The sequence below is a fragment of the Harpia harpyja genome, chromosome 19, assembly GCF_026419915.1.
Source record: "Harpia harpyja isolate bHarHar1 chromosome 19, bHarHar1 primary haplotype, whole genome shotgun sequence".
Classification (NCBI taxonomy): Eukaryota; Metazoa; Chordata; class Aves; order Accipitriformes; family Accipitridae; genus Harpia; species Harpia harpyja.
In genome coordinates, this window is record NC_068958.1 from 16628071 (window position 1) to 17151967 (window position 523897).

General features: G+C 49.0%; 13 protein-coding genes and 1 long non-coding RNA gene across 31 annotated transcripts; 11 read left to right on the forward strand and 3 right to left on the reverse strand.

The window, feature by feature from the left end:
• Positions 1 to 13456: 13456 nt before the first annotated feature.
• Positions 13457 to 23852, forward strand: LOC128154443 (tubulin alpha-8 chain). Its single transcript, XM_052815110.1, has 5 exons — positions 13457 to 13541; positions 17745 to 17967; positions 21002 to 21150; positions 22527 to 23207; positions 23459 to 23852. The coding sequence occupies exons 1-5, from the start codon at positions 13539 to 13541 to the stop codon at positions 23750 to 23752; spliced, it is 1350 nt and encodes a 449-aa protein (XP_052671070.1). The 5' UTR covers positions 13457 to 13538; the 3' UTR covers positions 23753 to 23852.
• A 15503-nt stretch (positions 23853 to 39355) lies between these two features.
• KDM5B (lysine demethylase 5B) lies at positions 39356 to 97914 on the forward strand. Its single transcript, XM_052814717.1, has 27 exons — positions 39356 to 39609; positions 52504 to 52581; positions 53939 to 54061; positions 54986 to 55156; positions 61151 to 61285; positions 64924 to 65017; positions 66685 to 66788; positions 68274 to 68432; positions 69085 to 69204; positions 69668 to 69826; positions 70271 to 70452; positions 73349 to 73511; positions 74542 to 74661; positions 76415 to 76609; positions 77022 to 77203; positions 77846 to 77970; positions 78294 to 78444; positions 82127 to 82241; positions 84195 to 84550; positions 85714 to 85852; positions 87980 to 88159; positions 89025 to 89183; positions 91026 to 91511; positions 93838 to 93949; positions 95353 to 95507; positions 96028 to 96354; positions 97043 to 97914. The coding sequence occupies exons 1-27, from the start codon at positions 39472 to 39474 to the stop codon at positions 97178 to 97180; spliced, it is 4566 nt and encodes a 1521-aa protein (XP_052670677.1). The 5' UTR covers positions 39356 to 39471; the 3' UTR covers positions 97181 to 97914.
• An 8448-nt stretch (positions 97915 to 106362) lies between these two features.
• Positions 106363 to 146326, forward strand: IPO9 (importin 9). Of its 2 annotated transcripts, XM_052814718.1 has the most exons (24): positions 106363 to 106558; positions 116558 to 116619; positions 117282 to 117368; positions 118340 to 118541; positions 118989 to 119077; positions 119365 to 119451; positions 121196 to 121315; positions 126119 to 126228; positions 127853 to 127902; positions 128464 to 128615; positions 129731 to 129829; positions 129972 to 130078; positions 131254 to 131393; positions 133124 to 133283; positions 134303 to 134529; positions 134739 to 134887; positions 135822 to 135950; positions 137217 to 137492; positions 139251 to 139417; positions 141468 to 141601; positions 142999 to 143118; positions 143597 to 143698; positions 144523 to 144599; positions 145188 to 146326. In XM_052814718.1, the coding sequence occupies exons 1-24, from the start codon at positions 106363 to 106365 to the stop codon at positions 145296 to 145298; spliced, it is 3153 nt and encodes a 1050-aa protein (XP_052670678.1). In that variant the 3' UTR covers positions 145299 to 146326. The 2 variants fall into 2 exon arrangements, with proteins under 2 accessions (XP_052670678.1, XP_052670679.1); XM_052814719.1 differs by lacking the exons at positions 106363 to 106558; positions 116558 to 116619; positions 118340 to 118541 and having other exon boundaries at positions 117279 to 117368.
• Positions 146327 to 148967: 2641 nt separating this feature from the next.
• LZTR1 (leucine zipper like transcription regulator 1) lies at positions 148968 to 187684 on the forward strand. 5 transcript variants are annotated; one of them, XM_052814552.1, is made up of 21 exons: positions 148971 to 149201; positions 149284 to 149346; positions 149490 to 149546; positions 150257 to 150336; positions 150692 to 150800; positions 152443 to 152526; positions 154032 to 154089; positions 154680 to 154819; positions 155810 to 156011; positions 166111 to 166263; positions 172864 to 172974; positions 173780 to 173872; positions 174824 to 174919; positions 175988 to 176171; positions 178000 to 178169; positions 180053 to 180209; positions 181399 to 181525; positions 182626 to 182775; positions 182990 to 183095; positions 183942 to 184022; positions 186872 to 187684. In XM_052814552.1, exons 1-21 carry the CDS (start codon positions 149026 to 149028, stop codon positions 186986 to 186988), a joined length of 2514 nt encoding a protein of 837 aa, XP_052670512.1. In that variant the 5' UTR covers positions 148971 to 149025; the 3' UTR covers positions 186989 to 187684. The 5 variants fall into 5 exon arrangements, 4 of the variants coding, with proteins under 4 accessions (XP_052670513.1, XP_052670512.1, XP_052670515.1 ...); XM_052814553.1 differs by lacking the exon at positions 173780 to 173872 and having other exon boundaries at positions 148970 to 149201; XM_052814554.1 differs by lacking the exon at positions 166111 to 166263 and having other exon boundaries at positions 148973 to 149201.
• A 763-nt stretch (positions 187685 to 188447) lies between these two features.
• On the reverse strand, positions 188448 to 198478 carry RNPEP (arginyl aminopeptidase). 3 transcript variants are annotated; one of them, XM_052814558.1, is made up of 11 exons: positions 198070 to 198473; positions 197816 to 197956; positions 196087 to 196235; positions 195360 to 195483; positions 195008 to 195236; positions 194271 to 194384; positions 193941 to 194053; positions 193479 to 193587; positions 192584 to 192808; positions 191799 to 191941; positions 188448 to 188653 (listed from the first exon to the last, which is right to left on the reverse strand). In XM_052814558.1, exons 1-11 carry the CDS (start codon positions 198451 to 198453, stop codon positions 188609 to 188611), a joined length of 1776 nt encoding a protein of 591 aa, XP_052670518.1. In that variant the 5' UTR covers positions 198454 to 198473; the 3' UTR covers positions 188448 to 188608. The 3 variants fall into 3 exon arrangements, with proteins under 3 accessions (XP_052670518.1, XP_052670516.1, XP_052670517.1); XM_052814556.1 differs by lacking the exon at positions 188448 to 188653 and adding an exon at positions 190443 to 190709 and having other exon boundaries at positions 195008 to 195243; positions 195367 to 195483; positions 198070 to 198478; XM_052814557.1 differs by lacking the exon at positions 188448 to 188653 and adding an exon at positions 190443 to 190709 and having other exon boundaries at positions 198070 to 198471.
• Positions 198479 to 199144: 666 nt separating this feature from the next.
• Positions 199145 to 455616, forward strand: CSRP1 (cysteine and glycine rich protein 1). 2 transcript variants are annotated; one of them, XM_052814971.1, is made up of 6 exons: positions 199145 to 199163; positions 447858 to 447970; positions 452182 to 452350; positions 452753 to 452879; positions 454774 to 454867; positions 455176 to 455616. In XM_052814971.1, exons 2-6 carry the CDS (start codon positions 447859 to 447861, stop codon positions 455250 to 455252), a joined length of 579 nt encoding a protein of 192 aa, XP_052670931.1. In that variant the 5' UTR covers positions 199145 to 199163; position 447858; the 3' UTR covers positions 455253 to 455616. The 2 variants fall into 2 exon arrangements, with proteins under 2 accessions (XP_052670931.1, XP_052670930.1); XM_052814970.1 differs by lacking the exon at positions 199145 to 199163 and adding an exon at positions 440834 to 440990.
• Positions 210609 to 277665, forward strand: NAV1 (neuron navigator 1). Of its 2 annotated transcripts, XM_052814960.1 has the most exons (32): positions 210609 to 210878; positions 213750 to 214361; positions 214758 to 214852; positions 217348 to 218088; positions 245371 to 245473; positions 248621 to 248986; positions 261041 to 261179; positions 261392 to 261689; positions 262126 to 262819; positions 262934 to 263392; positions 263597 to 263638; positions 263824 to 263975; positions 264647 to 264817; positions 265402 to 265454; positions 265622 to 265645; positions 265739 to 265816; positions 266021 to 266104; positions 266289 to 266400; positions 267076 to 267197; positions 269066 to 269262; positions 269368 to 269530; positions 269671 to 269845; positions 270065 to 270162; positions 270289 to 270384; positions 270551 to 270710; positions 270810 to 271045; positions 271153 to 271307; positions 271512 to 271583; positions 271873 to 272069; positions 272602 to 272720; positions 272970 to 273167; positions 273773 to 277665. In XM_052814960.1, exons 2-32 carry the CDS (start codon positions 213775 to 213777, stop codon positions 273866 to 273868), a joined length of 6282 nt encoding a protein of 2093 aa, XP_052670920.1. In that variant the 5' UTR covers positions 210609 to 210878; positions 213750 to 213774; the 3' UTR covers positions 273869 to 277665. The 2 variants fall into 2 exon arrangements, with proteins under 2 accessions (XP_052670920.1, XP_052670921.1); XM_052814961.1 differs by lacking the exon at positions 264647 to 264817.
• Positions 280762 to 308412, forward strand: SYT2 (synaptotagmin 2). Its single transcript, XM_052814969.1, has 9 exons — positions 280762 to 280872; positions 299281 to 299463; positions 299613 to 299782; positions 301302 to 301418; positions 301646 to 301813; positions 301980 to 302147; positions 302586 to 302703; positions 303485 to 303618; positions 304300 to 308412. The coding sequence occupies exons 2-9, from the start codon at positions 299298 to 299300 to the stop codon at positions 304504 to 304506; spliced, it is 1248 nt and encodes a 415-aa protein (XP_052670929.1). The 5' UTR covers positions 280762 to 280872; positions 299281 to 299297; the 3' UTR covers positions 304507 to 308412.
• Positions 309248 to 434192, reverse strand: PPP1R12B (protein phosphatase 1 regulatory subunit 12B). Of its 6 annotated transcripts, XM_052814962.1 has the most exons (26): positions 433794 to 434192; positions 401770 to 401900; positions 399558 to 399676; positions 395960 to 396119; positions 393374 to 393518; positions 391678 to 391752; positions 389090 to 389169; positions 388371 to 388516; positions 383916 to 384025; positions 380492 to 380689; positions 379617 to 379699; positions 377784 to 377909; positions 372296 to 372481; positions 371553 to 371738; positions 358339 to 358429; positions 357726 to 357896; positions 356803 to 356986; positions 356135 to 356247; positions 354512 to 354556; positions 326859 to 326875; positions 326205 to 326352; positions 324994 to 325098; positions 324676 to 324729; positions 322268 to 322318; positions 316792 to 316972; positions 309248 to 312672 (listed from the first exon to the last, which is right to left on the reverse strand). In XM_052814962.1, the coding sequence occupies exons 1-25, from the start codon at positions 434079 to 434081 to the stop codon at positions 316838 to 316840; spliced, it is 3147 nt and encodes a 1048-aa protein (XP_052670922.1). In that variant the 5' UTR covers positions 434082 to 434192; the 3' UTR covers positions 309248 to 312672; positions 316792 to 316837. The 6 variants fall into 6 exon arrangements, with proteins under 6 accessions (XP_052670922.1, XP_052670924.1, XP_052670923.1 ...); XM_052814964.1 differs by lacking the exon at positions 372296 to 372481; XM_052814963.1 differs by lacking the exon at positions 316792 to 316972.
• LOC128154401 (uncharacterized) lies at positions 435506 to 440650 on the reverse strand. The gene is made up of 3 exons (XR_008239328.1): positions 440001 to 440650; positions 439378 to 439615; positions 435506 to 435789 (listed from the first exon to the last, which is right to left on the reverse strand). It is a non-coding gene; the product is annotated as an uncharacterized LOC128154401 (long non-coding RNA).
• Positions 455617 to 459990: 4374 nt separating the features above from the next.
• PHLDA3 (pleckstrin homology like domain family A member 3) lies at positions 459991 to 465009 on the forward strand. Its single transcript, XM_052814972.1, has 2 exons — positions 459991 to 460919; positions 461326 to 465009. The coding sequence occupies exons 1-2, from the start codon at positions 460568 to 460570 to the stop codon at positions 461445 to 461447; spliced, it is 474 nt and encodes a 157-aa protein (XP_052670932.1). The 5' UTR covers positions 459991 to 460567; the 3' UTR covers positions 461448 to 465009.
• A 5037-nt stretch (positions 465010 to 470046) lies between these two features.
• TNNI1 (troponin I1, slow skeletal type) lies at positions 470047 to 477151 on the forward strand. Of its 2 annotated transcripts, none has more exons than XM_052815830.1 (8): positions 470047 to 470126; positions 472369 to 472398; positions 473263 to 473304; positions 473952 to 474083; positions 474172 to 474261; positions 474742 to 474918; positions 476300 to 476410; positions 476770 to 477151. In XM_052815830.1, exons 4-7 carry the CDS (start codon positions 473958 to 473960, stop codon positions 476405 to 476407), a joined length of 501 nt encoding a protein of 166 aa, XP_052671790.1. In that variant the 5' UTR covers positions 470047 to 470126; positions 472369 to 472398; positions 473263 to 473304; positions 473952 to 473957; the 3' UTR covers positions 476408 to 476410; positions 476770 to 477151. The 2 variants fall into 2 exon arrangements, with proteins under 2 accessions (XP_052671790.1, XP_052671791.1); XM_052815831.1 differs by having other exon boundaries at positions 476923 to 477151.
• A 7554-nt stretch (positions 477152 to 484705) lies between these two features.
• LAD1 (ladinin 1) lies at positions 484706 to 496486 on the forward strand. The gene is made up of 10 exons (XM_052815599.1): positions 484706 to 485168; positions 488339 to 488479; positions 489887 to 490391; positions 490815 to 490958; positions 491696 to 491745; positions 492620 to 492692; positions 493080 to 493211; positions 493609 to 493698; positions 494885 to 494962; positions 495331 to 496486. The coding sequence occupies exons 1-10, from the start codon at positions 485131 to 485133 to the stop codon at positions 495334 to 495336; spliced, it is 1257 nt and encodes a 418-aa protein (XP_052671559.1). The 5' UTR covers positions 484706 to 485130; the 3' UTR covers positions 495337 to 496486.
• Positions 496487 to 496914: 428 nt separating this feature from the next.
• TNNT2 (troponin T2, cardiac type) lies at positions 496915 to 507535 on the forward strand. 3 transcript variants are annotated; one of them, XM_052815602.1, is made up of 15 exons: positions 496916 to 497081; positions 499491 to 499549; positions 500666 to 500683; positions 501332 to 501361; positions 502127 to 502183; positions 502770 to 502802; positions 503318 to 503353; positions 503649 to 503670; positions 504655 to 504715; positions 504850 to 504966; positions 505344 to 505421; positions 505565 to 505675; positions 506075 to 506184; positions 506653 to 506743; positions 507288 to 507535. In XM_052815602.1, exons 9-15 carry the CDS (start codon positions 504662 to 504664, stop codon positions 507330 to 507332), a joined length of 606 nt encoding a protein of 201 aa, XP_052671562.1. In that variant the 5' UTR covers positions 496916 to 497081; positions 499491 to 499549; positions 500666 to 500683; positions 501332 to 501361; positions 502127 to 502183; positions 502770 to 502802; positions 503318 to 503353; positions 503649 to 503670; positions 504655 to 504661; the 3' UTR covers positions 507333 to 507535. The 3 variants fall into 3 exon arrangements, with proteins under 3 accessions (XP_052671560.1, XP_052671562.1, XP_052671563.1); XM_052815603.1 differs by having other exon boundaries at positions 501335 to 501361; XM_052815600.1 differs by lacking the exon at positions 501332 to 501361 and having other exon boundaries at positions 496915 to 497081.
• The last annotated feature ends 16362 nt before the right edge of the window (positions 507536 to 523897 follow it).

Here is a 523897-nt window from a genome sequence, read left to right on the forward strand (position 1 = left end):
ACAGCCCCAAAACCATGGTCTGGGCTTAGGCTGACATTGACACCTTGTGTAACTTCACCTCTCTGCTCCCTTCCCCATGCAAACCTCTCCCTCAAGCCAGCTGCTGAACCCTTGCTGAGATTGTTCAATTTGCTACCTTAGTCTAAAGCTTCTTTTCTTGGGCTGCTGGGTTGAAATATGGGAGTTTGAGCTCTGCAGCCTGCATGAGATAATCGGGAGGCAATGGCAGGATGAAGGTCTTCCCATTTTTGGCAGCAGGACGCTGTGAGATCAGCTGAGCTGTCCTGGTGTCGTGGTTTAACCCCAGCCAGCAACTAAACACCACACAGCCGCTCACTCACTCCCCCCCACCCAGTGGGATGGGGGAGAAAATTGGGAAAAGAAGCAAAACCCGTGGGTTGAGATAAGAACGGTTTAATAGAACAGAAAAGAAGAAACTAATAATGATAATGATAACACTAATAAAATGACAACAGCAATAATGAAAGGATTGGAATGTACAAATGATGCGCAGTGCAATTGCTCACCACCCGCCGACCGACACCCAGCCAGTCCCCGAGCGGCGAATCCCTGCCCCCCCACTTCCCCGTTCCTATACTGGATGGGACGTCACATGGTATGGAATACACCGTTGGCCAGTTTGGGTCAGGTGCCCTGGCTGTGTCCTGTGCCAACTTCTTGTCCCCCTCCAGCTTTCTCACTGGCTGGGCATGAGAAGCTGAAAAATCCTTGACATTAGTCTAAACACTACTGAGCAACAACTGAAAACATCAGTGTTATCAACATTCTTCGCTCTGAACTCAAAACATAGCACTGTACCAGCTACTAGGAAGACAGTTAACTCTATCCCAGCTGAAACCAGGACACCTGGGTAACTGCTGCAAGTCATCCCTTGCCAAGAGGTCACATTCACACTCTTCCTTCCCTAAATTAAGTGCATTTCACTTAAATAAGTAAGTGGTGCTCAGAGCAGGGACTGGAATTCAAGGCTCCCTCTTTTCCCAGCACTGCAAGTCAGCAAAAAGGTCTTGGTTTCTGGGCCTGACACCATCCAAGGTCTCTCCATGATTGCTCATCTCTTAACAGAAGAAATCTTTGGCAGAGCAGTTATGACAGTATGGACTTTGAAGTAATAGCTTGGAGGAGGACTTTGCTGTTTGCCTCCCTGCTGTGTTCTAGAGCTCTGCCTTGCAGCTAGTCCTCACTTAGGCAGCCAGGAGGGCTTAAGGTACGATCATTGCAATGCCTGCAGCTCAGTGTGTCTGGGGAACCCACTGCCACCATGTATGGAGACGAGCTCAGCAGAGTTCAGAAAAGAGCTGTGGATTGTTAAAAACAAGGCCAGTTTTGCTAGGAGAGGTATTTTTGGCATTGTATCTCCTACATATCTTGCCTTGCTTATTTACCTAAACCACCAGCACTACAGAGCAGAACTATTACACTGTGTGAACAGATACTGCTGTATCAGCACAGGCAGTTTCTACAATGTGTGGGTGTTTGGGAGAAGAGGGATATCTGAAATCTATTATGAATATTCTCTGAAGGTCATTTTACGTGCCTGACATTACACTCCCTGGCAGGAACAAGAAAAGTAGGAGGAAAGGAAACAACAGAGAGGAAATAGCTTCGGGGTCCTTTAACAAATAGTGCAGGGAATGCTTCCCTGCCTCCCACAAAGCCAGGTTAATAAAGGCCAAACTCTAGAATCAAAGGAACATTAAACCACCAAGTATGCTGGGGGACACGGAAGGAAACCACAGCAGATGAGTGGAACTTGCCATAAATGAGGGCTTTGATAAAAGCCAGCTTTATGCTCCTTTTAACCAATAATTTGTTACCCATTTCAGCATAAATACTTTTGTGCTGACTTGTGAGTCAGCCAGGTTCTTAAAGTGCAGCTTTCTTACAAGTGCAGCTGGACCTTTTTGTGTTGGTGAGGGTAGAAAAGAGGGAGATGGTAGCCTAGCAATCCAGATGAGAGTTACTGAACTGTGAGGTTGCACCCCCAGATAAGTGAGAGAAGCCAAGGCTATCTTGACAGGAGTGTGCTTCGGAGGAAGTGCACTGGCATCTGAAAGTTATCTGACCATGCACAGAGTAAAAATCAAGTGCTTTGCTCCCTAAATGCAATCACTGAGGAAGAGTGAGCAGGTTCCTGGGTCACTGAGATATCACTTTCACCTCCTGAGAGGGAGAACCAGGCTCTGGAAAAATTGTTTCTTGCATCTTTCCTAAAACTTAATCCAGAGTGGCACAGTCCAACCTAGGGGTTGCTGCAATTCATCTTTTCAAGTACTGCATGTCCAAATCTGAGAGCGCTACACGGGTGGAAACTGCTTGTGACAGAGGATATATCTCTTGATTACCACATGGTCAATTCCTAGGGGCTTCAGTTTTGTCTTTGGTTGAAACATGAACTGTTCAGGTACAGCTTCTGCATGGAGAAATACACAGTTACCCTTCCCTCCCTGGCACAATTATATCAGACGTGTAGGCTGGAGTGGGTGGAGGGGAACAGCCCAAGGCAGGCTGTAATCTCATAAATGCACTTGGGCCTGAAAGTGGGGCATGTTCTGAACCAAAGCAGCTGCTGTTCAGCCGCCAGAGGAGGCCAAAGCAAAAGAGCCAGAGCTGTGTTTTTCCCAGCAGCCTGCCTTCCTGGCGGGTGTTAGTCTGGCAGGACAGGTCAGAACTGCAGGCAAGGTCTGTCCTTGAAAAGTCTTTCAGGGCAATTTGTGGCGTCGATAGGAGCCACATGTCCCTGGGGCGAGAAGCTGCACTAGGAGAGTTCCCTGCATGGATGTGTTTATCTACGCTTCTCCCTGGGGAAGCAGCAGGGAGTGCGTGTATACTCAGCTGTGCTTCTGCTCCTCCTTTCATGTTCTTTATCTTCCAGGAGTCTCTGAATTCCCCTGGAGGAAGAGAGACAGTTTCTAGCCTTAATCACTGTGCATGCAGAGGCAGAGTGCTCTTGTCTGAGTGCTGCCAGGACTTACCCTCTGCCATTGTTCAAACCCAGCTGGAAGAGATGCCCTGAGAGCAAGGGAAAATAAGCAAAGCCATGTCAGCACAGGTATCCTTCCCCTCCTCGAGCAGCTGGCTCCTCACGCCGCCTGGAACACTATTAAAAGCGTGCTCTTTCCATGGCAAACATCCAGACCGCAGCTCATTGCAGAATCCCTGGTTAATTTGGAATCTCTGGCAATGGAGCATGAGGATGTGGCTTCAGGAACTTGCTGCCTCCTGCTTTCCTGGGGAGGGACCAGTCTGTGACTCCTGTAAAATAGGCAGAAGGACTCAGTTCTCTGTGTCAAACTGTGGCAGGTCCAAGGGGTTAACACAGAAAAGGGTAGGAGACCAGAAGTGCTAGGACTCAGCAAACACAGGGCTCAACTCCTGAGGGAAAAAAGATTCTTGGGGAAAGGAGCTGCGTCAGACTCTGGTGGGAGGAAAGTTCCTTGGTAAGGAATAACCAGGAATGATGGATTGTAGCTGCAGGTGTCAGCAGCAATTTGGAGGCTCAGTGCCCTCAGCAGCTCAATCCCTGCTGCAGCCACAGGTCCCCCTGATTAGTGCCAGTGCCCCCATGATGCCAGCAACCACTCAGGGGGATCTGGTTCCATCCCTTCCCTCCAAGCCCCTGCTGGGATTTGGGGATTTCTGTTGGAAACCCAGCACACTAGCACCGAAAGGCAATGTCTATGTGTAGCTGGCCTGTACCTGAGACAGTTCCTGATTATGGGAGAGGTGAAGCCACAGTGCCCAGTGCTGCGCATACTCAGAGCAGCACAGCGTAAAGCACAGCTTCTGTCTACTGGGAGGGTCTTGCTGTAATTCTTGGCATTCCCTGCCTTCCAGGCCAGATTTATAGTGCTGCTGATCCAGCTAAACTGATGTTTAATTGCTGTTGACACAGATGGCAGTGAAGAGAGGTTGTTGCCATGTGCAGCTGCACCATAAGGCCAGTGCAGTTCTAAACTGGATGCACTGGTTGCAGTGGGGGTCCTGCAGTGCACCTGCAAAGTCATTGTGCCTTGCATACGCACCCCTCTGCAGGTTACTGTATCCCCTGGAGCTCTTTGGCCGAGCCAGTACGTACAGTGCATTTAGCTCTTCAAGGCTAATGGGGAAATGAATGCTCAGCTCTGTTCTGATGCTCCTCTGCAATCAGTGTCACCACAAGTTCACTGGGGATCTCAAACTTGAGACAGTTCACAGAGGAGTTTATGTTCTACCTGCTTTATTGGTCAACAGTCCATTGGGTTCTCTATAAAACCATCCTGTATGCACTTAAGATAGCAAGAACTGACTCAGACCTGTGACACTTCACCCAAACCGTGCTGCCTGACCACCACAGATGGATACAGCCCTGCCAGTAGCATCTCTGGACTATGGATGTGTCATGGTTTAACCCTGGCCAGCAACTAAGCACCACACAGCCACTCGGTCACCCCCCTCCCAGTGGGATGGGGGAGAATCAGAAGGGTAAAAGTGAGAAAAATTCGTGGGTTGAGATAAAGACAGTTTAATAATTAAATTTAAAATAAATTTAAAAGAAAAAAGTAAGAAAAAAAAACAACAAAGAGAGGGAAAATAAAAATCAAGAAAAACAGGTGATGCGAAAGAAAGCAATTGCTCACCACCAACCAATGCCCAGCCAGTCCCCGAGCCACAGCAGCCCCCACCATCCTGTTTTATTGCTGAGCATGACTTCATAAGGTCTGGAATATTGGTCAGTTTGAGTCAGCTGTCCTGGCTGTGCCCCCTCCCAACTTCTTATGCACCCTCAGCCCACCTGCTGGCAGGGCAGGGTGAGGAGCAGAAAGGCCTTGACACTGTGCAAATACTGCTCAGCAGTAGCTAAAACATACCTGTGTTATCATCACAAATGCAAAACACAGCCCCACACAAGCTACTGTGAAGAACTGTAACTCTATCCCAGCCAAAACCAGTACAGGATGTGAACTGTTAGCCATGTTTGCTAACTGCACCATCAGTTGACTGTTTTTTTGGTCAAAAGGACCGCACAGCAAAGAATCAGTACAGACAGGAATGTCCAAATGCTGGAAATACGAATAAGTTGGTAGACAGTGCTACTGCTTGACCAGGGGAAGAAGGTTAACTTCACAGTGAGAGAGATCCGGTCTAATAGGTGATTTTAGTTACCCACACAAAGAGGCCAATTACTGTAGCAGGACAGAACAAGGTGTATTTTCAGTATCTAGACCAAAAGTTAGTGGTGGAGAACACAATAAAATTTGTAGGCTAGGGTCAGTTTACTCCCAGCTAACGAACAGAACCTGGGCCAAGAAGTTTAACCAATACAGGCAATACAGTTACCAAAGTCTGACATAGTTTGAGGTAGAGGGGTACCAACCAGCACAGCAACACAAAACTCACAATACAGAGATGGCACTGCAAATAGGTGAGTAATTCAGAAGGCCTTTTAATTGTAAAGTAAAGAATAAATAAGTGGACTTGTTGGAGAAGCTGTTTCAGCTTTGACACGTGTCAGATGGAGGTTTGTTACTGCAGCTCAGCAGGGAAGCAGGCAGGGAAGAAGTACTGCATGAAAGTCAGGGCTGAAGTAGCATTTAAAACAAGCAGGGAATGGAAGCAGCCCCCGCAATGTGGACTTGCAGAGAACAGAAAAATAGGGCAGGTAGTCAAGTCCATGCTTGCAGGAGCAGGATTAAAACAGTTGGAAGCACAAATAATATAAGATTTAAAAACAGGGAATGTATTTAAGGCCATTAAAAACAGGATCTTATTTAAGGATTACCTACAAGAAGCCGTGCTAATAGCACATTAAGTTTACAAAGTCAAATGATCAAGGTAGAGAATGCTGATATTAAACTTGCTCGTGAAATGTTAATCTCCTGTGTACATACATTCTGCTGCAGTTCTGCTGACTATCACATAGGAAATCTCGCAAAACAAAAGGAGAGCCCAGCCCTTTGGGGTTCCAATCTGGCAACTCAAGCACATCCTTCCACTTATTTTGGCACTCCCTGCAGGGGGAGGACCAGGTATAAACAGGGTGTAATCACATAATTAGGGGTACGTCTATTGTACATGTTCAGTGTTCAGGAGAGGAATGATTCCTTTCCTTGTACAAGCTACTCTAGCTATGTCTTCTGCACTCCTCATTCCGATATTTAAGGATTTACAGCCCATCTGGAACAGGGAGTGTTTAGGTCAGAAATTAATTCAGCCCTGTCTAGTTGGATAGTTTTCAGCTCTAAATGAAAGATATTTCTTGGCACCCAGCAAACATTCCCAAAACCCTCATGGAGAATCCATGTCCTCCCATGGAGGTTTGGCCTGAGATCAGTGGATTAAGCATTTCCACCTGTTGTGCATTCTCCCCAAATTGTTCCTCCCTTTGCTGCATGCAGCACTTGAGAGAAAATGTACAGGTATGCGTGATGGGATAAACATCTTGCCCTGCAATGAAAGCCCAGCGATATGAACTGGTTTGTCACAAGATTTGCAGCATCCCACTCAGACCTGTGCATCCCAGGTAGGGAGGTGCACCTCCACTTGCACAACCAGTTCCTTTGCAGGGCCCTACCCCCACTGCCTGGACAGCAGAGCAGTGTTTGCCTCCCTTTCCCGGCAGGGCTTGTTGATATTCAACTTGCTGAGGAAATGGAAATCCGCTGTGTGCATACCTTCTGCTACAGGGTGACCCTTCTGTACCCTGGACATGGGGGCAGGGAGAGTTCTACAGAGAGCGCCGCAGTGGTTTCCGATTTTAAACTGATCTAGTGAAACAGAGCATTCCATTCTGGTTATCTTCTATTGATTTCCATGATTTATTTAGTTCACATCAATACATTCAGGCAGAAAAGGACACAGTGCTGTCTGCTCATGCAGCTGTGGACTACTGACAACGTGGTCCATAAGTGACATCCAGACCTAAATGGCCCGATGAGGTAGTTTAGGCACTACGCGACCACAGCCAGTGCTAAGCCAACTAAAAATCCCATCACACAGCACAGGAAGTACTGTTTTTCCTCATTCTTGCTAGCTAGGCTTTATACAATAGTCTTCCATACCTGCCATTCCCTTTCTAGTCTACAGAGAAAAAAAAAGAACAAAATCCCTGTTTCTCTTCCCCTTCCACCTCCCCAAAAGGCTAACAAACAAAGGAGCTGCTTTATTTGATGTCAGGAACCTTGCCCCTCTCTAGCCTCTGCAGAGCTGAGAGTGTATTTAGCAACAACCAAAGGTCGGGGCTGTGCAATGGGAGGCCCGATAAAAGTCCATAGCAAGCTGCCCTAGGCGGGGTGTCAGGCCTGCCTTCTAGAAAAGGATTAGACCAGATCAGATGATCCCAGGTGAACTGCACCCAGTGTTGCAAAGGAAGATTAAACCAAAACCAAAATACATGAAGATCCCTGTCAAGACAATTTGGAAGGAATTCCTTGTCAACACTAAAAAATACCTGTTCATGTAACAATAGAGGACCCCAAATCCAGAGGCAGACTCTGTGTTACTTTCATGGACCCTGGCAAGGCATTCAGCTACCTGTGGGGAATGAGGCAGGATAAAACAGACAAGCAAAAGTCTGTAGCCAGATGACAGTTTGGGATGAGAAAATACAGGCTAGTGGTTCAGGAGTTCTGAGACAGGAATCTCTGAAGGTGGGGAGAATATCCTGGGGTAGTGATGCTGTTACACTGGCCCTCTTCTACATGCTCTCCAAGGCCATTGCTATGGACCTCCACGAGAGAAATAATACTGAGCTCAGCAGGCATACATCTGATCCAGTGTGACTCTTCTTACATTTATGTCCTTAGCAATTTCCTCATGTGTATCATCACCCCAGGTTTAAAACATATACATCTAAAACCAACCTCTCATTCTCTGCCACACCACCAAATCAGCCAGGAGGCATTAACAATGCAAAGAGGGAACCCACACCAGCACAACAGTGCAAACATTCAGCCCAGGGCTAACTGCTCCTGTGTCAGCCTGTGACAGATGTACCCGGGATCAGCACAGACATGGGCCTGCGCTTGCAACAACCCCCTTGTTGTGCACACATTGAGGCAATCAATCCCTGCTTTGGAAGGCACCACTCCATCTCACCCTCAGCAGAGAGCCCTGCAGCCTGCTTACAAATCAATAACCTCCCAGCAGGCCCTACACTGGGAATGGAAGGGGACGTGGTTGTGTATAACTCTGAAACTCAGCCCTGTCTCTGACCCCAACCATGTGTTTTCCTGGTGCGTTTAATCTGACCGGACCAAGAGTAAACCTGGGTGCTCATTTTGGGAAAAGCAATAAGGAAAGAATGGGAGCAAAGTGGGTACCACTAGTGGCTGGGAGCTAAGAAAGAAGGAGGATTTTAGATGGCAAACACCACAGGGAGTCATGAGCAGGTGGCTATAAAGACTGCAGCTGGCTACAGCCGTGTCCCGCTGCAATGGGAGAGAGGTGAGAGGAGTGACCGGATCCGTCCCCGCTCGCCTGGGTTATGCAATTCACTGTATCAGAAGGTGAAATCCATGTTAAGGAACTGGCTGCCACAACATGCTACTTCCTGCTGTAAGCTGCTGCGAGCACGCCACGTCCCTTCACCAGCTCCCAGCCAACGCCCAGGGTCAGCTCCAGACCTTGCATCTAGAATTTAAAGTAGGTAGTAAAATCAATTATATTAGAGATTGGAAGAGCCATTCAGAGCCACAGAACAAACCCTGTCCCTGAGGAGCAAGGCCCTCACGCTGATAAGGGGCCCTCACACTGATAAGGTACTCTCCCAACCCTGACCTGAAATGGGCTGAAACATCTCATGGTGTAAGGCTGGTGGCCATGGGGTGTGACTTAAACTAGAGCAGGAAAAACTGCACTGCCCGGGGACATGCAGAGTCCCTGTCTAGTCTCACCCTTGTCTGCCCTGTTGCTATGTACGAATTTTCCAAACAGGCACCAGGGCTTGGTTTTCTGGGCTTCATAAAGGAGCCATTTGGGAGGGAGAGTCTCTCTCCCATGAAACAGTCAGAGAGGCTGGACACTTCTGGGAGGAGCCAGATGTAAAGCTAGGGTGAAGTACACAGGATTGAGGATGGGTATTTGGAATGGAATGGATTTGCACTCAGAGAGGAGGAGATGAACCTGACTACTGAAAAAATGAAGTCTTGGTAAAGCATTGTCCCCTTGGTGATGAAATCTGAACGTTTTACTCTAGCCGTACACATGCACTCATCAATCCTCACACCCAGACGAGTTTTCTGTGACCTGGGAATGAGGAGGAGTCAGTAGCTCACTGAAATCTATGCAGCATGTTGCTGTTGTCAATCTGAGTGCTGGAAAATGGTGCATGGAAATCCCAGGTCACCTCAAACCTGGCACAGACAGGTAGTTAGCAGACAGATACAGGGTTAAAGGCTATCACATTTTTTAGGAATTCACTGATAGAAGTGAATGTGCACACATTATTTGTCCAATGCTTCTGAGAAAGAACAAAGCAAGAGCTGCATATTTGTACATTCAAAGAAGTTTCATCCAAAATCCTCGAGAATCCCCAGACCCACTGTGCAGCTACAGAGACTTTATCACAAATACACAGCAAGCCCAGCGTTTTCTGAAAGTATCATATTCACTGAATACATGGTACGCAGCCAAAGTCTGTGCTTGGTGGGCCTTGATAGCAATACCAGACCCAGAGAAATCCCGGACAAATGTAAAAAATTCTCATACTGCATGCAGAAATAATCTCCAGCAGGAAAAAAGAATGTGTTCAAGACATCCTGGATACATGATAGCTTCTTGGACTTGACATTATTGTTTAGTCAGACTAAATCAAATGCATTTCAGTCCCCAAAGAAATGTTTTTCTGGGTATGCAGCAACACAAGCTTCTGTAAGACTGGGTTACTTCTCATCAGTGTGGCAACTGTGGAAAGGCACACTCAGCTTCAAGTGCCAACCGCGTGGTCCCACTGTCTTGATGCCCCCTTTTCATGCCACATGCTTTTTATGCCACATGAGAAGCACGCTGAAGCTCCGTGAATGAAGCTTTACTGCAGCTGATGCAGCATGACAGAACAGATTTCAGCTGCCCAAGTGGCTGTATGAAATTTGACAAAGTAGCATCAAAACCTGATTTTCTCACCAAAGTCTGACAAATACTTCATGGAGCTGGAACACTCCTGGTAAGTCCAGATTAGCGGGAATAACAGCGCTTTTCAGAGCTGAGGTACATATCAAAAATCCATTTCCCAATAGCTGTTAAGACAAATCAGACCAGGTAATTAGTGCAGTAGTTATGTGAAAACCTCAGTTCAAGCTGGACCAGGGCATACTATAACACCGCAGCCTGGCCTGAATCTCTGATTTGTCAGCTAAGATGAAAAGAATACTCACTGCACTCACAAAATGATACCATCTTAATTTTCTGCTTTTGCAAGGTGTCTGACCCTTCTAGTTTCATGGTCCTGTAACATTTCTAAAGGGGAATAAAACACCATACGGTTAACAGTTCAGGGTCTGACCCACTGCTAAACTGCATTGGCAGAGTTGAAAGGACAGTTAGAGCATTGTGAGTGCTATTTCAGGTCAGAGCATTTTAAAAGCATGAAACAAATCTTTCAAACTCCTAAGACTGGTTTAAAAATCATGAGATTTAAACCAGATATCATTGCGGGCACTTATTTTCTATAGGTTTTAGAGCTTAGGTCAAACTTTTCTCATAGGTTGAAGATTTCCTTAGTAATTTGGAAGAGCAGAACCAAATTATCTTTTTGAATGAACACAGGAATTCTCACAGATTCACCTGATGCCTAAAATGGGGGGCTTTAAGGAGAAGGGAAAAAAAAGATTGCAACATGTGGAAGAATGAAATCCAATTTGGCCTATTTTGTCTTTTATCCTGCAGGAAAAGGATTCCCAAAGCTGGGCTTGCAAAGGTCTGATCAGGCATGGGTACTGATATTTTTGTTTCCAACTGAGAAAAACACAACAGATTCTAAGAGGAGAAAAAAAGAGAACATTTAACTGCCTTTTTTTTTTCTCCAAAAAGAAGAAAAACTAAAATATTGTAGCTATTTTCCTCTTTCATCTTCCATTAGCAATTGCTATGATGGCTCATGATCACTTCAGGTGTTTCCTTCCCGTCTGAGTATGAACACCTACAACTGCAGATTGCAATTCCACCTGTCTCAGACAGCTAGGACTATTCCTGGTCTTCTTTACCAAACAGCTTTACTAAGGAGACCGTCTGAGCTAAAGGCACTTTGTAGCCAAGGTCATACCCCAGCAAAGTTAGGCTAAGCAATTAGTATAAAACAAAGGAGATGAAAAAACAGAAAAACAAGTTCGTTCAGGTCTCAGAGCTGACTGGAGCATATTACAAGAGGTTAGCTGGAACAGGGGCGGCGGTTATTAGAAATTTAATGTTGATTGGATTCTTCGAGTATATACAAACTTGATAGCACTAAGCAAATAGTTTGTGCTTGTTGAGGATTAGATTACATAAAAGCAGAGAACACTTATTTTAAAAAAACTAATTGCAAAGCTGCATATACTGCCCTGACGTCAACTGGCCTAGCCACCCAGCTCATGGTTCAAAACAAGGTTTCTGTTTCATACTCACGGTATGCTTATTGAACAGGAGCCAGAGGAGCTAGATCCTGCCGAAGCTTGCTTCTTGATACAGGTACTTGTATGTGTGATCACTCCCAACCATCCCTCAAGCCCTAGTCAACCTCCCGCTGGTGTGGAGACAGCCAAATTCTCTAAACACAGCTTAGTGCTCTTTTATCTCTTACATGTTTTTCAGCCACTCATTATGTTTGGCATCACTCTTTGGAAAAACAAGTATATCAATATTATTTGTGTTTTTTTCCCCTTCCTCTGACTCTGTCCTTCTTTCTCAGTCCTCTCATCCTTGCTTTCTGGAGGACTTTTGCCTTTCTTTTCTTTCAGTAATTCTGAGTGTGCACCCATGCAGGTTTCATTTCCACACCCCATGCTTAAATGATCACAATGAAATTGTTAATAGCAATAATAGCATCCTTAGCAGGCTTCAGTTACTGTGCCCTTGAGATTCGTAGGAGTGAGGGGGTTCATCACTTCCCATCACTTGTTCCAGCTGACTGTAGACCCAGCCTGGCAGGACTCCATCACACTCCCTTCAAAAGTATCACTTTTGTTTAGGCTGCTGACAGGACTGGAGATCCACACAGGAAGAGGAAAACATGTTCTATTTTGTTATTGTTTAAAATTGTTTCACATACCTATCCTGCTGAAAAAGCTTAGCTCAGCAGGGGGAAGAAGCAATTTCCTGAAACTGATGCCTGTGCTGCCCTTGGAAGGATGGTGCTCCGGTATCAGACTGCAGATGCGTACACTACAGCAGCCGCTTTCCACCCGGGAAGTAGGTTTGGCAATCTCATTAATATTTCTGTTAATATAAACCTTAGGACACACCACAGGGGTTTTACACTTCCCATCCAAACACCTGACTTAAATTGGGGGCATTTAAACACCAAAGGTACTGATTTCAGTAGGATCTACATGGCTTTCCAGATCTGGTCCTTTGGCTTTAAGTCCTTTCCATTGTGCTATTCCAGTAACAGTTGGTGCAAGCACTGCTTGGCCTGGTGACTGCGCAATGGCTCTCTCCTCCCTCCTCCCAAGAGAAGATATAAAGATTTGCCCACATCTCACTCTTCCACCCTCAAGAGCCGAGCACTCCCACAGAGCATTGCCTGCAGGCCCGGGGGTCTTTGCAACGTCCACCCTGTGATCCAAGTGTCAGCCCCTTGGCCTCACATGGCCTGGCCGTTTCACTGGCTGCTTTAAATGGACTCAGTGCGCACAGCCGGGCCCGGGAGCCCCTCGGCGCAGCCTGGTTCTTGGGGCAGCTACCACCCGGCTTCGAGCTCCCCTGGGCCGAGCTCTCAACCCTCCGCCTGCCTCAGGCCTGTCCCTGCCAGTGCGAGCGCTGACCACCGGGCCTGCCCGCAGCCAACAGCAGGCCCGCGCCGTTCGGGTGGGCAAAGCTGCTCTAGTTGCTCTCCCCTCTCCTCCGCGCCAGCCGCTGGCTCCGGGGACAGCGATCCCCCGCCCCGGGCCGGGCCAGGCCCGCGCCGCCCGCCTGAGGGACCAGCGACATCCGCAGCGGAGCCGACGAGCGGCCGAGTCTGAGGAGGGAGGCGCCGGCCTCCGTTGGCGGGAAGACTGAGCCCCGCCCCCTCCCCGCCCCTGGTTACGAATCAACCAATAGCTAGAGCGGGAAGGTTAAATTCATATCTGCGATCCAATGGCGCACAGCAGGGCGCATCCCACGCTGTCGCCGCCCGGTTCCGATTGGGAGAGCGGACGATCTCAACGCGGAGGCACCCAATAGCGCCGCGAGGAGGTTGCGCCTCCGAGAGCGGCATAGCCAATGAGCAAGGCGCGGGGAGCCAACCGCCCCGCCCCCCTCCCTATATAAAATAGGGCCGGGAAGGGCGGCCGCTTTCGAGGTGCTGCCCAGACACGTTGCGCGTCTGCTGCTCCCAGCGCTGCCCGCCGCCGGCCCAAGCCATGGTGAGCGGGGTGGCCGCGGGAGGGGGGGGGCTCTCGGCGCCGCTCGGCACGCCGAGGCGGTGCGGGGGGGGCGGGGCGGCCCCTCCCGTGCTCGGCGGGAGGCGCGGGTCCGCCCCGGCCCGCTGAGCCGGCGGCGGGGGAGGAGGGACGGGTCGCCGGCGGGCCCCGAGCCGCGCCGCCCCGGCGGGCCTTCGCGGTGCCCGTGTCCCGCCGCGCTGCCTCGTCCCAAAATGGTGGCGGCTCCTCCGAGAACATGGCGGCCCGCGGCGGGACCCTCAGCCCCCGGCCGGCTCCGAGGTGGCGGCTCTCTCGGAGGTGGCTCCGGCCCGGGCCCTCCGCAGCAGGCGCGGCCCGGCCTGGGGCGGCCTCTCCGCCCTGGGCGCAGTCAGCCCCCGGGGCCCGCGTCTCCCTGAGCCGCCGGAGTGGGACGTGGTGGGGCGCCCAGCGCGCACACCGCGGTGAGTGGGGGTGAGCTGCTGGGGTGCTCTCGCGGGTACCTGTTGAATATAAAAAGGGGGGGAGGAAACCTTCTTGGGGGGTGTGGGACCTGGAGCGGCGGAGGGGCCGTCGCACCGGGTGTTGCCGGGGGTGCAGCCGGTCCTTGCCCCCGCCGGGGCCAGGTGCTGGCTGTGGTGTGAGGTGGTTTGGAGAGGCCAGGGAATGGGGCTGATGGTGGAGACTTCCCGAAGGACTTTGTGAGACTGGCTGGGTAATAAAGCTGAGGTGGCATGACCTTGTAAGGTAGGAGTCAGCCTTGAAGGGATACCTGAAGGGTGTGATAAAGGGCTGGGACATCTTGAAGAGGACAGATCAGCTGTTGAGCTGTGCAGTACAACAAGTGGGAGCTGTCAGTTGGAGTCTCGGGGACAAGCATGAGGTCCTTCTCCGTGTGGGTGTTTGCCCTGTAGGTCTCTTTTTGAAAAGAGATTGTGGATGTCAGAAGGTTACATGGATTTTAAAAAATGTAGTAGGCTGTTTCTGTAGGGTTGTGAATGCATAGGAAATATTTGGTGAACTGAAAGTGGTTAGGAGAATATTGTAAGTATGTGTTGATGTCCTTATCTTGTTCTTAATCTTCCATGGGGGGCTGTTTATGGTCACATTATTTAAATTAAGCCAAATCATGAGTGTGAATGCAGTCCCTCACTTCAGCAAAGGATGCAGTTTCCCTTGAGTTTCATCCTAAGGAAACCACATTCCTCATTATGGTATGTTGTTGAACTTCGTCTGAGCTGGTACAGCCATTACCATGAAACTTGGCTTTTCATCAACTTCACACAGGTGAAGCTGTACCCAAAATACTGTGCTGGAGAATACAAGGGGCCTAAAGTGTGATACACCAGTACAGTTGGAGTGAGCTGGGCTTCTTCAGCCTGGCAGAGAATACAGCAAGGGGCTACCTAGTAGCAGACTACAGCTACCGAAAGGGCAGTTACAGAAGACAAGCCAGTGCTCTTAAGCTGGAGCACATCATATAGCAAAAGGAGACAGAGGTAATAGAGGCTGGAGAGGTTCAGGCTGGGCTGGGAAAATTCTCTGGGTTTTTTCACTGAAACTGGTTCTATGCTCAAAAATAGTGTAAGTGGGGGAGAGCATTTAGTATTACGTACTTAAGGATTCTGTGTCCTGACTTGTAGCTTGAATACAGCACTTAACAGTACTGTCTGTAGTATATATTTAAACCTTAACTATGAAACTTCCACCAGTGATGTGTAAAGGCCCAGAATTGTAATGAGTGTGACAGTTGTCTCTTGCCTGTCTTTACAATTTGGAGATTATACTTTCAAGGCTGATTTTGTTCTGTTCTTTAGTATTCTTGGTACTGGAAGACTTCTGCTGCTTGAAAAGGCTATGCAGAGCAAAATAGGCGGAGTCTCTTAGTGTCTAACAAAGATGTGTGTTTCGTTAAACAGCCACATACTACTTAGAAGTACTTGGTAGAGTTGCAGGAAAGCAGTTGAAGGGGATCTCTCAAAGCAGGGGTAACAGCAGCACCAGGCCAGGTTTTTGTGACTGACTTTGTCTTGCCAAGTTTTGCAAACTTCCAAGGATGGAGATCTCTTCCCACCTCTCTGGTGACCTGTTCCAGGGCTGTACCACTGCTGGGGAAGCTTTTCCTAACACCCAACCTGAATCTCCCACCATCCTCCTAACATCTGACCTGAACCCTCCTGCAGAGCAGAGAGAAGGGTTCTTGGTGTGCTGGCCATGTGTCTCCTTTTGTAGCCTGGCACATTGTTTGCCTTACTGAGGATGAGAATGCCATGTTGAACATTCAGGATGGTTTCTGTGGTAACCCCCAGGATCTTTTCAGCAGGGCTGTTTCTCAGTTACTTGCTGCTTTGTACTGATGCAGGGAGTTACTCTGTGCCAAGTGCTGAACTTTGTCGAAATAAACATGCCATGCTTTTAACATGTGCTGTGTTGCCCAAGTTGTACTTTCAAAGACTTAAATTTTCTCTTTGCAACATGAATGATTGTTGTTGTGTTGTGTAGTTTGACGTAGTGGTGCTCGTTCATTTGATGCTGGAAAACTCATAGTCTGTCTTCCATGCATCCACCTTGCTTGGGCATGCTAGTCCCTACATGCTTCCTTTCAATGCCCTTCCCCAGCTGCCTAGGCTCTTCACTAACAAAGCTTGAGTCAATGGTAGGACCTCAGTACAGGTGAGGATCCAGGCTGAAGTGGTGGTATATCTCTATTCTTTCTCCTCTCACTGTAGGAAAGAGTTGCAGGCTGCCCTGCCTTCCTGAGAGGATGATGTGGCTTAATTCATTGCTGTGGCCTGGCTTCTCTGTGACAGTGCAGCCTTGTTGGGCTGCATGCTGAAGCTGCTTTTCCTGTCACCCTTTTTACAGTGTGTAGGTTGGCTGTCCTCTACCACTGCAGTACTTTGCAAAGCCCAGTGCTTTGGCCTGGAGAGCAATGGAGTCATGGCCTTGGAGAGGGGTAGTGTGGCAGCAGCTTTGTGTAAGGCTGGTTGCAGAGGATGTGGATTGCTCTTCTGGAAGCTGTATATCTGAATACACAGCTGAGATGGATGGGGAGCTGGAAAACAGTGGTTCAGTGCTGTGGTTGAGAACAGATGATAGGGTTTTTTTGGCAAATATAGATTTTAATTTCTTGGGGTTCCCAAGGAAATTGAAAGGACTGTGCTCCTGCTTTCCTGTATTGACTATTGATGTGGACTGGGCAGTTCCAGGTCCTGCTTATGCTGGAATTTCAGGGGTCAAATTAGTTGTATCATCCAATCATAGGGTCTGAATATAGTTAAATGTGACTTATTCAAAACTGTCCTATATGCAGGCTCTTCTAGAATGTGTTTAACTCTCACTCAAAACTAGAAGTTAAATATAAAATGCCACAGATGGATCAGGAGTTTGGAGATAGTTCCGTTGTGGTTTGGCTTTTAATATTCAAAACCCTATGCTGAAATATTAAGGAAGCTGGGCTTATGCTCTGGACATCAAAGGCAACTTGGGAATCCATAAATTGGTGTGAATAGATCCTTTTGCTGACATGAACTATTTTTACATAGCTTAAATGAGGTAGTTTTGTCTAGTGTTAAGGAGTTTAGTACTTTGTGTACAGTGGTGTGATGTAAGGCAAGGCCTAATGTTCCATATTTATGATGTGATACTAAGGGTTTTGTTAAGCAAAGACTTTCTTACAGAATGGCAAAGTTGCCTAAAGTGCTCAGGAGAATATTTTTTTTCTGATTTTATGTATATTAAACAAAATGGCCCTGGATCTTGCAGAAGGTTTTGCTCCCTCTGGTGGCTGTGCTTATGTGGCTCCTGGGGCTGGAGTTCTGGGGTGATGCTTTTCTGGTCACTTAGGCCAGTGACAGGTGTAGTCATCAGTTTTTCTAAATATTCAGTGTTTGTTATGGAGAGGAGTTGGCTGAAGGATTTGGAAGAGTTGATCAAACTCTTCCTGTCTGAGGATAGGAACAACAAGAAGGAAGGAGTTTGTAAAAATGACAATGTCTAAAAGGGTCTTTCTAGGTGGAGGTGGATGATGACTGAAAGAGGCTTTTGTGTTCTGTTGTATTTTGTGCCAAATGCCCCTAACACCAAGACAATAAGGCCAATGTTTTAATAGCTTTGCAGTATGGGAGTTCAAGCTCTGTGCTCAATGTTTTCTAAACAAGGAAACTGCTGTTTCTGCTGAGTGATCCAATTTTTTTTTTCTCCACACAGCGTGAGTGCATCTCAGTCCATGTTGGTCAAGCTGGTGTGCAGATTGGCAATGCATGCTGGGAGCTCTACTGCCTGGAGCATGGCATCCAGCCCAATGGTACCATGCCAAGTGATAAAACCGTTGGTGGAGGTGATGATTCCTTTAACACGTTCTTCAGTGAGACCGGTGCAGGAAAACATGTCCCTCGTGCTGTGTTTGTGGACCTTGAACCAGCAGTAATAGGTAAATAGTGTCCTGTGCAAGGGACAGTAGAACATGCTGTAGGCTTTGATTTAACTTACACTTTTTATTGACTAAGGGATCCATTTTTCTAGTCCTGCAAAATGCTTTGGGGTTTTAAATTTTTACTATGTAAAGTTTGCCTCCATCTTCCTGGTGATGGAAAATATTTGGCTTTATGTTCATTGAGACTGGCAAATGTGCACTCTGGAGCTCTAAAGAATTTAAATATCTTCTGCCAGTCTGTGGAATTAAATGGGTCTTCTGAATGTTGCATGCTTTTGCTATGCAAGGAACTAGTTATAACCTCTTGAAACAGTATGGCATAATGTGTACAGCAGTCCATAGGAACCTTTTTAAAAGTGATATGTATCATTAAGCAGATTTCTTTTTGTACATTGGAATGATTCCTGTGCTGTCCCAGAACAATCTTCTACTCTCTGTAGCTTGAATAGTGCTTGCAGAAATGAGTCTCAATTGCTAACCTAAATTCAGGGACTTCCAAACATGCACTTTAACTTCCTGCTGCCTTATCTTTGAATAACAATCCCCTCTTATCCTGAAAATCAGCTGTATCGCAAGCTCTGGCAACACTGGCTCTTACTGTTCAGATGTGATCCCATGCATCAGCCACTGACTGATCCCACATTCTGTGGCACTAGCTACACTGCCAGCCCAATGTGACCTCCCCAGTTTCACAAGGCCCTTGTTCCTTGTGTCATGAATCTTGTTTTTGCTCTCAGCAATGTGTGTGGCTGAAGTAATTCTGGAGCCAGTTCTGTGGCTGTCTTGCCTCAAGTAGTGATTTGGGGCTTTCATAGGAGGAGAAGTCTGTGTTGCCTGTGCTTGTGCAGTTGCTGTGTTTATCTTTCTGCAATACATAGAGAGTTGGGAAGGGGAGGTGAGTGAATAGGCTTAGGCTACTCCTATATACCCAACCCGGGGGGTCTTTTGTAACTTATTTTCATTGTAACACCCCAAACCACTTTCTGTGGCTAAATACAGTAGAATGAACTTCTGCAGGAGAGCAGAAGGCTGTTGGCTAGTCAAGGGTGGGAGTGCTGGACTGATAACTTTGAAATGAGCCAAAGCACCCTTGGCTGTATGCTAGTGTTCCCAGGAGCTGTTGCAGGTCTGGCTTTGTTTTCTTGAGCCCCATGGCTGTTGCTCTTGCTTCCTCTGCTGCTGGCCAGGTGGTGGCTCTAAGCAACCAGAAAAGGCTGAGAAATGAGGTGAGGGAGAGCAGGTGGGAAAGCTCTTGCCTCTGGGGGTGAGTAGCTGATGAGTCTTGGGACAAATAGTAAAAGGTAGTGTTCCAGCACTTGTTAATGATGCAAGTGTAGTATGGGGAGAAAGGCTGTCTTATGAAATACTTGGTGATACTAAAAAAGTTAGGGCTTTTTGTTAAAGGTTACATCATGTGCCTTTCTGGGGGCTAGCCTTTCTTTATTCCTGCCCTGCTTATTTGAAAATTATTGATCCAGTTTCCTGGGCAGGACTAGCATGATTCTTCCCATTCATGCAGCATGTCCCTCTGCACTGTGTGAAAAAAAAAATCTATTGTGCATACAGCAGCTCTGTAGCTGCCATGTGTGTACACCAGGGATTTCTGGAGCTTCCAGATCAGTGCTGCTCTTGGTAAAAGCAGCAGGACTGCTGTACATGTACACCAGCTCCGTGGATGTGGTGGTAAAATACCATCAAACTTTCCACCAAGAAATAGAGCAGTAACATGTCTGGGAACTCAACACAAGTGTTTTGAAAAATCTACCCCAGATAGATTTAATATGAAGGATAGCATGTCTGGGGAAGGCTTAGTTTAGCTGTCCCCTAAACTCTGTATTCTTTATTCCAGCACACTTTCATAGTCCAACGACTGATCCTCTTAACTCTTTTCCCCAGGACCACCTTGACTTATGTTGCCCCTACCAGCTACCTTTTTCTTTAGGTTCTATATTTTTTCCCTTTTACCCATATTTGTCCTTTATAACTTGGAGTGGTGATGCAGAAAGTCTTAGAAATACATGTATTTTGAATGGTACACGTCTCAATTGTTTTGATTTTGGTGCAGCTTGGAAATATTTTATAGACTATTGGATTGCAAACTGCAGTGGTAGCTGCAGTCAGTCTAAATTGGTTCAAATAGTTAACTATTTTTAAATCTTGAATTCTGTCTCACTTCAGATTAAAAAGAATATATGCAAACAGGCAACTTCATCTGTAGTTAATAAATCTCTTTGCTTTCCACCTGATTTTAATTAAAGGATGCAATACTGCATTAGCATACAACTCAAGAATGACTTGAGCTAAACCACAGATAAAGCTATGCTGAGTGTCTTTTGTACCTTTGTGATAAGACAGAACTTTAGCCTGCCAGATGTAAGTGCCTATTTCTGATAACTAGTGGAGATCATAACTAAATCATTCTCCAAATCTGTGACTGGTGGGGGATGCTGTGTGTTGTTCATTTGCATGGTTTCTTTATAACACAGCCATTTGTGCTGTGGAGCTTACAGCTCAGTATTTGAATAACTGAATATCTCTACAAGAGCATCTCCTGTTCCTTTTGAACATTCTTCTCTACCCTTGGCAGAAAGTACAATTAAGGGAAAGAAAGGGATAAGCAAGCAGTGTAGGCTCTGACTGCCCATAGCTGCAGAAGCAATAAGGCAACATCCTGGAGGGCTTGGAAAATAAGGGGGAAAAGCAGTATTTCAGATGCTGATCTGCAAAGTGGCCCTTAAGTTGTCTTCAACTGTGGAAGAAAGATTCTGCTGCTACAGTCCAGTTTTAAATTTCTCTGGCAGGTCAAAAATTTAAACTTACATGTAAAATGGGACAGTTTCTTAAACTTCATTTTTCTTGGGTAGTCAACGTTTAGACTGTACTAAGTATTGTCACCTACTGGTAGGTAGAAATCCAGCTGCTTTTTATCTTTAAGGGTTTAGGTGCCTTACTCTGGACACTCTCAGAAGCTTGAAAAACCTGTTCTACATAGAAAACTAACTTATAAATAATACTCATCTTGTCTCCCCAGATGAAGTTAGGAATGGGACATACAAGCAACTCTTTCATCCTGAACAACTGATATCTGGTAAAGAAGATGCTGCAAATAACTATGCTCGAGGTCACTACACAGTTGGGAAAGAGATAATTGATCTAGTTCTAGAGCGTATCAGGAAACTGGTAAGACTTTTCTTCACTGAAGGCTCTTAAACATCCTTCTTTATCCTGTATTACAGGATTTGGAAATTAGGTTATCAAAAATACATAGCCCTATAGATTGTATTTTAATTTATTCCATGGTAGGAGAATCTGTGGACTTGGTTTGCATCTGTTTTTATTCTTAGCCAGCTGAGAATGGTTGGATTATTCCTGTCAGATATGACTTTGAAGTGGACTAAAATGCTGATTAGGTGCCCAAAACTTATAGTTTCATGTTCAGCTTCAGAAAGCCAGGACTGAGAATTATGATTTATATAGTTCCTGCTGGAAAAGGATTGGTCTCTGGCTGGGGTTCTTGCAAGGAAGTTTAAATAGGAGTGTTTGCTTCTGTGGTTTAGACTTTGTTTGAATTTCCTGTTGTTATAATTTCTGAATTAATTTTATGGTAATAACAGTAGAAAAGGAGTAAATCTCAGTAAGTTGGGATGTTTCAGGCTCCCCAGTACTTTGATCATGTGGCAAATTTATGAAGATGTCAGCTTAGAAGGTTAGAGTTCCCTTTTTAGGGCTGCCAAGCATGTACTTTACTGAATCTGTGTCACAAAAGTAAGGAATTCTCATTGCACAAAAAAATCCAGGGTATACCTCTGGTGCTTTAATATGGAATGCTGAATGAGTCTTACTGAAAAGTACATGTTTTGCAGATCAAAACAGGTATTCTCCACACTTGGTTGCCACTGTCTCTTAATTAAAGCTAAGATAAGTTTACAGCAGGCTGTACTTTGACCTGAAAAACATGGTTGTAATTTCTTTTTACAAGCTGTTGGAAGTCCCTGTCATTCCTGGGAATCAAGTTAAATGTCATGTGGCACTTCTTTCTGAGGACAAGGCAGTCTAGTTTCTTCATCTGAGAAGATTAAACTGGAATGGCAGTGTAATACATTTTGACAGCTTGCTTCCCCCAACTGAGTTACATGCTTGCAACTCTTACAGGATTATACTCATAGTTCTGGGACAGGGGATTGCTCAATTTTTGCGCAGGTAGAGAATGTCAAATCAGTGTAGGGGATAAACAGTCTGTAGTTCTTTGAATGTTATTGCTTTTCTTGGTCATTGTTAATGTCCTTGGCCTGAGAATTGGAGGTAGGGGAAGTTTTGAGGTAGTAATTGGAAATGGAGAGGTCACCCTCCAATATGTGGGGGCCTTAAAATAGCCAAGAATAGTGTTTTTTATGGGGCAGCTCCTTGATTATCAGTGGATGAATCAAATTCAGTATTACTTTCCTGAAAGCTTGAACAGTTGGTATGTGTCAGAATTCAGAGTTGTCTGTCTTGAGCTTGTTTTGGGATTCTTAGTGTCTACACAATTGATTTAACCCATGTATTTTCTCTTTCAGTCTGATCAATGCACTGGCTTGCAGGGTTTCCTGATTTTCCACAGTTTTGGGGGAGGCACTGGCTCAGGTTTTACTTCTCTGCTAATGGAGCGCCTGTCAGTTGACTATGGGAAAAAATCAAAATTGGAATTTGCCATCTACCCTGCACCACAGGTCTCAACAGCTGTTGTTGAGCCATACAACTCCATCCTGACTACCCACACCACTCTGGAGCATTCTGACTGTGCCTTTATGGTTGATAATGAGGCCATCTATGACATTTGCCGTAGGAATCTGGACATCGAACGCCCAACCTACACCAATCTCAATCGCCTCATTGGTCAGATAGTCTCTTCCATTACTGCTTCCCTCAGATTTGATGGTGCCTTAAATGTGGATCTTACTGAATTTCAAACTAACTTGGTGCCTTACCCTCGTATCCACTTCCCATTGGTAACATATTCCCCAATCATTTCGGCAGAGAAAGCCTATCATGAGCAACTCTCTGTGTCCGAGATAACCAATGCCTGCTTTGAGCCATCCAATCAGATGGTGAAGTGTGACCCTCGCCATGGCAAGTACATGGCCTGTTGTATGCTGTATCGTGGGGATGTTGTCCCCAAGGATGTCAACGCTGCTATTGCTGCTATCAAAACCAAGCGCACAATCCAGTTTGTGGACTGGTGCCCTACTGGTTTTAAGGCAAGTCTCAGTTATAGCATGATTTTTTTTTTCAGACTTCTTTCACTGTCATGGGCTTATGAAGTATACTTTCTTTTTGAGATGTCATGTAGGTACCTGATCTGTATTTTGAGAAATGGAGACTTAAGTTCTTATACAGAGCTGTTTTCTTGGGAGTGAAACATTTTATTCAACTACTGTCTGACTTCTTTGATTATAGTCACTGTCAGATGCTACAAAGAAGCTCATGGTCTCTTCTGCTTTTTATGTAGGTTGGCATCAATTACCAGCCACCAACAGTGGTTCCTGGTGGTGACCTAGCCAAAGTCCAGCGGGCAGTGTGCATGCTGAGCAACACTACAGCCATTGCTGAGGCATGGGCTCGTCTAGACCACAAGTTTGATCTGATGTATGCCAAACGTGCCTTTGTTCACTGGTATGTTGGAGAAGGGATGGAGGAGGGGGAGTTCTCAGAGGCTCGGGAAGATTTGGCTGCACTTGAGAAAGATTATGAAGAAGTGGGCACAGACTCAATGGATGGAGAAGATGAAGGTGAAGAATATTAAATACCACAAAAGTGAATTGCAAGTCTTTGCCATTTTACTGCCTCTTCAGTAGTGGTGTAAATCATGTCAAAATAATTGGAATAAACTTCTTTAATCAAGACATGTGGTAGTGTCCAGACACTATGTATGTTCATTAACTATATGCAAGTAGTCAGTAGTCCAGGAGATAGAATTTTTCTGAGAAAGATAGCTGAATAAAATAATCATGCTACAGTTAGATGAGTTCTTGTCCTTCAGGCATTGCTATTTGAAGAACTAATAGTGCATGTTTTCCCCCAGAATACAAGACTAGAAAGTCCTGAGCTTTGCTGGAAGATTAGTTAGCTACATTTTTTCAAGGCTCTAAAGCTGGTGTCACAAGAGGCAACAGAAACTAACATTGTATTACCCTTAAGAAAAGATGCAACACCTTTAAAATCAAAGGCTATTTGAGTTAGTTTTCTCCTATACTTGGACTTAGCATGGGCCAGTAACTTAGAAATGCAGTAACCTGGAAAGGGAAGAGGTGGCCAGAAAGGGTGTGCTGGAGCATGAGGAACCTGCCAGTTCTGTCAGAACCTGTGTGGTTGTTGCCCTGGTGTTGCTTTGTCCTCCCACAAAAGGAATGGCAGTCCCTGTCTGCCAGCTTTCTGTGGAGTCAGCCTTTTGCCTGAAGCTGTTTGGAGCAAAATCTCTGGGTTTAACTGGCCAGGGTTAAACACTAGTTTTTCCCTAGAACTCATTGTTTTGCAGAAGTAATTAGTCCATGAGTTCAGATACAGAAATTACCATCCTTCTGTGTAAACTGATGTAGCAGGACAGGATTTGTCTAATAGGGTTATCGTCAGATGTGGACAGCCTCTGTCTGAAACCTCCGTGGTCTGAGTGGGGGCTTGGGGACACAGGGCAGTGATCCACAAACCAAATAACCTGACTATTTCTAACTCTGCCTTGGAGCTGGGTGACTGAGGAATCTTTCCCACGGAAGTAGCAAAGGTGGAGTAGTCAAATATGTTAAGATGACAATTGAATACTGAATGTGATTATAGGATACCAAAGTCTGACTTGAAGACTAGATTTGAGCTGGAGAATTCCTCCCTGTCCTATTTCAACCTCATTTGTATTCTGATTTAATAGCAGAGCATGATTCAGGCCAAGCCTTGAAGCCTGTGTTAGTTGATGATGTGCATACCTGCTTAGCAGGAGTCTTAGCTGTGGTATGAAAAATGCCTTAACTTCCTTTTCTATGGAAACCTACAGTACTTGGGTAATGCTGCAGTATTTGACAATTCATAAAGTGGGAACCTTTCCCTAACCTCTGTTTTAACTGACTTAGGTGTACTTGTTCTTCTAGATGGGGGTATCACTTTTAGTTTAGATTAACAGGCTGCTGCTGTTGACTGAAGGTCTAACAGAATAGCCTGGTCTGCAAGGGCTAACCAGTAATCTGCTTAGGCTGAAAACCTGTTGTCCTGAATTACTATGTGTTCTTGCAGCCATTGGGTTGAGTCAATCTGATCTGAAATTAACTTATTGGAGATGGAAGTTGCCAATTCTGCATAGATGGGAGAACAATCTTAAGGTCTTAGATGAATGTCTCAGACTGTCTTGTCAGCTGTGGTCTTGTACAGAATACACAGATGCTGTGTAAATCATGCCTCCTGCCATTTAGCATAGCTGAGCATGTCTGAAGTTCCAGTGAGTTTGTCATTTGCTTTTGCTTGTGTGTTTGTTCCAGGGTAGACATAAGTGTAGAGAATTTCAAGTCCTGTTGACTAACTTATTTTCCTACTCACTGGATGATTAAGCAAATGTAGTAGGCATAACCCAAGAGACAGGTGCATTCATTGCAAGTCAGATTGACTCCATTTCAGTCATGCATTCAGATTTTTAATGTAATGGCAGTGCCCATGAGAGGAATATGCAAAGGACTGTTTCATGCCTTGCAGGTGTGTAGATTTTTGGTGTGAAATGTGGTACTACTAGCAGATCATGAAGAATGCTGTGTGGCCACAAGTGCCAGCACCATAATTTCCTTTAAAAGTTATGTGTATCAGGGGATTGTGTAGGTGTGGATTTCTGAACTGGCTTTCAGTGTGATCTTTTAGCAATGATTTGGCTCTTCTATCTGGAATTCTTCATTTCATTATTTGAGGCTGGCATGCTCCATTTTCTGCTGATACTGTCTGGTTTTTTACTGTACATGTGGATTACCCTTATTTAGGACACTGCTGCTTATGTGATGGGGATTTGTTTGCAGTGTGTCAAAATGTTTTATCTGGGCATGTACAATGATGAGTCTGTGCAGGGCACAGCACTCTAGCATCCTTGTAAAAGACTGGTGCGTATTGAATGCTGAGCTCTTTGAAAAACTTGGACTGACTAGGAAATCTCATTCAGTGCAGGCATTAAATTTGAGATGCATTATGCTTTTAATTTTTAAAAATAACATGTAATGCTACTTTGAGAAGTTGTTAAGCATCCAGTGGTGGAAGGTTTGACAAGAGATGCATGTCACTTGTTAGCTATTGGACTGATGCTGAAAATACATTATACATTATTGGTCTACATCATGCTCAAATTTTCTTTATATTAGTATTAAGAAACACTGTTGCATTAGCTAGTGGGCAGTTAGCTCTTGGTGTAGGCATCTACATACTGAGCTAAGATAAGATAGTGTTTTTCTCAGATATGAAGCCAAGATAATTACAGCAGGAAAATCCTGCTAAAACTGCTCTTGCTTCAGCTAGCTGCAGAAATCCTTAAACATGTTATAATTACTAGCTGTATGGTTGAATTAACAAATGGGTAGCTCATCTGTTTCCTGAAATGTAGAGGAGATCCTACACTGAATTAAAATTTGAGTGTAAGAGTGAATACCTGAAACTTGCAGAGGTTAAGATTAGCTGTCACTTAAAAGAAAATGCCTTCTTTGCACTCTGAAAGCCTTTCTTTAATTGTAAACTTCAAATGCCTGTTTTCTTTGGTAAGAAATCCCCATACTTCTGCTTTGAAAAGTCATGTGCCTGTTTGCACTGACAGAAGTGCAGGCATTATTTAGTGGTAACTAAATATATCTTTACCTGTGTGGTGACACAGCTTTCTCCAGTATTGAGATTGGCAATTAATAGCTATCACCTGATACAGAATAACTTCTATGACTCATTAAGTGGAGGAGGAGGAGGAAGTGAGCTGGAGCCCATGGTGGATTGGTATGAACTTTGTTGTAAATTGCTGGTCTTATCTGCAAGATCTGTTCGAAGATGGTTCTGGTGCTGTTCCAGGGGAATGCAGCGCAGCAGAATCTGATTTCCACCCACTCTGCCCTCTAAATAAGCAATGTGAATACCTTTTAATGTGTTAATGTCTATATAATATATATAATTATGTACATTTCTAATTTCTATAGTAAGCATGCCACAGTAATTGTATGATAAAAATCTGTCTTTTAGCTTTATAGATGGTATAGGTAACGTAATCATACAATGCCACATGCTGCCACCTTCTTCCTACAGAGCAAATTTTTCTCAAAATTCAGAAAGGGCTTTTGTGCCTCAGATATTTCAAACCTTCTCAGACAGATAACATTCACCCTAGCAGCCTGTTGCTGAAAAGCATGAACTTGTTTAGGAGAACATAGCTCTCTGGAGTTAGAATTGGTAAGTGAGATTTTAATTAAAAGTAAAGAAGTAATAGGGTTACTCCATTATTCTGGTGGAAAAAGTAGAGGTAAGATTGCAAACTACTCTGCTTTTGGCAGTTTTAGGAAAATACAAAGCATTGTCTGAAAAAATGGATAATATGACTTGGTAGTAAAGATTCTCTGGCTCTACCTTCTTCCTTTCTCCACAGTGTAATAGTGAGGAGTTGGAGAATGATGTTTCATGGGCAGCTTAGAGTGATTTCTTGTGAAAATTTTGAGGAACTAGTAAAAAAGCTAAGGGAATAGCAGTGTCAATTCATTACTTTGCCAATATGCTGCTGTAAACAGGCATATAGTTTTTGATTGCCTTGTCCCAAGCCTTCAGTCTTGTTAGGCCTTCTGTTGACATACTGCTTCCACCCTGGCAGATTCTCTAGGACAAGCAAGGAAGATGTCATTCTGTGCTTGACTGTGTGCTTTTCGGTCAAGTCTGCGTGAACATTGTAACAGTGCAGATCTTGACATCTGAAATACAATGCTGCTAATGTGCTACCCCATGCCATTCTCTTCTGATGTTTTTAAATGCCTGTATTTCTGCCAAATAAAACTTTGTTTGCCTTTGCACAAGGTCATGTTTTTCTTTATATAAGAGATGCTTCACAGAAGCAAAACTGCAGTTGTCACTATTCATAATGCAGAGCTATTTTAATGTAACAGGATGGCTTTTTCACTTTCCCTGCTGAAGTATTGTAACAACCTAAGATTTAAATTATTTTGCAGATTTTTCAGTCAATGCATTTGTACCTTTGAATTCACTTTTTTTTTTACAAGTCTTAAAAGTTTGGGAAGAAATATCAGCCATGGTACTAAATGCAGAGATACTGTATCTTGTATAGGAACTGTAAATTACCAAAGGTTGGGAAAGTACAGAGGAAGTATAACTGAGGCTCTTGTCAGGAATAAGATGCTGGATCAGGTGACTCCTGATCTTGCCAGTTCTTACATCATGTTTATAAGGAATTACTTCAAAGGAAAAGATGTTTTTCATTTGAACTCTGAAAACAGGGACTGCGCTTATAAACAAATTCAGTGGTAAGGAGCTGAGGAACAATTTTCTATCATATTGCTGAACTCCACTGGAAGTGCTGAGGGATTTTTTTTGTGCATATTGGCAAGGTGATAATGATTAATCCCTTCCCTCTATCTTGGTCTGAACTAGAGGGAGGGCTAACTATGTAACTTCCAGACTGTGCAAAGACTTTGATCTACAGATTTCTTCTAAAAGTTGAGCAAGAGGATTAAAGACTTGTAGTCTCAACTGGCTATTAATGGAGAGAAAGAACGAGAGCATGATGAAGTGGAAGAAATTACATGGTCTAAAGGCTTATAGGTGCTGGCTGACAAGAGGCTGAGAAATACCAGGAGACTGAATAAACAAAAAAAGGCTAAGAGTCACATGAGGAGTTGTGCCTTCTGTGGAGCTTTCAGTGAATTGGGCTGGTTAAAACCCAGTCTCTTAATCTTTCTGATGCCATGTGCCTGTCCATTAGCTTTCTGAAGACCCTACTTTCCATGGCCAGCTTCAAGTGACATAAAACATGTTAACTTGTTTAAAGATGCTCTTAGTTCTTGTGATGCTGTCAGGTTTCCTCAGTGATTAGTAAACCTTCCAGTCATCTTTCGGAAGCATGTTTCAGTTTCTCTGCAGCATTGTTTTGGTTTCCCTGGCCTGCATCAAGAGCTTGGAGTACTTGAGCACAAAAAGTTAAATTCTTTTCAAATGTTTACTAGAAAACAATAGCTGTAAATACTAAGTGTGAGGGTCTAGAAAACATGCCAGAAACATTTAGGAAATACTTTCTTCTAATACTTAACATAGATAATTAGAAATGCAGGAAGGCTTAGGAAGTCTTAAGTGAATTATTCTTTCTGAGAAAGAAAGGAAGTGCATCTTAGTCACTTTAAAATGAAGTACTCCAACCTGCTAGATGAGCTCAGTTCTGCTTTAAGGTCTACCCCAGGCTTCCTATGTGATACCAGTAAGTGTTTGTGCGAGTGGTCTCAATTTTGGCCTAATATGTGCAACAGTAATTGTGTTAAATCAGCTGCAAAATTGAGCAGTTTTTGAGGCTGAGGGAAGAACAAGGTTTAAGCCTTTCTTTGTGGGTTGTCTTGATCATAGGCAGGAATATTTAAATTGACTTTATAAGATTGGGACTGAAGATCAGATGGTCATGGTAAAGTTGAAAAAAAATTTGCAAGACAACTTTACAGGCTTGAGTTTCTGTCCAAATGGATACAATCAGAGCCCCAGAAAGGCTGTCCCAAATGTGTTGCATTAATACTGGTTAGGCATTTCTCTCACTTCAGCTTTGTTACCTTTTGGAGGTGATGGGTGATGTTTCACTGCTACTACACTGTGCTGAGGGCCTGTTTGCAGCTCTTCCTAAAGAGCTGCAGTTCTTTAATCTCTAAATATTTTAGGATTGAAATGGTGAGATACTATTGCTGGTCTCTATCTGTATGCTGCTACTTAAACATCAGTCAGCTTTGCTACTCAGGCAATTCATTGAACAGCCATGAGCGAAGGAGGTACTTCAGCAGTTCATAACTCTCCCAGACTGTGTGCCTTATGTTTGGTGGGTAAGACTTGCTGTTCCAAACATACCTGAAAGTGAGTTACCTATGGTCTGAGTGAGGTGCACTAGGATTCTTTTGCACTATCAAGGGGATGAGGGGAAAGAAGATAACAGGAATAGGGGACTTTTTCTGTCCATTCTAAATGGTTGTTAGAATGAAGTGAACTTCTGAAGTGCCTGTTCAAGGCCTAAGGTGTCAAGTCCAGAACTATGCATTTAACTTCTAGAGGCTTGAATTGGGACAAATTCCTCTGTCCAAAGTGGCTCAAGCTTTCTGAGAATCTGTTCTTACCCTGTGGTTTTAATCTGTCATTTCTGTGAATTTCTCTAAGGCCTCTGAGGTTTACTAGCTGTCAATGTTAAAGTTCCTTTTTCAGAGAATGCTGCTGTGAGTGGCTTGTTGCAGTGCTTCAAATTAGGAATGAATTCCAAGCAGTGTTCTTCAAGAAGGCTGCCAAGACCTTAAGCATCTTCATGTTACTTTTTCTTTTGTTAGAGCTCTGTGGCTACAACTGTCAAATACATTTCATAGTCTTACATCATTACCACTTGCAAAAGCTACTTTTCAGTCAGTTACACTGAGAGTAGAGATCTTTGTGGCTTTTCAGTTATTTCAAAATCCAGTTTGTAGAACCTGCCTTGGGTGAATGCTGCTGGTATGCATTGTTGCAAAGAGATGCTAATGTACCATTTTGAGCCTGGCATTGTTTTCTAGCAGTTCTGGAGTTGATCTTGTGCAATTCTGTGCAAGTTGTCAAAGCCGTGTCCCATGCCGAATTACTTTCAGTTTTATGTCTGTAGCTGCTGTTAAAGAAGCTTAACTGCTGGCTATCACTATCCCAGTCCTCCCTTCTCACCCATGCAATCATGTTTTTGCTCTTACATTGCCTCTGGCACTAAGGTTTGTGTTAAATTGGCAAAAAACTTATGCCTTCTTGTGGGAAGAAGGGCCTAGTTTTCCTTTGCTGTCATGAACTAAGATGGCTCAGTGTAGGATCAGCTGGGTGCTGGAGTGGGGATCAGGGAAGCATGGGGTACCATGGGTCAGCTACAGCTGCTGTCAAAACCACAGGCTTGACTGTTCTCTGCTGACTGGGACAAAATGGTTTCTGCCTTTGTTCTTCACAACTTATATGGAGTGTTTATGTGGAAGGCAAAAGCATGTGCATGTATGTATGGAAGTGTCCCAGTCACGTCTCCGAATACATTATAGAACAGTTTCTGCCATTGTCCACAAATGCTTTTGAAAATGGTGTTAATGTCTTGCAGTAAGCACATATGGCACCCAGAAATGGAGGGTTTCCTTTTCTCTGACTTGCCTCATAATTCAGGCAACAGTTACTGGCAGTTCTATGCAAAGTACTCTTCTGTTTCTTGTTTTACTTTTTGCTGTGTTTAGTGTTTATCTTCCTCTCTCTGTTTTCAAATTCTGTGTCTGTTTCTTTACTTGTTCACTGCTGTTGCAGATATCAACAGTGTGTTTAAGTTCCAGCTTTGTCTATTGCAGCATATGTGCACTGGCTTCATTATCTTCACTGCCTACAAGTATTTAATGTCTAGTAAGTGTGTTAGATTTGCCTGATGAGGCTGAGTGGGGCAGCTTGACTGCATATTGATTTACACCTTGTTTACTTTTGATTAGATGTATTAAATACTCGTATGTGTTTATTGCAGATACTTCTCTAAAGCACCTATGTGCTGATACACCCATTTTTTGCAAATTGTAGGTGCTGGCAGATCAAGAGCAATCCTTACTGTTGCACTTGTGGTCACTGGAAAGCTTTTCTTGTTCAGTCTTGTACTTCTTTGCAAAAGGTGCTCTGAATTCTGGTGGAGACTTTGAATTTTTACATCTTCATCAGATGTGTGTGGTTCCAGATATGAACACAATAAGCTAGGCTTCCTTTGCAAAAATCCCTCAACTTCGTGCATTTTTGAGGGCCTGATTTCTGTTTATTTTGATAGTTTACTGACTGTAGAGCTCCTAAGTTCTCTGTGTTGCCAAGTTGTTTAATCACATCCTTTCCCCTTTGAATGCCTTCTGGCTCCCCAGCTGGTTTTAAACCTGCATGCCATCTACCAGTTTCTGTATCAGTCTGTCTTCTATGATTCATGCGGTTTCTTACCACCTTTGCTTTGCTAACATTGTCACCTTTGTCACCAGTATTGTCTGAAATTTTCTCTGCCTTTAATTAATGTAATTTTTACATGTTCTCCAGTGTACCTGAGCTATCTGCAGCTATTTCTGCATGTTTAAATCCCTTCTAGAAGCAGTTTTTCCATGGCTCTTCATCAGTGAATGATAGTGGTTTAACAACCAAACTTTTTCTTATGCTCTGACTCCTTGTCTATTCAGCATTGGACTGTAAATTTTGAGTGCATTTTAAGTGATCCACAAGGGCTTAGATGACTTTGTGCATACTTGGTGTTTGAAACCTGGGTAGTAGCTTGCTGCGGGGGGTTGAGGGTTTGGGTAGTATCTATATATTTGAACTAGGCATGTAAATCCATCCTGAATGTAGCTGCAGGTTACCCAAGCACAAGGATCCCCTGAATACTACCCTACTGCACAAGCTAATGAAGTCTCCTTATTGCCTCTTTAATGTTACTCTTTATGTGTCTAAAAGCAAGTGAATCCTGGAGCATATGTCTGGGTAATCAAGGGGGATTTCAGCTGTAGCAGAGGCAGGAAACTTGACTAGGAGCAAGGTTTGTTAATTAAACATTTTCTGTAAAACCAGCTTCCCTCCTTGCCTGGGCCTGTGTAGTGTCACTGAGTTGTGGAGAGGAGGGCGGTGGGTTTATCTGTGGCAGTGCAATGTGTCACCATTTTGTGATAGCGGGCTTCAGAAGACTGGCAGAAGTTACAGTCTTCTCTGAGTTGGTTTTTTTGGGTTGTTTTTTTTTGTTTGTTTGTTTTAGTGCTGCTTCTACTCACCCTGTGCAGAAACCACAGCTGAGTTCAGATACTTTTGGGGGAACAGTTGTGATGGCACTTTCTGTTTCACTGCAGCTGAGGGGCTAGGGGTGGAAAAGCTGCATCTTCATTTCTGAAATAGTTTTTTCTAAGAAAAAAAAAAAAAAGCCTTGTGGCTTTATGCATCATGGCAAGTTGTATTTCCCAAGTTGCTCTGTTGTTGCCAGGGCTTTGTAGTGGGGTTCACTTTCCCAAGCACTGAGGTCTGGAGCTGAACTAGTCACTCAAGGCTTCCTGTACAGTCAATGCAGAGAAGTAAGGGGATTTTAGGGTAAGGTTACTCTGACTTTAGACACCTGCTTTAAGGTAATGAACCTTAAAGCCTCACGTTCACTGAGTGCTGCATTGATGACTGGTCCCTTGTCAGCCTCCACACTTAACCAGAAGAATCCCACCCTCTGCCTGTCCTGCCTGGAAGTGGGATTGTCCCACACTGCTGCCATTTGCTATTAGCATGTTGAAGAGCAAGAAGGTACAACCCTAATTTGTTGAGCATGAGTTAGCAGCTGCTGGAGAGTGAAGTGAGGCGTGTGAAACAGCACCTCAGCTCTGCCTTTCCAGTGCTTCCTATGGTTGTGGTTTGCTTATCCTTGTTCTTATGGCAGTCTGGCCCAGGATTTGGAGTAAGACTTTACTCAGCCTTTAATAGTAGCTAATGATAGGGTATGGGACTTTAAGAATTTTATTAATAAAAGTAATGCTGAAGGCAATTGCACAACTGTGGAGGACTTTCCATATTTGAGCAGAGGTATTTTAGTCCTCCACATGCTTGCCAGCTGTTTTTACCTGTCTATTGACATAGTCCCCACTAGGAGCTGTGTGCAGCTGTGGGACTTCCGTCCTTGGCCAGCTCAGTTCTAGCCCACAAATGAGGCTCAGATTTCCTGCCTACCCCTTCAGCGTGGCCCCTCTGCATGGTTTCCTGTAGCTGACATCTTCAGCCTGCAGTCTGAAGAGTTAAGAGCTAGTGGTGCTTGTTAGGCTTCCCCAGAGCGCAGAAGGCATCATAGAGACATGGAGCAGGCATGTCAGCCAGCACAGAGGAGGGCAGTGGCATGGAATGCAGCTTCTGGAAGAAAGGCAAAAAAAGTACCAGGGCATCTATGTATTGAAACCAATGTCTCTCTTGTAGCAGAAGTTGCCTGCAAAGTACCTAATTATCTAAGAATGCTTCTGCTGAGACTCAATTAGCCAGGACACAATGTGAGACAAACAGTCTGGGTACCTAGCATCAAAGCAAGAGTTGGTACAATGTCTATGAGCTGGAAGCTATGCTTATAAAATGTCCATAGCCTGGTATATCCAGAATACTCCATATTTCTAACCCAGATCCTGAGACTGCAGCAGCTCTACACCAATAGTCCTTTTTCTCAAGGACTGACATCCATCGACATCTCTGGGAGCAGCTGGCTTTCTGGAAAATGTAAAACCCTTTTCTGGCCTTGATGATGAAACTCAGAGTGCTTTGCAGGTTTGTACAGGCTGCTGGTTTTCCCAGGAAGACTGGTTTGGTTTGATCATCATAGATTCTGCTTACTAAATCTGTTTGTTCCCAGGAACCTATTTTCTTAAAGAGCTGAGAGGCTCAGCATGTTTGCCTCCCTGCCCTGTATTGTGATCATCTAAACACATAGTATTTTAATTAGGGCAAACTGCTGATGAAATGAGTGCTTTGACTTCAATGGAGTTTCACTTATCTATGACTTACAGACTTTACAGTCAGGTTTTTTTTATATGTGGTGCTGATTGTCTATAACTTGGACTCTCACGGGTAGGATCTTCTCCAGCTTGCTTCCAGGTAATTCTGGAGTGAAGCTTGTGTAATATTAGCATCTTTTCTTAAGTATTGCTAATTGCAGAGCCTCTGGGAGCAGTTGGGTTAGCTTTTTCACTGTCCAAAGTGCAGACATCTTCTGTTTGCTTGGAGGCCCAGGGTATGGTCTTTGCTAAAGCTCATCTTGGTGTTCCTGTCGTCCCATGCTGATGCAGCCAGCACTCAGTGGGTGCCAGAGGAGCTGGCTGCAGTAAAAGCTTTTGCTGTGATACAGAATTAAACTGAACAGACTCCAGGCTGCTGGGATGAAAGGTGCCCTCTCCTGACTGAGGCCTTGCTTCTTGCTAGCAGCTCCCCTCTGTGACTGCCCATTCTTAGCACTGGGATTAACAGCTCTGTCATGTGTGCCTGGAAACAGATGGGATGTGATTCCAAGTTACCAAGTATTCAGTCTGAATTAATGCTGACTTAACTGGAATTACTCTGTTTGAACTGGTACCCAGCCTTTGTCTGAAAAGGAAAGGTGGTCTAGGATAGCACGGGCATGTACATAAAAGGGGGAAAGACTAATTTTTTTTTTTTTTTTAGTGTCTGAGTCGGGTATATAAATGCAAGTAAGTCAGTATAGGCTTTCATATGTTCATAACAAGGTGCTACAGACAGGTGATGGCTAGTGCAGAAGAGTGAAGGGGAGGCTTGCGCTAGTAGGAAAGTTCACAGTATGGCTCCCATCCAAGAAAACACAAACTGGGATTAGCTAAATATCCCTACAGGTTGATGGGACTTTCTGCAAACAAATGGTGTGTGAAGAAAGCTGTGCTGAAGCAGTGTGTAAAGGGACACTCAGGTGTGATGGATGCTCTATTTGGAGCTCACAGCCAGGCACAGGACTAGGCACAACAGAGTGAGGATGGAGGAATTGCCAAGGAAAAATCCCTGACCTAATGAAGAGTACTCAGTTCCAGTCAGAAGCCTTGACACTACTCACCTTGGGCCAACCTGATCCCTTATTTCTTGATGTCTCTGCTAGGTCACTGCCAGGACAGCAGCTGCTGTGTCTCTTGGGTATAATACTGAACTGCAGCAAATGGGGAAATTCTGCTCACTGGGAACAAATATAACAGGCTTGAAGAAAGCCTATCTAATAAAAGGTTTTAATTAATGACAGTCAACTGAACCATGAAGAAGGAATGTCTGCATTCTCATTCCAACTGAGTGAAATCTGCTTTCCTTTCTGCAGTTGGTGTTTCTGTAATACTTGGGGGATTCATCATGGAATCCAGAGCCATTGACTTCTAAGCCAGACAGTACTGTGCCACTTTAATCCCCTGAATATAACAAACACTCTGCAGATGTCACAGCAGAAGGAGGATACGAGAAGGCAGTGTGCAAAAGTACACTTTTGTGTAGATGAAGTGTTTACATTAGTAGGTAGCAATGTGGAAAGACAAGCAAGATGCCTGATGGGTATGCAGACCCTCCAGGGCTTACTACTTACCTTGAATCTCCATCTTATCCAGACCTGAGCCACCTTGCCCTCCCTTCAAGGCATCTGCTTTTTATCCTCGGGTCATCTCTTGATCTCCCTGCTCTGCTCACCTTTAGATCTTTGTAGCAAGGGCTTTTTCTTCTCTGTTGTAACTTCCCAGGTAAAGCACCTGTGTCTTGAGTGTTTTTCCATCAGAGTCTCATAGGAGGCTGTTTGTATGTAACTATCAGCAGAAATGGTCCTGCTAAACATGGTCCTTCAGCTCTGATGGAACAAGTCCTCAGGGAGTCATTACCAAAAAGACTTTATTTGCTGTACATCAGAAACCACTGGTCTTTAAGCATCCTTGAAACTCTTGGGGAAACTCTCAGACCCAAAGCCACAAAAGTAGTGTTGCTCAAAGTGTTCTCCTCTGTGCCAGAGACCCTTGAGTCTTGGATGTGATGCAGAGCAGCTGTTCCAAGGTGATTGAGCAGTTAAGTTTTCTCTCCAGATAGTGGTATTGGATAGGTGATTTATAATGGAGGTTCCCTTGGTGTAAAATGAAAGTATAGAACAGATCCAGTGTATTTTACATACATGGTTTAAGATTTCTGTCTAAACTTGCTTCTGCTTTTGTACAAGAGGTGGGTTTGTTGACTTCTGTTAGCTGTAGATAAAATTCAGCAAAGGAAAAGGCAGGACCCTCTTCCCAGAGCTCATGGAAAGCTGACATGCTCCCAATGGCCGAGGTCTCCCCAGGGCTCTCCAAACCTGAGCCTGGCTGTCGCCCCAAGGCCTGATGAGGCTGTGACTGCTGGGACCAGCGTGTCCCTGCAAGGGTGAGACTTTCAGAAGAGCTTGGCTCTTCGTCCTGACACCCAGTGCTGTGTCTTCTTGAGACCAGTGCCCAGCTCAGACCTGGCACCTTCCCTGGCTGAACACAGCTTCCGAGCCCGCGGTGTGTCAGACAAGGGCCTGTGCTGCTGGGCTCAGAGCAGGTTACTCTTTTTCTGTGCCCTTGGCAGTGCGGGGTGGCTGTGCCTGGGCTGGGGGGCGTCCGACAGCCCTCAGTGTTTCAGTCCTTGGCTCTGTGTGGGTTTGCAGCCAGGAGGGTTCCAGTGATGATGGCTTGGAGTGGAAGAACCCTCCCTTTGCTGTTGTCTGCACAAATACACTTTGTAAAAGCTGTTTCTGTTTTTTTTCCCCTCCACTTTTAAGTGAGGAGGAAAATAAGGCTCACTGTCTTAAACTGGCAGTGAGTGCTCTGTACTTAATTTTACTTATTCTGATGGCAAGGAGAAGTTCAGATAGCTGACAACTTCCTCCGAATGTTTGATGTGGGTGGTGTTGATCTGTGGTAGGGGAATGACTGAGAGATATGGAATTGCTGTGATGGAAGTTTTTGCTGTGTTTGCACATGAGAGCAGCTTTCAGTTGATTAAACTACCTGAGGGCCTTGGACCCTCATCACCTGCTGCTTCCATGTGTGGAGGTCTTGTCTGTATTTGACTTTTTTAGCTGCTATGTTAATAACTAGTGAGCATCTCTCTAAGTTTTATTCAAAAATTTTAGGTCAGTAAGTGAAGTTTTATTAAAAATTGCAGCATGAGCATTGTGCGCTTGTCTTAAAAGTTGCGATTTCTTTTTTTTTTTTTTTTTTTTCTGGCTACATGGTAGGTTGTCACAGCACAAAGGCTTACTCTCCTCTGGAACAATCGCTAGAAATAACGACGGCAACGGTCGGTGCCCGGCTACTTCAGCGGCCCCGGGACCCGCCGGCCCCCCGGCGGGACGCTGCCTGCCGGGACCTGCCGGAGGGCGCCCGCGAACGAGCGCGACCCGGGCGGGGGGCGGGGGGGGGCCGCGGCAAATGGCGGCGGGGCGGGAGAGGGGCGGGGCTGCGAGTGGGCGCGGGCGGCGGCCGAGCTCCGGGGAGGGGGCGGGGTTGCCCGGCCACGCACGTGCGCTACGTGCGGCGCCTGCTGCTGCGGCGGGGCCGCCCCTCCCCCCCCCCCCGAGCACCGCGGGGGGATGGGGGCCGCCGCACCGCGCCCCCTCGGGGCGGGGGAGCCATCCCCACGAACAACCCGCCCGGGTTGACGGGGGGGAGGGGCAGCTCACCCTGCTCCCTTAGGAGCGGGGGGGGGGAGCCCCCTTACGCCCGCTAACGGCGGCGGGGCTCCCCGCTGCCCCCCGTTGCGGCGGCAGGACAACGGGCCCGGCGGGACGCGTAACAAAGGGCCCGGGCCGGGGCCGCGAGGGGCTCGCGGCGGCCGCTCGGGGCCGGGCCCAGACAATGCGTCCGCGCGGAGCCGCGCGGCCCCGCCCCCTTTGATGACGCCGCCGCGGCGCGGCCAACGGCGGCGAGCGGAGAGGCTCTTTAAAAAAAGAAGCGCCGGCCGGCGGTGGCTGTCAGCTGTGGCGGATCCCTCCGCGCATGTAAACAGAGCTCCGGAGGGGGCCGCCGGCCCATGTGCCGCTCGCCCAGGCAGAAGCGGCTGAACGGCCCCGGGCCGCGCAGCGCGCCGGGGCGTAACCGAGCGGCGTCCCGGAGCGGGGGCGGCCGCGCTGGGCGAGCGCTGCCGCCCCGGGTGGCGGGCACGGAGCCCCAGGAGTACGGTCCGAGGGGCCTCCCCGAACCAGCGGTGCTGGGGGGAGCGGCCGCGCGAGGGGCCGGGTGGGCCCGGGGCGAGGAGCTGCGCACAAAGGCGGCCGTGTGTGGGGCCGGGGCCTGGCCGGAGCGGCGGAGCGCCGAGCGGGCTCCCGGGCAGCCTCAGCGAGCGGCGCTCCCGCGGCCCCGCCGGCCCCTCAGCGCCCAGCCCGGGCGACGGCGGCCGGAGCGGCTCCGCGCGGGGCAGGCCGGGCTGCGGCCCTCGGTGAGGGGAACCGCCGCCGGCTCTTCCCCCCCCCCGCCCGCCCCCAGCCGCCACCGGGCTAGGCGGGGGAAGCGTCGCCCGCGGGCCGCCCCGGTGGCACCGGGCCCTCCCCGGGGTCCGGCCCCGACGCCCCCTCACAAAGGCGCGTGACGGGGCGGGGCGGCCGCCGCCCCCTCCCCCCGCCCAGGCCGGGGCGGACTCTTTTTCTCTCGCGCTCCAGCTCCTTGTGGCCCCCCCCTCTGCACCCCCCCCCCCCCCCGGCGGAGGCGCACGTCCCGTTCCAGCGGCGCTCGGCGGCCCAGCGGCTGTTGGAGGATTGTTCGGAGCGGCGGCGGTGGCGAGCGGCCCCCGGCCCGGGCCATGGCCGAGTTCCTGCCCCCTCCCGAGTGCCCCGTCTTCGAGCCCAGCTGGGAGGAGTTCGCCGACCCCTTCGCCTTCATCCACAAGATCCGGCCCATCGCTGAGCAGACCGGCATCTGCAAGGTGCGGCCGCCGCCGGTGAGTGCCCGCATGGCGCCGCCGGGGAACGGCCTTTGTGTGGCGGCCCGGCCCGGCACGCACCGGCCCCCCACCGGAGACCGCCCGCCCCTTCCACCCCCACCCCCACCTCAGGCCGGCGGCCGCTCCGCTCCCCTCGGGCGCGCAGGTGACCCCCGGGCAGGTGGGGCCGGCCGGGGAGGGCAGGCGGGGCCGGCCCCTCCGCCGCTCTGAAGTTTCAGCGGCCCCCGGGCCGGGGCCGCGGGGCTGGAGGGCGACCGCCCGCCCGCCCCCTCCCGCAAAGTCGCTCCCAAGTGCCGGAGTTGCCCGGCAGGAAAGTAGCCGGAGCGGCCGCCGGCTGCGAGCGGGGGGAGCGGGGGAGCCGGCCGCGCCGCGCTGCCCGCCTCGCCGGGCTCGGCCTCCCTCCCTGCCCCCGCCGCTCGGCCCCCAAAAGTTACAAGTCGGCCGGAGCCCCGCGCCCGGAGCGGCTGCTGGGGGCGAGCGGTTCCCCGTGCCGAGCCCCGGAGGAGGCAGCTGCCTGGGTGTTGCCCTCCATGTTGGCATTGTGGTGGTGTAGGGCTGTGGAGACCTCTCCTCGCCCCTCTCCTGGCTCGGCGGCGGCCTCCCTCCGGCCCTGCCCCCGGTCTGGCTCAGGTTGAATACAGGTAACTGTTTCCTCAAGTTGAACAGCAGCAAACTCCGCAGCTGTGAGTTTGGCTGGTGTCTTTGCGAGCTGAATCCTAGACAGACATGGCCACCATTTTAGAACGCGATACACAGTGGGAAGAGTAATAAGCCTTCATCTTCATCATCATCATCTCGACCGATGGTGTAGGAAGCTCAAAACTGAGGTGTGAATTCTGATTTCCTTTTGTTGGTGGACTCAAATTTACTGAGAAATTCTGCAAAGATCTTGGAACCATAGTTTGTGTAGTCAGAATTGTTAGTTCGGTTAAAGGGATAAACAACCGCTCTGGTGAGGAGAGGGGCTCCTTAGAGTAAAAATCTAAATAACAAATGCACGTGAACCGTCTTTATTTTGAGTGAATCGCTCTTTCTCTAAGTGGAGGGTGGTGCAAGTCTGGGGTGGTGCAGCTGGCTTGAGGTAGTTAACATGACGGCAACAACTAGAATGCTAAACAGCAACTGAGATCTCATCCAGCAAGAGGTGAAGCTGACAAAACATTTCTGCAGACTTAAGTTTTGTGAGTGAGACTATGAGTTCAAGGAAATAATGTTCAGAAACACATGCTCCTCAGTTTCATGTTTTGATCGTTGCCGGGACTCCTGTTGGTAACCATCCTTTTCCTTCCAAATTAAAATAGAAGTAACTCACTGTGTTACTGTCTGAGATGATAGAAATGTTTGTAGCAGACTGAATAATGCGAATCTCATCGGAGAGGAAGATGTTTCTGTTCTCTGGAGGAAGAGTCCTGGTTTGCAGTGGTATGAACACACACAAGAACGCTCTTGAATTTATATCTAGGTAGAATTTGCCAGTGCCCCTTTTCATGCAGTGTAGCCAAATGCTGACATACTTAAGGGGGTGCAACGGTTTTCATTATAGTCAACATTGAACTTACGTAATATTTTTGAGTAGAATAATCTTTTGGGGTTGTATGTTGTCAACAGTATTTCAGCTACTGTGAGCAGAACATAATTTTTATGAAGGTTTTTTCTTTGGTGATTTGTTTTAAAAAATATCATCTGCGTTTCTTGGCTGCTTGTATAAAAAGCCAAAACCCTATAATAAAGGCTACTTGTAAGCTATATTATCTGTTGGAGACTCATAAATGAGTAGCTCTCTTAAGGAATGAGTTACTTGTTACAACTGCATTTTCAGCATACTCTCATCTTCACTTACTAAAGAGCTAATATCTGTCTATATTTATGATCATACGTTTCACTGAAAGTATTTAAAAGTAGGATGAAAATAGTTGGAGCTGCTGAGGACTGAACACCTAATAGTTGTATGGAGCCTGGCTTTCATGAGAGCTTAGCTACCATGGCTCTTATCTACCCTAGATAATTACTTGGATGACTTGTGCAAGTGCAGTTGTTCGTTCACCGGCCTAGAGCATAGAGGGAGCTCTTCCAAATCTACCAGAAAAAGCCTTGAAGTTGACGTAGTTCCTGGCCTTCCTCCTGAAAACAGGAGACGCAATGAATATTCAGTTATTGTTCTTTTCTGTGTAATCAAGTGGTTTATAATACCGTGAGCTACAAACTATACTGACTTTTTCACAAAATCATATATGTTCCAACGGAATGCATTGTTTAGCGACGGCCGAGGTTTGAAATCTTCATGCATCCAACTGAACCTTTTGCCTGCGTTCTTAGTCCGGTTACGTGCCAGTAAGCAGATAAGCAGCACCATGAACTGTCAGGATCTGTGCCGAAAAAGGAATTAAAAATTTGATTGCTGGGTTTGCATTATTTTAGCTTAAACTCTGCTGGATAATTACCAGCAGTTCAATTTGTGCTTTTGTATCTGAACTGCAGTACGGAATGATGTTGTGCGAGACTGGTGGTGCCCAACTGTAGCTTCAAAATTTGCTCATGAAGAAGTCCTTACTCCTGAGCTAGTGTTGATGCTTCAGCACCAGACCATGAGCAGGAGAGCTCCCTGTTCTCTGAAGGACTAGGGTCATCTTTTTCTCCGGTACCTTTCTGCTAGTGTTAGCTGGGCACCAGGTAAGCTTGCAGAAAACCACATCTGTGGTGGCTTCTCTTGTGTGGCAAGTTTCAAGGACAGTGAACTGTTTTCCGAGTGGGGTATCGAGGCATCTGACGTACTGTAGACATCTGGGTGGAAGATAGTGGATTCTGGGTAATCATTGCATGTTCACAGGATGCAAGAATGTCCAGGAATATAACAGGAGGTGTAATTTCTGCATAGCAGTTTCCAGTTGAGCGCTCAAAAGAAGCTTTCTTCCTCTTCGTTCCAGTTCAGTTTGTTCCAGTCATCACTGATGACTTAGTTTTGCTCTTATTTGGGTGATTCTGGGATACTGCAATGACTGTCTTGTCATTGTAGAGGGTGCAACAATAACCATATTCACTGACGCTGTTTTGTATGGAACAGCAAAGCGAAGGTTTTTTGTCAACAGTCTTGAGCGTAAGTAGACAGTCCCATTGGCAGCAAAGTGTTCAGATGAGATACGGGGCTTTACCACCGGTGGTTGCTTCTGGTCATTAACGTGTTATGTAAATTAGAGATTCTTTGACTCTTTGCTGCTGAACTGAAGCTGGGGAGCTAGGTGCAGAAAAGTGGATGGTGTACAACTTGTTTGCAGTCCATCGTGTGCTGTTTTGTAGTTAGAATTTTCTTCTGTGAACTGAAAACATCCTTTATTAGGATTTCTTTCTTTCAACGGTAATCTGGAACAGTGGTTTATTCTGAAACTTGGCGTGTCAAGTGGTGGTCTTACATTCTGGAAGATTTTATGATACTTCTGCAAATTACTGGGGGCATTTAGAGGAGTGAAATGAAGAATTGCTTGAGAATGGTATCATTGTTGTGTGAAGTAGGTAGTTAATAGTAATTAATGAAAGCAAACAGTCTAACAAATTTGAAGTCTAGCTTTAAGAATAAAAGGTAAAATGTAGAGCATATGATACTGTTCCTGCTCCATGTTTTTATTGAGAAATGGACTCTTTCTTCCGCTTCATTGTGTAGTTGCTTTTCTGCCGTGAAGAAATAGCTAACAACAATTACTTAAGCCTAACTTACCATGTTAATCCATTTCAAAATATACAATATTGTACAATATAATAGAAACATCATAATTTTCCCATGGCCAAACATGAAAATTGAGAAAATTCAGGGTAAATTTAATTGCTTTAAATAACGTGAATAGGGGGAAGCGTACAGTTAAGGCCTCCAAGTAACCTTAAGCCTGCCTTGATAAAACTAAGCATTTTAAGGTTAGAAAGTCTCTATTAATCTAGCTGAAATCTTGAAGGGATTGACACTGGAGTTCTCCAAATTATTGACTCACATTTTTCAGTAAATTCTGGAATGCTGGGAAACTTTCAAGAGGACAGGAGGGATTAACTTTCTTATGGGTTTGAATTCTTTATGGCTGCAAGATTTGTTGACCCCATCTCGTTCCAGGGTGGAACAATGGCTGATACAGTCCTGAATAGGAACTCAAAAGGTGATAGTACGAAATATGATTGTATGAAAACTGGCGTTGTCCAATTAGTTTTGTTTTCTGTGAGACTATATATTTGGTTAAGTCAGTTGTGTCATCGTGATCTGAGACCTGTAAATTAATTGAGTGTGTTTCAATATTCTAATTATCATAATTGTTATTGTGCAAAATTGATATCATGCTGAAGGAATCACAAATTATTTCAACTATTAATGAGAATTTGTAATGAAGGATATGTTTCTAATGGTCTTTCAGAACCTCAAGCCAAGGGTATCTAATTTTCATTAAAAGTCTAGACGAACAAAAGAAATTATTCCATACAGATCGCAGGTTTACAGTGGGTAGCTCATTGTTACAGAGGGATCCCGATTGCCTAATAAACAATGGATGTTATGAAACAGTAATCACTTAAGTAGGACTCAATGTGAGGTTTTACATTTAGGAACAAAGGAGCGTATGTTAGTCTTAGAGGAGAGAGGATTGTGGAAAAATAACTGTGGATCCTTGTGGAAACCAGTGTAGTGGTAGAATGGATGCTTTGGCTAAACGTGTGAATGCAGCTCTTGAGGTTCTCAGTGAAAAATAGGGTGATTTTACCTCTGTGGTAGCATGAGAGTAGAAAATACTGCATTCAGAATACTGCACTCATTTGAGAATTTTAAAAAGATTGGACAACTAGAGAGGGTACAGAGAAGTGTCAAGAAAGTTCTGCACATGAAAGAATGAATTCTGAAAAATTTAACCTTACAAAGCTTGAGTGGTAAAACCTAAAGGCACAGGGCTTCTCAGAACTGAAGCTGCTGCTCCAGGGATGTATTTTCAGGAGCAATGTTGATTTAAACAGTGTCTCTTCTGGCTGCTCATTCAGCTGCTTGCTTGATTTATTTTCTCGTATGGAGAAAAAGAAAACACAAACAAAAACTTCTTCATTAAGCTATAGACTAAAACCAGTTCACTTCTGGAGCAACTTTGTTGTGGGTTCTGGCCATCTCCCTGTGCTGCAGTTGTAAAACAGACCACCGCTAAAACAGGAATTAATGCAGAGAATTGTTATACTTTGCCCTAAACAGGAAGTTGATCATGATGGTCCCTCTGATTTGATAATGCACAGAGGCTCAGTCAGTTGATTCTATGAAAAAGAAAACAGAGAGATAACTCGATTACAATACGTAAGTGAGCTTCATAGGGAGAAAATCATAGGTACTGCATTGTTTGTCAGTCTTGATGAGAAGCGCTTGAGCTGATGGTTCCTGTTCAGCATAAACCAGGTTAACTTGAGTTAGATAACAGGGCATGCATTTTTAACTGTGAAGGTGATCAGCTGTTAGGAAAAAAAAAACAAAGGGGGATGCTGGATTTGCCCCTTCCTGGCACTTTGGGATCAAGAGTGGGCGTTTTTGGGGGAAGAGATGTTTTAGTGCTGAAGTTCCTGTTCACATGCTGTCAAATTCTTGTGAAGAAAAATAGATCAGTCACTGAAGCTCATTAGGAAATTTTTACTTTAAATGAAGAATTTGCTGTGTTCAATACAGGGGATGTATGGTGAAATTAGGTAAATTCAGAGGAGGTTATTTACTGGTCTCCTCTGATCCTTAATTACCAGGAAAATATGAAAAAGGAGTATTATTTTACTAATGGCAGCTGCCACGTACAGCACTGCTGCAGTCACCGGTGGTATGGTTTCTGCACTTCAGAAACATTGAAAAGTTGGAGTGTGCTTAAAGGATGATGAGAGTATCCTCTCCTTGACCCAGGCTCTTCCAGTGAGGGGTTTTCAACACTCATGCTGTTAAGCTCATTGAAAATTTCAGATGAAGCAATTTAGTCTGGAACTCTCTATATGGGGCAATAGTAGCGGCAGGTTTGGGGAGTTTTTGTCGTTTTTTGTTTGTTTGTTTAACTTGAGATAAACAGTGTCAGTTAGCTAAAGACTGAAATTAGATTTTCAAACTAAATGCAGCTCCCTTCCCCAGCATTGAAACTAAAGCTGCCAGCGAATCCTATAGGATGTGCTTTCTCTCAAGCCCAAATTAGTGGGTTGTATCTGGGAACTGCTGGGGGGAGTGCTGCACGCATGTTCGGGAGACCAGGTTGAGTGTTTTTAAGAGCCAGGGAGAACTTCTGGGATCATACAACCTGCCACCCTCGTGTGTCTGAGTAAATGCTGTTCACTGAAAGTAGGTGCTTTACAAGTGAAAATGAATCTGAGCAGCTTGAGTGGAGAGTGTCGTCGACAGCCGGGGCAGCAGGCTGCAGGGATTGCTGTTGCAGCAGCAGAAGCCGCAGGGGAATCGCCCGGGCAGAGGCAGAGCCCCGGTCAGCTGAGGCTCCGTGGCTGCTGATGGATGGAGCCAGCAGCATTGTCCGTAGCTGGTCTGCTTCTGTTCTGTGATGGCTGTTAAATTCAGATCTTTTCTTAATCTGAGTTACATTGGGATTAAAATCTAGGTTTGAAAGCTGCCACTTACGGGTCTGAAGAGGGCACAGACTGCCTCCAAAGGGCTGTCATGGGAGAGCTCCAGAAACAGTTGTCCACGCTGTCCGTGCCGCTTGCCAGTTGGACACCCTCTGGGAACATACTGTGGGATCAGACCAAAGGTCCATCTAGAACGTACTGTGTCTTGAGTGAAAATGGCAGTAGCTCTTGGGGCTGGGTGTCCTTGGACGCTGACAGCTGAGTATGACCCCACTACTGATGGATGCTCTGCTTCAAGGTCTGGGTCAATGCCTCCAAAGTGAATCGGAGATGTTGGATTTGCTGCCAGTGCACTGACCCCAACGCCCCATGCATCTCCAGCTGTTTGTGCAGTGCTGCTGGTACATTGCTTATTCTCGCCTGGTGATGCTAGAGCCTCTGTGTCTGTTCGTTGCATGCAGTCGCCTCCATGGAGAGAAGACTGGTATCTCCTCTATGTAAACCCTGCTACCTATTCCGTGTTGATGTTCAAACCCTATGTATGGTTTCTGTCCTCTACCTTTGGGTCCCAAGGAGCAGCCGGCTCTGATGCTTGCAAATCATCTCCAGCTTACCTGAGCTTTTATTTCTCTCCAAGTTTGGAGCTGGCACAGATACACTGGGATCTAGAGAGGTGATTCCCACTGCAAGCTCGTCTTTGGCTGTGGCTCTCGGATGGGAAGGATTCGTGGTTGTGTTTGTTCTCCCTTGCTAGTCTGCAATACATACCGGAGCCCAATTTTGTCTCAGATGAGAAATATTCCACCAAGCTAATATTATTGAAGAGTTCTGCATGTAAGGTATGTTACTGTACCCAGGGTCCCTTCTTAGCAAGGAGGAATTCAGTGTTTTTGTTGGAAGAATCACCTTAAAATGACCAAGCAAGGACTGTGTTGCCACAAACTAGGTTAGCTGATGATTGGAGTTACCAACTAATGTTAGCCTTTTAACAGGGTCAGAGAGGGATTAGTTCCCGTTCAAAAGGAAGCTTTGTGGATGACCCACTGACACTGCTGGGGCGATAAATTGTGGCGCTCATCAGTTTTGCATAGATTCTGCCATCTGAGTTTCTTTTGAGCGTGTTTTTAATGTAGTCATAAAGCCATGAGGCTAAAAGGGACCTCCTGAGTCACCGAGTCTGCTCCCTCCCTCTCGGAGGCAGCAATCATGTAACACCTTTGCAAAGGCAAGATCTTAGATCTGGGAACAAAGAATGTAGGTCACGCTCGCAGGGTGGGCATCCTGGGAAGCAGTGAATTGCTATAGTTAACTGAATGAATGTGTGTTTCTCTGGCAAGAATTGCTAAGATATTCTTTTGGATCTTACTATGAGATGCTGTCTAGCAAAATAATGAAAGTGACATCTTTTTTTGTGTCTGACATTGGAGAGATTGCAAGTAAAATGCTACTTGCAGTTTTCAAAAGATGTTGGAAAAATAGGAGACGTTTCAGAGAAAAGCCTGAGGAAAATCCTTATTTGCGGGGCTGGAAAGCTGATCCTGTAAAGAAGAGAAAAAAGGTATTTGTTTATTGAAAAATGTCTTGAAACAGTGCTTCCAAGGAGCGTTCATTAATAGCTTCTTGGACAGTAAGCAAACAAGATGTTTGGTTAAAAATGAGACGGGGATAAGGGAAAAAGAAAAAAGTTGAAGCTAACTAACTTGTAGAACAGCTTACCAGTGACAGTGGTAATTTCTTGTTCACTTGGATTCAAGGGGGTGGTGGTGGTTAAATTTTAATTAAAGAGTGAGTTGGATGAGGTGCAGGGTTTACCAGCTGAAATTACATGAAGCCTGCCATCCCTGTAACAAAGAATCTGGAAGAAGGAATATAGAAATAGTATAGAAATAGTTCTCCTGAGCATTTGTAGTTTGCATTACTACTTGAAATATTAATGTGATTCTTAGAGTATGCCTTCTGCACAGCTAGATTTATCTATAAAGCTCATAGAAAAGTTTGAAATTTTGATGTCAGTCTCATTTTTTTGCATGGATTGGTATTCAGATTTATTGTGCTAGGTCTGGTTAACAAATGCATGCTAACGTAGGCAAATGATTTTGCGTGTCTCTTGCAGGCTTCTAACAATCCTGTATGGACAATAGAAGGGAACAAAGTCATTTCAGATTAAGAGTCCAGGCGGTGAAAAAACTCCTGATTTTTTAGGAAATTCAGGTTTTCTTGCTTTTTGCGTATCCTTAATCTTAGCATTGAGTGCGGTTGTTGAAAGAAACTGAAATTGATCTTTTTAAACTTTGGGTTTTTTTTTTTTTAAAAAAAGCCGGGGGGGAAATCCAGACCAGTTGCTTTTGAGGACCTTGCAAGTGCATGCTGGATGGAAATGGCTAGTCTCACAGATTTTGCAGATGCAAACTTGAGGGCAGTGGGCCTGTAGAGTTGGTTTGTGTCTGCTCTTCTCTTCCACAGCAAAGCTCATCACGCGGACCAGCAGCTTTGCAAATTCACCTTGCCACGAAAAAGCTCCCTCTTGTGGTGCTGCTGCATTTCCAAGGTGCATAAAGCCATTTCTTTCAAAATGCATATGTCTCTTAATACTCCTTTTAATGAACATCACGTTTATCTTAGTAATGTGCTTCAAAATGTATGCAGGCTTTTTGTTGAGTAAATAATATACTTATTAAAGAAGGGTTTAAAGCATCTTGCTTAGGAATTGAGGAACTTGCCATACCCTGAAATATAAGACGATAAATATTATTCTCATTGGTTATTTAAACTTTTGAGTAGTTCACATGCTCCAAAATGAACTGTTTGTGACTTTAGAATGAATCAATGGTAGTCAGGGTGGCCTGTTTACTACACCTGCTGTAATTTCTCCAAATGGTGAAAGGCTATGTATCTGTAACTGTCACTAGTGTCATATGAAACAGTTTGTGATAAATGGGATGTGCAGTAGTGTGTTTCTAAAGTCAGAAGTCTTTTTATAATAATCTGATATGATCTATTATATAGCATGCATTTCCCTCAGCTCTACCTGCTTAAAAATGTCAAAGGCCAGAGTAGATCGAGTGTTACCTCTCGTTAAACCAATTTACTATATCTCAACAGAAGTTCTTGCAGTGACTTTTTTCTCCTTGCTGAGAGTTAAACACTTTTAAGGCTGTTAAATTTTTGTTCATAGTTGATGGACCCATCTGCCTGACAGACTGAAAAGCTGTCTACTGAAAGTCCTGTATTGAATAGATCAAGTTACCAAAGCTTCTCTTCGTAAAACAGCTGACGTACCATCAAAGTGTTCTGGTGTGTGTAGTCTTCATTCAGTATCATTAAACTTAAAAACTGCAAGGTGTAGAAAATACCTGTTGTGGAAGCTTGTGTTGTCTGGAGTCACGTTACTTTTTTCCGATGAACTAGATAACTAGTGCTTTGCTAGAGCAAGTGTCTTTGGCCAAAAAGGAAAGAATTTCCCAAAATGTACACGAGTCAGTAATGAATAGGAGGCGTGTGGATCTAATCAGCTAATTCTGGAGTATTATGTTTTGGTACGCCACGTTGTGAATGAGGTATTTCTATAAGATAATGGACATAAACTTCTTCATTTGATTTCATAAGTGAAGGGGACAAGCTTGCTTCTGTCCTGTCTGAAGACAGGCTGCTTTCTAGCAGTGGGTCCTAAGTCTGTATCTATTCTGGGGAGCCTTGTATCTTTATTTCTTTAAGATTGAGCATGAGCTGGAACCTGCAGGAACAGGTAGGAATCCTGTTCCTCCTGTTGTGCCCCAGTGGCACGCAGGCTTTCCTCTGGGCTCCTCCCCAGAGCAGCAGACTCTGTGCCAGGGACATGTGGCCCAACAAGGAGAGTCTCCTGCACTGTCCCCCTCCATTCTTTGGCTTTACTGATGGTCTGCCAGTACTTTATCTGCAAGCGATAGCCCTGAAGCACAGCATCAGGCTCAGTAACAGTGTCAGAGGTAGTGCCATTGCCTGTGCGAGCTGAATTCTTCCTCCTGTTCTTTTTATTCCTGTTTCTTGTCCTCTGCAGATCCTTATTACAGGATCTGGTTTTAGGGTAATGCATGGCCCACCTGGTGACAGCCTTGGCTTATTACTTAGCTAAGGAGTCACTCAGCACATGCCTCTTTGCTTTAATTTAGTCTCTCAGCCTAAGCAAAGCACTTAGGATCTCACAGTTCTCCCTCCAGCAATGTCCCCAGCATGTCCCAAGTGTGTCATTACCGCTGTGTGTCTTCTCCTGGTTTGGTTGCCTGTCTTCTGTGTCTCTCTCTTCATGCACAGAGCAAACTCCAGACTTGTGACTAATGATGGTTCAGTTGGTTCAGCTTGAAAGTCAGATTTGTTGTGTTGAAGTATGACACTTCAAATCTTGCCCTAAATGTTCCCAGTCATGTTTCTCATCTTGCAGTTTGGGGGCCATGAATGACTCATCAGGTAGCATGATATTGTAAAAGAATGTCAGACGTTTTCTTCATGAGACTTGCCATTTTCATTGCATTTGGTATTTTGGCAAACAAAAATGTAGGGTTAATTTTATCTAGTTGAAGAACATCATGCCATTGGACACCAGTCTTAGTCCTGTGGTTAAAAGAACAAAAATGATTGAGAAGCATGTCCCACTGGTTGAGGATTGACCATCCTCTTGATAATTTGTCATCTTGATCCCCCTGTTGTCATCTAACTTCCAGTTCAATTTTTAATTTCAGCCTTGCCGAGTTTTGGTGTGCTGAAGCTGCCTTGTAGGATCAGAAAACTTTAGAGTTCTGGATTAGTCAACATATGTTTGATAAAATGCGTAGATTGGTGTCCCTCTTTGCTCTTCAGGTTTTCCATGCTCTCAGTGACTCGTGTCCCTTTTCTCTAGTTGTGAAAATTCCTGATTCTGACATGGACTTGCTCTAGTGACAGGATGGGGTTGTCACAATATAGACTTGACCCTGGATGTTTGTACGTAAGATAATTGCTCTGCAAATCCTTTATGGTTGTTTTTGATTTCGTATTAAGTATGTCTGCTAGAATAACGAATATTTAGCTTATGATGCTGGTCTTACTTCAGTTGCCTTAGTCTGCAAGCATTGAGTAAATGTTTTTCTTTTTCCTGGTAGAAAGCTCTTGTCTTACTCCGCTATCAGTACCTCTCGTGTGTTATCTTCATTCTGTAATTAGTGATAATAAGATAGCTTTATATGTAATGAATTACTGTCAAGTTTAAATCAAATCTAATTTGGTTTAGTGAAGCTGTGTATTGCCAAACCAACTGCATGTGATAGATGTCAGAGATCTAAAAGATAAAATTGCTTTATAGTTGTATTTATAAATAACACTACCAGTTGCAGGTATTTTGTCAGAGTAATAATAATCTTTTTTTAATTGGTTATATTCCAGCTGTTCTTGAATGTTTGCAGACAAGGAATTAGGAAAAGAAGCTTTTATTTCTGCTTTTTAGTGCAGCTGCTGTTTGTTTCGGAGACCAGTGTTTATGAGCGTTAACTGCTGCATTTGTCCTTGATGAGTATTTAAGGTCTCTGCTAGCATGTGTTAGTCTTCCCCGCCGAGGCAGGCATTACAGTTTGGATCGTGGTTTATGAAACTTCACTTTGTTCTGTGTTTTGCGTGGTAACAATACTGAATTTGTTAAGATAAGTGACATCCTACCTCAGAGCTGTAACTGAGTTTCTGTTACTCCCATTTAAAGCGCTGGGTGGGTTTGACTTGCATGCCGGCAGCACTTCCCAGGGAGTTCTCCTCTCGCTGTCCGGCAGACACGACCCTCAGCTGTTCTATGGTTCCCATTTGGGAATGGGCCTGGGCGGGTGATGGTTGTCGTGAGGCCGGGGTGAATGGTCTGTGCAGCACCTTTAGCTACTCCGCCTGGGTGGCGAGAGGAGAGGGTGGACTGGCTCGGTGTGTAGCTGGAAGCTTATCTTTTGGGACAAGTCCTTTAGTCTCCAAATGTCATTTATTTTGTGGTTTCATTATCTATTTCGAAGGCACAATGAATATTTTAAGGGGTAGGCAGTGAAGCTCACTCGGCATATCTCATTCTTCCCGCTTTCTAGGCTTGTTCAACGTGAAGTAATTTGGAAACAGAAGTAGAGCTCACCGGAGCTGAGAGTGCGGTGGGCTGTGATAGCTGACAGGTTGGGATGCAGCCCTCGCGCTGGCCTCCTGCCACACGCTAGAGGGGGACGTGCTGTGCCGCGTAGGGCTGAGGAGGGTTTGGAAGCCACGGAGACCTCTTCCATGCTTTGGGCTTACCTGGCATTTGATTATCATATGGAGATGTTTCCTTCATTTTCCTGGTCTTTTGATGAAACTCTTCTGTTTTTCCAGGACTGGCAGCCTCCATTTGCATGTGATGTCGATAAGCTTCACTTCACACCAAGGATCCAGAGGCTCAATGAACTAGAGGTAAACTGTAAAGCTGAACATTGCTTCTTCTCCAAAATGTTTAAATTTTTTTTTGAGAGGTGGTGTTTTCCAGTGGATTGACCATGAGTTGTTCGACTTGAGCTGACAGCACTCAGGACCTCTGAACATCAGTTTTTAATGAGCACAGAAATTAATCTGTTTCAGAGCGTAGTTAAAAACATACAAAGCATAAAAAGTAAAGTTAATGCTCATTAAAGGAACATAATTCAGGCCTTTTCCATACAGAGGTGCTTATAAGAGGTTAAACTCAAATTCTCAAGTGCCATAGATTTGTGTCTGTGTTTTGCACATATACAGCATCTTTTAAAAGTAGAAGAGATGAAACATTTACAGAGTGCTTTAAAAATAACAAGCCATTTGGAAGAAACAATTACAAAATCTGGATTCAGTTGGTGGAAATTTGCTGTTCGCAAGCATTTTCTTTCACTGCTTTCATGAATTCAGACTAGAAGAAGGGAGTGGCGAGGAGTCCTGGTTAGCTCGCTGCTGGTACGAATTGGAATGATGGTGGCTCTTTGCCTGCCTGATTTTTCTCATGATGCTTGTTTTCTAAAGTCCTGATGTGGTTATGTGAAGTGCCAGGGTAAGAGCTGGCTTTGGATGCTAAGACAGATTTGTGTGCACACAAGGTGGTTCAGAGCTCTCTGGAGTTTTAAGAACAAGCTAGTCTGTATAGACATGGCCATTTTTAACCTTAAGAATAGAAAATGTGATGAAAATAAACTGTCAAAATTCAAGTCTGAGCTACTACTCTTTAACACAGCAACAGTCCAGTTATCTTACTGTGTGAATTACTGTGCAAACAGACTAGTCGGCTTTCCCTGCCCTGACTGGTTTGTATCCCTACAAATGAAACAAATGCAGTTGGGAGTGAAAAGGGATAACAGAAAACCCCTTTTTTAGGTTTGGGGGTTTTTGTTTGTTTGTTTGGGGTTTTTTTGTAATTAGCCATAAATATCTTTTTTTTAATTACAAATAAACCAAATTGTAAGAAACTATTACTTTTATTACATTAATAAATGTAATAAATCCTAGCAATGCAGCTAGTTTAGGTAGTTTTTAGTATTAATAACTCATTGCTTGTCTGTTCTCAGAAAGTATTTTTCTAAATGCAGTAAAAGTCAACAAAAAGTGCCTTGAGGAAAGACTGGTGGTATCTGTATGGAATTTTTTTTTCCTGCATATGACAAGAGGGAAAAATGCAAAATTACACCTGCAGAGGGAAAAAACAGGCAGGCAACTGAGGCTGCAGCTTTATAAACACTGGGATACAAAAGCTGAATCTGCATTTAGTATGCAGTTAATTTTTTTGTCTGTTTGTTTTTGTTTTCTTCAGGCCCAAACTCGTGTAAAGCTGAATTTTCTGGACCAGATTGCAAAGTTTTGGGAGCTTCAAGGATGTACACTGAAAATTCCACACGTGGAGAGGAAGATCTTGGATTTATTTCAGCTTAATAGAGTAAGACTTTTACAAGGGAGAAACTCATCCTAAAAAGATGTTCTGTTATCTCAGTTTCTGGGATGGTATCACAGTTGTTCAAGGGAGATTTTGGGGTATATCTAAGTTGAAAAAAGTATTTCTTTGTTTAACATAGCTAATGTGACAAAATAGTAAGAAATACAGTGTCATGGGAGTTTTCATGTGAGCTAGGAGATCAAATTAAATTTTGAGCTCTCCTTTAAAGTTGAACTTGGATACAAACTGGTCAGGAATAAACTTAGGCTTAACTGGAGAAAGCTTCTGAACAATAACAGCATTTCCATTAGAAATATACGAGACTGTCGTGGTTTACCCCCAGCCAGCAACTAAGCACCATGCAGCCGCTCACTCAGCCTGATTCAGTAAAGAAGCCCAGGGAACCCTGCTGAATGAAGCTTGTAAAACTTCTGGAGGAGTTTGTGTATTCTAATAGTAAGGGATGGGATTCACTGACCCCAAGGATAAGTTTGCTCTGTTTTCTTGTATGTTTAGGGTAGTTTTTATTTGGTTGCTTTTGAGCCTATTTCATAGTACTTGTTCCAGTGAGAAGAACTGATTGTACTGTGCTAGAAAGTCGTGTTGGAATACAAAGTGGAGGCGTGACAAATTGCAGCCAGACAAATTCTTAAAAGTAGGCTGAATTACTGTTTGGTCATCTAATACAGGTGCTGACTTGTTTGTAAAGTAATTCAACAAGTTTACAATTCCTGAATAGGTTATATGTTGTACGTTCCAGTTATAGCTTTTAAACACCTTTCATGTTATGTGTTTTTTTTAAATGTATACTTTTCTGGTTTAAAACAGCAATTGTGGCGTTGTCTTGCCTTTTAAATTAGCAGTGCTTTCCTTAAACGCTGATGATTTTAGTATTAAATATATGACCATTTTGTTTTTGCTTTTTAGCTAGTAGCAGAAGAAGGAGGATTTGATGTAGTTTGCAAGGAAAGAAAATGGACCAAAATAGCCACTAGGATGGGTTTTGCTCCTGGCAAAGCCGTGGGTTCGCACATCCGTGCACATTACGAGCGCATTCTCTATCCTTACAACTTATTCCAGTCTGGAGCGAGCCTCTTGGTAAGCTATGTTGAAGCTAACTGAAGTTCTGGGGGGTTTTTTGGGGGGTTGTATTTTTTTCATTTTTTTATTCATGGAACATTTCCAAAGGCTGCATTTTATGCTTTATGGCATGCCGGTGACAAAGATTCAGTGTGTGGTGTTGATGCAAGCAATTCAGAAAGCTATAGGCAAACTTTTAATCAAAAGTAAAGTTTTTAGAATTACTTCAAGGTAACCTCTTACTGACTGCTTTGAATACTACCTTTTTGTATTTTCTCTCTACACTTTACAGAAGCTTCATGGTAATGGACTTTCAGACTTCCTATAACGATTTCTTTAATGCTGTTTTGTCAAATGCAAAATACTACTATATTCACAGATCATTATAGGTCCATCTCTCTGACAGAACAACAGTATTATGGGTCTGTATCACTTGCACGTGGAGTGACTGAGGAACTATATCAAACCATGGCAGTTTTGTGGCAGTAACTCACCTTGCTTTTCACTAAGGGTGTCCAAGTTCAAGAATGCTTCATGGATATTGCAGTATAGTAAACAGTATGGCTTGTGACTTTTTTCAAGCTTAAATCTTCATCCTTCCTGCTTAGATATGGCCATTAAAACAAAATTCAGGGTTGGTTGAGAGTGGAAGCAACGTAATCTTTAATGAAGAATAGGGCTTTTCTTCTAGAGCAGTAGTCATTTATTTGGAAAACCAAAATAGGTTGCAGTTGCCAACATCTGTTTTTATTTATTTGAAACACTCTTACCATGATGATCTTTCAAAGAGAAGAGTGTTGACCTTTTTTAACCAATAAAAGCCCTAATCCTGTTACAAGCATGTCCCCGTCTACAGAAATGAACACTAGCCTTTTACATAAAACTACCAAAATGAGGGAGGGATTTGATGTAAGTCAACAAAGGTTGAAATTGAAAGCTTTTTATTTAGCTAGTGATGATCACTTTTCAGTGAAGAACAGCTAGATTCTGCAGACCCTTCAGAAAAAATAATGTAACTTGTGTAGTTTTGAGTGTTTTTCAAATGGAGGATAAGAACAAAATATAGTTGAATATAAAAATCTTCCTGCTAGGGAAACTGCTGTATCAAAAATATTTTGCCTTATCTCAAACACATTCATGTTAAGCAATGGAAAGCAACACCATTTTCTGAAGGCATTTGTCGATTTGTCGTGGTTTAACCCCAGCCAGCAACTAAGCACCACGCAGCCACTCACTCACTTCCCCCTCACCCAGTGGGATGGGGGAGAGAATCGGAAGGAAAAAGGTAAAACTCGTGGGTTGAGATAAGAACAGTTTAATAGAACAGAAAGGAAGAAACTAATAAAGATAATAACAATGATAAAATCACAATACTAATAAAAGAATTGGAATATACAAAACAAGTGATGCACAATGCAGTTGCTCACCACTTGCCGACCAATCCCAAGCAGTGATCCACACCCTCCAGGCCAACTCCCCCCAGTTTATATACTGGGCATGACATCACATGGTATGGAATACCCCTTTGGCCAATTTGGGTCAGCTGTCCTGGCTGTGTCCCCTCCCAACTTCTTGTGCCCCTCCAGCCTTCTTGCTGGCTGGGCATGAGAAGCTGAAAAATCCTTGACTTAGTATAAACACTACTTAGCTACAACTGAAAACATCAGTGTGTTATCAACATTCTTCTCATACTAAATCCAAAACAGAATGCTATACCAGCTACTAGAAAGAAAATTAACTTTATCCCAGCTGAAACCAGGACAGCATTTCATTGAAAACTTTGCAGACCTAACAGAAGGTCTGAAAACTGTGGTTTGTTGTTTTTTGTTTGTTTGTTTGTTTGTTTTTTAAGCTGGTGTGTTTTGTGACACCTAGCTTTGCTTTCATATTTTTGAGGTGCAATTGCACAAGGAAAGATTTAATTAAACGTTGTAAAACAGTTAACATGGTATCACACTTCCTTGGAAATGTAGGTTCCCCATGCAAGTGTCTATCACCCAGTTGATGTTTACATTCATGGTTTTCTCAGTAGTGGACCCTTTTAGAAGAGAAAAGCCTTCTCAAATGAGGTCATGCTTCTTTTTAAATGTAACTTTCCAAGCTTTCTCTTGCAATGGGCACCTGACATTTGGTCCAAACTGATGTGTTTAGTGGATGCAGTTCTGGAAAAGCTATGTAGGTATGGTTCACCTCATTTTTTTTAACCCCCCCCCAAGTTGTTAAAATATTCCCTTCCTGTATGTGGCAGAGATGTATATTTTCAATGAACTGAGAGAATCCACAGAAATATGTTGGGTTTAGCTCATTTTTCACTCTTAAGATTTGACTTTTTTTTTTTTCCTCCTGACAATGTTGTCTTCCAACTGAGTTTGTTTTGCAATACATTTTTTTGAAGAAGAATATTAGATGAGATTCTTTTTGGCTTTCTTCCATGTGTTCTCAGTAAGTGGTGCTTTCCCAGATGCTTCTTGTGTAGGTGTCCATTTTATTGTATGTCTATTCAGTGCTTTACTGGGAATCTAAGCATCTGTGATTTTTGGTTTTGGAGAAGATGTAGCTATTCGATTTGACAGCTGTCAGTTTGAGATGTGTGGTTCCTTCTTGTGATATTTCAACAAGCCTTTTGAGAGAAACTCTTCATGCAGCCAGGATGATCATCCATAAAAGACTAGTGCTTGCATTCACTGATTTTTTTGAATTTTTTTTTTTAATTGGTAGTACTTGCAATATTCGTTGACTTTTTTCTGCAAAAGCGGAAAATATGTAATGATGTAGTTTCCACTAATGACTATGCTATAACTTAAATCTGGATGAGATCTGTGTATAGCATTAATTGTTTATGTGTGGCTTAAATATACGTTAAACTGGCTTCAGGAGTTATTTTGACAGATATCCCAGCTGGAGATATTTCTATATACATACTAAAATAGTGAAAATATCTGGAGCTGTTCAGAGGTGAACAGATAGCATGTTTTTATTAGAGCTCTTGTTCAGTCAAATGGCAAAAATTTCTTAAATCAGCCAGTTTCTAATACTCAAAGCAGCTCTCTGCAGGGGTGTATTTGTTTTATTCTTATCTTGAAACATTGGACTAGACAGGTCTTGAGCATTTGTCTCCAGAGTAGTTGCAGTAAACCTGTTGGTGTACTGGTTCTTACTATCTGTGCCTCCCTTATATTCTTAGCCATAGTAACTATCAGTATGACACTACAGAATCACACTATATGCCCAGAGGGATAAATGTCCCCCTACATCAATTGATAATCTTCTGTCAATGCATCTTCTGTGCTGCATTGCCCAGATGTTTGCATGATTTAAAATGCATCTACAGTTTGGGGGACTAGAGATAGTCTTGTGGTGTTCTGTTTTTCAGTGAATACAACTGGTTCAGTAACTCTGGGTCCGGTCTCTTTTCCAAACTAAGGCTTTAATGTCCTGAGTGGGATTCATATGTCCAAAGATTTATATGTGTATGCCTCTCATAAAGATGTTTCTGTAAGATAGTTCTCTAGGACCCTTTGTTGTTGCTGGAGAAAAAAAAGCACTTCTGGAGTTGGTGGTTCTTATCCTCAAGTGATTACGTAGCAGGGGTAGGCCTGTTGTATTCTGCAAGTACAGGGAGCCTGGGTGATTAGCTTATGTCTAAATTACTATTTCATAAACATCTATACCTGGAGGAGATTAATTGTATCCCTATTTTTTTTTCCCCCATCTTTTGAAATCCCAGAGGCCTTGTGAACATTCCTGCTCTGTCCTTTGCCTGCCGAAGGAGCTGCTCCTTAATGGTTTTGGCTGATGGTCTTTTAACTTACTGTCTTGGAGTTCAAGGATTATATGTGCAACCATCTTGTCAGAATATCAGGAGATCATGATCACAGGCTAGATCACAGTATGTAGGATGAGCTCATGGTAAATTACTGATAGAAGCTTGACCTCACCAGAAAGGCTCTGCCGGTTGGGAGAGGAAAGGACTGAAGAAATGGCAGCTAGTGTCTTTCGTTAAAGATGCATGCTTGCAGTTGATCAGGTCAGTCTAGGAGTAAAGTAGGTTCAGAGGAATCCCCATCCTTAAGACAGGACTTACACTTCTAGTTCTTCTTCTAGTTACAGTTGAAAATGTTAATTAACAGCCATTTCATACTACTGCTTTGCTTTCGGGTTACTGAGGCACTGGGAAATGTTTCTGCTTAAATAGTTGTTGAAACCTCAATATTTAGGAAATGGCTTTTTTCAGTGAACAGTGCTTTTTTTTTTTTTTTTTTTTTTTTTTTTTGCTTGGACACTCCACTGAAGTGAGGCAAGTTATGCTATTTGTTGTTTCTCTCTTTCAAGTTTTCATTACCCTTTTGTTTAGGAAAAGCTGTTTGCCTTCTAGATATTTGCTTTCAAGGATCGTATGTCCTCTGTTACCAGGAGTAGAAATTTTTTTTTTTAGTGAAAGATTTGGGTTTCACATGAAGAAATGATTCAAGGAACCAGATTTTATAGAAGTCATGAAATTTGGCAATGTTCTATGTAGCATTGATCTCATTTGCTTTTCTGTTATCTCATTTTTGTGTTTTTCCTACTCACTTGCCTTTTCTGCTTGTCTATTTTCTGTCCTGAGAAATTGTTATTTTTTACTTTCTCCCGCTGATGTTAATGTTGAATAATTCACATCATCTTCTTTCGGTGTGAGCTTTAAGGGAGCATGCTCCTCTGAAGAGCTAGCTGCAGTGCTCTCTGGCCTCCAAGTACACCGCATGGGAGCGTGCCCAACTTTGAGCATCACCCAGGACTTACTGCTCACATGCATAAGCTGCAAAGTTGGGTGGTTTTGTGTATTTAATGTTGAAATTAAGTCAGACATTTGCTTTCAAAGAATGAGTCTAGAGCTTGCAAAGTCTAAGATTGAAGGCAGTCCTAAATAAAACAGAAATTCTGGAGGTTTCTTTGAGCAGTGTTGTGGACTGTCTGTGGGTGATAGTTAATGATATCCTGCTACCCTTGACTGATATTTCTTTTTTGTTAAATACATACTTCTTTCAGCATGGTCTTGTCTTCTAAAATACCACTTTTCCCTCCTTTTCCATCCCCTCTTCTCACTATCATTTGTTTCTGAAAGTCTGATTTCGGTGCTGTCTACAGAACATCAGTCCTTATGCCGCTGCAGTGGTTCTCTTGTAGTTCCTGTCCTGTTTCTCTCTTGGTAAGAAAATGCTCGTTATGGCAACAGATTAACAGAACTGAGGAAATGTAGATCCAGCAATTTGTGTGAAATACTTTCTGAAAACATAAGACTTTTTCTTTCTTCAAGATTCGTTGTTTACTCATTAAAAAGTGTTATATTTTGTCTGCTGTTACTGAATGTTGTGTGGCTTGACAAACTTGGAATTGTCATTAATTATTACTTTTCTTGCCAAATGTATGCACAGTTTTCAGCAATTAAATGTGTTCATTCAGCAGCTTTGAAGAACTAAAACTGTTCTTGCATCTTCTTCCCTTCTGCCCTTAATTCATGCAGCAGAGTTGTCCTCTCCAAAACATAAAGAACGTAGCTTCTGCAATGTTTTTCGGACAAAATTGTATTTCAATTAAGACAGGGATATATGATAGGCTGTAATTTACTTTTATATTGCTCTGTATGTTAGCATTACAGTAATGCAACCTGAGGATGCTACAGCAGTTTCCAGTATGCTGTACAGTCTCCAAAAGCACCGTCTACTAGAAGAACTGGTATTGGTTTCCCATAGAGAAATGTTTGGGGCTTGTAACATTTAAAGGTTGAATTCAGCTTTATTGAAGATCCTTTATTATGGTTATTGCATTCAGTAAAAGGACAGGAAAAAGTGATTTTGTGACTTGTTCAAATAGGTAATGTTACAATTGTCATAAATACTGTTTTTATTAACTCAGCACAGCAATTATTAAAGCCCTGTCTATATTCTTTCACATTAGCCAGGAAATTGTTCTACACAAAGTTGGTATGAGAAGCAGCGGCAGAAATTAAGTAATCAAATTGTGTCTCTTTAGTGCTTGCAGAAACCAGATCTCACTAGTGACACAAAGGACAAGGAATATAAGCCCCATGATATTCCACAGAGACAGTCTGTTCAGCCATCTGAAACTTGTCCACCTGCTCGTCGAGCAAAACGCCTAAGAGCAGAGGTGAGATAATCTGTCTTTATATGGGCAAATGTTCTGTGGTGACCGAGCTTGAAATTGTAACGCATTGATAGTTTGCCTAGCCACATGGCACAACAGGTTTTAGTTAAATTACAGGACAAATGTTGTTTCGATCAGATCACTAAATGTATATGCATAGTAAACAGCTGTTTAACATTTTCTTTGTCATTGTTAAATATTTATAATTGCGTAAATTATAAATAATATGGTAAGGATTTTGTGATACTTTAAAAAGTGTGTTACTGAGGTTTGGAGTTCTGAGCGGCTCTTCTACTGAAGCTGTTCCACTGACACATTAGTTATGAGTGTGTATGCTATAATAATGTTTTTAGCATGATTATAAATAATACGGGGCTCATAGATTAAAATACAGGTGACAAATTCTAGAAATGAAGCTTCTCTTTTGCAGCTTTGATCTCTCTCATTTCCTCAGAGGATAGCTAATGAACAGTAGTTCTTTAAATGTGTTGAGAGGTTCCTGTAAATCTCTCATGAGTTGAAGCCAGATGTTAGAGCAGAGAAGGTTTTTGTTATAACACTAGCATTGTTGTATTTCATTTTTTACTGAGTTCTATCAATTTGCGATACTTTGACTATGCAATATAAGGAAACAATTGCATAACATTGTCAGTATGGTTTTGTACAACCAAACAGGATTAATCTTACATGTGCTTAAGAAATAATATTTATTTGGATAAGCATAAAATTTATTGATTAAATCTGCATAGAGTTCTCCTGTGAAGACATATTTTAGGAGACCGTGATGCGTCTTCTTCATTACTGGAAAACTGTAATACTGTGACTTCAGTCTTTCCAGACTGATGTTCCTGCCTTCAGAGAGTTTACTCTTTCTTTTGTTTGAGCAGATGAAGAGTAGGGGAGGCTTATTCCCAGGAGACAGTCTTATTAGTGGTGACATCATGAGTTAGGAAGGTCATGTTTCACTCTGTTTATAATCCAGATTTCTATTTAATTTTGTTTCAGACTCTTTAGTAACTCCCATTGTTCTAGTCTTGGTCTTTATTACTACCAAGTAGTACAGCTTAGTTGTTGCAAATTCTGCCTATAATTAGTTAATAAGTTACAATTAAGGTTTTCTAAAGCTTTTCCACTCAAATACCCTGTTACAAATAGATTTGTAATTCTGAGAAAACCTCAGTAGTTTGATCTGGAACTTTCCATTTGAAGCATCTGCCTGTGATTGAAAGATGCTAGTTCTCACATATCCTTTAAAGATTAACAGCAGGGCAAATATATACTAAAATTTTAGCTTCTCCTCTGACAGTGGTGTCAGATGACACTGACTAACAAAGAATGCACATTTTTGTCATTTCTGTGAAAACTAACTACTCAGCCAAAATGCAAGCCTATCCTCTCAGCTCTTTCCCTGAGCACCTAATTTTTTGTGGACAGAAAATACTTGATTAACAATAGAATGGAAACATAGAGCGCTAAGGCTGAATTAAGCAGCATGGACTGACTAGCTTAGCAAGCAGCTGTAGTGTTTTAAGACAGTAATTTCCAAAAGTTAAGATTTGTTAATGTGAGTGTTTTCTTTTCCATTTCAGTGCAAAGTCAGCTAAGTTGATTAAATCCATTTTATTCTACATTGAAACTACAAGCAGTTGATTTTTGCATGGACCAGGTTGCAAAGTAGTAATGTTTGGTTAATGTGTCTCAACCTTTTGCTCTAATGAGATATACAAGGATTTGTCAGTGTCTTACATTGTAAAACCTAAGTTCATTCTTACGTTTACCAGTTTGACATTTCCTGCTTTTCAAAGGCTAGCCATCTAGTATAAACATTTAAAATAAGTGAACTGCAGGAAAGTATTGTAAATTTATTCTTACTAGCAAAAAATACAGCCTGTGGGGTAAGTGTTAGTTTGCAATTGTAAGACAGTTTTACCTTGCCCTTTCCTACTTGGTGAGTAAACACTTAGGAGAAAATGTTCATAATTAGCAAGGAACAGGGGAGTGACAGCCATAGGCTGGTTTTGAAATGCAAAGGATTTAGGTGCTTGATGTAGAAAAGTAAGCGTAAAAGACCAGAACAATGCTACAGAAGTGAAAGTGAGATGCATCGATATAATGAAAGACTCAGGCCAAAAAAGAGCTGCTCTTTATATGGGCTTAAGCACAGAATAAGGGTGCAACTCATAGAAGTCAAGATGCAGAAGATGGAGCATCTGTTACTGCATTGCTTGAGGATCAGTGCAAACTGATTCTTATTCAGTATTACTAAATATAATGAACAGCATTTTTTTGCAGATCTTAAGCAATGGGACCTCTGCCTGGTCTCATGGAGACAATAGTTTGGACAAAGAGAACACAGAAAGTGAAGGGAAAATAATGTCAAAACCACCTCTGTAAAAATCCAAAACAAACAAACAAACAAGCCTACAAAAAAAAACCCCAAAAGCAACACCAAACCCCGCCCCTTCGAATACCTGACGATGCATTCAGCCTGGAAGTCGTGCTTTTAGAGCTAGGCTAACAAATCCTGTTATTTGGGGTTCAGGGAGTGGTTGGTAGTGGACTGACTTGTGTGAGTAGCAAGAAAGTGGTTGCATGACCTCATTTCCTTAAGAAATTAAGCGTAAAGAGTACAATGTTGGAGAAACCCGTCTTTACGCTGAGGGATTTGAGAATTGTTCTCCCAAAGTCTCAAAACTTCAGGGAAGAAATATAAGAATTAAATGGAAAAACATTATTCTGTGTTGAAAGCTCCACAATACACCGAGTTACCTGCTTAGAAGACTGGAGTATGTTCTGCTTCTCAAGAGTAAAAGAAAATCTATGAAAGACCAAAGTTCCTTGCTCCTTTGCTTCTTACCAAGGTCCGCTGAAATCAAGCTAAAAACGTGGTATCATTATTGGCACAGGCTTTTTGTAGAATTTCCTTTCAAATCTCTCCAGGTTGTTCCCTGTTATTTCTCCCTGAACTCGTTTTTAAATAATTGAATACAAGTATTTCAGAAATTCAGGTTGCCTTTTTAGATTTATTTGTTTATCAGTATAAAATGTTTTTCTGAGTTTAAATTAAGTCCTCAAAATCTTTATCTGACTTCCATCTGCCTGGCTTTTTCCTAGAACAAGTCAGGTTACAAGTTTTAAGACCTCAATTGTACCTCAATGAAGTGTTTGTGTCTCAGCATCTTGTTCTCTGAACCTTTGCAGTCCTCTCTTGGCATTTGTCAGAGTGGGTTAAGAATTTTATGCAGAAATATTTTTTTTTTATTGTGGAAGTCAAAATTATCTTTTTTTCCCAGTTCTTTTCTCAGCTCTTGAGAGTATTGAAAGGTGTATTTTAAAACCTTGCAGGATCTGCCACCAAAGTTACTCAGCTGTAGAGACTTGCAGAGAGTTCTTTAGATCTTAATAGGCGCTCTCTTGTTAGGACTTTGAGTGTTGGACATAGTTGCAGGTTGGATCTCTTTGGGTATGCAGCCTTTCCTGCAGCACTGTGTGCAGTGGCCAGCTGTATATTCCAAAATCATCAGTCCATACTTGGGCAAGCAGCCGTGAGTTTAGATGGCAGTGAACATTTTCCCAAATACCAAAGTGTTCCAGCTAAGGACAGTACTGATTTTTTTTTTTCTTTTTTTTTCTTTTTTAAGGCAACCAATATTAAAACTGAATCTGACCCTCCAGAAGCCAGAACTCATAATCTGAGACGTAGAATGGGATGTGCACCTCCAAAGTGTGAAATTGGTGAGTGACAAGTGGGGAGTGAAACAAGATGTGAATGCAATTTCTCTAACTTTGTACAAACTCATTGTAAGACCAGAGTTAAATTCAGCAGTTGGAACAATTCAAAGTATTTTAAAAAAATACTTCTGTTAACTTCATTTTTAAATTGGAATTTATTGTAAAAGTCCTTTTATGGCTTTGAATTCTTTTAGTTTGTTTTGTAAGTGGTTGAGTTTTCTTGGAGAAGATGTTTTCAGTTGAAAAAAAAAATTTTTACTTTTTAAAACTTCAGGCTCTTATGGAGCAATCAGAAATGATATCTGAGCCATATTTCTCTGTGTATTTTAAATAGCTAGCATCAATCAACTAGCTTTAAATAGAGGAAACTCTTTTAAGAACGTATGAGATTTCAGACACTTTTAGGAAAGAATTTGAAATCAGGAAATGAAACTCAATGAAGGCAAAAGATAGTATGTTGTGAACTTAACAATAAAGTTCCCATAATATGATTTTTAAATTGCTTCTATCAGTAGTTCTGAGTCTGTTGTTATCTCTCCTTAACAAATAATAATTTCAGACTGAGAAGAAATGTTTAATGCCATCAAACAGAAGAGTAAGCTTGTTGACAAATAATTCGGCAAAGCAAACACAGGAATCATTTACAACTACTTAATAATTGAAATTAACTAAGCAGTTTGTCAGTCTCCTTTGTTCATTCAAAATATTGCCCTCCCCGCCCCCCAAGAATTTGTGTAGGTTGTGGTCTTTTTTTAATTTGATAATTTTTTTCTTGAAGGAGTGTCTTTAGGCATTAACCTTTTTTCTTTTTTCATCCTGGAGAGCAGAAGGAGAAAGATCTAGACAGTTTTTTAATGCTTAAATTTCTGATAGATATAGATATTCTTCTCTTTAATATCTTTGTTAGCTCTCGGACTCTAAGAAATGCTTCGGGCTGTCTCATGTCCAGGTGTAAAGGTCTCTAGCTTACTTCTAACTTTAGCTAAGAACTTTATTGCCCCCTTCTCTTCAGCACCAGAGCCCTGGGATTCTCCATGCTCTGTTGTATGGATTTGGGGGTGTGGTTTTTTGTTTTTTTTTTAATAACGTCAGGAGTGAAGACTTGAGTAGAGACATGCCCAAATTAGGTAGGAGTGTAAGAATGTAGAGGAACTGCTTCTTTGTCAGGCCACTTCTGCTGCGTGCTCATCTTTGACGATACGTTTTTGTGAAAGCTACCGCTAGAAGAAACTGAAGTGTGAAGATCATCGTAGGAAGCTGTAGTGTTGTTTCATGTCTCCATGTGACATGCTGCTGTAAAATTGATGGAGTAATTCAAGCATGGTTGTTAACACTACATGGAAACAAAATCTTAGCTTATGAAGATACTCATAATTTAAATTAAATTAATTTAAATGGGATTTAAAACTCAAAACATGTGGGCTGTGATAGTCATTGCTGCCTTGTGATGGCATGCTTGTTTTTTCTGATAATACTGGCTCCTGTAGGTATTGCAGGTGTTCAAATCTTGCATTGTTAGCTGAAACAAGTGTGTGTATGGTATAACAAGTAATTCAGAAAATAACTTGGAGTGATGCAGTGTAACAAGTGATAACAAATAAATAATAAAAAGTAATGCTAAGCATTAAAAGATTTTGTAATACCCTAATTTTTTTTTTCTGTTGCACCAGAAAAGGAAATGCATAGCACAGTGAAACTTTCTGAGAAGAGAGAACATGCTGGGGAGCCAGAGAAAGACAAATCCAAAGTCCGATCTAAAAAACCTACTAATGCTGTGAGTATGCCCTGCTTTCCTGCTGCTTCATATTGATTGCAGGTGTTTCTGGGTTTCTCTTGGGTATGTAGTGAAATCTCATGTCGTTTATATCGCACTAAGGATATCTTCATGTAACCCTGTGTTTGAAACAAAGCAGTGTCTGTGCCTGCTGGAATATACATACTTGTAAAGCTTCGTGCTGTTACAAAGCTGAAAATAACAGGATAGTTAACTTTCACTATCTATAATTAAAATGACTTGTTTTCTGTCTCCAAGGCACAATCTTGAAATAAGCATTTTGAAAGAAGAGTCCAAATAGAAGTTCTTCTGTGAACTGATCTCTCTCCCCATCACTCTTTAACCTCAAGGGAGCTTAATGCAAGCTTTGGCACCTGGCTTTCCAGCAGACCTGCCACTTATTCCACAATTTCAGCACTAACTTGGAAGCTTTGCTGTTCAAATGCTTCTTAAAAAAACCAACCCTGTTCCTGCTCCAACTCTCCACATACCACCACCCCCCCCTCCAAAAAAATCCCAAACTGAAAGCAATGGTAGTTTGTCTCACTTTTGAGAAGACAATACTGAGATTCTTCCTGTCCATGCCACTACTTGGATCTTTCCTAAAATCAAAAATGTTCTTCATTTAATCTACACCTATAGCTAGATACCTGAGAAGGAAATGTGCAAATACTACAAGCTAACACCCCCACCCCCCAAACAAAAAAAACTTGCAGGAAGGAGCAGGAGATACTGCTTCTTTTTTTAACGACATAAGACAACAGGGTCTGCTTGTCCCCACAGCTCTGTTCAGTATTTGAGAAGAGCCTTCAGTCTGTTGCTGGTGAAGGTGTGGTGTAGGACAAGCCGCAGACAACCCTTCCCACGTTTGGAGTGCCTGCACCTTTTCCTGGGGGCTCAGTAGCTGTTGGGTGAAACTTCCATCAGACTTCAACAGCTGCCCCCCTGCCCAAAAGCACATAGCTCTGCTGGGAAACTGGTGCCATTCCAAATGAAAATGAAGGTCTTGACCAGTATCTCTGGGGAAAAAGAGGAACAGTCCCATCAAGAGGAACCCTTTTCTCTCTTCTGAGGCTCCAACCAGTTGGTCTCACGGGAGGATGAAACATCTGTGCACACATGCTGCGTGTGAGAGCAACAAGAAAAAGGATTTGTGAGCCACTAGCAGGTGTTATATTATACCTGCTGAATCCTCAACACTACTGATTTAAACTATCCTGGCCACTGAATCAAATCTTCTGTCATTTGGAAAAAAAAAAATACATGGAAGGGCTTGCAACTCCTGTGGTCCCTCCTAAAATTACAGAGCAGGTTTATTTAAACTCTTACATAAATATTTTGTGTTTGCTTGTCTCATTTCCATTTTGGAGATAAAGTAAAAATAAGCTTTGGCAAACGTTACAGGTAACTGAGTTACCAAACTGCTCTTTCACCATGAGTTACCTTAAGTGCTCAAATTCCCACTCTGGCAATTTTTTGTTACAGGTGGATTTGTATGTATGTCTCTTATGTGGCAGTGGTAATGATGAGGACCGTCTCCTGTTGTGTGATGGCTGTGATGACAGTTACCATACTTTTTGTTTAATTCCACCCCTTCATGATGTTCCCAAAGGGGACTGGAGGTGTCCCCAGTGTTTGGCTCAGGTAATCCAACAAACCGTAACAGTTAGGCTTAAGGTTATTTTTTATTTTGTGGGGTTTTTTAAACTTGATCCTAGGGATTGAAAATAGAATTTGTTATTACTTAAGCTTGTGCAAACAAGGTGATAAGAGGGTGTGTTGGGTCTGGCTGAGATGGAGTGCTATGAGGGCTGCTATGGGGAATATTAACTCCATCTCAGCCAGACCCAATACAGAGGGTAAACCTAAAATGAAGACTGGGCATGCTTCAAATTGGAAAGCTATCACTTAATATTTTGGAGCCAAAAGTTGATGTGCCTTTAAAAAATACACTGGATTTTATTTGGCACCTTTCTTCTGTATTTAAAATTGGAGTCTCACTAGGTGCTTCAGTGTGGAGGTCTATGCATCTTTTTTTTGCTTACCTCTACTAGATGAAGGAGAAATTAGGCATATTACTTAATGTTTATGCAGATTTATAAATAAATATTGTGATTTGGTGAATTAAGCAGAGTAGTTTCTTCTTCTGACTGCAACTTGGGGCATTCACTTCATTTCGGTCAGGTGTCCTGCTGCCTTAGCCATCAGGTGCCGTAATAGTAGCCCATTTGTGTAAAGTCTGAGCACAGATTGTCTTATTAATACATTATGGAAATAATTATCTTTTCAATTGCAGGAGTGTAATAAGCCTCAAGAAGCATTTGGTTTTGAACAGGCAGCAAGAGACTATACACTTCGCACTTTTGGAGAAATGGCAGATGCATTCAAGTCAGACTATTTTAACATGCCAGTACATGTATGTTCATGTATTTATCCTGATGCCATAATGTAGATTTCATTTTTTGTGCTTAGTTAAAATATATAACTTTTGAGGGGGAGGGGGAAATTCCGCTTTTGAATGGGATGAAATGTGAAATCAGAGGTTCTCATTTACATCAGTGAATCCTTGTTCTTGCTGGTGTCATGGTTTCCTGTTCCACCAGCTTCTTGGTTTGGTTTTTTTTCAGTTTTGAAGAAGTGTCTGTAAGGAAGAGAATACTACGTAACTGTCACCCATTCTTGAGAGAACAAAGCAGCGACGTGTCCTGAGTGGAATGGCACTTCTACTGCGTCTTTTTTTTCTCTTGTTGAAACAATTTTGAAATGGGGAAATACTTCAAGCTAGTGGAGGTTCCTCCCTGAGTTAGGTTTTATGCACATGCTTTTTATATACCAATTCCTCAGTATATACTCCTTGTTTTTCTTCTTCTCATGCCTAGATGGTCCCCACCGAGCTGGTTGAAAAAGAATTCTGGAGACTTGTTAGTACCATTGAAGAGGATGTGACAGTAGAATACGGAGCTGATATTGCTTCAAAGGAATTTGGCAGTGGCTTCCCAGTTAGGGGTGGGAAATTTAAAGTTAGACCAGAAGAGGAGGTAGGTCTTTATTAGTTCACTGTGTATGTTTGTATTGCAGTTCTTGATTAAATAAGTCTCTTTGGTTCAAAGCACAATAATGGAACTGGGTTGCAAAGTGTTTGTTTTGTGTACGTGGCACAGTATTTGAAGAGGAGAATTACATCAGAGTTTTGATTAAATAAAATTTGCTGTGACCAGACATTAAAAGCCACAGGTTTATCCTAGAAGTTATTTATTAACTTCCAAACAACAACAAAAGTCTCATTTTAACAAAGCAGGTCAGATAAGGTTTGTGAAAGGAGCAAAGGCAGTGGAGGTTTTGTTCTTTGATTCATTGACCTGTTTCTTATATTTTTCAGTTTGGAAAGATGCTTTTCTTCTGTTGCTGTTTTGGCAGTTTTACCTTCTTGGGTTTTTTACTTCATGTTGTATAAACCTGTGACTGTTCTGTTCAATTTTCAGGAATACCTGGATAGTGGCTGGAATTTAAACAACATGCCTGTGATGGAGCAGTCTGTTCTTGCTCACATCACTGCAGACATATGTGGAATGAAATTACCCTGGCTATATGTAGGAATGTGCTTTTCTTCATTTTGTTGGCATATAGAAGACCACTGGAGCTATTCAATTAACTATCTGCATTGGTGAGTTTGAGGAATAAACTCAGCCTGAGAAGCAATCTCCCTTTCATTCTCCCTTCCCCTTTTTAATTAGTGGACTAAAACCAGATTCACAGAGTTCAGGCCAGAATAACTCTTGCAATCCTGTAGCAGCAGGGTTAAATTTGACACCGTGTGATTCCTGCATTGATTTGCTTTTGGACAAGAGGTCATATTTTGGAAAGAGACATCCATTCCCAGTGTTAAATCCATGAGAGATGCAGCAGATACTCCATCAAATATTTTATTATGCTCAATGTAAAACTAAAAACCATGCAAGTTTTTTTTTTTAAATCATCTAACTTCAACTAACAATCTTAGGATCCTGCATATTTTTTTGTCTGTTAGATAGATCATTCTATCATAAATCCTCTCATCAAACAAACACTTGTCAGCTGTAATCAGGACAGATCTTTCCCATCTCTTTGATATTCTAAATAGATTGAACTTCTTAAACTTCTCATGTTACAACAGCTTTTCTAGAGTTTGAATTATTCTTGTCACTCTTACTGAAACCTGTCAAGCTCTTTCCCTTTCCTTGTTTGCATAAGTGTTCCAGCAAAATGGTAAAACCACATCCCAGCTGCTATTCAGTAGGTCATCTTTCTGGTTGGTTATTCAATTGCTGCTCCTTGAAATAGCTGCTGCTGTAGCACAGTCCAAGTAGTCAGTGACTTAATTCACTTGCTTTCTTAGTACTTGACATTATTAAAACAAATGTTTGAGTGAGGCTAAGTAAATGAGTGATCAGGATTACATTCTAAAAATTATCTTCATTGTCATTTGTTGCTTTTTTTTTTTGTCTGGGTCTTCAGTCAGGCTGAAAAGTGTGGGAAGGAGAGGAGATTTTTTGTTTGCAGTAGAAACTTAATTTCTTCAAGGAGAGCTTCCCTTGCTATTGTAAGAATAGCATTATGTCCTCCATAATTTGTCCTGCATTGCATTGGTATTTGCAGTCAAGGCCAGAAAGATGCATAATTGCATACATGTATATGTGGACAGACATGTACATACATTCAGACACATGTGAAAGTTGCCCTGCCTCCTTTTAATTTATTTCTCCTCCAGCATGAAAATCCTTGATGTCTTGTCTTTTCATTTGCAGATACTCTTCTGTATTTCCCTTCAACTTAGAGGTTTAAGTCTGGGTTCTTTAGCCTGTTGGAGAGCAATGTGTAGTTGAGGTTAATACTTTTGTTGGCCAGAGGAGTCAGTCTTAATGACCCGCTGCTGAAGAGACAATGCTCCAAACTCTGAAAAGACTTCAGAAGGCAGGACTTGTTCTTGTGAAATACTAGAGATGGCATGTCCACCTTTAGTGTTCCTGTGTGCCTTGAAAGAGCTTGTATCCTAGTATGGTACTTTGAGCAGATAGCCCCAAGTGAACCAGGCTACAGCAGCAGACCTTTCATAGGGTTGAAGGCAATAGTTCTCCTGCATGACTTTAAATCCTGTGTTAGTTTTTGAAATGGTAATAAAAGGAGAAAAACCCAAGTCTTTGCTTCTAAGGATGCTTGCAAATAAATAAATAAGATGTCAGTCCTGGTCAGAGGTAGAATTATCATCATTGATGCTAGTATTTCTAAAGGCAGGAATTTGGAGCTGCCAGGTAGCAGTGCAGAAAGAACTGTCACCTTCGTCCATTCTGCAGCTTGCTGCCTTCATAAGGCTGACACCTTAACAGCTCCATTAGAATTCTGTCTTTCTCTGCTATCTGTTCTCCTGAAGTCCAGAGCCCCCTGGTACCAGTATTCTGGTCCAAGTTTAGCATAGTTCATAACTGCTGTCATACATTCCTGGGCAATGACATGTATCAAGGAGCAGAATTCTTGACTAACCTGGTATTGGGTCAGGACACAGGACATTTTTTAGTTGCATTTGTGGCTGGTCTTCATGAATTCATAGACTTGTTCCAAGATGACGACCAGGTCCAAGGCTGCATAGTCATCTAACACTGCATAGTGATGACTCTACTTGTGCTACTCCTTGTGGTACCAAAGTAACTGCCCTTCCACAGTCCCTCCTGCTAGCTGTCCTCTTCACCATGACAGAGGTGCTATTTGAGTACAGGAATAAGCTCCTAGGTGTGAGGGATATGCTTCTGGATTCATACTTCACTCTTTTCTTCTGGAATCCTCCCAATTGCTTCATGATTTATGGAAAAAAAGAACACTGTTGGGTCAGCTTTACTCTACCAGTTTTTCCGGACTCTTGGGAGAAGGTGATTTGTCTGTTATCTCCTTTTCTAAATACCTTTTCTAACATCGTTCCTTATAAGGGATTGGAAGGCATTTTCATCTTTTTGCTACAGTCAGCCAGCTTTGTTGTAAACCTGAAGCAATATCTACTGGAACACATCTGCATAACCTTAATTTTCTGAACTGGCTTGCATTGGCTTAAGCTGTTGTTAGAAATTCTTTGTTCCTACTCTGGATATGGATTTTATTTTTTTTCTTGAGGTCTTTTGCATAATTTGGAAGTTTAATTTCTACTTACTATATGTTGCTTTTATGGCAATTATGCACAAGACAGAAAGAACTGGCTTTGGTTGTTAGATCCAACAGGGAGTTTGTGTTCATGGTAAAAGACAAACAGCTTATGTTTTGAAGTTGTGCTGAATCAGCAGAACTTCACTGAGGACTTCTTCAGTCTTTTTTTTTTCCCCAGAATATTTTAAGTATGTGCTCAGAACTGTAGGCAGTTAAAAACTTAGGTCTGGAGGAGGGACCTGTGTAAAATGCGAAGATTCAGGAAGGTACATAATCTTTGCATTCCTTCCTGGTGATATACCCTTCATTTGACATGGTGTATTTTAAAGCAGAAGACTGAAAATGTAACTTACGAGATTGCTTATATTTAACTTTTTTTAATAATCTTGCAGGGGGGAGCCTAAAACGTGGTATGGAGCCCCAGGGTATGCAGCTGAACAGCTGGAGGATGTAATGAAGAAGCTTGCTCCAGAGCTATTTGAATCTCAGCCAGATCTCTTGCACCAACTTGTCACCATAATGAACCCGAATACTTTGATGGCCCACGGAGTGCCTGTATGTTGTTGGACTCCTGTGCTACTCCCCCAAACCCAACCCTCTTTCATTTGCACTGAATTCTACTTCAAAGCTGATAATTGAAGCCACTTTTATTACAGAGATGGTGTGGTAGTTTCCATGTGTGTTGTATCTTCCTTGTCTAGTATAATGTGCCAGTATGAACAGATGGGCAATGGAATCATTGCTTTTGAAATTGCTTGGCAAACTCTTCTCTGGAGATCTACCTTAGTATATTTCGATTTCTGTATCTCAGCTGGAAGGTTTAGTCTCAACCTTTGAAACAATGACAGGAGCTCTTCATATGTCTGTCTAATCACACAATTGGGGTTTGTTGTTTGTTTTTTTTTTTTCATAGAGTTTCTGGCAAGGGGCCAAACCCCATTCTTCCTTTATTTGTCATCCACATCCTCTTACTTTTCCTGGATAAGTTCTTAGGTGTTTAAAAACATTTTTCATCAGTTTCCATCATATTCCATACTAGATTATTCATGGGAATTATGTCCCTTTACAACTTAATTAGCTTTTGACTAGCTGACCTTGGGACTTAAAGGAAAATCTGGAAAAAGTAGCAAAATTTGTGGTGTCAACTATGCTTTGAGAGACTCCAAAACTGAAAGATGCAGGAAGACCTGCCTGCTTTCATGCCGATTGTATAGCACCAAAAGTATTAGATTTACAGCAGTCTGAACTTTTGAGTAGGTTCAATTTCTCTTCCCCTTCAGCTGCACATTGAAGAGAACCTTGCCTGTGCTTTATCTGTGTAACCATGCACAGAGCTAGCAAAGTGCAAAAGGCACAGACAGTAGACTTAAAATGGCTGAAAGTGCAGGTATGGCTAAATGAAAGCCCTTTGCTTTCTAGGGTTTTGTATGACAAGTTACCAAATGTCAGTTGTAGTTCTTGGGCTTATGTTTTAGAACTATCCGAAGTCATCATAGAAGTTATTAGGAATTGGAAATCCATATTCTCTTCACAGCCTTCAGTTCTGTTTAGGTTTGATCTAATACTTGTCTGTCTTTTCTCCTAGGTTTATCGAACCAATCAGTGTGCTGGAGAGTTTGTGATCACCTTTCCAAGAGCTTATCACAGTGGCTTCAATCAGGGTTTCAATTTTGCTGAAGCTGTGAACTTCTGCACAGTTGATTGGGTATGTTCCAAAACCAGTTTTTCATTAAGTATGCGGTTCCAAAGTTGTTCCTAGCTGATGTACAGCTCTAATTTACTGCTGATGCACAAATCTAGTCCACGGATCAGAAGGAGCCTGTTACTGGAAGCATAGTGTTTTGCTGAAGGTATTTCTTTCATGTAGTAAACTGTGGGCTTTCTGTGGTTCCTAAGGTTCAGTTTGAAATTATACATTAGAGCTGATGTATCTTTTACAGCAGAAGGTAGGCAAGGTCCTATGCACGCCTAGAATATGAGAAGCACCAGTGCTGCTAGAATCTACTCCTTTTGTGTCCCCAAATTCCATTCAAATCATCAAGAGCTGGAATGAAATTTTTTGGTTCACTGCACTGGGAATTCTCTAAGAGGTGCTTTCTACAGCTGAAAACCAAAGCTGACTTGGACTTCTTTTCTACTTTAGCTTCTGTGATTAAATCAGATGATACATTTAGCACACATTAAGAACAGTTAAAGACTTTGCTAGTCTTCTTGGGGAAAAAATAGTAAGAATTGCATCTGATGTGAGTAGCATATGGATAGCAGAGGTGCTGTAGGTTTTTAGGGAAGAATACCTTAATGAGAAGGGAACAGAAAGTTTTAATGTTCAAACAGAAGGCTTACCGACCAGTACTTTGTTCCCAGTAAGCTTCACTCAGCTCATTGAAACAACAGAGATAGGCACACATTACAATTATTAGGTCATAGTAATTTATTAATTTTTTTGTCTTTTTTTAAAATAAAAACAAATGGAGTATAGTTGCTCCAAAGTTACAAGTAATCATTTCTCCTTCCCAGCAGATTTCTCAGACACAGTGTTGCCTGATCTCAGAAAGATCCTTTGAAGCTACTGATGCTTCAAATTACTCCTCTTCTGGTTTGGTTTGGTTTTTTTTTTCCCCCCAAAAAAGTCTTGGCTATTTGTAAATGTAGCCCATCTAAAAATGTTGCTAGATTTAAAAAACATTACTTAGAAGTAGGAGATGACTAAAATTGGAAGAAAGCTTTCTGCATTGTGACTATGTTCGCCTGTTGGTTGGTTTGGTTTTGTTTTTCCTCTTGTCCTTCCATGAGTTTCATACCGGACTCTAACACATAACCTCATTGTAACCTGAGCATCGTTACCCGCCTGGCCAGTGACAACCTTAAAATAAAGCTATGAGTAACCTACCCAGCTCATAATGAATTGTTTACTCTGCCTGGGGTTAGTTAGGGACTTTAATGGTTCATGGTGTCAGCAATTTCTCAGGCTGCAGCACAGTTCATGTCCTACATAAAACAGCCATATCATTTGAGAAAAAGGTCCAGCATGCCCTGCAACATGCCTTTGACGGGGCATACCTTGAGTGGTAAGAACAGGACAAGTGTATGTACTCTTCCCTTTGACACTTCCCCAGCCTCTGTGTGTTTTTAGCTTGGGTATTCCTGACCCTACTGTGGTTTAGTGATTTAGTTACCCCTAATTGTGGTGTCTTCCAGATAGTACGTTCCCCCTGTGAACCTAGCTAAACAACTTGCATCCTCAGTGTCCACTGTAAAAGAGTTATAAGCAGTACTGGTTTACAAGAACTCAGGGTCTTGATTTCTCTAGTTTTACATTCTGAATTATGAATGTTGTTGCTAGAAGGATTTTTCTTGGCCTTTCATTTGGATAGTTTTTGGTTAGTAGTACAATAAGTCAGTATCTCAATGTAATTTCCAGAATGAACTCTTAATTTATTTAATGTTTTTCAATGCAGCTACCGTTGGGTCGCCAATGTGTAGAACATTACCGTCTGCTAAACCGTTACTGTGTGTTTTCTCATGATGAGATGATCTGTAAAATGGCTTCCAAAGCAGATGTTCTTGATGTTGTGGTAGCATCTACAGTTCAGAAAGACATGGCTATTATGATTGAAGATGAGAAGAGGTTGCGTGAGAAGGTTGATAAACTGGTGAGTTGTAGGAAATGATATTATAATGAAGAAAGGAACAGTTGAAACAGTGGTGTGAAAACATGCTGGGACTTGTACTGTGTTGTCAACGGCTTAGAGCTACATAGTACCTTCCCGAGTAGCATTGTTGATTTCAGAGGACCGCTTGGGTAAAGAATCATTTATCGCACATCTTGCTTTAGCACCTGCCCTTTAATATTGCTCAGAATGTCTCTTTTAAGGTAATATTTGTTCTTTCAGTAACTTGGTCAGAACAGCTGATTTGTCATTAACCAAGATTTCTGTCTACCTGGTTTTAATATCTTATTTCTAAACTTCATTATTCCTTTGATAAATTCAGCTTCTGATGTTTTAGCTTGGAATAGTCACCTCTTCATTAGACTTTGAAGTGATGTAACGTACTCTTTTGCAGGGAGTGACTGACTTGGAGAGAGTGGCTTTTGAGCTGTTTCCTGATGATGAGCGACAGTGCTTAAAGTGTAAAACCACCTGTTTCATGTCTGCTGTTTATTGTCCATGTAAACCTGGGTTATTGGTATGCTTGTACCATGTCGAGGATCTCTGTTCCTGTCCTACCTACAAATATAAACTGGGGTAAGCTTTAGAGAGCAAATAATACTGTTCTGGAGATATTTATTGTACGTGTACATACTGTGGTTTGATAATCTAGTGCCTACTCTGTTTTGTCAGTGGCGCTAGTCTCAGTATTCTGTTTCTCTCAGTCCTTTGCAAATATAGTGCCCCCAAAACAAAGTGCCTTTTTTGTGCTCATATACAAAGACTCTCTCTTTCCAGCATTCAGCTCTTCTTGCTCTATAATGGCAAAAATTGCTGGATAAGTTAGTTTGCTTTTTTATTTATAGCAACAAGGTCATCATCCCTTACATCCAGTTCTTGCTGAGTAATATTTTTTTGCTTTTGTTAGCTTTCCTTCCTGTTGTCATCTTTCCTTTCCTGTTGTTTGTTACATCTTTGTCCTACATGAATGTAGCTTGTCCTAAGACAGTTTCACAATTGCTGCAATTGTAATGTTGAAATTGCTTTTTGAAGCAATTACAACATTGAAATTGTCTTGGGAGGAACGTGGTGTGGTTGTAGGTCTTAATTATGTAACCCTGGGTGCCTATTAGATAATTTCTGTGTTGTATGGACCAACCCATCTTGATGCCCCTCCGTTCCACCCTCCTGCTCCCCTGCAGATTTTGCTGAAGAGTTTGAATTCTGTGCTACTTGTAGGTACCGCTATACCCTGGAGGAACTCTATCCAATGATGAACGCGCTAAAGATGCGTGCAGAATCATACAACGAATGGGCTTCCAATGTTAATGAAGCTCTGGAGGCAAAAATTAACAACAAAAAAAGTAAGTATCTTACCTTCTGTCTGCAACACATAATTTTAAATGGCTAATTTTTCAGTTTTTAGTTTCTCAACCTTAGTAACTTTTGTCTAATGTGACAGTCAAAAGAAATCACATATAATTTTATGTTTTAAAGTAAATATTTTAGCTGTTACAGTCCCAGAAATTATGCTAAGCTATCTCTGTGTGAGAAGATTGTAAATCACTGACAAAAAATATAACTGAAGTTGAAATAGAAATATGTTTCATGTGTTGTTTTATTCAGCCTTACCATTTAAAATCCATCACAAAGGAGACTTTTGTTAACTTAATATCTTTCCCAAAAGGTCTCATCAGTTTTAAGGCTTTGATAGAAGAATCAGAAATGAAAAAGTTTCCAGACAATGATCTGCTGCGACACCTCAGACTGGTTACGCAGGATGCAGACAAATGTGCCTCAGTTGCACAGCAGCTTCTTAATGGCAAAAGACAAACCAGGTAAATGTTACTATATGGGTTTGCAACAAAATTGAGCCACTGAAGATAGATACCAGTGGCCAGTGATAGATGCCAGTGTTCTGTAAGACTTAAAAATGAAAGTAATCTTTTTGTCTGGATTTGTTAGGACATTGTCTTAGAGAGCCATCTTTTACAGGGAGATTCACCTTTACTACATGTAATAAGTTAAACATCGTGAGCTTTCAGTGTCTTCTTCCTCTGTGTTTGACAGTTGGGCAGTAAATTCATTCTAATGTTCCCCAAAAGGAAGAATTGTTGTGGTATTTCCAGACAAAGCAACACCGAACAAGACACAGTCCACTTGTCTCTGTGCCATGGGGACTGAAAATCTGTCAGTGGTGCATATGTCATTATATTCATTACACTTTATGCCTTGTGGAAAAATAAAGTGTCTTAACTTCCTGAGCTGATGGTGATGGCAATACTGTATGAGATCTCTGAAAAGTACTGGCTCTTTCTTTGGCAGCACTTATGTTAAATCTTTCGGACAGGTTATTTGCTCAAAGAATTTGAAGATAGGGCAGTGTTTGTGTAATACATTCTTCGTGAACTAGATGTCTGGCTGCCTAGTTCTGCTAGCACTTTCCATATCTGAAATGAGTTGAAAGGAGTCAGAAGATCCAGAAGAGCAAGGCCAGATCTCCTCATTGTATCAGTTTGATTGTGACTGTATTAATGTAGTAGCCTTTCTCTCGGGGATCACAAATTGCCATCTTCTGTTGCAGATTCTCCACCCAGACTTAAAATGGCTGCATCTAGTCTTGTGGGATGATAGGTTTCTAAGAAAATCTTGGTTTTATGTGTGTGGAGGACAATATTGCTCAAGTCCAACAATCTTAATAGTGTGAAGTATTTCAGGAAAAACTGTTTCTCTTTTGTCCCATCTGGACAGTTTTCACCTGTTTCTGCTGCTTTGAACAACGTAGTGGTTGTCAGAGCAGTTGCTCTTTGTGTTGGTGTAACTGCACGTGTGTGGTTTCTGCATGTTGCTTGCCTCAGCAGGAATCTCGTAGGTTGTCACTCCCTGTGTTCTTGCAGTACTTTAAAGGCTGACTTCGAAGGACTTTGGTAGTAGGATATTCAGCTACTGTTTAGATGTGATTCTTGTAGCTGCACTTTCCCTTCCTAGTGATCCTTGTGTAGGTCTTTGTGCAGGGAGTTGATAAAAATTCACCTTCACTGTCTTGCAAACACAAGAGGATGAAGCCCCTGTCACAAGAACGTAAAAATATTACAACAGGAAATGAAAAATTTAGCACTCCAACAGGCATGACTTCTGCCAGATAGGCAATTTCCAACTCAGAGATTCACAGCACTGTTAACAAAGGACTTGTCCACTCCTAATCTCTTCATTTAGTGTTGACCCATCTCTACCTGTTCTGGCATCCCCAGTCTATGTGTTCTCCCATCCTTGGTACTTGCTCAGACCTCCTGATGATGAACTTGGAGCAGCAGCCAGGCCCTTTCCAGCTGTTCTGTGGCAGACGAGCTCTTCCAAGAATCCTTCCTGCTCTTAACATGTACCTGACTTTGCTTGGCCTGGAAAGAGGGGGGGGGGAATTTTTTCCTTCATCTTCTGACCAGGTCTGTTCTTTTGTCACCGTGGTAGTGTTATCAGCCTTTCTCACAGCTGTACTTGCCAGCTCCTTCAGCATTACAGACTGTGATGAAAAATCCACCCAGTGTTGCACTACACAGGATCAAGGCAGTGCTTGGATTGCATTTCTCATTTGCTCTAAGTGTTTTTTGCCCTTCTCTCACCATTTCTCCTTTGATCTTTTTTGGCATATTTCTGGGAAAAGTCCAGTTGCATGTCTTCATAATTAAGAGTTTTAAAAACCGATGTTATTGGATGGATTATTTTTTTCTTAAAAGATTGAAGGGGGAGTGCTTCCAATGCAGGAAGATACAAAGAAGAGAATAATCTGCTTAAAATCTTAATACATGTTATATCGAATACAGTTTCATCTATGTGATGTTCACATCCGCTGGATGTTGGGCAGCCTTCATCATGCCGACTGCTGTGTATCGGTTATAAAGGATTTTGGATTTTGCCTAAAGTTTGGTTCATGCTTTTGACAAGCTTTCCTTTATGGGCTGAGCACTTTGTTCTGATCCTGGGTTTGGAAGAGTCATGCAGTAGACTTGACGTGACTGGAAAGGCCATCACTGTTAATCATGGTGGTCAGTGATACTCAAGGATCTCCTCCTGTATAGTATACACAACAGTTCCTGGGGAGAAAAGAGCAAGACAGATGATAAATATTCTCTTAGAGTAAATCCTCTGGCTCTTGTTCACCGTCTTCTCTGTAGTACCTGAAAAATGTAGATGGGCTGTACTTCCCTATTTCCTTTGGTTCTTACGGTGATGGGTGATGAGGCAGTCCTAACAGATGCTGTTTGGAAGATTGTTCTGCGAAGAGCTGTCTGAATTGAATCAAAGGACAGTGTAGGCCTCAGTCCTCTCTGGCGCTGGAAGGGAAGAGTATGACAGCAGGGCAAGTACAAAGGGATGTTCACTAGCCATCCCCTTCCTTCTCTAGGTCTCATGATACCTTTTCTGCTTCTTAAGAGTCTCCAAGAGTTTAGAGACCTTGTGCTTAGAGATCTTCGTGATTAATAACCCTAGATGGACGTGGGCTTTTCTTCTGTGAATGCTTTTTTTTTTAAGTCTTCCGTAATTTCTGGTTATCAAAAACATCTTGTGACATTCAGTTTTGCAGTTTAGATATGTATGGGGGTGTGTGTGTATGTGTACATAAATATTTATTTATTTAAAAAATTTGTGCCTTTTCCTGGAAGATACTGCAGAACCATAAACCAGCTTGTGTTGTACCTGAGACTTTGAATTCATTTAATTGTTCAGCTTACTATGGATTTTGGAACTCCCAATGTGATCTTGCATATCCTTTAAAAATACCTATCTTTAACATAGAGTGCTACATTAAAATTTATTTTGTAGTGTTCACATTCCAGTCATGCTGGCATATCCTGCTGGGATGTTGTTTTCCTCTTTTGTTTAAATGACATATTGTGGATTAAATTGGAGCCAGCATTGTAAGAGATTTCTTTCCTTTTCTGTTCAGGGTTCTCAGACCTAGTTAATATTGGCTTGAGTTTAGAGAGGTTTTTAATATTAACCAATTTGTTAACACTTATAAGCCACTCATTTGATACAAAGCTTTTAGATAAAAATGAAAATGATGATTTCAGCGTAAAGAGGATTTTTCAGAAGCGCCTACACGACCTGTAAATATAAAACCCATTCAAAATTGGGATTTGTTCTCTTTTGGTATGGGCATGGGGAGAGCTTACTACAATAGCTATTGCAACATAACTGAATAGTTTATCCACAATTGCTTTGTGTTCTGGAAAAAAGCCTAATTTTATTCCATAATAACCAGTGCTCTTCCAAGGTTGAGTAGTTGTTCCAGAACACTATTTAATATGAAAGAGTATTTTCAACAATAGCTTATTCTGCTATAGCTAACCAAAGTTTTCCCATGTATGTAAGCCCTAGGCTTCTTGGATGCTTTCGAATATTCTGTTATTTGTGAGTAAAGCTTGACTTACAAGAAATCATAAGCAGATGTTTGAGAAGTTTAGATTTTATTTTATTTTTTAGCGGCATCCAACAAAGTTGAATTGTGTGTAATTGCAGGTACCGCTCCGGAGGAGGAAAGTGTCAAAATCAGCTGACTGTGAATGAACTCCGGTTGTTCGTGAGGCAGCTCTATGCTCTGCCCTGTGTCCTCAGTCAGACACCATTACTGAAGGTAACTTAGAAAATTCTAAGGGAAGGAACATGAGCATTTGTCATAGTGTGATGTATTTGCACTGCATTAATCTCCTATCTTACTACTTGCTCCAAGAATTAATAGCTTTAAACTGGCAGGCCTGGGTAACTTGTGCATGAGTTGCTTAAGAATGGAGCTCTCTGACATGCTGGTGTTCATGGTCGGTGTATTTTTATACTACATGGGGGAATCAAAAATGTTAATGTTGTACGAAGTAATGCAAAAGAAGCAGCAGGATGACCTGGGTAACTACAGATTAAAAGTTTGGGGTCAGTTAACTAGTCTCCTCTTAAGAGTGAAGACAGGTTTATCTGAGAATATTTAAAACTCCGTAATGCTCTGAGTGGCAGTTCTCCCATTCATATCACTTTCCTTCTTTGTTAATCCAGAATCAGCTTTCTCATGGTCTCGTAATTAGATACCTCCTCGTGCTATCAACCCATGTTCCAGGAAACAACACAAATAACCCTAGCCAAAGCTACCAGCCTAGGCTACCAAAATACTTGTTCCGTCAGAGTACTTGCTGCTGACAGTGAGTCAGATCACTTTGTCTCCCACAACCATCAGCTAGTGCTGGTTATTTGCTCACCAGATGATCAGCCGTCAGACAAGTTGAAAGTAATTCATGATTTGGTTTCAGAATTTGCCAAAATGTTGCATATCACACTGAGGGGTAATAAAAAAAAAAGGGGGGGGGGAACATAAATTCTGGGCAGCTGCAATTCCTGTCTTAAAGGAAAAAGGCTTTGCATATTTGTGTCACTTAGAGCCAGGAGATGCAGTGTCCAGCTCCTAAACTCTCTCTTAAGTGTCCACACAATGCTGAGAGACCAGACAATACCATGTAACTTTGTATTAGTGTAGACCAGTTCAGCTCAGCATTATGACTATTGCTTTTGAAGCTTTATCAGGTCTGGAATGCACGAATCAGACTTTATGTAATCCTATTTACAGTTATTTGTTTATAGCATAGTAACTCTGAAGTTATCTTACTATTTAAATCTTACTATTTAAAAAGCAGAAGTTCAGAAATGCCAGCCATGCAAACAGTTCTTCTCCATCTGGCATTCTTGAACAGGGAAATATCAAACACATGGTCAGGATATTCTTTTATATCATTCTCAACGATCTTAAATTATATGTAGTCATGTAAATTAGGCTGTTAATATAAATGACCAACAGTTACTGGAGATCAGTTCACAATTTAATATATCTCTAAAAAGGCTTTATTTCCATTATGGCTGAGATTGTCTACTTAGGCAACAGCCTCATTGGCAAAATACCAAGATGTCATCTGTGAAGGAAGAATTTACTGCTGGAGGAGCATTTCAGCCAGTACTAGAAGCATTGGGCAGGATGGCTAGAAACAGAGTAATTCCAGCCTTTGCAGTGAGATTACTCTAACTGCCCATTATCCTGGGTGAAGTGCAGACAACCACAGAGGTAACTTTGGGGGGTAATTAGCTGTTGAACATACGGAGAGAGAGAAGGTGTTGCACTGCATGAGAGAGTAAAATTCCTGTGGCTTACTGGGACTGTGTGGTCCAGCTCAGAAACCTTAACAATACAGCAGAAATGAACCCCAGAAGCTCCGTGCCCTTCCCAGCATTCTTCAAAGCCTTCTTAATCTTAACCTTGCTGTTCTTCAGCCTCCTTAATCATTCCAGAACAAAGCCAGAAAACAGCATTAATGAAACACTTAAAATTTCCCTTTAGATCCTTTCTATTCTTCTGAGACCTCTTTTTGATACCCGTGTCTTAGTTCAAAGGAGTTTGGAGTGGAATTCCCTTGTTCTATGATCCTCAAGCTTGTGGACACATGTATGAGGAGATGCTGATCTAGACACTATGTGTTGAAGACACCCTATTTAAGTGTTCCGGATGTCATGATAATTTGCCATGCATGTTATGTGCACGTTATGTGTATTTCAGGATCTTCTTGATCGTGTGGAAGCTTTTCAACAGCAAAGCCAAAAACTCCTTTCTGAAGAAATGCCTAGTGCTGCAGAACTTCAGGAGCTGTTGGATGTCAGCTTTGACTTCGACGTTGATCTACCCCAACTGGCTGAACTGCGGATACGTCTGGAACAGGCACGCTGGCTCGAGGATGTGCAACTGGCTTCTTCGGACCAAAACTCTCTTACTCTAGATGATATGAGACGTCTTATAGACTCAGGTGTTGGACTCGCTCCCTACCCAGCAGTTGAGAAAGCAATGGCGAAGCTGCAGGAGCTCCTTACTGTATCTGAACACTGGGATGACAAAGCCAGAAATCTGATAAAGGCCAGGTATAAGCTAAATCTTAGCGTTGCATTTTGTAGTTCCATGAGCTGAGGAGCTGTTTAAGATGGAAATAGTTGGCTTTACTTCTGAAGGGGCCCTCTTTTGTTCATCCAGTTCACAACATGAAGGCAAAACTTGTGCCATCCACAAGGGAAAGGGATGGAGAAGGGGGTTGAGTTACTGAGCGATTTTAAACATTGGTGTTGGCTTGCAGTGTTTGTGGTGCTCCACTATCATTGTGCAAATTCTCCTTTTGCCACAAGGAAGGGTTTTAAGACACCTCTTCCTTCCTTTCAACCTTCTTCCCTCCCCCAGTGTCATACTGGAGGATGCATGTCCAGATAGAGCTTAGATACATACCGCCAACTGGTAAAATTTTATTATATGGACTATTTCTAACATTGAGGAGATTTTTTCTAGATTATTTGGTGCAGGGGAGAAGGAAATAAGCTAAATACATCCTTATTGAGAAAAATTGTCTTGCTCGTTGCTTTGACCTTCTGATTTATAAAGTAAAATGGGGGAGAGCACAGTCTACTTAAAGTTTAGAAAGGTGGCACAAACTTGTATGCAAGGTTTCTTCCCTCAGGATTCCTGATTTTTAATTTTTTTTATTTTATTTTTTAAATTTTTCCCCCAGCCTCATACTTATGAAAGCATTTGAGTGTTTCTTACCCATTAGTAACCATATGGTTTTAAAATGATAACTTCATAGAGCACAAAATTGGAATAAACTTGGGTTTAACCTCCAAAATGGAGATGCAGTTGTGTTTGTACCTGTCTAAAACATCAGAATCGAGTTGTGAAATACAGAAAAGCCATCTTCAGGTTTTTTTAACCTTCCAATGTACAATCTCTTAGCTGATACTGTTTTAGGGTTCAATGTGCGTTTGAGGATCCAAGGTTCTATCATCCAAAAGTTAATAAATGTTAGATCTCCCTTAAGCCCAAATGTGTGAATATTTCTAAGTAGGAGACTATAGGAAGCAAATATACATTTCTAAAAGCATACCTGCATTAGTAATGTCCTGGTTGTACAGTATCCATATCTAGTACTGGACATAACGTCATTATTTGGTATAACCCTTCGGTTTTAATAAGCCAGATGAGTAGAACCACCCCAACTGCATTGCAGTGTTTTACATTCTGATACGTTTTGTTTACATAGACCACGGCAGTTGCTGAGCAGTCTTGTACCAGCAGTGAAAGAAATAGAGGAGATCCCAGCCTATCTCCCAAATGGTGTCGCACTGAAAGACGCGGTGCAGAAGGCCAAAGACTGGCTGCAGGAAGTGGAAGCTCTGCAGGTACGTAAACTGTGCTCTTGGCTTCTTGGTGGGTGATAGTAACCTCTGTCAGGTTAACAGACCCACACTCTGCACTCTGTTGTGTGCACTTGGTGCTTCAGTATCGCAAAAATCAAATGAGCAACAAGTTGATGGCAGAGAATGAAAACCAGAGTCTGATAAAGACAAAAACCTATACAGGTTTTCACCTTGGCTTCTGGTGCTTCCCACTCAAATTTTCTTTTTTTTTTACCTATCAGACAGTTTTATTTGTGGATCAAGTTTCCTTTCTTCTTTCTTTTAGGTTCTTTGCTTCTTTTACAGTTCAATGGCAGCTTAACTCTCCCCTCTTCTCTCTTCCCAGTTTCCCCCTTGTGTTAGCACGGTTCCTTGTGCAGCCAGACACCATGTTCAAGCCCAAGTGAGTAATTGTAGCCTGGGCTGACCATTTGAAGTGGTTCATGGCTCAGCGTCGCAAGTACTCAAGCCAGGGGTCAGTGGGACTGCACAGATCAGGAAAGGGTGTGACTGGGATAGCCCTGATTTTCAGATTTTGATACGATTTGCCAAATATTTTCTTGTATTTTCATTTGTCCTCATGATTTTTTCCATAAAGTGAACTCTGATCTGACTTACTAGTATTTTCAGGCCTATCTGACCTAACTTGGTCTTTTAATAAAAACTTCTTTTGAGTTCAAGAAGATTTTATTAAAAAACATCAGTTGTCCTGGACTTCAGAATTTTGAAGGAGTAAAGTTCATGTAATACTAACTTTTGTTTGAGGGTGTCATGGTTTAACCCCAGCCAGCAACTACGCCCCACCCAGCCGCTCGCTCACTCCCCCTGGCTGGAGTGAGGGAGAGAATCAGGAGGGTAAAAGTGAGAAAACTCATGGGCTGAAATAGTTTAATAGGTAAAGCAAAAGCCGCGCACAAGCAAAGCAAAACAAGGAGTTCATTCACTACCTCTCATCGTCAGGCAGGTGTTCAGCCATCGCCAGGAAAGCAGAGTTCCACCACGCGGAACAGTGACTTGGGAAGACAAACACCTTAACTCCAAAGGTCCCCCCCTTCCTTCTTCTTTCCCCTGTCTTTATATGCTGAGCACAACATCCTATGGTCTGGAATATCCCTTTGGTCAGCTGGGGTCAGCTGTCCCGGCTATGTCCCCTCCCAACTCCTTGTGTACCCCCAGCCTCCTCACTGGTGGGGTGGGGTGAGAAGCAGAAAAGGCCTTGACACTGTGTAAGCACTGCTCAGCAATAGAAAACATCCCTGTGTTAATTAACACTGTTTCCAGCACAAATCCAAAACATAGCCACATACCAGCTACTGTGAAGAAAATTAACTCTCTCCCAGCCAAAACCAGCACAGAGGGCTATCTTGAGAGGGCTTAAGTGACTTGTTCTTGGCATTTGCTAATTTCTTGGTTTGGATTCTGAAATTCTGCCTCCTGAATATGGAAAAATGTGTCTGTATGTGCCAAGAATTTTTGCTTCAGTTCTGCAAAGATTTTAGTAAATGCCTGCAGTCATTGTGACTTGCAGGAAGCTCTTGGTATCAGTACTTGGCGATTTGCTGCTAGAGATGTTGGAGTTGTTCTGGATTAATAGTTCTTGAGTCCCACATCACTGCCTATTTTAGAAATTACTTCTCAGTGCTGCTGTACTGCTGGACTTCTTGTAACTGGGTTGCCTTAGGCGTAGGCTGCTAAGTGAATGAACAGAGCTCGCTTTCAAATTGGATACTTGAGATAGTTCCTTGCTCTTGGCATGGCAGGGACTGGGTTAGACTTGCCTTCTGGGTCTATTTCAAAATTATTTTGATTTTCTGCTGTGAATGCAGATTGTTAGATTGGGAGTCTGCTTATATTGTTGGCAGTCTTTTTGTTTTTAAACTGTCATTTGGTAAGTGTATTTCAACCCCCCACACACCCCCCCAAGTGTTTTATTAGTTTTGTCTGTGTACTTAATGGCTAGAGCATGAGAAACACAAACGTTGGAATAACAGCTGTGGAAGTGACTGAAGTGTCTAAGCAGTAAATTTGTTTTTACAAGCTCTACCTTCAGTTAATCTAAATGACTTGCTGTGATTCAGGGAAGTGGTATGTCTTATATACATCAACCATTTCTTAATTTATAACTGACAGGTTGGAGGACGTGTGCCTGTACTGGACACACTAGCGGAACTTGTCACAAGAGGTCGATCTATTCCAGTGCATCTGGACTACCTGCCGAGGCTGGAGTCCTTGGTGTCAGAAGTTCAAGCGTGGAAGGAGTGTGCAGCTAACACATTTCTGTGCGAGAACTCCCCTTATTCTCTTTTGGAGGTAGGAGATCTCAGCTTTGGAGTAGACCACCATTCATACCACAGCAAAAGCACATCACAGCTACAGTATTAACTCATGAAGTAACAGTAAATATTAAGTATGTTTGCAGAATTGTTTTAGGATTATATTATTTTAACATAACTTTATTAGATTGACTTATGCTTTTAATGATAATTTTAAACTTTTACAATGCTTAAGATTTAGCTATACTTCAGTCTTTTTAATTGGTGGCTAATGAGAGCATGCTGTGCCGCAGTTTGACATTTTCAATATGAATATGGGAATATTGACATATTTGTGGCACTGAATTTACTTCAGCGTGTCAGGCTGCAGCCACTGGAGTGCAGATTCATAGCCGCTTCATCCACCTCAGGTTTAGCTGTGACAAGGGTGAGGCTTTAGCTGCTTTAGCTGGCCCTCTGAATCTGTTGCTGCACGTGTGTGAACACCTGCAGTTCTTGAGCAATCCACACTCTCTGGCCTATGCTGAGCCCCTCCTATGCCCCCAGCCCTCCTCGCTCTGTTTGGACAAATGGGAATGCAGGGCAGCCCCTGTTTTCCTCTACTGTTTTCCAGGGCTTGCAGCTTAAATCACATGGAGGCTATTCAGTGTATCAGCTGTCTGTATATTCCAGCAATCTAAATGGAACATGGAGGTGTTTGTGGTCTGCCCGTTTTATAAAACTGAACTTTTAACCTTCCAGCTCGCCCCATTTTCCAGATAACCTCATCCTAGTCCCCCAAATCTTTGATGGAAAAAACTGCAGGAATCCCTGTTCTAACCAAACCAGTCATATGTGACTGTGTTAGGGCAGGATGAATGCATTAAAAATGTTGCAGACAATACTGCTTTTCTGTCCATCAGGTGTTATGTCCCCGGTGTGATATTGGAATGCTGAATCTGAAGAGGAAGCAGAAGAAGTTGAAGGAGCCAGTGCCAAGTGGAAAGAAGAAAAGCACTAAGCTAGAGACTCTGAGTGACTTAGAAAGAGCGCTCTCTGAGAGCAAAGATACTGCATCTGCGGTATGTGGTTTAAGATTGTTTTTGAACTGGAGTTTCTTCCAAGTTCTTTGTTTATGTTTGCCTCTCGTGCAGGAGTGTTATCTTCCACTCTTTTCTGCTTGCGCTGCTGTTCTGCAGAAGGACTTCTAGCACTGCGCTTTTCTGTGCTTACTTTAGACTTCCCAAAATTGCTTTTGGTGGAAAAAACGTGTGTTGTCTTTGTGCATGAAGTAGCTTTACAGTTTCCCTGGCAATGCCCGTAGCCTAACAAAGTATAGGAAAATAAAAAATTGAGACCTATTTTCCCCCACCATACCAAAACCTCATTAAAGATAGGATAGGGTTTTCCCAAGTCTGATCCCTTCAAAGAGCACAATAACCCAACACCATTTATAATTAAAACAAACACCATAAATAATTAAGGAAAACCTCGTGCATTATGAAGTCAATAAAGCTCTCGTTCTGGATAGAGAAGACTTAGTTGCTGGTGGTAAAGTGCTTCATCCCAAAAGACCTATTTCAGAGCCTCTACCACAGTCAGATTAAACAGTGTCCCATGATTAATGAGGAGCAGTAGACTGATTTGGTAGGGTTTGAATATAATTGTCCCTTTAGGTATGGGACATTTAAGTTTTAACCTATGGCAGCTACTTGAAACCTGTACGTTCAGTGCTTTGGTTTTTGTCTCCCTTGTCTGGAAATCCAGACTTACAGACTGCGTCCCTACAAGTGCTGTAAGGAGAAGAGACTGGGTCCTCTAAATCACACACCCTTCTCCTCTTTGACTAGATAATATCTCATTAACGGCTGGGGTATTGAAAAAGAAGGATACTCACATGAACTGCACCCTGGAAAATGCATTCATTTACTGTGGCAGGTTTTGCTTCTGACACGAGGGGAGCAAGAATCTTCTTGTAGTGGAGGTTTGGATACTTTCACAACCCAACGCTGTAGCTGCAGTGCTCAGCACCCGTGCGTACGTAATGTAGTGTGCTGTGCCCAAGTCCTGTATCTGCCTGTGCTGGATGCAGTTGTCTTAATTTTTGCATAGCTGATTTTTCTCTAGTCATCACATTTCAAAGCCATGATGTGTGAAATAACTGTTTTGTATATATTTACAAACCCTCCTGTATACATTTATATACATAACAAAATACATAGAATTTATTAGTTGCAGCTGCTATTAATAGCCTTTATGAAACTGAAATATATTGCTATCTTTAATAGCAGCTAACGCTAAAGATGCGTGAAAAAAAGGGTCATGAGCAGGTGTAGAAAGGGCAAACAACACATTCAGGAGTACACCTGAATTTCACTTGGTGTTTACAAACCCCAGAGCGAGTACATAGGTCAGGGTGCAGCCCTGTGCACTTGACAGTGTAAGGTGGGTATCAGAGATGCATTTGTATTTCTGAAAACTGCCCAGATATGTTTTATGATTATACAGAGTCAGACTACATATTTGAGAGACATGTTCATAGAGAAGTACCTGCAAGCCAAATCAGCACTTGTTTCAGAATTTAAGCTGCTTTAATGAAGGTAATGCTTTTGTAGCACAAAACATGAAGGATTTGGAACAGAGAAGAAAGGAGTTAGGAGGTCATTTTTTGCAAAGGAATACACTTTGTATCTATGGGCCTGATGAGAAAACAGAAGGAAACTGAAGTCATATCACTGCACACCCTCATAACTGCTTTGGTTCAAACATTCAAATCCTTGAAGGCGCATAGGGGTGAGGAGCTTCTTAACAATCCGAAATACTCGCTGGCATATCTGAAGAGCGTGATTGTGCAGAGGTCGCCCTGTTTCTAATGACTAATGTTCATTTCAAGATTACATCCCTTTCTTTGAACTCCCTTTTAGATGGCTACGCTTGGGGAAGCCCGATTAAAGGAGATGGAAGCGTTGCGTTCTCTGCGAGCAGCAAACGAAGTGAAGGTGCTGTCTAGTGAAGAGGACACAGAACTGAAAGTCTGTCTGTGCCAGAAGGAGCCGGCTGCTCCGATGATACAGTGTGAACTCTGCAGAGGGTTCTTCCATACTGGCTGTGTTTCGGTGCCCAACGTTTTGCAGGGACCTCGTGTGTGGCTCTGTCCACACTGTCATCGATCAGAAAAGCCACCTTTAGAAAAGATCTTACCTTTGCTGGCCTCCTTGCAGCGTATCCGTGTGAGGCTTCCTGAGGGGGATGCCTTACGGTATATGATCGAGAGAACTGTGAACTGGCAGCACAGAGCACAACAAATGTTATATTCAGGGAATCTAAAACTTATACAAGACAAAGTTGGCTCAGGATTATTGTACAACAGATGGCAAGCCACAGCAGGCCAATTGCCAGAGACAAACAAGGTGAGGCTGAGCTGCTTCTGGGTTTCCTGGCAGTGGCTGGTGTGTGGTCAGCAAGAACAGCCTGTAACACCTCACTGGGTTTTGGGTTCGTTGTATCTGCATACAAATACTGGCAAGGCAGATTGTTTATGTGTTGCTTTACAGATATAAGGAGTTTGGGTTCTGCCTTGACGGTTAGCCAGGATGTGTGTGTCCTCCAGCAGCAGCTTCATGTTCTCCTTCTGCTGGAGTCCTGGGAGCAATTAATCCTAAAGGCCCTATTTTCCCTTCTCCCAGCTCCTAAGCTCTAATGTGATGCTATTAATGACAGAGTTGTTGAAGCTATTGTTTCTAGAGTGCATAGTATTCAATTAGTCTGTATATTCTGTTCTTACAAGTGTTTCAATATAGTTTTGAGAATTAGTAACAGAGGCACAAACCATCCAGTGTGTTACCAGCTTAGCGCTCAGATGAGGTTGTTTGCAACGGGGTATCTTCAGCCATTACTGCTCCTTCTTCTCCTTACTGCTTGCACTAGAACTCCCAAGGTGAATATTCTGCTAATATTACTGAGTTAAGCTACAGCAACTGTTTCAGGTGTGGTCATGAGGGAGTTTCAAACTTCCTCCAGTAAAGATCTTTCAGCAAAAAGGGCAGGGAAAGTGGGAAATGGGTTAAGCATTTCTAGTTTTCCTGAGATTATAAATGCAGAAAAAATCTGAAATAAAATGTCTGTGCAGCATAAAAAACATAAAACACCCTAAAATGAAATGCACTGTTGCTTTTATTTTTAGATTGAAACACCTTAGTTTTGCTAGTGCAACCCTGTTGCAGTTAGTCTGTATATGTGTGTTCTCAGCTCAGTTATGTTAAACCATAAAATGTGCCACGCATGCTTGAAGAGGTATTGTAGCTGCTTCTCAAGTAACTCAGCTATTCCAAGTTGCTTGTGTTGACCAAATCTTTCAAATAGGCAAGCCTAGTTTTAGAAATTAAAACTATGTTGAGGCATCTAACAGAATTTTTCTGATAACTTAGGTTTGAAAGTATCTTTTTACTAGACCAACTAGTATAGCTGAAAAAAAACTGGGCAAGATTTTGGGCATATAAATTGATGTTTGGGCCAGAAATGGAAACAGTAAGCTTAGCTTTATTAGCTCAGTGTGATACCATGACATTCCTCCAACCTGAAAGCAGTCTAACCATTTTTGTGTGGTCTGGAGCTCAAGTCAGTAAACCTCCTAAATCAAGGTAATTCCAGCAGAGCTAGTTGAGGCCCTTGTGACCTCATTTCCCAAATCAGAGGTCCCTGGGAAGCTCAGTGGAAGAGCATCTGACCACGTGCATCAGCTTGGGTCCCTCACTGTGCCTGAGCTAAGGAGCCTTTCTGGAGACAGTGGTACTAAGGGCAGGTCAGAGGTGGCCTCCAGAGCCATCTTGGCACAGGTGCTGAGTTAAAACTTGGGTCTCAGTGGATTTGAGGTGGTTTTTCGGTGAATCCAGTGTCTCAGCGTTCCTGTCCTGTCCTGTAACAATTCTGTTTTCCCTGTTATCTGGGATAATCCAACATGCTTATTCCTCTAGAGAAGCTCATAGCAGTAACCACTGGGGATGGGCTTCTTTGGCACTGGCCAAAGTGAAGAATGTGGAGCATTTAGATGAGTTTGAAAAACAGGTATGAGAATTGATGAGAGCCAGATCTTGAAAGGGGCCCAGAGATTTGAATTAGTGAGGTAGATGATATTTTGGAAGGCACCTGTGAGATGCCTTTCTGACACTCGAGAGTCCAAAACTGAGACTTGCTGGCTTGCCTAAGTGGCCTTTGCATAAGTACACGTGTGTTTTGCCATTGGCATTTCTTTTGTGTGTGCTGAGGTAAAGAGAAGTGCTTCAGAACAGCTTGGTGTCTCATCGGGTGAAGGCAGTGAGAAATTGCTTCTTTGTTGTGAACAAAAGGAGGAAACTGTGATATTTACCCTGAGTCAATTCTAGAGCTGAAGACCTCGCCTCCACAAGTCTGGGATTGTCCCTACAGGGACTCTGCCTGTGTTGTCTCTGCTCCACAGGCTCGTTCTCCTCTGGTAGAGCATGCTGCTGTGTGCGCTAGGGCCAGTTTATGATCTCTGTGGAAAAGATAATTCACAGCTAAGAATTCTAGCAATAAAGTTGCTTTTGCCTATTTCCAGGTGTAGGATGAAGGATTTGGGTGTATTAGATTGAACAGTTTCCAGGAATACAAGATTTAAGCAATTGTAAGAGAAACAAGTATTGATTCTGTTGCAGTTATTTGACACTTCAAAACTACATGTTCAGTGAAAATATCTATGCGTTTCGTTTTGTTTTCTAGGTTTCCCAGACAATTGGAGCAATGTCATTCTCCATGCCTCATGACTGGGATAACAGAACCATATATTTACATTCTCCATTTTCTACAGGACAGCACTGCATCCCACTTCATGGTTTGTAATCTTCACTTTGATTTTTTTCTTTTTTTTTTTTTTTTTTCTTCCTTTTTTCCCCTGTGTTTGGTGGAGAAGAGAGGGTGTCCTGATCAACAGGAGATGGCTGGGGCAGGGAGGCACATGACTGTGCAGTGTGCCTGGTTGCTTCTCCATCCCCTCAGCAGCTTTGGAACTTAATGTGCAGCTTTGGCAGAGGGGTAAATTCCTCAACAGTACAAATTTCCCACGTGTAATGAGAAGATGTGGCGCAGTAGGACAAGAGGTATCGGTCAAGAGCTGGCTGCTTCCCACGTGCACAGGACACAGTGGGCTGTGGCCAGCCAAACAGGCTGCAGGAGGGGGAAATGGAGGGTAGAGACCACTGAAATTGTAGGAGGTGGATAGGAACAACATAGGGAAGTAGTGCTGGAGACCATGGGCTACTTAACCCATAGGACACAAGCCCACATAAGTTTTGCTGCAGCACAACTGTCACAGAGACTTGAGTTTTCTTAGCTGCTGTGGCTGCGGCTGTGCTCCAGGTCACTCAGTGCAGGTTCTGCATGCTTCTTAGCTCAGACTTTGTGTTTATTGGACTAACATAGACATGCTATAAATTGCATCATTTTACATCTGTAAAAGAAGTTCTTTATCATTTCTTTCATCCTGATGCATAATGCTCCAGGGACACAGGTCCAGTCTTATCTTCATATGTTCAAGTCAGTGCAGCTTAGTCCATATTAATGTTACACAAGACACTTATATCAGTTTAACGTTACAGTTAAAATCAAACATGGCAGTCCTTTGTACTACCAGGTTTATTTTTCAGGCCATATTTGAGTTGTACTGAATACTATATTAAAATGCTGTTATTTACACAATGATTTTGGCCTCCCCAGCTGTGACTATTTCAGAAGCGCAATGGAAGTTTTGAAGCTCGATAGCAGCAGTGGGTGGTGACTGTGCAGCAGGACTCAGTTGCAAGGCTCATTCTCTCAGCTTTTCTTCCTCTACTCTCTTGGCTCCACTTACGGATTTCACTCACTTTGTTCATCTTACCCACTTGTTAGGTAGTGAGGGGATCATCATGCTTCTTGTAGCTGCAGAAGCAGGAAAAATTGCCAAGCATGATGCCAAACGCTTATCCTTGAAGCAGCAAGAAATGCAAGCATGGAAGGGTACTGAGCCACAGCGCAGTCACTTCTGTGCAAGCCTTTATCTTTCTTTTTAACCCCGCTATTAAAAATGAGCAGTGAAGAGGGAATAGATAAGAGTTAATTCATACAGTTGCAGATTTTAAAAAGTCTTTCACAGTCTTTTTTAATGTGCTACCAGAGAAGAATTTTCATTATCTGTGCAGTTCTCATCAGTGCTGACACTGAAGAATTCCTTTTCTCCTCTCTCCCTGTCTTTCATAATAGTCATTAGCACAGAGCTGGATGAGCTGATGATGGAAGCCCAGCTGCTACAGGTTTCTCTGCCTGAAATACAGGAGCTGTACCAGATCCTATTCACAAAGCAAAGCCCTGTTTTGCAGACAGAGCAGAGGTCATCCGTTGGACTGACAAATGAAAAGGCAAGTGTCTGACAACAGCAATGAGCTTGGGGTCACTTTGGAGTAGAGCTCTGCCTGAACCCATAAGCTTTACAAAGAGGTTTGTGTGTGGCTGTACTTCTATGAAAATTCATTTTCCTTGTTCAAAAGGGGTCAAGAGGTTGATAAGTTAACGAATTTGTTACAAACTATTGAATATAATTTGTGGCCTCATGCATTTTTTCAATTTGAATCTGTTTTTTATGGTCACTCTCTGTATTTTAAATACGTCTATCCTAATTTGACTCTTGTCCTGTGTTGAAGAGGCTTTCCGAGAGAGCTGCCTCTGAGTCACTGGACTCAGGCAGGAAATGAGAATAATTTCTGTCACTGAGGTGTGACCCTATCCTTTGCTCCCCTTAGACATCCCAGTTCTGCTGAAAAGGCAGCACTCTCTCAAACACTGCACTTTTAAGCCTATTCCTAAAAGCAGGGTATGGAATAACAGGATAATGAATGTTAGTTGCACACTTACAATTTTGGTGAAATATCTTTCCAATAGAATGAGTGTTGCCGAGGAAAAAAAGATGGAATTAGTTACATGGAAAGAAAACTGAAGCGGCGTTTTGAGAGAGCGAGCTTCTGTGATGAGAAGAGAGCAAGAGTAAAAAAAATGAGAACACCCAAAAAGAAGAAACTGAAACTGAATCACTCAAAGGATCTCTGCACTAACAAACTGGAGAGGGAGCGGGAGCGTCTCTTTGAGATGCAGCGTTCTAGTGAAAGCCACTTGCTTCCCTCAGACGTGTCATTCTCTGAGCAGGAGGACTCTGAGGATGAAGATGCCATCTGCCCTGCTGTGAATTGTCTCCAGCCTGAGGGAGATGAGGTCAGTAGAGGCAGAGACCCGCTGTGGTGTTCGGAATGCTGGGATCTAGGACATTCAGCTGCCCTGTAATTGTTTGACTGCATAAAAACTATTTGCAAAGAGAGCATGAGGCACTTAGTAACCCAGAGACAATGTCTGCCACTGCTGGGACACCTTTAGTAATGATCCTTCCCGCCTTCTCCAAGAGCAGCCATGCAGCTGGGACTGGGGAAGGCAGGTGGACATCAAAACATCTGCATGGAATCGGAAGGAGGAGGTGGGGCTGTGCAGACACCATATTCAGCTCTGCTCTTGAAATATGGCTGTAGATAGACTTTGTGGGTTGCAACCTTTTTGTGCATGGGGGCAGTGCCTTGGAACTCTGCCCAGGCCAATCCGTACTGGAGAATGGAGAAGAGGGACATCCCCAGGTGCCTGGGAGGGCTGTGGTGAAGTTACCATCCACAATCTTGCTATAGGTGGGAAAGCAATAGGAGAGATGTAGGGAAGTGTGGCCTTCTCTCGGCTTCAGAGGAGCTGGACTGCAGGAGTCCACAGTGAGCATGAGTTGAATATCCAGCACTAGCCAGTTGTAGAATGGGACATTTCTCACTCATTTAAATAGATTAGGAGCCCAAAAATGACTAATGAATGCTGTGTGTGTTTTCTTGGTCCTTCTCTGAACACCAGTATGTCTGTTCTTCATTAGGTGGATTGGGTCCAGTGCGATGGCAGCTGCAACCAGTGGTTCCACCAGGTGTGTGTGGGCATCTCTCCAGAAATGGCAGAGAAGGAGGACTACATCTGCATCAGCTGCACTGAGAAGGACTCTCAATATCGGAAGTAAAACTCCCCATAAACCATTCAGGACTTGAGTAAAGAAGGTTATCAGAATTTTCCAATAAAGCCACAGGGGCTGGTTTAAGAACCAGATTGCAAATGGTGCTACTTCTATCCTTATGGGATCATTTTCCAGAACTCAAAACAATTTTTGACACTTTTGTATTTTCCCTTGATCTGTTTGTGGTTGTTGAGGTTTGAGATGCTGACTGTTTAGCAGGGGTTTCCACCAATTTGGAAGGCATTTGAAACATGCACCTTTTATTGTACAGCATTAAATTACCTCTCTGGGATTTACCGGCGTATTTAATTCAGCTTGGTTTAGGTGCAAAAAAACCTGCACCATGAATTTTCCAATAAATCCTCTTTTGAGGAAATCCCTGTTTACTCTGTTAACTCTTTGGGGACTTTAGTTTTTTTCCACTTTGTTTTTCGTAGATTAGGTTTATTTATCTGAGCAATAACTTCTATGTCTGGTTTCAGTGACTGGAATGACAATTCTGAACAGCGTGTTGCTTCTAGCATTGGTTGATGTACAGAAAGCAAATGTTAGATCCTAGTGTCACTGATGGCCCAGTGATGTAGAAGACAGGAGAAAAAAAAAAAAGGTCTGTAAAGTAATTGCCACAGCTGTATTTTGGCTTTCTCCTTTTTTGGGTAGCTTGTATCAAATGTTGCAGTTTATATTGTGGAATAAACCCCTGGTTATGTTATAAAATTAAATGTTGGTGTTTTTAGAGAGCTTGAAATGCAGTTTCATTTCCCTCTGGATCCATATTGATTGCATCGGTTGGTTCCCTTATTCAAGAGAAATCCATCTTTAAAAAAAGAAATGCAAAAGCCATGTTATTTTCTTACCTCACTTGTATATTCAGGTTTGGAAGGAGAAGGCAGATCAAAATGTTACTCACATCAAAAAGAAAAAAAAACTTTTTAATTTTGCAAAGCTTTTCCAAAACTGAAACTATTTGCAAGTTGGGTGAATAAAGGATTGAAACTATGATTTGTGATTTGGCAGGGGCAGGAATGGGGAACTCACACAGGAGGCAAAGGTGTGGGGCATGCGTGTGGGGCAGCTTCTTCTGCCAGCCTTGTCCAGCTGGCTTTGGAAGGAGAGACTTTCCCCACAGCGTGCATTGCAGCTTGGTTCAGCGGAGCATGTGCTGGTGGTCCACAGAGCACTCTGCCTGGCCATGCGCAGATTCTTTCCAACTGCTTCTGCTTGCATTTAGGCTAAAAACATGAGGAATAAGGACATTTCTGGACTGGTTATGATTCTATCCAAGTCTGTTTAGGGACCTTAGCCTGGTGGGTAAGAAGGGGCAGTGCAGGTGATGGCATAGTGGTGCTGACTCAGAGGGGACTAGACCTCTGAGGAGGAGAGGTTGTTTATTTAAGCCTGCAAGGCACTCCATGTGGGGCTACACCTGAAACCCTTTGGAGAGTAATTGCTAATGCAGAATATAGCTGTTGCTCCTTTGGAAATGGCTTGGTGACAGTGATGTGGCTCTGTGGCCTGCCAAAGGTGGAACTTCTGGAGCCCTGGAAGATGGGAGGTCTAGGAGATCTTTGTATCAGAGAGAGCACTCTCCTTATGACATCCTGTCATCACCAAACACGTGGCAGTATTGGTATTCCCTCTGTTCATCATCAAGAGGAATTTGCTGGTAAATTTTTCCTTGCTGGTTTGAGACCTTTTCCCGTGGGCAGAAGTGCACGGAGTCACTGGGTGTAGGGCAAAGCTTTCGAGCTGTATGTGGCTGACAGTGACGTGGTGGATCTGTGTGTGGTGTCAGAACTGTGCAGGAATTTGATTTCCCAGGGGTTTGAGGGTTGTTTTTTTTTTTTAACCTTGAGTATGTTTTTTAGTCTCATGTTGATTTTTAACTGTTAGAGAATCTTCAGCCTGGCATAGATGATTTGTCTAAAAGCGTTGGTGGTGGGGGAAGACAACCTGACCACATGTACATTAGTTAAATGTGGAAAAAAAGTGATCTGTAATAACTTCCTTTTAAAGGGAGCAGATGAACAAACTTGAAATAGAAAGAGCTTGCACAGTGTTTTGATGTAGCTGAAAATATTACAAAAGTTTCTCTCACAGTATTCCTTTTATTTTTTTTCTGTTGAAGAAATGGCTGTTTACCAAAAAGTGCTAGAGGAAATATGATGCAATTAAGTTTAGTGTGATGATTCAGTATAGGACCAAGGGAAAGTTGTCATTTTATGGACTGTAGAGGCCAGAGGAGACTTTGCTGTCGGGACCACAAATATTTCCCATCAGGATTAATGAATGCAGTAGAATTAGAGCATGATGTTTTGGAAATTACCACATCTTTGCTTGAAAATTTTCAAGAAATAGAAACCCCAGTCCCTGGGTGACCTATGCCTACAGTACAGGATGTCTGCTTAAGGATTTGCATTTTATTTCCTGCTGGAATTGTGACCTCAGGAATGGGTGGCCGGAGGTTGCTGCAGAGGTGGTGGTGCCTGCTGCGCCACGGGGCCGTGCCCGTTAGATTTCATCCCCATGTGGATAATTCAAACTGGATTAGGTTGGGTTTGACTTTGTCAGACTAAATAAGCAAGAGATTTGTTGTTTGCTTCAGGGTGGGCTCTTCTGTGACCATCCCTTGCACATTACTCATCAGAGAAAATTATGAGGGCAGAACACACTCAGCAGCAGGGTTTGTTAGGATCAGCCATCCCTTTCACCCCTCTTCTTGTCCATCCTAGATTTCCAGAGGATAAACCAAAACAAGCCAAAAAAAAAAAAAAAAAAAGTCCTTCCCACCCCATTCTGCTGCTGGGTTTTTTTAAATTTTTTTTCACTAGATTGCTCAGATCCTATTTTTTTATTTAATAAGAATAGTTTATGGCCTCTACATTAGTTCAATCATAAAATAGGACAAAAATCAAATTAATTACCCTACCTGTGGATTTGAGGCTGAAGAATCTGGTTTTATTTAAAGCCTCCCTGTACTATCTGTCAGATGCTGGGATTGTATCTGTTGCACCACCTTTAATCTGCTTGATGTGCGCTTTCTCGTGCCGCATGAGGAGCATCAGAACAGACTAATACATGCCCAACTGCATCGGCTGTGGTCACATACATCACCAATAAGATAATTGCTCTGAAGGAGAGGCAAGGCTTTGGTTTCACGTATTTCTGGTCTTAAACTGAAGCCCATGGTGCTGAGGCCATTGGTGTGCATTTCCAGGACCTAGTTGCAAAGTTCCTAAATTGTTTGAATTGGGCTTTCCAGCACTCTGACCCCCGTCTGAGAGAAGAGCTGTCTGCGGGGCAGCCCTTAGGCCCTGGCTTTCCATTTTGGAAGCAAACATAGGATGAAATGGCTTCATGACTCCAGCACGTGTTGGGGATGCCTTGAATCCAGAGTCACCAAGAGCTGCGGAACCAAACTCCGAAGGTCGGCAGCTTTGGAGGAAGATTGGAAACTATGGTGACCAGATTCGTCACTGCATGCTCTGATCCACAGCAGTGGCCAGGTATCCATGTGGATCTGCAGCCTTGGATCTCTGCAGAACGCTTCTTCTGCAGGTGGCAAAAGAGACTTCAGGCAGTCGTGTCAACACTTGCTAAACCAAGGTGTCAAAGTGGTGCTGGTTTTCTTCACGTTCTTCTTACACCACCCAATGCGCCATCCGTTTCCTCTGCTCACACCCAGATAGCGCATACACAGCATTTATTTTTCACAGGCAGAAACTGCTGCTGGAATTGCACTGTTGATGTGATCAGTGGTCAGCCCAGCTGGCCACCAGCAAAGACAAAAACGTATGGAACAAAGTGGAGAAAAGAGCATGCCAAGGATTTGGTGTAAACTTCTTGTCTCAAACCATAAAGTAATACAGTCCTTCCCTTCCCCAGCACCTTCTGGGTGATGATCTACGCTGACACCTCTTCTCTGGGGTGAGAAGATGGGAATGTATGCTATTAAGGGATTAAAATGAGTTCCAGATACAGAAAAGGATGTAATTTCTTAGGGACAACACATCAGTTCCTAATATTTTGTACACAGTTGAAATTCAGGTATACAAATGATTCAGGGAAGGGGAATGCTCCCTTTACAGCTGTGGAGTCACGTGTTTACATGTTCAACAGCACTGAGACGGGAAAAACAGAACTGAAATGTTGTCTTTGTGCATTGTGGGACTTCAGCAAGTCATTTGTTAGCCCGACCCAAGGATGCGATGGTGGGGTGGTTGTCTAATACTAACTAAATACATATATATTCAAGGAAACAATGCAATAACAAACAATTTTACAGCTTGACAGAAAAGCTGTTTTGTGTTCCAGCTGACTGATGCATGGATGACTGTTCAAGCATTAGTGCGCTTCAGGGAAAAGAGTTACAGCAAGGGACTTCGGCTGTAGGCCAGATCCCTACCAGGGCAGACAGCAGATCAACAAAGAGAAGAGCAACGATGAGTCTTTCAGCTGCTGCATCTGCAGTAGGAGATGTGTTTGTAGGACGTGACTACACATCTCACACTGGATTTAGGAAGGGAAGGTGTCCAGAATACACACATTAGCAGCTACCTGGAAGCAACATTAAGGAGCTGAGATGACTCTTGTATGAGTCTAGAAATGAATGTGTTTTTCCAAGAGAAGGGTTGAGGCACAGCCTTGAAAAACAACTTTATCCTTTCTTCAGAAGTGAGCTTGTTCACTGCGTATTGAGAGTTCTCCCCTAGGATGTAAACATGTCACACTCTGAAGGCAAGAGCCCTGCACCAAGAAGAGCATCAATAAAAATAAAAGCTGTGTCTGGAAGAGGAGATAAAGCAGTCACACTAGATTAATAGTACTGCAGGTTCAACACTCAGCTTCTATTTGAGACAGACAAAAATTATATCAATGGGTTCAAGTAAAAAGAACTTGGGTAGAAGGAACAAATATTTTATGAAAAAAATAAAAGCACATGTGATGATGTGATATGCTGCTGGGTCCAAAATTCCAAGTGCTGAGAGGAAGGGTTGCTGAAAGGTGGTTGAAAAGAAATAGTGACATAACCTAAATTAAAAGAGGTGCAGCTTCATGAAGGTACCTTATGTACCTCAGTTTTTCAAGTTCTGAAATGTTTGTTAATCCTACTACTTAAAGTTATGTTTTTAAAGGTACTTCGCTGTTTAATCATAATACTGGGCCAGATTTTATGTGTGTGTGTGCTTGCCTCCTGAAATCTGTGTGAGCTGGGCATCTAAAAATATATAAATATTTTATAAGAAGTAGTAAAACCAGTAGCTCCCTGTCTACAGAACATGCAATTCGCTCAAAGAGTATCTCCATCACCCAGGGTTTGTTGAGAACAAAACCAATGTTGGAGAGTATTTGTGGGGTGTTTGGGCAGCTTCAGTGTCTGTTGGGCTTTTGGGGTTTCACGTTCTTGTTGCTGCCTGGAGTTAAATTTTAACCAAGTGGGAGACAGGTCAGGCATGTACCATGTCATGTCCCTGGCTAATGCCTTGTAATTCAGGATGATGCTGCGCCTGTTCCTTGTGCTGGCCCCGATTTCTCTTGGAGGATTTTTGCTGGTTACAGCAGTCCCATGTCAGCTGCACATCTTTGTGGGGTCTTCCTTGGCAGGGGTCCACAGGGGAGCTCGAGGGCTTGTGTGCCTTGCCTGTGAGTTGAAGCATCACAGGAGGAAACAAGTTCATCACAAAATATCTTTTCATCCTAAGAATATAATCTTTTTGTGGTGACTGAACTTTCTTCCCTAAAGCATGTCAAAAGAAAAGACGAACGTCAGAACCTATTCGGCTTTGAGGCAAAATGTATGGTATTTGAAAGGCAAGCTCTAGGTTTGGTGGCTTTGCTGGAAGCATCTATGCAGAAAACATGTGAAGAGACCATGCAATGTACAAAACAGATGGGAATTCAAACATGAAAAAGCCTGGAAGATTCAAATAAATGTAATTTCTACAAACATGGAAGGACGAGTTGGAGCATTCAGAGCAGTTGTACGGTCACTTGAGCAAAAAGAAGGATTATGGGTTAGACAAGCATTGCTCTGGGATACCCCTCCTCTCCCTAAACTGTGTCCTCGTTTTCTGCAAAAGGTTAGTAAGCACAGAGGAGACGGTTCTGATTGTTAAGAAAGGACAAAAATTATGACAAATGCTTGCACAGATGTGTTGGTTCTGATGGTAGCCAGCCAGCACAGGGTGCCAACGGAAAGTCTGGTGTGACAGTCCTGGGCCTGCCTTGCTGATTTTGGTGCAGTAGGAATTCACTTATGTTTTCCACTAAGCCAAAATACTAGGACAGTGCAAAGACGAGCAGATGACCCTGGGCTAGCAGAAGTTACATCCTGTATAAATATGTATTTGTTCCTCCAGCAGAAGCAGCATTTTGGATTGGGAAGAACAAGAGAGAAAAATAATCTTTATTCACCTTGTGGAGAACTCTCTCTGGTACTAGCAATGACCGGGGCAGGCCGGAGGGACAGGAGGGTGTGCACACCCTGGCCGTGCTGTTCAGTGCCAAGGCCCCATCTCTGCCTTTGGGTGCAAGCGGCACGGCTGAAGTCTGCTCTTCTCCCCTCTCCCCACAAAAATACCAACCTAAATTGGTTGTGCCCGCGCTGCCGATTGGGAATGACCTCTGCTGTCCCCAGCCTGCCTGCCACTGCCAGGGAGAGCGTGGCTTGGCACAGCACGCGGGGAGTGCTGGGCATTGCCTGAGTCCATGCCCTGGCCCTGTTCAGTTTAGGGGGAAAGATGGGGTCCATCACCCCAACTTGCCTAACTTTTGCAGAAGAAAATCTAACTTCATGGTGCGCAGGACGTTTTTATAACGTAAGTGTCGTGTTGGATTGATTTCGTCTAACTGAAGCTGTCCGGACAGCATCTAGTATAAGCACAGAGGAGCTTCTGGTTCATGCCACCTCCACTGACTGCCTGTTTCGGATGTGAAGTCACCCTCTGAAGAGCTGTCGCTGCCTGGGCAGGGCTGGGGCGGTCACAGGAAGGGCCCCAGCCAGCGTAAGGGCTGTGCGGAAAGAAGGAGCTCCCGCTCTCGCAGGGGATGTGGATTAGTGCTGACCAAGCAGGGTTCCTGTCCCGTCAGCGGTTTGGCTATCCAGCCCTTGTGCTGGTGGAGGGGAAGGGCTGGAGCGAGGCAGGGACAGGGCAGCTGTGGGGCTGCAGGATGGGTGGCAGCGCTGGTGTGCAGCGGGACGCTCACTGCCGCACTGTGGCTGTAGGGAGCTGAACCCACCTTGTGTTTCTGTAGTATCTCGAGTTGCTCTTTCTACTTGTAGAGAAAATCTTGAACTCAGGTTGCGAAAGTTACATGTGTGATTTATAGGAGCATTTGCTTGTGTTGCTCTTGACAAGAACGTTTAAAAATATATTCATGGGAGAGAACGTGACTGGACATGTTATCCCAGAGGAATGGACTCCAGCTCGGAAGAGGTCAGCAAAGCTGGTTTGGAATATAACAAAATATGCAAAAAAAAGCAATGGGTGGATAGGGAAAGGATGTCTCTAGGAGGGGAATAAGACTTGTGCACTGGTGATGAGGTATGCTTAATTGTTAAATAGCACCAGGACAAGACTAAAAACCAAATACTCCTCATGGTAGCACATCTGTTACCAGGTAATCACTTGATAACCCTCAAGCAGCTTTCAAGCAGAAAGTGTTGTGGGCAAGGAAAACAGTCCCTCACAGTGACCAGAATAATGACAGGCTTTCTCTGGAAAAAGAAGTTCCCCCAGGCTGGAGGGAGGCTAAGTCATAAGAGACCTGTAGGGAAGGAGTAAGAAGTGTGTAACGCAGCCAGTGGCATCATGGGGAGTATTTAACATGACTGGTATCTCTGTCATGCTTCCCAGGCTCACCCCTGGTACTGGACTGTGTTTATACACAAATTGCTGTCCTACTGCTGGGGGTCTTGCTGCAGGGGAGTTAATGACCGAATAGCCAGGGTCAGAAAAATCCCCAGGAGCGCCATGCACATGGGACCTACTTCCTCGGACCTGCTAGCATCGTGCCAAAATGCAACTCCACCACCATCCCTCGTGTAAGAAGCCCATTTTGTACGTGTTAATACTGCTTTTTGGTACTTGTAATGATTTGTAAAATTGCTTATACTTCCTAAATAAACAGTTGTAGATAACAGAGATGGAAATGGAGCAGTACTTTGCTCCCCTGCGTATGTGTGGCTCTTGCTTTGCTCACAGCTCGAGACCATCTACAGCTGCCTTGTTCCTGATGCAGAGTGACAGTAGCCTGCTTCCTTTTGCTTCCCCTGAGCATCATGTACAGCACTATTCAAACCTGAATCAAGAACTTGAGGCTTAATTTACCTTCCACTTCTGCCCTGGAGCAGCATGCCTGTAGCCTGAGCTGCCACCTCTGCAGTAGCAGACAGGCTGCCTGCCCTGGGGACGAGAGCACAGCTGCCCGCAGGGTTGGCCCTGTCCCTCGTGCTCAAGCTGCTCCGAGCCGGAGGACCATCACCGTGCCTGGTAAAAATGCTGCCTTGAAGCGGTGCCACCACCTGTCCCCTCATGGCTTCCGCACAGAAATCACGCGCAGAAGTGGGGTGGGAAGGACTCAAACCTCTTTTGTGTGGCACCATCTCAACGTCCCCAGGCCCTGAACAGCTTCACCCAGCTCCTGAAGGCTCCTCAAGGCTCACGGTGGGACCTCGCCACCGATATAGGTGGGAAAAGGCGGTGTAAGAGTCTAAACGCTTTTTCCCGGGCTCTGACTGACCCCCGCCATGACAGGAACTCCCCCGGGGTCTCAGGAGATGCTCAGCCCTGAAGCACAAAGGGGCCTCTCGGGCTCCTGCTCCGGGGTCCGCCGGGCCCCCCTGGGGCCGAGGCAGCGCCCGGGCTCCCGCAGAGTGCCCCTCCGGGCGCTCTGCGGGAGCCCGGGCGCTGCCTCGGCCTCGGCCCCGGCCCCGGTTGCCGTTGCGGTCGCCGCCGCCATTTTGCCGCCGTCCCCCTCCCCGCAGCCACCCATCCCTCCCAGCCGCCGGGGGGCGCTGTCAGCAGCTGCGCGGAGCCCGCCCCTTTCCCCTCCGCCCTCTCTGCGAGGCGGGGCGCTCGGCCTCGCTCGCGCGCGCCTGCGTGCGTGCCGTGCGTTTGGCGCGCGCGGCGGCCCGTAGCCCGCGCGCGGTGGCGGAGCCGGGGGGGGGGTGGGGGGGGGAAACGGCGATGGCGGGCGCGGCGGCGGCGGGCGGCGGCGGAGGAGGCGGCGGTAGCGGCGGGGGTGGTAGTGGGCCGGGACCGGGGCCGGTGGCGCAGGGGCTGAAGGAAGCGCTGGTGGAGACGCTGACGGGGATCCTGTGCCCGGTGCAGGCGGTGCGCGCCGCCGCTGAGGAGCAGGTGAAGGTGCTGGAGGTGACGGAGGGTGAGTGAGGACCGGGCCGCGCTGAGGGGACCGGGGCGGGATGGCGGTGTCCGGGTGGATAAAGGCCGCCGCCGCTCCTCCCCGAGCGTTTCCCGGTACCGGCGCCTCGTGGCCGCGTGTTGGCCTCGGCCAAAACTTCCAGCTTCAGCGCTCGGGCCGGCGGCGGCTCTCCTGCCGGCTGTAGGCGTGTGCCCGGTGTCTCTAGAGCAGCCCCTGCCCCGCCTCGGGAGTTCGGCTGCGGGCTCGCCGGTGGGACGTCGCTAAGGGCTGTCTTGGGCCTGCAGCGGAGGTCACCGGGCAAAGCCGCAGCAGGGTTCCTTCAAGGCACCGCTCTGGTCGGTGGGTCGAGAGGGAAATGGCCGTGGGACGGCGTGTTTTTGTGCGAGAACTGAGCGACCGAGGAGCGCTCTGAGCTCGCTCCTGGTAGGACGTGAAGGGGGAGGTGGGGTGGCGAAGCGGCAGGCCTGTTGCTCTGGGCACCTCTTTCCACTGGAGCCGAGGTCTCCAGGGTTGCTCACACGATGGTCACGGAGAGCCTTCCCACTGCGCGTTTGTCCGCAGACCCTACCCCACTCCCACAGTGATCCTCTCCACCGCTGGACATGTGTGCCCTTGTGCATGCCCTCGTCCTGCAGGTCGTCGTCTGTACCTGGCGTAGTTTAGGTTGACTGTGGTCAGGATGTAGCTGTACCCTCGCCTTGCGTGAAACCCCTACGCCGGGGCTCCATTGTCTGTTGCAGAGAACTAAGGACATGCAAGACACTGGAGCTGGGTGGCAACCAGCCTATGGCTTTGAAAAGACAGAGGTTAAAAGAGCAAGCACCCCAAATTCAAGCAGTGTCTCTCATTATTCCTTTACTCATCTGGCCTTTTTATGGTGGCACTAAGCTAGTTCATGCACTTGCTGCTTTTCGTGGGTGGAAGCTACGCTTAAAAACCTATTGATGGTAACGTTTTATTTCACTTCAGTTTACATTTTACGACCCATTCCAAAGAACTGGAATCTGTAGAAACCACTGGAAGATTGCAGGTAGTCTGCTGTGATGGGAGCTGGGCCCTGGAGAATGCAGCACTGCAGCCCTTGGCCCTGAGTTGTACCTGTGGCCTGGCAGCTTGATGGGCTGGCTGTTCTTGGACCCTCCTGGAGATTTTGCCTTACTTTCGTCTGATTGTGCCATTCGGAAAGTGTTTTGAGAAGTGTTTTAAAGTCTTTCTGCTCCTGAACTTTAGCTCAGAAATGTTATCAAAGGAAGTTTATGGTAAAGAGAAGGAAGGTGTAAGGGCATGACTGGGTCAAGAATAGTGTTGTGATTACGTTACTCTGGGAACGAGACTGGGGTGATGAAGGCAGATTGTTTTATAAAATGTTTCTTATTGTGCAGTCCCTTAACCTGTGCTTGTAACAGTCTCAGGTTAAGTTGTCCTTGATGCATTACGGGGAAATCTGTGTGTTGTCACCGCAGCTATTGGAGGTTTTAATGAGTGATTCAACAGCATTGCAGTAGTACGAGTCTGGAAGTGCTGTGAGGTTCATTGACCCATAGAGCCTTTGCCTTGCAAAGGTACTACAGTCAGCATGCTTTTCAGTGGCAACGTTTTTTTCCTGAAACAGTCCGAATCTTACCACAAGAAACGAAATCAAGTTTGTGTAATGGTTTGGGTAACAGATTTCCAAAAAAGAATATAGAGGGCTGTAGGTGATGGATGTCCCTAAGTCCCTTTGAGAGCCTAGGAATGCAACAGAATTACATCTGGTGGATAACGCTAAGGGCAAGAGGAATGGAGTCATCTATACTTCTATTTTTTAATTGTTTCACTATTGTCCTAGTCACCCAATACTTTTCTGCAGTTGCAGTCCCAGAACTGCACAGGTCTATTGCAGGACCTGTACCCGTGACCTGGAGGAGGCTACAGAATACCCTCTCATGCAGTTTGCACGTGACACCAAACTGGAGGGGAGGCAGTTGATGTCCTTGAGGGCAGGGCTGCCGTCCAGAGAGCCCTGCAGGAATGGACTGAAAGGAACCTGCTGAAATTTAGCAAGGACCAATACCAAGTTCTGCACCTAGGATAGGAGAGCCCACCACAGGGATGCGGTGAGGCACTGGCTGGCTGGGGAGCAGCTTTGCAGCAAAGGGCCTGGAAATCCTGGTGGCTGGTGAGCTGGACAGGGCCCACAGTGTGGCCTGGAGGCCACCTGCATCCTGGGCTGTATGAACAGGATCAGAGGCAGCGATCAGCCCTCTCTAGTCAGCTCTTGTTAGACCGCATCTAGAATACTTGTCCAGCTTTGCTCCCACCCCCCCAGTACAAGAAAGACAGCAACAAATGGGAGTGAGTTCAGCAAAGGGCCGTCAAGTTGGCTGGGGAACCACAGCACTTGCTGCATGAGGAGACGCTGCGGGGAGAGGGATTTTCCAGTATGGAGCCAGGAGGGTTTTGGGGGTGGATCTGGCAGCAGCTTCTGGTAACTATGAGGAGGTTGTTGAGACACTGGGGTGTGGGAGAGGATGAAGGAAAACAGGCACAAACTGAAACAAGGGGTTCAGACTGGATATAAGGGGAATTTTTTTCACTGTGAGGAGAACCAAGCTTTGGAGCAGATTGTAGACAGTGTGCCATTTCCGTCCTCGAGTATCTCTAAGACCTGCCTAGAAAATGCTCTGAGCAACCTGACTTGATGCTACTGATGCTGCTTTGATCACAGGGGTTGGACTGGAGACCTCCTGAGGTCTCTTTCAGCTCAATTGTTCTGTGCTTCTGCGATTCCTCCTCTCTTGTCCTAGTCAAGCAGCATAAGAGGAATAACCTATATTCTCCTTTTTGTGCTGTCTCTGGGATGGAGAAACTTGCAAAAACCAAGAGGAGGAGCTAAAGGAATACAGCGTTTGCCAACACCATATTGTTGAGGTAAAGAAATTTAGATCATGTGTGTCAGAAGTACTTTAAAGAAACAAAAAATGTGGTATCATTAAGCACCACGAAGAAGATGCTGTAAGTAAAAGTGAGGGCAGTAGAAAAGAGCACAAGTGTTGTCACTTTTAATAAACAATAAATGAAGGTAGGGCAAACAAAAATTGAGGAAGAACTTTTTGAAGACATAAAAAGTTATGATGCTTTCAAATGTTGCAGAAGCCGATAGCATTTCAGAGGTGTTCATAGCCACCAGGTGACTGAAGGGTGCAAGGTACATTCAAGGAGTATAGGGCTGCAGAAAAGCTGAATTCCTTGTGCTGGTGTTGACTTAACTTGCCACATTGAAAGGGCCTCTACAGGAGACATTGGAGAATCAACATCAAGTTGAAGCATGAGTAGAAGCAGTTTCTCTTATCAATTTACTGTAAACAGCAAGTGCTACAGGATGGATCTCCAAGAGTTTTAAAGGGACTCAAACATTAAAGTACTGTGCTATGAATTGTGCTGTAAAACTTGCCACTTAAGGTCACTTAGGGACCAGATAAATATAAGTTGGTAAACACGGGACAGCTTTCAGTGAGGGCTCTAAGGTGAGGAACAGAGTGGTGAATGTTGGGGTTTTTACAGGTGAGTCAGTGTGGCTTTTGCACTGCCTGTAATAGTTAAAATTATGTCAAGGGTTGGAATGAGGAGAGCAGGACACATGAGATTGTTGTGGCAGTCAGTCTGTGTTTAATAGAAGAGCTGTTTCAAGGAGTCCTGGGACTGCCAAAAAGCTTTTAGAAAATTCCCTTACTGAAACTTTTTGAAGAAACTAAACTGCTGTGGACGGCTCTTGAATTAATAACCAATTAAAAGCTTGAAGGCAAGAGGTAGAAGTGACTGGTCATGTTTCACATGGCAGGGAGATAATCCCACGTGAAGCTGGACTGCTCAGCACATCTGTAATTGATGTGGAAAGGAGTGAAGAGTGGTGTGGCAAAGTTGCTGATAGTGCTGCTTAGTCTGGCTAGAGTGAGAATTGGTGGCAAAAATTACAGAATGATTCCACAAGAGTGAGTTGAGTGTGCAAACTGTAGGTGTAGGTCCGTGTTGGTCAGCAAAGTAATGCTGGGGGAGGAGGAGACAGCCCAGATGATACCTTAAAAAGTAATGGCTGTCCTAACTGTTGGTACTGGGAGAAGAAATCCCATTGTCAGTGCGGAGAGTTTCCTGAAAATACCCATTCACTGCTCTGCCGTGCTCCGAAAGCCAAATGGACCGTTAAGGAGGGAACAGAGAACAAAGCGCGACATAAATTCCTCGTGCTTCTGCAGTCCGAGTGCCGCATGCATTACCGACTTGCTGCTTTCAGGAGGGATAAAGCAGAGCTGTAAAAATGCAGCACAGAGACATTCACAGAGGTGTGGAAAAGCTTCTGTTCTCATAAAGAGTGAATACATTGACTTTTCTGCCTGAGAAAGAGTTAGCAGAGATGGAGGCTCTAAAATCATAAGTGACAGAGAAGGTGTGTGAGGAGTGATTATTTGTGATTTCTCGTAACACTAAGATCAGATGAAACTGAATCTGAAACAAGCAGAACGAAGTAGGTTCCTTCCCCTGGTGTGCAAACATGGAACTCATCGCTGTTGGATGTTAGAGGTAGAAATGGTTCAAAAACCGTTTGATATTCCTGGAGGAAAAAGCTCATCAAGAACCATTAAACACAGTGGTCGGATACAACACCTCCTACAGGAGATTCCTCACGCCAGGATTTCCAAGGGGGGGTGTTGGGGGAAGCATTGCTCTGCCCTCACCTCTTTTCTTAAGCTGCTTGCAGGTTGGGTTGTGTAATACAGGTAAGCCAATACAGCAGTTAGCTGTCCCTGTGTGTTGTGTGCTGCTCCGTGCTAGCACCCGCTCTCCTCCATGCGGGGTTTAGCCGGGTCAAGATGGTTCAGTTTTTTGTGAGGGTGCAGTCGAGCGCCCTGAAGCAGGTTGATAGTGGATCTTGCCAGTGCTTGTATAAGGGAATAGGTAGAAATGCATAGTTAGAGGTGAGCCTCTGGAACAGGCTAACTGTCCAAGAGGAGTCTCCTGTCTGACTTGATACAGCCATTCTGGAGGAGTACGGGACATCAGCTCTGGCGTAAGGGCATGGTGGCAGTTACTTCCTGCCATGTCACCCTTTAGCAACTTCCAAACATGTGCCCAGCGACTCAGTCTCTTCCCTGCTTCTGCATCTTCTGTCCGCTGAGAAAGTCTGGGAATAGGTACCACCGGACAGCTTGGGGAAGGGAGATGCATTATTGTTGGTCTCTGGAAAGATGAAAGTTCACCTGGTGACCTTTGTTGTCTCTAGATTTTAATGAAACATAAAAGCAATGCCTGACACTGTTCGGGGGGAAGGCAGGGGAAATGAGAGCTCCAGGTTGTGGAGCAGTGCTGCTGTGCATGCATCTAACTTGGCTTAACTCCGCCACTGACTTTTCCCAGTGAGGTAGGGATAATGTTTCCATTCCCCCTTTATCTGGTCTGTCCAGGTAACATCATACACCACATCTGATGGTATATGTGTGTGCACTATGGCTGACATCATGTGACTTAAGAATAATTCCGTAACTGTATTGGAGAACATGTATGGAGGCCAAGCCATCTCCAGGAATGTCAGAGCAGGGACAATGTCACTCTGAAGGAGGTGCATGTCCACCAGGAGGGATTGTATCTTGACCCTGTGAAGAGGAGCAGTGTCTGTAACACATTCCTCTAGATCATGCTGATAAGGAGTTTTAATGCCAACTTCTTACACAGTTGAAAAATACTGCTACCTGTTTGCCTGGTTAGATAATAAGTTTGATGTTTTATGATGCTGGTAGTAAGTCTCTGAGCTATCAGCTCTTGTGGTCTGGAAATGTGGTGGTGATAGATGAATGGCTCCAGGCTGGAGAATTGCCTTTCTTTTGCCTGTCTACATTATGTGTTTCTGTTTGTCCTTTTTGCAGGTAGACAAGGCATTTATAAGGCTGTCTTCAGCGTGGCTTATGTTGTGACATCTTGTGTATGAAAAGGCGTCTTCAGCTCAGTCCTTTGCAAAGGTCGTTTGTTGCCAGAAGCTGAGATATGCAGGTGGCTGTGAAGATGGTGCTGACCTTGGCAAATTGGCTCATGTGTCAAGCTGGGCACGCTGACCCTCTTTAAAGTTTCTTGTCCATCATGTTTGAGACTAGTCCTATGTAGGAGACAACCAATGCTTTGATTTGAATGTGATCTCAGATTTGAATACTGGCTTTGTGGGTCTTGTAAATGTTCTTTCAATATCTTCTCTTCCAGAGTAGGTGGCTCAACGCATTTAGTTTGATGCTTTAAAACTCCATTGATTCTCAGATGATATTTGCATGGTACAGTTTGCTGCCATTTGTATCAGGAGAACAGCTATAGGTGCAATGGTAGCATGAAGCTTGTAGCATCACTTGTGCTTCACCAGTTCAGCATGGTTTTGCTTATGGTTGACTCCTTCCCAACATAAATGTTTTAATGCATATGGCTTTGAGAATAATTTCTGTATTGTGTTGGGTGCCTCCTTGAATACATGATTTCATGCCATAAAAACCAAGTATTGCGTGGAAGGAGAGTTTCTGGAGAATTTACAAGCATGACCACAATATGTGGTTGTATGGTGGTCTCTTGGCTGTAACTTGAATCATAGTAGAGTGGGCGATGGGCAGAAATAGGTGGAAATCCTGTGAATGGATAAATTGAGCTGAATTTTTAACAGGAGTTAACATTTTTACATTGAACTGAATTTTTAACAGGGAAATCAAAACAAGAAATGGCCACATTGAGACACGTGAGATACCTGTCTTTCAGGAAGAAAGGTTATTCACAGCAGCAAATCCTGTTATTTGCACTGTGAAGTGCTGCAGACGTGTTGAGTGTAGTGAGAAGTTGTGAAGAAGGGATTTAAAGTGAGATAACTAAAGCCATCACAGATGCTGGAGAAGACTGGCCTTAATCTTTCTGTCCTTTGCTGAGAAATGAGGAAAATATGGTTGTAGTTTTCAGAGGTGTGCTAAAAAAAGAGTGCTTTTGGAGTAGTCACTGAACATCATGATGGATGCTGAAGAAGTTCCGCAAAGAAGCACATTTGTAGTGTGTAAAAACTATGCCTAAACATTAGGTACTTGCTTGGTATTTCTTCCTAGTCTGTCTGCAGATGCCCTCCATGCTCTGCACTGGTCTGACCTTGTGGCTGACCCTGCTTTGAGCAGGAGGTTGGACAGGATGACCTCCTGAGGTCCCTTTCAACCCAAATTACTTTATGATGATGTTATTGAAAACCAGTCCCGTGGAAAATGTTGTCTGCGCCTGTGTAGCTGAAGACTGCGATGCACAAGGGGTGCGCAGATGTTGGGTAAAGGGAACTCAATTTCTGATGCTGCTGCGGTTGTGAGATCTGGTCTCTGCAAACTGAATGTTGTTTTAATTTGGAGTGTTGGTGTCCATGGGGCAGTGGATTCACCTGGGTTGGCTGCAGCAGCTACCATGGCCTCTTCCTCCGCCGCAGCCTGTCTCCGCCCCCAGCAGAGACAACTAAAAGGGACCTGTCGCAGGTCCTGAACCAGCTCTGTATGCATGTACTGAGCTGGACTCAGTCAGTACTGGCCCACTTCCACGAGGCAGGATGTGAAGTGCAGTGATTCAGTAGAAAGGCCTGCTCGTTTATTCTTCCCTGTTTAGTACTGTTTTTTTGGTTCGGTCCAGCTTAATTTCTCCAAGAAGCTGGGGGTGAAGAGGTTGCGTAAACTGGTTATGTGGTAGATGGAGCTTGGTTGTGAAGGAGGAGAGCTGGATTTCACTAATAGTGAGGTTAGTGGAGAGGAGAAGCAGAGCTGGGAGGAAAGGTGTTTGCCAAGTGTTCCCTATGCCAGGCCCTTCATTAAAAGTTTCTTATCTTTTGGTTTTACAGACTTTATCTTGGGAAGAAAATTTGATGTTTCTGATATTTCAAATCTAGAAAATATAAGTGGAGGAAGCGCTTATCGAGAGATGCATTTGAACTGCGGTTACCCATGATAAAGATAGAAAATTCCTAGTCAGCTGGGAAAAAACCAATAATAAACCAATTCTTTGAGAAAAGAGGAGCCAATGAGCTATACAATGATCAGTGTAATTTCAGTGCCTGGAAAGATTCTTGGACCAGCTCATTAAACAGCTTGCCAGTGTCTATAACATAATAGGATAAATGGATGCTACACAGCTAATACTGTTTTATATGATCTGTTCTCGATAAATCCATCTAATTCTTGTTTGATGGTAGAGCTGGCTTATTGCTTAAGCAAGCAAGTGCTGGGTATGAATGATCTGAGTTCAGTAGGATTCCTGATACGAATTTGCCACAATGGTCATTTATCAGTTAAGAAGATACAGTTTTGTAATATTTTTATGTTGCACAGTTGGCTGAAAACCTGTGCATAGAGTAGTTATCAGTGGCTTATTGTCAAACCCAAGGGGCTTTTAAGACAGAGCTCTTGGTAGCTGCAGTAGTGAGTACACCTCTGGTTTACCAATGATGGCACTGCAGTCGGCTTGGAGGGCAGAATTAGAAAGATGTTGGAAAATTGGAGAGATGGCCTAAAATCATTGAAACAAAATATTGTAAATCAAGTGCAGAGTACTGTATGTAAAGGGAGAAAAATCAAATGCATATATGGAAACAGATTTAAAGATTGCAAAATAGCCATAGTAGTGACTTGCAACTATGTGAAGCCGTTACATTTATTCTGGCTTCTTAGTTCATTTATTCCCTTTAAAAATGTGGCTGAAATGCAATGCTATACTCAAGTCTGGAATATTGCAGACAGCTAGAAGAATAATTACTGGTGCAGTTAAGAGGAGTATTATGTTAAGTACATCTCAGAATGAGGCTCCCTGCTTTTGCAGCTAGGGTAAGCGGGTTTTTTTTTTCCTTTTTTTAAATGCATGATCTCTGAAGAAAGGTTGAAGGAGCTGGGCATGTTCAATGTAAGCACAGGAAAGTGAGAGGCAATTATCTCCCAACCCAGAAAAGCCTCTTACAAGTGAGATGGATATTGGGAGAAACTCAGAGAACCGCATTTGTGAAGCGCTGAAATATGCTGCTAAGGAGAGTTGCAGAACTCTTTTTGAGAAGAATTTTCATTACGTTTTTGTCAGGGATGCTGGTAGCACATTTAACCTGTCCAGAGGAGTCAGGCTGTGCTAGTGGGACCTCAGGGCATACCTTCGGCTCCACGGTTTCTAGAACTAAAACCTCAGAAATGCATTTCTTAAGCAGACTTGCAAAATTAAATGAAGTATTTTATACAGTTATCAGCTACCTGGAAGTTAAAGTTGTACTTTTAAGCAAATTTATTGAGGCATATGGATTTACCATACCAGAAAAGCTGCTCCTCCTGCTTTTATTTCCTGTGCTCAGTTATGAACAGAATTGATACAAGCATTTTAATTTTGCCTTTGTTACAGAGCTTGCTTGGCAACTAAAAGAAGCTCTTGCTTTTTCTGGTTAAATTTCTTGCTGAGAAGGTCCTGTGGCCCAAATGATTGTACAGGCAGTTCCCGATGTCAGTGTGCTTGGGTAGGGTTTGCTCAGGAAGGTGCTTGGTGTTCTGAGCTGTCTTATGGTGTGGTTTGGGACAGCTGAAGTGATGGTTCCAAATCACCTCTGGATGAACGGTTGTCCGAAAAGGGACTGCTGTCTGACAGTCTTCTGTCTTAATCCATCCCTCATGTTGCAACTTGACTGATGATGTTACTTTGTAGATAAGATTTCTTTTTTTTAAAAGTTGTAAATCATTTGCTTGGTATTAACCTGTGTTGCAAAATTTTTTGCTCATGAGAGAAGGTAATAAGATGCTGAGAAAATAAATGAAGTTTGTGCAGAGAGCACAGGGGAGAATTAATGCTCATGATTCATTTAAGTAGCTATGTTTTGGAATTGTCTTCTCCTTTCCACATATGAGTCATTCAGTTGGTATGATGTCTTTCTCCAAAAATCTTGATAATTTTGCTGTGTGGGAATAAAAGTTATGATACCAACACTTTTTTTTTTTTTTTTTTTCCTTGCAGAATTTGGTGTTCATTTAGCAGAACTGACTGTAGATCCCCAGGGAGCTCTGGCCATCCGTCAGGTGAGTTTACCTGGAACTGTAGAAAGAATTCTGATAGTAGTTTCCTTGGTTTTTAAAATATTCTCTCATGTTTCCAGGTGAAAAATTGGAGGTAGCTTTCTATTACTGCTTCTCCAGTTTATTTTACATTTCTCTAGAGTCGTTACTTTCTCTTCCAACATTATTCAGGTGTTATACCCTTACCTTTTTTGAAAATAGTGCTTTTTGGAATTAATAAACCTGGTGCTGAGACAGTACTGTACTGGGAATGGGCACAACTTATGGGGTGGATGGTAGGCATCAGCAAGCAGAAGTGTGGCTTATCTTTGCAGCAGCTTTTTCTGTAGGTGTTTTCCTCCTTGAAAAGGAAGTTTAGGTTCTGTATTTCTTTAGTTACCATGTGGCCCATATCTTGTTGCTTTTTTAGAGGAGAGGAAATAAAGCTACTGCCTTGCGTCAGTGCTGTACAGGCCATCATTGCTCAATGGATGGCCATCAGTTCATCTTTTTAATGCGGTAGCTATTTTTTGTCCCTTTCACAAAGATTTTTTGCATTTTTGGCAAGCCCTGTTGCTCCTCTAAAAGCAGCATGGTGGGACAGGAGGCTGAGCAAATGGGTCAGGGGTGACACTTGCCATGGTTGCAAGATTTGTTACTGATTCTTGACCTCTCTTCTAATACAGCTAGCATCTGTCATTTTGAAACAGTATGTGGAAACTCACTGGTGTTCTCAGTCAGAAAAGTTTAGACCTCCAGAGACCACAGAAAGGGTAAGATTTGGTTTCATGTTGTCTACTTTAAAACACTTTATCCATCAAGAATATTAATTTTGTAGGTGGTTTAAGAAGTGCCAGTGCCCTTGCATATTATGAGGATTAATGGCTTCAGTTAAGGTTTTCTGACATTTTCTGCTTCGAAAAATCTGTTTTCAATTGCTTAAAACAACACTAGACTTAAGAAGCTTGGACTAATTTCTGTAGGAAAAGCTCAGCCATAAAGTTGCTGTTGCTCTAAGAGCAAGACTAGAAGAAAGCTGCTTTGTAAGTTTTACAAAAACTGGTTCTGGCAGTCCTTTTTCAGAGAATTACTAAATCTTGTGTTTTTTAGCTTGGGACTTAAAGGCTGTTTTCCCATGACAAATTTCAGTTTAAAGGTCTGCTGGGTTTCATTAAAAATCTGTTCAGTAGGAGTATCTAACAGCTAAAATGGCCAGACATTCTAGCCCTTTGCCACTTTGACTGTTGACTGGACCATCTTTCACATGTAGGGTATGATTCATCCCACCAAAGATAATCGCTTGAAATAGGTCTTGTGAATTAAGCCCCAGAAGTGCTGGCTTTTTTTTCCTGTCCCTTCAGGGTTGGGTGACTAGTTCTTGTTTACTAAAATCTTCCAAAGTAAGCAAACATAGTCCCTGACACCGGAGCTGGGATTTATCTCGGCTAACTCTGGATGTCTTCCATGTAGATATCTACATCCTATCTAATTGCAGCTGTGAGCTATTTACTGGACGCTTGGCCAAGTGCTCTGTGCAAAAAGAGTGCTATGTTAAAACACCATGGAGTTTTCCATAAAAAAATTACGGGGTGTAGTGTGCAAGGTTTTTTTATCTCATGAGTGTTCATTTTGTAAAACCAATGTTGAATCAATATCAAGATACAGTCATAGGTATAAAAACTTTTTCAATTAAATTGTTTTATGACTGGGGATCTGTTTTGCTAAATAATGTTATTCTCTGCAGGCAAAAGTTGCTATTAGGGAGCTCCTACCTAACGGGCTGAGAGAATCAATCAGCAAAGTGCGTTCGAGTGTTGCTTATGCAGTTTCAGCGATAGCCCATTGGGACTGGCCTGAAGCCTGGCCCGAGCTTTTCAATCTCTTGATGGAGATGCTGGTTAGTGGAGATGTGAATGCAGTGCATGGAGCCATGAGAGTGCTTACAGGTATGTGTATGCGAGAGCTTTGGCAATGCTGATGTAGGAGGCGGTTTAGGCTTTTCATTAAGCTAGTATTCTGTCGTTTTTCACTTCAAATTGAAGAAATTGGAGTTTGCTTCTTTTCTTCTCCTGGGCGTGATGCCTGTCAGTCACTGTTGAATTGTATGCTTAGTAGATGTCATGAAAGCTGAGGAAGAAGGTTCTGTGCTACAGGTTATAGCTCAGACGGAACTTTGATTGTAACACCCTGTTTTTCAGATATCCGCAATTTTTAGCATGATATTTTTCTGCTTGCCTTCAAGGATTGCCACAGGTAGGCCAGATGACACTGGTCTAGTCAAGTACGAATCAACGTGTTTCCAATATGCTTACTGTTTCCCAAAGATTCTGTTATTGCTGTTGCCTACAAATTTGTTTTCTTATAAGAACTTCCCTTCTTTTTCCATTTTCTAGAATTTACACGGGAAGTGACAGACACACAGATGCCACTTGTTGCTCCTGTTATTCTTCCAGAGATGTACAAAATTTTCACAATGGCAGAGGTACAATCTTCACTATTAAGTTGGTACTGAATAGCATTAGTGGGAATGTTTCTTGGAGCAGAGAAACTCCCGATTTAATGGTTAAGCTGTACTGTAGTATGAGTTAGACTTAAAGAATTTTCTTGATTATGTGATAGTTGATGGCAACTTATGTTTCAACAGAGAAGCTGAAGCCAATGATAAAATAAGAGAATCAAGTTAAAGCAAAAAATAAATACAATTAAAAGAAAATTAAAGGAAATAAAAGTATCCTGTGTTCCTGATCTATTATTTAAACTTTTTTCTAGGTGTATGGTATTCGCACAAGGTCGCGTGCAGTGGAGATATTTACCACGTGTGCCCATATGATCTGTAACATGGAGGAATTGGAAAAGGCAAGAGTTTAACTTACGTACAACATACATTGAATTCAGACTGAGCGAGATTCTAAATAATTGTTACTATGAAAATGAAACATTGGAGAATTATGTACTGTCAGCTGTAATTCTGGGAAAGAGGGTGTAATTTAATACATGTAAAGTGGCTAACTCCCTCCTTTACATGCATGCCTTGATACTGTGACTCGGTTTCCATAATTAAGTTTAACTTGTGACATATCAAGAGACGTGCTTGTAACAGCTCAGAGAAAGGGGAATCAGCGTGGGGAGAAGATAGTGTATCATCCCTTTGTTTGGAAATCCCTGTCATAGCTTCCAGGCTCCAGGTGAACCATGTGTCCTGGTAAACTGCCGGGCCTTGGCCCTTTGCGTTATGATGGGCAGTTTTCTGGCCCTTGGGTGAGGCATTGGTTGCAAGCTCCTGGAACTTCATCAGTTGTTTTAGCATGCATGTTAGCCTTTTGTTCCTAAAGGGGTGGTGCAAACCAAACCAAATTTTAGAAGAATAGCTGTTAAGAAAAAAACACTATGCAGTTAAGGAGCTTTATACACATGAGTTTCCTGTCTGGCCCTAAGCACATCTGCATTTTATATGGCCTTTGACAAGTGGGTTTCCCAGCACTCCCCAGACCATAAATTGTTGTTTTTAACTTTTTGGGGGGTGAGGATAGGAAAGGGTGTCGCTCAATCTAGTGGCTAGTTGTTGCTGAGTGGCTATATGTGCTGTTTCCTCCCTGTCTGCACAGGGAGCAATTCAGTGCAGACTTTTGGGAAGTTCTGATAATTACACGGTATCTGTACTGCACTGGCAAGGTTACTTATGCAATACATCAGGCAGCTGGTTACCAGTATCCAAAAGATAGTAGTAGCTTCCCACTGTCTTATTCTGGAGGAGGGCCGAAAGTGTCCTTTACGTTGTATACAAAACTTTTTCTATTGAAATTTGACTTTAAAAAAAAAAAAAAAAAAAAGAAAAAGAGGCAATCTTTTTATAAATTGCTAAAGTGGTATTTCATAATTGATTTAAGCATACAACTTTTCTGTCTTAACTATGGAGTTATGAGGAATATTCTCAATAAAATTATTTTTGTCCAATATTACTTGCTCTGCCAAGCACTGCTTATGGAATGCTTTGACATCTGGAAAAATACTTGCTGCATTTTCCTAGGAAGAATCATCATGGTAATCTTCAGGCCAGCTGTTGATACTCAGCTCACAAAGAACTTGTTTGGTTTGGGGGAGGGTGGCTCAGGAGGGAGATAAATGCCGTCCGCAGGGTTCAGTGTAATTGCTTGTATGTGATGTAGTCACCCCAGGTTTCTTTTATAGCCTGCGGGGGGTCCGGGTGTTAGGGTACAGGGGATGATTCATCTAGTCAAATGAAAGTGCCTCTTTAGGAGGATGTGTGCGACTCCTGAGACTCTCCGGACTGGATTGTCTGGATCTCTATTTAGAGTCTGAAGTGATTAGCTTAGATGTAGTGTGTGTTTTGTAGCAGTCTGAGCTGTGCGGTTTTGAAGGGTGGGATTCAGCTGACCTTAGTTCCCAGCATGAGGAAAGAGCCAAAGTGATGTACTTGTTTCAGTATTTCATGTGACTTTGCAATGTTCTGCAGTTGCCATGAGTCCCTCTTTGGTTTTGTAGCAGAAAAGTGCAATTTCTGTTGCTTCTAGTGCTTTACTTGTCACACTTGGGAGATCTGTATCTGGTATTCACCTGTGCTTGCATTGATTATAACCAGGGTGCGGCCAAAGTCCTGATTTTTCCTGTGGTGCAGCAGTTCACAGAGGCCTTTGTTCAGGCCCTGCAAATGCCTGACGGACCTACGTCAGACAGCGGGTTTAAGATGGAAGTCTTAAAGGTAAGTTACTTAAGACTGATTAAATAAAGAAAGAATTGAATACCAATACACTGTCAGATGTGCTGGAAAACAGAGAAACTTGAGTGCATGTCACCTCTCCTAGTATTGCTCATGTAATGAATAGTGAAGTTTTTTGGCTTCCAGTGCCATACAACATTGAAATAAATTGTTCTGCCTGTACTGAAGATAACCTGTGACGAGATCCATAGGGATCTGTCCCTAAAATGATCCATAGGGACCAATCCATAGGACGATCTGTCCTTGTCATTTGCTGATCTAAGACATCTTGGATGCATCTTGTTTGGACACCATACTCAGTAGTTAAATACCTGTCTTTTCTAAAGATGCTGCAGAATTCTGCTGCAGTGAAGTTTTAAAAGCTTATTATGTGCAGGTGCTTTTCTAGAACTTGCCTGCTCTTTAATGCTAAATTATCTCTGCAAAAGAGAGATGGAAAATCTTTGTATTCTCCTGGTTTCCTGGAGAAGGAAGATTGGATTGCAGAGCTCTATGTGCATGTAGCTCAGTGCATGGGGACAAGAGTGCCAGTGTAGGTATGGAGATCTCTTCAACAGCTGGGAAAGCACTGGAGTTGTAGATGCGCTGCCTGCAACATGGGAGAGAAGAAAAGAGCTCAAAACCTAAGTTGCAGAATCAAATCCAGATCTTTCATTTACTTGTATGTGTGCTGGGGTAAGCAAGACTTGGGTCACAGTGTACAGGTTTCTGAAGATGAATGGCTGAGGCCCATTCAGCCACATTCCCTGAAGAAAACAGCAAGAGTTATTGAAGACAAGCATCAAAAGTTTTTCATAATGACCAGCTTTGCGCTGGAGCCATGAAAATAAATGCTGAGAGGTGCAGGAGGATGCTATTGTATTATACAGACTAGCAACTACTAAGTTCTGTGTTGTGGAACTTGTTTTCTTAGTCCTCTTAAAGGTGGCAGTACCCTGGTTGTGGTAACCTGTCACTTCTCAGTAAGGAGTTGCAGGTATCATATGCTGGTAACAACAGGAGCTTGTTTCTTGCTGTGCAGCACCAAATGGAAGGGAGTTTGCAGTAGGATGTTGGCAAGTTTTGTCAAGAGAGTGTCTCTTGTGGTTTTTTTCCTTTTCCATTGGCTGTGCGCTAGGATTCCTGGGACAGTAATACACAGGAATGCTAACATGAAGGGGATACTGTGGGATACTCTGCAGGGTGTAATCTCAGTTTGAACAGGCTGCAGCTCAAGAGTGTCTCAATCTGATTCCAGATACATATATTCAGATGTTTAATGAGCAGAAGTGGTTTTCAGCCTACACAAAAGCAGTTGTAATTGATAGTTTTACTCTAACCATAGACCGGTTCTTCTGTTCTTGTTATATTCATACATTCTGCAGCCTTTTTTGTTATTTACATAACAGTGCTTACCAGAATTGGAGCTATTTGTACTTGTATGTCTGCACTGATATGCAGCAGTAGTCTCTTGAAAGATGTGACAGGCTGGGAAAGTGTTTGATGTAATGTCATCGTGTTCTTACTCTGTTCCTCAATTGTGTGTGGGCATCTGCTTTTGGCCACTGCTAGGTAGGTGCAAAACAAGAGAGGATTTTGGTCTGAATACACTATTGTATGTTGGGTGGCATTGATGGCAGCAGAAAATCAGTATGGATTTAAACAGTAAATTCAGGAGATCTGCTGCTGACAAGTGGTTTGTAGGAGGCTTTTTGTGAAGAGATGAGTATTCTGGCTGTTGACTCAGGGCAATTCATGATTTTGTCACTTAGGGTTTCTAAGCTGATGATACCAATTTTCTAAGGGAAAAGGGATTGAGGTGAAAGACCCATAAATTGCCTTCCTTTCCAGAAAAGTGGATTTTATAGTCATTGTAATGCAGAAGTAAGAGACCTCAAGGGATTAGTTAAGCCAGCTCTACAGATGAGATCATTACAGGAACCCCTTGAAATGCTGATGCAATGGAGGAGGGAATTGAGACTTTTTTATAGTACATTTTCAACCAGATGCGAACTGAATCCTATCTTTTTTTCCTTAATGAAGTGCTATGCAGCAAATGACAGGAAGATTTTTTTCTTCCCTGTCTCTTGAGAGCTTTGTACTCCAAGGTTCATGGAGTTCTTGGTGGAAATCAGAGGCAGCCCTGACCTAAAATGTCTTGCTTTCCATATAAGAACGTTATGCGGGACAGTGTCGAAAGCTTTAATGAATAATACTGAAGTGTACACATCTGCCTGATCCACTTGGACAGTTATCCTGTTTAAGAAAGTAAGTACGTTGGATCACATCATGGCGAACCACTGATGGTTAATTTGTCCCCAATCTTTCCAAGTGTGGTTACAAGTTCAGAAGCAGTAATCAGCAGGAGTGTCAGTGCCTTTAACCCTTGAAGGAGGTGGAAGGTTTGGCCACAACAAAAATATTTTCAACCATGAGGACTAGAACGAAGTACCAGTGGTGTAATTTATTGTTTTGTTGTTCGATAGTTTAGCATGAATTAAATTGATATCTCTGAGGATGAATGAGCTGCAACTAAATGATGATTGAATCCCAATTCCAATGTTGTTGAACATGCCACTGTTGATTGTTTTGAGAGAAACAGAGTGATTAAACATGACAGGTAACAGTTAAGGCAAATTTCATAGCAAGGGAATACAAATATTATGTACTTAGTATGCAGTAATTATATAAAGGGCACCAATTAACCAACAATCTAAAGTATCTTACAACCTTGCTGTAGTGCTTCTTCGCTTGTGCTTAAAATCTGTTCTTTTGACACCTGTATGTTAGGTGGGTCAGAGAAGTTACGCTTATTTTTTTCCTGCTGCTGGAACAAATAATTAGTTACAAAAATAATTAATATACCCTCTTTGTTCTTGGATTGAAGACAGGGTGGCAGCCATGTCTTGGGGGCAAATTTCCTAAGCTTATGAGCAAAGTACATAACCTGCACCTGCTGCACTCTTACTGAATGTTTAGCTTTAGCGTGCTCTCCTGCTGCCATTTAGTGTGTATTTTAAGCTTTTTATCTGCAAATGTGGGGATTCCTTCTCTGTCTAAAGACACAAGTAGGAGGTGAAGCAAGAAAAGGCTTTAATACAGAGTGACTTTCAGGAGATGCCGAGTAATTCATGGAGATGTGGTTGGATATTTGCTTGCAGAATAGCTGGAAGGGGTTCAGGAGCTGTTGTGTTGCTCCCTGGTGGTGGTTTTGGTGTGTCTGTGTGGTGACTCAGGCTACAGGTGTGGATGCAGTCAGTTATTTTCTGGCTTGGCTATTAAATGTCCTGCTTGGGGAGCAGCTTGACTTTGCTATGAAGAGAGATGGGTAAGGATTTTCTTGGAGGATTTAATAGGTGATGGAGCAGTACGTGGGCATTGGCAGAGGAGGAGGGGAGGAGGAGGAGATCTGTGAAGCAGTTATTTTAGCTCAAACAAGCAGTGGGAATTGGCAGAATGAGAGGCCAGGGGTTGAAATACAACATTTGACAGGAGAGAGTGCTCTTTTTTTAATGACTTGCACTGTGTGAAAGTGGTGAACTTGCAAATGCAGCCTTCTATTGTTAGAACTGCAGAGCTATCGAATTGAAGAACTCTTACCTCTCCAGCAATGCTTCCTGCAAGATTGTCTTGGCATATAGCTTAGAAAAACTTGCATAGGGTTTGTAAGTAGTGGCATATGGAACAAGTCTCTTTAGATGCTACTGTGGCCATAGTCAGAGTGTTGAGTTTGCAGCAGTACTCCAGATCAGGTTCAGGTCCTCTGCCAGCACCTGCATAAATGTACGTTTTTTTTCAACAGGTCTTTTCTGTAATGCTTCTAGCACCTACCAGATTCATTCTCAAACTTAACGTATCTAGATTATCTCTGGCTGCCTGCTCATTGCTAATACCAATATTAGAATACTGGGTTTTTTTCTGGAAGGTGAATTATTTTTTTATTTCTATTAGTATACCCAATGCTACAAACGAACTGGACAAAGTGTTTCATATTGGGTAAGCAGAAACAAACTAATACCCATATGTCTTCTAGCAGCCACCAGTCAGGCAGTTTGTGAGGGGCTCTTCTGTAACCAATATAAAATAACTGTAGCTGTGCCCCTGTGGGAGGAAGCGGTGTCTGTTAGGTGGAGTGAGAGTTCTCTGACTCCCGGAGGATCCCAAAAGCTATTTGGCAAGCATCAGTGAAAGGGCTCCCCTAAATCAGGGTGATCAGCTTCATGAAACCCCAGGCACAATCTCCTGTAGAGCTGCTGAGCTGCTCCCAAAACAGCCCCTGTGTTGGGCTGGCGCAGCTGCCTCTGTCTGCAGCTGATGGGTGAGAGAATTGATCTGGGTGGGTGTTTTCTTCTGCAGCTATTCTCTGGATGTGCAAACGGATGTATTGCTTGCATGGGTAGAAGTGTGGGAAATAGGCTGTGGTCTGGTTTTACGTGATTTAGAGTTCATTTTCTGGGATAAGATAGCTTCCAGGTGGTAATCGTATCCAGATAGTGCTGTGCAGTGATGTACTTCTGATTGGAGTCTATACCTTACCACCAAATTACTGCACTGTCTTCACTTCAGAGTTGTACATCTTGTGTTATCCCTTTGCTCTCCTGCAAAAGAGCAAATATGAAGAGGGGTGTGTTTGTCAGAGTTTGTGCAAGTGAGAGGACTGCCTGGTCAGGAGTGAGAGGAGGAGACCTTGGTGGCAGGAAGATGTTGGATTATCTCAGTTATTGATGAAACAACAGCCTGTGATTTGAGTGTTTGTTGATGGTTTTCCCCAGTTTCACTTCTGACTGATATTATTTTTTGTTCCAGGCTGTGACAGCACTTGTGAAAAACTATCCAAAGCACATGGTTTCGTCAATGCAGCAGATCCTGCCCATTGTCTGGAATACCCTTACAGAAAGTGCTGCCTTATATCCTTTGTAGTGAATGGTTTTAACTAGAATAGAACAAGACAAACTCTGTCTCATACACAGTAACAACCTGAACACAGCTGAAGAGCATGGTACATGGAGGAGTCTGCCGTGACAGACAGAATATAGGCATTTATAGTGTAGATGTACTGGATATTTTTGTTACTTCAGTAAGCTCCATTAAGTTTCTTTTAGCTTAAAAGTCATATATGATGAATGATGCGAGTGCCTGTGTTATACTGGCTGTAGAATTGCAGCTGATCTCTGCATTGTTTCTGGTACCCTTCAGTGAAAACTGTCTTCTTAAAAAGACGTCTTGTCACAATGTAAAGACTTCAGGTAAAGGAGAATCTACAATACCCCTTGCTACAGCAGTATTAATGGCTGGTTACACTTGCTGCTGAAGTTGAAGTTGATTTGCCTTTTGAATTTTATAACTTAGTCATTACTTCACTGCCCAATTGGCCATGTTAGAGGTATTCGGTTGGTAGTTTTCCCAGTACTTGCAAACTGACACGTCAAATCTTTTATATCATTTATCTGAAAGTTGCTTTTTTAGCAGTTTATAATGAGACAGTAATTGTAGAATACTGAGCCTTCTTGTAGGTTTTTCCGATTTTTTTGGTATAAACACCAGAACTGGACACGGCATTGTGATAACAGTGTAAGGGTTGACTGAGCATTTCTTCTGTAATTTAATAAGAATGACTGTTCTCCTACAGATCATAGATCTAGACCTTTTTATATCAAAACTGCCAACACAGTCTTGTGTTTCAGAATCCTGCTGCATGTTGGGTGATAGGCTCTTGTAGAGTAAAAATGGTCAGGGAGACCATAAAAGTAGCCTTAGTTCTGGAGCAAGTAGAGGCTGTCTGGTTTCAAGGTCTGCTGGTTTTTTGGGTGTGTTTTGGGTTTGGGTTTTTTGGTTTTTTTTTTAACACCTTTTAAAATACAAGGAGCTGTTTGTTAAATTTTTGATGGTGTATTTCTCCCTCTCCTGTCCTGACTCCCACTGCAGTCCTGCAGGCAGCTGAGCTGACAAAATAGTTTTTTGTTTGCAAAAGGGGAGCGTCTTGTCCTTCCTTCCCTTGTGTTTGCTCTGGCATTTGTTGGACCTTCAATTCACCATCCTCCTTCCTCTCCACCCCCAGGTTAATTTTCTGCTACTTCTCAGGGTTGGAGGCTCATGGAGAGGCCTGACAAGGAGCAGAGCCAACACAAGGTAGCACATGGCAGCATGGGGTTGGCTCCTCACCCTTCGGCAGCAGTGAAGCGTTGAATTGATTCGCTGTCCCCTGGAGTGAGTCTGAGTGGTTCCGTTCTTGCAAAGTTTTAACATGAATGAAGTTTTGGGTTACCTTGGGGAATTCGTTTCAAGTTAACCAAATGGTCTAAAGGATGTACTGAAGTGATGTGGAAGTGGTCTTTGAAGTTGGGCAATGTACAAAGCCAGGAGCTCCTGGGGCTTGTCTTTTCTCTGAAACACAGGACTGTGCGTAAAGTCAAGGATTTTTTTTAAGAAAGAAAACTTACCTAGTTATCAGGAATTGTAAGATAGGAACAGATTAATTCCTAAATAGATGCAGTTCTTTAGAAACATATATATTTACTTAACTCTGTCCACTTATGTGAGAACAGAAGTAAATTACACAGAAGAGGTGGAGGACCCTGTGGATTCTGACGGTAAGAACTTGTTAAACTGCACTTCTGCCTCCTCTTTTGAAGAGGAGTGGACTTAGGTAAGATTATTGTTGTCAGAACAGTGACTGAAACACTGTAGGAGATTGTGCTTAAAGGTACATTTATGGTGTTAGAACAGTGTCTATCACTTCATTGCAAGTTACATGTGATTGTGATCAATGAAGCTGCCTAATTTAAGTTTTCTAATGACTCGAGTGAGTTCTGCAACAATTTTGAGGCATAAGTAATGGGACAAAAGAAAACCAAACAGGTTTTAGGTTGAGCTGGATCAGTTTTAATGAGGAGTGTGCGATGAGGTGGGACAAGAGCAGAAAGTGATGAGGTCAAACATCCTCCAGGGGCTGCTGCTGCCCTTGCTATTCCGGGAGTAAGAATAAACTACCTTGTCAGGCAAGCTAACACCTTGTAATTATATTTGACACCCATTTATACCTTTCTATATGTTAGCATATTCAGTCATGATTTTTGTTTTCCCTTCTGCCTTTCTGTATATTGGCATACTCAGTCATGTTCTTTTTTTTTTCCACTTACTTCTTTGTTCAGGTGAAGTATTGGGCTTTGAAAATCTAGTGTTCAGCATATTTGAATTTGTTCATGCCTTGTTGGAAAACAACAAATTTAAGAGCACAGTGAAGAAGGCTTTGCCAGAGCTGATCTATTACATCCTCCTTTACATGCAGATCACAGAGGAGCAGGTGAGCATGTTTGTCTTAATGTAGGAAGCAAATGAAATGAGAGATTTAAAACAGCTAATGTGCTAGGAAGAATTTCAGTGTGTGGAAGCTGCTGTAATCTAATAGGTTGTTCTGTCACTTTGCTATGCCAGGAGTTAGGGCAATAGCATCCAAATGTTATTAAATGGTGTAACGTGGACAGCAAATCACAGAGTCATAGAATGGTTTGGGTTGGAAGGGACCTTCAAAGATCAGCTAGTCCAGCCCCACTGCCATGGGCAGGGGCATCTTTCACTAGATTAGGTTGCTCAAAGCCCTGTCCAACCTGACCTTGAACACTTTCAGCAATGGGGCATCCATAACTTCTCTGGGCAGCGTATTCCAGTGTCTCAACACCATCATAGTAAAGAATTTCTTCGATATATCTAATCTAAATCTACTCTCTTTCAGTTTAAAACCATTGCCCCTTGTCCTGTCATTGCAGGCCCTGGTAAAGAGTCTACATCTTTCTTACAAGCCAAGCCCCCTTTGTATATTGAAAGGCTGCAATAAGGTCTCTCCAGAGTCATCTTTTCTCCAGGCTGAACAACCCCAACTGTCTCAAGCTTTCTTCCTTCATTCCTTCATGAAATAGTATTATGCTGTGAAAATGAGGATTATCATGCTGAAAGGGATAGCCAGGTTTCTGTGACAGTGAAAAGATTGTGCTAGTAGTGTGGAATAATTTGTACTGAAATTCTACATGGCTCCTGGCCTCCCAAGCCTGAGAGCCATCGTCTTTTTGTTTAGGTAGGCATACATAAAAACAGGCACTCTGTTAAAGAGTCATCTGTTTCTCCCACTCCTCATCTATAAATAAAACTGTGTAGCATTGATTCCAGGTCAGTCATTAGTTTTGTCAAACTCTAATCTGAAATGAAGAGCAGAAGAGCAAGATGAGCTCAGAACAGAGCGGGTCTCTTCTTTTCAAAGGTTTCTCCAATAGAATATGAGAAAAATCAGTTGAAGATGACGACTTCTTATGGCAGAGAAAAAAATCTTCAAAACAGATTGCTGGGAACGGAAAAGCTCCCTTTTACCCTTGGTGTTCTGAATTAGTCAACCACCCTATCCTTCTTGTCTCCTTTCTGTTTTAGATAAAAGTTTGGACCGCAAATCCACAGCAATTCGTGGAGGATGAAGATGATGATACTTTTTCCTATACAGTGAGGATTGCTGCACAGGATCTGTTGCTGGTATGAAATGTGCTCCACATTTAGATGCAACCAAAATAATAATAATAACAAATAAGAAATGTAGCATCTTGAAGGGCGTTTGGAGAAAAGGACAACTTTTAAAAGTCGATACAAATAAGTGTTATCATTTCCTTCTGTGCAGGCTGTGGCTGCTGATTTCCAGAATGAGAGTGCAACTGCTTTGGCTGCAGCAGCTACAAGACATTTACAAGAAGCTGAGCAGGCTAAAAACAACGGTGCTGAGCACTGGTAAGGAGATGTGGCAGCAGGGAACAACACTGCTCCTAATATCAAGCTCTTTTGCAGCATTGGGTGCAGCACAATGTAATCACATTTTTTCATGACATTGCTCCTGATGGACAAGGATGAAATTTGAGAACTCCGATTAGAAGAAAAAGGAAGTATAACTGTTCTTTAGCCAGATGATAACATCTTCATGTGGAATACTTTCAGCAATTGCTAGCACAAGCTAGATGTCCCCAGGCTCCCTCCCTCCAGACCCTGACTATTTCTTAAAACGTATAATTGGAAACGACAATTAGTTGTGCGCAATCTGAAGAGAAATTGGCAATACCTTCACTTTGTGTTCAGTTAATTGAGCTCAACATTTCAGACTTTTTTTTTTTTTTTTTTTTTTACTTGATCTAAAGGAAAGATATAGGTGCTGTATGCAGATGTATGTGTTTGATTTTAGAATTCCAGTGTTGCAATTTTTAATGTTACTTGGGGATAGAAGGAGAAACCTCAACTGTAAGAGTACCTGGTTGCTGTTTCGTAACTATTCTCTCTTGGTTTTACAGTGCATTAGTTCATTGTTTGTGTTTATTTTGAATATTAGTGTCAGAGTAGCCACTCTGTATAGTGAGCAGCAACTGAAGGTCAGAGAGATCAGACATTGAGTCCCTGTATGCCTTAATTGTGATAAGTTTTAAAGTAGGTTATTTGCTTCACAGATAAAACCAAGGAGAAGTCGTATTCGCCCATAACCCTATTTCATCATAATTGACAAAATGTAATGCAAAAATAGACATTTTAAAACATTTAATGTACTGGGTATCATAGTGCTTCTGCACATAGAATAATCAAGCAAGGCACAGCTGGAGATGTAAGCCTTCATAGAAAAGTCTCATTTCTTTTTTTATTATGGGAACAAAACTGGTACAAGAAGTAACAATTATTCAACTGATACTTTAGAAAGTGATTGAGAATGCTGCCTATCCTGGGTGAGTTTCCAAGCCCCCAACTTGCAGAGTTTTGCAAATGTTCGTTTCTTTCAGGGCCTTTTCAAATTCTCTGCTTTGGTATCAAGAAAATAGTTGTGGTATCTTAGACCAAAAAATTGTAATGGTTTCACTTCAGAATTTTATTTATTTATTGAGTTGATGGTGGTGGAAAAACCTAAAGGCATCTAAATTCTTTTGCAGGTGGAAAATACATGAAGCTTGTATGCTGGCCCTGGGCTCTGTGAAGTCTATTATTACAGACAGTGTGAAGAATGGTAGAATACATTTTGATATGCATGGCTTCCTGACAAATGTTGTTCTTGCAGACCTCAACCTTTCAGGTATACTGGACCTTGCCATTACTCAGAGTAACTGCTGAGTGCCAGACCTTGGAAATCTCTTACAAACAAAAGCGTCTGATGAATCAGGTTGCTGTATGCATGTGGTGTTGTGAAATGCAGTTGTGCACATTGTACATGTCAAAGGGCATAAATCTTATCTTGTGAGTTCACACATCCTACCAGGTCTAATATAAGTCCTTTAAATGTGGGACACTATGCTTTCAGTTGAAACTCACTGTTGGCTGATGTTTGAGCCTGTAGGGCTTGGAGATGGAAGGGCGATTGCTTGAGGAACTTGGTGGAAAATAGCTGTTCTGTAGTCTTGTATCTGCTTCTGGGAAAGAAACCAGCAGTATTTAACAGGCTTCAGAATTCCTGCAGCGCCATACTGTCCCATTTTCTTTACGCTGAGGCTGACGCTAGTTGTAGCACATGAATTCAAATAACACTCCTAGCTGAGCGGGTTCCTATTATTGGGAACTCTGCAGGCTTCTGCCTTCTATATTATCTTACATCAGTGTGCAAGAAAGTCAAAGGAGTTGTTGAAAGTTGGACCTCAAAAATCCTTGCAAATAATTAAAATTCGAGAAGTTTAAGCCAATATGAGCATTATTGGTGAGTCCACATTAAGTTGTGTCAGTGCAGAAAAAACAAGTTGCTGGATGCTTTCATCAAAGAAACTTATTTAGCCTATTGTAAAGAAGTTTTTTTTTCTTTTTTTGAGGTAATTTTGAATGAAGAAACAGTGTGCAAAGTGCATAGTGTGCAATGCATATGAAAAAACAACCTCAGCTATTTACATATATTTACACAAATTTACATATGTGGTATTGGGTTGTAAATGAGCTATTGTGCTCTAGAAAATGCTCCTGGAGTCAGTATATAGATAGTTCTAAAGGATATCTGTTTAATGCTCAGTAATGGTATTGGAGAAAGAAATACTGCATTTTATAATACTTGCTTAGAAAACAAAGCTTTTCTCTTGCTATACATCTTGCATGGAGTTTTTCATGTCCTCATCGTAAAATTAATACTTGCAGGAGTATAAATAGTAACAGTAAAGATGCTGAGAAATAGAGAGCATCATCTGTTTGAGGATAGCCTAAATAGGTGAGGATACTTTTAGCCTGAGAAGGCAGAAGGGTTAAGTGTGATAAAGATAAATCATACCTTGATAAGTGTAAACAGGTGAGTAGATAATGAGTATTCACTGTTTCTCTGGTTCTGTTGAACATCAGAACATTGTGTTCTATAATTGCAAGGTGATGGCTGGAAACTAGAAAAGTAATCTGTAAAAGATGCCTGTATGTGCTCTGTTTCTCTTAATTCCTTTCCCTACACTGCTGCTGTTTACTGCTGTTGGGGACAGAATATTGAACTAGATGAACAAGAATTACTGAAAAAGCCTTCATTCTCTTCCTTTACTTTTGTTCCGGTGATCAGTAAAGCATGTATTGCTGTATTGATGAACAAATTCAAGTGTAAGTACTTGAGGGAAGAAAGCTTTTTTTTAAACAAATGAGAAATTGTTCTTTGAGATAACTAAGAAAATAAACTGGATTCTTCCTATGAGCAAAAATTATTTGTATGCCTGCATACTTGTCTTCTGTGTCACATCTTACTGTTTTGCTACTGGGATGACAAGATTTGGGATAATGGATGGAAGCAGCTGTAATTTTAAACTCATAAAACTTATGCTAAAACCACTGGGGTTTTTTGTTTTGCTTCAGTGTCTCCTTTTCTTCTGGGTCGTGCTCTGTGGGCTGCCAGCCGTTTTACAGTGGCTATGTCTCCAGAACTAATCCAGCAGTTCCTGCAAGCTACTGTCAGTGGTCTACATGAAACCCAGCCTCCTTCTGTCCGAATCTCTGCAGTCAGAGCTATCTGGGGGTAAGTAAACCCTAAGGTATTCCAAAGCCCCAGGGATAGTTGGTATAAATTACACTTATAAAACTGGTGTGTTAAAATACTAATAACATTTCTGTATAGGCTGTGGAAGTATTTGCTTTGAATGAAATAGATGTCAACTTTAAAAAGTGTAAGCAAGCAGGTTCAAAATAGAATAACTCTAATGAGGAATATGAAATTGAGATTCAAGGTTTGCTACAATAAAATGTTATAATGGATACAGTCCCAAAGCAAAGCAGAACTAGATAGCGATGAAAAGCATAAAGGTGAAACCCAAATTACTCCTGTTCAGTCACAAAGGTGGCTGAATGGCATAACACGGGCTTGTGGAGCAAATCACAGCAATAAGGAATGTTTGGGGTTTTTTTTAATCCTGTTTTTGTAAATGAGTTGCAAGAAGGAGAAAGGAAGATCTGTATTGATTATAAAATGAAAAATTAATGTAGTGTAAAAAACAAAAAAACAACCAACCACAAAAAAAATTGCGAAAAACCTGCTCTTCCTCACTCTCCCCCCCAAAAAAACACCTTGTCTTCTATTTGCAATGAAATGTTAATGAATAAGTAAAGGCAGAGACTTACAACTTAGTTACTTCTGAAATTGTTTTATCATTCCCTAGCTGACCTGTAGAACGTGGTAATTAAACACTTTGTAAGCAATGAGTGTCTGTCTGTCTTAGACTACTTCTTTCCTCAAGGTTTATTTTCTCCATTGATGGGCAGCTCTTGAGAGAACTGTTACTAAGAGGCAGCAGAAGCTTTTAACGTCACTCAATTAAACTCTGCTTCTGTGAACCATCAGGGTGGAATGAGGAGGAAAGATAGCTAAGCTGTTGAGAGATCAAGGAATAGCAGACTGAAAGGGAAAAGCCCTGGAGGAGTGAACTTAAGGAATAAGAATGGGTGGGGTGAAATAACCCCTTATATATCATCTAGAGTTAAATGTATAAATGACTTTAATATATTATGTGTGTATTTTTGTATCACAAATTTCTTGTCTAGCTACTGTGACCAGTTGAAGATCTCTGAGAGCACCCATGTGTTGCAGCCTTTCCTTCCTAGCATTCTTGATGGACTGATCCACTTGGCAACTCAGTTCAGTTCAGAGGTCCTAAACCTTGTGATGGAGACGCTGTGCATTGTCTGTACGGTAGATCCAGCCTTTACAGCAAGCGTGGAGAACAAAATCTGCCCCTTCACAATTGCAATATTCTTGAAGTACAGTAATGGTATGCATTCAAGTTACGTTCTCAAAGTACAGTTGTTTTTGCTACTGAGTCCTGGTGCTGAAAACTTAATAAATGATAATTGAATGAACATTGATTCATATGGTAAAGCTAGAAGGGAAACTTGCTGCTTTACCTATTCAAAATAGCAGTAGCAAAAATTGAGATGTTTTTATTAGTACGTTTCAGTAAATGGTGCTTTCTCTCTCCAGATCCAGTTGTTGCTTCTCTTGCCCAAGATATCTTTAAGGAGCTAGCTCAGATAGAAGCCTGCCAGGGTCCAATGCAGATGAGGCTAATACCAACTCTTGTCAGCATCATGCAGGCCCCTGCTGACAAGATCCCAGCAGGGCTTTGTGCAGTAAGTGCTACAGTGGTACACGGTCTTAGCGGGAGATGATTCCCAGTTCTTCAACATATAAGATAACTGGTCTGCAAAGAGTAGAAAAGTTGCTTTTGAACTGCTTTGGAACAATGACTTAGGTCATTGGTAGAGGTTTCTTTGTGGAGAGAAGGCAAACTGCAGGTGGGGGGAGATGCTTCCAAAAGTTAACTTTAAACTGCTCCTCTGGCCTTCTTCCAGTCTCTGCAGTGTATTGCTAGTCATTCTGTTTTGTCATAGCCATGTTTCACCAGTAATAGTCTCCTCTTTTTGGTGGAATGGTCTCCAGCAGGCTACACCACTATTCCTTGCACTTTTTTCTAAGACTTTTTCCAATTTATATGTCACATATGTATAAATTGCTGGAGATAAATTATACAGGTTTGTCCTTTCTATAAAAAGTCCCCTTATGAAAGATTAAGCATTGACTGTGTAGAATGATTGTATGGAATTAAACCCATAAATATCTTTATTGATATGCTTATAATCTGTGTATTGATTGGTATGACTGTAACAATCGCTTATGGGTAATTAAAATAAATTTAAATCAATATAAACAAAATGGAACAAGTCAGCTAGAACAGTTCTCTGGCTGTACTGATTAGCATGCATCAGGGTACCGTGAAACTGCCATATTTAAGTGGTTACACTGCTTTTAATGTTTGAGCTGCCTTGGGATCTTCTGCAGTGCACACCATGTGTTCGTGTCAAATACAGTGATGCTTGGGTCCATGACTCCAAGGTCTTCTGATTTAAAAAATATTCTGGACTGTAAAATCAGGATGCAAATGCAGTACTGGCTCACATCCCTCCAGTTTGCGCCTTTGATGCTTGCACCAGTGGTGGCTAGTGCTGACTTACCATACTATGGCTGCTGCTGTAACAGTGCTTTTGTTTGTGTTTTTCCTTTCAGACTTCTATTGATATATTGACCACAGTTGTGAGGAATACAAAACCTCCTCTGTCCCAGCTCCTTATCTGCCAAGCATTCCCTGCAGTGGCTCAGTGCAGCTTGAACACAGATGACAATGCTACTATGCAGGTAACACTGCGGGGAGTGGTAAGGCTTGCAGGGCTATGAAAGTCCAAGAGAGGTGACCAAGTAAGACAGGTGACATAGCCTTTAAGGGAGCCCAGGCTTTGCTTGCCAGTAGCTGTATCAGCACCTCCTCAGGAGTCTCTGCCACCTCCAGTTTATCATGAAAGTACTGCTGTTCAAGGGCCTGCAATGACTTTTACTGATCATTCCTTAATTTGGAGGACCAGAGTGAGTAAAGCAGCAGCCTTGATCTTTTTTCTATTTTAGGGTTCTGGAGCACAAACCCAAACAAAAAAAACCCCAAACCTTTTTGCTTTTCTTCCCCCCTAATAACTTTCATCACACCTAGAGAGGCGGAGGCTGTCTTGAGGAACATGCTCAGGCATAGGGAGGCAAAAGACCTCCTGCATAGAAGACCTCTTAGACCTCTTCCTTCTAGCAGTTTTCTCCTGTACTCATTTAGATGGGAAGGGGAGGGCAAACTTTTTGCCTGAGCCAGGTATGGGATGGAGGGAGAGCAAGGATTCATCTCAAACAGCAGTAGTGCCTGAGCTATGCCTGTTGGCAGGCTCTGCTATTACCTGATGATGTCTTTAGAGTATTTAAGCGAGAAAGAAAGAGTGTCAGAGGTTAAAAGTGCAGGGTGTCTTTTCATTCCAGCTACTAGGTGGCATATAAGCAATAAAGCTGGTTTCATTCCTTATGTAAAGAGTTTTATAGTGCCAGCTACCCTTTGCCATGAGAATACAGACCATAGAAATTACTTTCCCTAAACAATGTACCAGTAAGAATAGGTTGGAGACCAGCAAGAAGAGGTTGGAGACCAGCATGCTGGTTGCTCTGCTGGATCTTTGTTTTAAGAGTTCAAAAACATTGCAGCTTGGCTGTGGGGTTGTGTCTTATTCATGCTACACTTTGCTGTTTTCATCTCTCACTTGTTAGAATCTCTTGGAACTTCTCTGGGTAACAAGACTGGCACAAAACTGCAGCTAGTTAAGGTTGTCTTTGTATTTACTAGATGATCTTCTTGAGAGCTGCCTGGGCAGTGAAGAGTTTTGTACTTAATTATGAACTGAAGTCTGTAGAAATTTAGGCACTCATTTTACTGCACATTAGAGAGCTTGGATCTTTTACAGATGCCACCAGTTTGCCCATTGTTTTCATCTTGGTTAAGGGTCTTTTTGGGGTGGTGAAAGGAAATGTCCTCCCATGTGTTCCCGCTCCCTTACCTAGAAAGGGAAATTCTAACACGATAATTCTCTCATTTAGAATGGTGGCGAGTGTCTGCGTGCATACGTCTCGGTGGCGCTGGAGCAAATTGCACAATGGCATGATGAGCAAGGCCACAATGGACTGTGGTATGTGATGCAGGTGGTGAGCCAGCTTCTAGATCCAAGGACCTCAGAATTCACTGCTGCCTTTGTGGGCAGGTTGGTCTCCACTTTAATTTCGAAAGCAGGAAGTGAGCTGGGAGAGAATCTGGACCAGATCCTGAGAGCTATCCTGAGCAAAATGCAGCAAGCGGAGACACTCAGTGTAATGCAGGTGAGCAGGCTGGGCACCCAGGAAAGTAGAAGTGTCAGGAAAAGAAATTGTTGCTGTTTTTTTTAATTGTGTGCCTGATTATTTATGTCTAATGCAATTGGAGGGTCTACGTATCTTCTTGAAATAGTCAGGAAAATGTCTACTGTGCTCATACAGAGTTGTCCAGATTATGGGGTAAGCCAGGTTCTTGTGGGTAAGCTTTAATGTACCTTAAATAGTCCCTCGTGACCTTGTGCTTGCAAGCAGTGAACCTTTAGAGGGGACAGGAGTTGCCTAAGTACGGATGCTATGGCAAAGGCAGCACATGTTTTCGATTGGTTTTGTACTGTGTTCGAAGGATAAAAGCTGGAAGTTGAGACAAGGTGAACTTTTGGTGGATGGGAGGTGTAGTTGGCCTGCATCACATGAGAGGCCAGACAAAGAGCATCACAATCTCTTCTAGCCTTGACCTACTTCGAGTGGCACAGTTTTATGGAATGATTTTATCCCAGTGGTCTTCATTCTCTCTCCTGTCTGTCTTGTCTGTGCCCTTAATGTAAAACATCTAGTCATGGCTGCCCTGGTTCCTCAGCAGCAGCCAGGGGAAGGCACTGTTCTGCTGGCACTGTTGAGCAAGATCCCACCTTTGCCGTCAGTGCAGCCCTTGGCTGAGGCTCACTCTGCTCTAACCCTTTTATCTTGTGTATTTTTCTGATTTTTGGACGTGCATTTTTCAAGCCAGCACATAGTGAATCAAGAAGGCCATTCAGGTGTCAGCACAGGTTTCATCTTAAAGCCTTGATTTTTTTTTTTTCTTCTTGGATACAGTGTTGATTCTGAACTGTTCAGAATGGCTCTCACTTTGCCTGGTTTTTGGATTCAAAAGATCTGGAAGCTTAAATCTGAAGCAGTCACATGAAGCCCCTGTAGCCAAGGGAAGAGAAGCGAGCCTTTCACAGTGCTGAATCTCTTCCCTGTGTTAGCCTTAAAGTTGGGCCTCTGGAGGTGGGCAGCTTTTCCCTGAGGAAGCCTACAGAGATGCCCTCAGACTTGGAGACTGACATATGCAACATATGAATTTTACCCCTGGTCTTTAGGAGTCAGACTGCAAAACTGTATCTTGTAAAAAAATGCTTTCTAAAACTTGCAATTCTTTTCCTAAAACTTGTGTTCAAAGTGCACTCAGAATTGGAAAAGTGCTGCTGAATTATGATGTGATGATGTGGGAGAAGGGTGGTGCTGTGGTGGAGGTGATGATGGGAAACTCCTGGGGTGAAACGGGAAGAGAATATGGGTTCTGGCTCTGGACCAATAACTTCTGTTTCTTAGCTTGATGATGAGACACGTTTCTGCTAGATATGTGTAGATTTAGAGCTCTGTGTAGAGAACCGTGTGTACAGCTTCTGGTCCGTTGAGCAAACTAGGGCACTTGCAGCATCTCAGTGTTGCCCTATGATATTTTTGCTAGTCAAAAGTCAACTGTAACCTCTGCTATTTTTTAAATCTTTGTTTTAGGAAGGTTTGTTAGTTTGGGGCATGGGTGTGAGTAAATTTATTCCTGCTCTGTGTTTTTGGGGTGGTTACATACTGCTGTTGACTGCAGTAGTTTATTGCCTGCTTTTGTAGCACACAGTGTCTTGCAGATGGTTATACTTTCTCTTCTTCTTGGGGTTGGTAAGCACAGTCTCCACTCCTGCAGGAAACTCAGTTACTTGAATATTTGATAAAACATTTTGAGCTATTAAATTATGTACAGCTAACATTTCCTTTGTCCTGTAGTCCTTGATTATGGTGTTTGCTCACTTGGTTCACTCACAACTGGAGCCACTGCTAGAGTTCCTGTGTAGTCTCCCTGGACCAACCGGCAAGCCTGCCTTGGAGTTTGTAATGGCTGAATGGATGAGCCGGCAGCACTTGTTCTATGGGCAATATGAAGGCAAAGTCAGGTAGGATGTTTCACAAGCAGGATCTGCGCATTAACGTTAGCTGACTGATCATCCCATTGCAATTACATACACTGGGTGTGAGGGAAAGAGGAGCTGGTTCAGACTTGTATTAGTGTGTGCCAGCGCTGGACAGAATTAATTTTTCCTGCACTGTCAGTTCAGCTCAGGAGAGCCACGGTAATTGGAGCAGTCTCCGATCTTCCTCTCTGTTCCTCTTGCTGCCTGGCGTTTCTGTGCTGGAACAGCGTGACCGACGGGGGAAGGGGGTGTCTCTTGCAAGCACAAGAGTGCTTTTGAGATGGAACTTCTGTGAATGGGATGAGAATAGCTTCCAGACATGAAATTGCCTTTGTAGACTACTGTAGAGTTTCAGGGCATTGTAGAGGGTTTCCTAAGAAAATCTGGTGATTTCTTGTTGATTTAATGATCTCTTAAAAGTCAATAAATCAACTGAAACAGTTTTCTCTCCCTTTTGCTGTAGGAGCACATTTGTGTTCTGGTGCAGGCTGAGTACTATATTCCAAAGCATGAAATGCTCTATATTAATTTAAATTTTGCCACAGGTGCTGTCTTTGATTTTTCTGGAAATGTGAAGCCTAACAGACCACTCTTAGGGGTCTCACCAGCTGTTAACTCACTTCTTAGTATGTGTTGGTGTGTTACTGTTATAAGGCGGTCAAATAGCCTGTGAAATAAATAATAAGAAAAAGCATGTTTAAGATGACTGTTCACAAACTTCCATGTAGAACAAGAGGCAGTCTGATTTGGGGATCTGGTGCTGTTTTCAGTCACATTTGGTCTGTTTCATCCCTAAGAGCAGTGGTTTATCCCCATTTGACAGAGCAGAGTTGTCTACAGGATCCCATGAGACTGCTTATGGCCACAGGGAAAAGCCAAGGTTGATGCTGGCAGGGAGAACAAGGTTAAACTTTGTTTTTCAGTGCTGTCTCCATATTGTCCAAGATTAGAGCTATCTGTGTACAGATGACTTGGCAGGGCTCCACACAATATTAAACACTTTGATTTGGGTTGTTCACAGTGATACTTATGCATTAGAAAATGTTAAGTGTTTTCTGCGTATTGAAGAAAACCAATGCCTGCTCAGAGGACCCTCTTGTTTAGAGTTAGTAAAAGGAATGTGAGGATAGCTGACACCACCTGCGTGCATCATTCCCCATCCCTGTGAGTGGCAGGTTGAAGAAGTGGCTGTTTGCTTTTGACTTGCATGATGAAAGAATGGGAGAACTTTGGACAACTCAGGGGTGGCATGTAAAATCTGGGTCCAAACCAGCAGTATGGGAACTCAGAGCCATAGTGTGGGAGAGAAAGAGGGTGTGAAGCAAAAGTACGAAAAGAGCAAGTTCCACAGAGCTCTGAAACTTCAGTTTGAGACTTGTGGAGCCAGGAGAGACGTTTAAGAGTGCCAAGCCTAAATTGGTGGCTTTAACCTGTAGTCAGAGTCATCCTCAGTATGGCATGAAAACAGCCCGGAACTGGAGAAGGTTTGAAAGTGTGGAGTAGAAATCTAAGCAGCAGAGATGGAAAGAACACGTGAAGATACCAAAGGAGCAAACTAGAAGGTCTGAGTGTAGCAGAGCTGTGAAGGACCAGAAGGAAAAAGAGCTTTGAGACTGGGGAAAAGTAGAAGAGATGTTCATGGCTGCAGATCAACCAAATTACTATTTTCTTGCCACTGTTTTCCTCTTAATTTCATCTTCATCTGCACGTTATGCTTCAGGAGTGTGTTTAACCTCGTGGCCCTTCTGAACTGGAAAAACCTTTAATGTATGTGCGCACTGTTTGGTAGTGTTTAATCCAAAGCTTTGTCGGTTTTCAGCTCGCTGTGCAGGTCAGGAGATGAGTCCAGTTTCAGATGCTGACATAAAGCAGAAGTAGGAAAATTCTGTAATGCTTGCTCTTGGGAGAAGTGTAGAAAAAAGGGCATCTGAATGTCTGCTGTGGAGATGTGTTCCCTATTAACAGTTCACTGTGGGAGCCAGACAGTTTAGGGAAATTTGGATCTGTATTTTTCCTATTCTCTGTTCCCCAGCTCTGTAGCATTGTGTAAACTCCTTCAGTATGGCATCAACACAGATGACAAGCGACTTCAGGACATTAGGGTAAAGGGAGAAGAAATATTTAATATGGATGAGGGAATACGGACACGATCAAAGTCGGCCAAAAGTAAGTAATCATTTTGCTGTTTTTAACAGTTTTTTTTTCTTCCTGTTAGTAGATGCCATGAAAGGCCTTAAAATAGATCTTGCAGATCACACAAGCTGTGGGAGATACTTCCCACAGAAGGTGCATGTTGGTTTTTAGAGCTAATCCATACATCATGTATTTAAGGTACCCATTATTTGCTTTAATTCTCCCAAAGACTGATTTGGAAGACTCCTGATGTCTCTGATTTAATATAAATGGATGAGGTGATTATGGGATAGGGGGTTATTCACTGCTATTTTGCGTCTTCCTTTTCCATCTAATGAGATAGAATTGATAATTTCATGATGCCGAGTAACTTCTCTGAGAGGAAAGTGTGTTTAGTGAATGCAGAGATTTAAAAAAAACCAAAGTGGTATTTCTTTTGATGAGACAGACTTTCACAAGTATCAGCAATGATTTCAACAAGTTAGAGATCTCTTTTAAGGAAAGCTTGGCCAGTCTCCTACGTAAGACTTGTCTTATTTTTAATTGGCTGAACCCAAAGTCTTTGAATGGAAATTACTGTATAGAGTTTCATATATTAAATGGGAGAGAGCACTGTGCAGTTTTTTCTGAGGACTGAGCCCCAGAGGGAAGACACTGGGGAGCCGCTGTCATTGTTATTCTTTGCTTAAAAAACCCAAACCAACAGACTCAGATATTGTCTAGTCAGGTAGAAGAATGGTAATTGCCAGCATTTGAGTTAAACTAATACTAATATCAATAAGAGCCAAAACTAGTGCTCCCAGTTTCTTTATTTGATAGGCTCTTTCCTTTTGTAATTAAGGACAAATACACTGTCTAGCTGTCCCTGTGGAATAATTAAGCCCTGCAGGAACACCAGTGAGGAAAAGTTGGAGCTTACAGTGTCTCAGAAAGGGTAGAGCCACGCGTGGGAGTGCTGCACCACTCATTTACTTGAAAGCACTGCTAGATGTGTAAATATACTTCAGAGAAGAATGCTTAATGAAGTCATCTGTAACTATGATTTCATTAGGTAGACTCACAAATCCATTCAGCTGTGAAGATTTTAACCATGCCTTTTCTTCATTCAAAACATGCAAGAGTTGATACTGCAGTTAAGATCTTTGAAATCTAGCTGTGAAGGTATACAGAAAGAACGTTTGGGGGTTTTATGTCAGTTCCTTTTTCCTCCCAACCTGGAAATTTTGCTTCTATGTCAGCATTTCAAATGTATGGTAAAATTAAAAAAAAAAAAACGACAAAAAAAAACCCAAAACAAAACAGAATGCCACCAACTCCTCCCCCCAAACCCAAATAACAACAACAAAAAAACCTACCACAACAAAAAAAGGCCTGTTTTTAACAACTTTTTATTAAAAGCAATGTGAATATATATTTTTCTTCTCTTATAGATCCTGAACGCTGGACAAACATTCCTTTGTTAGTAAAAATCTTAAAATTAATAATAAATGAACTCTCTAATGCGATGGAAGCAAATGCATCTAGACAGACAACTGCAGATTGGAGCCAAGGTAAAATACTGGGTTTGCTTTTTCTCTTGCATGGCTTAAATCTACTGTGTAATCTCTTCAAAAGCATTTATAGTAATAAGAAACTCGCAATAGCAAACAGTATACCTGTAATTACAAAGGCTTACATAGTAATCCAAAGGATAAGATCAGTGAGTGTTGTGTATTCTTATACCTGAAAATTATTTTGGGCCAGTTTGGAAGATGGGATCTGACCATATGCCAATAAAATTACCCTTTCCTGGTGTATCTGGTTTGCCTTTCTTCCTTCCTACTTCAAGCATTCTTGCTGCTGCTTTTTGCTTAGCTCCAGTTCTTGAGTCGCTCATTCCAAAAGGATAGTAAAGGTTGCAGGTGTTTCCCTTCATCCACCTACACAAGCAGCGATATTTGCCTAAAAACTACAGTGCCCTGTAGAGTGACCAACAGATTGGACCTCTTGGATTTTGATTATTTCTAGAATTTTTTTTTTTCTAAACAGATGATTCGAATGATATGTGGGAGGATCAGGAAGAGGATGAGGATGAAGATGAAGGCTTAGCAGGACAGTTCTTATCAGATATTCTTTCCACAAACAAGTATGGTAAGTAACAGCTTTAAAGTGCTTACTGAAAGTGAAAATAGAGTAGATGACATCCTAGTCAAGTTTTCTTTCTGTGACAGCAGCTCAACAGAGGCTGCAGGCAAGAGGAAGGAAATATACTATACTGGGATTTTGAATAAGGACCTTTTTCTGTAAGAGAGGGACATGTCTTTGAATAACACGATGATTAAATAACTGCATTTTTCACCTAAGAGTTCAAGTGCTGCATAGGCTTCACATTGCTGTGAGGTTCATGCAGGTATTTCTTCTAAAGAGAAAATTGATGCACAAAGATGTAGACGTGACCCTGGAATGACAGTGTTGTAGAAGTGGATGAGCTTGTTTGTGGAGTGACCTTGAGAAATAATTGCTGCATAAAGGAGATGGAGCAGGTATATCATCTCCTTTCCTCTGCTCTCCTGTTTGCATATAGTCTTAGAAGGGAGAACCTCACAGGCAAATACAATAAGGGAGACTACTTAAATTAGCACAGAATTAGAAATGTGTCACCCTGACACAAGATTAAGGCGTAAGATAATAGTGCACGTAACTAACAAACCTGCTTGTCTAGTATCCTGTGTATTCTCGTCTCACCTGTGTGTTCCTTGAGATTCCTACTATGACTCGTCTTGTTCAGGGGTTTAGTGTTTTCTAATCATGTGAACTGAAGGAGCGAATGTTCTGGATACAATTTTTTTTTTTTACCCAGCAGTGCTGAAACTATTTACTTTTGGATCCTTGGATTTCAAAAATAGTCTAATAGAGAACTTCCTGAGATATTTTGCTTTGTTTGATGTTAAAACATGCTGATTTGCCTCTGACAGATGAGGATTACTATGAAGATGATGAAGAGGACGATCCAGATGCATTAAAGGACCCTCTTTACCAAATAGATCTCCAGGTGATGCTCTAGAATGAGTTTTTTTAATCAGATTCCTACCATTCTTTACAAACTTTTTTTTTTATGTTGTACTTAAACAAAACTGTAAACCACTGGAAACACCAGTTATTGATCGTTGTCCTGAAGGTACTCAGTTAACTGTAATTACTTTGGAAAGTGCTGAGTATCCCAAGAATGCCTGGAGCTATTTTTCCTTATTGGATCAGTATCTATAACTTTGAAATGTGAATGAACAAAACTTTTTGAACAGAGGGAGATGAGACCTTTCTACCCATGAGCTTCACAGCTATTTGCTGAAGTCAGAAGTAGATTGGAGACTGAACATGACAGAATTTCATTCTCTAACTGGGCAATGCTCCCATCCAGTCAGTCCCTGTATGATACTTTGCTCGTGCTTTTTACCACAACCTGGCAGCCATTTATTAGCCCTTCCCGTCTGCTGCCACCCTTCCTTCTGCATTGCTTGTCTGTTCCCTGCAATCCCTTTGTCTTACTTGGTGCATGTTGAGATTTATCTTTTGATAAATGAAAGAAACAGAATTTCCAAAGTGACATGGTGCTAACTGGGTCTTTCTGTCTTCCTTTCAGGCCTATCTCACTGACTTCCTCTGTCAGTTTGCACAGCAGCCCTGCTATGCAATGTTTTCAGACCATCTCAATGAGAATGAAAAGCGAGTGTTACAGGCTATTGGTATATAAACCCACTTGAAAGACCATACTGATCATATCTGAACAATTTTTTTTTTTTTGCTTATTCCACGTTTTATGATTAAACATAAAACATTTTCCAGTGTATACCTGCTTGTTACAGGTGGATGATGGCCTCATTGCGATGTATTGAGCGTCATCTTAACATGAATCTGCTAAGGGAAGGAATACTAAGAAAGCAGCAAGGACAGAAGTCTGTAGAGCTTTGCACATTGGTCTCACCATGGGAGCACTTTCATTTTCCACAGTAACTTTCCAGGAAGTTCTTAAAGATAAAACAATGTGTCCTTAATATTTTTTAAAGCAAACTGTCTCTACCTGTGAAGAGGCACTTAACTGAGTTTCCCACAGGAGAGTTGGACAGAGAAAGGAATTTGGTCACTTACAGATTGCTTGGACGTATCTTGAGAAATTGGAAGGTTGTTCTTCTTCGCGCTCGCATAACACAGGGTAAATATCTTGATCTTACAGCGTGACTTCTTTTTATAGAACTATAGACTCTTTTATCAGAGATGCCTGAATGGTATGGAACCTGTTTACAGGAGTTTGGATGGGAAGCTGAGACAATAAAACTGAATGCATATCTTCTTTCCTGTTGTGGATGGGGCTTTGTTGCTCACATCTGCTTTCCAGCCCCATAGGAGCAGTTCTTTACTAATGCTTTTGTGTGCACATGCTCAAAGGAAGCTACCACTTAAATTTCTGTTCCTGTGGCATGTGGCTACTAAAGACTTCGGTTTTATGGAACACAAGGAGCCACAATTTTTAGGGGAAAAAAATCTGATTGTATGTAACATATTTGCTCCATGACCGCCACTCTGAACTACTTTGCTTCCTTCACACTCCTGTGTGTATTTTTATAGAGTGGTAAAATAACATTTGCAAATTGATTTACCCATAAGAACAGTGTGATGTATCTCACAACACCTCTCTGCCTTTGGTTCCCCCTTGGGGAAAATGAAAATAAAACAATTAAAATGTACATTGGTATCCTTCTTATAAAACAGATTTAAAAGGAACTTGCACTTGTTTCCTGAAGTTACTTTTTAAAGACATATTTCTCCTTAGGAAACTTTCTGCATATGCCACCTGGAGGATGATAGGGTATTTCACAGGAGTCATCTGGACAGAAAGGGAGTCCTGTAATGGATACATCTTCTTCTGCTTAAAAGAAAAGGCTGACCCATTATAGAGTTTCCTTTCTTAAGAAAGGTACTTGCTGTTCCTTTGTGGAATAATATGCTTCGAAGTTGTATCTAAAAACCTCCAAAGAGCTGGAGTAATTCTGTATCTTACTGGTCTAACAGAGTATAGCTTTTCACTTTTTTACCAGGAGGGGATAATAAATTAGCTTTTTAACAGACAAGATGGCACAATTTGTTTAGTGTGTGTGTAAAATGATAAAATAACCCTGAATTCTAAAGCAGACTTTGTTCCCTTCTCCCACCCCAACCCCTCACATTGTGCCTGAGAATGGGCAGAACTAGGGGGAAATCCGCATCATTTGCTGCAGACTAATCTGAACCGTCCTTGAGTTCTCAGTGGTTGTGTATGAATAGCTCTATGACAAGCAGAATTTGAAGCCTGATTTTTGTGTGTGTGTGTGTGTGTGTGTCTAATAAGGTATAAGCTCTTATCAAAAGTTGCCATGCAGTTGTGACGCGGTATCTTTCTTCCCTGTGGATTCTCTGGTGTATAAGAATATAATTAAACTTGGTGCCATGGCCTTCCCTTCAGTGGGAACGCTATGGTTCTGTTTTCTACCTAGACTTTTTTTTTTTTTTAAAGTCTGTTAGGAATTTTGTTTTGAGGCATTTGTGTCTCTCAGCTTTCACTGAAAAGGGCCAACAAGTTAAACTAAACAGTGCGGTCTCTTGAGGAGACCCAGCTGGAAGCAGATGGCTGCAGTGGTGTATCCTGGTAGCTGTACAGGAAGGATCAAGTGAGTGTCCTCAGAGCGACTGGTCCCAGCCCTGGGAAGAGGTAGGACTGTCTTTTTTTGCCCCATGCATTGGCAGCAAGGCTCAAGACCAGTCATCCATTCATGGAGGTAAGTGAATACCAAACATCGGGAAGCATCTAGGTGTGTTTTAGGGTGTCAGCAGTAAATGGAGCGTGTTCAGGTCTGGTTAGCCAGGGCTTGTGGAGAGGTGCTGGTGGGGTTCGTGTGCTTTCTGGTGGGAGTTGACTGCTGTGTGCCTTAGTGGTGCTTGCTTTAGTTCAGTCGGATGGTGGGTTTAAACAAGACTGTGAAAAATGAGACTGACCTAGTACTGCTGATACTGTTCCTCATCCTGAACTGAGAAATGCAAGGATTTCCTTGTGCTGCAAGGTCCAAAAAGTAGATGGGCCAGTGTCTTGTACAGTTCCTGTTGGAGCTCATCACTGTGTTGGTTAGAAACTGCTTTGATTTGCAGGCATCGGTACTTTTTCCGGGAGTGTAGCTGGTGAGAAGGGAAAGATTGGGGGATAAGTGGCTTTTGGGGACTAGTGCTCTGTGCTCTCCCTCCTGCAGCATCAGCTCACGTGCAGCCTGAGCTGGCCGGGCACAGTGCTGCTGTGCAGGAGCTGGAGTTTGGGACCAACCCTGGAGATGGTCCTGTCCCCATCTGTGCATGGTGGGCACAGGAACAGCGTAGTTGCGCAGCACGCTCTCTTGCAAGCAAACTCATGGTGTGCAGGATGTTTTTTGGCAAGAAATACCGTGACTTGAGCTTCCCCTAGAAAGAGGCCAAATAGGATCTGAGAGTGACAGTGCGCAAGGGGAGATGGTTTGAAGGACCTTTGCGTGGTCCTGCTGGTACTCGCATTGATGTAGCTCCTTTGCCCTTCTGCTTTCCTGCTGTCCTTCTTCCTAGCAAAATTCTGAACGCTCCATGACGTATCTTTAAAGAAGAATTGTGTTTGCTGGGGGGGTGTCAGCTTTGCTGAAACAAATCTGACCAGTAACAAGGTGATTGCTCGGGATGAAAAATGCTGGACTTTACAGAGATGTGTCTAAGGCCTGGTTTCGAGGTGCAGAGCACCCCTCTTGTCTACTGTTGAGAAGAAACTAAACTAATAGTCGTAAAGGTTACTAATGCTCTGTTAGGAAACACAGGCTCCCTGTTAAATGAAAACCGAAGAGTGGGGTGCAGGCTACTGCACAGCCCTGGGCATGTGCCGCTGCCGACGTCGGTGCCTGGCACGCCTGCGTCCTGCTGCCAGCTCCACCGCGGGGAGGAACCGATCGTGTTTTGCACGCTGAGTGTTATCTTGCTAGAATAGCATGAAGCTCCGATAGCTGCAGACTATAGTTTAACTAGCGAATAGCTCGGCTACGACTCTGGAACGAGACTTTATGCATATTCATGAGTATTGCTTTGGGGTTTTTGTATTAACAAATAAACTCTTTTAATGTAGAAACCTGCCTGGCTTCCGAGTTTTTACGGAGACGGCCCCGGAGCCTCCTGGGTAGCGGCGGGCTCTGCCCCTGCCCCGCCGCGGCCGGGCGCGGGCCTCGAACGCGGGACCTTCGCCGCCGGGTGGTGCCGCGGCGCTCCCCCCCCACCGAGCGGTGCATGCTGGGGGCTGTAGTCCAATGCGGGGGGAGCGGGCGCGCAGGAAGCCCTGGTCGCGGGGCACGCCGGGAGCTGTAGTCCCGGCGCTGAGCCCGCAGCCGCGCCGGGAGCCGTAGTCCGGCGGGCGGCCCCGCGGTCGCTGGGCGCCGGCGCGGGCCATGGCGGCGGCCGGGGCGCCGGCGGGCGGCGCGGGGCGCTCGAAGGTGGCGCCAAGCGTGGACTTCGACCACAGCTGCTCGGACAGCGTCGAGTACCTCACCCTCAACTTCGGGCCCTTCGAGACGGTGCACCGGTGGCGCCGCCTCCCGCCCTGCGACGAGTTCGTGGGGGCCCGGTGAGCGGGGGGCGGCGGCGGCGGCGGGGGGGGAATGCGAGTGTCCCGGCGGTTCCTGACCGCCGCTCTCTGCCGCCCGCAGGCGCAGCAAGCACACCGTGGTGGCCTACCGGGACGCCATCTACGTCTTCGGCGGGGACAACGGGTAAGGCCACGGCGGGCCTGTGGGGAGCGGGGGAGGGGAGCGAGGGCCGAGGGGAGCAGGCCCCGCCGGGCCTGAGGGGAGCGGGGCTGCCCCTCGCCGGCTCCGCCGCCCGGCTCAGCCGCCTCTGCCGCTTCTCCCCGCAGGAAGACGATGCTGAACGACCTGCTGCGCTTCGACGTGAAGGACTGCTCGTGGTGCAGGTGGGCTGCGCGGTGCTCGCCGGGCTCGCCCCCTCCCTGCCTGCCCGGCTGCTGGCAGTGCCGGGAGATGCCTCTTCTGCCCTCAGCAACTCGGGCCCAAGTGTAAAAGCTGGGGGCTCTACCGGAGCATCCAAGGGGAAGCATCACCCCGCCCTCCCCCCCCCCCCCCCCAAGTGCTGTCACAGCTGACTTCTGGAAGCCTGCAGTGTGGCTGAGCTGTCGGGGAGGTTATGGAGTGCCCCTGCACAGCTCCTGTCTGCGAGGGGATGCTGGGCAGTACAGCGGTGGACGGAGAGCCACGGGTTGCCACTGTTCGGACACCCTGTGAGAGTGCTGAAAGGATGCGTGGGCGGAGGGGCTGGGCTGCTGCAGCCCCTCAGGGCAGGAAAGATGCCAGCGGCGGCTCACAGATGTCTTTGATTCGCTCCTTTGCTCTGGACTGTGCAGCCTGTGTTGTCTTACCTGTGCCTCACTTGCTATCTCTGCCAAACAGATTTCAGCAGCGTCGTGTTTGTAGCCGTTTGTGCTTATAGTGTTAAGTCTGTCATAAAATCTTGGGCAGTATAATTAAGAAATCAAAACCAGTGAAAACACTCCAGAACAGTAGAGTAACTTTTAACAATTGTTTCTTTTTTGAATCTGCACAATAGCTTTGAGTGCCTGAAGCATGACAAGGGTGTTTGATTGCTGCTGTTCTAAATGTCGTGCAGGGCTTTCACCACGGGGACCCCGCCAGCACCGCGATACCACCACTCAGCTGTGGTCTATGGGAGCAGCATGTTTGTGTTTGGTAAGACAGTGGCAGATTACAGTTGTGCTGGTAGTATTGTTTTGAAAAAAGAATGAGATATTTTTAGGAAGTGTCGAAAGATCTTATTCAGTGGCAAATCCAGTATTTTCCACGGCTGACCGTGATTTCTACTTTAGCATGGAAATACTTTGGCTGTTTTGTCTAAAGTAAAAAAGACTTGAAACATATTACCGTAGTGTAGGGTAGGAGTAGAGGAGAAGTCTCCCACCTGTAGTAGTCCATTAGCCAAATACCTTCCCTCTGTGCAATCTAAACTTAAGTTTTCTTCTAATATAATGACTAGAAGTGTGTATGCTGTATTGCATTTGAGTCTGATGGATTTGTTGTTGCCCAGGTGGCTATACTGGAGACATTTATTCCAATTCCAACCTGAAGAATAAAAATGATCTCTTTGAATATAAGTTTGCAACTGGACAGTGGACAGAGTGGAAGACTGAAGGAAGGTAAGGAGCTGGCATCATTAGCCCACTCTTCAAAGGGATTTGACCGTAACTCAGCAAACATTTTAAATGGCACAGTTAGAATTAGTTACAATGCTAATATTAAGGCTGCAGGACGATTTCTGCTCTACTTTCTTGATTAAAGTTTTCTGTATGTTCGAAGGAGTTTTTTTGCAAGGCCTCCATTCCAGAGTGTACTATATTGGAAATTTGACCAAAACCCATTCTTCGTGTTCCATTTCTGTGACAGAAGGGATGGGAGCAAAGGAGAGTTTTTCTTTTGAATTGCTTCTTTTTCAAGGATAGCACGAAATCTGTTGATCTCTCATAGTTTCAATTTAGTTTTATTAGAGACCAATTTGAAGCTTATTTTTCATTAAATCTATACATTCTTTTCTGATTAAAGTTGGATTTTCTTGGAGCGCTCTGAAATGCACACACTTGCTTGAAGCGCCTTGGCGCTTGAATTGCCAAAGGTGATGTGTGTGCACGCAAATAAATTCAGAAGCAGATGAATGAGTTGATGATGTATGTTGGGATCTGTTGAACACAGGTTCCCAAGATTCAGCTTTCCAAGGCAAAATCAAAAGCAGTAACACATTACTTCTTAAAGTCGACTTTGTGCACGTTTCAGGATGTTGTCCGTGACACTGATTTTGACCCAACTACTTAATGTTTACCACAGCCATGCATGGGACATACTGTGTCTTTACCTGCAGTTCATTATGCATTTGAAGTTTCTGAAGTGCTGAGTTTAGTGGGGAGAGGGAAGGGAACATTTCTTATTGTGATTTGTAGAAAGGGATGAGGAATGCACAATCTATTCTTAAGCTACTGTTGCTCACCTCTGATGAGCATATGTTATGTTTTAGAACATAGACCACATTAGAAATTTCTCTTTCTGGTTATTCTAACAACTTCAGACATTTTGGAGAGTAATTCTTATTCATATTTTACGAACTCAAATGTCCTTGTCTTTCCCCACAGTTACAAGTGCATACTGCACAAATGACCTCAAAAAAGCTAACGTTACATCTCCTGGCCTTGTGGCACCACAGTTCTGTTCAATGCTTCTTGGCGGATTTAGTAAAAACAACAAAGATTGAGGAAGAGAAATCATAGGTTTGATCTTTTATTGTGGGCAGTGCATCTCAGGAACACCCCACTAAACAATCCTAAATAAGCATTGTGAGCTCTGTCCTGGCTCTTGTTTAAGTGTTCCACCTTCTCAGTGTGTGAAAACATGCACGGGATTTTTATAGCACAAGTGGATTGCTACTTTGCCATAATGATAGTGCTATTAATTGTCCAGCTATTTAGCTACTTTCCATAAAATAATTTAAGAGTATTTGAGGCCTGGCAAGGAATTAGTTGGGATTTTTTTTTTCTTTTCTTTTTCTGTATGCATTAAGGTAATTTTTCTCTAATGAAGGAAGCAGAGTGTAAAATTCTAAAATGTACCCTTCAGAGGCTTGCTTTGTGTTTTGAGGATGTATGACAGAAGCAATTTCGTGGCTTGCAGCCATTTTGTGTAGGGGACTTTATTCTTCTTACATGTGCATTTTAGCTGTCACACAGATCCTTCTTACAGCACCTCTGCCGGTGATTTAAGAATTTTTTTTTTCCTTAATTTTCTCAATTGTAGATTGCCAGTTGCCAGGTCAGCTCATGGTGCAACAGTGTATAGTGACAAGCTGTGGATCTTTGCAGGATATGATGGCAATGCACGGTATGTAGTGGGATCGCTCTTTCTCTTCGGGTGCTTCTGTAAAATCCCACTCCCTCACTTTTCACCTCTTTAGAGACGTTTTCATATACTAAGTGATTTAAACACATAACTGGAGCTTTGCAAAACCCAGCCTGTTGTTGAGCATTACATTTTTGCAATTCACCAGTTCATGTTCAAGTAAGTATGTGTTTTAAACCTAAAAATCTGGTGATTCAGAATGGCTGTGGATATATAATTTGACAGCCGCCTTGGTTGTAAAGATGCTAAACAATTTTTGAAATTTGGCAAATGAGCATTTCTCAGAAGAAAGCCGCCACAGGCCTTCTGGTGTTGCTGAAGACTTATAGAGCAAAGCCTGGATTTTCTGTGAAGTCGTATGACAGAACTAAGAGCAACATGTCAGCTTTTTCCCTGAAAATACGTGATATTATTTAGGTTGAAGGGAGATGAGATTTTGGATGGGAAAAGACTGGAAATGTGTGGTACTGAGAAGTTAGGGAGAGTCTGGTGCTTTGTCCGAGATGGCAGCTCTTTGCTTTTGCTGTTAGTCTATCAGGGAAGAATCAATTCTGCACGCATAATTTTTTTCTGTCCTGATGAACTTGTGAATTTTATGTTGATGCACAATATTTGCATTGTGAGAGCATATAGAGATTGTCACAAACTAGGAGCTGTCTCAATGTCCTGGGTTGCCTCCCCTTCTGAGGAGAATCTGCAGAAAAGTTATCAGCTCCTCAAAGTCTGCAGGAGAACTGCTGTTAATTGGAAAAACAGATGGGATTTTTTTTTTATTTCTGGAGGAGGAATTGGAGAAAGATGCATGACTCTCTGGCACTGCTCAGTTCCAGCTTAGGAGTTCCCAAGGACCTTGGGTAGCTGGAAGGAGGGATTGGGTGAGAGGAGCTGTCTAATTTATGTTAAATATGCCTAATCACGTTAAAAAATGTCTTTTTGTGGAACATGAGCCTCCAGGCAGATTTGAACAAAGGAAGCATCTGTAGTTACTGTGAGTAACTTGTACTGGGAAAAGCATAGTCAGATATGTAGTAGTCAGTGATGTGTCAGGTTACCCACTTCGTCCTCCTTTATGTATTTAAGGTAGGATTCAGCCACATAAATAATTACTGTGGCCAGTCTCAGGGGTTAGCAGGGACGGGTAGAAGAAGGCAGGGTAACAAGGGGTATTTCTGTAAAAATCCTGGAGATTAAATAGCCTCAAATCCTTAAGCTCCAAGCAGAGTTGATGTGTGTAACTGTTAACTGTAGTATACTTGTATACTTGTAACCAGAAAGATGCTAAAGCAAGCTGAGTTCGTGGTATAAAATTTAGGTATAGGACAAAAATATTCTAATAGGTTTTTTTTCTGCTAGTGGAAGTAGGAGATTCTTCCTGTGCAGGAGAAGGAATGCTGATAAAATAGCATCTCTGTCCTTTCAACTCCATGAGCTAAAAATTACCAAAAATGAACTGTTTCAAATGAAGCGTTTTTTGTGTTATAACGTAGGTTAAATGATATGTGGACAATTGGCCTACAGGATAGAGAGCTAACATGCTGGGAAGAGGTAAGAAGCTTTAATTTCAACTAACACATAGAATTTTCTTTTTTGGTTTTCATACACAATTATTTAGAATTTCCTACACTGGACTGCACTGCTTTCCCTTCAGAATGTTTTTGTCACACAGATGAAAAGAAACAGTTCAAATTTGATTTTGTTTGTGTATTTGGAAAACCAAGTGTATATTAAAGCGTGATTTTTGCTTATGAATCTGTGAGCTGGACCTAGACTGCCCATGGTGGCTTTGCTGTGCCCCCTATAAAAAGGGACTGCATTTCCCACTTTAACTACTGCCATAGACTGGGAGCTTTGCTGACTGGCTATCAAGATCAGAGTCCTGATCCTTACAGTATCAGGGGCTTTAGAAATGTGGCCTCCCATCCTTTTTATCCATGGTAAAATTAGTCTGTGCAGACGTGTAAGCACAGCATTAGTTGATTACCAGTAGCCAGATTTATAGGGACTTGATTGTCTGCACACATCGCTGCCATGTGGTCTGTCTGTCTGCTGATGTATTGCGTGGTCCTGCAGCATACTCAACATGCGTAGTGCACTACAATAATACATTTTTAATTTTGAACTTTGTTATGTTTCAGATTGAACAAAGTGGTGAAATTCCTCCTTCATGCTGTAATTTTCCCGTGGCTGTTTGCAAAGACAAGATGTTTGTTTTCTCTGGCCAGAGTGGAGCAAAAATTACCAATAATCTCTTTCAGTTTGAATTCAAGGAAAAGATGTAAGTGTAGCCAGTTAAATCGCACAAAATCCACATAATCCTTGACAACTCGAGTTGAGAAATGCACATACTTAAGGGTATTGAGGAGGAGTACTGCATCTCATGACAAGGAAGGGTAGATAAGATAAAATATGGACTGTTTTAATAAGACTTTGTTGTTTGCCATGTGCATCAGATAGGTCTTTTTCAGCAGATGAACAAAGTTTAGTAGATTGACTTTAAACAATAAGCATGAATCTTAGTGTATTCCGAGTGGGATGCCAAATACTACCTTCCTAAAAGTTGTTATGTGAATATCTGATTAAAACCAGTCAGAGGTCCTGTGAAATACCAGTTCATAGCGAAATTATTATTTACATTGGGAAATGTAAAATGCATGGTATTTTTTTAAAATCTCGAGTATTCAGTTTGGTGTGACTTGCTCAGAGTGTCAACCATTGCTCTGAAAATGTGGCCACTCTGATGGGATAAAAATGCGAAAAAGTGACAATACAGATGCACTGGTTTGTTCTGACAACCTGGTTGGTCTGGTTACTGGCTGATGTGGAACCACAACTGAAACAACACCTAACGGCCTCCAGACCTTGGCTGAAATCGTGCTACCATAGTGAATAAGCAATGCCTTATCAAAATGGGATATGGTATCAGAATGGTGCCCTTTACTTAGAAAGGTTAGCTGTTAAGATGTGTATTAGTAGATCACCAATTCCTTCCTGAGTTGTGGTCTTTGAGCTGCTGGGGTTTACATATATACATCTGGGTTACGGAACCATGTTGCCTTTATCACATTTTCAGTTAGAAGTTCAGCAACACAGAGCTGACGTAGGTCTCTGAGAAATCTGCAGGATTAATCATCATCTGAGCTCATGCAGGTTGAATAACTACTGTAACAGAGCTCCTCTTCTTTATTCTTACAACCTGAGAGTTAGGAAACTTACTTTGCAGAAAATAATTGTAAAAAACCACACTGTTTCGTGTTTAATGTCTCAGTTGGACACGAATTCCTACCGAGCACTTACTTCGAGGCTCCCCTCCTCCTCCACAGCGAAGATACGGCCACACAATGGTTGCATTCGACCGGCATCTCTACGTGTTTGGTGGTGCTGCAGATAACACGCTGCCCAATGAGCTTCACTGCTATGATGTGGACTCTCAGACCTGGGAAGTTATCCAGCCCAGCCCAGACAGTGAGGTAAAATGTTCAGCTCGTGTTTTTTCCTTTTACGTTCCGTCTTTTTTGGACCCATTTTTGCTGTCAGACTTTGTACATGTTTTTGACAAGCACATTAACTTTTAGATAAATAGTGATAGCTCCTTCCCACCAATGGTTAAGCAGCTGAAATGTTGTGGGCAACAGTCTTTAAAAATTAGTCAGTGTTGACACGTTTAAAACTTTGCTTAGTACTGTTTAAAGAAACACTGTAAAACACTTGTAATTCAAGTTATGAGTCAGTCATTATCTGACAAGGATTAGTAATTAATTCACTGTGTGGACCAGTGGTTGTGAGCTTGGCTGTGTGATGCTCTTGAGGCAGAATTCAAAACTAGACAAGGTTTTGATTGTTTCACTGTAATAATGCCTGTGTGCGTAAAATTTTAGAAATTCTGTAATTATACAGAATAGCACTTCCCTTTTAGGTCAAGTGTAAAGTGTTTGCTTATAAAGGTATGACTGTAGAATAATAATAGAGATCATAGGGAGAAATGGCTTTTTTGAACATATTTGCATTAATAAGATAAATAAATTAAAAAACGTAGGTTCTTTACATGAACATAAAAAGGCAGTAGACCACCGAGGGCCAAGTAAACACCTGAAATGAGAAAATATGAAAATAAAAAAGATGATGAACACGTTAATATGTTTCTTTTGGGGTGCTCATTACAATGCAGTGATTGTGTGATAAAATGTCGATTTTCTTCATAGCGCACTCATAGATACCATCTCTGGGATAACCTGGTATTTTGAGTTGGAGTGCTGAGGGTTTGAATGGTTTCCGTACACATTTCAGTTCACATTTCAGTGAATGTGGTTTCAGTAGCCTCTGATCATTTCATTCCCAGAATGTACAAAAAAGTAGGTTTCTTGAAGCCTGTACTAATATGTCTATTTCCTGGATTTAGAATGGATACGTTGGCTGTATTTGTTCATTGTAATAGATTTTACCTTAAGCCATGTTAAAATACTTCAGCTGATTTAATAGTAGGTTTAGAGTGTGTTAGCTGATCTGTGGGGAAGAAATACTTGATGTTTGTGTGCTGTATAGAGAACTGCAGAGATTAAGGTTATACCTTAAAGAGATGAATATTACATGAATTAGGATCAAATGCAGATTTACTAATTTTGCCAGAATTGGTATGACAGAGCTGCTCCCATCCTTGACTCTTGCACTACATTTTAGTTTGTTTGCAAAGATATATAACTCAGCATTTGGTGAATAGGAAAATACCATTTACACACTGCTTTTAAAGCAAAAATGCATGTGGGCCACATTTTGAAAAATTATTTGACCAAAATATTTCATGGTAGCCTATTTTGGGCTTTACAAAGCTGATTTATTTTCACATGACATTAATAAAACTGCATCTCCAACATTTTAAGCATGCAGTTGCCTTCAGGGATGTAGATCCCGTTCTGTTCCTACTAACACTATCATTTGACACTTAAGGCTTCCTCTGTCATTGGTTCTTCATGATACGATTGCTTATTGCTTTCAAGAGCAAAACTGCTCCTGACAGTGCTGTAAAACACCATTGTTACCTGACTTATCCCCTGCTAAATTTCTTTCATATTTCAGAGCTCTTCTCTTGGGCTGTCTGTAATCCCAGGCAGGTGTCTGTCTCTAAGTTGCACGTATTGTATTTTGAAGTTTCTTTCACAGTTACGGCATCTAGAGACTAATTTTGTAGAAGTGGGAAGTGAGATTAAAGCACTGTTGAAACGTGATAGTAAATTTTCTTAAAAGACTGGTTAACTGCAAGATCTGAGAGACAGTTGGCATTTTAAGTAAGTTTTAAATGATTTTGTGCGTTCTGGAGTGATAACTAGATTTCTCAGAATTGTTTTCTTGAAGTTTCTATGAGCTTTTGGCAAAGACTTTTAACAGTGGCCATGAATCTCTAATACTATTCTCAGGACACTCTGAACTTGAAATTTCCTTTCTTACCCATATCTGTGAACAAAACTATCCACATTAAGTTGAAACAAAGTAGAAGATGATGAGTGCAGTGCTGTCTCAGCACTTGAAGGATTCTTCTTGTGTGTGAAGTAATGGTGACCTCTGTTACCATGCAGCAGAATAATCTATCTTGGCTTTTGATAGAGTTGGGTTTTTTTATCTTTTTCTAATGGATGGATTGTATAGCATATGTTGTTCTTGTATTTTTCTGTATTATGTTATATGATCTTAGAAATGCTGCATTACAACTTCGCTTAACAGCACTATAGCTAGATTAACTTTCATACTTATCATCATGTGATGAATTTCCTTAATATTTTCTTATTTTGGACATTTAGCATTGAGTGGGTAAAGCCTCCAGAGTCCAAAATAAGAAGGCTTGGTGCTGATTTAGCTTAATTCAGTGGTGATGTTTACCGTGCTTTGCCAAAGAGATTTCTTATACTCATGCTGAAGGAGAGTGACTGCTGCCATTCCAGTCTTTCTCATTCTCTGAACTAAGACTAAGCGAGCCCTTAGAAGCTTTTGAGAGTGATCCAGATAGTGATTTGGACTTTTCAGACCTATGTGTGCCAGTAATAGAAACAGGCTGTCAGGTAGAAATGGTATTTGCCCCTGCTGCCCTGTTATGGGCAACGTGGAAGGTGACAAGTCACATGAGACTGAAGAATCTTGAGGTTTTTACCCGGAGAAGGTAGTACAATTTGAGCATTAGTAACAGTGGTGCAGGGTGAGTTCTGGGAAGGTTGTAGAAACAGTTCTGGAGGACGGGCAGTAATCAAGTATCATGCGCTGTAGGTGCACTGACACAGTCTTGCATTTTCTGCATTTTGGGTAAATAGGTAGAAACAAAAACTGGAAACGAGTCTGGCAATGGACCTGTTCTAGTTCTCTGCCCAGGTCTCTCGAAATTGTTGACAGTGCCTCGCTGTGACATGGAGGATGGGAAAATGGCTTAATAAGTAGAAGAGGGGAAACTAAAGTGGAACAGGTCGGTACTTCAAAAATAAACCAGGAACTCCTATTTTATGCTTTTAGGATGTCTCCAAAATGAATACCAAGACATGCTTTCTGAACTGCACAGTTGCAAGCCATAGCTCCTCATACCTTTGTCTTGATGCTATAATATATGTACATATATATTTTACAGAGCACACAGAGCTATTCTTCCTATCTTTACTGTTAGATGATCTTCACAGCTGGGGGTTCTACTTTTCTAAGGCAGCCAGAGGAATATCATGTCTGAGTCCTTGCCTGCCTGCATAACACTGCCAAAGCTTCCTGAGGTGCTGGATTTCCTTTACACAGGGCTATCAGAGGATTTAAAAAAGAATTTAAATAGATTTTTTTTATTGGCCTCGGATTTTCCTATTGAACTCAAAACACCCTTGGGTTTCTGAAGAAGGTTGGAACAGCATAAAAAAATCAGCAGGCAATAAGAGGGAAGATGCCCCATCTTGCACAGTTGCTTTCCAGCAGACAGACAGACAAACACATGCACGCAGCAGTCTTGGTTTGTGCTACAGCAGAGGAGTGTTTTGCAGGGAATGACAGAGGAGCTGGAGGTCTGGGAGGGGTGTGTGTCCATTTGTGGACACAGTCCCGCAGAATCAAAAGTGATGTTTAGAAACAGCCACTGCCTCATAGAGGACAAAGTGTCATAGGAAGAGGAAGAAAATTCTCCTTCCTTGCAATGCTTAAAGGTCAGTGCGTAGGATAGTTAAACTGTCTGTGGATTGTTCCCCTGTTACTGGGTGAATTACCATCATCTCCCCAGTGACTGCAGGTACTAGCAAGCAATCTGTCTTTCCTGAAGTTACAAGAGAAACCTCTAAAACTTGGCCTGTGAAACATTTCAGTCTCACAGTTAGGCCTTTGAAAGGCAAGAGCAATAAAAATTTCTGACTTTCAAAGCTCTTGATTTTTCTTTTAATAAGCAAAAAGGGAGGTTAATGTGTTGGTAACCTTCTCTGGCTTACTTTGAGGCACAGTTCTGGAGTTTTTCAGATGGATTATAGTGACGTGGTTTGTGGGCAGCTAAGAAAGATTAAAAGGACTTACTCATCCTACTGTGGATGAGTCTGCCACAGTCTCCCTGTGCAGAGATCAGTTACACCCACTGAGGTATCTTCAGGCAAAAGAAACATGTTATTATGTGAACAAAACCCTGAATTCCTGCAGTGAGGCCCCAACAAGATCTGCCTTCAGATGTGGTGAGTGTAGTTGTCAGGGTATCATGTTCTGCTAGGAGAGATAAAATTTAGCATTTCACAGTCCAAAGAGAAGACTGATACTTTTTATGTTTATAAATCATAGGTAGTGTTCAGACTTGTATCCTTTTTAGAAAATATTTTTTAAAAATTTAAGATCTTCATACCAGTGACCTTTTCATGTTTGTGCTCAGTAAGCTGGAGACATCTTGAAAATGTTAGTATTTATAAAAACCTGGTTATCAGAGTGACTGTGGTTAAGATTGTTGCACAGCTCCATTTCTGTTTGTCAAGTCTACATTCATATCCCTTCTGAGGGATGTTTATTACATGCTTTTCAGAATTCTCCCACAGAAGACAAAATGCAGGCTTATGTGGATGATAGGCAGAAGGAATGTATTTCTGTAGCTCACTCACCAGTAAGAAGTTAGAACAATACAGTATTAATACGACTCACATTAAATGGGTATAAAGTTGGATAACTGAAGGTTATGAAATATGGTTTTGAATGAGGAGTAGTTACTCTGCTTAGGTCCTTTAGGGACTGGTTCTTGTCATTGCATTGCTATAAACTTTTGTCAACAACCGTGAAAGAAAACAGAAATCACAGCTTTCCCCTAATATTTATTAATTGTCCAGATTGTTGCCAATTAATGATTAAAATAGCTGTCCACTCAGAGTGATTTGGATTTCTTCTTAAGGTGGGCACAAACAATACGTATTTCAGTATGTATGTAAAGCAATACATCTAAGAACAGGGTGTGTGGTCAATGCTTAATAGTTTCCCTTACATTATCCCTGGAAACAATGACTTAAAAACCTTAGTCATTGTGGGTAGCTGAGACAAGCTCCCTGTAATGTAAAATGGCTGGAAGTGCTGATGATGTTCTTGGCTCCAGAAGCCAACATAGGGTAGTATCATTTAGTAACATAAATACATTACCCCTGTGTTTATTAGTCAGATCTTCCAGTATAACATCTCACCATCTTGTGTTCACAAATCAAGGAGGTTATTCAGAGAGGAAATCTGAACATGATTGAAGATTGGGAAACACAGTGACCAGCTGTGAAGTGTAGTCTCTTTTAGGGAAGGTTTAGGAACTTAATTCTTCGCTGGCTTACCTGGGGAATAGAGGCATTTTAATCTATTCGTAAAAGATGAAGCAAAATCCAGTGGCTTAAAGTTGAAACTAGAAATATTCAGACTAAAAAAGAAAAGGAAATAAAAGTTTACAAATTGTAAAGAATGAGGTTAATGATTCATTGGAACATTTTATCAGAGCTTTTCGGTAGATTCTTCACTATGTCTAAACCAGAATTTGGTATTTTCTAACAAGAAAGTTTTCCTAAAAGAAAGGCTCCATTTCAGTACTACTTCAAGGAAGTCTTGTAGGTTGTTTTATGCAGGAAGTCAGATTAAGATCCCAAAAGCACTATTGTGGTAATTTGATTTTTGAATACACACCATGGTGCCAAAAAGAAGCAAATGCTTGGTCACTTGATTTTTGTCGTCTCTTGTTAGTTTTCAGTATATGATCTTTTGAGACATATTCATTGGATTTGGCAATACTGGCTTTTTAAACTGTGCCTAATCCTCTCTGATGAATTACACTTTAACACTACTTTTTAGATTTGCAACTGATACCTTAAAATGATTTTAAAGGAAAGAGTGTTTACTATTATTACAGCTGTAATTAAGTTACAGATTGTCTCATATTCTGACCTTTGCAGTTATAACGGCACGTGTTTGAATGTCATTGTTAAAGAATTAACCTCCCTGTTTCCATGCTGTATTCTCCAGTGAATGTCAAATGGAAAAATCTCATCTTCAGTGCAGAGCAGAATATCAAATGATGTCCGCTGTCCCATCCCCTATTACTTACCATAACCAGAACTGCGAAATCTCTAGAAGAGCTGGTATCACAATAAGCTTTTGTTATTTATGACTTTGCTTTTGTATCTAGTGATTTATCCTGTGTTGTAGGTTCCATCATGATGGTCTTCAACTTTCTATCCTCTGCCACAATCCATGACAATCCTTCTTCTGTATTAACTGCTTCATATGAGGAAGTGGTACTTACTGAGGTGATCCTCTGCTTTACACCATTGTTAAGCTGTAATAGATAAATTTGTGTTGGCAACGTAGTTATGATGATCTCAGTAAATACATTGCAGACAAAATATTTTTGACTTGCTAACAGTAGTGCGGTGTTGAAGATTGCATGAGGAGTTTTGAGAGGTCTCTACCACTGGCAGTCTTTAGGAACAGGCTAGATGAACCTCTCCCAGAAATGAAATAAGTATCGTTGACCCTGGTTGGGGCAGAGGAATGGAAATAGCCTTTGATGAGGTCCTTTCCAAGTATCTGTGACAGATTTTTAATTCCCTGTTTTCTTGTATGGTACAATCAGGAAAATAAGAGGGGAAAAGAAAAGGCTAAATTTCAATCTTAGATGTAAATTAAATTTCCATCGTAACAAGAGCTAATCTGGGCTTCCAGACCTGGAGTATGCTAAAGAACAGGAGGAAGTCTTAGAATCACAAAAGCAGGTAGCTTGGAAGGGACTTCCGGAGGTTTTGAGTCTAACCTCGTGCTCAAAGCAGGTCTGGTTAGGGCAGGTTGCTCAGGACCTTGTCCAGTCCATTTCTGTGTTATCTCTAAGGATAGAGATCCAACAGCCTCTCCCGGCTTCTATTCCAGTGTTTGTCCACTATCATGATAAAAGACATCTTCCTCTCATTGAGAAAGAATTTCACATGCTCTAACTTGTGTCTGTTGCCTCCTGTCTTTCCACTGGGCACCTCTCAGAAGAGTGGCTTTGTCTTGTCTGCGCTCGTACTGTAGGTAGTTGCAGACAGTAAGGTATCTCTTTCGCCTTTTCTTCTCTTGTGCATCATGTGCTTCAGCCCCTGATCATCTTGGTAACCCTCCACTGGACTTGTTTATGTAGGTCAATGCCTTTCTTGTACTGGGGAGCCCAAAACTGGGCAGAGTACTTCAGATGTGCTCTTACAAATACTGAACAGAGGAGAAAAAATCCCTTCCTTCAACCTGCTGGCTACACACTTGCTGATACAGCTGAGGATGCTGTTGGCCTTACTGCAGGAGAACACTGCTGAATCCTGTTCAGCTTGTTGTCTACCAGGACTCCCAGGGGTTTTTTTGTACAGAGCTGTTCTCTAGACTGCCAGTCACCAGCCTGTATCATTGCAAGGAATTACTCTGTCCCAGGGGCAGGAGTTGGCAGAACTTCATGAGGTGCCCATCAGCCCATTTTTCCCAGCCTAGATAAGTCCTTTTGAATAGCATCCTCCAGCATTTCAGCCACTCCAGACAATTTGGTATCAACCACAGACTTGTTGAGAATGCAGTGCCCGCCTCTAACCTGTGAAGACATTCAGCATTTTGTAGGAGATGATCAGTTCTAGTCAGGAAAAATTTACCCTTGGTAAATCATTGCTGACTGTTCCCAGTCACTTCCTTCATGTGGTGTGTCCTGGTTTCAGCTGGGATAGAGTTAATTTTCTTCCTAGTAGCTGGTACAGTGCTGTGTTTTGGATTTAGTTGGAGAATAATGTTGATAACACGCTGATGTTTTAGTTGTTGCTAAGTAACGCTTACCCTAAGTTAAGGATTTTTCAGTTTCCCATGCTTTGCCAGAAAGCAGGTGAACAAGAAGGTGGGAGGGAGCATGGCCAGGACAGCTGACCCGAACTAGCCAAAGGGATATTCCACACCATAGAAAGTCACGCTCAGTATATAAACTGGGGAGAGTTGGCTGGGAGGCACAGATCACTGCTCGGGCATCGGCCAGCAGGCAGTGAGCAATTGCATTGTGCATCACTTGGGTCTAATTTCTTTTTGTTATATTCCTTTTCATTACAATTACTATTATTGTTATTATTATATTTAATTTTATTTTAGTTATTAAACTATTCTTATCTCAACCCACGAGTTTTACTTTTTTTTTTTTATTATTCTTCTCTCCATCCCACTGGGAGGGGGGAAGAGTGAGCAAGCAGCTGTGTGGTGCTTAGTTAAACCACGACATGGTGGAAGTACCTTCCAGGAGGATTTGCTCCATAACCTTCTTGGGACGGAGGTGCGGTTGACAGGCCTGTGGTTAGCTGGATGCTCCTCCTTACAGGTGAAAGAAGCCTTTGCCCAAGCTATATTCCTAGGTTCATATCATGCCAGGTTTTTAAAAGTAATAGGTGCTTCATGGATTATAAACAGCACTTTGTTTACTCTCAGGTACCTACAGCCATAAGCTAGGGTAGATGAGTCCATTGCCATAATCTGAAAGGAATAACTGTCTAAGGAAAGGCATAATAAAGCCCTTCAGCATTTGCTGCCTTCTCTTTGTTTGTTTGCAGAGCTGTATGTCTTGAAGTTCACTCTAAAATGAGCCTCTTCCAATTTTGTCTGAAAAGCATATAGATTTTCTGCACACAGCATGTGAAAACATTTTAAATCCTTAAACCTCCTTGAACTTAACAAATATCCAAAGCTCTGTCTGCCCATCTGTTTGAGACTTTTATGCTGTTGCCTGGTAGGATAGTGTAGAAGCATCTTTTGAGTATAAACAGCTACCAGTAGCAACATCTCATTTGGAGCTGTTGTGGCTTATGGTTTTCTTCCAGTTTCAGAGGAAAAATAGGTATTTTTTTTTACCTTTTAGTTTATGTTGGTTCGCCAGGTTTGCTTGGTGGTGGCTTTAGGTCTTTTTCTTTCATTTTGGCTTAGCATTTTTAGTGGTATTGGAGGATAGAGAGGCTTATCAACGTTCCTAGATTGTGAAAGAGATCTGAGCACATCTTTGCTGGCTTTGGAGTTCAGTGCAACAGTCAGCTTCCTTAGTACCCGCTCATTCATATATGAGCGTGAGGCGAGTTAAAATTGACACAATTATAAATTTATTCCGTAAATATAAGAAGGCTTCTGAGAAGCTGAGAGAATGAGAAAGAAGAGCCTTGAAACAACTGCAGTGGATTTGATTTTAGCTATTTCCTAGTATTGCACATAGTGTTGAAATTTCAATCTGAAAAAGCACTGAAAACTTGTTAGAAATGCTTTGAGAAATGAATAAGAGATAGAAGATAAGCGCTGAAAACACCACAAGTAGTCACAACCTGCAATAATAGTATAGCTAATACATTCATCAGAGCCAAGAGATGCATCTCACAACAAGAAAGTTACATTTTTGTAACTGACCCAGATCTCTTGAGAGAGGTACAGAAGAGTTGCATCTGGACCATGAATAGGGCCAGCTCAAGCTTGCCCCTTGAGGAGTGCATGGCTCTCTGGCAGAGCAGCAGTGGCTGCATTAGCTCTGTGCGTGTTGCCTGTCGTCGCGCTGTGGTGTAACCATCAGCCGTAGAAAAGGTTTTACTTTGTCATCTTCCGAATGTGCTAGTCAGCTTTGACATAAAGTACAGGTTGTCACTTTGTGGTGATCCATCTGCCCGTTTTTTTCATCAAGCCAGCGTTGTGGGAAGTCTGTCTCAGACTGTGGGAATAGCTGACAGATATTGCCTCTTTGCCATCTTTGTTCATGATCTGCATTCTTCCTACCTGCAGTAAATAAAACCCTCAGCTTCTCATGAAGAACCATGGGGGGAAGAGGGCAGACAAAAAGCAATTAGTGCATAAGATTTTACTTGCTGTGTACCTCTGTCATTGCAAAAAACCATAAGAAAACTACACAGCTAATTTGTTAAATTGTTCAGTCACAGTGACAGGCTCCAAAAGAGACCATGGTGCTTTCTCTGGACTGCTTCTGTTCTGGATACATGGCATGACCTTTTGGAGCTTCAGCTGCACGGGGACTCCTGCTCCGTGTCCAGTCTCTCATGCCTCCCATCTATACTTCTACACACTATTGTTTTTAAATCTTGTAACCAGGTGTCCTATCCAGAAGTGGCTGAGCGAGTATCTGCCCCAGAAGAAGCTCTCTCCTTGCCCTTGGAAGAACATGGTTTAAAAAAATCTCGGGATGTATTTGGTTTAGATTTCGGCATAACAACAGTTAAACAACCACCTACAGCAGACTCAGAGGTAAATAAAGAAACACTTGGAAGTGAAAAGGACTTCAAAAATGCAAATTAAATTTATTCCAGGAGAGAGAAATAAATTCCAGCCTTGTATATGCTTTTTCTCCTCCACTCCTTTTTTTCTCTCCTTGAAATTTATCTTGAGCTATTTCAGCTTAAACTGTAATCTAAAAACCATTTAAGCCTTGACTCTGCATGTGCAAGTTCTAAATTGCATATAGAAAACTAGTATTGACCCCTGAGTGGAAACTATTCATTTGATTTAATTTTACTTTTACATTGATAAAACTTAATTTATTCAAGTGAAGCTGAATGTATTCCTAGTGAGGTCAAAATTTAAATCAATGAGTTTACATAGGGGTTTGCACAGGTTTAACTAAGTTTATTTTAAAGTATGTGGAATCAGTCCCAGAGATGATGCTCAGGGCTGTAATCTCAACTATTTGAATGATTGATTACTAGGTGCTCTAGCACAGGGAGAAGCAACACTAATGCACAGCTTTGTAAGTCAAATCAGAACCCTGATGAGCATCACAGGACAAACTCAGTTTGTGCTGTCTAGACAGGATATGGAGTGAGTTTGAGCACAAGAAATGAAAAAAAAAAAAAAAAGACTTCTGGAATACTTGAATTTTGAAAATGACGGCTCAAACCATGCCGGCAGTGTGGAAGGGTATACTGAAAGTGAAGCAAAGGTGACTGATGAGATCTGCTTTTGCAAGCAAAGATTCCAGCTTGAAAAGAGCCTCGGATTGCAAATCTCATTAACCTTAAAGAGAAAAGGTTCAACAGATGAAACAGGGCAGTGTATCTCAGAGAGGGGTGCCAGCCCGGATCATCAGAAGTGTCAGGATTGAATCTAAAATTCTTTTTGTCAGGCATTACTAATAAAGTAAGGAGATCATGCTGATTGAGAGGTAAGTATAGGATCTAGAGCTGACAAATACATTCAGGCTGACAGTGCATCTTAGTCTGTGATTTTTAGCATTCTCCTATGCACTGGGAGTGAGAAGAATGATAGCCCTTTGGATTTGCACATGACCATCTGGAGTTGCACCAGCAGAAACCCTTGCTGAAATTACAGTTATTGCAAATCAAAACTATAGTTTTGCACAGATTATCTCACCTGCCAGACTCAAGTTATGTTTGCACAGTGCTGGTTTAAGGCAGGAGTTGTTACTATATCAGGAGGACTTGACCAGTAGGTATACTGGTATGCCTTTATCGTTAAGCATACCTAACAAGCCTGGCTCTATGGTGTAATGGCTCTGTTTATCACTATAATCTTGAGTGCAGTTCTCACCCTGTTATCTGGAATATTTACACTAAGGTACATCAGGGAAGGGTTGCCATCATCTGAAGAGAAGTGAAGGTGTGGGAGGAAGTGTCTGGTGGACCACAGAACTGGGAAAGCTCTTGCTCTCCCCTCCTGAAAACAGCCCATCTCAGCTACCTCTACACAAACACATGTGGCTTAGGAGACAGGGGGAATTAGAAGGTCATGCACAGTTGCAGAGCTATGACCCTGTTGGACATGGTGAGATAGCTTACACAACCAGAAAGACAGGCTGGGAGGGTGAGGAGAAGCGGTTGTGCTCCATGTGAAGGAGTGCCTGGAGCTTTGCCTTGGGATGGGTGGTGAGCCAGTTGGGAGCTAATGGGTAAGGATCAAAGGATAGACCAACATGGATGACACTGGAAAGATTTCAGCTTCAAGTGAAACAGTAAGCAGCAGGAAGAGAGTGCTGACTTTTAGCAATTTAGGACATGGCGAAGTCTAAACAGAGTTTTGTGGGACTGTGAAAGGACAGTGGTCTTACTACCAGCAGGAGTTTGGAACTTGACAAGGTGAAACACTGGGAGAAAAGAGGGCAAGAGGAGATCTCAGGAAAACTGTCCAAAAAACCCCCCTGACATTCACAGCATGAAGTGTATATTCATTACTTGGCAGCTCTTAAGCAGAAATCTGCACTTCTCCATACCGGATTCAGAGCCCTAGCAGCTGGACTTAGAATGCAGAAAGTACCAGAATAACCTTAAAATTTTACCCAGAGCAGCAGCTGAAAGATACCCTGCAGACTGTGCACATGCTGTTAGTCTACTGCACATTCCCATGTCACAAGCAGGATGTGGGACAGTTGATGAGACAGTGCTTGTAAAAGACGGAAATTAGGATAAATGTGTTATATTGCAAAACAGAGGCTTAGTTTCATGTTCACCCTACGCTGTCTTTGTTTCTCTGAGAGCAGCAGTTCCTAACGGTAACCTCGGCTTATAGTGTTATGAGCCAGGAGTCATTCACTGTATATTTGAGTGATAGACTTGTTGTCTAAGTTCTAATAAACTGCAACTAGTAATAATCCTTTACTTGTGCAGATGGATGGAGTACAAATATGCAGACCATTGGGAGAATCCATAGGAAAGCTGTAAGAGCAATCAGCAAACATGACCCCATTGAAAAGCTGAAAGAGCTGGAGATGCCTAGTGAAGGGAGGATGAGGGGTGAAGCATACATTTTGAAACGCAGCAACAGTTACTGCGGAAAGGAGGGAAAGAAGCTCTTTTCTGTGGTTCTGGTGGGTAGGACAAGAGGTAATGTGATTAATGCTTAAATTGCACCAAGGAAGGAGTAGCTTAAACAGGAAGAAACATGGTGCATCTTTTTCTACCTACACAATTGTTTGTAGTAGAGTGATTCTGTGTTGAAAATTGGGGTTTCTGTACCCTCTCTTAGGCTCTGACAGGGGATTGTGATCCAGTGGCTGTAATCCTGTAGTGCCTTTCAAGTCTTAGACAGGTTTGCTCTATTGTAGACAGTGATTCTTGTCCCACCTTTGCACGAACTGACCTTCTTAGGGTTTTATCAAATCAGATTTGGCTGTGTACACTAGTACAAGGGATGAGACTTTGCTCAGTAATGAGTGTTGTGGTTTAACCCCAGCCAGCAACTGAGCACCACGCAGCCGCTCAGTCACTTCCCCCCACCCAGTGGGATGGGGGAGAGAATCGGGGAAAAAAAGTAAAACTTGTGGGTTGAGATAAGAACAGTTTAATAGGACAGAAAGGAAGAAAATAATAATGATAATAATAATAAAATAACAATAATAGTAATAAAAGAATTGGAATATACAAAACAAGTGATGCACAGTGCAGTTGCTCACCACTCACTGACTGATGCCCAGTTAGTTTCCAAGCAGTGATCCACACCCCCAAGGCCAACTCCCCCCAGTTTATATACTGGGCATGACGTCACATGGTATGGAATACCCCTTTGGCCAATTTAGGTCAGCTGCCCTGGCTGTGTCCCCTCCCAGCTTCTTGTGCCCCTCCAGCCTTCTTGCTGGCTGGGCATGAGAAGCTGAAAAATCCTTGACTTAGTATAAACACTACTTAGCTACAACTGAAAACATCAGTGTGTTATCAACATTCTTCTCATACTAAATCCAAAACGTAACACTATACCAGCTACTAGAAAGAAAATTAACTCCATCCCAGCCAAAATCAGGACAGTGAGGAAGACACAGATATATAAATATCTGCATAAAAGCAGCTCAGATTCATTTCTTCTGGTAGGTTATAAGCCACCAGAATTACCTCAGCCTTAGGCAGGGCAAACCACATGGTTTCGCCAGCACATGTCCTGTGAAATACAGGTCCATGGATAGTGAGCAGAGCAATGACTGTTCCCTCTGGTGTTTAAAGTAAGACCACGTAACTCCAACCCTCCCATGTTGGACTGCTGAATTTGGCATGCAGGGCATAGTTTTGTGTCTCTGTTTTTGTGAATTTCCTCATGGACTCTTCCTCCGCAGCATCCCATGCTGGGAGGATTTCTGACCATCCGGGCTAGCAAAATAGATATTATTTCATGTCTGTTCCTTATAAACTCTACCTGGGTTGAGTGTATTCAGCAGCTGGATTTGGCAGCTTGGGAGGTCTCCCAACAAAAAATTCAAGATAGGGCAGACTTTTGGCATCTGGTATTGGTGGATGAGGAACGCGGAGCCCAACACAACTCTGCAGCTGTTTATGCTCCTGAGCTCTATTAACCTTTTTGCCCTGAATATTTTCTTCTTGAGGACCCAGCTGCCCTGGTTTGCACTGGGCCAGAGTTTTTCTTTGGCCAAAGCCTTGGTCCTGGGAGGGCAGAGCGTTGTTCTCCTTGAAGGTGGCATCGGTATCTCACCGCTTGGCAGGGTTGCCATCACCATGTGAGGGTTTGTGCTGGCTTGAACTCTGCTATTCTGATTCTGCAAGACAAATACCCTGAAACCCTCAGCTGCACAATGTTTTGATGAACTGTATATGGCCTTTCTTTTTCTGGGCTATCCTTTCATATTTTACATTTCTCTTACTACTCACTTTAAAAATGTGGTATGTGTATTTAAAAAGTAGAGTTGTTGATTGCTTAAGTTATTAGTAAGTGGCAAAGTTCTGGTTCCTTGTCCACTCCGGTACCAACCATTACAAATTAAAAATCATTGTTACAACATTCCTTACAGATCGTTTGAGTTAAATATGATGCGACTAGCAAGTATGGTGTTACTTGTTTAGATATTCAGATGATTCATATTTCCTTTCTGGCATCAATTGTTAAAATGCTGTAAGTTTTTTTGATTGAAAAAAAATGTGGTTGTTAAATACAATGGCTGCTTTTAAAAGCAAATACTAGAGAATATTGAGAATTATTTCAATTAAAAACAAAGCTAAAGTATTATTTTTTTTAAAAAAAGAAGACAGACAGGGAAAATTACCTGAATGAGTATAAACCAGGTGGCCTGCATTTGGTCTCTGGCAGAACAGTTTGGGTTTTTTTGGTTTTGGTTGGAGAGTTAGTTGTAAGGAAGATATTAAAAGACAGTTAATATCAGCCCATCTAGTTGTGTGGAAGTAGGTCTTGGCAAGCAAACTTCATATTTTGGGATGAGGTTGGAGGTCCAGTTGATAAAGGTCACTGATGTATTTTTAAACTACTATAATATGTTTGATTTTTTTCAGTCAGTACATCTTAATTAATGGGATTACTACTGAGAACAAATAGAGGCCATATAAAATAGATTATATTTGACAGTAATCTCATCCTCTTTTGGAGCGTTGTCAAACACGGGCCCAGCAGGAATGTACTAATAGATAAATATTATTCTATAATCTTCCCATCACAGTATTTATTAGCACCACCTTTAAAGTTTCTTTGATAAAGTATCCCTGAAGTATGCTGGAGACAGAAGGTATCTTGTTTATCCAAGATGGCTTGTTAAACTGGCGCAGGCAAATGTGCATTTTAAGGTGACCAAATCTGTGGTTTGTACATCTGAGAAAAAAAAACCAAAAAACAGGTCCTAGTTATTGCATGGGGGATTGTATCCTTAAAAGCTGTAGTTTGAAGAAAAGAAAAAGTCATGGAAAGTCTGGTGAGTAACAAGCTAAAGGAGACCATTGTGTGATGCTGTGGTAAAAGGGATAAGTCAGTGGTAATGAAAAATGCCAGTCAGCATGGTTTCCTGGAAAATATGTCTCTCCAGATAAACATAATCTTGTTTCATGTCTGAGTTTACTTGAGTGGTGTCTATAAATATGTACAAGAAGAGAAGATTTCTTATACCAGGGGACTTTTTTTTCATAGGCAAAGATTTAATGAGATTTGCTGCCTGGAAGACAAAACAAGCCTGATCAAACTAGAAGAAAAAAAAAAAAAAGAAGCTACTATCACCACTTGAAGACTTTATGTGAGACATCTCAGTGAGATGTGCTAATTTGATCAGATACCTTTTGTGTAACCTCAGAAGAAACGGGTAAAAATGATGTGGTCTGTCCCATGCAGGAGGGTCATGGCAGCTTTGACTTGCAGTGACTCCTTCCCGCTTCAAAAATCATCCAATTTTGCAATTCCAAGGTGAACTGTGTGTTGCATGGAATGGTGCGATCCCTCAGTCCTATAAATAGCTGGGGCTTCATGCAGTGTGGGGTGGCTTTATTTTCTGTGGACCTGGCATGATGGAGAAAGGAGACTTGAGTCCGTGGTGCCAGCTCTGTAAATGTCTCCAGCTTTGGGCTTCTGTGCAGAATCTGGCATTGTTGGAGGAGCTCGTTAGCCAGACGGTTCAGCCCCAGCAAGCTGTGGGGAAGGCGTGCATTTACAAGCCTGGAGTTCAATATCCTGCCGAGACAGATGTTCGTTTACCTTTCAAGTTCCCAGTAATATTCAGCACAAGCTCTGAGTTTGCATAGTGATCACATTTGCAGAATCTGTTTATTTCTAGAAGTGCATTTTATTTTTCTATGTAAAACTTAGCGCTGAGTCTGAGTTTGGTAAATGATATATTTTGTAACTATCATGATATGTAGAGCCCTGTGTAGGTACCATTCTGATTAGAAGATGCAATGAATAGGTGTTTTTAAATGTGACTGGAAAGTATGTTCTAGATACACTAGGAAACAATCCTAAAATATAATAAATGTCAATCTTAGGATGCAAGCTTTCGTGTCACTTCAGACTACATTGATTTTCCCTTCTCAATGTTGATTTCTTGCAAGTCCTTTTTCTTGGGAGAAAAAAAAGGCTTTTATTTATTCCCTCACCTATTTTGTCCTTTTCTTTCCCTAGTTACCCAGTGGGAGACTCTTCCATGCTGCAGCTGTTATCTCAGATGCTATGTACATCTTTGGTGGTACAGTGGACAATAACATTAGAAGTGGAGAAATGTACAGGTTCCAGGTAATTCACTGATAAACGTACTCAAACATCCACACAAATTCTGCGTGAATCCTTCTGGCTCTGTCTCCAGACACAGCAGAGTTTCTGGTTTGGCTCATCGTGAGCTTGATGGCTTTCATTTTGCATCCTTCCTGCAGGCAGCCTTTGCATTTCAGATTCAGCTGCCAAAGATTAATGTGTATCTTTAAAATCTCTTGAGAAATGTTATCTGGACAGACATTTTGGTAAGGCCAAGCTCTCCAGTGCCTTCTAAAGTCCTAACGGAGATCATGACAACTTATTTCGACAAATTATTGAAAAGTGTATCAGACAGGATTTGCCAGGATGATTAACTGAAAATTGACTGTTCCTCTTCATGTACTGTCATGTTCAGGGTTCCTGGGCCAGAGCATTTTGTATTGGAGTTTTATCTTCATGCAGCACTCCCACCCCCGCAGTAACTATGGGAATTTTAAATTTTAAATTTCAAGATACACCAGGTCAAATCCCCCCTTACACTCAAGGTTATTTTTATTGCGTGGGATCCTCGGACAAGTCCTGAGGGCAGGTGGGACTCCTAGCCACCAAATCCTGAAATCTGCAAGTTGTGGTGAGACACAATTCTTCCATGTTACTGTTATCTTTCATTACCCTCACCACAGAGGAAGCGCTTGCATGTGTTTGGTTTGCTTGTTATTTTCTGCTTTATATACTACACTGAGGTTGAGCTAATAAGAAAATCCAGTGCTAGTATGTGTAACTACAGTGCTTTTGGATATAGCCATTTGAAATGAATTCTGTCTTCTGTGGGGTTTTATTTTTTTAGTTTTCTTGTTACCCTAAATGCACCCTACATGAAGATTATGGAAGGCTATGGGAAAACAGGCAGTTCAGTGACTTGGAGTTTGTTTTGGGAGAGGTGAGTAGAATTTATTGAAAAGCTGCCAACGGGGGTGTTACTGCATGCGTAGCATGTTTGCTGGGAAAAAGCAAATTGTACAATGATTGTGCCAGAAACCCTGGGAATGAAGTTTTAAGAGCAGCAACACTGGTGAAAATTATGTCTGTCTGGTTTAGTAAGTTACACTAATCCAGATAAACTTCTAAAGCTGCAAAGGAGAAGAAACTTCTAAACTGAGAAGATCTGTGCATCACTGAGACATAACCTGAATTTATCAGAGCACATTATATATAGTTGCAATATGAAAATGATACTAATGACCTCTGTACTCCGAGGTCCCAACTGCCTCCTGGAAAGAGTGGGTTAGGGGTTTGCAGATCCATGTGTCATTTCAAGACCCATTTTTAATTACTGAAATAAAATAGAATGAGAAAAAGCAGCACAGGGGAATGATTCTGTAGTAATGAAAACAATTACAAAATTTAAAAAAAAACATGTTTTCTGAAGAAAAACATGAGAAACTGGAACTTAACTGCATTCGTTTTGCAAAAAAAGTTATAAAATGCTTTGCAGAGATCAGATAACAGATCCTCAACAAGAGATGAAGTAGATTATGAAGAACAATAGCAAAAAAACACACTGTTGTTTTGAAAAGAGAAAATTAAACTGAAAATCAGATGCAACAGTAAGAAGCAACGTCTGTGACACTGAACCTATGCAACAGCTTCCACTCAGTGAATGTAACAAAGACTGTTTCCAAATGGTGTTTGCCATTAGCCTTTAGGGAAAATAGGTATTGAATTTCATCTGTATGTGCAGAGCAGATGCAAGGTTGCCTTTGAGTCTAACTTAAACTATAGGTATAGTAACCTGGAGTTCAGCCCAGGTTTCTACAACTTCTGCCATCTGCCACCATCGTGTGATTTGGGAATAAAAGTTTAATATGTATTCTTCCTTTGCCTTTGACAGAAGGAAGAACGAGTCCGAGGGCATACCGCAATTGTTACAGCTCGCTGCAAGTGGCTGAAAAAGAAAATCATACAGGCAAGGGAGAGGTTGAAACAGGTGAGTATTTTGGAAAAGTAATCTTATGGCAAGGTAGTGCTTATTCTGCCCAGTTTTGGAAATAAGGTTGTCAGGAAAAAAATAGTATCTGCTGAGACAGATGTAGGACCGGAGCAGCATCTGATGCTAAGGTGCTCTTGAGCAAGTAAACTAAAGACGATAATTAGTATTAACATAGGCTACTGTAACATGGAGGAGCCAAAGTTAATCCAGTTATCTGGATTTGGCGGTATGGTTCTTGGGAGCTCTCATAGCTGTCTAAGTTCTGATCTAAAACCCCTGAGGAGGTATGCGTACCCCTCCTTCTGGGGAGGGTAAAAGCTGCATGTCATTGGGGATAGCCTGCCAGATTAGACAGGTTAGAGGGAAGGCAGTGTTAAGGTTTTGAGGCTGGCTGTGTTCTCTTCACTTTAGTATTTCCTGACTTTTTCCAGAGTTGAAGGTCTGGTGCCTCTGGTTCATTGTCTATTAATTTTAACTGCTTACAGCTTTTCAGCAGCAAACACTTATTGCTCTTGAGGAATTGGTAGCACACAACCTGCAGTAAGACATATGGATGCCTCATTGTCCCTTAGTTAATTGCTTTGCTGTCCTACAGCCCTCCATCTTCACTGGAAAAGGCTGTGGGGAAAGGCTGTCAAAGTGAAACTTGAAAGTGACAGACTGGCTTAAAATGCTTCTGTGCAGCGCTTTGAGCTCTGACTTTGCAAGGCAGGGGTCTGTGGAACCTGATCCTACATCTTCCTTCTCCAAGGAGAGATGATGTTCCTGCTGAGGGCAGAAATGTGAGCTCAGTGGAATTCATTCCTCCCTTTTTCTGAGTTCCTGCTTTTGAGCTTTATCCAGGAGCTCACATTTGTTGTGATCCATGTTTGTCACAGAATATGGAACAGTAAGTCTAAGACATATGAATTCCTTGTTATCTTGAAGATAATCTTGAAGATAAAGAGATCTTGGGTCTTGAAGAATGTGCAGTCATGAGAAGGATCTTTCCTTTAGTTTGATAGTAATGTGTGTGAGCTGACACAGCCTTGTTGCCATGTTTGAGTGTTTTTTCTGTCTCCTTAGAAATCAAAGCAAGATATTGAAGACGAAGGACATGCGACATGTCAGAAGGATGGGATTGGTGGGAATGTCAAGTTGTGCCGCCTGCAGCCACTACTGGAAGTGCCCATCCGAGAGGCTGAGGCGCAACCCTTCGAGGTGCTCATGCAGTTTCTGTATACGGATAAAATAAAATACCCTCGCAAAGGTAGGACAGCAGGGTAAAAAAAAATACTAGCAACTGGGGAGCAAACATTTATTTTGATACAGAGCAGGATCAAGCATTTGCAGATGATCAATCCTGCTCTAAGCTCTTACTTACTTACCTGAGATTTAAAAAAAAAGCAGATTTCTATCAAAGCATACTATCAGCGCTTTGTTTTTTCCTGTTCTTTTCAAACATCAAGGAAAAGTAGGTTCTTGATCATTCCAAAAGGTGTAAAAAAACCCAAACAAACTAACAAAAATTTCATAGTATTTTGAACATTACTGCAACCTGCCTGGAAGGACCATGTATCCTGGGTTGGCTTATTTCCTTTTTCTGGTATTGTTTTGATCCGTTGCAAACTGAGCCCACACAGAAAGGCAGAGCCAGCCAGTATTTATCATCTCTTCAAAATGCCAATCCAAAGGAATGCCTCAAGAAAGGAAAAATCCATTTGATACATTCATTGAAGATCCCTGAGTTATAAATACTTGCAGACTGGGAGATAATAGCCAGAGATCTCTCAGCTCCCACGCAGCAAATCTAACTCATGGCCATGTTTGAGTGATGAGGTCTGTTGGGCTGTGGGAGTCAGACTGGATACCCAGGGGGGACTCTAGCTGGTGGGGCTGAGGAAGCTGCAGCCACGTGGCACAGTCAGGTAAAGTGAGGTACGTCTATCCTAACGCTGAAAGCTTTGCTTCAGTTTCAGTCCAGGATCTTTCCTTTCTATAAAAAGTAATTCTCAGGAAAATAATGATTTGTATGCAGCTGTCCCACGGCTTTCCCTGCGAGGTGGCCTGCCTGAGAGCAAGCCTAATTAATGGGGACAAGGGAGCCTTCTCATTGGTGTCTGCTGATATTGCCAGAGCCCGCTCTCAGACGATTCACTGATCCTCAGCATGCTCGCTTCAGGACAGGATCAGACCACGTAAAGGATTATTATACTGAGCTCTTCCCTTTGTTACAGGCTTCTCAGGCAGCCAGCTACCCTACCCCCAGCCCGTCAAATGTTCTGCCTGCAGCTTACCTTTCTGCTGGGATCCTCCAATGGCCCTGTCCTGACCATTTGTATTCCTAGTTGCTCCTCTCAGTTCAGAGAGCAGCACCTTGGGGATCCATCCAGAGGCTGAGCTAATAGAATTGGGCATGCTTATCAAATGGGATTTTCTGATTAGACACAGGGAAGGCACATGACATGCGAGAAGGCTTTTCTCTATCCAAAAAGTAGTTACAGCAGATGGCCAGAGATCTCCTGTGAGGAGAGCAAAGGCTGTGGAGGATTATTCCTTGAGTTGGTGTCCCTGTAGCCCCATTGCAGTGGCCTATGAGGGTCCCCACTGCCCCTCTCTTACTTCATCCCTCTGTTATAGACCAGCCTCAGATCTGTACCTGCACAAGCACAGAGTGCCTTCATAAGGGTCTATCAAAATCAGGGAGCTGGTTGCTAATACTGCAAAAAACCCAAGGACTTCAGCAGAGCTGTTAGCAGCACTTTGGAAAATTGGGCTGCTAGCTTCGGAGCTTGTCAGTGTTTTTAGAGACTTTGTTTTGAGAGTGTTAAAAAATTGTGATCCAGATTGTCACAAAATCTTTGTCCAAAAAATCTTTTGGGGTGGCTATTTCATGCCTCAATTTTGAAACTCCTTTTTTAGTATCAATTCAGATTTTGTCTAACCAGCAATGGAGTTTTTTTCTCCATAACAATCTTCCAGTTGCTGCACATTCTACCGTTCCAAATGCTCAGCTTGATGTAAAAAGAAATACTTTGAGAAAGGTTCCTCTTTTTATTCTGTGAGCTCTCCAGCGTTTTTCTTTCTCGTAATTGCAGGTCATGTGCAGGATGTGTTACTTATTATGGATGTATACAAACTAGCCTTAAACTTCAAGCTCTCTCGACTGGAACAGCTCTGCCTTCAATATATTGAAGCATCCGTAGATCTGCAGAATGTGCTCATTGTGTGTGAAAATGCTAACAAGCTTCAGCTGGATCAGCTAAAGGTAATCACATTTTGCATACAAGGTAACTGATAAGAAATAAAAAAAAGAATATTTATGTAATTAAAGTTTTGCAAAAGCTATCAGCTGTTGCAAATTCAGTTCTTTCCTATAATTATAGTTGCTTGAGTATATGTTAGTGTGGATTGTCCTGCAGTTGCTCATGAATATTATGTAGGTTTTTTTCACTAAATGTTTGATATTTTTTGCATATCTGCCCTGCAGGATGTAAAGGGCAGAGTGACTTTGGCTCTTCATCAATTCACTCTCACTGTAGCAAGATGGAACCAGTGCATTTTCTGGTCCCACTGTTTTATATGGAGACTGCAAAGAGGTTCTTTCACCTGGTCTGATGAAAAAACTAAATTCTGTTCTCATGCCTTTGATCTGAAAAACACTCTACTGAAAAAAAAAATGTGTCTGCAATTCTCCATCTCTGTGTAGTGGGTCAAGGGCTTCTAGGCATTTGCTGAAAGTCATGGGAGAGTCGATACCCCCAGGCTTCAGACCAGGATTTACTGTGATGGTCTGGTTCCCACCAACAGCAGCCAGAGCCAGTTCTGCTTAAAGCTGCAGAGAAGACGATCCTCCACCCCAAGTCCAAGAGTCAGTGCAAGATCATGCAATGCCTGTTTGAGCAGCCTGTGCGCATCAGTTGGCCATATAGCTGACAATTGCAAGCAGAGGGAGGCTAGAGAAACCGGTATGCACCAGCACTTCCTCAGGCACTCTTTATGCACTAGATTTGGGCAAAGGAAAGGCATCCAGGAGGACAGCAGCAGAGTCAGCAGCAAGTATGTAAATGCTGGCACAGCCTTTGGTGCATAGGACCATGATGCCATTAGCTGCCCAGAAGCTCAAGCAAATATCTCAGCATTGGTGTATCTAGTGCCAATAATTTCAGATTAGCCAGCTACCTCCACCTGCCTCAGCTACCACACAGGGGCTCTTCCACACAACTCCATTTGGTCAGGATCACCCTGAGTTGGCATCCTGTCTTCTCAAGGGCGCGTTAGTCCTCGTGGGTAGGTGCCATCTGCAGAAGGCTGCTCTTTCTGGCATCCTAGTGACTGTTCAAAACATTTTACAGATGGGTCCTCAACAGATCCCTTTGGATCCCAGGTGAAATAACTTGCAGAAAATGGACAGTAGTAATTATTCTTTGGGTGAATTTTTTACTCACCTTATGGTGAGCTGGTATAGATTATATTTTTTGCTTATTCAAGCGTCCTGAGGGAAAACCTTGGTTCACACTGGCAAACGACGTGCCATTTTTTGTCACTTTAACTGTTTAGCATTAGGTCTGGTTCATTTGTCACCTTTCCACCACATTGATTTTTCTAGCAAGTTTGTCATACAAGAACCTACAAGAGCTCTTTCAGACTGCAGCCTTTACAGAAAAGGTTAAGGCAAAATCCACACAAGGAAGTCCTGCAAAATATCTGTACCCTTAATGGATAGTGTTAAGAGTTAAGGTCTCTTCACCCTTCTAATTAACTTCTGTATCTAATTGTATAAAGAATTATTATGAGATGGCAACCAATCTTAGTTAGCTCCGTGAGGTTTTTGGCATCTCCCGAGATTCCTATTTTAGAAAGCTTCAGAGCAGCTAGATGGGAGACAATTAATCTTTTCCTTGTTATTATTTCTTAGTCATGTTTTTCTAGATGCTTAGCATTGTCCTGAATTTCCTGTTCAAGTAGGAGCCTAAGTGGTCACCTAATAAAGAGGTCATTGTTTGATAGCTTCAGCTGCAGGATCCAGGTGGAGGGTCATAAGAAAAGGATGGCTGTTTACATGTGTGACATGGTAACATTTATGTGATGCTGGAGGGTGACTTCATACAGTAAACTATAATTTTTTAATTAATATTGGGTTTTTTTAAGGAACATTGCCTGAACTTTGTGGTGAAGGAATCACATTTTAATCAGGTAATAATGATGAAGGAGTTTGAGCATCTTTCTTCATCCCTCATAGTGGAGATTGTACGGAGAAAACAGCAACCTCCTGTTCGAACACATTCCGATCAGCCACTTGACATTGGTAACTTTTATGCTTTATAATTAGTTGTGCTATTTTTGCATTGCTAATGGTTTGTTTAGTCTAGTAAACAGCCTAGGAAGTAGACCACTGCAGACCACTGATTCTCCAGTTGGTATAACTGCACTTAGGCTGTTTCCCAGACTAAGACAGGGCATGCCGGTTCTTTTTCCAGTGAGCTTCAATCAAAACAGTATCCCCATCAAAATACATGAGAGGTCATGTTAAATATAGTTGTGTTCTTCTTGCAATAAAATATCCTGATTCTTTGAGAAGATAAATAACCTGCACTAATGGTCATGCCTTTCATTTTCATTCTGTGATTGTGCTGGAAGGAGAAGATTTGATTTACAATTCTATTACGGAATTCATCAAGGACTGATCCAGGACTAGTCTTATTCAAGATTTTATCAGCCTGACACACAAGAAAAGGAATGTAACAGTGAAATTTGCTGAGGCCACAAAGTTCAGAGGCATTGCCAGTGTTGATTTGGAATACTGCACAAAAATAATTGGGGACTGGAGAGAAAGATGGGGAAGCCAGTCCTGGAAGGTCAAGTAGAAAGCCTTTGGCTGGCATTTGTCCCAGGGAGAAGAGAGGTGCACCATGCACCATCCAGGAAGTTGGCATAGCCAGCTTCTGTATCCAGAGCTGGAATGGCACGAGACCCAAACATCAAAAAATTGAAAGATGAACTTTGAAATTATGAGTGAATTTGGATCAGACTTGCTTGTGCTCTATTTTGCAGTTATTGTGTATTTTCAAAGGTTAGTTAAAATGTTGGATAAAAGAAGCCTTTATTGAGGATTTGGGAAATCTTTTTCATGAAGAGATGAAATTTTATATTCCTGGTGGTTGGAAATAATGAAAAGAAAAGGGTGGGGAAAAGTCAGATTTCTTTATCTATAGACAACACCTTTCAGTGCAGCCACTGCCAGTGTTTGCTGTCAGTGGTTTGGAAGCAGAGCTGCCAGGTTTGTTTCAGGGATGGGCAGTAGGTAATGGATTGTGATGGGGAAGGATGAAGCTCATTTTGCTCCAGGATTATGAGGAAGGGCCTACCTCAAACTCACCTCAAGGGTCCCTAAGGCAAGAGGGGCTGGAGCTATGGTTTGGCCATATATTAGTTTGATAGTACCTGGTCACCTGGAACTATCGTGTCTTTAACTATTTCATTACCTTAACTTTCAGGAACATCTTTAATTCAGGACATGAAGGCTTACCTAGAAGGAGCCGGGACTGAATTCTGTGATATCATCCTTCTCTTAGATGGCCACCCACGGCCAGCCCATAAAGCAATCCTAGCAGCCCGCTCCAGGTGAGTTGCTGTTTACTAAAACTGTAACAAATACTGTATGTGTAAAATGCAGTGCTGTGCAATCTGTGGGTCAGCTTGAATTTTTTAGAAGGCAGGGAGGAACTTTGTATCCCCATGAAGTGCAAGATGCAGCTTTGCTCAATGAGTGTAATAAGCCTTTAAGCAACGGTGATTAAATATTTTTTGTCAATTTGATACCCAGCAGGGAAAGATAGGAGGAAATTAAAACCGTAGAGATTCTCTAGAGGATGTGTAAGAAGCTGCACTGCAAGACAAAGAATCTGTAAAATCACAGGAAGGGAAAAAGGGTGTAAAACATAAGGCGGTTTCAGTGAAGTGGAAAGCAACAGATGTCCACTGAGGTCAGAAAGAGTCTTCTGACGGTGAACATCCATTTTGAATCACGTGAAACTTGAATCTCTTTCTCACTTGCTTATATTTAAGACTGGGTATGAATAAGCGTAACAAAAAATGGTGCATAACAGAGACTAGATTGTTCCCACGCTTTGTTGCAGAGGCAAGTAGTTCACCCTTCTGAAGATGGGTACTATTATCCCTCCTCAGTATGTGGGTGAAGTGGGTTTGTCCTTCGCTTGTGTGTTCTGTGTACCTGCACCTCTGTGTTCTGCCAAACCTTAAGTGTTCACATCAAATTTCTATTTCAAATACTGTCACAATTTTTTTCCAGTCCCAGTAATAGTATTCAGTATTAGGTACCGTGGTATTTTACCAGAAGCATTTCACAGCTCTTAAAACAGCCCTGCATGATTGGCAGCCTGTAGATACCAAGGAAATTCATAATGCTTTAAGCTCTCTACTGTGTCTTATGCAAATTAGATGAAAATCAAAGCGCTTGTGTCCTAATTTTCTAGAAAAAGAGACAAATTTCAGGTAGCGCTGATGAAAATTGGGGGGGTTATATTTGGAGTTCTCTCACAGGCAGACATATATGAAACAATAATGTAGCAGTGTTTTTGTCCAGGTTGTCACCTGAATTTGCTTCTTTGGAAGCTGCGGTGCTTAACAGCAGCCTTTGAACAATACTGCGTTAAACCATCTGTCTGCAGAATGTGTTAAATCAGTTTTATTTCCTTTTCCAGTTACTTTGAAGCCATGTTCCGTTCCTTTATGCCGGAAGATGGGCAAGTGAATATTTCTATAGGTGAAATGGTTCCCAGCAAGCAAGCATTTGAATCTATGCTTAGATACATTTATTATGGAGAAGTAAACATGCCTCCTGAAGACTCCCTGTATCCTTAAATCTAAAGTAATTGAAGCATCTGTCTAAAGTGCATGTACAGCAGCTCACCTTCCTTTTGCTCTAGATTGCCAGGCACAACTTGGGAGGATTATTTGTCAGGGTCGCATTAACAGGCACTCCATTTTAACTTCTATCATTGACCTGTATTTACAATCAGTGCCGTTACCTTTGCTTTACCTTTTTTTCCTTAATGAGATTAATAGCTACCTCTTTGCTGCACCTTACTATTACGGCTTCTCCAACAACAGACTACAAGCCTATTGTAAGCAGAATCTAGAAATGAATGTCACAGTGGAGAATGTACTCCAGGTAACTGTCCTCAAGCACTTTGAGTAGTCGCTGGACTGAGATACAGGAAAGCCAAAGGGTCTAGTCAAGTGGGTACCCCCAGTGCCAGGTTCACTGAGTTGCTTCCAAACTGACATCCACTGAGACTGCACAAACCCTTTTAATAGTGGTCCTGTGTGGTTAACACGTATGTAGGAGTGCAGCCTTCAGCAGCTTTGCTTCCTTATCTGCTTTTTGTGTCACTAGTGCTCCTGTGCTGAAGTGTTTAGCAGATATGGCTCAACTAGCCAACAGGATGTTCCTCTTGAACTCCTCATCCCCCATTGTAGACCAGTGTTTCTAAAGGTCTTTTTAAGATGTACCATGTGCTGCTGAGCACTCAACTCCAAACCCTTCTCCGATAGACGTTTGTACCAGCGCAAACAGTGATGTGCAGGTGACATCAGCCTTGTTTTATCAGTAATGCTGACAGGATCTGGCAACGAAGTTTAAGCTAACAAAAAAATATTCTGTGATAAGAAGGCCTACAATGCCATCTACTAGGTAGGCAGACCCAATCCTCTGCAACATGAGCAGAATCAATTCTAGTGTTAACTGCTTTTGGGTCTTGCCAGTCTCACTGGGGCACTTCAGGGAACCTGGCTCTGAAATAGATCTGCAGTTTCCTACTGGTTATCTCCTGAGGACTCCATACATTTTAAATCCAAGGCTTATTTTTGAATAGTTCAGAAAAGATTCAGCTTTGTAATAAAAAATTGAGATGTTTCCCTAGCTCACAGGAATTACCTCCTCTGAGTCAGAACAGTGTTTGTGCACTGTACATCTGAGCTATGCAGAAGGAAAATCACATTGTTGCTTTTGCTCTAGATTTTAGAGGCAGCTGACAAGACCCAAGCCCTGGATATGAAGAGGCACTGCCTGCACATCATCGTTCACCAGTTCACCAAGGTTGGTTGCATCTTTTCTGGGGCTTTTGAGAGCTGCTGTCCTCTTTCACTGTGTTGGTTAAAGACACATTAATATAGGAATCCATTTCATTCTTTCTCATGTGAGACAGCTGAGAGCTGGCTGCGTGTTACTGACACTCACTGACAAGTCCGCTAGGCATACTTTTCAGACCAAAAATAAAGGAAAGACTAGAACAGCCTAGTCTGGAAATGTGAAGACCTTCCAAAACAGAAGTTACCCAGGATTGCTTCCATTTCCACTTGTTCCAGCTGCTAATTTTGTGCCATGCCATCGCTGGGTTCTCATGTGTATATCAAGATAAGTTTGTTATGTATTGCGGGCACAAATCTCTCTTTCACTAGCAGTTACGAATGTGCTGTTCAGATTTCTCTTGAAGTATTCTCTGTCATAGATGTTATATTGTCATGTGCTCAAAAGGCAAATTACCATATCCTGGCTGGGCTTTCTGTAGTTTCCATGTTTTGATACGTGGGATGATGCATTAGTGATAGGAAAGGTCAAGAGCCTGATGTGCTGATATTTCTGTCCTCGCTCGAGAGAATAAGGGTATTGTCATTTAGTTCCTATGAAATATGATCCCTCCATGAAAGTTTCCCAGCATGTCACCAGTTCATTGCACAACTTATTAGCATTGTTGAAATTGGTAGGTAAATCATAGGAGTTGGGATTTCTGGATGCTGCACACTGATTGATAATAATTCCCTAGTTAGTATTCAAGTAGCTCGCTCTCTTTGTATATTTAAGCTTACAATTCTCCTGCTGCTGCCTATGGGTAAAGAAAGCACTGCTAAGTCCAGTTTGTATCTAGAGATGAGACAGAGGGAGGTATTTGGGCTCTTTATTAAATGCCTAAGTTGCCCAAGCGTGATGCATTTTACATTTCGGAAATAACTGAAAATGCATAAAAAGCTTTGAGAGTGGAGCCAGCATCCAGGAATCACACTCCCAATGGATAATCCCCAGCATGAGGTTACAGCCCCTGCCTTGATCTTATGTATCTTCTTCTGGCCTCATGAATCCTGCAGAGTGGCCCAGCTTCAGCAGGGGATGGAGAATGGTCCCACTGCGGGGTTACAGGATAGCCTGGTGGTTGGGACATCTCCTGGGGTTTGCGGTCAATGCATTGCAGTCCCTGAGAGCTGAAATCTCATGGTCTCAACTTCCCAGTGGAGGCCACAGGAAGACAAACAGGTTGGCACGATTCTCACCAGAACATACTGGGGGGAAATGAACATTGCAACATTTCAGAAAAAGAGATTTGAACTGGAGGGAGTTACTCAATTGTACTCCACTAACCAGAATATGTAGAAATGTTCTATATTTAAACTGTTGACTGTTAAAACAGTTTTCATCAAAATGTGGCTGGAAGACTGTCAAGCAGATGTGCACTAAGAAATCTTAATTATGCAGTGTTTTTCTTTGGCCTGAGAGGCTTCAGTGTGTGATTTTTGGCCCAGCACTGGGTGACTCTATGTGTGGCTGGGCACAAACGCTTGCCGTTCTGCTCCCTGGCAAGCCACAGGCTCTGAAGGGTGATTTGTTCTAGCTGCGCAAGCCCAGTGGGTCATCAGGACTTAGACAGGCTGGGTGTATGGCCGTTGGGATCTCCTGTTCTTCCAGCTTGATTAATGCTGTTCTTGATTCGGACTGTTAAGGAGTTTTCCCCACAGTGAGAACATTAATTGAAGAGCTGTTCCCAGAGGTTCCTTAATTTGGGCAATATGTTTTTAGGCTTTTGTGTGTCAGTATTGTGCAAAAGCCCTAATAAAACTGCTGTTCTGAAGCGTTCGTACTGACACCCTGATCTGTTCCTCCGCAGTGCGTGCCTCAGTGCAGGGGCAGGATTCCCACCAGTGTTATGGGGGTCTCTTTCCCTTCCAGTCCTTGCGGACCCTTATTTTGGGGTTATTACTTCAAGCACATGTCCTGAGCTCTTTCTGAAAGTGTACTCAGCCATTTCTTTCCTGGGTTTCAAAATATTCTTGGGACATCTTTATTCTTTATCACAGTCAAGCTTCTTAGAGTGAGGTGATAATATTTTATTAGATCAGTTAATACAGGTTGTGTAAGTGGACAGGCTTTTAGGCAGAGTCTGCCTTCAAGGCTGGGCATGTATGTTAATAACTAGAAAGAAGGATTACTGGCTCGTTACTATGAGGTTGTGGAGAAGGAAGGAATGTGTAGAGCTCCTTTTTGATAACAGTTGAGCTTCTGAACAGTCTAAGAGCATAAAGTTTGTTGTAGATTCTCATATATCTGACATGGTGATGGTTTTTGTTGGCTAGTGCTCCAGTGACCTGCTTTGACTGCAGGAGGCATGCCAGCAAAATCAGCAGGGACACTAAGCACGACTCCTCCTTAGGAGCACACAGGAGTGAAGAGATCAGGTCCTAAGTCATGTTCTCAGTAGAAACACACAGACTTCAAAGTTCAGGGCTGTGCTGGTCCTCAACTTTGCTTTCAGGAGAGTGCTTAATTGGCGTCCATTAGCAGTAGAGTTGTCAATATAAACAGTAATTACACTCCTTTCTCAGAGAGGCAGTGCTGGGGTCAGCATTTCTGCTGTTCTCCATTCCCATCCCCTCCATGCAGCAGTCTGAAATTGGGTTATAAGCGCAGGAAGTCATGACTGGAGGCCCCATGGGCCATCCTCTGCAGCCCAGCTCCACGACTGTGATTTCACGCCGTACATGCCCAGCCTTTGACTTGCCTGACCTGCCTGTTTCACGTGGGGTGGCAGGGGTAAAACAGTGATACATCAGCTATGATTTGGGGAGGGTTTTAATTTCTTTCTGTTTTTTTCTGTTGTGTTTTTCTTTTCCTTGAAGGTCTCCAAGTTGCCAAATCTCCGCTCCCTAAGTCAGCTACTCCTTCTTGACATCATAGAGTCATTAGCTAACCACATATCAGACAAGCAGTGCGCAGAGCTGGGCTCAGACATATGACATGCTTTGGTAATCGAACTTCTCATTTGTTCCTCAAAAAACCTAGAATTTTACAGCTGCTTCTCTTTTTTACCATTCCACACTGAGCTGTTCAGAATATCTACGCAATGTAACAGGCGGCCCAGAGAAGCATGGACAGCTGACTTGCTCTCCTGTGGATTTGCTCAGTTTGTACCTTTGTGGAGAAGGGTTTGGTCTCTGTTACGCAACTGTAAAATTGAAACCATTACAGGAATGAATTTATTCCACATGGTTTGGGGAGTAACTAAGTTCAGAATCAAGCCCATTATTACTTTTATATTGTAAAAGAAAGCAGTCATGAGTAAGAGAGTCATTAATACTTTGAAACACAATATTTAAAGAATACTATTTAAAGAATTTCAGCTGACACAGCCAGGGGCTGTAAGGAGAAGTCAGATAAAACAAAACTGGAAACAGAGAGCATGGTGTTCGCAGTGAGGCTGACCGTTGGACCAGAATGTAGTGACTTTTCAGAGATTCCATGGCATGGATTAAAAGATAAGCCCTCTGGCAACTGCCTGGATTGGTGGGCTGTGGGAAGTCCAGACCTGTGCTCTGCAGCAGGTCAGACTAGAAGATTACAGGGTCCTTTCTGACCATCAAATCCATTAATCCTGTCTTGCTAAGCTTTTCTAAATCAATTTATTAATAAAGAGTTAACATCTTCTCCTGGCATTTCATGATTGACTTGGCTTTCATTTTGGAAAAAATTAAGCAAGAAGAGCTCCGAGCTCGATGAAGGTCACTTTGTTAAAAATAAGCGTGCTACATCTTGTTACTAATTTTATGCTGAAGTGTCTTCGTTAGTTGTTGCCTTTGCGGGAAGGTGAATGAAGGCAGACCTCCCTTCCCAGCCAGTTCAGAAGCAGCTGCTGTTCCCTCCCGGTTGCAGCTCCCCAGCTCCCCGCTGCGCTGGATGCTTCCCACACTGCAGAGGGGAGAGGAGCTGTACCTCTCTCTGGCTGCTGAATGACGCAGCTTGGTTGGGGAGCGTCGGAGATCAGCTGGTGTTGGTGAAGCATCAGAACTGCTCCCCAGTCCTGCTGAGAGCCACCAAGGCAGCCCAGAGGAGGGAGTGACACAGAAGCTGAGAATCGAAATCTTGTCCTGCCTTAAGCTGCACCAGTTCGCAGAGGTGAAGCAGAAGGCAGCACTGACGTGGTGCTGCTCTCTACTTGGCTCTTTGGAATGGCAAGAGCTGGCTTGAGGTGGAGTGGTGGAAGATCCTTCCTGAGAAGCACAGCTGCCCAGCTCCTGTGTTTCCAGTCTTGCGGCCATAATTTTTAATTCAGGCCAGTGAAGTGTTCCTGGTGCAGTACGAGTTGTGAGCTCCTGTTCAGCATCCTGTAGCATGACATGCATGTGCGTGCTTCAGTATGCTGAGGGCATTGCAGTCTCTGTGGAACGGAGAATCTGTCATTTCATTTAATACAAGGGAGGTGCTTTAGGGACCACTCGATCTGTCTCGCAGCTGATGGCTTGCTCAGGTGGGTCAGACCAGAGGTGGCAGAGGCATCTGAGAGCCAAGGGCTCATTTTCAACCAGAGGGATTATTTCCAGATGCCTCACAGGTAATGAAGTTTCTTGTCGGAGGTCATGTTAATTGTACCAACAGTCTGCACGTTCCCTGGGAAACCAGAAGATCTGCAAATGGAGAAAGTTTATACGCTAGAACTTGTAAGAATACTACAAGTTATTTTCAGCAATGCTGAATCCACTAGAGGACACCCATTTCCCAAACACGTGCAGCCTTGTTCCCAGTAAGGAAGAACGGCCTGATTGCAACCATGCCATAACCAGCCCCTTTGACTCCATTTTCTCGAACTATTTGCTGTTTGGAGCTTACTCCTGAGCCCATCTGCGAGGGAGTGTGCAGCCTCTGCACCCTCTGAGCTGGGGCACTGTGGGCGTCCTTGCTTTGGAGATGGTTTTGGCTTAGTCCCGGCTCTAGTGACCGTAGTGCTTGGTCAGAGTTGCATTGCATCAGTGAGATTTATTGTCCGAAAAATTGCGGTCCATGGCACTGTTATGTTGTCATGATTTGCCTCTGGGCTGCTGTTGTGCAGTGTGCCGGGATTGTGCACCCCTCCAAGAGAGGAGATGGGGACCTGTCCAGTGGGGGCCTGAGCTGTCCCCCCTGCACCTGGGAGCACAGTGGGGGCTGTGGTGGGTCCCCCTGCGGTTTGGTCCCGCAGGGCTGGGCTGGGTCTCGGGAGAAGGAGGGAAGAGAAGTGCCAGGGCTGTCGGGGGGGAAATGGGCCAGGCCTGTAGGGTCAGGTGGATGCACGGTCCAAAAGGGACGGCCTTGCCAGCCCCATGGGGCACCCCTGGGTTTCCTAAGGGATCGCAGGACGGGAGGTCTGGCAGTTGCAGCTGGTGTTGGAGGAGCTACTGCCACAGACCTGGCAGCAGGGCCAGCACATGCAGTGGGGTTTATTTGAGCTTTCTGAGGCAATTGGGTGTTCTTGTTATCCCCACTTCAGAGCATCCTTTTGGGACGGTGGCCTCGGGGGCCTTTATGGCCAGCAGGTTACTGGTGTTATTGGTGTTGGTGCAGCCCTGGGGCAGTTTTGTACTGGAATTTTGGGGAGCATGCTCATATTCCTGCATTTGGTAGAGAGTAACTAACTGTGGCTGCCTAGCTTTGTCTTACTCCTACAGTCTCCACCATATGTAGGCCACGCTGGATCTTTAAAGCCCTCAAGTCATGCTTTACTTGCACCATTGTCAACACTCTGGGATTTATCCCAGCAAACTGCAAAGAGCAGGTCCCAGTAAGCACACGGCATCACCTCCGTGCCTGTTTGGCCTTGTGGCATTTGCTGTCAGCACCTGGCTGCTCACCAGAGCAGGGGGTTGATTTCCCAACTGAAGATGCCTGGCTAAAAGCCTGTCAGGCTGTGCAGGGGGCAGAAACCCCCCATCCATGACGCTGCTGTTCAGAAATCTGCTGTTGTCAGTCCCTGTGTTTTAGGTCCAGGTTTACAAGGTGGCCTTAGCCCCCCAACGGCTGCTCCCACCAGGCACGGGTTCCCCCGGGGACTGTGCAGCAGCCGGGTGCCTTCACCTCCTCCTGCCTGCACGGAGCTGGGGGCAGGCACGGGAGCCCACGCGATGCTGCCAGTTTGGTGGCAGCTCTCTGTTGGGGCTTGGCATGCTGCCTGCCCTGCTGCAGAGCACTGGCCCCCCCCAGGAGAGGGACTGCTGGTGGGAGAGCAGGAGTGCACCCCTTTCCCTGACTCCAAAGTGAGCCCCAAGTGTGATGGGGGGGGGGGCAGACACCTTGGTGTGTGAAGAGGGAGGAGCAACCTGTGCATCACAGACCAGGGCTGGCAGAGTCACCTCCTGGGGCACCAGCCTGGTTCCTGGGCAAGAGGAGCAGGGAGTCACACTAAGGCCGCCCATGGATCACTGAGAACAGGAAAAGCACAAAGAGAAAAAAATTACAAACTTTAATAAGGAAATGTGTGCAGTGAGGAAGCACTGAGGTCCTGCCAGAGGGAAAGCCGGTAGAGGCAGCGGAGCCCAGGCTGCACTAGTCCTCCACCACCTCCAAGCCCAGGATCTTCTTGACGTAGTTCTGGACATTGACGTGGAGCTGGGGGGCCGTAGCAGAGAAGGTCTCCATGGCCAGGGCCCGGGCAGACTCTGACCCAGCCCACATGGCACGATAGAGGGGCAGAGTGTACTTCTGCTTCCCCTGCAGAGACAGAGCAGGGTTACACCCCCAGCCTCCTCCCCAGCTCCAGTGGGGTGAAGCCCCAGGAGCCCCACATCTCCCCGCAGGGCACAACACCTCCAGCATCGCCCTGCTCTTGACCAGGGAGAGAGCACAGAGAGGACAGGGTAGAAAATGCCACCGTGGGCAGCCCTTGGGACTACGGCACCTGGAGAGGGGAGAAGACCTTGACCTTGGAGAATAAGTGGGCCCATGAGAAGCTCTTGAAGTTCAACAAGGCCAAGTGCAATCCCCACTCTCAGTACAGGCTGGGGCATGGACAGATTGAGAGCAGCCCTGTGGAGAAGGCTTTGGGGTACCGGTGGGTGACAAATTGGACATGAGCCAGCAATGTGCACTCGCAGCCCCAAAAGCCAACTCTATCAAAAAAAGCATGGCCAGCAGGTTGAGGGAGGTGATTCTGTGCCTCTACTCTGCTCTCCTGAGCCCCCAACCTGGAGCACTGCAGCCAGCTCTGGGGCCCCCAGCACAAGACAGACGTGGACTTGTTGGAGCAGGTCCAGAGGAGGCCATGGAAATGGGCAGAGGGCTGGAACACCTCTGCTATGGAGAGAGGCTGAGAGAGTTGACATTGTTCAGCCTGGAAAAGTGAAGGCTCTGGGGAGACCTTGCTGCAGCCTTTCCCTATATAAAGGGGCTTATAAGAAAGAAGAAGAGAGACTTTTTACCAAGGCTTGTAGTGACGGGACAAGGAGGGAGGTTTAAACTGACAGAATGTGGGTTTAGATTGGACATAGGGAAGAAATATTGTACAATGAGGGTGGTGAGGCACTGGAATAGGTTGCCCAGAGAAGTTGTGGATGCCCCAGCCCTGAAAGTGTTCAAGGTCAGGTTGGACGGCGCTTTGAGGAACCTGATCTAGCAGAAGATGTCCCTGCCCATGGCGGCGGGGGGATTGGGCTAGATGATCTTTGAAGGTCCCTTCCAACCCAAACCTTCAAGAGCAAGAGTCAACCCCTGGCCCTCTGGTACAGAAGGCCCTGTGCCCCATGCCAGTCTCTCCCCCGATGGCACGCTGCTGGGCACAGCCACCACTGTGCAGGGACCAACCTGGCTGTGGAGGAAGTCCTTGACTTTGCTGTACTCGGCCTCAAGGTTGTTCTTGAGGACAATCTGGCACCAGCGGAGTCGCAGCTCAGCGTTCTGGGCCTTGGAGATCTTTGGGTACATCTTGCTCAGCCTTTCCACATTCCCTGCGAGGGGGGGGGGGGATCGTCGCCATCTCCGCAGGGACTCTGCCTCCAGCTCCCAGCCCCCGCTCTGAGGGGACCCTTGTGAGCCCATCCTGGCTGTGCTGCAAATCCTCTGGGATGCTCCCAGCCTCGGGCCAGCCCTGGACCCTCCCCAAGCCTCCCAGCACCCCCAGCTCTGGGAGCATCCCAGGCACTCGCTGGCTCCAGGCAGGAGGGTGCTCATGTTGGGCCTCCTGGGGCCAGGCAGACCTGCAGAGCCACGTGCCCAGTGGCTTGGGATGCTAGCACGAAGGGTGGGGAGGTCCCTCAGCAAAGACCGCCAAGGAAAGGTGAGGTGACATGGGGAGGTGACAGCCCAGCTGAGCCAGCCTGGGGACAGCAGGGCTCCTCCCTGCCACTGCATGTGTCCCCGTACATCCAGGGACACACTTCCCCTGGCTCTCCACCCCCCCACCACACTGATCGAGGCTTCCCAGACATCAGGAACTGCACTGCTGGACTGCAGTGGAGATGGGCTGATGGCCATGCACCCCTGCGTCCCGCTGATGTGTCCTCACATCCCCAGCGAACTGGCTGGACTGGGGCACGTCACCCTGTGTCTCCTCTGAGTACCAGAGCCCCGGGAAGTGACCCGGCCCTCACCTTCTGGCAGGGGAGATTTCTGCAGGACCTGATCCAGGAAGTAGACCAGCTGGTACGTCCTCCAGACCGCGATGTCCACGGCTTCAATCGCCTCCATGTTCAAGCCGTCGGCTGCCCAGAGCTCTGCCAGCTCATCTGCTGGCTTCATCAGCTGCTCCCCTGGCGAGAGGTCGGGCAGGAAGGGGGGCCAGCCCGGTGTGTTCAGCCAGCGGTCGAACTCAAAGCCTGCAGGGAGGAAGAGAGGGAGAGCTGGGACTGGTTTTCTGAACCCCGCACTGGGTGCTGCTGCCCAGACATCCCACTGCCTTCTCTGAGAGCGTCCCCAGCACCAGCAAATCTGCCCAGGGATGGTGACAAGTACAGACTTAACAGGGTGAGGCCGCTGAGCCATCCCAGGCTCCGTCTGTGCTTGTGCACTAACAGCCCCGCCACCGCCAGCAAGATGAACCGGCTCCAGCAGGAAAAGCTCCTGCCAAGCCTGCACCTCTGCAGCAAGGCTAAGCTGAGCCTGAGGCACTGGCTGAGCCCCATCCCATTGCTCGCCAGTGGCTCCGCTGGCAAATGCTCACATCTTGGTGCTAGAGTCACCAGGCTGAGCTGTCCGCGGGGAAACCCCATGAAACAGCACCTGAGCACAGAGCACGGACTGGATTTGTATGAAAAAAAAATCAGGCTGAGCGGGTGCACGCCCAAGCCCAGGTTAGTGCCTGATCCCAGGCCAGCCAGCGCTGTGCCTCCTCCATCAGAGCTGAGGCCAGTAGCAGCAGTCACCAATAAAACGCACAAACTAATGTGCACAGGGTCTGCAGGGGACTCGGGACGGCTCTGATGCCCGTGGGGTGCTAGTTTGCAAAGTGGCACCCCAGTCCCCTGGCCAAGAAGGCGCCATGCTGACCTGGGATGGAGTCCACGCCTTTCTCCTTCAGCTCGGGGAAGTACTCCAGGAAGAAACCAAGGGCGTCATCCGCTGTGATGCTCTGGAACTTGAACCGGTTCACGTAGGCCTGCAGGGACGGCCAGGGCGTGATGCTGCACACGCTCACCCCTGACACATGCTCCATCTCATGGGGGTTTAGCGTTGCTGAGCCCACACCAGCCCCCGTTCTGTCCCCAGGGGCTGCCCAGCCCCCTGCATCCCCTGGGACACCCCTGAGCATTGCCACCACCTGCTGCCAGCGCAATGCCAAGCTCTGCCCTCATCTCTTTCCCCCCGTGAACACCTCTACTTCCCATCTCCTCTTCCTCTCCCCAGCGACCCTGTTCAGCCCGTCCTTTCCCGGGTCCTGCTGTGCTCCGGCCTCCTGCTGTGGGGTTTTGTATGACTTGGCAGGTCCACTTGGTACCTCCTTGTACCAACCTGGAGGAAGGCATCGAACTTGCTCTGGTCCCCCACGAGATGGGCCAAGTAGCTCACGAAGCAGTACCCCTTCTCATAAGGCGTTTCATTGTACGTGTCATCCGGATTGACACCTAGAAAAAGGGAAAACCCTCAGAAATCATCTGCCCATCTGCAAAACAAAACAGCCCTCGTGTGTGCCGAGATGTCCACTTTCTGTGCTGGGTGCAAGCCTGTCACATACCCCCGGAGCCATTGCCTCACTCAGGTCCCACCACCAGCACCGGTTTTACTGCAAGCCATGAAACAAACACCCAGCTGGTTGCAGGAAGATGGGGACACCCCACAGACCTGGCTCGATGATCACCCGCAGCTTGTTGAGCGGATGGTCCTCCCCGGTGTTGTCCATGTGCTGGCGCAGGAGAGCCCTTCCCGTTGCAGCCTCCAGGCAGGTGTATGCCGAACCTGGGCAGAGACAAGCAGGAGGCATTGGGAGACCACAACCAGACCCCTGTGTGCTTCGAGTGCAACGGGTGCTGCTACGGGAGGGAAGCAGCATTAGCTTATGAGCTGGGAGAGGAGGAAACCGATAAACAAGGCATTGGGATGGTGGAGTTGCAGGGAGGCACAGCAACCCAGCCCTCGGTTAGCAAGAGGCTTTTAGAGCCATTTAAATTTATCTGGATGCAGCAAATTGCGCCAGGAGCACCTGAGCTGCTGGATGTGACCGAGTGTCCAGGGGGGAGCTCAGGCCGGCTCGGATCAGCTCCCCAAGGGAGCTGCAGGAGCAAGAGGAAGGTGAGGCTGGGCAAGATCGCAGCGCCCACATCCCTGGCACGGGTCTGCAGGGGCTCCATCCATCTCTCAGAGCGAAGGCAGTTCTGTTGCTAACACAAAACCCCTGGGGCGTTGCAGGCTGCTGCTCTTCACCTCTTCCAAGATGCAGGGCAGGCTCCGGCCCCACACGCAGCGCTCGGAGGGATGCGCTGAGCCGCAGCACAGGGACCCTGGACCAGCACAGGTCCTGCCTGCAATGGCATGGCCACACGCGGGGACTTGGCGCCCCGTGGCTGGGCAAGGCCACGCACCGTAGACCTCGGTGGAAATGCGCCTCTGGGCGTACATGGTGAAGCCTTCATTCAGCCAAAACTCGCCCCACGTGGCGTTGGTGACCAGGTTGCCAAACCAGCTGTGGGAGATCTCGTGGATGATGACGTCCACCAGCGAGCGGTCACCGGCCAGCAGGCAGGGCGTCACGAAGGTGAGGCAGGGATTCTCCATCCCGCCGAAGGGGAAGGAGGGCGGCATGAACAGGATGTCATACCTGCCAGGGAAGAGCAGACGGCTTGGGTTGGACCCACCTCCTCCTGTGGACACGGCTGGGGACAGAGGGATGCTCCCTCCCTGGCCCCAGGGAGCAAAGCCCTTTGGGAACAGGAGGCCGTACCTGCCCCAAACATAAGGTCCAAAGAGCTTCTCTCCAACTGCCAGGAACTCCTCAATCACCCCATCGTACTCCTTCTTCGCAGCCTCGATCAAGCAGGGCTCGGCCCAGACATGGCTCCTGGCCAAGTGTGTAGAAGAGGAAGCTTTAATCATTAGCGGACTTTTACCCTATTGCTTCATCAGACAAGAACCGCAGGTGTTTATTCCACGGCAAAATAAAAGTCTACTGATAAAGGAAGCTAATGAGAGTGCAAACTGCTGTAATCTCTTTCCTTGTCTGAATGTCAAAGGGCTTTTATATGGCTAGTGTGACAGCCAGGAATCCAAACAAACCACCGGCCTTGGGAAGAGACATGGGACCCTCCGTGAACGGGGACCTGCTGCTCTCATTCACGTGCACGGGAGTGAAACAAGCAGAGCCAGGGACACCCTCGAAGGCGAGGGGACCCAGCACCGAGCTTCCGCCTCACTCTCAAGAGCAAGAAGCACCCTCACCCGGCAGAGCCCATGGTCTGATGACGCAGCACCACAGGCACAGCAGACGGGGAACTGACGAGGACATGCTTATGGTCGGCGTCTCCGTGCCTGCCTGCCCTCCAGAGCCCAGCGGTGCAGGAAGAGGCAGCAGGCAGCTGCCACAGGGACAGCACGGCACAGGAGCTTCACCATGTGGCTCCCACAGCCAGGGCTTAACGCTTGGGTCCCCTCCAGAGCCGCTTACCTTGGGCCAACCTCAGCGGACACAATGTCCCCAACAGCCAGAGCGATCAGGTAGGAGGGGATCGGCTGGGACATCTTGAAGACGAAAGTGTTATTGTCTTGCTTCTCCCAGCTCGTGGCACTCATCACAGCTGTGAAACCCTCGGGGACCTGAACACGTAGATAAAAACATCTATTATATCTGTAACGTACAGAGCAGGACATCAGCTAACCCAGCCGGGGACGCCACAATGTCTGATGGCAAACACGTCCCAGCACGCTGAAGGTGGCCCGGTCTGTGGGCACTGTAACTTTTGAGGCGCAGAGCAGGGCAGTAACACCCCGAGCTCCAGCTTGGGATCACAGCTGCATCCCTGCGACAGCATCACTCGGCACTTGGGCTCAAACACTGGCTGGGTGCAACACCGGGACAGCCGGACCTGCCGTGCAAGGTGCCAGTGAGATAAAGAAATGCTGGAGCTGCAGGTGCTGAAAGGGCAGAGGATGCAGATCCTTCAGATGCTGGCTCTCCTCCCATTTCTTGCACAACAACTTGTTTTTCGTATTCTCAAGCCAAAGTAGAAGCCATGGCCTATCTGTCAGCCTGGCCCGAGCCCTGGGAGACTGATCTGGTCTCTCTTCTTCTAAACGCGGGGCGAGCGCCCTCAGTGCCGTGGGGAATATGGTTTTCTTGGTACAGAGCATCACGCCAGGGCTCTGCGACAGCTGGGCCCCGCGCTCACCCGTTGCGGGGACACGCAGCTGAAGCTTTAAGGGCAGAAATTAGAGCAAGAGACAAAATAAATAAATTCCAGCATCACCAGCCAATGCCACCGCATGCCATCAGCCTTGGCTTGGTGTCACCCTGATAAGCAGCTTCCCTTGCCTGTGGCAGCCCGGCATGCCAGGGCAGCCCAGTGCTGGTACCACTGCACGACCGCCTGCACACAAGGAGGGAATTTGGATTATTTAGTCCCGTTTTTGTACTAAGCCTGGGGACCAGTGGCTGCTCCTTCCATCCTGGAAGCCTGGCAGCCCCAGCACCGCCACCAGGACGTGGTGCCACCTGGCGTCACCCCCTCCTCCAGCTGTGTCCCCCCAAACTCGGCTCATCCCAGTCGTCCTCCCGCTACTGCACACGCCAAGAGCGGGCATCCTGCTGCCCTCAGACTGCTGTGGGGCAAAAATAGGTTTTTTCTGTGATAACTCGAGGAATTATTTTGACAAATGCAGCAGCAGGAAGAGAGCAGAGAGGTTTAAACACCAAGCCAGTCCCAACAGTTAGCTGATATTGTGGCATCAAGCATCGATTATTTTGGCCACCTCCCCCTGGGAAAGAAGAGCTTTCAGCAGGCCGGCCGGCTCGTGCACCCGCTCACAAGCCGTCGCACGAAGCGGCGCCCAGCACGCGCGGCTGGGGAGAAGCGAGAGGACCGCTGGGGTCTGCTTGTATTCATCTAAAGACAAATATGACAGAAAAGTAGGAGCGTAAATGAATTATTTCTCAAGCGCCTTCTCCGCTGGGGGCCCGCGGTGGAGGATTTGAAGCCGGCGCGACAAGCGTCGCCTTCCAACGTGCTGGTGCTGCGCAGAGGCCCGGGCAGCGGGGCTGCTGAAGCGACGCCCCAACGTTTGAGCCGGCAGCTTCCCCGCGAGCAAACCCTGCAAACCGGCAGAGGGTTTTGCTCCCGCTGGGCGCGAGGGGGGCGGCTGGCTCTGCGCCCCCACCCGCTCCCGGGGGCACCGCTTACCTGCACCGTGGCCGAATAGGTGCATTTGACCGAGGGGGTGTCGAAGCCGGGGAAGAAGGACCTGTTGAGGACGGCCTGGCCTTGCGTGTACATGTAGGGCTTCTGCTTCCCCGCCGTCTGCTCGGGAGCGAGCCAGCACACCTGGGGGGGGGGGGGGGAAGGGGGAGACCCCCGGGTGAGGGAGCTGCTCGCCCACCCGTGCTCTCCGGGGGCTCTGCCCGCCCCGTGGCCCGTGCCCCGTGCCCCCGGCTCACCCCGGGCCCCTCGCCCGCCTCGTAGTCGATCTCGAGGGTGAGGAGCTGCCCGGCGCTCAGGGGCCGGGGCAGGGCGACGTGCAGGGCGCTGCCGTAGCTGGCGAAGGGGCGGCTCTCGACGGGCAGCGGCTCCCCGGGGGGGGTCCCGGGGGGGGTCCCGGGGGGCGGCAGGAGCGCGGCGCGGTGCACGGCCAGGCTGGGGTGCGCGTCCAGCCGCAGCGGGCCCGCGCCCGCGCGCGCGCAGCGGAGCTCGAGCCGCGCCGTCCCGCGCAGCCGCCCCGCGCCCGCCGCCGCGAAGGCCACGCGCAGCGAGAGGTGCAGGTGCCGCAGCTCCCACGCGCCCGCGCTGCTGGCCGAGGCCGCGTCCCGGCCGGCCGCCGCCATCGCCGCTACCGGGGGAGGGGGCGGGGCCACGGCGGGAGGGGCGGGGCGGGGGCCGGCAGGGGGCGGGGCGGAGCCGGGAGGCGGGGCGGGCCGAGGGGGCGGGGCCGGGGCAGCGGCGGGGGGTCCCTGGAGCGGGGCGGGGGGGGGGGGGGACCGTGGGGCGTGGGAGGGGATCCCTGGTGGGGAGGTCGTGGAGGGGGGATCCGGGGGCATCCATGGCGGGCGAGGGATCGGGGGGGGGGGGGAATCCATGGGTCAAAGGAATCCATGGGGGAGGCATCCATGGGGCAGGGGGGGTCCATGGGAGGGTCCATGCCGGGATCCGGGGGAGGATCCGGGGGGGAGTCGGGGGGAGTCGGGGAGGTATATAGGGGGATCCATGGAGGGGGATCCAGTGGGGGAATCCCTGGGCCGGAGGGGTCCGAGGGGATCCGCGGGGGGGGGGGGGGGGGTCCCTGGGGGATCCCGGGCTCAGGCTTCGCCGCCGGCTCCAGGCGCCGCGGCCCCGCGGCCGAGCGGCACCGCGGCCCGGGCGGGGCCGCTCCCGAGGGACCGAGCGGGGCAGGGGCGGCTCCGGGCCGGGGCCCGTGGGGCCGGGGGGGGGGGGGGACGGGGGCGGGCACCCCCGGGCGGCCGGAGCGGCGGGGCCGGGCACGGGCCTGCGCGACTCCTCCCCCGGCCCGGCCCGGCCCGGCCCGGCCCGTCGCGGGGTCCCTCGGCCGCTCTGCCAGTCCGGCACCGGCGGCGGCACCGGTGGGGCGCTGCCGGCGGGGCGGCGGCGGGACGGGGCGCAGCGAGCGGTGAGTGCCGCGCCGGGCGGCCGGCTCTGCCCCGCGGGGGCACCGGGGAGCGGGGCGATGGGGGACGTCCTGGTGGGACGCGGGGTGATGGGGGCACATGCCGGTGGGGACCGGAGGGAGGCGGGGGACGCCGCGCCGGGGAGCGGGGGGTGATGGGGGACGTCCTGCGGGGACCTGGAAGGCACAGGGGACCCCCCCCCCGGCGAAGACCGGCGGTGATGGGAGACATCCCGACGGGGCTCGGTAGTGACATGGGGGACATCCCGGTGGGGCCGCGGTGATGGGGGACATCCTGCCGGGACCGGCGGTGACAGAGGGGGCGTGCTGGTGGGGATCGGTGGTGATGGGGGACGCCCCGTCGGGGACCGGGGAGAGACGGGGGGCACCCTGCTGGGAAGGGCAGATGACGTGGGGCACCAAGGTGATGGGGTCATACTGCGGGGACCAGCGGTGGCAGAGGGGACATCCTGGCGGGGGCTGGGGGTGACAGGCAGCAGCTGTGCGGGTTGGCACTGCCTGACCCTCGGGGAAGGCCCCCCATGTCCCCTCCCCTGTGCCCCCCGATGTCCCCACCTCTCCGCGGGGACCCTGTTTCGGGAGTGGGAGCCGTGGCGTGGGTGGCCCGGGAGCAGCGTGGCCGGGCTGGCAAGTCCCCATGTCCCAGTGCCCCCCCAGTATTCCCCGGACACCCCCATCCCCAGCCACGGCAGCCTTGCCACCCCAAACCAGCCCCGGGGAGGACAGCAGTGCCAACAAAGGGTGACGGGGGAAACTGAGGCACGGGGGCTGCCAAAATGGGTGACGGTTCTTCAGAGAGCTGGCCTGGGGTGCGAAAATGCCTGTTGTGCTGCCCCACGTCTCCTCTCCGCAGGCAGAGCAGGTCGGTGCCAGCTGCTCATGGTGTCTGCCCTCATTTCTGGCACGGGAAGGTGCTGTGGGGCCGCAGGCACCCATGGGTAGTCCCTGAATGGGTGCCCAGGGCCGTGCAGCTCCAGATGCTCCGTGTCCCCATGCTGGCGTGGGGACAGCTGGGAAGGCAGTGGGGACATTGGCTTTTTTTAAAATGCTGTTTTCATCGGTAGCAGAGGGGCCGGGAACCTGATGGCTTCTCCCTCCTGGGTGCTCGGCCATCACGGGGATGCTCCGTCACCCCAGGGATGCTCGGCCACCCCGCCCACCCCGCCCACCGAGCATCCCTGGGGTGACGGAGCATCCCCAGGCCCTGTGGGAATGGCTCCTGTGGAGCCGGCGGTGTCACAGCCCGACTTCACTTGGTGCCGCAGCCAAACCAGGATAGCACGGCACAGGGGGAAAACTTAGAGGTGACTTCAGCACAGGCCGTGTTCCCCGTGGGACATTAACGTGCCATCACCCCGTGGGAGGGAAGCGGTGAAGACCCGCAGCGTGCGTGTGCCGGGGCTCCCGTTTTCCTGGATTTCACCTAGGAAAAAACCAACTGGGAGGAGAGCCAGAGAGCCTGGGTGTGCTGGGCTGACGGTCCTGCAGCCGTCCCTGCTGGATGCCCCTGGCCGGCCCGAAGCAGGCAAGCGCGTGCCCCCACGCAGGCAGGGTTTGCTCCCGGGGTGGGCGGGGGGGTCACAGGGATGGGGTTACCCCCTGCACACCCCAGCACGGTGTGTCAGTGTCTATGTTGTTGCAAGGTGGGGTCGGACCCCCCCCAGTTTTGCAGCCGGGAAAGCTGAGTCAGGAAATCCCGGCTGGCCCAGCCGGATCCTGGCTGAGTCATTTTGCAGGCGCTGAGTAACTGCTGTGCCATGGGAGTGCGGGGCTGCCCGCAGCCTCTATGGGTGGGCAAGAGCTGCCTGCTTTGCCTGCTGTGCCTGTATGTGCCCCTGTCAGCTGCCCACGGCCCTGGCCTCATCCAACTCGCAGCCTGCACCCACCTCGGTGCCCTCCTTGCCCTGCCAGCCCTGTGCCTCAGTTTCCCCCCAATGTTTTCCTGGGACTGGACAGGGTAAAAGGCTCCTGGGACACAGGCATGGGCTGGATCCGGCCCTGCCGCACGTCTCCGGCACAGGGAACCGGCTCCCGAGGGGCCAGGGTGGGTCTGAACGGGGGAAGATGGGGTGGGATGGGGACCATGGAGCTGGGTGGGCTCCGGTGTTTGTTGGGAGCAGAATGATGTCCCTGAGGCAGGATTTGGGCCTCCTCCTTCTGCTAAGGGGGTCTCCAGGCTGAGTCTTGGTGTGTGGGGAGGGGGACAGGATTGGGGAGAGGGATGGGGATGGGGATGGGATGGGGATGAGGATGGGAACGGGGATGGGGATGGGGATAGGGACAGGGTCAGGGTCAGGGACTGGGATGGGATAGGGACAAGGACAGGGCTGGGAATGGGATGGGGACAGGGACAGGGATGGGGATGGGGTCAGGGATGGGGCTGGCGGGGGCTGGCACAGGGCTCAAGGTGGGAGTGGAGACACTGCAAGGCGATCTGGCCGGCCTTGCTGGCAGCAGGTTATAAATAACCCGCCGAGACACGAGGTTTTTTCCTGCCACCCTCCCCGCTGCAGCCCCATGGACAGGAAAAAGATGTTTCCGGCTGCAGACGGGAGCGGGGCCCTGGGTCCGGGGCGGGACGCGGGGCCTGGGCCACGGACAGATGGGGGGGGGGCAGGTGGCCCCCCTGGGCTGGTGCTCGGGGTCCAGCCACTGAACCTGGGGCTGGCTGGACCCCTGACCCCAGCGGGGCCACTGCAGCCCCCAGGGCCCTGGCTGGGCTGGCTGCGGGAGCCCCAGGCTGAGCCACCAACCCGCTGCTGGGCCTGGCTGGAGCCGTCCTGGGGACGGGACGTGGTGCCACCAGGCTTGGGCACCCAGTCCTGTCCCCAGTGCCACTGGGCTTGGGCACCCAGTCCTGTCCCCAGTGCCACCGTGCTCGGGCACCCGACAGGCGAGTACCCTGGGGCCGTGTTCCTCCTTCCTGGCTGGTCCAGGATCTGTGTGGAGCTGGGAGAGCTGGAGCCGGTGCTGTGAGGAGGAGCATGCTGGGCTGTGCCCATGACCCTCACAGAGCCGCTTTTGCTCACTGATCCGGCGGGACGTCCCCTCACCTGCACTCGCTCCCTGGGGAGGTCTGCAAAAGTGACAGGGGGACATCAGCCTGGGGTGGAGACATTGGCCTGGGATGGGAACATTGGCCTGGGATGGGGACGTCAGCCTGGGATGGGGACACCAACATAAGATGGGGACATCAGCATGGGATGGGGACATCAGCCTGCGATGGGGACACCAGTATGGGATGGGAGTCCTCAGCATCCATTCCCACCACCATGGTGACCCCCCTCTGCCATGCTGCTGGCAAATGGGTGACAGTTCCCTGTCACCTGGCTGGGATGTCCATTGGGTAGCAGCTGGGGACAGCTGTCCTCTGTCCTCCCACAGCCCTTGGTACCCCATGCAGAGGGAAAAACAGGCAGTGACAGAGGTGGGTCCCCATGGATGGGGTAGCTGGGACCATGCTGGCTCTGTCTGCCACCCCATGTGTCCCCAGGGAAATCCCAGCTCATGTCACCAGCCTGTCCCCACTGAGCAGGGTCGGTCCCCAAGCCCTAACCAAGCCCAGAGGAGTGCCAGCCCCCAGAAACACACTCCGGGGAGCTGGGACCTGCCGGGGCAGTCGGTGGCCAGACGCAGTGACGAGGCTGATGGCAGTGCATGGGGAAACTGAGGCACGGGCTGCAGGCAGGTGGCAAATTGCCAGCACCCATGGGTCTTCCTCAAATGTTTCCAGGTAACAGATCAGTCACCAACCTGTCCCAGCGGGCTCCAACAGCTTCCCTGGTGCATTTGCTGGCACAGCTCGAGTCCTGCTCCTTAGCAAGGGACCTCTAACGAGCTTTGTGCCAGCCATGCCACAGGGCCTGGACATCAGGCACTGCTGCCAGATTATCTGCCCAAATTAGGGGATGCTCAGCGGGGCAGAGAGGCTGGAGGAGCTCCCAGCACCCACCACCACCATCACAGAAAGTGACAATAATTGGAGAAAACAGGATTTTCGTTAACTGGAGGGGGAGAGGTCCCGGCTGAGTGGCAGGAGGGGGGGGTTTGGAGCTTTGCTCTGTCTCAGCAGGTCAGTGGGGATGTGGGGGGCAGGAGCTGGGGTGAAGCTGCCGCTGGCTGCGGGACTTGGTCCCCCCTGCACTGCTCCAAGCTTGCCTGGTCAATGCCCCATCCTAGCACAGCCCCCAAACCACCTGCAGCATCATTGCTGTTCCCCGGGACTGTTTTGGGGGGCTCTGGGTCACTCCATCTCAATGGTGGGTTCCCGTGAGCACCCACAATGGCTGCATGTTTCTTCATCACAGGGTCACATCCCGCAAACCCCTTTCCCTGAAAGGTTTGGCAGCACATCCTGGTGCCACCCTGGCTCCTGCCCTGCTGCCACCTGCAGTCACCATGTGTCCTCATGTAAGCGCAGTGGCACAACCCTCCGGCACCCACTAGTGCTTTAACCTGCCATGATTTACGCTGTGGCTCCCGTGGTTGGGGCTGGACTCAGCCATGCCCCTGCTGCGGGAGCTGCCTTTCACACCGGCTGTGTGCCGGGGCAGGATTTGGCCACAGAGGGGATGAAGCCAGGAGCCTGGGTGCTGCCCTGCAGGCACCAGGGGTTGGGGTGCCCCAAGGCATCGCATGGGGAGGGGACAGTTGGGGACAAGCCACCCATTGCCAGGGCCACCTGGGGCAGTGGGACTGGTGGCCTGGCATCCTCTCACTGCCAGGATGCAGGAATTGGGCTCTGAAGGTCTCGACCATGCTGCGGGGAGTGGGTTTGGGGTGGGAGCCAGCACTTGAGTTAACGCCTCCCAGTATTTGCCTGGATTCCCCACGTTCCCGTGGAGGAGCGGAGGTGGGAGCTGGAGGAGCTGGGTTTGCACTCGTCCCCCATCCTCATCCTCCGCTCCCACCGGACACGGCTGCGGGTCCGTGCGGATGCAGCCGGGCGGCGTCACCTCCGGCAGCGGAAACTCCCCCTGCTCAGGGCCGCGTGATAAGTCACGGCTTCTCCTCCACCCCTTCCCCCTCTCCTCCTCTGCCCCTTGCCCCGCTGGGCTCTGCACCCTCCCTCGCTGCTGGCCCCTCGGGACTTGGCTCCGCACTAGGACATCCATCCCAGGGGATATGCACCGCGGGGTGGGCGAGGGAGAAGGCAGGAGTGCTGCATCCTTGCAGGGGATGCTTGCTGCGGGCAGGTGAGATGCTTGAGGGGTGCTCGAAGAATGCTGGAGGGATGCTCAGGCTCCCCTCTGGGAAAGCCAGGCATCCTCCGGGTGTGATGGACCCACAGTGGCTCCATTAGCTGCATCCCTTGGAGGCGGGAGGTTTAATTTCAGGTGTAAGAGGGTGGTGGGACCCGAGCTGCTGCCTGCTCTGGGGCTGATAGGGGATTACTGGGGTCAGGGGTGCATTGCCAGCCCCTGCCCACCTCTTCCAGCCACGTGTGTAAGTGGCAGTCCGTGGATCTTTGGGGATGTTGGCATCAGGGACACACTTAGGGTTGTTCTGATAAACCCCAGGGGACATGGCTGCCTCCAGGCCCCGTGTCACTTGAGTCTGGCAGCAGTGGTGGGCAGGCAGCCTGCCTGCTCACACTCGGAGCAGGGACCGCTGCAACCCCCCCAAGACCCAAGCAGGGAGGTATTTGCCAGCAGCCACTGCGGATTTGCAGCTCACTGGAAAATCCACTCATCCCATTAAGGGCTCCCCGCGGCTTTTGCTTTCCATTGCAAATACCCGGTTGTCCCAAGGGAAACCCCCTTGGGGTGCCACTGGGTGTGTGGGGCTCTCAGGGCGAACACTGCTGGGAAGAGTCCTGGCTGCAAGAGCAGCAGATTTATTTATTATATGAGGGATTATCGGGCTGAGGGGAGATTCATCCCACTTGCTCAGGTAAGATCAGAGAGGGAAATTTTCTTGTGGTGGGAATGGTTTGTACCGGAGGGGTTTGTGGGGGGGGGTCAGTTGGGAATCAGAGCCAGGAGTTGACTTTCCCTCACCTGGTTCATCGCCCAAAGCAGATTCAGTGTCTAAAAATGCCCCAGCTTGGAGCTCAGCTGCTGTGCAGGAAGGGATGTAGTGATAGCACATCCCCACCCCATGCTCTGTGTCTCTGCTCTCAGAGTTAAAGCTCCCACTTTGGGCCATGTTATGCCCAACCCTTGGCTGTGTCCCCAGTGTTACCCACCCCACGCTCCCTGCAGCGTTTTTTAATTCCTTAGCCTGCTCTGGGCGGGGGGGGGGGGGGGGGGGGGGGCACGGGGAATGACTTTTTTGCTATCCCAAAGACCCTGCTCTGCCTGCTGTGAGCTTGGAGAGCTGAGTGTTGGAAGGAGCAGACAGGCAGTGAAGGTCTCATCAGTGAGCGCTGGGGATGCCGGCGGTGCACCGCCCGTGCCGGGACGGGGGAAGACAAGCCCAGCTCCCCCCCCAACCATGGCACCCACACATACGCATGCGAACGCAACAGCATCTGCTGAGTTAATTCATTTTGCAGCCCCATCGCGCAGCTGCCTCCCCCCACTGCCCCATCAGCAAAGCCAAAACGCATTGGGGGCTTCCAGTTTTCAAGGGTTGAGGACCAGGGGGGCCGTTTCCACATGGTGGTGGCAGAGGCAGATGCTCTGACATCTGCTCTTGCTCAAAAATCCCAGGAGCAAAGGGCCGGGTCTGTGATGTGGCAGGAACATGGGACTAAATAAATGACGCAATTGGCTTCACAGAGTTTTGGCACAGGCAGAAGCTTATTTGAATGTCACCCGTCTGAGTGCTTGCACCTAGGCTGCGGGATAGCTCCTGGCTGAGGGCTTGATCCAGCCAGGACATGGTACTGGGGGATCCTCGGCCCCATGGCAGCACTGAGGTTTTGGGAAGGTTCGGGGGAGATTTTGGGGAGGTTTTGAAGCCCTTGGGAGGTGCAATGGGAGATGTTGCTTTTTGGCCACGGTGCTGGATACCAAAGTGACCCTGGGCTCTGCAGTGCCCAGTGGCTCTTGTGCCGGGAGGAGCCGGCCGCAGGGCTGCCGACAGCTTCACAGGTCTTCTCACCAGGTAGCACAGGGGGAGCGGGGAGGTCGAGGAGAGTGGGAGACCCCCAAGCACAACCCAAACCCTCCTCCCGGCCAGACCTTTGCCATGGGGGCATCTGGAGAAGGTTCAGCGGGGTGTCAACCCATGGCGGGGCGGCCCTACCTTGGTCCCCAAGGGTGCTGGGGACACTGGGGGCTGACAGGCAGTGCTGCCGGGGGGACAGATGGCACCAGGCTCCGGACAGATGGTACCGGCCCCAGACAGGCAGCCGCAGGACGGAGGGGCCGTGTGACCCCGGACGAGCTGGGCTGGTCCCTGGGGACTCGCTCTGCTGGCCCCGGGCGGGCGGCGGTGGCCCAAAGCGGGGGACAGGCACCACTGGCCACGGGCAGGGCTCGGGGGGGGGGGGGGGACCCCGGCCCGGGGAGGGCTGCACCGGCTGGGGGAGGCGGTACCGGGCGGGGGGGGGGGGGTGACACCGGCCGGGGGGTGACACGGGCCGAGGGGGCGGTACCTGCCGGGGGGGGGTGTGACACGGGCCCGGGGGGCGGGGCCGGGAGGGGAGGGGGCGGGGCCGCGGGCGGCGGGGCGGAGCTGTCCAGCACCGGCGCCTCCTGAACGTCCCCAGCGCCGCGGGCTGCCCCCGCTGCCCCCCCCCGCACCCCGGCCCCGGCGGCTCCCCCAGCGGGCTGGGGCCGGGGGTCCGAGCCGGCACCGGGCAGCCCCGATGTCCCCCCAAGGGGTCTCCAGGCCGGCGGAGGGGACACCTCTGCCCCGAGCCCCCCGCTCCCCCGGCGTGGTCCCCGGTTGGCCCGGCTGAGGGGATGTCGCACCCGCCGCGCTCAGGCAGTTACAGCCTCCGTGAAATACCTGCGAGGTGGGGACGGGATGGGGGGACATGGAGGGGCCACGGGAAAACCAGACGCCGTGTGGCCCGTGCCACAGGCAGCCGGGATGTCCCCAGGCGCCGTGGCCAGGAAGAGGCCTTCGGCATGGGGGCTCCTTGCACAGACCCTTGCACAGCTCCCGGGGTCTGTCCCAGTCCCAGACAATGCAGCCTCATCCTCGCAGCAGGATTTGTGCCAGGCAAAGTGCAGCCCTGGGCAGAGCTCGATTTCACTGCTGCATACGGGGCTTTTGGTGGCAGAGGCTGCTGCGGTGGGTCCAGCTGAGAGCTAAACTTTGATCAGAGCAAGGTTTTATTAAAGTGGGTTAAGTGCATAATGGGATTGCCGTGGAGTGGCTAAAGCAGAGATTAGTGCTCCGGCTAGAGGGCTGGGCATCTCTGCTCTGACAACAGGCGGTTTCTGTCCTTCCTCTCCCACCCCAGCCTGCAGCTCATCTCTCAGCAGCTCCCCTAGCCCCCAGCATCACCGTGCTGTGGGGAAACAGCCATCCCGGGCAGGCAGAGCTGGGACTGCCGAGCCTCCCCTCCCACCCACTCACCCGTCTGCTGCCTGTACCCAGGAGAACCACCTGCCTGCACCTAGCCTGGGCCATTGAACCAGCCACTTCTGGCATTGCCCCTGCAGAGGGGCAGGGAGAGGGGAGCCGTGAGACCTCCCGGTGGAAGGACCCAGCCCCGGGGCCCGGCGACGTGGGCGGTGGCAATGTCCCAGGCGGTGACACCGGCTGGCAGGCAGGCCAGGTCCCGGCCAGGGCGCGGGGGCCGGAGGAATGGGGCTGGTGGCTGAATCGACAGCTTGTTCTCTTCTGAAGGCTTCTTTCTGCCCTTGTTCCCTCTGTTTCTTTTAGGAAAGTTTTATGTCCCTTGTGTCACAAAAGAGCCTTTTCTTTGTCATCCTTCCCGAGCGTGCCGGGGAGGAGGCTGTGCTGGAGCACAGCCATCCCTGAAGGCAGCTCGGGGACGGATCCTGCACAGGGCTGCGAGGTGCATGCGGCAGCTTCGAGGGGCAGCTGTGTCATGGCACCAGGATCTGCCTCTTGGCATGGGCTCAGCTGCTCGGGCCGTTCACACCCCAGGGTTCACTGCTGGGCTGCCCCCGTCCACCCTCATCCTTAAAAATGGAGGATGCTTTGTAGCACCTCAGCATCTCCCCAGGGACATGTGGCATGGCCAGCTCCGCTGCAGCCCCCCCGTGTTGCCGGCCCCGCGGGTGTCTCAAGGATGGCTCCCAATTTACAGAGCTGCTCTGCAGCCCAGCACATCCAGGGAATGATCTGTCCTCCTTGATTCCTATTTATCAGCCTGGTTTCAGCTTGCTCACCCCTGGCAGAGACCATGTCAGGGTGGGGAAACTGAGGCACAGAGCAGCAGCAAGATGCCAGCAGAGGCTGAAGGGTTTAATACCTTTTTGCATCACTAAGTGTTCATGCTCAGACTCCTGTCACAATTATCCCAGGAGCACAGGGCAGAGTTTCATACCCAGCAGGGATCTCAGCTGTGAGAGATAAGAGAGAAGCAAATTTAATCTGGTTTATAAAAGTCACCCCAAAATGCTTCGGGAACAGAGTGAAGCACTTGCAGAGCTGTTAGCTGTCCTCTTGAGACCATGGGAGAGCTGGAGGTTGGATCTCTCCAAGGCATCGGGGAGGAGCTGGGGGCTTCAGCCGCTCGGCATAGCCCCAGCGCAGGGTCGGGAGGGCCAAGAGCCAGGGGGAGCGGCTGTTTCCAGCTCTGCTCAGGTGATGGATGGCTCCAAACCAGATTTGCTTCCATGCTGGGGATGCTCCAGTGACTGCTCATGTGTGAAATGGGGACATGAAATGAGACCTGTGCTCCAGGTCCCTGTATTCATTTCTGGCTGCTGAAATCGCACATGTGAGATGCATTTGGACACTGGGCCGAGGAAGTAGCTTGACCTCGGAGCACAACAGATGCCTCTTTGAAGGAGATGCCTTCAGGGATGTGCTGGGTTGTGTTTGTCCTGGGATGAAGGACGTGGTTCAGCCAAGGCTGTTTCATTTTCCTTCAATGTGAACACCCGTGTCTCTGCGGATGGCAACATCCGAAGGGATCAGAAACCACATCGTCTCTGGGCTTAAAGGTCTTTAATTCAGGGAAAACTTGAGTTCAGCACTGGAGCCAGTAGATACTGGCCCAGTGCTCCAGACCTGAGCTCTGGAGATAGCTGGGATGAGCATCGTCCCTCCGGCTGGGAGACGAGCATCTCCAGCTGCCCAGGGGGGCTCAGCCCCAGCACCCAGGCAGGGCTCTGCTGCACGCAGCACTGCTGTGGCTTCTCCAAAATATCCCCTTGTGCTAAAATACCTTGTGTGTATTTGCTGCTTTCCACCACCATGGGACTCACCAATCCCAAGATGTTACCTGGGGAGGGGATGGGGCCAAAAACCCACCCAGCAGTTGGAAGTCCCAAAAGTAAAGTATCTGGTGCAAATTTCTGGTGCTCATGTTACCTAGAGGGTGAGTGGCAGCCGGTTCCCAAGAGCTGCTCTGGGGACACAGAGGCCCTGCAGCCAGGTTACATTAAAGGAGAAAGTCGTTTCCCTTTCGAGCTAATTGCAAAGGAGCTGCCCATGTCTATCTAGGTCAAGCCATAACCTGCTTTAGCCAGGCAAACTGGTGGCAGGACGCCAGCGTGATGCAGCGTGACATGGCATTTGCCTGCTCCCTTGCCACCACGGCACACGACGGGGGGTACCCGGTCCCTGGGGGCAAAGTTTGGATGGGGTAGAAATCAATCTAGATGCGAATGAAGAATTTGTTTGGAAGAAGAATGGGCCGAATCTCTCCTGCGAATGGTTTTAGTTTGTGCTTATTAATAAAATGATGGGATGAGTAGGAGGGCTGCCTGGTGCGGGAGGGACTCCTCCCTCACTGATGGGGTGAAATAGGGACTTGGTGGGACTTGCTTTGGTTTATCCCTTTGGTGGCATCCCTGGGTGCGGGACACCAGCCCAAGGGTCCGGCTGGTGTTACAGCCTGGGGAAGTGGGGCTGCATCCACATCTCCCTTTGCCCAGCCCCGGGGAAGCCCCTGGCATCTCTAAAGCAGGGTGAAGCCCAAGGAGGGGTCACTCATGCTTAGCCAGCTGCAGAGAAGAGATGGGTGTCCTCAGAGACCCTCAAGGTATGTGCTGCAGGGAGGGAACGGCTCCAGAGCCCGGCTTCCAGCAGGCATTGGCATATCCTGGAAAACCTCAACTCTGCAAGCACAAGAGGAGGATTGATTTTTTTTGTGGCCAACGTGGCAGCTTTGGCTTCTGCTGCGGCCGCAGCATCGCAGCGAAGTGGCCGCTGATGGGCTCAGAGGGGAGAAATGGAAGTTGTGCCCCTGAGAGAGAAATCCAAAGTGAATAGACTGGAAAAAAAAAAAAAATCTATAAAACCTGGTTACAGCCCTGATGCCACGTGCCTGGTGAGCAGGCGGGGCTGGAGGGTTGTTGCGTGCTGATGACGCTCAGAGGGTGCTGGAGAAGATAAAGTCATAGCATAAATCTAGATGATCTTTTTTTGCCTGAGTTAGTTGAAGAGGAGCTCGGGACCAGCTTTATGGAGGCAGTGGCAGATGATCTCCCTCTGAGCTAGGAGAAAACCCACTAGCAGCAGGCCCTGGGGCTGGAGATGTTCGTGCAAGGGACCTCAAGGGTGAAATAAGTGAGTTGGGGCAGTGGTTTAACCACTTGTGTCCGTGAGGCTGGAGCTTCGCTGGCTCATGGCCCCATCCCAGGCATCCTCAGCCTTATGGGTAGGAAGGTTGACCCTGTTGGCATTTGCACAAGCTATTTTGCAGCTCAAGGCTGTGAACTGCTCTGCCCTCAGGCACAGCGCTCCTGGGGCAAGGGGCTGGGTTAAAGAGAGTGAAAAAATTCCAAAATTGGGGGTTGTAAGTGTAGGGTGTGGGGCACAACCTGGGAAAGGGCTGAAGGGCTGAGGGGAGCTGGTTGCTGCTGCTATTTGCTGCTGGGTGGGCTGCAAAGCGGGGGCTGGAAGCGTTGTGCCCCCAGGGATGTGCTGGTCTCCAGCTCCTGGCTGGTGCTGGGTGCTGAGCCCTGGCCGCCTTGCTCCCAGAAGTGACCTTTGTGGGTGCAAGGAAATCCCATGGGTGCAAGGAAAGTTCCACACGGCCCCTTCCTGGCTCCTGCCACCCACCCCGCATCACCCTCGGGTGTGGGCTGGTGCCAGCACAGGGCCCCTCACTGGGTGCTGTGGTTGTGCACCGGGGCCAGATCCAGACCTATTTGCCAGTGCGGGGGTGGCAGAGCCCCAATGCCTGTGTCTGTCTCACCCCCCACAGCAGCCTGGGGACAGATCTGTCCCAGAGACCCCCCAAGCTTCCTCCATCCACCGGTGCTGTGACTCAGGGCCATGACCACAGTGAGCGGAGGCAGAGACATCACAGACGGGATGTGGGGAGAGAGAAAACCTCCCCGGCCATTTCAAAGGCTTCAGTGAGAGCAAGCCCAGAGCTGTGTGTGTTGGTTCTCTCTTCCCCTTAGTTAAAATTGCCTTGAAAAGACCTTTGTAGCTCCTGGCTGGTGCTGGAGTCAGCGCTGTGATGCCTAGAACCTGTCCGCTGCATCAGCCCTTCTCCCCGTGACCCATGGCTCTGTTGATCAAGTGATCCAGCTCATGTGGGTCTGGCAAAAGGGAACTTGGGTGCATTCACCCGAGCACTGCCTGTGGCAGGGACATGGCCACCCCAGGGGGGGGCTCACTGTGGGGGATGCGGGGCAAGGCTTGGTCCTTGCAGACTCCCAAAAGCCTGGGGGGAGCAGGGCTTGGGGCAGCTGTAGGTTGGGGAAGAGGCAAAATGAGGCAGTTTGGGGCATTTTTGGACCTTGCTCACTTAAGACCCTCCGCTGGGAGATGCAACGGGTGCAGGGCTGAGGCTGGGTGCTGTTCCCATTGGGGTGATGGGAGCCGTCCCCCTGCACCCCACAGCTTGCCAAGAAACCTTCTCCAGCTCCAGAGAAGCTTCATCTTGGCCAGGTGGTTTGAAAGGCAGCCAGGCTGCCAGTCCCAGGCTGCAAACAGAGTGGCTTGTGTGGCCCCATACCTGGGCGGCAGCATCTCCCAGCCTGCCAGGAATGGCTTCGTTCAGCTCCAGCGCAGCCCCAAATGCGCTCACTGGAGCAGCCGCACAAAGACCCGCTTGTGCTGGCTGTACCCACCCAGCCTGAAGCCAGCTCCGAGGGAGAGGAACCCCACCGTGGGTGACAGGGACTGCGGGTGGCTGACCTGGAGCTGATGGTCCCCCCTAGGATGGTTGGGGACCCCAAAAAGTTTCCATTCCCCTCCCCAGGGGTTTTCCTTCAAGCAGGCTGAGCGAAACTTTGCTGGAGGGACCCATGAAAAGTGTGTCCTGGGAGATTTGTAGCACCCAGCACCCATTTGCCTTTAGGTTCGCTGTGGCTGTACTGGGGTGAGGGGGCAGAGGTTGGCACAGGCACCCATGGAGCCACATCTCCCTGTCTTTCTAGAGACCACTCCATCCCCTGGAAAAAAACTTTTTTGTGTGTGTTTTGAGTTTTTTTTCCCAGAGAGCTACAGGCGGGAGGTGGATGGAGATGAAGCTTTGCTCCACGGCTGATTTTCTTGCTGAGCTCTGCTCTGCCTGCCCAGGCAAAGCCTGCGGGAGGGATGAGCTTCTCCACTTGCTGTGACTGTGCCAATGGCCCTGTCACTAGTGGTGGCAAAGACAGCCCTGCCTGCCTGTGGGTGCCTTCAGTGGGATGGGGTGGTGTGCCAAACCCCTGTCCTCATCTGCATGGAGCAAAATGTCAAGGCAAGGGGATGTGAGGCACTGTCTGGGTGGTGGTGCCAGGGAGAGTCACTGTGGGACAAGATGAGGAACATGGAGAGATGGGGTGGCTGGCATCGCTTGGGGGCAATGTTGGGGATGGGGAGGGCGGAGATGGGGCTCAGACATCAGTAATGGCCTGAGGAATGGGGTGATGGAGCTGGCTGGTCCTCATGCCACTGGAAGGTGGTCTTGGCTGATCAGGAGATGGTCTGAGGTGGCTGGGAGATGGTCTCAGGTGACCAGGACTTGCTCTTGGATGATCAGGAGATGGTCTTAGGTGGCCAGGAGATCATCTTGGGTGGCCAGGAGATGGTCTCAATTGACCAGGAGGTGGTTTTGGGGACCAGGAGAAAGTTTTGGGTGGCCAAGAGAGGCCCATCCTGCCTGTGGTGCAGCCCTACCTGGTGAGGGTCTGCGCCCACGTGGCCTTGCTGCAGGGACCTGCCATAGGGACCTGGGGACATGGGGATGGGGCTGCGCAGGGTCCCTGGGGCAGGACATCACATGTGCCCTGGCCCTGTGGATCCCTGTGGGGGGACATGACGTGTGTCCTCACCCTGGGGTGTGGGATGCAGTGGCCTCCTCCTGGGATGGGGACATTGACTACCTACAGTCAGTGGGGGCCAAGACCAGGCTCCAGTGTGGCCGTCAGGATGTGGGTGCCCCCCATGCCCATCCCCTCACCATGCTGGGCCCTGCTCAACCCTCCTCTCCCCCCACAGCCTCACTGGCAGCCACCTCACCAGGATGAACGGGACAGCCAACGTCAACCCTGCTGGCCGCAGCCACTACGTCTCTGCCATCCCGGTGCCCCGCGCCATGGCCCACAGCAAGCCACATGCCGTGGCCCCCCCGAGCACGCCGGGGCCCCCTGTCCCCCATGGGGCTCCATCCCCCCGGCCAGGGAAGGTGCTGGTCCCCAGCCCCAAGGCCCTCAAGCCCAAAGGCACTGGCAGAGCCACTGGTCATGAGCCAGCAAAGGGCAGGGAGGGCAGCCCTGGCGTTCCCCCCCGCAGGGGGCAGAAAGCTCCGGCGAGACCCCTGGTGTCCCCTGGGAAGTGGCCAGAGGTGGTGGGCAGCGGGAGGAGAGGGGCAGGCAGGGTGGGGGAGCCCACCGAGCTGCCCAAAGGCCCCCCAGCACAGGGCAGGGGTGGGGGATGGCCAGGGGTGTCCCCTGGGAAGGGCAGTGGGGTGGCCACAGCGGGGACAGGGGATGACCCGCATGGTGGCTCACAGGGCAGGGGCCCCGTGTTTGGGTCGGGGACCATCACCTTCTCCTCAGGCCCCTCACACAGCCGTCCTGTCACCGCCACCGTGGCACCCTTCCAGTACCGGTGAGTCCCTGGGGAATGGGGGCATGGGGCTGGGGGGCAGGCTTGGGGATAGGGGGACATGGTGACAGGGGGGCACATGGGAAGGGAGGTGGGAATGGCAGGGGTGGCCATGGTGGAATGATGGGGTTGGGTCTGGGGGCTCTGCCCCAAAAGGAGGGTTCCCGCTGGGTTTGAGGTGCTGGGGGCTCCTGAAGCACCCATGGGAGCTGGTGTGGGGCAGGGGATGGGCTCAGAGGCGAGTAGGGTGCCCTGGGACCCCCCCTTGCCATGGGACCATTGTCCCCAAACCCTAGCAGAGCTCAAGGCACCGTGTCTCCATCTCCTGGGGGGGTCCTCAGCTGGATGCACCCTGTGATGCACCCCTACTCCTCACTTTCACCCCTCCTCTGCCCCCAGACTGCAGGAGGACCAGGAGGAGGAAAGGGCCACGTCCCCAGGTGACGAGTGTCCCGGTCCTGTGGAGGGACCTGACCCCAAAGCCAGAGGCCTGAGTGAGTCTGAGGGGGGTTTGCTGGGGATGAGGAGGTCCTGCCGGGGGGCTGCCGGGACGGTGCTGAGGGGCAGAGGCTCGTGCCAGAGCACAGACCCCCGCAGCCCCGTGCCAGAATGGAAGCCGGGGCTGGAGGTCAGTGCGGCAGCGGAGGGGAACCCCCACACAGGAGGTGCCCCAAATCCCTTGGGAACGACACGGCTGCAGCTGCCGTGTCTGGTGACCCCCGTGGCCAAAAAAACTACACCTGGTGGCATGGCCTCACCCGGGCACAGGAGCCACGTCAGCATCCCCTGCGGTGGCTCCAGCACTGGGGGACGGTCCCCTCTGATGACGCTGCCGGGACATCACCCCGCTTGGCTCCTTCCCAGTTTCCCAGCGAGCTCCAGGAATGACCCATTTCCAAGAAGCCGGCAGAGAGCCGGCGCGGAGGCGGGTGCCGCGGCACCGCTGGCTCCCCACACCCACTGCAGGGACACCCCCTTTCTTGGGGACTGAATGAGCCCAAATACAAGCTCCCTGCTGCAATGTTGGGGACACCCCAGTCCCCTCTGGTGCCTGCTTTTGGGAGTGATTTTGGGGGGGCGGCTGCTGGAGGGGATGCTGGGGCGGTGGTTGCCAGGGCAGCGGCAGTGGAGGATGGCGGGATGCTCCAGGGATGTGCAGGGAAGGGGAAAAAAAAGAGCTGGGAGCTTCACCGGGTGATTCGAAGGGACAGAAGTCGGTCAGAGCCACCACGGCTCATGGCACAGCCCAGCTTTGCAATAGGGTCCCGGCACCACCACTGCACAGCCAGAGGGTAATGGGGTTCAGCGCTGAGCCCCGATTTGGGAAGCACCGAAACCGGTGGCAAGCGGGAGGATTTTCTGGGAGAAAGCAGGAGGGGAGTGAGTGGGGCTGGCGTGCTCCCAGTGCAGCTGCCCTGCTTGCATTGGGGGAGGTTTTGGGATGAGGCCGAGCAGGTTCTATGCTGGGGAAAGGGCCGGATCCTTTCCCTTGCTCCACACCTCCCCCAGGCGCCCCGGGCCATGGCACCTTCTGGGCCTCTGTTGGGCCCAGCCAGAGGGGACAGGGGACATTGGGAGGCCCCAAGGGTCACCTCGCCAGCCCCAAAATGACATGACACCCAGGCAATGGCCTCGTAGCTCAGCAAGGGCTGTAACAGTGCCCCAAACTCCGAGTGGCTTCGGGGTGCAGCGGGGCGGCTTGTGCACCCAAACCCGCCCCAGCAGCACCTTTCGGTGCAAAACACCCTTTTTTTTGGCCACCCTTTGATGTCCCATCCAGGCCGGGTTATTCTGGGGCTCCTCAGCATCACCATGGGCTGAACCCTAAATCACCCAGGGTGGCCGTGCTGCCATACAGGGGGCCAGGCTGGGGGGCTCGTGCCGCCCCCGGCCCTCCCGGCTCCTTATCTCAGCAGCATAGTGATGGGCTCTAATGCAATATTTTCTGGCGGTTGCTATGGCAGCCTGCGTGAGGTCACCAAATAGACTTAATTCACCCCTCCCAAGGGACGGGTAATTAATGAAAAATGATGATAACCAGATCCCGCTCACCCTCTTCCCCCCCCCCCCCCCCTTAATTCCCCCGGATCACTGGAGAGGCCCTGCTGGGCTTGGGGGCCACAGTGTCCCTCGGGGGGGGGCTCCTGGGGCCACCCCGGGCCCTTCCTGCACCGTTTGGGGTGAAACGGGGAAGTTTTGGCCCCCCTGGGGATGGGTGTGCAGTGTCGGGGCTGGGTGCGGGGACCGTGGCAGGCGGGAGAGGGGGTGCTTCACACGTAGGGTGCTGGGACCTGGGCCCCCCCGCTGGCTTCACCCACCTCCCAGCCAGCACCCAGCACGTCCCTGCCTGCAAGGGGCTGCGGGAGGGAGCGGGCAGGCTCTGGTCGCCGAGGCCATCGCCGGCTCGATGGGGGGCAGCCCCCCCCGGCACCCATGGGCAAGGGCAGCACCGCGCCTTCCAGCTTCATCCCTCGCCCCGAGGGTCCTGCATCGCCCCGGGGTCCCGCACAGTCCCGCTGCCCCCGGGGTCCCACGTGGTCCTGCGGGTCCCGCACGGCCCGGGGTCTCGCACGGTCCCTCTGCCGCCGGGGTCCCGCGCGTCCCCGCCGCCCCCGCTCCGCCGTGCTCGGCGCTGCACGTCCCCGGGGGTGGCGCGCGCCCCCGCCTCGCCCCGCCCCGCGGCGCGCGCCCCCTCCTCTCCCCTCCCCTCTCTCCCTCCCCGCCGCGGGCGCGCGCGCCGCGCCCCGCCCCCTGCCCGCGCCAGCCGGGCGCGGAGGAGGGCGGGCCCTTTTTGTTTGCCCCTGACATTCCGCTGGTTCGCAGTGTCCCGCCGGCGGCGGAGCAGCGAGGTGGGGTCGCGCCGCTCCGCTCCGCTCACCCCCCTCCCCCCCCCCCATCTCCTCCCCGTCCCGCTCCGCCCCGCGCCGGTGGGGCGGGCGCTGACGGCGCTTCTCTCTCTGTCTCGCCCGGTGTGTCCTCGGTGCCGCAGCAGCAGCAGCAGCAGCAGCAGCAGCGCCAGGCGGGTTAAATGGTTGCAGCGCGGGGATGCTGGGGAGCAACCTCAAGAGCCTTCCCGACGTGGAGCTGGGCGAGGAGGAGCGCGGCTACCGGCGGGGCCCCGACGGCGGCGCGGTGATGCCGAAGCGGGGGAAGTCGTCGTCGTCGGCGGCGGCGGGGCCGCGGGGCGCGGAGCTGCGCGTCTTCAAGGCGAGCAGCGCGGAGGGGCGGCTGCCGGCCGGCTCCAACCTGCGCAAGCAGAAGTCGCTCACCAACCTGGCCTTCCTCACCGACGCCGAGAAGAAGCGGCAGCTCTACGAGCCCCGCTGGAGCGACGACATGGCCAAGGCGGCGGCAACGGGGGCGGCGGCGGGGGGGGGCGGCCGGGGCGGCGGCGGCCCCCGCGGCCGGGAGGCGCCCGCCATGTCGCGGAGCCTGTCCCGCTCCGAGCACTCGCTGCTGTCGCCGCGCCCCGCCGGCCCCGCCAAGCCGCCGCCCGCCGGCAAGCCCAGCCGCATCCCCCGCGGGCCCTACGCGGAGGTGAAGCCCCTCAGCAAGGCCCCCGAGGCGGGCGGGGGCGGCGGAGGCGGCAAGTGCGACGACGAGCTGCTGGGCGGGAAGGGGCCGGCGGTGGCGGCGGGCGCTGAGGAGAAGCCCTACCTGAAGGTGGACCCCGAGCTGGTGGTGACGGTGCTGGGCGACCTGGAGCAGCTCCTCTTCAGCCAGATGCTGGGTGAGTGCGGCCATCGCGCCCCGCCGGCCTCGCGGTCAGGGGATGGGGAAATGGTGGGAGTGCGGCTGCCTGAAGCGTCGGGGAGCTCCCGCCACCCCCAGGAGGGACCCGCCGGAGGCTGCGTCGGTGTCCCAGGCGCTGGAGAGGAGGAGGGATGCTGAGGGAGAAGCCGCCGTCGGCCTCGCTCAGGGGGAAGGTGCCATCGGCCAGCCTGAGGGCCGGCGCGTGGCCTCCTCTCGCCTTGGCTCCAGCCTCTTCATGAGGAGGAATGGCAGGTGGCGGTCATCCTGCCCACGTGTCTTTTCTGTCACCCCTTGTCTCTACACCCCGCTAAAGACAATGGAGGTTGCCCGGCCAGGTGCCACAGCCGCTCCGCGCCATCGGGGTGGCTCGCCCCGGGGGTCGACCTTGGCCGTTCTCGCTGGGAGGTGCCACGCGTAGGGTCCCGCGCTTTGAGCAGGAGGCTTCAAATCCAGAGCTCCTCCAAGGTCTCGGGCTCTGGCTGAGGAGGGTTCTCCAAGGATGCTGCCACAGCGTTCACGTGAGCTGTTTTCAGCCCATGGCTGCCTGCGTCTTGCTATCCCGGCGGGTTTGATCCCTGAGCCCGCGCGGTCACAAGCTCGTTGTGTGCACGGTGGGTTTTCATCAGAGCAATGAGCGCTGGCCCCTGGCACCGGCCGTGGCTCTGATCTCAGGACCCGCTGCCCCCTTCATGGGCCGTGGCGCTGGGTCTTGGTACAGGCGTGCCCAGCCCTCACGTTTCCCTCGTGGCTGTGTGGTGAACTCTAGGAAACCGTGGCAGCCTTGGGAGCCCTCTGCTTCCCGCTGAAGCCTGCTCTCCCCTGTGTCCCAACTGGCAGCGCCCATGGGCTCAGTGGGCTGGGCTGGGCAGGGACCATGGGGGGCTTGCAGCTGCAAAGAGCTCTGTTTGATCTGGCAAACTGGCGTGAGAAGGTGGCAAACGAGCTCTGCGTAGCCATCACGGTGCTCCCGGTGCCTGAGCAAGCCAGGTTTAAAGCTCCAGTGGCTGGTGGCAGAGAGGAGCAGTGGTACAGGAAGGGCTGGGACCCCTGGTGTGTCCAGTCCCTTCAGGTTCCTTGCCTGGGACCCCCTTTTAGGGGGCCAGGAGCTTCTCCAGCACTTGGAGAGCTGGCTTGAGATGCCTTCTTCTAGCTGCATTGTGAGCAGAGCTCTGCTGTGTGGAGAAAGGGGAGAGATTCACCCCAGCTGGGGGCTGTGGGGGAGGTTTGGAGAGGTGGAGTGAGCTGGAGTACGTGCTGAAGTCAGGCGCCCATAAAGCCGTGCTTGTTGAGTCCGGTTCCCTGCTTCACACCCTGCCGCTCCAGGAGGCTTCAGGCTGTCACAGCCCCTGCTCCAGTGCAGGGCTCTGGCACAACATGCACCGGTGCGTGTTGGCACACAGGCGTGGAGCCTCCCAGACCATCGCACGTAGCCCCCTGGCTGTGCACAGCCACAGGAGCAGCAGCGGTCCTCTCCCTGGCAGGGGTCTGCCCCAGCTGCTGGAGCATCCCGGGGCTCGCTGGGGCTGCGCAAACAGCTCGTGGAAAGCCACAGAGTGAGCTCGAGGTGTGGGCAGGCAGACCGTGAGGATGAGCAGGCTGGACATGTGAGGCTGGCCTCGCAGGAGGGGCTCAGGCTGCCACGGTGGTCCTGCAGCTGGGCTCATGGACATCCATCCTCAGCCCTAATGCTGGGATAACACCAGACGCCATGGGAGCAGGGCAGGATTATGGGAGGATTTGTCACTTATGGGACTAACAGATCTCTACTCACTGGTGTTGGCATGCCTGGGGGGATCTCAGTGTCCCCCTGTGACGCTCTGCTCTTAGATGGGGGTTTCCTCAGCACCCCCAAGAGAAATTCTTGCAGCTTCCCTGATGTTGCAGGACTGGCCCATGTGGAAGTGACTCCTGGTTTATGGCAGTTGCTGGATGTACGAGATCCTGCCTGCAGGACAGGGACTTGTGCACGCGCTAAGACCATGGGTTGCGGAAGTGCCCCCAACACCGGCTTTGGTTTCTGGGGTCGTTGCCTAGCCCCTGCCTGCGTCAGGGCTGACCTTGACCTTGAGAGGTGTTAAGCATCCCTTCGGGCTGCACTTACCATCTGAAGGCTTGGTTAGCTGGTCCGTGAGGGCCAAACTCTGCTGAATCTGTCCTCTGAACCCCCCTACTCTGTGTATTTGCTGAAATAGATAATTTTCCAAGACATACGGACTGCTGGGCTTCCCGTGGTGAGGACTGAGGGCTGGTTGTCCAGTGTCGGGTGGAGACAATGCCTGGGGTGGACAGGGCAGGAGCTTAACCCTGCTGAAACGTCGCTTTCCTTCCATGGGGCTGTACCTCTCACATTCATGGGAGCTGTGCTGTTGAGTCATACCTACTTAACCAAGCCAATCGTGACCTGGCACATCCTTGACGGCCCGTGTGGTGGGGATGCCGACAGGAGCTTGGGTATGTGCAGAGGAGGGAGCAGTGTGACAGTGGTGGTGGCTGCTCTGTCACTTCACAGGTGCCGATGGCAGAACCACACCTTGGGGGCACGCAAGCCTGGACACACGCTGAGCTTCTGGTCTTGACCCGTTTGCTTGTCGTCTGGTGCGATCCAGGCAACCTTCACCAGGGTTGACAGTACCTTCCACAACCTGGCCCCTCAAGGAGGAGGTTGTTCCTGTGGTGGGGACAGACCCAGAAGGGACAGGATCCCACTTGCTCAGGAGAGTGGGCTTCATGCCCTGCTAGGGCTGGTGGGTAGGGCCAGGAGAGGGGCTTTCTCCTGGTTGCTACAGGAGGTGCTTGGGAGGGAGGGAAGGTTTCTCCGCTGTTTTCATGGATTCCTTTGGCAAGAGAAATATCAGGCTGAGCTGTTTGGCCACGTGTGCTGGAGAACACCCTATCCAGAGTGACACCAGAAGACCTGCAAACTTGATTTGTGCTGGGAAGAAAGAGACGGGAGTTGCAGGGACTTTCAGCCTCTGCAGATCTTGTTGTCCCTGAACTGTTGACCTGTGTTAAGAAGCCTGTGCTGCCTCTGCCTAACCTGAGCTCCCTGCTCCATCAGGCACGATGGTTTGCAGAGACCTTGTACATCTTTGGTCTCAACACCACCTCATCTCCACCTCGTGCTCCTCCTGCCAGAAGCAGTCCCAAGACTTTGCTGGCCAAAAATACAGTTTATTTAGTAGTGGCCAAATGTTACCTCTCATTCGGTTGCTGCTGCTGTGTCATCTGTTTGATGGCACCAAAGCCTTTGTAGAGCTGCTGAAGATGTAACCGCGTTTAAAGCAGAGCAGCCTGCGCAAGATGGGAGAGGTCACTGGGGCGCAGCAACCACATGTGCTTTGTAGAGGCTATTTCCATCATCCAAATTATACATTTCACGTCAACCAAAGACCAAAGCTTCTCATCAAAGCTGGCTGGCAGCTGGGGTTGCTAATTACCCCAGCGCCCGGCCACAGGATGAAGGGTATGGAGGGCACGTGGCCAGCGTGGTGGAAGAGCTTGCTGTACAAAGCTCGCCGTGCCCATCTCCACATGCGGTGGGCAAGAGTGTGCAGGTGCAGAGGCACATATGGGCTGCGTGCGCATTCGTTAGCACTGGGGTGTGGTGCTCAGCGTGATTGCTGCACTTACCTAGAGGTCCCCAGAGCACCTCCAAGATCCTGCAGCTACTTTCTGCAGCCATTTCCTTCACCATCTCTTGCCGTATATGGTGCCTCTTAAGTAGCTGCTAATTCACATAAACAAATAAGTGGTGGGTGTTGCATGGGCCAGAGCCCAGGCTGACACACGTGTGATCCCAGGGGAGACGGTGTTCCGCGAAATGCTCACTGCAGGAGTCTTTACAGCCCTGCCAAACTCCACAGGTGCAGCTATAACCTGTCTCAGTCCTGCAGCCCTTGGCTGGCAGCGGGTGGGCGATGCCACCCTTCCCCGAGTGGCCCAGTGGGGTTGTCCTCGCTGGGCACCATGTGCCCACGGAGACCTGGTACCTCCATGGTGCTGACACGCAGGCAGGGCAGACCCCAGCTATGCTGGTGCTGGCGGCTGGCTGAGCAGCGGGTGCCAGCAGCCCATCGGTGGTGGGGAGGAGAGCCAAGGGGCTGGTACAAGCAGATGGGCTCCTTGAAGGACAGGAGCTTCATGTCGTGTCTGACCGTGGTCATTTTAAAAAAGAAACCACAGCTCAGGAAAGACGCTTGGCTGGTGTCTGACACGTCCCGGGCAAGCACATTCTTGGCTCCAGTGGAAATGGGCTCACCAAAGTATCCCTTCCCAAGGAGATCCCCTCCTGATGACCATCCTTGCTGGCCAGGCACATGGTGTGGGATTAAAAGGATCACCTCTGCCCCACGGCGTTCCTGGCTGTTTAATTAAGCGCTAACGGGCCCATTGCAGTGCTGTGCAGCAATAGCCAGGCTCCCTGGCAGGAGACTGTAAGGAGGTCAGAGACCAAGTAGCTCTTCATGGTGACAGGAGCGGGTTATTGCCTCGTAAAGTGGTGCGGCTGTCCCGATATCACTGTCACGTTAATGTTATTCCTCTCTTAAGGCCCCTGTGTGATGGTGCCCGTGTGATGAGGTCGTTGGGGTGGGGATTTATTTCCTTCTGGCCACAGAGCTGGACTCGGGCATTTGGGGTAGGGGTGAGGAGAAAGGGGAGAGGTATGTGGTTGTGTCATTGCTTCCAGCCTGCTCCTGAAAGCTGACAGTGAGTAGTACATGTCTCCTCTCTTTGGCTGAGATGGCTGCAGTGACTGTGGAGAAGGTCTGGAAATGTGACCCGAGGGCCTCAGAGCTTTCTGCTGAAGCTGTTTGGGATGTGCCATGTTCCCAGTGATAACGGCAGTGCAGAAAAAGTGCTAAAAAAATTAAAATAGTCCAGATCTGTCTTTCAAAATTTCCCATGGAAAACTAGCAGAGCAAACAGTTGAAGGCAAAAATATTTGGGGGTGCACTGCTGAAACAAATTCCTCCCACAAAGAGCCTGAAAATCGCTGTTCAAATGGAGCTTTCCTAGTGACTGTCTGTATCTTGCCCCCAAATCCAACATTTGTCCACTGAGAAATGTGTAAATGAATGCAAAATTGTATGCAATTCTGGAAATGCTATTTGGGATCTGCTGATGGGATGTGACTACAGTGGGGCCTGGGCAATGTCCCCTCAAGGCCCTGCCGTCCCCTGGGAGCAACTGCTCCTGGGATGTTTTGCTCTTGCAGAAGCACACCCATGGGTCCTGCCTGGTCCAGGTGCCTCATCAGCAATGTGCTTCCAGCTTGGGTGGCACTTGGGGAACCGGTGGCAGTTCTGGGTCTTTCTGGAGAGTCCCTTCCTGATGTCCCCTGTCCCCAGCTTTGTGTCTTTAGCTTCTCAGCTGTGGTACATGTCTCTGTGACCACAGCCCTTCCCTGGCACATGTCCCCTCTGTCATCGCCCTGTTATGTCCATTTAGGTTACCAGCTCATTGCCTTCCTATGAAGCTTCTTGTGGTGCCAGACAACAATTTCCCTGGTCCTCCCTGCCCACAGTTCTCCCTGCCTGCTCTCACTCGAGCATCTGAGGACAGCACTTGGCTGATGCTTGTGCCCGCTGCACGGGGGAAGGATTTGTTCCAGCTCAGCACGGAGCCAGAGCGTGCACCCTCCGAGGTGTGTAACCTGTGAGTGACGCCAACCTCTAGTGCTGGCCTGTCTGCCGTGGCCAGTGTGTGCCTCCTGGCTTGCCTGGCTGAGCCATGGTCGTGCCTGGGAGTGACCTAGCGGTTTTCTGTAGGGCTGCAGTCTCAGGGTCAGCCTATGCTGCTTGCCTGGGTCTGTGGTGTTGGGTGGACCCGCTGACACATCCTCCGAATTGGTCACTTGTCCAGTCCAGAGCATCCTTTGTGCCACTGCACATGTGGCATTTGGTGCTCTGTGTGTGCGGTGGCAGCAACGTCCCAGGGCCGTGTGTGTGTGCGGTGTTTCTGGTACTGGTGGCAGCTGCAGGTAGAGCCCAGCAGTGAAGCTGCTGAGTCTGGATCCCCTCGCTGGGTGGAGTGGGGATGGTTCTGTCCTTCGGGGGGGGGGTAGCTTAGTCCTTGTCCTCTCCAGGCTTCACACCTTGAGAGTGTTTTGTACAGAGCTGTGGGGACGCAGGGTGTGGGAGATAAGATACAGTGTGATTCTGCTGTATCCCCTACCCTGCAAAGTCACGTCCTCCTCTGGGCACATGAAGCAGCTCCCCAGGGGGAGTCAGGGGAGGGGTTGCCGGTTGTCTGGCTGGGAAGCGGTGAGCTCGGGAAGGTAGAGTACGTGCAAGACAAGGAGCCCGGCCAGGGATGCTCAGCACTGCCTTGTGGTGGGTTGGAGGGGTGTGGGGCGAAAGGGGAGCGGGGCTTTCCCACGCTGCTGCATTGCAGCTTGGAGCCGGGGAGCCGAGTGCGGAGGGGAGCTGGGAAGGCAGGGGATGCTGCATTGCAGGGCTGAGATTAGAAGCTGTGCAAATGGAGATGTGCCTGTGTCAAGGCGGGTGTGACACTGAAGAGCAGTGCCCAGCGCACCCGCTGATCTGCTTGTCTTTCCTCTAATCCATTTCTTCCACGTTTTGTTTCATTTGAGCGTTTCTTTCATTCCTTACGCTGTTATTTTTCTTGTCCAATTGAGGCAGTAATGTATTTTTTTATTAATTCAGGAGAAGGGCTGAGATTCATCTCCCGCTGGAAGGAGCTGCTGGAATCTGTGTAGGGGAGCCTAGCACAAGCGCAGCACAGCTGGGCAGGACGTTTTCCTCATTCCTGGGAGCAGCCTTGCAGCGGGGAGGTGGCTCGAGAGCCTCGTGGCCCCGGTGCAGGGGCCAGCATGGCATGTGAGCTCCTGGAGGTGCTGTGTGGGCAGACCACGATCAGGCACGTGTCCCTGTGCTGCCCAGCGAAATGCAGGCGTGTCCTGCAGCAGGGACACATGCCTCCACCTTCGTGAACACGTGAGCAAGTCAGTGCTGTAGGGAGCACAGGGTTTTCTACAACTACCTGGTGTAGGCATCGGTGATGCTTACTCATTCCACATCCCTTGTGGGTTTCATGTCACCCTTGTTATCTCTGTCCTAGAGCCCTCCTGCTCATCAAGAGGTGAGCACTTTGCAGCCCTCCCCTGGCCAACGTACCTGCGAGGATCTGGCCTGAAGCATCACCCTGAAATTACAGAAAGAATTTATGGCAAATCCAGGAATTAGTTTCTGAAGATGTAAAGGCAGGGCTGCTCTGTCTTTGCATCTCCCCCAGGCTGGATCTTGCCCAATGGCAGCGTGGGTGAGGAGGGGATAGTGAGCTGGCTAGGAGGGACCTTCTAAAGGGGACCCAAGAGGTGACTTTCAGTCTGGATTGAGGGTTTTGTGCCGCGCTCATGAAGCTGCGTTTCCTTCAGCAGGCTGCAAGCCTGACTCGCAGCCACAGGTGATGCGGTGGGAGGACTGGGTTCCATGCCAGCTCCGTTGGTTCACCAGCTGCTTGGCTGGGTTTGGCTGTGGGATGGAAACCTCTCCTGCTCGGTGACCTGGAAGAATGGCTCATGGCTGAGGTCCTCTGCAGCTTGTTGAAGCTGCTGGAGGTTGTGGTCATTCTCGTGCGACCCAGGAAAATGAGAAAAGCTGTGCTGTGAGTGCTGAACCCTGCGGTGTGCGAGCTGGAGGGGGAAATGTCATAACTGCAGCATGGCAGAGGGGCAGCACCACGCCTTTAGCACCAGGGAAAGGCTGAACCACTTTTATTTCTAGTGCCAGGCCCGCTGGGCACCAGCCTGTGTGGTTGGGATCTGGGGTTGCTGCATGTCCCACCTTTGCACATCTTGTGCAAGGTTGTGTCACCAAGTGTGACAATGAGACCCTGCAACCAGACAAGCTTCTTCAGTAGCACCCTCATGAAGTGCACAATCTTGGCTAAACCCAGTCCTTACTGGCTCTACTGGGAGCCCAGACTGAGCTTTTGTGAAACTTGCACCTCTGTGTTTTTTTGGTGGGACTGAAGTGTCCCCAATGTTGGCACTGCCCCAGTTCCTACACTGAGCAGTCTGGGTCTCCTGATTTGGTGAGCAGCCGTGAAGCACGTTCAAAGCTGCGACTCAGGTATGGCTCAGTTGCTGGCTATTTATAGCTGTGTGAGCTTTCAGCATCGCTGCGGGCTGAGAATAACTCACTGATGAGACACTTCTCAAAATCACGCGTCCGTTGCCCATGCACAGCATCGTCTCAAGCTTCCCGCATGTCGGTGTAGGGTGTGTCTTGGTCCTGTGCCAGCCTGGATCGACACAAAAAGGAGTTTACTCTACCGTTTTTTCTAGCCTGGGGGGTCAGCTGGTTTGTCGTGGCACGGCTACACAGCCTGCTCCTCAGCAGGACACTATCAGCGTTTTGCAGGGAGCGTGGTGGGGACCCCTTCACGTGTGGGCACAGTTTGGGCTCCATAAAACCTACCCCATGGAGAGCAGCCCTTCCCTTTTGTAGCCTGATGTGTGGGGAGATGTGGGTGCTGGCAGGGAGGGATGAGCTTGGGGAGCAAGGCAAAGGAACCTGCTGTTTGGGCTGGGACCTGCGATGTTGAAACTCATCTCTTAAATGAACCCCTCAGGCTGGAATCATTAGATACTGTTGGGGTGTTTTCAGTTCTCTTTATCTCTGACTTGGCATTATATTTCCAAGCTGATGCAAACAAGTGGAAGAATAGATAGCGGCTAATTCGCATCGATTGCTGTGGCGCAGGAGCTCCCAGAGGTGAACTGGGGCTGGCAGAAAACATGCTGCGGGCCATACAATGGGGCAAGCGCATCCCTCCCCAGCCAGTACCCAGCGTGGTGCCATGGGGGACATACTGTCAGCCTCACAGGTGCCCACTCCCACATCCCGAGGCTTCTCCCAGCCTTGGTGGCTCAGAAGCTGGAGGAGGCTTTGCCAGGGCGAGTACAGCGTCATGAACAAACCCGGTGGTGGGAGCACTGCTTTGCGGGAGTGGGGATAGCTGAGTCCCCCCTGTGTTAAAACCAGGAGGAAGGGCATTTGACAGGTTGTGGCTGGGACCTGGGGCTGTGGCTCTGCCAGGGTAGGACCGACGTGGGGCCATGGGCACTGCAGCCACCATGAGTGCAGGACCCGCAGCCACCCAGCTGTGGCCTTTTGCAGCCACCTTGCCTTTAACCTCCTGACTTTCACTGCACCAAGGGAGTGATGAGGAGACAGCTCCCAACTCCCAATGCGCAGAGCAAAAGCAAGGGAAATAATGACGTTCAGCTTCCTCCCTTCCTCCCCTTCCTCCCTCCTGTCCTCCCAGCAGGGAAGACAGACGGACAGATAGCATCCTGAAAGTGTCACTGCTGTGAGCCTGGAGAGGTGTGTGCTGATTCCCAAGGAGTCGGCCTCATGCCGCAGCTGGGCTTCACTGGGCCTGATGAGGCTGCAGACCAAAAGGTGGGAGTGAATCAAGTCTCACTCTGTTGGCGCTTGATGTGTTCCTTCCTGTCGTGCTGGGCTGGGGAAGATGAAGCTGCCAAAGGCAAGAAGCGTTGGGGAGTCAATGGGGGCAGCCCGTGGACTTTTCTCTGGTGCTGCTCCAGCTGCTGCCAGGCACCATGGAAGATAGCTGCCCTGCACTCCTGTGCCTACCACAGGCCCCAGGTTCATTTAAAAATGTAACAAAAACCCTTCCAGGGAATTGGAGTTACCCTGGACAGGCCATGCATTGCACCTTGGGATGCGCAATGGCAAGAGGTCCTGGGAGCAGAGGTGCCAGTGCGCAAGGAACCTGTTGGCTCCTGGTAGTGGTGGTTTCTCTCCCAAATAACATGCGCATAGACTTGGCATGGGATTAAAATCCTGCTCGGCCTGGAGAACGTGTTGTGTGATCACTGGCCAAGGGGAAGCACCGACATTTGCCTGACTCCCAGCCGCAGACCTGAATCTTTTGTGCCTCAGGCTGTACATAGCTGGGGGCTCACAGATCATCAGCACGTTGTCTTTTAGCAAATTCCATTTTGATGGCTCACCCCAGGTTGATTTGAGGCTGGATATATCACTGTCTGGACGTCCTGTCTCCTGCTGTCAAGTGGTTAGATGCACCCAAAAGCTGGCTGCATCCTGACCCTGCGGGGAACAGCAGTACCCAGAACAAACCCCAGACCTCCTGCTCCTCAGTCCTGCGCCAGCGGTGCCGCAGGCACAGCTGTGTCGGGGCAGCGAGATTTCCTGCCCTATGCGGTGTCTCAGCCTTTCTCCCCAGGACTCTGCCCTGTGTCAGAGCACAAGAGGCATGGCCCATCACGCTGCTGTCCCCAGCCAGCACAGCCACAAGGGAGCCATTACAGCCTGGCAGAGCTACAGCAGCCCTGAGGCTGTTTGGTTTTACCTTGGAGACCACAATGTCCCCCAGCAGTTTCAGGGATGCGGGAGGGACAGAGCTGGTGTCCTTCAATACTCCAGGCTGAGCTCAGCCAGCAGTTTGGGGGCTGATTTACCAGCAGACCAAGACCTTCCTTCCTTACAGGCAAGAACATCTGGAAGAGGGCAGACGCTCAGGCAGCAGCACCTTCAGCCATCTCATTTTCATTTCCCTGAACTGTTTTAGCTGTGCTTTTGCTGCGCTGTGCCAAACGGCGTCCCGGTGCTGCTGGAGCACTAATATCCATCATCCGGCCGTGGTCTGTAGAGCGCTCAGAAATTTTGTGCTATTTTCAGTTAGTTTTCCAAGTTGAGCTTACTGGCTCATGGGCATCTGTTCCCAGATGGAGAACATGTGGCCGGTTCCTGCAAGGGGAGGGGAACAGCCCCGCTCATAAAGCAGCATGGGGGATGAGTGAGGGAATCTCTTCCTGGAGCCTGTGAGATGCTTTTGGGGCTGTGCAGAGCGCGGCCTGGAGGTTGGGATTTTAAAGCTGCTCCGAAAACCCTCTGCAAGCAGAGTTTGCGTGGCAGCGTTGCTTGCGGTGGGAGGTCGCCTCCTGTCAGATAGCTTATTAGTCGTGGGGAAAGTACAGTAACTTGGGGGTAGGATTAAGTCTCAGCTCAGCTGCTGTTGGCACTGCTGTGTGCTTCCCAGCCCTGCTTACTTTTGAAAGCGAATAGCAAGTAATAAATTTTCTGGGGTGATTTCCTCGGCAAATAGTCATTGTGCTAAAACTGGTGAAACTCTTGGGGTTCCTGAAAACCTCCCTGCCTCGAACAGTTTGCACGAGCATTCGCGAAGTGTAACAGCACGCAAGGAGAAGAGAAACCCAGAGCTCCAAATCAAAAGTAAATTTGCAAAGCAGCTTTTTCAGCCTCGCATTCCCAAGTGGAGCATGTTAACGTGTACAATGCTGCTGTGCTGCTTTCCAAAACCAGCCGCTCCACGCCACAGCAGTGACCAGTGGGGCGAAGCCACGTTCCCTTTGCTCTGCTCTTGGTTTGCTCATCGTTGCATTCAGGGGGCAGAGGTGCTGATTTGCTTTGTTGCTAAGGTTCTCATTCCCTTTGTGGGAATAAAGCAAATTTTGTTTGGTTGAGATTCTCTATAGCTTCAAAGAGTAATCGAATCTGGGTTGCCAGCTTCTTTTTGTATTGCAAGAGATGCCTGTTTTCCATCCCAAACCATCCATGTTTTGCAGCTCAATAGCACATCCTAGACAATGGCTTTAGAAATCAGACGCCTGCATTTTGGACCCACAGTGCTGAGGCAACGCCAAGCAATGCACGGGGTGCCAGAATTCATGCACAGGGGGAGAGAGAAGAAGGAGGAAGAAAAACTCGCTCTGATGGGATGTTTCCAAGGAGATCATGGTAATGATCTTCCATTTCCATGTAGCTTTTCATCCCCTTGCGGAGTGTTCTTGCTCATAAGCAGACGTTACACGCGTCCTGTACGGAGAGTGCAGCAGCTGTCCTTAAAATGCACGTTGTAGTGGGGAAGCTCTGGCGCTGTGGAGCAGGATCAGCCTGGGGTGGGAGCGACCCCTGAAACTGTGGGGACGCTCAGGGACACAGGATGTCCCTGCCCCTTTGGCAGCACCCGGCATTCAGTGTCACGGCACACCGATGTAGGGAGTGGCCTTGCCGCTGAGTAACGGCATCTGGGTACGTCTCAATCCTTCCCCAAATCAGTGTTGCGTGTGGGACGTGCCTCACATCAACCGGCATCCAGCTCAGAGCTGCATCATGGCCGGACACAGTCTGGCACTTGGCTCATCGGAGCGAGAGCCCTGTTACAAGCTGTTGAGGTCTCTGCGAGCTCAGCTGGGAGCAGCATCCGGGGTTTACAGTCAGTGCTGGAGCGGGCTGCGTCCCACACTGACACGCAGGGTGGTTTTCCTGGCTCATCCGTCCCTTTTTCTTGGGTTGAGGCTGGCTGCTGTGCTGGGGGAGCCGCGTTAGCCCAGGGAGGATTGCAGAGCTCTGCAGAGGGTCAGTAAGGCTGTAACTGCTGCCAGGGGTGTGCGGGAGGTTGGTTAATATATGATATTCCCTCATCCTTCTGAGTGCCTCTTGCTTTCCAAGAGGAGGAAGGCAAGTCTGGAGCTCTGCTTCTCCCCTGCACGGAGATGGGTTTGTAAAAGCCACAGTTTCTTCCGCTTTTTTTTTTCTTCCCTCTTTTCCTGCCCCGGAATTTTTCCGTGGCTTGATGAATTTTTAAACAAAAACATGGTGAGGAGAGAACAGGAGAGGGGGGGAAGACCCAGGAGAGGACAAGGAGGAAAAAGTCTGTTTTCAAAACCAGAGTGATTTCAAGTGGAAGTGAAAGTTTAGGGTGTGTTTTTAATTTTAGAATTCCAACTAATTTCAAGTCACTTTATCGACAGGAGAAAATAAATTTTTCCTAATGCTCTTTTTAATAAATGCCAGTTTTACAAGTAGAAGCTGTTGGTTGAAAAATCCCATGGAGACATGGAAGCAAAAGGCAACTGCTGTGCCCTTTAATTCCTTCCTCGCCATGATGGGGGTTGGTGCTCACCGGAGGCGGGTGGCTGAGGCTGGGTGGGGGGACAGACCCCCCCCGCAGACTCCACTGTGCCTCCAGGTGGTTGATCTGTGGGGGACGGCAGGGTTGGTCACCTGTACGCAGTAGCTTTGCATGAGGGCAGATGTGGACAGAGGTGGTTCCTTGCCTGTGTGTGCAGGGCCGGGGAGGTGGCTGCATGGCAGCCTGGGACACAGCACTAAGCAGAGGCAGGGCTCTGGATGCAACAGGCCAGAATTCGGCCCAAATCGGAGCCCTCTGCTTCTTTGCCCTCCAGCTGGAGGACCGGCTGCTTAACGCTGGAGAAGGTGAAGGAGGCAAGAGGGAGCAGGGGATGGAGAGGGGAGGTGGAGGCAGGTGAGGGGTCTGGTTCACATAGCTGAGCATCACCAGGGAGCCCAAAATCTCATCAGCAGGAGTGTTTGTCCTGCTCCCTAAACTGGGTTTAAGCCTGGTGCTGCTGCCAGCACTTCCTGTACTTCTGACCTGCAAAAGTCATCCAGAGAGTTTGAATGAGTGATATAGCCATGAGATACCATGGACACCTTTCTGTGCTGTGCTTCGTCCCCTGCAGAAATCTTCCCCCGCCGTCTCCCACCGACGCTGAGGCAAGAGTTGAGCACCCGCATTGGAGACGGGCTGCTCTTGCTGCTCTCACTTGGGTTGGGCTGGTTTCTCATGGCTGTCAGCTTGGCGGGTAGATTGAATGTTGTTAGAAAAACAGCTTAAATCCATCACCTTTAAATTTTGCAGAGCAGAGAGAGCTCCTAGCAGATCTCATTGTATTTCATACTGGAGCAGAAAAAGAAACATTTAATGGTAATTTTTTCAATGACTTTCCAATTTTTTTTTTTCTTGCTAAACTGTCTGCAATCACTTACAGTGTTCCTGAAGGGATTAATTACTCGCTGGAGCTTATTGTGTGTATTTCATATTCAGAACTGTTGGATGCGATGCCTGGCTTGGATCGAGCGAGGGGTCACATGGCGTTTCTTTTTTCATCCTTTTTCCCCTGTTCTGTTTTATCTGTCAGGCTCCTGGTGTGAGCGCTCCCAGTCGCTGGTTTGGTGGTTGCTTGGTCGGTACGCCGCACGTGATCACAACTGACTTCCCCGCTCCGCACTCCTTTGTCAGGGGGAAGCGTAGCCAGAAGAAGACAAATCGCTTCCTTGTTTGAGTGACTTTTGGCTGATGCTTTCCCCCAAGCTGTAGTATTGGCTCAGCTTTTCCTGCAGCGGTCGTGGCGCTGGGCTGCGCATTGTCAGTGCTTGGACAGACCCCTGGAGCAAATTTGGGGAGAAGAGCTCAAAGCACATTGCAGCGCTGCTTCCCATGGTGGAGAGGGCTTGTTCAGTGCAGGCAGCCGTTGCGCGGAGGTGGGACATCTCAGGGGATAAATCCCGGCTGCGGTGCTGCCAGAGACCCCATGGCTCCATCCTTGGAGGGTTGCGTCCCTGGGAGGGTGCTGCCTGCGGGACAGCCGTGTGCTTGGCGCTTTGGCGGCACAGGGAACAGCATTGTCTCCAGCTCGGCAGGGGGGATCCCAAACCGTCCAAGCTGGGGCGTGTAACTCGGCGTGCTCTCGGCATGCTTAAACGATTCCTTGTCACTGCGCAGGGGTCCGGAGGCGAGCGGCCGCTCTCCTGTTTAATGTTGGAGTGAGCCGATGTGCCCGGGGGCTCGCGGCTGCTGTCACAGCACGTCACTCAGCCCTTGGTGTTGGCGGGTACGTGGCAAGGGTGGACACAGAAGCTGGCACATGGCGGAGAATCTGGAGGCTCCACTGAAATCCCTCCTGTTGGTGCCGATGCCTTTTTCAGAGCGTTTTCCGCCCTGCCCATCCCTGACACTGCCAAGCCCGCAGTAAAACTTGGACTCGTGGGGTGGAACAGCAGTTCTTTGCATTAAATCCTAAAGCGTGTCAGAGTTCCTCCCCTCGCCATAATGCAGGTGATAGATTTGAGGTGAAGAGCCCTCTTCCTCCATGCAGTCCTCCAGCCCCACTGGGGGTGCCTGGGCAGGGGTGCCGTGGGCTTTGGGGTCCCGGGGAGGAGAGCAGGGGCGGAGTGGCAGCTCTCATGGTGGTGACACAAAGCTTTCTGGTCCCAAGCATCCCCTTCCCTCCTGTGGCACAACCAGATTTCCTGAAGGAGGCAGGATCTTCCTTCTCTGCAAATCACCACGAGTGGGAAAACTGCAACTGCTGTTTTAAGAAAACCTTTTCCCAGTGGTGGGGACCCACGGAGGGCACTGCGGGAGGTGGAGCAGGTCCAGAAGCAGCAGGAGGATGGTGCAGGTCCTGCCACCAAGCACACTGAGCCCTTGCCCCTGTGCTCCCAATGGGGAGCTCTCAGCGCTAAGAATAGACAATTTATTCATACGCATCCCTCTCCCTGTGAAGGGTGCTCGAGGCACTGCGCAGCAATTAAAACAAGTTCATAATAATAGAGCCAGCAGATAGCAGCACGGACCCTGGAGCTGGTGGAGGATTCAGCGGTGCTGAGGATGGGTGGGGGACACCAGTGCTGCTGACCTCCCTGGCGGAGACCCAGCACCTCTGTGGTGGAGACTCAGCGCAGGGATGTGGGGCAGTGCTGTGAGGCGGCAGGATGAAACCCTGGGTGTCATTGCAGCTGCTGTGCAGGGTGTGGGGCTGCAGGAGGGGCAGCGCAGAGGGGGCCATAGGATGGGGAGAAGCACATGGGGCTGGCACTGCTTCTGCCTCCAGTGGGGGGAAGGCACCTTCCCAGGGCAGGTTCGGAGGACTGGGTACCAAGGCCGGCAGAGGTAATGGCAGCGTTCATGGGAAGAGGAGTGTGCTACTGGGTGAGGCAGGGGCCCAATGCTCCCTTACCACAGCAGGGGTGGCCCTGGGGGAGCTAGCATAGCGGGCAGGAGAGTTCACCTGCACTAATTTGGGTCACCCCAGGCTCTCTGCTGTTTGTTACTGGAATGCCTCATCCCACTTCTGGGCAGGGACCCCAGAGCTGCCGATTCCTGTTGGCTGCATGGCGACCGGGGGACGAACACAGGATATCAGTGTGTTGCCGCCAGAGCTGTGGTGCCCTCTTCAAGCAAACCTGCTGCTAGCAGGTTTGCTTCGGGGTGAATGTCACCTGGGCAGATGATGGGGCAGACTGAAGGGACCCCCTTCTGATGTGCATGTCAGTCCTCAGCCCTGCCTGGGTTGCTATTGCAGGTGCTGCCACAATTTTCAGGGGTGGATCTTGCCCTAGTGCCTGATAGGACCAGCACCCCGGCAGTGCTCGCCCACCCTACTGCTGGGGGAGCGCAGTTGGAGGGAGACCCTAAGCCTTGTGGGATCCTGGTGATCGTATGTGCAGCGGACTTGTTTCTGGCTCCCGCAGGCTGCTGCGCCTGGTGCCAGAGTGAATTTGGCACCTGGCCCTCCTGCGAGGCTGGGGCCGGGGGTGAGAAGAAAGGCTGAGCCCTCCCTGCTGCCTTCGCCGCAGGCAGGAGATTCAATTACCCCCGTGCTTGCACAATGGCCATTTATCTCTGGGAGCAAAACCCTGGTAACCATCAGGGCAGAGCGTGAAGGGCTGATTAGAGGGTGTGCGGGGAAGGGCGCTGGGGTCGCGTGCAGGCACTTCCCTTCCCATTTCCAGGGCTTTCCATGGTAATGGCTCCTATTTTCCTCCGTTGTTAGGACGTCACTCACATGCAGCTCGAACGACATCTGTCAAAACATGTCCCCCCCGTCCTTGGCGCTTCTGGGGAAGAGGGATCCGTTGGCCCCATAATGAGCCTGACATCAATTAATCATCAGCCTTAAAAATTAGCGTCGTGGCAGTACACATTGGAGGGAAACGATTCCCCAGATGGAGGCAAAAATAGCCTCGGTTATCTTCCTCCTCCCACGGGAGGTGGCAACAATAGATCCACTAACGAGCCTGGAACTCGTTTAAGCTGGGTTCGCGCCCCGAGGCTGCGGGAGCCGGAGGTGCTCTGCCTCCTGGTCTGGCTCATCTCTGGAGGTGCTCTTGGGGGACCACCTTGTGCAATGGCTGATGACCTTCCCTGGGGTCTGGTCCTGCCTGCAGCTGGACCCTCGTGGGCTGGCATCCCCTGGGCTTTGCAGAGAGGCCAGGGTGAGCTCGCAAGTGCTGAGCCCCTTCCTGAAGCTGAGGGTTTGGAGGAGAGCAGCACTGCAGGGGTCTCATTCTTGTGGACTGGAAGATGCTCATTCCTGAGTGGTGCTGCTGGGCCAGGATGGGGGTTCAGCTGGTGTGTCAAGGACATGTCCCACTCCGGGTGGGCTGTCCCTTGCTCCCCTCCAGGGTGGAAGCTCTGACCAGCGCTGGTGCCCACGGCAGCTTGGTGAGTGCCTTGCCAGCTCCAATATCCAGGAGCTTGGCGATGGGCTGGAGGTCTCCAGAGACCCCCTGTCTGGGAGGTGACTTGGGTATTTTCCATGCTCAGAGCTGCTCTGCCTTGCTGCCAGGCAAGCTGTAACCCGAGTGAGCAGCTCTGCCTCCCGTAGCCTCCTGCAACTTTGGTTTCCCACCCTGTTACTCGGCGAGGTGAAGAGCCTCCAGCACTGGCTGCGTTTTAGGTCCATCTTGGTGGCTCTGATAAGCAGCTCAGCGCAGAGCAGCTCTGCAGGCTGCAGCTGGTGGGGGAGCCAGGGAGGACATTTTGCATTCTTGCTGGAGACACACGAGGGCTCCTTGGCTGATCTGGTGATGGACAGACAGACCAAGTGTCTACGAGAGCCCAGCTGAGGCCGGGGAGAATTGTGTTTGCAACGCATTGCTCTGCACAAAGCTCGCAGTCACAAGGCGAGGGGGACAAAAGGCTCCCTGTTCACTCCGTCCCAGTGGGTGCAATTCCAACAGTTAAAAAGCAAATGTGAGTTGTTTGTCTCTGAATATAAAGCTTCCCCAAGCATGGCCGTATTCTGGCTGGGAATGGGGAGTTTGGCTCTGCTAATGACTGTTCTTCCTGCAAAACGGAGCCAACTCGAGCCAAGAGCTGCCCAGCCGGGGCCTTCCCCGCTGGCCCTGGTACGGGGCCGTGGGCTGGGGAGGGGACAGGCTCCTGGGTCTGATAAACGCCCTTTCAGCCAGGGCTGGGCACCCGGTGGAGAGCAGCGGGGAGGGATGAGCATGGGGACCTCTGCCTGTTGTACCCAGGGGTGACTGCCACCTGTGAGCATTCTGCCAGCACCCAGGATCTTCTCCTGTGCCCAAGGGGTTTGATGTCCTCAGCAAAAGGGAGCCCCAGGCAGGGCAGGCTGGCTCCCTTGAATCATCGTATCTGTTGATTTGGGGCATCTGACTGCGAGTCCAAGGGCTACTGTCGCAGATCAGGGAACTCTTGAGTCATGTCTCTCCATACCTGAGTTTGGGTGGCTGCCCTGTTCATGGGGAGGCCTGTGAATCCCCACGGCACTGGGTTTTCACCCAGGTTTTTATTCCCAGACGAACTGGAGAAGGAAGGGCACGGGTGCATGTGGCTGGAGGTACAATGGTGCAGAACAGTGTGCTCGTGATGTGCCCAGTCCTGTGCAGCCCAGTTGTGCTGGGGAGGGGGGCAGGCAGTTGTGAAGCTGCTGCAGGACCTGGGCGGGAGCGCGGGTCTGGGGGGAACAACTGTGAACCACGTGCTGCAGCCAGGCTTGGGACATGGGCACATCCACACCATCTACATGGAGGATCCTGAGCAGTAACAGGCCATTGAGACGGCACCAGTGCCCAATGTGGAGCAAACGCTGTCTGTGGCTGGCTGTGTGTGGCTCCCCTGAGGACATGTGGCACTTAACCCCCATGTTCATGGCAGCTGAGCCGTGCTGAGCACAGCCCATGGGCATCTCCACCATGGCCCAGGGATCTCCCTCCTCCCTGGTTGCTTTTGCATTCACCCCATCCTCCCTCTTGGCTCGCTTGCTCTCTGGGCCACTGGGGCTTTGGAGAAGGGTTGTGCACAGTGAGGGAGGGTAGTTACGGGAGGAAGGATGTGGCTGTGACTGGCCATCGGCCCTGTGCCCTCCATCACGCTATGGGATCCCTGCAGGGAACCCAGCTTGGTCCTTGAGATGCAGTCAGAAGTGGGTGCAGGATTGCCCCTGCGCCCATGTCCCCCTCCTCCACCAGGCAAAGCCTGGAATGGGGGCTGGCAGCGTCCCCAGATGTAGGGCACATCTGGAGGGCACCGAAGCAGTTAAGTGAAGGGCTGACTTGTGCTATAGAAACCCACAGTTCCTTCCTTTGATCCTCTGAATCAGCCCATTGCCTCCGTCATATAAAGCCCCATTTATCTCCGCTCTTCCCAGTAAGTTTGAAGGCGGTCGCGGCTCATGGCTCCTCGGCAGCAGTGAGCTCGCCCGGCTTTCTCTTCCGCTGAAGCAGAATCAGGTGAAATCTCTATGGCAACTAGCAGATGACAGTGAGTCTTGTTGCCTTGGAAATGAGGCAAGGAAAAAAAAAACCCAACCCACCCAAAAAGAGCCATCTGGAATTTTGAATTTCCACAATGTCCGACCCGCATCTGGTGACACGTGGGGAGCATGAACCCGCTGGCGCCGGCTGCTCAGGGGCCTCTGAGCCGGGGCCCGTCTGCACCTTCTGCCTTGCCATGGGTTGGTTTTTTTTTTTTTGCTTTCCCCCCCCTTTCTGGCTTTTTTTTTGGGGGGGGGCAGGGTCTGCAGCATTGCTTTGGATGTCTGCTGGTGGCTGCGTTAAAGGTATCATGTGCGGAGCATTTGGGGCTCATGAAATTCCCAGGCTGGGCGTAGCTGTGGCACGTTGCTGTCCAGGACAGTGCTGGCACACCCCAATAACGCTAACCCGCAGGGGGACAGCAAACTCCGGGGGGGGGGAACTGAGGCACAGAGCACTGCATGATGGTCCTGACCCCACTCTGCAGGTGCCCCAGATTAGGAAAGACCCCAGGTGCAGTGACACCATCTCCATGTGCCTGAGGCCACGGGGCTGTTAACGGGGAGTTAGTGTCACCATGCATTTCTGCTGCCACGTGCACCAGCCTCCGGAGGCTCAGGGCACCCCTTGGTGCATGGATCCGGCCCATCCACCTGCCATCTGCAACCCCCCTCCTTCCCAAGCTGCACAGGCATTTCCTCGGGCTTATTTTGGACACCCGTGGTGCTGGGGACAGGGGCGTTGGGACACTCCCAGCTCCTCTGATGCTTTGCAGGAGCAGTTTTGGAGGCAGCTGTGTTGCAGGGGTGTGCAGTGCTGCGTGCAGGAACAGGGTCTGCCGCGACACGGGGGATTTTTGGCGCTCCTGGCTCATCAACGTGGGAGAGTGGGGGGTGGCGCGGAGGTGGGATGCATGGGATGTTGAGCAGCTATCACTGCTGAAAAAGGAGTTGTAATTTGGATGCGCAGGTGGGGTGGTTTGGGGCCAAGTGCAGCATCCATTGAAAGAATAACCCACAAGTGGGCTGGAGGCCCGGTCTGGATCTCTCCGGCGGGTTCACTTGGAAACTTGTATATGGGAGAGACCCAATTAACTAGATTTATGGCTGCTTTAGCCTGAGAAAGTCTGAATCCCTTTTAAAAGCTTGGCTCGCTGGAGCCAGACAGGGTCCAGGCTCCAGGTCTCTCAGCCCTGCCCTCATTACAAGCCGTGATTCGCACGGCTTAGCAGCAGTGATCACCCCAGAAGTGCTGATTCGGCTGAAGTCCTGGCCTGTCACCACTGTGCCACTGCTAATTTTCTGTTCTCGCCTGCTAGCGGGGAGGTGACAGCCCCCACGCACAGTGCGGGGCTGCCCCAGCCTGTGCCGGCTGTGGTGGTGGGGATGGCTGCGGTGATGGGGATTGCAGGTGCAGGCAGGGGAAGGGGCTTCCTTCCCCGCTGCAGCCACCTTTGGATCCTCCTGCAGAGCCATGTTGTTTTGCAGAAGGATCCAGCAAGGTGTGGGACATGGCAGGGCTGTGCCAAAGTGGGGTCCTGTCACCGCTTCTCCTCTTGCTGTGTCCCTGCAGGACCTGGTGTTCCCCAGGAGGCTCGGACCGTGCATGGGGCACGGTGTCCCCACCAGCGCTGCCCACTGTAACCCCATTGCCTGCCCTGGCTTTTGCTGCTTGGCCTTTCCTCTGACTGCCAAGGGCAAGTGCTGGACACGCGGCGCTGCATCCAGTCTCCTTCCTGCAGCCTGCATCCCACTGGGGTCACAGGGCTACGTACGGGGCAGCAGCAAGCAGGGAGCCCAGCCTGCCCTGGCTGAAGTTGGGGACAGGGACCCATCCTCAGGTATCTGCGGCATCCCCTGCACATCCCCATCCCCATTGGCAGGAGGCTGTACCTCTGCATCCCCAGGGAAGAGCATGTCCAGCTCCGTCAGCCTAGGGGCTGCTGCCGTCTTCCGGGGGATAGTGGCCATGCTTCTACCCTTTCGTCTGCTTGGGGTGTTTTGGGGGTGCCAGTCGGCCATCTGGGTACCCAGGTATCACATTACCAGGGTGCTGGATGGCACAGGGCTCCCAGCCCTGTCCCTGCCTCCTGGGGAGCAGGACCCACTCCCAACACTGCTGCAGGAGACAGGATTGGCAGCCAGCCCTCAGCTCGCACCAAGAAGCCCCTGGTAATTAAAGCAATGAAACCATGGTGAGTGCTAACAAACCTGCTGCCTTCCAATGGGGTGGGGCAACAGGTTTGGAGGAAAGGGCAAGATGCCCTCCTGGGCCACTGCGGGGGGGGGGGATGTGCTCTGCCCAGCTGAGGTGTGCTGGGGCATCTTCTGAGAGAGAGAGGTGGTTCTTGGGGGTCCCAGTACATCCCTGGGGAGAGCATGCAGGGATTGCAGGGATGGGGGCCAGGCTGGAAAACAAGGCCGATGGTGGAAGCAAACACTGTGGACCTGGCAGTCACCCCACAGAGCCCTATTAGACATCTCTGCTGCTCATTTAGCCTGTTTGGTAGCTGTTGGAGGGGAGGAAGAGATTTAATTAAGCCACAGGGAGAAGGATTGCAGGTTGCAACCATCCCCCTGCCCAGCCGTCCAGGAGTGTGAATCAGAGCTGGATGTAAGAAATGCAAGATAAAGCCATTTTACTCCATATGGAAAGACTTTGCTGTCAACGCGCCAAGACACCAGTAACCAAATCGCACGCTGCGGGGTGTAAGCTGGGAACGCACAGGGCTCAGCAAGGTTTGCACCGGCCTTGGGATCTTGGGTCTCCCCTCAGGCTGGCAGACCGGCTGCGGCAGGCTCTGGGTGCCGGAGCGGAGTGTTTGCAAGGAAAATACCAGCAAAACAACGCCTGGGCTCATTCATTCATAAACGCAGCTGGGAGCACAGGCTGAGGCAGCGCGGTGGGAGAATTATGTATCTGCACAAGGGCTTGTGGAGCCGGGGAGCTCGGCTGGGCTGGAGGAGTCTCACGGCCCCGGGAGAATGGTTTTTATTGCAGAGTTTATTAGTGTATTTTTCAGTGTGCTGGAAGGAATTGAGCAACCAGTTAAAAATGTTTCATGGCCTGGGGAAGTTCGTTGCAGCTACTGTATAATAGGGACCCAACCATAATGACTCAGAAACACCGTGAGGCCTTTTACAGCAAATTCCCGCTTGCCATTAAAATATTTACTGGGTCGCCAGGAGTCCTTTCCTAGTCTGATCTTCTGAAATGAGACTAGTTGGGTTGTGGGGGGCAAAAAAACATGTGTGTGAGTGCCACACTTGTGCCAAGCTTATGAACACAGGTGCAGACAGTGCATCTGTGCAGGCCGAGTACACTCATGCCAGCATTGGCGTCGGCTGCTGCCGTCCTCGTGCCTGCTCACATACATGTGGGCATGCATGCAAGGTCGTAGGCACAGGCATACACATACACACACGCACCTTTCTGCAGGCAGAGAGGGTTTTGCTACCATGCGGCCTGCACATGAACATATGTATGATGCAAACAAGCGCTCAGGCGGCACACACACACACACGTGGGTTTCTGTGCCAAGGCACATGGGACACATGTGTCCCATGGATGCGGCTCTGCCTGGCCCCAGCAGGAGCTGTTGGCCACATGCTCCTTTGAAATGAGCTGTCACGAGCCGTTTGGAGTTGATGATTTCCTCATTCCTTGACGTACTTGGCCACGTCGGCAGCGCCCGGCTGCGGGGACGCGGCTGTGCCCCGTCGTGCAGGCAGAGGAGCTGCCACCGCTCACTGTTGGAGGTGACGGAAAGGGCTGGACGCGGGCACAACGTGGAGCTGCCTGGTCTCCTCCTGCCCTGGCCCTGCTGTGCCCAGAACAGTCAGACCCGCAGCAAGCACACAGTGCCTTGCCCTTCTCCAGCCCTTTGCAGCACAGCTCCCTCATTTCTCTTCCTCCTCTTCCTCCTCCTCAGCTGCCTCCAGCCCCACATTCTGTCTTGCTCCTTCTTTTGGCAATGGTATCTGCTGCTTCCCCAGTTGTGCAGGGCAGGACATGGGGGTGATGGGCAGCGCGTGGGTCGGGGCTGAGCACCCACGGTGCCAGGTCACTGTGCCGGCATCCACCGTCGTGTAGCAGGCAGCGCTGACCCAGTGTTTAACACAGAGGCAGGCGATGGAGACCGTGCAGGAGAGCACTTGCAGACAGTGGCGTGGTCGGGAGTGGGCTAGGACTTCCTGCCTCAGTTTCCCCACGTGCAAAGCAGAGCCGTATTGTGTTTGCTGATGTTGGAGAAAGCGCTCAGAGCACTCAGTTAAGAAAGGAGCAGCAGTAGGGGCTGGGGTGAGGGCTGGGAGAGCTGCCCAAGCATGGCTGTGGGCAAGGGCAGGTTAGACCCAGCCTGGCACAGGGGAGAGCGACTCAGGCAGTGGGACCTGGTGGCCTCCCTGCACAAGGCTCGGGGACAGTAGCCACATCTTGGGGCTGCCCTCCTCTGCGTGGCCAGGCTAGGGGAGCACAGGGCTGGAGCCAGCACCCCCTTCCCTCTGTGACAGCAGGACAGGGCCTGTGAGAGTGGCAGGGAGCTGCAAACAGGGCTGCAAGCCAGCTTGGAGCTGGGGCAGAGGGGATGGTTGGTCGCTGAGCCTGCAGCCCCAGCAGAGCAGGGAACACTGGGGGACACGTCCTGGCTGTCGCTGCCGGGAAAATGAGCCCAGCCAAGGCAGGCTGTCCAACTGACCCTGCTGCAGCATGGGCTGAGCTGTCCCTGTGGCTCCCCGCTCCAGCAGCTGGAAACATCTGGCTGCGGGAAGCTTGCTAAATTGATGCGGGGAGGAATCCAGTGCGCTCCTGCTGTTCCCACACTCCAGCCTCTCCCAGCGGCTCCAGTTTCGGCTCAGCTCTGGCATGCTGCGGCTCAGCCAGCCCCGAGACAGCCCCCAAGCCCCTCGCTGCACCTGGAAAGTGGACTGCGGGGGCCTGGTGTCACCGCCCTGGCCCAGCACAGTAGGGATAGGCAGTGGCAATTCAGCGCTGGCAGCAATGCAGCCAGCGGGATGCGTGCCGGAGGTGGGTGAGCAGCTCCCTGACTCCCAGTTTGGCCCTTTCCCAGGTGAGAGCTGCTGCTTTTCCTGGGGCAACTGCAGAGGCTAGAGTGACTTGGACTGTCATCCAAACACTGGGGGCCAGGAGAGCAAACTGTGTCAGGCATGGGTGACCAATAGTGCTGTGGGTGAAGCTGGGGATGGGGGTCACTGCCATCGCCCTGAAACACTGGGGCTGAAGCACCCTCCAGCCTTCTGCCAGGCACCTGAGCCCTTGGATGCTGCTTCTTACCTTGGGTGCCGTGGGGGTCCTCGCTGCAGGGTGTCCCCCAGCAGCACTGAGTGTGCAGGGGGAGGTGGCACCCACATGTCAGCCCCTCCGGCTTTGCGCAGGGGACACAGCAAGTGCTCACCCTGGCCCCACTGCTCCTTGGGATGGGGGTGGCTGTGGCAGCCCTGCTGGCAGTGGCACCCTGGGAGGAGGCAGCACCAGGCCCAAGTGCTGGCTTCATGCCTGGGGGAATGGCTGCGGGTGGCCACAGGGGAGGCAGCCGGAGTGTTTTTGGGAGGGAGCGGTGCCCAGGAGGAGCACGCTGCTGAGCTGGCAAGGGGGTGGGAGCTGCTGGCGGCACCAGGGGACAATGGTGGCTCTTCCATCCCATCCTGCTCTGTCCTGCCCCAGCCCACAGGGACATGGCGCTGCTGGGGTATGCGTGCCACCTTCTCTGGCTGCAGGAACTGGTCTCAGGGTGGATGGCCCCCACTGAATGTGGTCAGGGTGGAAGAGCTGAGGGTGCTGAGTTCTTCCCTGGATGGACCCACCTGGGGACACTGGTGGGTGTTTTATTGCTCTTCCCTAAGGTTCAGATGTGCCTCCCCTCCAAAATCTTCCATTGGCCTACAGAATGCACGTGTGCCGGTGATGCACTTGGCCTCAGGTTTCTGCTCTGCCATTTCAAGCCTGAAAATCCATCTTTCCAGGCAGCTCAAGGGCAGGACCTGGCAGCTTTGAGGTGACCCTGACCTGCCAGCATGGCCCTTTCCACCTGCCCCACCAGAGGGGCACAGAGTCCCTTTGTCTCCAGCCGCAGAGCAGAGTGGGTGCCATCCTCCAGCACCAAGGGCCCCTCGAGCCTCCTCTGCACTCCAGCTCCATGTGCGCAGCCCCTCTGCTCCAGCCCTCCATCCCTCTGCCCTTGCTGCCTGCACATCCCCATCCTGTGGCTCTGGGGCACCGGTTGGATGTTCTGTGCCTTTGATTAAGTCCTCCAACATGCACAGGCCACAACAAAGATTTAATCACGAGTTCATGACTTGCCTCCTGCTAAGCCTTGTTCTGGGAGCTGGACCAGGGTGATCGGACACACACAGGACTGGGTATTCTTACGCAACGGCGTGTGCCGGCTGCATTGGGTGCCCTGTGGGCTCACCAACCCTCTTACCCTCATCTACAACTGGCTTTAACCTGCTTGATTTAACCTGTCTCATCGGGGCTGTTACCGCTTGTCACCACCTTCCAGGGTCATGCGTAAATCGGTGCCGCTTCACCGGTTTGAGGTGCTCCTGCCTGGGCCAGTGGGCGAGCAGAGCCTCGGGAGGGGGCAGCATCACCCATGGGTGCTGCCTGTGGCATGTCTGGTGGCACGGTTGGTATGTGATGGGGACAATGGGACACAAGCCCTGCTCCTGTGCTGGACATGTGGCCATGCTGTTGCAGGGAGCTTGCCGGGGTGTGTGCCAGTGGTGTCCCCCCCGGTCCCTGCATCACTGCAGCTTACACAGTGCCGTTGCAAATCCCGAAGTGCTGGTTGCCACGTTACATTAGGAGGAGCCATGTCCAGCATCCCCGGCGCCCGCTGTCAATGCGGTTCAATGGCAAGCTGTGGCTGAAAGGCTTGAAATCGGGGATCAAAGCCGCGGTGGCACGGCTGTTAGCCACTGGGGATGCACACGAGCGGGTCAGGGGCGTGGGGGGCTGGAGCCGAGCTCGGCAGCGCTGCCAGGGCTGTGCCAGGACTGACCCCCCCTCCTCTGTGTGTGTGTATGCACACATATGTGCGCATTCATGTGTATGGATGTCTTGGGGGGAGGGAGGTGCACAAGCTTGCGTGTGCAGGTGTGCCTCTGTGTTTGCAGATGCATTTACATGTGTGTGTGGATATGCATGCACAACTGGTTGTAGTGCAGGTGCATGCATGTCCACACGTGCAGGCTGGGGGGTGCATACCTGCGTGTGTGCATGCACGCCAGTGCTGTGGGGGTACACGCCTGGAGAAGCCCCAGGGCAGCTGGAGCTCAGGGTTTCCAGCCCCAGGTTGCGCCTGTGGGGGGCTTGGTCTTGCTGGCTGCTCCAGCCTGCAGCAGCAGCAACCTCTCCCTGGGCACAAGGAGTGGGGCTCGACTTGCGCTGTTCCCTGACATCTCAGCTTCTGCTGGCTGCATGCTGGGTGGTGCTGCTGCAGCACCTGTGTCGCCAGGCCAAAGCAGCTCCAGAGCCTGGGGGACACAGGGGCAGGTTTGGGGATGTTCTTCCGGGGCAAGTGCTCCTGTGTGGCCCCATGGAGCAGGGTCACAGTGCTTCGGGGTTGCCTGACTGTAGGTGGTCTCCTGTCACATGCGTGGGTCCCGTGGTCCCACTTGGTCCCCCTGGCCCTGCTGGCCACTGCCCAGCTCATCCTTCCTGGAGCAGACATCCCCATCATGGCCACAGCACCCTTGGGGGCGGCATTTTGTGGTGGTGCAGCTTGAACCTGGTGCGAGCCCTGCCCTGTCCCTTCCCAGCTGGCAAAGTGAGAGCTGGGGGGCACAGCTGTGGCAGAGGGGTGTGGGAAGGAGCTGGGAGGAGCACAGCTGCGGGTAGAGGGTCTCAGGAGCCATTCATCCCTTTAAAGCTGCTGCCTTGTCTCTCCACAGACCCTGAGTCCCAGAGGAAGAGGACAGTGCAAAATGTGCTGGACCTTCGGCAGAACCTGGAGGAGACCATGTCCAGCCTGAGGGGCTCTCAGGTGTCTCACAGGTGAGACCCCAACACCGGACCCCCACCACCCCTTCCCCGCAACCAGTGTCCTTCCTGGGGCAGCAAGGGAGGTTGGGGCGGCTGGGAAGCGGCTCTGCTTCGAGCAAGGGCGATGTTGGTGGGAGGGAGCAAGCTGTGGCCTCTGGCCTGGGGACCCTATGCATGGGGGCTTGGAGAGATACCCCCAAATCTGTGGGGTGTCATGCACAGGGCTGTGGCAGAGCTCCATCCCTAGCAGTGCTCTGGGTCCAACGCTGCCTCACATGCTCTGGGGCAGTGGGGATGGGTGGTGGTAGCACCAAGGGGAGCTGGTTGCCCCCAGACTCCAGGCAGGGGGTGAGGTCTGTTCCCGATGGTTGGGTGTCCCCGTATGGACAACCAGAGGTGAAGGTATCCCCTGCACCTGCCCGGGTTTGGACCACTGGCTCCATCCCCATCCATGACTCAGTTTCTCTACTCTGTGTAGGGGTGATGATGGAGAAACCCTCAGACAGAGCTGACCAAATGTCTGGCAGTCCACGGGCAGAGGTCGGGTACCCTGCCCAGATTGGGGCTGGTAGCACCCCAGGGTTGCAGCTGGGGCTGGGGGGACGGTGGGGCTGGGGAAAGGGTGACTGCTGGGCGGTGAACCAGAGCAGAGTGTCCACCTGTGTTCAGAGGTCTCTCTGACACATGCCTGGGACTACCTGTGTGTCCCCCGCATCTCTCAGTTGAGACCATTGCAGGGTTACGGCTCTGCTCCGGATGCGCTCGGGGTCAGCGTGGCAGCTCCAGCCTCCTGCGTGGCTCCTTATCGGGGCTGAAGGGCCCGGACCCTGCCAGCAGCGGGCCGGGAGCAGCGGGTGGGGAGGGGGCATCCCCCCAGGGCACCCTCCCGGCCCCCACCCCGCTGGTGCAGCCGCGTTATGAAGCCTGGGCTTTGCAGAGAGACCGTGTCGGGTGTCTGCGAGTCGGGAAGGCTGAGGATGTGGCGAACATCCTTCTCCTGGTGTTTATTGCCACCTCGTGGTCTCCCTCGATCCTCGTTTTTGTGTTGGAAGAGGCAAAAAGCAGCAGCTTCTACCCCCGCTTCACCCACCACTCATCATTACAGACCTTCCCTGTGTCGCCCCTCTATCAGCTTCATTGACGATGAACCAGCCCGCTTGATTTAGCTGTTCCTAACCCAGAAGCTTGCCTAGACCTTGCTTGTCCTTGGCTGCATTTTGCAGATCTTTTCTGAGCCGGACGCAGCAGATTGCTGGGGCAGTGGGATTTGCATGGGGCTGCAGCAATATTCCCCGAGTTGGCCATTTCCTGGCATTATCCATTACAGCTCTGCCATCGTTTTGCTCGGCATAGGAGCTTGTTCACAGCCTGGTGCTGCTCACGCTCAGTCAGGGCTGCTTTGTGTTCACTTCGTGTTTGTCCTGTGTTCACTTTGCATTCATCTGTGTGAAACTTCACCTGCTGCCTTCTTACCCCAGCACTCAGCTCCTTTGCAAATCCTCCATCAGCCCCAGTCATAGGGAAATAGGGTGAGGATATTATAGGTGATTAAATTAGTGTTGCTAGTAGGTTTTGACTCTTTGCTATCATTTCCTTTTCTTGATGAGTTATGAGTACATCGCGTGGCGGAGGCCTCAGCCATATCCCTGCCACAGAGAAAAATGACTATTGATAGCCCAGGGGTGCCTTCCCCTGTGTTCTGTCCCGTAAGTGGTTCTTAAATATGTGAGGATCTTCCCTCTTATCCCATCGTAGCTGAGTTTATTTGGAAGCTTAATCTGCCTCTGGTGAGGGCACTCATCCACCACCTTCTGGTAGCCTGCAGCAGCCTTGGCAGTGTGCTCCCTGCATCCCTCCAGGAGCTCCACCACGCTTGTGAGCCAGATTTTCCTTTACCAAAGCTGTGTCAGCTCTTTCCCGGTATGTTGTAATTACACACATAGCCACTAATTCTGCTCTCAGGAATGCTTCCTGCAAGTGTGTCCGATAGAGATGTCATCCACAGTCCTCTGGATGTGCCCTGCATCGCCGGTATCCCTGTAGCCGCTTTGGGCTGTCTCTTTATTCCTCCCACAAACTATTCCTCAAATTTCTCTTGTTCTCACTGTATTCTTCTGTGCAGCGGCTGGGGGCTCAGCCTTTGCTGTTTCCTTGCTGGGACACAACTTCGTTCCTGAAAGATGTCATCGTACTTCTGGCAGCCTTTGCACCTGGCTGCAGGGCCGCATGAGCTTCCTCAGGGGCTTGTCCTGCTTGGAGACGTGGTTTGCATCTGCTCTGAGCCACCGGCAGAACATCCTTAAATAGCCTTTGTGCTGCTGACAAAAACTAAACCCTTTTAGTTCCGCTTTAAAAAACTTCCTAGTTTTTTATGTAGTTCCCTGTTTTAAATTCAATACTGCAGCCGGGGTTTGGCTTTTGGTGTTCCTGCAGGAACGTTTAATCCAAGCTAGGGAATAGCTTGCTGATAGTAATGTTTGGAGCCAAGTTGAGGGCTGTGGGTTCCCAAGTAGCTGCTCCAAGAAGTAATCATTTTTGGTGTCTAAATTTAGCCTCAACATCACTCCCCGACATGCTGTTTGCCCAAAATACACCCTGAGGGGTGCGGGGAGTAACTGAACTCCCTGTTCCTGATGCACTCGTGGGCTCTGGGCTGGCTGGAAAGCAGCACACTTGCAGGCAGCCCCATGGGGCTGGGCAGCCCATCTCGGCGTGTTTGCAGCCAGCCCTGGTGCCACTCCCACGGAGGTGGGTGGATGGGGCCTGTGTGGGGTGGTTGGGGCTGTAGGGAGGCACAGACCTCCCCATCACACCCCATGTCCTGCTCCACAGTCCCTGGGGAGAAATGAGCACCACCAGACACCAGTGGGTGCTGGTGGTATGGATGTCCCAGTGCATCCTGGAGTGTGGGACGCTGTGCCGGCACCAGCTAGGGAAGGAGGGGACCATCCCCTGCCAGCCGAGATGGAGGGGGTCCAGGACAGACAGTGTCCCTGCACGCACACTCCTGGAAGCCTCTGGCCTTGTATGGCTACCTCAAAATGGGCAGTTTTGTTTTCTAAGCACTTGCAGCCCCATTTCTGGGGGAGTGAGGCAGGGCGCAGACCTCTGCTGGCCACCATGCCCTGCCCTAACCCCACATGCACCCCATCCTCACAGCTCCCTGGAGATGACCTGCTACGACAGCGATGAAGCCAACCCCCGGAGTGTCTCCAGCCTGTCCAACCGCTCCTCCCCGCTGTCCTGGCGCTATGGGCAGTCAAGCCCGCGCCTGCAGGCAGGGGACGCGCCGTCAGTCGGGGGGACCTGCCGCTCTGAGGGCACCCCCAGCTGGTACATGCACGGTGAGCGGGCACACTACTCGCACACCATGCCCATGCGCAGTCCCAGCAAGCTGAGCCACATCTCCCGCCTGGAGCTGGTTGAGGCACTGGACACCGATGATGTGGAGCTGAAGTCAGGCTACATGAGCGACAGCGATCTGATGGGGAAGACGCTGACAGAAGATGACGACATCACCACAGGGTAAGTGCCTGCGCCAGGGCTCGTGCCCGGACTGGGGCTCTCCTTGAGGTTTCACCACCTCCTGTTCGGCTGATGGTGGAGGGGCACCAGGCACAGCAGAGATGGATGAAAGAGCACATAGATCACGGCCAGTCTGGCCAGGTGGATCATGTCCCTGCATCCCAGGAGTTGCTTTCCCACTGGTGAGGCAGTGTAGCCCTTGCAGTACTGGTGGTGCTGGGCCAGCTGGGGCCTCTCAGGGCCGCTGAGCCCCTGAGCTGGGGCGTGCTGCTCTCCCAGCGTGTGGGAAGTGTCCAGCTTGATCTGGGTGTTCCCAGAGCAGGGGGCTGAGAAAAGCACATGGTGTGTCGCTGCAGGAGCCCTGAGCCAAAGCCCTGCTGGGGTCAATACTGCTGCTTTCAGAAGCTTTCTCCCAGCTTACACCAGTGGGTCTGAGCTGCTGCCTCTGACTGTGGGGATGTCCTGTGTCCAGCTGGGAGTGCTGGTGGCCCGTGGTGGGACGGGCTGGGTCAGGTCTCAGCACCCCAGCAAGAACCAAGCACTGAAGTGTCATTGCCGATGGGTGGCACGATGGTGGAGCAGGGTGCGCTGCTGAGTGGGGTCCCCTCCTTCTGGGAACCCCGTCGGCCTCTGTCCTTCCACCCACAGGGCAAGGGACATCTCCTGGCAGGGGGGCACAACCCAGCATGCCCAGGGCTTGCACTTTCTTTCCAGATGTGTCCAGCTCCTGCTGTGCTGTTGAGGTGCCCCTGGCTCTGGCAAGGGTCCAGGGTTTCAGCATGTTGGAGGTTTCCTGTTTCAGCACACGAGAAAATAAATAACTCCGGCATTTGAGTTGTCCCAGAGCAGGAGGAGGTATTTGGCCTGACAGTGCTGCTGCAGCCCTCCTGGGGTGGCTGTAGTCACGTCAGCTCATTGCAGTATAGAGCACACCCCATGGCTTCACACCCATCCTGGGGGCCAATGCTCCCCAGACATGGCCTGGAGGCACATGTTACAGTTAGAGGAGACACACCGAGGGGTGCTTGTGCTGGCCTCTGCCCCTGCATGCTCCATCTTGGGGGTGAGAGTGTCCGCAGCACCACAGGCGTCAGGCCCGTCCTCCCCACGGACACGTGGGGTGACCTTGGGGGGCTGCCTTGTGCTTGTGAACAGGGGTGCCTTGTGCTGGCTTAGTATGGACCCCTTCTGTGGACCGTAACCCATCGCTTAGCAGACAGAGGTGGCACGTCACCACCTTCTGCCACCGGCCACTGAACTGTGGGGTGTGATGGGCAATGGGGTGGCATTGGGCTGCCCTGGATGGCTGGGGTCCCAGCGAGTCTGGCTGTGGGGATGAAGGGCTCCACTGCTGCCTGCCTCCCTCCTTGTCTTGCCTCAGAGCTGCTCGTGCAGGCAGATAACCTTGGGGTGCCCTTGGCTGCGGAGGCAGTGCCGGGAGGGGTGAGCCAGAGCATCAGTTCGTCTCCATCAGCCACTGAGCAGGCAGAGCGTGGGCAGGGTCAGCCCCGGCAGGACGCTCCCTGGGCTCAGCCCTGCACACTGACCCAGGCAGGGTCCGCTTTTCCTCCTGGGAAGGGCCAGGCTTTGGGGATGGAGCCCTGCACAGCTGAGCCTTCCGCGAGGCCCTGGCAACACCACAGTCCCCCAGCGCGGGTGAGGCTTTCAGCACCACAGTGAGCTGAGCTGGCACCGCCAGGGTGAGGTGCCACAATCCCTATTCCTGCACAGGGTCCCCAGCGTGATGCCCTGGATTTGCCCTGAGAGAAATCTCCAGTCCAATGGGTCCAGAGACAGACTGGGTGCTCTGTGCTGGGTACCCCTCCCCAGGGATGGGGGCAGGAGGGCAGCCGGGGCAGCGCAGGATCCTCTTATCCACAGGGACATGTCCTGGAGATCTGCCACGTTGCCAGGATGTTGCTGGCACGTGGGGCCGTGCAGTGACCTAGTCGCAGCTCCATCCCCCATGGCCCCACAGCAGCACTCAGGAGGGGCTCCCCCAGAGCAGGCAGCATGGCAGGGCCTCTGTCCCCAAGGGATGTCCCTGGCCGGGTGCTGGGGGACACCGGAGTGCCCTGCCCAGGAGCCTGGGCTCTGAGTGCAGAACCAGGGCAGGGGAGCAGGGGCATCCCCTCCTCCCATAGCCATCCGGGGCAAGGAGCTGCCTTGCCGGCCGAGAGCACTCATCCAGCACAGCCCCACATCCAGCTTCCTCCGCTGGCTCTGACCTAGAAAGCAAATACCGCCCCAGGCCCCGTCTCCCCGTGCCGCTAATGCACCGGGCAGGAGCCGAGTGCTGCAGATGGGGCCATCAGCCCCCGAGCCCGGGCCGCCGGGCCAGTGCCTCCCTGCACCGCGCCGGCGCACACCCAGGCTTGTAGGGCAGTAGGTCAGAGCTAGCTTAGAGGACGCGGTGGATGTGCAGGGCTGTCTGATGGGACCTGGTATCCCCATGGCTCGCTGGGGAAGCAGCCTGGAAGGAGAGAGGGTCGAGGTAGGTGAGGCACGGCCGGGGCATGGGAACTGTCCGTGGAGTATTGGGGTGAATTCGGCAGGGTGGTGACTGGGGTAAGCCCAGCTGAGAAGGCAGTGGGGGTCCCAGGGCCCAGCTCAGAGAGAGGGTGGGATGATCAGGTCTGATGGTGAGAGCAGGGATTAGCTGGGGACACCCCAGCCCCCAGAAGCGTTTCTGTATCAGCTGAATGTGCTGGCATCCTAGTTGCTTGCCTGGTTGTGCCTGCCTGCCTGCGTCTGTCGGGCTGGCACTTGTGGCTCCCCTCCACCAGCAACCTGCTGCTGGTTTTGGGGTGTGCAAAGCTCTGGCTTTGCCCTCCCTGTTTGGCAGCAAGGCCCTTCTTTTGTTCCTGGTGTCGCCGTATCCTCCTTGTGCTCTGTAGCATGGCAGCCCTTAGCTGGTGGGGACCCGGCACAGCCCGGGCTGGGAACAGCCCTGCTGGGATGCACCCGCACTGCTGCCGGCACCATGGTGTCTGAAGGGCCTGGCACAGGCAGTGAGCTCTGCTTAACATGGCAGCATCTGCTGGGATGGTGCTGCTCTCCTACCCTGTCCTGCCTATCCTTGGGGCCTGGGCAGGGCGCAGGCAGGGACAGCACCAACCCCTGGGCTGTTTCTCTGGCACTGAAAAACCTTTGCTCTCTTCCTTGGCTGCTGTTGACTCAGGTTTCCACCCACCACTGCTCAGTGTGCCCCTTGCTGTTCCCTGCCCCTGATGCCAGTCCTTGGATGGGTGCGTTGCTGCTGGTAACGCTTTCCCACCCTGGCCAGCCTGGGGATGTTTCCTGGACCCTGGAGGTCACCCCACTGGGAGGTCCACCAACGTGTGGCCACCCACTGCCAAGGGACCTCTGTGGCTGTACAGCCGCAGCGTGGCGCTGGGGCTGCGATGCACCAGTGTGGGTGCCTTCATGTGCAGACCTGCATGTGAATCAGGCAGCAGCAGAGGAGGCGGAGGACATCCGAGTGGGGATGTTCAAGCTGGGTTTTGCCTGGTTTCGTCTGGGCCACATCCTGCATGTCCAAGCGATGCCACCTTCTCCACGTGGAGCTGCCGTTTCCCCGGCATGTGGCTGCGTGTTGGTGCGTCTCCCCCCGTGCTGTGTGTGCTCAGGGACCTGATGTGAGCAGCTCTGGCGGGTCCTGGGTGCTGGCGCAGGAGCGGGTGAGCGTGCATCACCCCTGGGTGTTCCCTGGGGCCATCCGGGACATGGTGAGGAGCAAGCGGGGTGCTGCGGGGCTTTGCTGCGGTCGGGAGCTGGAGGGGTGTGCTGGCTCCCAGCCCTGCCTGCCTGGGACCATGGGGCTTCCCTCCTCCCATGCAGGGTAGGATTCCGGGCTGAGGGCTTGACAAGAGTGTCGGCTCGTCCCTGCTTTGCCCCGCTCCGCCACATCTCCTGGGCTTGGAGAGCAGCGTGTGTGATGTCGTCCTTTCCACCACCCTCCTTTTGTCAGACGCTTCATCACCCAGCCTGTTCCCCAGCCTCTTCCCCACAAACGGTGATGCTGCCGCGAGGGTGCTGGGGTGCTCTGGATGTCCCTGGAGGGCTCCATCAGGCCACAGCGCCCAGTGCCAAGGGCTTAGCAGGGTCTGAGCACTTCCCTGTGGTGCGCCTCATGCTGCAGGACAGCACTGGGCACCGGCTGGGGGTTGAAGGGACCTGCTGTGTGGCCTTGGCTGTACCTCAGTTTCCCTTGGTCCACCCTGCTGGCTGCAAGCGGGTCAGGGCAGGGCATGCCTGGGTTGTGGCAGGGCAGAGCCGCTCTCGGTGGGGTTTGCGGGGTGCAGAGGAGGAGGAGGCTGGCTGGCTCTGGTACACAAGGTGACCTATGGGGACACGAAACCTCAGCTCAGCTGTGCGCCCAGAGATGGTGCTTGTGGGATGGACAGCTTCCCAGGTGAGGTCCCCAGGGAAAAATTGGGAAAAGCTGGCTCCATCCTTGGAGCTGCTCAAATACTCTGTGGTAGCAGAATCCCATGGGGACGCCCAGGCTGGACTCATCCTGCCCTCTGGCAGAGCACGGGTGCTGCTGGGCCTGATCCTGCCATTTTCATGCACAGGGCCAGGAGAGCGGAGAGGGAGCGACCAGGGCTGGCTGCTGAGTCAGCACCTTCTCGCTGCGGTGGCTGTGGGAGCGCTGATGGTTTGTGTGCGCTGCAGGTCCTTGGGCGTGCAGGCATCGCTCTGGAGCCAATCCCCAAGGCTGTGCACATCCCCTGGGGCTTTCAGAACCCTGGGGAAGTCCTTGTGTGACCCCGGGACTGCTGTGATTTGGGGGTGTCCTTCTGGGCCTTGTTTTCTGTTGGGGGTGGAAAGGGAGGTAGCATTGCATCCCACCACAGTGGTGGCAGCATCTGCACCCCTGTGAGCCGGGTACCACCCTGACTGTTCATGAGCATGAAATGGAGCCATGGCAGCAGCCTTTGTGGGGCACTGCGCAACGCAGCTCAGGCATCGGCACGTGTGTCCAGCTCACAGTACACCCCGGGCACCGTCCCATGCCACCGCGAGGGTGCTGCTGGCAGCCAGGTGCTACAGAGCCCATGGCCCCCTCCAGCGGGGTTGGGGGCTGCCAGCAGCACCGCCCCGGGAGGGATGCTCTCGAGCTGGCACCCGCTGCGCTCCGGCTGGCCTGGCTCCGGCTTCCTCACAGCTACTTGAGCTCAGCACAGCCCGGAGGCGGGAGCAGATGTTTGGCTCAGCTCCCCAAGAGCGGCAGGGGAGCGGCCGCCCTCCTCTTCTGCTCCGAGCAGGATTGGCGCTGGCGCTCTGCTCCCTTCCGTCGAACACCCCTCACTCGGCTTTGGCCGGTCTGGCCTGACCCCTCACCACCATCCCGGCAAACCCGTGAAGTCATTTCTCAGCGGGGACATCCCGTGGGGCACGGCCGTGGCCCTGCACGTGGCCCGGCGTGTGTGCAGGGCCCCAGCCCGGCTGGCCGGGGGGGAGGCGGGGGAGCGGCCGGGGAAGTGGTGTTGGATAAATATTTGCTGCACTGCGCCGTGTGCCGGGGCTCGGTGGGGTTCCTCCCTCCAGCTGGGGATGGGGGATGGTCCCAGAAAGGGGCCCCAAAACCCCGCTGGGCACCGCCACCATCGAAGCGCCCTTCTTCTGTGCTGTGTTCCAGACGGCTCTTTATTTTGGGGTTTGGCTTGAGGTGCCCAGCCCTGACCCTCGGCCTCTGGGGCTGCCCGGGCCGGGCTGCTGTGGCTGTGGCCACACGGGGCGTTTTGGGAAGGGGATCCCCGGGGGTTGCAGGGCTCGAGGGATGCAGGGCACCCAGGGGTCAGTGCACACCCAGGATTTGGGAAGCTGCTGGCCTCCGCCGCTCATTGGTGGGGCTGGGCGCGGACACGGAGCAGAGCCGACCCCAGGGCTGGACCCCGCATGCCCTGTGGAGAGCTGCTCGGGGGGATCTGCCCCCCCAAACCTGACTGCCCACCCGCTTGCCACCCAGGGAGCTCAAGACCTGGCTTTGCCACGTGCCACCCTGCTGCCTGCGAAGGGACCGGGCCACTGCGGGTGGAGGTGTCCGAGGCCACCAGCTTGTCCAGACAATGGGAAAAATAGGAATTTCGCAAGCGGGCTGAGTCACACCGCTCCCCCACCCCGGCGCTGCCCTGGGACTCTCCTACTGCCTCATGTGGCCGCTGCAGCCCCCTGTGCTGCCGCGGCGGCCCTGAGTGAGGCGTCGTGTGTCACCCTTCCCAAAACAGCCGGAGATCCCCGCATGGGGACATTTCCTCTGGGGTTTCCGTCGCTCGGGGGGGGCGGGTCAGAGGGGTGGCCCTGCATTGTGCCCCCCCTGCAGCGGGGCCAGCTGAGTTCAGCAGCCCTGCTGGCATGGCGGCCAGGCGTGTAGTTGGGGTCCGTGGCTGATCTCATTGCTGTGGGCAGGCGAGCGCTGGCTGACACCCCCACGGCATCGGCCTCGCTGCCTTGGGGAAATCGGACCCTGTTATTACTGCGGTTGGCGGTGCAGAGCTGGAGCAGAGGTGCAGCCTGGCCACGGGTCCCCCCTCGCGGGGGCCACACATGCCCCAGGGACCCACGAGTGGGGGTCCTCTGCACCCCTCAGGGACCTGGGGAGCTGGGGACCAGAGGCAGTGCTGCCTGGAGAATAGGGGACAAGACCAACTGCTGGGATGTGGTGCTGATCCTCCTCTTCTGCTGGGTGAGCTTGGGCAAGTCAGACCCCCTTCCCTGCCTCAGTTTCCCCATCTGCAAGGTCTCTGCAGACCCCTGTTCCTCTGAGCGTGTCTTCGGTGAAGGGTGCCAGATCCCAGTACCCAAAATGCAAGTGGGAAGCACCTGGGGTCAGGGTAGCCTGGCCTGTGGCATGGGGCTGGTGCTATCTGGGGGTGTACCTGGGGGTTTGGAGGGGGTCCTGGAGGGTACACAGGCATTTAGGGGGGTTGGGGAGAACTTAGAGGAATCTGGGGGTCCTAAGTGAGTCTGTAGGGTTCTCAAAGAGTACGGGAGGGGGCTTGGGGCAGTTAAAGGGGCATGGGGGATGTGCAGGGGGCTGTGGGGATCCTAAGGGAGTCTAGGAGGGGGTTATGGGTGTTGTGATGCCATGAGGCGGTTCCTGAGGTGAATGTGAGGGGGAAGCAGAGCCACCCCTGCCCACTCCCATGCCTGCGGGGAGTCCCACGTGATTTATGAAGCTAATTGGTTTTTCTGCCCCATTAAGTGGCAGAGAAGGGGAGGGAGGGAGGGAAGAGCCCTGGCTGTGCCCGCACTTTCCCCACTGGTCCTGCCAGAGCAGCACGAGGCTGTGATGGGGGACGCTGGTGGCATGTCCACAGAGCCCCCTCAGTACCAGTGACCCACTGATGTGGGGTGTGGGGACCCCCCAGCGAAAGCCCCATATTTCCTTCCCTGCAGCAACTACAGTAGAGCAGGAGGAAGGGGCCAGGGCAGACCAAGAGGGGCTCGCTTCAGTCCAGGGTGGACTTCAGGCAGGCGGTGGGGATTCGGCAGCACCAGCCTGGCAGGGACACAAGTGCCGGGAGCCCTGGCTGGTGCCAGCGGGTCCGTCTGGCATGCAGGTGGGTGTCTGTGCTGGTGCGAGACAGGTGAAGCAGGGAGACTTCGAACCCTCCAGCTCCAACAGCAATGGGCTGGGGGTGCTCCTCTGCGAAGGCGTCTGTGCCAGTGCTGGTGCCAGCGCCGGTGGGGCTGCTGTGGCTGACTGATTCTCTGCCATCATCTCGCATCATAGTCCTGGCTCTGGCAGGGTCGAAGCTGCCTTTCCTGGGGGCCGCTGTGCCAGGCTGACTCCCCCTGCCACCCTGGATGCCTTGAATCCAGATTTGGGCCCAGTGAAAGCCAGAGCTGCTCCTCCGAGCGCTGCCCGAGCTGGCCATAGTGGGGCCGAGGCAGCTAGCCAGGAGAAGGGGAGGGAGGGGACTGTGTCCGGCGTCATGCCAGGCCGGAGGGACCACGGGGATGCGATGCTGGACAGGCTGTGCCGCCGCACCCATTGGCGCGCACCGACATTGAGGCCATCACCCCACAGCAGGGCTGGCTGCCTGCGGGAGGTACCACACCACGCCGAGGCGGTGTCACCACTGGCCTCCCAGCCGTGAGCTCCGGCCAAGGGCCGAGAGCCGCTGTGGGGATGGTGGGCGCAGGCAGGGTCAGACTGGGGGGGACGGGGATGGTTGGGCACCGAAGTCTTGCATCCCTGGCCCTCCCTGCCGTGCCGTGCCACAGCACCTCGCCTTGCCGGGGCAAGCACCGTGCAGCTGAGCGATGGGGCTGCGCGGCAAGGAGGGAGCCAAGAGGCGTTGCCGTTGCTTTGCCGAGGAAGGCGTGAGGAAGGAATTACTTATTTCCCAGCCCGCAGGGACTGGGTCTGTTTTGCCAAGGCTGCAGTTAACCCTCTCTGCCTGCCGCTGCCGGGCTGGCAAAGGTGTCCTTGGTGTCACTGCTCTGATGTGAGAGAGAGAGAAAAAAGGACAAATATAGGCTTTTTGGCCGATGAAGCGCAGAGCGGTGCAGGCGCGGGTGCCCTCGCAGGAGCTGAGCCTGCTGGGTGCCGCTGTCCGGCTCCCCGAGGGACCCACGGCGGGAGGTGGTGCCTTCGCGGAGGGGGACTGGGGGGGTTTGGGGGGCGCTGGGGCCAGGCTGAGGGATGGCCTGTGGGGCACTGGTGCCACGTTGTGGGCCGGACTGGGGGGCACTGGTGTTGCCTGTGGGGACGTGAGGGAGGGCTTGGGGGCAGCTGGGGGGCCCCGGGCTGAGACTGGGGGGATGCTGGGCTGAGGCTGGGGGGCAGCAGGGACAGGGGTGGGGGGTCATGGGCTGGACTGGGGGGCACTGGAGCGGGCTGTGGGGACATGGCCGCGGGGCTGTGGGCTGGGGGGGGCACCGGGACCGGCGGGGCTGGGAGCCGGGACCCCGGGCCCATCCCGGCGGGTGGGGGGGTGGGGGGGGGGGCGGTCGGGGCGGGGCTGATGGGCAGCGGCGGGGGGAAGCCGGGCCGGGGCCGCTGCCGCTTTAAGGCGCGGGCAGCGCGGGGCGGTCCCGCCGCCGCCCCTCCCGCCCGCCCCCGGCGCGGCCGCGGGCAGCACCATGCTGCGGGCAGGGAGGCCGCGCCGCGCCCCGCGCCTGGCCAGCAGGTACCGTGCGGGCACGGGCACCGCACCGGCACCGCTACCGGTACCGGCGCCGGGCGGGGCGGGGCGCGCACGCTGCGGGCGGGCGGCCGGAGCCCGGCCCCGGCAGACAAAGCCCCGCGCCCCGGGGCCGCACCGCGGGCGGTGCTTTGTCTCGGCCGCGCCGCGGGGGGGAAGGGGGGACCCGGGCAGCGCGGCCGCGCCTGCCACCGCAGCATCGGGGCGGCTCCCCCGAGCCGGGGAGCGGGACGAGCTCCCCCCCCCCCCCCCCCCCACCCGCCCTGGCCCCCGCTTCGCACCTGCAGCGCGGCCGGGCCGAGCCCCCGCGGGGTTCCAGGGGCTCCGGTACCCCCGGCCGGCGGAGCTGACCCCGCCGGGGCGGGGCGGGGCGGGCTCCGGGGCTGCCGGGCTCTATGTCCGACCGGGGGGGGGGGGCTCTGAAGTGGGGTGGGGCTGGGCTGGGCTGGGCGGGGAGCGGAGCATCTCCACGCGGCTCCCTCGCACCGCGGCCGCGGGTCAGGTCCATGCCCTGCTCCCTCCGGGGCGCAGCCACCTCCTCGGGTCGGGGTCGGGGTGTGCATCACCGGGGCCGTGTCGGGACCTTTCTGGCCGGTGGTGGGTTCCCGCACGCCCGGCCGGTGCCGGCGAGCGCGGCAGGACGGTCACGCTGCCGCAGCCCCCGCCTCGCTGCCGCCGCTGTCCTTGAGCATCCCTTCCCTGGGAGCTGTCGTGGGCAGAGGGATGCAGGGCTTGCGGGCGTCCCGGCGCATCGCTGCCTTCAGGGTGGGTTTGGTGCGGTGCCGGCTGAAGGGAGGTGGGGAGTTGCTCTGCGTAAGATGGAGGGGCTGGAGCACAAAGCAGGAATTGAGTTTTGCCCCCAGCGTGACGCTGCGGCATGGTTGCTCCCCCCGCCCCGTTTGGGGTCTGCGGAGGGCAGTCGTGTGGCCTCGGCCGGCACGGACCGGGGTGCCAGGGCTTGGCCGTGCTCTGAGAGTTTGTGTTTGCCGAGGGGCAGTCGGTGCTGCAGTGCAGCCTGAGTTGAGACTTTCCTTGCTGTGCCAGCTACAGCGTATGCATGTCAGTTTTGGGGACCCTTCAGTGTGCCAGCCATGTGCCCTATAAGAGAGCCAGAGATACCCCACAGTGGGCAGCTGGCTCCCAGGCCTCACCCCATGTCTTGAGTGCTTTTGGGATATCACCTGTGACCTTCTGTGTTGCCCTTCCTTGGCATGGGTTTGCTAAGGAGGATCTGGGGTCACCTCATGCCCCAGTTCAGCCCCTGACCCTGTGCGTGTTTCACCAGGGCTTCTGAGATGCCTGGGGCCAGGGCAGCAGGAGCTTCTCGTGCAAGGCTGAGAGAGCATTTGGGGTTTGCCCTGCCAGGCCATGAAAGCCAAGCTGAAGAGACCCAGCACCACATTTGGTCACAGCCATGTGCTCACAGGACATAGCTCACCAAAGCTCTGCCTCGCTCCCAGCGCTGCCTGCTGTGAGGGTGATGCCAGCCTGGGAGAGGAGCTTTACTTCGTACTCTGGGTTGGGGATTTCTGTCCCGGTGAGAAGTCACCCCCAGCACAGGGGCTGGCTGTGGGAGTTGCTTGGAGCTGGGCAGCCCAGCAGTACATCCCAGGCACGTGGTCATAATTAAATCCCTTCCTGGGCAGCAGTGCCTGTGGGACTCTGTCCCAAAAGCTACTGTGGGGATGAAGGGGACTGTGTCCATACTGGCTCTGGCCAATTCCCGATGTCTAGGAAGAGCAGGGTACACAGGGCCGGTTGGAGGGGAGCTGCCTGTGTTACTCTGTCCTGGGGTGTGGGCTTTGTGGAGGGGATGGTGGTGGCTGTTGCTTGTGCCCTGGCACCCCAGTTGGCAGAGGCACCCAGCAGGCACCCTCTCCTCTGCCAGGCCATGCTGTCTTGTCCCCAGCTCAGCCACGGTCACAGTGTCACTTGGGTGATGCTAAGTGGCTTCACCAGTTGCTGGGCTCCTCCTGCACCTCTGTGGCCCAGTGTTGGGGAATGGGCATCTCTGGCAGGGACTGGGGCTGGCGTCAGCCCCGAGCTCTGCTCCCCTCTCCTATGCTGCTGCTTGTCACCCCCAGCCTCCCACAGCCCCTTCAGAGCCTGCGGGGCCTTGCTGACCTACTCACCTGCTGACCTGAAAGGGGCCATGCTCATCCTGCTGGAAAATGCTCTGTACCCATCTGTGCCGGATCGCCACGGGCACAGCCCTGTGCTGCAGAGCCAGCGAAGACCATGGGGTGTGCAGGCAGCTGCCGCCCCGGCGTGGCACTGACTGACAGCCCTGCAGATGGGCTTGTGCATGGTCCGCTGAGCCCCCGGCATGGAGCAGCCGCCCTGGCATAGCAGCGGTGCCCATAGCTGCTGCCTGTGCCTGCTGTGGATGCAGGGTGCTGGAGAGGGGGGAGCAGGGTGCAGCGAGGTGGTGGGTGGGAGCCACCCAAGGAAGGGTGGATGCCGCGGGGCGGCTGGTTTGTTTACTCCAGCTGGTCCCTGCCCTTTCCGGCAATCCTCCTGACCCTCTCGGTGGGGCAGATCACAGGGGTCTTGGTGCTGACTGCGGTGCTGCCAGCTCTGCCTGCATGGGTGCTGGCCTCCCTGTGCTGCGCAGGTACCCTCCCTCCCCCAAAAAACCCCACAGGGGCCTTAACAGGGACACACAGGGTCACTGGGGCTTTGTGTGCCGGCGGGGCACCAAGCCTGTGCCAGACTGGGCTGGAGCCAGCCGTGGCCACTGAGTGCCAGCTCCCTGCTGTGACCCTGCAGCAGGTGCTACTGGGAACTGAGGTTTGTGCCCTGGCAGCCTGGAGCAGGGAAATCCCACGGGTGGCAGGATCTGCCGGGCAGAGCTGGGGCTGGGCAGGGGGGTCTGACTCTGTCTCTGCCCTTGCAGCTGGGATGAGAGCAGCTCCATCAGCAGCGGCCTCAGCGATGCCTCTGACAACCTCAGCTCGGAGGAGTTCAACGCCAGCTCCTCGCTCAACTCCCTGCCCTCCACCCCCACTGCCTCACGCAGGAACTCGACCATAGCGGTAGGTGCCTGTGGCACCCAAACCCTTCCTGGCACTGGTCCCGGCTTGGTGCCACTGCCTGTATGGGAAGGAGGGGATGGAGGGTGCTGGCGTGGGGAAACTGAGGCATGGCACAGGGTGTCTGCTTCATCCCTCTCCCAGCTGGCTGGTGCTCCTTAGGGATGGGTTTGAAGTGGGTGCCAGGAGCGCCCCTGACTCCACTCTGCCCACAGCTGCGCACGGACTCCGAGAAGCGCTCGCTGGCAGAGAGTGGGCTGAGCTGGTACTGTGAGGGTGAGGACAAGGCACCCAAGAAGCTGGACTACGACAGCAGCAGCCTCAAGATGGAGCATGGCTCCTCCAAGTGGCGGCGGGAGCCCTCAGAGGGTGGCGAGGAGGGGCCCAAGGGTGGTGAGCTGAAGAAGCCTGTCAGCCTGGGCACCCCGGGCTCCCTCAAGAAGGGCAAGACTCCTCCAGTGGCCGTGACCTCCCCCATCACCCACACGGCTCAGAGCACCCTCAAAGTGGCAGGTGAGACCCAATTCAGGCAGGGTTCAGCTCCTCTGATGGGGAGAGGATTGGGTGGCACCTTCATGGGCCTCCCCTGAGCATCTGGGCCACAGGATGCACTGTGGCTGCACTCGGACCTGGCAGCTGGACATGGGCTGGAAGGGGTGGCAGGGCTGTGCATCCCTGCAGGCAGGTTGTGGGTCTGGCCCCATGCTAGGCCCTGCTTGCCTAGGGCTGTGCCTGCCCCATGGTCTCGTGGCCACGCACCAGGCTGGAGGCTAGCTGGGTGCAGCAGGGGCCTGGCTGTGGGTCTGCCCCAACTCCTGGGATGGTGGCATGTCCCTTCTTCTCCATCACATCCCTGCTTCTGTGATGCCACTGTCCTGTCTGGGCTAGTTCACACCCAAATGTCCCCAAAGCCTCCTGGGACACTAACCCATCCTTCCCTGCCTACCAGGCAAGCCTGAGACCAAAGCCACCGACAAGAGCAAGCTATCTGTGAAGAGCACAGGCCTGCAGCGCTCCTCCTCCGATGCTGGCCGTGACCGTGTTGCTGATGCCAAGAAGCCACCGTCGGGTCTCACACGCCCCTCGGCCTCCAGCTCCTTCGGCTATAAGAAACCAGCTCCTGCCACTGGCACAGCCACTGTCATGCAGGCTGGGGGCTCGGCCACGCTCGGCAAGATCCAGAAGAGCTCCGGCATCCCTGTCAAGCCGGTCAGCGGGAGAAAAACAAGCCTGGATGTCTCCAATGCAGCTGAGCCTGGCTTCCTGGCCCCAGGGGCTCGTTCCAATATCCAGTACCGCAGCCTGCCCCGGCCGGCCAAGTCCAGCTCCATGAGTGTGACCGGTGGCCGCGGCGCAAACCGGCCAGTCAGCAGCAGCATTGATCCCAGTCTGCTGAGCACCAAGCAGGGCAGCATCTCGGTGTCGCGGCTCAAAGAGCCATCCAAGATCAGTGCTGGCCGCGGCACGCCAGCCCCCGTGAACCAGACGGACCGTGAGAAGGAGAAGGCCAAAGCCAAGGCGGTGGCGCTTGACTCTGAGTGTGGGACGCTGAAGAGCGTCAGCTCACCTGAGAGCACCCCGAAAGCCCAGGCCAACCTCCCACCAGCGGCCAAGGTGGCCGAGCTGCCCCCCACGCCTCTCAGGTATGATCCTTCCACCTCCGAGGGCAGCAGGTGCCTGGCACGGCTGTGCTCAGTGCCCAGCTATGCCAAGTACCCAGGTCTCACCTGCTTCCTTACCTGTTTTCCCCTCTCCAGAGCGGCTGCCAAGACCTATGTGAAGCCTCCCTCGCTGGCAAACTTGGACAAGGTCAACTCCAACAGCCTGGACTTGCCCTCCTCCAGTGAGCTCCATCCCCCACACACTGCCAAGCTGCAGGACTTACACCCAGCTGGTGGGCACCTTGCGCCCTGCTTCAGCCCCAGTCCTGCCCCCATACTCAACATCAACTCAGCCAGCTTCTCCCAGGGCCTGGAGCTCATGGGTGGCTTCAGTGTCCCCAAGGAGGGCAGGATGTACCCCAAGCTCTCAGGCCTGCACCGCAGCATGGAGTCCCTGCAGATGCCCATGAGCCTGCCCAGTGCCTTTTCAGGGGGCAGCACCACCACCCCCACCCCTGCTGCTGCACCCCCTGCCAGCACGGAGGAGGAGGAGGAGGAGGAAGAGGCAGGGGATCTGGGCTGGAGTGGGAGCCCCCGGCTCGCACATCTGGACAGGTATGGCTGGAGAGAGGGCATGGGGCTGCTGGGGCACCTCTGTGGGCTCAGATCCATCCCTGCCGTCCTGCCATGACCTTTGCCTGCTTCAGAGGCTCTTCCTGCTACATTTCTGGGGAAAAGCTCCCTGTTCCCGCAGCTCAACCCCCATGGCACCTTCCCTTGTCCGTGCAGGAATGTCACTGATCTTTCCTTCCCTTCCAGTGCCAACCGCGACAGGAACACGCTGCCCAAGAAAGGGTTGAGGTAAAAGAGCCCGAATGACTTTTGGATGGCACTGGTGAAGGAGGGTGGGCAGGCAGGCATGTGAAGCTTTCCGTGGGGGGCTGGCGGTGCCCTCCATGCCAGGGAGGCTGGGCTGCAGTACAGCAAGCAGGAGCTAGGATGGTGCTGGTCTACCTCACCATGCCTGTCTCTGCTCTGCTCCCCAGGTACCAGCTCCACTCCCAGGAGGAGGCCAAGGAGCGGCGCCATTCGCATGCCATCAGCAGTGGGCTCCCTGAGTCGGACGACCAGCAGGACCTGCCCTCACCCCCTGCCCTCCCCATGGCGCTGGTCGGGAAGGGTCCGCTTACCAGCATCGGTCAGTGCCCTCCACTGCCAGCCCCTTCTGCTTGTAGCAAGCCCTGTCCCTCCTGCTCCCTGTATTACTTGCTGATGCTGTCCTGGGTGGTGCTTTTCTCCTCGACACCCCCAGCAGCCCTAACACCCAGCACCTGGTGCTTTTGGCCCACCAAGGTGCTGGGTTCTGCCCAGGGGCCAGGGATGTCCATCACCTCCGCTTCAGGCTATCTCATCCACCCTTGGGACTCTGCCTGCAGCTCCCTGCTCCTCTGGGGGTGCCTGGCAGGGCAAGGGGTGATCCCTGCCCTGCTTTTGCCAGGACCTACATGTTCCTGGAGGGTTTGGGGGGTCCAGGCAGACAGGTTGGGGCTGCCAGTGGAGGGCAGCAGGTGATGAGGTGTTCCCCTCCTGCACCCGCAGGTGGCGGGCTCTGGCATGGTGGTGTCGACTTTGCCCCAGGGTGGTGGATTTGTCTCAGCCCTGTGGTTACCTTAGTGCTGGTGTCCTGGTCTTCCCAGTGTAAATCTGCGTTTTAGCTTTCCCCCAGCCCCTCCCTGCTTTGGGCCCACGAGCCATGCTTCCTCTCTGCATCCCAGCTCTCGTGAATCGCTCCCAGCCCTGCTTCCCCATCCCAATCCCAGGTCCCAGGCATGACTCTGACCCTGCCTCTTACCTGCTTCCTCCTTGCAGTGAGCCCCACTGCCACTGCAACTCCGCGGATCACCCGCTCCAACAGCATCCCCACCCACGACTCCACCTTCGAGCTGTACAGCACATCCCAGATGGGCAGCACCCTCTCCCTGGCCGACAAGCCCAAGGGCATGATCCGCTCGGGCTCCTTCCGGGACCCTGTGGACGATGGTGAGAGTGTGCTGCGCTCCTGCCCAGGTGGAGGAGGCTCTTGGGGGGTGGGGGGGCAGCGGGGCTCTCTGCACACTTGTCCCTTCCTCCTGGCACTGCTGCAGCGCTGTCAGATGGGTTGGTGCATCCCGTCCTCAGCATCACAGCAGGGTACAGCAGCTCTGAGGGGCATGGTGTACCCGTCTGTGCTGGCATCTGCCCTGAGCCACAGCCTGCCCTGACCCCTGTGGGTGCCTGGTGTCCCTGGGTTGGCCCCAGGGTGTTGTGACACTGGGGAGGCAGGGATCCAGGCAGCCAGGGAGGGTGGCAGAGCCCCCAAGCTCGGCCAGAGAGGAGAGTGCAGATGAAGGGTGCTCCCCGTGCCCTGCTGCACGCCACATGCCCAGGAAGGTCACCAGCCATACACTGAAAAATGGGCAGTGCTGAGCAGCTGCTGTCCCACCTTCTGCCTCCCCTGGCCCACCGTAAAGTCCCCCTCCACTGGGAGCTCCGTCCCCTGCACCCTGCTATGCCCTGCACCTGCAGCCCCTGGGGGTGCTACTGGCCAGGGGCACCCTGACACACTGGGTTTTATTCTGTTGCAGTTCATGGATCGGTGCTGTCCCTGGCCTCGAGCGCGTCCTCCACCTACTCCTCCGTAAGAGCTGCCTCCATGCTGCGCTGCTTTGTGCATGGCTGGGGGGGGCCCGGGTGGGAACGAGGGGGGCTCTGTGCATGCCTCTGCCTCGTGCTGAGCCTGTCTGTGCCTCTCTGCCCTCCTGACTGCCTGCCTCTGTCTGTCTCTCTCTGCTCTCACACTGCCAGGCTGAGGAGAAGATGCAGTCTGAGGTGAGCCTGCACTCTCTGCTCATCACCCGCACCTGCCACCATGGCAAGGGTGAGCGCCTGACCCCTCTCACTCCCTCCACTCTCTTCCCACAGCAAATCCGCAAGCTGCGCCGTGAGCTGGAGTCCTCGCAGGAGAAGGTGGCCACACTGACGTCCCAACTATCTGCTAATGTGAGTCCCCATGGGAGCCACTGCCCGCTGCAGGACACGCTGCTCTGTCTCTGCAGTGCGTGGGGCTGGTGTTGGCCTGCGCCCACAAGAGCCTTGATTTTCCCCTCTCCAGTCTCTTGCATCCCACTCCTGGCAGCAGGTGCTCATCCAGCCATGGGTTCTTGCCCAGGCGTGGGTGCTCACCTGTTTCTCCACTTCTCTCAGGCCAACTTGGTAGCAGCTTTTGAGCAGAGCCTGGTGAGCATGACGTCCCGTCTGCGGCATTTGGCTGAGACCGCTGAGGAGAAGGTGGGTGCTGTCGGAGTGCCGAGTGGGCACTGGGGGGCACTGGTGGTTCAGGAGGGTGTTCGTGGGGCTGAGGGATGCTGGACTTGGGTGAACCTGCTGTGGCACTGCCTGCCCCATGGGTGCTCTCGGGGTGGGCCCTGCGCTATCAGGATGCACTCTATGCCTCCTGGCTCTGCTCCCCCAGGACACGGAGCTGCTGGACCTGCGAGAGACCATCGACTTCCTGAAGAAGAAGAACTCGGAGGCCCAAGCTGTGATCCAGGGTGCCCTGAACGGCACTGATGTCACCCCCAAAGGTGAGGTATGGTGCTGCAGCCCCCGACCACAGGGATGCAGCTTTTCCTGAGCTACTCGCCCAAACCCAGCTGGGCTGCTCCTGCCCGGGGCTGGCATAGAGCCCCAGGGCACACCTCGCTCACATAAAGTGTTCACACGGGAGGCAGCGTCCCCCAGGCAGCAGCTCTTCCCCACCTGGGACTCCTGAGCATCAGAAGCCCGGGTCAGACAGCCAGAGCTGTCACTGCAGGAGGTCTCAGTGCTGGTGTGTGGGGGGAACGGGGTGGTCATCCTCCCTGGGCCACCTCCTCCCTGGGCCACCTCCTCACTGGGCCCTTTGCCGACAGCCCAGTTTTGGCTGCTGATCTTGGCTTTGTTCCCATGAGTGCTGTTTCTAGCCCCGAAACCCCAGTGTGAGTGCAAGGCGCTGGCAGGGAGGTGGCATGGGATGAGCAGAACAATGTGTGCTCTGGGCATCTCCCTGGGGTTTGAGGTCACTGTCCAGAATGGCAGTGCCTGTGTGGTGTCCAAGCCCCGTGTCATCTTACAAGGTGGCTCCGAGAGCTCAGAAGGTGTTTGGGTGGGAGAAGGGAAGGGGCGCAGGGAGGAGAGTGCGGGTTGCTCTGGCGTTGGGGCAGACACAGTTTGCTGATACCTCCTTTCCTGATCTTTTCCACTTCTTTCGCTGGCCCCAGAGCTACGCATCAAACGGCAGAACTCCTCTGACAGCATCTCCAGCCTCAACAGCATCACCAGCCACTCCAGCATTGGCAGCAGCAAGGACGCTGATGCCAAGAAGAAGAAGAAGAAGAGCTGGGTGGGTTGAATGGGGCGCTGGGAGGAGGAGTGGGGCTTGGGGAGCCACTGGCAGGGTCTGGCCGGGGTCAGCCCCATGAGCCAGCTGCTCTTGGTCTACCTTGGCATTGTGGTGTTGGTCCACTCTGTCCCCTGGGGACAGCACTGGTGAGGAGCGTGTAGCAACCATGGATTTGTGTCTTGACATGTTGGCCAGGACTTCTCCAGCCCCTCTGGGAGCTTTCTGGCCCTGGTCCTGCACGCCTGCTTCCTTGTTTTTTCCCCACATCTTCCTTCCGCCCACACAGGCTCTGGCAGTGCGGGGGGGCCGGACACCTCGGCCAGGCAGCCCCTTCCCTGCACCAAGCAGCTCTGTGCTGGACACGCAATTAAGTCTTGCTTTGTTTTGTTTCTCTCCCTCTATGCTGACCTCAATCCTTTTTTTCCAGGTGTATGAGGTAAGTCCTATGCTGTCCCCTCCACCCCATGCTGTGCCCGGCCAGGGCCCTCGCTCCATTTTGCGGGACGGTGCTCATAACACTACCCATTCCATCCATCCCACTGGCACTAACCCCCAGCACGGGCCATCCCGGGGCCCCCAGCCAGGCTGTGTGCACCTTGGCTGCTTCCTTTAATGTTAAAGCCAAAATAAGCACCCACATGGAGGGGCTGAACTGCCCCAGACGACCCTGAGGCAGCAGGAAGGGCTCGGATGGGGACCTGTGCCATGGATGGCGAAAGTCCTCTTCTTGCCTGGGGAAGACGGGCATTCTCCTGAGTGCCTGTAGCCAGATCTTCTGGGACGGGGACCTCGCTGTAGCCCTGCCTGTGGCACTGGGGTGTGGTGCTGCCCATCTCTGCATTGGCATGGCTGGCCTGATGTGACCCCAAATGGCTCTGTCCCTGTCAGGACCCATGTGGGTCCCAGTGCTCCTTTGCTGTCCTGCCATCAGCAGAGCCTGACACCCACCTGTTTTTTTATGCTGAAAGGCAATACTTGCTTTTGGGGATACACCAGATCAGCCTGCCTGGTGCCTGCGGGAGTTGTGCTGGATCCTGTCTGTTCTCCATCCTGTCTTCCTCCCACCTCCCCTCGGACCAGGCCCTGGCCCTCCAGGGGACACAGTATGAGCCCGGGGTGCCTGTCCTGCTGCTGTCTCGCAGGCTGGTGGTTCATAAACGGGACCCAGTCCCGGTTTGGCCCCTGCGTAGTGTCCATCCCTCCTCCCTGGCCTTGGCACGGTGCTCACCCGCCCACTACTCTGTGTGTGCTGTGTGCATGCTGCATGCCCAGCTGGGACCCCGGGTGACATCTCACGGAGGGCTGGCTGGCCCTCTGCATTTCCAGGGTGACCCCACAGGGCAGAGGGGGGTGTGGGGCTGAAATTGTCCCCTTGCACCAGGATGCCGGCTCTTCAGTGGCTGGAGGAGGGGATGTCCCCTTAAATGCCACTTGCTGGGATGACTGTTGTGGGCTGAATGTGAGGATGGAGTCAGCCATTCCTGATGGACCAGGGTGCTGGTACAGTGCCTGAACACCCTGATGTGGGTGCTGGCAGGGGGCAGGCCTGGGTAAAGCATGGCCAGGACAATGAGTCCCACTGTGTGGGGCTGTTTGGTGCTGTCCAGGCTGGGGCTGGAATGTTGCACAAAGGGCTGTGTGCCCTGATCTGTCAGCTGTGCCAGCAGAGCAGGGTCAGGCCGGTGCCTTCCCCGGGGCAGTGGTAGGGTACACTGCTGCCTCAGTGATGGATATGGTGTTACTGGTCCCAGCTCATATTGTCTGTGGGTCCTGGGCAGACAGGGGCTCTGGGGCAGGACCGGGCCAGGTCTCTGCTTGCAAGGCTGCACTGTTGGGCTGTCCCTAACGAGCATTTCTGCATCCTGTAGCTACGCAGCTCCTTCAACAAGGCCTTCAGCATCAAGAAGGGACCCAAATCGGCCTCATCCTACTCAGATATTGAGGAGATCGCCACACCGGACTCATCGGCCCCCTCCTCTCCCAAGCTGCAGCATGGTTCCACAGAGACTGCCTCGCCCTCCATCAAATCCTCCACGTCCTCCTCTGTGGGCATCGACACGGCTGAGTACGTGGGGCCAGGGCAGGCGGCACGGGGTGGGGAGGGCTGGTCATGAGGGCTGCAGGCTCCTGCCCTGGATGCGTGCAAGACTCTGTCTCTCCCTTGGCCCAGGCTCTTCCAGGCCCACGGTGAGGGTGAGCCGGAGAAGAAGGAGGTATCAGAGCTGCGGTCAGAGCTGTGGGAGAAGGAGATGAAGCTGACGGACATCCGCCTGGAGGCCCTCAACTCAGCCCACCAGCTGGAGCAGCTGCGGGAGACCATGCACAACATGCAGGTGAGGACCACTGCCAGAAGTCTGGCTGGCTCTGAGGACCTGGGTGGCCACAGTCCCTGTGCCCCCACAGCCGTGCTGCTGCCCCGGGATGCTGCCAGCGTCCAGCTCCTCACCCTGTGCCTTAACTGGTTCTCCCCCAGCTGGAGGTGGATCTCCTGAAGGCTGAGAATGACCGGCTCAAAGTTGCTCCGGGACCGTCGGCAGTGCCAGGCTCCGTTCCCAGCCACGTCACGAGCACGTCGGCCTCCTCTTCACCGCGGCGCTCCCTGGGTCTCACCCTTGGCCACGCTTTCAGCCCCAGCCTGGGGGATGCAGGTAGGGGTGACAGAGCTGCTGGCAGATGGGGAAGGGCTGGGACAGACACGTGTGTGTGGTGAGAATGTACTGCTGCTCACCTGGATGTAGCTGTGTATGGGGATCTGTCGTGCCACCAGTGCCACAATCAGCCGCAGCAAGATTTGGCTCAAGCTGGGCACAGTCAGGCCCGGTGGCTTGGCTCTTCCTGCCGGCACAGCCTCACTGCTCCATCCCTAGATGTGTCCCCCATGGACGCTGTCAGCGCTGGCACCCAGAAGGACGAGCTGACGCTGAGGATTGTGGTGCGCATGCCGCCCCAGCACATCATCAAGGGGGTAAGTGTGGGCTGTATGGTAAGCCTGACCTGTCCCAGTGCCATGGCCCTGGACAAGGGGCAGAGAATGCCTCTCTGGGGCTGGATGCAGTGCCCTAACTCTGCACAGCTCTGCCTTGCCTTCTAGGACCTCAAGCAGCAGGAGTTTTTCCTGGGCTGGACCAAGGTGAGCGGGAAGGTGGACTGGAAGATGCTGGATGAGGCTGTCTGCCAGGTCTTCAAGGTAGGAGTGTGAGGACCCCTCTTTTGAGAGCCATCCTTTTACACTGCTCCACCATGCCTGATGCTCCCTGGCCCAGGTCCTCACCAGGGTCTCTTGGGGCTGCTGAGCACTGCTTGCTGCCTGCCAGCTGTGGTGGGCACTGACAGTCCTGTCCTTGTCCATGTAGGATTACATCACCAAGATGGATCCTGCTTCCACGCTGGGGCTCAGCACTGAGTCTGTCTACGGCTACAGTATCAGCCACATCAAGCGGGTCCTGGACACAGAACCGCCAGAGCTGCCGCTGTGTCGCCGGGGCCTGACCAGCATCGTTGTGACACTCAAAGGTCAGTGTGGTGGAGAAGCTCCATCACTGTCCCATCTTCCCTCTGTCTCGTGGTGTCGCAGGCTGTGAGCAGGAGCCTCACCCCTCCCCTTGCCTGCAGGCTTGAAGGAGAAGTGTGTGGACAGCCTAGTGTTTGAGACGCTCATCCCCAAGCCCATGATGCAGCATTATATCAGTCTCCTGCTGAAGCACCGGCGGCTCATCCTCTCGGGACCCAGCGGCACAGGCAAGACCTACCTGACCAACCGCCTGGCTGAGTACCTCGTGGAGCGCTCGGGTCGGGATGTCACCGAGGGCATTGTCAGCACCTTCAACATGCACCAGCAGTCCTGCAAGGTGAGAGCACACAGCAGCCTGAAGTGTCCCTGTTGGTACTGGTGCTGCAGTCCCTGTTGGCAGCCATGCCATGGCCCCACATGTGACACCTGGCCCATTCATTGCAGGACCTGCAGCTGTACCTCTCCAACCTGGCCAACCAGATTGACCGGGAGACAGGCACGGCAGACGTGCCACTGGTGATCCTCCTGGACGACCTCAGCGAGGCGGGCTCCATCAGCGAGCTCGTCAACGGCGCGCTCACCTGCAAGTACCACAAATGGTGAGAGCCCAACTGCACCCTCCTCCGGCGCAGTCTCCCAGGCACACACATGCTCCCCACTGCTTTTGGCAAGATCCCTGGGCTCGTGGACATGAGGCTGCATGGCTGTGCATGTCTGCTCTGCTCAGATCTGCTCTGCTATGGGTGGGGGTGATGCAGGGTGCTTTTTTTCATGGATCCCGTCTCTCTCTGTCACTCACTCAGCCCCTACATCATTGGGACCACCAACCAGCCTGTGAAGATGACCCCAAACCATGGCCTCCATCTCAGCTTCAGGTGGGAATCATAACATCCCTGGGGAACATCCCTGTGGGGCTGGGGGGGGGAGCATAGGCCATCACTCCTGCCCCTGGGCAGTCCACAGGATGGGACACATCCTGTGATTGGGGACCCTGATGAGTACCAAGGACCGAGCCCCAGCCCTGTCGTTGCCATCCCAGAAGGACCTGATGGCCCAACCTTGGGCACATGCAGTGTGGGGGTGCTAGGAGGTCCCCTGAGGGTACTGGGGAATAGGGCAGCTTGTGTGGAGACCCAGCCCTGAACACCTGAGTCTTTCCCCCAGGATGCTGACCTTCTCAAACAATGTGGAGCCAGCCAACGGCTTTCTGGTACGCTACCTGCGGCGGAAGCTGCTGGAGTCGGACACAGACATCAATGCCAATAAGGAGGAGCTGCTGCGTGTGCTGGACTGGGTGCCCAAGCTCTGGTACCATTTGCACACCTTCCTGGAGAAACACAGCACCTCTGACTTCCTCATCGGTACGGCCTTACTGCGCACCTCCCTCCTCTACCTTGGGCTGCTGGGAGTGCCCAGGGACGGGGGCAAAACCCTCCCAAAGGAGCCTGGGGAACTGACGTGCTGCCCCGTGTCTCCCAGTCCCACACAACCAAAAGCCAGTGGGCAGTGCATACAAATGTTGCTTTTGCCTGGGTGGCATTTATTCCTATGCCTTATGGGAGCCGTCACCATGGTGTCAGCCAAGGCTGCTCGTCTTACGGGCATCCTTCGTTGGGCACAGAAGAGCCATGTTTTCCCAGGCAGGTCTTCCTTTGCCTCACCATGATTTTGGGGGGTAGACCAAACATAGCAGCCCCATTCCTTGCCTGATAGCTTGCTTTTTGCCTATGTGTGTCAGGTTGATGCTGCCTGGGCGATGCTCCCAGGAGGTGGTCGGGCCCAGGGCACCCTGTGCAGCCAGGGTTGCCTGTCTTGGTGCTCTGCTGCCACGGAGCCAGTGACCGAAGTAGGGGGACCCAGCTCCCATTTTCACTCTCTCCCTTCCCCCCACAGGTCCCTGCTTCTTCCTGTCCTGCCCCATTGGAATTGAGGATTTCCGGACTTGGTTCATTGACCTGTGGAACAACTCCATCATCCCTTACCTGCAAGAGGGGGCAAAAGATGGGCTCAAGGTACCCAGAGCTGCCTGGCACATGGGGATGCAAGCCAGTGGTGCTTGGGGACATGCTGATGCAGCAGTCTAACAGGACGGGGAGAGGGGAGGCGCTGGGATTTTGGGCACAGGTGGCATCTCTGTCAGTCCCTGCCCTGCCCTGTGGCTGCAGCAGGACATAGCACTGTCCTGGGGGGGGCTCAGGGTGTGATGTTGCCAGCTCTGGCATGTGCTGAAGAGGTGGCTGCTGCTTGCTCCCTGCCTGCAGGTCCACGGGCAGAAGGCAGCCTGGGAGGACCCCGTGGAGTGGGTGCGGGACACCCTGCCCTGGCCATCAGCGCAGCAGGACCAGTCCAAGCTGTACCACCTGCCTCCACCCACTATTGGGCCCCACAGCACCGTTTCCCCTCCCGAGGAGCGCACCGTCAAAGACACGACACCCAGCTCCCTGGACTCAGACCCTCTGGTATGGCCCTGCTGTGCACTGGGAGGTTGGCCAGGTTGGGCTGGTGGAGAGGGGAGAGCAAGGTGGAGCTTCACTCTCCCAGTTATTTTTCAGTGTAAAAAGCCTGATTTGGGGATGCAGAAACATTTTGCACTCCTGGGAGGAGCGGTGGATGCGGGATGGTGGCACTGGCAGGCTGCAACACCCAGGCACATTGTGATGTGCCAGTGAATGGGCATGGCGTGGCGCTCCACGAGGCATCACGTCCACACACGCAGGCACATGCAGACTGGGGCTTTCACGTACATGTCCTGGTGTGTCACCTGGAGAGGCTGCTAGCAGACAGCAGGCTGCCACGGATGATGCCAGCTGATGTGCCAGAGCCTGTCCCTCCACACTGCTTTGGCATGCTTAGCCTTGAGTGTCCCAGCTGTGCCTAAGGCCAGATCCTGATGACAGGGAGGGATTTTGCAGCATCTCTGGGCTTTGCGTTACTCTCTAAGGAGCTGCTTGGGGTGGCTGATTTGTATGGGAGGGCAAGGAGGGCCAAGTGGCCTTGGCCTCCCCAGGGCACCCGTGGACCTCTCATCCCCCTTGGACTTGGTGCCATGCTCCTTTCCCCGCAGATGGCCATGCTGCTGAAGCTCCAGGAAGCCGCCAATTACATCGAGTCTCCGGACCGTGAGACCATGGTGGATCCCGACCTGCAGTCGACTCTGTGAGGCCCGGACATGCCAGCCCAGGCGGAGGGGAGCTGCCGCCAGGCACCGCTCCTGCCAGGCTGCTCTCCTTTTCCTTTGGTGTCCCGGAGTGCAGGGCTGGCGAGCGAGCGGAGAGGAACCGGGGCTCCGGCACATCCCAGTGGAGCGTGGGGAAGCTCGGCCCATCTGTGGGAGAGTGTGAGGTGCCACCTCCCCTCCTGACCCTGGGGGTAGGAGAATCCTGGTTTCTCTTCTTGGTTTTTTTTTTCTGTCTCTATTGCAAACTCTTGGGCTTTGGGGCCAGGGCGACTGATGTGGCTGAGCCCCGGCTCCCGGGAGCCACAGGAAGGCCCCTGCGTGGGGCAGGGACCCCGTGGGAGCTACCTGGGCCAAAGCTGGGGGCCGCAGGAGGAGCGTGTGGCTGCAGGACGAGAGCGCGGGCGTGAGGGTCTCCAGCTCCCTCTCCACCCAGCCAGGCGTAGCCGAGGGCAGGCGACGAGGGAGCCGCTGCTGTGGGAAGCGCTGGCCGAGGAGGAGTGCGGCTCTCACCCCTGTCTTTGTATGTTCCCTGTTTCACCTGCATGGCAGCTGCTGTGACCAGGACAGCCCAATAAACCCGGCTTTGGTTATTTTATTTTGTTTCCCCCCCCTCCCATTTTCCTTTGGCCGAGTCCAGACTTCACTTTGGTCCCTTTTTTGTTCTGGTTCTTCACTCTCCTGGCCTGGAGCCCGTGGGCCGGTGCCCACTGCTTCTCTGTAAGCAGTGCCCTTTCCCTTTGGTTTCTTTTGCAGCTGTTGGTTCCACCACTCAAACCACCTCTGTCACGAAACTGGTGCTCACTGGACGATCTCCAGTCCCTGAACCCACCTTCTGGGGCCTCACAGCTTGGCTGAGAGGGGACTTGGCAGCCGGTGGCAGCGGGATGCTCCCAGAGCAGCCCCTCACCCGGTGGCTCCCCCATCCCCAGAAGCACCAAGGCAGAGTCTGGCCCTGGGGCTGGGGTCTCCCACCAGATCAGCATGCCACGGGGCATCCCCCTCTGAGGATGCTGAGGCCTGGGCATGGGGAGGGTGCTACTGCCCCATCCCTGGGCAGCTGGATGCCTGCTCTGTCCCCTCAGTGCTGGGAGGCATGACCTGCTCAATGTCCCCTCGGTGCTGCCAGGCCTGGGGGTGCAGGTTGGTGAGCCACGCCTGGGGATAGTCCCCATGCCGCTGGCTCCCCAAGGCCCTGTGCCTTCCTGCGCCCTATGGCCTGGGAGGGTCTTGCTGTGCCCCATGTCGGTGCTCTGGGGACAGCTAGGGCTGCCCTGTGTCCTCTTAGCCCTACCGTGCAATGCCACAAGCAAGGCTCCTGGCACAGAGGGGATCAGCCCCGGTGCTGCTGCGGTGCCTTAATCCTCGGCCGTGCAGGAAGGGGGCACGTGGGTCTTGGGCTAGCGCTGTCACAGCCTGCTCCAGCTGCAGTGTCCTATGCCTGTCCCCAAAACCAGCTTGGCTGGCATGGGACAGGGGTGCTGGCACTGGCCTGAGCATGGCCAAGCTGGGGCTGCTGCCTTGAGCACCCCTCGGCTGCCTGTCCCCAAGCATGGCTGCAGTGTGCTCTGCTGGGCCAGCACCTCCCTCCCTGAGCCCAGCTGGGCTCTGGCCTGCCCGCTCTTCTCTGCTGCCATCCAGCTCAGCTCCCGCACTCAGCTGGGGCCCCGGAGAGCCTTTTGGGGAGAGGTGACCCCAGGGCCATGTCTGCTGAGCCCTGCCAGGCTGGGGGCTAGGCAGCCTCAGCCCCTCCCCGTGCCACGGCTGGTGTGGCCTTCAGGGACGCCTCACAACCCTCCAAAACAGGCATCTCCTCCACCGCCTGGCCTTGCCGCCAGTGCCGCTCGGAGGCAGCCGCCACCTCTGCCCTTGGTGCTCTCTCGGCCGGTGCATCTTGCCTTGCCGCCCGGCGCATCCTGGCCGTGGCGCGTGTGCCCTGTGGTGCTCACTTCTCTGTCTGTCCGACAGCCTCCCCGCCGTCTCCCCACTGCCACCCGGGGCCGGCCAGCCCGGCCCCTTTGCACAGGGATGTCCCTCCCCACGCTGGCTTGGACGCTAGGGCTTTCTCTTTGCCTTCTCTTGTGTTGCCGCCGTCGGCTAAGGACTTGCTGTAAATAGATCTGTAGTCGAATGCCCTGCGTGAGTTGGTGGGGCTTGGCCCTGTGCCTCTTTCCTTTTTTTTTTTTTTTTTTTTTTTTTTTTTTTTTGTACTCTGTGATAACTGTGCTGTGCTGACTTCTTTTCTGATTGTACGAGACACCGGCTCAGCAGCTGCTCGAGGCCAGCGGTGGGGACCTGGCTCTCCCCTCCAGCCCCTCTCGTCCTCGGGGCTCTGTTGCCCAGGGCAGGAAAGGGCATGATGCACCTTTGGGGGCTGCTCCATGCCTGAGCAATGCTGTGCCCAGGTGCCCTGAGGAGTCCTGTGGGGGGAGAGGGCTCACACACCCCTCGCATCACACAGCCTGCAGGCAGCCTTGACTGGGCCTGACTTTCTTTTCTGACACCCCCAGGGAGCCACTAAAACATTGACCAAACTGTCCCCATCACCGGCTCGCTTGGGGCTGCGCTGCTGGGCGTCCCCCAGCCTGTTTCCTGCAGGCTTGCCCCATCGTTCCCCGGTGCAGGGTTGCCCATTGCCCTGTAACCTCAGCCGGGGCATGCTGGAGGCGAGTGGCACACTGCGGTGTAAATCAGGAGGAATCCTCATGAGGAATAGGAAGGGTGAGGGCTATGCCAGCAGGCGTGCCCTGGGCTGGTGCACGGTGGGGGGCTTTTGCTGGGCTTACCTAGCTGGAGGGGGTGGGCCCTGATGGGTTCCTCCTGGCTTACGCCAAGCACCCCATGTCCCCAAGCGTGGCAGCTGTCTGGGGGGCCTGGGGACTGGGTGTCCCCCGGTGCTGCCAGTGTCTGTGGGCTGACCCCCTCTGTCCCCAGAGGGACGGGTCCAAGGTTTGCACTAACTCGTCCCTGCGCTACCCCCAAAGGTGCCTGCTGCCCCCAATGGTGGCCATCAACCCCCAAAGGTGCCCATCACCCCCCAAGGGTGCCTGTCACCTCCAACGGTGCCTGCTGCCCCCAGGGGTTCCTGCCACCTCCAAAGGTGCAGGTTGCCCCCAAAGGTGCCCGTGGCCCCTGGGAATGCCAGGAGCCCTCCTGAGGGGCTGGAGCTGGGAGACACCAGCGCCTCACCCTCCTGCCCCCTCGAGCTGCTGCCGCCCGGCGGCCTGAACCTTACAATTTTAGCTTTTTTCTATTAAAAACAAACAACGTTTTTTTAATTAAATAAAGGATGAAATGGACAAATTCCTGTTTTAGATGATCTGTGTAATTGACTGGGTTTTGTGTTTCTTAACTGCATGGTATTCCTGCCGAGGGGTTTTATAGCACTTTTTAAATTTCTCTTTAAGATTTTGGTCCAGATTTCTACTGCTCTCGCCTGTCTGTCTTTTTGCTTTTTCCTTGCATCCTCCAAGTTTGTAAACTTGCTCCATTTTATACCTGATGTTGAGACCCAACCCCACATTGTACATAGCTGCGGGAACAATCATAGGGAACAAACACCATCTGGACTCTTTCCACGATTAGTTGTTTTTACTTAAAAGAAATCTTAAAAGAAGTATAAAAGGAAGCCAGGAAAAGGCTTGAGGATATTATGAAAGACAGAAACAAATCCAGCCCTGCACCAAGTCAGCTCCTGCTGCCCACGCTGCCCGCACCAACCGGCATGTCTCTTCTCGGTCGTCTGTCTAACACCATTGGATTCAATAAAGTTATCTCCTGTACCGCCTGGCTGCTGGTTCTGTGTCCGGGACACTGCGGGCCTCTCACTGCGCCGGAGAAGGGTAGGACAGTTGTGCTCGTACTGCTGCACATCCACCCCTATCCTCTGTGGCCGAAATCCAGGAAGGGGGGCTTTGTAGAAACGTTCCTTGTTTGAAATCTGGGCTGTTTTGCAAGACACTGAGAGCAGTTTTAGCGGTTGGGCACCCCTCTTCCAGGACTGCGCTCCTGTTAAGTCTGGAGTGTGCAGAAATGCTCTTGGTTTGAAATCCTGGCAGCTCCACAAGATGCTGACAGCAGGGGGTCCCTCTCCTGGGGCAGGAGGGGCAGATCGTACCTGGGGTGTGCGGGGCAGGGGCTCGGGGCGGGTGGGCATCCCCCTGGCCCCTTTTGCCTCGCCAGGGCTGGTCCCCATCTCCCCTTTGAAAGGGACACGGTAGTGACAGATGCTGCCTCACATCTGCAGCACGGGGGACTGGTGTGGGACCGTGTCTGTCAAGCAGCGGCGGGGTGCTCTGCCCTGCAGCGGGGGGGAGGACAAGGCTGCAGATACCAGCTGAGGGGAAGGGAGATCCCGGTCCTCCCGGGGGTGGCTCCAAAGCTATTTTCGACTCCGGAGAGCGATGCTGGAGCGGGGACAGATGCTCCAGGAGCTATCAAATAATCGCAGGATGGTGATGAGTTGTAACAGGCTGCAGTGGCGAACGCAAGGCCAGGAGAGGGCACTTCCCACCGGCTCCGTGCTCCCGTCCAGAAGGTGAGTTCAAGTAAGTTCATTACCCCGGTGGGTGCAATCCTGAACCTGGAGAGCGGGACTGGTTTTGGGGAGCCACAGCCCCTCATCCGCTGAGATGTGTCATGTGCATGCTCCCCAGCCTGTGCTCGCTCTGTGGCCCTGTGCAGGCAGGAGAGCAGGCAGCAGAGCAGGAGAGCAGGCAGCAGCGCAGCAGCAGCAGAGTCCCATGCTGGGCCCTACGCGTGGTGGCCCCACAGGGATTTCCAGCCTGACAGCCATGGGGCAGAGGCAGCGAGCCGGAGGAATTGGTCCCCAGGCACGAGGGGATGCAGAAGGATGACGCTGATGCTTCGATTTCAGCTGGACACCTGTGTTTGGGAAAACTCAGCTGCATGTTTCAAGGGTGACAGGCAGGGGAGGGTCCCGTCGGTTTGGGAAACAGCACCCATGGGCTCAGCGCTGTAGCGGGGATGTGGCCCCCATGCAGGGTCCCTTCCCCCACCTTCAGGAGCTGGTGGGAGCTCGTGGGTGTCTCTGTGGTGCGGGGTGGCTGGTGGAGGGCTGGGAGGGCTGAGAAAGGGAGCTGCAGGGCACCCTGCCCTCATGCAGGGCACAGGGACCCCAGTAGCACCTGGAGATGTTGGGTACAGCCACCATGTATGTACAGCACCCAGGATGTACAGCAGCACTGGCTGGGTACTGCACTGTGTGTACGACAGCGCCAGGTGTGCAACTTCAACCATCAGGCACAGCATCCCTCAGGCACTGCGCCTGGCATATGCAGCAGCACCCCTGGGCTACAGCACCCAGCCTAGGTGTCTGTCTTGTGCTGAGGGCCCCAGAGCTGGCTGCAGTGCTTCAGGTTGGGGGCTCAGGAGAGCAGAGCAGAGGGACAGAATCCCCTCCCTTGACCTGCTGGCCACGCTTCTTCTGATGCAGTCCAGGATATGGTTGGCTTTCTGGGCTGCAAGTGCACATTGCTGGCTCATGTCCAATTTGTCACCCACCAGTATCCCCAAGGCTGCCTCTGCAGGGCTGTTCTCCATCCATCCATCCATCCATCCATCCCTCAATCTGTTCTGATAGTGGGGATTGCCCCAACCCGGGTGCAGGACCTTGTACTCTGCTTGTTGAACTTCATGAACTTTGCATGGGCCCACTCCTCCAGCCTGTCCAGGTCCCTCTGGGTAGCATCCCTTCCCTTAAGCATATTGGCTGCACCACTCAGCTTGGTGTCATCCATAAACTTGCTGAGGGTGCACTTGATGGCACTATGTCATTGATGAAGATATTAAATAGTATTGGTCCCTGTATGGACCCTTAAGGGACACCACTCATTACTGGTTTCCATTTGGACATTGAGACATTGACTGTAACTCTTTGGACGTGGCCATCCAGTCAGTTCCTTAACCATTGAGTGGTCCACCCATCAAACCCTTATCTCCAATTTAGAGGCAATCCCATTTTTCGGGATGTGGGTGAGGTGCCATGGCCGCATTGCACCCAGGGGTGCACCCAGTGCCCAGAGGGTGCATGGGGACCTGGCATGTGCAGTGGCTTCAGGTGACGCAGCTCCCAGGTGGGCTGGGACCCCGGGGTCCCCCTCCCCGCTCCAGGCACCATCTCTCCTGGCAGCGGCGCATGTGGATCCCCCGGCCAAACCTTCCCTCCCCTCCAGCGCAACGGTGGACCCAGGTGCCACCAGAGTGGAGGTGGGGGACCCCCAGCTGGGGTGGGTTTGGGGTGAGCCTGCAGGGTCCCTGTCCCCGGCTCCTCCGCGGGGAGCAAGGGGTGCCCCAGGGACCCCTTCCCCACTTGAGACCCCACTGACAGGCATGGGGAACCCACAGCAAGGGCAAACCGGCTGCCACTGCCACCCTCTGCTCCCCACCTGGGCTCCTCACTTGAATCCCATCAGCTTTTTCTTGCTGTTTTGGCCCCAAATTCAAAGCCGTGTTCCCAGGAGCCCTCTGGATCTGGGGGTGGCACAGTGTGGGTGTCACCATCTCCCCCCCCCTTCGGCCCCAATCTCCTGTGGCCGTGGCAGGGACCCGGCTGGGGTGGTGGCTCTCCATGGTGGGTGTGGTGGTGGCAGCTATGGGTGACCGGTGTGAGGGGATCTGGGCAAGGTCATTGGTGAGAGGTGACTGGTGTGACTCGACCAGCACAGGCTGAGGTGACGGGTGTGAGGTGATGGCCGTGGGGTGAGGGATGAGGGGCGCCCGGGGTGAGGTGGCGGGTGTGAGGAGATCCCTGGGGCGGGGCCGCGCCCGCACGAGCCGCCGGCAACTCCCCAACCGCGGCGGGCGGGACGGGGCGGGGGCAGGTCTGTGGGCGGGGCCTCCCGGCGGTGGGCGGAGCTGCGCGGAGCCGCCGCACGCGAGCCCGGAGGGGCCGGGGCTGCCGCAGCGCCGCGCCGGTCCCGCCGCCCCGCGCTGCGCCGCCCGCGCCGCTGCCGCCGCCGCTCCGGCCGGTAAGTGTCCGCCCGCACTCCCGCCGAAGTTTCTCCGCGGTGCCGCAGCGGTGCGGGCTCTGCGGGACGGGGCCGCCCGCGCTTCCGCCGAGCCCGTCCCGAGGTCGCTGCCCGAGGTGCGATCGTCCCCGGGGAGGGGGGGGGGGGGGGGGGGTTGTGGGCGCGGCGGTGCGCGGGCTGGCCCGGCCGGTAATGACCTCCCCGCCGTGTCCCGCTGCCGGGAGCGGGGCGGGGGCCGGCGCTTTCCCCGGGGTCCCCTCCCCGGGGCACGGTTCTCAGCTCCCCGCCGTGCCCGGGGCTGCCCGTGGGGTGTCGCGCCCCGAAGGCAGCTGGAGACGGAGCCTGGTGGGCTGCAGGGGGGTGCAGCCGCTGGTGCAGGGGGTTGCGGAGCTGGCAGGGACCGCCCCCCCCCCCGGGAGCGTGGGACCCTCCCCGGGGGCGTGGGACCCTCCCCGAGAGTGTGGGACCCCCTCTCCCCTCCCGGGAATGCGGGGCCGCCCCGGGGGTGCAGAGCCGAGCCGCCGGGTCAAAGGTGCCCTCTGGGCTCCGAGGGATGCTCCAGCTCCGCATCCGTGCGTGCGCCCGACCGCGGGTGCCCTTGGCGTTCAGGCCCTGGGGGGTGGCCGGGGGCGCAGTGCTGTCCCCGGTGCAGTGCGGGGAACGTGCCCCGGTGCTGCAAACCAGTGGAAGTGGCGTGGCTCTGGCCGTGGGCGGCCGCAGGCCCCGCTGCACCGGCGGCTTCTCTGTAGCGGCCTGGCCAGGAGCCAGCTCCAGCCGGTCCCTTCTCCGGACTGAATTTCCCCGCCGTGGTTGCAGCAAGCTCCGGGATCCCCCTTCACTTCTCGCGCTTGCTGCGTGCCGTCGGGGTGCAGCGGCGAGGAGGGGCTCAGCCCAGAGCCGGGGGCGTCCGCATCGGGGTGCCGCAGCCTTTGCACCCACAGCTGCGTCGGAGCTGTGCCCAGCACCTCGCTGCTCCCCTGCAGCCTACTTTTCAAGAGGGGCGGGAGTGATCCCGAAAGAGCTGTGCAGGGGACAGGCAATATTGCAAGGTGACTGTGGCATGGGGAGGGGGACACACACGCATCTGTGTCACGCATTGCTTCGTGGTCCCCAACTCTGCCGGTGCCTCTGTGTGTCCCTTTGCATCCGGCGCTCCTCGGTGCAGCGCTCTCCTGTCCTCCAGGTGAGAGTGGCCAGGGCAACGGGGTGTCACACGCTGCAGGATGTCACCCACTGCGGGATGTCACCCGCTGCCTGGTGTCTGGCAGCAAAGTCCCCCTGCGCCGTGGCAGCTGCAGGGTGCTGAAGGACTCCCCGCCTGCTCCTCTGCAGCAGCAAAAACTTCAGTCCTGGAGCGAAGGCTCTCGTTTATTGTGCGCCGAGGTACTGCTGCAGCTATGTCACTCCTGTGCACGCTGCACAGAAGCGCAGCCACCGGCAGGAGTCATCTCCTGCCTGCTGCATTATTCCTCGCTAGCGCAGCGCCTTGGCTGCACACTGCTGGGGGCTGCTGGAGCCCCGGGGTACCCTCGGGGCAGCCGGTGCTCTGCGCCTTTGCTGTGCTTGGGTGTTTTTGGCCGCAGGGTCTTGGCGGGAAGAAGCGTGGCTTGTGGTGGTCTGTGTGCCAGGGGAGCGTGGGCACTGCGGAAGTGATGCACCCAAGGTCATTAAGGCCAGAAGTGGCAGCGGGATGTCACCTGTGCCGCTTGGGAAGAGCACAATCCAGCAAAACACCCCACTGCCCCCCCAAGCCCCAAAGCCATCTCGGAGCGATGCCCTGTCCCCTTCTTGCATCTGTGTGAAGTGCAAAAACGGGTCTGACCTTGCCCGATCACTCAGCACCAAGCCCGGCTCTCCCAATCCCCATGGCGAGCGCTAGTGCCCCGTTTGCCGGGAGCCGGCCCAAAGCCCTGGTGCCTCCAATTCTGCAGGGCAAGGACGCATCCCTCGCCACCCGTTAGCCCGGTGATAGCAGCAGCAGTGAGCCAGCATCGGCTGCACTGCATCACCGCTGGCAGCCCTGGCTCTGCACCCCTCTGCCGCACAGCGCCCGGCGCCGTCCGGTGTCACTGCAGGAGGGAGGACATAGGAATATATACATCTCTCTCCTTACATATATATGTATATATCCTTATATAGCTGGTTGGGGAGGGGGGGTTGCAAATCAGCTGCCTTTCTGCCGGTGAGCTGCCCGCACGAAACCGCTGGGCACGGTGGGATGGCACAATGGTAACGTTTGCTGCCGGCTGCTCCCAGGGGAGCTGCGTCCTGTTCTGTGAGCCCCAGGGACTGTCACTGGGCTGCAGCTAAAGGCCACTGAAGCGAGACGGGACTCCTGCTCACCCCCTGAGGGATGGGAGCAGGCCCTTCCTCCAGCTCTTGGTGGTTTTGGCAAAGCCCCAGCTCCAGGAACCGGATGACTGCAGCTCCTAATTATGACTTGAGTTTCTCCTTCTCCAAGCTGCGCAGGAGAGCTGCGAGCCGGCAGCTGTGATGTCCTCCAGCAGGATCGATGCCGCAAGCATATAGACGGGACCCAGTGCCTGCTGGTTTTCAAATCTTCTGGTTTTTTCTTCCCTACCCCCTGGCAGCGGAGCTCGGTGCTGTGCCTGGCTGTGCTCCTCCTCAGCCTGGCGGCCGCCAGCACTTTGCCTGTGCCAATATCCGGAGCCGCCGGTAAATGCAGTCTGGCAAAATGCTTTTGCCCTTGGCTGCAGTCGGCCTTTTCCTCCCGGGTGAAAACCCGGCTGTTCCCCAGCTGGTCCCCACGCCAGGCTGTGGCTGCCCTCGGCTCGGCTGCTGCCGGAGCCCGCGTTCCCCAAAGTGCTCTTTGATTATTAGCCCTAATAATTGTGTTATCGCATCGACTGAAGTGTTTCAGATGCCAAAGCTAATTTTGCTCTTCATGCCTTCCTTCGTCAGTAATGGGATTTTGATAACATCACGCGTCCAAAAGTATTGGATAAACTCAGCATAATTCCCCATTTATTAATTAAACCATAAATTAGGCAGTGTGCGGCTGGAATCCAAGATACCCTGTACTGGTGTAATCCTACAGCCGGGAATGGTGCTGGCCTCGTGCCGGCGCTGGCCCGTCCCTGCCAGCCCCTGGGTGCGGGATCCCAGTGTCGTCATCGTCGTCCCCTGAGCTCTGGGGCTGCCACATTCCCGTGGGGCCAACCGCTCCATTGCTCCCTGCGTGCAGGAAGTCGAGTGATGTTTAATCTGCATCGGTACCTGGAGGAGGAATCATGGTGCCCCTGGATTTTGCTGCCAGTTGGACAGCGGGCTCAAGGGCTGGCAGAGCGCTCTGTCACCCTGGGGTGGCTCTGCAGGTGCTGCAGCCCCTGTGCCGGGGCTTTGGGAGGGGGGAACCGCAGCTGGCTCTGGCAGCGTGTGCGGCAGTGCTGGGCTAGGCCAAACTGCTGCCATCTGGACCCGCACCCTGCTCTCCCAGCGTGGGCAGTTGCCTGACTGCACCAGATCCATCACCACTGACCGCCGGCAGTTGGGCATCTGCAACCCCACCTGCCTGGAAGGAGCTCCTGGTGCTGTTGGGGCATCCTTCACGTTGTGCATCCTAAGGAAAGCTGGTGTGTTTTAATTGATCTGGGGTGGTTTTTGCCCCCTGGCTCTTCCCAGCCTTGCAAGGGCGCAGCAGATGTGGGCTCTGGGCTGGCGCATCCCTGAGGGATATGGGAAAGCTGGGAGCAAAGCGGGTGCTTGTGGCACGAGGTGCAGGCGGGTGCTGGGGGCAGACGCGGTGCTGCGCTCGGGCACGTCCGACCCCTGAGCCTGTCTGAGCCTGCGCTGAGCTGGGGGTGGCCTGGGGGGATCGTCCCACTGCCGGGGCCCGGGGAGCTGCTCCGGGGCTGGACTGAAGCCATGGGGATGGGTGAACGTCTGCGGGCAGCGGGGATGCTTGAGATGTGCCGGGCTGGTTTGGGGTTGGCAGAGCGGATTTGGCAGCCGATGCTATGGCACCGCTGGCGTGGGTCAAGGCATCCCTTGCTGCCTGTGAACCTGCTGCGGTGCCACATGCCAAAACAGTTCTACCAAAACCCCCTGGAGCTGGGACCAGCCACTGACCTGCTCAGCAACGTCGTGGCGTGCTGGGGGAGACGCCTCCCGCCTTTTCGTGCAGGACATGGGATGTCCCTGGGGACGTGACTGTGACTGAGGGCTGCTGGGACCAAGGATCGCTGCGGCAGCACCACTGCTCCCATTGGCCTTGAGTGGAGGATTCAAGAGGGAAAACAACCCCAAATTTCAGTGCCGTGCATGGATTTACAAGCATGCAGACGCCTTGCGGGGCTCTGACGCTGTCTCGCTCTGCTCCCAGGGGAATTACGGGGTTTTCTCCAAGGACTGAACCCCGGGGAGAGCCGGGTTAGTGCCTGGGGTGAAGGCGCTGGTGTGTGCCCGCTGCTACCCACGCACAAGCCCTGCGTCGCTGCCAGCAGCCTGGCGCAGCCGCTGCCTTGTGCCGCAATGAATTGCGGTGTGGCCGTGCCAGGCTCAGCCGCTGGTTTGTGCTGCGTGAGAGCTTGACGGACACCCTCCTGCTCTGGTGGCCCTGGCCACAGGGCACCCTCAGAAGAGACAGTGGCTGCCAGCGCCAGTCTGGCAGCGGGCGCTGGACACCGGAGTCGTGGTGCTTTGCAGCTCCCCAGGCAGCTGGGCTCTCTGGGTTATTCCAGGAGAGGAATAGCCTTCCCTGGGATGCACTGGCGGAGCAGCTCCTCTGTGCAGCCCTGAAAGCGTGTGCCGTTGTACTTGTGCCCCCAAACACCTGGAGCAACACAGGGATGCAGCTCGGAGGGGCCGGGGAGGAGCAGAGGACCCCCCCGCGGTGTACGGGGGGCTGTGCCCATTGCCCCAGCTGGGCTCCCGGCTCTCACAGTGGCTTTTCTCCATCTGCACAAGGTTTATTCATGGGAGTCAGGTCCCAGTGTCCTGGCCTTGGTGGTGCTTCGTGCCACAATTAAATCCCCCTGGGCTGGCATGGTGCTGTGTCCCCACCGATGTCATCATCGTTGTGCCTCCGCCGTCCCCTTTCTCACCCCAAATGCTGCCAGGGTAGGTGGCTCTGGCAACACAGGGCCGTACTCTGCCTCCTGGGCTCTCTGTGCCTTGGAGCTGGGCAAGCAGCCGCCAGCATCGCTCCCAGAGGCAGCCGGTCCCCAGGGACTGAGCCCTGGCTGGCAGGGAGGAGGGAGATGCTGAAGGCTGAGCATCGCTGGGGGCTCCCTGGGGCCGGGAGCTGGTTTTCTGGATTCCCAACACCAGCCCATCACCACCTCGTGCCTGGATGGGTGCTTTGGAGATCTCACTGGGGGCTGCAGCCTGACGGGCACGTGGAGCCTCACCCCTGGAAATGGCACCTCATGACTCACGTTTGCTCGTTTAGTTCGCATTCGTTTAGCTCAGGAGCAGGGCAGGGCATGCACTCCCCTGCCTCCTGTATCAAATCGATCTGCCTTGTCTCAGCTCTCTCCTGGAGCAGCTTCTGGCTCTTCCCCAGGAGCTTGTCTGGCTTCTTTTTTCTCCCCTCATATCGATCAGGAGCCATTGCTGTTGCACAGGACCATTGCCGGGGAGTGCCGGCAGCAGGGCAGCATTGCAAGCAGAGCAGTGCTGACCCGGGCAGGCAGGAGTCGGGCGCTCTCGGCCATGTGGTGCCTTTGAAGTGCCAGAATAACTCAGCCCATCACCTTCTGTTGCCCTATTTAGCTGTGCTGGCCTCACTGGCGGAGCGAGGCACGGCCGCCACAGCATCACTGGTGCCAGAGGGTGGGCTGGGTGCCGGCAGCGCCTGCTCCCTTTTTTGTGGGAGGCTTTTTTGGCCATTCGCAGCTCTGTGTGCCAAGGGCGGGCTGCCTGTGCTGGCTTCAGTTGGGGTGAGCCTGGCAGTTCGCTGGGGCTTGGCTGCAGTGGCCGGTGCCATATGGGATGCTCGGGTGTCCTTGGGGACGGCTGCATCCCCACAGCTCAGGGGACCGTGCTGTCCAGCGTCTCCAGATGCCTTTTCCATGGGTACTGTTGGTGGCATGTGGCATGTGCCGAAATCCTCTGGATGACGTTCTGATGGCGAGCGGTGCCTGCAGCCCCTGCAGCCTCCCCGTGGGTGGGAAGGATGTGGGTGGCCCATCCCCTCCTTGGCACAGGACTGCGCTTGTGCTACCACACCGGGGGCTGGAGAGGCCACGGGCTGCTCCTGGTGTGCCCGGGGTGAGGGGGACCTTGGCCTCTGCTGGTGCGAAGCTCCATGGCTGTATAAGCAGGTACCTCAGCGCAATCTCTCGTTTGCTTCCCAGCTAATTAGCAAGGTGGCTGCCTTCTGTGGGGTTTCCGAAGCATTGCAGCAGCCCCGGATGCAAGTGGAAAGCCAAGAGTCGTAGCGAGGAGGGGGGAGAAGGCGCTCGCTGGCCCCTTCACTGCTGGCACCAAAACGCCGATGGGCTCGGTGGGGAGCGGCTGCCGCAGGACCTGCCCCGGCTCCTGCAGGAGCCCTGGCACCAGCCCCAGTTTCAGCTTCCTCGTGTCCTTCCTTCGCTGCTGGGCCAGCAGCAACTCTGGCAGCAAGCCAGAGTCGGGGCCTGACCCCTCTGGGAAAGGTGGGCTTGGGGAGAGCAGCACCCATGGGTGCCAGGCAAGGCTCTGAGCACCCGGCTGCGGCCCCCCCCCCTCCACCGAAGCAGGAGATCGCGTGCTGTCACTCACCTCTTCCCGTTTCACCTCGGTGCTGTCCTGATTTTAGAGGCGAAGGCGCAGAAAATCCCTGAGCTGCCTGGCCTGGCACCCTGATGCTGGCGGGTGCCAGCGGCGATCCCCGTGCAGGGAGGTGTCCCTGGGTAGGGACAAACCCGGCAACTCCGTGAGCAGCCCCAGGTGGGCATGATGCTTTGGGGGGGCACCCACCAGCGTCGAGGGGAACCCTGATGCCTGCTGGGGTACCTGGTGTGGTGCCTGGAGATGCTCGGGAGCCGAGCGGGGAGGGCAGGATGGGATTGCCCCCTCCCCAGCTCGTTGCACGCCCAGCCCCATGGCTGCATTGACCTTTAGCTGTCCAGCCAGCGCAGCTGGGCCGGTGGGAGCCACGGCAGTGCTTGGCACAGCCTTCTGGCAGCGGGAGCTGGAGGGTTTGACTTGGGAGCATCAGAAGCCATTAATCTGGTACCCGAATGATGAATGAAGGCTACCTTTAAGACTGCATTTAACTGTTAGACGTCTCTTGGTTTTGCCGTAAATAACGCAGCCGCTGTGACACGAGAGCAGGTCCTCTATCAAAGGCAAGTGCCAGCCTCTAAAACTGCCAGTCCTTGTATTTATTTTTGATTTTACAAGATCTCCCCTGTGAGCCTGGGGCTGGGTTCCCTTCCTCAAGGCCGGGGACTCCGTGGTGAGAAGCCCAGACCCCTGCACTTGGGGCAGTGAGGCAGGAGCTCATCATGGGGTCCCTGGCCCTGCCCATATTTGCAGTGTCCGTCCCCTGCGCCCACAGCTCGGGGTGAGGGTGGGGACCCTGGATGTGACCCTGTGGCAGAGCGAGGCTGTGGGGACGTGCAGGAGACACGCTCGCCACTGGCCGGACAGCTCATCAAATTTTTACAGGAACCACGTAATTCTCTGGCATGATGCCCCCTCCCCAAATTACTCATCTCCCAGGGAAAGGCCTGTGGTCAGGGCTGCCAAGCCCCAACATATCATTATTTTTAATTAGACAACTCGGGTACTGGCTGGTGATGAGAGACAGTGAGTGGAGTGTGCCTTGGTAGGGAGGGAGAGTGCAGGCTGGCTCCAGTCCCCATCCAGAGATGCTGCTGGAGCCCAGCCGGCATGATGGTGACCAGCACCGCAGGTCCCGGCAGGCACTGGTGGCTGTGTCACTAGCCCAGGTAGCAGCAGGGTGGCAGGGTTCTGGCACAGCTCTGAGCTGGGAGGAATGATGTGGTTCACCCCTGCTCGTGGGGTTTCTCTTTGAAGGTGCTGCTGCCTGCGCTGTGCCTCAGTTTCCCTTGGCGGGCAGGCAGCGATGCGCCGTTTGGGGCTGCAAGGGCCGGAGAGCTCAGGGGGGGTCTGGCCAATGGTGCCCGCTTGTACTCGGATGGGGGACAGGGAAACGCATCTCTGCATGGGCGATTTCTCGGCAGCTCACATCCCCTGATGCCACTTGCAGCTACCGGAGCATTCTTGCTCCATCACACCCCCTTGTCTGTGCTGCTGCCGGCTCCCCTTTCCCAGCCTGGTATAAATATCCTTCCCTGAAAAGTGTGGGGCTGAAGGAGTGGTGACTCCTCTTGCCCTCAGCAGCGTAAATCAGGAGGAAGGTGCAGATGGTGGGGGGGGTCCTGGGGGGAAAGCACTCCCTGAGCCCTGGGAGATTCTGCACCAGTCCGGGGTGCTGCTGACAGAGGATCTGATCCGGCACCACTAACGCAGCGATTGCGGATTTGTGCCAGGGCTGAGGAAGGGGAATGGGGCCAGGGTTTGCTGGGCTGGGTTGTTGCAGAGCCCCTTCGCACTGGGGTCCCACAGCGTCCCTTTCCCCAGCTCCCCCTCCTCTCCCTCCTCCCTGATCCCTTGGTCTCCCCGTGCCTCTGCACATCTCTTGCCAGAAATTCTCTGTTAATTAAATGACCATTAGAAGCCAAGTCATGTTTTTGCTTTAATTAGACTCTCCTATCTCATTGCTGCAAGCTGAAACTCTGGCCCAGCGTGTCCCTTCCACATCTGACACTGGATGCGCCGGTCCGAAAACGATGGGAGCGTTGCGGGGTCTTTACTTGTGCAAAAGGCTGGAGGGAGGCACAGGCATCGTGCCAGCGGGTCCGGCAGAAATGGGATCTCCCCCACCAGCCCTCGTGCTGCTGCCCCTGGGAGCAAAACAGCCGCTGGCATCGAGATCTGGCTGGGGCGCTGCCAGATGTCTCAGCTCTGCCCCAAATCCCTGCTTGTCACTGGGACGCATCGCAGGAAAATGCTGGCTCCATAGTGCCCAGGCTTCCTGCTGACACTGGGGTGGGAGGGGGCTCCCCTTTGGGACCAGTTTGGGATTTTCATTACTGGTCATCCAAGCCCAAGTGCTGCACGGGGCGGTGCAGGTTTTGGGGTTAGATCCCAAAGCTGACGTTCGTGGAAGGCTGGGGGGTCCCCACATCTCCATCCCAGCAGGATGACTTACAGCCCACTGGCTTAACGGGCGCCATAACCCCGGCTTTGCCATCCTGTAAAGGAGCAATAACTCATTGCTCTGGGCCTACGATGACAGCAGCCCTTCATTAGCTAACGAGCTTCCCCCTCAGACTGGGGTCTCCCCAGGACAAGCCAGCAGCCAGCACCCTGGACTGGGAGAGCCTGGGGTCGGGCCCCCCCTTGCCTGCCTGCCCACAGCCCAGCCCAGTGCTCCGCCAGCGGCTGCTGGCGCTAATTGCTGCCTCAGCCTCATTAATCTTGATTTGTCACCGCTTTCTGCCCTCCATCATCGCAGCAGGCTTCGCCTCCCCGGAGAGGAGAGGTTTCGGCTGCCAAAGCCGGCCCTGCAGAGGAGTGGGGGGAGTTTCCAGCAGCTGGATCCCCCAAAATCCCCCACCCCGCTGGGGAGCACTGAGCTTGCCTGCGTGCTGCTGCTGTGGCCAGGGACATCCTGGTCTTTCCGTACGTCCCCAGATTCTCTTCCTGGGTCTGGTCCTTTGTGCAACATCTCAGCTGATGTGGGCAGGAGTGCAGCAGGGGGGGCTGGAGGAGAGGGGTCCTGAGAACCCTGGGTGGGCAACCATGCTGGTCAAATGCTTTTTTTTCTTTTAAAATTGTGCAAACCTTGCTGTTTTCCCCATTTTAACCAGCCCGTTTGCATAATCCGGCAGGGATGATTTGCCAGTGGGCAAAGACGCCCCGTTGCTTGTCTACACACCCTGCTTCTCCCTGCGTGGTCCCCAAAAACCCCCACCCCAACGGATGACTTCTCCCCTACAAACTCCCGTCTCCATCCATCTCCGTCCTGTCCCATCGGTGGGTGCGGAGGTGGAGGAGCCTCTCCCCGGGGCAGTGGGTACCCGTGATGCTCTGCTGAACGGACCATCACTGGGGTAACCCCAAATCCCCCTTTTTTTGGCTTGCAGAATGTGCTGGGTGCTGCGGCGGCCCGGGGGGGTCTCTAGGATGGAGCCTCTTGCAGGAGGAGGAGGAGGGATACAGGGCTTGTGAAAGGGATTTTCTGGGGTCAACATTGCATTTCCCAATACAGGAAATGTCCCAGGGATGGATGGAGATGGGATCACTGGCCCCAGCCGGGGATTTCCATCCTGCCAGACCTTGGGGCGCTGCCTGCAAACGAAACCCAGCCTGGCTTTTAATTATGTGTAAAGGGGAGAGGGGGGCTTGTCCCTCTGGAGCACAGGTGAGGCCGAGCCAGCTCTCCCCCCCGTTGTAAATCAGCAGATCCCCTGCAAGGGCTATGGAGCCAGGGGGGGTTTTACACCAGCAAGGGGCCAAAGCCCCGATGGGGCTTGTTTTGGGCTCTGTACAGCTTTTGAGGGCTTTAATAGTGAGGGGGGGCAGGGTAGGATTTTGGCGGTGATGGGGGATGAGCCTGGAGGGGGGGGGTTGCTGGATACAGCCCCTGGGGTCTGTGCTGGAGATGGGACCTGGTGGCTCCTTCTAGGCCAGGTGTTTGCAGCTGGGGGGCAATGCATCACAGGGCTGGGGGGCAATGCGTTGGGGGCTACGGGGGTAACACACCGTGGGGTGCAGGGGGGATGTATTAGGGGGGCTGGGGGTGATGCATCGTGCAGGAGTATGCGCTGGGGGGTCTGGGGTGATGTGGTCTGGGAAGCTGTGGGATAGGGCACAGGATAATGTCCCGTGGGATGTGGGGGTGCTGCAGTGGTGGATTTGAGGTACTGCACTGCAGGGTGCAGGATGAGGCACCAGGGGGGTGGGAATGCATTAGGGGCTCTGGGGGGAAATGCACCATGGGGGGTGATGGGTTAGGGGGTTCAGGGTAACGCACCATGGGGCGCAGGGGTCGCGCGTTGGGAGTCCAGAGCAAGGTGGTGCAGGGTGCAGGATAATGCACAGCGGGCCTGGGGGCTGCAGCTGCGGGGCTGCAGGGACAACGCACCGCAGGGGCAGTGTAATTTGGGTGCATGGGTGGTGCGCCATGAGGGGTCCTCCCCACTGGCCGGCACGTGGGGGTCTCTGCAGCAGCTACCTGGGTGAAGCCCACACGGAGTCCCCGGCTGTTTTGGAGGGTGTGGGATGGGTCCTACCATACCCATCAGCATCCCCTGATGGGTGCTGCTCCCCAGGGAGGAGCTGGGGGGCGGTCCCCAAGGGTTAGCAGGGCAGGAGGAGGCCCCTTCCCAGCCAGCACACTCCCCTTCCCAGCCAGTATTTATTAATGATGCCTTAGCCCACACTTGTTTTGGCCAAGGACTGATAGAAATAGTTATTTATAACCCTCTTTATTTATTGATGTCCTTAAGACACTGGGGTCTTGGCGGAAGGATGGCGGGGGGCAGCAGGGGCAGCTCCACACCAGTGGAGGAATAAAGAGGAAACTTCAAGCACTGGAGGAATTGCAGCGAACGTCCTCGGCGGGGGCAGCTGAGCGGTGTTTGAGGGTGCAGTGGGGATAGCAGGAGGCTGAGCTCCCTTCCCACCTCCAGCCAGGACAGCTCCAACGGCCACCCCGGCCCTTTGCCAGCGGCTGCCGCAACTTGCAGAAAGGAGGGGAGAAAAAAAAAAAAAAAGAAAAATTGCAAAAGAAGGAAAAAAAAAAAAAAAAAGGCAAGCAGAGCCCAAGCAGGACTGCATTGCAGTGCCACCAGCCGAGGCCCACGCGCTGCACAGCCGCCCTGGCACCATCCCAGCAGCACTGGGGTGGCCTGGCCCGGCGTTGGGCAGGGTCAGGGTGCTGGGATGGGGACGGCGTGCTGGGATGGGCCCTTCTGCCCGGGAATCTGCTCTGTGGGGCTGGGAGCGGCTTCACTCCCGCAGCCAAGGGGTTGGGCTACCCTGCTTGTATCTGCACTGTGCGTGGTGGGGGACAGGGGTTGTGACCAAGGTCACCCAGTGAGGTGGTGGCAGAGTGGGGATGGGGACTGGCAGGCGAGGGGACGTGCCCAAGGACACGCTGCCCCACAGCCTACCCTCCTGCCCCACACGCTGCACCCTGGCTGCCTCCAACCAGCCCAGGCTGCCCCCCCATGGCACTGCCCCACAGCACCCCACACCCTGCCCCACACCGCCCAGTCCAGCCCCCATGCAGGAGGGGGAACAAAGCTTAGCCCCCTCACTTGGGGGGGGCAGGATCAGCCCCCCTGGCCCCATGGCAGGGGCTGCAGGGTCCTGGGGGCTCTAAGGTACCTGGGGAGGGGGAGCAGCAACAGGGTCTCTGTGAGCCTGCTCCCCCCCCCGTCTCAAGCCTCTCCTGTGCCTCAGTTTCCCCAGTCCTCAGCTCCACCAGCACCTGGTGGGCATCATGAGGTAGGAGAGCACAGGCTGCTGGAGCAGGTGACGGAGCAATTAGTGATGCTAATTAGCTTGCCCTGTTCAAAAATAGCCACCACAGGGAGGCCTGATGCTGCCTGCAGCCCCCCAGCCCCAAGCAGCACCTCAAAATCCCCCAAATAGCCCCCAAAGCAGCATGTCCCCTGGCTGAGTGCCTGTGCGGTGGCTAGTCCCCCCACGGCTCACCCCTCCCTGCTGCCCAGGGTTCCCTCGTCTGCTGGGAGGGTTTTTCCTTATTGCTTCATAAATTATTTCCAGAAATCAATCAGCAGCTGCCCACAGCGGTACTGAGAGGGGGGACCCACTGCCTCAGTGCCCCCACAACATGCAGGGGTTTGCATGGTAAATGCACATTAAATGTGCTTGTGCCCACACACAAATGTGCAGGTGCTCCACATGCTAAGCACTGGTCCCGTCCAGCAGGGTACACATGTGTGCGAGCTCATGCACACACATGCAAACATGGCCCATGAGCAGCTGTGCACACACATTCACGCTGGCACGCAGAGGATGTGTGTAAACGTATCTACATGCAAGCTCTTACACAGCTGCAGGCAGTGGCAAGCACATACATGAGTGCATGCACACCCACATGCAAGAGTGCTTGCAGAGCCATATGAGTGCTGCATGCATGCACAAGTGCTTGCATTTCAACACATCTGTGAGCAGATATGCTCATACACGTGTACGGCCACATGCACACACCTGTCAGCACTTGCACACATATGCATGCATACCCTGTGCACAAGCACTTGCGCACACATGCTTGCACACTGCACAAGCATTTACATAAGCACGTATACCCTCATCTGTGCTTGCATATCCCATGCACAAGCACTTGCACACGTGCGCACACCCCCCCCCCCCCAAAGCACATGCCATGCTGCAGGTGCTAAGCACCCTGTGCCCCTCGCTCTGCCCCATCCCTAGGGAACGCAGCTCTGCTGGGCCGGGGCGGTGCGTGCAGCAGGATGTGAGCAGCATTGCAATCGCAGCCTGTGCCTTAGTGTGCTGCAGCGGGGCTGCCGCAGCCCCAAGCCTATGCAACGGGGAGCCTCAGCACCCCGGAGGGCAGCACTGCACTGGGTGCCCAAGGATGTGGGTGCTGGGGGGGATTGGCTCCGCTGGGTGCTGCCCACTGTGTACTGCACAGTTGGGTGCAGAGCAGATGCCACAGGCTGCATTGCAGCAGGGTGCTCCCCTGGGGTCCCCCCACCCTGCGGCACTGCACACCCCCGCTGGCACCCTTGCTTTGTACCCTCCCCGTCCTTGCTGCACACCCATGGGAGTTTGTAGGGTGTCGGTGGCCTGGACCCCCCCCCCCGTGTCTGTGGGTGCAGAGGAGAGCCAGGACTCAACCTGCCCCAGATCTGGGGGGGCAGGAGAGGGGCATTGCCCCGTGCCCGGGGTCCCTGCAAAGCTGCTGCCTCGCAGCTCCTGGGTGCCATTGCTTGGGGCTCAGAGCAGGCGGCAGCATCCCTCACTGTGGGTGCTCAGCCCTGCCCGGCCTTTTTCCTCTTCCCAAACCCAGCTGCCTGCAGAGCTCACCCCGTCCCGCTTTGGCAGATTGCCATTTGCACAGAAATACGGGTCAGGTCGGGGAGCCAGTGTTGCAAAAACGCTGCCTCACCTGCAGCGAGCTGGAAAGCATCTAGACTGCCCCAGGCAGCATCTGCTCGCCTGCCTGAGGCTCCTCAGGCAGCTTTGCTTTCCTCCTAGCAAACCCCAGTTTGCATGGGGTGTGATGGGGAAAACTCTCTCGTGTTGTTTTTTTCTTGCAGCAAAAGCCCTGTTTGGAAATGCTCTGGCCATGCCGAGGGGGTTTAAAAACCCTGTCCAAGGGGTGGGTTTGTGGGATGAAAAGCAGCTGTGAGATCGTAGCAGGGCTGCAGAGAGCTGCTGGCCACGTGGCAAGCAGGGGACAGCATCTTGTCCCTGTCCCCTCCCTGTCACCCCATAAAAAGGGGCTCCAGGCCAACCTCTTCTTCCCAGCAGGCCAGCTTGCAAGGATACCTGCAGGTCCCAGTGCTGCCCAGTGCTGCCTGGCCCTTGGGATGTCAAGTCACTGGCACCAATGGTGACTGCAGCAAACAGGTGAAAAAAATGAAAGGCCAGGTGTCATCAGCCACTGGAAAGCTTTGGGGAGCCCTCCTAGTCCTCTGCATTAAATAACCCTTGGCAGGGTGGGGGCTTAAATACAGCAGCTCCAGATTCACTCTGGAGCAGGATGTAGTGGCTGTGGGGCACCTCCAGCAGCTTGCTCCAGTACCATCTGCTGCCAAGTTCTGGGGAGTTGGCCGCCCCATCGTAGCCATGTGAAGCTGATTCTGGTGTTTGCGGCAGTTGCAGCCACTCCACAGAGCACAAAGGTGGCCATGTCCGAGGTCCAAGGGCAGGAGAAGGAGCTGGTGGAGCATGGCGAGCCTCTTAGATGCTCAGCATGTCTGGGGGGGCTCCGTGCGGAGCAGGTCCAAGCAGGTTGACCGCCACAGACATCCAAAATGGATAAATCTGCAGGAGGAGCTGGTGATCGTGGTCCATGCTGGTCTCAGAGCTGCAGCCTGAGGAGGAGGGATGTTCTTGAGGTCCAGGACCAGAGGTTGCATCCTCTGAATTACCATGTTCTGCATATGAGGCCTGAGGTCAGGCAGGGATCTGGTATTGCCTTGGGTGGAGGGACCCTGGGGTGGCCTGTGGGGACCCAGCCCACACCACAGAGACAGCACCGAGCATCTGGTTTGGCTGTGCTGCACGATGGACCCGGCCAAGATGAGTCACTCCTGGATGAGCCCCTTCTGATGCCATCAAAGAAGTCCTTCATCCTCCATGGGCCCAGAGCAGGACCAGACCCCACCATCTGCCCGGAACCTTTGGGGCTGGGATGTGGGGGTGAGTGCAAGAAAAACCTGGGAGGCTTGAAAGAGCCCCTGGGAAGATACCGAGATGTTGGTGTCTTGGCTGGTCACATCCAACCATCCTCATGCCCTGGGTGACAAGGACATGTCTCCATCCCCTCCCTGCTGCGCTGCATGAGTGTGAGCACTGACCCTCTGCCTCCCTCCTGCCCCTGACGCAGGGGGATGGAGGCTGTGGGACTCACCCAGGGATGGCATTTTCTGGACTGTTATCACTTCTGTGTCCCGGCCAAGTTGCAGGTTGATAACCTCAAGCAACCAAAAGTCCTGGCCCAGGTCCCCTCAAGGGCGAGTTCAACCAAAACCATGTCTTTGGGGCTTGTTTGTTTTGTCTCCTGCCTTTTATGAAACTTTTGTGGCATCAGGAAGATAGTGAGCTCATTAAAAACACGGGGAAAAAGAGTAATTGGTGCATCCCATAGCCATTTGACTGCAGGGTCTGGCTATTCGAGCAGGTCTCGGGGATGCTCAGGGGTGGTATGGGCTCACAAGGAAGTGTCTGCAAACTGTCTGTCGATGGGCACTGGGAATGTTTCCCAGCTGAGTGTTGCCTTTGCTTTTGCAGTTTGGTCTCCAATTTACAGTTATTGGTGCATTTACAATAAATGAGTGTTTTGTGCCCATTGCAGACAAACTGCACCACCGAGAGTCACTCCTTGCACTTTTAAAGTGAGTTTCTGATATGCGTGGTTGTGGAAAACACACACAGGGTTTCAAAATCCAGGAAGGATCAAAAAAGCCCCAAACCAGATAAAAAATAGCTCCCAAGCTCCCAACCTGCAGAAGGGTTATTTACTGCAGCTCTTTCCTCTGCCCGGCCAGGATGGATCCCAGCAGCTCTGCATCCAAGAGGCTGATCCTAAAGGAGATCATGCCAGGTTTTACTCCCAGTTTGGGATGTCGCCCAGCTTGCCGCGCACAGGGATGTGCGTGCGGAGAGGACGAACCCATCCATGAGCCGGCAAAGGGGTTTCTCCAGCCATCCTGTCCCCTGCGTGGCTGCCTGGAGGGTCGTGCTGCTCCCAGCAGTGCTGGTGACAGATGCCTTTCTGTTCGCCTTGCCTTTTTGCATTCCCACTGCAAATGCTGCTGTTGGAAGGGATGAAGGATGATGATGATGATGTGCGAGGTGATGCTCCTGGCTAGCCCATGGTGCTGGGATGCTGCGGAGAGGGGTCATGCTGCAGCCCAGCTTGGCTCCCAGGGCTGGGGTGATGGGGAGGTCCGGTGGCGGGCTTGGTACCTTCCCCCAAGGAGCAAGACCTGCCACCAGCCTGGTTTTCAAGTCAACCAGATGCTGTTGGCAGCCGAGGACACCTCAGCCCTGCCGTTGGTGTCTACAGCTTTTTCTAAGCAGAGACGGGATGGCGAAGCCTGCGCTTGCGGCAGGGACCTTGTCAGGGTGGGAGTCACATAATTAGCCCGTTTCATTGTGTGAAGGGCTGCCTCTGCCTCACACGGGGTCCTCCCAAGCCCCCACTGCCGCCCCCCCCCCCCCCCCAGCACCCCCCAGGAGCAGTGGCACAGGAGGAAGGTGCCCAGGTGCGGAGCTGAGCTCTGGGCAACTCAGTGCCTGATTCACCCGAGAGGCAGCTGGAGATGGCATGGCAGCACTGTTTCAGGGCAGGAACACCCCCAGGTCTCTCTGGCCGACTTTTTGAGGTGAGAATGCTCATTTTCTGCTGCTGCAGGAAGGACGGATTAGCAGCTGGCGCTGGGGGACGATGCTCCGGGAGAGGAGGCTTCACCAAGCAGGGAAGAGGGTTTCCCCCATGCCAGAGCTCACATGCCTCCAGAAACTCCTTCCTCAGTTATCTGCAAACCCACTCAGCTGTTTGCTTCCCCCACTGGATAGCCTTTTATTCTCCTTAACTCCACCGGCACTGTTAATTCCCTTGGCTTCTTGCCTGCTCTGATCTTCTCTTTGCAAGCTTGCCTTCTGCTGAGGTTAGAGAGGCATTTTAGGTCTAGAGCTGGGTCATGGAGGCACTTTGGGGCTGGAGCTGGGTTGTGGAGGCACTTTGTACCAGATTTGTTTGCAGGAGTGAATGCCACATTTGCAAGATCGTGGGGCGGGTGTCCTCATCCTTGGGGTGTGCTTCAGACCCCGCTGGGCTGGGGCGGAGGGTGCTGAGCACAGCGGGCTGTGCTGCAGCTCTGGCAGTGAATCAAGCACCTTCCCCAGGCCCCGTCAGGGAGCGGGGCTGGCCGTGGGAGCTGGGCTCTGTGGGGCTGGGAGGTGGACAGAAGCCTCGAGCCACCCAGGACATGGTACCTGTGACATGGTGAAAGAGTTGACCCTTTGACATGCGGACTGAGCCCTCCATGGCTGTGTAGAGCCAGCTCTTCCCTGCTTTCATCCATCCTCAAAATGTGCCCTGGCACTGGAAGAAGAGTAATGTGCTACTCCTCTCCCGTTACCACCCTTGGAAGCTCTCCCAGGGCTGGGAGCAAGTCCTCAGGGTCCCACACCAGCACTGGGTCCCTGCATAAAGCGAGTTCTGGCTGCTGCCATGTGTTGGGTCTGCAGGTGCCTGATGCCTGAGAAAAGGAGGAGGCGGGGGGGCTGGCTTTGTCCAAACTAACCTCGCTCATCACTCCTGGGGATGCAAACACCCCTTCCCTCATCCCATGGGCCTCACCAGGCAAACCTACCCCCCAGGAGTGTCCCCGATGTCCCTGGGAGGCTCCGAGCTGTCACCAGCATTGATGCGATCCTGGGTGATGCTCCTGGTGGCTTTGGAGATATCAAGGGCCAGGAAACCTGGGGGTCAGCTTCCCATTGCTTGTGAGGGAGTCCAGGTGTCTGGCCTCTCATAAGCATTGTCTCTATGCCCCTCTAGCAGAAGATCAAGTAGCCCTGCTGTCAATGCAGATGTTGTCCTCAGTGCAGATGGCTGCTCAGGGACACAGCCTGGGCATGGGGAGGAGTGGGGGCAGCAAGGACCTGTGTGACCACTGAGGTGACATCGTGTTTCAGGGAGCCCCTGACTCACCATGACGTTCAAGCAAGCGTCCATGATGGCCCCAGAGGCCACAGCCACCACGATGCCCATGACCACGATGGAGAACTCCACTGAGGCCGCGGGACCGGGTGAGAGCAAGGAGGACATGTTCACCAAGCTGAGGGACAAGTTCATGAATGAGCTCAACAAGATCCCCTGTGAGTATCTGCCTCCTTTTCCAGGTATTACCCTCCTCGTGACCCCACCACTGCTCTGGTCCCAGTGCAACATGTGGGACAGGGTGGTGGGGTGGCTGGGGCTGGGAGGGAGCTGCGGGGCTGACCACGACACTGGCCTTTGCCCACAGTGCCACCCTGGGCCCTCATCGCCATCGCGGTGGTAGCTGGACTCCTCATCCTCACCTGCTGCTTCTGCATCTGCAAGAAGTGCTGCTGCAAGAAGAAGAAGAACAAGAAGGAGAAGGGCAAAGGCATGAAGAACGCCATGAACATGAAGGACATGAAGTCGGGCAACCAGGTGATGTCCTTCTGGACTGCTTGGCCTTGTCCTGCACTTGGCGTTGTAGGATGATCCCTGTGGTTGAGTTATGAACCGTATCGGGGCACTCATAGCTCAGGCAGCAGAGAGGGAGGGAGCCACCAGGATCCTGGGATGCAACAGTGCAGACATGAGCCTGGAGCAGAGACAGCAGCACTGTCCTCTTCCAGTGCCCGGTGGCCCGGATGGGACCAGGCTCAAGCTGGCCTGGCCCTGCCAATGCTTCACCTGAATGAGCAAAACAAGTTTAATCCCTTGTGTCTCCCTACCTTCCTCTGAGTTGCCCTCATCTCATTGAGCTGTGCCTTTAGCTGAGAGGGGAGGATCACCAGGCCAAAACGCCCACCAGTTTGGGGTCCCCAAAAAGCCAGTGCTCAAGAGGCAGGTGCTGGTGCACGGAGCAGAGCTGGGGCCGTCTCCCCATCCTGGGGGGCCAGCAGGGAGGAGGCTTTGGTACCAGCAGGCCTGAGGTGATCCTGGCCATTTCAATGGCCCTGACCCAGGGCCATTTGGAGGGGGTGGGAGATTTTGGGCATCTGTTCCTGCTCTTCAGAGCCATGTGGGCACCACGGGCAGGCAGGCAGGGCTGGAGAGATGAGCGTTGAATGGAGATGCTCCATCGTACCTGCCCATCTGCACACCCCCACGGTGGGAGATGTGGGGTGGGATTCCCCAGTGGAGGGCGAGGGCTGCCATCCCCTGGGGCTTGATGGGGCCATACAAACCCTGATTCCCCACCTTGCCGTGGGTCCCTTGGCAATGCTCTCTGTAACGTGGCTCTCTTCACTCCTGGTGCTCTCGCCGTCCTCCCTCCCTGCTGCCCTGTCTGCATGTTCCCTCTCCGTCCTGGGATGCCCTCCACGGTAGGTGCCACCATGAGCTTCTTTCTCCATCATTGGCTTCCAGGGTGGGATGGGGGGCCTGGGGACATGTCAGAGAGGTGATAAGGAGCCAGGGCTCCTCCCCCATGGACCATGGCTTGGAGAGGCAGGGAGAGGGGTGGCTTTGCCTTAGGAGAATTAGATTATATCTCTATTACTAAGCTAATAAAGCCTGGAAATGATCCTGCTAAGCCCTTAGCACTGGCTGTAGCGTCCCCCCAAGCATGGGTGTGGGGGGGGCGGAGTATCCCTGCATCCTTTGAAGTGGTTGCTTGCATGCAGCCACTGCCTGCAAGCACCAAACCTCCCTCCACAGGAGCTGGTCCCGTGTGCCGGTGCCCCAAGGCAGCCCCCCCATGCCATCTCGGCTGGACCAGCACTGGGGGCTCCCTGGTAGTTGCGTGGTTGTGGGCAGAGCCGGTGCCACCCCAGGGCTGCTGTATTGATGTTTTATGTCCCCAGCATGGGGGGTCTCCTTTCCCCTGTGGGGAGAACTCGGGTGTTGAGCTGCAGTAGGGTTGGGGTGCTGGAGGTCCCCAGCGGTGTGGGGACAGGGATGCTGCACTGTGACCCTGCTGCTTAGCCAGGCACCTTGGCTGCCATTGCAGGACTAACAGGACGACGATGACGCAGAGATGGGTCTGACAGAGGGGGAAGGTGAGGAGGAGGAGAAGGAGCCGGAGAACCTGGGCAAGTTGCAGTTCTCACTGGACTACGATTTCCAGGCAAACCAGGTGATGGAGGGGCTGGGGCTCAGCTGAGCAGGTAGAGGAGTGGGGTTTGCCCAGGAAGGGTCTTTGAGAGAAGTCTCCCTGTTGGACCCGGGTAGCACAGGAGGGAGGGGGAAGCTGGGTGCTCTGCCACGGGGAGTCCTGTCTCATGTTGGGCTGGAAATGAGCCCTTGGCATCTGCAGCATGTACCTGGGCTGTCTCTCTGAATACACCCCTATCCCCACTCCAGTTGACGGTGGGGATCCTCCAAGCTGCTGAACTGCCAGCTTTGGACATGGGCGGCACCTCGGACCCGTACGTTAAGGTGTTCCTGCTCCCTGACAAGAAGAAAAAGTACGAGACCAAAGTGCAGAAGAAGACACTAAACCCTGCCTTCAATGAGACCTTCACCTTCAAGGTGAGCCCCTTCCTACCCACAACATGGGACCTTGTCTCCCACTCCCATCTTGCCCTCTGACTGTGTACCAGTCCCATATGTTGACCCTCACTGCTGGGAGCGGGTGGTCCTGGCTTGGGCTCCTCTGAGCCCATTGTCAGCCCGGTTGGTGGCCCTCTTTGTGCAGGTTCCCTACCAGGAACTGGGCGGGAAGACGCTGGTGATGGCCATCTATGACTTCGATCGCTTCTCCAAGCACGACATCATTGGCGAGGTGAAGGTGCCCATGAACACGGTGGACCTGGGCCAGCCCATTGAGGAATGGCGGGACCTGCAGAGCGGCGAGAAGGAGGAGGTGAGAGCAGGACTGGCATGAGGCCCTCGGCCAGCTGAAACTCTTGGCCAGGGGGGTGAGATGTGGCGTGGCCATGGGGCAAGCTCTGCTTTCTGGGCCATCCTGCAGTGCTCAGGATGGCAATTGCTGTGGAGTCACCTGAATATCATGGGTGTCCTGGCCATGAGTGCTGGGCAGGATCTGCCCTTGTTGTTCCCCTGTGCAAAAGCCTTTTTAAAACAAAAATGAAGAGTATAAACTTCTTGAGTACTGTGCTGGGACTGGCCTGCCCCAGACCCAAGTGATCAAACCCTTGTGCTGGTGCATGGGGTGCCAGCTCATGCCTGCATTGAAGGTTGAGCCGGGTTTGGGGGGGACCTGCATGCAGGACTGTGTCCCAACACTGTGGTACAATGCACTAGCAAGGCTTTGATATCTGCTCCCTGCTCTGCTTGGCAGCCAGAGAAGCTAGGAGATATCTGCATCTCCCTCCGGTATGTGCCCACGGCTGGGAAACTCACTGTCTGCATCCTGGAGGCCAAGAACCTGAAAAAGATGGATGTTGGCGGTCTCTCAGGTGGGTGTCAGCTTGTGGCCATCCTCCTCCTGCCCTGCTGTGGGGATCTCAGAATCCTTTGTTGGGGAAGGACACGGGGGCTATTAGTCTGGCTGGGCTCAGGGAAGCCCCCTCCAGTGCCTGGGACCTCCTGCATCGGAGCAGCCCAAGGTCTGGCTGGGGGGCAAGGGGAGATGGGGATGGGATGAGCCCCCCTGACCTTAGGAAGGCCATATCGAATTTGGTCCGCCACTGTGTCCAGGGTCAGGACCCGGGTGGTAAAAATGCTCCTTTGCCATTTGCTCCTGGTCTTGCTCCTCCTTGACTTGGGGCCAAGGACCTCAGTCGACAGCATATTTTATGCTAGAAGTCTTCCCAACTCCATGCCAGGGCTGAGCTCTCTGCCCAGGGGTCCTCAGCTCTCTCCAGACCTGCCTTAACCAGGAGGAGAGCAGTACCTGCACGGCTGGAAGGGTTCAGCTTTATTGCTGGGGTGTCCTGCTCCAGAAATGGGGGTGACAGGCCAGCACCCACTGCTGTCACTCCACCGTTCCCAGCCCTCCTACAAGAGGACTGACAGGATGCAGAAGAGCTCCATTCCTTGGCCAGTTGCTCCCACAAATCTCCAGCCCAAATATTTTGGCTTTGGCCTCCATCCACAAACCTCGGAGCACCTTTACTCTTGGAGGTCTCTTTACCCCATGGTGCACCTCATCCTAGGCTGAGACTTCTCCTGGGGGCAGGCTGGTGGTGTCCCCCAGGTATCTCAGCCCTGGCTGATGCACCCTCTTGCCCCCACCAGATCCCTACGTGAAGATCCACCTGCTGCAGAATGGCAAGAGATTGAAGAAGAAGAAGACCACAGTCAAGAAGAAGACCTTGAACCCCTACTTCAACGAGTCCTTCAGCTTTGAGATCCCCTTTGAGCAGATACAGGTGTGTCTGATGACCTCCCTGGGAGGCAGGCAGGGTGGGGGCAATGGGAGAAGTCCCACAGCTGCCCGAGCCCATGTCCCAGCCTTCCCAGCAGCCTGAGCAGCTCCTGCCAAGCTCCTGGTCTGGTCACCCATGAAATACATCCAGTCCATCAGCCTGGGCTGATGCTGAGGGCAGCTGGTGCAGGGGCAGAGGTGGGAGGCTGGGCAGCACCCATGGGAGATGCAACCAATGCACATCATGGCTGGAATGGGGCTTTCCTCTGCTCCTGGTCCTATAGTGCTCACCCCAGGCATAGCAGGGACCACTCAGTGGTCCTAGGGGCATGTTGGACCATTGGTAGGTGCCTTCTGCCCCTCCATGTCCTGCCCTAGCCCTGTCAAGCCCTGTAGCCCACAGCTCTTGCCCAGCCCCACACCACCTCTTGGTGACCTGTCCCAGGTGGCCACGTCAGGATGAGCTGGGCCCCACTGTGGCTCTGCAGGCCTGGAGGAAGGAAGTGGAGGAAGTTATGGGCATGGAGGGGACCCTGCCCCAAAACGGGCCACAGCAGGGCTCAGCCTTAGGGGATCCCTGGGGTGCCCTGCTGAGCCACCCTGGGGCTGGGGACAGCACGGAGGCCATGGAGCAGTCACAGCTGCTGCACCTTTCTGCCTCTCTAAAGAAGGTTTCCTCCTTTAGAAAGTGCAAGTGGTCATCACGGTGCTGGACTATGACAAGCTGGGGAAGAATGAAGCCATAGGCAAGATCTTCACGGGCTGCAACGCCACCGGCACGGAGCTGCGGCACTGGTCCGACATGCTGGCCAACCCCCGGCGGCCCATTGCCCAGTGGCACTCACTGAAGCCAGAGGAAGAAGTAGATGCAGCTCTCGGGAAAAACAAATAGGAAGAACTGCCGGCCAGCGCGGCACGGCACCGCGGACAGTTGAAGCGACCCAGAGCTACTGATACCTCAGTTATGCAACCTTTGGTTTTGGTTTTTTTGTTCTGTTTTAAGCTGAAATACCCTTTGATGGCTGTGGAAGGATTTCCAGACAGTCCCAATAGCTTCCAGGGGAAGAGGTTAAAGATACGGATGGTTCTTTTTGTTCTTCAGCATTGCTCCCTTCTGCTGCATGTCCCATCGCTTCTGCCTGCCATCCTTTCCAGGTGCAAAGCCACCATCACGCCTGGGACCTTCCCTGGCGGCCGCGTCACCAGCCTGCAGCATCGCTGCCGCCGTCCTTCCCTTGGGTCCACGTGGGGAACCATCAAACGTTGCATGGAGTTGATACCAGAGCCTGATAGAGTGAGATGACCAGACCCACTGTGCTTGCTTGGGGCATGAACAGCTGTGTGGACATCAAAACAGTGGAGAAGACCCTCTGCAGGAGACCCAGGTGCCTCCCCCTTCTGCTTTGCCTCCCTCCGTCTGGGAAGGGTGAGAGCCAAGGTTTTGGGCCGAGGATGGCCAAGTGCCCCCACCCAGCTCCAGGTTTAGCTTCTTCTGGGTAGAGGTTTGCAGGGACTGTGGGGCCCGGCTGCGGCTGGTGTGGCAGTGGGGTGCCAAACCCTCCGTGTTGCAGCCGGAGCAGTGGGGGCCAGTCTGAGCATGGGGAGCCCCGGGGAGTCTGCTCTGAGGAGACACATGGTGGGATGTGCATGCAATGGCAGCGCAGTGCGGACCACCACCACCTCTGCTGGGCGGCCATCATGTCCCCAGAAGCCAAGCGAGGACAGTGCTGGGTGATTTGCATGTGTGTCCCACCATGCTTGGTTGAAACCCATAGATCAAGATACTTCCACAAGGCAGGTTTACACTGAGAGGTCTCCAAATGCGAGGGGGCCAGCCCCCCAGAGCGGTGCCAGGTGCCTCCCCAAAGGCCATCGCATGTCCCCAGGGATCAGCCCCAGTGTAGGCATGCCAGCACAGCCTCAGGGCAGCTGGGGGGCTATGGGGAGCTCCAGCCCCACCACTGCATCCCACTGCCGTGATGCAGGTGGGGAGTGCGAGAGTGAGCCCACGGCCAACAAGGGACCAAAGCCCCCGACCCCCACGAGCTGCTGCTCCCCGCCAGGCTGCTGTCTGCTGAATCCACCCCATCCTGCTCCCCTCGGGGATATAAGCCATATCCGTGTCCCTGACAGTGGGCAAGAGCTTCTCTGGGCCACCTCTCCCACCGTGGGACAAGCCAGGACCAAGCCCCTGAGTTGGAAAGCCAACATCATTCCTTGCAGCTGTGAGAGGGTCCAGCAGCCCTGCCCAGTTCAGCCCGGTCTGTGCCGGAGCACCGACGTGAGCTGGTGTCCCTGTCCCAGCTCCGACTCCCCAGCAGCCTTGTGCTCCCTGCTCCACTTTGCTTTCCTGGACTCAGTTTTGTGGGGTTTTGGCACAGTTATGCAGCAAAGGGCATTGCATCTTCAGCCAAGAGGGGCTTACAGTGGAGAAGCAGAGCTCTGGGGTGCAGCCGGGAATGCCCCGGGCACTGGGGATGCTGCTCTGGGGGTCCAACGCCTGGGCTGGAACCTCAGTGCAGGGTGTCCCGAGCCTGGGGACAAAGTGCCAAAACTGAGCTGGCCCCGGTGCCGCTGGATGCTTCAGCAGCTCCCTGAGGCCCCCTGCTTCGCAAAGGTCATCTCAGCCCCAGCTGAAGGTGGGGAGATGATGGAAAACTTGGTGGCAGCCACAGCTCGTGGGGTTCAGGTTGGACACAGGGATGAGCCCCTTCCCCTGCTGGGATGTGCAGCTCTGGGACAGGTCCCCAGGGAGGGATGTCTCTGGCCTTGGGGGAGGTTCGGGGCCCGGTTAGCCGAGCTGCGGTATATGGTGGTGGTGGATGTTGGACCGGAGACCTCCAAAGACCACTTCCACCACCATCTCAGCTGCGCTTGGCCCCTGCCCCGGTGCCCAGCCTGGCTGCTGGAGCTGCAGCTCGGCTGGGCTGGGTGAAGGTGGCACTGGGGCCACGCCAGGCTACAGGGGCTTCGTGGGCCACCAAGCGAGTGGTCCCGCAGGGCCATCTCCAGCTTTAATTAGTCCCTTTTCCTAACGGATGCGTCAGTGTCAGCAAACAAGGTCCTGCCCTGCTCGTGTAGCCAAAGGGAGAAGAAATCTCGGGGTGCTTTTAATTAATGGGGAACTGGGGGCAGCTGATGCCCCTTGGCTGGGGCACTGGCAGGATTCGGACTCTCAAATCAGTCTCATTTTGGAGTCTGTCTGGGCACTGGGGGTCATTTGCCTTACGTGGAAATGGGTTAAAAAAGAAGGAATTGGAAAGAACACTAAAATCCTCCTGTTGGCAGCCAGCGCATGTGCGCAGCTCTGCAGCTTTCCTTGGGAAGCAAGCGGAGGTGTGCATGCACACATCCACACGCGCACACCCTCATGTGCACACCCCCATGCGCACCCCCCCCCGCACCCCCCCAGACCCACCGCATTGTCCGGGGTCTCACTGGGAGCGGAGGTCCCGCCTGGCTGGTTTCCATTCGGACTCTTTAAGCCTCGGGGGGGAAACTGTGACTTTAATACATAATTTTTTTTTAATAAAAAAGGGAAAAATAACCAACATATTAAAGCCATCTGCACTGCCTCTGACCCCTCCTTAGTTGTGTGTAGTTAAAAATATATGGAGACATAGCTGTATATACCATGAACAGTGCATGAGATGCAGCCACGTAGCAGTAGCAGCATGGTTAAAGCCGAGCGCGGCGCTGCACGCTCTGCCCCACCGCTCGCCACCGCCGGCACCTCCGTCCTGACCACGTTTCTCCAACGAGGCAGAGACGGCGATGAACAAAACTCATTGCTTGAGTGCTCTCCACCGCCCCGATTATTCTCCCCTGAATAAAAAAAAAAATAAAATCATGTAAAAGAAGAAAATAATGCCAAGAAGCAAAGCATGCCAAGCCAGGCCCGCCAGCGGAGGGTGAGCCGTCACCAACGCAGCCGTGACTTCCATGTGTGTCTTGTTCCTGTATCTTGTCGCATTTATACCATGGCCGGGTAGCGGCAACATCGTGGCTTCGGCATCCTGTGTCGCGTTGGTGCATTTCACCGTCAGAGCAACTTTAGAAGCCATATTAGACCACGGTGTGCTGGGACCCCATGGGGACGGGCCCACAGGTGAGCCGTGACCCCCTTCTCCCCATGTGTCCACCATCCCCCCGGTTTCGTGGGGCTCAGCGGCAGAGCCAGGCTGCTAGGACAAGCCACATCAGCAACTGCCTCGGTGGCCACGGATGCCGCCGTCACACCGGGTGACGGGACGGGGCAGCGCTGGGCACCGATGCCAGGGCCAACTTGCCGGTGACATTTCTGCAGTAGAAAGGCTGGAATGCGGCAAAGATCTGGTGGCAAAAACGCTTTTGAGAGTGATTTGGGTTATTTCTGCCATGTCTGGTCAGGTGGTTTCCGTTTTGGGGACAAGAGCTGGCATTCCTCTCTCCCGGCTGCACCGTGGTGCAAACCCAGCTGTGCCACGGAGATGCTCAGCTTCGGTCTCCTGGGGTTAAAAGGAAGCAAATCCGCCAGGCTTGGCAACAAGCTGGGCTTTCTTTTCCTTTTTTCCCCCAAACCTGGGAGGGAGGAGCCAGCTCCTTTGGGAGTCCCAGCCTCAGGCTGTTCCTGGAGCGAAGGACGCCCCACGCCGGCCCCACTCTGCCCCGTCCCGGCCCCCGCAGCGTTCGGCTCCGGCGGGAAGCTGCTTTTAAAGCCCCTTCCTCTCGTGTGGACTCTGTCGTTTCCGTCTCTTATCGTTAAATGGTTATTTTGTAATGATATCTGTCTCCTTATTAAAGAAACAAGCTGAAAGGAGCCCCGGTTCCCTTCTGGTCTTGCTGCTGGGGCTCAGCGGGGTATCCGCGGCGGGGGGCAGGTCCCAGGACTGTGAGCCCAGGGACAATGGAGGGATGGAGACACAAGGGGAACCCCGCGAGGGCCCAGGTCCCCCCGAAATACGAGTGTGCTCGCACACATGGTGGGGATGTCTCTGGGCAGCCTTGAGCCCCGATGCCCCGGCTGAGCGTGGCTGGCCCAGACATGGGGTGCAGGTGGGAAGACATCAAAGGTCCCCACCAAATTCTTCATCCCCAACACATACAGTTTGGTCCATATATTCATGTTTACGTCCTGCCCTGCTTTGCAGAGGTGCTGGACACCCCTAACCCCAAGGGGAAGAGCTCAAGCTGCAGTAACCACCCCCAAAGACCGAAATACACAGAGGTTTCTAGCAACCTCACTTGGGCCAAAGGCTCCAAGACATGGCACCAGCGCCCATGTCTTTGCTACAGGTTTGTCTTGACCAAGCTCCTGAGCAGAGCAAATACAGGGCCTGGCACCATGGAGGGAGATGGGCCTGAGCCCCATTGTGGTTCAGAGGTGTCAGGTGGGACCCTCTCCCGTTCGCCTTCCTGGCTGGTGGGTGGCTGTCAGTGATGTGCATCCACAGTTCCTTCATTTGAGCTTTCCCTGAACAGTCACACAGGGGAGCGTTGCCTTTCCCGTGTTGTAACTGCAGCAGGTACGTAGCTGCAGAGCATTTCTGCTTTTATAGATGTTTGATACTGTCGTGCTATGGAAATTTTGGGAGAAACAGGGTGTTTTAGACTAAACAACTTGCAGCTCCAGAAAGATGGAAGCAAAGCAAAGCTTCTATTTTATCAACTCTTATTTTATTCATTTATAAATACTGTTGTGTTTACAAGCATCATAGATGTGAATATTATTCCCAAACTTTCAAACACATAATACTTATAATACTATATAACAACAACCAGTAAAACAAATCATTCATCTCAGGGTTTGAAAGGCCACTCAAAAGTTGCATAAAAATACATTCTCTCCCCATCTCGTAAGCTAGTCCTGCTTCTCCAAGGAGTTTATTTACAAAGAGCCATCATCAAACTCACAGCCACAATAGGCAGGTTCACCCCAAGCAATAAAAATGAATTCACCCCAAGCAATTGCTTAGAAAAAAAGCTTGTGTTCTCCAATGGAGATCACATCTGGCAAATGCTCTGGTTCAAATAGGGATCAGTTTTAAAAACTGCTTGCTTTGCACTCTGTCCCAAGCGCAGAGTGCAAGGTGTCCTATTCGTTACCTCCTCAGTGCACTGGTTATGTCAGGCATTAAGTGAGACCAAAAAAATTCATTCTCAAGAATTTGGTTTGCAATTGCATGTTCATCATGAAATACTCACAGCTTTGGCTAGTCAGCGAGACTAAACTGTTGGTGGGTCCTCTACCCTAGTCAGAGTTCAGGGGGATAATCCAGTGCTAAACAGACACTTCATTTAAAGTGGTTTGGCTTTGCAAGGTGCCACGCAGAGCAATTAAGCCTTCCGCACCCTTTGCATACTGCTCCTTAGGATAAAATGCAATGAGTGTCCTGGTAGGAAGGGGCAAAATGTCAGTGCAGGATGGATTTGTCAGATTGGGTTGAACCCTCTCCCTAAAACAGATACCAGGCTTCTTCACACTGCCAGGAACCTGCCTCGTGAGAAGAACAGGATCTTTAGTCTGAAATCTCATCGTTGTCCTGCTGGGATGCGCGACCTGAGACGCACGCATTGGCACGCCAGCGCTGCACCAACCACGAGCACCCCAGCAGGTGAGTATCTTCTCCACGCGGCACAGAAGGGACTGGACTCCTGTTTAGAGCTGAGAGAGCCCAAGTCTGAAGCAAGGAGTGGGTCACCAAGAGAAAAAACATCAAGAACCGCAGAAGTACTCACATAAAGAGTGCACCAAGTGGGAACGGCGTGCAGAAAAAGCATTGACCAGATCTCAAGACTTAAAGCTGTTAAATATAGCAGGGTTAAAATAAAGTAATATAAAAAGGATGCCTGGCTTAGGCAGTGCTCTGCAGAAACCCTGATGCCATTACCAGCTTTGGTCTCTTCCTCCCCAAAGCACAGCAGCAGAGGAAGGGCCTCAGTGTACCAGGAGAAACGGCATCTCATGCCGTGCACAAACAGCTCCGCTGGCTGAAGAGCGGTGGAAGAGGAACCTCTGTCTAGAGCTGCCTGGGGAAAAACTGGCAGCTCTAAGAAGAGCTAGAGAGGTGGGAACAGGCAGGACAGGGAGGGGAAGGGGAAAAAAATGGAGAATTAGAAAAAAGAAACAAAACCAAACTAAGAAAAAAACCCAAGGGAGAGGAAAATAAACACTTTCTTAAGCAATAACCAGCAAAAGGTTCCAAAAAGCCCAGGATTGGCTGATAAGAGATAAATTTTACCCTGTTGAGCAAGCTCAAGAATTATGCGCATGTTCAAGTGTCTCATCTATCTCTCTCATAGCAGAAAGAGTCCCACCAGCGTGGCGGGAGCTGCAAGCCCACAGTCAGCAGAGGTGCCCTGGAACGTAGGTAGAACTTCTTCATGGCAACCTCCAAGTTCAATGACTGAGACTGCAACTCAGCCAGATGGAGCAGGGAAATCAAAGGACAAAGGAAATGAAAGGACAAATATGGAAGGATGTAGATGGGGAAGTGGTTTGGATAGAGGAAGAAGTATCTGAGAGGGAAGGTATCGTTTGAGAGGAGTCTATTAAGGGGAAGCTCAACAGATCTGATGACAGGTTACTGCTGCTATCATCAAAATCACACAGCACATAGAGGAGCCACTGTCTAAATGCCCATAGAGAGAACAATTTCAAACTGTTCTGAGTATGTAAAACATCAAGGAGGGGTTTTTTTTGAGGTTTCCTTCAAGGTCAAGGCTTATTGCAAGCCTTTGACAGATTAAAAGACTTTCATCCCAGTGATACAGTTACCAGCACACCCAAGGGTAGCTCCTTCTCCCTTTGACACCAATGCAGCCACACCTTTCCAAGGCATGCGGGAGGACAAGTGATCACTGCTTCATGCTCCTCTGCCTTCAAACCCAGCTGCGTCAAGCTTCTTCACCAACAGATGGGTGGGTGGGACTGGACTCTGGCATTCCCTCTCCCTACAAACAAACCAGTGCTGCCTTTCACTTGGTCAGCCTCCTGCTGCACATCAAAGCAAGGTACCTGAAATACCAAACCAGACTCCTCTACAGGGCTCTGCCTTCATGAAGATAGCAGGAAAATGTCCCAGACGGCTGGTTTCTGGCACAGGCACAGCTCCCTACAAGGTTATTCACGCTAATATGCATGTGAAAGCAGCAGAGGATCTCTAGGGGTTCAGGCTTGCCCTTCAGAAAGCTCGGCAAGTATCTGTGATACATCCTATCCCAAAGAGCAAGAGTCCAGATGCAGTCAGCAGACGCTAATAATGGAGACAGGAGCCCTGGAAGGATACAGTGTGATACCGAATCACCCAGGCTGCAGAGGAAAGGCAGGGTGAGGGATAAGGGGTCTGATGCTGAGAGTCAGCTCTGATGTTACTGAACAGGTTCAAAATCTTACATTAAATAAAAGACTTGGTCTACTGGGGCGAAAGGAGAAGAAGGTCTCTGTGCAAAGCAGCTGTAGTCAGCCTGTTACAGAAATCAGCCCTGGTGGCTTTCACAGCATCACATTTTAACCGGAGTCCCACATCTCAAGTGGGTTGATGTGCATCCTCAGAGTCCCAGCCCATGTTCACATTTTCCACCTGTAAAGGGCTTGGATGTACTGGATTAGTTCTTTAGGTGTCACTTTTTAAAGTAGGAGCTACCTACTCCAGACTGGAGTCCAACACCAAATACTGGGCTTCTGGAAGAAGAAGTTTTGGCAGCTCAAACCCAGTCCTCATGTTTCTCTTCTCCCTTGAATAAAATGTCCGAGATACCACAACATGCTTAAATTAAAAATAATAAAATGGCAGGGGTGTGTGTTGTGGGGGAAATAAGGCCAGAAAGGGAATGTACAGCAAAGGGCAGGGCAAGGCAGGTGTGACAGATTGATCCCATGGCTGAAATGCTTGCTGTACTTGACAGGAGAAAAAGAGAGGGGTAGGGCTTGATGGTGGGGTTGGCAGCTTGCGTAGGGCACCCCTCTTCATCCTGCCTTTGTTCAGGATTCCTATTTGGAGAGCTTGCTGATGACACGAATGAGGGCTCCGTTCTCGTCCTTCAGCCTTTGGTTGTCCGACTTCAGCTCTGTCAAAATCTGTAGAGAGAGACAAAGACAAGGTGGGATTACAGCTCAGCGCTGCTGGCTGGACAAGCCCTATGGCTCAGAGGAAACAGCAGGGATGTTGCATTCCCTCCATGCAGCACACTTTTAATGTTGATAATTTCTCCATAATGTCTCCAGAATTTTTACAAACTGGCTGTGAGGAGTGGAGGGGTCAAGGGGGTACTTGAGCACAGCAAAGAGCCGTGGAGCCCCTGGAGCCGGGAAAGCCCTTGCTGAGAAGTGATGCCACAGCCCCAGGGTGGGAGGGCAGGAACCACTTTTGAGCTGTTTCATCCCAAACCTGTTCCCAGAGGCTAACTAGGGCTCAGCAGAAAACTATAAAGCTGGTTTTCCTGATTTGTTTTTTTTCCATTTTGCCAGGACCAGAGGGGAAAACAAAGGTCTAGAATTGTCACTCAGGACTGGACCTTGCAAAATCTCTTTAGAATAAACCCAAATCTCCTTGGGATCCCATAGATGTTTAATTCAAATGCGCATGCCACGGCCAGAGGACTCGTAGAACATACTGACACTGGAGATACCTCCTTGGTGCTCAATTTTGAATGCTGAAGCTCAACCAAGGGTTGCATCACAGACAAAAGCCAGAGCACTTTTAACTGGAAATAGAGGAAGAAATAGCTTCAACAAGAGCTTTGCAGCATTCCTCACTGGCAAAAACCCCTCCTGACTTCTCTTGCTTCCCACGCTGCAGGCGGGTGACCTTCAGTGGACTGTCCCCAGCCGCTCGGGGACTAGAAGGAAACCCCGTGCTCCTGTCTCGGGGTGTGACACAGAAGGTGTAACTCGCACCATGGGTGCCAGCATCCCTGACGGCGACCAGCCCCGGAGCCTGCTGGAACAAGCCAGGGTGGAGCGGGGTCACACGCAGGCAAGAACGGCACCGGTATGAGCTCAGTGATGATTTCTTGCTGCAAAGGTGGATCTTAAGAAGAATTCCCCCAAATTCAAAATCCCCACTAAACCTTCTCCTTCCTCCTAAGCTGGAGTTTCAGCTCTGACCACAACCTTCTGCCCGTTCCTCCTATCTGCAGCCCCTCCACGACCACTGCCACCGAGCGCAGGCAGCTCCTGGGGCAGACGCCAGCTCCCACCGCTCCTGCTAGGGGAATTCCCTCCTTTCACAGTCAGGCCAAGCCACGCCTGGCCCCAACGCGCCTAACCCCGTCCCCGCTGGCGCTGGTGGCAGATGCTCCAGACAGGAGGTTTTGCAAGAGAGAGAGAGGAGGGGGAAAGTGCAGCATGGCAGGATATTGGGGAAAGGGTAAAACTATGTGACGGGCTGGCCGGAGCTTCAGCTAGTGATGCTTAAAAGTGTCTCACTGGACCCAGTGGTGGTGCAACAGGCACATCTCCATGACAGGGCTGCCACCAGAATAGCAGTCATGACTCCTTATGCCATCTCTCATGGCCAAATGAGAGGCATTGCCCATCACCAAAGTGCTCAGGAGCCCAGAGAAATGGGGAGAGCATGTGCTGTCTCACTCGGCACTCCTCTGCTTACTCCTGAGCTTCATCTAACACCCACAACACAGCACGGTGCCCTCCAGTCCAGTGCACTGCAACAGTTCAACCACCTATTGGGGTCTGCAGATGGACAGTCCATGTCCTCTCTACATCACTGCTTGGGGTGGCCTTGCAGTCCTGAATGTGTCCATCATTGCAATGAGCTAGTGATATGAAGTTCTGCCACTTGCTTTGGTAGAGATAATCTGTCACAGGTTCCCAGAAGCAACATCATAGAGAGCAACCATCCCAGTTCTACAGCTTACTGGAAGCTCTGATCGTGGCTATGCCTTACACACATGCTTCAGTGCAACTTTGGTGATTTATTCAAAAAGGAAGTACATGTAAAGTAAGTGCTGCTTGAAAAGTTTCCTGCTGTAACCCTACTCCATCAGTTTCCAGTGAAGTTTTCTGAAAACTAAAAATCAATGTTACAAAATGTCATTCCTCCCAGGCCAAGGGCATTCCTCCCTTCGAAGCAAAGCAGCCTCAAGTCAGGTAAAATAAACTGCATGTGAAGCAGGCTGGTAATGCAGGGGCCTGAAAACTGAAGCTTTATAAATATCTCACTGGAAAAGGTAAGGATGGATGTAGCACAGCCTGCAGGGGACAGTGAAGCTGACCATGATGCAGCATCAGTGTAAAGTGAGGTTTGGGCTAGAGGCTGGTCCGAGCAGAGGTGCTCTGTGTTACCTGTGACAATGGAGAAGGTGGCACTTCAGAAATTATGCAGATTTTGGAAAATGAGATTCTTTGAAAAACACCACTGCTGCAAGAGCATGGTAAATCTGTCAGAGTTTAAAACAGTGACATTACTGTATCGCTGTGATGTCTACAGACACCGGTGAGACAAGGTTTACAGGTACCAGCAACACCCTGTGTTAGACCTACTAAAAGAATTGAAAAGAAATCAGCAGAGCTTGCAGACACACGTCTCTTCTCCAGCTCGGACACCAGCAGTGAATTGCAAACCTATAAGCAAGCTGGGAAAGATCAGTCCACCCGTGTCTCAGCCAGCCTGCACGAGAGACAAGGCACGTCAGAGCAGATGGGTGTTAGCAGGGGGAAAGCGATAATGTGATTATTTCCTAGGAGAAGACAGACTGGTGACTTACTGTTTGTGAAACATTATTTCTCCGAGTCTGGAAACAGTTTTGCTCAATTTTCCCTCTCAGATCTCAAAGCGCTTTGGGAAGGAGAATGACTTAAAACTCACCGTTTGTGAGAAGGAATGAGTCAGTGACAGTTCGAGAACACTTTCGCAGATTTAAACCATAAAGATGGTGAGATCATTTAATCTGACCATCTGCACAATTCAGGCCACATAACGCGAAACACCCCCTCTCTCAGCCCCTGTGATACACGCGTGGTCTTGACTGCGACTCCCGGAAGGGGAAGCCACAATTCCCCTAGTTAGTTTGTTTCTATGGTTAATCATCCTTGATATAATTTGTATGCTAAGAATAGATTTTTTTATACCTTAGTGCCACTTCCAGCCCATGAGAGCATACTGCTTCTTCCTTTTTTTAAAAAATAGCTATGTCTGAAGGGATCTGAATATCCCTACTAACCTGCAAAAGACAGGTAGGGCCCTAAGAAAGAAGCATTTACAGCTTTATTTTAGCACCAAACCAATGAAGTAGCAAGAAAGGATGTAATTTAACTGCATGATGTGTAAAGGCGAAGCTTACGGATTGTCCTTGGATTTCAAACACTAATTGCTCTGCACTGAATTTAAAACAGAAGATGAAAAAGGAAAGCGCACCTGGTCCACCTCCTATTGGTTCACCTGCCTTGTAGCCAGACTGCAGGAGGCAGAGGGGATGCTGCAGCCTGTGAACTCGGACTCAAAAATCAAAAATCTCTGTTTAAAATGAGGGAAGGAGCTTGTCCTCTTTGCTCAAGTGACGAAGAAAACCTGCTGAGGATTGCCCAGTTGTAGGTTTTCTAAAAATCACCTTCCTGTCTAAAACGTGCACTTTTCATAACATCCTTAGAAATTTATTACATTGTTCATTCTGACTTTGGATAATCTTAATTGCTGGGTGCCAGCTTCTCACTGAATTAAGTCCAATTAAAAAAGAGTTATATTATGAGCAGACACATAGCATAAACCACCTGTTTTGAGGTAAGGTAATGGGGAAGGGGCTGCTGGCTAACCCACTGGCACTGACAAGCCACCCCAAAGCCGTTTGCCAGTGTTAAGCCACAGGGAAGCAGCTGATCCATCACTCCTCAGTAGGCACCTCAGTGCCATCCACCCAGCCCTATGCCCTTGCGTCAAGGCGGGGAGCACATCCTCCTATTTCTCTCCCAGATGATGGACTCCACATGGACAAGGCAACCCCCCAATGCGGTCAGTTAGTAAAACGGCGAGGTCAGCATCATCTGCCAAGCAGAGCGAAAGTCAACAGGACTGAACAGAGCCTCCAGCGAAACCCTGCCTTCAGCTGGGCAGTAACACCATGCTTTTGGCTTTCAGAAGATCCTTTGCCACATGCTGCTTTTGAGCCACAAGCTTCATCAGATACCCTCGAGAGCAACGAGGCAAGGGGGAACAGCCCGGTCAAGGGAGCGGAGACCTGCCTGGAAGAGTGGAAGAGGGAGGCGAGATGAGCCGGAGAGAAAGCAGCTACAGCTCCTCTGATTCGGAGGGCTTGGCAGGCAGAGAAAGTCTGGCTACGACCCGGGTCAGAGCCCTGTTTTCAGCCAGCAGTTGCTCATTCATCTGCCTCAGAGTGTGAATCTGTTTGAGCTGGTGGAGATTCTGCAGAGAGTGAGAGGAGTGGACAGAAAAATACAAAAACACACCACGAAGACAAAAGGGCACAGAAACGTGAATTCAGTCCACAAGCAGTAAAAGAAAAAAACAGAATAAAAGAAAAATTAGTAGCAGTGAGTGCTGGATGGGCAGCAGCTCAGATGCATATGGGGAAAGCCTTACAACACACAGAGGATGTTTTGGGAACCATCCCTTTCTCCAGGGGCAACCAAAGCCTTTAAAAAGGTCAAATAAAGGGATTTCCCACCACAAAGCATGACAATCTCTTACAGGTTAGATCCTAGTTTACCCAGACAGTGAGCTCTAGCAGCACACAGTCCCTGGACTTAGGAACTACTGTGAGAACTATCACCATTGACTTACCACCTACGCAGGCTTTGAAAACACTGCTGGCAATGGAGAATTTCTTTAAAACTCCTTTTCTTCATGTATCTCTAAAAGCTAAAGCAGTCTTGTGTAGCAAAGAGCGATCAGAGCTTCATGGGAGACTTTAAAGGCACAGACTGAAGCATCTCAAAGTGTCACTGTCCTACAGCAGACCACTGAGACACATACCACATCTGCTCACATCCTCGTCCCTGCGGCACCTGAATGATGGCTCTTGGGTCTGCTCAGGCTTCAGTCCTGCCAAACGTCTGGGGCATGTGTGGGTTTTTCATCCCTGCCCAGATTCAGTTCTTCTCTGTCATGGGGCTCAATTTATCTCTGATCTCCAGAGGTGAAAAGTCAGAACCTTAAACCGCTCATTTTAACTAAAGGAGTTTGAATGACAGCATCTTACACAGGAGGCATGTGAAAACACGGCATTCTTGGTCACAAAAGAAAAAAGTGGGCAAAGGACGGTGTAGAAAATTGAGCCCCAAAGCTGGGGCTAGCACAGGTATAGCAGCAACGGGGAGATACAGAACATAAAAGCAACGAGGAAAGCAAAATGGGAAAATGGTAAAAGCCAGGCAGACATCACCATTTCTACAAGGATGACATTTTCCCCGGTGATGCTAAAGCGAAACCACGTGCTGGACATTTATACCAAGTGCGGGTGCCAGGACATGCTGAGTGCTGCAGAGCTGCTTTCTGAGCAGCATCCCGTTCCTCCTTCCTCCCAACAGCTTGTTGGGCAGCGGGGCCACATGAACAAGAAACCCTCCTCCGTGGTGGAGGAAGCAGACGCTGGGCAGGGGAAGGCACGAAGGGAAACATCTGCGATAAGAGTAGTTTTAAGTTCAAGTGAAAAAATCCCAGCTGAGAACCAAAGCAGCTCCACAGACCAACGTGCTCCTCCCTGTGCTCTCTTAATTGTGAGCTTGCAATGGCAGGGAGGAGACGGAGGGAAGATTCTACTGGGATGGGGATTCCTTTCTGCCATTTAATTAGCAGAAAGTGCTCAAAGGGAGGTCTCTGTCTGTCCTTAACCAGCAGCAGCATGGGCAAACCTACTGTGATACAAAGAACTTGCATGAATTTCCACCCAACTTGCATGACATGGAGCTGGCTGCAGTTGGCAAGGAACCTGCTGCATCCCAGGACATTTTGTTCAAGGGCTCACTCCTGTATAAAAGACAAGTACTTCATGTAGCCCCCATCCATTGGCTCGATTCCTAACTACTCAAAAGCACTACCTCTGCTCCCCATTAAGGAATCAAGATACCTTGTCCAAAAGCCTTGCAAAACCAACGGAAGCAAGGCAGGTGAGTGCAGGGAGCCAGCAAAAGATGGGGTTTGAGCCCCTCGAGGGCATCAAACGGACAAAGCAGCTCCTGCTACTTGGACTATGCCAACGCAGTTCTGACACTGGATAAATCAACAGGTCCTGAGACAGAGCTACGACCAACAAACTGCAGGAGAGCTTCAGGGACAACTCAGCAGCGAGATCCCCTCTCACCAAATCTCAGCCATTTATCCATCACTTAACCCGCCCAGGCTGTGCCGGCTCCCCCTATGCTCGGCGAGGACACAGATGGACATCACATGTCTGTCCTGTGATAAATCACACCCAGGAGCCGCTGGAGGATGGTTCATACTGGAAGAGTCATTTCTTTTGGTGGTACCATGGATAACAAACATCTGTTTTATCACAGGGAACACAGCTGAGCATGTGGCTGGCAGAAAACACGAAACATATGTAAAATGGGGTGCCGTGCTACGCAAGATGGAAAGGATTGTAATCGTCTGAGACCACCTTTATTTTTCCATACCAATATAGCACAAAACCTCAGCGTGGCACCATCAGACACAGCTCAGCCTCAGCATGCTGTCACAGACAATAAAAAGGATCACTTATGTAAAAATGCATGTGTGCTGCAGGTAGGACAGCCTTCTATTTATCCAAGAAACCTAGCAAAGGCTGGGAAGCTGGGACTGAAGCCAAGGGCGACGACCAGAATCTGGATGATACCGCTGTGATTGCTTATCACTCTGCTTGATACTTGGCTTACCGAAAGCAGGTTTCTCAGTTCAGCTGTACCTGCCTTCAATTAAAGGATTTTGTGCCTGCAACACTAGGGGAAATAAAAATGCCCAAAGCATGCACAATGTACAAAGCCAGGAGGTGCAGTGCTGCTACGGAATAAAGAAGCTTCTGTGACCTTCAAGAAAAATTGCTGTGTTAAGTTGGAACCTCAGGCACTTGGCATTGAATTCAGTTCAGTGCAAATGGTAATTTTCTTTCTCCTTCCTCAGCCAAGTTGCTGTATCTCCAGTCAAATTCTGCAGTCACTTGGGAAAATGCTGCACCACTCTGTCACCTTCACAAGAGCAAGTCTGCAGGAGCAGCTCGGGCATCAAGGAGTTCTTGAGATTATGGAGTTTGTCCCACTCAACAAACAATTTCTTGATTGCTTCATTAGCAGACGTTAAACTCGTGAAAGGAACAAAGCTCATTACCTCAAGAATAGCCTGAAGTACAAAGCATTTCTGCCACAGAAACCCAGGACCGTCCTGCGACCTTCCTAAGAAGTCAGCCGCAAGAAGAGGAAAGCCCTGGCCAGGACATCTGATGCACAGAACTGGACACGGACACCCCAGGATCCAAAAGCTGGATGACAGCCATGCTGGACTGGTTCAATTCAAAGACCAGTGGGAAGAATCCCAAACCCCACAGTATTACCTGAGACCTAATAACCTGGCATGTTTAGTTGTTTCCCCTTGCTGTTCTCCATGCTAAAGGAAACTGGCGGATTTGCTTAAGTCGCTTATTCTTTCTGCTTGACAGCTATTCAGCTAGTGCAAGAAGCAGGAAAGAAAGTCTAACCAGAACTAATAGATTTGTTTTCCTGGCTCAACTTCCACACTAGGGATTAACACAGATGCTCTGCGGAGGTTATCTCATTTTAGGCAAACACAACCGGGCTGACTCTCCCGCTTTAAGGCACGATGAAAGTGGACACGAAAGTCTGCTTTCCTTACGGACATGTCCAGTTCAACGTTTTTACCTTCAGAGATTTTATACTCCTTTTTATTGAGTAGTTGTTGAAAAAGACATGTCACAGCACACAGAGGTACTCACCATATGCTCGAGTTTTTGCAAAAACTAGTGGAAACATACTAGCACCCTAGAAGAGGTATTTTCAAATTTCTTGTCTATTTATTCTACTAACAAAACGCCACTTTGGTTGTTCAATGCAGCAAGAACACAGCAGAGAGCAAAGAGTAAGTACCACTCTCGAGGACCTGATAGCTCATTTTCAGTTAGACCACAGGCTCCTTTAGCTCACATCTCCAGCATGTCTCTCGGGACAACATAAGAACATGTCAAACTTCTAGTGATTCTCCTTTTGCACCATCTTGGCTTCCATCAGTCTGCAGCTCCAGACTACCTGAATCAGAGGTGCTTTGGCTGTGTCCAACAGTTCCTACAGGCACCTTCTTTCATTAATTGCTTTCTGAACCAATATAAATGTTTCAAAACTGACAGGCCACTAGAGGACACCAATTTGTCTTTTACTCTATGGACTGAGCCAGTTTGCAGAGTGATCTGCATAACTGAAAAACCAACACAAACTGCTACTGTCTGCATTTTCTCTTGAAGGCCGTATTTCTGTAATTACAGGAAGGTCTCTCTGGAGTTAAAGGCTGATACCTGTTCAGTGAACAAAGAATTTGGAATTTAGGCATATTCAGTCTTTTCTGCTTCCCCTTCTGGCCAGCACATCCACACTTATTTTCTCCTCTGCGAGAGAACAAGAGAGCCTTTACAGTAAGACTCCACCAAATCATTCTGCTACTTATTGCAGTACAAGATGCAGCACAAGCCAATGGGTCCTTTCAAAGATGTGTGCTTGGTAAATATATGAAGCTTCAAATAGAAACATAAAGTTGGAACCTCCTCCAGGGTGGCAGGAAATCGTTTCCATCAGCGCACCGTGCTGGGAGAGCTCACAGCTCTCAAATGGGGTCCTTCCTTCTTAAAGTAGCGTGGTCCCACCTGGCTCAAAGGGAATGAAAGTGCAGGGCTCAGAGCAAAGGGGGGCATTCTGTGAATACGAGCATTAAAATGTAGTGTAAAATGATGTAACGCTGCAAAATCAGTGTTAAGATTTAGGTGTACTTAGGCGGCAAAACACACTGCTTCCTGCTCTGCAATGCTCCCCGCTAGCCCCATGCTCACAGGGCATCCAAGCCACGTCAGGAGGAGAACCATCCTTTGAAGCAATGCCACGAGAGAGAGGAGAACGCGAAGGAGCAGTCGGTGGCGGATGTCTTGTGACAGTAAGCCATGCTGCATATTTCATCAGGATGCAAAACCCTCTTTGCTGAAATCTACTGCAGGCTGACTTACTGACACAGCGTTCCAGTAACATGCTTTAGGAAAGGAGTACAGAAATACAAACACTCTGTGTTTTTTCCTGGCTAGTGTGCATGATCTCAAAAGCCAGCTTTGTCTTCTTACCCATCTGGAGAGAACCACAACGGCTTAACTTGGGCTGCAGACTATTCAGAGCACAGAGGATCAGCACACTGAAACTCATCGATGCCACAAAAGGTTAGTTTTGGAAAGCATTTAAGGAGAACAGCTTTCACAGTTCTCAGACCAAACAACATAACAAATTAAACATATGGTGCAATTTGATGAATGATAATAGGACAGTTTTATTAGTATTTCATGTTTGGAGAACATGGCCATTAAAGTAAGTTCTGGCTGCATAAAGGAACACGCTGAGAGGTAACACAAGTCCCTTCCCATGTACACCTTTAATATCCTACTCCTGGGTGACAATCCCAAAAGACATTAATGTAAAGCATAAAAACCAGAATAGACAGAGTGAATAGATTATTTCCTACCTTCATCTCCTCTTCCATTTCAGACAGTTTCCGCTCCAGGGCTCGCTTCTCCTGTTTACAAGGATTCATAACAAAGATGGTCACAAGGCTTTAGAAGAAAAACTTACAGTACATTTTCTTTTAAGGAAAAATAACAGTCTTGTATTTCTGTAGGAGCATTCACTGAAAGGCATCTCAAAGCAATGCACAGGTTACAATGAGGAGCTGATCAGATGGGACAGGGCAGCTGGTAAACCAGCAGGCAATATGTGCTGGGCCCATTTCCGCAGATCCTGAGGTCTCTTCACACTCCTTCAATGAAACTAACCCGCACATTTAGTGATCCCAGTTTTCAGGACTTTCTGATGTAATGTGATTTTGAGCTCTGTAGGTGAAGCTATGGATTTAACTGCACCCCACTAAAGGAGGCAATGACAAAACTCAAATAAGAAACAGTGAACAGGGAAAGGTGCCTGGAAATTCTGCTTCTCCAAGATTTAGGGCTTCAAAGCTGTAAAGCTGACTGCTTTCAGTATATTTTGGACTTCTACAGAGGTAGGTTCTGCCATGTGAGTACTAGTGGTGTCCTCAGTGGACAGCTAGAGCCCTTGCCTTGCCCTTTAGGGAGACGTCTGGACTCCACCAATGACTTTTTCAACATGAGAGGGCTCAAACTGCCCCAGGAAAGCGCACTGAGCAGGAGAAAACAGCAAACGTGGGTCAGGAACAGGCTTTACACTCTCTGCCCCACTCCTTTGACCTCTCCAAAGAAATACGAGGCCAAGAGAGTGAGGAAAACACAGCTTTTGAGTGTGGCCATGGATGATAGATTCTGGGTCACTTTTTTTTTTGTCCACAGCACAATTTATCCAGAGATTCATGAGTGCAAAATGAGTAAGCCATCCTGGAAGCAGTTAATGCCATCTTCACTGAGAACAGTTGGGTGCTTTTTTCCTCTCTAACTCTCAGAAACCTGTATTTGTGGCTGTCGTGATCCTAATTCAACAAAAGCAATGCAGGACATTGCCCCAACTTGGAAGCATCACACGGGTGGGAGATGGGATGCGTGGTGTGAGCTCCCTCTGGTTGAGGATGTCCACTCAGGGCAAGTGCTCTGACCACCACATTCTCTTTCTTTTCCAAAAGAAAAGCTCCACTTGTGTCATGACTTCCCCCCACAGCTATGTTCAGATGACAGTGATGGTTGCATGTTTGATAACCCCACTCAGCCTGCTTTAAGCACACCTAGAAATCAGGCCCACACAGATTGCTGCTTTGAGAATCTCAGTCTCAGCGTGCAGAGATGCTCAGCTGAGCTTACAAGGCAGTGCCATGGCCTGAGCATCAGCTCAGCTTCAGCAACCTGGGTAACTTCAACAGTCAAAGCCTAGCACCTGGGCCAGTAGGTACATCACACACTTGTACTAAGGGCTGATGTGCTCTGCCTAACTGTCCAAAGTGGGGATCCTGAACGTCACCTCCTCCAGACTATATCTGGCAAATCCTGGGAAGTGTTTACACATAAATAATTAAGGTCTTTCATGGTAGGAATTAAATTTAAACACATCGTTCGACCATCCAGCAAAGCTCCTAAAAATTCAGGAGATGAAACACTTCAGGAGGAACCTCCACTTCAGGCAACCTCCAACATGTAAGTGGACGTTACTGAGAAACTGGAGCCAGGCTCCAGCTTTAGTTAAGCACTGAGGTACATGGTGGGAGAATGAGTAGCAAAGGCCAACAGCTGAAGCAGGGGAGGTTCTGACGAGATAGAAGGAAAAAAAAAATTCACTATGAGGATAGTTAGGAACTGGACGAAGGGGCTGCAGCTGTGGAAACCCAGAGGTCTTCATGAAATGATGGGACAAAGCCCTGACTAACCTGGCTGACTCTGTTGGGATGCACTACAGATCTACTCGGGTCCCTTCTAGTCTGACCAAAGCTATGGTCACTTAAGGCAGGGATTCAGCTAGACACTGCCTGTTCAGCTTAGCTTACTGCAATGAATCTGACTGTTCAGTTAAGAGGAAGGAGCATTCAAACATTCAGATTTCAAGTATAATCACAAGATAGACACCCAGCTAGTGTTTTGCCTTGTTCTCCCCACCACCCCAAAACAGTCTTTATTTATAAGGATCAAGAATATTTTAAAGCATAATGGACCAACAGTCTCTTAGCACGATACAATACAATTCGTTGGTCTGCAGCTTTCTGTAATAAAAGAAGGAAATCAGAACTAAGCTGATTTGCAAAGAGAGCAGAAAATCTCAGACGCTGAGAAGGTCAGGATACAATTATCACTGTGCACTGCTCCACAAGGCAAAAATATAACTTATCTTTTAATTAACACTTTCCTTCAAGAAATTACTATGCCCTGCAGAGCAACACGAGGCAAAGACTGCAACTTAGAAGAAAGCAGAGACACATACCCTTTTCTCCATCTCCAGCATGCTGGACCGGTCAGAAGTTTTCTCCTGTTTCTGCTATGTAAATTAAAAATAGAAAGCTATTAAAACTCAGACACATTCACAGGGTGCTGCACAAAGGCCTAGATAGCCTACAGATGCACTTGCCCAGAGAAGAAGCAGTCTTTACAGAATCACTCACACTTATTTCTGTGAAAAGTAACTCTCCCCTATAGCACCTTCCTGCCCAAGAGCTAAATCCTTTCCCATGCTGGAACATGCACTGGCTTGTCATGGGCCAGTGCTCAGTTTCTCCAGTCTAGGAGCTGGTTTTTGCCTTACCTGGGTTGCTTTTTCCAGCTTTGATTTGATGTCAGCCAGCTCAAGCTGGGCTTCTTGCAGTTTTGACTTCAGCTTTTGGTTTTCAGACAGGGCACTTTCATATAACTGAAATATGAAATAAAAGATTTCAATTAACCAGGCTGCTGTTCGGCTGCCGCACAGACCCAGTTCTGCCGCGCTACTCTGAGCAGACGCGTGTCCTCAGCACTGAGCAGAGGCAGCTGTGCGGTTTGCTTCGCTCCCCCATGTCAGGATATTAGAAGAAGGGCAAACAGAACTAGTCTGGATGCTTTACCTGCGTTTTCATAATTCACATGAAATAAGAAAACAGCTGTTTAATTTTGTAGGGTGTTTAAACACAGCCAAGGGGCAAAGAAAAGGGATGCTTTTAATTTAGGTAAACTACCAAGCATAATAAAGTACTAAGTTATGTAGGCTGGATGTATCTGAACCTGTGATTCCGTTGTGCTCCCCAACACAACACACCCTAGTTGCTCTTATGTGCTTTTAGTTTGAAGAGGAGGAGAAAGAAGGACAATTTTAGGCCACTCCAAAATGGATTTTTTCCCTTCACTTCCTTCAAACAAGCAGAATTTCCATCCCTCTAAGAGGACAAACTGGACATACTGCCTGCCTCTTCTGGCCAGACACGTTCATGAAGAAGAGTAGGGTGCTGCTTACCGTGCAAGGCTTTTCAGCATTATAGTCATTTCAGAATTAAGGCCATCTTAATCTGTTTACTTTTCATATGGTCTTTGCATTGATACTAGATATGCATGGCAGTCCATATTACTGCCTTTCAAGGATTACGCTGAAAGTTTCAGAGATTATAGAAAAAATAATTCTGGACTGTTGTATCAGCAAAAAATTCTGTGGGGATATGCATGCTTCAGCAATGCTGGGATGCTCAACAGTATCTTTTCTTGCTCCTTTCAAATTCCTCCCAGCATTCCTCCAGCCTGACTCCACAATACCCCTCCCCCCAGATAACTGACTTTGCATGGTGTCCTTTCACCCCCTGTCTTTTTTTGACCCTCTGAAGGGCTGATGCATTTGAAAAAGGCTGGTGTGATGCCCAAAAGCAATGGAAACAGGGAAAATGAAAATAACCTTTTTCTCTTTCTTCCCAAAGACTCTCAGTGCAGGTTTCTGCAGCAACAGGCAGCTCCTAAGGTACATGCAGTGACAATAATACATTTAAAAAATCCTACTTTTTTATAGTCCCTGTTACTCTCCTCTTCTGCTCTGCTGCTGAGGGCAGCTAACCGGTTCTCCCTCCGGGTGTAGGCACTGGAGCGGCTGGAGGCACGATCACTGTAGGAGGAGTCACTGGTGGTAGGGTTCGTAGCTGCTTCCAACCTAAAACACAATGAAGATCCAGCACCGTGGAGCCGCTGTTACTTTGGGACAGCCAGTATGAGCCCGACCGGTTGGGACTCGAGGCCGTGGCAGAGCACAGGTGCTGGGATGGCTGAGAGCACCCTCTACCCCGCAGGAGGGCATCGCTGCTGAAGGCCAGGCAGCCACCATCATTTTAAAAACTAGAAAAAATCCAGTGGGTATCAGCCCAGACCCCAAATGGGCAGTAATTTCCCATGGACCTCTCATCTTCATGGTGGGAATGGGCTCCATTTCTAATAGGGCACAGAGGGTTTTTCTTCTCTGCAGGGTAGCTTTTCAATAATTTGAGGAGCAAAGGATGAAAGCAAAGTGGCCCAACACTTGAGCTAGGGTAGGAACCAAATGGCCAGTACCAGCTTCAGATTATGCTGTTAATTTGAAGCACAGGGAATCCCCAAAGCCATACAAAAACATGCTGTTGATAAACGTTAAATGCAAAAAATGCCAAAGAATAAAATTCTTACCTGGAAAGTCTTTCATGCTGAAGGAAAAAAAAAGAAAGAAAAAGGGAATTAATAATGAGGAGAATTAAAGGTTCAATTCAAGAACTGTAGAGCTACCACGCAGCAGCAATTTCCTACCCCTAATACCAGCACCTAGCTCACAAGCTAAACAGCATTGCTTTCCATACCTAAACTGGGAATCACCAATCCCTGCCTGAATCTTTTCAACTCCTTCAGCTTCTCTGAAGTATTTCAGATTTCATTTCTTTTGCTAACCTAAAACCTACTGAACCTTGTTCTTCAAATCCTTGTTTCCAGAATTGAAATCCATTCCTTCGAACCAAAACTAATCTATTGTTTCCCTTTTTAAATTCAGTTATTCTTCCTGACTTTGATCACTGTCCTATGCGTGATGTGGGTGAGAGGTATTAATGGACCATGACACACAGAGCTCGCTGCGTATTTGTGTTGAACTTCAGGAAACCACAAACCGTACTGTTTCTCCACGGGCAAGTACTTCCCCCATGAAGAAAAGCTTCACCGTGGCAAGATGATACACAGTAGAAGCTGCATGAGGAAAGGAGATAAGCCTTACGCCAGCGAAAAGAGCGGATATGTTGTTTGAAGTGTGTGTTAGGTTCTTCTTTCCCATCAACATCAAAATCACCCCTGTGCTGTCCTCAACCCTGCCTTTGCTGCAGCCCACAATTGCAGAAATCAAATGGTAATGGCATAGGTGTCCTGCAGGATACACCACACTGACCTGCCACCTCCTTCTCCGCAAGGTTTCTCTTTGTCTGGCAGACATTTACTTAAATTCAAGGTGCAGTCAAACTCTTTTTCAGTCCCTTGAAGTGGAAATTGAGCCCAATATTCCCCTACTAGTTTTATTAGCAGCATCATTTCTCTGAGTAAGCACAAACCACCTGCAGGCGTTACCAGTTATTTCCCTAGATCCTTTTTAGTAAGTGCAAGAGTCAACACGAGAAGGACATTACAGAGAAGACGAGGGGTCAGGCTTTTAGTGCCCAGACATGCTTGTGCTGGAGTTTGTGCTGCCTAGATAGACCACTAAATCTTGTGCTAAACGCCTTGCTGGGTGGCAGATTTGCTGCCTGTCCAGCACCCCAGTGTTTGAAGACTTCAGACCTCCTGCTCCTGCCTGGCACCCAGACAATACCTCTGATTACTGGGCAGGTATCTGGGAGCACACACACTGCAGACAGCTGAATTAAGTCACCCCATTACATGGAGAAGGAGGGTAGACAAGTGACCCGCAATCTCTCCGCTCAAAGCCTGAGGACACAGGGGCAAGTCCCAGAGCAGCACGGACTGCGCCCAGCTTGTCTGCAATGTGCCCTTTGCCCGCCAGATGTATTACGTACACCTAGTTTTTAAGTTTTTAATTCAGCCTCCCCTAATGTAAGCTCATCTTGAACCCTGATTCAAGACAGGAGCCTCCCCAAGGAATCTGCAATCTCCGCTTGCTCTGCAACACAGCGTGCAACACAGCAACTCCGACGTGAGACGCAGTGATTTGACCAGTAAACAAGAAACAAACTGAAGAATCCTGGCACATTTGAAGACTTGTGGATGGACAACACATTCAGCCAAAGCTGCTAAATGCAAAGCTCAAAAGGACGAGTAAGCCCTGCTATTAATTAGCATGTTCTCCCTAGAGTTGCGCCTGCAGGGCAACCCTCAGCCAGGCTTCTGGGGCAGGTCTGGGTGCCAGCCCCATGCTGTAAAGATGGTCACCAACACTCCAGGAGCCCATCCCGCTGCTGGCATGGGTCCTGAGCCATGGAAGCAGGTTCAGCCCCTTATTATTTTATTTGCTTTAACGCCCTCTTCACGAATCAAAAGCTTTCTTTGCATCATGCAGGTGAGAAACCAGGGACACAAGAGATGGCTTTCCACCATAGCTAAGCCCTGCTGCACTTCCATAAGCGATGTTGGATACTGTCTGAGAAGCTTCTCATGGGGCCAAACACCCAGCAGCTGCCTGCTGTTGTCACAGGGACATCTGCCTGCTTGTCCAGACAGCCGTGGCTTGGGCCACTCTCTGTACAAAGCTCAAAGCCAGTAAGTTGGGAAGCAGTTTCCGTGTGGCTGGCCTCTGGCACAAGGCTATTGTTAGAAAGATTTCCCATTTTCAGCTGCAAACATGCTGGCTGATGTCTCCATGGTCTTTTGTTAGCTGAGCTTCTGACATTTGCCTCAGCTGCCTGACAGCTCCCTTTTAATTTTGGCCCAATGACCCAATCTCCCTTACTGAGCAGGAGAGGGGAATTAGGAAGTGATTAACAAGCCTCTTGGTGAAAGTTATTTGTGCACTTTATGCTAATCCCCTTCAGTGACGACTCTTCTTATGATGACAAACGGCTAGGCAAGTAATCCGCTTAATATCAAGCTTGCATTTATTTCAACAAACACACCTGCTAATGTATTTGAACAGCGCTGAGGAAGTCTACATGCAGCTGGGCAAGGCAACATGGAAACCAAGCCACAAAATCTGAGCAGGTCCCCAAGCCAGCCTGTGCACTTGCAGCAAGAGGAAAAAATCATTTTTGTCTTTTTTTTTTTTCCCTCCAAAGAAACTAATAATTTCCATAGACAGAGAGAGCAAGGGTGTGCTTCTGAAAAGGAAGGGTGGGATAAGAAAGGAATCACTTTAAACATAGCTGCTAGGAACAGCAAAGGGGAAAGCCCCCTACGTTTATTGTATTTAAAACCTTCCGGTGATGGATACTGAGATGAATTGTTTCAGACTGCAATTGTCTCTATGTCTCTAAAGAGAAGAAAAGAACTAGATGAGACGAGAGGACCTGCACCATTCTTGCTGCTGCTGCCAGCATTAGAGCAGAGCAATCCTGCAGTGACCTGCAGCCACCCAAAGCATGCAGCAGCTCCGGGAGTTCTCCAGCCAAAATCTGCATATTTCTTAGCACTCAGTGATTTCTCCTCCTGTGACTTTATCTCCCTTTAGGCTGATTTAAAGTACATCTCTGCCATAAAACGACTCCAGTGTCTTGCAGAAACAGCATGGAGCTACAGGAAATCTTTGTGTTCGCAGCTGTTGGGAAAGCAGGCATCTTCCCCTCACCCTTCAATTTTCAGGTGCCTCTCTCCATGTTCCTTCAGCTAAAAGTGGTATTTTTGAGACACAGATGATTACATTTGAAAGGAACTGGATAAAGGCTGAGGTCTGGAAAGCAGAGCCTGAATGAAATGTTACAGCAGCCGTTGGAAGTGTCCCTGCCACAATGAAAGTTGCAGACCAGTTTTCATCAGCACATCCTTCTTCCATGTGCTGCTACCTTCAGGGAAGGAGAGAAGATTTATTTATTTTGTTTTAAATCAGTTTCTGGCTCAATATTTTCATGGGTTTTACACAAAGGCCAGTGTTTGTGCTGATATTTCAAGGATCAGCTTATTCAGGTGGGTTTTTTTGTTTGTTTTTTTTTTTTAAATAATTATGGAGGAGGGGAAAAAATTCCTGAATAAAAAAGTTCCACTTTGCACCTTCAAAAAAAGGCTCTAACTAAAAGAGGTGACATGGAAAGCAGCAGTTCTTAGCACAAAGAGAGGCTTTGAAGCCCGAGGAAGTGAGTTAAAACAACTAAAATCTCATACTCCTGGGAGGCGGCTGTGCAGCGCAGGAGGTATCTGAGAGGGGAAGCATGAGCCCTACATGCAAACACTGGACTAGGCGCTTAACTGAGACATCCCTGCTATTTGCTCAAAGACAGACAAACATTTTCAGAGGCCATTAGGATATCACATTGGACAAATATTTTCAGTAGAAAACAGCTTCTTTCTGGCTCAGTTCTGCCCTGCGTTTGGCCATAGCACCCTTGGAAACCCTTGCCACATGCTTCCAGCTGCACCTGCACCATCAGCTCAGCAACTGCCTCTCCTTTACTTACTGCCCCTTCTTTAAAAAAAACACAAAAATACCCATCTAAACTTCTGCAGCATTAGCTAGCTCACTGAGCTGCGTATGTAAGTAAGGAAGAAGGTTCTGCTTGTAAATGCCATTCCAGAGCTGAAAACTCCAAGGTCAGAGTCAGAAGGTGAAGGACAAAACTCTCCCTCCTTCATTTCTGGAAAGAGAAGTTGGGTGCAAACAGAGGGAAACAAGAGCTGAGGCACCAAACATACACTTGACTAAGCTGGTGCAAGAAAGGGCTTTCCCTTCCTGATTTTTTCTTAGATGAATACTGTGCAATCTGTTAAGGTTATAACAGGATGCTGAGAAACTGCTGTATCAACTGTACGAATGCATTGGGGTTTTTTTCTTCCCCTGGCAAATTTGGAACAGCACTGTCAGTTTTGCCCAGACTCCTTCATTTCCCTTGGGATCAAAAGTTTGACTAGAAACATTAACAACCAGGGAAGCATCGGGTTGTGAAATTATCCTTCCTACAATCTAAACAGGGTCATATCACTGCAGGGTTTGGGGCGGGGGGAGGAGGACCCCAGGGAAAAGCAAGGCTCTGGAAGTGGCTGTCCTGATTCAGAAACCAGAACGGCAGCCAGCACTGAGCCAAGACCCCAGCACTCCTGCTCAAGAGCACCGAGACACCCAAGGGGATTACTTTTAAAGGAAAACTTAAAAGCACAGAGCACTTGCAGGTGTGCTTGCAAGTTTCTGGTAATCATCAACTCGTAGACCTCTCACCTGAGAGATCACATCACCTTTCCTCCCGTCCATCTCACAGTGGGCAGCACATTCAGGTAGTGCTGGGGGTGGTGGAGGACAGCAGGGTTCAGCTATTCTTGCCAGCCCTCCCGGACAGGGTTAGAGACAATTCAACCCAGGTGAGCTGGCAAAACACAGGACATCTGAGATGGGACCCAAGAAAAAGCACAAGAGCATCATACTGGACTGATCCTCCCTGTGCAAGCTTCTTTCTTCTGAGCCCCCCAGTTCTCACCATGCTGACACTGGCCAATCCCAAGGAAAAGGCACTGGCTGTGGCTTTACTTGCCCAGACCGCCAGGATGCTGCACAGTGCCAGGAATGCCATACAGTTTTGATTTTAGAAATGTTCTTGGACTGTGGAGGGCAGGAACCTTCCCTTAGAAACTCAGAAACTTCTACAGCTGTTAGGAGTTCAGTAAAGTATAATTAAAACCAAATTCCTCGTGGAAGGTTTAGATAAAATGCAGCCCTGAAATGCAGTGCCAAAAGAGGGATTGGCCACTGCTCTTGCCAAATCAGAAATTGGCCTAATTGCTTCCAATTGCATTCTTCTGCGGCTGGGATCTGACCCAGCAAAGGCAGAAAAAGTCTACTATTTACATTTAAAAAAAAAAAAAAAAAAAAGAAGAAAAAAATAGATGCTTTGGGAACATTTTATGCTTTATCTCCACTGGCCAACCTCAGGAAAATGTGCACTATTTTAAGATAGTTCTCAAGGAATTTATTTTGGTGTGTTTTGTCTCAGAGATCCTGATCAACACTTACAATTAAATAACCACCATTTAACAAGATCTCAGAGCACAGCTCCAGCCCTGCTGTCCTCCCTTAATCAAAAGGGGAAGTTTTAGGAACCCCTCAAATTTTATTTTTGCATTGGCAAATATCCTCCTGATGAGTCCTGTTTGTTTTAGAAATTAAATGTAAAATAAAGCCAGCTGCTTTTGGGGCCAGTTCTTTCCCACTTATATGCAAAAGCCACCACGTTCCTGCAGTTACGTAGCTCTGCTGCTCCTACACCTCCACAGGTTTAAATGTTTGGCTGCACTGATGCAGGGCAGCTGCAAAAAGGACAACCTCCCCAGTGTGTCCTGTTGCTGCAGGCAGAAGTCCTCCTGGAGCTGGCACAGCAAGAGCTGAGCTGGAAGGAGGAAAAGCAATGACAAAGGCTGTCTGGTACACCTCAGACCCATCCCCATCAGGTACAACTCAGATCGGTGTTCCCCTAAAACCACATTTGCCTTTCAAGTCAGGTATAGCAGAAGTCAAGTTTGGTTTTCCAGTGGGTGCAGAATAATTAGAAGGTCTGGCTGAACTCTGCTTTTGATGTAGTTTTTTGAGGTCATTGCCTCCCTTGGAAAGCTGCTCTGCTGACCTGAGAGCTGTAGTTTGCTACAGCGTCCTGTTAGCTACAGCTGACGTGATGAATAGTGCTGCCTTCCAACTCAAGTTTGCATTTGTGCAAATGCAAGGATTACAAAATCCCATTGATATGATTAATAATCCAGTGTAGCCAAACCACCTCCATATAACCTCCAACTCCCAAAAGCCTGATGCAAAATATGTTTTCACAAAATATAAATCAATAAACTTTGCTTAATAAAAACTGCTGTTACTGAAGCATAATATTAAAAGGCTCTCCAAGATGGAATAGTGGCTTTGGCAGCTGGCTGCAACAGATCACATCATTTTCAGTACAGCTAGCACATATTTAATCAGAAACAAATATGTACGGCTGTAATGGACTGATGACCACATCTTCTGCCATCCTGAACACATCTAAATGTTCTGCAGTTGTACACTGGTTTGTGTGATTGCCAGCCTGTGCCTCAGTTCCCCGCACGTCTCACATGGCCCGTTGGCTTTGCAGCAGCTGTAGTTTATTACTGCCGTCTCTTGGGGATAAAACTCACCATGTAAAATGTCAAGCTGAATTGTGTTTTAATTTGGTAAAGGCCACAATTCAGAAACACGGGTTTGTTGCTTTTTTTTCCTTCTTTTCTAAGGGATCAAATTTTATTGGTGAAAAATTTAATTTTGCAAAGCAACATGATGTTAGACAAAAATCTTCAGACATGAGGAAGTAAAAGCCGAACAGCCAAGTGACAAAGGAAGAGAAGATTTCTGCTCCTAAATTTCTTCAATATGTGAATGCCACAGGTCTGTAGGCAACATCATCTTCCTTGCCCCTGCAAATGCTCTAGCGGGACATCTTCAGGTGTTATCATCAGGTATTTAAATACCTATCTGGCCACTAGCCAGAATTCAAGCTGCCTAAAGCCAACCTGCCAACTTTTTGGTGTGAAGCATGCTCCAATACCTGGTGAAAACCTCCTCCAGCCTGCAGCCACATGGCATCCCTTTGACAGCTGCTACGGCTGCAGCTGGTGCTTGCATGGAAAAGCGTCTAGGGCTGGTTTAGGTATGCTGACCCAGCTGTATCACACAAAGCATCTTGCACTTTTAGAATTAGGACAGTTTATACTGTTTCTCTCCCCCCCCATCATTTGTTTCAGCCTAAAATAGCTCCAGACCAGCTGCCAGTCAGTGATCTGAACCTGGAGCTACTCTCACCTATTTGAAGACCTCTGCTCCACTGAACTGCAATAGTAACCTCAGCAATTTAGGATCATTAAAAAGAATTCACAATTCATTGTAAAAAACAAACAAACAAACAAACAAACACCACCACCACCACCAAAAGCCTCCAAACCAACAACCACCTAACAATTCCCCAAGGTCCATATGTTTTTCTTTGACCACCAGTTGCAGCTCCAGTGCATGAGGCACCATCTCCAGTGGTAGAAGTCTGCAAGCACAAGACACATCTGTCAGGAACAGCATAGGTACAGCTACTGGTGCCCTGGGAAAATGGATGTACTGAGCTCCGAGTCTCTTCTAGCCCTGATTTCTATGGGTTTGTATTCATTTTATGAAAAACAAAACTATAATGGGGTCCTGCAACTGAAGTAAACATTGGTTTCCAGTTCAGCAGTTTGAAGTGGTTTGCTGCCTATAGAGTCTCCATCTGCTCTCCCCATCACTGGACGTGGCCACTCGTTCCCATCCCACAGCACCTCCCCGTCTCAGTTGTGCCAACGTGCTTGGTTTTGTGGCTGTACCACGAGCTGACCCAAATTAAAGCTATCTTCTTTCTCCTTCTCCATTCATCCCTTTTACAGTCCAGGCTGATGCCCTGGGCTGGTTCAACCTCAAGTTGTCCTCTGACTTTCTGGCCTCCTTGGCCTGCAATGGGCAATGGTTTCAAAAGCTGAGCTATCCCAACTGACTGCTCTGTGCCTGCTTAACCAGCTTCTTCAAAGGCACCCGTCACTGACCAAGCGGTAGAAGGTCAAAATAGGAGTTTTAAATGAGGTTGTAGTATTACATTCCGTGCTTCTTTCTGAATCATCCATGACCATTCAGACCCTTTAATAGTTAACAGAATCCCTGCTATGGCTTTGGCTTGGATCAATTCACTGTGTTCCTCAGAAGAGAGGAGAGCTGAAGAAGAAAATTTAGCTGCAGGGACACAAGCCACTTACCCATGGGTCAGAGCATATGTCCTGACCCATTTTATTTATACACCCACATGAAGCCAGTGACAGGAGAAGAGTCTGGCTACTGAGTCACAGCAGGGAACATCTAATGGGTGGTACCCTAAGAATGACTAGAAGTTCCTGATATGCTTCCAGATACAGACATTCATAGACAAAAACTCAAAAAACCCCAGAGAATAAACAGAACCCAGAAGGATTTCTTACTGATACCCATCTAAGGAACACAATGCTTGAGAAATAACCAGTGATAAACAAATCAAGGTGCTGAAGAACACAGACTAAGGTTAACTGCCTTAAAGTTCAAGTTTCAGTATCCCACATTTTTTTGTTGGCTAATGGGAAAGGAGGTAATCATTTCCACAAATACTGCGTAACTAGTCAGCAATCCAGAAATTAGATAGAAAATGTCATGAGACAACTTATTTGACCCCATTTCAATTTATGCAGCGTCATTTTTATCACAACTAGAACAAGCCCAAGCCATGAAATGGAAACCCAGGAAGATAAAGTTTTCTGGAGAAATGTTTTCATAACACTCTTTATTCTCTAATGCATTTGCAGTGGCAGCACAGCAAGCCAAATGATTCATATAGGTCTACCTAATGTGAGAACAAACCTGTTACCATGAATATCTGAAACAGGATAAAACTTGTTGCAAAAGCACTCACGGAGTGAAAACTGACTGTCAGAGACATTTATACTCAAAACTCTATGAAGGCTGCAATCCAATCAGGCATTTCTACCAAACTCTCAGCACTCTTGGACATCTCCCACCGATTAAAAGAAGTCTGGTTTGGTCACATTACCACACCTCTAAGATTTTATATCATTATTTACATATTAATATCCAAACCATGCTAGTTTTATTTGCATGCCAAGCATCTGCAGCTCAAACAGCTAACATTTTTGTGCATTAGCTTTTTTTCCTTTAAGATTTGCTTTGCATTCTAGACATACATGTCCACATCAAAATCGCACCCAGATTAGAAGCATTTGCTGCCATGGTAATCACTGCTTAGAGCAATCGCAGGCTTGGTTTGGAGGCTGGCTAACAGACGGCAATTTGGAAACCATTGCTTTTTACGCTTAAGTATTACTATTAAGTGACTGGGTGAAAACATATGGCCCATACGAGGCGATGCTCTTGCATCCCGCATACCACTTAGTGCGGCTTCTTCAGATACTCCAATGAAAGGCAGAGTAAAATCAATCAGTACAGACCACTGAGTATAACTTAAAACTTTATTGCTGAGCCCTTATTGACAAAAATTCGGCTGGAATGCTCAGGTAATAAACAGTGAAGGTGGCTTAATGAGGGAGCTATCTAACATCAGAGGGAAAAAGCCTTGTAGTGAAACTGTGAATATGGCCAGAACAATAAGAATTATGTAGAGTCTCTCAAGAAGTGAGTAACAACCATCAAGTGATGGCAGCCAGAGGGATGTGGCCACTATTGAACAAACAGCACACATGCATGCTGATGAGGCTTTTAAGTTTTGATGGTCTTTTATACAGCAAAAAATATCAGATGATAAGACAAGGAGCAGTCTGTAAAAGAAGGAAGGTTGGTTGACAAAGCGGTGGGAAACAACTGAAAAGCTGCAATTACAGTCTGTGCAGTAAGTTGGGAGCGTGCATTCTCCTTAGCTTTCATTTTCCTATCTAACCGATATCCCATGGACAAATGCAAGGGTTATGAAGTACCACAAGAAACAGATGGATGAGCCTAAACACAAACTACAGGGTATTTCCTATGAAAAAAAACAACTGGCCCAGCATAAATAGGATTTAAAAAAAAAGAAGAAAATTCAGTCCTTGCCTTCACCCTTGTCCTTCCAATCCTGCCATTTATTTGCTTATTTATGCACGATAGGTTTCATACCATGGGTTGCCTGTTATATCCTTGGAACTGACTACGTGAATAATATTTTTCTGAGGAAGAGAAACCTCAAGCTAAAGCAGTATGGTGCAAAACTTGTGATGAAAAGGTACCCACTGCCACAAAAATGGAAGTTTTTGCCAAATAACGGGACGATCTGAATTATTTCAAAGGGATTTGAGTTTCCACTTTCTAGCAACATCCTCATTAAAGCAACTGAAAAGGTGGAGCTAGCAACGTTTACCCTGCATGATTTAACAGGATTTACTTGGCTATTTCTGTATCGGTGACTGTAATTCTGGGCTGCTCTGTTGTGACACAAGAAATTAAGTATTTTAGCTTGTGGAGGTTCAGGGGCAATAGGACAGTGCTGACCTTGCACATGGAGGTGGTCATACACTAACACCCTGCTCTCACCAGAACCTCCTCTGCCTGCCTTTTGCTCCCATGCCCTATTCAAGGATATTGCCATTCTTATGACTTGTATGAGTTCACTGCAACGTGCTCACCCTTCTCAGCTGTGCATTTGGGGAGATCCTATCAATGAAAGGTGGAAAAAACCACATGCGGTATTATCATAACACCTAAGGAGAAGCATTACAAGCAGCATGGCAAGTGCGGCAGGGAATGCCATAGGAAACTGCTTTGCAAATGACATTTGAATGCAGATCTTTGGCACTGGTACCTTAATAAGTAAAACCTTCTTTGCTTTGCCTGGTTCTCTAAGAGGTTTTTTCCATGTCGGTACCATGTGTGAGGCTCTTGGACTGCTCATGTGTTTTCGCACCCCTGCTCAGCTGGGAACATTTAGAGTCCACAGGTCTGCCGGTATCAATCTTGACTGGATGGAAAGATGAAAGACTCCAAGATAGCACATTCCTACCTGCTTTATTAAGGCTATTGGCACCCTGCAGCAAGGGCTGCTGTTACTGTGGGCATGGGAGAGTGGGTGGGGGGGAATACACACATGGGACAAATCTATAGAAAACCGCACTCCATTATTTCTCTTGCTTGTGGCAGAATTACGTTCCCTTGGAGAAAGAGTTAACTCAGATATTTTGTTTTAGCCCCAGGTAAATCCTTCCCTAATTAGCCATTGTTTCCTACACTGACTCTCCGGTCTGGCTTCTCCCACGTCGATACTCTGGAGCCACAGCTGGCATTACCGTTACTGCTGCAAGAACCACCAAGATTTCTGTGCTCACGCTTACTTTCACCGAAATCCCACTGCCATCAGAAGCTGAGGGAAGCTCTTCTCCAGGCCCTCCCATTCCTACCCGGCACCTTTCTGTACCCACCTGCTGCCTCTGACCCACCTGAGAGCTCCCACCACCTCCTCCAACACCCGTGGGGCCCCCAAGAGCCTGCAATCCCATCATGGCTATTGACAGAGAAAACCAGCACCTCCTGTTTGCATCAAAGCAGACAGGCATGCACCGTGAACACAGCAGTGACAGCTCTTGCAAGATTTTTTGTCACCTGTTTATATGCCTAGACGCACAAGGGAGGAAAACGAGTCAGTCTGTGTACACTGAACATGACTGGTCTTAAAAAACATGAGTTTTGAAAGAAATTAAAACATTTTCAGCTTTACTCTATGAGTAAGAGCACATTTGAAAGGTTTCCCACCTGCTGTTAAGCTGGTTATCAATACTGTGGCAATTTACTGAGGAATGGTAAGCACAGCTGTAAAAACTGATGAAGAAAGTCCATCTAAGTACACAGGGGATAGTTTCAGATTATCTAAAACCTCCCCAGAGGATACCCCAACATGCAGACAGGAAGAAAGCACAGACTCCTACCCCTGGGTTAAACAGTTAACAGCCCAGGGGTGACCAACAGCCAGGAAAACCATTGAGGCTGAAGTTCCCGAGGTCAGGGACTGCTTCCATTAACACCAGGCAGCAGGTTAAAACCCTTTTTACGTATTTCGGGCAATGCTTTTTCCTGACCAGGATCTGTCACTTCAAAAGGAGCAGACAATGCATATCAGATTTGAGCAAACACCAGTGCTCAGATTAATTTAAATCTTACATCTAAAATTAGCCTGCCTTTATAAAACTAATTCCTCCAGGCTTTGACTCCAGCTTGATAATATATCTTGACGGCGAAGAGACTGCCCGTATAACGATACGGACCCAGAGAGTTTCATGATAGCCTCTCACATGATTCCAGAGCTATTAGCAATACTGTTACAAAATGTTCCCAACTTTCAAACACCTTGGTAGATGGGCACACCAGCTCCGGTTTGGGGAGAACTAGTTAACTACCTTGACTTGCCTCCTGCTACAGGTGGTTTTCTTCTTTTTTTTGTTGTTTTTGAAATTATTAAACTATACCACAGGTCAGCACAGCCCCAAGGGTGAAAGCTGGATAGCAAACCTTGTTTCTCCAGCAATATCAAAGCATTTATGGAAAGAGCGCAGTTTAACAAGCTGGTCAGGTTTTGCCTCATTTTCATCAGTGAGGTTTTTGTCCAGCAATAGCCCACCACAAGAGTGATGTTTCTGTGAAAAGCAGGATAGGGGGGAAACTACCATCACAGTAACTCCCTACAGCTGTTAATGCAAATAATCCCAGTGCAAGGGCTCTGGCAGCCTGCTTAAAACCTGTTGCTGCAGAGGCACCTTCCCAAGTTTCATTTAAACCATCCTCTTTCCAAAGCAAACCACAGACACAGGTCTCCAAGGGTAAGACAACAAACCACCACCACCGGTCTCTGCTCAGAGCACGTGCCCAGCAGGTCTCTGTGTAATACAGAAAGGAAAAAGCTGCTTACTCTGAGTGTCTTTGCGATCGGGGAAGGAGAGGACGGGGGAGAATCTGACTGAGCCTTCCTGCTGCGAGTATATTCTTTACTCCTGGTGTACAAAGACGACATGGCCTCACAGGCTGGGTGTCTTTGAGAAGCAATACAAGTCTTGCTCTCCTGTCGCTCGACAGCGCTGGGCAGGTCCTTCTTCCAAGGTCAGAACAAACTAATTAAACTATTCACAGCTCTGGTAATTAAACCCTGCTGTTTAGGGTGTATAATTTTAGGCATTAATCTGCTGCAGGGATTGCTGAGGCTCCACAATGTTTCTTGTCCGAGAAGAAGAAGAGAAAGTGTCAAGGACACGCTGTGCTCCAGCGCTGGGCGTTGCTCCGTGCCAACCTCAACGGCTGGGCCCCATCCTGACTTCTCCGCAAAAGGACATTTCCTCTCGTCCAGAGCGTCTGCCACAGGACCAGAGCGATCTCCCCCCAAAACTGCAGGAGGCAAAAAACTCCCGGCTCAAGAGAGAGAACAGGAAAACTGGCTGGGTTTATCTAGACACGAAGCTTTTGGAAAAAAAAAAAAAAAAAGAAAAGAAAAGAAAACCAAAACCTGTTTTACTCCGGAGCGCTGCTGTAAGCTCTCTGCCGTCACTGCACAGAGCTGCATGCTTTAAGTGAAATGTGAAAGCATAAATCAGGAACAAACGCTGGTTTGGAAAGGGGCAGTCCAGATGAAGTTGTGTTTTGTTCCGTCCTCCTCCTCCCAGGCCCGTTACCCACGCGCAGGCTTCTCCCGGCCCTCCCCGCCACTGCCTTCTGACATTCCAGATCCTGACTCGCTCCGCGAGGAATGCTGGAGGGCAGCCAGCAGCAGCGATTCGCTTTCAGCTTGGGATTTAGGCTGCCACTTGTAGGGAAAAAAAGGGAAAAAAAGAAAAAAAAGGGGGGGGGGGGGGGCAAGAAAAGAAAATAACTTACAGGCTCTTAAGGCCTGGCAGGCTGTGAGCAGGAGGTCGGAGGCAAATCGACGGCACTTTGCAAAGCTTAAATTCTAGCACGCGTTTTGTGGCTGCAACAAAGGGAGATATTTTAAAGGACACGGGGCAGTTCATACCATTAAAGGGAGGACACGCTCATGCAGCACAACAGGATTTTTGTTGTTTGCTCATAAGCCTGTTTGGAGCTGCGAGAAGGCAACACGGAGCTTGTGTAATGTATGCTCATTCAAACAAGCATTTGGGATTGAGAAGGAAGGGAGAGGAGCTTGGAAGAAAGGAACAAGGGTGGGGAGAGCATGTACCTCTTAAACTTTCAGCTAGCCCTTTGTGGAGCTGTGCTGCTGCTGCACAACCTAGCTCCCTGGAAAACTGCTGTGCAGTGTCTCAGAGACAGCAAGACTGCTCACTGCAAAGGCAAGTGGATGCCCCTCATGTCCCATCTAAATAAGCCCATGGGATGGTCATTTGAACAATGCCCACACCCAGTGGGTGCACTGATTTCATAGCTCTCATACACTAAATACAGTCTTGCAACCATCAGGTTGCAAATTTAGGTTTTTGCTGGAAAGGCATCAGCCCAGGTATCTGCACTGGACCAGTTCTGGTAAGGCAGCATTAATGAAACAGTACCACCCCAAAGGACGTATCCTCATCTGGACTCATTCACACCCACCCGAACCAGCTACTGACCAAGTCGCTGGGTGCCTGCAGTTAACCTATCTGCAGCACACGTTCTGCTCCAGCTCCACAGGCTGCTTTATCATGAAACATTTCCTAGCAAGTGCAGAAGAATATCTATATAAAAATATTTTAAGAGTATTACTACATTTGGCTATGTCTCCATTGATCTGAAATATTGCCCCTTTTTTTGCACACCGCTTGGCAACCGTGTAATTTTACTGACACATAGTTGGGGAAGGATGCTTGGAATAGCAGCTGCATTAATTTCCCCTGCCATCCAGCACGTTCCTAACTAGGGGCAATGAATGCAGCATCGCTATGTAACCACACTGAGAGGGAAATGGGGCTGTGGGATTGTCCTTTCTCTAGGAAAGTCATTTCGAGATCAGGTTTCTACTTGATACCTCATTGTGAGGACAGAGGGGATTCATTATTCACTGACTGCGGGGCGGGGGTGTGGGGGGGAAGAGTTTGGAGACGTCTAAAGCTGCCTGGCAATATTTCTGCATTCCCTTTTAAAGGTATGGAAATTAAGTCCAGACACACAAGAAGGTAGTGGCAGGCACCCTACTGCTCAAGGAGACTGTGGCAGGACCTTGATCTTTCCAGTTTCCAACTGTTGCACTCTTCACCCTCACCCTCCACCTCTCCCAGCAGCCTGGAGTCTGACTCTGCTGTACAGCAACAAGGTAATTCAGACATTTTGAATGCATATTTACAGAACATGGACACACAGGTGTTCCTCTGGCACTAGTCTCAGTTTCTGGGGTTTCAAAACAGTACGAGTAAGTGAAACTGGGCTAACCCGTATGGCCACGAGCAGACCAGAGTGTCTCAATCACAATTACAAGGCTGACAAAGCCCAGCTTCGTCACCAAGGTGGAGTTAAACAGCTCTAAATTGCAGGGTTTTGCTTTCTCTCCCATCCAGTCCTAAATGAACCATTGCCACATCCCTTCACGGTCATGCTTCTGCTGAGGAGGGGCGGGAAAGCTCCAAAAATCAACATTTTGGTACAGAACTCACAGCCTGAGCCTCAAAGCAAAACAAAACCTGAGCTTTTTATTCCCTACTAATTAAAAGTTAATTAGTCATCAAGTGCAGATGCCTCACAGATTGACAAAACACATCTTGCTGGACAGTAACTCATTTTAAAGAGAAGGGGTGGCGTGAGAATTAGTATCCTTATTAGCCAGGAGAAAGACAGCAGAATAAGATGCAATATGGCAAAACACACCAGGTTTCATCATTATTTCAACGAAGGTGCCTAATTTACGGGTTTCTTCTTGCTGTTTTGTACGGTTTACTTTCAAACGTTCCCCTAAGTATGAAACCCAACTCTTTCTTTGCAGGGCTGCTTGCCCTCACATCCTGATGTTTGTAATACTCAAGGTCATGGTTTAGATCTGACTGTTTCTGTCTGTTCAGGATATTCCTCAGTAAGAACCAGCAGCCTGGTCTGTGCTGTGGTGCTGCTTACTTTGCTAAGGAATATTTATTTATACAGCTACCAGAAAGACATGCAAAAAAAAAAATCATCTTCCATGAGCATTTCCACAACCACTGGACACAAACCCCTGAGACTGCCCGGACTGTTAAATTCATGCCGCAGTGTATTTCTGGGCAAAATCACCTTAAAGTTTCTTCTCATCTTTAAGTACAGCAGCACAACTGTACTACAGTATACTTCCTATATTTTTATGAAATAGTATATTTCCTGGACTTAGAGCTATGGTCTTGACTGTGATCACTCTTTTCAGACATCTTTCCTTTTCCTTTCAGATGGCTGTCTTCTCCCTTCCTTTGGTAATGACACCTTCGTTTGTAGCCAGTTTTTTTGATTAGTTAGAGGGGAGGACCCATATCCAAGAAAATGAAGTACCAGAAAAAGGATGAAGCCCTGAGCTAAATGAGGGAAAAAATACAATCACTCCTTTTATCTGTGTTGAAAATCTTCACCTACAGAATGTGACACTGATAAAATAAATTTAAGCAGCCGTGTAACTTTACAACCTGCAGTAGACAAAAATGGGAAACAAAGCTAGGAGTTAAAGCCAGAGCTGGAGAGTGATGCTCACAGGTGATGTGAGCCCACAGCATGTTCTCTGGGAGTGCAGAGAAGGAAAGGAGAAGCCCTCTTGGGAGACCAGAATTCTAATAAAACTTGAAGGATGAGGGAGGGTAGCTGGTATTTTTTGAACAAATTATCCCAAATCTATCTCCTCAAAGTCATAGCTGTCATTTCCCACATCAGGTTTACCACACTCTCTTGTACATCACTGCATTACTTCCCATTCAGCTGACTTCTTTCATTCGTAGCCAAACCTATCTCCCCAGCACAGACAGGTACTGGAGAGCACACTGGCACTTCCAGCTACACATGGCTCAGGTGATGGATGAGCTAAGCTGAAGACATGAACTGGGGCCATACAGCACCCGGTTGCTCTCCACACCACGTACCTTCCCGCAGGGCCTCCTTGGCCACATCTGTGAAATTGAACACAGCCAGGAACCATCCGTGTCCACTAGCACACAACCCTGCAGACCACTGAGCTGTTGGAAGGTCTCTGACATTGTCTCATCCTTGGCCAACCAACGCTCTTCCATGCACAACCTGGGCACTTGCGGTGCCCGTTCCCAACAGGCGCCTTGGACACAGCCACACAAATTTGGAGGATAAGAGGGTTCCGTAACATGGATGAGTCTTCCTTGCCAGCGGGCCTCAGTGCTAGAGAACAGTAAGTTAGGTATGCTGGGACTAACACACTCAGCCTTTGTGGACGGGGTCTCACCAGTGGCATAGCCTTTATTGTGACCCTCTCCTATGCTAGGCCAAGCAATGCAAGAACATCGAGGCTGTACTGCAGGGAAACATGTGAATTATAACCCAACTGGATGAGCAGCAAGAGGGAGAGGCAGACAACACACTTCATGTTTTCCTTTGAACCTATTGCCAAGACCATTTTGCTCACTTTTCTTTGAGAAGCAGAGGACCCTCCCTTAATGCAGCCCCAGACACTGCGGGTACCCCCTTCTACAGAGTTTAGTTGTTTGCGATTCAATTAAAAAACTCTTTGCAACCCTCACTTCTGGGTTTCCCACCTGCAGGAGGAGAATGTGCTGTTTTGTGTGTTGAGTCGTGTTCCGGTCCAGGGAAACACTGAAATATGTAATTCATATTTTATGCAATACTTAAGTAAATTCTAAAGCCACATTTGTTCGCATGATACTTCTCTGGGAAGACAGAGCAAAATAAACTATCCTGGCAGTTGTTTCCAAGAGCCAGGCTACACAGCCACTATATGCCCATAAAATAATTGTTCTGGGTCTAAAGTAGTTCTGTAAAAAAATCCAGAGAAACTTAGTTTAAACATGAAAAACCCATTAACTATTGAACTACTGACACAGGGGATAAAGAGCAGAGTCAAGATTAGATTTCCTATTGCTTTTGTGTTCCTTGATTAGCATACAAACCTGAAATCCATAGTGTAAGAGTACTGTACCTCCTCCTTGTAATAAAGTTTATACTGAGGGCAAAGTTTAATAAATCCTGTGATTCCCTTCACCTCAGGATGTCCTATATTTGTGATCATTTAAGCCCTAATAATGTGCAGGCTTTGCACACATTAAATGGTACCACTGCTTTGTCCCTAGAAGAGTTTCTTACTTGCCTTGCACTTGTCTTCTGATACATCCACATCAGACACAAGCATTATTTGCAAAAGAAAAGCCTGTGATCAATCTGAGATTGCGTCTGACAAGGCAGGAATAATGGTTTGTTTTAACATACAGGACTCCACAGTCAGATGAAAGGTTACGGTACCAGTGATTACTGCACCTCGGGTACTTGCACACCAGTTGTTTCTTCCTCTACGTGGGACCTTGCAGTAAAAAGTCTCTAGAGTATTACCAAAATATTTGGAAAGGAATTCACCTGCAAAGAAAAGGCTGAGTCTTGTTAAGCCTCCTTCTCTCACATCTTTATTCACTGCACCCATTGCTTTTTGTGCAAAGAAATTCTGCTGGTTCTGTAGAGAAACTGTTCATTTCGGTGCATAATGAGTTGATTTGGAATTAGCAGCACTGTTACTTAACCCAGGAGATGCGACAAAAAGCCAGTCTTTAGAAGTTGTAATAATAAACCTCCTTTTTTGTACAGCTAAGTCTCTATTATCTATGAACTGCAATCCAGTTTGCAGATACACTGTAAGAATCCAGAGGGGCTGCCATTATGTGGGACAACTCAGGGTCAAAGCTGTAGCAGCTGTATTCACCGTAACACCCAACCCACTATTATTTTGGATAATGAAAAGTTGATTGAAAATACATGCTATATAAAAACCACTTTAAAACACTGTAAAAAAATTACTTTAAAATTATATGCAAGCTTTAACAGGTTCAATTATAGCTTCGCAGGGTTTATTTAGAACTGAAAGAGGCAGTAACGGTTGTGTTCGGCAACAGAATGCTGAAGGGCTGTAGCAAAGAAATTATTGGTCAGGCAATAAGCTTTTTGTAAACGTGATGTGAAGGCACTGCAGCAGTTTGCCATAAATGGAATACAAACTGTAGAAGTGAACAGGCTTTCATCTGCAGTGCACTGACTAGGATTCCCATGAGCAGATCTGGCGTTATGTCTCGCAGATAGGAAGCAGAAGGGAAGGATCTTCCTCTCCTCCCAAACACACACAGAGCAGCTGACAGTCTATAATTGCATGTATAGCATCATACTTCCCCCGCTTTTTATTCCCATCACTAAATTTATCATAAAAAGGCTGGAAGCTACGCCTATTGGGCATACCTGGATTAGCGTTACGCAGTAGCAGCAGATAATTTTAGTGTGGGCTGAAAATAGTACATTTTAAATATAAAACTTCAGAATTCTTTTCTTTTTGCTTTCTTACAAATACAGAAAATAAAAAGCAGTAGTGAAGAGAGTTTAAAAAGCACCAATCTCAGAACAGAAACATCATGTTAGCACCTGTCAGTGTCAAATTATGCATGCAGGAGAAAAGTCTTGCAGCAGTTCAGTGGAGCAGAATTGAGCTTTTAGAAGAATGGACAAGTTGCCTCAAACACTCAGATCCAGCATTTATAACAGGACAAGAAGCAGGTGTATCCACTGACACCTCTGGGGACCCCCCTGACTTCAGAGGTTGAAAACTGAATTTAAAGAGAAGATTGCAGAAGAAGGAGAAGGATTTCATTATCTTGAGTTCATAATTTCCAGAAGGGTTGGATGGCAATGGTAGCAATAATCAATAATAAAACCATGCTGGAGCAACAGACTCCCATTAGAGGGAGACAGATGTGGCAGTGACTGTTTTGCCAAAAATAAATGTCCCGGAGATCACAGATTTGATTCTATTCAAGGCTGAAAATGCAACCACGGTTACAAACCTAGAGGTCCGGGGCAACCCCAGCACTGCGTATTTTCATGCCATAATCCTCATGATGTCTACACACCAGTGCGAAGACTGATGTCTACAGATAACTTGCTTCAGGTCCCCCCAAAACCTGACTCTGTCTTTTCACAGTCAGCCTTCTTTCCTGAGCTCAATATCATGTTTCATTCAAAAAAAGCAGCATGATAAAATCCAGAGAGATGCTTTCCACTGTCCACTCAGAAGTCCAGTTTAGAGCATTTTTTGTGCCAAAAGTTAAGTGATTTCATCCAGTTACTACCATTAAGGATAAAGTAGTGTTAGAACATATTTTCCAGTCGAAGTCGTTCAGCAGTTGCACTCTGCAAGTGTTTACGGACAGGTTCCCTCTTCCCCAGTCCAGCTTTCTTACAAAGGATGAAGAAGCACAAACATGCTGAGTTACAGTGGAGGAATGCAGCAGAAATTTGCAAAGATATTAACAGGCCATGTCAGGGAAAAGGAGAAAGCAAACACTAATATAAGAACCAGATGTAAACATAGCTATTTCAAGCTAAGGGACTTTCCAAAATATGACATAGAGAAATAGAAATCTTGGGGCACTCACAACAGAGTCATTATCCACTTTGCTCTTTATCTAAATTCATCAGATTCTGCATACCTCCCACCTGCCCCAGCCACTCCACAGCTATAAACCCTTTCTGTCAGCTTGTCTGTGGAAGCAACTGGCTGACACAAAGCAATATTCTAGTGTCACTGGCCAAACAGATGTATAACTTCAATACATCGCTACCTAACTATGTTTCAAGCCTATTTCTGGCCTTCCTTCAACAGCAGCAGATTCTGGTGCAGAAGGTTATGTTCGCTCCCAAGGATGAAATCTAGGAGCGATGAAAAAAAGCATATATATATATATATATGTATGTATGTATGTATGTATAAAAACCACAACCCACAACAGGGCCCAGCATTAGGTACATGCTAGGTACCTACTGTAATGAGTAACAAAAAGGTGCAGAGGTGTGAATTAAGCCAAAGCTGGTGGGCAATTCCTACCAGGAAGGACTTTTGCAGCTTAAGGATTCTCCATCTTGAGCTACCAAATAATGAAGTAGCTTCTGCCAAATAACGTTACTTCTAGCAGGGAAACTCCATGTCCAAAGCAAAAAACTAACAATAACGTTCCAAATATGAGGCTCTTTCTGAAGAGAAGCATGTGGGAGGATATAAACTCAGAACAAAAAATGACCTTTTAAAGACAGGGACAAACAGCATTACCATACTTGAATCACTGGAACACATAATTTTTCCTACAGTGGCAGTTTCCAAAGGATATTTTATTGCCAGGGAATTTGACTTCAGTTTTCCAAACAATTCCTTGTTAGCCATCTGGCAATACAGCTTCTGCTTTTTGCTCCTTCTGGACATATCTGGAAGATAAGTCATCTACTGCTTAAACATGGCACTGCACCATTCAGCACAGTATGTCCAGGCAACAAGGACTGTCAGCTTCACAGGGGCTTTGCCACATCGCCACAAAGGAACATTCACCAGCAGACAGGTGAGAAGGGCTAGGAAGGAAGCACCGAGTACGACAGATTTGAGTTGCATCTGCTAAAGCCATCTCCTATTGCCCATGCACAATTCACCTATTCTCTAAGGCAGCCAGCCATGTCAACACGACACAGCCATTAAGGGCTACCCAGACACCTACTGCTGTATGCAGGAATTTTAATCCAGCAGATCAGATTTTTTGGAGGATGTCTTCAACTACATCAAGAGAGACATCCTCCCCACGGCCTGCTGGGTGACTGACAACAAAGTACGATCATCAGCTCCCAGAGGGGCAGAGAACCTGCTATAAGTAGTTAAGCAGTTAGAGATATTTTTCCTTTCCATAATTTTGAGCATGTCATGATGAGACAGAGTTTGACAGTTTCAAACAAAAATTAACATGATGCTCTGTTACATGTATAAGCACAAACAAAAGCTGTTAACCTTCAGAAAGTAAAAAATTACAAACACAATTAGACATAAAACAATAGTTAGATTTATTCTGTCTTTGGGATATATTCCAGGGAGCAATGCTGTTCCTCAGGCCAACAGGTCTAGGCTAGCAGCCACACTGAACTTGACTGGTCCTGTCTCCTGGAGTGGCTGCTCTGCATCCACACTGCACTGGACGTGGAGAGATGCATACGCATGGCACCGATCCTGCTGCCACCCTATCCATCACACTTCTCCCAGTTCCTTCTGGGAAGAAAGCAAAAGGATCCCGGGACACCTGTGAGATAGCTGCCATGTCGGCAAAGGGACAGGACCCTGGGGTGAAATGGGATAATTTGAACTGACTGCAGAGGCCTCCCAGCAATGCCAGCAAAAGCCAAGGTATCTGGTGGGTATCCGATGCATTGCTAACCTCAGCTCCATTGCCTCAGGAGAAATTACTTGCTGACAACTGAGAAAGATTAGTCACCGCAGACTACACCGAAATTCCGAGAGTAATTTACTAAACAAGAAGTTAAAGCATAAAGTTACCTTAAATAGTTATGAGTCTATGACCTTGTAAATCATTCCTGGAGGACTCGCTGTTTTGCTTCATCTTCCTGGGACTCGCAGATCAGATTTTAGCTGGTTTTGTGTTACTCATCTCCATCTCCATCATGGACACTGCTTCACATTACACCTTCCTAATTCAGCAACTCGGTGAATTAGAGGAATTAACCTGAACGCATTTAGCTGTAACTCTGTAGTCTACATAGCAGACTTGGATTGCTTGGCTTTAAGCACAAACAATATGTTTTCCCAGAGCTGTAAATAGGAACTGAGCAGCCATGCTGATGATTTAAATGCTGTATCAACAGGGATAGTAGACAGCAAGTCTGATGCCCTTCTCAAAACATTAAGGTTAAGAAAAACCAGCACAAGCATATTAGGCTGGAGAACTCATGAGGCAAATCATCTGCGCGGATGTGAAATTTTTTGTAGAAATATTTGCAGAATGAATTTAAATTTCTATAGTGTCTTCCCTCTCCACCTCCCAAAGAACCCAGGGCACTCCAAACACAATAAAACCATTCTTCACCATATTTAAAGCTCTATGGCAAAACGTTAGCTCATGCTCTGGCAGCAATTTTCTGCTATTTTATATTGCTAGTTATACACATATTAAAGATCTCCTTTCCTTGCAGCATACAAAACCCCTTATAGCATTTTGTTTATAAACAGGACTAAACAGAGCCAATCTCTCACAGCCTTATGTTACACAAAATTAAACGCTCTATAATTTAACTATAGTCATGCAAGTGACGCACAGTACCACCTACGTTACCTTGGACATGGGCCAGATGGCTTCCCTCCCACATCACACTGCATCTATGCTAGAAGTAAATATTCAAGGGTAAAACCAGGGAAAAATACTTGTATCCTTAGTCCCCAGAAGGGATCCTGGGCTAGCAGCAGTAAGGCATAGGATGAAGAGTACCATATAGCACTACCTAGATGAAAAGATTTTACTTTCTTAGCAGCTAGCAAAAAGTTCACCTATTTTGTTCCCTTTTACTAGTCAACTTTCCCTTGTATCTCAGCAAAACAGCGCAGCCCGTGAAGACATACCTTACCATATTAGGCAATGTGAGTCCAGAAAGCGGAGGACTCGGAGCCTTCCTTAGCTTAAAAAGACAGTCCTCAGGCATGTCTACAGCCTGCACAGTGCCACACTTCACTGCGCTGCATCGGGGAAAGAGGGCAATAAAATAGTGGGATCTGGGGTAGTTGCTAGGACTCCTAGGGCTCCCAATACACGCAGTCTGGCTATGACAGGCAAGTCACAAAACATTAACTAAAGCTATTTCTGATCTTTTAGTCGTTTATCAAATCCATCTTTTAAAAAAGGTAATCATCACGATTACAGAAGCTAAATGGGAATCTCTGTGGAAGATAAAATGCCACTAAAAGCAAAAATATAGGTGAGAAATAGAACATACCAAAATCAGGATTCCCAAGGCATAACTCTGAAACAGCTATAACATTAAGACATTTAGTTTGCCTAAGGGATTTTCCAGTTCATTGGTCTTCCCTTAGAATTCACAGAATCAAGCTTAGAAATTCAGTCCTTCTAAGATAGAGATTTAGTTTTTATTAGTATCCAGTTGCATCTGGTGATTTCATATTAATAGTACAATTAGGCAGAACACATAATATTTACAAAGCAGAGTGGGCTTGAATGGTGTTTTGCAGAATGTAAACTACTCATGTTTTGTAAATCAAAGTACAGGGAGACAGGAATGGAGCCTATTTAACACACTTACTGTGATCACAATCCATAATCATATGTTTCAGTGTTATTCCTGCATAAAAGTTAATTCCATTAATGTGTCTGGGTTTTATACTGTGCTATACAGACTGTCCTAGAGGAAGTTCATGAGACAGATGTTTTCTTTGACAGTTTTACTGCCCAGAAATTGTTAGTTTACCAACATGACACTCAGTGCATTCCCCTGTATTTAAAGCTTTCCTTTGACAAACTATCTAACACACAGGTGAGGCACATTTGCAATGCCACTGAAGAGAAATGCAAGGAGATAAAATTCTTTAAATGATTACAAACATTTTTCTATTTCTGTTATGTATGGTATGTCATTTAAAGTACACTCTTCTTCCAAATTCATCCCCGATTTCTCCTGCTGTGTAATAGTAATGGCAGAAGTCAAGTGTAAGTCAAAGCCGGAAGAGCCGGGGATAGGGAAAACCCTCTCCAAAATGTAACATTGGACCATTCTCTTTAGTCTTCATCATTATCCTTCAGAAGCTGCATCCCAAACTAGAGCCGCTGATTTATACCTGCACTGATTGTATTGTATTTGTACTCACTGGCCTCACTACAACTGAATTCTTGCTGATATTTCACAGTCACTGGCTTGCAGGGAGCAGGAAAAGTTTCCTACTGCCAGCCTACCCACACTGCTCAGCTGGGTACTAACATGATCTTTCAGACTCTTGCAATTTTTACTTTCTGAGAAATGGAGGCTAGACTGCGGCCAAACTTTTTTACCCTCCTCTGGTTTGAGCTCAGGTCTCCCCAGATTGAACAAAGGCTTTTTCCTTTACATATCCTTCCCAGTGGAACCACGCAAAAAACTCTCCTAAAGCTGCTTCCCCAGAGGCTTTTTCCAGCTGAAGTCCTTGTGCCCTTGAACATTTATTCCACAATAAAACTTTGTCTGCTCTTCCAACTTTCCACAATGCATCCAAGCAGTCTGCATCACAAGCAGAAAGGCGGGGTTGGTAGCAAAACACATGAAGGTTGCCTGACACATCCTATTACGAGACTGCTCGCAGTTGCCTAAAACTCAGCCAAAGCGTCTGGGCTGGTTTCCCACGCTGGTGCTCATAAGTTTCAGCCAAAATAATTCATCCACTTCTGAGAATTAAACCAACATGTGTTTGCTCCTTTTTCAAAAATCGCATCTACCTTTCCCTTGCTAAACTCCAGTGCTGCATAGTTTGGAGGAGGGAATTCAAGTAGGGCCTTTTTTGGCTGCCATGAAAATCTTCCTAATATCAGCCAAGATATAAACACTGGAGGGAAAAAATAACTGCTCACATAAAATCAGGAAAATTTTGGGGGGTCTGCAACTAAAATGGGACACTTTAATGTGTTCATGTTCACAACTCTGATGGTGGCATCTGCCATTCTAGAATTATTATTATTATTATTATTGATGAATTAAATGACTATTAATTGTACTTCCTGCTTGGTACTAGAACTGAAAGCAAGGAGCTGTTCCATGATTCTTGCCAAAGTGATGATGGCCAGTTAGCAGGACAGAAATCTCTCTGATCTGGATGTAAAATAAACCAGGGATGACTGACCAAGTGACATGATGCTGGAGGCATGCAGTAAAGAAAATGAACTGGAAGCTGGATAAAAACAAGACGACTGGGAGAATGGGAAAAACAGCAGCAGCAGAGTGGAAGGAGAGTCTAAACCTGGGTCTAACATATGTGAGGTGCATAAGAAGACAGGGGACTGTTGCCACAAAGTATGCGTGCAAAGGGGCTGAGGGAACGGAAGGGAAGTTGCTCTGCTATTAGATGGGAACCCACAAGAAAATTGTGGAAAATATAAGACAAAAGGATTCCTTGCTATTAATTTGGGGAAAAACAGTATCACTGATTGTAAGAGACCAGGCGACCCTGAACTTTTGGGCAGGAACATACGGTGGGGTCTTACGAAGTGCAGTTTACCCATTTACAAGAGTGGTGAGGATTGTGCTTAACAGAGTTTTCAGCAATTTTAGGACTAGACTCTAGGAAGCCTCCAAACCTGCAGCCTCAGATACTCTTTTGTCTTCACGTAGCTAATCTGGGACAACTTCCCAGAAGAAAAAGACATTCCCAGCAAGTCCAAAACATGACTGCTAGTAACAAGGTGTCCCTATTATTATTACTTTTTACACATTACAAAATATCTGTCCTTCAGTCTTACTGTGAGACAGCAGAAACGTCAAAACAATTTTGAGGATGATAAATGGCTGAATGCAGGGTTAAGTGGAAGATTTAACGAAGCTCTGTACTGCTATGAACAGAAACTCCTGTGGGAAGAGCTGGGCTACTGAAAGCAGGTGGTGCTTCTATGGGAAGGAATATCCCACATTTCACGTTGCAAAGTAAGCACTGGGAAAGCAAAGGCTGGCACTGAAAGATGAGCACATGCTAAGAGCCATCCCAGCACCATGTGAGTCTCTGGTCCCCACAAGGCTCACCGTGACTTTGCCCCATTTTGACCGAGTATTGCAAAAAGAAAAACAAAACTATACTCTGAAGAGTTACTGAAAATTTTCAGCAAAGAACCAGTTAATTTCAACAGAATGATGCTTCAATCACTCTACTGAATTGCAAAGTATGCGGAAAGGCTACTGCAAGCTCAACATTTTATGGCAAAAATTAAACATCATACAAGCAGGCTGACCCCTATGCAACCTTAAATTTGCTATTTTTCCCAGGTCTTGCACATCATGCTTTAATAGTTTGCAAATGTATTTAGCTTTAACATTGTCAGAGTAAGTCATGTTGTCAGGTTCAAATGTGTTTTAGACAAAGACAGACAAAACCAAATGAAACCGAGGCAATTTGGACGGACTCAATAATTATTATGAAAGGAAAGAAAGGGCCTCGAAGGATAATGACACTATTGCAAGAACAGGGGAACAATGAACAATCTCTGATGTGTTGCTTGCCAAGGCAATTTCCCACAAGAAAACAAATCCATGAGGAGACAAAAGCGCAGATTTTAGAAATTCAAAACATACTGTTCAAAATAACAGCATCAGGACGATTCTGAGATACAAGGTCATGCACCTTCCTCAGGACACCTGACAGCCATGTTCCCCAGCCATCACAGCTTCTGACAGCGCTCTCAGTAAGGCACTCACCCCTGCTTCTGCTGCAGTCCCTCCAGGTTTGAGAACTGCCTATCCAGCTCTTGAAAAGTCAACTTTTGAATTTACGCCAGTCTGTAGATATTCTTTATCTTTCAGACGAGAAATCAGTAAGCAGTTTGCTACTCAGAACTACCTCCCAGTTCATACCGAGCTCCTGAACAGAGCCTGAATCTCTCGTATAAATGAGAGTAAAGCCATAGAAGACTGCTTGCCACCAACGCTCAAGAGTGAAACACCAACTATTTAGACATATGTTTTCACTTACCCGAGTTTCCTTCACTTCCTCATTTCCATCAACTTCATCATCATCCTAGGATGAAAAGCAAACAATATAATTAGGCAGCCTTGGAAACAACAAAATTTTATCACAGGAAGTTAATGTATTGCTTATGAATTGATATTAAAGCTAAGAACGCTTCTCTCAAAAGAAATGCCTGTCTAAATGCTTTTGGCTGATTATCAGATCAGGTTTGGTAACATAAAGGCCATTTAGAAGATCTTGGTACTGGGGGCAGAATCACTCTCTCGTGATGGCTACCGCAATTTGAATGCTCCTGAAAAGTCAGTAGGAGAAGGAGTAACACTTCTTAATATACTTAAGGAACAAATGTGACACTTTAGAAGACTGCGTATCTGAAATGCTGATATAATATTGACTTTCAAAGAATATCCTCCACTTCAGTTAGACTCCAGAGGAGAGACTAGTCATCCCAGAGAGCTTGCACTTATGCAGCCTTTGTGTAACCCACTGCCTCTTTGTAACAGCTCCAGGATTTCATGGAGCAATGGTAAACTACCATAGCATCACATCTGACTCCATATTGAACTCAAGGTACTCCAGAAGTTGTCTCTATATGAAACTACAGCTACAACGGGGAAATGAACTAAAACTCCGAGAAGCGATTTGCCTTCTGCTCTGAAGCTACTAATATTGCTACAATGATCCAGTAGACAACTGGGCAAGCTGTAAAGCATTTAATTAAAAAAACAGTAAGAAAAAAAATAATCACATATGGCACGCAAGTGAAAAAAAAAGTAAGAATTACTTGAAAATAATAAAAAGGGGGTGTTTGCGGCAAGTCTTTCAATAGAAATTCTGAGGTTTCCAGCAGGGCCATTCAACTTGTATATAACTCCAAATATTCAACGTTATCTACTGTGGCCGCAGGGAAGACCATTGTGGTTTTTTTCATTATGTTGCGCAGGATGCCTCTACCACGGAGGTGTATGAGGAAGGCTATATGTCTGTAGCTGGACTAGAACTGTTGCAGACTTCTTAACCATGACTTCATAATATATACTCTCCTGAAAAAGGTGATCTATCTTCCTACCTGAGTCTCTAACTAAGGTTTGGAGGGCTGGATTTCTTCCCTCAGATGGAAGAAATCCTTTTGAAACCAGGACTAAGAGTAATGACCATGACACAGACAGCTCTTCTGCATTTATGCTGTGTGTGTTCTCTGGTGCTGGGTAGGGGATCCAGACACAGGTTTTATTCCTCATGGTCTTCCTTTTAGGCAGCCTAAAGCGTAGCCAAATTTGGGCTCAGAGGAATTTGAAAATACTTCCAGTGACTCGTGACCTCTTTTCTTCCAAAAAAACTAGACTTCTAATCTCTCTTCTCCCATGTGGGCTCTTTCACAATTCTGCAAGGATGGCACTGATTTATGGTTCAGGAACAGGCTTCCCAGAGCCTGCTGCTTGAGTATTACATGGGCCAAACAGGGATGTGATTCCTTTGGAAGTGCCAGTCTGAAATAAAGCTGGAGAGGGAAGGACTAATGGGAAATCAACTGACTTGGAAAAAAATCTGAAGCTTGGAATTGGAAGGAAATTCACCCTGAATATTACAGAATAAGTTTCTCTTCTCTAAGGAACTCAAACTTACATCTTTTGTTGAGAAAATGATGCCGGTGCCTCTTCGCCTCTCTTTTGGCCGCCGCCTCTCTCGGATTGACTGTTTGTTTGGAGATCTGTCATCTAAATCCTGATCTTCACACTCTGGCCAAGCAAAGAAAGACTGCTTTGGTTTCAGTGATTTACATCTGTGCTTTTGCTAAGGTACTGGGGTTCTTTTCAAGCCAATCAAGGTCATCTTAGCTTGTGTTATATTACAAAGGAGTTATTAAACCAAATGAAATGGAATCTCAGTGCCCTACTACATCTGGTTACTCACACTCCTTCCTTTATCAAAGCCCAGAGAGGTTACCCTAGCTGTCACCTCTCCCCAAATCATCCCAACTGACTCCTGTTCTGAGGACAAACTGTACTAGGGGAATCCCAGCTTTAAGATCTAAATGCTCCAAGGATTACTGTCTCATTTACTTACCCCAAATGGAAAACATCCTTTTATACCTCTCTGTTACAAGCAATAGGCTATATCCTACATTAGGATTTCCATTTAAACAAAACCCATTTGTTCTGTGAGGTGGCACCTCCCCATACACCTCCCCTCAGAACAAGTAAACTTACTCTCTCTGTCTGTACACATTGAAAGTTCTAAACCTCATGAAAATCCCTGAGCTTTGACTGTTCTTCATTCTCCTGGGTACATACCATTTTTCTCCATCTCTGTGGCTGCACCTCTGAAGTCTGCTGGATTCACAGAGTCAAGACCTAGATACTTATTTGCTCGAGTCAGGTATGAACTTGTATAAAGGAGAGGTGCTGATGTTGAAGGAGATACAGGTGTCGTAGGTTTCTCTGGTTGTACTGGGCACCTTAATCGCCGATAGACACTCTATAAACAAAGAACCATGACAAAAGGTTAGTAGAATGAAAAGGGACTAGCAGATTTGGGATTTCGGGGAACTGGGTAATCTTTTAGAGTGTACTGTTTTCTTCACTGCTGCTGGAAGTGATCACCTCCATCCACCAGATCACGTTCATTCCATCAGATGGGGATGAATGTTAAAAGCATTGTATAGCTATGGTGTGAGAGCACCCTCCCATTGCTGGGAAGTCTGGGATCAATCTCTTTGTCCCCACAGCCAATGGCAGGATGAACAAGTTATCTAATAGAAACAAATGAGTTAGAGTGAAAAAACAGAAGTGATGGGAGGGAGAGAAAACTGGTCTCTCCAGCTTTCCATTACACACAGAACATCTGTGGAAAAATGTGAACACAAAGCCTCAGTCCAGCCTGCACAGCAAGGATGGATCCAGGCCACATTTCTATCATTAGCCTTCTCATTCCACTTTCTGTGATTTACACAGTTTTATTTTCTGGCAAGAGACAGAAAAGTGAAATTCCCAGCAGAGAGCAAAGGAACAGCTAACCTCTAACACCTACATATTCACATCCCTTGTGCATCCCTTGTGCAAGTAGTGAGGTACTACTCTTCAGTATTACTTCTTTCCAGCAAGTCTGCCTCCCCTTAAAATAAACAGACATCCCCAAAAGAATTTCTCCTGATCTCAGCTATCCTAAATGGTTTCATTAACTCTGAAAAAATGAGAATTGAGGCCAGGAGTATCACCTCCTCATCTGTATTTCTGCTCCACCGTGACCGGGTCTCCTGCCTCTCACTGCTGTCCTCAGAAGGCTCAGTGCTCTCAGCTTTCTCGCTTTGCTGTTCCTGAGCTTGCCGCTCTGCCCGAGACCGGCTGAAGGTTCGCTCTGCCTCCTGAAGGTCTGTCAGTGTCACACCCTGGAGAGAAAGTAAGAGAGAGAATTTTTAAATTTATGCAATTAGATTTCAAGTCTCCCAGCTCAGTTTAAAATGCCCAGCAGGCTTATACCTGGCCAGGCTAATGTTTCATCTCTATGCTAACAGAAAGAAAAGAATTCTGTTGCTTTTAACACGTTTCTCAGTGTACTGACATAATCACCAACTCAAAGGAACCCAAATATATGTGATCAAGCTACAAACTAAAAGGCAGGTATACTGCAGAAATCTAACTCGTGTATGCTTGGGGGAGTATTTTCTAATAATTGTTTGCAGAAACTTTTGCCAGAACGTCTCCAACACAGTGTGAGGGTAGACAAACCCCTCGTCCTAAGTAATAATATAAGAGCAAAAGAAAATCTTGCCTCTCTATTCATCAGCTCTCTTCATCCTACACACAAACACGAGTATTTCCATTCTTTACCTGTGTAGACCTGCGAGTCTGTCGGGCCTGCCTGGATCGTGCCTTCCTCAGTGATTCTGCTTCCTCATCCCGCACCGGAGTCAGATATGACCTGAAAAAAAAAATAAAGGGCAGAAGAGGTTAAAATAAAAACAGATGCTCTGCTTTCCTGTCTCTGCGAGCTCCTGAGCTATTATTCTCTTTCATATGGACAACAATCATTTTAGCTTCATCTACCAAGACTATCATCTTCTGCTTTGGGACAACTTTCCTATGAGCATATGATACACAAATGCTCGCATTACATTCTCCCTAGAGTCTCTAAATAAAGTATTTAGTGTTGGACATGTTCTGTTAAAAAAGGTGCAGCTATTTAGTATATTATTTGCTCCCATGTCATTGCATCATTAGAAGGAAAAAAAAAAAAACCAACCCAAAATCCAAACAACCACAAACCACCCCTCATTCAGATAAAGATCTCAGGAACAGAAATCCTGCACTGGCACATTCCTCAGACCCTCCTTCCTGTCATTATATTCATGATCATATTGCTGCAACCTGCTGTCTTCATCAATATGAATCCCATCATGCTAGAAACCGGCTGAACTGCAGGCATCTTATAAAGACAAAACACCTTGAAAAAAAGCTATGAAATTAAAGAAACAACCTTCACACACAGAGTAAACCAAGTTCCTTAATACTGAAAACCGCACAGTTAAAATACAGAGCTGGTCACCACTAGATTTCATTAAACCTGGGAGATTTCAAAAGAACTATTCGCATGAAAAAATATAAGTTGAACTCTCTGCCCTGGCATTCACTGTGGAGGAACTGGAGAGGAATTCGGCAGCGGTCCTGCAGAGTCAGGGATCACACAGCCATAAGTCTGATTTCTGTAGTGGTGGAGTGGCTTCCCTCTTAGGAAAGATTAATTAGATTGGACTCTTCAGCCTGGTTAATAGGGAATGATTATTAACACTGTCTCACTGCACAAGGATGAGGGTGCCTGAAATGTTCTTTTGTAGGTCTATCACTGCCACAGATTAACAGAGTATCAAAGATCTAGATATGTTCAAAGAATAATTAGCCAAGTGACGTATGAAGATCTATCAAAGAATACGCTTACTTTGTCCTTGGACTCTTTTCCTGATTCTCCACTACAGACCACTTTCACAGAAAAGGTAATGGACTGAACAGATTTTCTATCTCATCCAGTAAGTTGAGACATTTATTAGAAAGATTACTAACTTTGCTGCACTATGACAAAACCTCAGAGAATGAGGAAATCTGGATCACTCTAAAATAATCTACCACAATGGCTTTTATCCACCTTCACAATCTCATGTTCAGTGCTGATTTAGCTGTGCAGCCAAATGTGGACTGACCTCCAGCGCTCACTGGAGACATATCACTTAACTGGGGGTTCCTCAGACTATTTGGAGGTACATCCGTGGGAGCTAGTCACCTTGCACTTCTACAAGTGTTGGTGGGGCACAAGTGAGAGTCTTCCCACCTAAAATTGGTATAAGTATTCGACCTAATAAATCATGCCCCGAACTCCCCTGATCTCCAAAGAGTACAAGCAGAGTGCAAAGGATCAATTGTCCATGCTGGAGATGCCTGCACTGCAGACTTCTAGAGGAGATGAATCACGCTCTGGGAGCTGGGTACAATGGAGATGTCTACATCTGAGCTGGCCAGGCTCACTGAACTGCACTTCCAGCGTGCAATTTATCACCTTCAGAAGGAGCCTCCAGCACAGATCATGTGAATGCCTTGCAGAGGAGCTCATTTCTTCCCATTGATTATCCAGACAGACACACTAGCTGCGATGGATATGCCAACATGGGAAGCGCCTAAAATTCAGAGGGATGATTGCCTCCCAAGAATTCGCTGTTTCACCAACAAAAAAGCTGCTGTTTGATGAGTGAAAGCTGTGCAACTCCTAATTTTGCAGATAAGTAGTTCTCTTCTGCTCTCCTTTATGCAGTGCATATGTGCTACCCAGGTAATGGCACATTAAGGAAACAATAAGCATTTTCTGCAGCTTTTGACACAGTAGAATAGCTGCTATTTGCACAGCATCCAGAATTAATAAGTCACCTACAGGAAGAACGCATTTGCAAAATATACTGCAAATTAAGTTCAGAGCAGTAGTAAAAAAAAAAAAAAAAAGTTCCTGAAACATACAAACCAAGTAAATTTCTAGGTAAGTAAGGCGGGCAGTTTACTGCAACAGCTTTGAATCAGTGGAATTTATGTCTCATGCTGTGCAATGAGGACACAGGCATGTACATACATACGACGGGACTAAGAGGAGGAAAGATGAGACCTGTCTTTGCCTGAGGAGGAATTCGGCTCATACAACAGCATGTATACAGTGGACCACATTGTGCTTGTTCAGGAACACTCCTGGTACATGTGAGCAACACGAGGTCATGCTTACAGCAGCTGAAGTACTTTTGCACACAACAGAAAATAATACTGAACTCCCTGCCACAGGATGTGAGAGAGGACAAAACAGGTTTTTGAAATGGTTTCAAAAAAGGTTAGGCAAATCTGTGGAGAACAGGTCAGCATCCGCTACTAAAAAGGAGGCTGGGCATGCTGCTGGTGAGCCATGAGGACGCCTTTGCAACAGGGTCAGAAGAGGCAGGTTTGCAGGAGCACAGCAAGGCTGCAGGATTTCCCTTGTTTTAGTGTTTAGCTACAGCTTTGAGTACAGGAGTGTACAGATACAGCAACAGGAAAAAAAACATTTTGTGTCTCTTACCCCCTCATCCTCCCAGACTTTTTTCCTCTGCTCTCCCAGAATTTAAATAAAAATAGGAATATGTTAAAACATCATTAGCAATTTTGGGTGTCCAACCTGTAACAATGACTTAATCTTCAGACAAGCACATTTTGCAAGTCAGAGGTGCTCAGTTTGGACTGCAGCCTTTATTGATTGCTAACTTTTGGTTTCTTTCCATTTACACAATTCCCCACTTCTTGGAGCTCACCCAAAGCCATTTTACAAGCATGAGATAACTGAATTTTCTGAAACAAGTCAGCAGAGCCACTGCACAGTGACATAGCTGGTTTCTCCAAGTAAGCAGCTACAGCCTTTTCCTCGTGATGAAAGAAGGTAGTTGTGCTGTAAATATTTCAAATGCAAACAGCAGACACCATACCTGCTGGCAATTCAATCACATTTTTCCTCTGCTTGGATTTTTTTTGTGTTTTGTTTTTTTCTTTGTGGGGAGGAGGGAGGGTAAAGACTGATTTTACAATTTTAGGTGATGCTTCACTTTGCTTACAAGCTGAATTTTAAAGAGATCCGAGTGTGCTAAATGGCATGGAAGAAAGAGAGAGAGGACAAATTCACTGCAAGGAGATGGCAAGTCTGATGCAGCCACAAAGCAAGGCTGAACTGGATGACAGAGGGAGAGCACTACACTGCTCTCCAAAGCAGAAAAATTGCAGATCACAGCAAGCTGCAGGGGACAGACAGCAAATGGGGTATGAGGCAGTCTGTAAACAATCCACAGAGTTTTTAATTACGTTTTCAAGAAACACATTGCTTGCTAAAGTGCAGTATCTATGTCATCCTATTAATTCAAGCAAATATCACATGATCCAAGCAGATCTTCAAACAAATGGTCCTATGCATTGTATTTTCTTGCAGTAAGCTTTCTCTGAGAAATATATGAAATAAGAGCAGCCACCATGCCAAGTTCAAGGCATGCATAAAGCAGAACAAATTTTTACCAGAGTTTTGGTTGCAAGTACATGCAGCAGAACATAAATTGTTAGAGATGCGTACGTGAGAGTCAGCAAAAACACTGCAGAAGTTTATAGTTCCCAGAGACAGACACAAGTGTGTCCTGCTGCCACAAGAGAGCTACAAGCTTTTGATTTGTGCATTACCTAGAAAAAAGCTGGGAACTGAATGATGAATATGGCTCCCACTTAATTCTTCCTATTTTCCAGAAAACACCTATTTTCTCTGTGAACTCTTTTAATCAGGACAGTGCAACACAAAGATGGATCCCAACTACTCATCACCACCTCAAAGCAAAAGGAGCTGCGATAAAATACTAATAGAAGGGGAGATTCAAAACAGGGCAACAGTAAGCCTGGACATACAAGCTGGTAAACCAAGCATACAAGAGCAAATGTGTATGTTAGAGAACCTTTGCCAGAGGGAAAAAACCCCTCATATTGTAGAGAGAAACCCCTCCCAAGTAAAGGGTGAATGATGCAGAAAAAGAAATTACAATCCCCTGTTAATTGGTGCACCGATAACAAGAACAGATGATGAATTTCTCCAAGAAACACAGAAGCTTCTGATAATCTTTTTACAATGCTGGTCTCCTTTCCTGCCTTCCCAAACTCCTTCAAGCACTTAAGAGATGGAAGCGTTTGTGCAAACACCATCTACCACCACACAGAGCGCTTGGCAGAATGACATCACCCAGTCCCAGAGGGAACACCAATACTGCATAAAACTTGAAGTTTTACATTACATTTTCACACTTCAGTGACCCAGCACTGGAAAAGCACTTGTCTAAAAGACACTCACCTATGTGTGTCAAAACTTGGCAACAAATTTGGAAGCTAAACATTCATTAAATGCTACGGCTGCCCTCTTGTCAAAGTGGATTCAAGGCATTTTGTCTTGCTGTCAGCACACCAAAAACCGAGATACACACCCCCATGAGCTGTAGTGGGCCATGATGGGGTTCCTCCATCCCCATCATGTCCCTTCTCTAATAAATCTGTGTTCCTGTAGCAAGCGCAGTAAGAATACAAGTTGGCAGGCAGTAACTATAGGGTGTCTGGTCTCCGCGAATGCAGCACAGTTGGTCGTGAACTGGGGCTATGCTTGATGTGGCTCTTCTAGAGGAAAGCTTGCTGTGGGCAGGAGCTGTGTCACTGGCCCTCTCTGACTCCTCTCATCTCAGCCTAAATTCTCTTTCTAGTTCAGGAGTGACCCTGAACTAGACTAGACTAGAAACTATAGTGACAGTTTTCTTGGAAGCCAGGACAGACTTTTGGTTGTTCCAGATCTGGATAATATGGGTAAAGGGAGCCAGCACAGGTTTGGCTTCCTGCACACAAGGTGTTCAGCATACGGAAAGTCATACAGATATCTAAAATGTTTGAAATAGCTGTTCTTAAGAGTACAATATCACTATTCAAAACACTGCAGTATTTTAAAAAAATCTTTATCATAAATATGTCTACCTCTCTCTGTCATATGTGTATATATATATGTATGGTTTTTATATATATATATATACACACACACACACACACAGAGGAAAAAAAGAAGACAGAAAAAAAAAAAAAGCCCAGCAAAAGCCTCAAGTACTGATAACTGTTCCCCTGGAAACAACTGGAAAAGTACAGCTTCCCAGCAATGCATTCCTACAAACTGGAAATTTGCCATTAGTTAAGAAACTAATCTATAAGCTGGGGGAGGGAAGAGAAGCAAGTGCAAGTTTTGCAGGCAAAAATGCTGACAGCATTTCCCAAAATACAATTCCTTAAGTTAGATAATGAAGTATGTACGCAGCAGCAAGTCAGTCGTTGACAGTTACATGGAAACAGTCAGGAAAGAAACTTTCCTGCTCTCTCATCCAAGCAAGCAACAGGTTTCAGTTCTTCACTGTATTTATCCCTGTGCTAACATGTTCTGTGCCATCAGCCCACCGCAACTGAAAATATTCATTAGAGAAATTGCCATGAAAAGTTGGCTGACTATAATTTGAGAAGACCATTCAACAGGCAGGAGAGAAGGATAACATGTCAGACTCAGCAAGCATTGGAGCTGGGAATAGAGGGAAGAGACAGCCAGACAATGCTGAGTTATTTAATAAGCTGAGGACAGAGGGATAACAGGATCATGCTCTTAAACTGTTTCACAGCTGGCTTGAAAAGGCTCGGCTGAGTATTCACCGTTTTCAGGCCTTAGCTTTCCTCTCTCAGTTTAGTCCTGGCTGTTGTGAGCTGTCATTGTGTTTCAATCTGGACTGTGAATTCTCAACTTATGAAAGTTTAACTGTCTGAATTTCAATCATCTATCTACAGTATGATTAGCAGGTTAACAAGCAGAAGATGAAATTCTTTATTTGCAACAGCTTTGCTTTGCTCAACATGTTCAGGTGCTGATCTGAGAGATTAAGAGGCTTGTGATCTTTGCACTTGTTAATCAAAACAAGTACCCTTTATCTCTCCTCAAAACTCACACTTTGATATGATGTTTACAATGGGTCGAGGTTACAAGTATGGCAGCTGATGCTCTAAGAATACTTCCCATCATACAGTTCTTGATGATTTTGCGTGTGCTTTCCCATCTGCCCATATTCATCTCTTTGTATGCCCTTCAGAAAGCAGAGCTGCTCCTTTTGTGCTGTGTTCCTATGGCAGCTACCTCAATGCACCTCCTCTGCAGGCTGGACTACTGCAATATAAAGAAGTGAGTAGTGCTCTAATTGCAGACCTAGGTGGGAACGCAACCCTGCTCACTCTAAGCCCCAGGTGCTCTGTATTTCCTCTGCCAGAAGAGGAAAATGCAGTATTGGTACCTACTGAGAATTCAAAGTTTGGGGCTGGGGAAGAGAGCACATTGATCATTTCAAAGCTTCCAATCCATGTTACCCCTTTGCAGTAATTAATGCCATTTGGCATCACGGTAAAAGGTGAAAAGGCAACAAACACCACAGTGATCACGTTCCTTAAACTGGCTACCTCACACTGGAGAAGGCTTGCTGTTGCTGTGAACCTAGACCCTTAAAGTTCTTCCAGAAAAAGAGAAAATGTACTTGTTTAAAAAAAAAAAAAAATCCAGGAAATTTTTCTGCAAGAGAAAAAGTAGAGTACTGCAAACACAAAACAAAGCAAGCCAGCAACACCTTTTCCCTACTGAACTTCCCCTTAGTTATTGAATGCATTACTTGTGACCATCACAAGTGCAAAGCTTTCCAGGCTGGAATATTTTGAAATTGGTTCGTGTTCAGTATAGGACATTAGGTGTCAATATACAACACTGAGCAGTTTGTCACTGTATCATGGAACAAAGGGCACTACTGTCTGCAGTCTTCAGAGGCTGAATCTTTGCATTAAAAAAATTGCCGCATGAAACAGAGCAGGATGAAGCTCCATCTCCTGCCAGGTGATGAACGAAATGAAGACAAAGATGCAAGTGTCCTGCCTCTATCAGTATTTCTCATTTTCAAGTGAGCCAACAAAATTTGACATTTTAAACAACCTCAAGCAGACCTATTACAGCTTTCCCAAAAGCTAGTTTACGCAGTCTGAAACAGGGCAGGAAATCCCTGAAAACCAAAAAATTCACTCGGCAAAAATCTGAATATTTGGGAAATTGCCTTTTGCAACTAAAAAATAAAACAAAATAAAAACTTGATGGTGATAAAGAAGGTTCAGCTGTTGAACTAGATAAACCGTAGGAGAAATGCTCACTTGGCGAGTCCATCTAAGAAGCCTTCGACCGCCACCTCGTGGAAGCAGCCACCGAGATGCCTGAGCAGTTTCAAGGAAGACGATCACGAATTAGCCCCCAGCTGAATTACAGAAAACATCACCGAATATTGATCCCGTATAAAAGATTTCCATTTCCTGCTGAGCTAAGATTGCAATTTCTGAGCATGTGGCAGTAGCTTTGGTTCAAATTCAAGTGTCCATTGTTCTCGGGGACAGAAGATTAATTAAGTTTGCTCAAAAACTTTTCCTATAGAAATCCCAGTGTGGCTACCTGGCTTCCTTGGCTTCTCCACCTGTAACATCCGCGGGTCGGTGCTATAGAGCAAAGAATTTAACAGAATAGCTGATTTTGTGCTAAATTAGCCCTCAGCTGTACAGTCACACAGTATCTCCACAAATATTTCAGGTATATTCTTTAGTTTTATGGCCAATTTTGGACACAGAAAAGTATTTGAACATGTTGAAGTTGGTAAATGCCCATACCCTGAACATCCAGGTGGCGGTACCCAGATGGAACTGGAGCCCTGGCTGCAGAACTTGCCATTAGACAAATGTGTTGTTAGACACACGGATTAAATACGTGAAACATGTCAGTGGTTATGATTAGTAAGTAAAGAGGAATTGCACACAAATTTGCATGTAGACAGGGATGGGGAAAGGCAGTTTTACCTTCTGCTTGCTCCATGCTGTCAAGATGCAGTTCTTTTACATTGGTTAGCTCAAGTGGTCCCTGCTTCATTTCCTTGACCATTCCTGGAGGATCCCGCATATATTCCTGCTTTGGGTTAGCAGGCCAACCTACAGCCTGGGCTCCTCCGCCCAAAGCAAATGCCAAAATATGCCCCCCTCACCCCACTCCGCCTTCCCCTGAGCACTGGATAAAGTCAGTCGGCAGCTGAGCATGCAGCAGCACACCTGCTCGCCTTCTTTACAGGAAACAAGGCTCAGCAGCAGTGACCCCCATCCCACACCTCGACCTTTTTCCAAATAAAAATGCAGCCTGATTTCTGATACAGCAGGAGCTATCTCGCCTCTTCCCAACATGGACAATCCGATGGCCAGCAGAATTCCTGCCCTCCCACGTCATCTGCACCAGCAGCCTTTTAAAAAAAGGGCAACTTTATCTGAAAGAGATTAACTGCAGAAGCATGGCAGATAAATGCTTTCAACAGCAGGTGCCAGATGATTGTTCAGTTCTTCACAAGAGAGAGACCTTTTGACTTTTTGTTGTCCGCTGTGTAGTGTGATCAGGAATCTGTCCCTTGCCATGCAGCAGCGCCTTGCATGAGTAACCCCACCACTCTGCTTCCCCATGGACCTCTCCCAGGAGAATTAAGACCACTCAGCTTTATGTCAGTCAGTGATAAGGATTATAGAGTCAAATACTACTGAAAAAAACCCAAGGTGGTAGCGAGATAATGCTCACAGCTTTTTCTACCAGTTCCTCTCAAGTGACATTTAAATACCCCTCGAATGCAAATCCCATAACTTAACTTTTACAGAGATCAGAGTTTCTTATTTTTTTGTCAGATAATGAGGGTTAACAGACATATCAGGCATCCGCGCTCACCCTAGAGGAGTCATGCTCTGAATTTGGACAGGACAAGAATCACAAGGTAAAAAGGACTTGCCAAAAATTGTTCATCTAAAAGTACTGGTGGAGGAGGATTCAGTTATTAATATATTATTAATATATGCTACTATAATTAGCAGCTGGATCCTTAGAATGAAGGAACAAAGAATGAAAAATAAATTCCTCTTGGGAATGAAGCAGAAAAGAGAAATGTTTGCTAGACACATGTACCTTACACGTCAGTGAACTTTCTTTATCTGAAAAAAATTTCTAGAGGAAACTTTAGAGGGCAAGAAGCCAGGCTGAGCACAGCCATCAGCCCCAAAGTTGCTAAGACAACAAGCCCACCTCACTCCTACTCTTGATTTATCTGAGAAAGTGGTCAAAATACATTCAAAAAATAACGGAGAGAGATGTGTTTCCTGTCTCTAACAGCTTGCCTGATGGCAAGTGCTACCACCTTGCTGGAACCTTCCCAAGGAACAGGAAGAACAAATACAATTGCAGAATGCAATTGTATAAACAAAGTGGCTTGGGGAGGGGGGTGGGGGGGAAGAGGAAGGACAAATTAACATCTTAATTCTTACAAAAACAGGCCAGATTTCAAATTCAAGAGTGTCCTTTTAAACTGGTCACACAACTGAGAACACAGACTCGCCTTTCAGAAGTTCTCAGGCAAAGCTTGTCTTACCCCACGTGACAGCTACCCACAAGCTGCAGGCTGCATGGTAGCTTTTCAAACTCTTCTGGGAACCAAAGCTTTCACATAACATGAAGGGCTTCAGAGACATCCAGACCCCCCCAGACCTTTCTTCTCAGTACCAGATGTCTCACGGCACAAGTCACGTTCCAGCTTGGCAAGATCTCCTGCAGACCCCTCTCCATGCACAGGGGACACGGCTCCAAGCAGCCTCCAGCGCACAGGGAGCCTGCAACATCAGGAGCCCTCTCGAGAGGGGCTGCAGCGTAGGACTCCCGGGAGAAGATGTGACCAGAGCCCTGCACTGAAACTACATGGACAAGGTCGCAGATGAACTTTGCAAAGGAGCTGTCGGTGGCACTAGAGGCCGCTGTCATCCTGGATGAAGGCGGATAATCCAGCAGTGGGCTGCAACCAAGAGGACCCCCCTGAGTCCCCACCACCTGCTTGCACCAAGTGGAAACCAAAAGGATGTTAGTTTTGCACCACGAAGAACAGGGTCTACGTTAGATACTGCAGGCACAGCATCCACGCGCTTGTCACTGACCCTCAGCAGAGCCAGTGCTGTTTTGAGTTCAGCTGGACAAATGCATTTGCAATGCGAGACAATTTGATGCTGGCAGGAGATCATCAAAATGGCCAAAGAGCAACGTTCATCAGTGGCTCCAAAATTCCCATGAAAAAGAAAAAGAAATTGCCTGGCAAAAATATTGACTTTGGAAGATGGCATGTTTCCAGCCTATCGGTATCAGCACACCGCAGTGCTGCAGCAGAATTAAGGGAGGCTGAACGTGCAGCTGGGTACATGTAAATACACACGGCAGCAGCTTGGCTGAATGTCCAAGACATATGGCTCTAACACCAGGCAGCAATTTGCTACAGTCCGTCCAGGTAGGCAGACTGCATTGCATTCCTCCAACCTGATTTCTCCTGTGCTGCCGCCTTTTCTGTTTTTTCTTTCTTCCCCTTTGAAATGACATGAGGCATGATTCACACTATTTTGCAGCTACCAGAGTGTTTGCTGACCAATTTAGCTAGCAAACAAGCAGCAGGTAAAACACCAGGGATGAAACACTATGGTGAGCCAAGGTAAGGCTTGTTGGCCACCAAAGGATGCAAAACAGCACTCCAGAGCACTTTGCTAGTCGTCCCTCCCCAGACCTAGCAGTCTCTTCTGCTTTAACCTTTTGGCTTCACGCAGATAATTTAAGGCCACGAGTTAGGAGACATCCCTGTGATCTAATATTAGATGATAAGCTTGTTTGTGTTTTTGTTGCTAAGAGAAAGCTGGAGCTTTGGAAACACTGAAGCAGACCAAATGCTACTGCAACAGCTGCCAGTGGGAACTGAAATCCATATAGTGCTTCCTTGACAACTGTTTACCATTTCCCTTTTTTATTTTATTTTACTGGAATTGGTCTCCTTCCAAAATAAGCTTTTCCCATTTAGGTGACCTCTCCTGTTTCTCTAGGTCCATGCTTCCTAGTTCAAAATGTGCAGGCAGTTCCCCAGTCAGTATATCCTGCTGTTAGAACACACATTCATAAATAAGTTTTCCTCTACCCACAAGCACAATGCATCATTGCTGTGCTTTTTTTTCCTCTCAGTAGTTTCAGAGCATCAATTAAAGGTGGGAGGAACTTTCTGGTGTTTCTCTTTACATTACCATAAATCACAGGAGATGGTTTTCTAATAAAAATGCAGGAGACTTAAACAGATTTCTATATTATTTATAGAAACTGATTTGGCAATAAACACCAATGCAGTAATATTAATAGATGCTCTTTTGGGCATCTACGAGTACTATCACAGTCAAGTTCCCTGTCTGCAGACAGTGCCAAAAGTCTGGTGGGTTTTGTGGAGCCCACTTCTCCAGGGAAGAATCTAAAGCTTCTGCAACTTGATTCTGAGCTTGCCAAAATGGAGATACTGTTGTGAAACAGTCTGAAGTGTGAAATGAAAGCACAATACTCACTCTGTCCTCTTTTGCACAATCTCACTTTGCACTGGGAGTATCTTTTGGCAGCTCATCTCAATTCAACCACAAATGACACCAAGACAACTGACCCCATGCAAAATGACAAGGAGCATACAGAAGCACTCCTAATATTAAACATAAGTGTTCTTACAAAGATGCTTTTCAGGAGCTATTTCAAATTATGTCCCTGCTTACAGAGTTGATAAATGTGGCTCATCCAGAATGCTTGCAATACCTTCAAAGCACTCCCTGTGCTAGCTCTGGAAAAAAAGAAAAAACAAGCCCAAACACCATTAAGAGTGTGAGTATTTTCCAAATAACACAGACCACCTTCTTTCTTGGATCTGATGCAGCCGAAGCAAAGAGAAGCCCACAGCAAGCATGCCCTCCCTCCATGGGAAAAGTCACATGGCTGACTGCAGATTACATGGCACTGCTGAGCTCTACCATCTTCACCTTTGCAAGCTGATTATTTCCATTATTGCTTTTCACATCCTTTGGCTTCAGGCCATTTAAAATATATCAGTGTGCTATCTCCACTCAGGAAGGTCTGTATTTTAAGAAGTTATTATTTTAGTTTGAAAGAATCTAATTACTCAAAACACTCCATGAACTGGTTGCTAGTTAGAAATACACGGTTCCTCACTGCATTTTATTTATTACCATTTACTTTCATTGATGCCATCGGAAGAGACAAATTTTGCAAAAGTTAACCTGTTTGCAGGAATGAATAGGGATCATTTGATACTCTGTACTTAAATGCACAGGGTAAATTTCCTTTGAAAAGAGCACCAGCTACCCCAGGTGTATATTTCCCCAGTCTTAAAATAACATATGATAAGAAAGAGATACCACCAGCTAGATTCAGAGTAATTCCAAATGCTGCTACTGCTGTAATAGCCTTGGTTGCACATGGCAGACTTCTACCTCTGTGCTAAGTCTTCCTGCTAGTCAATCGAAAGAAATGCATGCTGCTAGAGTGCAGTCCATCTCCTCCAGTATCACACAGCTACACGCTCCAGGAATGTTTTCCCCCCACTAACAGCAGAGGGAATCCAGGGGACTTGTGCAGCAAAGATGTCTCCATTGGGGCACATGTAAACTTAGCTGAGCAGAATCAGAAGGATGGATTTTATCTGAATGCGTCTCAGTCCAACGCTCTTTTTAGGATGGGATTCATGTTACAGAACCTACTGCAAGTAGCCAGTGGGCTGTCTGTCCCTCTATACATAGAGGCCTTAGGGACTGAGATTAATAGCCAAGATGACTACTGAAGAAAAAGGCTGAGATATTGAAAAGACAAGTAGAAAATTATGAAACTAAATTTAACCTACAAGCCAGTGATGACTCAGTTCAAAACCTTAAGATGGAGCAGGGGCAGCAGCCTGTAACTCCATGTAGCACCTAAGAAACAGTTCTTACACCCCCACCATCACCACCACGTGAGACCTGATCACAGAGGAGGACTGACACACACCGGCACTCTGCTCACTAACCTTCTGCGCTCCCTGGCTTCCTCAGCTGAGAAGTCCTTTCCTGTAGTTGACGCAGCACCGGCATTCGCAATACCATTAGCAGAGCCGAGTATAGCACGATTTGTGATTACACCTAGGGGGGTGCTAGCAGAGATGCCCTCTGTATTTTTCTCTACAGCAGAATCAGTTTGTTGCCTGACAGGGGCTCTGAAATAGAGAAGACATAATGGAAAGCAAAGCAAGTGAACTCAATTGCTGTCCGAGACCAGCCAGCTCAAGGGAGCATTGACAGTTCATTCTCCTTGTTCTAGACTTGTGTTTTTGTAGAGAACAGCACACATTAAAATGAATTTTTAAAAATTTGTAGAAGAATAAGCAGGAGGAATTCATAGTCTTCACATCCCTGTTTGTAGCAAAAACGATTAGAAAAATGCACCTGGTGAATAAGCAGAAGGAATGAACTCCAAGAGCTTGTACTCTGAACGCCCAAGAGCAGCCTGAGTAACACATTGTGTCTCTAACAGGGTAGCAAGAGGGCACAATTGACCACTCCAGTGAGTGAAGAAGCTAAGGTCATATACGGGCTGTTAACTGCCTGCTGGTGCATACGCACTACTGAAACCGTCCAACATAACCATTCTGGGATTTCTTATCAGCGCTTCCTGCATGGAAGTGCACTTCCAATCCATAATCCACTCCAGAATTCAGAACTTCCAACCCGAATGCTGATTTTCTGCAGCGTTATCTCAGCTGTGAGCCGTTACCTGGTATACTGGCGGGCTGATGCAGTAGTGTTCACACCGAGAGATGTGGGACAGGAAGAGACAGGTTGCCACGGGGTGCCCAATGAGGTAGATGAACCAATGGTAGTGGGTGAGGTAGCTAGAGATGTAGTGCGACTGGCTGAAATGTAGGGACTGCTGAGGTCACTACTTCTACCAAATGAAGCACTGTAAAACATCACAAAATCACGTCCTTCAGAGCACAGTAAATATTCAACAGAACATCACCACAACTGGGCTCTCAGCTGGAAAGGGAGCAAGTATTACATCTTAGCAAAATATATGCAAGGAAATTAGAGCCCATTGGAGTTGCTGCAGGTCGCTCACACAGGCTAGCGCTAGCAGCACCCCTCTTAGCTAAGCCCAGCTGAGTTTCAGTGAGAAAATAACGGCGTGAAGGTGAATAGGTGAAGACCAGGGAAGGGAAAAACCCTACCGCAGTGAAAGCGGTGCACACAGAGCACCCCTGTGTACTGGGGAAAGGTAGAAACAACGAGCAAGGATGAGGTTGCTTAAAGCAGGGAAGGAGAGAGTGACATAAGCAGGTGGGGCTTCATCACCCCCTAAGGATGCCCAGGACTTCCAGTTTTAAGAACTTGTTTTCAGTGGCTTAAAGCTTTGGCAAAGATGATCAGTTCAGGCTTTAATTTTCTTTAAGGCATGTTTGGCACAGACTCTGTATTTCTGGAAAATAGCTAGCAAAACTGTCCAAAAAATATTCAAGAATGAGCAAGGGAAATACATATTTTGCCAGTTTAAAACAAAACCCTTAAAACCATTATTACTGAAAAGCTGTAAGTGTTTAAGTGCTCATACTTTGGAGAAGAGACAGGAGAGAAAGAGAAGGGCTCTCATATGAGGATGTACCCTTTCCCTTTTTCATAGAAAACCCACCCTAAGTGGGAGAAGTTGCACACCTCTAAAAACAGACTTGATGAAATCTGGCAAAATCTCCTTGTTGCATGTGCCAGAGCCCCATATACAGGCTGCTCCTTGTCTGCACAGAGCAAACAAGCATGCATGCATGATCTAGGATCCTGCCACGCCTTTCCCAGCAACTGGTATTCCTGGTTGCTACTGGTCAGACTGCACTGTCTGCAGGATCAAAGGCTAAGAAGGCTAGAAGGCTGCCTCTCACCTCCTGTATCCTAATAACTCCCATGCCAGTGCACATGGAAGAGAAGTGGTTGCACCAGGAGTAAAAGCTGACCTCGAGGAAAAGCAGACCAGGACAAACAGCTGCAGGATCATGGGAAAGCCAGGGACAACAGACTGGAACTGGAAGTCAACACTAGAGCAAGAGTCAGAGAGAGCAGCCCGAGGCTGAAATAAAAATTGAAAGGGGCAGTACAACAGCCAAGGACAGGAGGTTGGAAGAAGGATCCAGTCCAATTCACTTAGGCACCCAATTTACAAATCAGTTTTATGTGCCAAGGACCCCAGCCAGCCCAGAACAAGCAGCTGGTCCCTAGAAGCTAAAGGAGAGAATGGGGCATCCTGGAACGCCTCCACGGGGAGGAACCTTACATTTGGGCTCTTCAGTTGATGGCTGCTTGCCACATCCAGGTCACAAAGGAACAAGCAAGTTATTGTCACCAGGTAGCAACCTCCACCAGACCCTAAACAAAGCTTCCTCTGGAATGCTGGCCCCTGCCCGGACTATGGGGGAGCAGGAAGTCCTGTTGGAAGCACGTACCTCCCTTCTTGGCTCTCTGCACCAGAGGAAAAGGCCAAGCCCTGGAGAGGGCTCGGAGGAGGGAGCTAAGCCTGGCTGGTGTGGGCGTGCAGAGCAAGCAGCCGTGAGGTTGCAGAAATGAGTGTACTGAGGAGATGATGGTAGTGGAGCGTGCACCAGGGGAAGGAACAAGAGGAACGGCAGGGGAAAAGGTGGTGGCAACCCTGTGGGGAGCAGGGTTGACGTGGCACCATCCTAGGAGAGCCCAAAACAGAGAGGGTGGGGCACGAGGGGTGGCTGCAAAAAAGAGAAGGAACTTGGTCAGGGAGGACATGGGAGGGTTATTAAGACCTGACAAGGGCTGCCTTTCAGAAGGCAAAGGTAATGAGTGAAAAGGGGAGACAAGAGGACGGAAGCAGCACCAGGTGCCTGGGAGAGCAGAGATGTCAGGGAGCTGAGAGGGGAAGGAGGAGGAGGAATGGAGGAAAAGAGCATGGTGATGGCATTGCCAACTCCTACACGCACATGCCCCGGGTTGGAGAAATGTGGTGCTGGAGCATCACGCACACACTCCTGCTCACAAGGGGGGAGCCAAGGCATTGCCAGCTTTACAGGAATTCACCTCCCCACCCTGTCACCTTGCATGGGTAGCATTGCACAGTTTGAGGAGGACTCTAACGCATTTATTCAATTGTTCACATTTGATCTGAACAGGACCAGAAAATTGCAAGAAAAAGGTTAGCCGGGGAATCTTCTTAATTAACATCTGTGTTCATATGAATCTGTAAAAGGGAGGATTACAAATTTATGCTAAAGAATTCAACACTGGAAATAAAAAAAGGCACTGACACACTGCTACTCGTTCTCTAACATAATCACCATAACATAGCCATCAGGGAACGAGCAATGAAATGGAAAGAAACATTTCAAATCAATAAAAAGCAATACTTTTGAAAACAGCTACGGCAAGTAGAATTCAAAATCTTAAAAACTTTCAAAACCTTAAAAAAGCTTCCACATACGCTAATAAAAAAGGTTTGCACAAAACACTTAACTATCTTTTTTGAACACACTGTCATAGGGTATTGCAGAGATCAAAATAGGATTTGCTTATGGAAGTTGGCCACGGTGGTGGCTATTAAGAACAATGGTTAAGTATAACCCCTAAATTCATGATTGCTGGAAGTAAAGGAGAGTGTGGGAGGTGGAAGACTGCTCTTAAGTTATCCTAGCTTTTGCAACTTGCCCTTCAAAACCGGTTGCTATCAGAAACAGTCTGGAATGCACAGACTGTTGGCCTGAATCACTGCACGGGTTTTTATGTGAACAAAACCAGTAAGAAGGCATATATGCAAATATGTAAAATGAAGGAGAAACTAACTGTGTGAAAAAGTTATTTCGTTCTGGTGTGTGTGATCCCTTCCTGTGAGGTATCACTCATGGCTGATGTCAAAGGAAGGATGCTGAATTAATTCCACCTGCTATGCCAGTTTTCCTCCAAATCCTTTAATATACAGGTGAAGTGAACTGGCTGTTTGAAGGCCAATATGCACTAACATGGAGAACAGGCTGTCAGAACAGGGTTCTGTGAATTTTTGGGCTAGTGGTACACCCATAGAGAAAGCAGAATGAATGACAGTCACTACCATTACAGAGAGCGCTTTAATATTTGCTTCAACTAAAGCTGAAGAACGTTTGCAACATTGCTGCAAGTTACCTTGTTCCCTTTTAGAAGAAAAGCCATTTTCAACATCTTAAGATTGATCTGTTGCTGTTGTTTACTCTTTGTTTGGGGGGGTCATATAAAGCCCTTATAGAACATAACTAGGTATCTTTATGGAGATTAGTTAAATGCTAAGGTAAAGGGGAAATGCAGATGTACAGAAGTCATCCTCTCAGTAACATCCAAGTATGTCATGTTCACTTTAATTCTTCCTCTCTCAGAATGAGCTTTTATCTTTTGGAGTTGTGATCAGAGTTTTGTTAATATTTGGAAATGACAAAGAGCTTATCCCTTACAGGCAACCAGGTGCCTTTCCTCATCTTAGAGGCTGATGCACAAGGCTGGAGAAATCAGAAGTTCAATATGATTATATTTAATTTCTCTGTGCTCTCCTGTAGAAAACTATACAGGATAGAGGTCAAATTGATCATGATTTTACTGTTTGTACATAAAATGCAAAACCATTGATCTCTTTAAAAAAAAGTACACTTTATTCCTACCTGGCAAAGCTATTCTCTGTAATTGCTTGTAAACCAACACTCTCCTATGAAAGGCCAGAATTCAGCCTTTGTAGCAAGAAACCGGTATTAGTGACATACCACTGCCAGCCAAAACCTTCGCTAGTCTCTGTACAGTTTAACCAAGGAAATACAGTACAACTATGTGAATGTAATACTAAATCTGGTTCTGGATTAGCTGAGATAAACAGGCAATGTTTGTAAAATTTCAACGGGCAGCCATGTGAGTGACTGGACTGTCTCTCAGACTAGGGAACAGTAAGGCATGCCAGCTGCAAGAGACAAAATTTTTCCAATGTAATCAGCTGCGGCTTGTTGGACTGCCTTTGGAGAGAGACAAGCTATGGAGGTTGGCCTGTCATCATGTCCCAGGATAGATGTGAAGTCACTGGAATGGATCAGCAGATCAGGAGAAGTCTACTGCTTGAAGTGCCTGTCTGTTTCACCTTTTGTGGAAACAGGTCTGTGTATGCTCAGCAATTGGACAAACACATACTCGAGCACAACTTAACTCTACCAGCGTAAGTACTAGAACACAAAAACTCCGCATCTTCCCAAATATCTCAAGCAATTGTTCCATCTTCAGGACAGTTATTTAGTTTGGGGTCTAGAATTTGGTGAAGCACAATCTAAAACCTTGAAACATTTCTGCCCTTTTCCTTAAGCACAGTTTAAATGGCTTTGCAGCGTGACATGTTTATACATGTTGTTTTGATGGTTTCCAGTATTAGCTAAAATAAAGGTGAGGTGATGGCACTGTACTTGCACAAAGAGCTGATCCTCCTTCTCACAACTGAGATGAGAATTCAGTAATGTATTATTTGCCTTAACAGAGCAGGGCATTCATTCACCTCATTCAGAGACAGCCATTATCTGGTACTTCAAGGAAACTGAGCCTCTGCCTTCCAAAGGGGTAAAAGATACTGTCAGTTAAAGAAGTTATGCACAGGATTGCTTTCCTGATTCTGCTTGGCTAGTTTACCAACATTCAGCTTCTACAATTTCACATACACTGTGCAGAAACTGCTTCCTTACTGCCACATGAAAATGGTTGGAGACATCAGTCTTACTCCTTAGCAAGTGCTGTAAGTCATGCAGAAGAACACTGCCACTTTTCTGATAAAGATGCCATAAACATGGACTAATATAAACCAAAATTAAAGATAAGCTACAACTTACCTGTCAATAGTTATTTGAACAATGCTTTCAGACCGTAATTACTTTATTCTCTTTTTATGATCAATTTTGGTTTTATTATCTAACCATAATAATAGCATAAAACTGAGAAAACACTTTGCATTTGAATTATGTGAACAAGAGTATTTAAATTCAGTTCAGCAATTTACAAATCAACAAGAATGATGGCCTTTAAAAATACTATTTAGCATGACAAATGTTGGCAAACCTTAATTTTTATTTCCTGCTCTCAGCAGAAGAGTCCCAAAGCCAGTTACACTGATGCAGTAAGCAGCAAGCAGGAGGTTGAAGTTTGGGAGGCATGTTAAGAGCGGAACTGACTGCCTGGGAAACCATGTAAGACAGAATTGGACATACCTTTTCAAGTAGGTAGATACATAGGTAGTAGGTGCACCAGAATGGGGAGCTTCGTTTCCCTTTGATTCATCCCTCCATGGCTGACGGGTGTAAGATCCACTCCGCACCAGGTTAACAGCTGATTCTCTAATACAGGAGAGAGCACAAGGTTTGTTTAGAACAACTTTTGGAGTCTGCTTTTGACTCCTTTACAGTTCCACAACACAAGTCCTTCCCTTACACCTATGTGCACTGTTGTTCACAGGTGACACAACTCACTGAAATGCCACTTCTGGCCTTAACATCAGTTTCTGTTATTGCCAGCTGTATTACTTGAGAATCACCCAGATGATGTATTGTTTTGCATAAAGAGGAACAAGATCCTTTTTAGTCAGAAAACTTGCAATTGAAATTTAGATTGTCCATAAAAGTAATCTAACATAATAAATAACATCATTTCATATTCTCTCTGCTGTCTTGTATCAAACAACATTGCATAAATGGACAGATACTGCAACTGCAGGGGAAGTTTTTATTCTCCAAGGTATCCAGGCAATGACAGTAACGCAACTGAGTATTGCAAATCCTTTGCTATACTTGGCAGCAGAAAACAACAAACAAAATATTTGGCAATATCTAAAACTACTTGACAAGTTATCAATAAATTACTAGTAGTCCTATTTATCATAGTTATCTGAAATCAGGGCTCCATTTCCTAACACACACTTTGGCAATATGTCCTATTCTTTTCTGGTCTTGGACATGACCTCGAGCTTGTAATGCAACACAAATCCATTCACTTGTCAGCTTGCAATTATTTTTCATTTCTCAATTGTCCTGTCCATGCTGATGCCCTTTCAGACACCTGTGGGTTCCGTGAAGTGAAACTCAGCTGTTTTGAAACAAAAGAATATTGGGAAAAATCTGTACTACACAGTACGTCTAGGCACCATCTGTTCATGCAGGCCAATTCTCCTCATTCCCTACTTTACCAAGCAAAGGACACTTACCAGCAGTCAGCTGGATATGCCACTCAATAGGAGCCGCTGCCAAAACTGCTCAAGCTTATCAGCAGACACAAATTGTCTGCTAAACTCCAAATCACAGTGACTGGCTGAGATTAAGCAAGAACACAGCAGGGAGGTTACAGGTTTCAGCCTGTGCTGAAATTCTCTCAGGGTGGTCATCTGCCATGACTTCTTCACAATTACAGTTCACAATGACTTCTCTGTATGTGCCTTTCTACCACAACCGTGCAAGCGGCTGGAAACAAGGCTAGGCTCAAATTTTACTCCTCCTAGCACAAACTGTGAAGAACCTGTTTGTAGAGATTAGCTCCTCAAATATATCTTGAGATACTAGATATTTATCCCATTTATACTGTGGTTCTGTCGAGGGGCAACTACACACATTCACCATAAAAACAAGCCCTACAATGGAAACAGTTCCATACACCAGAGAGTTCACAAACTCAAATGAATCAAAAAATGACAGATGTGTGAACAAAGGGACTGAAGGTGACTACTGAGCAAGTGACAGAAGTACAAGTGTAGGTGCCAGCTACAAAATGAGGCACTTGCATATAAAAGGAAAAAGTATGCATAAATCTAGTTTCCTGGATGGAGACCATATACGAATGAATACAGGGGTGGAAAAACCAGCCTGTTGCCCTGCTCACCTAAATGAAAAGCAACATACCAGAATTTTTATAGATCAGAGACAGCTCTCAATATTGTGAATTCCTGTGTACTTGGGACTGCTGAGAAAATATATGAAGCCTGAATATAGAAAAAAGGTACTCTGGAGGAACTATCGACACGACAGAAGCTGACCATTAAGTCCAGTCAGTCTCACCTGTTCTCTTTTTCTTCTATATCACTCGTACTGCTTAGTCTTCTGGGGGCTATTGTGGCAAGATAGCTCTTGTTGTCTTTATCCTGATGAAGCAAAAGAAGTACTTCAACTGCACATCTGTTACACTGCCAGCACGTTCAGTGACAATTAAATTCATGTTCAAATTTCTTCAACTAAGAAAGCATTCTTCTGTCTAAGGACAACTGGTTTAAGGCATTTTCTTGGGCAACACATACCACAGCACAAAAGTATCAGTTCTGAAAATGACTTCCTGAAGAGCATGCTAGTGAATAAAAGCAGCTTCTAACTAGAACTATTTATAAATCATAGAATAGTTCGGGTTGGAAGGGACCTTTAAACATCATCTAGTCCAACCCCCCTGCAACAAGCAGGGACAACTTCAGCTAGATCAGGTTGCTTAGAGCCCCGTCCAACCTGACCGTGAATGTTTCCAGGGATGGGGCACCTACCCACGGGCAGCAAAGTTACAGCTAGCAAATACATGGGACGGGATTTGCAAATACACCTAGTGGATACAGGAGGAATCCATATAGATGACAGTGAAGGAGAACTTCCACTGCAGGTATGTGCTGCTGCCTGGATTAGATATTTTCCAGTAAAGAACAGGCCATGTTCACTGGCAGCCCACTCCAAATCGAGCAGAAATTAGGTCAAAGGGGCACCGAACTCCAGTTCTGCAAGAACAACTGATAGGATAGGAATAATTTTCAAAAGAAAAAAAAGAAAGAATGAAAGAGACCTAAGTTTGTTATGGATGCAAACCCCAGCAACAACTCAAAATGAAAGGGTCTTAAACTGTGAGGTAAAGTCTGCTCAACTGGGATGCACTAAAACATCTTTGCTGAAAGCCAAACCTTTTCTTTGTTGTCTAATAATGCAGATATCCGAGGACTTGATGAAGAACGATAGATAGAAGAAGTCTTATCTCTCTGCGCCTCACGAGTAGCAGCGACTTCACTCAATGTGTTGTGACTGCCAGTCTTCCTTAGTCCCAGCCGCCACGATGAAGGTGACTCATCCTTCTGCTCATCTGACTTGCTGAGCCAACTGAACTGTAGAGGAGAAAAAGGGACATTTGGAAGAAGTAAGAGCACTGCAAGGCACAATCTAAGTACTGAAAGTGTTTCAACAAGCTCCAATTTTTGCTGGGCTACACTTGTGGACATAAGATGGAGTGACTTTGATTTCCTGCTTAGCTTTAATTACAGGATATAGTTCAAGGTGAACTCACAGGGATTCAAACTGCTGTAGTGCCCTCATCCCCAAGGACAGACGATGAAAGAAATCTCGTGTCATTGTGCAGCTCCTTTGCCTACACAATGCTCTCCTCCAGCTTTGCAGAAAGAATATAAGGAACAATGAAGCTTTTATTAGCACCTGTTTAGGAAGGGGGAATTATTCAGTAAAGGCAGAAAACCAAAAAAAGTAATCAACTCTTTTGGGACTAGCTGCAAATAAAACCCTTACACAAATCAAACTGGAGAGAGTCCAGGAGAAGCCGTTACGATTATCAGGGAGCTGGAGCGCACAACACATACAGGGAGAGACTCGGGAAATCTGGCTTGTTTAGCACAGAAAAGAGAAGGCAAAGAAAGGATTTAACTGCTCTGCTGCTTGGGGCGTGGGGTTTACAGAGGATATGGAACCAGAAGACTTCTCAACAGTCTACAGTGAAAAGAGAAGGAGGAACAGACAAGTTCCAACATGGGAAATCCCAATTGACATGAAGGAAGACATACCTCCTGGTAGGAGTGATGCTGCACTGGGACAGGGAGCAAGAGAGTGGGGCGCCTCTATCCTCAGAGACTTTTTAATACTCAGCTGAGCTCAGGTAGTTCAAAGCAACATGACATAAGCTTGAAGTTGGCCCTGCTTCAAGCAAGAGATTGGACTACAGGCTTGTAGAGGCCCATTCTACCTTAAACCTTTCGATGGTCAGGTAACTGCATATTCTGTACATACTACAGAATTGACCTTCATGCTTTTTCTTACACGAGGCACTTCTGACAAGCATATATTATTCCTCAAATACACAACTGCTTAAATGTACAACTGCAGTTATAGTTATCAAGTCTTACAAAAAAAATGGCCTACTGCCATTCAACAATGGAGCCTGGACACCGCAAGAGATACTTCTACAAAGACACGGGGCAACACTGAGTTGTATAGGAAATAAAGCAAACAAAACATTAGGAATTACTGGAAAAGAACAGAATATGAAACACAACACCATTATATGTCTGTGGTACTGCAGGGTACAATCACATCTTTGGTATCATGCACAGCTTGGCTCCACAGCTTAAAAGCAGTATAGAAGAAGGGGAAGAGATTCTGCGAAAGGCAACAAGAATGAGTAGAGCAAGAGAGCTTTTGCATGAGGAGTTATTCAGTATATCAGCAGTCTCCAGGCTGAGATATGACCAAGGTACAAAAAACCCTCAGGGACATATAGAAGGGTGAATAAGGATCAGTTATTCCTTGTTACTTCCCATAAAGGAACTAGGGGCAGCAAACAAAACCAGTGTGTGGCAGGCTTAAAGAAACAGGTGCAGAAAGCTCTGTATAATATGTAATTAAGCTGAAGAACCCTTTGCCATTACAGGATCCCAAACATTATGGGTACTCAAAATGTGACTGCATAAATTCACAGAGGAAAAGTCCAATGAGGGCTACTGAATACAAAAAATACCACAGTTTCAGCAAGTTCCTGAGATGTAAATTGCTAGCAGGTAGGAGAGAAGTCCAGTTAGATTCTGTCTTCTCTAGTATCTTTTGATGGTCACTGTCAAGGGCAGGATACTGGGGTAGACAAGGCTTTCGGCCAAAGCTGATATAAGCATTATTATACCATATTCTACATAACACAAAACCTGACATTATCCAGAATAAATGAAGCTACTGGGGAGCTCTGCCCTCAAACTCATTGACTCAAGACTGCAAAGATAAAATTATCACTGCAGTATTTTAGCAACGTTTCTTAGCTAATGTTATTTTAATGCAGATGCACAGAGTTAATCTGTACTCCACTAATTCTAGCACTTCCAGTCTACTGAGCTACACAGCTCTAATGCTTTAATGTAGTTTTGACACTTTCCTCAGAGAAAGCTCAAGTCCACAGTAAAAGCCGCCTTCTGTAATTTCTGGACAACATAGGAGAAGCACATATTAAGAACTCCACAAATGGAGGGCAACACAAGCACTCACATTTTCCCACATAAAACCCAATCTGACAAAGAGAGTTACAGAAGAATCAAACATGTAAGAAAAGGGAAAGTAGCTGATTTTTAGTGATTGAGGTCAAATTAATAACTGCTTTGCACACAGGCCCACTTCTATACCCTCACAGCCTTATTCTGCGTTAAACAGCTCAAAGGAGTGAGAACAATACTTTGCAGCTGGGAAAAGGTTAACTGAAGTGCTCACGTGTCCTAGTATCCTTCTACCTTTAATACTTCCCCTGCTAAGTCAGCCTGAGTTGAACAATGCCCAAAGGAGCTCTATTTCATTAGATCTAGATGAAAAGTTAGACTTAGTAGCATGTCAAAAATAAAAAATTGTGACTAAGCAAGAAACATTTTCCTTCTAACATGCACCTAGTGCTTCAGACTTCAGCAAGGTGCCTGCATTGCACAGCTGTTCTCTATATTCTGGTGCAAAAAGAAAGCAGAAGCATAAGTCCTCAGCAGAACACAGAGTCTCCTGGTGCCATCTAGCTGAGTGACATGAGAGCTGGAGAATTCAGGTAAGATTTCAGTAACTCTACTTCACCTTTAAAAAGCTTTCATAGCCTAGCTATCGTAGTCAGATGCAAACTTTATCCTCTCGAGACACTTACTGGGCTGTAACATCATGCCACTGAATCAACTGAATTTGGCAAGTCAGAGGCACTTTAGATGATGATGCCAAATTCACTACTGATACATCAGCAGGAACCAGCTCTGGTGAAAGATCTCCTGCTGGTAAGAGATTGGAATCAGCTATCTCAGAACTGACAGCGACACAAAGCACTTGTGGTAAGCAGGGTTTCTCTTGTGAACAGTGCAATTTGGTTTGGAGGGTAAGAGATTCAAGAGGAACCTTATCATATAAACATCCTCCTTTGTGTCAGTCCTATACTGTTGCTAACACAGCATCTTTGTCAAAATAGCATACTATCATGCTTTCCTAAATTCAAGTCTTACAACTCCTCTGAAAATCGGTTTCAGAGCATCCATTTCCCAGTAAAACCTACTGCTTTCGAGCACTGTTGGAGTCCCCATTGATTCCAAATTCACTTACTCTTCTGGCAGATGCAGTGAAGGAGTTGGGCTCGGGTGGTGGTATTTGCTCAGTGATGCTAGGCCTGGTTTCATGGCTGGAGTGGTTGGCAAAGGGCTCTTCCTTCCTTTCTACAATTTTAAACAAGAAGAGAAACCATATGTTTCAGTATTGCACTTCCAAGGCCCTTCTTTACAAGCACAGTGTGCACTAAACTCAAGTTCAGCGTCGCTGTGACCTCAGTAGGCCTTAGATCATAAAGCTGATGTCAGTGCCAAGGCTAACCAGGGCTTTCTGCAAGGAGGCTTTCCACTTACTAAAAAATATGATGGTTACATTTGCCAGGCAAAGCTTTTGAACTTCATCCCCACAGACAAGCAAAATCTTTGCAGAAAGCACCTTAGGGAGGACAAACAGATTTTTTGTTTATTCACAGTTTTGTTTCTTCTCAGGGATTGTTCTTCCCTTGTAAAACTTGAGAAGAAAAGCAGAACATGCCATTCCTATTGTAGTACATGAGTATGCAGTATAGCACACATCCCCGAGTGGGCCTGGTGGTGGATTTCATTGCATGGTGCTCCTGCAGTTGCTTATGCCGGTGGGCAGAATTTCTGGTCTTCTACAGCAAAATCCATTTTTCTACACAAAGCTAGGACTGATTCCCAACAAAAATCTTTAACAGGGCTCAAAGCAAGCTAAGTAAACCTTATCAAAGCTCACAGCTGGCTCCCTGCTTGTTACACAAGTGCAATCGTCCAGTATTAAAATTTTTTTTGTATCTATGCACCATGCTTAAGACAAGAAGATCCACCAGACATTACCAGGGAGACAGTAAGCAGAAACTGTGTCTCAGGCAACAGGTTCAGTTGACAGGAGTGCACAGGGCTCTGAGAGAGAGTATTTACCAAACACAGCCACATGCAAGGTGCCTGAGAAATTATGTACCTACACCAACAAAACAACCTTCTCCCCTTGCAGCTATGAGTGCCCACACAGTCATGGTTTTGAAAAACAGTCATTTTAACTGTAAGCACCCAAACAGTACTAGCAAATGTGGTATGTGCAGTGAATAAAGATCTTCTATTACATATAAAAAGCAGTTTGGTAGGGGGCGTCTGTGAGGATGGCACCTTGGAGCGCGAAGATCAATCTTTCTGAAACAAATGTTCTCACTCCTAGAAAACAGGATTCAAAGGACACGGAAAACAGAAAAGAGCAAGCCAAGAGAAACATTTAAAAATAACGTGCAGTTAGCAGGACTGACAGATCCAAAATTAAAGAGACAAAGATGCATCTCCCCTAGAAAAGTCTGCATGATATTGAAGTCTCAGCCACCATTCCCTCTCTTTGATGGAAGCTCTGAGATAACACAAAGCCATCTAAACAGAGTATTTAATTTCTTGAGCCTAACACTCAGATGCATTGCACTCTCAAACAGCCCTTTTAGGAAGGGGCAGTAAGTTACCCATTTCTCCTTGCAGGCCTGACTTGGCATACAGCAGTCCATGGAAATGCATACAGACAAAAAATTACATGCTTGCCATTTCCTGACTTCTTAAGACTGAAGCCTGTAAAACACAGGAGAGTCCTTGACATTGCAGGAAGGGGAGAACAGACCTGACCTGACTGCCAGCAGGCTTTACAGGCTGGGCTAGATAGTGACTGGTAGCCTATTCTGGAAGTTTATAGTACAGAGGTCAACTTTTAAGGTCAAGCCTAATTACAAGGGCACAAGCTTAAGTGGTAATGACAGGTTGGAAAGAACTCTAACTGTGAGCAATGTGACCGAAAGGAGTCAATTGCAGAAGAAGGACAGGCAAAAGTACCTTGTACCAGCAGCATGAGACACTGCATGATCATAGGCATCGTTGTCTTTAGGGGAGAATCCCACATTTTATTTTACTAAAACTTCAGCAATAAACATTATGAATTCCAATCAAGAGAAACCAGAAAGGATTAGTTCAATCTCCCCAAAACAAATTTGGTGAAACTAAAAATTTAGCTCTCTAATTTGACATAAATATAATTTTTTGTAAAGTTTTTGGGGTTCAGGGTTGGTTTTGTTTGTTTGTTTGTTTAAAAAAAAAAAACAAACAACACAAACCATTGAAAGCCTCCCTGGCCTGCTTTAATTCACAATAATTACGTATTGTAATAGTTACCAGCACAGATAATGACCATAGAATTTTATACTGATCTTTTTTATATACAACCAAATGCCAAACTGTTAATTGTCCTCAAGATGAATAAAATGGCATTAATGCACTTAGCTTCCTTTGTTTGAAGAACACAAATTTCTTACAGATTGTAAGAAACATGGTACTCTCTGAAGCACTCCAGCAATTTCACTGCTCACCTCTTCAAAATTCTTCTCCTCCCACAGTCTCTGCAAATTCAACAAATTTATCGCAACCTGAGACCCTTCAAAACATACCTCAAAATAAACTTCTGTATTATACTGCCATCTTCTACTTTGCTCTGCCTTATTGCTCAGTTACCAAAGGAGTTAAATTTTTTTGGTTTAAAAAGATCACTCATAACAATATTTTGGCTTTTTTTTCTTCATCTGGACTTTGAACACTTTAGAACAACAGTCATCATCTCTCTGCTCAGAATTACAAAGCTATGTGAATATTAAATCTCAGAAGAAAATGAAGAGGAATAAGGAAATAATTTCCATGTTTTCAAAAACATGTCTCCTGTAATCCATCCAAGCATTTAAAATGTCTAGCAGATAATAAAGCATAATTGTTCTTAAGACTGTCTTTGAAACTAATAATACTGTGACACTTACAATGTTCTATGAAAAGCTATTTTCATCCCTACTTATCTTTGGAGTCCTCCTATGTGGGCTGATGTTGTTAACTCATGAATCTTGTTTTTAAAAGATCACCAAAAACGTGCACCCCATTCACATATGTGACAACTAGGTCTACATCCAGCTGGACAAGTTCATGTTCATTTTATTAGATATTTGAGAAGTTTACAAGGTAGGGTTTCAGTTCTGATTGAAATTTCTCAAAGGAGACAATAATCTCTCTAGGAGAGGAGAGCACAGGTAACAAAGCCTAAAGCCTGATGCTTAATAATCATTACTTGAATGTTTCTTGTCTTCAATTTGATTTAGCTTTAGTGGTTTGAAATAGATTAGTATAATGCGCTTTGCTCAGTGATTTAACTCAATAAAAAGACCTGTTCTGGCTTTACACAAAATTTAATGCTGAGTGCTGTAGCATTTTCATTGCTGAAGGATCTTATGCTGTCCCTGAATCAGTTAAACACCACATAGCTCCAATTCTTATACCTATACATATGTTAGAGGTGTTTTGGTCAAGTTCCTACCATGTTTACAAGAATTGGCATGTAGCTATACAGGGCTACTCTCTAGTAAAACCCTGATTTATGGAGCAAATAAATGTGACTTCTACTGCATGTCTGCTTCTTCCACTGACTTCTCCACTACATTTGCTTTATTTAAAAGCCAGAAGATTATTTCACCGTGTTACTGTCATACCCAAATAGCTTTTTTAACTACCAGCTCTGCAAAGACCAGCCAGGATTCTCAACACCTCTCATACTGTGATAAACATCATAACTGATACAATTAGAACACAGGTGACAATTTTACTGGCACAAGAAGCAGGACAAAACTGTAAACTACACTTCTCTGCAAGGACTTATTTATTAGTATATTGGGATATAGGCCAAGTAAGCTGATGTTAAAAGTAGTTTAAACATTAAACACATCATAGTCCAAGAACCATCTCTGTTTGCAGAAATATTAAGTACAATTAAGTCTTGGCTTACTATAAAATTAAGTATCTTTATTTAAACTTTCTGTACTGTGCATACATGCTGTTTAAACTAATTAAGGAAGCCACAGAAATTATGGAAAAAGAAGGGGAGCAGGATGTTAGCAATATGCTACAACATAAAGGCTAACATGACTCGATGTACTTAATCCTTATTTTCCACTACGTTTTGCAATTATTATACATCACAGTCAGAAAAAAGTTCCTCAACTCTATAATTACAGCAAACAGCTTCAGCCCCTCATTTCATTTCTCTGATCCAAATACAACAGGCTATTACCTTCCTACACATTCAATTGCTTTTCTACCATCTTGCAGTAACTGAAATATTCATCTTGAAACTGGCCAACAAGAAAGTAACTACTGTTTAAGAACAACCTATGAACAACGTGTTATCTTAAATTCAAGTGAACTGGAAGTAGAAATTAAAATACTATCCGCAACTTTTTTTTTTTTTTAAATTATGCTACATTTAGAGCATTTAGATCAGCTTTTTTAGTATACTAGCTACAGAGTTCTCCATATTCTATACATATACACTGGAAGTAAGATTTTCAGGATGTCTTTAACAACTACGCAAAAAAAAAAAAAAAAAGCAGTTTTCAAACTGATCCCCTAATATTGCTAGGCTAATTATTAAATCTAAGACTGTACTAAGTCTTACCTGACTCCTTTTCAGCATCTGATTCTGAAACTTCATCTTCTTCAGCTTCTTCCTCTTCTTCAGAACTAGAACTGCTAGAGTCCTTGTTCTCTTCCTCCATTTCCATGGACTTCAGCGTGTCTTCCTCATAAAGAATCTTCTCTTTGCTGCAAGGTATAGAAATTTTAACGACTACCAGGTGAGCAAATTATTTCTGAGTTCTACTTCTCAGGAACACATAAACATGATTTGCTACATATAGAACGAGCAAAAGGACAAAATCCATCTACAGACTCAACATCCCAGCACTTCCAGCACTGCCCATTTGCCACGGATTCCAATGCCACTCTCACATTTCCTAAATTTGCAAGTATTTCTCATTCCAGAAAAATGTGGTTTCTCTTTTCCTAGTGCAACACAACCCATCAGCTCGGCTGTATGGCCCTGTGCAGCTGCAAAGGTGCAGTTCTCAGCCCAAAGATCAAATTGCTACTCAGCAAGAGCAGAGGAAGGGGGACCAAGCACCAGCCCAACTGCTTGTTCTACCATTCAGTGAGTATGTCAAGAAACAGCTAAAATTGTATTTGAGAGAGCTCAAATTTAAAAGAAACCATGAAATGAACATGAACAGCAGTGAACTTTTTTTAAAACAGCTGAGGCCAGCTGACTGCTAACAGGTGAAGCTGGTCTCCCATCACTCTCTGTGCAGCTTCTTTTCAACAAAGAAGAAAGAGACATACTTGGTGAAGAGTCCGCTTTGAGGCTTGCCATTCATGTCAGCTTCAATTAGCTTATTCCTCGTCTCCTTCTCACTTCGCAACTGTCAAAAAGTCCAAGAAGATTGGAGAAAGAATGAAAAGACACATCTTAACAAGCCACCAAAGCACAATCCAATAATTACCACAGCATAAGGCCATCCCAACCTCATTAGACAAAAAATACTGTGGATTTGTTTAACAAGCCAATTCAACAGATGCACATCTGCAAGAGCACTGGATGTCTTGCACTAGAGCTCCGTAAGGGCACAGCTACACACCCAGCACGTCCTTAGACTCAAGCTGCAATTTAATAAAACCTTCAGACACGTTTGCAGCAGTCCCTGCTGAGACCCAGTGTCAAATCCTGACTTCCACAGCACTGCCCTGCATCTGCCCATGTAGACACAGCGCTGGAGGTCTGTCCACATGTGTTTGTATGCCCATGAAATCAGGCTAGATTCAGTTAAAAATGTGCTGGCTTTGTACCTATTATTTACTTGCTCTCAGAGAAAAGCATTCAAGTATGCCCTTTACAGGTAACCGATGGATCTCCCGTGAGGATAGGTCACGTCTTAAATCTCTCAAATGCCAGCATTAAGTCATTGCACAAGAATACCTGTGATCACTGCAGCAACTGAAATATTTTGCCCAGCAAGCAGCAATATTAATTTTGTCACCACTGATGGACAAAAGAGTAACCAAAAAATTGTTTCAGTACCTTCTAGAAGCACAGACACAGCTGAGGTAGAAAAAGGGATGGCAATTACAGGCTCACTTTTAAGGGTTTTCTCTTTTGTGTCATGTCTAGCCTAGTTATTCTTTCTCTTTTAATAGGAGCTGACACCAGGCATAAGAAGAAAAAGCTCTGCAAATTCTCAATGTGGGAAAAGCTACATGGAGTCCAGCAAAGAGCCAAAACTTGGGATACAGCATGTTGTTAAATAGAACAAACTGCTGGAGCACAGCAAAAGGAAGTGCAGGAAACAGCCTGCTCCATTCACAGGTAATTCAGAGACTGGGGAAAAAAATCCAAACCTAAATTAAATGAATTGCTTCCAACACACAAAATCCCCTCTTCTCTCCAATAACAGCAGCAAACTTTTTAGCAAGGACAGCATATTGTTCCTCTACAAGCTTTAGATTTAAAAAACCCCACCGATTTGAGAGCCATTTTGAAAGTGAAATAATGTACTTAGAGGAATGTCATGGTACTGCCTATTTCATCCTTAACAAATATAACTTTTCTATTTAAGTGATAAAAATGGCACATGATAAACACACATGATAAAATAGCATTTCTATTAAAAAAAATCATATCCACTTAAAAAAAAAACCCAAACCTGTGATAAAATCTGGATTCTTCTCTTCTTCCCAGTTCTACTATAGTTTGCTACACTAATTTAATAAATGAAGGCCTTTATATAGTGCTACTATATAGAGAACAAGGGGGGTTGCTAGCCCCTGTGAATCAAGCCTAAAAATGGGCTAGCACCCATCCAGAAAAATTCTTGTTGTTGTTTTGCTTTTCCTTTTCTTTTTCTTCTGAGGAGTGAGGAGTGGAATTATCTGCAGAATCCTGGTGTAGTGAGATAGGAGGAAATCCAAAATACAACACTGATAGTATTTATCAACACCTCATTTAGGGAGAAGCTGATTAATTTTTAAAAAGTTTCTGTGAATGTTAAGGATGCTATTTAAGGATGACAGCAGCTGCGTTATGATCAGAGCTTGAGTTCTACCACCCACATTTGTCAGTTCCTCAAAATACTTTACTGGGTTTTATCAGCAGTGTTCTCATTATGTCCGTTTCTGAATCCAACGTTTTAAATGATACTTACCAATTTTTATTTTTTTTAAAGAAGGTTGGTTTGGTTTTTGGAAGCACCCAAATGAGGTAATTGAGTAGACCAGATGAAATACAATAAAATGCAATCCAAAAACAACTTTCTGGCTTGATGACAGGCTTTACTTTGATCAAGATATATTTTTGCTTTCTTTTTTTATCCCAGCTTTCTGCCTATAACTCCTTCCAATATCTCCATTGCACTATGAAATGGCAATTTAATATGGTTTTGAAATCACCAATTCTTTTAGTCCAGAATTCCCTAAGTTTGTAATTTCTTCTCACTCAATCAAAAGTCTCCCTGTTGTAAGAAAGGCAGACATGGTAACAGATCTCTTTCTCAACACTGACAGCATATTTCCTTAGATGCAAACACAAAGTTGACTTCGGTAATCACTCATTAAGAAAAGAGCAGTTTGATGCTAGAGAGCTTGCCAGCTAAGAAAAGCAACTGCAGAATAATAACAATTCCAAAGATGAACTATACATTCCTTACCAGTTTATATAATTCTGCATGTCAGCATACTACTGACCTTCTTGATGCAGTCATCCAGTTTTCTAGATTTCTAGCTATTAAAAATATTGGTGTAATTAAAGATTCCAAATGACTAACAAAAAAAATAGCTGGGCCTCAGCTTCCTGCGTCTGTTGACACCATATGTCTTAGAGAACACCTGTGTGTGAAAAGGTAATTGGAGAGGTGGAAAATGATCTGCCAGAAACTCACCACAGACTGTTTCTTCTGCAGCATTTCTAAATGCTCAACTAGTCCCTCATCAGCCACGTCGAATGGTGTCTGGCCCTGATGCAATAAGAGAAGACAAGAGGATATCCGATATGGCATGGTGTTAATATTAAAAAAAGCACTATTTACCAATGAAGAACAAAAGTGAATTATGCTCCACATCCTCCTTCCCCAAATGCTGAGTAACATACTCTGTTTCACTCCAGAGTAGGAAAAGCCATGTGACAGTGATGGTACTTTTATGACTCAATCCATGATCAGAGCAACCTTAATCATGGAAGTGCAGTTCCCTGATTACTGCTGCTCAAATCTAACAGTCAGGACTAACATATTTGAGTTTCCAGGTTTCCAAAAAGTACACTCTTGTACTGAGAAGGAATGTGATCAACCCGTTCTACTGTATCATCGTGTATTTGAACCTCCTGAAAGACTGCCAATCATCAGCAGGCCAAAAAAATTGGGAGCCATTTCCACATCCATAGCCATTTACAAAATAAAACAGAAAAATTACTTTGGGCCACAAAACAGAAATCAGTTACATTTTCACCATAACTAAAGCTATAATAACCATTTAATTAACAACACATAATGAAACCTGATGGCTAGGGATCAAATAAATACAGGTTGCCTTGGCTATTTGACCTAGCAAGGTAACAATCCTTGACTGGACAGAGCAGGTAATGCAGCAAATACAACTGTGTCTGTTTCTTTTCAAGCTTAGCACAATACAAAACCCACACATTCTGAACACTTTGGAAAAGCACCTAATAGCACGTAAAGCAAAAAAGATTCCCTGTACTTTGACGCCAAAACCTCACCATGCTAAAATGGCTCCTTCTCATAGAGCCATTTCTTTTACATGGGTTTCCAGTACAGACAGATGCACTCAAACCATACAGTGCCACATTTCTCTTATCAAATTATCTTGCCTGCTTTCATTCCCTAGTGCTGTTCCAAGTACTACAACCTCATTTCCTCCCCCAGAAGCAGCCACGGCACAACTGAATCCGCTCCAGCAGGAAGTGGTTCACAGACACTGCCTGGACATCGCAGCATGGAGGGGAACACAAAGAACAACCCTGGACAAGCACACGTCAGCTCTTGAAAATCCACGGGCTCTTCAAGGAAAAACTTCTAACTATTTGGATGGAAGAGGAATTTTTTTTCTCCTTTTCTTTTGTTTTTCTTCCATCCTATTTTTCTTTACTAATTTCTCATGAATCTGAGTTAATTTTTCAATTTCCCTTTTTATGACCAATATAGTAGAACAGGAAGGATTTAAAGCTGCCAGTTTCTCAAGGGTTCACTAGTTTTCAGTGCATTACACCTCAATATTAGCATATTATTTTGCACTCCAAGACTGTCTTTTTTGTTGTTGTTTAGTTTGTCAGGATTATACTAAAACAGGAAGACATAGATTAGCCCCTATCCTTTCTTACAATCTTGGTCCTAAAGTTGAATCATGATCTTTTCCAGTAATACTTGAAATTTTTCTGCCTTCCTGCAGTCAAGATTCTTTATTTTCTGACACTTCTAAACACTCCAGTGCACACACTAGGAGAACTGCTCACCGTGTAACTTTGTCATGGCGTTGGATCAAGTGGTAGGCAATAAAGTTGATATTCATCTGGCTATAAAATACATTGCATAAGTTGTGCCAACATCTGTGCATACTAACCAGCTTGTTCCTGATGTCCATATCACACAGTGCCTCAGCCAGGATAGAACAAGCTTCCTTCACTCCCCAGTGCGCAGCAGCATGGAGCGGAGTCCAGCCGTCATTATCCTGGACATTCAAATTAAACCCAGCCTGGATCAAGAGCCTGAGAAAAGAAGCAGTATTGATTTCTGCCCACCTGAGAATGACTTCTTGACACAGAATAGTTAACACCACGAGCCACAGAGTAGGCAGCATGGTCCACAATAAGCTGGTAGTCTCTTAACTTGTTCATTCACCTAAGCAACATCCCACTTGTTGTGCTTGTAACTGTAACAGAACAGGGCAGTAAACAAAAAGTGACTTTGCTGTAAAACCTGCTGGAATGTGTCTAATTGGTAAGGTTCCCTTTCAGCATGTCCTAAACTGGGAGAACACCTTAATGTTCTGGCATCGGTCACCCAGTCTGAACTCCTGCTCCAATGGATGAGAGACACCAGACTCGCTTGGGCACTAAGCAAACAAACAACATCTCTGCAGACTGCCATCTCCATAACAAGGAGTCAAGCACAGCACCTGGCAGGAAAAGGACATTTGGTAACTGGAGCTCAGTCTTGGCTCTACCAGAGAACAAGGCCACACAGTAGGAACGGTCCATAAGGAGACGATGCCAGCAGGACTGCCAGGTAAGAAGCAGTGACATTACTGTGATTGACAGATGTGAAATTTGCAAGTTAAATAACCCACATTTGGGTTAAACGAACCAATATGCATTTTTGCAGACTAATCCTTGCACAGTTAAAGCAAGTCTTACCCAAGTGAACCTGCCTTGGAACACCCTCGCATTACATTTACTGCTGTGCACTTTCCACCCACTCCCTCCTCAATCAGACCAGAGCACTAGTGTTTCATAGCATCTGGAGCTTGAATATTTAAAGACAAAACAACAGAAGAGAGTCAATTGTAGTCTGAAGCTTCAGAGAGACACATGCACACTGGTACTCCAGTGATCAGATGAAAGCACTGAGCAGCTCATGTATCAAAACTGACTATTATCCAAGTTGCTTAAATATTGAAGAGCATCCCAGGGGAATTCTGCAAGTCTGGTAAAACTGCTACTGAAAATTTCCATCATGGGAAATCCCACCATCCAGAGCCACCTTCCTGCAGCACAAGGGAAATCCAGCACAACCCCTGAATAGCACCTACAGTTTTGAAACTCTTGCAGCTTTACACCGATGCGTTACTGTGCTAAATAAAAACACAGTCATACCATAGCAGCAGTGTGTTTCTCTGTGAAAGAAATTTTAAATTAGGTGCTGACTTTATGTTGATTTTCCAGCTGGCAAAAGGGAGGAACATAGCTGCTAAGACACTCAAGGTCACAGACAAATTCCACATCTCATTTGAGAGTTAGCTACCTCCTGGCTTTCAGCCCCTTTGGTTTAAGTCACTGAAGCTTTGTATTTGAACTTACAGGGTGACCATAAAATACACAAGAGTGAAATAATGTCAGCTTTCTGTGAGATCTGTTTATCATTACAACAATTAATGCCAAGGAGTAGCTGTCCAGAACTAAGTCACCCCGCAAACAGTGAATAAAGCCTTCATTGAGGAGAACTGGATATACAACCTTCCACTGAAAGTCCATGGGACCAACACCTCAAACTGAGGAGATATTACATTTCTATTCCACATAAGCTGTGTTAGATTACTGTTCTTGGGCACGGTACAGGCATAGACAGCTTATAACTCAATCACAAGCTCTCATGAATGAATACTAACAGGAAACATGGAGAATAACAAAATTACTAGAGCTTGACAAGAAACAGCTCTTACACATCAAGTCATGCCACTTAAAACTATGAAATTAAGGATCAAGACGGATGAACTTTCAGAAGGCATTTTAACCTAGGTAGTAGAATAACCTTGCTGATGTTTATGCTCCACCCATACGTAAAGAGTAGAGAAGAAAGCTTTACTGTTGGAAACATTAATTTGACCTTACCTGTAAAAATAGTCATGCTTCATTGCCAGGAAACACTACATTGGGCAAGTTCATTTTCTTAATAAGCTCGTTAGTACCAGAGTGGTAGAAGCAGAACTGCTATGTGTTGGAATCCCTCTGTCACTCCTGACGGCTGCAGGAGCAGTAGCATCAAGGGGCAGGGGGCAGTGAGACAGGGCTGGACACTGCATTTTTCCACTAAACTGGTCACGTAAAGTGTTGGGGTGTTTGTGATTGTCATACAGCATGCATTGTCACTTTGTAGGCTGAAATTGTACTTTTATCCTCTAATACTGTTTTACTTGCTAGTCCTAAAACTATTACTCTAATAGTGAAAATTAAACCTTCTAATTTATGTCTCAGTCTCTGAAAACCTTTCATCACTTTAAAGGCCTAGAGGTATGAAAGGGAATCTTCCAGTCCCTAAATATTTCTAGGTGAACCACTATGGTTGGGCACATAAATCTACAGAGCCTTTTGACAAACAGCAGCCTGAAAATCTCAGTATGAAACAGATTTCTCTCAACTATAAAGCTAGATGTGTTTCTTACAAAAACCAGTCTTAAATCAATGCATCAGCCCTGGGAAAGAGCTCCTACCTCATGACTTCAGAATAGCCCTTTGCTGCAGCAACATGAAGAGCTGTGGCACCTGTTCGAGGCTGCTTTACATCTTCAATTCTCCCACTGTTCAGCCACTGTCGGGCATCCTGTAGCATTTGCTGCTCCTCTTCTTTTCTCGCCAGGTCTAGGTCTACACCTAAGAAGGTGAAGCACAGAAGAAGATAATATCAAGTGAAAGCTCTCATGAACATGTTAAACTTACCCTATGTTTCATTTGCTATACAATATTAGTAACCTTTTTGTAATCTTGCACAAAAATCAGCAAAAGCATTTACTAGGAGTTGGGAGAACTACTGCATCACTGACAAAGACTTCAAAGCTGTCTGACTTAAAAAAAAAAAAATCTGAAAGTTGAACTACTGGTTGCAAACCAGCCCAACTAACTACTAGCTCAACTGTGAACCAACTATGGGTGGAAGGATTGTGCTCTAAATATGCAGTGTCCTAGACTGAAATAACCAAGTCATGAACAACAGCCTTACAAACTGAATTAAACAACAGTGTGAGTATAATCTACAGTGCAGATCTGAAGAGATGATCCTAAGATGCCATCTGCAAGAGCAGCACAACCCCAACTGTATGGTCACTTAAAATTCAGTATGATTTGCAAGCTGCACGTACAGAGATCTCTGTGCTGCACCAGAGGCATTCGTGCCAGGCACACCAAAAGAAATATTTAGTTAATTCCACTGAGCAGCAAACCACTAGATTCTGACAAAACACAATTCTAAATTATTTTGGGGATAGAAAGCAAAAAAAAAAAAAAAAAAACCAAACCAAAACCTAACCTGATGGCTTAAGAGATCTGCTTTAGATGAAGTCAGATCACGTAAGTCCATCAATACATCTGGTATAATGGAGACGTGGACTATGGGGCTTTCTGATAACAAGAGGGAGAAGTTTCCCACCCTAGGAAATGGTTGCTATGATGTGGAGAGGCCAGGTGGGTTTAGCTGATGGGCTGTGTCAATTGTCACTAAACCAACAAGAAGCAAAACTATCTTTAACTTGTTTTTGTAAGTGGAGTTTTCATTACAATGAGGTCCTGTAAGGATGATGTATCAATCAGAAGTACAATATAGCTCCATACAAGATTAATCAGACTAGAGCTCACTGACTCAGGAAAAAATATGAAGGAGAAGATGACAAATCTCAAAAACCAAGAAGGATGTTGAAGAGCAACTGTCCCTATGGATTAGATCTTTCAGTATAAGAATGACATGATTCCCAATTAAATTATGGGGCATTAGGTTCAATACAGAACAACAGAAAACACTTAAGTCAGGGTCTGAACTGTGAAAGCCACTACCACAGGATGCTGCAAAGATTAGAAATACAACTGGCTTCAGAATAAGGATTAGAGAAATCTGTAGTCATTAAACATAATGCTATATATTATGTTCCCAAGAAGGACTGCACAAGTTCATGAAACAGAAAGCCACGGGGGATTCATAAGCACACAGAAAGCCCATCTGGCTCAGGAATTCCTTGAGGTACAGTGCCTGGAGGCTGGTAAAATGTTTGGGAAAGGAATCATACATGCTTGTCCTGTTGTTATAGTTTGCACCAGGCAGCTGCTTTTAGCTGCCATTGAAGACAGGCTACAGAGCTGGATGGACACTTATTTAAAGTTTATAACACATTTACTCCAGCAATTATGATCCTTTTAAACTGTGTCAATGGGAAGCTTCTCAGTGGAGACAGATGGTTGTTTCAGGGCATCTTAGCAGGATGCCGCTAATGTGGTGAAGCAATGAAAAAGCCAAGCAGAATCCCAAGAAGTGTCAGGCAAAATATCTGCAGTTCAGGCAGAATTACATGAAGAATTGTGTCTACAGTCAGCATTTGTTTTACTGGGCTGTCCAAACCATGCCTGTATCTTCTAGCAGTCAGGCTTCCCTAGATGCCCAGAAAGATAAGATCCTTTCTTTCTATCACTGTAACTTGTCTCTCTTTAAAGTAGGTATCAAGAACTGTACACACTAATAACATGGTTGAAATCTTACAGGGCATGGTTTGGACAGCCCAGTAAAACAAACGTTGACTGCCAACACAATTCTTTTTAAATATGTGAGTAGATTAAATTTAAGGGAGAAGGGCTATTTAAGCTTATTTCAAAGTGGAGGGAAAAGAGGAACAAAATAAGAACAACCTTGTCAAAAATACTAGAGTAGAAAGTGAAAAGCTTCTATTTACCAGAAGGAACATGATCCTGCATCAATCTTCCAAGAGGAACAGTAACAGAAATAACAACTAGTTCTCAGATGGACAGCTACAAACTCACCAGTGGAACAGTAACACAGTTCACAAAGTAGCAAGGGACTGATCTCTTCCTAACTATACCTGAAAATAGCTTAAAAAATAAAAGTAACCACCATGCGTCAAGCAGAATATATCTGTTGGAGAGGACTGGATTCAATCCAGCATGCAAACAACCCCAAGATCAACCTGCAGTCATAAAATAATCTAGACTGGAAAGAATCTCTGGGGGTCTCTAGCCCAAATCCCTGCTCAAAGGAGGGTAACTTCAAACCCAGAACAATTCGCTCAGAGCTGAATGCAGCTGAGTTTTGACTCCCTCCAGTGATGGAGATTCCACAAGTTCCTTGGGTCCCTGTTCCAGCACTTTCCTGGGAAACACTTTTCCTCAGAACATCCCTTGTTCAACCCTATGACTTTTTCCTCTCATCCTGTCACTGTGCAGCTCTGAGAAGAGTCTGGCTCCATTGTCTCTATAGCCTCCCTCAAGATAGTGCAGTACAACAAATAGATCCCACTGTCAACCTTCTCTTCTCAAGGCTAAATACGCAGTCCATACATATCCAATGTGGATAGTTCGGTCTGTATCAGCTCAATTTGCCTCAGTTCATCACTTCCCCCATAGATAAATGCATCCTTCAAAAACATTCTTGATGAACTTCATAGATAGGGTTTAAACTTCTTACACATGTGTACAGACACCTAACCACTCACAGATTAATTTCATCAGTATAAAGAAAATTTTACACTGATGAAGCATTTCTTAATTATAATACAAGTTACACTGTCCGACGTTTCTTCTACCAGTGATGTTTTTGCAGGGACAGCACAGAGAGCAGCCCCTCAGACAGGCATACCTGATGAGAAAGGGGAAATGGCAGAGCAGACAGGCTGCAGAAGTCTACGGAAGCATCAGGATAAAGCAGGTCACTCCAGGCCAGGCATAATCATTTCCTAGTCCCTGCTCTTGGCAGGGCTGTAAATCTCACCTCTGTATTATCAAGTCTTAGTGAAACAAGACCTTTCATTGATACCAGAGGTCAGAATTAAATCTCACTTTAAAAGCAAACAGATCTAATGCATCAGCTTTCAGTACTGTGGTGTCTTGTTTTGAAGAATCCTATTAAGGACAGAGACTGCACACCACAAACCTTCTGCATCTGTTCCACTGTTCTGCTACCAAAGCGAAATTTGTCAGCTGCCTCTTGGGCCAGATTTCAGATCTCTTCACCTATAGACAGTAAGCCAACAGAATTTTCTTATAGAAACTCTTAGAGGTCTAACTCTCACATATTCAATCCCACTACCAATTTACCTTGTTTCTTTACTTGTTCCAGAAGCAGGTCCTTCATGGCTGCTTCCTCTGCGATGTCAGACGGGACTTCACCTTCACTGTTCACAGCAGCCACATTGGCTCCATGACTAATTAAGTACCTACGTGAATGAGACCCATACCAACGTATTAGACCTTGTGTGCAGGTTTCAGTGCAACTTATACAGTAAACCAAGTAGCAGAACAAAATATTTGGCTTTCTCATTCAAGTTCAATTACCAAATGAGTATCTTATTCTTATCAAATTTCTAGACTAAAAAAGTTCATTATTAAATGCAAGGTCCCCAGTCCATAGCTCATAGTTTTTGTTTCTCTATAGTTATTCAAATACCCCTAGTTCTTGCACTAACCTGATAGATTATGCTTTTTTTTTTTTTAAAGTAATTAAAAAAAGATAAGCCAAGCCATCATAAATTTTTTAATTTGTCTTTTTATAACTATACCAGAAGTTCATTCCAGAACAACTAATGTCTTTTTCAGCTTACCCATCTTGTAACCAGTAAAATTCGGGGAAGTAAAAAAGTATCTGTTTAAACACACAGATATAGGAGGGTGAGGTAGGAGAAGATATTTTTTTCTTGGTTTTGTTTTAAAATCTATTTTCAATGCCTTTGAGAAATAGTTATCAGTATTCAAATTTTGGTAACTTTTTGGTAGCTGTGGTAGACTAAATGACTGGTAAAAAAATAATAATATCTTTCATTTGAAGAACTAGTATTTGGGAAGAAGAAAAACCAAACTGATAAAGGATCGTCCAAAAAGCTAAGAATTGTTCCAGGAGGAGTACAACACACAGAAATAAATGAGCCACAAAAGATTTTTTTGTTGTTGTTAGAATATATTGTAGAGGACTATCTTGAAAAATACTATTGTTTTCCCTTATTCTTCTAACCTATAATGCAGCTTTTATCTCAGAAAAATTATTTCACTTGGGAAACTACTATTTATGTTTGCCTGTTCTTTGGTTCCAGTTATTCTAGCACTCCAGGTCATATATTTGAGCAACTCAAAGTCTCAGAACAACATGTTGGTGCACAAGTAGTCTGGTATCAGTATCTTCTCTGGGACAAACAGACTATTAGTCCTTTGTGAGCATAGTGAACGCTCAGATCAGCTGCAGAATGCTATTTCAAACCCTGGAATCAGAAACTGTGCCAAGAAGAGTCAAGTCTTTGTTGGGTGTCACTTATAGCTGGTTACTGCTTTGCTATAAACATCTACTGGACAAAACTCTCAGTTATACTTACTGTCTTTTCTTTCATATGTATTTCATGTTTGTACTCACTGGATTATCTAATCTCTCTATGGCAGGCCACAGAATTTCACCTGGTTATGTCCAAACTGAGCCCAATATCTTGTGTTGTAAGCAAAACAAAAAAATACAATGAGACAACGCTCTAATTCTAAGTAAGTTAAGTAACAAGCAGTTACTTTTATCTACTTGTCCATCTTTTGTGAGACAGTATGCAAGAAACAGAAACAGAAGATCTGAATGTGAAGAAAACGAAACAATGCTGTTGGTATATTGGTGACTCCAGAGCCCAGAACATTGCATTTCTCTCTCAAAAGTCTCCACACAACTGCAGCACTGCTCACATAGGCCTGTCTATGGTAAGAAAACAGTCGCTTTGCAAAGCCTCAGAACAAGGGTAAGCGCTGGTGCAGTCTCTCTTTGAATTCTTTTGATGGTATCCACCATCTGGGGTTTACACCAGAATAGCTATATGCGTGTAATTACACTAACATACATTTTGTACAGAGACAGAGTTCTTTTCAGTTAGAGGAACAAAATCCCAAATTGCTCTTAGGTAACACTTAAAATTCTGCATGGGCTCCCTGCTGATGGAAGCGCACAGCAAAGACAGTCAGCAGCAGCAGAGCTGTGCTTCATTACAAGTTTCTATTAGTGTGCCTGCCTGTCAGCCGTCGTGTTTCCCTTTTGCTTGGCATTTCAGCTAAAGTATCTAATGAATCATAAGTCACTGTAATAGGATCAGCAAAAGGCAACCAGTTGCAGGCTCCACCTTAATCCCCACAAATTAAGAATTCAGTAACAGGAGAAATGCATCTATTTTCAGCATTGCTTCCCAAGACACTGTATAAGTCTCAGAGCATCAATTGCCTGTGTACCTGCTCCGAAGAGGAAGATGTGGAAAGTGTTATAAATACCCAGAACAGCCTGAAACTCACTCACTCTGCTATGTTCAGATAGCCACACGATGCCACTGCATGAAGAGGGGTCCAGCCCTCGTTATCTTGCTGGTTCACATTGGCTCCATTTTCTACAAGGAACTTCACCATGTCCAGGTTCTCATCTATACAGGCCTGAGGGAGAAGGGGAGGGAGGACATTCAGGGGAGGGAAGGATTGAAGAGAAAAAGGAAGGGAAAGAAAAAAAAAAAGTGTTGGTGTTAAATCAAGTGTACAACCTCAATTTGCAGTTTATTGGCAGCAGGTAATTCCTGGGCTGAGATTCCCACACCAAGAGCTAGCACACCTTAAAACTTAAGGTAGCATGAGGTTGGGAACTAAAATAAATTAATTTCAGGACTTTCAAAAATTAATTGTAACTCAGAGAGTTCCCAGGTGGACAACCTCTACATTTGCTCAAGCCTCACTTCTCACCAATTGATCTGTTTCCTGCCTCTCTCCCACACTGTTATCTCCCTGGAGCGGGGACACACTGTAAAATGATATATCTGTATTAGTTTTAGGTATGGCATCAAATTCCTCTAAGCAAGGCAAGCTATGTATTTATTTAGATTACATTGTTCCCTCAAAATTTCAATGAAATAATGTCATAACAATGAATGAAATGAGATATCACTAGTGGTAGCGATGAGCAGGGAAAGCATGAGCTCAAGAAGCCTGACTAAAGCAGACCATCTGTATACTGGATGTTGCCCTTTTACAGACGTAATCACAGCAAAAGCAGAATTTGACAGAAGTGAATAACTTCTTTATTCAGCAGTATTTATTAATTTTCCTGAGTATAACAAAGTACAACTTTCCCTGTTAGCTCTACAGACCCTGTGAGCTATTGAATAGAACGACAACCTTTTATTAGCTGCTGTATGAATTCCAGAGCCTGTATTTAGAGAGACCTGCTAGCTTTGAAGTTGTCAGAAGAAAACCTAGCTAGATTTTCAAGTCTCAGCGCTTCTGGTGGGTGGAATTCCTCCTTCCTCAAATTCCTGGCTACAGCACGTTCTGCATTGCATTTACAGTTCACTGGAGGCTGCTATTTAAGGATGAGCTGGCAATTTAATACATATGTCCAAATGCATGTGCCTCAGCTGAGAAGCACCAAGCATGACTGGGAGGCAAAAGGACTGGCTTTTACAGCGTGTCCATCTACAGGCAGAAACCTAGGTCCTCATTACTAAAGAGGGAATCAGCTTGGTTGAAATTCCTCCAAAATCACAGTACTCGATTCTTTTATATAGCTTGATGTGGGCACATCTATCAGTTACGGCAGTCAGATGACTTCTGGATAATCATTCTTCTAAAATGAGCAACACTGACTATCCATTCCTACCCTAGCAAGTAATGAAAATGAGGAAATTGTCTTTAACCAACACCCCACTCTCTAGCCCCCGGTCCAGGAGACAATCCTGTATTATCTAACACATTCGTCTGTGTTGCATGGCTTATTTCAAAGGAGAGGCATGCCCTACACCAGGACATCCAACACTTGTTATTTCTACTGCAAGTGCAAATCCCAAACTAGCCTTTTACCCCACAAACACAAGTTACTCCTGTATTTGCTTGTTTCACAAGTAGCCGTGCAAAAGGCTACTTGTGAACTTTAAAAGCAAAAGCTTTCAAACCTCTTGCCTCTAAGGAAGCATGCTCCAGAAAACTAACTCCTAGTACAGTTACTTGTCAAATGCTGGAAAATGCAGAGTACATCTATGGTGCTAGGAAAGGATGCCCCGGGAGCGGAATCAAGCACCCAAGTCCAGACTGCACCTATGCTGAAGTGTTAGCGTGTTTCCTTGTTCTGTTTTAGACTAGTTTAATCTCTTTGCCAGAAAAGCACAAGCGTAATTCTAGAAATAGTTTACTTTAGGGACTGCTCCAAACCCGGAACAGATGAGACTGCCCCTGGGTTGGCTCCCTCCACCCTGCCCCAGTCCATCAACACTCTCCCACCCGCAGGCACGAAACAGCTTCATCCCGTAAACCCAGCTCTGGGGGACTTCCCTTAGATTATTTCAGGCACTAAAACTAGGAAAAAAACCATAACCCAAACAAAAAATATTGGGGACTGAAGAGCACCACACTGAGGTCGGAGGAGTGCCAGGTCCAAGCATGACAGGGTAAGACATGGTTAGGTCTGAGCAAAGTAGATGCAAACCAGGTTCTCCCACCAGCCTCAGGAGCAAGGTTTGTTCCTTCATCCTCATTTATTTAGATCATCTGGTCCAACCCCCTGGCTCAAAGCAGGGCTAAACCTGATGTTAGATCAGGTTGCTCAGGGCCTGCTCCAGCCAGTTTTTACTGTCTGCAAGGATGGAGACTCCACAGCTAGTCTAGGTCCCTGTCCCAGTGCTTCACCATCCTCTTGGTGGGTAATTTTTCTTACTATCTAACCAGGACTTTTCTTGCTGCAGCTTATGCCTCCTGCTGCAGTAGTGCAGATGTAGCCTCTAAGTCTCAGCAGGTGATGAGAGCAGGAAACACAAGCCAAATATTCCTACTGTACAGGGGAACTAATGTGTGCCCAATATGCACGTGATTAATTTTAAGACATATTCTAGAAGGTATACACTCCTGATTTCCATAATCCTGCAAACCATGCAAACAAATCTGTTAGTGGCTTACATCCATAACAATGCATTCAAATGCAGTAGGAAGGTAAAATGTGCAATGCACACAGAGGTGGACATGGATACACAGAGGAACATACTAATCCCTTTACCATTCAAGGAGCAATTTTTGGGGAATTCGTCTCTGAGCCTGCAAAACTGAGAGCGAATCTGTATTTTATTGCCACCCACATTTATTGTGATATACTTCAAGTTTTCCCCCAACACACCTCAAATAAATTACACTTGCCATCTTATTGATGAGTTATTTACATTTTGACTTGGGAACACAACTATTACATATCACTTTTTAAATAAAACTGACTTTATCTAAAAGCATATTGCTCTGAGAATAGCCAAGACAAGTTCACCCACACAGTGGTTTCTTTTGAGCTCAATCACTTCTGGCTGACTAAAGAATTATAGCCTCAAAGAATAATTTTATCAGTGTGGCTCTGACAAAGCAGCAAGGTAGCTGTTTCACGCCTGTGCATACTTAGTGCTGTGCTGTATTTGCATATTACCTGCAGTTTGAATGTAAATCTAAATTTAGACTCAAGAATGTCTCTATATTGTGAGCTTTGTATGTATTTGATAGAGAATTATATTTACATTGTTTATCATTTAAACCACCCCAATACACCCACTACATCTGCACATACTTGGAATCGGCCAAAAGAAAACACCAGTTCCTGGTCAAGCCACTGGATATACTGGACTCTAAAATTAAATATCTGTTTAGAGGCATAAAAGAGGGGCCCCCACCCCTTCTTTTAAATTTCTGCCTGTTATTGGCCTCGTTGTTCTGCTGGTTCCCGTCTTGCATGGTTCCTATGGAATGTATGCTAGAAACAGAAGGGATAATGGGATCAAACCCCACCTGTTCCTACACCGAAATCTGCAGTAATTTGACTCGCCTGGCTTCTGAAGAGATAAAATTATGACAAAGTGACAAAGCTACATGGGTGCTGACAACAGCAGGCATTCACTTGCTTCCCCAAGGGAACCATCATGCATTTCATGCTTGCTGTTTGCATTTGCCAGAAAGATAAAGTCAAGCACAAAGGTGTATTAAGTCCTTAATGGAGCAGCAAAGTATTCTTTAATATCTAAGAAAATAACCCTTACTCCACCCTTCTGCATTTACATATCATGAAAAACAGCGGTTCAAGTTATGTGATCAAGCAATGTGACGCTGCTTGACAAATATTTATTTTGGTATTAGTTAGTGACACATAAGAATAGAAATGAGCAGAGCTGAGTAACATGAACAGTTTTTTAAATGACTTGAGGCTGCGTTAACATTGGCAGGTATGACTTCTTGCCTGCCTCAAATATCGAAATGCAAGGATATTTTGCATTTTTATAATAGTACATAATATTAATTCTATTGGTCAAGATTTTAATAAGTGAGGTAGAGAAGGAGTTTCAGAAAATGGCATTTGACAAACAGAGGTACTGAATAACCCCTGTTCAGTTCTGAAAATCTCATCATTATCTCATGTAAGAAACTATCAGGCATAGGATTATTTGCATCATTTTTTAGTCAGACACCCTAAAAGAATACACTGCTTTTATCTTAATATGCTATGACATATTTAACACATCTTAGAGCAATAATTATGAGGCCAACAATTGGGATAATGAGTAAAACTGGTACTTTCTAAAGGTCTTAAACTTTAAGAACTTTAGAAAACTTATAAAAATTGTGCCAGATTAAATGGCAGCTTTTAGGGGTTGCAATATATTTCTGTGTATACTTTTAAAGTATTAACTGATTAACACTTATGTTATCACAGAATTCATACTTGCACACACATTAACGGTATTAATAGTTTCATACATGACATCATTTTACCAAGCTATAAATTAAAGAACAGAAATTCTTAATGTTTAGAAGTATCAGGGCACATGCTTGCCCACCTAAAATTTTTGAGAGCCTCGACTGCTGATACCCCTCCAGAAAATCTCTGCTGTATATTTTATTGTGCCTATCTGCCAAAATTAAGCACTGTGAAACACCACATAAGAAAAACACATTCACTGAGTTTCAGAGGGTAAAGTTCATCTTCTGGCTAAGCAAAATGGGTTACCTGAGGTTACTGGAGGAAGAAGAGGACAAAGAGGAAGTAAAAGGGGTAGATGTGTCCTCCTTTAAGTACTATTAATCCTCCAACCTTAAATTTAGGAGAGTGGATAAGTTTAGTAACCCGAGAGGATCTACCGCTATGCAAAGTTCTCCTCTTTTATTTGATACAGTGTTCCTTGGGAACATTGTAAGAATAACTTACATTGGACAGTAATATTACAAAGCAGACACCTGCCCCTCCAACCCCCAAAGGGAGGAAAGAAAGTCAAAAAAAGTTGGTTGAGAAGTAACATTACCTTTTCAGTGGGTACTTATTTAATGTGAGGAAATACTCCCTCTCCTAAATTGCCCTTGAAATTTGCTTTGCATAGAGAAAAATACATATACAGATAGGCTTAGTTCTTTCAATTTTAGGCACTGCTAACCCTCAGCTGCTTGGTTACATGTGCAGAAGAGGCTAAAAGCAAGGTTAACTACAGAGTGCAGCATTTTTGTCTCTAAATTTTTAATTCCTTCTTTATCTTCTTTCTCTGTAAAAGATATAACACAACCTTCAAGGCGATGCGATAGGGTGGGAGTATGCAGTGACTATCTTTCCCTCTAATCAGAGATCTTCAGCAGGCTAATCTCTTGCCATCCTTGTATTTTTCTTGGCAGCTGGTTAGCTCCAAGTGCTTCTGGAACGGCACTAATGTATTACAGTTTTAGCAGTCTTTGATGCAAACTGCATCCAGTGCCCAGAATTACCCACTAACCGTTCAAAGAAAGTTGGCTCATATGATTTAAATCCCAGGCATCACTGGGCAAGTCTCCATCCACAGCTCATGGTGTTCCTTCAGCTCCTGGCAGGGGACCAGCATTTAGCAGTTTTTCCATAGGGAGGAAGTGCTCAGTTTCTAAAATTTGCAGATATGGCATATTAGCTTCCCCCTCTTAGATAACAGGTGTAGTCCTTTACAGCCAGGGACACTCACTGCATTTATTTTTTTTTTTTGCCAGTAGCTATTGCCAAGGCATTCTTCTTTCAAGCATGAAGTTTACATTACAATAACAAAACAGGGGACACCAGGAAACGTTTCAGAACAACTCTCAAAACTCTGCTCGTCTGGCAAGGCTTGTTCAACAACCAGACAAAATCTGATCTTTATCTTTAATGAAACCTCATTATTATAATAGTATTGTTAGTGTTTGCTCCTTCCTCAGAGCATACAGAACACACAAGCATCGTCCAATTTCTGATGAGTATCAGCAACACAACAGCTCCAACTGCCTGCCAAGGTTTTTGGTTTGCATATCTCCTGGGCATCCCCCACAGGACAGAGATAGGAAGATCAGGGAGTAACAGGAGCCAGATGGGATGAAACTGAAGGGTTCAGAGGACCAAGAATCGAGCTCTAACATGGTGTAAACAGCATAATACTGCTTAATTTCTAGGAGGTGCATGACATTTTGCAAACCCCCAGCCTATGACTGGTGTTACATTCCCACTATATACAAGACAGCAGGGAGGAGAGCAACTAAACCACCTGACAAATTCCTCAGAAATTGCTCAGGATCAGCTGAGTGAAGAAAAAACCCCCACCTTTTTGCCTCTACATGGAGAAAGTCGGATGGTTACAAACCCAGAAGAACAGAGAAACTGTGGCAATAATTGCACATCAGCAGTGCTGTCACAGGCACCCACATTAAGGCAACGGTCTTCTCCACAACTTACCCAGTATTGTGGTAGTTCAACATAAATACATGAACAACATTCAGTGCAACTGTTTTCAGGCAGAACAGCTCTTGTCAGCATTTCAGCTTTACATTTCAGCATTACAGGTCCTTAGGGGCACAGGCACTTCAGCTGCCATCTACCCGCACAACTTGGTAGCACTGCGTACCACAGCACATCTAACAAGGGTGAACTTGGCTGAGAGCATATTGCATTTCTAAATGCAGCCCCATTGAGTAAATATTTAGTTTACAAACAGTATGTCACATCACCCAGTGTCATATGATCATGTAATAAAATAGCAGCAGTGTGCATACAAGAGCTTGAAATCAAAGTCAGCCAAGAAACCTGTAATAAAGGCTGTGGTTTTAATTTTCGTTATATTTAATTCCCTGGTGCTCCCCCCTTGGTTGGTCAGGATTTAAGAGAGAGAACCTATGCATTTTCTCAAGGCAGAGGAAAGATGCAAGAAGGGAAAAGAAGAAAGGGCTACATGCTTGGCTTCTGTGTTACATGTTTCTACTATGAATACATCAGTCTTGTGACAGAACCCTGTCTTGGTGACTCCTCTGTGCAGAAGAGTGAAAACCTTGTAATCCTACCGTGTCGGATTCTCGGGTAGCAATCCTCATGGTTCCCACATAGAAATCATATTTGGCAGCTCCACTTGTCACACCTAAATACAACACGTAAACTAGCTAGTTGGACACATGCCAGCTTTTTTAATCGAGTATTAGAGACGTCAGGCCAGTAGAGGCCATGCTTCACCTCTTCTTAATTACTCTAGTATTCATCTCTTGAGCCTCCCAGGAATATGGTACCTTTTGGCCTGTGCAAAATGCTGCTGTAAAATCAGATTGCTCATGAAACCCCCATTACTAATTCTTTTACCAGCTTCTCCTCCAGTCCGGAAATCAAGTGTTGATACCATCTTCAAAGCTCTTTATACATCCAGACCTCCCCTGACATGGTTTGTCTCCCTCTGTTCCATCACTGATCCCAATTTCTGTAACTCTTAAGTCAAAGTATTAACAAACAACTCTGAGATTCTGCCATACCACCCTATGGTGAAACAGTTAATATTTTAGACAATGAGATCCTCAGAGCAGGGACCATCTGCAATTGTTTAAAGAGCACCCAGCTCTCAGTGCCAGTCAGGTAACGAACAGCAACATACATACCATTGAATCACTGCAGTTGGAAGGGTCCTCAGGAGACTTATAGTCTAATGCCTCCTGCTCAAGGCAGGGTCTACAGTGAATTCTCACCAGCTTTCCAGGCTGTGGATGTGCATGTGTATGATATGTATGCGTGTGCATATATCTACATATATACAAACACAGACACTCATATTTATTCTTTGTAAATCTAGGGAACTTTACAATGGTGGGGAAGGACTAGTATACACAGATGTGTCATGTGTCTGCAGCCATTCTGATCCAGAACTGATTCACCTCCATTGCTCAGATGCTTTATTTGCCCAAGCCTCTAGTTTTCTCCTCCCAAATGATGTTCTCATGCTAGAAACCTGACCTAGACTCATTTGGGTTGCAGAGGCTGCACCACCCATGAGCTACAAAAGATTCTGCATTAGATATGGGGCGACAAAAGTGGGTTTTGTTCATAAAAACCAAGCACACCCTTTCCTAGCACTACCAGTGGGACCGTTTTTGACAAGATTGGACAGATCCACATCACACTCAAACTGATTAAAAGGTTTTCTTTGGGCTTAATGAAGAACCAGAGAGTTACTGCAGTGACTAAACTAAACTAAACTAAGAGCAGAACTTTCTCTATGTGCATGCAAATGCAGTCTTGAATTCAACCTGAGACCCCCACAACAGCTTAAGTAGGTTTAAGTCCAGGTTGCCAGTGTCCCTCCTGGCCCAGCCATATGTTTCCACACCTTGCCTTGCACAAGATTTATTTCATCCACATTTTCAAAGTGTAAAGAAACAGATGTACCCAGAGGGTGTTGCCTGTCTAAGCTAGGTGGGATGTATTACCCTCACAGTACCTGTCGTTTCCCACTGCCTACAGACCAGCATAAACCCATTTACAACAGGATGAGATGAATCCCATCCTCAATGACTTACCAGCAGTCACATGAGAAACCTCCAAGAGCTACGATTTACCAGGTTGCTCCTTAACATGAGGCTTGAGATGGTTTTCTTTACTACAACCTTATGCTATATGATTAGTGCAACTAGAGCTTTTTGAGGACTTTTAGAAATGGTTAAAGAGTTACTGCAATCCAGAGGATGACATTGATACCAGCAGCAACATTAACTGTTAATACACTGGGCTTTAAGAATTAGCAGGCCAGTTAAGTCATGCTGTCACAACACATAGGTCACAGTCAAAGGGATTAAATGACAAGACTTACTTCTCTACTGTTCTCCTGTCATAAGTCTAAAACATATGGAACAAGATTAGCTGGGAGATGAAGGGAGTCAATCACCCACTGAATGCAAAGTAAGAGTACATATATGATGTCAACATACGCTGCAAACCAGGCAGGGCTCCACGAACAAAGGCAAGCCCGATGACAGCTGAACAGCATCAGGGTTAAATCTGGGAACACAGAGAAAGGAGTTCACAGAAAACAAAGAGAAAAGCACTCCCAAAATAGCCTTGCAACTGTCACCACTAGCGATTGTCAGCACTGGAAGGTATGACCTTGCCATTGTGTCTCACGATCACAGCTCTACTCTTAAGGGGGCATTTGTCAGAACCGGCACTACCAAAAATTCCACTTCCAAGTGATCCTATATCTCCAGCAGCAGAGATTACACTTGTCAGTGATTTTGGGAACAACAAACAGCTCCTACTGTTGCTCCTGCAAAACCACAGAGCTTCTGTACCTTCCCTTCTTTCTTCTCAGCCCTGGTTTCAGGGTGTCCTTATGGCTATGATATCCTGCACAGGCACTTCTGTACCATGAACCCAGTTTTAAAACCTTCATGCTTTAAAATCCTTGTGCAAATCTAATTCTGACACAATTGTATTAGAACCAGCAGGAAGCGGTAAATTCTGTTTTAAAGAGAGCAGGGAGAAAGGGAGGGAAATTAGATTAAAAGGGTATTATTATTCATTTTCTCATCTGATTAATTAGCTATGTTGCTTCATTTTTTAACAGCAGTTGAGTCATACTTCTCATGTAAGCAGGAAAAGAGATATGGATTATGTCAGATTTTTCCATTGGAAAAAAAACCCCAACAACTAGAAGTGCTTGGCAGTATCCATGCCAATCATCAAAAGAAACCAACAACAAATCTCTTAGAATGATTAGCACAACAAAAAACCCAGTAGAGCACAAGGGAAGAGAGGAATACGTGCAAAGGCATAATTATTTCATGAACGTAGCATTTTCAAGATGAAATAGCAGCACGAAATGTCAGGTGGAGAACTGCTTTGAACAGACGACATATTTTAAAACTCTCCACGCCTTCATATATACACTGGGGACATCAACTTATTTAAAAGGAGGTAGATGTAAATATCTACTGCACTAGACTATAGATGGCTTAGCTAAATGTCTGTGAAATTCTTTATAATTATCAGGACTTCTGCTTTAGCTATTGCAGCCATAATATTGCCAGTGAATGCCGAAGCACCACGCTTCACTTCACCACTGGCTGGTACATTATCTGCTTTCACTGAGGTAGCCCTCGGCATGCCAAAGCTTCCAACTCTGCTTCTTTAGGATAAACAGGAGCCACCACTGTAAAGAAAGAGATGGTCAGTTGGACACTCACACACTCTGTGTTACCGAAATGGGAAGAAAATGGGAAAAAAGCTAAATTGCCCTGCTTTTACTTCTGCTAAGATGATAGGCATAGGCATGCAGGATTGCCATCTTTTTGCCCCTCATTTAACATTTCTAATCAAATAGCATTTTGGCAAATCTAGGAAGATCAGCAAGGACCACAGATAGAAGTATTTCACTATGCAAAGAGCAACAAGGATCAACCCCTTATGCCAACCCCTCCAGCCTCATATTATTTGTGCTCCCATGTGTCCAGCAACCTACACTTAATTCACCTCTCATTCAAACAGGACCCAAAACAGTGATTTTCCACTTCCACAGTGCTTTTCTTCTGCAGTCGATGGACTGGTTTGCCATTTGCATTCACAGACCAGAACGCATAGCTCTAAACCAGATACAGGCCACGTGGGACTGACTTTAAAATCCAATCTAGATTATCATTTTACTCCCTTCCTTTTCATCATCTTCATCCTCCTAATTCCAACATGATTTTTAATACCCATTATTTCAACAGCAGTTGGAGGCTAATACGTTGTACCATCTGAGAAGAGCTTGAAATGAGTCCAGTACTTGATCAACTGCCAACACTAAAAATAGTCTTTCTGTCACTAAAAAGCAGGGACTGCCAGTTTTCTAATGGTGTAGAGCAGCATTAGCTTTTCAAGTCTCACCAGTTTAGTCATTCTGACCACTAAGTATGTCATTTCTCTCCCACTCAGCCAGAGCTCTCTGGCACTGGATCAAGACAGCATATATAAAATCCTGCCCTTAAATTACTGAAATTTTAGTTCCTGCCTGAAATAACTCTACATTTCATAATTAGAAAGCTCACAAGCATTTCACTCCTGTGTGGAAAACGGAAATGTAGCTACTGCAGGTTTGCTTAGCAAAGAAATGTTCTGCTAACAACCCCCTTGTTCTTCAGCTCTACAGGTGCTACACCAGTCATAACACTGTACCTATTTAACGCAGTTCCTAAAGGCGCTTTTAAAATGCAAGCAAAATATATATGTGGTTTCTGCCATCAGCTATATTACATAAACATATTCTAAATTTCCAAGATGCAACCTTAGATTAGCTTCAGCCAAACTAATGTGGTCTCCTGCAGCCCAGGGCTGACACTCACCCCATTGTCTTGAATGGCCACTGGAGGTTGCAGAGCAGCATATGGCGGCCAATGCCAAATGAAGACTAACCTTGTCAATAATGGGGGGGGGGAGGGGGGGGAGGGGGGAAATCACTTTTCAGCCCACTAGGCAAGGTTACTCCACTCACACCATACCTGCTAGAAGGGTGAGATGGGTTAGGAAGGCATGGCAAGGCCACTCCGTGCTCCAGCAAACAATCCTCTATGGGAAGAGTCTCTCTAGGTCTTCTTCTAACTGGTCAGAGACATGAAAAAACAGCTGCAAATGACTTGAGCTCCAACTTGGCAAACTAAAGATGAGACCTGGGTTACCTAACTATAGACCTCAAAGACAGAGAAATCTCTGCTGGTCACTTCAGGCTTCCTTTAGTCTCTCCCATGGTAGGATTTTGCAGCAGGGTCTGCTGGCTGAAGCCAGGGCTGCCTTCATCCTGCCCTGTCTTACACCTGGTCAGCAGACCCTCTCCCCAGGCAAGGGGCACTGATGCTCATTTGATACTCCACTAAACAGATCCAGGAGCTAAACCGGCTCACAGTGGGACCGGACAAGCACTTACACTGATAGGAAAAGCATATGACAAGAGCAGCAGGAAGGGCAGGACTGAGATAGTCTTAAGCTGCCACATAACCATTCACTTGGACGTCTTGCTTATGTCAGGACAGACAGCTCACGCCGCATAAGGCCCAGGGAAAAACTTGTTTTGTCAACAGAGAAAGCAAAAAAGTCACTCCAGGGCTAGTATTGCTTTCACAGAAATTGGCTCTTCCTTACACACAGCAAAGCTCGCACAGGGGAAGTACCATGAGCTCCTGCAAATACCAAGAAGTGCCCAATTAGCACTAAGGGTGAAGATGATGAAAACAGTAGCTATATGCAGAAACACATCAGCACAACTGCAAATAAGAAAGAGGAGATTTCTTTGGTGGATTCATAGACAGTTTATTCAGAAGCAGAACACTAGGCCCTTGGTTTCCACACACATCATTGTCTTGCAGCCACATCAGTTTTGTTTCAAGATCTCAATCTCACCTTTGTGGCCAGAAAAAAAAAAAAAAAAAAAAAAAGATGGTTTATAAAAAGAAAAACATACACTCAATAATTCTACTTATTCATTCTCATTGCCAGTGCTGCAGTGCCTGGAAAAATTTAAATTTTCTTCTTTGCAGTTGTAGATTCAGGTGGCTAAATACTCTCTAATTATCAGCCCTGTGTGCTCCTAGGGGCTCAGCAAAAATCATCGCTAGACAGATATTCAGCAGCTTGCTCAGTCATTTTCCAGTCCAGGTAAGTGTCTTTGTTGGTTTGGGGTTTTTTTAATCCTGTGACAAACAAACTAAAGCAAATCTCAGCATGGCCACCAGTAACAAAATCATTCACTGATGCCTTCTGAGCATATCACCCTCATACTGCCATCAGCAGTCCAAGCAGAGGTCAGGGACTGTCCTTTGGGGATGCCCATGGGAAAAGAGAGGTGGTGGCAAATATGGTACTGAGAACAAGCGATCTATTTAAGAAAATTACATGTAGAATAAGTTCATTGAGAAGGCACAAGTGCTGCTTGATAGTTCTTTGCTAGACCCTTGCACAGATGCTTTCATAGAGTAACTGAGCACTGTAAGTGTATTAAGGATGCTGCCATGCACTGAACTCTTGTCAAAGCATGACGCCAGATAAGTTGCTAGTTTGAAAGATGGACACAACTAAGGTGTCTACTTTCCCCAGTGACACTAATGACGTTTTCAGTCTAATCAAGAACTGTGGTCTCTGTGATCAAAGAAATACAGACCTGATGCAAACTTTTATGTTTTCATAAGAGTAAACCCAGCTACTTGCTCCAACACCATGCACATGCCCTGAATGGTTTAGATACTGGCAGCCCAGTGTGAACTGCTGATTGAGTGCTCTGTCAGGACTTTTAAAGTGTCACACAGCCCTGGCTAGCAGGTGCCGAAAAAAGGACGTAGCCAGAAATGGACACAGCAAAGGGAGGAGTGGTGGGGGAGAGCAAGCTCTCCACTTCTGTAACTACCATTTACAGAAGCAGCAGCCAGGCAGACTGACTAGGCTTACAGGTGAACTACAGCAATTACTCATCCTTAAAATAAAACAAGACCTGGTGCAAGTGCAGCTAGAGGATGGTGATTTCCATGTTTATTGCACTGTGTCACCTGTGCATTAGTCTGCCTTGCAGGTGGGTGGCACCAGCCAATCCTCAGAAACAAAGTACCATAACCTGCATGGTGAACAGGAGAAATTTAGGAGAGGGCAAGGTTTGCTGACAAAGCCCAGTTGCCAGAGCCATGAAACAGTCTCACTTCTGAGTGGATCACCCCATTTCTGCTGAAGAGAGAAGAGAAGCAAAGAGCATCATGCAGGACAACTTTCAGAGGTATCACAATGCAGCCCCATCTCCGTGCCAGCTGTGAAGGAAGAGGAAGACCTCACAGAAGGAAGCAGTGAGCTGATGGTTGGGAGAACAATCCTCCCGAGCAGATGGGTCTGTCTCGCTGGGAACATGACTGCATGTCCTCAAGACCATGGACACATTCCTGGTTGCGGGGTGGGTTCCCAGCTTGAAGCAAGAGCTAGGCCATGAGCAAGTGATTTCCTGATCAGGCATACAGACAGATGGGTGTGATAACCAGGAACTGTGTGATGACTTGCCTGCTGGAGGCATGACAGACACACAGCCAGAAAGGCTCTGGAAACAAAATGGCTCATGTTAGAAAGTTGGACAGCAGTACTTCTTGGGTATTGCTCTTGGAAATCATGTCATCACTATGTGTAGGACCAGACAAATGGACAAGCAGCAAGTGCCTCAGTGTATGGCCGAGAAGATGGAAAGCAAGAGTCACTGGGAAGTGAGGAAACTCCTGCAATAGAGAAAGGGAGAGATCTTACCAAACCCAAAAAGAACCAAGCTGCTGGTGCTTACATTAGCAGATGGTATAATACAGAATAGCAGATGCATGGGAAATTGTGATATTTTGGAAAAGAGCCACCAAGACTTTTACAGAGGGAAGTCATATGACAGCAAGCCGCTGGGGTCCTTCAAAGGGTAAATAAGCACAAAAGCAAGGGGGATCCAAGTGATACAATCCACAGAGACTTCCTAAAGGCTTCTCATCAGGTCCCTCACCAAGGCTCCTAAAGACACTGAATTACAGGGATAAGAGGGAAGATCCTTGCATGATTCAACATATTTTCATGATAGGGAGACCAGAATATGTGATAGAGTTTCCCCCTGGAGATCTTTGCAGAAATCTTTCCTGAGGTCTGTGCTGCCAAACGTACTAAATAAAGGATCTGGAAGAGGAGGCGATTAGTGAGGTGATAAAGTTTGCTGATGAAACTATTCAAGAGGGTAAATAAAAGGACAAACTTGAAGAATCTCACAATACTGAGCAACTGGTGATAAAATGGCAGATGAAATTTAATGCAGATAACTGCAGAATGAATCACAGGCAAAAAAATACACCTAATGTCATATAACAAAATGAAAGGCTCTGAGCTTATTACTGCCATTTAGGAAAAAGCTCTTAGGATTATAACAAATAGCTTTAGGAAAATATCAGCTCCAAGCTCAGAAATCAAAGCAAATTCTAGGAATTATTTGGAATGGAACAAAACAAAACAGAAACTATCATTAGGCCCCTATGTAATGGTGCACTCAATTTTCAGTATCATGAGAAATTCTATTTTCAAAAACTAAAAAAGATGTGGTAGACATGAATGGGACATGAATTAGAAAAAGATTATATTTAAAAAAGGGAAAAAAAAAACCACCAAAAAAAAAAGCAACCTTCCTCATTTTCCAAAAGCATTTCTTATGGATTTCTGTGGCATCACAAATATGGTTTATGCTATTTGTAGGGCACCACAGAAATAAACAATGCTTTGGGAAAAAAAAATCTGGCTAAAGAAGAATTAAAAAAAGATAAGAAGAGAACAAGTTGTAAAAGATTTGGGGAAAACAGGATGCTCACTCTACATCCACTCCACACTCTGCTGTAACCTCGATCCACTGCAGCTGTGCCAGCAGGGACTTGGTCTACGTAGGAAAGCACAGGATTCAGCACAGACTGCAAAACCTTGAGCCTGTGTAAACACTCATCTGAAAGTCTCATCAGCACAGACTAACAAGGCCCAGCTCTGTTCCTCCTGTTCAACAAAAATGTTGAAACAGATGACGTTTTACTGGTGTGAGATGAAACCAAAGTGGAGAAGGTGGAGAGCTCCAGGGACCAGAACCCAGAGCTCCAGGGACCAGAACCCAGACTCAAAGCATTCCTGACAAATGTTCTTACAACAAAGCATAACAGGGAAATTCCTACACTTAGGTGGGAGACATCTAAAGGCAAAACAAGGACAAAAAGGACACAGAATCAGAGTGGATCACTGACTAGATATCCACTCAAGACAGGCTGGGCTGAAAGCAGCCCAGCCACCATGCTGCTGTGTGACAGGTCTCATTCATGTGAGGGCAACTCTGCTCCTGCCAGGTCTCAGCCACTTCGGCCAACGCGCCACGCCAGCTCCGACAGCTCCCATGCTGCAGGGAGCACACTGCTTGCTTAGGGTCTTAACCTTTCAAAGCAACATTTACTAAATATATTGTTATAGCATTAATGATTTATACCATTACTTCTAATTTTGCTTTACCATCCCCTCATCTCTGTCCCCACTGGGTAATTAAGGCATGGTTGAATGACTCAGTGGGGTGCTGCTGAAGAAGAAAGCAAATCTCTTTCTGGAATACATTACAGACAACTGCTGTTAGTAAGGCCCTGAAGAAAATTATTCTTGGGCTGGAGAGATCTCCACTTAAGTTATCACACTCAAGTTGAAAGCAACATACTCCTAAGAAGCACAGAGGAGAACAACAAGGCTCACTGCAAGTTCAGAAGACATCAACTAGTTGGAAAGGTTAAATAAAACCAGCTTCACTGTATCTAGGTAAAAGAAAAAAATAATTTGAAGAGAACAGAGTCTTCCAGTAGTGGGAAGCCTGTTGTGAAAGGGAAAGAAATTGCAACCAGAGGAAAACAAAGAATTCAGTTTCATTTGGAAGAAAGCAGAATTGGGTCAAACACTGAGAAATGCTCCCTAACTGCTCCACTTGCCAGGCACTGGAGCAGACTCCAGGGGAGGTGCACACGAGCTCTTTGTGAAGATGTTTAGGAACGGATTAGTTAACTGTCTTTTGGAAAAAGCTCTGCTAAACCTGGTCATGCCTTAGTGCAGAGGACTGGACCAGAAGGTCTTCTGTTCTCTCTTCCAGCCCTGCAACTCTAACTCCACAACTGCAGCAGACTGCCCTCACCGCTGAGACAGCACAGACTGGTCCTTCTCAGACGGGTCTGAGAAAGAGCAAATGACAAAAAGCCAAACAAATGGTATAGGGAGAGATGCAGCTTTCAGCATCATACAACAGAAGAACTATCAAAGCACTGCTCAAAGAAGCCAAAGGATTAGGAAAGCAGTTTAGATAGACTGGAGAAGGGGTGAGTGGTTAGCGTAACTGAGACCAGGCCATAGCAACAAATAAATAAATAAAAAAAGAGCTGGTAGCTTTGTCAACAACAGGTATCCCCAAATCTCCATGACTCTGAGGGTTTCATCACCATAACACTGTATTTTAAGAGATAACCCTGGAATCAGATTACATTAAAAGGTCTTATTTTCCCTAATGCAGCAGTTCTTGTTTTGGACAGGACTTGCATTTTTAAGTCACTTAGCACAATGTACAGGAAACTGGGCATAATGTCAGCACATGGATTCCCTCCCAATGACTACAATCAAATCTTTGTTCCTTGTTCAGTTTGTGCAATGCTGAACAATTTTCTTAAAGATTAACAGCACCTAAACTAAATGGAAAAGAATGGATTTTGTGGACTGACTGAGTTGTAGACTGAAGACAAGCCAATACTCGAAATAGCTATAAGACAATATTTGGCCATAAGCGTAGGGCTCCTTCTATAGCAGCTATTAATAAGGGATCAAAAATAACTCATGCAATATGCTCTGAGGTTTAAACCTTGGCTCTGTTGGCATACAGGTTGGCACGGTCCTGAAGTCTCTCATCAAGAGACAGACAAATTTACCACTTATCTTTTTCAGCGTGAGGGAATGCTTGTTCAGAATAACTCCAGTGATATCAATTTAAAAGACAAACCATTTAAGGCTGCGAAGGTCAAATTCTGCTTGTCAGTCATCCAAGAAAGAAAAGAAAAGCTAGTGCAAACCATTAAGTAAAGATGAAATCCATCCTTTAGAAGAATACCTAGTTACTGTGTTCAGTCAGATATATTAGTTAAGGCTGCTGCAAGCCAGGAGTAGAAAAAGGCTCAAAAACTTGTGGATTAGCAAGGTGATATCCCATACATATACATATTCTTCTAGCTTAGAGGTCGCTACGAAGTGTAATCTTCACGCCACTGCAGCAAGTTACCCAAAAATTCAATAAAATTGCCTATTAAATATAAAGCATAACTGCCCACCATTTATGCAATATAGTATTACTTAGACTTCTAAAAATTGCTGATTTTCATAGAATCATAGAATGGTTTGGGTTGGAAGGGACCTTAAAGATCATCTAGTTCTAAACCCCCTGCCATGGGCAGGGACATCTTCCACTAGACCAGGTTGCTCAAAGCCCCATCCAACCTGGCCAATTTTAATTTTAAAACTATTGCTTTAACATTTGAGAAGGTATTTGGCCTTATTAATTTTCCCCTATCTTATTTCTCTACTTGACTCTAATCTGTAATAAATAATGCCTTTTTAATTATTCTTTATATCATAGAGGGAACCTTCCAGCCACACTATCCTAGAGTCTGGCAATCTGTAGCTTAACTTACAGAGTTAGAATTTATACCCATCAAGCAGTTTCCGAACATATCTAAGCTTTTGGCATGAACTATGTCCAAAAGCAGTTAGTTCCACAGTTGAATTTTACACTGGATGAAAAAATATTTGTTTTCAAACTCCAATGTCCTTTTAATTCTTCCTTGGGGGGAAAAGCAAACATTCCTAATCACATCTAACATGTAATTTTGGATACCTCTATGATATCTGTGCTTGTGGCTTTCCACCAGTCATTAAGAATCATAGACAGTTTTGATCTTTCCTTGTATGGAAACTACTCCATGACTTTGATCACCTTGCTGTTATTTCCGGTATCTTTCTATTGACTACATTTTTTTTTTTTTTTGAGATGGTAGTAAGAGGACTGTACATACTAATCTACAGATGGGGCAACATGAACTTATACTGGCTTTATGACTTCTACTTTATTTATTCCTTAATAATTCCTAATGTTTGATTTGCTTTTTTACCCACTGCAGTACTTCTATGCTATCACATTAAATCCCCAGAAAACCTCTTCCAGTCTGTAACAGCTGGATCGGAATCCACTGTTTCCCCATAAATATTACTTCCCATTTACCGACCAAATTTTGCCAGCGATTTTATCAGCAAATTAGCCAGTATTGTGAAACCCTTCACTGCCAGCTTTCATTTTATTATCCTGAATATGCAGCACCATCAACAAACTGTAACCTCACTCTTGATTCCCTTTTCCATCTCACATATGGGTGTGCAGAGCAGCACAGACTCCAGGGGAGATGCACAGGATAACTCCCGTTCCTCCTGTAAACTGATCTTTTATTCCTAGCCTTTGTTTTATCTCTTTCAGACAGTAATTAATCAATTATAAGATCTCTTTTTACTTCACAACAGCTTTGTTTCTTAGAGCTTCCATAGAGGGACCTTGTCAAAGGCCTTTTGGAAACCCAAACATACCACCTCAACCAGATTTCTCCTCTCCACATGCTTGTTGACTCCTTTGGGTTTATCATTTCCCAGCTGCTTCTTGGAGTCCTTTCTGGAAACTAGCACCACATGGAGAACTGTCACTTCCCATTGACATGGTCCTGCTGCAGGGATGGTCCTCTGGTAGTTGGTTTAAGTGGTATGTTATACACAATGGATAATAGCTTAGTGACTTCATATGCCAGTTCCTTCTGAACAAATACCAGCTGATGCTGAACACCCAACACTTTTCATTTGTCTGAGCAGTTCTGGAACCTCTTCTGTCAATACTGCAGCTTGATAAAGCTCAGAAAGCTTAATTTTTATTTTTTATTTTACAAGAGCTTTCTACAGGAAAGACTGAAGGCAGGCAGACGCAGTATTGCTGAGAAGCAATACAAAACTGTTCAGCACACAATGGCAAAAACTGGGACAGATTTGTCATTTGAAACTATTTAGTTGAGCTGTATCCAAGACTCAGACTCTCCCAATACTCCCCAGATAAAAAATGATACTGTGTGCTCCCTGAACACAGCATATATTTATTACCGTGGTTTATGATAGAGAGGAGAAAGCACACAGGTCACCCCATATAAAAGATGATATGTCACAAGGAACAATGTATCATTCTTTCAATTTTGAAATAATTAGGATTTAAATTCCACTAAATCATCACTTTTCAATTTTCTTTATTGCAAGTCCCCCTGTTCCATAGATACAATATGCAGAAGTTTGCATAAGTTCTATTTGTCTGCAAATACATTCGCCCTCATGCGCCCACCTCTCTAAATATATTCCACCTTCCAGTTCCATGTATAAGAGGAGAGACTGAGGAACATATGTGTGAACAGGGAAGGGATGCAAACTCTAGGAGGAGAGGTGCAGATAATCTTAGCTGAAAGTTGGAAGGCTTATGTATTGAGTCTTTCCGCAGAGGTCTAACACACCCAGTATCTAAGATGCAACTCACCTCACACTGGGAACAGACCTTGGATGAAAAGTACAGCCTCTGAGGAGCTGCAGGGGACTTGTACTGCCTTTCAGCTTTCCCCTCAAATTAATTAGACTGAGAGAAGCTAAGTGACAGAGGGTCTGGGAAACAAATGGCAAGCAACATGGGAACTAGAGACAAGCTCAATAGCTCCAGGGCAGTCCAAACCCCTGAAGTGGCACCTTTGGTCCAGAAAGCGTCCAGCAGCACACACACCTAGGGGATACAGGAGCAGCCAGCACACTGTAGAACTGCCCAGGAACAGCAAACAGGAGTCAGATCCCACCCAGGACTCGAAAGGAATACAGAGCAACAAGTTGTCAAACAGTGCTTTTTCCTCACCGGTTCCTTCTCCTCTTAGCCAGAGGCTGTTCAGCTTGGTCCAAGGGAGGGATTTAGGCTGTCAAAACTGGCTCTCCCCTCACTGCCCTGGCTTGCAGAAAGCCTGGTCTACAAATCACAGGAGCTGTTTAGTCCTACCCACCAGCCAGGTTTCCTCACATGCTGGCAGGAGCAGTGCTTTGCCTGCATGAAGGTTTGGCACTTAAAGCTGCTTCTTAAACCCAGCTCCCCAGGGTAGCATATCTGTCTGCTGGGCACAGGCTGAGTATATGGGGCTGAACAGCCCTGTCTGACTCTTCACAAGTTCGCGTGGGTGCTAAGGTTAAGGAAAGCTGGACCTTAAGACATTCTTTTTGCAAGGACACAAGCTTGCTGCAAGGACACAAGCTTGCCCTGCTAGCTTGTGGCTGCTCACTCCTGCAGTTGATCCACAGGGACCAAGTAGCCATCACTCATGGGCTGCTTGCAACAGCTACAGCTACTCATGCCCCTCCACAGAGCCCAATCTCTATCCTAGTGCCTCCTGCCCCCCCCTTTCCATACTCAGATGGCACTGAGCAACAGTTAATATTTGAAGTGCAGCAGTGATTAAATAGGTAGCTGGACTGAAAGTAAAAAGGGCTCCATTAAAGTGAACTCACAAGCCAAAAAGGATGGTTCAGCTTGCTTTATAGCATTTCCTACAGCATCAGCCATTCTGCACATGGGATCAGCATGAAGCATTCTTCAGCAATTGGAAGACAATTGCTAAGCCCATTAATAAAATTAAGGCAGCCAAGAAAGATAAGAGAATACCCCTAGCCTTAAGGGCCATTGATGTCTGTACTGCAAGATGGTTAAGAAGCGTTTACCAAAGTGGTAGTAAGAAACAGAAATCTACAGTCATCATCTCCCTTGGGAGATATTACCTGGCAGTACTACTTACTGCATGTCTACGCCTGATGAAAAGAGATCATGACATGCCTTAAAACTGAACTGGTGCTGACAGGTAAGCAGTTTTGAATCGTTGGTGAAGTAATTGTGCAAGTTTGCACCAAAAAGTAGGGAAGGCATTGCAGGTATGAGACGATAGCAATTGCTCACTAGCCATGTTCCTGCAAGACTGAACTCTGAAGAAATTAAGAGTCAAGTCAACTAGAAAGAACCCCTCCTATTTCCCTCCCGGCAGGGACCTCACCTTAAAACTTAAATGTTTTAGAAGGGGAAAAAAAAATAAAAATCAGGGAGATAAGGAAATCATGAAAACGCCCTGGAAATGTTTAGTTTGCTGTGCACAGGAGCATCTGATAGTTGCTGCAAAGAGCTAAGGGCAAGTAAGACTGAAGTTTCATGCAGTGCACACCACTACAGAAGCACTGCAGCTGAGGAGTCTGGTATGACAAGACTGGCACACATGTGAGAAGGAACGGACTAAGGACAGTTCCCAAGAAAAGCAGACTGGTCCTGCTAGCTACATTGTGCAGCGCCAGAGCCCCAACCCAGGGAATAAAGGGGAAGGAATGGCCATGGAACACTTTTGGGACCAGGCAGGATGCAGACACAGCTGAGAAGGGAGCTGGCTGATGTCACTGCAAAGTCACTGCCATCTTTCAAAGGTCATGGTGACAAAGGGAGGTTCCTGATGACATGCAAACACCACCCATCATGTAAGAAGGATCCAGGGAACTGTGGGCCTATCAGTCCCACCCTGGTCCCTGGAAAAGCTATGTAGTAAATCCTCCTGAAAGCTATTTCCAACTGCATGCAGGAGGTGGTGGTGACTGGAAACAGCCAGCATGGATTTACCAGTGGCAAGTCTTCGCTAACTCGATTGCCCCCCACAATAACAAGCTGGCTGGGTGGATGATGGGAGAGTGAGCATTGTACACCTTTGACGCCATCTCTGACAGTATTCTTAATAAGCAGATTGGCGAGACAGAAGCAGACTATAAGGCGATGGAAAATTGCCTAGAATATCAGGCTCAAAAGGTAATCAGCCACACAAAGTCCAGCTGGCAGCTGATTACCAGTGGCATCCCTAGGGTTGATACTGGGGCCAATACAATTCAATATCTTCATTAACAAACTTGATTAACACCAATTATGGGACAGAGAGCATTCTCAACAGGTTTGCAGATGATACCAAACTGGCTGGCATGGCTGGGGCAGGAGATCCTTCTCAGAGGGACCTACACAGGCTGGAGAAGTGGCCTGATGGAGCACTTGTGAAGGTCAACCAAGGCAAATGGAAAGTCCTGCGCCTGGGACAGAATAACTCCTTGCAGCAACACAGACTGGGGCAACTGGCTGTAAAGCAACTCTGTAGAAAAAGACCTGCCAAGTTCTCAGGGAGGCAGAGCAGACAGATGAGAGGCAGTCAAGATAACTGCTTTTACGGACTATCAATATAACTGTCTAGAAGAGACTCTGACACACAACATTGACTTTCTGCTTCTCAAAAGTCCTTGAAACAGCAATTTTGAACACAGCTTCTACCTTTCAAAGCTTGTGCATGGATTCCCCTAAAAGCTAACAAGACTGATGAGAATATCGGCACACAGTTGAGCTGGCTGGAGCATGGTGTAGTTCAGTCGGTTTCCCAAGAACATGGTGAAGAAGCATGAAGCAAAACGAGAACTGAAAGCCAGCATCAAGTGATGAAGCCAGCTTTGAAGGTTTAACCTAGACACTACTCCCTTTGGAAGCAAGTCAGCAGCACTTTCTAACCTTCTCTAGAGAGCTATTTCAGCTCACTATTCGTAATTCTGCTTGAAAAATTTGCTGTAGACTGCTTAAAAACCACCTCTTGCATCAAAAAAGGAAGATGTTGTGGTAATAGGCTAGAACGTAACATTTTGTGTGTGCCATCAAGTTGCTTTGAAAGCATCTTTACCAGTGTAATCATTTTTGGTAACTGAAATGGTTATATAAATGCAATGTGTAGATCATACCAACAGTAGGAACATCACTTGTGATGTTCATTAAAGACCCAAGCAATGGCATGTGGTTTGCTAGCACAGGAACTTCTGCTGGCATGATCACATCACTTTAAAAAAAAAATTAAATCAGACACTTGGCAAGTCTGTAGTGTTTGTATGACTGTCACGGGTGCAGTTAAACTCCTAACCGGGCACAGGATATGCACCTCTTCCTGGACAGGTGTAGGCTGTGCTAATGCAACCAGTTAGCTCAGATTTGGTTGTTATCCACAAAAACACTAAACCTGTCTACACTGGAGAGCATGTCATCTCGCTTACAGAAACCAGACAGCAAATGGGGTAGAAAAATGGCTTGTTAGATAAAAATTTAGAACATTTCATCCTCCAAAACCACAACGGTATTTAAGGTAAACATTCTGATGATTTCTGTTGGCAAAGGCAGAGTCTCTGTTAATGATGTAACTCAGAGCAGTGTCCTGGATATACCAAAACAATTAAAGCAAGCCCCATTACTCACAGCTTGCTGGGTCAGAGTTCACCTGCCCCAGCAATCTTCCAAGGGAGAAATCCCTATTAACATGTCTCGCACGAAGTATCAAGTTGTCACTCAAGATCAATGCATAATTAATAATTGTTTTGGGTAAGGCTGACAATCCATACAAATTCAAATCCTGGAAAAGGAAGAGAAACCCTGCTTCATACTTTGACTTCAGAATGAAACCATTGCAGCAGTACTTCAGGATGCATCAATTCAAGCACAAAAAACAGTACGGTTAATTCAGCACAGCTCTGTGTGCGGGCCCTACCAGCTTCAAGCTGGTTTACATCCATTTGGGTTACGGTATTATATTTACAAGTCAAAACTAAACAGACATAAGCCAGGTTAGGCCAGCAGAGCCCACACACAAAGTCGCATCAGTTCACTAAATCACCGTTAGAGTCATCTCTTGCTAAACCAGCAGTTGTGTTTAGACAAGGCCTGATACTACGAGTTGTTGCTATTGCATGATTTCAGATTTAAAAAAGCATAAAGCTTTGTAACGAAATCACATTAACTGTCTAAGACAGCGAGGAATGACAAATTATAAATAGGTGGTGGCTTCAGACAGATTCCAGAAATGGATGGTGAGCAATCACTGTGGCAAATCAATGCTCCGGCTCAGAGTATCAGAGAGGGGCCAGGTTTAGTTTTACCCTGAAAAGGCAGTGACACATAAAAGGCTAATGGCAGGTGGTCATTCTGCATTCTGTACATTTCACAAAGATTTATGAGCAAAGCTGAATGCTGGAAAAGCAATGCTGAAACTGCTTGTGTCCCTCTGCAAGGTCAGCTTATTGTATTATGGAAACATTTCTAGTGAGACTCTTACAAGTTAAAACTGTTCTGTTTTTTTCAGCTACAGGAAACAAACTACTAAGAAAAAACAGCATTAAAAAATTCACACCATTTACTCTTAAAGCGTGAATTTTCAGTTATTTTCAGATGAACAAAGACTATATTTAAGCTGAGAGCTTAAAGCTGGGACGCTGATCTTTCAAAAATTTATTTAACATGAAAACATTTAACAATAGTGCACATAAATATATTTTCTAAAATACTAGTCATTTTTAAGCACTGTACATTGCAATTATTACACATGAACGCTGTCATGAGAAATTGTGTAGGTGTCTGAATCAGGAATTTTGATGTTCATGATTGTCAACAGCTTGATGAGGAAAGAGAGGCCTCTCTGGATTTTGCTGTCAGCAGTGCGGGATATCATTCTCACTAGCTTGGGAATCTAGAAAAGCAAATTTCCTCTGAAAAACATGTCTTAAGAATTAAGTATCGAAGACTGGTCCGGTTCTACCACAGCAAGAGATGCCTCTCTGGATTGAGGGGAGGAAATAAAATTTGGCACCTATAAGCTGTGCAGGTTGGAGCTCCATCACAGTCATGCTCTGAAGAGCCCCAACAGCACAGGCAGATCACATCACCCTCCGTTTTCAAGAAGTTGACAGCAGCTTGAAACATTTCTCTGCACAGGCCTGTATAGACTATACTCACTATGAAGTTGTTCTTAAATCCATTCATGCTGAAGTGAGCCCCATAAAAATAGGCACCTAAATCACCACCAAATCGTTCCCTCAAAATTCTTATAAACTGAAATTTTCCTGCTAAGGCATACTGAACACCTCTTCCTGTGAGCTGCACCTTTCATCCCTGTGCAGATCAGTTTGCTGCAGCCCAATAAAGGAGATTGCAGGGACAGCTGTTGCACCTCCCTTCAGAAGGACAGCTGAAAATAAACTGCAGACTCAGATCCCAGGATTTATACTGGGCACCTTCACTGTGCTGGGGCCATACCATTATCACGAGGTCAAACGGTTCACTCATTTGGAGAGCTTGCAACTGGAGGGTGGGGGCTGCTATTCCCCTGAAAGGGTCTGGGTTTCTCTTTTGTTCATTTTTTTTATCCCAGCCCTGCGCACAAACACAATTTTTCAAAAAGCAGAGTAGACGTTTCAGAGTATTTAATGCTCCCCCTGCCCTCATTTGCATTCAAAAGTTAGAAAGAAAAAAATCTCAGTTTATACAACCACTTACATAATATTCCCCTCTCTCAACCTTCTTAAAAAGATTGCTCTAATATGCAGTCTGACAGGCCTTTTTGACTTATGGTATATAATAATCCTCAATTGAGAGTTAACATAGCAACTCAAAAGTCTTATATTTTAATATTAGTCAGTTATTATCTCAGTATGTTACAACACACAGTGCTTCAGATGTCTCACAAGCCCCACAGTACCTAATCTGAATTCTAAGTCTCTAAACCTGTTTGTAATAGAAGCAGCTCCCAGCCCCTAACACTCACTTTTAAAATAAGCAAGAGGCATTATAAATTGCAAAAATAATACCAGGATGACAGTAGTTTCATCTAGGTTACAGCTGAGAGAGTTCTGCACTTAAATGTTGCCTTTAATGTTTCAGCAAGTTTCAGCCATGCCAACAGGAGCTGCAAGATATCGCTCTGGAACAGCGACCGTTCCAGGCACTGCATTCATTCATTGCTCATTCCTGCATTTTTTGCTGAGCTGGCTTTCAATCTTATCAAACAATGTTGATTCAGACAAGTATGCAGCATTAAAAACTTGTCTCCGTCTCTAATTCAGGCTCAAGAATTTTATTTACGAAAGTCAGAAGGCTTTCAGCATATATTAAGCATAACAAGCCTTCCCTAAAATACCTTCGCTTCCCAAAGGAGATTTCCATGTGGGGCCAGAGCTCTGGACTATCCAAGCAGCACTGCTGCAGAGATGAGAACTTTTCCACAGACAGCACTAAGGGACCAGGGTCATCACTTCTAGCTGCTGCCATAAAGGAAGTTGTAACTGAAAATCCTATCAGTTCACTTGCTCGCTGTTTATGGGCAGCAACAGAGCTTGACTCATCTAATCGCTAGATAGGATAAACAGAGGTTGAGGAAGGAAACAATGAAGATGCACATTTCCCATCACAAATACGCATCTACTTACTAAAACAGAGTAAGTTTCCTCCTAGCATCCAGCAGCTGAGTGAATGCTGTGGTTGGCTTCAGTTTCCAGAAGCCTAACTAACCAGTTGAGAAACTGCCCCTAACCAAAACAAAGGAAGAGTTCCTCCAACTGCTACAAGGAGCAATCAATTCTCCAAGGCTCTAACTCATTTCAGTTCAAGGTTAGTTTGTTTAGTCTAGAGTTAATGCTGCCCACTTAGGAGATTGTTTTGAAATAGAGATGCAAGGGACAGACAATTGAACTAACCCACAGGGACAAAACATCAAGCCAAAAGAGGGACTGAGTAAGCCAAAAGCAAGAAAATAAAAGCATCAGGTTGGTAAAACAGCACTTCAGATTTTAACTAGCTTTGTCTAATAAATTCCTGGTGTATCGTAGGTAGCTTCCAGCCTTTCTCACTTTATTCAGAGTACATACTATTGTATTCCCATTTATAAGTGAAACCCTCAAAAAAGTATTTCACTTACGCTAGTGATAAACCCTATTTTTCACAGTGTCATATTTCAGCTTGATGAGCAGCATTAAATACAGTACAAACAGCTTGCAACTTCCATTTTCATTGGCAGAAGCATACCTTCAGAAAGAAACTTTGCAGAGTGCGGTGGAAAAGGTATGACTCTCCCTAGATAAACTTCTCTTCCTAAGATTAATGTATTTTTAGGCAATGCAGCCACCCAATCTTAAAAAATGCAGCCCAATGTATGACACTGTCCTTACCAATTAAAAGATCAGAAGCTAAACTACCTTAAAGTACAGCTGTGATGCCCCAAACATATGTGTATGTAGTACCTGAATACTTCATTCGAGAGTTTTCATGCCACTGTACGTTGTGTTATATCCTCACAATTCAAGGCACAAGCTAGCTTTTACCTTTTGGTAATTAAGAAACTTCACGTAGAAGCTGCTGCCGTATGAGCACTCTGTGTAGTTAATGACTGTTGGATCTCTCTCAGCTATCCTGTGAAACCAACCCAGGGCACTTCAGCCACTACTGCAGTTCCAACCCTTTGCTCCATGCTCTCTAGCAGTGATATCCTAGATAGAAAAAACACCAATCCACACAAGATTCCTCTCTTCCCCTCAGTCTCCTGGATTTTGTTGGGGAGTTAGCACCTCAATGATTCTTCCAACTGTCTCCAGACTGCTGTGATTAGGGTGAGTGGTCTGTAATGCGTTAGCCCTGGCTGTGTTTCTGGACTGTCCTAAAATTCTGCTGCCTTCTGCTTTGCTAGGACTGCACACAACATTTGGAAGCAAGTAAAGGGCCAAATTTGCTGCGCAGCAACCACAAATTGACCAGCTTTAGTTTGACATGGATGCCTCTTTATAAAGCCCTGAAGAGCAACTGGACATGCCTGCAGTTTTACAGCTCTGGCTTAGAAGCAGGAATAACTTAAATGGGGACTGCCAGAGAGGTTACAGCCTCCACTATCTAACCCAGAATCACTGCACAAAGTACCTGACTTTTCATGAAGCAGCTTCTGAATTACCACAGGTGCCCAGCACCTGAAAATAAGTCAAAAGCAAGTGCCAGGCTACTTTAAGAGTATTGTAAATGACAGAAACTCAGAAATTATTTCATGAGCAACTCACTTCTCCAGGGAACACGCAAAAGGGAAACAGCAGGTAAATCATAAAAGGGCAGACAAAGGATAAACAATCTTTTCTGTTGTCATGGTTTGTGAACCAGTCCTTAAAGACAAACAAGCACTGGCCATCACATTTGGAGATGCCTTCCAGACTAGCAGCATCAGAATTTTTTTCCCTTAAGACTCAATTTTTATAAAAGTTTACTCTTTGGTTTCATCTGTTGCTCAGGAGGAAGAGGGACCATTTCATGCCCACTTCCCACCGTCTCCAAACACTAAAGAAGTTCAACTGCGACCAATAGTTTGTTTCAGCTACTGGTAGCAGTTTTCTTGATGATTTCTAGATGTTCACTCACATTTAGCTAGTATCTCCCTTTCCATTCTGCATTAGACACAAAACCATTGCCAAAAATACACTATATTCGATGAGTTAAGTTAATCACTGAAAATACGGGATTGATGTTCATCCAGAAGCATTTTGCAGGCACTAACGTAAAGATACGTGTATAACTGAAGCCACAATACAGATAACAGACACTGGCCTGTGGTGTAAGTTTATGCTGCACCTGATGCCTCCAAAGAGGAGGACGACGCAATCTGGAGGCTTAGAAACACCACTTGTAATTTAAAAGGTTATTTTCCAAATACAGCTTCATAGCTATAAATAGCAAAGACAGCTTCTCACCCAGCAAGTACACAATGCTTCTTAGTCATAGTGGCCCAGATACTAGAGAAAGTGTAATTTTACCTTTGTTGAACACCACGCAGCATTTGGGGCCACTGTGCACTTCGAACAAACCCGATTTCTAAGATTGGTCTTAGGTTTTGTAGAAGCAGATGCCGACTTTGACAAATTAAGTCAATTGACTTTGTTAACCCTTCCATTACCTAAAAAGACATTTGCTCATACGGAGCAAGCCTCACTTAATATTAAGTTCTTTAACCAAAGAAAAAAAAATTTTACCCAATCTTTCCTTCAACAAAGCAAACTCTTTTCAATGTGTAGGATTTCCTTCCTCACTGCATGGCTGTTTGGTTTTACAAGTATTAAACGAGAGCAGACAGTCACTACCATCTGCCCTATATCTCATGTTATGTTTCTAATACTAAGAGAAGTTATTAAAAAAATCCTCACGTGTACTACATTCATTTCTTTTGTCAACCAGCACTCAGGGGACCCTCAACCTAACTGGACCTCAGCTGACACTTTACCACAGAGAGTATCGTTCCCCAAGTAATATGAAAACAAACATATTTTGGACATGTTCAGTGATAAGGAACTCATAACAACCTCTTCAACCATGATAATAAACATTTTCATCTGATACAGTTTCACAGACTCAAGATGCACATGTACAACAAAACCTCTAACAAATCAGTGTTTGTTCCATTTGGGTGTGCAAGAACATCTCAGCACTCTTTGGTGCTGAGATATGCAGATGAGAAAATGTTAATACATCAACAGGACATTGGAACAAAGCTTTTATTAAATTCAAAATAAGGTCAACTCCCCTTACTGTAAAGATTCTGAAGAAATATTTCATGTAAGAGACTTGCTTGTACAGCTAGCATCTGCATGACTACTCACTCATCAAAATGCTCCTCCAAGTATCAAGCCTTAGGTGTTACTGTTCAATATGTTACCTGATACTTAGCTCCTAAGACACAATTCTTTATGTATACAGAATTACATTTGCAGCCTGCTTGTCAATATATGGCTTGTCATATATTCAAGAAGTTTGACCTTGCAGAGATAATCACCCATTGTCTGATGAATCCAATGCACTTCAAGATACGCTTTTGGCCAAGCGTTACATTACATACATCAGCAATATACCCGGATACTTCTGAAGAGATCATAATCAATCCTGGCTGGAAAGCCCTCATGAAGTCATCCCAACCCTACCATACTTCTATCCACCTTAGATTCAGACTTCTTGCTTGTCAAAATGCTTTCAATAACCAGCTCTTCAGTAACTGGCTCTTACTAGTCTCTATATGATTACTTATCTGATAATAAATGTATACATGCTGTATTGGAGATTCCTTAAGCAGCATAATCTATTTGCTATTGCTATACTAAAAAAAAAAAAATCTGAGCCATTACAAAGTTCACTCCTTTGCCAACTGAAGTCTTATTCAACCTGACGGTCCATAAACTGCTATGCTCTTTTCTTCATAACTTATTTTTGGAACTCCAAAACAAAATGAATCAATATCACTGCCCCTTGTTCACTGACAGCCATGAGCAAGCAAGCTTATGAGCTGAGCTTTTAAATGTCCCAAATGCTTCAGTTCAATAATACCAGTCCAGCAAAGAAGAAAGCCTAATCAACTCAATTACTGTACTGCTATTTGTGCTATTAAAGCATTATTCTTTACAAACACATTATTTCCAGATGTTATTCCTGGACTGTGCTTCTCTTCCCAGTCCCGTCACTACACTACATGCTTAATCTACAAGATCTTGAGCTAAGAAAATTTTCTTCCTGAGGCTGGCCCGGATTCAAATCAGATTCATTTCACTGACCAGATGCAACAATCTGGGACACTGATTTCACATGCCCTGCTAAATTCTGAATCAGTCTTCGATAGCAACAGCTTTCCCAATATTAAAGGGTAGCAATTTCACATGCTCCCTTACATTCCTGTTCATTTACACAATGACAGCAAAAGCTACAGACGAAACACAGCACATGTTTCTAGACAGGCAAGGCTTTACCACTCTGAAGCAAACTTCTGTGACCACTTTTGTATGATCTTCAGCACATTTAGATGAGTATTAATAGAATCTGCATCGCTCATCTGAGATGCGGGCACTCTCTGGTCTATGCAAAGGTTGCCAAAGAGCATTTGGGGAGTTTCAAGGCGACTCTGACAGAACACAAACACAGAAGCTGATGAGACACTTCTGACCTTGCAAAAACCGCACACCCCCCAGGAAATTTTCCTAGTACTGCTGCTATTTCAGCAGACCCCAGGCACAAAGTCAGAAGTTTTCCAAAAATTAATAAATTAGCCACCTAGCCCGGCTCGCAGTTCTGCCAGCCCAACGCTTTATTTTGCTAATTAAGCTACTTAATATCCCTGTGAGAACTCGGTACATCAAGCTGCTCGACTGGAATCTGCTACCACGCTTCCCTCCAAACTAGGTCTCTGCTTCAGACTCGCGCTAAACACGCAGGATGAGGCTCAGATCAAAGCTTTCTGTCATCGCTTTGTTTATAAACAACCAACCGCTGGTGCTGCAGGTACCGCTCTGCCCTCCCCCGCCAGCAGCAGGGGAACCGTCTGAAATCTTCGTGCGTGTCCCCCGCCCCGCTCCGGGGCTGAGGCGGCGAGGGCAGAGCGAGCCGCAGCCCGCGTCCCCCTCCCGGCTGCCTCGGTGGGGGGCGCGGGGGAAGCCTCGCTCGGCGGCAGGCGAAGGGAAGGGACCGCCAGGCCGCCCCCCGTCCCCGGGCCCGGCTCCCGCCCGCCCCGAGCCCGGGGTCCCGGTACCTGGTGCAGGGCTGTCAGTCCGTCCACGTTGGTGGTGTTGATGCGGGCGCCGCGGCCCAGCAGGCGCTTCACCTCCTCCGTGTCCCCGCTGGAGCAGGCGGCCAGGAAGACGGCGCCCTCCTCGAAGCGGACGCGGGACCCCCCGGCGCCGCGGTGCCGGCCCCGGCCGCCCCCCGCCGCCACCGGCTCCTGCTCCGTCAGGGAGCCCTTCCAGCGCCGCAGCTGCTCGGCCCGCCGCAGCCGCGCCGACTCGGCCCGCTTCCCGCCCAGGTGCTCCGGCTCCGACATCTCCGCCGCCGCACTGAGGCGCAGGGAGCTCGCCGCGCCTCAGCCGGGAGCGGGGCGCAGCGCCCCCGCCGCCATCTTCGCTACGCCCCCGCCGCAGCCGCAGCCGCCGCCGCCGCCGCCGCGCCCGCGCCGCCCGCGCCCCGCGGCATCCCGGGACATGTAGTTCCCGCGGGCGGCGCCGCACCTGCCCGCGGGGCGGACGCAGCTCCCGGCGGCCCCCGCGCGCCGCCGCACCTGGGCGCGACCCGGACTACAGCTCCCAGCGGCCCCTGCGCGCGGGGCGGCCCCGCCCGCCTTCCCGCTCGGCCGCCATCGCAGCGCTCTCCCCGCCGCGCCGCCTCGGTCTGGGATCCCGCCCGCCGACCGGGGAGGGGGGGGGGGAGCTGCTGAGTGTGGCGTGAGGAGCCGGCACCGCCCGGCCGCGGCCCCGTCTGCGGGCCGGGGAGCGCGGGGGCAGCCCGCCGTGCCGGTGCGGGGGCCTGGGAGGATGAGGCGGCTGTTGGGGGGACGGGGGAGGGTGGAGAGAAATGGCTGGCACGGAGAAGAGCCCCGTCTGTCAGGGAAACCAGGCCGCATCTGGCGGGTCCAGCTGCCCTCCCGCCCACGCAGTTGCCAGTGAGGCGGCCAGGAGGATGCTGAGCTTCCAGAGAGGCGGTTTCCAGTCTCTCCCGGAGCTAAATCCAGAGCCTGGCCGTCCCCAGGCGACGCGGGCGGTGCTCAGGCGGCACCAGCTCCGGGAGCCGCGAGGCGAGGAGCAGAGCTGTGCGGGGACGCAGTGACACCGTCGCGGCAGCCGCCGGGTCCCGCGGGTTTCCGTCCTCCGGGCCGGCGCCCGCGTACCGGCCCGCGGTGGAGGGCGATGCCTGTAGGCCCGCAGGCTGCTCCCTTCCAGCTCTACCTGCTGTAGCCAAACCGAACTGCGAACCTTTCCCGATGAGATGTTCGGGTTGGCTCCGTTGCGCCTTCTCTGAGCCCCCTCTCGTGGCTGGAGAACCCCGCTCCCAGCGCCCTGCGGTGCCTGCCTGGCTCTGCTTTGTGAAGGTGCTGAGGGTCGGTCTCTCCTGGCAGACAGCTGAGCACGGTTTTCATTCTGAGTGGAGGGGCTGCCCCTGTCCTTCAGGTTATTTTGCGGTATCAAGCTGCCCAGCGGAGGATTTGCCTCGAATTGTTCATTAGAGGAATCGCAGAATGAGCACGCTGCTAAATGATCAGTGACAAATCCCCCAGAGCAGATGGTGTTTGCTCATTAGTCTTAAAAAAACCCCAGCAGTTTTCAACAGAGTTCCAGGGAGAACCCCAGGAACTACAGTGCAGTGTGTCTGATACCCCCAGCATGCAAATTATTAGGAACCACTCTAACAGAGTTAGGGGCCACGTTAAGGGCTATTAAATACTCATAGAAATGCCAGATCATGGTTCATTAGCAGTCTAAACGTGCAAAACTGGAGTTAGGGATTACTAGTGTAAAAATGGTTCAGAGAAGAGCAACAAGGAAAAGGGCTTCACACAATGCACAGTTTAGTAGGGAGCTCCTGACAGCAGGGCAGTAAAGATACTTGCTGTTGAGGTGGGTTTAAAAGCAACAGGACAAATTAACGGCGGTAAATCAATCAAGAGTCATAAATACAAAGTTGCTGTCCTTGGCTGAGAAAGGCCTTTGGCTGCAGGTTGCTGGAGGCTTGGATCCTTCAACACACGCTCCTGGCGCCTGCAAGAGATGGGGTGCGTGCTGGGTCATGTTGAGCGTGACCGGCTCTTGCCTTCCCATGCTTTATATTGCGTTCTTCCCAGCGGGATTGGTTATTCATGATGACGAGCATGCTGGGTCCATGCTGGACCAGGCCTGGAGCTCCTTAACTTTGCTTCAAGAATTTAATTACTTCTGGCTGCATGCCAGGCTGACGTGAGCCTTACGTCTTGCAGAGTGATGGGCACAGCCATGTTAGCGGTTCAGCTTACGGTTTTGTGAGTACCTTCCCTATCTGCAATGTGGTAATGGGGTGGGAGGCTATCCAATTTCCCCCTGCAGCTGACAAGACCACCCCATGCTCCCATGAAAACTGCTTGATTGAGACTATCAGCCATTTACGTTTTTAAAACGTGCCTTTTATTTTCCTCACAGGAATTTTACCCAGGCATATTTGGAGAGTTTTCTGCATTTGTCTAGGATTCCTGGACATCTGACTAAGCTTCTGGATGCTGAGAAGTCCTGCACAGCCACATCTCATGCGAACTGACTGTAAATCACACAGTGATCCCAAAACTTCTGGCATACATACCGTTGCTTCTGGGATGCAGAGCTGCTTTGCATGTGCACAGGTTTGCATGTGTCCCCAACGTGCGGGATTCCCTCTGCACACTGGTGGGTCAGTACAGTGCCTTCCTGGAAATATTGGCTGTCGTGTGCTTTCTGCAAACTGCTTCTGCTCTGTAGCAATCGCAGCCAGAAGGATGGCAGCCCTATTCCAGATCTGACTTCTCTTGAAAATGGAATATATCCCCAGACAAAAAAAAAAAAATTGGCTGGAAGAGGAGACTGTTGTCTGTGACTACGAGCCTCTTGCCATCCTTCCATCATCTCAGACACCCTGGATCCCTGACACATGTGACTATAGTCCCATCTCTGCTTTCCTATGATCTATTCCTTCAAATTCAGTCCAGCTCTGGCCTTCCTCCTATTTCAGCAGTGAGTTTCTGAACAAAAATTCATTATTCCAGGTCTGCTCCCGGGATGATCAACGTGAGAACATATGGCTCAGCCAACCCCTGGATCCTGAGCAAAAAACATGTCTGTGTGCTCCCAGCAGCTAATATCTTTAAGTACCAGTTTCCTTCTTTTCAGTCTCTCTGAATTTCCTTTAACTGCTCTATTATGACTGACTAACTAACTGCTTTATTTATAAAATAAAATAACTTTCTAGAATGGTCTAGATTTGTTCTTCTCACTCACCTCTGTCAGCAGCCTGTTTGTCTGAAGTTAAAAAAAAAAAAAAAAATTCCTTGGTCCCTTTATGTTCACTGCAAAATAATTTTACACCACCAGCCATGAGAGCCGTGGTAGATCCATGCAGGAATCGGACAGCTTGTGAACTCCGCTCTCTTTGAAGGTTTTGATTACCCTGACATTATCCTGTGAATGCTACTGCTTTTGTTTCAAGCTCTTAACAGCATTTTTGATGCCTTGATTAGTTTTGGTCACTCCTTTTGGCACCTCTGGTCCCAATCCACTGGCCCAGGATACTGTTTGACTTAATCCTCTGGCGTGACCATTCCCAAGCGCCCGGCTGTGCGAGACCCTGGCACGTTTAAACTGCACCCGTGTGTGCAGATTACACTGGGTGAAGTCGAGCAGGCGCCTAAGCCTTTTTGGAAATAAAACTGGAGCGGGTAAAATTCCCAGCTGGAGATTGCACACTGACCTGGCTTGGGAAGCTGGGAGACCCGCGGAGAGCGGGGAGTCTTACAGCCTTTCCCACTCCCACGTCCCACTGCCAGTACAACACTAGATGGCGTGGGGACCCACGGCACCTGCCCAGCTCCGGGCACAGCTCGGCCTCCGTCCCAGCGCTCACACAGGAGTCCCTGAAGGGAAAACTTCTGGTCTCCTGCATCCCCTGGGTCTGCTGGATACTGTTGGCTAGATGGGGAGGTTGCAGCAAGCGAAAGGGAAAGGACAGCCAAAGCCAGCCCCGTGGTGCGCAGGCTGCGACAGGCACGTCTGCTGGTTGGGGAAGACACTGGGGGGTGAGATGTGCTGAACTTTGGGCTCTCTGCCCTCCCAGAAAGGGTAGAGAGTGTCCCTCTGTCAGACGGCAAGGCATGCCACCGTCCGTGCTGGGGAGGGAACAGGCATGGACCGCACTCACTCTCTGCGGATGGGGTGATGTACTTCACAAGCCTGGTCTCCTCCTCCAGCCCCCTCCAGAGCAAACAGCCTCAGAGCAAAGACCAGAGCTGGGGTTTGCAGCAGCGGACCCTGAATTTTGGGATGCGGGGACCCTTTCTGAAGCTGACGGCCAGCCTTTAACACACCCCCTCAATCTGCTCCAGAGAAAAGAAAGAGGGGTATGTGAGCCTCCGAAACCTGACAGCCCCTGCCTCACGCCTGTGGGAAGCCAGCTAGAGGGGGCAGGTCTGTCCAAGTCTGCTGGAGGCTGGCATCTGCAGCACCATCTCGAGCACCATGTATTCCACACATCCTCTGAGTCATCTGGCAGAGGTTTCCCAACTTCCAGGGGAAAGGAGGCTCATCCCCACATGCTGTGGCAAGGTCAGCTCTGGGGTACGTCTCTAACTCTCTACAGGGCCTTGGGGAACCCTGTGGAAGGTCTGTTGCCATCGTGACCGACTGCAGTGGGTCATGTCAAGGTGCTCATGTCATTGTCCTCTTCAGTGTGCCAATGTGAGTTGTGGCAACTGATAATGCCCCACTCAGTAATATGGCTGTACCCTGTTAACTAAGACCCACACATTCACTTCAGCAGGGCCCTGAACACCCGGTTAATATGTTCCTAATGCCACTTGTTCCTAATGTCCCCGACTGATGAGGTGACCTGCTGTGGTCCGAGCTGTTGGATGGGCCATGCCCAGCAAGACTAGGTCCTTCAGGTCACCTCTGATCTGCTTGTCCATGCTAGGTCAGGGGCTGGGTTCCCCCAGCAAGCGATGGCCATTCGTGCACATTGTGCACACCAGGCATGGCAGCGTGGGTCCTCTCCCACTTGCAAGACAAAAGACATCCTGGTCCTTTGTGGCAAAAGCCTTCCCTGCACTCAGGACGTGAGCAGCACATTCCCCTTGTGATCCTCGTCCTCTTCCTGTGTTCTAGGCCTTGGTTCAGGACTAGGAATTTCTTACCCAGAGTTCAGGGCAAAATTACTGTCAAATCTAATGCTAAAGTTTTGCAGGTCCAAAGGAAGCACCTCCCTGCTGCTGCCCTCCCAGCCCTCCTCCCTTCCTCCCAATTTCAGTAATGCACTCCCAGCAGCTGGAGCAGCCTGGGCTCCTCAGCCATCCTGCAAACAGGCTGCCTGCCCTCAGTGAGCCGCCGTGGCTCAGAAGAGGAGAATGAGTGGGAAGGGTCCCATGAGCCCCAGAGAGCAGTAGACAGCCTCTTTGTGCCAGCTGCCTTTTTTCTTTAATGTCTACTTACATTTTTCGAGAAGAAAAAGGCCAGCCGAGGCAAGAGAAATTAAATAGGAGCTTTTGCTAACTGCATCTTGGCCTGGCTTAACAATCCTGTCCATGGCCACAGCAATTAGGAGCACTGGAGCATCCAGCTTCTCTCCATCCTCACCTACTACAGGGGCTGGAAGATCCTCATGGAGCACAGATGCCTCAGGGACTCCCGGGGCAGAGGCTCAGGGTGGGAAGCAGCTATAGACGCCAGCAAAACTGTTCCCTTCTGGCTTCCCCTCCTGGAGTGTCTGTGGAGCTGCTCTTGCAAGGGGCTGCCTTCTGCTGGCCTCCAAGTCCAAGTCACGGAGCACTGATGGACTGAATCTTCTTTGAATCTTCCAGGACACCAAAAATGCCTAGGAAAGGGAAGATCCTTTCTCTGCCTAGTGCCACCTGGTTCCTGTCCCTGTGTGGGGCTTGCTGGGGATCGGGGAGGATGTCCCGCTCCCCTCCCTGCCCTCCTGTTGCAGGTGGCTTCCAGGGGCAGAGGGGGAGTGCCGGTGGGGGCCGGATCTGGGTGGGTGTTTCCCAGGGAGATGGAGAGTGGGAGTTTGTACCCCAGCAAGCTGAGAATCAGGCAGGGATGGGCACAAAAGGGAACGCCCAAATACAAACTGGACTGCAGTGTCCTGCTGGGGGGATCTGAGACAAGTAGTGTCTGAGAGATGATTCGGTGCTGGGTCATGCTGCAGGGCTTGCATGTGGACCGCCCTCGGCTTTTCACGGTGGAAACAGCATTACCTGGAGCCTTAGCGTGTTTTTTACAAGGTCGTGGGCCTTCTTGGGCTCCCGTGTTGCCCTGCCACACAGAAAAAATTGGAAATAGCAGCTTTGTAACCCAGCAGCCATAGCCTGTAGCCCAGCAGCCACACTTTCTGTAGGCTGCTCCTGGGATGTTTGGGCACAGAGAGCACTAATGTGTGGTGTGAGGGTACGGCAAGGTCCGCGGGGCATCAGGGAGGTGGAGGCAGCATCTCTGCTCCTGCAGACACCGAGGCTGCACAGTGCCCATCGCGCATTGAACTTTCCACTGCTCAGAGCCCTCCCTTCGCAGCTCCGTGACCTGCCACCCAGCTGCGCTGGAAGTGTTTTCCCATCGCCCCTGCAGCAGCCTTTCCCTCCTTTCATGCTGTGCTTATTTCTTATCCCCATGTCCCTGCACCCACAACAGCACTGTCGTGGTGGGTTCCCACGAGAAGCCGCTCCTCGCTCCCCCGTTCCCTACACCTTCCCTTGCAACTTTTATTTTATTTCAGAGGAAAACTTTGAGCGTAACAACATACTGACCTAAATATCGGATAGGTACTACGGATGGCCCATGCGCTTGGCAACCAGCCTGCGGGTTTTAGGGAGCCGCCGCGGCTGGCCCCGAAGGGTTCACCCCCCCCCCCCGTGGGAGTGGGTTGGGGGCGATTCCCAGCGCCGTGGGGCCGGGGCTGGCGGGGCGCTGGCGGGTGGCGGTGTGGGGCAGTGCCCGGGCCCGGCGGTGGCGGGGGGGGGGGGTGTCCCGGGGCCGGGGCCGGTGGCGAGGCCGGCCCTCCCGGTGCCCTCCTCCGCCGGGCCCTCGGGGCGGCGGCCGCCGTGACATCAGTCCGGGCTGGCGCTGAGCGCAAAGCGCCGCCGCCCCGCGACCCGCCTTCTCCCGCCGCCAACAAAAGCCCCCGAGCGGCCGCCGGTCCCAGCCCCGCTCCCGGCACCGACGCGGCCCGGCACGGCCCAGCCCAGCTGCAGGTACGTGCGGGGCGGGGGGCTGCCGCCGGGCCCCGCGGAGCGGAGCGGAGCCCCCGCCGCGGAGCCTCCGGGGCTGCCGCTCCTGCCGGCCCGGGGCGGGGCAGCTCTCCATCCCTCCACGCTGCTGCATCCCCTCTAGCCCTCCATGCCCAGCCCTCCCCCGGCAGACCCCGGGCCCCCCGGCTGCGCCCCCCGGGGCACCTCACCTGGGGTGGGATGCGAGGCTGGGGGCTGGGGGCTGGGGGCTGGGGGCTGGAGCTGGGGCACGGCCCCCGCCGTGAGCCCGTGGGGTGGGCGCGGGGTGCGGTGGGGCCCACTGGGGCACGAGCGTGCACATGACACGAGATGCGGAAGCCAAAGCTCTTGCATCAGATCGGGTGAACTTTCCTAACCCGGCGGAGAGGAGAGTGGGCATCAAGGCAGCGCGGTCACTTCCCTTCAGGATGCCAAACTTTCTGCTGGCGTTAATCTCAACCCTCCGCTAAGCGTTCCCATTCCCTTTTTGCAAAGGGAAATGTCAGGGTTGTGGCCTCAGGCTGGGCCGTGAGCGGAGTCCTTGCGCCCTGTCCCCTCGCCAAAACGTGGGCTCTGCTGTCGCTTCGCTTTGCAGCCTGAAGAAAGCTTACACCTGGGGAGACTGAGCCAGCTCGATCCTCTCTGCTGGTGTGGACTGATGTCGCTTTACAGAGATTTGCATTACTGACTGGGCACACGCTTGAGCATAGCTTCAGGTGCCGCTTTCCAAACCTCAGAGCCGGCAGCAGGGCCAGCATGTAGGAGGGGGTGTTAATTAGTGCTTGGCAAAAATACAGGATGCTGCCAAGTCATGGTATTACATATAGGGAGGGATGGACTGGGTGAGAAGGTACAAGTGCTAAAATAGTATTAGGTGTGAGGTCGGCTTTGGATGCTGCACCTCCTGGCTCTTTTGGTGGTGAGGCTGGAAAGGTGCGGTAGTGTTTGTGACCCCTCCTAGCCCTGGGCAGGACTCGCCGCTTAACAAGTAACTCAGTGCTTGCTGGTGCTGCTGCTCGACAGACAGCATGGTGCCTTCCCTGCTCCCGTGGGTCGGTGGGCACTGTCTGTCCAGCCTCAGGCTCGCAGCTGGCCTCTCCTGTCTCCTGGATCGGGCTGTCTCCGCCTGGGATGTCAGTGCCTGAACCCTGCCCCTGGAGTGGCTGAGCTCGATTCCCTGCTCCTGGGAGGCAGCACAAAATGACGAGGACGTGACCGATCAGGGAAAATAAGGGCTTTACAAAAGCTAAAGTTAGCTTCGTCAGGTTATAGATTTTGATTCCTGCAGGAGTCAGTAGCTTTCCTTAGCATACCTGAAAATGCTTTTGTTCTGGATAAAATTGGGATTTTCTTTGAGGAACCCGGTTGTGATAGGAAACTTTCAGTTTGCCTTTGTAACTAAAGCTTGTGAGCCATGTGGTCAACTGGCAAGGGTGTGTTAGTCTGCAGGCATGTCACGGCTCCTGAGTGCTCGCCGATAGCCATGTCTGGCAGGCGGCTCAGCGTGGTGCTGGCCCTGCACTGGCCCCTTCCCTGGCCCAGCGAACCTGAAGGCTGCCTCAGCGGTGGCAGCAGAAGTAATGCCCGACTGTGTTGCTTTGGGAACCGTAGAGTAGATGAGCTATGTGTGAGGATCACTCCGGACCTCAGACTCTCCTGGCTTTCTCCTCTCACAGCAAAGCCCCCGGAGATGTCTGATCTGATACAGCTGCATTGCCTGGGTCAGTTCTTTGGTTTCTCCATGGTGATGCCCATTGTTTTGCCATGTCCCAGTGCTCACCAGCCTCAGGACCCCATTCTCCTCTTGCTTACCAGTTCGACATCACTGTATCACAAATGACCTTCATTTATCCTCATTTACACTGTTGGCAGCCCAGAGTCTCCTCATGGCACTGCTCCACCCAGCTGATTACATGGCAGGGGGACAGGGGAACAGTTCTAACTTGCCTCTTGTAGGGTTATTTTCGCTTGTGGCCAGATGCTGTGAAAGCTGCTCCGTGACAAATGCAGTTTGTCTGGGGCAGAGAGTCCCTCATGGGCCCGATTGCAGTTACTGGTGCTGAACCCCTGATGCTCTGTCCTGGTGATTTCCCACGTGGTGTTACGTGTATCCCCATGAGCTGGTTCCTTTCTGCTCTGCCCAAATGCCTCATCTGTCTAGGTGCCTCCTTCAAATTTCTGCTCATTTCATGGCTATGCCAGCTGCTCTCTAAACTGGAAGATGTTAATCAGACCCCAGGGCTTGGGGCTCCTACTATGGTTTCCTCCCCTTTGACTTGTCCCTTTGCCAGGCCATGTAATAATCCTGTGTGGACTGCTGTGAACATCATTAGGAGCAAATTTTGTGCAGCACTGATGGTGTTTTTCTGCCATCTACTTGTATTAATGCTCTCATTGGAAAAAAAAAGAACCTTTTACATGGGCCAGCACGAGTCTCCTGTTCCTCAGTGATCTCCTCCAAGCACAAAGTGATTGCTCTGCAATTAATTACTGTAGGATTTTAGCAGAACATCTGGGCACATTCGTGGGAAAGGTTTTCCAGCTATTGCAGAAGCTCGAATGGTTAAGCTGACATCCTGGCGGCTGCAGAAAAAGTTCATTAGAGGGTGAAGGGGGAGAACTTGCACTGCTCTGAGCAGTCCTGTAGTAGTGAAGCTGCGTTCACATGGCGGTGGGTGCTGCTTTAGCTCCAGCAGTTAAAACCCAGCTGCTCTCAGGCAGGCAAAACGGTGATTGTCAGCTTTGGTGTGAGTGACATGAGCACACTGATCTTTCAACCCCCTCTAAGGAGAGGGTGGCCGTGTATTCCTACTGCCTGATGGCTTGGCTTCATCTGCTCACTGCTTCCCCTTGCAGCCCAGGTTTAGATGACATCCCAAAGCACCAGGACATACTGGTTCCAACTGGTTTATGCCTGGTTGTTTAGTGTAGCTTAGACTGCCTCCCAAACTGGTGCAACAAAAGCCCATCTGAAAGGTCGGTGATGTCTGTAGCTTACCTTTGAAGCAGTGAACTGTACTGCTGCAGTATCAGACACTGAAATTAGACTTAATCTCCAAAAAGTGTCAGACTTGTGTGGTTCTGTGCAAGCCTCACTTGTGTCTATGCTTCCCAGCAATACAGCTGTTGATAAAAGGATGGTATCTTGGTTTCTGAGGCCCCTTGCCTTATCCAGAACGGGTGATGGACCAGCTCTGGGGCTGAGCCATGCTTGGCACAGAGGATGCTGTCTGTAGGGCTCTGGTTGTGTTTGCTGCGAAGTTGTGGTACATGGGATGTGGAGCTGCTGGAGGGAGGAAAATAATCTCATTTTCTGGCAGCCATGGGTGTCTCTCTTGCCTATGCTCAGTGAGGTCTTTGGCTGCAGGACAGTCACCTCCTGTTCCTCATTCTGCATGGGTCTAAGAGTGATTTGGAGAAGTGTGACTGCAGTCAGTAAGTGTTGCAGTTAGACAGAATATGGTGCTCAGCTCCGTGGTGCAACGTACTCTGAAAAGAATGTTGGAAGGGTTGCAAGCTCTCCAACATATCTTAAAGTAGTCATTAATTAGGGAATTGGGATGATGGGTCTGTCTAGATGGCTATTGTAAGGATTTTGCTTCTGAGATGGCTGGTGCAGGTCCCAGGCTCTGTGAGCAGGGTGCTCCTATTCTTTTTTTTCCTGCTGATACTGACCTGTAACATAAACTGCTTTTTGGTCTCTTGTGTGGCCTGCCGGGCTCTCGGCATGTGCCTGTGTATACTGTGGACTAAGAGGGAATGCCCAGCAACTTATATCTTACCTCAGGCTTTCTCTGTGCCCAACTGTGAGCTATCATAAGCCCATGTATCCCCAGGACAAACCCATTTTCATGGTTCTCCCCACAGAAAATCCATCCTGGCATGTGCCAGGAGGTCTCGCTGGGATGTGGCTTTGCTGGGGCTGCATCTGTGCTGCTGGGTGCTTCATGGTGAGACTCACCTGCTGAAATCACAGTGATGTTGTTTAAACTGCGTGGAGGCACCTGCAACCTTCCCATGGTGGATGGAGGAAAATAAGCTGCAAAAGGGCTTGAACTCCTCTTGTGGCAAACATCAGATCATCTTCACCCAGAAGCACCCTTTCTCCTCCTGTAGACTTACAGGCAGCTCAGAGGAAGGTGTCCCCACTGCTGACGTCTTGGTTTGGGGAAATGAACACTGCTGTTCGGGACAAACAGAGCTGTAAAGGGGAAAAAAAATGTGCTGTGGAGGCAAAGGGGAGCAGCTAGCTCCAAAACACGCCAGGCAGTTTGTCCCTGAGCGTGCTTGCAGATGCCCTGGTTGTGGAGCAGGGAGTGATGGCAGGAGTGCTGAGGCAGGGGCTGCCTGCATGAAGCTGCCCACCAAAATCAGGGCTGTGAGTCTAAGAGATGGGGTCTGCCGGCTGTCATGTTTGGAAAGGGATGGGGGACCCAGAGAAGCTGTAGCCAGTGTCGTGTTATTCCTGATGAAGGGTCTGACTCTGGTGGGTACAGGGGCAAAAGGGCCAATGGGCTTCCACACCATGCAGGCACGGGCATCTCCGCTGCCTGGGCTGGCAGGGGGATGCCGCTGGATGTTTCTGCCCTCCAAGGAAACTCCTGAACCAGGTCAGGCCCTCCTCCTGGTGCAGAGGGAAAAAACAGGCTCTGGAGAGAAACAGTTTGTGCCCTTTTAAGGCAATCCAAAGGCTGGGACTGGAACGATGAGGCTGGAAGGGAGGGATTTGGCACGGGCTGCGCAGTGGTGGGAAGCCCAGCCTGCAGGGTGTTCAGAAAAGAGACTTCCCGGCTGCTGCGATCACACCCCAAACACAGCTCCTTGGATCCCTGGAGCCAGCACAGCCTCTTCAGCCCCCGCTCCTGGCACCCTGTACAGCTCCGTCTGTCTGTCCTGCACCGAGACCCTCCGTGCATCCAGGAGCCAGGAGCTGCAGCCAGGCTAGAGCAGGGCCAGTGCCTCTGCACAGCCCTGCCGGCGTGTCAGCCCTGACCCGCGCCCTGCCTGCTATTATAACGAGGTTGAGATCAATTTCCCTTTTCTATTGCCTGACACAATACTCATACACAGGGAAGAGCACGGCTTTCCCATATACTGGAAGGTACAGAGATCTCGCTGTGCCTGTGAGCAGAGCTTTTGCAGTGCTTCGTCCTCCCTCATCTCTGTTTGATGTTTATACAGCCCCCAGTCCTGTTGTGTTTAGCATCCGTCTCCCGACTGCCTGTCAGGCAGGGCAGTGCCACAGACTCAGCCCTTGAGTGGGAGATTGGAGACCCAGAGATGGGGCTTCAGCTGCCTGAGGTGACCCAGGGATTTGGAGCTGCTACAAGGAGTGGGCTCAAAGGTTGTGCCCCCGGTGTGCCCTGGCAGACCCAGATCCCCTTCCTTATAGCCATGCAGCCGAGCCAAGGGAGGTGATGAGATCCTGCACGTGCTGTGGGGTGGCACACAGTATAGTGTGAAAATGGGGTTTTGGGGACCTTGTCCTGCTGCTTCAGCTGTTCAGGAATCGGGAAGCACAAGGCTGTGCCTGCAGTGGGGAGGGTGACTTCTGCTGCTTTTGGCCACTTGGGAGCAGGACAGAGAATTACAGAAGTGTTGATGGAGAGGCCTCTGGAGACTTCCCAAGCTGCAGCTTGTGCCTATTGACCTTTCTTATATCACTGGGCACCACCGAAAAGTGTTTTGTTTTGTTGTCTTTGTAACAACCCTAGGTTGCTGTTAGATCCTCCTTAGCCTCCTCTTGGCCACACTCAACCAGCCTGCCTCCCTTAGAATCTCCTTGTAGGACTTTGTTGCTTGGATGTCTTGAGGTTTATGTTGGCCTGGTCTTCAAAAGTATCAAGGGCCCTCTGGGCTGGAGCTCTGCTACTTGTGTTAGCTGCTCACAGTATTTTGGGGTTATCTGCAAATTTGCAGATCAAGGGGCCTCTTGATCATGTCTCATCAGATAATTTCAGGAAAGAGAAGAGAGAAATAGAAGCATTTATATCCTGCCAAGGGGCTGCATGGTTGCTTAGGTTGGTGCTCAGGTGTTTGCCCTGCACGTGAGCCTGTGTTCCTGGGGCTGCTGATTTCCCAGCCTCTGTGACTGTACCTGCAGTCCTGAAGAAGACTGCGATGCCGGAGTACAGGGGGAACCTGTGAGCGGTTGGCCAGGCACGGCATAAGCTAATGATGCTGTGGAGGACAGGGTGCCAGAGCCTGCTGTTTGCTGGTATCAGGGGTCAGCTCCTGCCCTTTGGGCTGCCCTGACTATACCTCTGCCCTGTGGTGGCAGAAATGGAAGAGATGTTTGGGGAGGAGAAGCTGAACTGTTTCCAGCTGGGGTGACAACCTGTACAGTCTCCAGCACCAAGGATTGGTCACCCTGGCCATTGCTGCGTTGCCCTGTCGAGGGGTAATAGCAGGGCTGTGATCTAATGAGGTGCTGGTGCCATGGGTACCTCTGTAAGCACGGTCTCCCATCATTGTTCCACTTTCTGCCTTTTCCTGGCACAGAAAGGAGCTGTGAGGTCCCATGGCTTCCAGGCCAGGGGGATTTCTGCTGCTCCTGGCTGGCAGGACCAGTGGTCCCTAGGAGGCAGCCGATACTGCTGGGTGCTGTAATGACGGGTCCCGTGGGCATCCTGAGTTCTGCTAATTCTGCTAATTACCAGCCCTGTGAATCTGTGCAAACAGCAAACATCTGTGGGTGGTCTCCGCATGTGCAGATGTGGAACGGCTGCTGGAGCACTGCTGGCGGGTGCCCTCTCTGGCTGCCTCGCTCTGCCCCGTCCCTGCCTCCTGCCCGGCCAGCACCCTGCCTGACCTCCCGCCCTGATGCTGTTTCTGCCTGTGCTTTTTCTGTAGGATGCCAAACTGGGGAGGAGGAAAGAAGTGTGGTGTCTGCCAGAAAGCGGTGTACTTTGCTGAGGAGGTGCAATGTGAAGGCAGCAGCTTCCACAAGTCCTGCTTCTTGTGCAGTGAGTACCAGCCCTTCCCTTGCCCCTCCCGCCCCATTTCCTGGCTCTCCGCCGGCTGGGCGCCCCATCATGTCCTGTTTATGGGCCCTATAAATGCTCTTTAGGATTTCTCTACAAACAGCACGGCTGTGGGAGCTGTGTGGCAGGCTTTCCGCTTTTCTCCAGACTTGGAAGTTAGTTCTGCTGAAGGAACACAGATCATCCCAGGACACCAGGGGCCATCCAAGCTGTCAGGGCTGACTTCAGCCAGCACCCACGCAAAGACTTAGTCTGTCCCTACACCAGGGAAAGGCTAGGCTGAGTCCTCTAGACTATCTCCAGATGTTCGAGATTGGAGCATGAGACACACTGAGGTGATGCTAGCTTTAGTCTTCTAAGTGGCTTTGCCACACTGAAAAGATGGTTGGGCCTTGGGAACTGGTGTGGGATCTGACCCTGTGTCCCAGGAGATGATGGCAAGAAGCTGTGGTCCTGTCCTGGCTCTTCGGCTGATGGAGTGCTAAAGCATCACCTCCAGCCTGCCTGCAAATCTGCTATTGCAGAGGGTGTCTCTGTTGTATGTTTGGACCCAAGTGTCACCTCCAGGGAAGGGCAGCAGAACAGGCTCTGGCTGTGGGTTAACTCAGCGCAGAGATCCCTTCCTCTGCCAGCTCTGCAGGATCCTTGCAAGTACTCTTGGGTTCATGCTGCAGGTCCCCAGACAGCCTTCCCCTCCATTTGGGGATACCAGGGCAGCACTGCAGGGATAGGTTAGTAATGTTACGGTGCTGAGATCAGCTCTTTAAACTTGGGCCATCCACATCCAGGGGGGCTGCAGGACCTTTGAATGCAGATGACCACTGTCCTCAGAGCATGTTTTACCAGATTTCTGTCCCCTGCCCTTGAAGACTGTCACATAACAGAACTAGTGATTCTCATGTGCTAACAGGAGCATGCATATTGCCTGTGTCTGCTGATGGCTCATCAACACATTGCATCGGACACAGCAGCAGGAGTAGACGTGCATCTTCAGAGCTGCCCTTGCAGCCGGGCCCCACTGAGGTTTAACGTTTTCTCAGCTGGTTCCTGTACCCTGTTCCCAGTCTCACCATCCCATTGCAGCAGGGAGCACAGACATGATCTTTTCCATATGGGCAGCAAGCACTGCTAGGGTCTATAAACAGGCACACAGCTAGAGCTAATCTCAGTAGACCTTTTCCAGCAGGGGACTACCAGTGTCCTCATGGGGCTGATCTCTGCTGTGCTCCTGTGTCTACCTGGCATGGATACTGGATACTTGTTGGCCAGCCTGCCTGGGATGCAACATGCACAGATGGATGCAGATGTGAGAGAGAGAGTCTGTTGCCACATCTCTGCTCCCTGTGCAGCGTGAAGAGTGGCCAACGTGGCCGGTAGCTCTCATATGTGGGAGTTTCCAGGCTGGAAATCTTGCTTTGGCTCGAGAAGACTAGGAAGGGGAACTGCGGAGAGGCTTTCCCCAGGCAGGCAGGGGGGTGGCAGGATGTGTCCTTATTGTGGCCGCTCTCCGCAGCAGGAAATCTTGTTTCTTCTGCAGCCTCAGATAAGGAGGGTGGAGAATGTTACCCTCATCTCCCCTGCACCACTGGCTTTTACCATCTGAGTCCATATCATTGGAGGACGTCTGTATGGGGACTAAGATCCCATTGCACTGCATCTGCCCTTCCCCGTGACCCCTGTGCACACAGCTGGATTGCTAGGGAAAGCTGCTGCTGTGCCATGCTGGCACCCAGAGCACGGGGCAGGCCTCCAGGAGCCATGAAATCAGGCAAAAGGCATTGCTTTGGGAAGGGAATACATGGCCAAAGTGGGGAAGAAGGTCATCCCATGTTTGCTCATGGAAGCAAGTCACCAGGGAGTGGTCCAGAGCCGAATACAGCCAGGGCTCCCGTCCCTGTGCTTTGCAGACGTACGTAATCACACTCCACACGTACTCCAGCAGTTCTGCCCGTCCCGGCTGTGGGCTCCCCAGTTCAGGCTGTGGCTTGCATGCCAGCCCACAGTGCTGCCTGCTGTTCCCAGTCCTGTGCCACAGGCTGCGGGTGATGCTGAGCTGCACCGAACTCCTGTGTTCCCAGCCTGTTCCCCAGTGCTGTGTTTGGGTCTCATCAGGGAACTGAAGCCATTATCTTTAGGGGAGAAAAACAAATACTTTGACCTGCCAAAAAAATAATCAAAAAGGAGCCAAACCTACCACAGTGCATTAGAACTGGAGATCGGCTCAGGGAGTGACTTGGTGATTGACTCAGTGGCATGGATCCAACTGAGTCAATAGTACATGGCAGAAATGTACTGTAATGAGACCGTTTGGCCTCTGAAAGTAGCAGCAGCTCTTGTCTAATTGTTTTGTGGAGCAACTCCACTGCTCTTAGAAAAACAAAGGGTCCTTAACTCCATGAGTGCGGTGTGCTGGAATTTCTGCAATGCAGAAACCCAGGAGCTGGGGACTGATTTCTAGGAAGCAGACTGGGAGAGAATTTTTCTGCTGCCTCTCAAAGTGTCTGTGGCTAGTAAAGATGAGGGACTGTGAAAGCTTAGGTTAGAGCTCTAAATCCATCCAGCATGGTGGGAGAGAAAGACAGATGCTATTGAGATCATTCACTCCCACCCCTAGGACAAGGCTCTTTAAATGTGCCAGTAAAAGTGCCCAAATTCCCCTCCTGGAGGGTCTGTCTGAATGCAGTGTTGCTCCTGATGAGCTCCAGGGTAATGCAGAGACAACTCCAACACTAGCCCATTAGCTTGGCAGCTACAGGACCAGTTAACCAGAGCTGGTCTTTCTCAACAGAGATGTGTGCTCCATCCCCAGCTCCTGCCGTGGTGGGATGGGGGAGCCCGTAGCCAGGAGAGGACCCTGCCAGATCCTCCTTAGATGGCAGGAGACATTTCCCTTTCCACCTCCTTCTCCCAGCAGCAGCACACGGGGTTCTCTGCGGCCCCGGAGGAGAAGCACCATATTTAGTAATTGGGCCGGGGAAAGCTGCCTCTCACCCCCGCATTTAGTGCCGCGGTTTGCGCTGCCCCAAGAGGAGAGCTCTGCTGTGTTTGCATTCCTGCAATATTGGTAAAGGCCAAGAGACTTTTCTGCTGAAGAAGAGGCCAATGGGCTGCTGGGAGCCTTGACATTTAAGGCACGTAAGGGGGATGGGTGAAAGCTGTGTCGCAGCCGTATCAGGATCTGTCTTGGGGCTGGCTGCCAGCACTGTGGACTCTGCCCCAGGCATCTGGATCCTGCACCAGGGCAGGTAAACACTGGAGGTGACTGTAAGCCCGTTTGGGTGCTGCTCGTTTGCCGCTCCGGCTTGCTGGGCGGCGTGTTCCAGGAAGGGTTTGGAAGCCGATGTGGAGGCTGAGATCAGAGCTGGGACAGGAGTCAAGAAAACCTAAAAATCAGGATAAGAGTGTGTGTGGCCTGAGCCCAGCACTAAGCTCAAGCTCTGGATGGGCTCAGCTGGGACCCCGAGCCTGGCTGCTGTGTCCTCCTGTCCCATCTTACATCCCGTATTGATCCCCAAGGCTTGAACACCCAGCTGAGTTAGTGTTCCTCACCTGAGACCACCCTACTCACACATCCTAATCATGGCACGGACCAGGGGTGACACATTAGCATGAACTCTTCCATTGTGGTCTCAGAGTCTGGAGAGGCAACTATGCGCAACAGCATAACGTGCCAAAAAAACTTACAGTGCACCAGCTGCGGTAACAGCTGCAGGTCTGCTCTTAGTCTGTCTAAACACAAGGAAAAATGAATTTGCTTACTTCACTTTCCCCCAAGTGCCTATTGCTGTGTATTTGCAGCGGACTAGGAGTGTGGCAGAGCTGGAGGTGCAGTGGGGCTGGGATGTCCATCCCTGTGCTTGTGAATCCTGCAGTGATTTGTAAGGAAATTTCACCCCACCCCCCAGTTTAAGTGCATCTCCAGGATACCAGCATCGAGAGGGTTAATAGAGCTTTTTCTTAGTATGAACCTTGCAGCTTTGGTGGTTGCTTCCTTTTAAAGCCAGACAATGTTCTTGTTGTGATCCTTATCTCTGGCTGTTTTGCATGCATTTGGTTTAACAAGGATCTTGTCTAGGGTTTCCTTACTCCTTGAAAGCTGAGCTGCTCTATCCCTTGTGAGGACTTGTTTTCTGCAGCTAATTAGTGAGCTCTGGATGAGCAGGCTAATGGCACGGCCCTCCCCTCTTTTCTAGTGGTCTGTAAGAAGAACTTGGACAGCACCACTGTTGCTGTGCATGGAGAGGAGATCTACTGCAAGTCCTGCTACGGCAAGAAGTACGGCCCCAAGGGCTATGGATACGGGCAGGGAGCAGGGACCCTGAGCACTGACAAGGGCGAGTCTCTGGGAATCAAATATGAAGAGTGAGTTTAAGTCATGTTTTTGAAACTGGGGCTGTTGTGAGCACCTTCTCCCCCACATCTTTCCGCTTGTGATGCTCGGCTGTGTAGTCCATGCTGAACTTCTAGCAGTATCTAATCTGGAGAGTGTTGTGGGCTGCCCTGCCTTTCTGCTCCTCAGGGGAAACCAGCTGAACCCTATTTGCAGGGTGGGATGAGGCTTGACAGGACATGTCCCCATTGCCTGAGCATGCTGCCCATCCCCTCCTACCATGCAGCTGTGAGGCTGAAGTTGCCATGGGGCTCAACACATTGTGCCTAAAGCTTCAGGCCCTTCAAAATGGAGTTGGGGTTTGTGATCCCATAGCTCTTCCCTCCTCCATCTTGCTTGTGCAGCCCTGATCATGAACTCCCTCCCATCCACAGGGGCCAGCCCCACCGACCCACCAACCCTAATGCATCCAGAATGGCCCAGAAAGTCGGAGGTGCTGATGGGTGCCCCCGCTGTGGTCAAGCGGTGTATGCAGCCGAGAAGGTGATTGGAGCTGGAAAGGTAAGAAGGGGGATGGAGTGGATGGGGCACACACATGACACAAGTTGCTGTGTGGCAGGGAGACCTTCAGGGAAGGTCTTGACCTGACCCACAGGCTGCTGCAGGCTGGGCTGCCAGCGCCTTCAGCCAGGGCTAGGCTTGGGGTCCGGTGGCCATGCTCACCGGGAAGCTGGGCACCAAAATGAGATCTTGGCATGTCTAGAAACCAGGTTCTCCAGGCTGCATTACTCTTACAGACTCGTAGATGGGAGAGAAATATGTTTTATACTAAATACTTGGAGGGCTGCTCAGCAGAGGTCACATTGGACATCCCTGCTGCTAGATGTGTTGGGAAGATGAGCAGTGATGTGGGCCATGGCCACTGCCACCGCTAACTGAACAAGTGCAACAGCCAGTGAGCCTTCTTCACCCTCTGCCGCAGGCTGGGATGCCACAGCCCGAATCTGGGGCAGGGAATGAATTCCAGTGGTCAGCACTGCCCATAGGCAGGGCAAGGTGCTTGGAGGTGTGGGCACGGGCTTGGTGCATCCATCCCTCTTGGGCTGTTTTGCTGGTGGACTGGGTCTGCTCAGGGTCAGAGGTAAAGGACATTCTGCAACAGCCCTCGTACTTCCTCTGTCAAGTTCATCTCTTCACCAGGGTCCTTTGCGTCCCAAGCTGTGGCCTCGTGCTAGCCCAGCTCTGGGAAGCCCTCTGTAAAGCATGGGGACACCTTCTGCTCTGTCAGCGCTGGGACCCCGGGTGAGGTCCCTGCCCCAAAGCACCCTTCCCTCTGAGGTCAGGTACATGTGCAGAGCTTGCCAAGGCAGCTGGGTCAGGCTGCTTGGCTTTGTGCTGCAGGGGACAGGATGGCCATGCTGGGAAAGCCTCACCGCCTCGCTGGTGACGTTGGGTCACTGACTGACCCCTGCTGTGCTCTGTCCTCCCTCAGGTTTCTGTTTGTCCTCTGTCCCAGAGCAAGGAGAGGAGGCAGCTAGTCAACAGAAAGGGCCTCGCAGCACCATCATACCCTAGCTGGCAGTGCAGGGATTTGTGATGGACACGTTGAGGGTCAGCCCAGGGTCAGAAGCCAAACTTACCCTTAAAATCATGATCTGAGCTTCCTGGTAGGCTTTTGGCCTCAGTGTTTACGGGGAACCAAAGCTGGCAAAGCAATTACACTCAAGCAAACGCAGAGAGGATTCCAGAGCATGTATTTCATGTGCTAATGTTTGCTGGATGACTCCATCTGCTACCTCCTCCTCCAGCCCCCTAATTTCACATTTTCTTCCAAAAAAGGTTTTATGTTTTCCAAAGTGTTTATTTAAATTCCTCTGTGAGCAGCTCTGGCTACTCTAGGTCTGCTCAAAGCCTGTGAGCTCATTTATCCCCAAAGGACTGGTGGAGCCATGGGGGGGTGTTATTTTTAAACACTGGCTGATTTCTGCATTCTTAGTATCTGTTTGCTGCCTTCCTTGGAGCTGTAGTTGTGTAGGGGCAGGTGTCCCAACCCTGCTGCCACCCCCCAGGCTAACGTACAGCAGCAGTGGATCTCAGCTGGATAACTCAGGGGATTTATCATGCTGCTCGAGAGAGGACAATCTCCAAAGAGGGGGGTGATTGCTCCTTACAAATTATTGTACAAATTATTCTACAAATGACTGCTGCGAGTGGAGGTGAAAGCTCTCTAAAACCAGATCAACGTGGGAGCAGTGACCACACCTGATGTTTCCTCTCTCTATCTTCCCCCTGGGGCTGGGAGAACCGCTCTTTCCAGAGAAAAGCTTTCATCCCTTTCAGACCTCTTTGCCAACTGCTTTGGGTCAGAAACAGAAAAGTGACCCCATTTGGTAGCCAAAGCATTGCTGCCCTGTCGCCGGGTGTTGTCTGACCAGGCTCTGCTCCTGTCCCACAGTCCTGGCACAAGTCCTGCTTCCGCTGTGCCAAGTGTGGCAAAAGCCTGGAGTCCACCACCCTGGCAGACAAAGACGGGGAGATCTACTGCAAAGGTGAGTGCCACCTTCCCTGCTGGCTTGTCCTGGACTCCGAAGGGTGGAGGCAGGGCGTGAAAACCCCTGTGCAGGGAACCAGGATGGGGCTGAGGTTTGGGGAGGTGGTGGCCCCAGCAGCTCCGTATGGGGACTGGCTGTGCCAGCTGGCTGCGGAGCTGGGGGATTTCCCACCGTGCCTGGGGCCTCTCTGTTTGCCCAATAAATATGGCAAACCCTGTCCCATTAGGCAGTGCCTGCTTTGAGAGGAGGACCTGCTCGTGTTCAGCTGCCGGCCTTACCCGTCTCTCCCCTCCCATCCTCTGCAGGTTGCTACGCCAAGAACTTCGGTCCCAAGGGCTTTGGCTTTGGGCAAGGCGCGGGGGCGCTCGTCCACTCGCAGTGAGGCACCAGGAGCCAGGCTCTCTGCTCGCTCAGGGCTTGTCCATACCACCTGCCTGTGCTGCCTGACCCTTCCTGCGCCTGCCGTGAGCATCCTCACCATCATCAATAACCATCCGCTGCTTCACAGCACGAGCCCCTTCCTCCCTGCCCTGACCCAGCGCACCCCGAAGCTGTGGGAGTCCCAGCATCGTCCCCATCGGGTCCTGCTGGTGCGGGTGCCGGCGGGGAGATAACCCATACCCACCTGCAGTGGGGCCCGTATGCCCGAAACGTTCTGCTCAGCGTTGCCCATCCTGCCAGGATGTGTGCTCAGCCGTGCCATGCTGTGTCACCGAGCAAGCAATAAACATCAAAGCTGACCCACACTTGGCCTTGCCAGAGAGTTTATTCCCCATCTGGGGCTGAGGAGGTGCACTGGGTGACCAGAGCTGGAGGTCAGGAGGTAGAGGGAGGATGGGAAACGTTTGCAATCGTGGCTTGTGATTAAAGCAGGAGGGTAGGAACTGCTTGGTGCAATTTGACATGACCCAGCTGTGGCCAGCTGAGCTCTGCTGGTCGGCTGGGCTGGGCTCTCCCCCTGCTCCCGCGGTGCATAACCATTTCAAAAGCAGCGGTTGATGCTGGGAGGCCCAGGACAGACCTTCCTGGGTGTGTCAGTAGCACAACACGTGCGCACGCCCTATCGAAACCCCTATCAGTGCTTCTATGTGGCATCTCTCCAAACAGGCGAGCCCAGCAGTGCTGAATAATTAACAACTTTTCACCTACTCCCTGGATTTTTAGCAGCACTGTGGATCATTAAGCCGTCAGTTTGGCAGCTTCCCAGATTTAATTCATTTTCATCTAAACTCTTTACTTTCTTTCTGTGATTCTCTCATTTGACTGGTGTGACATACCCACAAGATCAGCCTCGCTGCAGCTTAGAGTTATGAACTCCACAGGGAATTTAGTTTTGGGGTTTTTTTTAAGTTATAAACATTGTGGTTGAGTAAATGAGATGGGCAGTGTTTTGAGAAGCACAACAGAAGCAGAAATCCTTTTGTGGGGCAGGACTTGGGCTCCTTTATCAACTCAAGCACTTTCCCCCATTCATCACACCCTTGGTTTTTACACAATGTTTTTGAAGCTGAGATGGGGAGTAAGCTCTTTAAACATCTCCAAAAATCCCCCCACCCCCAAGGTTTCGCAGCCTGGGACCCAAATTCTAGCTGGTCCCATTGGTCTGGAGTGTGTGGTTGGGGTTTGGTGAGGTGATAGGAGATGGCACTTGGTGTGTGGAGCAGACAGCCCAGGCTCAGGGATGTGGTAGTGGGTCAGAAGCTGTAGCACAGCAGGCTCACATACCACCCTCAGTGTGGAGACCGAAACCTGGCTCCCTCGTTTGGCAGAGGCCCTGCTCCCCCGCAGAGGTGTGGGAAGTTAGGAAGCTGCCTGCTCTCTCCATGAGCCTGCGGTGGATGCTGTGCTGCTGGGGCATTTCAACTGGATGTGCCACAGGCAGGGATTGCACCCAAGCAATGCTGTTTAGTCAATAAAGCTAGAACAAGTATTTCTTTAGTCTTTTCTTCCATAGTTGTAGAGGTTGTATCAGAGAGAGGGGAGGTACTGACATATCGCAAGTGATGGACCCCATAGAGGCCATTTGCTCCTGGAGGCCTGGTCAAAACCAGGAGAAAATGCTGGATTGGAGTTTCACAGGGTCACAGAAAGGCGTAGGGTGGAAGGGCCCTGCAGAGGTCTCGAGTCCAGCCTCCTGCTTAAGGCAGGGCTAGCTCCAAAGGTCAGGTTGATCAGAGCCTCTGGTGTCCGGTCAGATTTGGAAACCCTCCAAGGATGGAGGTCCCACCACTATGGGTCTTGTCGGTATTGCACCATACGCCCAGAGAAGGTTATTTTCCTTATGCGCATCAAAGTTTCCCTTGTGGCACCTGTGCCCATTGTCTCCTGTCCTTTTGCCATGCACTGCTGTGTCTCCCTTCTCCACAACCCTTCTCTAGGTAGTGGAAAACTGAAGTTTGGTCTCCCTGAGCACACTCTTCTCCAGGCTGGTAGGTCTCTGCTGAGCTTTCAGCCCCAAAGGTCCCAGGTGACAGCATGGGCAGTGTCCTGGGACAGGGACCTTGCCCTGAGGGTTTGCAATTGGTGCTGCACACCTGCTGAAGTTGCACTGTTCACCTGAGAATGGCTTAGGGAGTGACAGAGACCAACACCCACAGTATTAGCAGAGGCTGTCGGCATGGGGAGACCAGGAGAGGCATCGCTGGGGCTGCACATCCAGAGGGCATGAGGTGGGCCGGAGGAGGTGATGGGGCAAGGCCCAGGAGAAGCAGGGTGGGATTAGAGGGGCTTTTTGGGCATCCTCTGCCCAAACTGCCGTGGGACGGCTGCGACCATCTGCTACCCTCTGCTGGTTACTGCTCCCTGTGCACGGCCACAGCCTGGTGCCGGTCAGCCGGACGTGTCTGGACACCAGCACCCAAGTGTTGTCCAGCTCCCTTTAGAGGCGGCAGAACCACATTGCACCCAGCAGTACCCACCCCTCCCTGCTGCCGGCATGGGGGGCTGCCAGCCCTTGGAAAAGGGGCTGTGGGACCCAAACCTACCTCTGCAGAGACAAACCAAAGGGTCAGCTCATGGCCGAGCACCCTGCAGCCTGGAGGCTGGTGGTGATGGCACCACTCTAAAGGGTCAGACTGGAGCCCTCTGAGCCCCATGGCCAGTGGTGCCAGGGGATCTTGCGGCAGGGGATGCCACAGTGCCACCGCTCCATCCTGGCCATGAGCGCTTTGTGGGAATGTCACCCCGGTGGCTGCTGAGCCAGCCTGGGGCAGGACTTCCCCCCCCAGCTGAGCCCCGGCAGCCCCTGTTACCTGCCTGTAAGGGCTCTGTGTGGACGGGATATGCGTGGGGACCACGGGCAGCCCACGGAGCAAAGCCTTTTGCTTGCCGGCAGGCTGATGCAGAGAGTCCCGTTGGGTTTGCTGGAGGGCAGGAGCTGCCTCCCCTGCGGGTCTGGGAACGGGCAGCCGGGAAGAGGAGCAGAGAAAGACTTTGTCAGAGCTCCACGGCTATGGGAAAATGACCTTCCCTTGGTGGCTGGAGCCTGGAGAGGCAGAGAGCAGCGGAGCTGAGGCCTTGGGGAGGCGGGCGGTTGGCAGCCCTTGGCTCTCCCCAGGGTGGTGAGGGGGGAGATCGGGCTGGCTGGTGAACCAAAAGTGCCCACGGACATCCCAGCTTGCCGGAGCGGAGCCAGGAGCGACAGTCCCAAAACTATTCAGCCCCAAATTTCCAGGGCTCGGCATCCCTGGAGCTGAGCTTTACCTGTGTGTGGGAAAACAGCCTTGGATGCTCCTTTGGGGGGAGAACCCACACATTTGCTCTGCTCCTCCCGAAAGTGCTGGGGTGCTTGGCGTGACCTCCAGGGCTGCGCTGGCCCCCCTGGCTGTGCCCAGCCCGGTGCTGCCTTTGGCTGCGGGGGTGGCAAGGGCCGGAGGGGAGCTGGGGCCTCCTGACGTCACGAAACCGGGTCTCCTGGGACACCCGGGATCTCTGCCAGCGTGGTGAGGTTGGCCCCGGGGAGCACGAACCAGTTCCTGGCTCCGAAGCCGCTGCCCTGCCCTCTTAATGAGGGATAATTAGGTGCATCTCATCGGCACTGCAGACTTGCCCCCCGGCCATGCCGGCTGCAGGCAATGCCCCTGGCAGGGACTGGGGACAACGGAGGGGCTGGGGAAAGAGGGGCTCCAGCTGGGGGGCACCGGGGGGGGGTGTTGGGGTCTGCCGGGGCACTAGCAGCGTGATTCTGGAGATGAGTGCTGGGGCAGCAGCTGCGTGCCAGGGAGCCATGGGCCAACCTGTGGGCTGCCAGCCCCAGACAGCGACCCCGGCGCGTCCCTGGGGGGAATTTTTCGCCTTCCAGATCTCACCTGGGTGAAGGGACCTGCACCCTCAGCATCTCCGGGGGCACATCTAGCCGCCTAGCAGTCTGTGACCATCACCCCCTTTGGCAGCCCATGGCCATCACCAAGGCCCCAGATGTCCCCGCTGGCAGCCCGGCACGGCACGGTGAACCCCTCTGTGCCAGGCACTGGCACAGGAACAGACGAAGCTGCAGTGGCCGGGAACGAGACAGGCTGGAAAGAAGACGGGTGTTTCGCTGCAGGGGAGGGTGGACTCAGGCGGGACAGGGCTGTGCTGTGCTGTCCTGGCCCCGCTCTGGGGGTGCATCCCCCCCGCACAGGTCACACAACACTGGGGGATTTTGGTCCTCACTGTGGGACAGGCTGGGGGCTGCAAATCCCTGTCCCAGGGGATTTGGGGAACAGGAGTTCTGTGTGCTGAGGGCTGGGCCAGCACCCTTGGGTGCAGGGCTGGGTGGGTGGTGGGTGTCAAGGGCTGTCCCCATTGCAGGGCAGCCCTGCGCAGCCATCTCAGAGTGGTGACACCAGACGTCTCCTGTCTGTGTGTGTCCCCCCTCCTGGGCCCCACCCAGGGGTCCCCACAGCCCCTGCCTGGCTGGTGCTGCACCCACAGCCCCCTGCCCTTGGTAGCACTGCACCCCATAACCCTCTGCCCTGGCTGGTGCTGAACCCCATAACCCCCTGCCCTGGCTGCAACTGCACCCCATAGTGCCTTCCTGGCTGGCATTGCACCCCACAGCCCCCCACCCCAGCTGGCACTGCACCCTATAGCCCCTTCCTGGCTGACATCGCACCCAGAGCCCCCCGTCCCCACTGGCACTGCACCCCCTGACAGCTGGCACTGCACCCCATGCCTGGGCTCCCATGCAGAAGTCTCCAAACCCTGCCCTGACACTGCTGCCATGCAGACCCATGCCCACACCTTGCCTGTTCACACGAGGACCCCGGGGCAGCGCCTGCCCGCGGGCACCCCAAAAGCACCTCCTGGGTGAAGCGGGGCTGTGCCGGGCCTGGCCGGGCTTCGCCTGGGCGTGAAGGGTGCCTGCGCGGCAGGAGGGGCCAGGCAAGGCGGGGAGGAATGCGAGTGGGAGAGCGGCCGGGCATGTAGAGACAGCTCCTGGGGTGCGCGGTGCCGGGGATCCCACACGCTGCACGGGGCAGGGAGCAGAGCCCCGGCAACAGGGCTGGCAGCCGGCATGGGGCACCCCATCGCTCACCCCCTCTGAGAGCCAGGGAGCGGAGGGCGGCGGGGTCCCTGGGGGCAGCACAGCTGCCGTGGGGGTCCTGGCCCTGGGGAGCTCGTCTCCGACGTGGAGGGGCTGGAAATCCCCCGGCGGGTGATGCCCAGCTGCGCCGACACGAGGTGCTGAGGATCCCGGGGGGCTGAGGAGCCGCTATGACCCCCGAGAAGGTGCTGAGAGAGGGGGTGCTGGAGAAGCGGAGCGGGGGGCTGCTGCAGCTCTGGAAGAAGAAGCGGTGCCTGCTGACAGAGAAGGGGCTGCAGCTCTTCGAGCCCAAGGGCTCGCGGCGCAAGGAGCTGAGCTTCGCCCGCATGAAGGCGGTGGAGTGCGTGGAGTGGAAGGAGCGGCACATCTACTTCACAGTGGTGATGGACGACAGCCACGAGATCGACTTCCGCTGCGCCCAGGAGGACCCGGGCTGGAATGCTGAGATCACCATGGGCCTTGTCCGCTTCAAGAACCAGCAGGCGATCCAGGTCGTCCGCGCCCGGCACAGCTGCCGAGCAGGTACCAGACCCCCCCACTGCGCTGCGGATCAGGGTGCAGGACCCACCGGAGGATGAGGTCCCGGGCCACCGGGTGCCATCTCCAAGTGGTTCGGCTTCCCCATAGGAATCACAGAGGGGGTCCCATGGATGGGGATGGGTCTGCAGGGTGCAGTCCTGTCTCCCCCCACCCTGGCTGGGCTTTGCCCTTCGCATCCCCCGTTGGGTTTCACCTCCCCGCATCCCTGGAGAGGGACTTTCTAACACCCTCCCTCTGTCTGGGGTGGCCCTGAGGGATACGGGGCTCTTTGCCGTGTTGCATGTGGGATGGCAGTGAGGACTGTAGCTGGCTCCACTCCCCAGCTCCCCTCAGGGCTGGATCCTGCCCCATGTGCCCCGAGTGGGTAACAAGCACCTTCTCTCCACAGTGGTGCAATTCGACACAGCCCCAGTGGGACAGCCCGTGGACACACAGCATTCGAAGAGCAGGATGGAGATGGCCCTTGGCTCAGCGGGCAGTGGGGAGAACAGGATCCCAGCGGGCAAGTGAGGCTACCGCTGTCTGCAGCCCGGGGATGGAGACGGTGGCCCCGGGGAGGCCAGTGCGGGCACTGGCTCCCCCCGTCCTGGGGCAGGACAGAGGCACCGCAGGAGCCGGGCTGGCACAGCTGCAGGAGTCAGCCCACATCCTCTTGACATGACGGGGCAAAGGACACAGTCAGGGCCACCACCTGGGGCTCTGGACATGGCAGGAGGTGACATCCTTGCTTGGAGGCCCACCATCCTTCAGCTGACAGGCCAGGACCTTGGTGGACTGGTGGAGACCTCCGGGCCTCTCCTGCGGGCCAGGGGATGGGATGCATGAGGTTGAGCCTGAAGGAAGCAGTGAGATGGTGAGCTCTGCCTGAATGTCAGTGACACTGGGACAGATGGATATGGCCGGGGACACTGCTCCCCCTGAGCCCCCACATTGAGGAGGGGCTGGAGAGCTGCTGCTGCAGCAGGGACCCCTCCGGGCACCGTACCTGGATGGTGCGGTGATGCAGCCATGCTGCTGGACACTGTCCTACCCTGAGCTGTCCTTGGCCTAATATGGGACGCTGGGGAAGGCAATGGGGACCTCAACTCCCTGTATCAAAAATGTCCCCAAACAGGACCTTCTGCTGCTTAACCTGGTGTTGCTTTGATTTGTGGGACCCTGCAGGGTATGGAAGAGCACAAATCCTGCAGAAGAGCTTTGCCGGTTGTTGGCATCCCCCTAAATCTGCCAGCATCCCACAGGTGGGCTCCAAAGCCCCCCGCTGCCACCCCAAGCCTCTCCGGTCACCTATCCCGCTGCACCCGTGTCCCCAGGGATTCCCACGGTGGTTTGCGGGCAGGTGACCCATGAGCAGCGCTGCCTGGCTTTGCAGGCAGGGATGGCAGGCAGGGGAAGGGATGGCTCTGCCCCGACAGGCAACGCAGACACGAGCGCCTCGAGCCACCATGCTCCGCAAGCCGGAGCCTGAGCCCCAGCCCCGCGGCCGGAGGCACTGCAGATCCTCCCGGAGATTGCCCGGCTGCGTGGGAATCAGGGAGCATGGCGCCCTGTCCCCCTGGGCTGTGGCAGCCGGCCCTGGCCTGTATGCCGGCCGCCTCTGCCAGACCCCTCGGGGTCGTGGAGTCCTGTCCCCGTGCCAGGGCAGCTCTGGGGCGGCTTTGGGGAGGGACAGTGGCACGGCCAGAGCCCGCTCACCGTGCAGGGCCAGGCTCGTGCTGGCTTTTTCCGAGCAGCCTGGGAATAAGCATTTTTGTGTTTTTCCACCCAAGGAAGCCTGCTTGGCCGTCCCTGGTCCTCAGAGCTTCATTTGCCGAGAAACTCCCCTGCTTGTGAACAGAGGCAAGTGGGGGTCCAAGCTGGGGGGGGCGTCAATGAAGCTGGATCCAAACCCCATACAGACAGAGCTCTGCACTGTCGCTGTGCCGGCAGGGACAGAGGCACTAAAACATGGTGGGCTCCAGGGATGGTGTGACCTGGTCCCCTGCGCAGAAGGAGATGCTGTAGGCATGGAGCCCTGCATGGACCAGCCCCCCAAACCAGGTCCCTGCACACGTTTCGGGAAGGAATGGGGTTGTCAGTGGTTGGAGGAAGGTGCTGGTGCTCACACAGCATTTCCATGGCAAGGATCTCCATCCTGGGGTTTCTCGTAAATCCCCAGCTCCCAGAGTCAGGGGATTCAGTGAGGCTCATTCAATGTCCTGCAAGCATGCCAAGCCTGTGCCGTAGTGGGGTAGCACCCAGGGGTGAGGAGCACCCAGTGTGAGGAGTTTTCCAGTCTTCTGAATTTCAAACCAGTTTTGGAGGTCTGACTCCTTGTTTTCAGCTTTTCTGCTCTCTCAATCACTGTAAATAGATATTTTCTGTTTTCCAAGTGCCAGCAAGGAACCAGGGAAGAAAATGGTCAAGATGGGTGTGTGTAAGTGCCAGCCCTGGCCATGGACACGTTCACTGTGCACTGCTGGACAAGGCAGCAGAGAAGCCATGGTACCCATGAGCTGGGGAGAAATTTGGGTGGTTAATAGAGGGAGAGGGACAGAAAGAGCAAGGCAAATCGCTATGTCGGCATTCCAGGTATGGGCATGGGGAAAGCCAAGGTTTTCCATCCCCACCCTGAGCTCCTCATCACTCTGCAGACCAACACACAGCCAGAGCCCCTGCCTGTATTGTGTGTCCCCCCAGGTTTGGGATTTTCTTCTGTGCAGACACCCAAATCTGCCAGATCCACCCTTGGCGGATGGATTCACAGCCTGACCCTGGGAGCAGGGGCTGGGGAGTGAGAGCCGAGCTAGCAGCATGTGGGTGGGAGGCAGGTTGGCTTCACTCACTGCCTGTGAGGGCTGAATTTTTTGTGCAGAGGAAAAGGTCACCCAGAGACTAAAAAGCAAATAAACAGCCCAGAGACACTGTCAGACAGTGGAGCAGGGATGGGGCTGGTGCTGGTGCATCCCCCATTACCAGTAATGTGGTGCCAGCACATTGCTGGCCTCGATGGGGCTCAGTGTTGATGGGTGAAGTTGGGTAAATGGGGTGATTTTACCTGAGGGAAAATATCCTGCAGGCAGGGGCTCAGAGAGCAACCGGGTTTGCAGAGGAAAGCAAGTGTGGGGGGGAAGGTGAAGGGCTCTAGGAGCATTGCAGGAGGCCAAGTGCTGTGAAAGTATTTTTAGTTGACTATTTGCACAGAGTTAGGGATGCAAGGGAGCTCACAGGGCTCTTCCAGCTAGCCTGAAAAGCAGGGAGAGGATACACGGGAAGCATGTCTAGTGCCTCTGGAGGTGGGGAAACTGAGGCACGGCAGGGGGCTGGTAGGCATGTGGCCTCACAGCCCCCCCAGCACACTGGCTCCCGCTGCGAGGAGGGGCTGGCTACTGGGGACCTCTGTGCTGGGGACACCAAGCAGAGCTGGGGCTGAGCGCTGAGCCCCAAAATGGAGCGAGGTGCCCCGGAGCTGCCTGAGTTCAAAGGCTGGAGCCTGCAAATCCAGCTCTGCTGCTCCCAGCCCCTAGGTGACCCCGCTCCATCGACCCTCTCTCCACTGCTCAGAGGATGCTCCAGTGCTGGGGATCCTGTGCGCAGGCTGGGGGCTGCCCTGTGCCTCCACCCTGGGGCCAGGGGCTCTGCTAGCACCCATGGGTGCTGGGGCTGGCACCCTTCATGCAGCACCATGAGGGTGAGGTCAGGTGCAAGGGAGGTGGCAGGGGGACCTTCAGGGCCCTTTTTTCCACCTGACGAAATCCCAGCACCCAGCCCTAGCTTTGGAGTCAGGTTGGGGCTGGCTGGATCCCTCCGAGAGCCGGTGAAGGCGGTGGGTGTCACACTGCCAAGACAGGAGTTTGCAGCATGATGGTGCCAATGCTTTTTGGCAGGTGAGACCTTTGTGTACCTCCTCCACAATCACGTGTCCTGCAGAGAGGCTGGCAGTGCCTTCCTTCTCTTGCGAGCATCGGTGTAGTTTGTGAGTGGTTTTTCCTCAGATAAAAATGAAAAGAAAAAAAATCACAGTTGTAGCAAGCAGTATTCTTTTTTAGCTTTGAGTCAAGTGTCTGGCTTCCTTCAGATGCTCCTAAAATTATTTCATTGTTGACCATCCTTAATTATAATTCCTAAATCACTGGATTTCATTTTGGAATCCAGAACCTGCCCCAAGCAGTGCCAGGCTGGAGAGCTGCCCTGTGCCCTGCTATGTCTGCATGCTCACGCTCTGGGTGAGCAGATGGCCGGGACATCCACACCGCCACTGTGGTGGGTTTGGCCACCTCCAATAAAGTCCTCTTGCATTTGAGTGTAGGAAGAAATGCTGTCATCCGTAACACAGAGCTTGGCATGCTGAGGTGGGTCCAGGCATGGATTGCACATGTGTTAATTCCCCATCCCCAATGTCCTGATATTGTGTCTTGGAGAGGGTGTCCCGGGGAGGTGGATGAAGTGGTGAGCAATGAATGTGGTTGTGAGCATCACCCAGCTGGGGCTGCAGGAGCCAGTGGGAGGGAGAGGGATCACCACCCCATCTGGCACCGCAGGAAGAAACAAAAATAGTGGCCAGGCATTGCTGGAGCTGCAGAGGGCAGCAGCCAGCACCCATCTATCACCCACTGTCCCTGAGCAGGAGTCACCAGGCTGTCCTGGTGATGGGGGTGGCTTAGCATGGCCTTGCAGCGAAAGGGGATGCTGAGATGCGAGACACCTGGAGCCAGATGGGAGGGCCTGGAAATACCCTGAAAATGTCTAAAAAGTGTGTCAGGGTCCCTGCCTGGTCCTGAAATTTTGGATTATGGGGAATAGGTTTTTTTTTTCCTGTGAAATATTTTGCCTTAGGCTGAAAACCAGGCTGGGTTTTAGGATATTTAAACTGACATCGCTGTTGAACCATGTCAGCCCATTAATGCAGACAGAACAGCTAATATCCTCCTCTTGTTTATAAGAGTCGACAAGATCAACATTGGGAAGGTTTCATGTGTCACTTGGCAAAAGCATGGGAAGCTTAAAGTCTTCAGTGGGTGGCTCAGCTCCATTTTAATAATGTCTTTCCACTATCCCAAAGTAGATAATTCCTCCTCATTTATTAAAGGCTTTTCTATGTGCCAATGGCACGAGGCAGGGAGCATGTGCCATTCGTAAAGAACCTGTTAGTTTTGAGAGACCCCTCCTCAACTTTGGCACCTTCTGCAAACATTTCAAGTCTCCACAAAGCATTCAAGCTGAGAAAAACAACTTGTCCCACAATATTTCTAGAAATGGAAGGTATTTCTCCCGTTTTGTGGAAATTGTCCTGACTTTGGATCTAGCCCCACAGCTGCTTCTGCACAGATTTACTGCCTGCAGCCGTGCGGAGTGGGAAGGGCCAGCCTCATACCCATGGATGAAGAGGCTGAACACAGGCACCGTCCCCAGCTGCACCACATGCGAGATGGTCTCCAGCCAGGTGGGGGTTTCCAGAGCAGGAGGCCATGGCTGGAGAACACAGGGGTCTCCAGCTGCGGGAACAGCTGTGCTCGCCCTGCGACCCTGGGCCATGAAGCAGCAGATCCCAAATGGATGAGGAGCCTCTGCCCTGCTGGGTGGTGGGAGACGTGGGTGTCCTGGTGGGGCTGATGCTATGGGGTGAAGATTGGCAGGGCAGAGACCTGAGCTGGGAGAGGTCTCTCAGCCCCATGGGGCATGTTTGGGGTCTGGCCTGGGGCCTTCGTGGCTCCCAGGTTGGGCTGTGATGATCATCCATATTCTGGTCCATGTTCCATCTGTTCCATCCAGGGCTGTCCCCCCTGCCAGCTCCACTTTGATGCCTCAGGGCATTGCCCAAGTTTGGTAAGACTCACAGATGCAGCAGGCTGAGGAAATCCTTTGCAGGGCTACAAAAAGCATTGATTGTTGGAGAGCATCCCCAGGAGGCTGTCACCCTCTGCTGTCACAAGTCGACGGAGCAGTCGGGACTAGCTGGATCCCTTCTGGCAGCTCATGAGGGGTGAGAGCTGCCAGATGATCTGCAGCAGAAACACCCAGGCGGGGACCGTTTCATCAAGACGAGTCACATGGACCCTCACGACTTCATTGCAATGTGACACTGCGGTCCTGCAACCTTGCGATCACCTTGCTTGTAGGAGGTGACCCCAATGTCCCCGTGCCTCCGAGCTGTTCCACAGAGGAAAAACCTTCTCTGACCCCACGGTGAGTCTGTGGGGCATCCTCCGCCCCAGCCTGGTGAGAAACCTGAGGCAGCTGGTGGGGTCCTGCCATCTGCCCCAGCATTTGGGGCTGGCTCTGAGCATGGTAGCTAAGGGGTGGGATGGACATGTTTGGAGGGTGAGGTCCCAAAGGACAACAGAGGCTCAGCTGTTGTTTCTAAGTCTGTCCTGGATGCCCTGGGAAGCTTGTTGTCTTTGTGAATGCCATCGGGGTTGACGAAACGAGGACGGTGCTTGGAAGAGGACAGGGACAGGATGGGTGGGATGGCTCTGGGGCCTTGAGGAGGGAAAGGGATCCCTCCAACACCGCTGCAAGTCTGCTTCTTCAGGGAGATAGGCTTCACGTGGGGCAACTAAACTGCTCACAGGGATCAGATACCTTTGAATTTGGGGGCCCAATATCTTCAGGAGCCAGGGACCATTGCGGCCCCCGTGCAGTTCCCCCGAAGCTGGAGGGCAGCAGTGGTAGGCCCTGCCATGCTTGTGGGGCTGATGCCCAGTGATGAGGAAGCACCAACACCCTCCAGGGATTCAGCATGTCCAGAGGGAGAGAGAAACTGCCCACATCCATCTAAACACATGCAATGTTGCCCACTTGTAAAAGGCTGAACACAGGTGACCTGTAGGACCACTGGGATGTTTAAGGACAAGCAGACTGTCCCCGGGGGCTTGATCATGGGTAGGTCTGGCGTCCCCATACAGGTCTCAGAATTTTCTGTTGGCATCCATCCCCTCAGTGGCAGCTCTTGGGGAACTCTTTACTTGAATCAGTGGCTCCCAGGAACAGGGGGATATTATTTTGCTTTGAATTTGGCCTCAGAACTGGTCTGCCCTATAGATTTCCAGCATGTCTCCTTCCAACCTGCCAGCAGCTCAGAGGGGTGCCCACAACCTCAGGTGGCACCTAATAAAACAACCCTTCATCTTGAGGCAGCTCATTGCAGTTTGCGAGTCAGGGATGGAGACCCAAAATGTCCTCATCATGTCAGTGGCAGAGGAGGGATGGGGAGATCCTGAGCTCCTGTCAGTCCTTCTGCTGCCAGCCCCCCATGGCAGCGCCGGGGCTTTGAAACCAGCGCTGAAGCCCTGAATTGAGGGGTCCCGCCACCCCGTCTCTTGCTTGCCCTTTCCTCCTCCTCACTCCAGGTCCCAGCAGAGGACGAAACCTGAGACTGGAGCAAATGGCATCCAAAGCAGCCCCCGTTGGGAGCTGCTTGGGTCCCCGGAGCACGGCTGTGGCTGCGGGGAATGCAGCGCCTTTGTCACGGGCTAATTTTGGCTCCTCTGTGCTCCAAAAACAATCCCAAGGCAGCTGGGAGGAAAGATGCTGGAGGCACGGCCCCGCGGGGGCTTTTGCCTTATAAAGGTCTAACGGGGCTGGTATAAAGCCTCCTCCTCGGCGGCTGGGATCAGATCTGCTGCGCTGGCGCTTGGAGCTGGGGAAGGGGAAACATCCTTGGAGGGGCCCCCGAGGAGGGTGCCGGGGGGTTTCTCCTGTGCTTGCTGGGACTTGACTAGTGCAGGTCAAACAAGGATGGGACTGCCACTGCCATTGCCACCACCACCGACCTCGCACCAGCTTGGGGGCTTTTGTTTCGCCCCCCATGAGGGCACAGCTGCCCCCTTGCTGTCTAGGCAGGGGGGAAGGAGCCGGGGAAGGTGGCCATGCATTCCGTGCTCTGCAGGACAGGGAAGCTGTCTTTGCTCCCCACCATGGGAGCTACCCCACGCATGCAGCTGCGTGCCCCTCCGTGACCATAATAGGCTCAGGATTAAAATACCAGGCATTGTCCCTACTGGGCTGCACGCTGGGAATTGTTTGCTCCTAAACTTGCCCCTAAAAATATCCCAGGGAACAGGTGTCACCTGCCCCTGCGGTCCTCTGCCGCACGAAGCCTCCCTCCGCGGGGACACTGGGCAAGGGGCTTTGCTGGGTGCAGGGGGGTGAAACAGCAGCTTCTTTGCCGCTTTTCAGGGATTTCATGGGGAAAACATCAGGGCTTGTGAGGGGCTGAAATTTACTCCAGCATCTCAACCCACTGTGCTGTGCTGGGCAAGTCTGGATGGTCCTGCTCCCCAAAGAGGGGACTGCCCCATCCTTGGTCCCAACCGACCATCTGCCCTGATGCTGCAACCCCACCTTTGCTGTTTCACCCCATCACCCCTTGGCAATGTACCCTGTCCTGGCCCAGGGTGGTTTTGCCCTCCTGCTCTGGCAGCTCTGATGGCTCCAGGGAGACCCCTCAGCCAGTGCTCCCGTGGGGACATCACTCCATGCTTGCAGCATTGCAGAGCGTCTGTGCACCATCGTGCATGGGGGGTCAGCACCACATCAGCTCTCCAGGCTGCTCCCCCCCACTCCTGTCCCCTTCAGAGACTTTCTGAAAGGAAAAAAGAAAGGAAATAAAAGAAAAAAAAGAAAGAAAAAAAATCAAGAGATTTTCCGCAAAGGAAAAACACTGCAGTGTTTTGGCTCATGGTTTCTGCCTCCTTGCAGACTCAGGGCTTTTCCAGCATCTCTGATGCTGGTTTACATCAGAGGGGAGCAGGACAGACGTGCCATGAAGAATACACCCCATCTGCACAGGCATTGCCATTGCACCATGGTCAGCCCAACCCGGCACATCTGCATGCTCACACACAACATGCATGTGAGTAAGGTGTCAGGCAGCGAGTGCTGGCCAAGCTGGGGTGATGCACATGCAAACAGCACAGGAATTCACTAAATCTCATGGGGATCAAGGGTGCAATAAAACACGGCTGCACTAACGTGCATGGGTGATGTGTGTGTGTCGCCCTGTGTTCGAGACGGTGCCCCAGGTGTGTGCAGCACGTCACGGGGCGCCGGGGCTCGCAGCAAACATGTGCACGCAAGAGGGGATTTGTGCTATTTTTACTGACCACTTGCAGGCAGGCTGCGATTTAATACTCCCCCTCTGCCGCCAGCCCCCGGCAGTGTGCAGCTCTCCAGAGGCCAGGCATCACCTCCCTCCCGCATAGCCCTGAGGTAAGGCACTGCCCTGGGGCATCCCCCCACCCGTGACTCCCTGGGTGTGCTAGTGGTGACACAGGCGCAAGCGTGAGACCGCCTGTACTTGCACGTGGCAGCGTGGCAGAGAGGACCCCCGGGCACGTGAATTTGTCTGAATTTCTCCCTCTGTCTGAGGTTGCTCAGACATTTTCTCTGCTCTTAGAGAGAGGATTGGTGAGACTGCAATGGGGAGAAATAACGCTAAAATACCCAGCTGGGCTTTGGAGCTGAGATTTGCTCGATTTTTCTGAAAACTGGCAAACAAGACCATTTTGGGGAGCATTTGCCCATGTGTCCTAGCCTGACTGCTCACAGTCACTTGCGTGACCAGGGAGGTGAGGTTCAAGGGTGTGAGCAGAGTGTGTGTGGCATCATGTTAGCTGCGCGTGTGTTCGTGGTATGTCTCAGCCGCCTGGGATTGGGGACGATGTCAGGATTGACTGTGTTTGGCTTTATGGAGTTGTTTTGTTTAAGGATTTCCATGATCTAATGATTTGATAAGCTTTTTAAGCTTTTCACAGCTGGGGGCATGCAAACAGTACAGAATTATCTTGTCCAGATCCTCTCATCCCCATCAGAGAGCAAAGCCTCTTGTGGATGCTCCAGATCCAGCTCAAGCCTAAAAGTGCCTGTACTAGATTGCTGGGGATGTCTTACCGGCACAGCTGAGTCCTGGCTGTCCTCTGGGAAGCCAATTTAGAACTATCTGGCCCTAAAAATTGATTGACCTTGACAGAGGTCATCAGCCTGAGGTGTGGTGTGGGTCCCACCTTCTAGGGACGTCGGGCTTTGCTCCGATAGGGAACGCTGGAGACACTGAGAGGCTTTGCCCAGCCCTTGCTCACCTCCAGAGAGCCAAAGGCTCTTCTGCCTCCCCCGTAATAAATTGGGAGGGAGCAGCTGGGACCCAACCCGCTCAATGCACCAGTGTCAGGCAAGAGGAGCCACCTTCCCTGCATGTCCTCTGGGACATTTGTTTTATCACCAAAAACCTCCAAAAAAAGCATGAAACCAGCGTCTCTGGCTGCAGCTGACTGATGTGGCTTTTGCGAGAAAAAAATTCCTGTCCTTGGGATTTTTCCTTGTAAATCCAGGGATCTGGCAGGCTTGGGGGTAGTATGATTCCTGCTGGGGTTTTATGGCATTTCCCCCGCAAACTCCATTCCTTCAGGCCACGGGGGCATGGGGAGGGGACAAGGACAAGCAGACGGAGCCAGGAGGTGCACTGAGATATGCCTGGCACAGGCTCCACACACGCCTGGGAGCAGCTGTTCCTGAGACCAGAATTGTTCCTTTTTCTTTCCCCCAGCAGGAATCTTTGGGGTTTAAAACAGTTTCCAAATTTAGGGGGATGCAAAGAGTTCAAGGCAAAAAAATCCCAGCTTTTCCATTTCAGTTCTAAGGAAAAGGACTAAACCCACCACTGGAAAATGCTGTTTCTTTCTGAAGTACAGCATCAGTTTGTTACTCCTGGTTGGAAAGAGAAAAAAAATAAATTGATTGGCATTTCCCCACACATTTTTCTATTACTCAGGCTTACAAGGTGCCCCAGCTTCTTGGCAAGAGAAGGAAGTGTTAGAGGCAGTGCTGGGGAAGCTAGCAAGGCAGTGCATTTTGAAGCAGCTGCCAGGGCATAGGATTACCAAGCAAATTTAAAATACGAAACTGTAAGTGTTTCACCAGGGATGCGGCTGCTAAAGGAATCTGCTCAGCTGCTTGGCCAGGACTTGTTGCCCCTTGCTCCGTCACTCCTGAGATGGAATTTGGCTCCATCATCCTTGTGGTTGCCCACGGGGAGCTGTGGGACAGGACTCCCCGAGCCGACACAGCGCGGGGGGCCCCGAGGTGCCCCGTTTCTCCTGAGCTTTCCAGCCACGCTCGCCTCTGTTCCCTCGCCCCGAGGTGGGGTGGGCGACGCAGCCGGCGGGGGAGCAGCTCCGTGCTTGGGAAAACCCTGAAGAACAGGAGACCGAGTTCTGCAGGGCCGGCTGGAGGCAGGTTGGAGCTTGCCCGAAATAAGGTTTCCTCGGAGCCAGGCGGTCCGTCTTGGTGTTCCACGGCGGGATGGCGAGTCTGCGGAGTCGCTTCTCTCTGCTGACGGCACGGGGCAGCACCAGACCTCAGGAGCATCCCGCAGCCGCCGCTTTCTGGGTTCGGGTGGAGTTAGAATTGTTCGTTTGTTTCAGCTCCTCCCCCCCCCCCTTTTTTTTTTTTGCAGGCGAACGACGCCACAATGCCAGAGCCGTAAGTAGCACGAGTTTCCCTTGGATTTCGCTAAATCCTCGCCTGGCCGCTGGGCTGCTTGTGGCGGCTGAGCTTGTCTGATTTTGGGGGGTTCGGCTGGGAGACCGGCCTGTGCTTGAGAACTCTGTGCCATTCCTCTTGCAAAACTGTCTTTAAATAAAAATTGTTAGTGATTACAACATCCCCATTCAAATCTCGGAGCCTGCCTAGATCCCAAAATAGGGATCCGAGGTGGGCAGCACCATTCGCTTTGCCGTGAGGCTCTTTGTAACACATTGTACAAATATAACATATTCCCTGGCATAAACAGAAGGAAGAAACCTCCCTTCAAAGCTTTTGTCAAGCTGTGACATGGAGATGCCCCAGCCCTGCAAACCTGAACAGGATCCAAGCATCCTGCGTGCCAGCCCCCAGCTGTGCAGGAGCATGTGAATGAGGGTGTTGTGGCCCAAACCGCAGGGACCGAGCTGGGGCTGGCACCATGGACACTGTGACAGCTCATGTGCTGTGTTTGAGTGGCATTTTGGCTTTCTGAGCAGTGGCCCTGAGTGCCCACTGTGTTTCCGGAGAGCACCGTTATCTCAGACCTGGCTCACTTGCAGGTGGCAACTATTAGATACAGAAATAAGGAAACCAACTGCAATCACATGAGATGCTTCTCTTGACTGTCACCTCTTTTTGACTCTTATTCACTGATGCCTTGTTTTCTTCTCTTGTTCCTTATTGCTCGTTCCTGCATGCATGCCTGCCTGCAGGGAGGTAAGTGCCTTTCCTTTCGGGATTGATCTCGATGCTACTCTGCATTTGCTGTGAGTTTGTTTTCAAAGGTGGTTTTTTTGTTTTTTTTTTTTCCTCCCCTTTCCCCTAGAGAAAATCCAAGATCACAGCCTCACGCAAACTCTTGTTGAAGGTGAGTCCTGAGGGTTGGAAACTCCCTGGGGTTTGTCTTGCTGGGGAAAAGGAGCTGGGGTTGAAGTGCGTGGTCGGTGGGACAGTGATGAGGAATGGCAGAAGTATGGGCCTTGGGGAGCAGCTCCCGTTCCCACCTCTTGTCTTCTCAAAAGTCCTCACTCATGTGGGCTTTGTGGTCCATGCACCAAACAAACCTCCCCTTACCTCCACTTTACTAAGCTGGGGAGAGACTCTGATGCTTTTAGCTCTAAAGCCACAGACCTCATGTTTGTGCACCAGCAGCTCTGCAGCACAAGCTTGGGAGCTCCCCGGGTTGCGGCTTGGGAAAATAATTTACTGCCACAGCAGAGCAAACCGATGCAAAGAAAGTGCTGACATCAGCATCCATCGGGACCACTGCCACCACAGCCCCGTGGTACCTCTGGCCATGCTGTTCCCCCTGCCTTCAGGGTCACCACACAAAAGGTGTAGAGATTTTTTGATGTGTGTTGCAGCAGCACAGTGATTTTGGGAGGATGGCCACATCGGGGAGGAGGTTTGGGAGGCAGACAGGACTGTCCCATCCTGGAGATGTTGCGCGAGGAGGCTCAGGGGGAACAGAGGAGCCTGTCTGTTAATACTTCTGCCATTTACTTGTGCTTGTAGAGTTTGATGCTGGCAAAAGCGAAAGAGGAGTGGGAACAGGAGATTGTGGACAAGCAGTCAGAGAAGGAAAGATACCTGTCTGAGCGGATCACACCACTGCACACCAGTGGGCTATCCCTGAGCCAGCTCCAGGTATTCCTCAGGTCTGAGGGTGTAGTGAACTCCTTGGGAGCATGGAGGGGCATCACTCACCACTGTCCTGTTGTGCTTTGGCCCCCAGGACCTGTGCAGGGAGCTGCACGAGAAGGTTGAAATTGTGGATGAAGAGAGATATGACATCGAAGCGAAATGCAACCATAACACTCGGGAGGTAGGAGGCAGGATGGGCTGTTTGCTTCTACCTTAACTCCATCCCAGATGGTAGCTTGGGCCTTGAGGGGGTTCTGTCGTGGACTGGGCTGAGCTTGGATGTGGGACATGCACTAGGGTTATCTAAGGGTTGGCATTTGCTCTGCAAGGCATCACTCAGCACAAGGTTCATCCTTGCCTCAGAGAACTCAAACTGTCCACTGGGTCCACAGGCAACCTCCTCACTCTCCTGGTCACCCCTTGTGGGTCTGAGAGCTCCTTCTTGTGGTATGGCTGCCATCTGAGCAGGCTGGGACAAGGCAATGACAACAGCTCTGCGCTCAGGTGGACAGTCCCTTGGTGAAGGTGATCCTCATGGCTGCAGGAGAGGCGCAGAGCCCTCTGGGGTTCGGTGTTGGCAAAGTCCTGTTTCAACAGGAGCTTTTTGTGCAAGGCAACCATGCGATGACCTCCTGCTCCTCCTCCTTTCCTCAACCTGCAGATTAAAGACCTGAAAATCAAAGTGCTTGACCTCCGAGGAAAATTCAAGCGACCTCCCCTGCGTCGAGTCCGTGTCTCTGCCGATGCCATGCTGAGGGCTCTGCTGGGCTCCAAGCACAAGGTGTCCATGGATCTGAGAGCCAACCTGAAGTCTGTCAAGAAGGAGGACACAGAGAAGGTGGGTGACTCTTCTAGAGGCCAGAGATGGAGACACCTCCTAGGGATGCCCTTGCCCTTCTCCAAGGTCCCCTGTGAAGCCTGCATGGATTATGCCCTTGTGAGGCTCAGAAACAGCATTGAGCAGTCCTTGTGAGGCACTGCCCATTGCGGGATGTTGTAGGACCACCTGGGAGCAGTTTGACTGGGCCAGGTAACTGGCAGACGATAACAAATGAGACTTAGGGCTGCGTCCATGATGCTTTTCCCTCCAGGAGCATGTGGGGGTCTTTCAGCTGGGGACCCCTTGGCATGTCTGTTGAGCTGCAGTTGCAGAGAGCTTGGTCTTTGGTCTTCGAGGGAACCAGGAGAGCTCCTATTCAGTGCAATCACACCCAGAAAACACCCAGGAAACTCCCAGAACCAGATTAGATAAGACAGAGCAAGCCTAGCAAACATGCTTGGCCTGAGACAAACGGTCCAGCTCACACCGGCTTTGCAGAGATGCGAGAGGGGAAGGTCTCAATACCAGAGACAGTGAATGATGCCCAAACCTACCTGGGGCGTGCAGGCACCCCAACGGCAAGAGTTGTGCTGCTTTCCAAGGGCCTCTCCCCAAAGGGGTTTTAGCCTTTGGTCCCAGCTCAGCAGAGTGGATGAGAATCTCAGTTTTCAATTATTTTTCTTTCCCCCCTGCCCACGTTGCTAGTATAGCATGTTTTGTAGTTTGGATGGAAAACTGTGTTTACAGTCCTCAACGCCAGGTGGTGAATAGATCTGAGTTTATTTTAGATGTCGTGAGATGATTTTGGGGCATGGCTTGTAATCTATGAATGCTTGTGGGTTGGCAGAGCAGACACCTGGGCATGCTCCCAGAGCTGCCGTCATCTCCCCTTTCTGTTCTGAAAGCTGCTGCCAGGCTCTCAGTGTCACACCAGCAATCCCAGTCCCCTCCAAAAGCTTGGAGAAGGTGTAGATGGGTGTTATGTGGGTTAGGAGGGGTCTATGCAGAAAGCGGTTTTGCTTGCATTTGTCTCAGTGTGCTGGCGTAAATCCAGAGTAAGTCCCATGTGCTGGTTTCTTCCTCCTAAAGAAATTTTCTAGGATTTTTGTGCCTTCTAGTGCATTAATGCAACTTAGCAAGGCTTTGGGGGGTATCCACATGAATCCAGACCTCCCTGTGGAGATCAGGCCACTGTTTGCCATCTTCCCTGTCAGCTCCACACGCAGGGACACACAGAAGAGCTGGCTCCAAGGGAGAGGGCATTTGCAACAGGGCAGCTCCCTTGCCTGTGCTGCTTGCGTGCTGGGGCTGAGGGCTCTGTGCAACAGGGTAGCACAGCATGGGACTGCTGGCCCCTGTCACATGTCATTGCAACCCGTGTCCCCATCCCTCCCGGCAGGAGCGCCCCGTAGAAGTGGGCGACTGGCGCAAGAATGTGGAGGCCATGTCAGGGATGGAGGGGCGAAAGAAGATGTTCGACGCTGCCAAGTCCCCTACGGGCCAGTGAAAGGTAGGGAACCAGTCCTCCTTTCCCTGCGATGCCCCATGCTCCCTGCAGCATCCCTCATCTGCGCTTGTGGCCGGGCAAATGCAGAAACCACCCGCACTCATTAAAGAAAAAGGCATCACATGCCCCATCTCCCACCCCACACTTGGGATGGGTGCCTGTCCTGCACGTCCCGGCCATGGAGCCCCTGCCAGCAGCTATCCTCCTCTCCCAGCTCGTCCTCCCTGGCTCTCTGGGGTCTGCTGCCCATGCCACGCTCATCCTGCACAGCATGGGCATCACTGGCACCAACTTCGGGCTGCTGAAAGCAGCCCAAAAACTCCTCTTCTGTCCCACCGCTCTGCTCTGTTTCTTTCCCACAGGAGCATCAGTAAGAGAGCCTCCCCACCCCTGCTGCCTGCCTCCTTTTCCCTTGCTGCCCCTCTATGGTCTTTACGCCCTTACCCTGAATTCACCACTGAGCTGGAACATGTGGACAACTGTGTGGGAAGGAGATCTGAGCTTCTTTCTTTCAGTGCTGCCATCAACCTTGCTCCTGCATGGCCCCAGCACAGCAGCTCCCTGGTATCACCTGCACAGGCCATGCTGTCTCCAAGGGGCCATTGGCCACCCCTACCCTCCTACCACCACAGAGAGGCCCTGGAGATGGCTGCTGGTCCTCCCACTCCCCCATCCTCTGGCAGATGCAGCCTGAGATGAACCTGCGCGGCTGCATGTGTATTAAAGGACGGTCTCCTGGGCAGAGCACGCATGAGCTTGTCACTGTGGGAGCATTGGCTGGGGGCAGGTGCTGGTCCACAGCCCAGTGGGGAAGAGACCCTGGTCCTTTCCTGCCACCCGGCTGCAATGTCCCCGTGCTGGCGCTCGGGCCAGCAGCACGCCCTGGGATCAGACTTCCTTCGGGCTCCTCTCTTCCAGCCCCCCCAGGCTGCTCCCTGGTGCCCCACCAGCTCTGCTGAGACCCCCCCAGCCCCATGCACAGGCCACCCCTCTTCCCTCCCATGCACCTCAGCCCTTGCCAGGCTCCAACGATGCACCAGCCTCCCAAGCAGCAAGGATTGGGTCTCAGTGCAGAGATGGCTCTCTGCCAGCTCCCCCCACCCCTGCTTTTCCTCTGGTTTTGGAAAAGCCTTCAGAGCTTGCTCACCCAGGCACCAACTCTCCCACCGGCTGCCCCATCACAGGCACTGGAGCTGTGGGAATTGGGGCAGCCCCATTTCAGGGCTTAATTCGAGCCATGTTTCAGGAGAGCATGAGATGAATCCACCTTTCAGGCCAAACAGCTCATGCTTCCCCACTAGTCCTATCATTTTCTGTATCACAGCCCCCCAGACTGCAGCTGGTTGAGAGCAAGCAGCTGGGAATGTGCCAGTTTATCCTCAGAGCAGGGCTGGAGATGAGAATTGGTGAGAATTCACACCAAATTGGGTCTTCTGCCTGGTTGCACTGTAGGAGATGCTGAGGCTCAGCCCCAACGGGGTGTTCATGGTGGTTGTAGCAGTGCCTTGTCCATGTCCCCAGTGTATCCAGAGGAATTGCAGCATCCATGGTTTCAAACCTGTGTGCCACTGTGGGTGTTTTGCAGCACACCCCTGTCCCTGTGTAGTGAGCTTGTAAAGTACAGAAGATGCTATAAGCTCAGAGCAAAATGCAGGTCCCCAGACAGGCACCAGGGCTGGAAGGAAACAGCATCGAAAAGTGCATGGTCTCCAACAGAGCTCAAACTTCCCAGAAAAACATTGCATTTCTTTAGGGATAGAAAAAAGTGGCCCCATGCAGTTGGCTCTTGCAGGACTTTCTGCAGCAGACTCAGGTAGCTCAGTGGCCAGCAGCACAAGCGAGGGAGAGCCATGGAAGGGAGGTGGGTTTGGGTTTAGGCTCCAAACTGGCAGGACAGCTGAAATGCTCTGGGCATCACATCCCCTCTTCTGGCCAATTCAGGGATACTGAGCTGAACCACTCACTTTTGTCCCTGGGCAAAGACAGTTAGGGCAGATGGCAAATGATGGGAACACTTATTTCTAGCCTGGTCATTAGCACTCAGGCTGCCACAACACCCAGTAGCTCCTTCACAGAGAATTTAAGACTCAATATGAAAACTCTTCCCAAAATTAGGGTTAGATCAGAGGTGGCTGTCAGCTGGAAAATACACATGTGCTAGCAAGCACAGATGCTCAGTCTTTGTCTTTCCACCTGACTCTCCATCCCCATCAGCGTCCTGCTAACTGGGGCTGGGACCACCACCTGCATGACCAGAGCCGTTGCATGGCACACAGAGCCTTTTCCACCCATTTTTTCCTTTCCAAGCTTAATTCGGCAGAGCAGCCGCAGCCACAGCCTAGCACTGTGCCAGGTCTTGCTGACCACTTCTCCTCACCCTGTGCACCTTGGGACGGGCTCCTGGCAGCCGCAGCCCGGGGAAGTGAGTCTCCGTCTTGGCCAACCCAAGTGACTCTGCTCTCGGAGCTGATCAGAGATCGTGTGTGGCAAGATCCCAGGATGCTGCCATGGCCCAAGCTGCCCCACCACTGGAGGCAAAAAGTTTTGGCTACGATCTCGCCCCTCTGAGCTCACTCCCTGAGTGGGAGCCATGCCGAGGCAGTGTCCTGGGATCTCACTGCACACACTATCCCCAGAGGGAACTCACACACTCCGCAGTGATCCTGGCAGAGGAAGAAAGGTGTGTAGGGAGAGGTAATAACTGTTACCTGACCAACTGGTATAGCTGGAAATCGCAAGATTTGTTTCACGGAAACAAAGCCTTCTTCAGACCTGGAACAGAAGCAGAAAATGGCAAGCCAAGTCCGGGTCGAGAACAGTTGCTCTGAGCTTGGTGCAATTATGCTAATTTGGTAATTAAAAAAAAAAAGGGGTGGTGTTTGTGGGGTGGGGAGGGATGGTAGTGAGATGAAAGGCAATATGGGTGCTGGGTGCTGTGGGACCAGGCTCTGGTCAATGCTTGGCAGCCAGCCTGTGCCCGTGCTGAGCTCATTGTCAGATCGTGCGTACCAAGACACCTGAAACTGCTGCAAAGCAAAACCTGAGGGCTCACCAGCACGTCTCTGCAGCCATAGTAAGAACCAGCCGGGCTGTGCTCAGCAAGGGCCCAGAGCCCACATGGACTTGTTGTAGGCTATAGATGACTTTGCATGGCTGCCTTGTGTTTTAGATTGAGGGGTGGGGAGAGAAAAACCCAACCCCAAAACTCTTCCCTCTGCAAGTTCCCCTACTTTGAAAAAGTACGATGCTCCCCAGTCACCATGTCCCACTTTCTTCCATCTCTGGTGGAAAACCACATGGATCAGTCATAGGAAAACAAAGTGTTACGGATTTCAGTTTTATTAGAAACATGGAAAAACCCCATCTCTTTACAGGGATTGAATCTCGAGGGGAAAATGCAGGTGTCCGCTCTGAGCATGAGGCTCTCCTGGTTGGATCGGGGGACTGGGAGCCACGTCTTCTCCTCCACCTCTGCTCTGGAGCTGCTTCCATGGCTCTGGTCCAGCTGGGAGCCCAGCTCTCCCCTTGGTAAAAGGGGCAGGTTGAGTCTTTCATCCCCAGATGCGCATTGCTTCCCTTGTACCAGGCCAGCTCTGCAGTCCCACTGTTGCTTCCCTCCTAGGTGACAATAATCTGAATTTCGTCTCTCTGAATTAGAAGGGAACCCTGTGGTAATCCCTTTTTACTGAAAATTCAGTCCAAATGGGGGACTTGCAAGGTTCTTCTTAGGGAGAGAAGCTGATGCTGGAGCAGTCACTAATGAAATTGTATTTATTTCCAGAAGAACTGCATGAGTCAGTCCTGTCTCCTTGAACTGAGCAGAGCCCTGTCCCTACCATCCTCCAGGTTGCTCCATTGCAACCAGGAGCCCCCAAAGCAAAGCAAAGCAAAGCAAAGCAAAGCAAAGCAAAGCAAAGCAAAGCACTGAGAGCTTGAAATCGCAGAAATTGCAAATTAAATTGGACAGCAGAAAAGATACTAATCAACCCAATTATTTTCTACCAGAAAGGTTTTGCTGGCAAAACTGCAGTGAGAGAGATGCAAAGGGCTTGGCCTGACAAGGCCTTTCAAAAATATCCCTCCTAATTGGTTCTAAAATCGTCCCTTCCTTTCCTACGGTGCTCTGCGACCTCCTTGCTAATCGGTCATGCCTAGAGACACCTGAACTGTGCCCAAATATTTCCCTCAGCGTATTTGCAGCTCAGCTGGTGGCTGGACCTGTAAAGGGAGGAAGAGGAGGAGGATTAGCAGCGATGGGAAACCCTGGGGTGGGAAGGGGTAAAGTTTATCCCATGGCCTCTGAAGACCACTGCAGCACCCTGCCCTGCACGGGGGTTAATGCCAGGCTGCAGTCCCTGGTGGTAAAGGTTAAACATTACCACCCCGTGCCCCCCCCCCATGGTGTCTGCAGTGCTGCGGGTGCAGGATCAAACCCCGTGGCTGCAGCTGCACAGGAGGCAACTCAGGGGCAACCGCGTCACATCGGCAGGGTTATAGCATAACCACCCATCACCCTGGGAGTCATCGCTGTGGCTTCTGTGTGTCCCCTGCAGTATGAAATGGGAAGAAATGGGTTTCTTCAGCCCTGTTTTCCCCTCCTGCAGCCCTCCAGGCTCAGGTCCTGCAGCCCTGGGGAGGAACGAGGCTGGGTTGGGGTATGGCACCTGGTCTGAGTGGGGTACGTCCGTCTCGTCCATCTTCCTTTGCTGTGGCCTGAGCCCTCTCACTTGCTGCTCACATCAGAGGGGATTTCTCATTAATTGCAACCAATTTCATGTGCTATGAGGGGTGCAGTCTGCCATACAGCTTCTGGCAATGAGTCACACTTATTCTATCCATGATCTGAAAAGTTTCCATTGACACCACTTTTGGGGGATGTCCATGATTCTTCATTGTTAGACCCAGGGCATCACAGGAGATGGCGTCTACTGAGGAGGCCAATCTGCAGAAGAGAACGGGAACCTGAAGGACACTATAGCATCTGTGGGACACCATGGTGGCATTTCTGACCCAAGATTTGCCTAAACTATTTCTTTTTTTAAAAAAAGTTGAATTATAAATGAAAAAAAGCCCTCTGCTAGCTAGGTGCAAGGCAGTTTGGACAAGGGTTATTCCTTTCCTACTGAAAACAGAAAAGTCTGCGGTCGGGTTTTGTTCAGTTTCTGAGCAAACACACACCAACCTCAGACACTTTCTGGTTTTCTTTGCACAGCAGAGGTATCACTGTACTATCAGTTTCTAGTGCATCGCACACGTCTTCCCAAAAGCTGAAGGAATTGTAGCTGGGGAAGGACAGCCCTGGACCATCCCAGCACCTGCAGAGCACCAGCGTGGGGATGCAGGGAGACTTCAGTGTGTGTGTGGGGAGTGCAGCTTTTTAAAGCATTTGCTGGTGGGACCTTTGTGAGCTGTTGCACCGCTGCAGCAGTAGGTTGGCAGCTGAGTAAGGGTGAAAAAATGCCTTTTCCTGGCCATTGAGCCCCCTGCCCCAGCCCAGTGGGGAAGCCTGGACAGACGATGCTCCTGACTCTGCTCCACCACCAGCAGCGTGGCAGGGATGAGCCTGGGGAGCCAAGGGAGGAGCTGAGCCATGGCTGATGCTGGGGGACCGGCATGGGCAAGAAGGGTGGAGGTGGAGGATTCACCACTGGGCCCTGGGGCGAGGTTGAGGGATGCCTTAATTACAGAACAGTTGTGGAAACTGGAAGCTCTCCACTGCCCTGTAGCCAAAGAAACATGCTCTGTATCGGGATGAGACACAGGACACTGTTCCCAAGGGAAAAAAAAACCCTGCTGATACTGGTCTAGCTCCTTAGTGGGTATAAATGGGTGTCTTCTGCTGATCTGCATCAGTTGAAGATCTGGCCTCCCTGAGCTCCTCGGGAAGATGCAGGTCTGTGAAGCAGCTGGAAAGCAACCCCTGGGCAAAGCAGGTACCTGGAGAGAACTGCGGTTTTACACTAGAGCCTTGTCTGCATGCAGCAGAGTCCTGTGGCACAACTCCCTCAGCCAAGAGCACATAGTTTTCCTCTCGTGGTTGTAGATCTGGGACAGCAGATAATGACAGCCTGGTGCATAGAGTGGATCTGGATAAATGTCAGACTGGTTCCCCTGAGTGTCCCTTCCCCACACGGACTCGTGCCCCTGCTTAATCTCATCACCTTCAGCTTTGTGGACCTGCAGTTTGGTCTGGGCTTCAGTGATGAGCTCAGGGTGGCCAAAATAGCTTTTGTAAAGGGAAGTCCGGTCTCACAAAGCGACTGGTGTTCACCAAAGGCATCTATGAGCTTGTGGATAAGGGCAACCTGGTAGATAAGAGTTTTTCTGGATTTCCAGAAGCAAAGACCTTTAGGTCAGCCAGTGCTAAGAGTGAAAGTCCAAGTAGAGGTAAATAATCACTTAACAAATAGGAAGCGATGGTGAGATAACAAACTCTGCTGATAATTCTTGCGTATAGCAAGAGATGCGGCATAGCAGAGATGAAGACTGATGACGCAGATGTTCAGAAAGATCTTGCAGGACTTGGGGTTTGGGGATAAAATGGCAAGGGATATTTGGAGAAGTATAAAGTGACACACAGAGGGAAAAATCCAACATGACTTCATATATAAGATGATGGGCTCTGGGCTGGCTGTTGCCTGCTTGGGAGTGATAGTTTGGGATTATGGTAAACATGAAAAGACATGAGGAACATCAGGGAAAACATGAGCTAAATGCTCTGTGGCAGCAAAAATCTCAAACCACGAGAGAGCAACGTGCTGCCAAACAGCTCAGCAGGACCTTATCCAAATTAAAGGAGAGGAGGGAGCTTTTCCAGCAGTGGGGAATAGACCTGGGGAATTCCTTGCTGAAAGGTGTTTTTTAAACTAACAATTTTCCTGAGTTTGAGGGAAACTGGACAAATCCATGGAGGAGAAACCCACTGAGGGGTCTCAAATAAAGAGGAAACCATGTTCAGCTCAAAAGGTCTCTGAGCTGAAAATAAAGACTGGGGGAGTGTGAGGGGCGAGTGTCACCAAGGCTCATCCTCTGCCTAATCCCCAGCTGCTAAATGCCTGTCTAGAATTTCTTCATCTTAATAATAAGAGGAATCACAAACTGTGAGGTTTTATATTCCTTTGCTGTGTAGATCGTAGCTGGGGGTGTTCTTTCACTACGTTCAGTCTAATCCTTTTTAAAATCCCGTTAAATCCTATGCTTCAGTGATATCCTTTGGCAATGAGTTTTGCAAGTAAAGTGCTCACAGTGCATTAATCAGAAAGGTTTATTGCTTTGTAGTAGCTTGGTGATGCTGAACTACTATATATAGTTTGTCAGCAATTAGCAGGACGCTTGCAAGGTTATTTAAGTACATTTTTTTCCTTATGCCACAACTTGCTGAATTTTCTGTATGTATGAAAACACTTGAAAGACAACTGGTGACTGCAAGAAGAAAGAAAACCAGAGAACGAGCCCTGCTTGGAGCAGATGGCTCATTTGACAGGACTATCTTTTAGAAATGGGTTTTTAATCAGGAACCTTTGATTAACATAATTCCTTTGATTGCTCAGGTCCTGGGCACACCCCTGTGGGCTGGAGGCATGTGTGGCAAGCCTAGCCTTATAACCAGTCCCTCAGGCTGGCGGAGAGATGGATCTCACAGGGATCAGAGACTGAATTTGTACTCAAGGGGTCCTGGATGACTTTTTCTGCAGGCACCCACCATGATAACTGCCCAGCTGCCCCCAACAGTGTAAGCACTGGGGTCCTGGCCACACTGTGCACCCGGGCTGGCCCCAGGTAAAAACCAGGCTTGGACTGGGCTCTGCTGTGTCTGGGTGCCCCTGTCACCCCAATAAGACAGTGCCCCTGTTGTCTTCACATCTGCCCTTTGAAGGAGCATGTTGCCCTGTGTGAGCATGGGGGGACAAGGTCTCGGGACCAGCCCGGGGCGGGGGGACGATAGGTTTGATGGATTTGGTCCAGACATAGGATGAGGCTGGGCACACAACTCCCCTCTGGCACAGGGCTTCAGCACCCAAAAATTGGGTACTCCCCATGCTTCAGCCACTTCCTCTGAGACTTCGTGAGTTCTCGGAGGAACTGCAGCAAAGCTCGTAATGAGAGGGAGGCCATGACGGCTCAATCCAAGATGTCCAGAAAAGGCTGAAAGTAGCAGGGCACCCTCCCATGCTCTTTGGAAAGGGCTGGACTGCACCCAGATGGAGGTGTTTTAATGACTGTTTTGGATCCCTGGGAGCCAGCCTCCTCCCACTCAGCCCAAGGTAATTCACCTCCTCCACTGGTGTTGGAGGAGTTGTTGACTGGTGGAGAGCGGCTGGTAAAACAGGTTCTCTGCAGGGAGTTGTCTCTGAAACCCTGGGAGACCTGGATGGATCGAGCCCTGAGCGTGGGTCTCTGCTCGAACCCTGGCATAGCAGGCAGTGAGGAGGGGTTTGCTTTTGCGTGGCACTCCTGGGCAGGGCGTCTTTTGCACGGCGCCGCTAGTAGAAAAATTACAGCCTTGCCTCTGTCAAGGTAGATAAGAAACCATGTGATGCAGCGTGGTGGTAAACGGGTTGCAGGCAGGGTAAAGGTGCACAGGGAAATAACCTTGCAGGGAGTTCGTCCCTCCGCAGGGAGCAGAGTCTTCGGGCAGCGCAGATCCCCACAGGTCTGACAGCACCTTGGCCTTGATGCCTGCACAAGTTTTAGGGGCTCTCTGAATCTCACGGGAAGCAGGAATGTCTTTTAGCAGAAGGAACTGGTCCGATCTCTCCAGGTAGGTGCTGTGGTTTAATGCTTAACCCCTTCCACCAGCGGGAGGGAGGGGGTGAGGGTGGGCTGCTGGCATGGTGAGCCTTGGCTGAGGGGTGTTGGGGAGGATGGGAAGAGGGGGCAGCCGCCATGGGGGTTTTTGCTTTCAGAGGTGGTGCCAGTCCTGTTGAGAGCTCGGCGCTACTGGAGTTTCTTGTGGGTGGGCAAGATCAGAGACATTTTTGTTTCTGCTGCCTGGGGAAGCTGAGTACTGCATAGGAAAATGGATCTGGAAATGCATCCTTGCCCTGTGTTGGATATATTTTTGGTCTGGTTTGCCTTTCTTTGGGGTACAGTCTGGCTGGGCTGTGCCTCCAGGCTTGCTCTAGAGCTGGCTGTGGGGTTTTTCACTCGCCCCGTATCCATACAGCCCCTGGGTGTGTGTGCCGGCTCTGCCGTGTGGAGTTGCAGCCTCTGCCAATCCGGCACTGAGCAAGAACTGATTCATCGGCAGTCGCTGAACAATCCCTGCAGCCCTGTGGCGTTGGCTGCTCCGCTCGGTCTTTACTAAAAAGTGGGTTTTTGGCTCCGATGGGAGCTCCTGGACATCGGGGGGGGGGGGGGGGAGGGTGAGTCAGGGGCTTACAAGAAGCCCGGGTGATGTGGGAATAGCTCTGGACCTCCTGCAGACCCCGGGGCAAGCACTGCCAACCTCGGCTGCACAGGCAGGGTAATGGTGACTCAAAAGCAGCTACGCTCTTCCACAAAATGGAGCAGAAATCCTAGTTTAAGGGGATGTGATGGCTCCGAGACTTAATTGCAAACACCAGCACTTCAAGTAAGACACCCACCACGGCCACCCAGAAAAGGGAATTGAGACCCCATTGCTCGGAGGCTGCCAGCTCACACCCTGCCTCCGTTATGGATGGGACGGATCCAGAGGGCATCCCAGCCCCATCCAGTTCCACCTCCTCTGAGCCATGGACCTGCCCAAACGCAAGCCCAGCGGGGTTCTGCACCCAGGTTGTTTCACAGCCCAGGAAGGCAGTTTCTCCTCTCTCATTAGATGAGACAGCATTCACTGAAACAGCACAAATGTCAGATATCTCAGCACTAATGATTAACAGGACAGGAGAGGACAAGGTAGGGGGACACTTGCCAATCTTTTTTTATTCATCTCTTTGAGATTGAAAAAGGTAAAATGGTGAAAAATAAATCCCTCTTTGAAAAGAGGAGGGAAAGATTGGCAAAGCAAATCCATAGCTTAATGGGTAGATTTCTTAATTACAAATAACGAGAAACTGCATGTTGATAATGCCAGGTTATGTGCTGCCTCTGAAGGAGCCAAGCAAATGCAAGGCAGTAAAATCTCATTTTCATTTCAAAGGAGCCTATGCATGCAAAAACAAAGAAGTAACTAGCTCTCGTGGATTTAAACCAGCATTAGTGTTCCACGCTGTCACTGCTTGAGGGACAACAGTGCTTAGCAGAGGCACGTCCATACGCACGTGCTAACCTTGCCAGGTGGGAATGTGTATGTGCAATGATTGCTGCACTGGGATATCACACCGTGCTGTGCAAATAAAGCCATGCTGCCTTCCCAGTGCAGCTAAGCTGTGTACAAATATTTACGGGGTCAGGCCCGTGGAGGCGAGCACAGCCGCAAGGAGCAGAACAGGGGGGTGTCCCCCAGCGGGGTGAGAGCCAGCTGGGGATGCTCGCGGGCTCCCTGGGGCAGGTCCCAGCCTTCTCCATCCCCGTCTCTCCCAATGCCAAGCATGGCATCGGGGACCACCTGGAGCGCCCCAGCAATGGGTCTGATTGCTGCAGGGGTGTGAAGGCTGCTTGGGGGTGCAAGGGACGATGGGGATGGAGGCAGTGGGAGGGAAGGGCAGCACACCCTCTGGCATTGCCCTGTCCCCAAACAGGCCCTGAGCTCTCAGCCAGGACCCGTCCCCCCTTTGCTCTCCGTTCTGCTCTGCTGACCCTTTCACGCTCCCCCGCCTCCCTTGACCAGGAAGAACAGAAGCCGCAAATAGTTGCGGGGGGTAATGTGGTTTAATTTATGACCCAGCTTTCATTACACAGTAACTCGTGAACCACGCTGCGAGTCACCATGTCCGCAACAGCGTTAGCGATACCACAGGCCTGGACCTGCTCTGACTTTCACATTCTTAAAAGTCAAATTCAAAGTAAACCCTGAGAATGGATGAAACTGGAGTGCCAGCTACAGAGCTGGGATGCTGCAATGGGATGGATCCCGTTCAGGGAGGGCTCTGCCCTGTCAGGCTGTTGGGGGTGGTGGGAGCTCCACTGGGACCCTTGCATGTGTCTGCAGCTGATTGAGGACTAGTGCTGTAGGTAAATGAACACTGTTGTGAAAAGCTCGATCCAGCCAATAAAAATATTTTCCAACACAGTTCATGCACTGGCAAAGAGGGTGGGCAGGTTTTGCACAGAGAAAGGAAGGGAAAGCTGGTGTTTTCCAAAGAACTTTTTATTCAGCATGGCATTTTATCCAAAAAATTTATACACTTGGCTTGTGCAAAATAAAATCTTTAAAGGTGACTCTTTAAAGATGATTACAAACCTTGCCTTTTTGGTACAATCTGTGATTATAAACAATTCCCAGTCCCAGCCACGTGCAGGGAGTAAGAGGAGCTCCTGCTGGCCCTGTTTCCAGGCAGACCTTGTCAGCAGTTGCCTTCAGCCTCTGATGCTTCTGCATCTGAGGCTTTTTGCTCAATAAAAATTAAAATGCCATCACCACAACTCACATTGGGGCTAAAATCTTCTACCACTAGTGGCTACCCTTCCAGTTTATGTGGTGACTCTAAGGTCCTGGTCTTGCTGAGTTACAGGTTAAATATCCTTTCCCTGGAAGGTTTGCTTAATGTAGGGATTCCTTTTAAATGAGTGCTCCCTCCAGTAGAAGAAATTAGGAGTTGTAAAGTCAAGTGCTTGTGTTGGGAAATGCCTGCATCAGCTGGGTGGAGCGAGAGTGCTTCGCGACACCTGGCTCATGTTGGCATGCCTCTCCTCCAGCCCTGTGCACCAGCTGGGGAAGGCAACCTCCATCAGCCCCTTGGCCCATGCCCAAGGGTATTTCAGTCTCCTTTCTTGTCTGGCATCAGAGCTGCAAGCTCCCCTTGCAGGACACAGCCTCACCATGTCCTTATGTTTCATCCCAAACAGCTTGGCCAGGCAGAGGACCCTTGAGGATGAAGAAGAGCAGCAAAGAGAGCGCCGGCGAAGGCACCGGAACATGCTGTCCTCCACATTGACAGATGAAGAACCTCCTAGCCCTGTGAAAGACACCAGTCCAGCTTCCAGCAGGTGTGGGGGTCCTGCTAGCATCAGTCTTACTCATGATGCTGACGGCTTGCAGCTTGCTGCCTTGTTTTTCTCAACCCTGAGCCAAAGCTGCTGCAGTTGGTGGGATTCTCTTCTGGATGAGAGTGGGCTGAGCTGTGGGAAAAGCAGGGGTCCAACGGGCCTTTAGGCAGAAGGATGGGCTTCACAGGAGGAATACAAGAAGAGGGGTATATTTCTGGTGGGCTCAGTCATGGGCCTCAACATGTCCCATGGCACAGGGAGCTGGTGTGCCAGGGTGAGGGTTGGTGCTGAGGTTGAGATCAGGTCGGTGCTGGCCATGCCCCAGTGGCATCTTGAGCAGGTAAGAACAGACAGGCCCCCATCTCTGCAGGACAGGTGAGCCAAGCATGCAGAGCCTGGCTGGTTGTCCTCCTCCTCCTCTGAACCTTGCAGTGATGTTGTATGACCTTTGCTGAAGTGGGGAGGTGACCCAAGGGCTTTCCAGTGGTGCTCCCAAAGGCCCTTGCTGCAGCGAGCTGAGATTTGGAGGTGCCCTGAGATCAGGCTGCCCTTACACAACCTGACCCACTCTCTAAATTGATCCTGGAAATGTCCAATATTTAGGCAGTTTTTGTCCACAGTGAGACTCATGCTCTAGAGGTGTTTCTCTCTGTGTTTCAGACAGGGTGGAGTTAGGATGCTTGGGTTCGATACGGGTTGAATAGGGGCTGGATATGACTAATGTGAACAAGCTAGACAGGACAAGTCCCCCTTCCCTGGTGCTAGCACAGGCTGGCCGTATGGTGAATGCAATTCAGAAGGAGGGCAAATATGCCATCTCCTTCCCAAGTCCTGGCAACAGTGTAGATACAGTCTGCATGGCCCTGGACAAATGTCCTATCTGCCCCTTCCCAAATCTGGTGCCTGTGTTTGCCTGTGGGAATGAGGGGAAATGACTGTTTTGCAGAACGTATTGGGACTGTGGTTGAACCCTGCCGTAGCAGACTGACTTACAACCAACACTTTAAACTTTAAGATAGTGGTATTTTTTCCTAGTCCAGTGAAGAGACACAGACACATGTCCCATCCAGCAGCAGAACCAGCACGCTGCTCTGAGCCCACAGCTCCTTGGCACAGCACTTCATGGATGCTGATGTCATGGGATGAGGCTGCAGAAATGCTTAATCTCTGCTACAAAAAGGAAAAAAAGACTTTTAATCCAAACTTGTCCTCAGAGAGCCTAGCTGGGGTGACGGGGATGAGTGTGGCTGCAAGGCCTGGTCTGCAGGGATGCCTCCAGGATGTCGGTGGGATTTTTACATTCCCCCCCACAGCCTTTCACCTGGGTTAACCTTACCTGCAGCACAAAAGCCAGTCCTCTGGCCCCAGGGTGCTGAGGTTTGCTGTCCATTTTGTCTCTGTCTCTAGACCTCAATCCCTGGTGAAGCCAGTGTCTCTGGAGGATGAGGAAGAGCATAAGCTCTCGGAGGTGCTGAAGACACAAGAAGGGAGACGGACAAAGTCCCTGATGACTGTCTCTGAAAAGCTGAGGCAGGAGAAGGAGCAGCAGGAGCCAGGGGTGGGAGCGAGCTGTGCAGAGGTAGGGACACAGCTGCGCGTGGGGCAGGAGAGCATCAAGGCTGGAGAGCGGAGTCAGGATGCGGCCAAGGGCAGAGGGGACTTGCCAGGAGACCAGCACCCGGAGCCAGCCTCGGAGAGGAAGGTGGTGATGAGGGGAGGGCTCCAGGACAAAGAGAGGCAAGGTGTGGGGACTCCTCAAGGAGAGCAGAGGAAGGAGGTGGGGGAGCTGCAGCAGCAGGCATCGCTGGAGCTGGGGCGCTGCCGGCTCCGTGAAGTGAAGATCCTTACCAGACAGGGAAGCCGCAGCACAGAGAAGGCAGCCTCGGTGGTGACCTCATCTCTGGACCAGCAGGTGAGCAGGAATGGACAAGGCACCAGCCCTTGGGGTGCGAGGTCCTGGGTGCTGGGAGGACAACAGAGGGAGAGAGAGCCCCAAAGTACCAGGAGGGAAATGGGACCCGTGGGCTTTTGGGGAAGGTTTTTCTGAGAGCTGCAAACCATGTGGTGGTGGACAGGGTCCCACCACCTCCTTTCCCTCCCTTGCATGTATTATTCTGATCACCTTCTCCAGCAAGCCCCTACTGATTGCCATCACGGTTTCACTGAAGAGGTGTTTGGGGCTTTGCGTATCCAAGTGAGACAGCCAAGGTTTGGGGGATTTTGATCTCAAACTCCTGCCTCCAAACCAGTTCCCACCCTGGCTGCTCTGCTCCCTGCACTTCAGCCTTCTCTGCAGACTCTGCAGGGATGCATCAGACGTCTGCTTTTTCCTCAGCAACCATCCAGGAATCCCTCAAAGCAGGTAATACAGCTGTCTCCCACCCAAGATGAACCTGCAGAAAAGTCAGATACTTCTCCAACTCGTGTCACCTACAGCAGCTCCATCAGACGAACCAGCCCAAGAACAGTTTCCTTTCGGGTAAGAGCTAAAGCAAGTGGGAGAAAGACTCCCATATAGGCAGTGGAGGATGGGGGGAAGGAAGGGTTGCTTTTGTCTCCAGGTTATGTTGGCAGAGTCTGTTCCCAAAAGTGCATTCAAAATCCACCCTTGATCTGGGCATTGCAGTTCTGCTTTAGTCTTTCCTCCATTTTCCTTCTCTGTGTCTGACCAAAGGCCTGTGATGATGAACATGCCCATGTTTGTATGCTTTGTGCTGGCATGGAAACTTGTGGGAAGTCATGAGAAAACAGGGAGCTCATTGTCCTCAGATTTTCCAAAGAGTCACAGGAGTGACCATCCACCCTCCGGCTCTTCTAGTCTTCTCTGAGAGCACAGGATAAAAATAAAATCCATCCTCTTTCTTGTCCCTTGTTACATCCCTGAGAATATCTTCAATTCTAGCTCCCACAAAAGATCTCTGGAATAAAGTGCTCGGAGAGGCTGGGAAAACCAAGAGCTGTCGAGATCCTCCCTGCTGTGAATCAAGGCTGACTGGCTAGGCTTGATTGACTTTCATGGTGCTTTATTGGGAATAAAACTGTTAGCACTACAAAGTGTCTTTAGTCTGGAGACCTTTGAGATATGAGATAAGCTCTGGTGTGGCTGAAAATGGAGCCTGCTTGAAAATGGGGGAGATGAGTCTGAGACAGTTTCTCCCATGATTATCTTTGATAACCAAAGACGGCTCTAGTATCTCCTCTCCTTGTGTCTTCCAGGTGATCTCAAGAAAGCAGAAAGAAGAAAGCCAAAGCCCTCTCACAAGGAGGTCAGCACCTCTCTTCACGTTACTTTGGTCTTGCTGGGCAGGAATTGTCATCCTTTGTTTTCCAAGGGAGGAGGAGGAGGAGGTGATGGGACCTGGTACCAGCTAGTGAGTGCCTTGGCACAGGTCTGCTGAACTTTGGTCCCCAGGGTGCCTGGCTGACCGGGCAGTGATGCTTAGCAGAGGACAGGACAATGTCCAACATATAGCTTCCATCTGTACAAGATCCCCCCAGCTAGCCCCTGCTGTCTCTTGGTTGATGCAGTTTCTCATTGCCGCTTGTGTCTGCACAGGAGTCGTTAAGTGTTGAGTGGTGCAGCACCACAACAGGGTGCCATCCTTGGAGATACCAAAACCCACTATACAGGTCCATAAGCAACCTGATCTGGCTTTGGTGGCCAGATCAAGTGATCCTCCACATCTCCATGGCAAGATTGGGACAGGTGGCTTAAAAACTCTTGAGGAACCAAGGGCTCAGGTCTGAATGCAGGGAGTCAACAGGCTGCCCTCTCCCACCTCTGAATGCAGGGCAGAGGAGTGGGGCTTTACGGGCACCTGGGCTTGCTCCTAGGCATACTATAGGCAAACTCATACTGATATCGGTGAAGATGCAGTTCAGACCTGGCAGTGGTGAAAGTGGGGTAAACTGAGGAGCTCAGAGCTATTTTTCAGTGTACAGTGTGGCCCTAGTAAGATGGTGAGACCCAGAGATCTCAATCACCAGCAGGGAATGAGCTGCCTTGGTTCACTTGGCAGACGGATGCAGGAGGAGTGCCTGGGTTGGACAGGGTCTTCTCCCGCCAAGTGGAGTCCTCCAGGACCATGGGCTGAGTCCCAGGAGATCCCAAGTGTTCAACTCTCCCCTTTTCTTCATCAGCGCAAGTCTGAGGATCCCAGGTAGCAGCACCACCATTGGGGAGAAGCTGGAAAAGTACACCTCGGCTGTGCAGGTAGCGAAAACCCTTGGCAGAGCTGGACTGGCATGGGAGGCATGTGTGGGGAGAGGGAGAGGGGTGGCCTGGAGCTGAGTGGGGAAGGGAGAAAGGGACTGAGCTGCACCGAACAACCAATGCTAATGGGGTTGAAGAAGATGGTCCCAGGCAGAAAAAGGGGTCGATCTCAGGGTTTTAGGAGCAGGGAGGGGTTATCCCTTGAAGATGGTCATGGGGATGCTGCACAGTCCTGCTGGGGGGAGCAGTGGGGCAAGCCCATGAGCTGGTGATAGGCAGGGAAGGAGCAGACCCCAATGGGCTCGGGACACGGGCCAGCAGCAGGACTTTGCTTTTTACTGCTTGGGGTGCAGCATGGCCCCTGCTGATGCCCCTCTCTCCTCCCAGCGCTCGGAGGTGGTGAAATCGTCTCTGACTATTCAGAAAAACCTCTTGCTGTCCTCGGAGGGGGTGGCCAGCAAGCGCAACTTCTTCGAGGCGAGCGCTCCCAGCAAGGCTGAGCCGCTTGCTGCCAGGAAGGTAAGGGCAGGAGCTGGCCCGAGCGAGGACCTTCCAGTAGGGTCCTGTGCTGGGGCAGCCACCAACTTTTTGGACGAATCTTCCCCTCTTTGGATACAAACACACAGCCCAGCAGGCTGCTGCCTGGATGCAGTTTGGTGGGAGTTTGGTGCTTGCTGAGCGGTGCCAGGCAAGGCTGGGCTTGGGCACTGGCTGCCACCAAAACTGTGCTCTGGTGGTGTGTGGGTTAGTGCCAATGTGCTGGTATCTCAGGAGCTGGGAAAGAGCCAAGGTGTAGGTTGGTATCTGCCTGTTGTGGGTTTGCTCAGTCTCCCCATGCCCTGGGGACTGTCCCAGGTTACATTTGTGCAGTGGGAGAGCTGGTGCTGTAATGCTGGTGTCCCTCTCTGTGCCACAGGACAACCTGAAGATCCCGGGATCAGTGACATCCCGCATTAATCTGTGGATCAGCCGAGCTCAGGAGCCTGCCAAAGAGGAAAAGAGCAAGGTACTGGCTTGCGCCAAGACCTCGGGCTAGAGCCCTGAGACCAGGCAGCCTGGTGGGACATGTCCCTGCATCTGGGGTGGTGGGGCTTGAAGGGTTGATGAACCCTTGGCTGAACCCATTAAAGGGTTTGAGAGGAGTTTAGCCAGGGTCAGAGGTTTGGGTGCTGCAGGGCCACCATGGTGAGACGTCAGGGCTCTACTTGTTGCTGTGCCCTGATCCTGAACCCAAAGTGCCCGAAGCAGCTGATCCCAGCCCTTGGTGGGGTGAGGAGGGAGCAGGCATCAGCTGGGTGCGTGTCCCAAGGGACATACAGGGGGACCTGACCTGCCACCAGTGAGAGAGATCACCCCAACATGATCCCATCTCTACCAGTGTCTGGAGGACTAGCTCTGTCCTGGAGGCCACTGGGACATGAGCCGTATGCTCAGTCCTTCAGCACTGGGCTCTGTGGGACTTTGAGACCTGTGTGTGCACTGAGAGGTCCTGCTGCATGTGGGGTCCGGAGTGATTTGCATCCCTCAGTGTATCCAAGCCCTCAAATGTAGGGTGTCTTGTAGCTGTAGGTGCAAAGTGCCCAGCTAAGGTGACTCAGAGGTCATCATTTTGTCACCGTGATTGCTCCAGGGGCATGTATGTGAGGGAGATGGACAAGAGACCCTTTGGCCTCAGGGTAGTTTACTGTACTTGTAAAGGGGAGGTTCAGCAGGTCCTGGGGAGGTATCACTGTTTACAGCAATGAGGTGTTTTTCCACTGCTCTTAGCAGAGTCTCCTGCAGCTGCCTGGGTACAGGACCAGGAGGGGCAGCTCCAGCCCAGCCCTGCAGTCCAGGCAGGCAAGCCCAGGCACCCCCAGTGCTGAGCTGCAGAGATTAGCACTGCCCAAACGTGTCTGTACGGGAGGGTGTGCTGGCTCTGTCTGCCAGGAAAAGGTTTGCTCCCGAGGTCACTCTTGGGTAAAGCTTGCAGCTCCTTTATCAGTTTTCCCTATAATGATGCCTGCTGCCATCCATCTCTGTGGGCTGGAGCTGCACTTGGTTTTGAGAGTCTACCAGGTGCAGGATCTCAAAGCTGGCTGGTTTTACCTGGAGCATGTATGCTTCAAGGTTTCGTTCAAGTCAGACCAGGGCAACACTGCACATGATGCATGGGGAAAACCTTGTGCCACTTATGACTCTCCTGTTTGCAGGACATCAGGAAAATAAACAGCCTGCCAAACCGTGATGTCTGGGTAAAGCAGCCTGGAGACAACCCTGGAGACACCAAGGTGGAGATTGAACTGCTTTGAAAATTAGTGCGTTCTCTGAGCTAGCGTCAGAGTTGGGACCTGCCCACCGGTGCATCACCCCCAGGGCAGGTGTGGGAGAACCAGGCTATGGGGGGGAGAGGGGTCGTGTGGGACATCCAGGACCCCATGACTTAGGGGGGTCAGCAGGAGGGGACAACTGGAGGCAGCTGTAAGGGTGAGAAGAGGTCTGGTCTGGAAGAGGAAGGGAAGTGGCATGTGGTGGGATTTAGGGGATGCCTGGATGTCCCATCCTCTGTTTGGGACAAGTATGGTCCTGGTTAAAGTAGCTACCTTTGGGGGTTTGCATCCTCAGGCCCGGCCTCACTGTTTCTCACTTTCTTTTCCAGTTGTAATAATATCAGTTGTAATAATATCAGATGATCTGGGAAAAACTGTTTTGCTCTGAAGATCAAAGCCTAGCCCTACCCAACCATCCAGCAGTCCACTGCCATGAGAGTCTCCCACACCACGTGTAGGTGCACCCCAGGTTGCCGGGGTCTTCTGCTTGTGGGATGGGAATGAAGAAGGCTGGAAGATTATCCCTGCGACCCCAGTTCTCACTCACTGCCTGCCTGGGAGCGCCCAGGCCTGGAGACTCCTTGCAAGTGCTGAAGGCAGACTCTTGCCTCGTTTCCCCAAAATATTTTGGTGTTTTGCTTCTAATCTCTGGCTGTGCCCCACAACTGCTTGCAGAGAGGATCAACCTATACATCTCCTTGGCAGCTGGATCATGTCAGTGGGGCAAGAAGCTGCCTGGCCAAGGAAGTTTCAGCTGCATGTCCATGGACCTTGTCCATCCCTGCTGCCTGGCTCATGTGCGGTGAGGTGGGGCAGGCAGGTGTCACCCCCCCTCCTAGGCTGTCACTGCTGGAGGGACCCAACCAAAGGCAAATGGTGTTTGCAAAGTCACACGGATGCCAGTGTAGCTTGGAGATGCCTTATGGAAGGAGGGTGGACCTGATGGCCCTGGTGCTTCCCTCCAGCACAGAGCTAAGCCAGAGCCAGAGCCTTGGCCTTTTCCACCTTGCCCTTACTGTCCCCTGCCCTCCACAAGCAGCGACCCCTTTCACTTAGTGATACAGGAGGGGTGGGCTGGCCACAACCCTATTTTTGGTGTTGCATGGAGCTGAGCACCCTGTGCTGGGCCCCTTCTGCAAACCCCATTTCCCTCTCACCTTTCTTCCTGAGCCCTTTGCCCATGGCTGTGCAGCCCCCTGGTCCTGCACTCCCTGGGCTGCTAAGCCCAACCAGCAGGGAAGAGGAGTGCTCTCTTGAGGCCAGCTTTCAGGTGCCATGGGCAGCCCATAAAATGATGCTCAAATCCTTGTGCCAGAGCCATTCAATGGGCTAGGGCTGTGCCTTGAGCAACTATTGCAGTGTCCAAATTTGGTGTGGGGCTCTACTGCTGCCCCTGGATCTGATCTTGCTTGCTGGGCTTTGGAAAGGACTTTGTTTTCTCTGTGCCATTTTTTTTTTCTAATAAAAGTTGCTCTTTCTAAGACACTCCCATTCACCTGCTCCTGGGCTGGGACTGGGAACAGTTTGCTTCCCTTCTTCCGGCAGGAGGAAAAAAGGCAAAAACCTGAGACAAATGTGTCTGGGGGGGGTGGTAAAAGCAGCCTGAGACTCTTCCCTTCTCATTACAGCATCTTGGACCTGGTGCAGCCGCTGAGCGAGCCCAGGTCAGGGGCTGTGATGGAGGGTCCAGTCCTCCATTCACGGCAGCGCTGCCTTATCAGCGTCCCTGGCCCTAGAAAGTGACAGCTGGCTGGCTTGTGTCAGCCCCTTGGGCACTTGCGTATCTCAGTCCAGAGGGTTTAAAATAGCAAATCTCTGAGGCCACACAATAGCTTGGGCTTATATGGGCTCCTGGGGGGGAAGGGGGAGCGGCAGAGGGGGCCAGGGCTGTGGCTGCCAAAATAGCAGCTCACAAGTGTTGCATTCCTCGCTGGGCGCCGGGCGCATTCCTCCCGGCGCTGCCCGCCCCGGGGTGGGCGCTGGAGCCCCCTTAAAGCCTCCTGCCCCCAAAGAGCATTTCCCAGACGTCCGCCAGCTTCCCCTCAGCTCCCTGGGATCTCGCCGGCGTCCTGCGGCAGAGGTAAGGCTGGGGCGGCGGGACGCCCACTCGTGGCGTAGGATGCTCAGGGGAAGGGCAGTTGTTAAAGACCCAGAAGTGACTTGGCTCAGGGTTAATGGCCCTCCCCAGCCGCTTGCACTGGGATGTATTTTTGCCATGAAGGCATTCCCACGGATAAAGCATCAGGACCCTCTCCAGGGGGTTGTATTTGCAGCTTGCCCAATGCCTTTTGAACTACCCTGATGTGTGCCAAGGTGGCTGAGAAGGATTTTGGCTGCCCTGGTTCCGGGGGAATCTCATAGATCCTATTCCCTGTGTCTCTGGAGGGGACAGGAGGGATGCGATGCCTGTGGGAGAGTCAGGCCAGCCTGGCCCTGGCTCACCAGCAGCCCACAGGGTGGGTTAGAGGTGGGATGCTCCTGTGCATGGTCTGGCCCTGCCAAGCAGGAAGGGAGCAGTGACATGACTCTGGGAAATGAGAGCTCCATGTCTGGGTAGCCTGGAGGAAAGCAGAGACTGTGAACTGTGGAGGATTAACTCAGCCCCAGAATTGTGACTAGCCAGCTCTGAGCTAATGAAGAGGGGGATTTTAAGGAGTGGGAGGGATATCTGGAGCGTTTTATCCACAGCAAATAATGGTAGATGTTTTTCAGTCAATAATATGTGCAATATTTCCTCTTTAACTCTGTAATATGTCTGCTGGGTTCTCCTAATTCTTTCAAAACAAGATTTCAAAGCTTTAATGGAAAGGTTTATCTGTTTCTGTGCAGAGGATGGCTAAGTATTTCCTAGAGCCTTTCTGATGTAACGTTAGTTTTTCTAGTGTACCCCCTTAACAGTGCTGGGTTTGTTGCTGTTCCTCAGCAAACGCTCTGTGGGATCTAGTGATGTATGAGAGAGGAGGTGAAAGGAAATGTAAAAATAAGCTTTCACAAATGCATGTTTGCACTTTTGTGGCCAGGAGGGAGTCTCTGCTCTTGTGTTGTGAAAGGACCACATGAAGTCTTGGGTGCTCACAGGCCACATAAACGATTTGGCCAAACTCTGGGGGTAGCAGGACCATGCCAAGCTGGGGGGAAAAGTGGGGCCAGGAATTGATGTTCGACAGGGAATGGAGATTGAGGGGATGGTACTGGAAGGTTGTGCTTAGGGCCAAGCCGCAGATGCATCAGAGGCAAGGGAACGATGATGGCAGAAGCAGGTGGTGAACCCAAGGCAGACAGGGCTGAGTTCTGACTTCATTTGTCTCCAAAAAGCACCTTCTGAGTCATTGCTCAGAAGTGAGATTTGACAACCCCGCGGGAGCCACAGGTATGCAGAGGCACCCCTCCTGTAATGTGTCTTTCCCATGCTTGCGGATTCCAGTCCTGGATTCAGCATCTTGAATAAGCGATCCTGAAGCCTGTCCTACCCATCCCGGGTAATAAATACTTAACAGATGTAGCCAGGACCAGTTGTTCCCAGACACCCAGCAGGAGAAGTGAAGTGGCGCTGCTCTGGGAACAGGTGGTTTAGCACATGGAAGTTATTTCTAGAGCTGCCTTGCGTTGTCCTGCTGCATCTCAGCTTTGCTGAGGTCTGGCACGAGTGCGAGCGATGGACAGGCTGTGCAGGGACTTGGGCTGATGCTCAGGGCTGCTCTGGGATGCCCAGGGCTGGGGCTGATCATGGGGCTTGTCTGTGCAGACCTTGCGGTGAAGCATTGGGTGGAAGCTAGATGAGGTGGGATGATGAGTAAAGTCCTGGCCATGGCTGGGAGGGAGACGGGTGAGCTGGGAAGATGAGCATGGCCGTTTCTGCAGAGTTATTAGCCCTATTGCTAAATCAGGCTGTGAATTATTCCTTTTAGCTAACCTCAGTCTCAGGGCCAGGACATGCTCCTGCTGAGCCCAGATCACCACTTTCCAGAGCACACTCTGCGCTTGGAGGGCTGGGCTGGGCGGTCTCACCGAGATCTAGTGCTGTGGCTTGTGCAGGACTGTAAACCTGAGATAACAGGATGTCCCTGCAAGTTCCTATAACCCAACTGAGCTAAGAATAGTCAGGAAGCAAAACAAGCTGAACATTATAATTGGGTTATTTTCCCGTACCCTGAGCGAACAAAGCACCCTGAGATGGCTGCGGCGAGGGGAGCTGTGTGTCCTGGACATGGCTCCTGACAGCAGTTATCAGTGTTGCATGAGGCTGTGTCTAATCTCCTACCTCCTATTTGGGGCAAGCTGTGATCCTGGGATGGGAGGGGAGGAGGGAGCCTTATCTCTGTTGAGATAATGCTGTCACAGCCTGACTGGGGACAGCTTGAAGCTCCAAGCACTTTGGAGGGACACAGCATCTCTGTGCCCACGTCTCAGGTGCTGGAGGACAATCTGTGCTTGTCCTTATCTCAGCTCCTAACCCTCACTTCTTCCAATCTGCCTTGAATTCTGCTAGATAACCAGGCATGTCGGACTCCGAAGAGGTTGTCGAAGAATATGAGCAGTAAGTGGTGTGTTTTTAAACACCCTTTCTTTCTCCTTATTCCTGCCTTCCCGCAGGGTCACAGCGTTGCTTATGGGTGCTGTTTGGAGGGCACTGGCTCTCGTCATTACCCCAGCACCTGGCGTGAAAGGGTCTTGGGATTCCCCCACCCTGTGCCCATCTGCACCACTGCTGTGATAGTGCTGAGACCCCAAGCAGTGGGGAGTTTTGCATTGGGAGTGGTATCAGCACATACATGGCAAGGGACAGTCCCTGCATTAGAATTGCTGCAGTCCAAATCAGTGAGACAGATAGATCTGGGAAAAGCTGAAGTCATCAGTCTGCTGCTGCTGGGGTCTTACCACCACATCCAGAGCATCACTCCTCAAGGCCCAAATTTGAGGGCAACTTTTGCTGGTGAGGGCTGCTGGACCATGAGGTGCACCCCAGAGAGAAGGGGCTCAATATCCAAGCTATGTTGTCATAGGCACCAGTCCAAACACAGCTCCTACTTATCCACCAGCAGAAGATGTAGACCTGAATCCTTCTCTTATGTTTAAATGCCACGACAGGCTCGCATGTCTCGGCAATCAGTCTGAACCCCTGTGCCGAGTGTCCCCTGGACACACCTGAGGACAGACTGTGCATCTCCCCCAAGGTCAGGAATGAGGCAAAGGTGGAATGTGAGGTGCCCGTTTCGAGGATTACAGGCCATGGTCACTCAATATTCTCAAGCTGCAGAACAGTGTTGTGCTCTGACCACTGTTGAAGTGTCAGCTGAGCACTTCAGCTCCTGCTACCTGCAGCCTGCAGGGTGATCTGGGTCTTGTCCCATCCCCACTGCCACCTTACAGCATGCCACACAGCAGCCTGTCCAGCAGTCATTGCCCATTCCTATGAAAAAGGGAAGCCAGCCTTGAGGAAATTTGAAATTCCCCTTTGGCCCCACTGATGGACATACATGCCCCATTGCAGCAGACCACTGTAACTGCAAATTTGTGTTGTGCTTTGCAGGGAGCAGGAAGGTAAGAGGACGTGGATCATCTGCGGCTGCCCTGAGGCTGAAGCTAAGAAATGATCAGAGCAGCTTCAATAACCTGTGTCTTTTTCCCTTCCCTCTCTCCTGTCTGCATGTGTGCTCTGTGAAGAGGAGTACGTGGAAGAAGGTAGGTGTTTCACTGGCAGTTGCAAGGACCAAGAAACAAATGCTGTTGGTTCAGTGTTTTGTTTGGGTGGGTTGTGGTGGTAAGCTCCTTGACTGCAATGGGGAAATCATGACCAGGAAAGGCAGATGAGACCATGTTCTAGATTTCTCCATCTGAAATATCAGTACGATAAAATCCAGCCTGAATTTTCTTGGGATCTCTTTTGTCAGAGTGATCCCTTGACTCAAAACTGGGGTGGAAATACTGGACTTGGACGTTGGCAGAGATGTGAACCCAATAACTCAACAAGACCTGGAGCCTCAGCTGAATGTATATTAATGTTGCTCAAGCACAAACCTTCAACTGCCTCAGTCCGATGAAGAAGCAAACCCCATGGTGCACGCAGCCGCTCTGGGACACAGCTGGGCTGTGCATTTGGGGCTGGGTTTGGGAGCTGGGTTTTGCTGAGCCTCTTACTGCTTCAGGGCACTGCCAGGCAGCCTGGGCTGCTGCACAGCAAAACATCCTGAATGTTAAAAGCGAAGAGAGGCACAAGGGGGAAACCACTGCAGTGCTAGAGTCATCTTGTGCACACCATAGCTACACCCCACAGCTTTATGGCGTCCAACTAACCTCTGCACTTATTCCTTTCCCTCCTCCCTGGCTCAGAAGAGGAAGAATGGATAGAGGAAGAAGACGGTAGTTATTGCACCTTTCTTTATTTCGTCTCTCCACTGCTGCTGTGAATATGTCGTGGGTTGGTGTGTCTTTTGCCTCTCCCTGGTTGGGAAATGGTTTTCTTTCATTCTTCCACTTCTCTCTCTTGCTTCTTGCACTCCCCCTTTCCTGCCCTGCTGTGCTGTGCATATCTGCTCCTGTGTCTGTGGCTTCTCTCTTACATCTATCAACCAAATGCACTTGTGGTTTGCTATCTTCTTTTTCTTTCCTTCTCTCTTGCTCTGGGACCACAAGTCTTCCCAGGACCTGTGGGCCCCAGCATCGCTCTGACTCCAGTGGAGGACTCTTGTGGGGTTACTGCTCCCTCCAGTGGAAAAATGCTCCAACAGTGTCATAAATAAGATTGTGAAGGTGCCAAAGGCACGTTTGCTAATGCCAGCCAGTCTTGTTCTTTGCTGGCTAGAGGAGAGCAATAAAAATCACCCACCCCCATCCTGAGGTATAAGAGCATGACAGCATGAGAGGGAATGAGGGAAAAACCAGGAGGTGGCTATAAATCCTTTAATTTTACTTTTTTTGCCCTGCCCAAGCACAGAGAGCAGCCCTTGAGCAAAGGTTAGAGTGAAACCCTTTGCTTTCTGAGCCGCTGCTTCTTTTCCCTGCAGCTATGTCTCCCCTGGGTCTCTCTCTCAGCCAGCTCCGTGCTGCAGTTGTCCTGACACCGGGATCTGTAGGGAGCCAGTGGGAGTGGCTGCTGTCGGACTCATGCTGCCTGTTATTCCACAGGTCAGGAGGAACAGGTAGAGGAAGCAGAGGAGGAGACCGAAGAAACCAAGGCAGAAGGTGCGTGGTGGCTTTGCCAGCGAGCTCCTGTGGCTTGGCTGGAGCTGTGCTCTGCTTCAGTGGGGTGGCAAGCAGGGTGGTCTGGGATGACCCAGCATGGCCTGTGACAGCAGGCCAGTAGCACAGAGGGGCAGCTGTCCCCTGTATCTGTGGTTTCCAGTAAGGAGATGTCAAAACTGAGACCTTCTTTCCTGATCTACTGAGTGCCTTGGTGCTGCAAGCATGAGCATAATGGTGTCTTCTGCTTGTTGCTGATCAAAAAGTTTGTGTCCAGCACTCCAAAATAATGCCAAAACCGAGTTAAGCCTGTTCCACCAAGAGGTCCCTGTAGCCTTAGAGGGGGGATTTCCAGAGCTGGGGTCATGCTCTGATGTGTCTTACCATCCAAAGAGCACTGGACTTCATGAGACCTCTTTGGAGCAGCTGGCATTGCCTGATATGTGTCCCCATGCTGTCATGGCTGGTGGGGCAGGCTCAGATACCAGCTGTGTTACCCGAGTTAGGGTACTGGGAACCCTCTGTGCTGGAGGGATGTGGTTGCCCTCACCCACAGATGCTCATATTCTTCCCATTGCTTTTGAAACAGAACAAGAAGATGAAACGCAAGCACCAGGAGAAGGTAAAGCAGGAGTGGAGGAGAGACAGTTTTGGCCATTTCAGTCCTGTTCCCTGTCCCCCAAGACACCGGGCCCTTGTTATGGTGTTTTTGGTGGTGTATTCATTTGCTGCTGAAGAGAAATCATCTGCGGTAAATGGTTCAGAGCTGCCTTGGCCCCATCCTCCACCAGGGCTGGGTTAGCAGGAGGGATGGCTTTGTGCTGCCTAGCTAAGAAATTCACCCAAAGTACAGAAGGAGAGGGTAGTACTACTGCTTTCCCAGCCTGAGCTTTTGCAAAGCTTGTCTGGGTTTCTCCTGGAGAGGACCTGAGCATCTCCTGGTCTGTCTGTGAGTGAGGGATGTCTGTGAGGCAGCTGCTCTCTCCCCATTCATCCTGGAGGGATGGAGCTGGGTTTTGCAGGGGGGATAAGCATGGGGCAGAGGGGAACAGCTTGGCTGAACCATCCCACTGTGTCCGTGGGCAGGGTGCACAGCAGGGCTGGCCTCTGGGAGCCAAAGCATCATGTTTTCCACAGGTGGAGAGGGGGACCGAGAGCAGGAGCCTGGGGAAGGTGAAGTATCCATCCTTGTTCCTCTCTGGGGCGGGAGGGACTGCCCCTTCATCTGTGTAAGGATGTACCAAATGCCTTTCTGCTCAGCCAGGAGCATCAACGTGTGTCTTGGGTTTTGGCACACAGATGGACACCTCACTGCATGCCTCTTTGCTGGAAGATGATCCACAGTGCAGTCTGTGCTGCTGGGGGAGAGGGGTAGCTCAGTTCAGTATTGTGGGTTTTGTGTCAAGGTGTGGAAGTAAATGCCTCTGTGACACTAACGTCTTTCTCTCCTGCTCCTGGGGACCCACAGGTGAATCGAAGCCAAAGCCCAAGTAAGTGTCGGTGCATTTTCTTTGGTGCAAGGTCTGAACTAGGAGCTGTGCCAGGGCAGAAGCTCCATGTGATGGGCTTAGCACCACGATCCATAAAGGGCATGGGACAGTGAAGCCTCAAGCATGAAAGCCAGGTGGGGACTGGGACGTGGAAAGAAAAAGGGAGAGAAACAGGCAGATAAACATAGAATACGAAGAAGATCCTGAGAATGAGGTCTTGAAGCATTTTGTGTGCTCCTTGAAGGAGGCCCAGCTGCCCTGTGGCCCTGCAGCTGGAAAAAATCTGTGTGCACCCCAGCCTGGGGTACATGGTCCATGGCACAGCCAGGGTCTTGCTTCTCCAATATGCTCCTGGCCATGGTTGGCATGAAGCAGGCATTTGCATGAGTGCCAGCATCCCTGGGACAGGAGCACCTGCCTGAAGGAGCGGGGCCGTGAACCATTGCCAGGAACCTGCGGGTCCTTGTGGACCCCGGGATGCTGCAGTCTGGGAGGCAGATCTGTCCTCAGCCACGATCTCTTCATTCCTTTGTGTCTTTATGTGCCCCTACTGAGCATCTCCTGCCCTCCCTCAAGCCCACAGAGGATGAGAGGATGGTTTCCAGCTCCCTGTGCCAGGTCACACTGGAGCACACAGTTCTTCTGTGCTCTTTTGGGTGAGCAGTGGGGTAGCTGCCAACCACAGGGTGCCTGGCAAAGGGTCATGGCCAAGTTGCCTGCAGCTTGCAGAGTTATTCCAGCCATGCGGGTGCCTTGGAGTGCTTCCCGGGAATGCCAGAGTTCTTCCTCTGAGGCTGTCCAGCTGGCAACCTCCAGCAAGCAGCATTACACTTCCCTGTCCTCAAAATGTGCTCACTCTGCATCCCTGGGGACTGTGAGGCTCAGAGAGAAGGGCTGGGTAGATCAGTGTATGGATGAAAGGCACTGTCCTGTCCCAGGTATCTGCTGCAGGCTCACCATCCTCCCACTCACCTTTGATTGCAGAGTCTTCATGCCAAACCTGGTGCCTCCCAAAATCCCAGATGGTGAGCGACTGGATTTTGATGTAAGTAGTGCAGTCAACATCAAGCCCTGCGAGCTGATCCCCTCACATTGCTCCTCCACACTGTGCCCAGCAGCTCTGCAGCTCCTGGAGGGCTTCACTCATGAGTTTCTATCCGCTGTTTCTATCCGGTGCAGGACATCCACCGCAAGCGCATGGAGAAGGACCTGAATGAACTGCAGGCCCTCATTGAAGCCCACTTTGAGAGCAGGAAAAAGGAGGAAGAGGAGCTCATGTCCCTCAAGGACAGGATTGTATGCCTACAGCCTTCCCCCTCTATTGCTATTGCCACCCTCTCCCCTGTGGGCACACAGGCGCGATCATTTCCCCACAGTCCTGACAGCAAGACCTGAGATATCCCATGTCCCTGCAAGACAGAGCCTGAGATTTGAGCCAGATTTTGTACCCCAGTGCCTGGGAAGCCCCTGGTCTGGCTGCTGCAATGCTGCGGTGCCTAACGGAGATGCACCTTCCCCCATGGTCACTGGTCCACATGCTCCCTTGGGAAGCGTGGGAGCAGCAGATCTGCCCTTGGGGCTCTCAGGGCTTTTGGGGTCAGGGATGTGTCCCTAGGGACAAAGAAGATGCAGTTTCCCTGGGGTGTCCAAGCCAACATTCTCCCCTTCTGCAGGAACAGCGGCGAGCGGAGAGGGCAGAGCAGCAGCGGATTCGCAGTGAGAGGGAGAAGGAGCGCCAAGCCCGCATGGCCGTGAGTCTCCCTCCAGGGATGGGGGGGCTTGGACTGGTCTTGGGTAGCACAAGCCTGGCCATGGAGCACACAGGAGCATGAACTGTGTGTTGCATGCAAGTCAGTCCATGAGGTCTCTGTCCGTCTGCTTCTGACCCTGGCAGGAAGAAAGAGCTCGCAAAGAGGAAGAGGAGGCACGGAAGAAGGCTGAGGAAGAAGCACGGAAGAAGAAAGCTTTCTCCAACATGCTGCATTTTGGAGGCTACATGCAGAAGGTGTGATCCTGCCCTGGGTGGTTGCAGTGAAGCCACTGGTGCTCCTAGGAAGGGCTCAACCATGGGTTGGCCTCACAGCACTGTGCATGTTCTCAGTGTCGGTAGACTGTGGTTTCTACAAGCAGAAGAAGACAGGCCACCGTTGTTGGGTCACAGCAGTGGTCAGAGGGCCAAAGTGAGTTGAGAGCTCTGCTTTGCAGATGCTGGCCAGGGTGGGTCCAGCCACACCTCAGGGACAGGGATGGGGGGGGTCTTGTCCACTATTGCCAAAATTTCCTTGAGTACTTATGTGCTTCTGGAGTCCCAAAAGCTGATGATGTTGGGGGCAGAACTGGGGATAAGGGTAGAGCAAAGGCTGGGAAGATTTCCTTCCCTCCAATGGACTGATGGTTTCCTCAGTCAGAGAAAAAGGGTGGGAAGAAGCAAACAGAGCGGGAAAAGAAGAAGAAGATCCTCAGTGAACGGCGGAAGCCCCTGAACATCGACCACCTCAATGAAGACAAGCTGAGGTGAGCATGGTCTGCAGGAGGGATGTCCAGGACAGGGGCTCTGCTTTGGGTCCCACCTCCTGGGGCAGGATCCTGGGCCGGTGCAGGCTGCTTGGGGCTTGCAGCCCAGACAAGAGGGTGATGGCACAGCTGGGAGACGGGCTGTGACACCCCACTGGAGACATGGGCTCTGTTGCTCTGCAGGGCCACCACTGCCAGGCTGCTGCTGACACGCTGGCCATCAGAGGGAGCCACGCTCACATGCGTGGGACATGCATGTCCCCATATGTCCCGACCTCACCCATGACTGGTCCACTCGTGGACTGGCATCGCCACCAGGCTAACACATCCCTGTCTGGGCATGGAGCCTGCAGAGACCCGTCCTGGGGGAGCAGGCGAGATGGTGGCATCACTGCCCTGTCCCCTGCAGCGAGCTCCCTGTGAGACTCATCCCTTTTCTGCACTGACACCAGCCGGCTCTTCCCACAGGGACAAGGCCAAGGAGCTATGGCAAACCATTCGTGATCTGGAGGCTGAGAAATTTGATCTGCAGGAAAAGTTCAAGCGGCAGAAATACGAGGTGAGCCTCAAGGTCTTCCATGACCTTGCTCAGCCTCTGTGTGCCTGGCTGCTCCTTCTGCTCCCTATGTGGGAGACGAGGTGGGTTGTCTGACTGATGGTGGTGTCGCAGGAAAGCTGGCCGCACCAGAAAAGGACTGTGCCCCACCTTCTGCATGGGGTGACAAACACCCAAGAGGCTCTGTAACACTGACAGCAAAGCCACATCTGCCTCCCTTTTGGAGAAGAGCCAGGATCAAACCAACCCTCCCAGTGGTTGCCAGCCACCCTGGCAAGGCTGAGCACACAGCTATGAAATGCTGGACGATGTGACAGCTGGTGAAAGGGGCTGTGTGGTGGCCCTGTGGCCTCCCAGCTCCTGGGGATGTGTGCTTTGCACCGTGACAGGCTTCCCACTGTTCTGCACATCATGGTGCTGTGCTAAACCCCATGCAAGAACCACTGGGGAAGAGAGAGCAGTGACGCATCTTTGCCCCGACCCTTGTCCCTGGCTGGGCGTGGGGCATCTTGCCAGGCCTCACCAGCTACCTGTGTTTCTCTTGCAGATCAATGTCCTCCGAAACCGTGTTAGTGACCACCAGAAAGTGTAAGTCCCCAGGCAGGCTGAGCATCCTTTCTTGATGCTTCCTGCCCTTCCAGCTCCCTGCTCCTCTGGCCCCAATTCCCTCCCTGTGTATCTCCTGGCTCTCTTGCACCCTCGCAGAGCCACCTCCTGTCCTTCCCACTCCTGCCTCTGGTCCCACTGGTACCCGGTGTTCATGGACCTGCAGGTCTGGCCCAGGGACCTCGGTCCATGCTGCTCTGCTCCTATTGAGAGACCCTCATTGCCTCCACCACCTCCACCAGCTTTCCCTTGGCCCAGAGACCCCAGCTGGGGATGGACCCCGGCTAGACCCCACCTCTGCACATGGAACCTTGTGTCTTGTGGGGTCCTGCCAGCCTCCAGCTGCCCCCACCCCTGCAGTGGCTGAGCCCAGTATCTCAGGGAAGGTGCTGGAGATCCCAGCTTGTGTAGGAGGGGAAATCCCACAGGCTGTGGGAGCTGTGCAGCCCCGCAAGGTCAGGGGAGCCTGTTCCTGTGCTCATGTTCCACAGGACTGGGGGACCCTTTGTAGGAGGGTGGAGGCGGGTGTTTACCCGCCACCCTCTGGAGCACCATGCTGCTCTTGCATCCTCATCCTGCCCTGCCATGTCGCATGAGAGGTGCTCAGCTTGCCCCATGTGTCAGGTAGCAGCATCTCCCGCCCACTTACACCAAATCTCTCTTCTCTTCTGCCCCAACACGGCCTGTTACTGCAGCAAAGGGTGAGTACAGGTGTTCCCTGAGTGCTGTGCGTCTCCCACTGCATGGATACTGCATGGACGCTGGGGCTGACATCAGGCTAGCAGTAGGGTTGAGGGAGGAGGCAATGCCAAGGACTGGCAGCCAAAGCTGTGCTGGTGACTCTCATGATGACATGCCAGAAATGCCCTTCACTGTCCACCCGAGCCTCTTCCTCCTCTCTACTGACCCATGCCCAGAGCAGTGCCTGTTCCCCTGATGCTCGTTAAGGAAAGTGATGTGGTGGGTCCTGGCTAACAGCTTCACAGCTTCGGGTTCTTGGAAGAAGGATCCTGCAGCCATTGTTATCCCTCTGCAACCAGAGATCCAACTCATCGATTCTTCTCTGAAGGATCCTTGGGAGGGAGAAGCATGGGAAGGGAATGGGGCATCCTTGGAAACACCTGGCAAAATGCATGAGCTTGTTCCCATAGAGTCCCAAAACACATAGACTGACTCAGGACCCAAGGTTTTACCTGGGGCCACTGAAGACCACCTTACCCACAGGGCAGTGAGCATCAACCGGAGATGGCTTGGTCCTCTTTGCAGGACCGCTGATAGCACCCACCTTGTCCCTCTTACACGGTCACTAATGCCTTTTTGCATGTGCTTTTCTGCTTCCCTTCCAGGTCAAAGGCTGCCCGTGGGAAGACCATGGTGGGCGGCCGGTGGAAATAGATGACTCAGAAGGCAAAGGAGGCTCAGCCATGGAGAGGTATATTGCCTTTTGGTTGACCAGCTGGCTTCCCCACATCGTGGAGCCTGCACCATGCGCCCACTCTCCCTCCCACTGCACAGAGCTTGCAAAGACATTGCTGCAGGCACAGTTCTGTCTGGGTGGGCAGATGCTTCGCGTGGTGCCGTTTCTCATCTCCATGCCCCCAGTTAATGTTGTGTCTGTAAATAAAGAGAACGGTGAGGGGGTGCAGGTGTTGTCTCCATCCTGAAGCTCTGAGCCCAGAGGAAACAGGCACAGGACAGTCTCAGCAGAGCTCGACTGAGCAAGTGCAGTTGCACACCTGCTTCTTGGGGCGTAAGAGGATGCAGCAACCATCCAGGACCTCCCGAATAACAAGTCCCTTTGCCTCACAGCATCTCACACCTGCAGTCCTTGGGAGGTTTTGTAACAGACCTCAGTGGTCTGACCTGCTTTTCCTGCTGAAGTTTGGGGCAATCCTAGTAGCGGCCACTTTAGTTCTTGCTTTTGCTGTACTAGAGCCCCCCTTCGCTCCTCTCTGTCAGGGTTGGCCTTGTGGGAGAGTATGGATAGAGGCACGGCTTCCAAGCCTCTTATTCCATGAATTAGTCACAAGCTCTTCTTCCAGGCCATTTTTATTCCTATTTGCACCTCTTCCTAAAGGGCCAAGACCAAATGTGTTTGCCTCCTCTGCGTGTTTCTGACAGCATGCAACGAAGCCTTGAGATGAGTCAGTGTGGAGAGACCATTTATCTGTCCTTTCAGGGGTACAGATCTCTTTCACCTAGCTGTAGGCATCGCTGTAGCATGCTCCCACATGCAATGCCCATGGGGGCACATCAGTTGCATAATCCCGAGTGTTGCTGGTGCATGGATCTGGACTGTCAGCCAGCAGAAGACACTAGGCTTGCATGACCATTTCCTGGGGCAAGCTGTCCCATGCTGTTGTTGAACAGCATCCATAAGGCATTTCCCAGAGCAGTGGGGAAAGGATGGATGCACAGGATGGTGGATCTTCAAAGGCTTCTTGTCCCTTGGCAAGATATTTTGTCTCCCCTCTTGCTGGGGTGGTCTGTCCTCCCCATCACAGACCCAGTGATGTGGGGGCATCCTGCAGGTTTCTCCCTTGTGCTGCCTGTTGGATGACCACTTAGTTTGCTTACATCAACACATGCCATCAGGTTTTGGGGAGCAAGGCTCTGGGAAGCCTCAGCTTCAGTGAGGCAGCAAGTGGAGGGCAACCAGCCCCCTATCACCTGCCTCCTCAAAAACAAGGTGTGGAAGGATGAACGTGATCCCTTATTGGGGTAAAAGAGGAGAGCTGGGGAGGGTGGCAGTGCTGGGACTTGAAATACCTGGAAGGTAGCTGAGTGAAGGTCTGGCAAGTGACATTTCCACCCTGCCTGATGCATGGCCCCAGTAGAGAGGAGCGCTCGGGGCAGAAGTGTACGTCTGGCTTGGAAAAAAATATCCCCTTTTCCCAGGCTCTGAAGGTCCACCCTCAAAACCTTTCTGGCAGGCAAAGGTAGGGCCCTGCCAGTGCCAGTGCCTGGTGCCACAAAGAGGCACTGCAGCCGCTCTGCCCGTCCCTGCGGGGCTGGCAGCGCCCAGGGTGGGGGTACAGAGGCACTCCCTGCTTCCCACAGCACTGCCTGTCTCGGCAGCGCGCTGGCCCCTTGCCAGCCTGGTTCCCTGCGCGCCGGGGCCGAAACCTGCGCGCACCCTCCCCGCCCAGCACCTCCCTCCCTGTGCCCGGTGCTCGGTGGCACAGCTGTGCCAGAACAGCTGAGTCAGCACCCAGCCCTGCCACTGACCCTCCCCTGTTCCCACTCCCACTGGTGTCTGTGGCTTTCCACTGTGAGCGGGTTGCTGCCATGCTCAGGCATGGCAGAGTGTGGTGCAGGATGCAGAAATCCTCTGGGACATGGCAGAGCACTCTGGGGTCTTCTCTGGGGTCTTCTCCAGGGTCTTACAGGGTGCTGGCATCATCCCAAGTGTTGCATGGGCTGCGTGATGATTGCAATGGCGCAGTATGTTGTGCCAAGGTTTGCTGGAGGGCAGTGCAGGGTGCTGTATGCTGGTGAGCAGCTCTGATGTGCAGGCGTGCTGTCCCCATCCTGCCATGTATAGCACATGTTCTGCAAGTGGATGAGTCTCAGGTTAGTGCAGTGGCTCAGGGACAGGCCATGCTGCTGTGCACTGCAGAGTGAGGCACCCCTGGCAGCAGCTTTTGGAGGGTCGTGCAGGGTGCTAACAACTTCGCAGTGCCGTGTCATTGTGGAGATTTGCAGTGTACTAGTGTCCTAAAGTGCTGCTGTGTGGTCTCAATGTCCCCATGGGCAGCAGGAGCTCTGGATGCCAGATCAAAACACCAGCGTCCTCTGGAGCTTGGTATGAGGGGTAGAAGCTCTGCCCTTCCCTAGCAGGGCATCTTCCCAGGAGCTATGAAGTGTAGCTTCCTCTGGCATGTTGCAGAGGAACAGCATGTTCTGCCATAGCATGCAAACTTCCTCCTTGCTGTGGTGCTTTGAGGAGCAGTCTCTTGTGTAGCACCACAGCACATGAAAACAGTGTCTGCTCAAGCACAGTTCTGGTGTCTCAGCCAAAGCACCGGACAGGGATCAGGTTGTATCCGACACAGTCTGTGCAGTGCGGGATGACAGGGTCCTTTTGGCTCCTCTGTGGAGATGTTGGCAGGTGCTGCAGTGAAACGTGCACGCTGATGGGTGCAATGCAGGGCTCGTTCTACAGCACAGTGTGGCACAGGAGGCCTCTGCCCTCCCCAGAGTGATGGCGATGTCCTGGACAGAGTTCAAAGCTCCAGAGGCTGCTGCCAGCCCAGGGTACAAAGCCGCCTCCTCTGGCGTTCACCACAGGTGTCCCAGCACTACTGCATGAGCCCAGACTGCAGCACACCTGTGCCCAGGTCTCACAAGCATGTGCACCTTGTGGTCTGGCGATGCAGCCCTATGCCAGGGTCCTCCCCAGGGTACCACCATCCCCACGCAGTGGAATGGATGCAAAAGAGGGTGCATTTGTTACTGAGAAGGTGCTGGTAAAATAGTGAGCTCATGTTTTGGACTGTGGTTGTGCTAAACCAGAGCTGTGTGTAAGGCAGCCTCATGCTCTCCTCTGCCTACTCAAGACCCAGGACCACTCCCAGAGGCAAAGCCATGGTGAAATACAGATATTGTAGAGCCTGGTCTTGCCACTACAGCTACAAACAGCCTGCTCATGTCTTTGATCAGGTCACGTTAGCCAAACATGCTCTGGACAGCACAGGAGATTCTGGGATTGCTGTCCTGGGGCCACTTGGCCAATGCATGTACCAAGGAGCCAGGGTCATGCATGTGCCCATGCTACCAGCATTATGGTCCATGATGTAGCTGCAGTGGTGCACAAGAACCTGTGGGACAACAGAGCGGCAGCTCTTGAAGCTGAAATGCTGCCAGGGCCCAGTGTGTCTCACCAGATGGGAATGTGGAGCCTCTTGATGGCACCATCAGCTGGGGCACATGATGAAGGATCCCCTCACCCCCACCTTGGAGATGTTGGAGCGTTGATTCCCCCATCAGGCACAACACTAATTTTGGGTGGCCCCATGGGTTATTGAGTGTGAGCAAGAGCAGCGCGTGGAGGAGAGCGGAGTGGGTGTCAGGGTGTGTGTCAGGAGGACAGAGCCTGCCCAAGGCACTGCACAAGCACAGGCTGCTCTGCCTCTCCTGCTTTGCTCCCTGGGGGAGCCGGTGTCCACGCTCCCAGGTGCAGGACAGGGGACTTGAGTCCTCTGGGGCTGGAGAGGGGGTGCCAGCACCGGCAGGATAACACACACACCAACTCCCATGCCAGCAGTGGATTCTGGCTGGCACACACAGTCCCCACTGCCCAGGCACAGCCCACCGTGGGGTATATTTTTCAAGTGACACCCAGGGTGTTCAAGGGCAGCACAGCTCTGTAGAGCACGGGGTAGGTGGTCTTGGATGCCATTGCTACGGGAAGTAGCCATTGCCCATCCTTTGGAGCGTGGTGTGGGGTTCACCGCTTTCACCCTCCATGAACCTTAGACTCAGGTACAGGGTGACCACGTTGCACTGATCCATGGTGCCTCTGCCCCCCGGTGAAGTGCTGGGGTGCCCAGCCTTGAGTTCAAGCCAAGGCAAAATGCCAACAAAAATCTGCAGAAAATTAAAAAGTACAACCTCTGACTTTTTGAAGGTCAGGTCTAACAACAGGCTGTATTTTAAAAGAGAGGAAAAGGATGTAAATGTTGAATTTTGAAACACCTTCCAGACCTGGAGCTTTCATCTTCAGAGTCCCAAGCCATCTTTTTCTTTGCAATGGCCCTCCTCAGCACACTCCCCTGCAGGGCAGGTCCATTTGTTCGTGCGAACATCTGACGTTTGCTAGTTTTTTATGATTATTTTTAAATGCCTTATAAAACTTTAAGATTCATTTAATACCTTAGCCCTGTAAATCACTGCCTATAGCAGCTAATTCATAGGTATCAATTAATCATCTTTAATTGGTTAAAGTCACCCATGGTTTATGCTGATTCCACAGATGTGTTAAATCATCAATGAAGTCTTTAATGCACACAAGCTCAGTTTAGCATCTACGCAATGACCCATGTCCATGAGACAAGTCCCGCTGACAAAGCAGGCAACAATGCTCTGGGATGGAAAGGAAGAGGCTTTAGCGGTTGTCTGGAAGCAGCATTTTATTGGCACTTAGTGGAAGGAAAATAAGCTTCCTGGTGATGTCTGAATCATTGCTTTTGCATGTGCTCTCATGCCCAGGTTTCAGCTGAAGTCCTAGGTGTAAACTGTGTTCTTCTTCAGTGCAGGGCAGGAACCACAGGCAGGAGCACAGAGATGCTGAGACCTAATGGGAGCTGTGATCAGCCCTTTGACCAGCAGTGGATCCATAAGGTCCATGACTGTTAAAGGTGGTGCAGCACCTTATATTCTGACCTGGAGTGGTGCTGAGCACCAAAGCTGCTGTGACGGTTTGCAGGAGCAGCAACTCTGCAGAGGTGGCTCTGGCAGTCACAGGCAGTGCCCAGGTCAAGGGACGGCACAGATCTCAGGGAGGTTTGGAGCACTGGAGGGAATTGTTCCCTCTCCTGCACCCCACCGTTGGCCTCAGCTGCACAGATCCTGACCCATCTCCCCTCCCAAAGGGCACACGGAGACCAAATTCACTTGTGCTTAGCTGGTGCACAAAGCCCTGCAGCAAACAGTGAGCTGTCAGACAAAAGCCGAAGCCTTTAGCAGTGTCTCCCATGGTATCATCTCCAGGTAAACCCACAGGAGGCGGGTCTCAGAGGCCCACATGTGCAGCTTTGAGGCCGGGTATCTTCAGAATATTCCTGCCTCTGCTACTCTCCTGCTGCCTTGCTCCCCACAGGGGAAGGGGGCTGTGTGCTCCCTTGCATACCAACGCACACACATACGTACATGCAGAGTCCCAGACACGTGTGCACACGCACACACACGCAGACGCAGTCACGGGTACTTGTAGGCACACGCACACACAGAGCTTGCTGTGCCGGATCCTGCAACGCACCTCCAGAGGAAGGTGAAACAGCAGAGATGGGCAGAGGGGAACTGTGCCCGTGGCATCCCCCAGGCAGTCCTAGTGGATGGGCTGTCCCAGGACATGGGCACCCAACAGCAGGGCATGCATTTTAGGGTATCGTTCACTTACAGCTGCCTGAGTCTGTGCTCTGGCAGGGGAAGCAGAGGGCTCAGGAGCTGTGCTGGCAGCAGACAGCTGGACCAGAGGAGCCTGAGTGCGTGCACTGGACGAGCCTCATTGGAGAAGCAGGTGGGGTGGTCCGAAGGGCATGTGGATGCAATGCTGAGTTTTAGTTTTATTCTCTCAGATGGCAGTGCTCAGGTCCTAAGTCTGTGGATGGTCAAAGACCCAGTCATGAGCTCATTTAACGAGGGATGTGATTTTGTTCACAAAGTGCTGTCATCTATGCCAAGAGCAAGGTCCTGCACCCTGTACTCTCACCGCATGAACCCAGCACACGATATGTGTCCTGTTCAGATAAGCTCCAATTTGGGCCTGTTGGAAATTGAAAGAGATGGAAATGCATGCTGAAGTGTGAACTTGCAGGCTTTGCCTTCAGACCTGGCATGACCTGTGCCTGGGAAAATCCTCATTACACAGCAATTCTCTTTGTATGTCTTCCTGCATGAAAGAAATATGCAAAAAGCTGGTCTGCTGCAGATTATTTAAGTGCACTGCCAGACCCAGGAGTGCCTGGGGGTGCCTGACCCCTACCCCAACATGCCATCATGCCTGCCTAATCCCTGCCTGCTCTTTGCTACCAGCCTGCATGCTGTGGCTGCTGGTGTTCATGCTGATGAAGCCTGATGCTGCTGAGCAGCTCAGCACCTGCACAAAGCAGATGGGTTTTTTGCTCAGCTTGCCTCTGAGGTTGAGCCTTAAACAAAAGACACAGAGGAGGAGGGAAGAGCAGCAGAGGAAGGCAATACATCCTTTATCTAACAGCTCAGAGGTTACAGCAGTTGCTGGTGAGGTGGAAGATTCAAGTTCCTATCTCTCCTTGACTTGATAGGAGCGTGGCTTTGAGCTCTGGTTTTTAAGCCCAGCAGAGCTGCAGCATTCAGTACTCTCTCTATATGACGCTGGTTTATAATACCAGTGCTACACACTACAACTGATTTGTTAGATTGTGGCACAGTACAATATTGAAATTAGTCCATTGATGGTGCTCTCCTGGTTTCGGAAGTGTTGTGAGCCACTCGTACCTTTTATCTGCACCTGTAAACAAACACAGTTGTGCCTTCACAGAGCAATAAATCTAACTTTGATATCATGACACAGACAGAACACTTTGATCCAGGGAAACACTTTGATCTTTCACTGTGAAGCAGATGCTGTTGATTAGCTGTAAAAATAGAGCAATTATTGTAACTTTTCAGGTGGCGTTGCATGCTATACTATGACCTGTCAGTGTATTAACTGGGTGCCATGCCACACCTTAAAATGAAACAGACAGAATATGAAATTCTGCTAAGTTTTGCCATTCTCAAATTCTGCTGATTTTTGGACCAACATATTTTGCAAAGGGAATATTTGGCTTTGAGAAGTTTTCCACCTCAGCGTTTTTGTCCAGGCCAGTGTTTCAAACATAATAATAATTACAAGCAGAATCATCTTGGCAAAGACTAAGAAGCATTTCTGGGTGCTGGAAGAGGTCCCCAAGGGCCCCGTCAAGAGGACAGGTCTCCTCCCTTGGGCTGAGCACCTCATGGAGGTCCCCATCACCTGCCTTGCTGCCCAGAGCACATCCTCCACGGCTGCCAAGTTGGCTTGGCTGTACCAAAGGCTCCGTGGTGGAGCAGCCACAGCATGGAGGAGAACTCAGCATTGCTGGGCTCCAGATGTGTCCGTAGGATCCCTGGAGACCATCAGCTCCAGCCAGGGCTCAACTTGCTGCTCCTCCAGCTGCATGGAGTAAATCAGGCACTGTAGGTCCAAACTGATCCCAGCTCACAGTGACGCTTAGCAGATATACTCATGGCCTGGTTTCAAATCCAGGTCTCTCCTGGCAGTGGGGCAGAGCTAAGTATCTCCAGAGGGTGATTCAATGTTGTGTGACCTGGCAGGGCAAAGCTGGGGAGACGGGGTCCTGGCTGGAAGGAGCACACTGCGGCAGGATGGGAACCAGCTCCTGGTTATTTGCTTGATGGGGCAATTAGTCCCATAAGTTCCTGAGCCCTGTGATTAACTGCAGCCATCCAAACATCGTCATTGTGAAGGAAGAGTAACTAAAGGATTCTAGAAATTGTTGGCATTTCTTGGCAGCTGCAGAAAAATCCCAATTGCACCTTGCAGGCCCTTGGGCTAAGGGCAGGACTACCTACTGGCATGCAAACCAATAAACAACTCAGAAGGAAGAAATTCTCTTTTGGGAAGAAGGAAAAGTGATGCAAAAGCCCCCAAAGCTTTTGCCCACGAACCAGGTGAGGAACCAAGTGGGTGCAATCACTGCCTGCTACAAGTCCCAGCTGTGGGTGTCTCCATGCAGATGGGGTACAGCATAAATACCAGCCCTGGATGTTTTGTGAAGATACAGGCTCTCATAGGCACAAAACTCTTCCACAGATTTTTTTTCCAGACCTTGACCTCAACCTCTGTGTTCTGAGACAGATATTTTGGAAATCTGACCCTGTGCTCTATGGAAAAGCATTTGGCCCATAAGACCTCCCTCACAGATGTGAGGGTTACAGCTACAGAAAGGTTTCTCTAAGGCACCTGAATCCTTTAGTGGAAATTGCAGTTTTGAATTGGTCTTTCTAGTGCCTTAGACAAAACAGAGGGGCAGCGAGTGCTTCATCACAGGGTCCTCAGCAGCCTGCGTGCTGGGTGGGATGGATGCCTATGCTACAGCGGGGAGATTGTATGTTGAAATCCCAGCATCCCCGGGACTGAGGTATTGTGAAGCTGGCATCCCTGAAGTGTGTCCTGGGATTTGGTGTCTCCCTTGGAAAGGCATCTACCCTTTAGCAAGCCCCCAACTTGCATTTCCTCCCCAGCAGTCCCTCACAACCTGTGGGCTGAAATTTGCTGAGGATCTGGGGAAACTGGATTTAATTTGGTCTGTCCTTTAGAGGTTCTGACTCAGAGGAAGACCAGGGATGTTTCCTGGCGGAAATATACACAGATAGGCAGGAGTTTCCAGGACAAAATTCTTGGCCTGAAATGTCTGAATTCTTTCATAGGGCTGGGTCTCTGAGTTCATTTACCCATAGAAAAAAAGATGTTCTCATCTCTATTTTGCTCAAGTAAATGGGACCCACATTCCCCAAAAGCCAAAGACCTGCAAGAGAAGTCACATTCTTGTGGAAGCTTAATAATTTGCCCAAAGCAAGGAATAAGAACTGGGACTTCAACACAGCTCCTCAAGCTGGAGACACATCTCCAAGGCCAGCTTCATAGCACCCAAGGTTACGTTAAGGAAAAATAATTCTCCATTAATAGACCTTCGTATGGTGTGTTCTTTCTGAATTAATGGTCTTGGAAAAAGGCTGTTTGCAAATAAAGTCTTCCAATGCAGAGCGGGATGCGCCCTCATTTCGTGGAGGTTTGCAAAGGGACTGTTAGCTCAGCAGTTTCAACTCGCGCCGAGTGCGTGTGCAAATTAAAAGGAGGAAGCCACATGGTTGGTTTTGGGGCATTCCTGTCGAGGTGTTGCTCTTTTGAAGTCGGTGGGGCTTCTCCGGGGCTGGGTCCATCCGCACCGCTCACACCCCTGGAATGTGGCAGGGGATTGGTGTGACCAGTCAGGCCAGTAAACAGACCTTCCTCCAAAATGAGTTTTTACTGAAATCTGCAAAGAGCTGTTGCAAGTGGATTGACTCACATGGTTTCTCAGCTCTTAGTCATGAGCTTCTTCTCTGGACAGTTAATTAGTTTGTTCTTGTGGAGCGCTTTGAAGATGCAAAGCAGGCTGGGAAAGTGAAGTGTTATTAGCTCATTATCTGCAATCTTTTTTTTGTGACAGAGCAATGAAGTCCAGGCTCAGCCTAAGATGCTTAACAGCCCTAAAAAACGAATTGTCCACACACCCAGTTCTGTCCTTGTTTCAGTACAGCTCTTTGCCAAAGCTCAGTGCCTCTTGACTAAAGCTCCTTAACACGAGCCAGGCAGAATAGGATGGCTTAGCATCGCTACACAGGTAATTGGCAGTGATGCTAAGACTTAGCCTTACCCTGACAGAATGCTTGAAAGTTTGGAATTTGGACCAATAATTTCAATCTCCTTCCTACTAGCTTCCACTTGGATGAGAAAGGGAAGAATGAAGCCAGTGGATTTTTTTATAATTTATACCCTGATGTGGGTGTATTAGGGCTCAAGTTCAGCATCTGAGAACCTGAAATCTCTACAGAGAGGAGTAAAATTAAATAGCCCAGAAGGTTATGAATGAGATGAATTAGCATCTGTCTGTGCAAAGCAGCTCATGTGTGTCTGGTTATGTTCAAAGAAGTAATATTAAAAGTATTATTTTTGTGTCTGCAAAGGACATGCTGGCCAGACAGCTGCCATGCCCTGTGGAGTATAGTGGATATAACAGCTCCATCTACATAGCTGGTCACTAGTTGTGCATCTGGCAATTTGAGGATCTTGCCAGAGGCATTTCAAAAGCCGTGTGTGCCGTGATGTGGCCTGCTGCAAGGAAATGTGCCTTCATAATTGGGTGCTTGAACTCTTTTGGCCCCGTGGCCCCATTGCAATGGCCTCATGTGCAAAACTGAGCCTCTTATTGAATTCAAGACCATCCCTGAGCATAAATATCCATCTGTTTCTTAGGGAAAGGTTGCACATGGGCTGCCCTGATCGCTCTGCAGACCTTCAGCCTGTGTCTCCAGCTTGACCTGAACATACTCCAGCAATACCACAAGCTCTAAGTCTGTGGGAAAAGGCCAGGCTGAGCAATGAGCCTCATCCCTTGGGCACATGCATGCGCCTGCACACAGACACACACATACACACATGTGAGAGATCTTCCACGACACAAACGTAAATTAAAGACATAACTGCTTTCACTGGGCGCTCACTTCCTAACTTCAGGTTTCACCTGATAGCATCTCCCCTTGCAGAGCAGCCAGGCTTCCAGCACTCACCTTCGCAAAAGTCCATGAGATGAGTCTTGTTTCCTTGTGTTGCTGGACACAAATGATGAATTCATGCTATCCCTGTTTGGGGAATAAAGATGTCTCATTTTCATTGCCTTTGCAGGCTACTGGCACGTTATACAATTTCCAACCCTCATTTCACTGTTGGGTCAGACCACCACCAGAAAAGGCAAGGCTGGACAATCAGATGAAGCTTTCTTTGCCACCCAGCCTTTCTTTGCATTGCATTATGTCCAACCAGATACAGTGAAAGCAGCCACAAATTGCAAAGGAAATCCAGTTAGAAGGGTTTCTATCCAAGGATGAACAAAATGAACCAAGCTATGAACATGAGTCATAGGGCCTAGCTATTTACAGTGAAGTCCTCTTAATCCTAACCATAAAGATGTATTACCCTCCAGCACATGGGTGGTGCTGGGCAGGTCAAGCTTTTCTCTGCAACCTTTTGCTTGGAAATAAAGGAAAGCAAACATCCTAGATAGCTTAATGACTCCAGGAGGTGGGTTCTTCAGAGAATTGGTGATGGCAAGACAAGAATTAGGAACACTCTAATGGTGGGTCCCCCACAGGCACAGCACAAGGTTGCAGGAGCATTGCAAAGCTTCTGCCTGGTTTCACCCTCCTTGATGGCCTGACACTAATTTCACATTCATGTCAGAAGACATAAGAAATGTGTTGTTCACCGTCCTGTCCTGCCAGGGCAAAGCTGGTCTGACATCCTGGAAAGAAGATTGTCCCTTTGCAATATAGTATTACAATGGGTGTTTCTGTGTATGTGCACTCACAAAAGATAAAGGGTGAGGTTTGGGCTACCTAGCTATGTCTGAGCATCACTTATCTTAATCTGGACTTCCTTACTCAGCAGTGGAAATAGAAAATTATTAATTTGCCCCTCCTTCCACCTCTGTCTGATGATGGGGTGAACCACCTGCTGGGCAGACTATTCCTCTCCACTAGCTATGAAGGGAACCCAGAGTGACTATCTTAGACTTCAGTGTCTAATTTTAAGCTGCCCAAGTGAGGGTGGATTGATCCTAAGTGATTTCTTCTAACAAGGAATGAGCAATAAAGGACAGGGTGGTAGGGAAAGTTTTTTAGATGTGGTTGTTTAGCTCAGTTTATGGAGACCTGGTGTTTGGCAGCTTAAGAAAAAAAAAAAATGCAAGCAAGCTGTCCTGCAAACCCTGCAAAGCTGTGCAACTGAGAAGGCAGGTAGTTGTGGGCGTATGATAGCTGCCCATAGCTAGAGGGGAGGGGAGGCGATAGTAGATCTTCCACACTGTCAGCAGCCTGGCACAGTGTACCCCTCGCTGCACCACAAATGCTATCACTGCTGGCAAATTTGTGCTGAACAAATTACACTTGGAGACCCCCAAGATGACTTTAAAAACATGTAAGCATCTGAATTCTCTGAATTCACTCATCCTTTTTGAAAATCCTATGGTCCTGTTAAAGCATTTCAGGTTTGTACCTTGGAACAGAGAACGATGCAAAATCACCGCTGGCTTTGGACAGTCCTTCCCTGGCAAGTGAAATTTAAGGCCCTGAATGTACAGTCTGGTTTTAGTTGGTGCCAAGGTCTGCCTGAAGCCAATAGCCTGGTTACTCTGCAGTATGCTGAAAGCAAGAGTCTGGGTTCCGACACGAAGACTCAGATTTTGGGCTCTCTCCCAGGGACACAGCACGAGCTCTGTGCTGGAGGCAGATTCCTGATCAGTGATGTGTATTGTGGGTGCTGAGCCCTTCGAGCAGCCAGCAGATATCTGGGGGTATCTCAGAGCACCTTAGGTTAGGTAAGGAGTTTTGTGCCAGGATTTCTGAGACGGAAGAGGCACAGCAAACTCCCCAAGACTTTGGATCTGCTGTGCCTGCAGGGTGGTGTTAAGCATCGAAGCAGGGACCACATGTTCATGGCCTGGGACCCTCTCAAAAGCCCACAGAACAGACACCCAAGGGCCAAAATATGCACCTGTAAATGAGAGAAACTCACTGCTAGCTGGGCCTAAGATGTTGAAGGAGAAAGTGAGGAGGTAAATATCCCACCCAGGATGGAGCCTTAGAGACCGTCGTGGTGTCAGCGTTGGTGTCTCTGCTTGTATGGAGCTCCTCTGTGGTCCCAAAGGAGAACGACACGGTGGTGACAACAGTCTGGGCAGGGGATCCTCATGTTCCTGGTCATTCTGGGAAGGAGGAGCAGCCCAGTGGCATGTCCATAAGCATGGATAGAAAGAGCCACAGTGCTCTCAAACAGGGATTGCCCCTGCAGCATCTTGCCAAATAAAACCTGAAGACACCAAGTATTTTGGCCTGGTTCCTCCTCAGGATTTGGCCTCAGGTTGTGCCACACTGGTGCTCCTGTGGTGAGCACTCCAGCTTTGCACTGGAGGGTATGGAGGTGCTGCGCTTGAACCACTCCCAGGAAGGCTGCGTTCCCCTTTGGATAGTTTATGGAAGGTGCCTGCAGCTCTGCTGCTGCTGGATCATGCTCACAACCCTGTCTTTAGCACAGCCACGGGGCTGCATGACATTGCACATGTCCCCCCACCATGACTTACTCCTGTCCCCCCAGCTCAAGATGGAGGTGAAAGTGACCCATCCCTCTGCCAAACACCAGGAGATGTGTGGACCAAAGCCCCAGACTTGGTTTCTGGGGATTGCCCAGCCCATTCGTGCTGGCACTTCCCCCTGCAGGGATGTGGTCCATGGCAGGAGGGTGGTGGCAAGGACACAGCTTAGAGGAGAGTCATTGAGAAGATATTCCCACATACCGTGGTCTTGGCTCTTTCAGCACTGGGCTCTGTTTGACCTTTCCCAGGGCAAAGCTGAGCAGTTAGCTACCTGCCCATGAGTAATGGTGACTGCTCATCCCATTCCCTTCTTGCCTGCTGGAGACCTGCCAGTCACTGTCAGTCTTTCCCTGGTATGCTTCGATCGCTGGAGGAAAAACTCCTCCATCCATTCTCGTTATCCCACCGGCTGCTACGCTGGCTAATTTGGCACACGGCTTCATTCCTGTTTTAACTGCAGGCTGCAGTGCCTGGGAGTGGGGATGAGTTGCTGGGGGCCCCCGTGGGTATGAACCACCCTCTCGTGCTCTGCCTTTTTTTGGGTGCCTCTCCACGGGCTCTGCTTCCTCCTGTTCAAAGCAAGGTGGGGCTCTGACTCACCTGCATCTGGGTCTCGCCACGCGGCAGGACTTGCCGTGGCTCCACTGACTTTCCCACGGTGGCTGAGCCCTGCAGTGGTGTTGCTGCTTCACCCAGGAGCTTGTGGCAGGCAGGCTCCAGGGGCAGAAAGGCAATGGGTGTGGATTTTGCTCTGTGTACCAAGGAATCATGGCTTTGAATAGCATAAACACTCGCCTGAGCCATCTACTCCTTCTCCCCTTTCTCCTGCTTCTTTAACCCTCTGCTTCTCCACAACCTGCAGGAAATAATTTCTACATTGCTTCTGGGTTACCCTTGTAAAAAAAAATATTTGGGAAAGGCACAGCCAGTTTCTCATTGCACAGAAAAAAATGAGGGAAGCCATTTAGGAGATGTGCTGCTGCCTGGGAAATCCAGAGTCTTGCTGTGATCCTGCCAATAGCCCCGCTGTGATACTAAACCAGTGCCTTTCCCCCTCCTGGCTGTTTCTCCTCCCCTCAAAGGAAACAAGAATCAGTTTTCATCACGGGTAAAACGTGCTAAAGAAAAGCTCAGGGTGGAACTCAAAGGCACTCAGATAATCTCCATTTTTTTTCCTTTACATTTTTTGAGCGTTTCTTTCAGCACTGCTGATGTGAGACTGATTTTTCCTGTTCTGCCAGGAGAGATTCTTGTTGATTGAAGCAGGAGTTACCTGTACTGTGAGATAAAGAGGCTTCCTGGGGAAAGAATAGAAAACATAAGGAAGAAAGCAATAAGATGCACAAAGCAAATCTCTGCTACACTTCATTGTACAGCACCCAGTCTAGGTCATCTGTCAGACTGAAACTTGGCCTCAGGACCCAAAAGCAGTTACAGCTATTGCCTGAGCTCAAATCTGTTAGGTAAGATCCTGCAGTGCACTTGTAAGGCTTTTTGCGGAGAGAAGCGCCAGGGAAAGGAGGGAGGAACTCCAGTTCTCTGGGAAAGTATTTGGGTTTTACAGTTCCACGAACTTCCAATACCTTTATCACTTTTGAAAATATCTACCTGCTTTTTTTCCCATTTTGTTGCCTTGGGAAGCTGGGCACGCCTGTGCAATGAGGGGGTTATTCACTGCTGCACAGGCTGGGGGTATTTTAACTGCTTTGCCTCTCATTTGCAGAAATCAGACAGCTCCACTGGCAGAAGGTCAAGGGAGAAACCAGGATAGGGAAGGTATCCTGCAAGCTCTGTGCATGGGTATGACTGTGCTGAGCTCTGGAGACACTGCAGCAGCAGTGGTCAGATCTGGTCATCTCTCAGCTTTGGGACATCCGAGATCTCATCCAAGACCTGG

Bases quoted from the DNA above. Each gene is read 5' to 3' on its own strand.
- RNPEP (XM_052814556.1), bottom strand. From the start codon at position 198,453: ATGGCGGCGGCCGGCCGGGACGCGGCCTCGGCCAGCAGCGCGGGCGCG. The intron at 194,054-194,270 runs GTCTGTGGGGTG...CCCTTTTTCTAG, and splicing joins GCGGGTGATCATCGAGCCAG to GTGTCAATCCGGATGACACG. The intron at 191,942-192,583 runs GTGAGGGCCGGG...CCCCCCTCGCAG, and splicing joins GAAATCTCCCCTGCCAGAAG to GGAATGTGGAAAGGCTGAGC.
- TNNI1 (XM_052815830.1), top strand. From the start codon at position 473,958: ATGCTGGCAAAAGCGAAAGAGGAGTGGGAACAGGAGATTGTGGACAAG. The intron at 474,084-474,171 runs GTATTCCTCAGG...TTTGGCCCCCAG, and splicing joins TATCCCTGAGCCAGCTCCAG to GACCTGTGCAGGGAGCTGCA. The intron at 474,919-476,299 runs GTGGGTGACTCT...CCCTCCCGGCAG, and splicing joins AGAAGGAGGACACAGAGAAG to GAGCGCCCCGTAGAAGTGGG.
- SYT2 (XM_052814969.1), top strand. From the start codon at position 299,298: ATGACGTTCAAGCAAGCGTCCATGATGGCCCCAGAGGCCACAGCCACC. The intron at 302,148-302,585 runs GTGAGAGCAGGA...TCTGCTTGGCAG, and splicing joins AGAGCGGCGAGAAGGAGGAG to CCAGAGAAGCTAGGAGATAT. The intron at 302,704-303,484 runs GTGGGTGTCAGC...TGCCCCCACCAG, and splicing joins GGATGTTGGCGGTCTCTCAG to ATCCCTACGTGAAGATCCAC.
- TNNT2 (XM_052815600.1), top strand. From the start codon at position 504,662: ATGCCAAACCTGGTGCCTCCCAAAATCCCAGATGGTGAGCGACTGGAT. The intron at 505,676-506,074 runs GTGTGATCCTGC...TGGTTTCCTCAG, and splicing joins TTGGAGGCTACATGCAGAAG to TCAGAGAAAAAGGGTGGGAA. The intron at 506,744-507,287 runs GTGAGCCTCAAG...TTTCTCTTGCAG, and splicing joins TCAAGCGGCAGAAATACGAG to ATCAATGTCCTCCGAAACCG.
- LOC128154443 (XM_052815110.1), top strand. The intron at 17,968-21,001 runs GTAAATAGTGTC...TTGTCTCCCCAG, and splicing joins CCTTGAACCAGCAGTAATAG to ATGAAGTTAGGAATGGGACA. The intron at 23,208-23,458 runs GCAAGTCTCAGT...CTTTTTATGTAG, and splicing joins GGTGCCCTACTGGTTTTAAG to GTTGGCATCAATTACCAGCC.
- NAV1 (XM_052814960.1), top strand. From the start codon at position 213,775: ATGAACGGGACAGCCAACGTCAACCCTGCTGGCCGCAGCCACTACGTC. The intron at 264,818-265,401 runs GTGAGAGTGTGC...ATTCTGTTGCAG, and splicing joins CCGGGACCCTGTGGACGATG to TTCATGGATCGGTGCTGTCC. The intron at 271,046-271,152 runs GTGAGAGCACAC...CATTCATTGCAG, and splicing joins TGCACCAGCAGTCCTGCAAG to GACCTGCAGCTGTACCTCTC.
- PHLDA3 (XM_052814972.1), top strand. From the start codon at position 460,568: ATGACCCCCGAGAAGGTGCTGAGAGAGGGGGTGCTGGAGAAGCGGAGC. The intron at 460,920-461,325 runs GTACCAGACCCC...TTCTCTCCACAG, and splicing joins CCGGCACAGCTGCCGAGCAG to TGGTGCAATTCGACACAGCC.
- IPO9 (XM_052814718.1), top strand. From the start codon at position 106,363: ATGGCGGGCGCGGCGGCGGCGGGCGGCGGCGGAGGAGGCGGCGGTAGC. The intron at 129,830-129,971 runs GTATGAAATGTG...CCTTCTGTGCAG, and splicing joins CTGCACAGGATCTGTTGCTG to GCTGTGGCTGCTGATTTCCA. The intron at 143,119-143,596 runs GTAAAATACTGG...TTTTCTAAACAG, and splicing joins AACTGCAGATTGGAGCCAAG to ATGATTCGAATGATATGTGG.
- CSRP1 (XM_052814971.1), top strand. From the start codon at position 447,859: ATGCCAAACTGGGGAGGAGGAAAGAAGTGTGGTGTCTGCCAGAAAGCG. The intron at 452,351-452,752 runs GTGAGTTTAAGT...TCCCATCCACAG, and splicing joins CTGGGAATCAAATATGAAGA to GGGCCAGCCCCACCGACCCA. The intron at 454,868-455,175 runs GTGAGTGCCACC...CATCCTCTGCAG, and splicing joins CGGGGAGATCTACTGCAAAG to GTTGCTACGCCAAGAACTTC.
- LZTR1 (XM_052814552.1), top strand. From the start codon at position 149,026: ATGGCGGCGGCCGGGGCGCCGGCGGGCGGCGCGGGGCGCTCGAAGGTG. The intron at 152,527-154,031 runs GTATGTAGTGGG...GTTATAACGTAG, and splicing joins GGATATGATGGCAATGCACG to GTTAAATGATATGTGGACAA. The intron at 180,210-181,398 runs GTAACTTTTATG...CTTAACTTTCAG, and splicing joins CGATCAGCCACTTGACATTG to GAACATCTTTAATTCAGGAC.
- KDM5B (XM_052814717.1), top strand. From the start codon at position 39,472: ATGGCCGAGTTCCTGCCCCCTCCCGAGTGCCCCGTCTTCGAGCCCAGC. The intron at 66,789-68,273 runs GTGAGTATGCCC...TTTTTGTTACAG, and splicing joins CTAAAAAACCTACTAATGCT to GTGGATTTGTATGTATGTCT. The intron at 84,551-85,713 runs GTATAAGCTAAA...TTGTTTACATAG, and splicing joins AGAAATCTGATAAAGGCCAG to ACCACGGCAGTTGCTGAGCA.
- LAD1 (XM_052815599.1), top strand. From the start codon at position 485,131: ATGTCTTTTAGCAGAAGGAACTGGTCCGATCTCTCCAG. The intron at 490,959-491,695 runs GTAAGAGCTAAA...TGTGTCTTCCAG, and splicing joins CAAGAACAGTTTCCTTTCGG to GTGATCTCAAGAAAGCAGAA. The intron at 491,746-492,619 runs GTCAGCACCTCT...TTTCTTCATCAG, and splicing joins CAAAGCCCTCTCACAAGGAG to CGCAAGTCTGAGGATCCCAG.
- PPP1R12B (XM_052814962.1), bottom strand. From the start codon at position 434,081: ATGTCGGAGCCGGAGCACCTGGGCGGGAAGCGGGCCGAGTCGGCGCGG. The intron at 372,482-377,783 runs GTATGTCCAATT...GATGTTTTACAG, and splicing joins GTATCTACCTACTTGAAAAG to TGCTTCATTTGGTAGAAGTA. The intron at 356,248-356,802 runs GTATGTACCCAG...TTGCTTGGCCAG, and splicing joins CACAGAGATGGAGAAAAATG to AGTGTGAAGATCAGGATTTA.